General features: G+C 37.9%; 2 protein-coding genes and 2 pseudogenes across 7 annotated transcripts; 3 read left to right on the forward strand and 1 right to left on the reverse strand.

Annotated features, from left to right (window-relative positions):
• Window positions 1–12,346: 12,346 nt before the first annotated feature.
• On the forward strand, window positions 12,347–267,446 carry KLHL32 (kelch like family member 32). Of its 4 annotated transcripts, XM_058307167.2 has the most exons (12): window positions 12,347–12,466; window positions 13,018–13,247; window positions 74,964–75,048; window positions 93,002–93,182; window positions 140,649–140,756; window positions 171,695–171,793; window positions 194,852–195,067; window positions 221,212–221,938; window positions 235,517–235,575; window positions 238,577–238,769; window positions 240,504–240,598; window positions 263,688–267,446. In XM_058307167.2, exons 3-12 carry the CDS (start codon window positions 75,026–75,028, stop codon window positions 263,847–263,849), a joined length of 1,863 nt encoding a protein of 620 aa, XP_058163150.1. In that variant the 5' UTR covers window positions 12,347–12,466; window positions 13,018–13,247; window positions 74,964–75,025; the 3' UTR covers window positions 263,850–267,446. The 4 variants fall into 4 exon arrangements, with proteins under 4 accessions (XP_058163150.1, XP_058163151.1, XP_058163153.1 ...); XM_058307168.1 differs by lacking the exon at window positions 12,347–12,466 and having other exon boundaries at window positions 12,648–13,247; window positions 74,961–75,048; XM_058307170.2 differs by lacking the exon at window positions 12,347–12,466 and having other exon boundaries at window positions 12,676–13,247; window positions 74,961–75,048; window positions 195,014–195,067.
• LOC105746749 (heterogeneous nuclear ribonucleoprotein A1-like) lies at window positions 112,765–113,795 on the forward strand (annotated as a pseudogene).
• MMS22L (MMS22 like, DNA repair protein) lies at window positions 266,373–422,524 on the reverse strand. 3 transcript variants are annotated; one of them, XM_023587680.3, is made up of 25 exons: window positions 422,384–422,524; window positions 421,598–421,830; window positions 420,474–420,599; window positions 418,982–419,031; window positions 395,132–395,219; window positions 394,860–395,037; window positions 391,307–391,397; window positions 389,515–389,645; window positions 387,944–388,057; window positions 367,190–367,366; window positions 360,104–360,166; window positions 352,995–353,114; window positions 350,382–350,608; window positions 348,009–348,521; window positions 305,540–305,733; window positions 300,661–300,811; window positions 298,811–298,962; window positions 297,807–297,952; window positions 293,617–293,776; window positions 289,230–289,399; window positions 282,796–283,007; window positions 279,731–279,891; window positions 273,661–273,757; window positions 272,103–272,270; window positions 266,373–270,527 (listed from the first exon to the last, which is right to left on the reverse strand). In XM_023587680.3, exons 2-25 carry the CDS (start codon window positions 421,756–421,758, stop codon window positions 270,446–270,448), a joined length of 3,732 nt encoding a protein of 1,243 aa, XP_023443448.2. In that variant the 5' UTR covers window positions 421,759–421,830; window positions 422,384–422,524; the 3' UTR covers window positions 266,373–270,445. The 3 variants fall into 3 exon arrangements, with proteins under 3 accessions (XP_023443448.2, XP_004454624.2, XP_071074705.1); XM_004454567.5 differs by having other exon boundaries at window positions 297,807–297,949; window positions 422,384–422,517; XM_071218604.1 differs by lacking the exon at window positions 418,982–419,031 and having other exon boundaries at window positions 422,384–422,511.
• A 30,887-nt stretch (window positions 422,525–453,411) lies between these two features.
• Window positions 453,412–457,932, forward strand: LOC101445276 (ADP/ATP translocase 3-like; annotated as a pseudogene).
• The last annotated feature ends 118,784 nt before the right edge of the window (window positions 457,933–576,716 follow it).

The raw sequence follows: 576,716 nt of genomic DNA on the forward strand, positions 1-576,716 counted from the left end.
CATCCTTGTTGACATCATTGAAAATATCGTTAAAAATCAATAAACATGCCCTTTCTGATGTGCCTGCCCAATTCAGGTACATCATAACTTCAATCAGCCTTGGCAATACCCCAACAATGAACAAATTGAATCTTGCACACCTTACTGGAGAACAGAGGCTAATTAGATAAAATGGTAATGTACTGGTCTTGGCATTTGTTTGGAAGACCCAGACTAATTGCAGTAGCTAGACACTATCCTTGAAATGCAATGTGCATCTCAGCTTCACTGTTCTATGGACTCATTTCAAATTTCATTCATATCCAGTGGTGTGCTGGCAAGTGTTTAACACCTGGCTCTCCCAGAGGAAAATTCCTGATTTGTAGCATTTGTTGATTTCTGTGGTGTAAGTGCTCCTACTGTGATTGATTTCAGCTAACTACCTGATGTCAACCTGACTTTGTGAGCTTTCTTTTAAATAATAGGCATTTCTCTTAAGGACATAAGAGCTAAAAGTTGTTCATGACTGGAGAAAAATTCTGGCAAGAAGAGGTGATTTTGAGGGTAGCCTGGCCTTGTAACTCAGATTATCTCTAGGCATTCCCTGATGTATGTGCACCCCAGTCGCAGGGAAAATGGGGCCGCTAGTAACAACTTTTACGAACTTGATGCCCGAGAAAATCCAAGTGAGGCTTTGTGAACACTACGTTTAGAACAAGCATCATCAAAAGTTAGGCCAAGAGTTAAAGAAAAGGGTTTCTTCCACTTCAGAAACAGCAGCTTCTCCCAGTTCAGCACAGCTTTGGGGCTGAGCAACATTGGTGGACACCAGCAAGAGCTGGCACTAGTGTTTGTGCCCATGCCCAAACAGCACAGCATGGAGCTTTGGCACTATGGGGCAGCTTCAAAACAGTGCTGGCAGGGCAACTCTGGGGTCACCAGTGGGAAACTGAGTTAGCAGCATCAGCACTGACAGTAATGTCTGGACACCTTGGCAGGGACATTAACTGTTAGCTTTGAGGGCTTCTTTAGAAGCAGACATTGGCTCCAGGATGCTGGTGCCTGATCTGGAATGAAGGAAAGAAAAATGGTAGCTGCTGCCTGAAAAGGTTATGCTCACAAATACAATTGGATTCCACTCTAGGGGTTCCTAGAAATAACTGGGTGTAGTGGACTGGAGTGCTCAGAGAAGCTTGTATCATTACTCACCTGTACCCATTAGTATTCTGGTTACTTATTATTGCATAACAACTCTAACACTTAATGACAGACAAAAATCATTTCATGTTATCTCATAACTTTTTGAATCAGGAATTTGAGTAGGGCTCAACTGGGTGATGTTACTATTCCTTATGATGTCAACCGAGCTCCCTTGGTGGTGTTCAGCTGGTGAACAGCTTTGCTCATATGGGCATCTTGGCAAAGACAGCTGGCAGGCTGGACTAGATCTCATCATAGCTCACAGGTCTACTGGATCCCCAGAATGCTGTTCCCTTATTTGTAGCACCATCTACACTTTCATCTTCAGTATCTGGAGCTGTCATCATGCAGGCCAGGCTCGATATTGTCTCCCCATGGGGAAGGGTATGGTAGGGCAGAATAATGATCCCCAAAGCTGTCCAGGTCCCGACCCCTAGATCCTGTGAATATGTTACCTTACATGGCAAGGGGGAATTAAGGCTGTAGATGGAATTAAGTTGCTAATGCACTGACTCTAAAATAGGGAATATGGTAGATTGAATTATATACCCCCTCAAGATATGTTCTTAATCTGAATCTGAATTCCTGTGGGTGTGAAGTCATTTGTAAATAGAATCCTATGAAGATATTATTTGTTAAGGTGTGGCCAGCTGAAGAAGAATGGGTCCTAATCTGTATTACTGGAGGCCTTATAAAGAGGAGCCAGAAGCCAGAAGTGAGCTGAGACCCAGAAAAGCAGGCAGAAGGAGAAAGAGGTCACCATGTGATGGGAGGCAGAGGTGCAAGCCAAGGAACCCCAAGGATTGTGAAAATCCAGCACCAAAACTCTACATATTTTGGTGAGAAAGCATTGCCTTGCCAGCACCTTGATTTTGGAATTCTAATCTCGAAAATCGTGAGCCAATACATTATTGTTGTTTAAGCCAACCCATTGTGTGGCAAACCAAGACAGGGAGAGTATCCTGGATTATCCAAGTGGGCCCAATGTAATCACAAAGACCCTTAAAAATGGAAGAGAGTTTCAGAAGAGAAAAAGCCAGAGAGATGGCAGCAAGAGAAGGACTTGACCCAAAGCTCCTGGCTTTGAAGATGGAGGAAAGGGATCATGAGGCAAGGAATGAGAGCAGCTTCTAAAGGCTGGCAGAAAGGCAAGGATACAGATTCTTCCTTAGAGTCTGGTCTTAATTTGCTAGGGCTGCTAAAACAAATACCACCAGCTGGTTGGCTTAAATAACAGGAATTTATTGTCTCACAGTTTTGGAGGCTAGAAATTAAAGATCAAAGTGTCATCTCAGGTGTACCTGAAGCTATTTTAAATTATTTTACAGCTTCCCCTGCTGTATATAGCTGTTATTTCTGGCTATTCTTGCACATTTATTTATTTATTTATTTATTTATTTAGCAGTTTTATTGAGATATATTCACATACCATATGATTTATCCAAAGTGTATAATCAATGGCTTTTAGAATAATCACAATGTTGTACATTCATCACCACAAAAAATTTTAGAACAATTTCGTTACTCCAAAAAAAAAACTCCACACAGCCCCATATAACCACTAATCTAATTTCATCTCCATAAATTGATTTATATTTACATTTTATATAAATGAAATCATACAATATGTTACACAATATATTTAGTTCATAGTAGTGCAATAATACAGTAATTGTCCTTTTGTGTCTGGAAGGTCAACCCTTCTTAAAGAAACACTGCCCTAGAGAAGAATGAATGTCACTCGGGCCTCCTGAATAAAGTACACACACCTTGGATTGGCAATCACAGATACCCATAATTTTGCCCCAACCTACTTTTCTGAGGCAGTTTCTCAATATTCTTTTTCTGAAGTGTATAATTCAATCTCCGGTGTACCTGAAGTTATTTTACATTTTCTTGCTTCTTAATTCATATTCATTGATCATTCAACAAATGTTTTTTGTGAGTAGCCACTGTTTTCTAATCTCTGAGCTGTGTGCATTGTAAAAGGTACAAGAAAAAGTAGGACCAAAAAATTGGATAAGACAATGGATCTGCTTTAGAAGAACCCACATCCTAACAGAAGACACTGAAAGATGAACAAAAAAGTTCAGTAAAATATTACAAGGGACGATAAGGATAACAAGGGATGAGTGCTCAGTGGATGGAATGTCCTAGCCCATCCTCTTCATGATTTCCTCCTGTACTCAGATGCAGCCATGTCATAGAGGAAAGGGCATTGAGCTTAGGAACTGAGATCTTGGATTTTGGCCCCAATTCTGCAATTAATTTCTTGGTGGGTTGAGAGAGCTGCTGAGCCTCTATTTATGCATGAAGAAAAATCGGCTGTATAATTTATCTCCCAGAGTCATGAGTATTAAGAGTGATAATTAACAAAAATGCTCTGTTTTCTGAAAGCACAATGTATATATGATTTCAAGTTTACTTATTCAAATAAAGCCTATTTTTTAATGGTCCAGATGATATTCCATTTTTTTCCTTCTTTAAATTTCGATAGTGTTATTTTTCAGTGCCCATAATAAAAGAACTGTTTTTCCATTAAAGTAATGTATGATGAATTATAGTTAATGTTCAGAAGAATGCATAAAACCTAAGTGAACATCCTAATGAATTGTGAAATGAACAGCCATGAGCCTTTTCTAGAGTCAAACAAGTAATGAGAACCTCAGGAACCTTCAAGTATGCCTCAGATGAGTACTTTTCTTGTGCTGCCTTATTAAATTTTAAGAATTTTGAAGGTTCATGTATTAGCCAGTATTCTTATATTGGTATTCTTATGTTCTTAATCTAGCTTAAAAAGAAAACGAATAATTTATTACACACAAAATCAATTTGTAGGAAGTATGAGGATGAAGGTAGATTTAAGATGACCCAAGATCCAGCACCATCACTTTCTCCCTCTCATTTCCCCTGCTCTCTTTGCTCTCCTTTCTCTCTGCTTCTCTCAGTGTGATAGCCTTACTGTCTCAAGATAGTTCCCCCTTGGAACCTCTGACTTTACATTCTCAGAACCTTCAGACCAGAAAAGAGATCCTCTTAACATTTGCTTACATTATAAAGGGAAAAACCTGCTGGGGAAGGCCTATTGTCTGCTTGAGTTCAGCTACATGTCTACCCTTGGGGGCAGAGCAGTAGGACAGGTTTCCCAAGAAGGATGGTAGCAAGGAGAGGTCTGGGAATAGAAAATGGCCCTGACAACTGGACTTTTTAAATTACCCAAGTGAGCATTACATTCTCTATAAAGGAGACAACCCTATCTGTGATGCTGTAGTGGTCCCAGGGGGAACTTCAACCTGGTCCTCTCTAGGATTCAGGTATGCCAGGGTTTTTGTTAAGAAGACTGCCGAATGTGGCCTGTGTAAGCCCAGGATCAATTCTTGTGAAGTACTTAAGAGACTTCAGAAAGAAAAACATCATCCTAAGGGAAAGCATAGATAAAAGCTTGTTTAGTTGAAAAACACCAGGGAACTGGTGATTTTGAGGATTAGAAGCGTTTCTTACTTAGATTGTCCCATTGCCCAGCTCTGAGATTTATGCCTGAGTCTGGAGCAGGATTTCTCAGGCTCAGCACTACTTACATTTGTGGTCAGTTAATTCATTGTTGTGGTAGGCTATCCTGTGCATTGCAGGATGTTTAGCAGCATCCTGGATCTACCGTATAGATGCCAGTAGCACTTTCCTTCCTCAATCATGAAAACAATACTGTCTCCAGAGATTATGTCCCCTGGGGGGTCAAGATTTGCCTTGGGTGAGAACTACTGGTCTAGAAGAAAGGGGCTATTTTAAAAAGGTAAGGAAGAAGGAAATGAGCTCCAAGGTACCAGTGAAGGCAATATTCAAATTGTCTGCTGCAAAAGGGCCTCTTTTTGTGTGAGCCACAAGGGATGTCTTGGGTGAGCCAAAAGAGCTAATTGGCAAAATACTTTTGAGACAAACTTGAAGTGACATTTGTGGGAAGCTGGGACTGTGGGTTTCTGTAAACAGATTGAGTTGAAGCTGGAGAAATATTTTTGTTGTTATTTTTTGATAGTTACTATGACCTATTTTAACCTTTATACTGATACGACCTAGGAAACATTCGTTAAAGTTGAAAGAATGGATGCTTTTATTGAATGAAGTTAACATTCTTTTCTTAATGGCATGCCTAAATTCATACATTAACCACTGGGGAATTAGAATTTTAGAAGCACCACGTACATTAATCTACATTACACTCCTGTAAAATAGTGATGAGATTTCTATGAAAATTTATCCCACACAGATAGTTCTAAGATTAGAAACTAAAACTCTGATGTATTACCAAGTCTTGAAATACATGAAAGAATTCCATAAACATGTTCCCGGAAATGTCATCTTTACATTTAGTAGGTTACTTATCTCTTTTGAAGAGAATTTATATTATTGAAAAGAACTTACATTAATTTGTCCTAAAATAATTTTGATTCCACCTGAAATGTATTTTGATGCAGTGATGGTACAGAAGAAAAGACAGTATTAAAGGAAATAAAGTCCCTCAATTAGGTCTTCCTTTAAAGCTGGAGGTAATGGACAGCTGTTGTTTTTGCCTGCCCAGTATCCCTTGCCCAGTCTTTAGGTAAAAGAATTTCACTTTTCCTTTAAAACGATGCCTTCCCCATTCCACATGGTCCTGACCTCGTACCACCTGCCACATCTCATCATAGTGGTGGACTCCTGACATAGACAGGGCCAAAAGAGATCCATCTGGGAACTTGACTCTTGAAAGGAGTGATGTTATTTGGGTTCCTGGTCCTTCTTAAAGCTTGGAAATTCAGAGTTCCCTTCCAGTCCTTCAATTATCTGAGCAAAAGTATCCAATAAAGTAGCTTCTTGCTTAAGTTATCCCAAATCATCCTCTGTTGTTTAAAATAGAAGCCAAAGAACTGTAACTGCTATGGGAATCCCAGACTAAAATATTGTGACTGATTTGTCGCTGTGGCTAAGAGAAAATGATGGAGTTTGGAAAGAAATTGGATCAGAGATGACAGAAATTTTGGGTCTACATTGGCCAAGCACTGGGAAAGCAGATGTTCAAGCAATCAACTACATCTGCTCCCTGTAAATAGGACCTTTTGATGAGGTTACTTCAGTTAAGGTGTGGCCCACTTCAGTCAGGATGGGTCTTAATCCTATTTCTGGAGTCCTTTATAAGAGGAATGAAATTCAGACACACAGGGAGAAAGCCACAGGCAGCAGTCAGAAGCTGAAATTCAACGGAACCCAGAATAGAACAGAGAGGCCAAGAGAGGCATCCTGTGCATTGCCACATGACAGAGCAGCCAAGGACCAAGATCACTAGCAGCCAGCCCCAGAACACTAGTCTTTGAAAAAAGAGCATCTCCTTGATGACACCTTGATTTGGACTTCCTTTTGCCTCAAAAACATGAGCTAATAAATTCCCGTTATTTAAGCTGACCCATTGCATGGCAATTGCTTTGGCAGCCAAGGAAACTAAAAACAATTCTAAAAAATGGTATTTTAAATTTATTTGATTTTAATATCATAAATGTTATCCTGTGCATTATTAAAAAACATTACAGAGAGGTAAAAAATGAAAAATAAAAGATCCACATTACCTTCTTTCCCAGAGAAAATGAAGCTTCTTATCTAGAGTATTCCTAAATACAGCTGAAGTGCTTTTAATTCTTTGTGTTTCTTAGTACTTGGTCCTGCTCCCCTATTCTATCAAACAGGCATTCTACAAAACTTACAAAACACTGGCGGCATGACATTAGAAATGGCAGGTTGGGAAACAACAAACAAACCAGATTTGCTTGACTTTTGAGTTTCAAATGTCTAGGCCTCAGAGGAAAGGCAGGGCCTTATCAACTTGGAAAATAGTTCTGGGTAAAAACGTGATGAGGAAGAAAGAGGCTCTGGACTGGGGAGACTGGATAGTCTTCCCTGGGTTGGAATGCTGGGAAGATAGTGAGGATCTGGCAAGGGGTGTGGTCACTGGGGATCAGGGGTCTGGGCTAGAGGAGTCCCTGGGCCGGAGGAGAGGCAGCCACGGGAGACACCTTCCTCTACCATGCTGAGCACTGTCACCTACAGCACCAGTCAACACCGAGCCTTCACTCAGCTGATTCACCTGTGTTAGAGCCGCATCAGCATTAATTTTTCTTTCTATTGTTGTTACATCACCTTCGAACTCCAGCAGGGTAGGAGCCCCTTTGTGCAGAGAAGTTCCCATCCTAATGGTATGGATGGCCTAGAACACATGAGAGTCCCCTGGGTCAGAGAGTGGAGCCAGGATGGGGAAAGTCCCATCGCCTGTGTGTTTGGAAGAGACTGAATGGAATCAGCTTGGGATTCACCCCCTTTCCTCCTGAGCAGAAAAATGGAAAAACATACACCCATTACATACCTATCTCTTTCCCTTTTCTCTTCCTCCTCCTTTATACAATCTAGATCACATTATACCTATTGATCTTCACTTGCCTTTCTTTTAAACTTAACAATATATCTTGGAATCAGTGTGTAATGATCTACTTTATTTTTTAAAAATGGCTATTTAGTATAAATTTTGACTGGTATCTAAGTGATGAATTCTATTTCTCTCTTTTTTGGATATTACTAAGTCATCATGAGTCTTTCACAGTCTTTGCACTTTTTCTTGAGGTAACCCTAGGATAAATTTCTAGAAATGGAATTGTTGGACCAAAAGATATGGGCATTTATATATATATACATATATATATATATACACCAATTGTTTTCCAAAATATTTGCATCCACTTATATTTTCATAAATTCCTATTTATCCATATTCTTTCTAATGCTAGGAATTATGTTTTTTATCCTTGCCAATCTGATTCATGAAAAATATAATTTATTTTAAAATTTGTTTTACCTTAATGATGACAGAGAACCCCTTTCATAGTTTGTTTGTATCTATTTAGTAGCACCATGATAGTAGTTTGTCTTGTGGGTAGACATAATTTTCTGTTCAGTATAGTAAATATTCATTATGTGTCTAGGTATTAGGCTGAATTAGACTATCCTTTGTTCAGCTCAAAAACAAAACAAAACAAAACAGTGTTTGGTACTAGAAAGTGTGGCAGAGAAAATACAAACATTGAAAACTTTAAGAACAGAGCTGTAAAAGGTTTTCCCATGGCACAACTAGTTTTGCATGACACTGGCTCCTGATGAATAGGATGCATTATCTACAATATGTATCCATAGGTAATTGAATAACTAGAGTTATTTTGTATTTTAACACTTGAAAACTGGAGAATATCAGTTAAAAATCAATTTTGGTTTTAGCATAATTAGTGCTTTCTCCCAGCTCTCTAGATGAAACTTGTGTATTAACATTGTTTGTAAGTCAGGATAAGTGCATGGAAATGAATGAAATTTACTCAGTGTGTGAAACTAAGCAACATACCAGATTCACAGCCCACCAGATCAAACTTGCGTTTTTAACATTGTTTGTAAATGCATAGAAGTGAATGTCTGAAAGTACAGATTAATATTAATTAGCACCACTTTTTGTTTTTTGTGTTTTTTTTTAACAGAAAACCATTTCACTGGCATTAAGAATGAAACTTATTACCTCATTTGTTCTGTGGTAAGGCAGCAAAGCAGGAGTTCTGTAGTTGAATAAGGGGCTATGTTATAGCTCTTCTTCTTCTTCTTCTTAATATTAGTTCTGGCCTGAAATCTGACCTGTCTAGAGACAATATAAAATCTTTTGATGTTCACAGAGTTATTAACATACAGATTTTATAAAAGCTTTCTGATAGCACTAGGTTTATGCTGTGCTCACACACCTTGATCCATGAACAAGTTGATGACAGATAGAGAAACTGTTGCAAAAACTTACTGTGTTTCAAGATTTCCCAAAATGGGAAGCAGATGTGACTCCAGTGATAAGGCCGCCACCTACCATATGGGAGGACCTGGGTTCGATCCCTGGGGTCTTCTGGTGAAACAGAAGAAGAGAAAGCATGCCTGTGCAGCCAGCCAGTGCCTGTGTGGCAAGCTGAGTGCCCGTGTGGCAAGCTGAGTGCCCAAGTGGTGAGCCGAGTGCCTGCATGAGTGCCTGTACGGTGGGTCAGTGCCTGCTTGGTGAGCCAGTACCCTTGCAAGTGAGTCACGCAGCAAGATGATGACACAACAAAAGAGAGAGAAGGGGAGAGTCAAAGTGAAGCGCAGCAGAGACCAGGAATTGAAGTGACACAATTGACAGGGAATCTCTCTCCACACTAGAGGTCCCCAGGATCAAATCCTGGTGAATCCTAGAGGAGAAAGATGAGAAAAGTAGACAAAAGAGAAATAGATACAGAAGATCACACAGCAAATGGTCACAGACAGCAAAAACAGTAGGATGGGGGCCAGGGGCAGAAAAAAAAAAGTGCATTTCTTAAAAAAAAAAAAAAAAAAAGATTTCCCAGATTTCCCAAAGTGCATTAAGAGGTAAGCTGGGGGGGGGGGGGGGGGGGGGAAGTATTCTATACTGAACTAAACCAGGATTTTTTTTTTCCTATCTGGTTGCATCATCATCTTTTTGGTACATCACTTCGCAGCAGAGTTTGGGGGGGCTGTGTCTCTCAGGTCTGTCGCACAGGTCTGGGGTGCCTTTTTTCTTTTTTTGACTCCTGCCTGCTTCCTAGCCTGGCTATCTAGGTTTCTCATCAATTCTGGGAACTCCTGATATCCTATTATACTCCATTTTGCTTAAGTTGGGAAGAGTAGTTTTCAGTTTCTTGCAAGCAAAGGCACCACACTTCTTTCTTTCTCAGATCATCCATTTTAACATCACTAAACTGAGACAGGGACAATGTCTATATATTGATGACAAAAGTCCTACACTGATTACACTGCCTAACATGTTCTAAGAACTCAAAAATTTGTTCAGGGTGTGTTTTAATCCACTTACTGGAGTCTTTATAGATGGGATGAATATGGAGAGAAAGTCAGAGAAAGCCAGAAGAAATAAGCTGAAGCAATGAAACCTGCAGAAAAGGAAGATATCAGCAGACACTGCCATGTGCCTTGCCATATGACAGAGGCACCGAGGACTGCTGGCAGCCGGTTTTCAGGGAGAAAGTATTGTCTGATGACACTTTGATTTGGACACTTTCACGGCCTCAGAACGGCAAGTTAATAAATCCTCATTGTAAAAGCCCATCCATTTCTGGTCTATTGCATTTCAGCAGCCTAGCAAACTAATACAGGTACCTGAGAGAAATAGTGCCTCAAATCTATTTGCTCCTTGCCATAGTTTGCCAGGGTTGCTATGACAAATACCACAGTGGGGTGGATTAACAATGGCAAATGATTGGATCATGGTTTTAGAGGCCAGAAGTCCCAAATTAAGGCATCAGTAAGGCCATGTTTTCTCTCAGAATCTGCCAGTGGCTGGTGATGGCTTGTCACAATCCTTGAGGTTTTTTGACTTGCATCTCTTACTCCTTCACATGGTAATATCCTTCGTCTCCTCTTGTAGCTTTCTCTGACTGACTGTATGCAAATTTTCTCCCTTTATAAAGCCTCTAATAATACAGATTAAACACACTCTGATTTAATTTGGTCACATTTTAACTAATAATAACATCTTCCATTGGTCCTATTTACAAATGGGTTCATACTCATGGAACATGTTGGAGTACATGATTCAATTTCCCACTCTCCTCTAGTACTAGAGTATATTAGAAAACACATGTATGCTGAGTTTTGATGACTTTCTTATAAACAACTGAATTTTCTTATAGGAATAAAAGGCTTTCCTTTAAAGCTGTACTTAAAATCAATACTTAAGGAGACATTTAGGAAAAAAATTACCTTCTATGAACTGAACAGTTTACTAGGTATTCAGTATACAGTTGCTCATTTAATCCTCAACATCAGTGTGCCATCAATATTTACTGAGCCCCTATGATGGGACAGGCATTGTATTAGGGCCTGGTGATACAATGATGAACAAAAAATGCCCAGTCTGTGCAGTACCAGCCCTTCCATAGTCAAATAGAGGGTGAATTGATGATGTACAGATTATTTTTGTTGTATAAATACGATTATATTCATTGTTACATTTAATTATATTTAACAAAAAGCTTCTATTTTTACTCTAGACAAACAGATAATCGATTCAATAAAGACAGGTTTAAAACGGTGACTTCAGTTACAAACACTTTATGAATCTTACAGGAATGTTTTATTTATTATGTCACTGACAACGTTTTGGGTCCGGTATAAAACAACATCCCACGCAAAGTATCAAGTTACTTCTTAAAAAGTCTAGAGGATGACATACAACTAATGTTTGCAGTCAGTGGTCATTCCTGCCCCTGCCCCTATCTTGGTGTCCAAAACTGCTAGATAAGTAGGATCCCAGCGTCCTAAAAACCAAATATTAGGAAGGTGGGCATGAAGCACTGGAACCACAAAGGCCCCAGGGAAAGCAAACAAACAAACAAGCCCAGAAATCCTAAATCTGAAAGCCGAAAACAATTCCTGGGCCATGGATTTGAGATTCGTTAAGAATGTTAAGGACTCCTCAGAATAATCAGGGCACTGATCCTAGCCCAAGTGTTTGGAAGAACACAAACCTCTAAGAAGAAATGAGATTTAACGTTCTGTGAAATTCCATCATTGCAGTAAAGTTAAATTCTGAGCTACTATAAAGCACAGCTTACTCCAATTTAAGCGTTAGCATCTACTGTTTCCTGTTGGCTTAACTTCACATCTGACCAACGCTTTCACCCCAAAGGTGGAATATTTACCTATTAAAATGACCCACTCTGCTTAAGTCTGCGTTTTCTCAGCATGTTGTAGACAAGAATGATATGAATCCTCAGACTTCCAAATGGTACAAGAGTGTGCCAGGCCCTGGACTTAACGGTGATGTTTTGGGGGTAGTCGTCTGTTTGCAGTTTTAAGGCTGTTAAGCAAATACCCTTTTTTATTTCTCAGGTTCGGGGACTCAGTCCATCCCTGAGAGTTGAAGGGATTTGACCCCCATCATTTCTTAAAGTTACCCTGAAGCCATAGTATATTCTCCTAAGAAGGGTCACTGCAGGCCCAGCAACGAAGTCGCTAGGAAGGAGGGGCAACTTGAACTTTACAAATTAGTTGAGATCGGGAGAAGGAAGCTGAGGGCACACCAGGTTGGGGTCACGGCGTCCGTTCGCGCAGGCCGCCCGCCAGTCCTGGAAAGGGAGTCTGAGCAGAGCAGGCTGGGTTACTGGGTCGTCTTCGTCGCGGCGGGGGCCACAGCTGTGACTGCGGGCTGCCAACGCGACCACGAGGCCCCGAAGCGCAGGTGTCGGAGGGCGAGGAGAGGGGCTTCCGGGGGCGCGGCGCGCGCTCGCTCGCAGGCGGCAGTGGGGGTCGGCAGGGGCTGGGGGCTTTGCTGCCCGCCGCTGGCGGGGAGGAGCGCTGCGGGGCGGTCAGGCTCGCCGCGGGGGAAGGCTGGAGGAAGGAGCGTGCGCGCAAGCTCGCTAGCAGGCTGGGGGCGACGAGGGGCACTGCGTGCAGCTCGCCGGCGGGGCTGGGGGGCAGGCGTTTGCACTGCCTCTCCGGAAGCGGAGTTGGGGGGGGGGGGTGCCGTGCGCGCTGTTCGCCGGCGGGGGTGGGAGAGTGGAAGAGTAGGGCTTCCGAGCTGACTCTCCCGCGGGGGGATTGGGGTGGGGGGAGAAGGGCGAGGAGGGACGTGCGCGCTGGCTTGCCGGAGGCGGGAGGGGGCGGAGCCGCGTCGCCAGCCGAACCCGCCCCAGGGGCTGCGAAGGCGCGTCTCTAGGCTTTCCTGCCTGCAGGAGCTGAGCGAGCTGGACGCGCCACCTGCTGTGCTGGCTGGTGCTTTTTATTTACTAGGAAACAGTTTCCCCACGAGAGAGTCCGGGAACGCGCAGGCACTTAAAAACACATGCGCTAGCGCGATCGCTCTGCACTACTGGATCCCCAAATCGACAGAGTGAAGCTACTGCAGTGTCTCTTAACCTCAGCATCGTGGGGCAAAGCAGTGCCATTGTGCATCAGGGAGAGCCCGGTGCCCTGCGCTGCCGCCTCGGGTACCTAACCCAGCAGACCGCTCACCCCATCGGGTAAGCCAGTCTCTCTCCTTGTCATCTCTTCGGGTTTAGTGCCTGCAGACGGCGGGAGAGGGTGGGAGACTGCTGGTGCGCCAGTGGGGCAAGACCCGGTACTGAAAATTCAGAGGCATGCAACCCATGCAGCCTTAACCAGCATTGTCTAGCGGGAGCAGTTACTACTCGAATTACTTATTCTACCAACCCTGGAGTTGCTCCCCCACCCCTTCGCTTCTTCTCTCTAGCCCGATATGTACCCTGCACCTTGGTTGCCAAGGAGACTTGCTTAAACATTAGCCTTGGGACATCTATTGAAAGAAATGGTTTTCTTTTTCTTTCATTTATTTATTATTATTTTTAAGAGAAATGAGTTTACAGACCAATCATTTATAAAACACAGGATTCCCAGATATCACCCTTTTGAAATCGTGCATTGGTGTGGTACGTTTGTTAAAATTGATGAAAGCACATTTTATAACTGTACAATTAACTGTAGTCCATGGTTTTACCGTTGGGTTCACTGTGTTGTGCAGTTCCATGGATTTAAAATTAAAAAAAAAAATTCTAGTACCATATGTATATAATGTAAAATTTCCCCTTTTAGCTACATGCTAATTTTAAATTCAAGCTGTTAATTACTTCACAATGTTTTCCTACCATTACCACTAATCAGTACCAAAACTTTTCCATTGTCCCAAATAGAAACTCTGTACATTTTAAGCCTTAACGTTCTATTACCCACACCCAACCACTCCCTCGGTAACCTATATTCTAGATTCTGATTCTGTAGGTTTTCTTATTCCAATTATTTCATATCAGTGAGATCATACAATATTAGTTCTTTTGTGTCTGGCTTATTTCATTCAACATGTCTGCAAGGTTCATCCATATTGTCATATGGATCAGAATTCATTCCTTTTTATGGCTCAATAATATTCCATTGTGTGTATATATTACATTTGATTATCCATTTATTGGTTGATGGGCGCTTGGTTTGTGTACCTCTTTTGGGAATTTTGAATAATGCCACTATGACATTGATTGGTATGCAAATATTTGTTCAAGTCCCTGCTTTCAGTTCTACTGGGTAAATACCTAGAAATACGATTACCAGGACATACGGTAATTCTATACTTCACTTTCTGAGAGACTACCAAACTGTCTTCCACAGTGGCTGTACCAATTTACATTCCTATCTGCAATGAATGAATATTCCTGTTTCTCCACATCCTCTCCAACACTTGTAATTTTCTATTTTTTTTTAATAGTAGCCATTCTGGTGGGTGTCAAATGGTATCTCATTGTGATTTTCATTTTCATTTCCCTAATAGTTAATTATGTTGAGCATCTTTTCAAGTGCTTTTTGGCCATCTGTACATTTTCATTGGGAAAATGTCAAGTTGTCTGCCCATTTTTAAATTGGGTTTTTGTTTTTCTTGTTGTTGAGTTAAAGTATTTCTTTGTATATTCTGGATATTAAGCCCTTATCAGATATGTGGTTTACAATTATTTCTTCTATTGTGTAAATTGTCATTTTACTTTCATTATAGAGCCCATTGCACGAAAGTATTCAATTTTTATAAGGTCCCATTTATCTATTTTTTCCTCTGTTGCTTCTTCTCAGAGTTTTATGGTTTCTTATATTTAGGACTTTGGTCAATTTTCACTTAATATTTGTATATGATGTGAGATAGAGATCTTCCTTCATTCTTTTGCAAATGGAGATAGTTTTCCCAGCACCATTTGTTGAAGAGACTGTTTTTTCCCAATCAAGTGGCCTTGGACCTCTTGTCAAAAATCAATTGCCCATAAATGTGAGGGTTTATTTTTGAACTCTCAATTCAATTCCGTTGGTCTATATGTTTGTTACTGTGCCAGGACCATGCCGTTTTGATTATTGTGGCTTTGTACCAAGTTTTAAACTTGGGAAGTGTGATCCTCCAAATTCTTTTTTAAGATGGCTTTGGCTATTCAGGGCCCCTTATCCTTCCATATACATTTGATGATTGGCTTTTTGGTTTCTGCAAAGAGGATTGTTGGAACTTTTATTGGTATCGCATTGAATCTGTAAATTGCTTTGGGTAGAATTAACATCATAACAATATTTAGTCTTCAGTCCATGAACACAGAATATCCTTTCATTTATTTAGGTCTTCTTTGATTTCTTTTGGTAATGTTTTATAGTTTTTTTGTGTGTGTATTAGTTCTTTATATTCTTGGTTAAATTTATTCCTCAATATTTAATTCTTTTAGTTGCTATTATAAGTGAAATTTTTTTCTTGATTTTTTTCTATTGCTTATTCATTACTCTAGTGCATAGGATCACTGCTTATTTCTGAATGTTGTCCTTGTACCCTGCCACTTTACTGAATTCATGTATTAACTCCAAGAGAATTGTTGTGGATTTTTCAGGATTTTCTGTATATAGAATCATGTCATCTACAAATAGGGAACGTTTTATTTTTTCCTTTCCATTTTGGTGGATACCTTTTATTTCGTTTCTTTCCTTCCTTCTTTTTTTTTCCATTTCCTTAATTGCTCAGGCTCGAACTACTAGTACAATGTTGAATAACATGAATAACAGTGGTGACAGTAGGAATCCCTATCTTGTTCCTCAGCTACTTAGAGGGAAAGCCTTTAGTCTTTCACCATTAAGTATAGTGTTAACTATGGATTTTTCATATATGCCCTTTATCATGTTGGAAGAAGTTTTCTTCTGTTCCTCATTTTCTGTCTGTTTTTAATAAGAAATGGTGCTGAATTTTGTCATATGCTTTGTCTGCATCAGTTGAGATGATCGTGTTTTTTTCCCTTTTTTTTTAATGTGGCGTGTTACATTAATTAATTTTCTTATATTGATCCTTGCACCCCAGGGATAAATCCCACTTGATCATGGTTATAATTCTTTTAATATGCTGCTGGATTCAATTTGCTAGTATTTTGTTCAGGACTTTGGCATCTATATTCTTAAGGGATATTGGTCTGTACTTTTCTTGTGGAATCTTTATTTGGCTTTTGTATGACGGTGATTTTGGCCTTGTAGGATGAATTAGGAAGGGTTCCCTCTCGTCTTCAGTTTTTTGGAAGAGTTTGAGCAGGATCGATGTTAATTCTTCTTGGAATGTTTGGTAAAATTCCCCAGTGAAGCCATCTGTTGCTGCGATTATCTTTGGAAATCTCTTTACTTGTTATTGCTCTGTTGAGATATTCTGTTTCTTCATGAATCACTATAGGTAGTTTCTAGGAATTTTTTCCATTTCATCTAAGTTATATAGTTGTTAACATACAGTTGTATGTCTCTTATAATCCTTTTATTTCTGTAAGGTCAGTAGTAACGTCTCCCCTTTCATTGCTGATTGTAGTTATTTGTGTTCTCTCCTCTTTTCTTCATCAGCTTAGCTAAAGTTTTTGTCAACTTTCTTGATCTTCCAAGGAACCAACTTTTGGTTTCCTTGATTCCTCCTGTTATATTTTTATTCTCTATTTCATTTATCTCCATTCTAATATGTATTTCCTTCCTTCTGCTCACTTTGGGTTTAGTTTGCTCTTCTTTTTCTAGTTCTAGTTGTGTCATTGGGTCTCTGACTTGAAATCTTTCTTCTTTAATGTAAGCGTTCAGAGCCAAAAATTTCCCTTTCAGCACTGCCTTTGCTGCATCTCCTAAGTTTTGGTATGTTGCGTTTTCAATTCCATTTGCCTCAAGATCTTTCCTAATTTCCCCTGTGATTTCCTCTTTCACCCATTATTTAAGAATTTATTGTTTAATTTCCACATATTTGTGAATTTTCCATTTCTCTCTGTGATTGATTTCTAGTGTCATTCCATTGTGGTTGGAGAAGATACATTGCATGATTTCAGTAATTTTGAATTTATTGAGACTTGTTTTGTCACCTAAGATATGATCTATCCTGGAGAATGATCCATGTGCACTTGAGTGGATATGTCTTCTGTCATTGTTGGGTTGAGTGTCTCTCTCTCTCTCTTTCTCTCTTTCTATGTATTTATATTAGGTTTGTTGGGTTAGACTATTGTTCAAATTGTATTTCCTTATTGATATTCTGTCTAGATATCCTATTCATTATTGAAAGTGATGTATTAAAGTCTTCTACTATTAATATGGAATTACCTCTTTCTCCCTTCATACCTGACAGTATTTGCTTCATTAATATTGAGACTGTTTTTAGGTGTATATATATTTATAATTGTTATGCCTTCTTGTTGAATTGTCTGTTGTTCAATATATAATGACCATCTTTGCCCCCAATAATTGTTTTTTTCTTAAAGTGTATTTTATTTAAAGAAGCTTTAGATACATAAATGTTACATTGAAAATATAGGGGATTCCCATATACCCCACCTCCTTCCCCTCCGGTATTTTCCCCATTAACAACATCTTTTATTAGTGTGGTACATTTGTTATAATTGATAACACATATTGAAGCATTGCTACTAACCATGGACTATAGTTTACATTATGGTTTATACTTTGCACCACACAATTCTATACGTTTTGACAAAATGCATAATAGCCAGTATCTGTCATTGCAATGTCATGCAGAACAATTCCAATGTTCCCAAAATGTCCCATGTTACACCCATTTTTCCCTCTCCCTCCCCTCAGAAACTCTGTTGACAACTGCCTTATATCAGTGATTCAAGTTCTTCCATTACTAGAATAATAATATGACTACTTTAGTCTATATTTGCATTCTCCCCTTATGTTTGTTCATTCGTCAATCTTGAGGGTTTTTGGATGGTGATGCCCACTCTGTTAAAGTGTTATTACTATAGCTACCCCATCTGTCTTTTGGTTACTATTTGCATGGTATTTATATTTTTCCATCCTTACATGTTAAAGCGATTTTTGTCTTTGAATTTCTGGTGAGTTTCATTTAGACACCTTATAGTTGAATCATGCTTTTCTATCCATTCTGCCAGTCTTTGCCTTTTGACTGGACAGTTTAATCAACTTTACGTTTAAAGTCACTTCTGATAATGCAGGACTTTTTTCTGCCATTAGTTATTAGTTATTGTAAGTCATACCTTTTTTTGTCCCTCAGTCCTTCCATTAATGCCTACTTTCATTTCATTTGCCTACTACTCAAATATTTATTTGTTTTTTTGTGTTTACCATATTGAGTCCCTTCTCATTTGTATCTGATATATTTTTCATATATTTTCCTTATGGTTACCATGGAGTTAAAATTTAACATCCTAAATATATAACAGTCATATTTGATTTGATACTAACTTGACTTCAATTGCATACATGTACACTGTTCCTAATTCCCTCCATAGAACTGGTGTTTTAAGTGATGCTGTTATTTATTTTGATTTTTAAAATAAAATATACACTGAGTACCTTGTAATAACTTGACATTCATTAATCCATATTCAGGTGACAGTTTCATTCAACTTCAAGAAAAGAGGTAATTCTACGATATAATAAGCCAAAAAAAAAAGGGCTTGTCAAATGAATTTTTCAATAGATTATATGTTGAATCATATATTACTACCATTTTGGTGAATTTTTAAAAAAAGCAGATTCCAATTTAAATTCCTTCTTCCCCCATTTCCATATTATATTTTCCTATTTACTTAGGGGTCAATATCTTAACATTAAAAGCAGAAGATTTATAATTATAATTGTGGTTCCTTGTAATTGTGGTTCCCATTCAAGGATGATTTTCTGTTGTTAATTGACCAGAACCGGAAAATATATTAGTGAATTCCTAAAAGAATAAGATGGCATTCATGACATATATATTTTTGCTGATATTCCTATATCCTCTGTATCATTATTCAAGTGCATTTTTCTGCACTACTGCCCTTTTCCAAGGAGATACTGATCTTAAAAATCTCTTATTGATTTTTGGAGATGTATCTATGTCTATATCAGCTATATCTATATCCACATTCACATCCATATCTGTATCATCGGTAAATAGATATAAATTTGTAACATTTAATACTCCAGATTCTGAGTTTTAGAGCTCATAATGAAGTATGGAGAGGAAGCTTTGTAGACCCTGTTGCTTTTTTTTGATGGACTAGATGAGTCCTTTACTGGAGCTTTGAGTGAAGGCACACAAAGGAGATCAATGCTTCTTTTTTACAGAAGCCTTTAATTCTTAAGATCATTTTTGCCTTGAGATCTCAAGTGCCTAGTGGGGGAACTTAAACCACAGCATTTGAAGGGATCAGCAATCCAGTAACTACATTTGCACTGTTTTCATACCTTCATCACATACAGAAATTACCTATGGCATTCAATAGTTCACTTTACTTTCCTCTATTATTTGTTCACCTTTTCTACCACTTACTAAATGAGGCAAGGAAACATACTGAATTCTTTTCATTTGGAATTTAAACTGTCATGCAAAGTATAATGATAGGAGGAACAAGGAAGCCAAAAAATTATTGAGGAAGGTAGAGGGAATTTTTGCAATGGACAATGTTGGAAAATGAATAATAATGACAAGCATTTTATATTACAGTTTACAAAGCCCTTTCTGTATGCTTTTTTATCCTCATGACAATCTTGTGAGGTCAGTGAGTTACATTCAATTTAAAGCTCTGGGACCTGAGACTCAAAGGTTAAAGAACTTTCCAATGTCACAGAACTAGTGAAGGGGGAAGCGTGAGTTCAGGCTCTTAAAAAAATCCTGCTTGTGCATTTCAGATGTGTGCCAGAGGTCTAACAGATAAGATCAAGGAGTGGAGCAGGCCAGGGGTGAGGCGTAGAGGAATGGGGAGAGGGATGGAAATTGTGGTCTCTGAAAGTGCAAACCAAGGTCCATTGTCCTTCTCAGCTGCAGCTGATTGTTGCTGCCCAGTGCTCTTAAAAATTCCTCTTTCAAGAAAAACTTAGTTTTTTTTTTTTTATGTGAAATATCCTCAACTTTTAAAAACTATATGACCATGTAACTACTGAGGTCTCTTCCAATTCTAAGCTACTATTTTTAATAAAATACTGATGGGAACACATATGTCCATCATTGTAAGAGTGGTCAGGAATTTCAGATTTGATGTTAAAATCTCTTTTAAAATGTTCCACAGGCTGTCCCTAGGGGAGCAGCGACAGTCTCCCAAGTACAGTGGCGGGGACCGGGAGGGAGTGAGGGTTCAACAGTGAGCCCCTGATGCTAATGACTATGCTTGTGAGCTGATAAACCTAAAATAAGAACAAGGCCTAGAGCAACATTGTGCCTGGGAATTTCCTCCTGTCAGCCTTCATGTTACTCAAATGTGGCCAGTCTCGAAGCCAAACTCAGCATGTAAATGCAATGCCTTCCCCCCACCGTGGGACATGACACCCGGGGATGAGCCTCCCTGGCAACGAGGGACCACTATCAACTACCAACTGATGATGCAACTGGAAAATGACCTTATACGGAAGGTTCAATGCGGATCAGCAGAATATCCATGTCTACATAAAATACCATGACTTTAAAATGCTGTTTGACCTAAAGCAAGGGGGAAATGGAAAAGAGAAATGAGTTTATATGGCTACGAGTTTCTAAAAAAGAGTCTGGAGGCTGGCAGAAGGATTGCCCTCATGCACAACTGAGCAGAGTCAGAGAGACAGATAAAGCAGATACAACCCCCAGATATTGGTTCCTTTGAGGGCTAAAGAGACCCATGGGAGTTATGGTCATGGCTGATGGGGTTAACTACCAGGGCAGATGGCCCCTCTTTGGAAATGGTGTTTATGTGTGATGAATCTGGACTCAGATGGGATCTCCCTTCATAAGACTTTCATGCTAATGTGCTGGAGGTGCAGTTAATGTTGGGGTTTAAGATATATTTAGGGGATTTGAATCTCTGGACTGACAATGTGATAGCCAGGTCCTGAGCCTCAACAGACTCCAGCACCTACAATCTGATCTATTGGACTTACCACACTCAGCTAAGATGGAGTTGAAGAAGGACAACCACCACACCATGGAGCCTAGAGTGATTACAACTGAAAATGGGAGGATTGCATCCAGCATCCATGTGGAATCTGAGCCTCCTCTTGACATAGAGGTGCAATGGACACAACCAATCCAATGTCCACATAGAAGAGGTGGCATTGGATTGGGAAAAGTGGACATGGTGGACGAAGGGTATGGGGAAAGGCAGGAAGAGATGAGAGGTGGAGGCGTCTTTGGGACATGGAGCTGCCCTGGATGGTGCTTCAGAGGTAATCACCAGACATTGTAAATCCTCACAGGGCCCACTGGATGGAATGGAGGAGAGTATGGGCCATGATGTGAACCATTGTCTATGAGGTGCAGAGGTGCCCAAAGATGTACTTACCAAATCCAATGGATGTGTCATGATGATGGGAATGAGTGTTGTTGGGGGGGGGGGAGGGGGGGTGGGGGGGGGTGGGGTTGAATGGGACCTCACATATATATTTTTAATGTAATATTATTACAAAGTCAATAAAAAAAAAAATGAGAGGAAAAAAAAAATGTTCCACAGGCTTTCTTCAAAGAACAGATCCAAGTTTGTTTATGAGGTTTCCTAAGTCTCTCTCTATACCTCGGAGAAAATAAAAGAGCAAGAAGGGCTCCAATATAGGAATTTTTTAATCTAGTGAATCAGAAGTGTTTATAGTTTAACATTTCTTATGTTTCTGGTTTAATTTTTTTCTTGGCATAGAAATGAGGAGTATAGAAAGATAGTTGAATACCTGTCATTGTAGGAAGATGTGGCATACTTGGTTAGAAAAAGGAGCATACTGGGCCTTTCAATGAAAATTTCCTATTAGGGTTTTAGGTAGTTAGTTAAAACCCACCACAGAATACCACATGATTCCAAGGGAACAAAAACATAAATGGGAACTCAAAGGGACATATAGTCCCAGCACTCTGGCATAGGAAATACTGTTTACTCCTTAGTAACAGCATTTTGTAATGAAGCAAATACCTTTTCAGGAGCTGCCTCTTTCTCATGCTCTACTGTTTAAAAAATACTAGGCAAGTTACCGTTTATGGGAGTTTATTTGAGCAGTTTACAATTCATAGATTGAGCATCCAGAATGCATGGGGAAAGGAGCTCCAGTGAGGGGGTGAAAGGGGGAAGCTTATATAGGACAAAGGAAAATGTTCTGATTGTCTGATAAGTTTCCATTTTCATGGAAAGTGGGGAGCAGATACACATTGATTAGTATGGTATGCTTGTCTATTCTGATAGAACTGTCTTAAAGAACTGAAACTGCTCTATCACCAGGTGTTGCTTATTTGCATTCCTGTACGGTGTTTTCTATTGTTTCATTTTCCCCATAGCCCCTGCATATCAATTGTCTTTGCCTTCTGGAAAATCATTTCTGGGAGAGGGATCCCTCCTGGCAGTACCCAGTGTGGGTGGCCATTTTCTCTTGCTTACCACTACTAAAGCTACAGAGATGCATGGACTCCACTGAAGCAACCATGGTGGCCAGAGAGGGATGTTATTTTCTTCACATGGTTTGTCTTTTGGATCAGGAGAGGTGTAGTTTTTAAAAAAGCCAAAGCTTTTGAACAGTGACTTCTAATGGTTCTTTTATTTAAAGTCACCCACTGGAAGAATGCTTTAAAAGTAAATCCATGCACCCTGACAAAGATCCATGCTGTTGTTAGCTAGTACTAAAGTAATGCATCCTGGTTGGATGCCGTGTAGATATAGATTCTTCCCTAAAGAATTTATAGCAAGCAAATACTGCTGCTCCTGGCATCTTTCACTTTTTGAGCACCTTCAATATGCTACTTTCCATATTGTCTTCACAATATCTCTATAAAGTCGGCATCTTATTTTCATTTCACAGATGAAGAATCCAAGACTATGGGAGATTTAAAATATGGATCAATGGAAAAAAACAATCTCAGCTGCTCTTTTCACTTCACAATTAATCCCATTTCTACTTTTTCTGTTATCCAATGGATGACACAAACACGTACATAGTTGTGACTTAGTGACAGTTATGTGTTAAATGCTAAAATACAGACATAAGATTCCATGAAAGCACAGACAGAGGAAAACGTAAAAAAAAATTTTTTTGTGTGTGGAGATCAGGTAAGTCCCTGTGGAGGAGGGAGATTAGTGTTAAACCTTGACGGCTAGTCTGATCATATTAAATAAAGATCCTTTTAGTTATTGAAAGGAGGCAGCCTCTGTCAGACACTCAGTTTGAAATGTGGGATGAGAGAATAATGCTGGTGATATCTGATATTGGTAATCTAATGATTGTAGTTGAAGGGTTCACTCCAGCAGTGGGAAGAAATAAGGTCTCAAAGAGGAAGCGCAGCAAGAGGATAGAGTTGGAGGTAGATGGGAGGGGCTGTAGAGAAGGAGTTGATGAAGGAGACAGAGAGGAGGGCAAGGGATGAACCAGGTTTTATGTTGTCTACACAGAGTCTGGCACAGAGTAAACATCCATTAACTACTATGGTGTGTCTGTATTCTTAACATCCACTGTCTGGCATAAAATTTCCTTTCCTGTGGAAGGAATGTATATTGATATTTACATGAATACGATTAAAATGGGCAGATACATTGATTTTCAAAATTGAAAGAAGAGGTTCTGACAAATTAGATGATGAAAGAACATGTAGATGTGGAGGTTGGGGAGGCACTTACAGAGAGAAGTCTGTTTTTGGGTTTTTTTCCCTTCTAAGAGATTAACTAGGGCTTGTGTGACAGTTTGAAGCTGAGTGGACCCCAGAAGATCATTTCCTTAGAGCTAATGCATTGATGTGCATGTAAACCTATTGTAGGTGGGATTTAATTGCTTCAATTAGGGGCCTTTGATTGATTGTGTGACCCAGGGTGGGTCTTAATCCTCTTGCTGAAGTCCTTTGTAAATGGGAGAAATATGCAGAGACACAGAGAAAAACTCCTAGGAGCTGAGAGACAGACCCCGGGATCCAGAAGGTGAAATCAATGGAACACAGATGTGGAGAGGAGGCTACTGAAGCCAGAAGCTAAGAGCAGTGAGGCCCAGAGAAGAGGGGAGAAACACCACCGTGTGTCTGATTGTCCACAGCTGCAGCTTGGGGAGAAAACATCTCCTTGATTTGGACACTTTCATGGCTTCAGAACTGTAAGCGTATAAACTAATAACCCCCCATTGTAAAAGCCAACCCATTTTTAGTGTATTGCCTTGGCAGCCTTTAGCAAACTTAAACAGTTTGCTATTGGGGAGTTCTGGAAGGAAGTTTTAATGTTAGATGCATTTCTGATGAAGTCTCATTATCTGTGGGACAAGGTAAGGGGAAATGTTTTAGTTATTTGAAAAGCTGTCCTGAAACCTGGAAGGAGGTCTTTGGTGACAGATAAATGTAGACTACTCTTCCCTTTGGTTGGGAATGAAGCTATAAAAGGAAAGTGATAAACAAGTGTTAGTTAGATTTGAATTCAAATACTAGATCTACAGTGACTGGGCTGGGGAGCTACCTGTTGAAATGATGTGCAAAGCTAACAAGATGAAATAAGTGAGAAAACCGGCCACAGCTCGAATTTAGCATTGGACAGATTTGACATGATAGGATTTCACTTTAAAGTCGGAGGGATTTCAATTCCCAGCAAGTACAATAAAAGCCAACATGATGTGCTCTTTATAGGCATTGTTTAGCAAGCATTGGAAAATATTATGAACAAAAGATGTAAACAGGGCTTTTTAGTTTTGTGGCGTTGGACTTGGCCGTGTCTCTGTCAGGCAGTACTTCTCCCACTTCCCTCTTTATGTAACTTGTTCTTTTTTTTTTTTTTTTACTTTTTAAAATTATGAATTTATTGAAATATATCACCCACACACAAACACACATAAACAATAAGTGTATAGTAATAGTTGTGAACTTACAAAACAAACATATATAACATCATACAGGAGTCTCATAATTCACCCTACACCAACACCTTACATTGTTGTTAAACTTTTTAAACTAATGATTAAAGAGCATTGTCAAAATATTACTACTAGCCAAATTATTTTCCCCTAACCTTCCCTATTAGTATTATCTTTATATCATTTATATATGATCATACATGAACAATTAAATATATAGTGAACGTATACCTGGTTCTTATTTCAGGATTTCTTGCAATTTCAAGAATTGAACTTGAGAATTTATCCTAGAACATCTTACTTTCTCTCATATGGGGAATTAGTAGATGGAATTCATTTTGTTCGCCCTTTCTCTAGTTCTGTCATTACAAATCAGTTCCTTCATTACCAGAACCTTCCTGCCAGGATCTTCCCCAAAGAGGTGCTAAGCAGGAGGAAGCAGTCAACTTTCGTCATGCTTCTCGTGTCCTTGCCCTGTACAGTTCACATCACAGAACATCAGTGCCTCTAATTTAACTTGACTTAGGCATATGGCACTATACATTTAGAAGAACTGTTCATAAGAAAACCGTTTTGCCAACTTGACTTGGAGTCAGAATAGTTCAGAATATTTTTGCAGCAATGCAAAAAGCATTGAAAGCTGTAAGTTTGTCTAAAATAGTTTTTTTCCCCTTGCAAGATTGAAATCACCAACCTGAAGAGAATATTTTTAAATGAAGGAGCAAAATTTTTGGCTGTTTTCATGGACTTTTGACATTCTCCTACATGTTTATTTGAGGGATAATCTATTCTACTTTCCATGCCAGAGGAGCTAATTCCAGTTACTCGGAAGCAAGGCTTTTTTTCTGTGTGTGTGATGGTACAGCCATTTGGCATACAGGGTATTGATTGAATAAGTAATCTCCTCCTGGCTGATTTCTTCAGTGGGAACACTTTCAGTGCTAGTGGAACAGAGATGCTAAGAACAGTGAAGGAGGCATTTTGCCATTTTTTTATGACATATGTTCTGGAACTTCATTTTGAAGCATTACTTAAAGCCTTTTATGTATGAGTTTTTTAGTTCTAAAATTGTATGTGCAAGGTAGCATGGCACCACCCGAAGAACATGAGCTGTGGAGCCTGGATCTGAATACTCAATCTGATACTTCTTGGCTCCGTGATGCACAGTCCAGTAACATAACCCTTCTAGGTCTCAGTCTCCTTATCCGTAAAATTACCTGACTTACTGGACTATTCGAAGATTAAATGAGATATCCACAGGAAACATCTACCACAATGCCTGGTGCATATAAATGATTAATTCCTTTCCTTTCCTTTTCCTCCCCCAGCCCCCAATTGCCTTGCTCACAAGGAGGGTGGTGGACATTTACCTTTCATGTACCATGTGAAGTGTCTCAGCCAGGTCTGCCAGTCTTAGAGAGGGTCCAGCTTCTTCACGTTCTGGAGCTTGCAGTGAAGCAGGGGGCTGCTTGGGCTGGGCTGGGGGGTGACCCATATCTTTCTTCCTGGCAGCCCCTTCCCCATTTCCTGCAGCTCCTGAGCCCCAGCCTGGCTACAGGGCAAAAAGAGGGAGGGAGGGAGGGTGAGTTACCTCCTGCCTAGCAGCCCCCTGGGGCTTTCTTACAGGATCTCTTCAGGAGTCCCCCGTCTGTGAAAAGCCGAGAGCTGCCCTTTGGGTCCCCTGAGGAAACGATAAGAGCAGCACCAAGTACCTGGTGGGTACAGACCTCCTAGTCTTTCTGTGAGACCAATTTCTAGGTGCCTACATGATTCTAGACAACTGGGGGGTTTCCCTTCAAGCCGCATTATGTAAATGTTATGAAAAGGTCAGAAGCTCACCAGGCTCAAAGAAAGAACTCTTCAAATTCACTTTCAAGTCAGAGCGGATTAAAGCAGGGGTTCTTGACAAGGGGTCCATGAGCTTGAATTGAAATTCAAAAAAACATTTTTCTTTTGGGGACGTGTTGGTGTGGGTGTGATTTATTAAATAGTACACAGTAGAGTGTAGACTTAGTAAGGGGTCTGTGGAGCAAAAAAGGTTAAAGCCTTCCCAAAGAAAATACTGTCTGGTTAATTTTTTTTTCCTGCACCTCGTACCTCTCCCCCTACTCTACCTCTGCCAAGCAACTCCTTACCCTCACAAATGGTCGAGAAATTTTTCTGCTTTTCAGGATCATTTGGTTCTCTGATGACCTAAGAGTGCAGATGAGGTTAGTCTGCCTTGACTTTGTTCAATGTCACCCACCAGTTAGTGGTTTTAAGGAGTGACCTGGGCAGCAGTGGGAGCTACCAGCAGCCCACCGCATCCAGTGACTCTTGTAGTAAGGAGATAAGGAAGAGCTTTTATAGAGAATTAGCCTGAGCAGTATATTTTAGGAACTCATATACCAAGCTTATTTCTGTTTTCATCAAACCCTGTATCACAAAACAAATCCTTACAGAAAAGACTATTTTTGTACAGAATGTGCTCAGTTTCTTTGTTGTTGTTGTTGTTGTTGTTATTTGTTTGTTTTTTAATATCAGTGCTTCTTTCAATGTGTTGCAGTTTAATAATTCAGATTGGTTTTGGTAGTGGTAAGCAATATTAGTTACCCAAAATAACACAGGCTTAGGGAATTTCTAATGCCAAATTTGAGATTGTTTGTCAAAGACCAACTGTTTCATTACTTTTATGAATCCAGAAGAGAATATAGTAAAAAAAAAGGGGTGGGGTAGGGGAGGGGTTCTGTATATATTGAATATTGATGGCAGTGAGATATAAAATCTAGGGTGAGTAATATGGTAGTTGGAGATGACACCAGTGTCCGGTTTTATGTATGCATGAAATTCACATGAAATTCAGCAAAGGTATGGAATAGAATATTACTAAGAAAAAAATACTACTTTAAATATGAGGATAATAAGTTCAGCCACTCCTCAAGTGAAAGCTATGCTTATTATTTTGGAAATTTAGGTTTGTAATTGAGGTGGATATCTGAATGGAAAAGACTTATTATGATAAGTTCTCTCTTTGACATGCTTTCTCATTTACTCTGTTTGACATTCCCTGAAAGGAGACTTAAAAAAAAAAATGTTCTTGTGAGAAACAGTAGTGTAGATATAATCAAATAACCCTTTGGCTGCAAAAAGATTCACTGGTCTTTCCCAGACTGATGTCCTTGAGCTGATACAGATGATTGGTTTCTTAAAAATTCAAAGCCTAAAGAAATATGAAATGTAAGTTTTGTTTTTCCCTCTATAAAAACATTAACTGCCTACAATCGGATTTAATTTGGGCACACCTTATCTTCTTTAGCTTTGGGTCAAAGCCATTTATCATTTCTTAAAGGCATTTAATATCAGCCACAGATGTGGCTTCCTAATTGATCAAATGTCATTTGAGAAACTCATGCACAGCCCTTAGGCCTTTCTACACAGCCTTGAACTTGACTTTTTACTGACGCTCTAATTTGTGGATCTTAGTGTCATCTGTAGGGTTTTATTATAATTTTTTTTTCTGACCTTGTCGTTTTTCACAAAGTTGTCCATTTTTGATTTCTACATTTCAATGTTGCTCATCAGAAGTCTGCAGTTAACTTATAACTATTAAAATATATTACTTGCTTTCACACAGAATATTAATATATGCAACATATGTAACTGAGAAGGGTTTTGTAGATGTGTTTGGAATTCTTTGGCCAGTGCATTTTCTCCTTACGGGTAAGAGTTTGGTGAGCATGGAATTGAGGTAAGAGCTGTGTGGTTTGACTATGTAATAGCATCAACCCTACACGCCACCTTTGAAAATAAGGGTGTACTTTACTCTGGACCTAATGAGACATGAAATTACCAGATCCTTTAAATATGTGCCTTGATTACTGTATTTAGCGGGAGAGGGGGTGTGCACTGTATTCTTGGAGTTTCTTTTTCTTCCTCTATATTGGCTTCTTTTTGAAAAACCATACCCTGTGATTGACTGTCAATTTGGTTGCCATTCATTCTTCGTTCATGTGCAAACTTGCAGCACCCCAATCAGTGGCTAGGGGCTTTTTTTTTTTTTTTTTAATGAATGGACAGAAGGCAAGGGTGGAAAGGCACTCTTGGATCTCAATATTTAGTGAGCCCACTATGACAGTGACTAAACTGTTGATCCAGATAAACATCTGTAGAAGGCTAGATATCATATCACTGCTCTCAAGAAACTTCTTAGGATCAGTGCCTCTCTTCTCCTTATCTGGAACCTCACAGTTAATCTCAGGGATGGGAGCACATTTAGAATTTCAGAAGAGGTTCTTTCTATGTGGCAGCCCAGCACCTACCAATATCTCAGCTAGGAAAGAGGGTCATCTTGCAGGAGCCAGCTGTAGTTCCATGGCTTGGATTTCTACTGGGGATGAAATCCAACTACATGGCTACCTAAGGGCAGCACCAGAGTTGGTAAGGCCTTTTCTTGAGCAGTTCTTACTTGTGGTTGCTTCAGCCCCACAGCAGCACTGAAAATCCCTCACTTGTAGTATTTCTGTGGAGTGAGGTAACACTGGGGTGGGCCAGAGGAGTTGATTGGGAGGACCAAGGTACGTGGAGTTAGATTCATTGAGTTTCCATCTCTCCCACTGGGACTTGGAATGACTTTGACTTCAGATCTCTGTGCCTAAGTCTCCTTCTCTCAATTTATAATTGGGATAACATTAGGAATCTTAATTTTCTCCTGGAGTTGTTTATGAGAATAAAATATATTCAGTAAAAGTGCTCTGTTACTGCTTTTGATTGGCCTTTCCAGGACTTGGCATTAGAACATTACGTATTATTACTGCTCTACAAACAAGTTCAGCATAGAGTTTTGCAGGCCAGGCTGATCCTCACAATGATGCAAGTTTGTTTTAAAAATATAGATTCCTATTTATACTATACTTGTATTAGAATCTGCATTGGAGCTGGCCCATTTCTGTATTAAAAAACAAAACAAAACTCTCCCTTCCGTATTCTGATCAGCCTAATTTGGGAGCTGTGGTTCTAGAGTGTAGTGACCTACACACACATTGCTTCTTATTCCTGCCTCCTGCCTCCTGGTCCCAATTATCAACTGTGATGCCTGACTCTGGCTTCAGCTTTCTTCTTCACACTTACCAAAAAATAGCAGGTTAAATCAGTTCTGAGGTCATATTGTTCTCTGGCTACTCAGTAGGCATTTAAACATTGCAGGCAATTCTGTATTAAGCAGGTATCCCAAATGAATAGAATTCATGATATGGGATTGACATCTTTACTGCTAAAACAGAGGTTGCAGTTGTCCACTCAAATTAGTTTAAGTATTCAGGTGGATTGTTGCAGAAAGCATCTTTATTTTATTTTATTTTTTAGAAAGTGTCTTTTTTTTTTAAAGATTTATTTTTTATTTATTTCTCTCCCCTTCTCCTCCACCCTGCCAGTTGTCTGCTCTTCTGTGTCCATTCACTGTGTGTTCTCCTGTGACTGCTTCTATCCTTATCAGCAGCACCAGGAATCTGTGTTTCTTTTTGTTGCATCATCTTCCTGTGTCAGCTGTCTGTGTGTGCAGCGCCATTCCTGGGCAGGCTGTGCATTCTTTGACGCTGGGCGGCTCTCCTTACGGGGCACACTCCTTGAACATGGGGCTCCCCTACATGGCACAGAACTCCTTGTGCACATCAGCACTGCGCATGGGCCAACTCCACACAGGTCAAGGAGGCCCGGGGTTTGAATTGCGGACCTCCATGTGGTAGGCAGACACCCTATCCATTGGGCCAAGTCCGCTTCCCAGAAAGCATCTTTATATATGTCCTCGTTTCACTGTCCAACCTTGAAGTAGCTGTATTTATTTAAAAATGTACATTTCTGCATAAGATTAAATCAAATTTTTAAATTTAGAGCATTAGTAGTGATTACGTGGCATAATATAAGCCATGTGAGTATGCTATTTCTGCTGGGGATGAAATCTTAGGAGCCATTGATTGGTAGTGAACTGCTGCCATAGAGTATAGATTCTTCTGGCAGAATTTTGATAGCCAGAAGGGTTTCAATTTTTAATTGTAGTTTGATCTTTATTTTTGGGAAAGTTCAGAATGTGCTTTGCAGGTTTTGAAAGGTTTTAAGTTAACATTCTGTGTTTAGAGATGCTGAAATAGAGTATGACTATGTATATATCTGTGTGTGCATGTGTGCACACATTTTTTTTGACTAAAGGAAATTTCCTGACATTTCATGACCCTCTTAACTATCATGATCTGAAAGCATCAAAAATACTTGATTATCCATCATTTTGAGGAACTACCCAACTGTTAAATATTGGTATATAGATAAGAAGGCAAAAGAAACCTTGCCATTAGACATCTTGTAAAATTATAAATGAATTTCAGATCTTTACAAAAATGATCAGGCTTAAGGCAAGGATGCTGCTGAACTTTATCTTTAAGAGAAGTCATTTTGAGGTATGTGAGTATGAGAAAAGAACAGATATATATCTGTTTATTTGCCCAGAGTAATTTAGTCATTTTTGAAGTATTGTGATAGTTTCTCTGATACTGAGTTATGTAAAAATCAGCTTCATCCCTGTTGCAGGAAAGTGTTTAATACTTAGGAATATTTTTCAGTTGAAGAAATAGTCTTTTAACCTGAAGAATGACCATTGAATAACTGGAATTGCTTTATTGAGCAATTCCCCTTCCCTCGAAAATTAGGTGAAAATGCTGTGTGTATTTGGAATTAGAAATTTGGAATTAGGTTGGAATTTTTTCTGCCTTTTCTGCCAAGGACAGCATAAAAAAGGAGAGAGAGCATATGTACTGTTATTGTTTAAAAGAAGATACTACTGTGTGAGGCTTGGACAATGTATTATCTAACTGTGAAGTTCCATTTACCGTCAGGTGATTTTGAGGCTACAGCATTGGTTAGCATTTGGCCGTTTGGTCCCAATCATCTTTTTGGCCATCTGTGCCAAATTACGGGAAGTAATGGCCTTGGGCACAGCTGCTGAGTTTAATGTGTATTTCTAATGATAATGACCACATGGAGAAGTCCTGTGGCTAAATGTGCAGAATGAGTAAGAGGGAACCAAACACTCACACATAATAAATTTACAAATGAGAGTAGACATTATTTAAATCTCTAGACAGGCATTTAACCTTTTTTTTTTTAACCCTTATCTCTTCACAGGAGCTTTCTAAGAAGACTCCAGAGAGATTGATCTTGAATTTTGATACTTTTTTGTAATGCTGCTTAAGTTTTGCATTAATGCCAGTATTGTTCATAGGAGGTGGCCTTCATTAATGTATCCCAGCTTGCCTGGTCCCTTTAAAGAGAACCACTGTCAGCCTGGTGGCTACTGTTTGGTGTAGCTTTGTTTTATATTGGTTATCTTGGATGGGCAGCATGGATCTTCCAGGCAGGTTAAGTATAATGTCATTAAAAATATAATCAAGAAGTTATAAGAAGATAAATGGTTGGCAGAATCAAAATTCTAAACAGACATTTCTGTATTTTGCATGACCAATTCATTTCTCTAAACATACTTCACTTAATGAAAGTCCTGGAAGGAAACCTGCCCAATAATGAAGTTGGCCTTTAAGAAAGAAGGTAACTGAAATAACATGAAGCTATTTGGGCATATATGATGTAGCTTAGTAGCAAAGTTCACAATACACGCTTTTTTATTCTTCTCCCAAAACTGCCGTATTCAGAGCTTCTCCATCTTTAGTTGCTTAGGCCCCAAGCCTTAGCTTCATTTTCTCACATCTCACATCTAATCCATTAGGAAATTCTGTTAGCTCTACCTCCAAAGGATACATAGAATTTGACCATTTCTCACCATCTCCTCTGCTACCTCCCTTTTCATAGACAGTATCATCTATTGCTGAAATTACTGCAACAGATTTCCAACTGGTCTCCTTTGCCCTCTGTAGACCCTTCTCAATAGAGCAGCCAGAATGATCCTTTTAAAACATAAAGGAGTCAAGTCACTCTTTTGCTCAAAATTGTAACAGCTTCCACTTCTAAGAACAAAAGAGCCCTTACAGTGACCTCCAGTACCCTCTATACTTTCTATCCTCTGAGCTCATTCTTTCACCTCCTCAGGACTTTTCTCAACTGTCACCTTTTCAATGGGGCCTACTGTGATCATTATCCTTAAAATTGCAGCCTTCCCATCATCCCAACCCCTTCACTCTCTATTCACCTTACACTATATTGCTTTTTCTTTTCCACAGCCCTTATCACTTTTTAAAAATAGCTTTATTGAAACATAATTTATATACCATAAAACTCACCCAATATAATTGTACAACTCAGTCATCTTTAGTAAATGTATGGAGTTATGGAGCCATCACCACAATCCAATTTTAGAACATTCCCTCATGCCCATTTGCAGTTAATCCTCCCCTACCCCTGTTCTCTGATCAGTTTCTGAACCTATAAATTTTCCCTTTCTAGAAATTTCCTACACATGGAATCATTCCATGTAGTTTTTTGCATCTGGCATTCAATTTGCATAATGTTTTAAAAGTTCATCCATATTATAGCTTGCATTGGTAGTTCATTCTTTTTTATTGCTGAGTAGTATTTTGTACAACTACATCACATTTTATTTATACATTCATCATTTGGTGGACATCTGGAAGAGTTTGAGGCTATTATGAATAAGACTGCTTTGAACATTCTTGTGCATGTTTTTGTGTGGATGTATGTTTTCATTTCTCTTAGATAGATTCCTAGGAGTGGAATTTCTGGGTCATAGATTACGTTTAGCTTTCTAAGAATCTGTCAAAGTGTTTTCCAAAGTGACAGCAGCATTTTATTTTCTCACAAGTATTAGTTGAGATCTTATTCCTTTTAAACCTTCTAATAATTTCTTTAATATCTTTATTATTTTTCGGCTTGTCTCCCTCCCTCTGTAGAATGTAATCCTACAAGGGTAAGGGTCTTTGTCTCTTCAATTCATTGATGTATCCCAAGTTCCCAAAATGATGTGTGACAAATAGTAAGATTTCTTTAAATATTTACTGAAGTAATGGACAATTTGACTACTCTGGTGTTTTCCACATTCGACAGCATCCTGAGGGCAGAATATTGGTCTTATTTGACTTTGTCACCAGTGGCCTAACATCGTGCCCAGCATTTGTGGATTGAATGAATGAAAGAGCTGCGCATTAGTAGAAAATCAAAATGTCACCGTATTTTGGGTGAGACTGACCATATATGCAGATAACTGGGTAGACTCTGGAGAAAGGTATGAAATGATAAAAATTAACTTCAACAATTTCCTTTTCTTGACCATTTTTGTTTCCCTAATGACACTGCTCCTATCCGTTTTTTGTACTCACTGCCCTGCTGCTCTTTGTTATTTGCCCCTGTAAGAACTGAAAAGGATCTGATGTTGGTCATTTGTCCTTGCTGACAATATGTGAACAATATAATTTGATACTGAATATGTGCCTCCCGCTGCCCAATTCCTTCCCTCCACTGGATTTCTGAATGAATCCCATTGATTCTTCATAATATATACCTCAGGTAATCAAGTGTCTGAAAATAAAATATATTATTCTAGCATTTCCTTGATAATAATGGTGCCATTGTGCTTCCTTTTCTTAAGTGTTGTAACAAGGTTTTTCAACTTAAAATTACAATTCACTCTGATATAATCAAGAATAGTAAAGCGTCTCAGATTTTACTCTACTAGAAAGGTAATCTGTCACAGTTTCATGCTGACAGAAGACTCCTGGGTTAAGGACAAAGTACTAAAGTAAGCATGCGTGCTGCCCATTCCTGCAAAATGAGATGCTCTATCTATTGTCCAAAGCTGTAAGCGAGCCTGCCCTTTGTTCTAGGAAGAGAAGCCATGTCTGTCTTGCCGTATAAACTTCCTTGAAAAGAGAGCTGGAATAAACGCAGTCTATGCCTCTGCTCACAATACATGCAGAAATGTGAGACCCAGGGAGAACTGTCTTCTCATAGTCGTAGTGAAAAATTACTCTTCCCTGGTCCTGTTGCTACTACTCCCAGAGTCTGCTGCCTATTGATTATCTGTGATGATGGCACCTTGTCTCTAACTACTGTCTTGGTTGTTGATGATGCTGCAGCAAGAGCTAAAACCTGCCCAACTGGAAAGAGATTTAGGTTTGCTGATGCACCATCTGTTTGTGTTTGTCAGGTGACTTCCCCTGATACTCTGGGTGAGTGTCCACTGCCCCTGCCCCATCAGGGAAGATATGCTGACTCCTCATACATTTTAGAATTTATTAGCAGTTCTATTATTTCTTCACTCTATTATGAATGAGGACGTGGAGTTAGTTTTCACTCCTCAGTCAGTGGGGCCTCCCATTTTCTCTTTCCCAGTACCTCACAAGTCCTCCTTCCCCTTCTGTTCTCATGGCTGCTATTGGGAATCAGGTCCTCAGCACTTCAGCTTCCTCACTGGTCTCTCTGCACTTTGCTTTCTTCCATCCCCTTTGATCTGCTATCAGAGGTCATTTTTTTTCCTAAAAAAATATTTATTTATCCCCCACCCCCACTGCCCTCATTGTCTGCTCTCTTATCCATTTGTGTGCATTCTTCTGTGTCTGCTTGTCTTCTCTTAAGGAAGCATCAGGAATTGAACCTGGGACTTTCCGGAGTGGGAGAGAGGTGCTCAATCTCTTGTGCCAGCTCAGTTTCCTGGTCTGCTGGGTCTCTTATTGTCTCTCTCTCTTTTTGTTGCACCATCTTCTGCGCCAGCTCTCTGCTTGGGCCTGCTCGCTCTGTGGGCCAGCTTGCCCTGTAGGCCAGCTTGCCTTTAACCGGAGGCTCCGGAAATCAAATCCTGGACCTCCCATGTGGTAGATGGGAGCCCAATTGCTTGAGCCACATCTGCTTACCAGAGTAATATCTTTAGAAACTTGGTGTCCACTACCTCACTCTCCTTTCTAAAAACCTCCTGTGACTCTAGGAACCATGGCTTAATTAGACTCAAAAAACATTTCCCCACTTGCCTTCCATTTTTTCCCAATCAGAGCCATCTCCCCTACCCAGGCTCTCTAAACATGCTTTCATGAAATAATGATTTCTAAAAAACCTTTAGTGTCATGTATGTCTGATACCTTGGACTCGTTATCAAATAATCAGTTATCTATTTTTAAAAAATCTCTTTGTAGTGGAGTGAATTGTGTTCCCCCAAAAGACATGTTCAATTACTAACACCCAGTCCTGTGAGTATAAACTTATCTGTAAATAGGATCTTTGAAGATGTGATTAGTTAAGGTGAGGCCAAACTGGACTGGGTTGGGCCCTGTTGTATCCTTAAAAGGAGAGGAAATTTGGACATGAGAGACAAGAGACACAGAGAGAGAGAGAGAGAGAGAGAGAGAATGAGCGAGATAGCCATGTGACGAGGCAGAGATTGAGTTATGCACCACTCACCAGAAGCCCAATCCTTAAAACAACATGCTTCCAAATTTGCTTTTGATTTAACAAGGGTTTCTCTGCCCACCCATGTAGTGAAGGAAAGTTACAGGATTAATTCCACAGTGGACACAATACCAAGCATGTCTGACTAAGGTCTCACCAGCATCAGGACCACACCTCAACTCTGGTCCATTTTGTTCCCTGCTAGAGGGTCCTGGGGCCCTGGCCAGGGATCTCAATATTGATATGGGGCGGGGCAGGGCCACCTCCCCTCCTCACTGCAGAGAGCTTTTCTTCCAGGGCCCAGCCCTTCTATGTGCTTCTCACGTGTTACAGATACCACATCAGACCTTCTCCATGATGTGGCTACTGCTTCTGGCTGCTCTGCCCTTCCTTGATGACCAGTGCTGTTGAGGCTGCCTTTGAACTTCACTGTTTGCCCACCACTTACCTCCTATGCAGCCAGTGGTTTTGGCTGCTTGTAGCTTCCTTTCCTTTCTTCTTGCGGCAGCTTTGGAGACAAACCACCAGGAGGTTGAAGCCTGATTCTTTTGTTTACTAGTTGTTTGGACTTGGGAACTTACTTATCTCTTTGAAGCTAGGGTCCTCATCTGCACTCTGGGGCTTGTAATACCTACCCTGTGGTTTACTTACGTGGATCAAGTAAAATGATGTACAGACCTTTCATTGTTTAATGTCTGGCACAAATTAGGCAACCAGTAACATTTTGCCATCTACTGTTGTGATTATTCTTAAGTGAGATAGGAAGGTCCTTTCACTGGGGAGAGCAGGCCTTTCTTCTCATTTTCACCTCTCTGTGGTTGTGGGCGTAGTGCTAACTTAGGCATTCTTTTCTGACTACCACCTCGGTTTTCCAGTACTTAGTCTTTAATGCTGATGAGCAGCTGTGACTTGTGAGCCACACCTGGTCTGCCTGTGTGACCCATGCTCTCGTTTCAGGATGAAAGTTAGGAAACTATTCTAGGTTGCTGCTTCTAAATCATGCTGTCATTGGTGTTTTTCCCTATATAAGCATTGTCAGTTTTCTTACTAATATTATTCTCTTCTGTAATCATGCTCATTCAGTACATAGTTACTGAGCATCTGTTTTGTGACTGATGCTGTGCCGGGTGCTGAGGATCCAGCGATGAAGAAACCAGGTAAGGTCTGGTCATGTTGGAGCTGTCATTCTCACAGAGGAATTGGGCGTTAGTTACATGATTTCACAAAAATAAGAATAAAATTACAATTGAATAGATTCTGAGAAGGAGCAGTTTGTGTCGTCAGGGGTAATGTAAAACAGGGGGCTGTGACCCGTTCTGGGGGATGGCCCTCCCTGAGAAAGTGGGGGTTGGGGAACTGAAGGGAATGAAGAGTTATTTAGGGGAAAGGGAGAGTATGGAGAGTGCTTAAGTAAAAGGAGAACAAAACAAAATGAAACAAAACGCGTGCAGAGGTCAGTAAGGTATTGGGAGGAAATACGGTGGCAACAAGGTACAGTGCAAAGAACCACAGGGAGTGGGGGCAGGGAGAAGATGATGCTAGAGGGTGGGTGAGGCAAGACTATGCCTGAGCCATTCAAGGTGTGGGTCTTAATCCTAAGAAGAGTGAGAAGGTGCTGAGTAAAGGTTTTAATCAAACAGTGTCAGACTTGGAAGACACACTGTGACTTCTGATTGGAGGTTGGCACTAATGAGTGTAGAAAGACACTGGAGTCCACTGCTCTGCTTCAGAACAGAGATGAGGGTAGGAGATTGGCCTAGAGAGGTGTGGCTAGGGAAAGAGAGAAGTAGACTATTTGTGGGCTATATTGGAGGTAAAGTGGTTGGGGCTTGGTGATAGATTGGGTGTTCAGGATGACAGAGAGAGGAACCGGGTAGCGCCTACAGCTGGTGGATGGGGGTGCCATCTGCATGGGTGATGGTGCCATTCCACACAGCTGAGTGTATGTCGGTGCCATTCATCAAAATAAAAAGGAATTCTGGAAGAAGATTTGGATGGGGAGTGGAGAGATGGATAGAGGAAATTACCAGTTTGGTTTTGGGATTATAAAGTTTGAGCTGTCTTTAAGATGTTCAAATGAAGATGTCAAATAGATTATTATGTTTGGAAATAATGGAGTGTGGGCCTGTGATACAATTTTGGATTGGGATTGAGAAATTGCCTAAGGGGTTAGAGTAGATAAACTGCCTCTCTAGGAACTGCAGCATTTAATGAGGGAATGAACACAAAGGAGCAAGAGAAAGTATAGCCAGAGAGGTAGGAGAAAACCAGGAGAGGGTAGATTCAGAAGCCAAGAGAGTGGCATGATTCAAGAAGGAGGGATGCTTGGCAGTAGATGCTGCTTGTCGCTGGTAAGTTGGGGGCTGAAAATGACAACTGGCTTGAATCACAGTCCAGCTAAGGTGTGCACCAGTAATGGGGAGAAGGGAGGCACCTCTCAGGCCAGCCCTCATCATTTTGGCATTATGTAAATCCCAGAACCACGCCATCATAAAGAATGCCGAAGGCAGAGCTTCCAGCCTGGTAAATAGAAACCTAGCTGAGGCAACCAAAAACAGGGAGCCGAGCACACCAGAATCTGTGGGCAGACTCATACCTACTCTAAAGGCTGTATACTCATTCAGTTATTCGGGGAACATTGTTGGATGCTTTATATGGAAGCTAAGTGAGTTGCTCCAGGCACCGAAGAGGCCCACAGAACAGCAGAGAGGAAAGCCACAATGCTATTTGTAACTGTCCTTTAGGCATAATGTAAACATCCTTAAGAGAGGTACACACTGTTGAAATTCAGAAAAGGGAAAGCTTAATTGATGGCATGGAATGCACAATCAAAAATAGAAACATGAAGTGCACAATCAAAACTCGAGCATACTTCAGGGTAAGACGCCTTCTGGAAATCTGAATACTGTTCTCTCTGAGATAATTAACACCTTAGGATTTACTTTCGAGTGCCACTGATAGCTCATTAGGCTTTCTTAGGTCTCATTTCTTCCCTTGTTCTTTTGCAAACAGATTTTCAAGTCTTTTTCTAAGATTTGCTCACAAGGTTGAGATTTAAAAATGAAAAACCTCTCTGAAAATGCTTTAAAGATACAACTTTTATAGTTCGCATGTTCCAATAATAAACAAAATTAATCTGAAGTATCCAAAAAGTCAACATAGCTTTGGGTGGATATTAAAGATAGTAAAAAAGGTGTGTTTTGTTCTTTCTCTCTCTTTTTGACTTCAAATACTGGCAGAACTTAAAGTCTAAAGTGAGCAGAATTTTGAAAAACACAACTTGGGTTGACACTAGTTTTTATTGTTTTTTTTTAGATTTATTTTATTTCTTTCTTTCTCCCTACCCCCTTGTTGTTTGTACTTATTATGTCTGTTCATCTTGTTTCTTTACAAGGTACTGGGAACTGAACCTGGGACCTCCAATGTGGGAGGGAGGTACCTAATTGCTCAGGTCACCCCTGTTCCCTGCTTTGTTGTGTCTCTCATTGTGTTTTTCTTCTTGTGTTTCTTCAGCTTGCCTTGCCTACTGGTTGCACCAGTTTGCTATCTTGCTTGTCCTCTTTAGGAAGCATCAGGAACCTACACTTCCTTCTTTGTTGTGTTTCTCATTATGTTTTTCTTCTTGTGTCTCTTGTGTCAGCTTGCCTTGCCTGCCCGTCATGCCAGCTCACTGTCTTCTTTAGGAGACACTGGAAACCGAACCATGGACCTTCCATGTGGTAGGCAGGATTTCAATCGCTTGGGCCACATCTGCTTCCCAACACTAGTTTTTAACATCTTAACTTGGAGAAAGATCCCTATCATATAGTCTTCTATTTAGGAAGTGGCAAAATATGGTTTTAGATATTTGTTTTAAGAAATATGATGATTCTTTTGTTAGAAGCCTGTTGATATCTCTGTTAAGAATTAGCCATACTCAGTCCAATTTAATTCCTTGAATTAGTTTCCTGAATGACTTAGATACAGTTTAGTCAAATGAAAGTATATATATGACGAACAAGAATTTTATTAAGCAGAAGAGGTTTTATATGAGATGATAATCATAAAACAATACAGGCAAAGATGGGATGTTGTAGCCAACTATGTAATATCCATGAAAGCCTTTTTTTACCTGCACTTCCCTAAAATGTGAGTTTGAGAAAGTACCATATCAGTTTTCCCCTCTGAAGCTGCTACAAGTTTCCCTGCAGCAAAGGATCACCTGGGAGGGTATCACGAAGCTGCTCTTTTCCCCTAATTTATCCTTTACTGATATGCTCCATCCATGCAATGGGAAGAGCCCAGTGGTTTCATGGAGGAAAACTGGCATTGAGCTAAACCTGGAAGCACAGAATTTGGACTGAGAGGGAAGTGTAGGTGTGGACTGGCCTGTGGGAGGCAGCAGAAGGGCAGGGGCTGGAGGGGAGGGAGAGGAGCATTGTAGCAACAGCTGTAGAAACAATTTTCCTGTGTAGTGTTTGGATGGGGTGAGGGAAGTGGTTGTGGTGAAATACCTTTTTGTGAATCTAGCAAATGGGGTGCATCCTCTTTACAAAAAAAAAAAAAAAAAAAAAAAAAATATATATATATATATATATGCATTCAGGAAAAGGTAGCATATAATACCAGAGGGCTTTGCATATCCTTGAAGTCCATTCTTGGATCCCAGGATAGAACTTTCTGGCTTGAACTGTCCTAGTATGATGATCTGACAGCTTCCTGAACCACAGATTTTATTCTAGTGTTCTTCTTTACAGCCAGCGCTGACTCCCCAGTGACTGGAGAAATTCAGTCTCCTCTGCCTTCTGCACCTGAGGTCAGCAGGCCTCATTTATCCCCTTCAGCGGAATCCATTGCTACTCCCTGCATTGAGGCAGTGCTCCTCCCCCCCCCCCCCCCCCCCCCCGCTTCCAGGTCATGCTCTTAGGCTACTTTGCACATGCCTGCCCAGCCTCCTCACCTCCCTCTGGGTGCAAATTCTGTGCTTCAAGGTTTAGTCCAATGCCCATTTCCTCCATGATACCAGGTCTGATTAGTCCTACCATACAATACTTTAGATAGAATTTCTCATCAACTCTCCATCCAACTTTCTACTTCTCTCTTTAGTATTGCCTTTTGTTGTTCTCGGGTCCTGATGTGTGTTTCCTTAATTAGAAAGTATATGGATGGTAGATGCTAGATTCTAACCTGCTAATGCTAGAAAGGACATTAGCATTGAGATCCTTCATCTTTTACATGTATTCCATCTCAGCAAATTAGGCCCAGTGACTCACTGTAGCTGTGATGTGTGTGTGTGTATTTGGGGTGCTTTATGGGGTGCTTATTAAAATATAAAGGGGAGAGAGAGGAGGAGCTTAGACAAATTCCAGAAGCCTTTCCCCAGGTGTTTGTGATGCTGCCACCTCCTTCACCACCTCCACCCCTGATGCTTCGGTGTCTGTGTCCTGATCCTACATAGATCCACCCCCTGGAACAGAATGGTTTTTGAGCTAGGCTGCATAGCACTTCTGCCTTGCCCACATGCCTTGGTTAAAAATCAAATTAAGCATTCAGTGTGAGGGATTTCGAGAAGAGACAGTAGGCAAAAAAGGGAAGAGAAAAATGAGACAGATTGTCCATGTCTCCTTTCCACACACATACTCTTACATACACACCTACACACATGCATACACACATATACATAATCATACAGTATACTCTTGCACATGCATATATACACCTGAACACTTGCACAATTAACACGTGTATACATACACACATGCACACATACATAAAACATAGCCGTACACACACACATAAACACATACACATTTTCATTCCTCATCCTTGGGTAGGGGACTATGATGAACCCGTTATTTTTCTCAAAATAGATGTGGCTTATGGTAGACGCAGAATCCACATTCCTCTAAGACCAGCTCTTAAAGCATTGCATCTCCTGGTGTCATTCAGACGGAATTCACAAGGTAGTATGACTTCTACTTGTATTTCAGAGGAGAAAACGTTGTACTTTTCTGCTAAGGCAATTCTTACCTACTCACAGGCTGACCTCTGTTTTATCTGATCCTGCTGACCCCCAAAGTTGGATAATTTCACATAAGGTATAAAGTATGCTCCCGCAGATTGATTTTGTTGGATTCCTCCACTTTCCGCATGAGAAATTGGAAACCCCAAGAAGCAAATTGGCTTGCCCAAGATGACAGTTAAGAGCAGAGCTGGACCAGGGTACAGGACTCCTAAGGCCATGCCTTCAGCATCTGATCTTCTCTGCTTTTATGGCCCTTTCAGTGCTTCACACTTTATACATTTCATCAGCTTTCACTTCTTTTGACGTTAAATATTTTGAGCTCCTGCTGTTTTTCCCTTGCCATATGCAGACACTTGCCCCAGCCATCTGTGGGAGAGAAAAGTCAAATCTGGCAGGAAAGTGGGTATGTAGATATATTCTTTTTATAAATATACAGAAGAGGTTGTTGAAGGTATGATTTATTTAGCCAGCTTCAGATCTAGATTCAAAAGTCATTCTCATGTTCAGAAAATATATTATTTTGTTCAGAAACTTAGTACATCGATTCTTTCTCAATCAGCGGTCTCATTATCCAGCATGTGTCTGACTTTAGTAACTCGCTGAAAGGTAGTACAACACCAACATTAATTTGGCCCCCAGCTGAATTCTTTCCATGTCAGTTCCTGTCCTCCAGGCTGTTGTCCTGGTTATATCAAAGACGGGAGCAGCTGGAATCAGATGCCTGTGATTTATAAGACAGTAATTACCGATCATGCCAGCACTGATAATATTAACTAGTGCTTAAATAATTGAAAACGTTACCTATGAGGCAAGCATAGATTCAAGGTGTCAGAATAAAAGGCATTATTCAAATAGGCTAAGCCAATACTACAATGTTTAAATATTTTCACTCAAATATTCTGGCTAAAATGTTAGAGAGATTATGAATTTTTTGTTTGTTTGTTTAGCCAGTTGTCCTTTTTAACTTCTTAAAAATATGGAGTTGGAAGAAAGCTGTTGTAGGGGAACAAATCAGTTTTCTTAGATTTCTCATATTATTAAGAGAGAACTCTCCGATATGTTGTGGTAGTAGGTTAAGTTTGATGATGACACTTACCATGTAAGTTTAATGCTTACATTGTACCTTAGAGTTAGAAAGTACTTTCAAATTCATCATTTCATTTAGTCTCAATGACAGCACTGTGGGAGAGGTAGTTTTACCCTTATCTTATAGAGAAATAAATGTTGGCTCAGAAAGGCTCAAATAATTTGCCCAAGCTACATGAGTAATAAGCTGTGGGTTTGGGTTAGATCATTAGGTTTGTCCATTATTTCCCAATACTTTTCAATCTGAGTGGCGGTAGAAAACCATACTATACTCTTGCAGTGTTTAGAGAGAATATATATGAGAAAATAAATATAATTTATATTTAATAAAATAAAAAAGCTTGTCTTCTTTGGTGGAACATTCTGGATCTACTATTCATCCGAACAGTAACAAGTAGCATGGTGGAAAAATGCTTTTAATGGACATTTATTAGAAGAATGATCACCTTTGGTCTTAAATTTGTAAGTCTAAGAATGTAACACCACTTTGCCAAATCTTTCTACTATATATGATTGAAGTGTGTGACTTCTGAATTTGTGACTTCAGTGTTTTTATTTTATTTAGGAAAGCCTTTTTTTTTTCTTTTGGTCAAAACCAATTTAAAATTTTTTTAAATTTTGAAATAATTTCAAACTTATAGGACAGTTGCAAAAATAATTCACACCCCACACAGAGAACTCCAACATCCCTCCACCCTAATATCACCAATTTTAATATTTTGTCACCTTTGCCATATTACTGTCTATTTATCTATCTAATCATCTATTGTTTGAACATTTAAGAGCAGGTTGCACATATTGATCATATAATATTTCCAGGTAGATTCTCTATGAATAATGATATTCACTTTTTGTGCTCACCCGAGGTGCAGTTGTCAAGTTCAAGAAATTTAACTTTGAGATATAGCTTACATTTTCTATTCCAATTTTTATTATGTCTCAGTAATGGCATTTTGAGCCTTTTCTCTTCCATTCTTAGATCCCACCCAGAATCATGTATTGGATTTAATTGTCATATCTCTTTAGTTTACCTTTATTTTTTAATTTTTGAAACATCTATAAAACAAATTTTCCCATCCCCACTTCTCCCAAGCATGCCATTCAGTGAGGTTAATCACATTCATGACGTTGCAGTACCCTCACCACCATCCATTACCAGAACTTTCCCTTTCCCTTTAACAGAAACTGTATACTCATTTTCCATTAATTCCCCATTGTCCCTGCCCCCCACCATAGTCACCTGTACTCTATTTTCTCTGTCTTTATGAGTTTGCATATTCTCTGATACTTTCTTCATGGTTACCATGGGGCTTAAATTTAATGTCCTAAACCTATAACATTCTCTTTTTTTTTATACCAAATTAATCTCTATAGCATACATAAATTGTTCCTATTTCCCACCTTTGAATCTTGCTACAAATTACATATTTATATATTATGAGTCCAACACTGTTGATTCATTATTGTATTCCATGCATTTGCCTTTAGATCCTGAAGGAAGTAAAAAGTGCAGTTACAAACCAAAATTAAAATAGTCCTAGCTTTATATTTATCCCTGTCATTAACCTTATTGGAGATATTTATTTCTTCACATAGCTTTCATCATTGCCTGTTGTATTAGTCTGCCAAAAGGGTGCTGATGCAAAATACCAGAACTCTGTTGTCTTTTATAAAGGGTATTTATTTAGGGTAGAAGCCTACAGTTACCAGGTCATTACTTCCCTCACCAAACTCTATTGGCATGTGTTAGAGCAAGATGGCTGCCGAAGTTCAGCCTTCCTCTTCCTCTTCCTTTTCCTCTTCCTCTTCTTCTTTAGGTTCCATAGTCAGGCTCTCTAAGCTTTTGTCTCTCTCCCTGGGGCTCAATTCTCTCTGGGCTCAGCTGCTTTGTTCTCTCCACAAGGCCAGGTGTGAACTGTCAGGTGAACAACTCATCTCTTTTCCTGGGCCTTCTCTTCTTCCTCACGACTAAGCTCCTCTCTATGCTTACTTCCCGGGGCTCCAGCTCAAAAACTCCAAACTCCCTTCTCTGAGGTACAGTTTCTCTGTGAGTCCCCACCCACCAAGGGGGCAAGGACTCAATGTCCTACAAATGAGGCCTGATTCTTTAATCAGGTAAAAGTTAAAACTTCTGAATCCAGTACACTCTAATATGCCCAGAGGAAAAGACCAGTTTACAAACATAATCCATTATCTATTTTTGTAATTCATAACCAATATCAAACTGCTACACCTATTGTTCTTTCCTTTCAACCTGCAGAACTCCCTTTAGTATTTTTTGTAGGGTGATTTTGGGGTGATAAAGTCCCTTGGCTTTTGTTTATCTGGGAATATCTTAATCCTCCCTTCATTTTTGAAAGATAGTTTTGTCAAATATAGTATTCTTGGTTGGCAGTGTTTTGCTTTCAGCTCTTTAAATATATCTTTCCTCTGCCTTCTTGCCTTTGTGGTTTCTGATGAGAAATTGGTACTTAATCTTATTGAGGCTCCCTTGTATGCAGCACACTGCTTCTCTCTTGCAGCTTTCAGAATTCTCTCCTTATCTTTGGCATTTGACAGCTTGGTTATAATATGGCTCAGTGTGAGTCTATCTGGGTTTATTGTATTTAGTGTTTGTTGTGCATCTTGGATGTGTATATTCACATCTTTTGTGACGTTTGGAAAATTTCGAACCATTATTTCCTTGAGTAGTATCTCTGTCCCTTTCTTTCTTCTCCTTCTGGGAGTCCCACAGTGTGTATATTGGTACACTTGATGGCTCTTCAGGCTCTGTTTACTTTTCTTCATTCTTTCCTCTTTCTGCCCCTCAGATTGGATGACTTCAATTGTCTTATCTTCAAAGTGCACTGATTCTTTCTCTGCTAGTTCCAATCTGCTGTTGAACCCTGCTAGGGATTTTTAAACTTCTCTTACTAGGTCTTTCAGCTCTGTTTGGTTCCTTTTCATAATTCCCACCTCTCTATTGATAATCCCTTTGTATTCAGTGGATTATTTTCCTGATTTCCTTATATTTCAGTTAACTAAATCTAATCAAATGGTCCCATCTGTTATAGGTTTACATGCACAAAAATGGGTAGCTCTAAGGACCTGATCTTCTGGGCTCTACCCAGCTTCAAAATGCCACAGTGAGTCCCCCAGGCCACCACTAGAAAGATTGGGCCAGACATACTTTTCAGTACGTGCATGAAGGTTACTCTGGTCCCTCTAGAACCAGGACCAGAGATCCGCACAGGGAATGCTAGAAGGCTCCAGGACTGTCCAGTGAGGAATGGGGAGGGGCCAGCCCAGGCACTTGGAGATTCTATTGCTTCTAAGTAGCCTTTCTCTTGGTTTGGCACTCACCCTTTACTGCAGTCCTTTAACTGTTTTCTGGAGCTGTGAGAAAATCGTTTCTTCCTGTTCTTGCTGATTGCATGGTGCTTCTGTGGGGGGTTGAAGCCCTGAAGGTTCTCATTCCATCATCTCCATCAGGTGGGCTGCTGCTGTTTATTAGTCATCACCTGTTTGTCCCAGCACATTGCTGTGTCAGCTCTTTCTGCCAGTTAGGGGCAGGGAAGAACAGAGCTGTGATCTTCCATTGTTCACTATGATGCCACATAACACATAGTTACACTTTTCTTCCAATGAGCTGGAAGCCCGATCCAGCTCCCTAGGAACAGAAATACCAGAGTATACCCTAAGATTGAGGCATGTCTGGAACGCTTGGGGGGCAGACCCTTTTGGGGGTGACAGACCTTGGGGTCAGAGGAAAAGCATGATTCTGAGTACAGTACAGTGTCTGCTGATCAGGTTGTCCCCTGGCCCAAGTCCACTTGGATGCAGGTGCAAGCCCTAAAAAGAAGAGGGTGAATTAAAAAGAACAAAAAAATAAAATAAAAAAGTCATTTTTCTGAACTCAGGAGGGCTCCTGAGTGCAGTCATGTTGGTGAATTGGATGACGCCGGCACTTAGAGTTGTGGTCGCTGTAGGAAAAGGCACACTTGGGCAGTGACTCCTTAAGAAAAGTGGTTTTGTGACATCTTTGTGGTGTCATGGGCTTTACTGCCATTTTAGTGATTTTTAGCATGAGCCTGCATTCCTTTTGGGTATACATCGCTGTGCAGAATACCAGTGAAAATATGGGGCCTGAGAAGATGACATATGTTTTGGTGGGACCAGAAAAAAAAAACCACCCTGAAACCAATGAGCAGGTCTTTGAGATGCAGTTGGACTTTCTGCAGTTACAGTGTAGAGTAAAAAACCACTAAAGGGATGTTTTATTACAGTCTCAGAAACCTTTGTTTTTATCAAAGTGGTCTGGAAATTCAGGGTCCCTGATGTGATTTAGCTTGTTTTATGAAAAAAATGTTCACTTTTCCTACCAAAGAATTATCAGCAGGATGATATTTAAATGAGAGTTTATTTAGGAGCAAAATATTTTGTTTTAAGTGATATATACCATTCTAACCAAACTAAAATTCAGAATTTTATGTACCCATTTTTAGCTCCTGGCAAAAAGTATTATTTTTTTTGTATGAGTCCTCTACGTCTGTACTTCAGAGTCGAATATTTCTTAGTTCTGATTTTTTTTTTCCAAAGCACTTATCACCTCCTGGCACACTGTTTAATTTATTTATTTTCCCTGTTTATTGTTTATTTGTCTTTTCACAAAGAAGATAAGCTCCGTGGGGCAGGTATTTTTGTTATACTCGCTGACATGTCCTGCATGCCTAGGAGAATACCTAGGTATGGTGGGCATGCAATAAACAATTTATTGTCAAGAATCTGTTCTTTTATTGTTTATGAAATTAGAAATAGTTAACCTGTTTTGTGAGGAATAGGGGCTGGAGAATTCCTTCTATCATATTGATAGTTAGGTAGGATTAAAGGATGGGTGAAGGTGTGAGCAGGGTAGTAAGTAGCCTTCCACTTCTGAATTTGCAATTTTCATCTCCTGTTTTAGCCCTTACTAGGCCTTTAGCTCCGAACCAGTTGCTAACCCTGCTCACTAAACTGAGGTCCTGCTAGACCCTGAAGCAGGTCCAAGTGAGATAATCACTCTTTGTCTTCCTCTCCTTCCCTTTCCCACTCCTCCAGGAGGACAGATTGTTTCAGATCCAGCTTTTTTAAAGTAAGGTTTAACTAAGCTGAGAAATAACTGGTAAAGGAAAAATAAAGGTATCTTAGTTTGCTAGGGCTACGCTGACAAATACAACCCAATGAGTTAACTTAAATGACAAAACTTTTTGGCTCAGTTTTGAGCAAGAAGTTCAAAAACAAGGTGTTGGCAAGGCAGTACTTTCCCCCAAAGTCTGTAGCATTCTAGTGCTGGCTTGCCACGATCTTTGGGGTTCTTTGGCTTGCACTCTGCCTCCGGTCACATGGCGATCTCTCTCTTCTTGAGTCTGCTCTTCCAGTTCCCACTGACTTCTTTATAAGCCCTACCGGAATATGGATTAAGGCCCACTGTGATTCAGTTTGGTCACACATCAGTGAGTCTACACCTCAAATAATACATATTCAAAGAGTCCTACTTACAAATGAGTTCACACCCACAGGAGCGCAGATTAGGATGAAGAAAACATCTTTTGAGGTACATGATTCACTCAGTCACAAAAAGGAATGACCGTAAAATGAGCCATGGACAATAACAGAAAAATATATACCACTTGGTTCTATACACTTACTAAGAGTTCATAGAACATTTAAATCTAAGCTTTCTTGGTAGTCATTGTAAAAAGAGAAACTTGATTAGTTAGTTCATTTAAAGCATTTATAAATAAAACAATTGTTCAGGAGCATCAGTAAAATTTATTTCTTTATATATACTAGAAACAGAAGGAAATTACGCTCCCAGATTCTCATGAAAAGTGAATGGAATAAACATTATGTTCCAAGTATTTTTACTGTACTATGGTATCACCTTCTCTGCTGCTTTTGTGTACCTTGTACTCTGAATATAGAATGATGACAATTCAGTACTAGGGATGGGGAGATAAGAGAGAGTGAGGGCACACCCTTTGACAGCTAAATCTTTGATGGCTTTTGTGTTATCCCTGTACTTTAGTAATTTATGGTATAGTAACTCATTAAATCCTTAAAACTATGCTGTGAGGTAAGTAGTGTTATGAATTCCATTAACATAATGAGGAATCTGAGCTACAAAGAGGTTAAGTACTTGCCCAGGGTCGTATTGCTAGTGTCTTGGGATATGAAACCAGGGAGTTTGGCTACAAATTTGCAATCTTAGCCTTAAGCTGGATGTCTCTCTGGAATCCAAGGCTAGATTTAGAGGATCCAAAAGAGGAATGATCATGCCGAATATTATTCAGAAAATTATCTGTTGTAACTGAGTTCTTGGAAGTGACTGAGCAATAATGAAATAGAGATTTTACTCTCTGGGAAATCCGTAGAGTCCCCCTAGTTATTCAGTGTTGCTAAAGCTAGAGATAGTCTATAATGAGGGGCATTGACTTTAGGAAAACTTGGCCAGGTTCTAGGTCCAGCTCTGCCACTTACTGGCTTGGTGACCTTGTACCTTCATCTTGTACCTCAAACTTGAGATGTAGTTCACGTCCTTTGCTTAGACCATCATGGGTGGCATGGGTGGCATTCTTAGCAATGTCTACTGAGTTACCAAAATTTTGTTTGGTTTAGTTTGGCTTTTAGTGGGATGTAGATAAAAAATTTTCAGCCAAGACATCATTTAATTCCTGAGAATTGCAGTCAACTTATTTGAGCAAGCCTATTTTTCTGTGATATACAATTATTGAAACTATGGGTTATACATTTAGTGTGAATTCTTTATTAAATAAGTATGATGCTTTGTTTTCACTAATAGTACTTAGCAATTTTATGTGTAGATACTACCAAAGGGCAATAACACCTTGATTAGAGCATACATTTCAGAAAAATAAGACATGATGTGATCTTAGATTTTGTGCATTGGGAAAATTAGGACTGATGAAGGAAGGAATTTTCAGTCATTGTGAAATATCAAAATGATGGATTTGACAGACTTTTTTTTTTTTGCTCAACCTCCCCCACACTATTCTCTCCAAGATCCATCCTCCCACCTGTCAAGCTCACCCAAGCCTATTGACTGAGCTGAGAAAACAGACTCTACTCTCCTCCTCCTCCTCTTCTGACTCATTCCAAAAAGTCATGTAGCAATTCAAAACATTTCTCAAATCACAAAACATAATGAGGAAAACTTTCTTGTCTCTGACTTTGGAATATTAGTAATTTTTTCACAAGTAAGACTGTCACCATTAAAAGCCTGAATTTTAAACTTGAACTGGTGCCTCCTATCCATCAGCTTGTTCAGTTTATCACCTTTCTTATCCCCCATAGTGTTTCTGGAGACACCAACTTTACTGTGATGCTCCATGAATTTTCCCAGTTCAAACTTAGACTTCTTCATTGTTTTCACTTTTCTTTCAAACACATCATTGAGAGAATAAATAGATAAACCAGACTTTTCTGTGCTTTCCTAATGGTGTCTAGATTGAATTTATTGGTTCCCCTTTAAAACGTCATCTCTCTCTGTACCTCTCCAGTTATGATTTCTATTCCCTTCTGGATTTGCTGTTGAGCACTAAGGGGTCTTAGGAGTCTCATTGCAGCATAGTTTTTTTGTTTATTTGTTTATATGTTTTGTTTTTTGTAAAACCCACACAGAACAAAGGAAGGAAATAATCATAACATAGGTAGTCTTGACATCAACGTGAGCTTCAGTCATGATCTGCCTTTCTTGAACCATGAAGCACATTTTATCACAATTAGGCAGGCAGTTTTTGCCCCGAACATCTTCAGTATTAGCTTGATTTTTCTAATCTCAAGTTCAGCATTCTGCAGATGAGCATGGCTTACTTTATTTATTTTTATATTTTTTTAATTAATTTTTTTTATTTTTAAAGAAGATTTAGGGAAGCGGACTTGGCCCAGTGATTGGGGCATCTGACTACCACATAGGAGGTCTGCAGTTCAAACCCCGGGCCTCCTTGTCCTGTGTGGAGCTGGCCCACGCGCAGTGCTGATGTGCGCAAGGAGTGCTGTGCCATGCAGGAGTGTCCCTGCGTAGGGGAGCCCCACACGCAAGGAGTGCGCCCCATAAGGAGAGCCGCCCAGCGCAAAAGAAAGTTCAGCTTGCCCAGGAATGGCCCTGCACCCACGGAGAGCTGACATAACAAGATGACTCAACAAAAAGAAGTACAGATTCCTGTGCCACTGACAACAACAGAAGCAGACAAAGAAAAACATGCAGCAAACTAGACACAGGGAACAGACAACTGGGGCGGGGCAGCGGGGGTGAAGGGGAGATAGATAGATAAATAAAAAAAACAAACAGAAATTTTTAAAAAATAAAGAAGATTTAGATTGTATAAATTTTACATAAACAATACAAGGGATTTCCATATGCCCCACTCCCTCCTCCTCCCACATTTTCCCATATTAACAACATCCCTAATTATTGTGGTACATTTGTTACAATTGATGAACACATAATGAAGCATTGCTATTAACTATGGATTACAGTTTACATTAAAGCTTAGGACACTCTTTCCTGTACAATTTTGTAAGTTATGACAAATTGTACAATGGCCTGTATCCATCACTGTGGTGTCATGCAGGACAACTCCAATGTCCTGAAAATGCCTCCTTATTACACCTATTCTTCCTTCTCCCTCCCCTCAGAACCTCTGGTGGCTACTGCCTTTATATCAATGATAAAAGTTCTTCCATTGCTAGAATAATAAGTCATCTATAGTAGAATAATAATAAGTCTACTTTAGTCCATTGTTGCAGATATTCTCTGTTCCTTGGGATAGTTGTTGTCCATCATCATCTTTTTAGTTGTCCTGGGAGTCCTGGGTAATTACAATTCCAATGAACTGGAAAGTAGGTGATCAACTCTGCTGAAATTCAAAGCTCAGCACTGTTTGCTGTGGCAGCTAAAGAGATCCTGGTGTGGCTTGCATAAGCATAACCTCTGGAATGATCTCCCGGCTCACTTTGAAGTTTCTTAGCCATAAAAACTCATTTGTGTTTATCATTTCCCCCTTTTTGTCATGGCCTTTTTCCAGATGCATTGCTAGTTGGCACTTGGTAATAATCCCTTGGTGGCGGGGAGACTCATCCCTGGGAGTCATGTCCCATGCTGGGGGTGGGGGGGAATGCATGCCCCAGGTGAACCTCTTCCCATGCATCTCCCCATCATTGACACCCTGGACCAGTCATCTTCCCCTGCCACTGTTGTGACCCTTCTGGGATCAAAAACCGCTCCAAAAATGAAGCCAACAGAATAACCAAATAAAATTAATAAGAAAATGAAATAATTTTTAAAATAACCAATAAAATACAAAAAAAAATTTTTTAATTTGAATTAAAAAATTAAAAAAAATTTTTTGACATTGTGTCTTTCATCACTGTAAGATCTGTTGTTCTGTATGTGTATGTACAGTGACATTTTCTTCCATATATTCCCCCTGTGTTTTTTTTTTTTTCATTTTTTCTTCAAAGTAGCTTTAGGATACAGAAATGTCACATAGAGGATATAGAGGATTCACATGTACCCAATGCCCTCCCTCTTTCCCTCTTTCCCCTATTAATAGTATTTTACATGTGGATGATACATTTATAACAACTGATGTAAAATTTTGAAGCAAGGAAGGCCCTTGAGACCATCAGATGCAATTTTGGTTCCCAGAGTCATTGGGACTAGTGTTTTCTTAGTTTCTAATATTGAACCTAATGGGTACTTATTCCCATCATACCAACCTTTCTTAGAAAATGGATCAATTACTTTCTTCTTGATTTCCTTTTTGCTGCCTTTTGTAAGGTATTTGTTCTTGCCATCTGCCATGGTGCAGCTCAGAGAGTCAAAAAGGGGTATTCTTTAGTATGTTGACATTTGCATAACTAAATGATATCATAGGTTAGCTTCGTTTCTTCAGAAATTTTCCCTGACCACCCAAACGAAATGCCCTGTTGACTATCACATCACGCTGCTTCGTTCATCATAGAGACTTTTGAGTCTTTTCTCATTTGCTTTCATCCTGTTTCTTCCCCCTACAATGTAAGTTCTATGTGAGTAGGGACACTGTCTTTTTTTTTTAAAGAGGTATCAGAAATTGAACCCAAGATCTTATACATGGGAAGCAGGTGCTCAGCCTCTGAGCATTGTCTGTCTTGTTTTAATCTGTGTATCCAATGCCTAAAAGAATAAATGGACGAGTATTCCTAAAATTCTCATACATTTTTCATTCGAATTGATCCTCATAGTTCCAGCTTTGGTATCCTGGTTACTTATTCTTCTTTTTTTCCCAATGGAGGCAGAAAGGGACATGGCCATCTCACATTTGTCCACATTTCTCATGTTATTCATCAACCTGGATCCAGGGACTCTTAACCCAGTTCCATTGTTACCATCATCTTTTTGTGTAATATAGACCTAATTAGGATTTGGCAATTTCATTTTTTTTTTTAATCCTCCCCCCCTTGTGACTTGCTTGTTGTCTGCTCTCTATGTCCATTCGCTATGCACTCTTCTGTGTTTTTACTTGTTTCCCTTTTTGTTGCGTCATCTTGCTGAGTTGGCTCTCCAAGGTGATTGCGGGCCGGTGGCACTCTGTGGCGCTTGCAGGCCATCAGCTCTCTGCGGCATGCGGGCAAGCCTGCCTTCACAGGGAGGCCCTGGGATGCGAATCCAGGGCCTCCCATATGGTAGACGGGAGCTCAACTGATTGAGCCACAGCCACTTCCCCAATTTCATTTTTATTTTCTAAGTAGTTATTAATATTTTCCACTTGACTGAATCATACAAAGGTTGTACAAATTATTAGTGGCATCTCTTATTTAATTTCATAAGATGAAAGTTTCCCTGAAAGAGTCAGGATTTTGCATTGTTTATAAATATTCACAGTATATTTGGTATTGTGATTCAGAAAATACAACTTTCCCATTTTTGTTTTCTCCCAAATTTGAATATTTCTTAAAGATATCAAGTGGTATTAGTTAGAACCAAGGAAAAAACCCTCAGTATGTGGATTGCTTGCCACTGATTATTTGAATTTATAGTGCTGACTTAAAATTGCTGCTTTAATCAATATTTTGTATTATTTTTGATAATTGTAAAACTATGACTTCAGTATTTCAAGTAGACATTATATTTCAAAGTGCCTCATCTTGCTACTCATTCAGTATAAGGCCGGGCAGTATGATATTGTGTTAAGATTGAGAATTTTTAGCCACAGCATTTTTGTCAAAGTCTTGGTATTAAAGTAGAGTTGATTTTAAAATAGAAAATTAAATTTAGTTTTCTTTTCAGAAGAGAAATCTAGGATGTGCATATAATTAGGATTATGGCATATTCTGTAACAGCCTTGAGTGCCTTATCAATGACTGAAGAAAATGTATTTGGAAGTGCCTGGAATTTCTGCATTTGTGGTGAAAGCCCATGAACTCCCTAAACAAAAATAATTTATAAACAATACATTTATTAGCAAGTCCTCTATGAACAAAACACCTTCTAACACAGGGTTTCCTGCCCATGTAATTTATAGGTAAGATGTCAACATGTAGCTCAACCCAGCTGAAGGAATTTAACCTCATGCCTATGTCCTTCCTTCTACCTTAATTTCTGTTTTTAAAAGGAAATTATGCTTTAAGAAGTGATAGCTTTTATCAGTTATTTAAGCTTTAAAAAAATCAGACATTTTGCTTTACAAACTCATTTTAATTTTATGTCTTTATATGCATTCCTGGTATATGGTTAAATGTTCCTTAAACATTGGATGAGCAAGTGAGTGGATGGTTAGTGAGTGGCTAGTTATAATAAATTGTTATTCAGCCTGGTCAGAATCTGTTTTCAGAGAAAATCAAGTATTTTGCCCGAGAGAATTAGTGTATTTGTCACATGAGGTTTGAAGTAACATAAATTATTGAAAAGATTTTTATCTGTTCTTTGTAGACACTAATGTTAGTCACATTGCCAAGGTGGACCGAGAGAGAGAAATAAAAGAAAGAGATTTCATTTTGGCCTTGATCAGGGATTGGCAAAAATTTTCAGGAAAGGGCCTAAGAGTAAATATTAAATATGTTAGGCTTTGGGGCCAGTTGATCTCTGTCATGATTACTCTGCTATTGCAAAGCCAAAGCAGCCATAGACAATACCTAAACAAATATTCCAATAAAACTTTATTTAAAAAAAAACAAATAGGCAGTGGGCCATATTTGGTCCATGGGCCATAATTTGTCAATCTAGATGAAAGATAGATCTCTAAATCTTAGACTCCTCAATTAGCCACTCATTGCTTATTGACTCAGGATTTTAGAAGATGTTCCCTGTAAAGTACACTGTTTATTACAAAAAGATGTTTGCCCCAGTTCCTATGCTGGCCAGGTAAACTAGGATGGGAGATGCAAAGCCACTTTACAGCTGTGGCAGGCAGGATAATGGCCCCCGAAAGAGGCCTGTATCCTAATCACCAGAACATGTGAATATGTTAAATTACATGGCAAAGGGGTATTAAGTTTTCAGATGTAATTAAGGTTGCTAAACTAGGGCGAGTATCCTGGATTATCCAGTTTGGCCCAGAGTAACCACAGGATCTAAAAAAGGCAAAAGAGAGACAGAAGAGGAAGAGAGTTCATGGTGATGTGGTACAAGAACTTGGCCTGCTGTTCTTGGCTTTGAAGCTGGAGGAAGGCGGCCTGTGAGCCAAGAAAGCCATGCAGCACTTAGTAACTGGAAAAGGCAAGGAAAGGGTTCTTTCTTAAAGCACCCAGAAGGCATCACAGACCAGCTGGCATCTTGATTTCAGCCCAACCATCCTTCTGACCTACAGAACTGTCAGATAATAACTTTGTATTGTTTTAAGCTATTGAGCTGCTTAAGCAAAGAGAAACTTAATATAGAATACTGTAACTACAATACAGTACTTATGCCAGAAACGAAGTGGCCTTTGTGGGCCCCTGCCTTTGGTCTAGGACCACTCCCAAGGAGGAGAGAGCCCCTGACACCACTCCAAAGGGAAAAATGGCAAGCAGTTCCACCAGTCCTCCGAGAGACTGATATGAGACACGCCAGGGCATTTCATATACTGCACATCCTCTACTTGGGATTATACAACAAGACATTCTCCAAATATCTTGGAGTCCATGAGATGATACTACTAAGATGCAAGTTGTGTTTTGTAGGCATTTGAGTATAGCTGTCCTTGATTTCTTTAAGAAAGCTTTGTAATGCTTTGTATCAAAAATGTCCTCCTCACAAAATATGCAATTCTGAATCTTTTATATACCTTAGAATTGTGACCCAGTTTAAATATAAAGTTGCTAATTTTAAAAGATATTTACATTTTTATATTATAATGGAAAACTGTACATGGTCATGACTCAGGCGGTCTCTTTTTGAGAAAAAGGGAGACTATAACTGCATGAAGAGGGCGAGAGGCTAGCGGCCAGGTGGAGCTAGTGGCAAGGAAAGGCCTGGGCCTATGGCTAGGTCCTGAGGAGATCAGTAGCAGCCCTCTCCACATTGTTCCTGATGTGTCCTGAACTTGGGCTGTGTTTAGCAGTGCCAATAGCTAGAAGTTCAGTTCTGCATGGGGCAGCAGCAGGAAGAAAGCTTATGATTAAATCTCAAAGTCAGGTGGGCAGAAATAACGATGGTTCTGGATCTTTTATGAGTACAGTCCCAAAGAGGGATGAGGGCTGTGGGGCTGGGTTCAGTACCACCCCATCCCCTGCACTCTGGCCCTTGCTGGAAGGGCGGTTCCTGTGTACCACCTGGGGTTGCTAGGACTGGTTTAGGAACGAGGCAGTGATTGATTAGGGTAAGGACCTCTGTCACTAGCTGAAGGGGGCTGGTGCCTTAAAGTTCACCATCACTACCACCATCATGACGATAATATTCAGCGAGCCTGTGTGTGTCAGAAACTGATAAGACTCTGAATTCTCTCATTTAATTGTACGTTTCATAAACTGTATTCATTTAATTGAATTTTATACCATGTGGGATAAGTTGGACTAATTTTTAGATTTCACTCTTTTTACCACAGTTTGGTACTTACACGTGATTTAGAGAGTCAAATAATTTCACAGGCTTACGTAGAAATACAGAAAGGGCAATTTCGATTCTTTTAGTTGTTTCTGTAGGTATTCCATATTTCTCAATAGCATCCTTATATTTGCCAGGTCTTAATTTTTTTTTTTTCCCTCTCTCTCTATAGTGTTAGCCATTATCTGTTGACTTCCTGCTATGGAAAGTGAACATTTTGCCTTCTTTATCAGTCCCCCGCAACCACCCCTATCACACATATGCTTTCCATCTTATCTCTCTCAACTTGGTTACATTGATTTTTTTTTTTAATTGGATCAGATTCCATTTTTATATAGTTGTAATGCTCTAAATGCTATTCACAAGTCAGCACTGATTACATTTCCTGCACAACTTTTGTTTTTCTTGGAGTTAAATTATTATTTTGGTTTTCCATTTGTTTAGGTTTTTAAGGTGTCATAACTAACTCAACCCCAAATTCTCTGCTAGTTGTAAATGGATAGAAATGCCTTAGATTTTCTGTCTGTTTCAGCTTCTGCAAGAACTTTCTTTGGATCCTTGTGAACTGCTTCAGGTTTCTTAGAAGCTGAAATTTTGGGATCTTCCTTCACCATCAACTTGGGGATTCCTTTATCTCTTTTTTGGGTTGAATCCTTGGCTTCCTGAATCCCATATTTTGCATCTTCCCGATACTGGTTAAGTGGATCACATCCTCTAGTAACTTCTTGGGGAAAAATGCATTGGAAATAATTGCTTGTGTTTTCCAAGTCTGAAAACATCTTTATTTTACTTTTACACTTAAAAAAAAATTGAATTTAGAATTCTATTGGAAAACACTTTTCTTCAGAATTTGAAGACTTTGTTCAATAATCTTCTAGCTTCCATATATTGATATTGAAAGGTCTCATCTCATCCTGATTTTGATCCTTTAGATGAAACATGGGTTTTGGTATTTTTTTTTTCCTGGAAACTTTTGGAATCTTTAAATCTCCAGTCTTCTGAAATTTTAGATTGATAGAACTCGCTTGGTGTGTGTTTTATCCACTTTGCCTGGCACTCTTGTCCTTCAGTACTGGGAAAATACCTTACTCATTTCTTTGACTACTTCTCCTTTTTATATCACCATTTTCGGTTTCTCAGTCTCCTTATTTTATTTTACTTTTTTAATCTTCCCTGTTTAGATTTTTCTAGTCTTTCTCCTGCTTTCCATTCCTTTTAAAAATCTCTACTTTGAGAGATTTCTTCAATTTTACCTTCTAATCCTTTTATAAGTCTTTTGTTTCCGCTGTTATATTCTTAATTTCCAGAAGGTATTTCTTCTGCGCTCTCCCTTTTTTTAATAGCTTCCCGTTTATCCACTTCATGGATATAGTATTTTCTCATATCTGCCTGTAGATATAAATGTTACGTTGTGTGTATGTGTGTGTGTGCATGCTAGTGTTCCTTTATTCCAAAAAAATTTTTCTACCCTTGTCTCTCTTTTTGGATTGTTATCCAGGGTGTATCCTGTAGCACAGTCTGGCTGTCTGGGCTATTTGGAGTTATTTATTTGGTGAAACTGTGATAACAGATCTTTCAAATTTTCCTGTCGGCTTAATCATATTCCCCAGAAGATAATCTTCTAATTTCTCTGGAGGACGTAAACCCAGCTGCTGACATTCTGGAAGTTGAATGGGGGTATGAAAGCTAAGGGTCTCCATGTGTGGTGTATACACTTTCACTTCCCCACCTTATTTTCCTATTGGTGCCTCTGTCCTCCCCTGTGCCTGGGGTTCTCAGGTCTGGAGACCCTCTTATTCTTTCCCGAGAGCAAATATCCAGTCCGTCTCCAGGGTGACGGAAGGGCAGCAGTCATGCAGTGCAGAGTAGGGGAGAGAACCTGGGAGCTCTGCTTTTTCAACAGATTTTCTACTGGTCTTAATCCTTGTCAGCCCATCCTGGTAACATCAGAATTGAACATTCTGGATATTCTTAATACAAATTGGATTTTTTTTCTCAGTATCCTCCACTGCCAGCTTGGAATTCACCTTTCTAAGGTAGAAAGTCATTTATTCATCTGTCTGCTGTATTGCTTCAGGAAGTATTATGGTTTTTCGTATTCTCTTTGTTCTTGTGGGTTTGTCATTTTTAATCCCTTTACTGTGGCTTTAGTGGGAAATTTCAGCTGAAAATTAAAAACAAAACTTTAACATTCCTGAAATTGGAGTGGATGTTGCACACAGTGTAAATATTAAATGTACTTTTAGAGAAATTAAGTAACTTCATAAAGTTCTCAATACAATATTGGAGCCAGGATATAAACTTGGCTAGTCTGACTCCAGAACCTACTTTTTTTTTTTTTTTTTTAAAGATTTATTTATTTATTTACTTAATTTCCCCCCCCTCCCCCGGTTGTCTGTTTTCTGTGTCTGTTTGCTGCGTCTTGTTTCTTTCTCTGCTTCTGTTGTTGTCAGCAGCAGGGGAAGTGTGGGCGGCGCCATTCCTGGGCAGGCAGAACTTTCTTTTCACGCTGGGCGGCTCTCCTTACGGGGCGCACTCCTTGTGCGTGGGGCTCCCCTACGCGGGGGACACCCCTGCGTGGCAGGGCACTCCTTGCGCTCATCAGCACTGCGCATGGGCCAGCTCCACACGGGTCAAGGAGGCCCGGGGTTTGAACCGCGGACCTCCCATGCGGTAGACGGACACCGTAACCACTGGGCCAAGTCCGTTTCCCAGAACCTACTTTTCTAACTACTATGTTCTACTGTATCTCTAGCTAGTTTAGGTTTCTCATTTTATAATGGTATAATTTGTCAACTTCCATATCTTTGAGTGTGTTATTTCTTGTCTTGAAAGCCCTCCTTCATCTCTGTATCCTTCAGTACTCCTGCATTTAACCTTCTTTCACCAATTTAACTGACACAAGTCTCTTCAGTTGGGCAACCGGGTACAGCAGAATGTGAGAGAGCTGGGTTTGCAACGCAGCTTCTCTTGAGTATTTCAGTTTGCTGAGCCTCGCTTTTTCATCTGAAAAATTGGCCCACTTAATTCCCATAATGCCACATTGCTGTAAGAATGAAATGTTATAGTGCATATACATCCTCCTAGCTCCTTATTTAGGCACATGGACTACAGTATTTCCCCAGTTCTAAAGTTTCTTGCACACCTCTTTTAAGACACACATCTTTTCAAGGGGAAAATAGCATATTATTATTAATGTACAACCCCGATTTGAGAAAATTTTAAATGAGAGAATTGTACATCTCTTAGAAAAAATGCAGAATGTCTTGTGCTTTTAGGGTAACTATAAATGTCATGCCTTATATTGTAGATTATAGGTTCTTTGTGTTCAGTGACTGGTGAATGTAATTAAAGCATTTAGCAAGTATTCGAGTGAAAGGACAATGCATGTTTAAAAAGTCAACAGTAAGACTCTCTCTCTATGTAAATGGAATTTGGACTATGTTATGGATTAAATTGTCCTCATCTTCCTGAAAATATCTTCAAATCCTAAATCCTCATCTTGTGAATGATCCTATTTGGAAATAAGGTCTCTGAAGATGCCATTAATTAAGATATGACCAAAATGGACTAGGGTAGGCCCTAATCCAATATGACTAGTGTCCTTATAAAGGGAGGAAATGTGGACACAGTAGGAGACAGAAGTTGGCCATGTGACAAAAACTGAGACTGAGTTATGCCATGGCTGGCTGGCAAGCCATTGCCAGAACCCTATAGACCTCAGGGAAAGCATGGCTTTGGAACTGTGAGACAAATTTCTGTTTAAGCCAACTAATCTCTGGTGCTTTGTTATAGCAGCCCTGGCAAACTAAGATAGACTACATCTAGATCATAGGTTTGGGAATTGTAAGCCCTAAATTTTCTATTTCTTAGAAGAAAATTATTAATCACAGGAGAATGGTTACTGTTTAAGAACTTTTATATCAAATTTATACTTTTTATATAGATTTCTAATAATTATATACATAACGCATTGAATTTGTTGCTATGTAATAAAGCAATGTATTATTGTACAAATAATTTATAAACTAGCAAAATGATTTACATTGTGCCATCTATAAAAATGCAGGGGGATAATTTAATTTTAAGTGGAATGAGAGTTAAGACATTTTTTAATAAAAACTTTCATGGCAACACTTAAGAGCACCTCAGGATATTATAATTGCAGGTTAGGTTATTTTGACAAGACTGTGTAACTGATCCAAGCATTTTATTTCTATTCATAGAGGAGTGATGGAACTAAAAATTAAAGAGCTGAAAAAGGGGTGTGCTAATGTGACTGGAAGAACTAATTTAAACACTATATTTTAGTTTGGTTCCCAAGTTCTCCAGGCATATTCATGAGACTGACTAGACATTTCATCCTTGTTCTTAAATAGAGAAATTTTTGATATTTATTGCAGTATTTTATTCTTTTAGGGAATGACTTCATAATGTAAATGAACATTGTGGTTCAGTATATGCAAATCTGACAGTTAGAGCTCATGCTTGTCATTCTAAAACATATATACTTCAGGAAGTGGACTTGGCCCAGTGGTTAGGGCGTCCCTCTACACATGGGAGGTCCCTGGTTCAAACCCCGGCCTCCTTGACCCATGTGCAGCTGGTCCATGCGCAGTGCTGATGTGTGCAGGGAGTGCTGTGCCACGCAGGGGTGTCCCCGCGTAGGGGAGCCCCACGTGCATGGAGTGTGTCCCATAAGGAGAGCCGCCCAGCATGAAAGAAAGTGCAGCCTGCCCAAGAATGGCTCCGCACACACGGAGAGCTGACACAACAAGATGACACAACAAAAAGAAACACAGATTCCCATGCTGCTGTCAACAACAGAAGCGGACAATAAGAAGACACAGCAAATAGACACAGAGAACAGACAACCGGGGTGGGGGGTGGGGGAGGAGGGGAGAGAAATAAATAAATAAATAAATCTTTTAAAAAAACCCATATATACTGAATTTTCTCTTCTGGGGATTTTGTGAGAATAATGGTAGTCTCTGGACATTTCAAGTGAGCAAGATAGATGTGGATCTTGCCCATATAAATAGGATGAACAAATTTATCATCCAAACAGGGAAGTGAGAGAACAAAGGGGGTGCTATTGGCTGTTACATGGTGGTCAATAGGTTGAACTAGGACTATCTCAAGATGAATAGTCATCCCACTTAAAGAGCTTACTGACTTGGGGTGGGGTTATGGGTCAAAGTGAGGGTGGGGCAATAGACCCCTCCCAAGGAGTAATTATGGAATCCTGTCTACTCTATGATTATGACTATAAATGCCAAGCATTTCCTCTCCCCCTCAGACCTGGGGGGATGGGGAATCAGGGAAGGTTCCCTAGAGGAGGTAACATCTGAGACTTGCAGGAATCTAGCCAGGCAAAGAGGACTCAGCAGTTGATGTTCTCCTACCTTGGTACGTACCTCCTAAGGTCTGACTATGTTCCTTGGATCTGTTCCTTTTATTAGTGTTAGATTGTAGTTAAGAATATGGATTCTGGAGTCTGTCTGCTGGGTTTGAAGCCTGGATTTACCACTTCCTAGCTGTGTGGTCTTCAGCAAATTACCTAACTTCTTTAAGCCTTAGTATCATTATGGGAATCCCCTATATATTTTTATGTAACATTTTATGTAATATATGTATCTTTTAAAAATAAATTTAAAATATATTTTAAAAAAAGACTTGAAACTAAATTCAAAGTGTAATCTGGGAGTGAATCCTGAATCAGAAGGAAATTTCTATAAAGGAAACTATTGGGACAATTAATAAAATCTGAAAAATGGACTGTTTATAAAAAACAAAACAAAACAAAAAACTCCAAAAACCAGCTCTGTGTCTTACAATTAGGTCCTTATAAAGGCTATCTTGTGAGCAGAAAAGACTTAACAAAGAAGGCCTTGGATTGCTGTCCTTAGAAAAGCTGCTTGCAAGGTTGGTCCTTGGCTGTTGTCTGGGAACTTGGATTTCAGGCGGGTTCCCACCATACCCAGAAAAGAGAAACTTACTGTTCCTAAACTGTTTGTGTGAACAATGTGGTTAATGCTGAACACCTGCCTTCCTTCTGGGAGCCTGGGATTTGGGCACATATTAGACAGAGGACGCCTATGTGACTAGCCCCAATCAAGACGCTAGACACTGAGTCTTAAAGAGCTTCCCTGGTAGACACTTCACACATGTCACAATTCATCGCTGAAGGAATTAAGCATGTTCTGTGTGATTCCACTGGGAGAAGGCTCTTGGAAGTGTGTACTTCTAAGAGTCCTGGAAGTCCTCCTAGCGAATTATCAAACCCAAGGTGGTCTTGGGAATCCCAGACACATTTTATCATCACCATTGTCCACATCCTCTTTCTTTAACATGACTGAGAAGTGGCTACACTGCCACCCATGTGAGGATGTGTGCAGATAGAGGAGGACGAACATTTCCCCTTTTGTACATATACCATTGCACTCATCTGATTACTTCCAAAGGGTGAATTTCTTTTTTTTTTAATGCTCTATTCATTTATTCATTCTGTTTATTTGTTTATAATATTACATTAAAAAAATATGAGGTCCCCATATACCCCCCACCCCCTTACCCTACTCCTCCCATAACAACAACCTCCCCCATCATCATGGGACATTCATTGCACTTGGTGAATACATCTCTGAGCACTGCTGCACCACATGGTCAATGGTCCACATTATAGTTTATACTCTCCCCCAGTCCACTCAGTGGGCCATGGAAGGACATACAATGTCTAGTAACTGTCCCTGCAGTACCACCTGGGACAACTCCAAGGCCTGAAAATGCCCCCACATCATATCTCTTCCTCCCACTCCCCACCCTCAGCAGCTACCATGGCCGCTTTTTCCATCTGAGTGCTACATTTACTTCCATTACTAATCACATTAGTTCCAGAATAGAGTATCAGTAAGTCCACTCTACTCCATACTCTATTCTTCCATTCTGTGGACCCTGAGATGGTTGTGTCCACTCCACCTCTGTATCGAGAGGGTGCCCAGATTCCCCTTGATTACGTATGAATTCTCCTGTTTGCAGTTGTAGACACTCTTGGCTCCTTGGTGTGGTGGTTGACCTTCATCTCCCTGTTAGCTGGCTGGGTAAGTCCAATAAACCAGAGGGTAGGAGTTGCAAGTCTGCTGAATCTCAGGGCCTGGCTATCACATGATCAGTCCAGAGATTCAGGTCCCCTGAGTATACACTAAACCGCAGCGCCAACCACAGGTCCGGTAAAAGTGACAGGAGAGGCTTGTGAACAAAGATCACACCTGAGTCCAACTCCATCACACTCAGGACCACAAACTACAAAGTAGTGCCAACTGGCATAGCACTGAACTCCATCTGCCATGACCATAGAACCTGTGGGTCTCTGTAGCCCTCACAAGAACCAATACCTGGGGCTGTGTCTACTTTAGCTGTCTCTGGGACTCTGCTGAGGTGTGTGTAAGGGCAACCCCTCTAATGACCTCCCAGCTCTTTTTTGGAGACTCATAGCCATATAAATTCAATTGTCCTTTCCATTTCCCCTTTTTATTCAGGGTCAAAAAGCATTTTTAATTCCTGATATTACATGTAGGCTGAGATATTTTGCTGGTCTGAGTTGACCCTTTTATTCAAGGTCATTCTCCAGCCACATCATCAGCTTGTACTTGGTAGTAATCCCTTGGTGCCAGGGAGGCTCATCCCTGGGAGTCATGTCCCATGCTGGGGGGAAGGCAACATATTTACATGCTGAGTTTGGCTTTTAGACTGGCCACATTTGGGCAACATGGAGGCTCTCAGGAGGTAACTCTTAGGCACCCTGCAGCTCTCGGCCTTCTTATTTCAGGTGCACAGGCTTACAAGCATAGTCATTAGTATCAAGGGCTCATTTGTTGGACCTTCCTTCTTTTTTGGTCGTTGCCGTTGCACTTGGGGGATTATTGCTGTTCCTTTAGGGACTGTGATAGAGCTCCTCAGGTCAGGAACTCAGCAATCCCTCAGTTGTTGTTTTTAATTGTAACCACTATGAAAATACCCAAACATTTTTGTGCACCTCACACATATGCCCTGGAGAACTCCCTCCTCCCAACCATGCGCCCCCACCAATAACACCCCACACCAGTATTCCTCCTCTGCCACCATCAAACCCCTCTGTGGTCCAAAACATCCCTGCAAATGAAGCTCAATATATTGCCAGGTTCCATTAAGAGTAAAATGGAATATAGTAATGAGGTTAGATATAGCATGCATACTAATTTAGAAAAATTAAAGTAAAAATAAATTGGGGTATCAAAAAATTAAGAAATTAAAAAGCTTTGTTTTTGATGTTTTGCCTTCCATCACTGCCATAAGTGTTACCCTGTATGCACATTGGCAGGGCAACTTCTTCCATCTCTTCCTCAGTGTCTATGTCCTTTCTTTTTTCTTTCTATTATTAAGTTTGTCTTCACAAAAGTTTTAGACCACAGTAATTCATATATACAATATATAGTACCCCCACATATTCAACATTCGACCCTTTGTCCCTTCCCCAGCAATAATCTTTTTACATGTTCATATTATATTTACCGCAACTGATGTACAGATATTGAGACAATAGCTTTCAAACAAGGTTACACTTGAGTTTACATTGTGGTTTATATTTTAGACTATACAATTTTCTAAATTTTTAGTTATGTTTTACATTATGATTTACATTTTAGCCTATAGGCTCCTATACATTTTTGGTGTAATTCAACATGTCCTATATCCATCCTTGCATAATCTTGTGGAACACTTCCATTGCCCCACAGTTACACCGATTCCACCTATTCAATACCTCTTTCCCTCTCCTCTCAGGGCCCACAGTGACAATCACAATTCATTGCTTAAAGGGCCATGTTCAGAGATACTTGCAATAGTGTTGAGAGCTTGACATGCTTGACTGCCCTAATGCATTGGGAGCCTTTGTGGGTGAATTTCTAAAAGTGAAATTTCTGGGTCAAAGGGCTTATCCATAAGGCTTTTGATACATATTTACAAATTGCTATATACTAATTTAAATGCCTGCCTTTATATGTTGGTATTGTTTTTCTCTCTTCTACTGGCTGTTATCATTTTTTGCCAATGTGACTGGATGAAAACAGTATCTTAATTTATTTGCATTATTGCTAAACAGATTGCACATTTGTTCCTTTATATTTCTGCTTTGGCATTATGCTCATTTATGCTCTGTCCCTTATTTTCTATGGCATTATTAATCTTTTTCTTTTTTTTTTTTAGATTTATTTTTTATTTATTTCTCTCCCCTTCCTTCTCCCACCCCTCATTGTCTGCTTTCTGTGTCCATTCACTGTGTGTGTTCTTCTGTGTCCACTTGGATTCTTGTCAGCGGCACCAGGTATCTGTGTCTCTTTTTGTTGCATCACCTTGCTGCATTAGCTTTCTGTGTGTGCATCACCACTCCTGGGCAGGCTGCCCTTTTTTGTGTGTGTGCAGGGAGGCTCTCCTTACAGGCCATACTCCTTGTACATGGGGCTCCACTACACGGGGGACACCCCCACATGGCACGGCACTCCTTGCGCATATCAGCACTATATGTGGGCCAGCTCACCACACAGGTCAAGAGGCCCTGGGTTTGAACCTTCCATGTGGTAGGTGGATGCTCTATCAGTTGAGCCAAATCTACTTACCAATCTTTTTCTTGATATGTGAGTACTTTATAGCTTAAGGTATTAATGATTTGTCTGTCTCATGCTCTTGGCAACTATTTATAGTCCTATATATTCTTGGTTCGTGTACGGCTATTAAGCTATATTTCCATTATGATCATTGTTTTAATGAAATGCAGAAACATTTCTTGAGCGCTGTGAACCTATTGTCAGATTCTGCCTGAGCCTAGCTGTGTTATCCAACATGCTAAATTTCTCTCACAGCTTTGTTCTTATCTATACTTCCCATGAATGTGTCCTCTATTTCCTTCTAGGTGATGGGGAAGGAGAGTCAGACTAATGAATGAGCACCTCTGAGTATCAATCACTGTATTGGTGCTTTCAAGTATCTAAAGTGTTACATAAAATAGTACAGAGAACCTCCTTGAAGCTGTGCTGCATGAGTTTTCAGACTTCTTGGGTATTAACTATCCTTTCCTAACAATAAAAGTTGTGGATTATATATCACCTTAATTCAAAACAATTGGTGATCCAGTGTTTTTCATCATTTTAAATAATAGCTCTGTTCCTATAAATATCTATTTGGGATTATTGTGCCAGGAAAACATACTAGTTGTATGTGTATCCTGGCAACCTTTGGTGAGATCCTCCTGCAAAAAGATATTTTAACCTTTTGCTTCTTAATCCCCCACCTCTCACTCTGCAGGCAATAGGGTTATAAGAAATACTCTGTATATCAAGATACCATCAGACCTGGTTTTGAGCTCTGATGCTACCAATTCCTGGTCCTGTTACCTTCGGTGAATTAGTTACCCCAGGTTCCTTACTAAAGTGAGAATACTACCACCCACTATGTTATTGTGAGGATTAAGTGAGATAATGTATATAAAGCACAGTTTAGTATAATAGCAGCCAAACAGAAAACAGTTGGGTTCATGATAGTGTTTCTGAATTAAAACTAATGGTTATCTGGAAGTGGATGTGGCTCAAGTAGTTGGGCACTCGCCTACCATATGGAAGGTCTCGGGTTCAGTACCTGGTGCCTCCTGAAGAAAGAAAATAAAACAACAAGCAAAAAAAAATGAGAAAACCAAGTCAGGAAAGCTGATATGGCTCAGTGGTTAAGTGCTGGCTTCCCACATGCAATGTCCTGAGTTCAATCTCTGGTAACCGGTACCTCAAAAAAAAAAAAAAAAACTTGTGGTTTTTTTGGCTTCTTATTTATCTGATTGGATAACTTTAAGTTATGATCAAGAAGTATGTTCTGAATAATTAAGTCCCTTTATATATTAAAAGAGTTTAGGAGGAGCAGGTGTAGCACAGTGGTTGAGTGTCTGCTTCCTATGTATAAGGTCTCAGGTTCAATCCCAGGTTACTCCTTTTTTTTTTAAGTTGTAGGATTTTGAAAGAATGGGGCAGTTTTATTCTTTTGGCTTAAATTTATATTCAGGTAGCAAACTATGCTATTGGATATTTCCTTTGAGAATTGTCATATTACCTCTTTATTTAGAGGAGAGCTTACATGTTCTCCCTCTCTCAAAGGAAAGCATCCTTCTTTACCTCCAGATGTGAATGAACAGTCCATACAGGAAGGGTTGCTCCTGTACACATCTTTGGCATTAAAAAGGTAGCATTTACCATAAACAATACTAGAAGACAGTGAAATAAAAAATTCAACTACATACTTGTCAGTGAGCAAATTGCTGTGACTCATGTATCTATAATAAAAGAAGGAACACCTTGATGTTTTCTGAGACCCTGTGATATATAGTCGGTCAGCTTTGTGTGGTGCTTGCATTTATACAGCTTTGTAACAAGGTGGTATTATCTGTATTTTTCCAAGATGAAGAAATTGAGACTTCAGGGAAGGTAAGTGACTGGCCCAGGGTGGGTCAGCTATAATGAGGATTAACTGATAGGTGAATACAACTCCATTTTGGAAAATGTGTTTTAATTTGTGTTTCCAAGCTAGATTTGTCTGGTTGTATTTCTGGCTGCAAAAGTTGACATTTGTTACTATTGGTGACCATTACATGCTCTGCCCAGTGCCACAAGCCAGGTTTTACACTGCTAAATGAAAAGCACTGTTATCTACCACGTTTTTTTAATAGGAATTATACTGCAGAGAAATACTCCCACTTTCCAAATTCAGTAAGCCGAATTCTTCTTAAAGTTGATATAAAGATACCTTAAACTTTTTAACTTATGTTTTTCTTAACTACCTTTAAAAATAATTTTTTACCCTTAAATAATATCTGGTGAAGTTAGTAAATGCTTTCTTCACCAAATTTAACTTTTATATATTCCGTGTTTGACCACAGAGCAATTAATACTGAGTCTTCAGGACCTTAGCCTTTCAAGAAGGTAGAGCAGGGGTTCTGAACCAGGGGTCCATGAGCTTGAATTCAAATTCAAAAAAATGTTATTCTTGTGAGGACGTGTTGGTGCAAGTGTGATGTATTTATTAAATAATACACAATATAGTGTGGACTTAGTAAGGGGTCCATGGTTTTTACCCGATTGGCAAAAGGGTCCGTGGAACAAAAAAGGTTAAGAATACCTAAGGTAGAGGGAATAGCATTAAATGTCACAAATATGCACTGTAGTTATCTAAACCTATGTCTTCTGGGAAGTTCTTAGAGAGTATTGTCCCATAGAAGCAATATTTAAAGTTTAAATGATTCCGTTCTCAGATAAGCTCATAATAAATGAGAGTACATTTTTTTTTTTTTAAAGAAGCAGAACCTCTTTTTCCCCAAACAAAATATTTTACAGAACCCTAATTCAATTTCTCAGGATTCTTATCTCCCAGTTGAGTTAACTTACACAAAGCAAGGATTTTGTCATAAAGATTCAGGGTGTTTCATGACCTAACTGGCAGGAATGTGTGAGAAATTCTCACAGTCTCCTTTCCATCTCCCACCTCCAATTTTTTCTCTGCTGCTTTTATTTCTTTCCCTGCATAAGGATGCTCTTGGTTTCCTAATGTACAAGAAAGAAAACAGAGTTGAGTCTAGGAAGAGGTGAGTGAGGCATCAAAAAATTCAGTGATTAAGAAATATTCTAATGTACTGTCAAAATAAATATCAAATTTAAAGATAGGCTCAGTATAAAAGCAGCTACCTCTGGCAGTTCTTGTTTCTTTTGTTTGGTTGTGTGTGTGTATTTGTGGTGTGTTTTAAATGACTAGCCCAACCGATATGGAGGCTGGTACTTCCAAATCCCAGAGAAAGACTTTGGCCCAGGTTAGGCCCAGACTTAGACCAAGCAACTAAGGCCTGGCGTTGGGAGGTACCTGGAATGAACAGAACCTTGTGGAAGACCTGGCAGGCCCACATCACTATTATATCCATATATAATAGCCATGTGAGACCAGCCAGAGTCCGGTGACCGGTCAACCCTGATTCATGGACTTTCTTTTTCCCTATTTTAAACTATCTCCTGAGGTACCTACCACCACTAACTTACCAACTACTGATGGGAGAGTTAAGCCCATTTGAACAGGAAATTCAGTCTCAACCAACCACTGAGTTAGTACCTGCCATATGCAAGACCCAGGAGGAAAGTACTGGGAGCTATTGGTCAGGACATTGCTTATTGACAGAAAATAGATGCCAACCCCAGACAAGAAGTCAGAGAAGTTTTGATGTTGGAGAGAGGTAGATTGTGTGGACTGGCGATTACCCTTATATGAATGGGGTGACCAGTAGGAGACCAACTTTTGTTTCTTTGACCCCAGGAGCTCTGGGAGCTTTGTCAGCAATCTCTAGACCATAGTCAGAGTGGTCTTTAAACCTCATTTTGTACTTTCTTGCTTTAAAATCTTCAGTGGACTCCCACTGCTTTTAGGATAAAAACCACCTTTCTTAACCCCTTTGTATGATCTGGCCTCTAATATACCCTACTTCTTTCTGCCTTAGGATCTTTGCCCAGAATGCCCCCCAACACTGCTCCCCCTTTCACCCAGGTAATGTAGAATCATCTTTCAGAGATCAACTGAGAAGCCAGGTCCTCAAGGAAGGCCACACAGAAGGGGTCAGGTCCCCCTGTTATATAATAATGATATAGCAACAATGGTAGCTGCCCTTAGCATGTGGCAGACGCTAATGGAAGAATTTCAATTCATTTAATCCTATGAGTCATGCTACTATTTTTCAGCTGAGGTTAACCATGCTCAGGTCACCTTGTACTTTTCTTCCATGACACCTGTCATAGTTGTAATTTAAAAATTAACTATATAGGCACTGGCAATGAGCAGAATGAGGCTTAAGGACAGCTTTTTGGCTAAAGGGAGGGGCCGGGAACTGGCCTTGAACCTGTGTTTGCATACTAGAGCACCATATGCTTGGGGTTACAGGCTTATTTGGCATCGCTTTGAGAGAGATTAATGAAGATGAGGGCTAAAATACTTTCAAGCCACCCCTTGCTCTCCATCGTGTCCCACTGTAAGCTCTGAAAGCAGGAACTAATGTATTCTTTTTTTTTTTTAATTTTTTTATTCATTTTTTAAAAATATTACATTAAAAAAATATGAGGTCCCATTCAATCCCACCGCCCCCACCCCACCACTCCCCCCACAACAACACTCTCTCCCATCATCATGACACATCCATTGCATTTGGTAAGTATATCTCTGGGCATCGCTGCACCTCATGGTCAATGGTCCACATCATAGCCCATACTCTCCCACGTTCCATCCAGTGGGCCCTGGGAGGATCTACAATGTCCGGTAATTGTCCCTGAAGCACCACCCAGGACAACTCCAAGTCCTGAAAACGCCTCCACATCTCATCTCTTCTTCCCATTTCCCGCACCCAGCAGCCACCATGGCCACTTTTCCCACACCAATGCCACATTTTCTCTGTGGACCTTGGATTGGTTGTGTACATTGCACATCTATGTCAAGAGGAGGCTTAGATTCCACATGGATACTGGATGCAATCCTCCTGCTTTCAGTTGTAGGCACTCTAGGCTCCATGGTGTGGTGGTTGACCTTCTTCAACTCCATGTTAGCTGAGTGGGGTAAGTCCAATAAATCAGAGTGTAGGAGTTGAAGTCTGTTGAGGCTCAGGGCCTGGCTATCATATTGTCAGTCCAGAGATTCAAATCCCCTAGATATATCTTAAACCCCAGTACCAACTACAATTCCAGTCAAGTAGCATGAAAGTCTTGTGAAAAGAGATCCCATCTGTGTCCAGCTCCATCACACGGAAACACCAGCTCCAAAGAAGGGCCAACTGACATGGCAGTGAACCCCATCTGCCATGACCATAGAACCTGTGGGTCTCTTTAGCCCTCAAAAGAACCAATAACTGGGGTTGTATCTACTTTATCTGTCTCTGAGACTCTGCTCAGGTGTGCATAAGAGCAATCCTTCTGACAACCTCCAGACTCTTTTTTAGAGACTCATAGCCATATAAACTCATTTCTCCTTTCCATTTCCCCCTTACATTAGGTCAAACAGCATTTTAAACTCCTGTTATTATATGCAGAGGAACTAATGTATTCTGTAATTTAGGGACCCAGCTCTGGTATAAAATAGTCCTTCGATATCTATTGTATGAATAAGTGAAAAATGTCTTTTTTTTTTTAATTGTAAGAATGTGTGAAGGAAAACTTTGGGGTATCCTTGGGCAAGACACATCCCCGTTTTGCCTTAGATATACAGCCTTGATGGTGGCATCAGGCTGATGGGCTTCATTTGACCTTGGCTAAACGATGGATGCCAACAACCTAAGGGGATGCACATGTGGGACCTGGTTAGGGAAACTCATGGGATGGGTACAGACTTCAGACCTCAGTTCTGATCTCTAAAGTAAGGCAGGGCTGGGTGGAGCATTCTGCCCCAAGTGGAAGCCAGTGGCTTTGCTCAGGTGATTAGAAAGGCTGATTTAGTGGAGGAGAGTATGTTAGCTTTGTGGTCTGGAAATCATGATGTGGGGGGCTATGTCTGGTTCATAGGATAATCTGGTCCTATGGTGCTCATGGGATCAAAGTTGTAGATAGTCATTGCTGAAACGGACCTTGAAGGTGATCACTCTGAATTCATAGGACAGGAGCTACTTGCTTTGCTTCCAAAAGCATACAGCACTTTTGGAAGCACTACTCTTAGGGATTGTGCTAAATGCGATTATGTCTTCAGTTTAACCCATTTTTAAAGTGGTATTTTTTTCACTTTGTACAATGAGCAGATTATAAGAACTTTGGAAGAGAGCTAATTTAGTGAGTTGGTTTCTAAATACGCTTCTATAGAAGGGAATTTAATTTCTTATGACTTTTAATTATGGTTGAAATGTCAACATATCAAGTTAGATGTGTCCTTTAACTTCAGGTTATTTTGACTTTAGAACACTTGTTCTCCATTTGCCTATTGGTGAATGTTTCAAAAACACTGGATTTTCAGAAATATTAGGAATTTTCTTCTCTCTGTGTTAATATTCTTTGATATTAAAGCTCAAGTGTCTATCTCTGTTGGTGTTTGTATTAGGCAAGAGCCTGGAGTTTATAACCTAGATTCTGAAAAGATATAGCAGTAATAGGTTGCTAAGCAAGTCTCTTAGCTAACTAAACAATGCTTTGAATTAATCTGACAGACTGTACTGCTCAGTTATAAAGGATCAACTGAAAATGACACAGATTATTTAGGTTTGTAAAAACTTAGAAATAAAATATGGACATCCTATTTTCAGTAATTTTAAAACAATAACTTAATTTTATAAAATATAAGAATCTAATGTTTAATAACAGTAGGGTACTTAAGCAAACTATGATGTCTGCAGGAACTACCATACTTTCTATTATACAATCACAATTGATTGTTTACATACAGTTTAGCAAAAACTATATTTTAGTCAGGTTGCAAATCATAATCTTTTATGCAAGATGGCAGAAATAGTCACTTTTTAAAAACATTTCTTTGATAAGCATTTTTACCCCAAGTTATCTGTTCTAAAATAAAATTGATACAGAAGGGAGTCTGTTTATTTTATTCAGACTGTAATTAATATTGCTATTTGGCTGTATTTTAAAAAATAAGAGCTAGATTCTCTAACAAGAGTTAGAAAGTGCAGTCATGGACCAGGTCCCAGACTATTCAAATAACTCATTTTTCTGTTTAGAGTTACATCAATGATTAAAAACAAAGTAGGGGGATGGAGTTAAATGAAAATATAGCCAAAGAGCAATATCAAGGCTAACAACTTCATCCTATTATGTATTTCCAATTATGCTAATCCTGACATAAGAATCTGTTTTCCATTTCCTAATTACTTTCATCCTGTTCTTCTCAGTCTAATTGTCAGATGTCTGCTCCTTGAATAGAAAATCATCTTTCTATAGATACTTAGCCAAAAGGATACTTGACTTTAATTTCACTATATTCACGTTTCAAGGAATGTAAAATCTTTGTAAAGAGCAAGTTACCTTGTATTTTGTGGCTTAGCCCTTTATAAGATTTATTTCAACAAATCTTAATTTTTCTCTTTTGCCATCTGTTTTAATTTTTACTTCAATCTCTAGTTAGCTATTGCTATTGTTGAATCTCAAACTCATCCTACTTCCTAGTCTTTGAAGTTCCAAAGGATCTGAGAAAGCCTACAAACTTAAAAACATTCAGAAGTGTTACTTGTTAAAGAGCATTGAGTCAGAATGTTATATCTCAAATATAAAACTCTTCAAGGTTCCTCCTTGGGATTCTAAAAACATTAGCTTCATGAAGGTCCAGAGTATGCTTTGTTGCATTTAGCTCAATGTGTCTTTCCTTTTTTTTTTTTTTTTAATCCAGCAGGAATGCTTGCCGATTCCTCTGCAAACTTCTAAGTCTGAGACCCCTGAGAACCCAACTGGAGAATGCCGTCTGAACGCTGCCTCAGGTATGTAGGATATGTCCTCGCTTGGTGTAGAGAGTCCTGAAATAGTCTCACTGCATCTCAGGACACTGAAAGTCCTGATGTAGTCATGTTGCATTTATTCTAAGACAGAGTACAGAGCAGGGCCTTAAAGCATGTTTGAATGAATTAAAAAATCAGTCAGAGCTTTTGTCAATTTAGTGTGGTAACATGAGGGCTCAATGCTGTGACGTAGTCCTGGTCAAACCTAGATATATTTCATGATTCTGTGAATGATGTCACTTATTTAGGCTGCTGCCTTCCCTCTAAAAAAGGTATACTACTATAAAGGTACATGATTAAAAAGTGAATTTAAAAAACTATACATATATATAACTCTTATCCCTTTTATTTATTTATTATCTTTTGTTTTTAAAAAAAATATAGAGCACACAAAATGTCACATTAAAAAATATAAGAGGTTCCCATATATCCCACTCCTCACCCCCCACTCCTCCCACATCAACAACCTCTTTCATCAGTGTGGCACATTCATTGCATTTGATGAATACAGTTTGGAGCACTACTACGCAGCATGGATTATAGTTTACATTGTTTTTATACTCTCTCTGTCCCTTCTCCCTTTTAAACCAATCACATTGGGGAGTATAACACTTACTCTCAAAATGCTCATAATGTTTCTTCTCATAATTTAATAGATATTAAATGAGCCAAGCATTCCTGCTTGGTGCTAGGGATACAGCAGTGAATAATACAGATAGGTCCCTCCCCTCATAAAGCATATATTCTTTGTGGGGAAACATTCATTAAACAAGCCATACCAATGCCAATGTGAATGTAATTGTGAAGAGTAATTTGAAGGAAAAGTGCAGGGTAGATTCAGTGAGGAAAGACCTTCCTGGGGAAGTGTTCCATAAACAGAATCGGAAGGATGGGATGACCTGGGCAGTACCCTGAAGTAGGGGGTATCTTGGCACATTTCCAAAATTGAGAGACATCCAGAGAGAGAATGTAGGGCACAGGTGTGAATATCCTCAGCATCATCCCTGGAGGGTGAGTTTGTTTTGTGAAAACAGTTAAAGATATTCAGAGCCAAGAATAGGAGAGGCAATAAACCTGGGGAATGCATCTTTTTTTTTTTTTTTTTTTTAGAATTGGGTATGCCCATTAAATAACCAGACTGGCTTTCCTCTGTGGCTCTGAAGCTGTTAGAGATGACGGAAAAAAAAAGTGTTTAGGAATGGTGGCATTGACACAACAGGTGTAGCACCTTTACACTCCTTGTGTGAGTCTGTCATTCTCAACGGGGATGATTTCTCCCCAAAGGGGTCATTGAGCAGTATCTGTGACACTTCTGGTTGTCACAACTGGGGTGGGGATGCTACTAGAATTAGTGAATAGTGGCCAGTCCTGATGCCGCTGAACATCCTACAATGCACAGGACAATCCCCACAACACAATGATTTGGCCCCAAGTGTCAGTAGTGCCAAGGCTGAGAGTCCCTGTTCTAGTTCTGTCCAGACAATACAGATGCTGGAGACCATGGCATCTGGTCTACCACCACCTCAATAAGTGAAATAAGTCCTCAGGCTGCCAAGATCATTTCTCTTCAAACTGTTTAGAAAGAGCAGTGATAAGAAAAACATATTCTTCTGAAGGTTTTGCCCTCCAGCTCTGTCACCTCCTTCTCCTTCCCAAACACTTTGGCACCTGGCTTACCATTGTCCTCCTTATTGTAAACAACCTCTCAGCACTCACAGTGTCCATGTGGAGGATATGTCCAACATCTTGGCTTTCGTATCCTCTCCACAAATCCACCTTACCCCTCCACTAAAACACTTACACCTGTTGTCACACCTTGGACCTTGTCATCCCAGGTAGTTGCTCTATTTCTAAAATCACTACATCAATTACTCTATTTTTTTTTTAAGACTTATTTCTTTCTCCCTGACTCCCCTCATTTGCACTCACTCTCTGCTCTCTCTGTCTGTTGAGTGCTCTGTGTCTGCTAGTCATCTTTTTAGGAGGCACCAGAAACTGAACCCAGGGCTCATGTTGGAGGGAGGAGCCTAATGGCTTGAACCACCTCTGTTCCCTGTTTGTTTTGAGTCTCATTGTGTTTCCTTGCTATGTCTCTTGGTTCAGTCATCTCACTGCGTCCTCTTGCATCAGCTCACCACCCCAGCTCTCCAGCTCAACTGTTTAAGCCATATCTGCTTCCCACATCACTCATTCTTTTTTAAAAAAAGATTTATTTTTTATTTATTTCTCTCTCCTTCTCCTCCCCCCACCCAGTTGTCTGCGCTCTGTGTCCATTTACTGTGTGTTCTTCTGTGACTGCTTCTATCCTTACCGGCGGCACCGGGAATCTGTGTCTGTTTTGGTTGAGTCATCTTGCTGTGTCAGCTCTCCGTGTATGTGGCGCCATTCTTGGGTAGGCTGCATTTTCTTTGGCACTGGGCAGCTCTCCTTATGGAGTGCACTCCTTGTGCATGGGGTTCCCCTACGCGGGGGACACCCCTGCGTGGCACAGCACTCCTTGGGTGCATCAGCACTGTGCATGGGCCAGCTCCACACAGGTCAAGGAGGCCTGGGGTTTGAATTGCGGACCTCCCACTTGGTAGGTGGATGTCCTGTCATTGGGCCAAGTCCGCTTCCCACATCACTCACTCTTAACACTTCTTCCATCTTGCTGACTCACCTATCCCACTTTGATCTCAATGCAACATCCACTGGTCCTGTTATTTTTTTTTTCAGTTCATCAGTTCTTTCCTTGTTTCTCCTCTTATTCTATTTAGATTCTATGGGTCATCATTTCAGCGTTGTTCTTGCTAAATCCTTAATTTCTCTTGCTCTTTGTATTTTTGAGGCTGGGCGGAATCCCAGCCCAGATAAACCATATTTCCATGCCTACATTATCACGTGGTTGAGTGCAGCCACTAAAACTTAAGAGTCAACAAACCAAACAGTGCCCAAAGTATTAGTGTGTGCTTTGGGTCAACTTACTCCCTCCGTCCTGTATTCAAAAAGCAGCTGTTCTTTCTCACAGCTAAGCCCGACCTACCCTGCTTCTGTGCTCCGAATCTCGTCTTTCTTCTCAGCAAACTTGAGTGTTGATTACCTCTCAGTTGAGAGGCTCTTGAGAGCTGTGTTTCTGGTTTTTGTTTTGTTTTGTTTTGTTTTACTACTTCTATGCAGATGAGTCACAGATTTGCATCTCTAGCCAAGACCTCTTTCTGAGCTCCAGATCCCTGGATCAGACTTCATATTTGACATCTACTCTTGGATATCTTAAGGACAACTCAGAGGCAACTTGAGACCAATTGGGAAATCCTGATCATCTTCCACTGTCTCAGGGAATATCAAGTTATAAGCCAGAATCCTGGGAGTCTTCCTGGGGACTGCCCTCTCTTCTGTTTCACATCTTAGCCATCACCAAGGCCTGTACATTTTCCCTCTGAAATGGCTTTCAAACTCATTAACCAATCTGAAACTCTGTCCTCCAGCGCTAGTTCAGGGCACAAGTCCATTACTCGCCTCAACTACATCTACAGTTCAGGTCTGGTATGCTCCAGTCTGTCCCAGTCTCCCTGTCTGCTCTTGGTCCTGTAGCTGGAGTGACCTTTTCTGTGATTTTCCCATTGCCCGTAGGATAACCTGGCCCAGAAGTCTTTATGAGTGGATTCCACTGCTCTGGTCTACCAGTTCTGTGCTATCCCTTTTTCTCAGGGTTCCAGCCATTAACATTCCATAGACATCTGTAGAGGCCATGCTCCCTCCAAACACAAGATTGTGCCACTTTCTGTTCCCTTGCCTGGAAAACTCTTCCCTCTCTGTTTTACCAGGGTGACTTGTTCTTATCTTTCAATCCTAAATTCAACCTTTTCTTCTTCAGGGAAGCCAAATTATTTAATTGTACAACTGACATGCTAAATTGAATGTTCCGTGAGGGTTGCTACTAAGTCTAGTTTGTTCACCATTTTATTTTCAATGCCTACCTAGCACAATATCTGGCACAGGCTGAATAAATATTTGAGTGAAAGGGTGAAGGATGGAATGACACAAAATGAATCATTTATAATTAAATTACTTTTTGTATATCCTTCATTACTAATCTTTCACCAAGCATATTGCTCTTTATTTTGACCTTTGCTATTGTTGGCATTTATTTAAAAGTATTTATTGTATTCAACAAAAATAAAATCAAGCTCTTAGTCTTTTAATAGCTTCACAACTTAAATAGCCATTTTAATCATTATTTAGTTTGTATAAAAATCTCTCAATGACATTATTGAAAGTGATTAGGGTACTCTTTCGATAGTTCATTAATAGACTGAACAGGAATAATCAGGCATAATTTTATTACCATCATATTTTTTGGAGTCTCCTTCTTTCTGGCATAAAGTAGTATATTTAAGAAATAGAGATCATATATATATATATATACTTGTATATAATACATTATTGGTAACCTTACTTGAAAACTACTAGCATATTTATTGGTTAGGAAAGCATTGGCATAAAAATTGACTTGAGTTTTTAGATTTAAAATGTAGATGCTTAAAACTACAAAGCCATTTTGGAATTTACGTCTTAAAAACAAAGTGAACTCAGCAAAAATTTATTCTATGGAAATGAGACACTGGTTTTCATGTGATCAAACATAGTTACTCTATAAATGCAAACTTTAGTGAGTAGTACTAAAACAGTGCTTTGCTGTGAGTAGGGCTTACGGTGTTACAAACATCATTCTCTGTGGTATTAGTTTTTGCGATCAGCTATGGAAGGTAAAGGCTTGAAGTCATGAATAGTCCTGTTCTCTGAGACCTCATTTATTTTTCTCTCTGTTCCTGGGTACTGACAGGATCAAATGGCGGCTCCCCTTGCCTCACTGGAAAGCGATCTGGCTGCTCAGCAGTCTGGGGCTTCCCACTGTTTCCAGAGGCGGAGGCTGGGCCCTGTGAGCTTGAGGCACAGCTGCTCTCAAGGATGGTTTGACTGGGATGCCTGAAGCCCTTATAGGGTTCAGGTGGAAAGAAATAGAGAGATGCATCCCCCTGGGAACTTGTAGACCAGAGCTGTCTAATAGAAGTATAATGTAAAACTTAAAATTCTGTAGTAGCCACATTAAAAGTGTAAAACGAAACAGGTGAAGTTAATTTTAACAAGATACTTTAACCCAATATAGCCAAAATATTGGTTCCAAACCGTAATCAATACAAAAATGAGGTTTTACGTTCTTCTCATACCATGTCTCAGAAATCCAGTTACAATTTACACTTAGAGCAGGTCTCAGTTTGCATTAGCCACATTTCCGGTGCTCAGTGGCCACATGTAGCTAATGGTTGTGCTGACTAGTCCAGCTCTAGAGGAGCTCTCAGAGTAGAGGGTATTGGAGTTGCCTTGGGGAAGCCAGGTGACTGTCTGCACTCACCTGTGAATTCTGAGGTCGCCATGCTGCATGTATGGAAGACCCTTCCCAATTTTAGGATGACACTCAAACCTGTATTCCCTCAAGAAGTATAGCTCCTGCTCTGTCTTTTCCAGTAATTTATGAAGCTTTAGGAACATGCTTTTTTCCCAAAGAATAGAGAGGCATTGCTCTAAGTTGTGTGGTTTAGTTTGCTAAGTTGATTTAAGTTATAGATGCCAAGGGAGCTGTTGGCAAGCACATATCTGTTCCTCATCTTAATTTAGACATGGTTTCATTATAATCTTTGATTCATATCCTACTGCACTTATGATTATTGACTTCATAAATTGAGCCTGTTGTCTCCCAGCTGTGTTCCATGGCCACGTGTGCCTTAGGTTTACAGGATCGAGGTCTTTTGCAGATTTAAATCTGAGAGTTGTGTGGGAAGTAACTTTCAGAACACAATCACTTGTTGATTTATAGCCTTTATTTCTTGCCAAATGTCAGAATATTTGTTTCTGCTTTTAAGGACTCCTAACATATTGGTTTCCAAATATTTGGGATCTTGTGCCAAGTGTTTGTCTTAAATATTTAGCATGTTGTTTTCTTTAAGCTTGAATATTTCAAGCCCAGCTGAATGATCCTGTGAAATTGTGCAGCATCAGAATTGTTTCAGAACTGAGCCCTTTATTCTTTGCCAAGTTTCAGTTTACAGTTGCACTTTCCCTGGCAAGATTTATTTGCTATCAATAGATGTCTGAAATTCAAGTACTGACTCAATAAGGATGTGAATTATGGGACTATAACTGGAAAATGAATAAGGGATCATTTTAAGGCAAGTATTTTAATATATTCATATGTTCCATTATAAATGAAATTTCAAAATATATTAACTTAGCATTTGAGGTGATATAAAAGTGGAGAAAAGAAATTATGAGGCCTGCCCCAGTCACAATAGCCAAGTGAGAAGATTCAGGGTTCCATTTCCCTGCAGAAACTCTGAACAACCAGCAAGAACTGGTAGATACATTTTTCTCAAAGCTCCAGAAAACAGGATTGCAGTAAAGGACAAGCATTGAACCAAGAAAAAGACTGCTTAAAAGCGGGAGGATCTCCCTGTGCCCTGGCCGGCCCTCCCCACATTTACCTGCTTGGCCTGGATCCAGTCTATGCTCCTGGTGAGGATTCATGGTCCCAGTTGCAGGAGCATGTGTGTCTCGTCCAAGCTGTCTGTTGGCTGCCTGGGGTACTCGCTGCCCAAGAACTTGCCCTGCCCGTAGAAGGAGCCTTCTTACAGGATGCTGTGGGAGAGCAGTCTAGTGGCTGCCTAGGGCAAGGGATTGCTGGCTGTAGGACATTTAGGGCAGTGCCGGGGATCTCGAGGGAACTTTCCTAGGGAAGAGGGTATTTTGTCTTCATATAAACGAGGGAATTCTGGGGGCTACGTGTGTATGCCCAAGACAAGATACATGCACAGAAAGGATCAGGGCAGCCCTAAAACTGTGGCCTTGATCTATTCTCTAAATTCATTGTATCGAAAAACTGTGAAGGAAAGCACTTGCATGAAACAATCTGCAAAGAACAGGAATTTTTTGTTGTTGTTAGCTTCCAGCATTCAAGGAACACTCTGTCGTACCACTAGCTGGAGACAAGCTTAAGGAACAGTCACCTCAGAGTCTAAATTCCAGTGCAACATGCTAAAATATCAAAATGGCCAGGTTTCAACAAAAGGTTACAAAACATACAAAGAAAAGCAATGGCCCAGGCAAAGGAGAAGATTATAGCATTAGAAATCATCAATGAGGAGGATCAGAATCTGGGACATTCAAGACAAAGAATTTTTTTTAGATGATCCTAAATAAGCTCAGAGAGCTAAAGAAAAATATGGGCAAAGAACTATAAGGAGATCAGGAAAATAATCAACCAAACACACAAAGGGAATATCAGTAAAGGGGTGGGAATTATTAAAAGGAACCAAAGAGAGCTGAAGACCATATTAACAAAAATTCCCTAGAGGGGTTCAACAGCAGACTGGAACTGGTAGAGAAAGAATCAGTGAAAATGAAATCAACCAGTCTGAGGAGCAGAAAGAAGAATAAAGAAAACTAAACAGAGCCTGAGGAACCTGTGGGATACCATCAAGTGTACCAACAAATACATTGTGGGAATCCCAGAAGGAGCAGAAAGAAAGAGAGGGACAGATACTATACAACAAAATAATAGCTGAAACCTCTCCAAACATAATGAAAGCCATGCTTGTACATATCCAAGATGCACAACGAACTCCAAATATAATGAATTTGTATAGGTCATATTATAACCAAACTGTCAAACGCCGAAGATAGAATTCTGAAAGCTGCAAGAGAGAAGCAGTGTGCTGCATACAAGGGAGACTCAATAAGATTATGTGCCGATTTCTCATCAGAAACCACAAAGGGAAGGAGGAAAGTGGTAAGACATATTTAAAGTGCTGAAAGCGAAAAATTACCAACTGGGAATTCTATATTTCACAAAACTTTCTTTCAAAAATGAGGGCAGGATTAAGTCATTTCCAGATAAACAAAAGCTGATTCATCATCCCTAGACCAGCCCTACAAGAAATGCTAAAAGGAGTTCTGCAGGTTCAAAGGAATGAGCAAAAGGCAATAGATCAAACCCACATGAAGAAATAAAGATCGCCAGCAAGGATAATGATGGGTAACTGTAAATGCCAGTACTACAGGCATACGTTAGAGGTACGGCAGGTTCACAATAAAGCAAATGTGGCAATAAAGTGAGTTACACGAATTTTTTGGTTTCTCGGTGCAAACCAGTAATGTATCGGACCCTAGAGCTCCCATATGGTAGATGGGAGCCCAATTGGTTGAGCCACATCTGCTTCCCCAAAAGTTTTTAATATCGATGACGTCTTATTTATCTCTATTTTGTTGCTTGTGCTTTTCATGTAATGTCTAAGAAACCATTGCTAACAAAAGTATCTGAAGAATGCTTCCCTATGTTTTCTTCAAGGAGTGTTACAGCTCTGGTTTGTACTTAGGCCTTTGATATATTTTGAGTTGGTTTTTTATATGGTGTGAGATAGGGGTTCACTATCATTCTTTTGACTGTGGACATCTAGTTTTCCCAGTATCATGTGTTGAAGAGACTTTTCTTTCTCAATTGAGTGAATTAGTGATATTTGAGTGTTTTTGTTGCTGCTATTATGAATGGAATACTTTCCTGATTTCCTCCTTGGATTGTTCAGTACTAGTGTATAGAAACATTACTGACTTTTGCATGTTGATCCTGTATCCTGCCACTTTGCTGAACTCGTTTATTAATTCAAGTAGCTTTGTCATAAATATTTCAGAATTTTCTAAATATAAGATTATTTCATCAACGAATAGAGTTTTGCTACTTCTTTTCCTATTTGGATGCCTTTTATTTTTTTAAAAATTTTCTTGTCTAATTGCTCTGACTTTTTTAATAACAGCGCTGACAGTGTCCTTGTCTTGTTCCCAATCTTAGAGGGAAAACTTTCGACCTTTCCCCATTGAGTAAAACATTGACTGTGGGTTTCTCATTTATGCCCTTTATTATATTTGAGGAACTTTATTTCAATTCCTATCTGTTTTAGTCAGGGTTCTCTAGGGAAGCAGAACTGACAGGAGATATCTGTAAATAGTATGAGATTTTATAAAATTGTCTCATGTGACCATACCTGGGGTACCAAGTCCAAATTCCATAGGGCAGGCTGCAAACTGGGGGCTCCAATGAAGGTCCTTGATAAGTATCCCCAGGAAAAGCTGTCTGTCTGAAGTACAGATAGGAATTCTCTTCTTAAATACTGAAATCGCTTCCTTTTAAAGGCTTCAACTGATTGAATCTCCTCAGTTGATTGTAGGTGTAACCAGTCATCTATACAATCAACTCACTGATGATTATGGTCTAACTCACTGATGTGTAATACCCTTGTATTACAATGAACCCAGTGCACATTTGACCAAACAACTGGGCACCATTACCTGACCAAGTTGACACATTAGCCTAACCACTACAGTCCACCTTTGTCAAATTGGCAGCTATCATCACCATGAACCATACTTAGGCAGAAATATATGTTTTTATTTAGAAACTAACACTACTCAACTTCAACTGTCCTGTGTACAAATGGAAATGCACTGAATCCATCCAGAATAGGGTACATGTCCTTGGGTAATGTTCACTCGTAAACTTGACATCCTTAAATACTACACATGAAACACAACTTTTGTCATACAATAAGGGGAAAGGTTAGAGAAGAAAAACATATTCATTTTATGTATATATACAAACATACTTAAAACAAATATTTATGACCATTACAGTCCTCATTTCTGTAACTGGTTATGTGGTTTAAATTTGTGTTTATCACTACCCTCTTCCGCTACACATTCCATGTTCCGTTTACCCCAGCAGGCAATTCAGCTTCCCGTGGTTCTCTGCCTGGAGGGTGACCCAGTCTTTCATTCCTGCAGGTTCTGGGCCATTGTTAGTCCTGTCTGGTTTGGGTTGTTTCAATTTTCCATTGAATTTAATCCCAGGGCGCATTGTGCTATTAAGAGACACCCTAGGGGATCTGTGTTCCAGGCAAACTCTTCTTTACCCCCATTGTGTACGTGCAGTCCTATGTCTCCTTGATAGTCAGGATCAGTCACCCCAGCTAGTACAGTAATTCTCTTTGCCTGTTGATTCAGAAGCACGAGGAGCCCAAAGTGCCAGGTGGCAATTTAAACTTCCAATTCATTGGAATCATTGTTGTGTTCCCTGGTGGAAGCACTCCTCCTTTTGGAACTAAGACCTGTAGATCAACAGAGAGCTTAAGTTTGCAGGGACAGAAAGCAAATTTTCCTAGTGGATCACGGGAGGTAATACTGAGTGGTGCCACTCCCATTTCCACCATGGACCCATGAATCCTGGCTGTAGGAGAAACAGCACCATAGAGTAGATGCTGATTTAGAGCATACTCAGAAGATAGACTGTCATTTTTGATCCTGCCATGTGACAGAAAGGAGAAGGCTCAAACAGCTGAGGCCCCAGATAGAGATGAGTCACTTTACCTAATAGCTTACAACTGAAATCAGGAAGAGACAAAACAGCCAAAAGAAATAAGCCCTATGCCAGGAGAGAGAGGAAGCACTAAGAGACAAGCCCTATGCCAGCTTGCAGCTGAAATCAGGTTGAAAGCAGAGCAGCTGAGTCAGGCAGGGCACTCTGATGCAAAGGCTGACACCTCACAGAGATGGGCAGCCATCTTGCTTCACCATGTGGCAATGCACCGGGGTCAAAAGTAGCTGACTTTGATGATAAAGCATCTCTGTTGGTGTCTTGATTTGGCCTTGGAATTGTAAGCTTTTACCTCCAAATAAATACCTGTTATAAAAGCCAAAAGCCTTCTGGTACTTTGCATTGGCACTTCTTTGGCAGACTAATACACTAGTTTTTGAAATGTTTTTATCAAGGAAGGATGCTGAGTTTTGAAAAATGCCTTTTCTGTGTCAATTGAGATGATCATGTTTTTTTTTTTTTTCCTTCAATTTGTTAATGTGGTATATTATGTTAATTGATTTACTATGTGGAACCGTCCTTGTATAACAGGAATAAATCCCACTTGGTCATGGTGTATTATTCTTTTGATATACTGTTGGATTCTATTTGCAAGTATCTTATTGAGAATTAGAGAGATTGGTCTGTAATTTTCTGATTTTTGTAGTATCTTTATCTGGCTTTGGTATTAGAGTAATGTTGGCTTCATAAAATGTGTTGAGTGAACTTCCCTCTTCAATTTCTTGGAAGAGTTCCAACAGGATTGGTGTGAATTCTTCTGGAACTGCTTGGTAGAATTCACCTGTGAAGCCATCTGGTCCTGGACTTTTCTTTCTTGGGAGAATTTTGATGACTGATGAATCTCTTTTCTTGTGATTGGTTTATTGAGGGCCTGTATTTCTTGTAGAGTTAATGTAGGTTGTTTGTGACAGTGGGAAAATTGTGTATTAAGAATTTTCACCACATAAGGAAATATAAAATCTCTAATACCCTGACCTAAAAGTAGCTGAGCTGGCTGTTCATTAATCTTTCCTCAAGAGCTTGTTAGCATCTTGTACTTAAGACATTAACCAGAACTTCTCAGGAATAAGACAATATCTTGTTTTAAAACCAGAGCAGATGGCATTGGGGAACACCCTGTGACTCAGTAAATCAGTGACATCCCCCTAAGGACTGAAGGCCAGACATACTGGAGTGGTCACCAGAAAAAAGAGTTATGGAAACCCTGAACATAGGATCCTGTACATCAATATCTAACTCTCAGCTGTGACTGATTAATCACTCAAATTAGAATAGCAAGGATAAGGCTGACACGCTTGGAAAAGAAAACTAAGAAGTGTTTCCTGTTACTCATTACAAGACCTTTGAAGAAATTCTGCATCTTTGCTGACCTGGCAAAAACTGTGTCATATAGCCTTCACTTTTTTTTTTTCTTTCCCTGCAAATGAAAACTCCCAACTCGCATTCTCTTGAAACTGGTTTTGGGATGATTCCCCCAGTTCCTTGCTTGTGCACTCATGATAAATCACCTTCTCACTGAGAGAAATATTCTCCTTTATAGTGCTAGATTGGGTGGACCTTTCTATTGGAAATAGCCATGCTTATGCTAACATTAGTGCATTTCTAGGAATTTGTCCATTTCATCTAGATTGTCTAATTTGGCATATTTATAATATCCTCTTATGATTCTCTTTATTTTTGTAAATTCAGTCATAACATCCCCCCTTTCATTTCTGGTTTTATTTATTTGCATCTTTTCTTTTTTCTTTGTTAATCATTGTACCAGTTTGATATACTTATGAATCCCTATTAGATATTGGATTATGTTTGTAATCTGGTCTGTACCTGGGCATGTTTATGATTGGGGCTTCGATTGCGCCACATCATTAGGGTATGGCAAAGGACAGAGCTGAGAGTTTCTGATGTTGGAGTTTGATGCTGAAGTCTTAAGCTGGAGTCCCAGGAAGCTGGAGCCCCAGGAATTCAGCACACAGAGGAAAGAGAAGGAAACCCCAGGAAGAAAGGACCTGAGTGAGAAGAACACAGAGGAATAGAGATGGCTTTTTAGACATGGCAGAAACCCCAGGAAGAGCGACAAAGACAGAGACATGGCTCTGATAGTCTACAGCTGACCTTGTGGAGAAAACAGAGGAGCTGAGCCCAGAGGAATCCAGGAAACCTAAACCCTCACAGATATTGGTGGCCATCTTGCTCCAAAATGTGGAAATAGACTTTGGTGAGGGAAGTAACTTATGCTTTATGGGGTTGTATCTGTAAGCTGCTACCCCAAATAAATACCCTTTATAAAAATGAACCAATTTCTGGTATTTTGCATCAGCACCCCTTTGGCTAACTAATACAATCATCTTTTCAAAGAACCAGCTTTTGTTTTGTTTTTTTCTCTATTGTTTTTTGTTTTCAATTTCATTTATTTCTGCTCTAATCTTTATTTCGTTCTGCTTGCTTTGGGATTGTTTTGCTGTTCTTTTTCTACTTCTTCCAGGTGTTCAGTGAGGTTTTTAATTTTAGCCCTTTTTAAAATATATATATAGGTATTTAGGGCTATAAATTTCCCTCTTGGCACTGCATTTGCTGTATCCCATAAATTTTGATAAATTGTAGTCTTGTTTTCATTTGTTTCAAGATATCTACTAATTTCTCTTGCAATTTCTTCTTTGACCTGCTGGTTATTCAGGAGTGTGTTGTTTAGCCATACATACTTGTAAATTGCTCCCTTTCCCATCTATTATTGATTTCCAGCTACATTCTGTTATGATCAGAGAAGGTCCTGTGTATAATTTCAGTCTTCTTAAATTCATTGAGAGCTATATTGTAACCCAAAATGTGGTCTATCTTGGAGAAAGATCCATGAGCACTAGAGAAGAATGTATATCCCACTGAGCTGGAGTGCAGTGTTCTGTGTATACGTTATGTTTAGCTCATTCATCATATTGTTCAATTCTGTTTCTGTTTTGAGCTTCTTTCTAGTTCTATCTATTGATGTGACTGATATGTTGAAATCTCCAGCTATTATTTGAGAGGTGTGTATTTCCCCCTTCAGTTTTGCCAGAGTTTGCCTCATGTATTTTGGGACACCCTGGTTAGCTGCATAGATATTGGACTATTACTGTTTTCTGGTGTATTGTCCCTTTTATTAAAATATAATGGCCTTCTGCTTCTCATATCATTTTTACATTTAAAGTTCTATTTTGTCTGATGTTAATATAGCTACTCCTGTTCTCTTTTGGCTACTGTTTGCATGGAATATCTTTATCTATTTTTAGTCTATTTGTATCCCTAGATCTAAGGTGAATCTTTTGTAGATAGCATATGGATGGCTCATGTTTTTTAATCCATTCTGTCAGCCTTTTTGATTGGGGAGTTATTATTGAAAATGTTTTATTGTTTGGCTTTCATATGTCAAACCTTATTTTTGTCTGTCATTTTACCCTTTTGTTTGTCCTTTCCGATAGTATTTCCTTCTACATTCTCCTCCAAACCTCTCTCCTGTCTTTTCTTTTCAGACTGTAGGGGTCCCTTTAGTGCTGCTTGCAAAGCTGGATTCATTTTTTTTTTTTTACAAACTCAGTTTATTTGCGAATATTTTAAATGCACCTTTATATCTGAAGAACACATTATGCTGCATAAAGAATTCTTGGTTGAAAATTTTTCTCTGTCAGTATCCTAATTTTATCATACCACTGTCTTCTCATCTCCATGGTTTCTGAGGAGAACTCCACAGTAACTCTCACTGGGCATCCCTTGTATGTAATGATATGCTTCTGCCTTGTTGCTTTCAGAATTTCCTGTTTATCTTTGGCATTTGACATTCTATGTAGTATGTGTCTTGGAAGAGCTCTATTCGAATTTATCTGATCGGAGTACACTGAACTTCTTGGGCATATATATTAATTTCTTTCATAGGAGTTGGGAAATTACCTATTTTCTCAAATATTCTTCTGCCCCTTTTCTCTTCTCCTTCCAGACCTTGCATGACATGCATGTCGTTATGTTTCATGTTCTCATTTAACTCCCTGAGCCACGGCTCAGTTTTTTTCCATTCTTTCCTTTCTCCTTATCTCTTTAATTTCAGTTGTTTTACCTTCAACATCACTAATTCTTCTATGGATTTTGAGTCTGCTGTCATATGCCTCAAATGTGTTTTTAATCACACCTATTTTTGTCTTTCATTCCCATAAGCTGTTACTTTTCTGTTCAAGTTTTCAAATTCTTCTTTGTACTCACCCAGTGTCATCTTGATATCTTTTATCTCTTTAGCCATATTGTCTTTCAACTCATTGATTTGATTTAGGAGATTTGTATGAACTTTGTTGTTTAGTATCTGAATTCCTGTGTTTCATCTGAGGCTTTGATGTATTCCTTTGCTTGAGCCAAATCTTCCGTTTTCTTGGTATGGCTTGTAATTTTTTGATGTCTAGTCATCTGATTATGATAGTGAGTTAACTCTGCTCAAGTTCTCTCTCTTGAGGGATTTAGTGGCGGGAGGTGTGTTAACTGTTGTTCTTTGATTCTTGGTTCAACTTGTTCTAGCTCTTTAGGATTGTCCTTGTTTAGTTGCTCAAATCCAGGCCATGGTCCCAGTAATGGGTTGCAGACTGCTTCCAAGGGCCTTGAGAGGGAGACTATAAAGGCCAGAAAAAGCCTCTTTTATTTATTTACTTTTCCCCCCTTGCCTGCCTTTCCTTAGCCTGCCAGAAGGTGGCGCTTTTCAGCAGACGTCTCAGCTTAAACCCTGGTTGGAATGAGTTCCCTTCACCCTGACTGGAACAAAGCGACAGAGGATCTGCCTTGGGGCTTTTCAGAACCTCACAAATCAGACTTTCTCAGAAGCTATTTTCTTCCCTTTGCCCATAACTCCCACCCTTTTCCCGGGTTTAAATATTCTACTCCCTTCTGCATCCTCAACAACCAGAACTGGTCAGTAAGGCCGGGGGTGGGGGGATGAGAGGGTTGGATTTCTTCAGTCCCCAGGGCAAACAATGCCATAACCCCACCTGGCCTGGACACCGCAGACCAGATGTGGCCAGAAGCTGCATCAGGCGCAGGCTGCATGCCTCTCTCTCCTTTTGGGGAAGTAGACTGTTGGGGACCCCTCTGTCTGTCGCTGCTGACCAGAAGCAGCAGGGCTCAAAGCTCTCTGCTCGAGGTATGAGGAGATGGGCACCTGCAGCTGCAGCTTTTACTTACTGTTTTCCTGTCGATTCTTTTTCTTTTGTCCCTCTCTCTTCTGGTTGGTCTCCAGCCTTCGCCTGGTATTCTAAGCCCTAGAATATTTTTTCCTGGCCATTTCTGCCTGTCCTCTAGCTATTTTTCTGGGAGAGAAATGAGTCATATGTCTCTCTTATCTTCCATCTTCCCTGAAGTCTCATCTCCTGGTTTTTTTTTTGTTTTTTTTTTTTAAGCAGGAGATGGCATTGCCTAACTGTGTTCTTGGTGGTATGTTTCTCAAAATGCCTGCTTTTGACCCTTCCATTTTCTTATCTGTAAAACAGAGATGTTGAAAGAACCTGCCTCATAGGGCTGCTATGAGGACGAAATGAATCAATAATTGTGAACCAGCAAGTATATTTATGAATTGTAGTAAACCCTATGTCTGTTAAATATAGGAAAATGTTACCTTTGGGGGAAAGACTTCAAAGGCTATCTTAAAGCTTTACTTAGCTGTTATTTCTACTACTATTCTGTCCTCATTTAAAAAAAATTGATCTATGCTAGTTAATCTTCATTCTAGACTTTGCATTGAAATTTGTAGAAAAACTATGCTTCTCAGTAGGGTTTTTAATTGCTGATTTTTAGTGTACTTATAGCTAGAAATACTAGATAAATATTCAATGACAGTAACCATTTCAAAACTCATTGTTACCTTTGAACTGAAAATAACCCTCCCATCTTCCCAAGAGACTTTCTATAGTATCCCCTCCTATCAAGCTTTGTTTTTCTTTTCTTTCCATAGTTCTGACATTTTGTTGCTCCTAAGTCAAAAATGTCCAGAGAAGTTTACTGACTACCCTCTGACATTTCATGGAAAGCATTTAGTTATTTTTAAGATACTTTACCAGCCAACCGATGATGCCAAAGGCCGGGCAGAGCTCTGTCAAAGAAATTGACCTTGCAGACTGGGCTGGTGGCATCTCTCGGCTCCCGGAGCAGCAGTCTCACACCAGGAAGGGAGGGTTGGATGCAGGAATGGCCTAGACAAGAGAGACAATGGTTAATCATTCTTATGGTGCCTTTATTCAGCTTTGAGGAGAGTCTGGGGGCTAGCAGGAGGCCAGAGTATTCTGCCACCTGATGGTTTGCATTCTCATTCTGGGAACCTTATTACTAGCTCGGCTAGGCCAGTTTGAAGACCTTGGGACTCCATGGAGATTTTCACTAAGCTGGAATTGTCTGTAGCTGTCAAAAATTTTTGTATTTTGTATTTATGACATTAACTTGTATGTTTTAGGAATTTCAAAAGGACATAAAGATAAATGTTTTAGAAAGGGAATAGAGAAGGAAGATGTTTAAGTTTAGCCATTTCACAGAAGGGAACAAAAAATAAAATTGTGTATTCATTCACAAATCTAGTGCATTGATAACACGTAGACAGTGAAAACTGATAAAACAGATGTTTTACTTTCAATTTTAGAGTTTTTCATTTATAGTGGCACTTCCTTTGATATTCTTGTGATGTGTAATTTCCTAGACTTAATCTTTTTTGGTTCAGTTACCTTTTACATAGAATAGTCACTGACAGCCATTTTTTTTTTTTTTTTGGTTTGGTTTGGTTGGTTTTGTTTTTTTCCTGACCAACATTTGCTCAGTTTTTGAAGTTCATTAATGGAATATGTGTCCTTGTGGGAGGCATGGTAACTTTGTGTTTCTCTGGTGAATCATCCATTGCTAGTGGATTCTTTGAGGGATGAGTGGTATGGCCGTGATCAGTTACAAGCTTGTATTAAACCCATTCAGGTAATAAAAACTGGAGAAGGAATCGGAGTTAAAGGGGGGTGTTAGAGGAGGGAGACACACACGCACTTACAGACACACACCCTGAGAAAGCTTTGCACTGAGCTGTACTCACACTGAGGGGCAGGGGCCTACAAGCAGGCTCACAGTTCTACAGACACCAATGGAGGCACACAGAAACATAAATTCAGAAAGACACACTGCTAGGGTAGATATGCTGCAGGTATGAGAAACATAAATTCAGAAAGACACACTGCTAGGGTAGATATGCTGCAGGTATGAGAAACATAAATTCAGAAAGACACACTGCTAGGGTAGATATGCTGCAGGTATGAGGGGTAGAAAGAATCAGAGAAAAGGAGAGCAAAAGACTAGAGAGAACGGAGGAATGGGAAAGTCATACTTCACTGCAAGGAGATGGTGTGTGGGAATCACATTTCCTACACCCATGTTGAAGAAGTGAGGGAGCATTGGGGCAACCAGGGCTGGTGGAAGGAAGATTGTTGACTTGATTGCTCTCCTTTGCAGTATTCAGGAAATGCTGACAGGCCAGAGGCTCTGCCACTCCGAATCTCACAACGATAGCGTTCTAGCAGCTCTGAATCAGCAGAGAAGCGATGGCATCCTCTGCGATGTCACCCTGATAGCTGAGGAACAGAAATTCCATGCTCACAAAGCAGTCCTAGCAGCATGCAGCGACTATTTCCGGGTAAGTCAAAGTTGCTTCCCACCCCTTTCCCCCTTTTCTTCTAAGATGTCAGTAAACAAGAATAACAATTTTTCCTGAACTGTTGCTCAACCATCAGCCAATTTGATGGTGGGCTCCTGGGTTGAATGTTGAGGTCTGGTCTCCTTTCTTGGACAGAATAAGATTTGGGGCTCTGCTGGAATCCCCTCTGGGCTGCAGACCTTTCCTTGGCATCTGAGCCAAGGGGCATTTGACACCTTACTACTATAAGAAAATGTGGTGTTACAGGGCTCCATAATAGGGGTGTGGAATATTTCTGGGTATGGGATCAGAAGAAAAATCTGTAAAATAATTTGATAAAATAAAGTGCCCCAAATACATGTATTTCTAATTTATTTTCTAAGCATGCTGTTTACATAAGATTTTCTAACAATTGGTCTGATGGACCTGTGTGTTTGAACACATGGGTGTCTGCACAGCTGAAAAAGTCATAATGTTGTTTTCCTCAGTAGAACTTTGGAGTTTGATTTCCCAATGGCTAATGATATGTGGTCATATGACTTTTTAAAAAAGATGGCCATATACATTATGGCTATGGCTAATTAAATGCCTTTTGTTTCAGATGGTGGACAAAGTACTGTATATTTCATTTAGTCCTCACAACAACCCATTATACAGAAACATAAAGTATTAAAATAATTTTATAAAGAAGGAAACTGCGTATCCGAAGTTAACTTGCCAGAAGGCATGTAGTTCATAAATGACAGATCTGGAATTAAAGTCTGACTCTAAACCACCATGCTGTTCTCCTGCTTATATGAATATAAAAAGAAAGTTCCTTGATAATTATCAGCCAAAATTTGAGATACTAAATTCCGAATGTCTATTTTAATTCTTAATTTCCCTTTCAGTGTTATTTCAACTAACTAGTAATTATGTTATTAGGAAATATAATAGCCTACAATCTTATAAATCAGTATATAAATTTAACTGTGACTTTTTTAGTATTCCTTTCCCAAAGCCTCAATTATACAGAAACCAACTTTGGCCCATTGGGCAATGAGTTGGTTGAACTTGGACATTTCCAATAATAATCTTGTCTTTGATGTTTGAGACAATATCAATTGCATTCAGTAACCAAGTAGCAGTATAAAGAATTTGCAAAGATGCCAAATCATAAAGGTCCTTTTAAAAATAGTGTTTTTGATGTGATAAAACCTAGTAATATGGGGGAAAAAGAGGTAATTTCTTGAAATGTGTTTCTAAAATAAAAAGAAATTCTGAACTGAGATGAAAGCAGAGTTTCTGTAAAGTGACCTTTTAGTTCCATTTAATATGATGCACTTTATACACCCTCACATTGTCAGGTATTGATCTTCTAGAAAGGTTCTCTTATTCAGAGGGCTTTTGAAATAAGAAAATACTTCAGCTTGTGTGCACATTATATAATATGAGTGTTCTTGTTGATCACAATATAACCTTTTTGGTGCTTAGCTTCTCTTAGGTCTCTGCCTGCTGGCTTTTGCATTAAATTTTTGGAAATGGTTTGATTTTTGTGTATGTGTGTATGTGAGCGAGGGAGAGAACATGCACGAGACCATTTCACTTATTGGCATGTAACAGTGCTTCTTGCTACCGCCTGTTTTATGTCTTCCACCACAGTGCCCCTTATGATCTGGCCAGTCATGCCTCCTCATAATACCTATGTTATAAAGCCTGTGAAGAAAGCTTTATTATTCCCATTTTGCAGATGAGGAAACTAAAGTGCAATATGTTTGCATAACTTGCCTAAGTTCTGCCAGATATTAAGAGCTGATTTTAATACATCAATATTAAGTTGTGTGGCCTGCTGATAGATTCATACACATTTCCTTCAATCTCATGTCCTGCTTGTGAGACAAAAAATAAGTGACCTGTGTAATGATCGTTCAGATGGAAAAAGCAAAACAAATTTGACACAGTTGGTACTTAACACTTCCTAACCACTGTGCTAAGTGCTGGAATTAAAATATTTAACCAGGCATAGACTGAACCTCGTGGAGCTTATAGTTGAGATATTATGCTGCAGAAGAATTTTTGCCTTGCATTCTGTATCTTTGGTTAATTTTTTTTTTATTTATTTTTTTAGATTTTTTTTTTTTTTTTTTAAATTTCTCTCCCCTTCCCCCCCCCACCCCAGTTGTCTCCTCTCACTGTCCATTCGCTGTGCGTTCCTGCGGGTCTGCTTCTGTTGTATTGTTGTCAGCGGCACCAGAAATCTGCATCTGTTCTTGACGCTTCATCCTGCTGTGTCAGCTCTCCGAGTGTGCGGCTGCCACTCCTGTGCACGCTGAACTCTCTTTCGTGCTGGGTGGCTCTCCCTACAGGGCGCACTCCCTGCGCGTGGGGCTCCCCCACTCGGGGAACACACCTGTGTGCCAGGGCACTTCTTGCGTGCATCAGCACTGCACATGGGCCAGCTCCAAATGGGCCAAGGAGGCCGGGGTTTGAACCGTGGACCTCCCATTGGTAGGTGGCCGCCCTATCCGTTGGGCCAAGTCTGCTTCCCTTTGGTTAACTTTTGTTGAATAACAAACCATCATAAAACTTAAGAACCTGGATTCTTCTATTGTGGCCAGCTCAGCTGATCTATGCTGGATTCACCCTTGCTCCAGTAGTTAGCTGGAAGTTTGGCTGAAGGCTGGATGATTTAAGTGGGCCTTGTTCACGTGTCTGATGATTGGTGGGGAGGCTGTTGGCTGGTGTGTTGGGGAACGGAACGATGTGTTTCTCATTAACCAGCAGGCTAACCTGGGCTGCTTCACAGGGTTGTGCTTTGAGTCTAAGAAGAGCAAAGGGCATGCCTCAATGCACAGGTGCTTTTTAATCTTGTGCTTATCACATTTATTAATGTCCTAGGCCAAACAAATCACATGGCCAAGCCCAGAGTCAGTGAGCCATCGTGGGATGGTAGTACCAAAGTGTACAGATACAAGGAAGGGAAATAACTTGTGGCCATTTTCCATCCTAACACTGTCAAGAATTGTCAAATACTGGTTGCCACAGTTTGATGGATGCTGGTAGAAGGCACAAAACTCCTAGGTCAGAGACGAAGGACAGTTGCAGTAGAAGAGTCTTAGCATTTTCAACCTACTCCCTGAACCCCAGCTCCCTCAGGGTGACACAAAGAGGGCCAGGTGACACCTGTAACAGTGAGTTGTGTTACAGGAAAAGAACACAGCACTTGGGAATTCGAATCTTTTATAATGGGCAGTAAATCTGGCTGCCCTTTGCTCAAGAGGGAAACTTCTATCTTTTGGGATTGTAAGTAAACCTGACCTTTGCTCTGGAGGAACACACTAGTTCTGTCTTCCAAGGTTGTTTACTATAGAAACATCCCTGAAAAGGGAGCTAGGACGAAGTACAGTCAGGGCTTCACTCACAATTCAAGCAGAAATGCAAAAAACCCATGGGGCATTGTCTTCCAAAACCCACATATCCTAAACTCGCATTTTATACGTCTGCCTTGTCGCTTCTGCTCTACCAGTGTGAAAACACATGATAGGGGATCCTGTCCTAATAATTTTGTGTCTCTCCCAACACTTATGTTGTTGTGTTGCTCAATAAATGAAGAAATGTCTTCTCATTTTAAGGGTTTCATATATATTTAAACTCTTAATAGTCCTGTATATAAAAATATGCAAATTATTCATGGATTTTTCTTTCTACTGTGATTTGTTCAGGTTAATTAGGTATTTTAGATATAAATTAGGTTTTTATACTCTATACTCTCTTTAACTGGTAGATTATTTTGAAGCTAAAGTAATTGTTCTGACTCAGGAAATGTGGTACAGCAGGAGTGAGAAGGTCCACGCTTTGATGTAAAACTGCTCCTTTACATTGGTCTTGATGTTAATATGAACCTTTCCTGCATGAAAAAATGAATAAGGCACAGCTGAACACAAAGTACTGTGACTTTTGAAAAAAGTACCAACATTTTTTTCTAAGTATAAACACATTCTTCAGCCAAGTTTTTGCTGTTAAGTATAAATTTGGCCAAATTCCAGTGCTGTGTGCGCAACATGGCATTAGTGAAATGCTAACTGAATCAAATCCATGACTTTTAAGAATGTAAAGCAGTGGTGGAGTGAAGAAAGGGACAAGGTGAGAAGTCAGATGTAGGTTGGAATACCGGGTTAGGGGCTGTATTGAACTGTTTATCATTGTTTCTCTCAGTGCCTGGCGAATAGTGGTTGCTATTCTAAGTGGTTGCTATTCTAATTCATGTTTGTTGGGTTATTCATCCTCTTCACTATCTACTCTGTGAGCTCCTCACGTCCATAGGCCTGTCTGTAAATTGGGAATTGTAAAGCCTGACTCTCAGGATGTGTTGATAGACTTAAAAGAGAAAACTTGTGCAAGGCACTTGTGAAGTATCTGACACACATTAGACCAGGGGTTCTTAACAAAGCGGTCTGTGAGCTCAAATTGAAATAAAAAAAAAGTTCTTGTGGGGGCATGTTGGTGCAGGTATGATATATTTATTAAATAATGCACAGCATAGTGTGGACTTAGTAAGGGGTCTGTGGTTTTCACCTGACTGGCAGAGGGATCCGTGGAACTGAAAAGATTGAAGAACCCCCTGCATTAGACCTTCAGAAAGCATGAGCTGTTTCACTGTGTGCAGTAGCTTCTGACTCCTGGTCATGCCCTCTTTGGGCACTAACGTGAAAAGAGGGCAGTTCATCTTCAGGTTCAGCTAGCTGCACGCTCACTCGCCTTTTGATGGGCCAGAATATCTTTTTGGCTCCATCCTTTCCCTGCTTTTAATTTTCTGCATCTGATGCCTCCTTCCCTTTTGCTTACAACATTCCAGTAGTCATCTAACTTGTCTCTTCCTCTAGTTGTTCCCTTTCCAAACCATCGTGCTGATGACTGTACAGTTAGCTTTCACTCCTTTCTTGCCCCCTGTCTGTTCATCTGATGTTACAGCCACACTGTTCCCAAACACTCGTCTACCCCTGGACCTTTCCACTTTTCAGTCTTGCTAATGGCCGTTCCTTCTTACTGTAACCCTCTACTCACTTGTCTGTATACCATACCCATCTCCCAGTGTTTACCATACCTGACAATAAGTGCAAAGTTCTTCAGAAGGCCTTATCTGGACACTGTCACCTTCTCAAATTTATAGGCAAGGTCTCCTTTTTTGAAACCTTAAAACTTTCAGCTTGTCGTCTTCAGGGAATTAATGATTACATACCATGTATTGCTGCCCCGTTCACCAGTAGCTTCTCTAAGAGAGGGACCATTACCAGCCTAGGCCAGTTAAAGTCCATCAAAGAAGAGTTGGATAAAATTAAATGAGGAAGTATTGAACCAGAGATGGCAGGAGAAAGGAGGGGCCTTGTGTTCTAGAGTGAGTGTGTTTGGGGCAGGTGGGGATAAATCAGCCTCTTATCCCTTTGTCTGTCAGCAGCCCCCCTGACAGCAGGAACAGTAAATTGCAGGACCCCAGCAGAGCCATCCCTGGGCTGTGGCCACCCTGTCGGCTCTGGAGGCAGTTGTTTAGCATTCGCTCTCCCCAGCTTGAAGCCCTGTGAACGCCCACACTTTCCCTGCCGGCCAAGGAAGCAGATGTCTTGACTGTCTAGCATAGCTTCATATATGTGTTGGTAAAAGTGATTCAAACATGACATTTGGAAAGTTAAATATTTGAGCATCTCTTCTCCTTAGAGCCTGAGTGTGCTTCTGCCTGTGTAATTTTTAGTTTTGAGAGGAAGGAATAAAGCCCATGATTAAAAAAATAATGTGTAGTCCATGTGTTCATGTGTTTTATAATCATACTTTCTCGTCACGATTTTATTAATGATATAAAAGGCTAAGTACATAACAATATAATTTGAAACATTTTTTTCAATTCAATAAACATTTGTTATGTACTTACTATTTTCTAGAAACTGAGTGAATTCATAGTCTGGCAGGAGATACAGATAAGTAAACAAATAAATATAGTATACTAGGTATTAGAGGTTTGGAGTGGTGTTTTGGGGGCTTGAAACCTCATTTATCTCTTTCCTCAGGTCTTCTCCAACAATTACGACCAGTAATTGGGCATTAACTATGTTCCATGTACTTTGTCTACTCTAATCCTCTAAAGAAACCCGTAAGTTTATCATCACTATCATGTCCATTTTACAAACCAGGAAAAGAAGGCCCAGTGATAACTTACATTAGGAGCAAGAAGAGCAATGAAGCCTTGAACTAAACTGGAGAGAATGAGGTGTGTTTGAGGAATAGTTTGGAGGAGGGGGAATGGACAGGGCAGAGCAACTGATTGGGATGGGTGGCGAGAGAGGAATGCCTTGAACAAGGGTGGTACTGGCTTGAGGGTCAGGGATCAGGGGAGCAAGGTGATGCTCATGCTAATGCAGGCCCTTGGAGAGGGTGAGGAAAAAAGGAAGGCACTCTGAAAGAAGCTGTAACATGGGGAGCATGCAAGGAAGGCTTAGTGTATGAGGCTGTTTCAAGTCCTTGCAGAGGCTCAGCGTCCTTTCTGCTCTTCTCATCGTTGCGTCCCCAGGGCCCCCTCCAGTTCGTGGCACGCAGGCCCTCAATATCCTGTCCCCCCTGTTGCAAGCCTGACTGGATGTGTGGGTGGGCCTCCCCAAGACCCTTCCTCAGAACATTCCCCCTAATGACACCATTCGTAGACTATCAGTTTAACATGCTGTTTTGTCTTCTTTCTTAAGAAACTTCCTATGAAGACTTGAAAGAACACTGCTAATATTAAACCTACAATGGGACCAGTGTTGGGTTCATACAGTCCTCCTATTTGGTGGTTTGATAGACTTTCATTAACACTTCCGATTCTCAGAAATCCACACCTTGAGATGTTTCTAAGGATAAAAACAGCATGACCTTGACTGTTATTTTGCTTCCAGCCCCTAACCCTTAGGCTCCTGCTTTTATTCTTAGCCTGGTCCTCCACTTACATTGATTCTGTGAGGCCCCAATAAACTTCCAGTTATTATCTTTTTGCTTAAAGTTAATAAGAGTAAGCATCTTGTAATTATGTGCCATGTGAATACCAAAGGACTTGGTCACTTTTGTCTTTCCTTCAATCACCCCAGCCAAACTGTCCCCCCCTCTCTCCCCCAGCGTGTTCTGAGCAGTCACTGAGTTTGGTGCTGTAATCAGGATTCACTTATTCGATCTGCCCGAATATTGTCTCAATCTGATTAGAACAGTCCTCAAATTTTTGCTGAAAGTAACTTATGCCTAATCTCTTCTTGAGGGAAATAAATAAAAATAATAGAAAATAACCCCTAAATTCTTAAAAACATGTAGTAATTATTTTTGTTTCTGTAAGCATAAAAACATCTGTACTAAGCTGCAGAGCATTATGCTGCAGTTATTTAATTGATACATGAATATCACTGAAAATAAACCCCACCATGGTCAGGATTTTCCATAGTCCGTTTACATTACTTTTCTTGAGGCCAAACAAGCCCTATTGGGTCCAGTGATTATCAGATATTTGTGCTGAAATAGCATTTCTCACTCTTGCATATTTGCATACTGCTGTGTACTTTCCTTTTCTTGACCTCTGCATTTCAGATATTGATCACTGGGGCACCAGGGTATTCTTACAGTGCATTGAATTATGCATTCTATGGTACACTGATGATTGCTTTTTATCAAATGAATGCCTTTGTTAGCATTAAATTTTTATAAAGATTTATTGTAGAAACTCATAAAAAACTTCCTATTTTAACCTCTTTCAATACAATTCAGTGGTATTAATTACTCACAATGTTGTGCTGTCATCATTACCAACCATTACCAAAACTCTTCCATCACCCCAAACAGAAACTTTGTACCCATTAAGCATTAATTCATCATTCTCCTTCCACCCTTTCTGCTCCCCAATCCCTGCCCCTGGTAACTTCTAATCTACTTTCTATCTCTACTAATTAGCATATTCTAATTATTTTATAAGTGAAATTATCTATCTTTCCTTTTGTGTCATCCATGTTGTAGCATTATCAGAACTCCATTCCTTATCATGGCTCAATAATATTCCATGGTATTAACATTCAACTTTATAAAATCTTTCATGAAAATCACTAACAGGTGGAATAGTGTCTGCTAAAATTTGTTCTCAAGCCATACTCTAATTTTTATCAGCTTTCAACATACGAAAGCTCTAAGGAAAAAAAATTAAGGAAGATTCTACTGGGCAGATTAACAAGGCTATGGGAAAGTGATTTAGGTGCACAATGCTTTTTTTTTTTTTTAACTAAAAAGAATTGTAAAGTAAAGTTTATTTTTAGATAAGTTTTCGATTTACAGAAAAAATATACTGAAAGTACAGGGACTTCCTATATAAACACCCCACCACACACACACACATCCACACACACACAAACACACACATCCACATCCACACACATCCTCACACATAGTTTTCCCTATTATTAACATCCTACATTAGTGTGCTACACTTGTTATAATGGACGAACAAATACTGAAGCATTTCTACTAACTGAAATTTATAGTTTACATCCTGGTTTACACTTTGTGCTGTACAGTTTTATAGGCTTTGACAAATGTATAATGTCATGTATCATCATTGCAGTGTTATACAGAACAATGTCACTCCCCTGAAACTCCCGCGCTTGCTTATCCATCCTTTCCCCCACCCTCTGAACCACTGTCAACCACTGTCTTTATATCACTGTTACATGTTCTTCCATCAACCCAAGATAATAACTACAGTAAAAAATGTACTTTAGTAGGTTTGTTCATCCCTTAGTCTTGAGGGATTTGGGGATGATATCCACTCTGACTGCTTCAGGCTGAGAAGGGACTTAGATATCATGGGCAGAAGGAAGGAATAGTTTTGCTTGCAGTTGTAGATACTCCTTGTTTTTGGGGATGGGACTTGGCTATTATCGTTTTGTTCATTGTCTGGGGCAAACCCCAAAAACTGGAGACTAGGAGTTGGCCACTACTCTGCTGGAATTTAGGGCTCAATGAGTATATGAACAACCCAAAGGTTTAAGTCTCTGAGAGGTATATTTAGCAGGTCTCTTGAAAGTTATAGGTTCAAATAGAAGGTGTAGAAGAATTTATACTCATTGTAAATGAGTATAACTGTGTTATAATGGGGAAATAGAGTATCATATATTCCCAGATAGGTCCTGCCAAGGACATGATGCTTTTCAAACATATTCTTCCTTTTGAATTTTAATAACAGAAACATCAATGAAATAATTTGCTCATGGTAGTTATCTATCTTTGCCATAGTTGATAGAAGTTTGAAATGTACAGTTCTTAACAATAACAACAGGTAAAAATCCAAGTATTAAGTCTGTTTTATCCCTGCCATATTCTCCCTCTGAAATTCATTTTCTGTCAGTTATAACTTATTTCTAATATTTTGTTGTATTTATCTTAACTATTTTACAAACATTTGCATTATCCTCCTAAATTTCACTTAAGATCTAATATTTTTGGTATTTTCAATTCAGTAGCTATTTCTACTTCAAGAATAAATGTACTTTATTGTACTTATTGTTGCAAGAACAAATTAACCGCAGAGTGGATGATAGTGCCAAATGGTGCACGTAATTCACTATTACATCACTTCCACAAACATTTTTTTTTAATTTTTAAAATTTTTTATTTCTCCCCTTCCCCCCCTCCCCCACTCCAGTTGTCTGTTCTCTGTGTCTATTTGCTGTGTCTTCTTCTTTGTCTGCTTCTGTTGTTGTCAGCAGCATAGGAATCTGTGTTTCTTTTTGTTGCATCATCTCGTGTCAGCTCTTCGTGTGGGCGGCACCATTCTTAGGCAGGCTGCACTTTCTTTCGTGCTGGGCACCTCTCCTTACGGGATGCACTCCTTGTGTGTGGGGCTCCCCTACATGGGGGACACCCTTTGCGTGGCAGGGCACTCCTTGCGCACATCAGCACTGCACATGGGCCAGCTCCACATGGGTCAAGGAGGCCCAGGGTTTGAACCGTGGACCTCCCATGTGGTAGATGGATGCCCTAACCACTGGGCCAAGTCTGCCGCCTTCCACAAACATTTATTGAGCATCTATTATGTGGAAAATTTTGTGCTGGGTGCTGCAAAGAGTACAAAAAGCATCACTACCACAGCTTCAGCACAGAAGCGATGGTTGAAGCTTCAGGAACAAAGGAGGTTGTGCATGAGGAAGGAAAAGAAAGAGCTGGAAAAAAGTGTCTGTAGTCAGAACTTAAAGGATACCTTCATTCAGGTAGCGGAATGAGGAAGAGAAGATGGCCAAGAAGGAAAGGTCACAGTTGTGCAAAGAGAACCAGGCAACACATTTTAACTAAAACCAGAAAAGGACAGGGGTTTCAAATTCTGTAGAAGATCAATGAGGAGCAGAAAAACTCACTGATCTTCAAAAAGGTGGTTTCAGTATGAAGGAGGCCAAATGCTAAGGGGCAGTGTAAAAAAGTATTGCTTATTGTTACTTAAAGTTTGTCCCATGGACCAGTGCCAGTCTGTAGAATGCTTGTTACCTATGAAGCATACTTGAAATACCCTACAAATGCTTGTTATGCTAATAAGCTACAGAATGTCAATCAGCTATGTTACCAGGCACTCTCTTCACTTGTGCATTATTAATCTTGTCCTAAATGGTTAAGAAACAGTTCAGACCACTTTCTTTCAGGAGTGCTTATATAATATAGGTAATATATAGTGTAGATAAGAACACAGTTCCATTTTTACGTGTATTTCATGACTGCATTTTAAGGTAAAATATGGTGTGATTATAATGTTTATTGAACATATTTGTCATTTTCTAGGTGTCAAATCAGACTTCCAAGCATTTTCCCCCTTCTAAGAGCCCTTGCCACCATTATTTTTGCCTAAATGGTGTCATTTTTCCATTTCATTTCTAATCACTCAAACATTGCAGGTATCTCGGCTTTCTCATAACTGGGTCTTTTGGGTTTTGTTTTGTTTTGTTTTTTGAGGAAAGGGTAACCCTCCAGTGATGGAATTATTTATTTTTTTGAACATTGAGCAGTTAGATTGTGAAAACAAAAAGCACGTCTTTGGAAATGGCTTTAATACAAGTCATAATCGCAACTTGGTTTTAAAGTAGTGACTGTAAGAATACGAGGAGTGGATGTTTTTGGAAGGAGAGATGCACCCCGGGGCTCTCTGTCTTCCAGAAGACAGTAGCCTGTTCATCCAGGCAGTCGGAGCATGTGCATATGCAGGGCATTGTACTGAAGCTGTTGCAGGAGAGAGAAATAAACAGGACAATGTCTCTCTCAAGGAGCTTCCAAATGAGTAGAAAAGGTCAGATATACGCACATAATAATTCAAGGCAGAATGAGATAGGACTGGGTAGTCTGAATCTCACCCTTCTAGGAGTCAGGTTTTTACACAGGCTCTGAGCTGCCTTTGCATTCTGTGCCATATGTCACTCCCCTGTGACAGCTTCTGCTGTACCTCCCTACTCCCCAGTCTCCAGTACCATCACATCCTGTACATGTCTCACTTGTTCATTTGTTCTTTTGTTCATTTCTCCACTTAATCATTCATTCACTGCACAATTATGTTCTGGCTGCTCACTGAGTGCCAGGCACTGGCTGAACCCTGGGGATACAGTCATATGCAAAACAAAAAATCCTTGCCTAGTGATGCCTACATTCTAGTTGGATAAGAATGACACAGTACAGAAGCGGACTTGGCCCAACGGGTAGGGCATCTGCCTACCACATGGGAGGTCTGCGGTTCAAACCCTGGGCCTCCTTGACCCGTATGGAGCTGGCCCATGCACAGTGTGATGCATGCAAGAAGTGCTGTGCCACACAGGGGTGTCCCCCGCATAGGGGAGCCCCACGCACAAGGAGTCCATAAGGAGACCCACCCAGCACGAAAGAAAGTGCAGCCTGCCCAGGAATGGCCTGCACACATGGAGAGCTGAAATAACAAGATGAAGCAACAAAAAGAAACACGGATTCCCAGTGCTGCTGATAAGGATAGAAGTGGTCACAGAACACACAGCGAATGGACACAGAGAGCAGACAACTCAAGGGCGGGGGGGAAGGGAGAGAAATAAATTTAAAAAATAAAAAATAAAAAGTAAATCTTAAAAAAAAAAAAGACACAATAAGTAAATTTGGAATTTGTCTAATGGGGACCAAAGTATAGAGGATCCAGTGGTGGTGAGAAGTGCTGGGTGCTTTTGTTTTTGTTTTTTTTTAGTGCTCTGGGAAGGCCCACTGATGAGTGAAGGAGCCAGCCATGTGCTTGTCTGGGGAAGAGCATTGCAGGCAGAGGGAACAGCAGATACAAAGGCCTGAGGCTTGAGGTGCTTGGGGTGTGATGAGCAGCAAGGATGCTGGTGGCTGGAGAGGGGGTGAGGGGGGTGCAGGGGTAAGTTGCAGGACGTGCTGCTTAATGGTGTATAGCATCCTTTTGTCATCTGTGGGTACCATTTTGGTTTTTACTTTCAGTGAGATTGGGAAAACCTTGGACACCTTTGACCGAGGTGACGTTATCTGGCTTGCATTTTGAAAAGATCATTCCAGATTCTTTGGGGGATGACGGTAGAATCAGGACCTCTGGTTAGGTCACTATTAGATGAAGACGGAACTGGGTCTAGGGCACGAACTAGAGTGTGGGGCCGAAGGTGGTGAGGACTACTGGAAGCGTTTTGAAGGAAGAGCCCATGGAATTTGTTGCTGAACTGGCTGTGGGTGTGAGGCCTAAAGCACTGGAGAGATTGGGTAGATGGTACGAAGACTAGTTATGCAGTCATTTTGATTTGCTAAAGAGAAATCATAGGTTTGTCCAATCATTATCTAGTAGTTTGTACGTGTTCAAGTTTCCCCACCGAGTGGAGAGTGGCCTGCAGGCAGAGCCCTTGCTCTTCTCTGTCTAGCACAGGGCCAGGTGCAAGGGGGGTGTTGGTGACTGTGTGCCTCCATATGTGTTGGCTGAGATGCAGATGGCTACAGGTGAGCAGCGCGTCTGCGGTTCATGTAAAATATATTTGCAGAGCTGTTTCTGGTAGTAGGGATGGTTTTTATGGTGATCTCCCCTCACTCTGCTCATGGTCTCCTCGCCAGTGGTACTACCCACTTGGAGTAGAATGTTATTCGTGGTTAGGGAGCCGGACAGAAGTCTTCAGGCCTGTAAGAGTGAACATCCAGCAAACTTTTTTTTGTTCAGAACCTTGTGCTGGTCCAAGAGCTAAAACACTACCCTGAGACCGCTTCTAGCCTGGATTGAGCGGGGTCGTTGGGTGGGGTGGGCGTGGAGCATAGGGCAGGCACTCTTCAAGGGCAGAAGGAGTGCCAGAACGATGTAATGGTAATAAAAAAATTATATATATAAACTTATTTGATTCTTTTTTTTTATTTTTTGAAAGAAGCTTTAGATTACATGAACGTTACATTGATAAAATAGGTGGATTCCTCTACATACACACATTCTCCTATTAATAACATCTCACAATAGTGTGGTACATTTATTACGATAGATGAACACATTTTGAAGTATTGCTACTAACCATGGTCTATAGCTTACGTTATAGTTTATACTTTGCACCGCACAGTTTTGTAGGTTTAGGCAAAATGTATAATGTCTGTCTGTCATTGCAGTCTCATGCAGGCAATTTCAATGATTCTTAAAACAGCCTTTTAAGTAGGTGTTTTTATCCCCAACTTATAGGCTTTCTTAGCCAAGCTGACGGAAGTGACTGCTTGCACAACTTGATGTGTTTGAATGTCCTTTCTCTGAAAGGAGAAATTAGACTTTTTTCAGTTTCTTCCAGGATCTAGCCAAGTGCCTTGAGCATAACACAACTTTTGCAGAATCGGTGAATAACTGATTTTGTAGGATGGAGAAAACACTGACGCTTCCTGGGAGGCTTCTGGAAGAGGAAGCCTTATGCAAAGGGTGAGTAGGTTCTGGGAGGGCTTTGCGGGCTGAGGAGGCATCAGGGCAGCTGTGGAGGCACAGAGGGTAAGCAGAAGCGGGTGAAGCTGGTTCATCCCGTTTTGTGCCAACGACATGTGAAGTCTCATTTTATCCTGATGTCGAGCAGATATGATAGCGATTCCCAATTGCCTATGAGACGATTAAAGCTGATAGAAGTCTCCTAAGGTCTCATGGCTATTAAGTTGTGGAGCAGCAATTTGGACCCAAGGCCGCCACTTCCAAATTGCGATTTCCAGTGTACCTCATGGGGCCCTGTCCCCTTTGCTCATTGGCAAAGTACAGTGCATCCTGCTGTGAGCTCTGTCCTGGTCAGCTCAACCCAAAAGCACATCAGCGCTAAAGGAACTTACTGCATTCCTCTGGACTGCTGTGCAGTTTTAGTCCTTGATGTGCTTTTGTGGTACCCCAGGTTGTCTCTAATAATTTCACTTTAAAAAGATTCCGATTTTTAAAAAACTAAAATTTAAGAACAGAAGTAATAGAGCTTGGACAGCCAGAAGGAGAATATATTTTGAAACCTAGGAGCTGACATTTTTTATGAAAACTAAAGAGGCATACAGTTTTAGACTGACACCAGTCAGATTTACAAAATCTGTTCAAATACTTTCTGGCTGTGTATGCTCTTGGGCAAGTGATTTAATATCTCTAAGCTTCGTTTTCTCCTCAACTGTAAAAACAGGTGAATTGTTGCTTCCTGAGGATTGACCAGGCTGTGGCTTCTGCTTGTACTTGGCATTCCAAGATTAGCCTAAGTGTAATTAAAATGTTCACAGTAATTAAAATGTTTTTGTGTCTGTGGGGGGTAAAAAAAATGTAAGTGGGAATTTATTTGATGTTATATTTTATGAATATAAGTACCTTTTGTATTTATAAGATATAAATTATAATCTAGGTACTATACTGTAACTTTAGTACATAAAATATACTTTATAAATATTTAAAAATATTTTTATGAAAGGGAAAATTGTATGTGTTGCTGTTAGGTGCTAGTTGCCTGAACATACTTGTTCTATGTTGAATTCCCATTTGATGGAAAGGTCAGGTCTCGCCTGGTGGTGGGGAGGGAGGCTGCCTACACCCCCCAAAGCATCGTGTCATTTCATATTTAAGAGCAGTTTACAAAGTGTGCACGGAGATTCTTGACCTTTAGTACGAGTGTCTTGCAAACGTGTGTGTAGATTAGAGTTTGGTGGTAATTTGTATTTCTCGTGAAAGCGCTTCGGTTCCACTTCCAGGGCTGAGGGTCATTGTCAGCCGGTCGGGAGGTCCGCACCCACAGGCTGCTGTGTCTCCAGCCCTCCATCTCTGAGACTTCTATTCAGCCTCAGAGGAGGGCAAATAAACAAACTGAGATGGCCCACACAAGTGACTGCTGCTGTGTTTTTCTTCCGCCTCCCTGCAACCCCGACATAGGGGAGAGAAAAGTGTTGGACTGTGGTTTAAAAAAAAAAAAGAAGGGAACAGATGTAGCTCAAATGGTTAAATGCCTGCTTCTCATGTACAAGGTCGTGGGTTCAATCCCTGATGCAGCCTAAAAACAAAACAAAGAAATGAAAAAACTACCTCCCATTGGGGAGTGGATGTAGCTCAGTGGTTGAGTGCCTACCTCCCATGTTCAAGGTCCTGGGTTTAATCCCTGATACCTCCAAAAAAAAAAAAAAAAAAGGAGAGTACAGAAAACATTTCTAGGGCCAGTCTATGCCATGCTCCTGGCTCACTGCAGGTTATGGATAAGTCAGAGCTGGTGGAAGCAACAGTAGCAGCAGCTCCAGATAACGAGGTCGTGGCGGCAGTGACTGCGAAGCAGTGAGGCTTGGCTCTAGTATAGCTGGTGGGTGGGGGTGAGGGTATTAGGAGACCGTCAGGACCTGTCCTGTGTGTGCCCTTGCTCCCTCATCCCCCTTACCCTTGCTGAATAACCAGCTGTCAGTTTTGTACATAGTAGGTGCAGCAGATATATATATATATATATTTGAAAACTTAACATCAGTTAAATCATTACAGAGTATTTTCTAAATTGAGTCCTAGAAAGCTTTGTTCATCATTATTTCTGATATCCTGTTACCTTAGACAAAGAATTTATCCTTCATCTTCCTTGGTTTTCCATGTGCATGAGTGAAGAAAGAGCTACAGAAATGTTTTGACTTAAGAAAAAAATACATGTTGATATTCTTCTGTGTATTATATTTTGGTTCTAATGTTGAAAAACAAACATACAGAAGACCTCACATCTTGCCACCTTGGGAAGGAAATAGCAATTATATTTTGGATCTAATAAAAAAAAATCTAGAAAAATGTCACATTCCTCTATATCCCTTATTAGGCTTTTTTTCCCTCTAAGCAGCAAAATAATCACTAGTTTTACTGATTCCTTTGGACAACCTATTAGAAGCTTGGAGTAGCAAGACGGTACTATTCTTTATTGGGGATTGTCTAGCAAGGCTAACCACATATTTATGGATACATGGAAGTATTTTCTGAATCTTAACCTTTTTACTTGGTGTAAGCTGCAGGCTGCTCATAACAAAATGTTCATTCTTAGTTGGTAAATAAGGGATTCCAGTAGAGCATTGCAGTGTGGGGGGAGCACTGCAGCATTGGGACATGTTTATCATTTATGCCTTTATTTCACTGCTAGGTCATTCATCTCTTGTCTAGCCATTAGGCCAGCTAAACTCCATTAGGCCAGGTCTTGAGGACCTGTAATAAAATGTTTTGTTTTAGAATGGGAGACATGTTCTTCCTTGAATGTTACAGGGGTGGCTGCTGAAAATAATAGGAACCTTTATATTCCTAGTCTAGGCAAAAGTCATTTTCAAGAAGCTTTGTGATCACTCAGCTAGGAAAACTAATGAATTTTGTCCGTGTTTGGAACTAGCCAAGCTTTCTAGTTCCCATATTGTAATTCTAATAGTGATGACAGTTGTTACTCATCACAAAATATATGTAGGGGGAGCAAATCTCAAAACTATAATAAGAAATTTCTGCCTTGATATATAATGAATCAAACAGAAATCTCATTTTAAAGGGGTAAAGAAAACTCTTAAAAGTAAGAATTTTGCATGTCTTTGCCATGAGCTTTAAAAACTACATAAACTTCTAAAACCCTACCTCACTGAAATGTGCAAAATATTATTAGATATGTAGTCAGAGTGATATTTTATCTTGAAATTTAAGTATCAGAGTCATTGCAAACTAGTTTCTTATGTAAATATTAAAATAAAATTTCCTGAATCTTCTTACTGGAAAAGGATGTCAGTGGTGCGAGGATAGAAAAGAAAATGAGTATGTCCCTTAATAAGAAGTAATGATATTCTGTTGCAAAGCCTTAGCATTGAGGTGGAGGTAAATTGCCATTTATAAAGCATCTTTCTTTGTTAACTCTTAAGCACCAGGTATATTCAGTCCTTCATTAGTCCTCCAAAAACCCTTAGAAGGAGATAGTACAACTTTACTGATCAGGAAACTGAGTATGCTAAATGTTGAATAATTTAAGGTCACAGCTGCTCAGTGTTGGAGTCAAGATCCCAGCCCAGGTCCATGTACTTCCAGCCCCCTATCCATAAAATTTTTATTACACCTAAGTGTGTGGACCTCAGAACTTCCTGTGTAAAGTTGCCATTAGCTATTGAACATGCTGGTAGCAAAACCATGCCCTTCTGCCCTAAAGATGTCTATGTTCTAATCCCTGGGGCCTGTGAGCTAACTTAGATTATGCAGAGGTGATTAGCTTGTGATGGGGAGGTTATCCTGGAGTGTCCTGTTGGGCCCAATGTAATCACCAGGGTCCTTAAAGGATGGAAGAGAGAGGCAGGCAGGAAAGTCAGATGAGGGAGTGTGATGATGGAAGCAGAGAGAGAGTCAGAAATGATTGGCTTTCAGGAAGGGGCCACAAGCAAGGAGTGCAGGAGGCCTGTAGAAGCTGGAAAAGGCAAGCAAGTATTCTTTGTTACATCGTTCAGAAGGAGCACAGCCTTGCTAACACTTTGACTTTAGCCCACTGAAGCCTGTGGCAGAATTCTGACCTTCAGGCCTGTAAGATAATGAACTTGCATTACTTAAGTCACCAGGTTTGTATTAAGTTATAGCAGCTACAGGAAACCAATAGAAACATGTGGACAATGGCCAGCTGAAGTGAACTCTCCCTTGATTTTTTATGTGTATGTGTGTGTTTTCAGATGTGACTTCTTTTACTATGGCTCTGTAGCCCTGACCTCATAGGTGCCACCTGTAACTATTGAGAAATGGCAAGATTATGCATATTTGAACGCAATCTAACTATAAGGGCCATTATCTAAGATGTAATTGGACTCCTTTATCTCAAAGCAAAATGTCAGGACTTCCAGAAGATGGCAGATGAAAAAGACACTGGACTCTCTTCTCTTCCAGAAAGCTAGAGGACAGGCAGAACTGGCCTGGAAAAAAAATGTTCTAGGATTTAGGATACCAGGAGAAGGCTGGACACCATTCAGGAGAGGGAGGGGCACAGGAAAAAAATTTGTGCACAATAGCTTCAGCTGCTGGCATCCTTCCACCACCCTTAAACACAAAATTTTGATTTCTCGGTCCTTGGACTGGTGACTACAGATAGAGAGGTCCACAGGGATCCACCTCTTCAGGAAATGGGAGAGAGATGGATGCAGCCAGAGGCTGATTCAGCTTTTGGCCAACAAATTTGGTCATCTGTGTCCCACAAGCCCTTCCAGGGACCCTGCGAGGACTGAAGAGATCTGACCCTCTCCATCACCCTCTCTATTGACTGGGACTGGTTGTAGAGGATGTAGAGAGGAGTGGAATTATTTCCTACCAGCAAAGATTGGCGAAGAGCCTCTGACAAAGTTTGATTGCTAGGCTCTGACTAACTTCCAGGCAGGATCCTGTGTCACATTGCTGCCGTCTACATTGCTGTGAACACACTCTGACCACGTTTTGACCTGAGATGGCTGCTGAAGATCTCCATCTGCTGGTGGACCAAGGAGGTGCCCATGAGGAAATGAAAAATAAATAAGTAAGGCTTTTTCAGGCCTTTATAGCCTCCCTTCCCAAGGCCCTTGAAAGAGGGACTGCAATCCATTACACTGGGCCCATGGCCCAGATTTGTGCAACTAACAGGGGCAATTCTAAAGACCTAAAACAGGTTGAACCAAGAACCAGAGAATGACAGTAATACACAGCGTCCCACCAATGAATCCCTGTGAAAGAGAGAGAAATTCAACATCAGTGAATTCGCCATCATAATCAGATGCCTAGACTTCAGCAAAAAATTACAAACCATACTAAGAAAATGGAAGAAACGGCCCAAGTAAAGGAATATATCAGTGCCCTAGATGAGACACAGGATTTGAGACAACTAATCAACAAGGTTCATATAAATTTCCACAAACAGATTAATGAGTTGAAAGACAACATGGCTAATGAGATACAGGATACCAAGAAGACACTTAACAAGCACCAAGAAGAATTTGAATCCTGAATAGAAAACTGAGAGCTCATGGGATTGAAAGACATATGATAGGAGAGATCAGAAACACATTAGAGAGATTAGAGAGATAAGATCATTAGCGTACTTCTTTCTTTTGTGGACTCTGCTGAGGAAGCATCATTAAAGTCTTTCCTCCCACTGCTGTCATGTCTAAATTGGAGTCTCCTAAAGAGCCTGAACAGCTGCAGAAGCTCTTTGTCAGAGGATTAAGCTTTGAAACAACTGATGAGAGTCTGAGGAGCTATTTTGAGCAATGGGGAACACTCACAGACTGTGTGGTAATGAGAGATTCAAACATCAAGCATTCCAGAGGATTTGGTTTTGTCAAATGAAGGATGTGGAGAAAGTGGATGCAGACTTGAATGCATGACCATACAAGGTGGATGGAAGAGTTGTAGAACCAAAGCGGTCTATCTCAAGAGAAAATTCTCAAAGACCAGGAGCCCACTTAGCTGTGAAAAAGATCTTTGATGGTGGTATTAAAGAAGACACTGAAGAGTATCACCTAAGAAATTATTTTGAGCAGTATGGGAAAACTGAAGTAATTGAAATCATGACTAAGGTAGTGGCAAGAAAAGGCTTTGCTTTGATGACCATGATTCTGTGGATAAGACTGTCATTCAGAAGTACAATACTGTGAATGGTTATGACTGCAAAGTAAGGAAAGTCCTGTCTAAGCAAGAGATGGCCAGTGCTTCAGTCAGCCAAAGAGGTCAGAGTAGTTCAGGGAAGTTCAGTGGTAGGCATAGAGGTGGCTTTGGTAGGAATGGCAATTTTGGTCTTGGAGGAAACTTTAGTGGGCAAGGTGGCTTTGGTGGCAGCCAAGGTGGTGTGGATATGGTGGCAGTAGGGATGGCTACAATGACTTCAATGACTTTGGTAATGATGGAAGCAATTTTTGAGGTGGCAGAAGCTACAATGAATTAGGCAATTACAACAACCGGTCTTCAAATTTTGGACCCATGAAGGGAGGAAACTTTGGAAGCAGAAGCTCTGGCCATTATGGAGGTGGAAGCCAATACTTTGCCAAACCACAAAACCAAGGGGCCATGGTGATTCTAGCAGCAGCAGTAGCTATGGTAGTGGCAGAAGGTTTTAATTACTGCAAGGAAACAAAGCAGGAGAGGAAAGCAAGAGACATGACAGGGAAGCTATAGGTTACAACAGATTTGTGAAATCAGCCAATCACAATGGTGGCAGGGCCTAGCTGCTACAAAGAACACATGTTTTAGGGGATACTCATGGGTATGGGCAAAAAAATGCACAAGGACTGTAATTGTGACTAACTATATAATGGGTTATTTTAGTTTCTGTTCTGTGGAAAGTATAAAGCATTCCAACAAAGGGTTTTAATGTAGTTTTTTTTTGCACCCATGTTATTGATTGTGAAATATAATAGTCTGACCATGATGCTGAATAAATGTGTCTTTAAAACACACACAAACACACTAGAGGCATACAACAGGAGACTCAAAATTATAGAAGAAAAAATAAGTGATACAGAAGACAGAACAGCTGAAATTGAAGAGAGAAGAATGGAAATAAGTTGAGCAGAGGCTCAGCGAGTTGAATGATAACATGAAAAAGAACAACATACAAGTCATGGGAGTTCCAAAAGAAGAGAAGAGAAAAGGGGCAGAAAGAGTATTCAAGGAAATAATGGCTGAAAATTTCCTAGTTCTCATGAAAGAAATGAATTTACATGTTGAAGAAGTACAGCATACTCCAATAAGAATAAACCTGAATAGACCTACTCCAGGGCACACACTACTCAGAACATCAAATGTCAGTGATAAAGAGAAAATTCTGACATCAAGGGAGAAGCAAACCATCACATACAAGGACCCCCAATAAGACTAAGTGTGAATTTCTCATTAGAAACCATGGAGGCAAGAAAACAGTGGTATAATATAATTAAGATACAGAACCCTCAAACTTGGAGGTGCATTTAAAATATTCACAAACAGAAACTAAGAGTTTGTAAAAAATAAAAGAACCTGTCTTTGCAGGAACTATTAAAGGGAGTTCTACAGCCCAAAAGAAAAAGACAGGAGAGAGGCTTGGAGGAGAGGGTGGAAAGGAGGAACAGCAAAAAGGATAAGCAAAAGAGTAAAAAGATAGACAAAAACAAGATAAGACAAATGAAAGCACCAAAGAATAAAATAGTGAAAGTAAATAATGTATTTACAGTAATATCACTGAATGTGAATGGATTAAACTCCTCAATCAAAAGATATAGGTTGACAAAATGGAAAAAAAAAAAAAAAGCAAAATGACAGACGAGAACAGAAACTTTATGGTTATAGTTACTGTTTTCTCATTGTTCCCTCCTTCGGTCTATGATTCAAAAGGAGTTTAATGATCTTTCAAGAGGGAGTTGTGTACTCCAGAGGGTACAGATGAGCTCTGGGGATGTGGGAGAAAAAATTTGTCAATTTTATTTGTTTTGAGATTGTTTTATTGTGTACACAACAAATTAGTATATAGCACATCTATATAACATATCAATAGTTCAAAAGTTGTTCAAAAATGTATTGATATTTGCACAACCAAAAGGAGAGCACTCAAGTAGTTAAACAGGATACCAAATGTAATTTTGAAAACTCTAGCCTTTGTATGTGCACATTTAATTAGGACTCTAGTAAGAAACACTGCTTTTGGTTGCAGCTTTTTTTAACATTGCCTAAAAAAAAACAAAGTTAGAATTAGCAATTAAATTGGAAAGTTACCCTACAGTAGAAGGGGGAGAGGGCACCTCCATTCTGTAAAACTAGCAATTCAATTTTACTTGCAAACAAGCATTATCAGAGCAGGGTTTTTTTGGTGGTTGTTTTGTTTTGTGGGGTTTTTTGGTCCATTTCATTCACTGCTGAACTTGCAGCACCTCTAACAGAGCCTGGCATATAGTAGGTCCTGAACAAATAGTGATTGAGTGAACAAAAGAATTTGCTGATATCATGAATCAAGAAGCAGATGCCATTTTGCTTATAGTTGCAGAAAAGCCACAGTAGTATAAGAGTTCAAGGTAGTAGTATAAGAGTTCATGTATTTATTACATGATAGTTTTACTATTTTTCTTTTTTTTAAAACAAGTCATTTGTATTGATACATATTAATAAAACACACAAATTCATCCAAAGTGTACAATCAGTGGTATCTGGTATAATCACATAGTTGTGTATTCATCACTTCAATCATTACTACAGCATTTTCATTATTTCAATAATAAAAAGTGGAAAAACAAGAATTCCTCACCTCTCAATCTGTGTTTTTCCTTCTTTGCATGATTATTCCATAAGTGATGAGGGCATTTCTCTGTCACAGTGCTCTCTAACTTGCCACATATGTTTTTCTGATTTGCTCTCTGGCTATTTCTGGGTGTATTAGTCAGCCAAAAGGGTGCTGATGCAAAATACCAGAAATTGGTTGGTTTTTATAAAGGCATTTATTGGGGGTAGGAGCTTACAGATACCATGCCATAAAGAGTAAGTTATTTCCCTCACCAAAGTCTATTTTCGTGTGTTGGAGCAAGATGGCTGCTGACATCTGTGCGGGTTCAGGCTTCATGGGTTCCTCTGGGCTCAGCTTCCTGTTTTCTCCACAAGGGCAGCTGTAGAGTATCAGGCGAACGGGCCTGTCTCTTTCCCCGGGGCTCTAGTTTAAGACTTCGGATCAAACTCCAACATCAAAACTCCAGCATTAAGAACCCTCAACTCTGTCCTTTGCCAGGCCTTTTATCTGAGTCCCCACCCACCAAGGGGTGGAGACTCAATGCTCTAATGACATGGCCCAGTCAAAGCCCTAATCATAACTAAGTCACTCCCAGGTACAGACCAGATTACAAACATAATCCAGTATCTATTTTTGTAATTCATAACCATATGAAACTGCTACACTTACATATTTTTCTGTTTTTCCTAATACCATTTATTCTTTCTTCATTTTTCTATTATCTTTTCTTCACTGATATTCCCCTTAAAAAGTCTCAAAATAATAAATCTTGCTTTATATTGAATAGACTTTGAAACATCTATTAATTTATAAAGTGAACACATGGAACACTTTTTAAAACTTTTCTCAGACAAAACCCATGATATTAAATGAACTTTTTTTGGTGAGTTTTGGGGTGGTTTTTATTTTTTTGACATTTTTTAAATGAGAAAATTCTTTTTACCTTTGTCCCACCAATAACCATAATGTTGATGAAACAGTGTATGCTTAATTCCCATGGAAATAATTAGATTCATATTTTCATCTTGATATTTTCAGTATAATTCATTTAAATATTACAACTCTTCAGTGACTGGGGAATAGTTTATCAGTTACTTAACATTTTAATTCAGAGAAATTATCTTTTATATCATTGTTTAGATTATTGTACACAGATAATAAAGAATAAAACATTGACCTTTAATAAAGCATGAATTAATGATCTGATAAAGCAAAGACTTATCGCTAATCACATATAATTACTAAAACTATTCTGAATAAAGCTAATCTTTCCTTGAGATTCAAAAACCCTCTGTATTTCTCCCAGCCTGAGGGTATTCAATATGTATTTCAATTTCATTTATGTTGCCATGGCAAAAGTAAATGCAAGCTTTCTAATATTTGGATTCTAGATAAGTAGGCATTTACTTTTTATGGTGAAAGTATATTGTTATAAGCATGGTCTATTAAGGAGGATTTAAAATGAAACCTAAGGGCAACGGAAAAATACAGTGAAATAAAACTGAAGACTGATAGAAACTCTGATACATCGTTGGCAGGAGGTAAGTGAAATTATAAGCCCTGTATTTTCAAGAGGAAAACAGGGAAGAAGGGGAGGAGTAAGTTTATTTACTCAGGTGCAGATAGATCAGTGTTCGGAGAAAATTACTTATGAAATTTAATCTAGAATTTTAAATGGGACTTCGTATGTACAACTGAGGTTTGGAGGAAAAGAATTCATTGACTCATTTGAAAATGCCAATTAAGTACCAGTTATGAGCCAAACATTCTGCATTTTATAACTTGATCCACACAATTCTGAGGCAGGTATTTCTGAATTCCTCAATAACAAAAAAAAATTATTATTTTTTAATTAGAGCAGTTGTAGGTATACAGAAAAATCCTGCAGAAAATACAGAATTACCATATATCCCCTCACACACTCAGTTTTCTCTACTAAACTTGCATTAGTGTAGCATCTTTGTTACAATTGATGAAACATTATTCCAGGCATACCTTATTTATTGTGCTTCACTTTATTGCACTTTACAGATACTGTGGTGGTTTTTTTTTTTTTTTTTACAAATTGAATGTTTTAAGCAGGTTTATTGGCCCCATTTTTCCAACAGCTTGTGCTCACTTTGTGTCACATTTTAATTAAGGTATCTACAATGCTTTCTAGACATAATGCTATTGTATACTTAAAGACTACAGGATAGTGTAAACATAACTTTTATATGCACAGGGAAGCCAAAAAACTTGCATGACTCACATTTTTGTGGTCTTTGCTTTATTGCAGTGGTCTGCAACCAAACCCGCACTGTGAGATATACCTGTGTTATAATGATACTATTAACTATAATCCATAATTTACATTAAGGCTTACCTAGTTTTGTACAGTTCACCCTGTGTTGTACAGTTCTATAGTTTTTTTCCCCTAGTAACTTATATACAACTAAAATTTCCAACTTTATCTGCTTAGATATACAATTTAGTGGTGGTCGTTACAGTCATCTATTGCCAAAACTCTTACCCCAAAGAGAAACTCCATACCGATTAAATATTAACTCCTGCCTTACCTCTACCTGGCTCCTGACATCCTGTATTCTAGTTTCTGATTTTATGAATTGGCATATTCTGGTTGTTTCATGTGAGATCACACGAATTTCTCCTCTTATGTCTGGCTTATTTCACTCAATATGATGTTTTCAAGGTTCATCCATGTTGTTACATGCATCAGAACTTCATTTCCTTTTTTATGGTTAAATACTATTCTATTTGTGTGTGTGTGTGTGTATAGATATATCTATACACACACACACACTATATTTTGCTTGTCTCTTCATCTATAGATGAACATTTGGGTTGCTTCTACCTTTTGGCAACTGCAGATAATGCTGCTATGAACATCAGTGTGCAAATGTCTGTTTGAATCTCTGCTTTCAATTATTTTGGATGTATACAGCTAGAAGTGGGATTGCCAGATCATATGGTAATTCTATACTTAACTTTCTGAAGAATCACCCAACTGTTTTTCCACAGTGGTTACATCATTTTATATTCCCACCAATAGCAAACAACAGTTTCTATTTTTCCACATCCTCTTTTTTTCCATTTTTAAAATAGTAACCATTTTGGTAGGTATGAAATGGTATCTTATTGTGGTTTTGATTTGCATTTCCTTGATGGCTAATAATGTTGAGTATCCTTTCATATCTTTATTAACCATTCATATATCTTCTTTGGAGAAAAGTCTAGTCAAGTCTTTTGCCCATTTTTTTATTGTGTTGTTTGTCTTGTGGGAATTCTTTATATATTTTGGATATTTAACCCTTATCAGATATATGGCTTCCAAATATTTTCTTCTATTGTATAGATTGTCTTTTTGCATTCTTGATAAATTCCTTTGCACAAAAGTTGTTTTAATTTTGATAAGGTCCCATTTATCTAGTTTTTCTTCTATTGCTGGTACTTTTGGAGCACAATAAAACCATTGCCTAATACTATGCTCTGAAGATCCTTCCTTATGTTTTCTTCTAGGAGTTTTATAGGTTTAGTTCTTATATTTAGTTATTTGGGTTAGTTTTTATATATGATGGGAGGGTCTACTTTCATTCTTTTCCATGTAACTATCCAGTTCTCCCAGCAACATTTCCTGAAGAGAGTATTCTTTCCCTACTGAGTGGACTTGGCACCACAAAATAAATTGGCCAAAGATGTAAGGGTTCATTTCTGAATTCTCAGTCCAATTCTATTGGTCTATATGTCTGCCTTTATGTCAGTTCCCTGCTATTTTGATTACCATAGCTTCATTAATAAGCTTTAAAATAGGGAAGTGTGAGTCTTTCAATTTCATTCTTCTTTTTCAAGATTTTTTTGGGCTATTTTCCTTATCCTTCCACATGAATTTGATGATTGACTTTTCCATTTCTGTGAAGAAGGCTATTGGAATTTTGGAATTGTGTGGAGTCTGTAAATTGATTTGGGTAAAATTGACACCTCAACAATACTTAGTCTTCCAATCAGTGAATATAGAATATTCTCCCATTTATTTATGTCTTCTTTTATTTTCCTTACATCTTTGATTAAATTTATTCCTAGATATTTCTCTTTCAGTTGCTATTGTAAATGGAATTTTTCCCCTGATTTCCTCAGTACTTGTGTATGGAAACACCACTGATTTTTTTGTGTTGATCTTGTACTCTGCCATTTTGCTGGATTCACTTATTAGCTCTAGTAGTTTTGTTGTAGATTTTTCAGGATTTTCTATATATAAGATCATGTCATCTGCAACTAGGCACTGTTTTACCTCTTTTTTCCAGGTTAGATGGCTTTTATTTCTTTTTTCTTGCCGAATTGCTCTGGCAAGAGCTTCCAATACAATGTTGAATAACAGTGGTGACAGTGAGCATCCTTGTCTTGTTACTGATCTTTGCAGTAAAACTTTGTTTCAGCAGGTACCTTCATTTTGCATTCATGGAAACTGAGGCTTAGGGGAGATAAAGTAACCTGGCCAGATTCACATAGCTAAGAGATGCACCAGGCTCAAACTTTGTCTGTTAGACTGTAAAGTCCAAGCTCTCAACCCCATGTACTCCTGCCTTCTGTTCTACTGAATGCTTCAATAGCAGAGCAGATGTAGGCACTGATGATTGTATTTGAAGTGGATATGCCTGGATATTGGGGAACAAATTAATGCTATTTTACACATGCTTTGAAAAGAAGAAAATCCTATTCTGATGTGTTATCCCGTGCTGGATGCTGGATGCTTGGGCCTTAAGGAATTAAGCAGCAGAGTCAAACTGGTTGTATCTAAAAGATGACACTTGATCACAGAGCCAGATTGCTAAGCTAATACCAACTAGAGGTATTTTTGTTTTGTTTTGTTTTTTAAAGATTTATTTATTTCTCTCCCCCACCCCAGTTGTCTGTTCTCTGTGTCTATTTGCTGCGTGTTCTTCTTTGTCCACTTCTGTTGTTGTCAGCGGCACAGGAATCTGTGTTTCTTTTTGTTGTGTCATCTTGCTGCGTCAGCTCTCCGTGTGGGCGGCACCGTTCCTGGGCAGGCTGCACTTTCTTTCGCGCTGGGCGGCTCTCCTTACGGGGCACACTCCTTGCACGTGGGGCTCCCCTACGCGGGGGGGCACCCCTGCATGGCAGGGCACTCATTGTGCGCATCAGCACTGTGCATGGGCCAGCTCCACACGGGTCAAGGAGGCCCAGGGTTTGAACCGTGGACCTCCCATGTGGTAGACAGACGCCCTAACCACTGGGCCAAGTCCACTTCCCTAGAGGTGTTTTTGGATACCCAGGGTTCTCACCCAAGTTTTAGACTACCAGAAGGGAGCACCTTTATCACTAGGAGAGTAGCTAATAATTTGCTCCACATGAAAGTAAAAGTTTGCCAGTAGCATTCTAATGGAACTGATCATGACAAACAGAGAAAAGAAGTCTTCTTAACCCAGGTAAGGATTAAGTGGGAAGTCATCTAGAGTATGGGGACTGAATTGTGTCCGGCAAATGGGCCCAGAGTCTTCTAATCTTGAAGAGTAGTGACTGACAAACCAAATTCAGGAAGGAGTAGAAACAAGAATGTGGTAGAAATGGCCAGCTCATCCCCAAAGATTTATACTCCCCTTCTTGAGTTGCAGCTGGGGACTTTATTTCCCAGTTCCCTTTCCATCTGAGTGGGGACAAATGAATTTTTCTTACAAAAGAATATGAGCAGCAGATGAGTTATCTACAGCAGATAGAGTTGTGAAGAAGCAAGTATGCCTACTCTAGTCTCTCCCCATCTACAAGCCAAATGCAGAGAATTCAGAGGTCCTAGAAGAGGATAGAGCCGCAAGATGAAAGGTGTCTGAGCCCTCAATGACCATGTGGACTGCTGCTTGACTGGGCATACCCACCCTTGGCTGTGCCACAAGTGAGCAGAGCTGCCAGTCGTTTGGGCTTTATCTGTTATAAAACTATATGACATTTTAAGGTCATGTTACCATAAATGACAGAGAATTATCAACACTCAGCAACAGATGAAATTATGACTGCAGAAAAATGGTTACTTAATGCAATCACGAAGGGATTTTACAAAGAATATAATTAACATTAAATGAGGAATCCTTTGTTCAGTGCTACAGCGAGCATGGGAGAAAAGCAGAATGTATGACAAATAGTAACACAACATAAATGGCTGGAGTTAGACCAAATACTTTGGTAATTGTAATGTTTGTGAACTGGTCAAAAGTAAAGGTACAAACTCTGATTTAAAAATAAAAATTTAGTATATACCATTTTAATCCTACTTCAAAATTATTAGACAAATATTAAGAAAAAAGGAGGTAAAACACTATTAATGAGATCACCTGGAATTCAAAATAAACAGAATTGAAAGGGACAAAGAATGGTGGTACATGTTGACTAAAGTAAAAATCAAGTTCTGAATCTATATCCACTTAAGAAAGCTTCAAAATATATATTAGGAAAATGATAGGATTATAAAAATAAGAAATCCTTGATCATGCTGGGAGATTTAACACTCTTTTCTTTGAAACTGACAGATTAAGATTTTAAAAAAAGAAAATGTGGGTAGAGGATCTGGATAGCACACTTTCCAGTACACAGGAAACTTGTAAAAACTGTAATAAGCAGACCAAAAGGACTCATTAAAACCAAAAATCAGTAACTGAGTTAAGTCTGCTCTCCCATACATTTGAAACTTTTACAAAAGCACTTTAATAACTCATGGGTTAAAAGGGAAATCAACGTAGAAACTATAAAATATTTAAAGCTGAATACTAATAAAGGCACAGCTTATTAATATGGATTTGAAGAATGGCGCTTTTAGCCCTTCTGCAGTTTGGCTCCCTGGGGAGCAGACTCCGAGACACCAGCTAGTGTGAAGAGCCTTCATTAAGGAGTGCCCTTGCAGTCACCCCTCAGAGGGGAGGTGAAGAAGGCAAGATTCAGCAGCGGAAGAACTTTAGCCAGATGAAGGCACAACAGAGGCCTTGGCTGTCTCTAGAATGCCCTTCCGGCCTGGGCTGAGATGGGCAGGCCTGTATGTCCCTGTGCTGATACCTGCATGTGGCCCATCCCCGGAAGGGGTGTGGCCTTGGGTGGGGGGCCCCCTGCGGACTGGGGCAGGCACTCACCGCAGAGACCAGGGTTCTTGAAGTCTGTCCACAGCCCTCCTGGCAGCTGGGGCCACAGGGGCTTCATTGAAGAGGAACCTGAGTGATACATCGGTGCCTCTTCAAGCCTTGGTGTATTTATTAAAAAACAGGAAAGATCCAGAATAATGAACTAACTTTTCCGTTCCAAAAGTTGCAATTATAAAATCAACTAGTAAAGTAGCAGGAAGGAAATAAGGATAAAGGCAGGATTCATAAAATAACAGAAGGGTCTCAACTTTTTAAAAAGCAAAGAGAATTATTTAAGCTTTAATCAGATGTATTTAAGAACAAAATTAGGCTATACAACATAATAAATGAAAAAGGTGACTTGCAGAGATAAAAGATCATCAGAGATACTCTAGAAACTTTATACCAATAAACGTCTAAACCTTGGTGAATGAGTTTCTAGAAAAATATAAATTACCAAAATTGGCTCAGAAGAAGAGAGAAATACAAGGAATTTGTACAGAAGTCAGAACAGCCACATACCCTCCTCAGGCAACTGGCTCAGGTTTTTTACCTGCTGGTATTACCAAACCTTTATTGAACAGCTATTTTTTATGTAAAACCTTCAAAACTTTAGAAGAAGATTGAAAGCTACTCCTTTATATAAGGCTATCATAATTATATTACCAAAACACAACTAGGGTAGCAAAATAAATCAAAACCATATCTCACTTATGAGAGATACAGAAACTATAAATAAAATAACCAAATCCAATAATCAATTCCAGTCCTCATCTTTCTTGACTCATCAGCATCTGACTTGGTTGATAACTTCCTATTCCTTGAAACACTTTTCACCTGCCTTTTGAGAATCCATGTTCTCCAAGTTTTCCTCTCACCTTGCTATTACTTCTCCTCAATCTTAGGTGATTTTGCTTCATCTCCCCAACCTCTTAAAATTCAAGTACCCTGGCTCAGTCCTCGGACCTATCTTTCTTCCCCAGTTTCCATCGTGATTTCTTGTAGTATCATGGCTTTAAATACCATCTCCGCATAGTTCTAGAGGCTCATGACTCACTTTCTATCTTCAGACTGGCTCCTCCCCTGAAATCCAGAACTTGGATATACATCAGTGTGCTCATTGGAAAGGGGACTTGGCTCAACGGATAGAGCATCCACCTACCACATGGGAGGTCCAGAGTTTAAACCCAGGACCTCCTGACCCATGTGATGAGCTGGCCCGTGCGCAAGGAGTGCCATGCCACACAGGGGTGTCCCCCGTGTAGGGGAGCCCCACGTGCAAGGAGTGCGCCCCATAAGGAGAGCTGCCCAGAGCAAAAGAAAGTGCAGCCTACCCAGGAGTGGCACCGCACACACAGAGAGCTGACATAACAAGATGACACAACAAAAAGAGACACAGATTCCTGGTGCCACTGACAAGAATAGAAGCTGACACAGAAGAACACACAGCAAATGGACACAGAGAACAGACAACTGGGGCCGGGGGGGGGGGAGGGGAGAGAAATAAATAAAAATAAATCTTAAAAAAAAAAAAGAAAATCATTGTGCTTGTCTTCTCTACTGATGTTTCAGGCATCACCAATCTTATGTGTCCAAAATTAGACTCCCTTAATGCAGGCCCAAAATCTGAGTCATCCTTGATCCATTTCTCTTATGTCTGTGCTGTCAGGAGGTCTCATGGCTCTACCTTCAAAATATATTCACAGTTCAACCACTTTTCTTACTTCCCTGGTCCAAGTTACCATCATCTTTTACCTGGAGTTTTTCAGCATTCTCCTAACTCCTGTTTCTACTTTGATTCTTGCTCCCTTGCACTCTGTCAAGACTGTAGTCCCAAAGAAGGGTTAGTATATTACATGTGTAACTAAAAATTAGAAAAGACAAAAAACCATCACTTAATTTTTTTTTTAAAGGAGGTACTTGGGATTGAACCCAGGACCTTGTACATGGGAAGCAGGCACTCAACCACTTGAGCTATAGCCGTACCCCTTCATTTTTTTTTAAACTTCCTGAAGGCATAGGCCTGGTCAGCAAAAGATCTTTCCCCTCTGGGATTTCAGATTACATTTAATCCATAGAAATGGTTGTACCTATAAATCTGGTCAGTGACATCTGTTTCAACTTTCAAAAGTAAAACTGACTCACCAAAACTAAATTTTTGTCTTTGTCCATATAGATCTCTCCGTATGGGTAGGGGTAGGGAGCAGGGTGATATCTCAGGCACATCGGGGAACTGACTCTTTCCATGTTGGAGGCTATAGCATTGCTAGTTTTGAGACTGAATTAAAATCCAAGAGACTTAAATCTGTGGGCTGTCCATGTGCCCACTGGGCCCTGAATCTCAAGAAATTGGCAACACCTAATCTCCAGCTCATTGGTCTCACCCAGAACAGCTAACAAGGTGGTGATGATGGAGAACTACCATACCAAGGAACTGAGAGAGTCAACAAATGCAAGCAAGAGCCATTGGCTCAATGGGATCACAGCCCCCTCTCAATTAGAGGTGGAGTAGGCATCACCACCTTAGAATCCTCAGGTTTGGGGAATGAACTATGGTTAAAGTAGACTTACTGGTATTTTACTATAGACTTACTGTGATTCTAGCAATGGAAGAAATTATATCATTGATGTGGAGGCATTTGCCACTGGAGGTTCTGAGGGCAGGGAGAGGGAAAAACAGGTATAATCAGGGGGAGCATTTTCGGGACTTGAGAATTGTCCTGAATAACATTGCAAGGACATATGCAGGCCATATGTCCATAACCAAAAGAATTTGGTAGGAGAGAATGTAAACTACAATGTAAACTTTAATCCATGCTTAGTGGCAATGCTCCAAAATGTGTTCATCAATCGAAATGAAAGTACATCACTAAGGAGAGATGTTGGTAATGTGAGGGGTATGAGGAGTGGGGCATATGGGAATCCCCTATATCTTTGTGTGACTTTTATGTAATCTAAGTATCTTAAAAAAAAACTATATTTTATATATATATATATATATATATATATATATATATATATAATATATATAAAGCTTCACATATTGCTTGGAGCATAGTAGACACTCAAAAAAAAAAAACAAGAACTAAAACAAAAAAACCATAGAGGTTTTAATTTTTAATTTACCTACTGCTGGAAAGGAGACTTATATGTTGAGTCCAGTAGACTTGTGAGGCAGCAGACATTTTGTTGTTTTCTCAGATCCAGCTTTAGGGGGACAGTATTACTGGAAGTCATTAGGAAATTTGAGTCCAGGAAAACTGGCAACCTTTTTACAAATAAGTTTGAGTCATTGACTGATTAGAAACCTAATTGGACAGCCTATAGTGCCTTTTCTTCAACTTTTAATTCTTTATTCCCTGGATATACTAGAATCTAGTTCATAAAAAGGAACTGAAATGTTACAATCAATTGTAACCTTAAAAAAAAAATCTACAAACACACAGTTCCAAGGAGCTATAGAAATTGACCACGATCACCCAGAGTTGAAAATGTGCTCACTTTCTTAGCTAAGTCTTAACAGAATGGTCTATGAGTAGAACTTGGCATTTCGCCACTTGTATCCTATGATTAGTTATTATCCACCAAGAAGAGGCCTCAAGAAACAGCTTTTAAATTTAGCCAAAAAGATAGCACCATTAATGATGGCCTTGACATTCAGCAAAGCCAAATTAAGCAGTCAATCTGACATTTTATAGACAGGCTGTTACAGAGCCTCACACCCGGTGGACATTTGATAAGCATTAATTGCCTGGCTGACAATGAACAGCTACACATCTGTCTGTTATAGAAGCCCTACATGGTGGAATAACTGGGAGAAGGATGATTTTAGATGTCTTGTGGCCACTAAGGTGTGTGTTTAATTAACATAGTTTCATAATTTCCCTTTTAAAAACTGTTCATTAAATTAAATTTAATGACCAGTTTTCATTAAGAATAGAATTCCTTTTGTGAATGCAAGGTAAAGTGCCAGTTAATAGTGACAATGGTCAAATGTGATTTCCTTTTTAAATAGAAAGCCGAGGACCTCTAAAGAGCCATCATCACATTCCTTTTTAAAATTATTTGCATCAATATCAGAGAAATCATTTAACATTTCAGAGTCAGATGACTATCATTTTCATTATTGTGCTTTCAGTGCACTGTGTTCATCATACTGAATGGAGAACGATGAACTCTGGTCTGCGTTTTAGTCTTTTATTTAAACTGATTCACTTCTACTGAATACAAATACTATGAAGCTAGAAAAATATTTGTAAAATCATCGTAGCTTACATTTTTCCATCATTTATGCTATGCCAGTCATTGTGCTAAGTCCTTTATGTATAGTTTTGTCAAGTATGTGTTGAAAGATTACTCCACTTTTTCTGCCATATCTTTTCATGTTTCTTTAAATGATAAGTTTTGTGCTTTTTTTAAATGAAGGGCTAAGTTTTATTCACTCATATTTACTTAATTGCAGTTATGCAGTCAACCTAAGCTTAGAAAAAGAACACATGTTTGAAGGATGAAAAAGCTGCTGAAAACTTTCATCCTCTAAAATTGACTGTTGAGTGAAGGCAGATGTTTTATAAAAGAGGGGCAAGACAGCTGATCATGTGAATCTGATGAATTGGTGTAAGGAATTATTGGAATCTGTAGATATGCCACAATTCTGTATATTATATTTATATAAAAACTGATTCAGAATGAATTGTCCACACTGTGGGGATGATCCAGCTGCTTGGTGAATCAATTGCTTTTAATTAGCCCATCTGATGTTGATTGGCTTTTGGGCCTGCATGCCTGGCTTCCTGAAAGATTTAATTACCAGCATTCTTCTCATTTAGAGAGATGTGATTCTAAAGTGGTAAGATTTTCATATCAAACATTCATATCATTTTATAATCACAACACGTGTTTGCTCTCTTACTCTGCTGCAGCCCATAGGAATTAATCAACTTCATCTGAAATTCCAGTAATACGTAATAATGCACATATTTCTAGGTAGGCAATAAGTGCTCATCCCTGGGAAGCTAACTGAACTTCGAAGTAGTAGAGGAGAGGATATCTATTACTAAGTTTCCCTTTGGATTGAAGGTGCTGCTAGTTTTACAGTTTATCATACTGTTCTTGAGAGGGAGGCAAGCGAGTACGCTCTGAAGAGTAGTGGCAAAGTGTGGGCTCGTCCCGACTCTTGCCCTTACCAGCCTCATCACTCCGGATCACTTTTTTCTTTGAAATAGTTTCCTCGTGGTTAAAATGGGGTAAAAGTACCTACTTCAGAGTTTATTGTGAAGATGAAAAGAGAATTTACCCCAGCAAGGTATAAAGGTTAGATAAACATGAGATGCTATTGTCATTGTTATCAAACCAGAAATCTAGGGAGACCCTGGAAGGATAAGTTATTTATTTTTCCTAATTATTGAGCAAAATTAACTTTACCCAAAAGAGAATGAAGAATAGGATGGATGATAACCTTCCTAGGGTTAAAAAGTTTTCATTTAATGATTTTTGAAAGGTATTTGAACTCTTGTTAATTATTCTTAAGCTCTTTTTTCCCATTTTTCAAATATGCGGAGACTTTGCATGTAGCCTGTGTAGAAAAAGCATCATATGTGTTTGCAGAAGTGAACTTGAGCATATGGGACAACCCGAACACATCATGTTCATTGCATTGGTCTGTTCTGCCTTAAATTAGGAAGGTTCCAGTGAAATGGTTGCTTAGCAACTAATGGAGTAAGATGAAACAGTCTGTTAGCTGGGGCTCTAATCCTCATCTGAGTGTATGCCTAATAATGAGAGAGTGCCTCCAGTGTGTATTGTCTGACTTGCAGCTGTCAAACCAAAGTGTTCAATCAAATGAAGGGTTGAAGAGAGATTCTGCAGCTGGACTGGGTGCCTATATGTATAGTTTTATATCTTTTTTTAATGTTAAAATGTTGGGAAAAAAACCTGAGAAGATAATTTAAAAAAGAGGAGCTATTGAAATTTTGGTCAAAAATTTTAAGAGTGATTAACTGACATAGGGTTTGAAAGAGTAGAATAAGTGATCATTGGGAAGATTCTACACTAACTTTGTCTTCCAGTAAGCTCTCTATAGGAAAGTGATAATTTATTATTTTGATGACCTTGAAATCCAAGGCAGAAAGAGTATTTTTAGTGCTAGCACATCTGCATCTCTATGGTGCAGGGAGGACAGATGTCCAGCATACCTCCTTCTCCTTCCTTGTCCTGTACCCATGGCAGACACTATGAATAGATACTCATTACTCTCACTTGAGCTTGGGTATGGCCTCACAGCCCTCAACATATGAGGCTCTAGGAAGCCACTACCAATATGTGATTGAACAGGAAGAAACCCTCTTGCTATTCCTTATGACAAATCGAATTCCTTAAAACCTCCTTTTTTCTGCATTTCATAAAAATGGGCCTGAGGGAAGCAGCTGTGACTCAATCAGTTGGGCTCCCATCTACCATATGGGAAGTCCTGAGTTTGCGTCCCGGGGCCTCCTTGTGAAGGCAGACTCGCCCGCACGCCGTGGAGAGCCGGCCCACAAGCACCTCAGAGTGCTGCCAGCCACACCGTGGAAAGCCAACTCAGCAAGGTGACACCACAACAAAAAAGGGAGACAAGTTAAAAAAACAAAGAAGACTGTGCAGCGAATGGACACAGAGAACAGACAACAAGCAAGCTGCAAGGGAGGGGAATAAATTAAAAATATATATATAGAAGAGGGCACAGCGAATGGACACAGAGAGCAGACAGCAAGCAAAGCTGCAAGGGAGGGGACATAAAAAAATGGGTCTGAGTAATTTGTGTCAATAGCAGCTCTAAAGTAGCCACTTGAAATGCCTTTTCAGGAAAATATAAGAGGGAGAATGACCAGAGAAACTAACAGAACAATTGGGGAAGGAGGGAGATGCGTGTTGTGAGGGACTTGCCTAAATGTTCCTACCACTATCACCGTCCAAGAAAAAAGGATGATTTACTCTTTCAAAGACCATGTCCTTGAAACCACAGGTCTTTCTTTTTAAACTTTTTCTTTCTGGAGTTGTAACCCCTCTGCCATCTGCCAACAGTCCTGTGACTGTTTACTTACATCTTTACTTTGACCACTTCCACTTAGGTTCTTCCTTTACTAGGGCCTGTCATACCTGTTGGTGGCCTCTTGGGCCATCTCTTCTTCCCATGTGACCCACATCTACTTCTAGGGAATACTCACACATCCCTTACCCCCTTGCAAAGCTCTGAGAATTCGGGCAGTCCCTTTACTGCTGCTCCCATTCCTGGCCCTGCTGCTGGAGGACTTGGCCAAACAGTGACTTGCTCTGCGCATTTTTGAGGTGTGAGACAGACAACTGACCACATTGTTCCCAAACTGTAGAAGGCATGTGCCATGCTCTGCAAGTGGGGAACTGGGAGGCAATATGTCTCAGAAATATGTCGAAGTGCTAATCCCTAGGACATCAGAAGGTGACCTCATTTGGAAATAGGGTCATTGCAGATAGAATTTAAGATGATGTCATACTGATAGAGTGTGGGCCCTTAATCCAATATGACTGTTGTGTTTATAAGGAGGGAAGAAGCCATGTGAATACAGAGGCAGAAATTGGAGTGATGCATCTATAATTATGCCAAGGAACACCAAAGATTGCCAGCAAACAATGGTACCACAGACTAGGTGCTTAAACTAAAGAAAAAAATTTGTCTAGTTTTGGAGGCTGGATGTCTGAAGTCAAGGTGTTGGCTGGGCCATGCACCCTCTAAAATATGTAGAGGAGAGAGAATCCTTCCTTGACTCTTCTAGCTTTCGGCATTTGCTAGTAATCTTTGAGGTTTCTTGGCTTGTAGATGCATCATTTCAAATGGTTTCCTCAATGTCCCTCTCTTCTGACTTGGGATAAAATGTAATGTAACTTCTGCTTCTCCCCTGAGGCAGAACTGTGACTTGTAGCATCATAATAGATTTTTCAAAAACTCCTCCACTGCCAGCCTCTCTGTTTTTGAGACGTCAGATAAGAATAATAATTATCAAATGCTTAGTAGCATTATTATGTGCCAAATGTTCTAAGAATGAGCTCTGTGGTGGTTTGAAACTGTATGTACCCCAGAAAAACATGTTCTTAAATTTAATCTACTCCTGTGAATGTGAACCCATTGTCAGCAGAACTTTTGAAAAGGCACTTCAATTAAAAAGTGACCCAACACATTCAGGATGGGTCTTAATCCTATTTCTGGAGTCTTTTATAAACAGAATATATAGAGAAAGAGAGAACAAGCCATTGAAGCAAGAAGCTGAAATCAGCAGAACCTGAAAGAGAAGGGAGATGCTGCCACATGCTTGCTATGTGACAAAGGAGCCAAGGATCACCGGCAGCCAGTCTTTGGGAAGCAAATATCACTTTTTTTTCTCTCTCCCCTCCCCCCCCCCCCGCCCCCTGCCCCAGCTGTCTGTTCTCTGTGTCTGTTTGCTGCTTGTTCTTCTTTGTCTGCTTCTGTTTTTGTCAGTGGCATGGGAATCTGTGTTTCTTTTTGTTGCGTCATCATGTTGTGTCAGCTCTCCGTGTGTGTGGTGCCATTCCTGGGCAGGCTGAACTTTCTTTTGCGCTGGGCGGCTCTCCTTACGGGGCACACTCCTTGCCCATGGGGCTCCCCTATGCGGGAGCACCCCTGCGTGGCAGGGCATTCCTTGCACGTATCAGCGCTGCCCATGGGCCAGCTGCACACGGGTCAAGGAGGCCCAGGGTTTGAACCGCTGACCTCCCATGTGGTAGACAGACACCCTAACCACTGGGCCAAGTGCATTTCCCAAAATATCACTTTGATAATGCCTGACTTGGACATTTTCCCAGCCTCAAAACCATGAGCCAATAAATCTTGTCTAAGCCAAACTATTTCACAGTGTTTGTTTATGTAACCTAGGAAACTAAAACATTGAGCCTTACAACAACCCTCTAATGTACTATTAGTATTCACATTTTACAGATGAGGAAACTGAGGCACAGAGAAATCTGATTTTTCTTGCTAAAGGTTACACGGTTAATGGTGGAGTCAGGATTTAATTCTAGGCTATCTGACTTTAAAATCCTGGCTCTTAACTTTAAAAAAAAAATCCATTTGCACAAATATAAAACTAGTTTGAGGAAATCTTAAAAGTAATTGGTTGAAGAAATTGGAGATGTTTGAAATAGTGCCTTATATTTGTACAGTGATCTACACAGTATAAAATTCCTTTATATATGTTACTGCATCTGATTCTCTCCAAAACCCTGGAGATAGGCAGCACAGATGATTATTCCCATTTTACAGAAGAAGAAACCGAGACTAGAGTTATATGGCTATTGTCCAGCAGTATTGGAATTCAGACTCAGTACTTCTGCCCGAACGGCAGGATTTCTAGCATTGCCTTCAAGGGATAACATTTTATGACTCAAGGATTTCTTGAGTCATAATCTCCTGTTCGAACAGGAGACTTGAGTTATTAGCAGATATCTAAAAGGCTGTTAAGTAGGAAGGAGAATGAAATTATTGACCTTCTACTAGGACTAAAGGGAGAAAGTAATCAAGAGAGCAGTTATGACTCAATATTTTGAAAGTATTACTAATACTTCGGGTTCTCCGGCAAGGGGCAGCCTGTCCATGAAGTACTGAGAGTCTCATTACTTCAAATATTCACAAAGGTGCAAGGAGCACTGCAGGGTGGAGGACTCACTGCAGGGGAGCCTCTCAAGCATTGATGTACATGCTGTGTTTCACCCGGGCTTTTGGTAAACTGCAGTAGGTCTAGGGTGGCCCTTGAGATTCTGTGTGTCTAACAATCAGCCTGGTGATGCTGCTGGTGCAGGGACCACACCTTCAGTAGCAAGTGACTGGTGACCTCTAGTTGTGAGACTTAAACACAGCCAATGTAGCTTTGGTAAGCCCTGAAAGAGCCTCTCTGTCCTACACCCAGAATCCTCCCTGAACTCCTGTCATATTTTCCTTGGCACAGACTCCCCAGCTCTGCCTCCTCAGCTCCTTTACCTTTTCTTTTTCTCTCTAGGTTTTCAATCATTTCTAATATCATTGGCCTCTAAAAATTTTCCTTTCCTCATAACTACTTCCCCTGATTCATCCAGACTCTGTGTCATGTCTGCTGAGTCACTCCTTCACGCGGGGCCCAGTCTTTCTTAGGACATCTGTCAAAATGCATAAAATGCAGGCTTTGTCTAAACTGGTGTACCCTTGGAGGTTTGTGAAAGGCAGGATTGTGTCAGTGGCTGCCATACGAGGACAACCCAAATCTCTTTACACAGGAAAGATCCTTTCACTCAGTAATTGCTTATCAAATATAGTCAGTAAGGAATATTGTACTATCCCTTAATATCTGAAAGACGTAACCTTATTGCAGATAAAATATGCAGATAAAAATGCAGACATTTACATGCCGAGGAGTTAAGCATTCCATACCCAAGCATTCCATACCCAAGTGATACAGCCATAGGCTAGAAGGCAATGGAAGTACCAGAAGAATGAGAAGCCAAAGGATCCATGAGGGTCACCCAAGCCTAATGCCAAATGGGTGAACCCCATTTTCCCTGAGAACATAATGTAACCAACAGGACTAAATATCATGAAATGCCACTAATCAATAACCTGACTGTGGCAGACAGCAGTTTCTGGCCTTCACATTTATTATACTACATCTTTAGCTAACAGAAAACAAGTTGATGTATCATTTTTCCATTCTGTTCTGTTTTCTACCCAGAAGACCCAGGTAAGTTGAAACACAGCCACATCCAGGAGGAGGAGAATTCTAACCAGAAAGAGGATTAACCATAATGATGCTCAGTTTGAAGGGTATGTTATCATCAAGTATTAATTTAGGAAGCAACTCTGCCAAAGCAAAGCTGTGAAATACAGCTAGATCCTTTGAATACACAGACTACGTATTTGAAAATGCTGCAACATGTAGCAATTTTTAGGATATGAGGTTGATTTTTCTTTAGTGTTTGTGGTTAAGGTGAGAAGAAATTGATATTATAGAAATATTAATTTTTGCTACCTAACTGTTCTTGTGGTAATATGATTTCAGTTTTAGTTTTGTCCTGTAATTTTTTATTTTCTGAGTCTTACAATACTGTTTAAGAAAGAATTAAAACAGCTGTAAATAGATGGGGGCAACCCAACCAACCTGCCATCCTTACTTTTTCAGGCCATTAAGCTCCTCAAATGGATTGGGTTGCTTTTGCATTTGTGAGATAAAAGAGGTAAATAGTCCAGTTCATCTGTGGTCAGGACCTGTCTCCCGTTAATGGAAGGGAAATGAGCTATTGTGGTTAATTGAACAGTCTCATTAACTGAGATTTACTACCCATAATATATGTGAGTTATGAACAAAATGCAATAAAGGATAATCACCATTAACACTGAATTGAGCAAAATGTAATCTTTGTTGATTCAGAAGTTAGTGCAAATCTCTATAATGCCTCATGGGCATTGTAAACCTTGCTAATTATATACTCTTTAACAGAATCCCGAATAGAATATGTAAGGGGTCAGGCTGAATCTGCTATAATCATTGCAAGGGGCTCTTCCATAACTTCCTTATACATGTCTGTTTACTTTTATTTACCTCACTTTGATACTGACTAAAAACAGGGTTCATTGCCCAATGTGCTCCATTAATGCCCGATTCCTGAGACATTGTAGTTTCAAAGAGAGAAAGTTTATTGCCAGTGCATAGCAAGGAGCTCAGATGGCCTTACAGTCTAAAATCTGTCTCCCTGAACTGCAGTAATTCTGATAGTTTTATAGTGTCCAAAGACAGGCAGGTTTATGCTAATGAGTAGTTGAGGTGGGGCTGGCTCAGGTTCCTTCATTAATAAACATTAAGGGGCTGTCTAGTGATCATAAGACTTCAAAGTTGTAAAACAAGAGAGGGGGGTAGGTACAAGATGGATGTGAGTCACAAGGTTTTTACAGTCACAAGATAAATGTTACCTGGCTTTACAATCATCAGAGATCAAGGCATCTATATTCTAATTCAGTGACTTTAAGTAATTTCAGATATTTACTTTTAGCTTTTCTACAATATAATAGAAAGTTAAAAGGCATCTATATAATATTTCAGTACTCATAATCATTTAATTCTTAACTCTTGGTTACTACTTAACTCTAATAAAAGGTAAGCGTTAATATATTAAAAAATAAATTTAAAAAATGATGGGGTTGGGGGAAAATGCAACAAACGTAGGATACGGACTATAGTTAGAAATAATGATGGTGCTCTTGCATAGTTTGTAACAAGTGTTTCACAACAGTTCAGGGTTTTAGTAGAGGGGTGATGTATGGGACCCCTATATGTTATGCATGTTTATTTTGTACATTCACAAATTTTACTATACACTTATTATGTATGTATGTTCATGTATGAATTATATACTTCAATAGAAATATATATTAAAGTCAAAAGTAAGCATTAAAGGTGCCTCCTTCATTTTTTAAGAAGTTTTGGACCACAGAGGGATTCAACTATGGTATGGGAGGAACACTGGTGTGGGGTGTTATTGATGGGGACACATTGTTGGGAGGGCTTTCTCCAGGGCATGTATATAGGGTTTATAAAAATGTTCGGATATTCGTTAGGTATTGTCATAGTAGTTAGAGTTAGAAATGACAACTGAGGGAGTTTGCTAAGCTCCTAGCCAGGGGTGCTGTGACACATTCCCCAATGGAACAGCAACAATCCCCCAAGTGCAAGGGCAAAGACCAGTAAAGAAGGATAGTCCAATGATGAACCCTTGATTCTGATGACTATGCTTATGAGCCTGTGTGCCTGAAATTTAAATAGGCGTAGAGCTGCAGGGTGCATAAGAGTTACCTCCTGAGAACCTCCGTGTTACTCAAATATGACAACTCTGTAAGCCATACTCAGCATGTATATGCATTACCTTCCCCCCAATGTGGGACATGACTCCCAGGGCTGAGCCTCCCTGGCACTGAGGGATTACTACCAATTACCACCTGATGAAGCAACTAGAAAAAGATCTTTAATAAAAGGGGGAAATGGTGAAGACAAATGAGTTTATATGGCTAAGAGACTTCAAAATGAGTCAAGAGGTCATCAGATGGGTCGCACTTATGCACGTCTTAGTAGGATCCCAGAGATAGCCAAAATAGGTACAACAAGGTACTGGTACTTCTGAGGGCTACGGAAACACACAGATTCTATAGTCAAGGCAGATGGCTCTGGAGCTCAGTGCCTTGTCATTGGATCTGACTTTGGAATTTGTGCTCCTGAGTGTGATGGAGTTGGACTCAGATGTGACCTTTCTACACAAGCCTCTTCTGTCACTTTTACTGAACCTGTGGTTGGTGTTGGCATTGGTGTGTATACTCAGGAGACTTGAATCTCTGGACTGGCCATATTCCAGCTGAGCCCTGAGCCTCAACAGAGTTACAACTTCTACTCTCTGCTACGTTGGACTGACCCAGGTCAGCTAACAGGGAGGTGAGGATGGCCATCCACCATACCAGGGAACCGAGAGTGCCTACAACTTCAAGGAGGAGAATTGCATCCATCAACCATGTGGGATCTAAGCTCCCTCTCGATTTAGAGAATGAGTGGACATCACCATCCCAGGGTCCATAGGATGGAGGAATAAAATATGGATTAGAGTGGACTTACTAGTATTCTACTATAGAACTATTGTGACTCTAGCAATGGAAGAAATTGTATCATTGATGTGGAGACAGTGACCATGGTAGTTGCTGAGGGCAGGGAGAGGGAAGAAGAGATGTGATGTGGGGACATTTTCAGGACTTGGAGTTGTCTTAAATGATATTGCAGGGACAGATGCTGGATTTTATATATCCTGCTATAACCCACTGAATGGACTGGGGGAGAGTGTAAACTATTATCCGTGTAGTGCAGCAGTGCTCCAAAATGTATTCACCAAATGCAATGAATGTGCCACAATGATGAAAGAGGTTGTTGATATGGGAGGAGTGGGGGGGGGGGAGGAGGGGCTGTGGGGTATATGGGAACCACTTATATTTTTTAATGTAACATTATTTGTGATCTATGAATCTTTAAAAAAAAGACAATTGAAAAATAATTTTTAAAAATGTACCTCCAAACAATCCAGTTATTTGACCTTTAAGAAGACTATTTGGGCTCCTGATAAAATGGGAATTCTCAGTACATCTTGTCCATGTCCAGTATGACTAAAGGCTGCACACAGTTTACCAGGTAAAAAGATCATATTTTGCCAAACTTGAATGCTTAATAAAGTCTCTCCTCTGTTAATCTACTTATCTTTTTAGATGTAGTAGAATCACCATTGATCAGTTTTGCTGTATAATGGAGTGACTTAAAATGTTGGTAGCTCATCTTTTGACTGCATAACGTGACCTAAGGAAACTTAACTTATGTGCTATGATTTTAGGACTTAGTTTGTGTGATTTCTGTAAAGTAAAAGAGTAATAATATACCATAAATCCACAACTCTGTCTGTGGTAGGCACTTAAAGTGGATTGCATTCTCACAAACCAGGTTTTCAATTCGGAAGATTGGTAGTGGTAGCAGTACATTATTAGACAAGAGTTGGAAGTGAAAACTGTAAATCTTAGCCTGGTCAAGGCACTCCCAGAGATAAAACGTGTGACTCAAGCGAGAATCTGTGCAACACCTTCGTATTTCTAAACATGAACCCTGTTTCAAGCTTTGACACAGTGTCGTGGCTTGATAGAGGACAGTGTCATATGTTTTAACTTCTTTCTAAATGTCTAGCTCAGTACTCCCTTGTATTTCTGCATTGCTTAGCTTATGGTAGATACTCTCTCTCTTTAACTTTACCTATGATTTCTACACCTTGTGTCCAGTAAATTCTTTCTTCTATTGAACTTTTTTTGTTTATATTAAATAGTAATAGAGGGTAGCTGGGCATCATTCGCAGATGAGTTGTTGAACAGCAGGCTGGTTCATTCCCTTGTTCACTTCTATTTATCATGTGCATGCAATACTAGGGGTCAGGAACATCAGATTGAGGAAGGAAGATGTGCCTGCCTTCATAGAGCTTACTGCTGCCTTTTCTAGAAGTTTGATGCTAAAAGACAGCACCCTTGGTCTCATCGCCTCCACTGCTTCCAAAGGAGGCTTTGTCCTAGGGGATGCATAAGCTTCATTACATTTCATTGCTATAAAAAAAATGTAAATTTTTTTTTAAGATTTATTTTTTCTCTCTCTCCCCTTCCCCCCCGCCAGTTGTCTGCTCTCTGTGTCCATTTGCTGTGTGTTCTTCTGTGACCGCTTCTATCCTTATCAGCGGCACCAGGAATCTGTGTTTCTCTTTGTTACGTCATCTTGCTGTGTCAGCTCTCCGTGTGTGCAGTCATTCTTGGGCAGGCTGCACTTTCTTTTGCGCTGGGCGGCTTCCTTATGGAGCAGGGCTCCCCTACACATTTACTAAGAGCTTGCTGTATGCCAGGCACTCTACCACATGCTTTATATGCACTTTTATCTTCAAAACAAGTTTATGAGGTGGGTACAATTTGGAGCCCCATTTTTTCAAAAGGAAAATTGAGTTAAGTGTTTGCCCGAAGCCACTTGCCAGTGTTCAAACCCAGAACTGATTGTTTCCATGTTTGTTCTTACTCAATGTGCTCCCCAAATCCTTTGTTCTTTCCACATAGTACCTTTACCTGCTGCTACCATTGGGGAATAGACAGTTCTCCTGGTCATTAGCTCACTAACTCACCGAGTTGCCAGATTGACTTATTTTGGTTTTTACAGCTTCTAAAGAAATGTTTGATTTTGGCATTTCATGGAAAAGGAAATTTCTGAGAATAAAATGTATTCTGAATGTTTGCTATTTATCAAGTTAAATATAATCACATATATTACATGTTATAATAAATCCTCATGCCTCTAATATATTTTGCATATTTTTTCAAACTTAAAATATTCTTTAGAAAATTTCTGAACTGACAAGAGGGCAATAAACTATAAACAACCAAAGAAAATATGATTCACTATAAAAAACTTAAAAAGTGTTTAGTATAGTGAAATGGAAATGAGGATCTCCAGAAGGAGTCACAGATCATAGATTCGTGCCTCCCATTCTATACACACTAGCTAAAAATGTATAGACCTCTAAAGGGTCAAATAACTTAAAAATCACAAATTGCTAAAAGATGAATATTAATATGTTTTTAAATTAAAAAGATGTGAACTAGAATATAGCAATATAAAACAGGTTTTTAAAATTTCTCTGTATTTTTTAAAATAGCGTATTTCATTATCAATAACCAAATTCGAATATTTTCATTACACCTGTTAAGGCAAAATTGAGCTATAAAAATTAGTGATGGTGTTGCTTTGTAAATCTGTGTGTTTATTAAATTTGGCCAGTTTTCATTTGACATACCAGTCAATTAGTGGAAAAACTGATTTTCGATAAGGTGGCCATTTGTAGAATTGGTTTGCAGGCACATTGATTTTTCACTAAATAACCAAGAACACTGGCTTCCAAATTTGACCAAGCAACAGAGTCACTTGGAGCATGCGTTAAATATATCCAAAGTATTAAAATGTTTACAAGAAGTCTAGGAGCAAATTCAGGATTATACAAATTGAAATTTTATTTTGACCTATGCTTTTTAGTTATGAAATATCAGACCATCTTCTACAAGTGCAGAATTGAATTAGACTTAAAATAACCTTTTAAAAAATCCTAAAACCTACATTGTTGGTGCTCTCAGGGTTTCTGACTCAGTAGGTCTGGGGTAGTACCCCAAGAATCTGCATCTTGACACATTCTTGGGTGTACTCAGGCTTGTGGTCTGCCACCATGCTTGAAGAAGCACTGGAATAGAGTGCTTCATGTAGAGTTGGCAGGTGACAGGAACAAGAGCTATCGTTGGAATGAGGCAAGAAAAACCAAGACCAAGTGGGGAGAAGATACCACTTTCCATGTGCTGTTAGCAAGACTATTTGGGTCTGTTGTATATTGCATGGTAGCAGTGAAACCCCAGGATCCAGAGAAGGAGTGCAGGAAACCTAAACACAATCAGGGACCCGTCGTGATGACTAAATAGGATTTTGTGCACAAGGTAAGCAGTAATGTGTACACGTTACTGTGGCTGACTAGACAGCAAAGAAATTGGCTGTGTGAGGAGTCTCTTTGAAGCATTTTAAAAACCAAAATCAACCTTTAACTTGTATTTTAGTTTTCCGGTTGCTAAAACAAGTACTGTACAATGGATTGGCTTAAACACCAGGAATTTATTAGCCTACTGTTTTGAGGTTAGAAGTCCAAAATCAAGGCATCAGCAAGGTGATGCCTTGTCCTCAAAGACTGTAGTAATGGCTTTTGTGTCATATGGCAATGTCTTCCCTTTCTCCTCCAGGTTCCAATGGCTTCTGGCTTCTTCCTATGGCTTCCCCTATGTCTGAATTTCATCTGCTTGTTAAGGACTCCAGTAATGCCGATTAAAGCCCAACCTGATTCACTCTTTAACTGAAGAGATCCTATTTACAGTGGGTCCACGCCCACCAGAATGTGGACCAAGACCAAGAACATATCCAAACTGGGGTACATACTTCAGGCAACATAACCTGTTAAACTTTTTTCTTTGCTGGTCTCCCCAGGACTTAGTCTTGATCCTTTGTTTTTAAGGTCTTCTCACTTTCTCTCTCTTTTTTTCCCCACCTCAGGCAATGTTCAGTCTTTGTATGGTGGAAAGTGGAGCTGATGAGGTGAATTTACATGGTGTGACCAGCCTTGGCTTAAAGCAGGCTCTGGAGTTTGCATACACAGGACAGGTATGGTACCAAATATGAACTGAGAGGCTTAGAATTTTAACTGCACCCATCAGGATGAGATTATCCTTGAGATAATGAGATTTAGTTATTGTTCTTCATTTTCATGTTTTAAAAAAATTCACATCTACCTAACTTTATAACTACAGTGATGGAAAGGTAAGTGAAGCAATTTGATTTTTAATATGATCCAATGAACATAGTGTTTTAGTCTTAGCTTAGTGGCTTTTTGCTACAATTAAAAATATCCTAAAAGACTGACATGCAGGAAAGAGTTTACAAGATAACTTGAATTCTCAATGTAATAAACAAAGCTCAGTGATTCAATCATGACTTTATTGGCTTCAAAACAAGACAAAAATTTTGAAGTCCTCAATGGTCATGTCCCGCCTCTTGATAACCCTGTCCTCCATACACATTTCAGCATCAGTTTCAGACCTTGAGATTGAAATTTGATGGTTTGAAATTCTTATTTGTTTGTCACTAAAATTGTTGTCGATCTTGCAGGGATCTCCAGAGGGCATCCATATACATTTGAAATCTCAACTAAATCAACCCAGATAGAGAATGGATGCTTATGCTCTTTTATAAAATTTTCATTCTATCATCCAAATTGGGTTTAGTGTCTTCTGTGCTAGAATGAGGCAGAAGTTAGGGCCTCTGCTCTTGGCAGACTTCCATCATGGTGGGGGAGAGAGAGGCTCATACATAACTACATGTCCTAACAGTGATGGGAGTTAACACAGGAACAGAAGACTGACAAGTAGAGACAAAAAGGAGATAGTGATCACCTGGGACAGCCAATGCCAGACTTCACAGAAAAAAAGGCATTTGGGTCTTAAAGGATATGTAGGAGTTCACCTTTCTACTAAAATTTCTCTAGAGGTTTATTAAAGTATATGATATTGTCTACTCTCTTTCTTGGTTTTAAAAGAGTTCAGGGTATGTGTCATAGAATAACTGAAGCAACTTTGGGAGCTACAATCGTAGAAGGTAGAAAGGGCAAAACTATCCAACCAGTAGGAAGTACAAAGGGAAAAGAGAGATGTTAGACTACAAATTCAAGATCAGCCCAGCCATTTTTCTCCTGATGCAGTTAAGGTAGACAACTCTTGGTTACAGAGTTGCCAAACATTTTCTTAGTGACATGTGTAAATAATGTGTTATATGTTTTCTGGTTTACAGTGTAAAGATACCAGCTCCAAAGTGTGTTGTGGATATTTCTCTCTTTATACCTGAATTACAATTGCTCCTGCATTTGCCCATTTCTAAAGAGAGATTGGTAATCGATAGCCCATGTTTCCCTGGTATACAATGGGAATGAAATTGTAAATATTGGTTTTAGATAAAGCTACCCAAGTGAGCAGGTTTTATGCTCAACTTCATTTATAACTAAGTGATTTAAGCTTGCAGCTATAGGCTCTAAAGCACGTTTATATCATTAATAAACAAAAGATTACAACATTTGCTTGAAGGCCTAGGTAAAACACAAATTATAAATACAAAAGACTGCCCTATTGGTTGGCTTAATTGCTTTGTGGAGATTTATTCATGGTTTCTTCAGAAAGGCTATATACATGCCTATGTATATGCTTTTATGTATGCTATGCCTGTAGCACAAGGGGTCTATCTATGCAGTGGGAATTGAAAATAGCAGAAGGGGAGCTGACTTTTTGAGAGTAAGAAAACTATTTGGGGAGAGGGAGGAACTTTGCAGAAGGGCAGCCATATCAATTGCCTAGGAGTCATATGCTTTCCATGATTAAATTCTGCTAATATGAGAAAAAGAAAGCCAAGTGAGCAAAAAAATATATAGGCACTAATATAAGCACCTCATAAAAAAAGGAAGGCAGACTGAAAGACAAAGAAAGGCAAAAGAAAAAGAGAAAATAATTGATGTTGCATTTATTCTGCTCGGAGATCCCTTCTTGAGGTATGCATGCACAGACAAGCAGCAGCCTACAGCATTTAGCACTACCTGACCTCCTGAGGGGGCGGGAAGGGGGCTGATGTTTCATGGAGCATCTTCAGCAGCCAGCGTTCCCTGCTGGGCACTTTTCAGGTATTACTTAACTTCATCTTCCAAACAGCTTTGAGGAGCATGGTGGTCACATTGTAAAGGTGAGTAAGCCGCCCAGGGAGGTTCTGTGAATAGTAAATTGAGGAAGATCACTCTCCTAGTACATTTTGACCCAATTAGTCAAGCCCAGTTCTTCTAATTTTCAAATCTGTATTCCTTCTTAATGCCCTGTGTTGCTAAGAAGAGACAAAATCATATTTATCCTACTTTGTTGAAAGAGGCAGAGAAGTGTGTTAGCATTTCAGAGAGTGAATTATTTTGATGGTTCTCTCAGCCTGGAAACTGTGCCTTTCTAAACCTTGGTCCCTGAGAGTTCCAACTTGTTGTACTTATATTCTAGACATAATTACTTTTTGCTGCCGAGTAGAGTTTGGTAGTCGTCTTGGATACGCATCCAAGGCAGTTTGGTTTCTGAAATACTAAAATGACTTTTTGATAAATCTGTTTCCCCTTTGAGACATGGACACAGAAAATGACATAAAAATGAAATTCTAGTAAACTTGGGAAATCCAAAAAGCTGCTTTATTTTGCTACAAATTGAAATCAACATGAAGCAAAGAGTTTGGAGCATGGAAATGTGAAGAAAAGCATAATTCTTCAGTTTCTTAATTGCTCTTTACTACTGTAGACATTCAGTGCTGTATATTCTTCAGTCATGTGTATATAGTTTTGTAAAAACTCGGGGTCAACAGTTAAATGTACCTTGCGATAGCTGTTTCAACTGACAGTTGATTATACGTTTAGTCAGTTGTAGTAAGCATAGTATAAAATGTAGGTACTTTAAGTGTCTGAAAATGGTTGCTGTCTTGGGAGAGAAATTGGAAGTGCAGAGTGGGAGTGATGAATGAATTCTGCTGAGGGAAACGACGTATGAGTGTTCTTCCTACACACTGCTCTAAGGCTTAGCCTTCTTAAAATTGGTCCACAGATTTAATCCAGGAAATTTTAAAGGAAAAAGCAAAGTTTGCCACTAAAATGTTACATCCTCCCTAAAAATGCTTGCACTTTCTTACTAAGAAGCATACCCAGGGCTGCTCAAGCACACACTTCACCTTGGTACTGATGAGATACCTTCCTTGCATGGGGCATGGCTTGAGCAGAGCCTGGAAAGCATCACTGTCCTTGTGCAGTGTCCTTGAACAGCCACTCCACAGCTGTGATGGCAGCAGAGCCCGTGGGGAGGAAAAAAGTGACTAATGCAAGGCAGGCCCTGTTTGTTCTGGAGCTGGGAGCTAGGTTGGATGTGAATGGGGTGACATGAGCTGCCACTGAGAGGATCTTTTCTTAGGGAGAAAAAGACAAAGTGGGCTTAAGAAAACACACTTCCACTTCTCCTGGTAGGTATGAGGACCTGTCCTGGTACCTGGCCTCCCCTCTATCTCTTCACTTTTCAGCTCTGGTGGGGAGTTCATTCATGTTTCAGATCAGTCCTGAGTAGAAGAGGTGATGAGCAAGAAGGGGAAAAAAAGGATTCTGGTACCTGGGAGTAGGAATCCCTGACCAAACTAGACAAGAGGGCAGCCAGCCAGAAGCAAGCAGATACTGCCATGAAAACCCAGCCAGACAGTGAGGGCAGGTGACATTGAGGCTCTTTTCCTCCCAAAGGCCTTGAAATAAGCCTGTAAGAATTCAAGTAACTTAGGATCAAAGTAGAAGCAAATAGGGTTGAATTTAAGTTATTATTCTTTAGCTAAGAAGATGTCAAGGAAGGTAGGCTATATGCTGAGCCCTATGCTAAAAACCTTCTATTTTGTGGAGCAAGAGTTAAACCTTTGTAGCTTCCTTCTGATTTCCAGAGAACTGTCCTCTTTTTTTGTCCCTGGTAGTCTGATGGAGAGATCCTAGAAACCCAGAAAAGAGAGGAACTATGCATTGAATGATGGTGACATTTGCAGCCCCTTTAAAATTTCTTCGCTCCAAATACTGGCACTCTGCTGGTTAAGTTCATGAGCCAACTTGGCTAGGTTATCTATGTCCAGTCTCTGGTCAGACACGCACTGGCCTGACTGTTACTGTGAGGCTGTCTTGTGGATTTAAATCACCAGTAGGTTCATTACGTTCTATGGGTGATTACATTTACAATCAGCTAAGGGGATTGCCTTCAGCACTGAGAGAAGTCTTATCCAATTAGTTGAAGGCTTTAAAAGGAGATATGATTTCAATAGTCAGAAGAAAGAATTTCCATCTCTGCTTCAGCCAGCCAGCTTCTCCTGGGGGGTTCATTGAAAACCTTTATTGATGTTTCCAGCTTGCAGCCTGCCCTATGGAATTTGGACTTGCCCATCCCCACAGTCATATGAGCCAATTCCTATAATAAATCTCATAACATGTGTGTTATATATACATATACATGCATGCATTCATATACATGCGTGCATATATCCTGTTTGAATGAACCCTAATACAGTCCATTTGCCAGCCTGGAGCCATCTAAACCATCACCTGGGCATGCATCTCTGTCACATCTGGAAGAGGAAGGAGTCCCTGGTATTTATGCACCTACACTTCTGATGATTGAACAACCACAGCTGTTGGCACCACCACGTCAGTAAAAGAGCTCATCTCTTTGGGGACACCCATCTTAAATACCTGTTCCCAACTCAGTGAATTCTTTATTGTAATACTCACAAGGAAATATTGTGTAACTACTAACAGAAATATTTTGAAGCCTATTAGAAATCTAGAAAAATATAATATTCAAGTGATATACACACACACATATAGCTATAATTGTAATCATGTAAAAATATTTATGCAATCAAGGAATTGAAAATTAAAGGAAACTACTTCTTAATTTCCATGCTTTTACGTTGCAAAGTTTTTCTTTCTGATTCTCCTTTGGTTCTTTCATAAATTCATTTTTTTCTCTATAGCCCTGATAAGGCATATGCTGTAGCCTTACATTTTGACGATCATTGAAACTGTATTTGCTCTCCACAGCAGTGTACCTTTCTCTGGAGACCTGAGCATCAGGCCTGGCTGCAGAGTGACAGGAGTCCTAATTGGAGTTGCTTTCCTATGGACCATCCCTTCAGGGATCTATGTGTCACTTTATATGGGAAAAGTCCCCATCAGATTTACTTAGAAACATAACCTGGATGAGCTAAATGTTAGCACATGAAACAAATCTGGGAGACATTTTTCTTATATTCTTCTCTTGGGAGCAGTGTTAAAACTTATTCAGGGGTTTAAATTTTTAGCTGCAGAATCCTTTCTTTACCTGGCAGTACCTACCGAAGCCCAGCAAATAAAGGCCCCCAGGGCACCTCCACTGTGCCCCAGGCTCTGGAGAACAGAGTCTGAAATACACATTCTCAGGAAGGATGTTCTGAATTGTGCTGAAAGTGATCATTTTCTTATGACCTTTGCTTGTCTGAGCTGTCCCAGAGCTCATAACTGCATTGTTTACATCGAAAGTCTGAGCAGAGTGAAACAAAGGGAGAAACTTTTGAATTTCATCAGTGACGTTTTGCTTTCCTGGATGTTTTGAAAGTGTTTTTTACCTTTTCAGTGATTTTTATCAGTGGATTATTTAAAGAAATAAGCCAGTTTGTCTGCGTCCTGTTTGGGGATGAAGACATCAGTGTCGTCAGTGTCAGCCCCCTGAGCAGACGAGAGCCCTGCCCGTGGTCATTAGAGGCCACTTGCCAAATGGAATTTTTGTGACTTCCCAAAGTGTCAAGTAATATAATCCTTGACATTGTTTGCTGATCAAAAAAAAAAGTGAGGAGGACAGGTTGGGGACTTGGTTGGTTATAGTGAAAAAGTGAGAAATGAGCTTTTAGAAGGCCAAGCCTGGACTGAATCCCAGAAGCTTGCTCTTCTAAGCTGAGGACTCAAAAAAGCTTCACTGGGCCCGAGGCCTGTCTGCTCCTCGTGGAGAAGAGCCGATTCAGGTGAAGCGTGTTCGTGCCGGAGGACCTCCTTCCCAAAGAGCAGGGCCAGTTCTGTGTCTACTCTGTGCCAGCCTGTTCTCCTTATTAAATCTGCTTGTGCTGTCTGGTCAGAATGTACTGAGGCTCTACTCCAAGAATTATAAAGCCATTTGTTCAGGCAGATCAGCATCAAAATGTTGCTGTTGAAGAAGTGTCCTCTGAGCCACGCGTCTGAGTTTGGCTTGGTAATGAAACTGATATTTTGATTTTTAAAATGCATCCTGTTTTTTCCCTAACAATTTACAAGTCTTAGGTTTTCCTGGTAGTCTGTAGCCCCCCTGCAGAAATGGGATGAACTCCATACCCCACATCAAAAAATTTGATCTGGTTGTTGAAACTGATGATGCCACATGCACACACACGGAGATTATGGAAAGGTTTATTACTTATTTAATGAGACTTTTGGGGGAAGAACAGGGCAGTTTTTGGGTAGGTCCAAAATTCACTTGAGAGAGCAAGAGTGGGTGGCTGGCTTTGGCCTTTATCGTGGTTAAGGACTGTGACTGGGGTGAAGGCTCTCTCCTTTGGGGAAGGGGCTTGCCTGGTTTGTCTTCCGATTAGCACCAAAGGAGGGAGCTTTTGGGCTTTCTTGTAGATTTTCCCAGATCTGAGGCAAGAGAGGAGGAGGGCGTGGTGAGGTTTGAACGCTGACAGCAGTCAGACATCAAAGATAGAGTCAGACTCAATTACATTCATTTGTCTGGAGTATTAGTTGAGGAATAACTGCCTTTTGGAACATGTATTTCATGAAGCTCAGTCCCTAATGAAAACAGTGTGTTTTGAACAATTCGCCTGTAGCACCTAGAAATCTCTTTTGGCCCTGATTCTGGGCTGAGAGACCCCGAGTGGGTCAGTGGGTTTGTGTTCCTCAGTACAAAGCCTGCCCACGACTGACATGGTGAGGGTCTCTGAGATATTATTAGATGACGAGGAGTGTGGCCCGCTGTGTTTTAGCTTTATCTTCATTTTATAAAACTTCATTCAAACGAGCCGGATCTGTTGCCCTTCTTTCCTCCACTCTCCTTCCTATCTCTCTACCTCCATCCCCACCCCACGGCCAGGATAGGGAATGGAGAAGTATTTCCTTTAGGCTCTTGATGATAGTTTTGTTTTCATAAGTGGGGCAGTAACCAATAGGTCCTGCTCTGGCAGACTTCCTCCAAAGTAGAAGTGGCTTAAATCTAGCAACTTGAAACAGCTGGCATCAACCAACTTATTAAGAGTTGCCTCAGGGTGGGGTCTGCTCTTCTGTGCACTCGTTTCCCTTGGATGCTTTGGCAGGAAGTTGCAGTAGCAGATAGCTTATAAATTCTGATGTACTGCTGAGATTTCCCCTTTGCCGTGGTAGGTAAGGAATAACTCCTGTTTTGAAATATTTCTAAATGGAAATCATTACAGCTACGTTCTGCCTTGATCATTGGAATATCTGAATGTTGGCTGCACTCAACCATTTCCTAAGGAAATTCTGATGCATGCTTTAGGTGCTCCTTCAAATCACCTCTGAATGGAGGGAGTTTAACCATTTATTTAGTGGAGACTCTTGTTTGGCTCCTTAATTTTCATAAGTCAGCCTATTGATGTATTTTTAAAGTACATGAATCTTTTTCTCTACGCAACAAAAACACTTGCACTCCAGCCTCAACAGCTGAACAGCTCTTTACTAGAAGTTCGTTTGGGAGAAATTGTACGCATAAAGGATTCCTCAGAAAATATGCAATTCATCCATCCATTTGGTTTTTGGATGCTCAACCTCATCACATCTATTAAAAGGCCACCTTTACTATCCTAAAAGGAAATTCTTAGATAATATCAATTACCTACACAAATTAGTTTAAAAACAATAGAATACCCATAATCTAAAGAACAAATAGAAGGAGACATAGTAAAAATATTATACATTTCGGTATGTACCTTCTGGGATACAACTCTTCCAGAAGTCATAATGAAATAGTCACATGTCTACCCCTGCCTGTGGATACAGGTATGTTGTGCTTATGGTACAACATGATTTTTCCAAACAATGAACAACTTGTAGTAAAATTCCAAACAACATAAGCAGCAGTCCTCCCTTGGGTCCTTAGGGTGGTAATATTTCTGGAAAATTCAGGGCAAGCTGACCCTGAACAACAACAACTGAGTAATTTCTGGGCATAGATCTTTATTAACAAGTTTCCTCCTACGTGCATAGCCAGCAGTGCATTCAGATGTTGGTAAGATACAGGCAACTCTTTGTTATTGGTGATTGACCACTGCCTAGTAAATGCCAGCAGTGTCCCTCTCCCTAGGACAATCAAAAATGCCCATTGGGGTTTCCAAATTGCCCCCTAGAAGGTAGTCCTGCCTCCACTGAGAACCACTGATCAGGATATTTGAAATTTTTCACTTGGATTGAAGCAGCGTTTTAGTTTGCTAAAGGCTGCCAATGCAATATACCATAAACTGGTTGGTTTTAATCATCAGAGTTTATTAGGGTAAAATTTACAGTTCCAGGGCTGTGAATGTCCTGATCAAGGCATCATCAGAGATGCTGTCTCACTGAATTGCAGCTGAGGGCAATCAGGCACACCCCTCTGTCCCCCTCCTCTTTCAGCTTCAAGCTCCTCCATGGGCCTACCCTCTTGGGAGCTTCATTGCTTCAGGTTGTGCTGCTCCACTGATTCCAGCCTCCAGACTCTCCCTGGGCCTCTCTCTCCCCCTCTTTCAGCCTCTCAGGGTTTCTGCAGTTGTAGGCGATCCTGGAGTCCTCTCGCACAGCAGGGTAAGACGGCGGCGCTCTGTCTCTGTGTTCCATGTCTGTAAGACTCCAGTAAAAGCATCAGGGACCACTCTGGGTCGCACAGTCTAATCAAGAGCCTTGCTGATCTAATCAAAACTGCTCTAGCCCACAGGTCCCTTGACTGAATCTAATAAAAATGTCCTCCAAGTATTAGGTTCACCCACACAGGAATGGGTTAGCTTAAGAACGTAATTTTCTGGGGTGCACAAAAGACTCAAACCAGGACAGGGAGAAAATCAGAAAATTAGTATTGGGGTTTTAAGGAATCTCATGATGAAATTTTATTTTTTATGCAGTGCTCTGTAAAATAAACTTTGCTATTGTTGAAAGTGTACCCAGATAGGGAAGTGGATGGGGGTCACACAATTGGGCTCCTGTCTACCATATAGGAGATTCAGCGTTCGATTCCCCGGACCTCCTGGTGAAGGCAAGCTGGCCCAAGCAGAGAACTGGCTCAGCAAGATGATGCAACAAAAAGAAACACAGAGGAGAGGCAATAAGAGCTACAGCAGACCAGGGAGCTGAGGTGGTGCAAGAGATTGAGCAACTCTCCCCCATTCTGGAAGGTCCCAGGATTGGTTCCCAGTGCCACCTAAAGAGAAGATGAGCAGACACAGAAGAATGCACAGTGAATGGACAGAGAGAATAGATAATGAGGGGATGGGAGTGGGGGAATGAATAAATAAATCTTTTTTTAAAAGTGTGATCAGATAGATCTTTTAAAAATTCTCCTAATGTCTACAGGAAAATTCCCATTAGTTCTCAGGGCCTGGAGAAGCTAGGATTCTCCTTAGTATTTGTACATTTTTATCTTTTTAGCCATATTTCCTTTTTAGCTTTGATGCTCAGAATTTTAAAGCCATGTTTGCAGCCTACTTTTAATAGTTGAGAGGAGATGTAGTTAGAAATCTCTCTCTCTCTCATAGAGAGAGAGAGAGATATCTGGTTGTACTTTTTTTAAAAAAAGATTTATTTATAAGTAGGCATGAATAAAGTGGTACTATATATTCCCCCTTAGTTCTACCTATGAAAATGAAGTATCTCCAAAGTTTCAAGTTGTTCTACACATAAATCCACAAAAGAATAAGAGGCATGTAAATTCTATAAAAATATTTTTCCATGAAAAATCACCAAAATGTTATACAACCTAAATAAGAATGAAAGTTAAAAAAAAAAGTATGCACACCACTTCTTGCTAACGTACATATTGCTTATAATTATGTTTCCTTCTAGTCTTTGCCCATGTGCCTAAATACTTATTTTATGTAGATTTTTGTGATTATAATTTTCTTCAATTTCTTTTGGTATTAGATAAGATATAAATACATTTACCCACATGTACATAGAATATAAATATATTGCCTTTTGTACATCTAGTTTTTTCCTTCTCTTGGATTATTTTTAAGTAATTGCACAGACCTGGCATTATGTGTTAGAGAGAAAGAACATATATTTTTAGTGGAACTTGCCTTCTGAAAGTTTTTACAATAGTTACTGCTGGGTCATGACCTTTTTTTCCCCTTTTTAACTTAAAATAGAATTCTTGAGCCCCCTGCTGGAAGCATTTAATATTTGTATAAAATAACAGAGTATATGGCTTTACTGTTCTAAAGGTAAGTTTTTTAAAAATTAATTAATTAAATTGTAGTTTTTTGAAGCTACATAGAGCACAAAAAATGTTACATTAAAAAATAAAAGCGGTTCCCGTACACCCCCCCCCCACTCCTCCCACATCAAAAACCTCTTTCATCATTGTGACACATTCATTGCATTTGGTGAATACATTTTGGAGTACTGCTGCACCACATGGATGATAGTTTACTTTGTAGCTTACATTCTCCCCCAGTCCATTCAGTGGATTATGGTGAATATATCATGTCCAGCATCTGTCCCTGCAATATCGTTTAGGACAACTCCAAGTCCTGAAAATGCCCCCACATCACATCTCTTCTTCCCTCTCCCTGCCCTCAGCAACTACTGTGGCCACTTTCTTCACACATACATTAAAGGTAAGGTTTCCAAAAAAAGGAAGCAATCTGATGATAGCAAAAATATATGATCTGTGTGGTTAATGTCAATATAAAAAACAATTGATCAACTTTTGAGAAGAATTTTTATTGCAAGTATTAATAGATTTTTCTGAGGAGAATAAAAAGGTCATTCGATTGAAAGAATAACTTGAAAATGTGTTGATTGTGCTAATTCAGGGTTTTTTTGGTTTTGGATGCACGTCATAAAAATCATCCATTTATATTCTCAAATTTAGATTCACTAATTCAACAAACACAGTGACTACTTTCTAGAGTGGGTCGAACTGTGATTTGAAATGCCAAATGAACACAGTTGCATTTATCAGAAATTATTTGCATATGGAGTTGTTCGTGGTATAGTGAAGTATCTAAAGATGGTCTGTGCTCCAGAATTATGCTAATTCAGATAGGAGCATGAACATTGTTAACCTCAGTACTACACAGAGCACTGCTTGAAAAAGAGAGGGCTAATTTGCACTTTTTTAAGGAGAAAAGGTATCCATTTGTTCTGTAGTAATTGAAGAGATAGAAATCATGAAAAATTGATCATAACTGTGCATCCCTATTTTGACATGTGTCTGTCAGGACAGAAAGTATTTTGTCATACTCAGTTTCAACACAACCGCTGACCTCAGAGGGTACCAAGCTTGAGTCCAGCCTGTAGCATCTTTGGATGATTATTAGTTAAGTCCATCTATAAAATCAACTCAACTGACTGTTGCTGGAAAAAGTCATTGTTTTCACTTCAAAGCCATGCTCAAATCTCAGATGGGCCCTCATCCCTGCAAAGCAATATTAATCTGTGTCTCTAGTGTGAGTTTGCTTTTCCTCTTTCTCAGATGTTTCTCGTTCTGTCTTCTCAAATACTGCCTCACCCACGACCCCACTTCCAATACACACATCACAAGAAAGACTCGCCTCGCCTTCCTTCAGGAACTAGGAGCAGATCCGTACCTTCTGCGCGTCGTGGCACTCAGCACCCCTGCTTCTTCATACACAATCTCTGCCGTCCGTTTGCCACACTGGAAAAGGCGACTCTGCACTGTCAGAGGTGAAACTCTCCAGATGAGCTCTGGATTCCATTCTTTCTGACCCTCTCAGACACTACTCCTGTAGTTCTCCCCCCTTTCTTGTCTAGTAGTGATTTCTCCTCTACTGGATCATTCCCCGCAACATATAAATACATGCTCTCTCTCTCATCTTTAAAACTGTTTCTTGTTCTTATATTCCCCTTCAGTTACCATTAGTTCACAGCAGAATTTATGAAAAGGAGTTGTATCAACTTTGCTTTTGTTTCCTCATTTCTGTCTCTTCCACTCACCAAGTCTGGAGATTTCCATCTCCAGATTTCACTGAAACCATTCATAATCATCACAAATATTGCCAGATCCAAAGAGAACTTCTTGTCGTGCTTGACCTCTCAGCTCCGTTCAGCACTCCACCTGCCTTTCGTTGAAGCCTTTTCTCTCCTGGCTTTTGTGACACCAGACTCTCAGGCTTTTGTTCTGTACCCCCGCCACTCTTTTCCAGTTGTCTCTCTCTCCTCCTTCTCCCTCTATGGTGATAATCCAGACCAGTGTTGTTTGGTATGATTTATTCTGTTAGCTCCCAGTCCCCACCTAGGCTGTAGACCAGGCATCAGCAAACTTTTTATGTGAGGGGCCAGAAATTAAATATTTTAGGTTCTGCAGGCCACATGAAGTCTCTGTTACAGCTCCTCATCTCTGCTGTTGTAGCATGAGAATAGCCAGGCACAGTCCATGGGTGTTCTAAAAAAACTTTATTTATGGACACTGAAATTTGAATTTCATGTAATTTCCATGTGTCAACATGTTCTTTTGTTTTTTTGGTTTTTTTTTGGTTTTTTAAATTTAAAAATGTTAAGACCATTCTTAGCTCATGGGACATAAACAGGTGGTGGGCAGATTTGGCCTCTAAGCTATGACCTCCCACAGGCCAATATCATTATTGGACTACTAACAGGTATCACAAACTTAACATATACCCCCAAACATATACCTCCAAAACATAACCCTTAGCCTTTCTTCAGACTCTTTCTTCTTTTGCCGGTCGATGGTACCATACTCTTCCCACTTGGTCAAAACCTAGACTGTGAGTACCAAGGTGACGGGATGCTTGTCAGTCGGGTTTTGTCTCGAGGGCCATCTCCACAGTGCCTAGAACGGTCCCTGGCTCACTGTGGGCACTCAGAGAAGATGTGTTGACCAAATGGATGAAATTTTCTGCCTCTATTTCCTCATCTGTCATTTCCTATCGGGGTAATATTTACACTGTGGGGATGGGAAGTGGAGAAGAGTATAAGAAGGAGAGAAAACATAAATGAAATACCCACAAGGTACTTGAGATGTTGAAGACAGTAGATACCAGCAGGAGGGGTGGTTATTTGTGAAGTAGACTTTTTTTTTCATGGAATTAATAACAGTAACAATAATAGCTTCTTTTCGGGTTCTAAATGTTTTGCATGGATTTTTATGAGGGTAAGTAATAGTAGTCTTCCATTTTTTATAAGATGACACAGAGCAGACAACCGGGTGCCGGCATAAATAAAAGCCACCTGAAGACTCAGAACTTAAGGAATCACTAATCAAGGCACTTGTTAACTGTATACAATACCCAATCCAAAGATTACCTTTGTTTAGACATATTATTGTAGCTATTAGTTGTAATGTCTGTTGTGTCCTTTTATTCAACTCCTTCAATTAGGTAACCCCTAATGAGGATTAGCCTATGACCAGTATTCCCAGGGAGGCTTTGACTTCTAATATTTCCTGGGAACTGTATCTTTCAAACCTATCAATTCTTTTTTTTTTTTTTTTTTTTTTTGTAAATAATTCTAGAACTCCTGCATTTAAAGGTGTAATCCTAGGATGCTCAGCAGCAATGAAAATGAAATAAGTAGGATGGACCCTGCCACCAAGGTCTCATAGGTTCAACATGAGATAAGATGCATATATTTCGTCAGGGCAAAAATACTTCCTATTAACTGTTTCTATTTCATGCAGCTAACATTTTTGATGATGGATTATAAAACTGATACTGTGCTAAGTACCATGACTACACTCTGACCATCAAACTAACATCCATTTCCCCTTTTTTCTTTATGAAGGGCTCCAGTGGATTTGGCACAATAATGCATCTAGCCATAAAAAGACAATTTCCCATGCTCTTTGGCAGCTATGGGTAGTAGGGAAGACACAGGTGTGCGCTGTGCCAATGAGATGTAAATAGAAGCCTGTGGCAGTATGCAAGAAACCTACTGTTTTCTGATGAATAACGACAAGCTCAACTGGCACAAAATTTGCTTTTTTCCCTGTCTTTTCTTTCTGTTTGGAATGCAGTTGCAATACCTGGCAATATGCAGCCATTTTTGTGACCATGAACCAGGGAGTTTAAAATTGGCCACACTGGAAACTATAAGGCACTTGGTTGCTAGGCACCCTAAGCTTCCTAATTCAGTTTTTTTTTTTTCTAATTCAGTTTTGTGAGGAAAGTAAACCTCATACTTTAAGCCATTTTGTTACATGTAATCATGCACAGTAGTAATGACACACATGCATTTTCACATTTAGTCCTTAAAACAGTGTTATGAGGTAGGTATTGTTATTTTCATTGTACAAATACAGAAGCAAACAGAATTGAATAGGTCTCCCAAGTTCATTCTTCCACCAAGTGTAGGAGCCAGGGTTGAATTAAACCAGTGTGACTTCAAAGCCCTTGGGCTTAATTAGACATCTGTAGCAATTTGGAGGCCTGAGAGATTAGTTCCCACTGGGAGTTGGGGTGGGGTAAGATCTTGCAAAGCTTTGTATAGAAAGTGGATTTGAGTTGGATCTTAAAGAATGGTCAAGATTTTGACATATGGGGACTGAGGAAGTAAGGAGAAGGGATTCGAAGTGTGGTGGTGGGGAGAACTATCACTTGAATATGGAGAACAGTGGGCTCGTGGCTTCTGCAAGGAGATCATAATATTGCAGAGTTGTTACTAAGTTTTAAAAAATAGGTTTGGGGGGGCAAATCATGAGGGCTTCTGAATACAAGACTAAAAACTGAACTGCATTTTAAAATTCAGACCTGGATTTATTGAAAATGGTGAATTCTAGTCATCATTGCTCATGATAAGCTTATCAGGAAGTAAAATTTGTATTTTTATTATCCTTACATGAGTTCTTTTTTTTTCTTTTTTAAAAAATAAACTTAAGGTAGCAGTTGTACAGGTACCTGAATAATTTAGAAAATTTTTGCTTTAAACATGGCGCCACCTTGTGGATAAAAGCCTGTAGTGTCGTTTTTGGCAGATTCTCATAGATCTCTTGCTTAATGTTCTCAATGTCAATAAGTTGTTCTTAAGAACTTTATGTAGAAGGCTTTTATGTGCTTTGAAGATCTGATCATTATACAGTTATTTCTGCTGTAGTTTGTAAGTTCTAAATTGTGGAAAATTTCCATTTTGCTATATAGTACAGAAAAAAAAATCCACAGAAAAAGTATAAAGAAGGAAAATGAATTAATTAAGAATATTCTTATAAATGGTATTACACTGCATTTCATTTAAAGTTGCATGATGTTATGCATGTACTTGTATGTCTATTCAATAAAGACCTCAGTTGTCTGCCTTAAACATGCTCAATTCCTTCAGCCTACTCTAACCCACACACCCAGAAGTAACTAATTTAAAAGTCTCCTAAAGCAAGAAACGAGTACGAAGGACTTGAAGAACTGAAGATAAAAATACCTGAAGATGCCACTGAGACTTACCATGGCTATTTAAGACAGTCCCTCCTGGCAACAAATCTAAGAAGTGAGGTAAAAGGAGGAAGGAAGATAAAGAGAACCACAAAAAACAGCATCTTGAGAGTGGATGCATGGCAGTGTGTAAGGATGAGAGGAAGAAGGAATGTCAGAGAGGCCTGGGGGTCGTGTGTGCCCCTGCTCCCCCCATCAGTCCTAGCTCTCCACTCCCAGAGCCCAGGCAGGTGTGCCCTGTGCCCTGACTGAACTGGCCCATCTCCTTATCCCATGTGTGCAGACCCAGCCTCAGGCACCACGTACCCCATCCTTCACATGTTTCTGGCCTGAAACTCAACCTGCCTGAATATATTGCTGGGACCAGGGCCCCAAATTGTATTCTAGTCTGGAGGGCCTTCATTAAAGATTATGTAAATTAAACTGCCTGTTACCCAGCTGCATTGGTGGCCAGAGGACACATTTGTTCAGGGTGTACAAGAGGCACTTTTTACCAGCTGGGTGTTCAAGCCACTTCGTCACGGAATTCTCATGTCACGATGCTCGTCAGGCACCTTTAGAGACTTCTACCTTCTACTGAATTTATGGGCTTTACCCATGTTGCATTATCACTCAACCCATCGCCATGCTGAGCCCAGCTGCTGGCTGGTTCTTCCTCCCTAAATGACCAAAAATGAGTGTGGAGTCAGCCTGCGGGGGGGGGGGGGGTCAGCTGTGGCGGGCTCTTCCTCGGGTCACGTGACCTTGCCCAGCCACACGCTGAGGAAGGGGTTCCTGGGCCGACCCAGGTGATGAGGTGGTAGCCTCCCGTTTCCCTCTTTCAGGTGCAGCCCTTGTGTGCTGCCACCTGGAGGTCAAGTGTGGGTAGTGAGTAGGGCAGAGAGGAGACTCTGCAGGTGGCCTTGTGGATGAGAGGAACCTGTACCCCACTTTAAGCTTGGTCCTAGTTGCATCAAAATCTTTTTCTCAAAACTAGAGAAGCCCTGCCACTGCCTCCGCACAAACAGGTGAGCGTTATTGAGGGGAGAGACGATGCCTGGGCTGGTTTGGCTTCTTTGAGGCTTTTCACCTTCCCTACTGGATGCCAGACTACCTAGCTTTATATATCTTGGGTTTTCATGGTCTCTTCTATTGTTAAGACCTCTTGACTTGTCTATTGTTTATGCCGCCATCGGAATGAAGCCGCTCGGTTTTGACGAGTGACTGGATGCGAGGAGCCACCAACCAGCCTTCACTCCCAGCTCAGCGCTCCGAGCCTGGCCCCCAGCGGACACCCTTCCTGTAGGGCTGAGTACCTCCCTCCCGCCCCTCCTGCTCCGAGGGCTGGGCTCTCCCACTGAACTGTACCCTGATGGTCACGAGTGTTCTAAAGGTGTGAACACAGCCAGCAGACGCTCTGCAGCACTTAAATCTGCAGGCCTGCCTTGTCCCTGTAAACCAGGTATTTTGAGATCCCTTCCTTCTACAGAAGGCTGTTGTTCTTTTGGCCAGTTCTCCAGTTAGGTGATAGATTAAATTGCCACACTAAATTAAACCTCTCTCTGTATTCCTTCCCAAGCACCAAGTCTCTGGAAAATATATTACAACAACCAGCCACCAAACATCAACAGAGCTGAGTTTAAAAGACTCAAGTGCAAGTGAGGGCTCAAACACTGGCGCTGTTTGCGGGAGTGAGAACTGCCCCCATTAAAAGCACTCTGTGATTTTCTGCGCTAAGACATCCTTTAGAAAAACTTAAGTTATGATGAGAGAATGAACAAAAAACAAAACAACCACTGCAGAACACCAGGCGGAAACCAAAAACAATCCCGGTATGGTCTCTGAGGTGCCCGTTTCTCAAAGTGCACCTGCTGGAGGTGTCCCACGTGCTGTGGAATATTCATCTTGTCTCCCTGTGATATCTGTCTTTGTGTTTGGCATTAACGAGCCTTGGAGGTTATCATGAATGCCAGTTGTGTGAAATAAGCACAACTGACAGGATTTAAAGGCTAAGACTAACCTTTCTAATCTATCTATTCCCCGTTCTGTGCCTTAGGCCATGCCTCTTCTTCAAGAATATACTACACCCTTGCTCCCGTAATGGGAGTTGCACTAATTTCCTGAATGTCAGTCAAGCCTCCCTCCTTGAAGAGTTGTGGAAATTCAGATTTCTCCTTCTGACTAGATGGAAAAGGAGCTGTAAAGAATATTTAGAGATCGATTTGGAGGGAAGGTAACAGAGAGGATTCGTCTGTGAAATATACACGGAGATCCCAGCTACCTGTAGAGGATTCCCTTCTTGGGTAGGCGGAGACGAGGCATCTAGCCCCGCTCGGTGGGGCTGAGCCAGGCCGGGCCGGGCCGCGGTAGCGCTTGGAGCCGGGCGGGGCCGGTGCAGGCCCCGGCTGCGGGCCGCGGTAGCGCTTGGAGCCGGGCGGGGCCGGTGCAGGCCCCGGCTGCGGGCCGCGGTAGCGCTTGGAGCCGGGCGGGGCCGGTGCAGGCCCCGGCTGCGGGCCGCGGTAGCGCTTGGAGCCGGGCGGGGCCGGTGCAGGGCCACGGTAGCGCTTGGAGCCGGGCGGGGCCGGTGCAGGCCCCGGCGGCGGGCCGCGGTAGCGCTTGGAGCCGGGCGGGGCCGGTGCAGGCCCCGGCTGCGGGCCGCGGTAGCGCTTGGAGCCGGGCGGGGCCGGTGCAGGCCCCGGCTGCGGGCCGCGGTAGCGCTTGGAGCCGGGCGGGGCCGGTGCAGGCCCCGGCTGCGGGCCGCGGTAGCGCTTGGAGCCGGGCGGGGCCGGTGCAGGCCCCGGCGGCGGGCCGCGGTAGCGCTTGGAGCCGGGCGGGGCCGGTGCAGGCCCCGGCGGCGGGCCGCGGTAGCGCTTGGAGCCGGGCGGGGCCGGTGCAGGCCCCGGCGGCGGGCCGCGGTAGCGCTTGGAGCCGGGCGGGGCCGGTTCAGGCCCCGGCTGCGGGCCGCGGTAGCGTTTGGAGCCGGGCGGGCCCGGGTCAGGTCGCGGCGGGTACGGAGCCGGGCAGGGCCGGTCCAGGCCGCGGTGGCGGGAGGTGGATGCCGGAGCCGGCTGGGCCGCTGTAGCGAGTGGAGCTGGGCGGAGCCAGGCCAGGCCAAGGCGGCGTGAGGAGCCGGGCAGAGCCGGTCCAAGCCTCCGCGGCTGGCGGAGCCGGGCCTGCGGAGGGGTTTCTGTTTTGTTTTTTTTTTTTTTTTTTGAGCATCTGCAGTACTGGGGAGTTCGTGGGCCCTGGGCGGCCTATTGGGGGTTTGTGGGAAGGGAGGTGCTTGCAGACCCATTTGGGCAGACAGACGGGGGGGTTTTAGGGCAAAGCGGGGGGAAGTTGTTGTTTTAGATAGTGTTGCAATTGTGACACGTGTGTACCTGTATCTCTCTTCTCCCTATCCGTTCCCCACCGTTTGCCCATCCTCTTTTTCTTTCTTCCTTTCTTCTTGCCTTTCTTTTTTCTTTATTATAATTAGGTTTTTTTTTTTTTTATTTTTCGGTTTTCTCTTTCCCTCTTGTCCCTCATCTTCCACTTATTTTTACTTTAATTCAAGTATACAATAGGTGCTACAGGGAACACCTCACATTTGCTGGGTTTTCCCATCCTCCACTGCCTCATTTCTGTGTGAACTGATTTAGGCTACCTACACTATCCCCCTTCCCCTGCATCTTGATATCCACTATCATCTACTGTCTCTCCTATATTCCACCCCCCACCTCCCGTTCTTTGATCCACAAAGTGTCTAACTCTTAATTTCTAATACCTTTGTTCTGTTTTCTGTCTATTATCCACTCTTGAAACTATTACCTTTCTTTTCTTTTTCCCTCTCTCATGAAAACAATAGCTGTGTAGTTCATACCATATTCCTCCCAAATTCAGTCATCAACTTCATAAAAGGTACTCTACCTACAGCTATAACTCTATACAATCTACATGAATCTAACCTCCATCCTTCCAGATCTCATATTCCTGCTTTATTAACATACATCACCAATACAACTTTACACTTTTCCCTTGCTTACACAATTGCCTTTCCCCAACACTAATACTTTCCTCTAAAGTGAACTTAACCAACAACAAGTAACTAGAATAAGAAGAAAAAAGTGACAAAGAGAAGATATAACACCTGTGCAAAAATAACAACTAATTAACCTCCAAGAGCAGACAAAGAAGCTAAGGAACTGATTAAATTCATCAAAATAAAGAGATGACCAGGAAGCAACAAAAATCTACGAACCAAACCAATAATCAGGAAAACATGGCTGAATCCAATCAACAAACCAATAATCACGAAGGGGAGCAAAACTTGGCACAAGCAATGAAAGATCTCAGAACATTTATCACCGACAAATTTGATGCAGTAATGAAAGAGGTTAACAACATGAAGACATCACTTGGAGGGGAAATTGCAGACATACGCAAAAACATAACAGATATGATGGGAATGAACACCACAGTTCAAGAAATCAAAAATACACTTGCAGCAAATATCAGCAGACTAGAAGAGACAGAGCAGAGAATTAGTGATGTGGAAGACAGTACATCAGAAATCAAACAGATAGTAGAAGGGGTCAATAAGAAGATAGAAAAAATCCAATTAGGATTTAGGGACCTGAATGACAATGCAAAACGCTCAAACATACGTATTATAGGCATTCCAGAAGGTGAAGAGAAGGGAAAGGGGTCAGAAAGAGTGTTGCAGGAAATAATGGCTGAAAACTTCCCAAATCTACTGAAAGAGACAGATGTACATATCCAAGAAGCACAGCGCACTCCACAAGTCATAAACCCCAACAGGCCCACCCCAAGACATATACTTGTCAAATTATCCAATGCTCAAGACAAAGAGAAAATCCTAAAAGCAGCAAGAGAAAAGAAAACCATCACATACAAGGGAAGCTCAATTAGATTAAGTGCTGATTTCTCTTCTGAAACCATGGAGGCAAGAAGACAGTGGTATGATATAGTCAAAGTACTAAAGGAAAAAAATTTCCAACCAAGAATACTCTATCCAGCTAAACTAGCATTCAAACATGATGGAGAGTTCAAAATATTCGCAGACAAACAGAAACTGAAAGAGTATACCAACAAGAAACCTCCCCTTCAAGAAATTCTAAAGGGAGTTCTGCAGGAAGAAAGGAAAAAACAGGAAAGGCAAAGTTGGAGGAGAGTATAAGACCAACAACAACAACAAAAAAGACAAAAAAAAATATACAAACAAAATATGACAAACACAAATCCAATCAAAATATGGCTAACACAAATAATTCCTTGATAGTAATAACACTGAATGTCAATGGATTAAACTCACCTATCAAAAGATTCAGACTGGGACACTGGATAAGGAAATATGACCCATCCATATGCTGTCTACAAGAGACACATCTTAGACCCAGAGACGCATGGAGATTGAAAGTGAAAGGCTGGAAAACAATCATACAAGCTAACAATAACCAAAAAAAGGCAGGAGTAGCTATATTAATATCAGACAAAATAGACTTTAAATGTGAAACAATTGTGAGAGACAAAGAAGGATACTACATTTTAGTCAAAGGGAAAATCTGTCAAGAAGATCGAACAATCATAAATATCTATGCCCCTAACAAGGGTGCCTCTAAATACGTCAGGCAAACGCTGGAAAAACTAAGTGAAAGAATAGATACATCTACAATTATAGTGGGGGATTTTAATACACCACTATCAACTCTGGACAGAACATCTCAAAAGAGAATCACCAAAGAAACAAAACATCTGAATAGTATATTAGAGGAGCTCGATCTAATAGACATATATAGATCGCTACACCCAAACACAGCAGGATATACATTTTTCTCAAGCGCACATGGATCATTCTCCAAGATAGATCATATGCTAGGCCACAAAGAAAGGCTGAACGAATTCAGAAAGATTGAAATCATACAAAACATTATCTCTGACCACAGTGGAGTCAAGCTGGAGATTTGCAAGGGAAAGAAGCCCAGATTTCACACCACGATTTGGAAATTAAACAACACACTCTTAGAAAAACAGTGGGTCAAAGAGGAAATCTCAAAAGAAATCAATGACTACCTTGAAACAAATGATAATGACAACACAACATACCAAAATTTATGGGATGCAGCAAAAGCAGTACTGAGAGGGAAGTTTATAGCCATAAATTCATATATCAAAAAAGAAGAAAGAGCAAAAATTGAAGAACTAACTGCACATTTGAAGGAATTAGAAAAACAACAACAAAGTAACCCAACAGGAAGAAGAAGGAAGGAAATAACAAAGATAAGAGCAGAACTAAATGAAATAGAAAATAAGAAAGCACTTGAACAGATAAACAAGACCAAGAGCTGGTTTTTTGAGAAGATTAACAAAATTGACAAACCTTTAGCAACACTAACAAAGAAAAAAAGAGAGAAGATGCAAATACACAAAATAAGAAATGAGAAAGGCGATATCACCACTGACCCCACAGAAATAAAGACTATCATAAGAGGATATTTTGAAAAACTATATTCCAACAAAAACGACAATCTAGAGGAAATGGACAAATTCCTAGAAACACATAAACAGCCCATATTGACAAAAGAAGAAATTGATGATCTTAACAAACCAATCACAAGCAGAGAGATAGAATCAGTTATTAAAAATCTCCCAACTAAGAAGAGCCCAGGGCCAGATGGCTTCACAGGTGAATTCTATAAAACATTCCGGAAAGAACTGACACCAATCCTGCTGAAACTATTCCAAACCATCGAAACAGAAAGAACATTACCCAACTCCTTCTATGATGCCAACATTACCCTAGTACCAAAGCCAAACAAAGACATCACAAGAAAGGAAAATTACAGACCAATTTCTCTAATGAACCTAGACGCAAAAATACTTAACAAAATACTTGCTAATCGTATTCAACAACACATTAAACGAATTATACACCACGACCAAGTGGGATTCATCCCAGGTATGCAAGGATGGTTCAACATAAGAAAATCAATCAACGTAATACACCATATAAACAGATTGAAGGAAAAAAATCACATGATTATATCTATTGATGCGGAAAAAGCATTTGACAAAATACAGCACCCTTTCTTGATAAAAACACTCCAAATGATTGGAATACAAGGAAATTTTTTGAACATGATAAAGAGTATATATGAAAAACCTAAAGCCAATATTGTTTACAATGGAGAAATCCTAGACTCCTTCCCTCTAAACTCAGGAACAAGACAAGGATGCCCACTGTCGCCGCTCCTATTTAACATTGTCTTAGAAGTACTTGCTCGAGCACTGAGGCAAGAACCAGAAATAAAAGGCATTCAAATTGGAAAGGAAGAAGTCAAAATTTCATTATTTGCAGATGACATGATCCTATACATAGAAAACCCTGAGAGATCTACAACGAAGATTCTAGAACTCATAAGTGAGTTTAGTAAAGTCGCAGGTTATAAGATCAATGCGCAAAAATCAGTAGCATTTCTGTACACCAATAATGAGCAAGATCAGGAGGAAATCAAGAAACAAATACCATTCACAATAGTAAATAAAAAAATCAAATACTTAGGAATAAATTTAACTAAAGAGGTAAAGAACTTATACACTGAGAACTATACAAGATTGTTCAAGGAAATCAAAGAAGACCTAAATAAATGGAAGACTATTCCTTGTTCATGGATAGGAAGACTGAACATTATTAAGATGTCTATCCTACCAAAATTGATCTACACATTCAATGCAATCCCAATAAAAATCAATGCAGCCTTCTTTAAGGAACTAGAAAAACTAACTATGAAATTTATTTGGAAAGGAAAGAGACCCCGAATAGCCAAAGACATACTGAAAAAGAAAAACGAAATTGGAGGAATCACACTACCTGACTTCAAAACATACTATAAAGCTACGGTGGTGAAAACAGCATGGTATTGGCATAAGGAGAGACATATAGACCAATGGAATCGAATTGAAAGCTCTAATATAGAACCTCACATATACAACCACATAATATTCGATAAAGCCACCAAACCCTCTCAACTGGGAGAGAGTGGCCTATTCAACAAATGGTGTCTGGAGAACTGGATAGCCATATGTAGAAGAATGAAAGAGGATTACCATCTCACACCTTATACAAAGATCAACTCAAGATGGATCAAAGACCTAAATATAAGAGCCAAGACCATAAAAACCTTAGAAAGCAGTGTAGGGAAACATCTACAGGACCTTGTAATAGGTAATGGATTTATGAATATCTCACCAAAAGCACGAGCAGCAAAAGAACTAATAGATAAATGGGACTTCCTCAAAATTAAAGCCTTCTGCACCTCAAAGGAGTTTGTCAAGAAAGTAAAAAGGGAGCCCACACAGTGGGAGAAAATATTTGGCAATCATATATCTGATAAGAAACTTATAACTTGCATATATAAAGAACTCCTACATCTTGAAAATAAAAAGATAAACAATCCATTTAAAAAATGGGAAAAAGACTTAAACAGACACTTCTCCGAAGAAGAAATACAAATGGCAAGAAAGCACATGAAAAAATGTTCCAAATCTCTAGCTATCAGGGAAATGCAAATCAAAACCACAATGAGATACCATCTTACACCCATAAGATTGGCAGCTATGAAAAAAACAGAAGAATACAAGTGCTGGAGAGGATGTGAAGGAAGGGGAACACTCATCCACTGCTGGTGGGAATGCAGAAGGATCCAACCATTCTGGAGAACAGTATGGCGGTTTCTCAAAAGACTAGCCATAGATTTGCCATATGACCCAGCAATACCACTGCTGGGAATATACCCAGCAGAACTGAAAACAAGAACACAAACCAATATATGTACACCAATGTTCATAGCAGCATTGTTCACTATTGCCAAAAGTTGGAATCAACCCAAATGCCCATCAACAGACGAGTGGATCAATAAAATGTGGTATATACACACAATGGAATACTACTCGGCTGTAAGAACAAACACACTACAAACACATGTGATAACATGGATGAATCTTGAGAACCTTATGTTGAGTGAAGCAACCCAGACATTGAAGGACAAATACTACATGACCTCAATGATATGAAATAAACAAGCTGCCCTAGATAGCAAGAGACTGAACGATAGGCTTGCAGGAAATCGGAGGGTGGAGGAAGGATATGAGCCGATGTCTGCAGGGGTGGAATTTAAGACGAGATGGTGGTAAGTATGAACACAAAGAAGAGATAAAAGGGGGGCAAGGGGTTGCCTTTGCTTGGGGCTTTGCGGGTTTGAGGGTGGCTGGGGAGGGACGGGTGGGTAACGTTGCCCAAAAGTGGGGGGAGGGAGGGGTAGCATACGAACCAGGAGAGGGTCAGGTGTTGGTGGAGAGTAAAATGCCGAGAAAATCATATCAAAATATAATAAAGAGGGTTACCTGTTTAGAATGCTCGGAGGGGAGGGTCTGATGCAGGACGGGCTCCTGGGGAATGTCTAAATGCTCATTCTGCCAGAGTGGGTGACACCATGGGGTAGAAACCCAAGTAGTGAGAGTGGGGGTGGACCCACATCCTGGGGAGGACTAATGCCATCCAATAGAGGGAACTGTATCCCTCGAGAGAAAGGGTGGCTCCCAGGGCATTGGGGCAGTTGAGCAAGTTAGGCCCTGAACACTATTCCATCTATCTCTGGAAGTGGCTCCTCAGGAAACGGAGGTTGGCTATCACTGAGGGCACCAAGGTGGAAGGGAAAATGGACGTTAAATGTGTGGAACCAAAGTAAATGGGGGGTAAGAGAGGAGTTTCTTGAGAGTACACAAGGATGGATATAAAACATGTAATATTACACCATAACATATAGGAGATGACAGACTGATAATGTAAACCATAATGTAAAACATAGGATAACTAAAAATGTAAAGAACTGTGTATCCTAAAGTATGCACCATAATGTAAACACAGATGTCACCTTGTTAGAAAGCTAATGTCTCAGACTCTGTACATCACTTTAAGTAAATATGATATGAATAGGGCGTAAGAGTATCACTGTGGAAGGGAAAAGGTTTTCTGGTGGATGTGTGGGAGTGCTGTATATTATATATATACATTGCTGTGGTCTAGGACTCCTGTGAAGAAAAGCTGAATAATTAGGGGGGGGAAAAAAAAAAAAGAAAAAGATAGGATGTGGAATTTTTTCAAGTCAACATTCTTTATCTAAGTTCTTTATCTAACTTTATCCAAGTTCTTTATCTATCCTTTAAACTCATCGCTATATGCCATTCCCTAGTAAGGGACCATGACATTATATTGGGCTTCAAATTTCGGGGAGTTCTGGATCACAGAGTGTTTCAACAATGGCAATGGAGGGATACTGGTATGGGATACCAATGACAGGTGATATATGACTGACAGGGAGCTGTACAGAACATATGTCCAGGGTGCATGGTAATCTTTGGATATACTCATAGTGGCAACAATTAAAAACCACAGTAGGGGGGGTACTGGGTTCCTGGCCAGTGGTGCTCTGTCGTGGTCCCTAGGGGAGCAGCGACAGTCTCCCAGGTACAGTGGTGGGGACCGGGAGGGAGTGAGGGTTCAACAGTGAGCCCCAGATGCTAATGACTATGCTTGTGAGCTGATAAACCCAAAATAATAACAAGGCCTAGAGCAACTTTGTGCCTGGGAATTTCCTTCTGTCAGCCTTCATGTTACTCAAATGTGGCCAGTCTCGAAGCCAAACTCAGCATGTAAATGCAATGCCTTCCCCCCAGCGTGGGACATGACACCCGGGGATGAGCCTCCCTGGCAACGAGGGACCACTATCAACTACCAACTGATGATGCAACTGGAAAATGACCTTATACGGAAGGTTCAATGCGGATCAGCAGAATATCCATGTCTACATAAAATACCATGACTTTAAAATGCTGTTTGACCTAAAGTAAGGGGGAAATGGAAAGGAGAAATGAGTTTATATGGCTACGAGTTTCTAAAAAAGAGTCTGGAGGCTGGCAGAAGGTTTGCCCTCATGCACAACTGAGCAGAGTCAGAGAGACAGATAAAGCAGATACAACCCCCAGATATTGGTTCCTTTGAGGGCTAAAGAGACCCATGGGAGTTATGGTCATGGCCGATGGGGTTAACTACCAGGGCAGATGGCCCCTCTTTGGAAATGGTGTTTATGTGTGATGAATCTGGACTCAGATGGGATCTCCCTTCATAAGACTTTCATGCTAATGTGCTGGAGGTGCAGTTAATGTTGGGGTTTAAGATATATTTAGGGAATTTGAATCTCTGGACTGACAATGTGATAGCCAGATCCTGAGCCTCAACAGACTCCAGCACCTACAATCTGATTTATTGGACTTACCACACTCAGCTAAGATGGAGGTGAAGAAGGACAACCACCACACCATGGAGCCTAGAGTGATTACAACTGAAAATGGGAGGATTGCATCCAGCATCCAGGTGGAATCTGAGCCTCCTCTTGACATAAAGGTGCAATGGACACAACCAATCCAGTGTCCACATAGAAGAGGTGGCATTGGATTGGGAAAAGTGGACATAATGGACAAAGGGTATGGGGAAAGGCAGGAAGAGATGAGAGGTGGAGGCGTCTTCGGGACATGGAGCTGCCCTGGATGGTGCTTCAGAGGTAATCACTGGACATTGTAAATCCTCACAGGGCCTACATGATGGAATAGAGGAGAGTATGGGCCATGATGTGAACCAATGTATATGAGGTGCAGAGGTGCCCAAAGATGTACTTACCAAATCCAATGGATGTGTCATGATGATGGGAACGAGTGTTGTTGGGGGGGGGGAGAGGGGGGGTGGGGGGGTGGGGTTGAATGGGACCTCACATATATATTTTTAATGTAATATTATTACAAAGTCAATAAAAAATAAAAAATAAAAAAAATAAAAAAAAAAAAAGAATATTTAGAATAAGAGTAAGCATAGGTATTCTTGCTGCATTTGTGTAACTTTTTCACTTCTTTACTTCCCTGGTTCAGAAATACATAATCCTTTTTCCTCTTTCTCCATATGTTTAATTAACAAAATTATGAATTATATCGAATACATGTAGAGATAAATTAACTCATCAATAATTTATTATTTCAAAACAGATCCATCAATATTGAGGCAGCATTGTTCTAAGTGCTAGGGAAACAGAATAGACCACGTCCCTGTTCGCCTAGGAGCATGTGTCACAGTGAGTGGAGAAACAGAAAATAAGCATGTAATATGTCAAGAGGAAGTAAGGGCTATGAAGAAGAGTAAAGCAGAGTAAGGAGAAAGGGAATGAGGGGTGATAGGGAGTGTATTAGTCAGCCAAAGGAATGCTGATGCAAAATACCAGAAATTGGTTGGCTTTTACAAAAGGAACTTACAGTTACCAGGCCATAAAGCACAAGTTACCTCCTTCACCAAGTCTATTGCCATGTGTTGGAGCAAGATGGCTGCTAACATCTGCCAGGGTTGAGGCTTCCTGGGTTCCTCTCTGGGCTCCGCTGCTCTGCTCTCTCCACAAGGCCAGCTGTAGATTCTCAGGCAACCAGCCCTGTCTCTCTCCCTGAGACCTCTGCCTGTGTTGAATGGAGATGTCTCTCCTTCCTCACATATCTGCTGCTCTGTGTGTTTACTTCCCGGGCTCCAGGATCAAAACTCCAACCTCCCTTCTCTGTCTCTGTGAGTCCCTGCCCCAGGCCTACTGACATGGCCCAATCAAAGCGCCCACACTTCCCATGCCGCTGATGACAACAGAAGCGGACAGAGAAACAAGACGCAGCAAAAAGACACAGAAAACAGACAACCGGGGGAGGAGAGGGGAATTAAATAAATAAAAATAAATCTTTAAAAAAAAAAAAAAAAAAAGCCCCAATCATTATTTAATGAAGTAGAAGTGAAACCTCTGAATCCAATATAATCAATTATGCCTGGAGGGGCAGACCAGTTTACAAACAAAATCCAATATCTATTTTTGGAATTCATAAACAATATCAAACTGCCACGGGGAGTGAGTATTATTTTACATGGGATGGCCAGGGACTGAGGTCTGAAAGACATGGCCTGAGCCAAGCTGATACCTTGAGAGAAAGCCATCCAGGCAGAGAAAGCAACTAGTCTTAAAGACTGAGGAGTTTGGTATAGTAAGCAATGGTAAGAAAGCCCACTGTGTTGGTCAGAGAGGTGAGGGGGTCGGTTTATGTGCTACCTTTTAGGTTACAGTCAAGACTTTAACATTTACTTTCAGTGTGCGACGTGATTTTGTTAATGCTTATAAAGGACCAGTTTGGCTGCTATTGCTAAGAACAGTGCAAGGAGCAAAAGAGAATGTGAATTTGTCTAGAGTGATAGGAATGGAAGTGGTGAGCAGTGATTAGATTCTGGAACTCTTTTGAGGATAGAGCTGAGAGAAGGGGCTGATGGACTGGATGGAGGGTGTGAGGAAACCAAGAGGAATTAAGAATGACTTTGAGGCTTTAGTCTAAATAACTGGTAGAATAGATTTACTGTTTGCTGAAATGGTAGGATTGGGATAGAATTGATTTTGATGATTGGTAGAGATCAAGCTTTCAGTTTGGAACATGTGCAGTTTGAAATGCTCAGTAGATTTATAGTAAAAAAGTTGGATTTAAGTTCAAGGAGTGCGGTAGGAGCCAGAGAAATCAATTTGTGTGTTATCCGCATATACTTGGTTTTAAAGCCATGGGATTACATGAGATCATCTATGGAGTATGTGTGAAGAGGGGAGAGAAGAGGTCTGAGGACTGAGCTCTGGGTACTTCCAAAGCTCTTAGAGTTTAGGAAGGAGACAGAGAGGAAGTGGCTACTGAAGTAGAAGGAAATCCACAAGTGGGAGTATTGTCCCAGAGGCAAAGAAAGAAGTCCCTCCAAGAATGAAAGCAATCCACTTTGCCAATAGCTACTGCCTCGAGCAAAATCAAATATTGAGAAGTGGTCAGTGGATTAGGAAACATGACTTGAGTCATTTAGTGGAAGAAAACACAGCCGAGTGAGTTTGAGAGAACAGAGTAGAACAAACAGAGGTGGTGCATATGGGCAACTTTTCTGAGTTTTGCTGTGAAGGGGGTCATGGAGGGAACTGGCTGGGTCTGTGGGGGCCAAGGGAAAGTATAATAGCATATTTGTACACTGAGAAGTGGAGAGGACAATTGATGCTGGAGCGAGAAGGGACCATTGCAAGCAGAAAGAGTTAGGACCTAGAGCACATGAGGGAAAACAAGACGTGCTGATGTAGATCTAGGTGGGTAGGTTGCTAGCTTGGTGATGGGAGCTTTGGGGAGATTATGAAGTGAAAGAGGAGAAGAGGGATGGGAAGTTTGAAGAGAAAGAACTGTGACTGAGAGTGTTTCTTCCCCTTACAGCAGAAACACAACAAGCAGCGCTTGTTGCAGCACCGATGACTGGGCCTCACCTGAAAGGTTCTGATTCAGTAGCTCTGGAAGGGGCCCATGAACTGTCAGTTTTTATAAATTCCCAGGTAATGATGATGCTGCTGATCCAGAAACCAAGCTTTGGGAGCCACTGTGCTGGGGAACTGGGATAAATGACTGGGGAAGCACTAAAGGCCACTTCTGCCTGTGGTCACACATTTGAAGGAAATTTTGTCAATGCGGTGGTGTATTTCTCCAGCCCTGTTCAGCAGCTCAAAAGCTGAGACAGTAGGTGGGTAGTTGGACTTAATAAAATAAATGAGGAATTGATAGCATTGGGATTCTTGGAAGATTTTGCTTCTCTGTTTTTTTTTTTTTTTTTTTTTTTGGTAATCTGAAAATATTATTTGTTACCTCCTTTATTTTAAATAGAAAGGATTAGAGAATTTGGGATTGAGAAAGAAAATTGAAAATTTGTATAAAAATTTACCATTATGGGACATGCAGTAAGGAGTAATATTCATCTCTGGTCTCACACTGCAAGGAGAAACCCAAGTCCCCTCTCCCTAAAATACCTGTTAGCTTGTACTGTTTTTGTGATTGAGTAAGAGCAAAATTCTAAAATACACTTTGAAAAACTTAGTCACTTGTATATTTTATAAACTATCACAAAACAGATTGCAAAAATATACTCAATTTTAAGACTGCTATATTTAAGATTGTTCATATCCTCCCATAATAATTAAGTGCAGAGCTTTACACATAGGAAATGAGAATGGGCCACTGCAGTGAGGAGAGAACTCAGCTGTTGGAGAGTTGCTCAGCTCATTCATCTGAACAGAAAGAAATTCTTGAATTAATCCTGCTCCTCTGTATTAAGGAGCAGGATTTAGTCAAATATGATGTGTTAAGCAGAGATTTAACTATAATATAGTATATTTGCATATTAAACAGTAGTACATTAAAACTTTTAATGTAACCAATCTTTTTTTTTTTTCTTATTAACAAAACAGATTTTGCTGGAGCCAGGTGTGATCCAAGATGTGTTAGCAGCTGGCAGTCACCTGCAGTTGTTGGAGCTTCTCAATTTGTGTTCCCATTATCTCATCCAGGTATGTGAGCTTGTATCCTGCTAATGTGGCCATCGCATTCTTCCCCCAGCAAGGGGGTTCCAAGGAATGCCACCCTAGCCCATCTGGAGGGACACGACCTGTGGTGATAGAATTTCTCCAGAACATAAACTGAGAGGCAGGAGAGTGACTGCAGCAATCATGTCCTGTCACAAGAGTGGGCCTTTTCCCCCACCTTCCTTACCCCCATCTCCATAATGTGCTTGGGCAGCAAATTAAGCAACCACCATGCACAGATATACTGCCAGGCCCCGGGGAAATAATGCTGGGGAGGGTCCTGGTCTGAGCATGTTTTCTAGTTGTGGCTATAACCACCGCTGCATGACAAGTGGGATAGTCGTGTATGAGACTGAAGTAACAGTAGCTAATATATCACAGTCACCAAAATTAATTACCATGGGAATTTCCCAGGCAGTAAATGCTGGAGAAAGCATGAGTGATCCTTGCATTCTTCCTCTGATCTGCCAGGATGGTCAGGAAAGGCTTGTGAGGGAGGGTGATGAAACCCTCATCTACATTCAGGCCTTGCAACAGTGCACATTTTTTTCAGCTGAAAAATCAGAGGCTTGAAATGTACCCAGCTTTCCCCAAGTGATGCAGCTGGTAAGTGGCAGGCCCTTTTGGAAGCCTAAGACCGTTTTTCTTGAGTGAAAACTTATTTGGTTAGGTAGGAAGGGATGGGACATTTCAGGCAGACAGCATGGGTGGGAGGCTTTTTTATTAAAAAAAAAAGTACTAATTAGCTATTTTAGGATCCCCCCCTACCCCCCACTGGTATTACTTGTCTTTATTTTAGCAATATAACAGCAATGAAAATACGTTTTTAAAAAATAATAAATTCACCCAATTTAATTCTACTATCCTTGTGTATGAGACGTGATATTAGGGAGTAGAAAATCTCATTTATTTTCTGGCCCAATTGCCTTCTCTCTTTCCTTATCATTCTCTCTACTTCTAAATATGCCCTTTTATCATTGATTTCTGCTACACCGTTCCCGCTCGAATAGTGTTTTATAGTTTGCAAAGCTGTTCCATATATACCACCTTATTTAATCTTCCCGGTAACCCTGGGAAATAGGAATCCAGTGACTCCCAGAGAGGCAAGGCCAAGAATGCCAGCCATGCTCTCCCCAGCAGCAACTCAAATACAATATATGAACAGTTTTTACCATTATCTCAGCACATTTAATCTAACGGTAAATGTTTAACTATTTAACTTATTTTCTTTTCTTTTCCCTTCAAAATTGTTGGGTGGTATGGGAAAGCTGCTTTTAATCCCCTTCTGCAGGCAGCAGATGGGAATAACATAGAAAGGTTACAAGATTTCAGAGGTGTGTGTTTGACTTGTGAAATTGAAATTACTTTTATTTGACATTTCTACCTCAAATATTACAACTTGAGCTTTAAGCATCATCGCCCGATTCACTTTCTCCTTGGCAGGTGATAATCAGTGATATATGTTGACAAAAGTTTGGTTATAGTGTTTTGCATGTAAGAAGTGGTGTGTATATACATGTGCATGTATACCTACACTTACATTTTTTCTATACATGAGAATTCCAGATGACGATTATGGGTATTTCCCCCACACCATCAGATAAAGTACCTCCTTATTTTAATGAGGCAAAACTGTAGCTTGTTATAGATTTGTTTTGTGGTAGGTTATTTCTCAGGCTGCTTGAGCAGACATTGAAACTTTGTCTTTCTTTTTACCTATATATTTTCATTTAATTCTCTCATGTAACTTTTCCTTAATATTTGTGATTGGTACAAGATGTCCAACTTGTGGAAGGAAACTTTGACTGCAATAGAACCAAAACTATGTATATATGGAAGCCTTTATTACTTCAGTCTTTTGAAAATATAATCCCCTAGCCTCCCCCTAGGACAGGGATTCTTAACACGTGGTCCCTAAACTTGAATTGAAATTCAAAAAAATATTCTTGTGGAGACGTGTTGGTTCGCGGGTGATATATTTATTAAATAAGACACAATATAGTGTGGGCTTAGTAAAGGGTCCATGGTTTTCACCTGACTGGCAAAGAGGTCCATGGAATGAAAAAGGTTAAGAACTCCTGTCCTGGATATTAAAAGCACCAGACCAGGTCGGTCTGCTTTTAAATCTTGACAGTCTTGTAGCTGTATGTGTATATTATTTTTTTATTATTACTCAGCAGATTTCTAATATTACAATGGACCACTTTATTTGGCATATAAAATTAATTTTTTGTTGAAATGAAAAATCTCCAATGCTTAAAATGTACCTAGAAACTGTGCCCCATCAAGCAAGACTAATATAGTCTCCATCCTTGTTTGGTGCTTTGTCCATCTACAGGAGCTGTGAAACCACTCCCCTCATAAAGATGTCTGGTATTGTCTTGTTCTCAAATTTCCATTTTTCCTTTGGTTTGCCTGCCAGAGGTATGCAGTGTAGACCCCTGTTGTAACTTCTCGGTAGGCATTCCCAAGCCTCCCTGGCCATCAGCCTGCAGTGCCCGGAGCAAGGAAGGACACCTTGAGGCCGCTGCCTGGGCAGGCTGCCGAAAAGCAGGAGCCGGAGCTGTCAGCAGTGCAGCAGTGCTGTCCTTCTGTGACAGTGAGGGCAGGCATTGTTTTTGCCCCTGCACTGTGACACCTTCACCTTATTCCCTTGGAGCTCCAGGACTCTCACAGGGTTCTTCCTACACATCAGTAAAGGCAGAGCTGTGCAATGAAAAGGATGCTCACTGATTGGGGCTGGGAGAACTCGTGTAGCAACTTCGAGGCCCGTGGCATATAGAAACTCTGAGTGTACTAACTAGTCAGAGCCACTCTGGTTTACCTCCCTCGCTAGCTCACTCCCACCTCCCCTGCCACACGGAGTCCTGGGCCAAAAGAGTCCAGTCAACCACTTTCCCTCTTCAAGAGGAAGTTCCTCAGAGCCCTCCCTGCTGCCCAAAGCTTAGACAAAGATGGACATAACCCAACGTGTTCTGCAAAGGCTCTGGAATCACAAGGGTGAGGGGCCCTACAATTCCTCTTCCTGTGTCAACAGCCGAAAGGCAGTGAGCTTCTTGAGCTCTGGTGGCTTGGGACTTCATTCTTAGATGGTACTGCCTTTTTTTTTTTCTTTCAGAATTAATTTTATTGCCTATTTCCGGTTGTTGGGAACTTAACATGAGTTATAAGGGATAGTCATTGTATAATGAAACTGCGTAGAACAAAACAAATATACTTTTTTTTTTGGTTAATCCAACATTTTTAATATTTTCTTTTTTTAAAATTAATTTATTTTTAATGTTACATTAAAAAAATGAGGTCCCCATAAACCCTCCACCCCCCACCTCCACTCTTCCCATAACCACAACCTCCTCTATCATCATGGGACAGTCATTGCACTTGGTGAATACATCTCTGAGCACTGCTGTACCACATAGTCAGTGGTCCACATTACAGTTTACACTCTCCCCCAGTCCACCCAGTGGGCCATGGGAGTACATACAATGTCCAGAAACTGTCCTTGCAATACCACTCAGGACAACTCCAAGTCCTGAAAATGCCCCCACATCACATCTCTTCCCATTTCCACTCTCAGCAGCTACCATGGCCACTTTCTCCATCTCAGTGCTACATTTGCTTCCATTACTAATCACATTAGTTCCAGAATAGAGTATCAGTAAGTCCACTCTAATCTATACTCTATTCCTCCATTCTGTGGACCCTGGGACGGTTATGTCCACTCCACCTCTGTATCGAGAGGGTGCTTCGATTCCACTTGGATGATGGATGCAATTCTCCTGTTTGCAGTTGTAGGCACTCTTAGCTCACTGATGTGGTGGTTGACCTTCTTCACTTCTCTGTTAGCTGGCTGGGGTAAGTCCAATAAACCAGAGGGTAGGAGTTGCAAGTCTGTTGAGGCTCAGGGCCTGGCTATCACATGGACAGTCCAGAGATTCAGGTCCCCTGAGTATACACTAAACCCCAGCACCAACCACAAGTCCAGTAAAAGTGACAGGAGAGGCTTGTGAACAAAGACCACACCTGAGTCCAACTCTATCACACTCAGGACCACAAACTCCAAAGTAGGGCCAACTGGCATAGCACTGAACTCCATCTGCAATGACCATAGAACCTGTGGGTCTCTGTAGCCCTCACAAGAACCAATACCTGGGGTTGTATCTACTTTAGCTGTCTCTGGGACTCTGCTGAAGTGTGTGTAAGGGTGACCCCTCTGATGACCTCCCAGCTCTTTTTTGGAGACTCATAGCCATATAAACTCATTTGTCCTTTCCATTTCCCCTTTTTATTCAGGGTCAAAAAGCATTTTTAACTCCTGATATTACATGTAGGCTGAAATATTCTGCTGGTCTGAGTTGACCCTTTTATTCAAGATCATTCCCCAAGTACATCATCAGCTGGTACTTGATAGTAATCCCTTGGTGCCAGGGAGGCTTATACCCGGGAGTCATGTCCCACGCTGAGGAAGGCAATTCATTTACATGCTGTGTTTGGCTTCGAGACTGGCCACATTTGAGCACCATGGAGGCTCTCAGGAGGTAACTCTTAGGCATCCTGCAGCTCTAAGCCTAGTTCTTATTTCAGGCCCACAGGCCCACAAGCATAGTCATTAGCATCAAGGGCTCATTGTTGCACCATCCTTCCTTAAGATGGTGCCTTCTTGTTACTCAATTTTAACAACACCCACAAAAGTTTTCAGAAGGCCAGTCTTCTCCCCAGAGGCCTGGAGGAGTTTATGAAAGGGGAAGCTCCTTCTCTGTTGTGGAAGGCCTGATGGAGGCAGCATTGCATGTGGCTTTCCCAGTCCCTGCCGGGGAATTGATGGGCCTGAACAGAACCCTTGTTCCCTCCGCCCTTTCCACATCAGCTTCCACCAGCTGGGCCAGGGTCCCTGGTTTGTGCTCCCTGCTCACTACCCCCAGAGGAAGGGGTTTGTGAAGAACTCCTCTGGTTTGCATCCTTTCTCATCTGCTTTGCTATAAAATTACATAGGCCTGCATGTTTCTGTTATTAATGAGTATAACCTGGCAGCCTCGTACCTGGAGCTGAGATCCACAGCCTAGGCCCGGTCCCGAATAACATGCGAATGCTTGTTTTCTCTTTTCTCCCTCCTGCTCATCTTCCTCCTCATTCCCTGTGTTCTTTAAGCAAGATGGCAACTGAAAGATGCACCAATTATTGTCTTTATAATGGGTCCAGTAAAATGCACGGATTAGCTGACTTTTCTGAGTTAGCATGTTTACATACATTTCATTCAGTGTTTTAAATCTTGTCAAGGAAACCCTCGTTCACTGTTCTCATGAGTGATGGTCTGTGAATGTAGAGGTTCCGATGTGTCCAGTGATTTACTGAGTCCCTCATATGGACATTAGAATTTTTTTTAATCCAATTATGGTTTACAAAACTGACATTTTCCTAGCCTATTTTCCGTTCTTTTCTGAGCACCTCAACCTAAGTAGCACAAAGACAATTCAACCTCAGCCTGTGAAGGCCTTTCCTTTTTTTCTACTGATGGTACCATTGAGACACTGGTTATCCAGACCATCTGATCCTCCTATACCATTGAGACACTGGTTATCCTCACCATCTGATCCTCCTACACCATTCATGCCCCTACCTTTCTGTAGGTGCACACCCTCCTTGGTTATAGGTTATAATTAGTTCATACCTTCCTCGGCTTCTGAAGAGGCCATCTTGTTTCTAGCCTCTGTCCTTGCCAAACCATACTCTCCAGAGGTATCATTATCTTTCCCAAGAAAGGGAAGCAATGTTTACTGAGGGCCTTTAAGTTCTGAGTGTCTTACACAAGGACTCCCGCTTGCCCTCTGTCAAGTAACTCCATATGTCAGTTGGCTCTTTTTCCTTTTATCAATGGGAAACAAATTCAGAACTTGGATACTGGTGAGATGTGGAAACCTCCACCATTGAGGTGATGCACTTTACCTTTAAAAATCCTTAGCCTCATTTCCAAGGCCAGGACTGTGCTTCCCTGGTTCAACTGGATATGGTGCCTTTCCCAGCTCCCAGCCCCACTTTGTTCCTGTCCAAAGCACACCTTTCACATTGGGACCTGCTAATAGAGGGCAAAAACCAGTGATGGAGGTCTTGGATGGCATGGAGAGCCTTTCAGTCCCCTTTAGACTGTGCCAAGGGGCAGGGTGAGAAAATATCACATGTGCGTGTGTGCGCACGTGCGCACACACACCCTCTCCTTTGTCTTAAGGTCAGGGGTTCTGCACACTGGGCTTTGCATCAGATTCCCTGAAATGGATGCATTAGGAGGTCAGGCATTGCTAATGCTGTCTTTCTGTAATTAGCTTTCAAAATCAAAATGCAAAAATTGGTATCATTTTATACCAACTCCTTCAAATTGTATATCCTAATGTTTGAGTAACAGGTTTTCTCTCCATTCTCCAAGTATCACAGCCTTTATTATGATATGCAATTTAAATGCACTGTTAAGAAAGGACATCACTTAGGCTTTTAGAACAAAACCAGTGAAGTGGGGCATACATAAACTTTCTTTGGTAGGAAAATTCTTCTAGTATCTATTCCCAGGCAGCAGGTGGCAGTGTGAATCCACCAGAATTCAGTAGTTAATTTAAAAGCAAAAATCAAAAAAAATGAAAAGAAAAATTATTTATTTTGCTACATATTAGTCTTCTGACCTAATCAGTAAAAAAGTCATTATTCATACCACACTGGGCAATATGCATTGTAATTTTTAACAAATAATAGGAAACTGTTAACGTGTTCACAGGAAATACAGTTTTGTCTTGGGCTGCTGTGGTCATTTATCACCACACTTTGTGAAATCACTCATTTGTTCTAATTTGAATGTAAATGACTCTAAGGTTTTACAAATAAGGTGACAGACTCACATAAATGTAATTGCAGGGTTCATCTCCCTCTTTTTATATATCACTCATTAGGTTATGAATTAAATACATCGTATTAAACCAGGGGCATGTCCAATGATGATATTGTAATGGCAAATTACTCTATGCTATTAGAGGTGTATTTTTTATTCATGGACATTAATTTGTCATTAAGCGGCATTAGTTTAGCACTTTTATGTGAAAGACGTGACCTGAAAAAGGCGTGCTGCTGTGCTGTGAGAGGAAGGGACACAAGTGCTATAGGTAGAGCCTTTTATCATCATTAAGAAAACCGAGAGGTGGTTTTGTTTGATTTTTTGTTGTTGTTCATTTGTTTTCTGTTTTTACAGAAATATCATTTCTCCATATTGAAGGTGTGTGTTCTGTTTACGGCGTGCACATTTGCATCATCTAGTAAAGCAAAGCCCAATTTCTTACTATTAATCATTCAGAAGCCAAAGACTTAGAGGGAACAGGAGGGTGGAGGCGGTTTCCTGCCCTAAATCTCCCTCTGTGACTGATGCTTATTAGTCATCGCTTGTCTTCATTTAGTCTTACTCTAAATGGGTTACATTGAGAATTAGTCATTTTTCTCTCTTCAGTGAAGTTACAAAGGTTTAAAGAATGTTATTGTCTCATGAGGCATGAGGAAGAATTCTAGGTAATTTTGTTCTTCCACCCCCACCCCCACCCCTTTTATCAATGGTGCTTTGACTGGTTCCTTTACCAAGAAAGTCTTTTTTCCACTTTCAACTTTGAGAAGCGATAGATCCTTGAAATAGTTTCTTAGAAGAAGGAAAGTAACCGAGTGCTGCTTTTGCACTATTTTTGGCACAGTTTCATGTAACTGGAAAAAGCCTTTCTGACCCCAGTTTCACTTGAGAGCAGAGATGGTGCCATTCCCACCATGTCTCACCTGCTCCCTCCCTTGACACTGCAGGAACTCGGTATGAACTGAGGGAATGAATGATGCATCTATTAGTAATTTTCACTTCTTTTCAGATCTCAGAATTTTGTTGTCAAGAAAAATATATTAAATCAGTCTTCCATTAGTTCTACCCTTTGAATAATTTCTTTTTTAAGTTATAAATATTTTCTATGATGATAGCATTTGGTACTGAGGATCGTATGTCTTTTATAGTATTATCAGAGATGATCATTTTTTTTTACTAAGTAACACTACAATGACTTATTGGAGGTTATCATTTCTAAACAATGTATTATCATAATTTTAATTATTAAGTTAACAGTATCTCCTAAATGCATAATATATGGCAGGTGTTCTGAAGAGAATAATTTATCCTCAAGGGTGAGAGAACAAGGTATAACTCATGGTCATTTTTCTCTAACACTGAGCTATTTTTTCCCCACAGTAGAGAAGAAAAATGATTGTACCAACATATATATTTAATATGCCCATAATCAAATACATTGTGTGCCATTCCATAGTTCACTAGAACTGATATTCTTGTGTTTAGAGAAAGTTAAAATAAAACATTTAGAAAATATATTATAAATGGTTTACTCTTTTGGGTTATGTATTTCAATTGATGAAAAAAATTAAAGGTGGAAATGTATCAGACCTATTAAATCATAGCCAACTGCTAATTATTTGTTCTAATCAAGAATATTTACTATCTGGCATGGGTAATCTAGAATATCATATTTGCCAAATGTCATTAATATTTGGCTCTAAAATGTATCATAAGATCTTTTAAGAGCCATTTCATGATCCCAATTTATATGTTCATATGCTATTATGTTGGCTTTTATTCCCTAAAACCATACCAAATAATGCCAGTAGATGACAGCCCAGAGGCATGCTGGCTGGCCAAGAAGCCATTTGGGGATTTTAATTTGTGATGTGGATAATCTAGGATGGCTTGCATTTTCCTTGTTTGTGAGGTTTTAAAGAGGGCAAAGATTATATTGAAGGATAGTAATTTTAATAATTAGTAATTCTAATTCTAAGCTATTATATATGTGGCTTCTATAGACATTATAAACATGAAAATAACTTTCAGCATATTTCTATTTTTTCAAAGATAAAAGCTTAGTATTAGAGTCCAGAATCAAGAAACAAAGCAAGTAAATATCAGTATATCAATCCTACTTGATTCCATTATTAGTACTTGGAAATTATGGGGTCTAAAAGAAAGCCTTTGTTTCATTTAAAATATTCATCCCCCACCTACCCTCCTCCTATAAATATTTCTACTCAAAGTTAAGTATCTGCTTTCTTCTCTAAGGTTAAAGTACCTTTTGGCTCCTTACTCTATAAGTTACTGCCTATGTTTTCTGTGGTTCCAATCTATCTTCTCCGCTGGCACCTTCCTTTCAGTTTATAAATAGGATCAAGTAAGATCTCATTACCCCATCCTTTTCTTTCTTTTTCCTTCACAACTGTGGTCAATATCTTCCTTACCTTGTATTCATTCTTAACTTACTAAACTCAGTGTTTTGCCTTCCCCACTCCTCAAAAACTCCAACAAAGGTCACCAAAGCCTCCTAATTGTCCAAAGCAACAGGCCTTTTGTAGTATCTTAATGTGATCACTCTACAGTATTTTGACACTAGCAACTCTCTTCTTGCTGCACCTTTCCCTTCTTAGGACCCTCTCTCTCCTAGTTCTCTTTCTACTTCTTTCATTTCCTTTACATGCTCTTTTCCATCAGCTCCTCAAATGTCCCTTAGGGCTCCATGCTAGTGGTCTCTTCTACTCACAGTCACCCCCAGCTTTCATCTCTCCTCTGTATTCAGAGGATTACTTCATTCCCGTTCCCTCTCATGAGCCCAGGCCTGTGGATTCAGCCAACATTTCCACTTGATAGTCTATATCCATCTCAAATTCACCTTGATCCAATCTCACATACCTGCTCCACCACCCCATTTCCTTAAGGTGCCAGCGTCCATTTAGTCACCCAAACCAGAAACCTTGATGTAATAGACTCCTCCATGACCTCATGAATCCTATTAAGTTTGGTTGATTTGACCTCTTAAATATCTCCCAAATATGCCTTCTTCCCATTACCCCCATTGTCAGTGACATCATTCAGGTCTGAATTGTTTCTCCTGGTCTTTCCTGCAATAGCTTTTTTCCCTGCCTGGAGTCTCTCCCCATGCTAATCAATACTTTACTGTTATTTTTCTGACCCACAAAACACTTTCTTCCCCTAAATTTCAACATGGATCCCCACATCCTGGTTATAATCTAGTTTTCTCACCTTGTCCTTGCTCTTTCCTGTTTCCCTAACTTATCCTTGTCTTACTTTACCCCAAGGATATCATGTTTCGTCAACTCTAGGTCAGCTGCCTAGTCTTTCCTCTTGGCTATCCCACAGGCACCAACTGATCTCACGTCCTTTCTGAATGTAAACCAAAGCCAGAAACCCAAAAGTCATCCTAGAATCTTCCATTTCCCGTGCCCAACCTATACTCTGTCACCAAGATCTTTAAACTTGACACTCAATATTTAAAATCTATCTCTTTATTTTCATTACCACTGACTTAAATTCAGTTCCTCATTACTTATTTCCTGGATTAGAGACACTTACTGCTAGCTGATGAAACTGTCTTAACTCTTGGCCCACTCCAGTACCTTCTCTAAAATTGTGATTTTTTTAAAGTTCTTTTTTCATGAAATTTTGTTTGGCTAAAAAAAAATCCAATCTCGTTATGTTCTTGCTTAAAATCATTCAATGGTTTACCATAGCCTTCATGATAAAATTCTTTCCATTTAATTTGGCTAACAGGGCCCATCTTTATCATGAAACTACCTAGCTCTTTAGCCTTATTTTTAAATAATTCAGTGAAATAATTTATATCACAGTCATTGTGAACTTTGTGCATGTACCCACACCTCTTTGTTTGATGCCACCTTCTCTATGGATTTTTTTCTCCATGCTTTCTCGCTTTATCAGTTCCTACTTACCTTCAAGTACTTGGCTCACTGCCAGTTGATCAATCTGCCCAGTTGAAGTTAGATTTTCCTCCTTTCTTTTCATTATAGCAGTCCTCTCGGGAGCTCTGATTACACTCTATTGTTACTGTTGATTTACTTGTCTCTCCCTCGTTTATTTCCCTATGCATAGAGCCTCAGTGTGTATCTGTGGACCCTTTTGCAGAATGAATACATACTCCCTTCAATATATACTCTTCCCTTTGCCTGGAAAACCACTCACTCTATTTGGTGCTTGGGTAACTCCTTTTAAGAACCAGTGTTAATGTCAACCCAATAGTTTTTACTTCTGACCTGGGCAGATGAGGTGATATATAATGGAAATATTTTAATTCTCCCTGATGGAACATATTATTCCTCTCTGGTAATAAGTTTGAAGTTATGGTCAGAAAGACTGGAGAGAGGGAATCAAGGTTCTCAGTTGTGCATTAACTTAAGGAAATGAGGAAAATGTTGGTTTAAAAATGTATTTTTTAAACTCATATACCCAGAAGTACAGAAATGATAAGCAGTAACTCATTTCCACTGTCACTTGGGTGCCATCTGACACATTTGTCTTTGGAGCCAGACAGATGTAAGTTCATATATTAGAACCTGATGATTATTAGCTGCGTGACCTTAGGGAAGCAAATTAACATCTTTGCCCTTCACTACTCATCTGCAGATATGGTATCTTATGTACAGTCAACCTCTCTGGGGTGTTGGAGGATTACATGAGATGGTATATGGAAAGCTCTCAATATAGTATCCTACATTTAGCAGGTACCCTAGAGTCCAGAGTCAATGTAATAGAATGCTTCACTTGTGGATTCCTCTGTTAATTCCAAGTTGCCTTCCTAAGCTGCCATCCCTGTCTTCCCAATCAACAATATATTGTACAAATCTGTTCCTGAAGATTTTGTAAATGATCACCATTCTGGAAATTATATATTTTTTCTATCAGTCACTTCTCCTTGATTTTGTAGAAATGTCTATATTGTTTTTAAAAAGGCTATAAATAATTCAGTGAGCCTTAGCTTTCTCTCTGCTTCTGAAATGGGCAAATATGCTTAAATTGTATTTTAATATAGAGTAAAACCAAGTCTTTGTCAAAATAACACATTAAATGGTATTGACGTTTTACAGCTAGAATGTTTGGTTTATTGTTTCCTCTACCATTCCTGTAAATAAACACCTCACCCCATCTTCATATACAGAATCCAAGAAAGAACTGGAAAAATCTTTCATCTCCGAATCATGTGTATAGTAGGTACTTAGAAGCCACGTTGTTGGATTGAGTTCCTTCTGCATGTGCCGTGATAGTTCCCTATGATAGGACTTCTTTCATAATAAAGTAACTTGGTGTGTTAAGCACTCCAACTAAGGTAAATAAAAAGTGTATTTGTTTAAAAGAAGAAAAATTTGTTTCTTAGGGGGAGAGTGCTATCCAGGTGTCCTGCCTCCGTCTAGCCAGTTTTCCTTCTGACTTTCCCTCCCAGACTTCTTCTCTACCCCCTTTCCTTTAGAAGAGGCATAAGCCCCTCCTCCTGCACATCCAGGGTCTTATGATACAGGCCCTGGGAAATGACTGTGTCATTAACTTGGGTCCAGGGACCCTGACCTCAGCCCCTGAGGTATGAGGGTCTGGGGTCACTCAGTTTTTTAGCAAGAATATATTTATGTAGGTGTTGTAGTTTCCTTGGCTGCTCAAGCAGATACAATGCAACGGGCTGGCTTAAACAAAGAGAATTTATTACTTAACAGTTTTAAGGGTAAGAGAAAGCCCAAATCAAGGCTATGATTTTTTGCTGGTGATCCTTGGCCCTGGGCTTCTCTGTCACATGGGAATGCACATGGTGGACTCTCCTGAGCTCCTAGTTCCCTTGGATTCTGTTGAACTTCAGCTTCTTGTTTCCTGTGGCACTTTCTCTATCTCTCTGAATTTCATTCCACTTTTAAAGGACTCCAGTAATAAGATTAAGAACCATCTTGATTGAGGTGGGCCACACTTAACAAAGTAACCTCATCAAATGTCCTACTTACAATGGGTTCACACCCACAGGAATGGATTAAGTTTCAGACCATGTTTTTTGAGGGTACATACAGCCCCAAATCACCCCAGCAGGACAGAATCAGTCCTTCACTCAAATGCATATTCCAGATCAATGTTTCTTCAATTTGATTGTACATGGAAATCAGCTGGAGGACTGGTTAAAACAGACTGCTGGGCTTCACCCCCAGAATTTAATCATTTTGGCCAAGGCCTGAAAATCTGCATTCTAACAAGTCACCAGGTGATGTTTATGTTCCTGGCCCAGGGACCGCAGTTGGAGCTCTGGATGCTGTTTCCACTGTCCTTGTCTTCTTCAATTACCTGCTTGTTTAATCACTGATATGCAGATTCTGAAAGTGTCATCACATTTCAGATAAATATGAACTGTTCCTAATTTACAGTTAAGAATTTTGATGTTATGTATCCTTCATACCATCCAACCTATGAAAAGACAAAACAATGCAGATCGAAAACCAAAAGCCTCCAGTCCTCACTCTTATTTAAAATTATTAAACCACACAATCTATATAGATAACTATTTAAATCCCACAAAATTGTGCTTATTCTCAGCACTCTCTGACTTTGTAGAGGTATATGTATTATGGCTAAATGAGGAATATATGGTAATTCCTCATAAATATATAAACATAAAATTATAAATATTTAAAAATTTTAACCTGCTTTTCACTCCTTTGGCCTCAGAGTTTGCAGTTATTAAAAGTTTAGTTTTAAAACCCTCATCACCCAGATATACTACTTTCAATGAAAAAGCACATATATTAATTTCCTCTGTAGTCCATAATTCAGTGATAATATGCTGATATGCTGAGTCAGCGTTACTAAACTTGGAAACAACCTTTTCTAGCACATGGTGATGGGGATCAAGAATTATTTGTTGTTGATGGCCATGCCTGTGTGCTTTCTTCCTGCTGGGTTGCTAGCTAACTGGAGAATTTCCCAAGAAACCATGTACAATTATTCTTATACAGTCAATTGATTATGAAAATGTACTAGTAACCTAGTTATATATTTGTGTGTTATACAGCACAAATATATTTAAATAGGCCTTCAAAGACTCCAAGATTTAGGAGCATGCTGGGTTTCTGTTTTGTATATTTTGAATTGCTGATAATATTTTGTTTTTGCTTAATCAGATTGTACCATATGTATATCAATGTGTAAGTAGTTATATACAGTTGTCCAGATATAAATACATATATATTTATAAAGGGTATTTATTAGGGGTAAAAGCTTACAGTCCCAAGGCTGTGAAAAGTCCAACTCAAGGCACCATAAGAGGTACTTTCTCACCAAAGTCAGCTACTGTTGATCCTGGTGTGAAGCAAGATGGCAGGCATCTCTGCTAAGGTTTCTGCCTACCCCACTGAGCTCCCGCTCTCCAGCTCAGCTGCTCTGCTTTCCTGATTTCAGATGCAAGCTGGCAGGGGGTTTGTCTCTTAGAGCTTCCTGTATCAGTCTTGGCTGTTCGGCTCGTTTTCCAATCTCAGCTGAAAGCTATCAGGCAAATGGCTCATCCCTCTCCCCAGGGCCTCAGCTGTTTGAGCCTTCTCCTCTCTGTCACATGGCAGGATCAGAAATGACAGAGCCCTCTCTTTCTGTGGCTATGTGAGTGTCCATTTCTATCAGATTCAGCAAGGGGGGAGTGGAAACTCATCCTGAGTCACGCCCACTGACGTAGTTGCATCAAAAGCCCTAAATCAATCTTAACAGGTAATCTAATCAAAGGCTCTTCAAATGAATTTAATGCAATCAAAGGATATCACACCCAGGGGAATATATTAGTTTACAAACATAATCTTTCTCTTTTGGGGATTCATAAAATAATCTCAAGCTGCCACACCTATCAACTTTAAAGTAAAGTTGATATTTTGTTGAAAACTCACAGATCTCTTTACATACTTGACATACATAATTCCTTTTTCTACATGATTCATCCTAAGGCTATTAAACAGTTTGGATTTTTGTTTGTTCCAAATCCTCTCAGCACACATGCACACTGATACCCTCTATGTCGCTTCCTCAAGTCCTATCATCCTTTCCTGCAGCACCAGGTTGTGTAGTCATGTAATACCTTGATTTACAACTAGGTTTGTAATCCAAATAGAAAACAGGTGGAATCACAACTAGGTATGATGCCTTGGATATTAATGACTTGGCTCAGCAGTGAAATTTCTAAAGCTGTATACACTTTTTTTGTCTTAATTATGCATTCATTAAAAGCTTTTATACTGAACAGAATAAAGTAAATATTTTTTGATCTCCATAGTGTGCTCCCAGACTGTAGATTTGCACAGCAGGGTCTTGATAATCTGAATAAATTATATTTCCCCAAGGAGTTTATCTTTCAAATAAGGTCATAAAGAAAGGCAGCTCTCCCATCCTTAGGTTTTTCTGTGTGCCTTTTCTGCTATATGTAATATAGAACATGGGAACCAGGGTGTGCTGTAGATAATAATACATACTTTGTTATCTTACAATGTCTCAATCTGTCCTCTTGACTTATCTCTGGTGAAGTCTTTTTTTGTAAGTACAAAAGAAATAAATGCTTTTACCTAACAATTACAATTTCTATCGCAAAATCAATGTTAGATATTCAGTATTCTCTTCACCCAATGAATAAAAGTTATGGAATATATAAAACTATAGTTTAAGCAGTGTTGAAAACTTCAAAAAGGAGAATAATAATGACAATGATAGCTACTGTGTCTTGAGCACCTACTATGTGGAAGCTCTTTACATAGTATTGGGAATCTTTACCACAGGTCAAGAAGGTCGATATTGCTTTTACCATTTTTAGATGAGAAAATTAGACTCAGATTAACCCTTGCTGAGGTCTTCTGATTGGTTAGCTTCATATAGTGTACTTTTCCTATAATTCTAAGCTAAAGGTGCAACCAGTGTCATAATATGTGATCTGTAGAGGAAACAAGGAAAAATATAAAATTATAAACCCAAATATGCACTGTCAGTTGAACTTGTAATTTTTCTGAGTCATAGAGAAGAAGATGGCAATGTACCTCCTATGGAATGGTAACTTAAACATAGCATACATTTGTGAAATAATAGGCCAAGAGCCTTTTTTCCTCCCCTCTCCTTGGATTATCATATTTTTCGCCAGTAACTGCCATTCTGGATTTGTTCCTTACAGAAATATTTTCAAAGGAGCAGAAGAATCTGTTACAATGGAAACCAAGAAACAAAAACAATGAAAGTTGAATTTTTACAACTCTGATATTTCTCTTGCCTACTCACTATCCATCAATCAAAACTTTACTAAGTAGCCACTATTTGAAGACAGGGAGACAGATCCAAGAAGTGAAAACACAGCCGATGCTGTTATGGGTAGCTGGTTAAACAAATGATACAAATAGCCAGTGCAATTAAAAGTCTGAAGCTAGAGTGATTTTACAAGGAAGTGGCATCTGACCTGACCTGCTTTCCCCCAGGAGGGGAAGAGCTTTTAGAATCCAGAACTTCCCATTTTTCAGAAGCTTTTAAAGTCCACCAAGTCAAACAGAGCCTTAAAATCCTTCCAAAAATAAAATAAAAATAACAGTGACATGTAATTGGAATAATATTTTGAAGGGGGGTCTAAGTGAAGGGCGTTATATTAGTTTCCTTGCTACTAAAATAAATACCTTACAAGGGGCTGGATAAACAACAGGAATTTATTGGCTCACAGTTCCAGGGGCTAGAAGGCTTGCTTCCTCTCAGGGTGGGACTTCTGGCTGGCAGCAATCTTGGTGGTTCCTTTGCTTTACTGTTATTTGTTATGCTCATGACAGCATCTTCTCCTTGCACTTCTGGATTCCATTGACTTCCAGCTTCTGGTTGTTCCTCATAGCTTCTCTCTCTCCATGTCCAATTTCATTTGCTTATGAAGACTTCAGCATTGGATTAAGGTGCATCCTCATTCAATTTGAGCAAACCTTAACTAATAACATCCTCAAAGGTCCTTTTTACAAATAAATTCACACCCACAGGACCAGGGCTTGGGACTCAAACATGCATTTTGTGGCAGACATGATCCAGTCCCCAAGAGGCACTAATACTTGTAAATGAAAGATCGTAATTATAATAGTGAAATACAGCATTATTAAAATACTTACATCTCTTGAGTGTAATTACCCAGGAAAATCTGGAATCCTGTTCAATTTCATATATTTTCATTAGAGGGGAAAGAAATTTCAGGAAATCAAAATGCATGCAGTTGTACTCTTATTTTAACCCTGAAAGACATTTATCTTATTTTAACCCTGAGAGACATTATTATCTTGAACCACACTTATAGTTTCCCAGACTGATAGTTCATGTTGGTGTTTATTTTTATTTATTTTATTTTATTTTTTTGCTATGTTTTATTTGTTGGTGTTTGTTTTTGTTTCACAAGTCAGAACTAGATGAGCCAATGAGAGAAGCAGGCTGTGTTAAGGTCATATTTTGCACTATTTTCCTTAGTATTGATCAAAGCATCTCCACCAGATTTCTGAATCTTGTCAGTTCAATAATGACTTTTAGATTTGAGCCAGGGTATTTGTGGGGCAGATTTTGGGGGATAGTCTACAGTTGATGCAATCACAAGATGGCAAATATTTTCTGTTATATATAATTCCTGTGCCAGGGTCACCATTAAACTGCAGTGCTGAGTGGGTGAGGGTTTACCGACACAGGCAGGTGACACATAGGTGTGCTTGAAACAAAGACTATAGATTAGATACATAGATCATTGATTAACAGTTTGTATTGCTATTTGCACATGTCTGGATGTTCCCTTGGTGGGGGCACACAAGCCAGGCTGCAGGATTGTGTGCAGTGAATACGCAGGCTCTAGCTATGAGGCTATACATGTTTTTCTTCCATTTGAAAGTGTATTAAAATGCAGGGGAGTCGCACATTATCTCAGGGATAGGTCTAAATTATGAGCTGAAGTACGTCTGAGGTAAACTTTGGTCCTTTATTATTAATTACCTGCTTTATTGAGATATACCTCATAATTGATGGCCAATACTGCTGCTATGGTACCACCAGTGCCCCTCAGAAAGGCCAAGACTTGTCATTTTCTTGCTGCCTCCACTGGTTTGGGTTTCCCAAGAGCCTGCAACTGCCCTGCTTCCCACCACTCATAACCTAATGGCCTGATCACCTTACAAATGTAATTACAATGGAATATAACCCAAATTAAGACAGCACTTGCTTTCTTCATGCTTTCTTTTTCTAGGATATTCATCTCTGGAATGCCCATTTCTAGGATATTCATCTCTGGAAAGACCTGTTAAGGGTGTAGACCACATAGCAAAACTGAATTCAAGTTTAAGAATTCCTGAACTTGAAAAACTGGCATTTATTCCATAGCTGGTGCAGTACTGGGGAAGGATTTTATGTCTCTTTGTCTGTTATTTAACTTGTCATTCACAATGTAAGAAACAAATAGAAGGGAAAAGAGATTTCAAATAGCCCTAAACCAAAGGCAAATAAATACTATTTAAAAATATTCCCCAAAGATAAACAATGCACCATGATGCTGAACAGAAACTAAATTTCAAGTGAGCAGCAGTGTGATAGAAGTGAAACCTTTTTAGAAAAAAAATTTTTTCCCTTTTACTCAAGAGAGTTTCTTGTTGCTGAGCTATAATTTTCATTCCAAAATCACTGTGTCTACCTGGCTATTTACAGTTTTAAGTAATAGAATGTAAGAGAACTGAGGTGATCTCATAATTAAGCCAAAGTACTCTTTGAAATGGTATTAAAATACTTTGATCTGAGTAGTCAATTGATAGAGGAAACAATTCTCTCTTAGACTGTGAAAAAGAAACTCCAGGTAGATGGTAATAATTCTTTTCCATTATATTGTACTTGTCTGTTAACACTTTCAACTCTGGTCATTATTATCAATTTTCCTTTTGGGAAAACTGAATGACCACTGTTTTCTTAGGGTGCATGTGTGAGAGGGCCAGGGAGAGAAAGGGAAAAGATGAGGGAGGCTAATAAGGTATGATGGTCTGATTAGGTGATGTTCAGAATTGGATAGATATATTGGAAAGATGTCACCTGTTCTGTTTTTGCTTAATTATAAGTTAACTGTGACATATATGACTTTGCATTTCCTCCCCCAGTTGGAGCAGCTTACATTCCTAAATAGTTAAAAGGCAAACTTGGGAACTGGTTATGAACTGGTGAATGGTCAGTAAATCTTGTAACACTGCATTCTTTAGCAGCACTGCTGCCCTTCATGTGCCTATCCCATCAGTACATTGACATGCATTATAAAAGACCCCCCTCATTTTGTGGCAAGTGTGGACAATCAAGCTCAGAAAATGCTGTCTCTCCTCCCACTGCTGAGGATGAGGACCCCACATAAACTCCTAAATAAATGCTCATTAGTCACAAAGCTGAACTTGTCTGAGTCATTTTTTGGTCTGATGTATCCCTATTAGTTTGGCAGGAAGCTGTCATTTTACACAGCTCCTCACCATACTCAGGACATAAGAAAACATGTGGGGAAACAGACTTGGCCCAGTGGTCAGGGCGTCTGTCTACCACATGGGAGGTCCGCGGTTCAAACCCCGGGCCTCCTTGACCCATGTGGAGCTGGCCCACGCACAGTGCTGATGCGCGCAAGGAGTGCTGTGCCACGCAGGGGTGTCCCCCCCCCATGGGAGAGCCCCACGCACAGGGAGTGCACCCCGTAGGGAGAGCCGCCCAGCACGAGGGAGAGTGCAGCCTGCCCAGGAATGGCACCGCCCACACTTCCCGTGCCACTGACACAGAAGCGGACAAAGAAACAAGATGCAACAAATAAACACAGAAAACAGACAACCGGGGGGGGGGGGGGGGGCGGGGGTGTTAAATAAATAAATAAATCTTTGAAAAAAAAAAAAGAAAACATGTGAACATGCTTTCATTAAACATACACATATCAAGTACCTCCTCTAAGCTAGTTATCAAGGACACAACAAACCATAAAATACAGACCTGTCTCCAAGGAGCATAGAGTTTATTAGAGGAAGACAAATATGTAATCAAAGGACAATTAAATTAGCAAGCACTGTGCTGGAAATCTCCAGAGTAGGTTGGAGGCACAAAGGAAGAAGTGGTCAATTCAACCTGAATCAAGGAAAGTTGAAAAGGAGAAATGGGTTGGATGGACATCCCACCCATTCATTCTTCAGCAAGTTTGGAATGAGCCCATGTCATCTGCCTAGCGCCGTGTTAGGCACCAAGGATACAGCAATAACCAAAACAAATAGGATTTTCCTTCCACACAAACTACTTATTGGGGAGTGGGGTTGGAGAGTCAGTATATTATAAACAAGTAGGCAAATAAATGCAGATGATAATTGCAGACAGTGGTAAGTGCTAAAATGGAGTAATATGATAGAGGATGACATGGGGAGAAAGTGGGGTGTGTGATAGGATGATAAGAACAATGGAAATGGGATTGCTCTTCCATAAGAATTTTGCACATGCTAATTCTTCTGTTTAGAACATTCTCCCTTCTATCTTTCCTCCATTTCTACCCCTACCCTTTTGCACAGTTAACATCCATTCTTCCAGAAGTTATCAGCTTCATTGTGGCTTCCCAGGGTAACCTTTTCTAACTTTCCACTTCAGGTATTCTACCTTCTACAATCTTGGCCACAAGATTTTCCAATTATTTGTGCGACTTCTTGATTAATGGCTGTCCCTTCCACTAGACTGTACACTCCATGGGACTGGAGCTTACCTATTTTTGCTCTTTATTGTGGTGCCAACTACATGATGTGAAAGTGTAAGCAATTGTCACAGCTGAAGCCTAGCCAGATGGGATTGTTGCATGTAGGATGAGAAGATCAGGGGGTCTATCCAGCGCTACTGAATTTGGACTTTTTCCTTGTACATAAATGAGAAACTATTTAGTGGGCTTTAAACAGGTAATCGGTATATTCAGACTCTCATAGAGAGGATTGGAAGTTTGATGCTGAAGGCAGAAAAAATCATTTAGGCCACTCTGGGAGTCTGAGCAGGAGATGATGATAGACAAAATAACAGACAGGATTTGGTGATTGACTAGATATGAGCTTCTTGTTTCTTGGTGTAGGTGACTGGATGGGGCCATTCTCTAAGAGAGAGGGGATATAGGAGGAGATGCAGGTTTGCATAAAATAAGTTCAAATTGGACATGTTGAACTCTACATGGCTGTGAGAAATCCAGGTGAAGATTTCTTCTTATCCGCAGTTGGAAAGAGAACTTAAGAGAAAGGTTTGTTAGTAATATAGTTGTGGGAGCATTTGCATATAATCAGTTTATAACTCAATTCTATGGTCTTAGGTGGTCCTCCCTTTCCCTGACTTAATGACTTAGCTTATTTAAGACCTGGATATCTAAAAAGACCACATTCTTCATTTTGACGTCCTTATGTCAGTGATTGAATTGTGGTTTACTGATGCCAAAGACTAATGTTCAAATATACCTTATTATTCTTTGTACCCTGAATATAGGATATACTTCAAGTGCCAGGCTGTTGTGGTGACTGCTTTACATGCATTATCTCCATGACAGTCCTGGGAGCTGGTTGATTTCTCCATTTTGCAAATGGGGAAAAAGAGAGGTTCAGTGAGTCACCCAGGGCCACAGCCAATGGTGAGTCTTAGAGCTGAATTTGAACCAGGTCTACCTGCCTCCATGGCACCTGTCCTTCTCTACCAGCTTGGGTTGCCTCCAAGTACTGGTGGCTGCTGATAGTTTGTTCTGTCCATGAATGTGATTATTCATTCTCCAGTGACATATAAAAGACACCTTTCAAAAAAAGTCTGGAAGTCTGTACACAAAAACATTAATAGTGATTATCTCTGCATGGTGGAATTATGAGTGATTTTTATTTTCCATTTTATACTATACATTTCTTGAATTTTATGAAATTTATTGTGAGCATTTATTACTTTCATAATCAGAAACATAATGGCACTGTTTCCAAAACAGAGATGATTTTTTTTCAATCCACAGTATTAGACTGGGCATTTAATGAGGTTTAGCCATTACTTCTCCCTCCCCCTCCCAATCACATGAATGGAAATTCTTAAAAGCAGCATTATTTGGTGATTAATTTGTTTGCACATGATATTAGCCAAAAGAATAAGAAGTGGTGATTTTGCTGAAAGCTTCCAGAGCCCATCCTTCCTAAAAGGAGGAGTATGTATCCTAGTGTGATAACCTCTTTGAAGGAAGGTTTTCTTTTTTTCCCTTAACCCGTCACTTTCTACATTATTAACTACCAAGGTGCTGACCATGCATGCCAACGGGGATGGAAATCTCTGACATCTAGAAAGCATTTGGCAAGGGGAAATTATGTTTTTAAGCAGAAGAGGGACAAAATGAAAAGGCAAGGATGAAGAGCAGACTTTTAATTGATGTTTCTCTTATATGTGAGGATGTGTGACTTTACTTTCCCTTTGCTGTTCAATTAACCATTGACACTTGTCCATTTAGACATCTTATTTCTCCACTAGCAAACTTGAAATACTTTGTTAGATTGGATTTAGGGTTCATATAAAATTATATCTTCATGAAATGAAAATATTTCAGGACCGCAGAAGAAGGTATTAAATAATGACCTTCAAAAGAACTATCACATAGCATCAAAACAGCACAATTTTTAAATGTTCCATGAAAACAAATTAATTCTCTGGTTCTGTGTAGTTCTATGTTGGACTGCTGTTAAGTTGTAGGCTTTTAATTGAAAGAAACCTGATTTTTGTTAATTTTTCAATATCTCCATATAAAATATATAAAGATACTTAATAAAGAACATTTGATTGCTGCTACATAGCCCAGTCTCAAGCTCATAGTTGTGCTCACCTCTTTGATAGGAGAACAAATGAAGAAAAAACTTTTCCCAGACACTCACAGCCAATCCCATTTCACTCCATTTAAGATTTATTAAGTATATGCGTTTAAATCATCCAAGTGAGGAAAAATTATGACTTCTAGAACAGCAGTTAGCTGCCCAGAACCTTAGAATTGAGAGTTTTTTATATTAACAATGGAATACAGTCCTATTTCTCCTATTCTTGTCCTGCAAACTTTAGTGAGTCAATCTGAATTTCTTTCCTGCTCTTTCTTGGATTGATTGCTAAGAGCTCTTTTTTTTCCCCCATTTTTATTTTTCGGCATCCAGGAATTAAATAGCTTTAATTACTTGGATCTGTACAGACTTGCTGACCTCTTTAACCTCACTTTGTTGGAGAAGGCAGTGATCGATTTCTTAGTGAAACATCTCTCCGAACTCCTGAAGAGTCGCCCTGAAGATGTTCTAACGCTTCCTTATTGTCTGCTTCAGGAAGTACTGAAGAGCGACCGCCTGACATCCCTGAGTGAAGAACAGATCTGGCAGGTAAGGTGCTCTGCGTGGGTCCCTTCTGGGCATTGAGAAGTCATGAAATCATTAAAAGTTAAAGATTGAGGAGCAGTGGGAACTGTTTTACCTGGTTTGGTCCTCATACCGGTTGAAGGTTTAGAGGTTGTGTTCCCTTGATCAGAGAAATGATCAGAGAAAACCAGTACTTAAGACTTGGACATCTCAGTGAACTCAGTTTACCTCAGAGAATCACGAGTGGGATTCCTCAGACACTCATGGTTTCAAAACCGTGTGGCTTCTGGAACCCTAACTTGGTTACATCAAAAAGCACCGAAGGTGTTTTCCTTTGGAAGAAATTGTTCCTTAAACTGACTATGAAAACAGTGGTCTGTTAGAGGGTACTCATTCATATTTCAGACCAGTGGAAACAATAAATTCCGACCTTGTCAATTCAGAAAGGTTCCTTTATTGCAGTAGAGAGCAGTTTGGACCTCTAATGAAATGAAGCTCTTCTTGAGGTGTAGTGACACACTCTTTCTCCTCAGCTCATTTGCATGCATTGCCGTTTTCCTAAGCCCTGACTTTTCACCTGGCATAGCATTCTTTTCGTATATCCTTTGTCGAAGGGACAGGAAGATGTTTTGTGTTTTGAAGTTGATTATTCAATTTAAATCCTTTCAATAATCATCCCCAGTGACTATCCTTGAAAAGTACACATAGTGTCATTGAGAAACAGCTCATCTTTTCTTTTTCTTACACTACATGTCTGCTTCCCTGATGCACTGGCTAGCCATCTCATTGATTTTAGAATGTCATACCTTCAAGATTTCATAACCTTTAGAAAAATATTTATATACGGAATACTAAGGAAAACATTATCTCCTATTAGCTGAGAAGGCAGTGAATTCCTGGTATCAAATGGCTTTTAGTCAGTACCTTAATTCTGGTCAACATAGAGTTCCAGGTAGCTGTTAATTATCCAGCACCCAACTCTATTGACTGATGACCGTATTGTCTTTCTCTCTTAATTCTTCTTCTTACATTAATCAACAACTTCGTTCTTCACTATTGTTTGCAGCAGTGTTGGTCATAAGAGCTGCAGCGTTTTAAGGGTCTCCTGCGTCCCAGGCTCTCCACAGACTTGCTGCCTTTGCCTTATAACAGGCCTGCAGGATGGCTGCTATCACCCCCATTTTCCAGATGAGCAGAGTGAGGCTTCAGGGCTGTGCTGAGTGATGCAGAGCAGAGTGAGCAGGCTTCAAACCCAGGTCTGCACATCCTGCCCATTGCTCCAAAATCCACAGTGCCTTAACAAAGAAAATACAAGGGGGGTAAAAGCAAGCAAAAATGCTTTACTGTGTCTTTGTTACCTCTGATAATGTTTATTCAGGCGGAGGTTGAACGTGTTGGTGAGAATGAGTTTTTGATGTGAGTTTTAATTATCCATGGCTTTCCCCTATAAACAAAAATCATCAGAATTTATTCTGCTAAGTTCATGATGGGAAGTAGGAAAACTTTTCTTCACTTCCCAAAGGGAAGAAGACTTAAAATGAATTCTGCATGTAATTAGTTCTGAGTTGCAATTTGAGGCTAACCATCCTGGTGGTTCTCTCTCTTGGTGATGAAGTTGAAGGCAATGCCTGAGATGGCATCATAATGTTCAGATTTTTGAGCATCAAAAAATTCCATACTGTCCACTTAAGAGTTATCATAATTGCCTCTCTAAAGGTTACTAAGATTATAATGTAGAATTTTAAAAACTGGTTTCTGCTGCAGGCTAAAATATATATATATATTTTATACCTGGCCCTCAAGAAAGAATAAAAAGACTCACATAAATTTTATCAATTTAGGCATTCAGCAGGCAATAAGAAACTGTTTTTGCTTTATCTTAGTAAATAAGTAATTCCCTCATACTCAACCCAATAGAGAAAATCAAATCAGACCAGCTATATTGCCTGAAGAATAGTTAAGTTCATCATTTTTGCTGAGGTTATACTAGTAATGCAATATACCATGGAAGAATCTAATATTCAGCCCAGGGTGAAGATTGGGTATGCCAGAGGATTAGTGTCAGGGTGCTTTATAGAAGTGAAACTTGATGGACAGGCTGGAGACAGATCTACAGAATCTCATTAAATTGCTGAATTGTTCATTACGGAACGTTCTCACTGTAATAAAGTGCTCATTGACTTTGACAAATCCCTGTCCCATGTCTTAAAGAAGAACAGTGAAGCAAGGGGTGTTGGGGAGGAGAAAGGAAATTGGCACAAAGTAGGACAGGTAATAGAAAAACTGATGGAGGGATAGTGCTATTTGTTTGATATGTGCAACCGATAACCTATGCGAGAACCAGTAAACATGCACACGCATTTACACACATGGCTCTACCACCACCTATGGATAATAAAATCTGGGATAATCCCTTTTTTTAAAAGTGGAAGGTCTAATTTTCATTGTTTGCCAAATTTCATGAGGTCTGGCTCTGGAGAAGTATCATATGAACCTTCAAATTATCCTTACTGAACAAACTCTTTTCTATTTTTTCTGCTGTCTCTGATCCAGTCTCTTTCTTGATAAAATGTGCTGCTGGCTCCAGTAACGATTCTGTAGATCTGTGAACCTGTGAAATCCCCAAAGCTTATGCCATAAACCTACTCTTTTCTTCCATCTGACCTTTTCAAACTTTGTCTTAAGCCTCTTCTCTCAAGGAGGACTTCGTGGTCCCTCCCAGACAATTTTTCTCTGCCTTCCCTAGCTAGAAACTACTTGGTCCTTTGGTTAACTTTATATTCAGAGGTAACATGGGGTCTTGCCCATATACACACCTTACATATATAAGGACATAGAAGTGCCTTCAAGTCGTGCTCTTTTTTAATTCCATTCAGTTCAGCTCAACAATTTACTCTTATGTTTCAAGGTCAGCAATTTCTCAGGTTCTGGGTAAAAGACCGCAAAGAGGTTATTGGAGCCAGAGAAAGGCGATTCTAAAACTGAGCAAATCAGCCGAAAAGGGAACATGGGACAAAAGGTCACTTGAATTTGTGCCCTGGCAATTCTCCACCGATTTTATTTTGCTTTGAGTTTTAGCTCTGGCTTAGAACTTTGTTTCAGTTGGGCCCTCTTAAATTTCCCCTGTTATAGTCAACATATAATTGCAGACTACTGAGCTGGGTTTCTGCCATAATATTTAGAGTGAAACAACAAAACAATTCTGTACCACTCTTGTGCATCTGTCTGTTTTCATTTTCATAGGAAACGTTTGCTAATCTCAGTTTTCTTCCCAGGAAAGTGCATTCTCTGTCTCTTCCCCCTCAGAATCTCTTTCACCAAAATGATAAGGACATTACTTTCCATGGAGTACAGTCTATAGAAAATGCCTGAACTTAGTACATATTCCCTTGTATTTGCCAGTCTAGGACAAAGGTGTGGCCTATATCCTCAGTATTTCTTGAGCACCTGCTAAATGCCCAGAACCATGCTGAATACAGCACAGTGCAGGTTTGCTAATGCTATTCCCTTCTCCCAGGTCACACCCCAAATGAAAGCATGCCTATTGATTTTAAACTCTGTGTTTTAGTTTCCTAGGCTGCTCAAAGAAAATACCGTGAAATGGTTCAGCTTAAACAATGGGCATTTATTTGCTCACAGTTTTGATATGGGAAAATGACCAAATTGGGGTCTCATCAAGGTGGTTCTTTCTTCCCCAAAATCTGCTGCTGGCAATCCTTGGCTCTTCTGTCACATGGCAGCATCTGCTGGTCTCCCCTTCTCTTCCAAGTTTCGTTGACTTCAGTTTCTTACTTCTGTGGCCTTTTCTCTTTCTGTTTGAATTTCATTCTTTTATAAAGAACTCCTGTACTAGGATTAAGACCTATCCTATTTGAGGTGGACCACATCTTAACAAAGTAACTTCATCGAAAGTTCCTACTTACAGTGGGTTCACACCCACAAGAATGGATTAGATTTAAGAACCTGTTTTTCTGGGGTGCATACAACTTCAGACCACCACAGTGTGAATCCACCATTTTGAATTATTTCACCTCTCAAGTGACAGAAACAAGAAAGATGCTACAAATGGATAAAGACCATTGGTTCAAAGGATATTTCTTGAGCACCCATGATGTGCTAGGCACAGAGTTAGAAGCTAGATCCCAGGGTAACAAGATTTATAAAATATACAGTTATTGTGTTAGACAGATTTAGTTCAGCTTTATTGCTGAGAGTGGAGAATATTATTTTTTCTTTACACCATTAATGTATTAACTTGTTTCCTACTTTACTGAAGGAGATTTATCTCAGATCATCATATTTCCTTATTATTCTATAAGGGCAGTATATAGATCAATGCTTTTCTTCCTTAATAAACCACAGAGTTGGGAAGTGGATTTGGCTCAACAGATAGGGCATCCGCCTACCACAAGGGAGGTCCAAGGTTCAAACCCAGGGCCTCCTGACCCATGTGATGAGCTGGCCCACGCGCAGTGCTGATGCGTGCAAGGAGTGCTGTGCCACGCAGGGGTGTCCCCCATAGGGGAGCCCCACGCGCAAGGAGTGTGTCCCATAAGGAGAGTCACCCGGCGCAAAAAAAGTGCAGCCTGCCCAGGAATGGCACCACACACACGGAGAGCTGACACCGCAAGATGATGCAACAAAAAGAGACACAGATTCTAGGTGCTGCTGACAAGAATACAAATGGACACAGAGAGCAGACAACTGGGGGAGGGGGGGAAGGCTAGACCAAATCAATCTGGTGGTCATGTGACTGACATCAAATTAGGTCAGACCTTAGAGAGAGTGTCCTTCTTTGTTTAGATAAAGGAGGGGATTATATGTTCCCTCTTAGTATAGCAAAGAAGGTCCATGTCCCCTGGTTTTGAGGGAAGGAGGATCCTACTTACATTTGTCTTCAGTTATGTGTTCTTGGAGGCAGCAGCTATGCCTGCACTGTTTGCACTCTACACTGCCATGTTGTCCTTTGTACGCTATAAATAATAAATAAAAACAATAATGCAGAGTTTCATATTAAAATGTATTAAATGGATAATAAGGCATCCTACTATTCCAACTTAAGACTGGATTTCTTCCAGGAAATTGTTATACAAATTGAGTTTGACTTTTTTAGAGGTGGTGTTTTACCTAGATTTTAGATAGGAATTTGCTTCTGTAAGCCATCCTGCTAATAACACATTCTTTTTATTTCTCTAGAGACATATGTCAAATACTGTTTAGAGTAGTCACCAACCTCAAATTCAGTGGTTTTTGACAAGTCTCACCTTACAATTTGATTTAATCATCTTTCTTCAAGACATGTCCAGAAGGTGAACCCAAACAAAAATCTGCTATCACCTTATAGTTGGAAGTAGAGGATACTCGTCATGAACTCATCTTTACTCTTTTATCTTAGATGATAAATTGATCCAAATGCACCTTGTGCCAGAGAGAAGCAAAGACTTCGAACTACTGTATGACACATAATACTGTCATAATATTTCATATTTGAATATCACATCACATTTTCCAGAATGCTTCTGCATTCATCCTGACTTTTCTTTCCTTATGGTACAAGGGCAAAAACTGAGGTAACAAAACTGGATATCGAACTTGTATCTCCCAGTTCTCAGGCTTTTTCCACTTTTGTCCACAGCCTCTAAATATGTAATAGGAGCTCCAGCATCCTTGGAAGTGATCAGCGCAGAAGCGTATCAAATTAATCTTATGGCTTTAAAAAATAATTAGGGGGGACTTGACCATGTTGCTTGGTGTAGTGCCCACAGATTGAAAGCAAATGGCCCCTCTGCCCACCTCCATATCTGCGTCACATTGCCAGTTCTAACTTTCTGCTCCATGACATTCCAAATACTTACTAAATGCCTGTTCCACATGATGGTGCCCTATTGCATAGCATTATTGCCTGCTATCTGGTGCATGTTGAGCAGTCAGTAGTGGAAAGGACTTACATGGTCCTTTCATGGCTCTCACAGTTCTTCTTACATCTCACAGGATTCTTAAGTCTGATATGGAGCTTTCTGCTTGCCATTCTTTCCTATTATGCCTGCTTCCCTCCCTTGCTGTGGGCACTGACCTGTATTAAACAGTTTAATGATTTCTTTGCTAATTTGGGACATGTTGATATGGATACATTGGAAAATGAAGTGCTTTGTTTGGACATTTCAACACCACCTTCCTTCAGTTCTTTGTTCATCGTAAGTCTTTTTTTTTAATACTTCATTTTTTTTAGGTTTTTTATTTTTAAAGAAGCTTTTTAATTTATTTTATTTATTTTTTAAGGAGGTACTGGGGATTGAACTCAGGGCCTTGAACATGGGAAGCAGGCACTTAACCACTGAACTACACCTGTTCCCTAATGAGAGTTGGTTTTTTTGTTGTTGCTTATTTTATTTTTAGGAGGTACTAGGGATCGAACCCAGGACCTCAGATATGGGAAACAGGCACTCAACCATTTGAGGTACATCTCCCTAAAGAAGCTTTAGATTACTTAAATGTTACATCAAAAATACAGGGATTCCCGTACACCACAGCTCCTCCCCACACACGCACTTTTCCCCATTAAAAACATCTTTCATTAGTGTGGTACGTTTGTTACAATTGATGAACACAGGTTGAAGCATTGTTGCTACTAACCATGGTCTATAATTTATATTATAGTTTACACTTTGCACCGCACACTTTTCTAGGTTTCAACAAAATGTATAATGTCCTGTATCTGTCATTGCAATGTCATGCAGGACAATTCTAATATCCCAAAAATGCCCTATGTTACACCATTCTTTCCTCTCCCTCCCTTTGGAACCTCTGGTGGCCACTGCCTTTATATCAATGATACAAGTTCTTCCATTGCTAGGATAATAATAATTCTACTTTTGTCCATAGTTGCATTCTCCCCTTATGTTTGTTTATTCCTCAATCTTGAGGAATTTGGGATGGTGATGCCCACTCAGTTTCTGATTGAGAAGGGGCTTAGATCCCATGGGGGCAGATGGCTGGAACTATCTAGCTTGTAGTTTAGATACTCTGTTTTTTTGAGATGGACATTGACCATCATCATACTTTTGTTAGTTGTCCTGGGCAAGTCCAGTGACCTGAAGAGTAGGTGTTGCAACTCTGCTGAGATTCAGGGTGCAACTAGCATATGAACAAACCAAAGATTGAAGTCTCTGGGACATATATTTAATGAGTATAGTGTTAATTATAGGTTCACATAAAAGGAAGAGAAGGGCCATGTGCAGAAAAATTATAAATGAGTCTAACTGTAACATTGGGGAGCATAAATTCCAGAGTAAGGCCCACTGACAGGGTGCTGACATGTTAACTCTTACTCATTGTACGTACCCTTTAATAAAACAGCTTTGCCTGTGGATATCAGGATCTAGAAGGTTGTAGTCAAAGACCGAAAAAAAAAAAATCAGACTGGGCGACTGTTTAATCAAAAAATGCTTTTTTGAGTAGCATTTACATTTTTGAAACTTAGACCTTGGTAACTAAAAATGGAATAAAATACTATTGCTTGAGAACTATTCCCAAATGACTTTTGTACTCTTTCACCCGATTCCTGCCTCCCTCAGTTCTCTTTCATATGTGACTGTGTCATTACAGTTCTTTTTTTTTTTTCCTTCAGAGAGGCACTTTCTGGGCATCATCACGATAACTCATTTTATCTTTTACTCACCAATCCTTAAACTAATCCAATTTGTACCACTTCTCAACTTTCTTCCTGAAACTTCTTGCAGTCCTCCCAACTGCATACTTTTCTCCAGATTCGACGCAGACGCCTTCATCTCCTTCTCATTAGCTATCAGTGACGAGAATAAGCAGTGCCTTTGCAGCGCAGACAGTGCCGTGCCCCGAGGATGTCCGGGCCTGGCAGCTGGATTCTGAGCTGGCTGCTGCTAGAAGCCCCCAGAGGATACATTTAGTCACTCTTCCTGATCTCCATGTAGCTAACCCCTCTGTGAGGATTCAGCCCCAAGGAGCTTGGCTCACGGCTTGGCTGTTTTTGGTCTGGGCGGTATGCCTTGGAGAAATGCAGGGCGCATTCGTTGCAGAGGGACTTTGCTCCAGCTGCTGCTCAGTGCTAGAGCTGTGTGTTGTCAAGTAGCTGTAAGGGGCAGTGATTAGCAGAAATTACAGGAGACCCAACTTGTATTCATGTGCTGCTGTTCCCATGAGCTGACAGAAGGGGTTTTGGTATGTTTTTCTTTTTTTTCAAGGAACGAGCACAACAGAACAAGGTGATTTATGAGATAGGATGTATTTATGCTCTCTGCTTCTAATTTTCATTGTGATTCATGTTGTTTCCAGACTGATATTTTTGTTCTTGCTGCTGTGAGAAGGAAAGAGATGACTGGAGAAGAATACTTAGGCATTGGTGGCCCGCCGTAATACTGCTGCTCCCTGGCTTATCAGGGATTTAAAAATAAAACCCCACTCTAAGCTATGTATGAGGTGGAAACCCCGAGGCTAGGCACAAAGGCCCATCAATCATAAGCACAGCAATAATTCTTTACCTTCCTAGAGTGCTTTCTATTTTTTAAGCATTTTTATCCACATTATCACATTTGAATCGCTCATCAGCTTTGTAAGGTCTACAGGGCAAATATTATCAAAATTTTAATTAGTGAGGAAGGTGAAACTCACAAAGGCGGAGTGATTGACTTGCTTCCCAGTACAGGTTTCAGTGTGGGTCTCACTGTATTCGCCTGAAATACTGCTGCACTCTAAGAAAACAACCTCAAAGCACCTTATGCATCTGCTTCTAAGTCAGAGGTTTTTTTATATATTACACTGTAATGAGTGAGCCAGCAGTAGAAGTTTCCTAATAAAGTACTAGTTTTCATTCTTACCTGCTGTGCAGCTTTGTGAGAAGTTGCAAAAATGATTCCAATAGTAGCAGTACAGGAAAGTGTCACTGAGGGGTGGTTCTTTATCAGTGTCTGGAAGATTGGGGCCTTAGATAGATTACAGAGGAAGAATGGAGAGAGAATTCTGATAAAATGGGGGACAGCTTTCGGGGTATGAGGTGACCGAGTATAAAGCAGGAAAGGAAGTCTTACGAGGGAGGATCGCTTTAGAGATCTTAAATCAATGTGAAGGAGAATCTGGAGTGCTTGACCATGTAGACTGGTGGGAGGCGGCTATGGCGGGGAGGCCCGTCCATCCCAGACTGGATAGAAGCCATAGAAATGACCAGACAGCACATCTTCACCTTAGGCCCAATATACTGAATATGTTTAGAAAATTTTGCAGCAGAAATTGGCAGTTAGGTGATGGCCTAGATATGAGGCTTAGAAGAAAGGGGAAAATATTAATTTATTGGAATAAAATACTAATTTATTGTTAGTATCATTCCAGTAGAAATGAACTGCTGGGCCCAAATCCTGCACCATCAGGTTATCTCTCTGGGAATCCTTGTCAGGCCGTGGTGTTCATGCCATTTGGCCACGAAAGACCATAGAGATTTCCTGTCACATGCCTTCTAAGGGAGAGGGTCTAAACTTAGCTGTGGAGTAGCCCAGAGGCTCTAGAATTATTTATATTCCAAAGAGTTGTCTGGAAAAGCCTTGGCATTGATTACTGAATACTAACATTCTTATACACTGGTTCTCCCCACTCCTGCTTCCAGGACTTTGGCTCCAAGTACAAATTTTAAAAAAGAACACCTCCACAGACCTAGAGGAGAAAAGTGGGCATTCTAAGATAATCATCGGGGACAGTATGCAGAAATAAGATACTTCTTAGACTTATCTAAGTCCGTAGTACAGAGCAGTGCCTTCTCTGTGGGGAAGTTTTCTTCCTTAGCCTGACCACCTCCTTCTTGCTACTTGGGATGGCACATTGAAAGAATACAGATGAATTTCAATATATATATATTTTTTTAAAGATTTATTTTTTATTTATTTAATTCCCCTCCCCTCCCCCGGTTGTCTGTTTTCTGTGTCTTTTTGATGCGTTTTGTTTCTTTGTCCGCTTCTGTTGTCGTCAGCGGCAGGGGAAGTGTGGGCGGCGCCATTCCTGGGCAGGCTGCTCCCTCCTTCGCGCTGGGCAGCTCTCCTTATGGGTGCACTCCTTGCGCGTGGGGCTCCCCTACGTGGGGGACACCCCTGTGTGGCACGGCACTCCTTGCGCGCATCAGCACTGCACATGGGCCAGCTCCACGCGGGTCAAGGAGGCCCGGGGCTTGAACCGCGGGCCTCCCATGTGGTAGACACGCCCTAACCACTGGGCCAAAGTCCGTTTCCTCAATATTCTGGTAGAGAAAACATAACCAGGAGGAGAAATCCTTTTAGGAAAAAAAGTGATTGGTTCTAAAGGCAAATATCCAAGATTTTTTATGTTATTCCCCTCTATTTTTAGGAGGTGTTAATGTCAATTCAGGTGGATGGCACAGAGATTATTACTTATGCCTCACGAACATAAGCTAAAGAGAGCCCCATAAACTGGAGCTTGTATATTTTGTGTGTGTGTTCTGGTCTGTGAGAAATGCCCACACACTACCTCCTGTGGCCACATGAGGAAATCAGGTAATTAAAGGAGTGATGGATGGTGCGCTAAAGTTTAAACGTTTTAGGAGGACCTATCTTATTAACACTTTAAAACAAGTGAGCATAATATCATTAATTTTGATTAATTCATTTGCTCTTAATATAGCTTTTAATTTGTAATTCTATGTGAATTACAATGTAATTTGGCATTAATTATACTAAATTGACTATAAGTCAGCCAATCACAATGGGAAATTACTCACAGCTGAAAGTAGAACTGAACCTCTCCCTCCAGAAAGGAAACCGCTTTGCTAGGAGGCAAAGGCGCTTTAGGCAAGCCTCTGTTTGGCTTGAATGACATTGGACCCGCTGAAGGCTGTAAGTGGTTCTGCCCACTGCAGGGACTCTGTACTCTTTGGAGTGAAGCCCCCATAGACATCCAATAAAGGGTCAATGATAAAGTAAACAAAGGAGTTGGTTTATCAGGCTTGCCTTCTCATCTCCTGTAAGGTTTAGGGAATGTAGAGGGGCTGGGCAGAGCTTTAAATTTATTCCACATCCTTCAGATGCTGGGGATTAGAATGGGCACTTGCCCAAATTAGCCTGTTTTTCATCTTTATGCTCTGTAAGCCAGCTCTGAAAGCCTGTTTTAAACCCCCATGTGCAGGCAATATCTCGAAGCCACTCCTATTTGACCTACACACAGACTGCCTTTTGGGAAGGAGAAAGTCATGCCTTAAAATGTCATGGGAGCAGATGTAGCTCAAGTGGTTGAGCACCTGCTTCCCACATACAAGGTCCTGGGTTCGATTCCCAGTATCTCCTGAAAACAAAAACAAAACAGATGAACAAACCAACTCAGGGGAGCCAGTGTAGCTCAGTGTTTGAGCACCGGCTTCCTACATACAAGGTCCAGGGTTTAATCCCTGACCCTAGTACCTCAAAAAAAAAAAAAAAAGTCAACACCAACACTGGGAAAAGAGCTATACCCTTGAGAGAGGATGGCACACGTGCCATTGCTCACCTCTTTGGAGCTGCCTGTGAGCCCCAGGCAGTAAAGTGACCTGCTGGAGAATATCTGCACTTGGGAAAGTGGTGGAAGAGTAAGGGCAGATTTGGAAAATCATTTTGTAACTATTTGCCAGACATCTTCCTTTGAGAATTGTCCCTCCCTCCCCACCCCCCCAAAAAAAACAAGCAAACCAAAAACGTGTAGGTGTTGCTGAAAGTTATATGGCAGATGTAGCAATATTCTCTTAGAGTATATCTTACATGTAGATAGAACTCTGTGTGTTCTGTACATTCTGGGTGAGCAGTTGACCCATAAAACGAAGCCTCGCTATCGGGGAATAAATTTGCTAAACATCCCATAGAAAAGTCAAGGCTGTATTAAATAACTCTTCTTTTTACTTTGGTAAATATATATCATGTCTCATCATCTCAACTTGTGGTCTAGCAAATAAAATGACCTGAGTTATATGTAAAAATTTTGAACCAAGAGGTTAAAAATCCTGAATTCTGGGCCAGCAGCCACCACTTCATCTACCTCTTAGCACACGCAGGTCAGGGTCACCCCACGTCCACACTTGCAGTAGACACACACACACTTTTGTATGCATGCATACTCATATGTGAGCACGCGCACACAGGTGCACATTAATCTTCGCAGCCGAAAAGCTTTCCTTTGTTGTGCAGTATTGACCTGCCTCATACTTCCCTACAGAGAGTCATGATTGGCTAGTTGATGTCAAGATGAAACAAGAAAATAGAAGTTAGAAGATTGTTCTTGCCATTCCTAGTGTATATTCCGTTCATCACTGAATTTCTTAAGGCTGTTAATGTCTATAGTTTAACAATAGCTGCTTTGTAACTGAAGCTTTGTATTGTATCCATTTTCTCCAAATCTCTTGCATACAAAATTTATCCTGGCCTATCCCAGTATTTTTGCTGCTGTTGTTCCTCTTCCCAAGCTCTCCTTTTTTGATATCAGGATAGGATTGGTGGGTTCCCGTCCCTCTCCTCCTTCCTGATGTAGCTTCAGGGTCTTAACCAAAACTAACTCCTTTTGATCCAACCTCTCTGGAGAATGAGCTCTTTTGAGCTCTTAATGTGTTGTTCTTAGAGAACAGGAAGGGTTTGGGACAGAGGGACCAATGCTGCAGGAAACAGAATGGAGTTGAGAGGGCACATTTGCATGGTATCTCTGCCCTCGGTTTTATCTTCTCTCGTCATTTAGAATGTGAGCTGGAATAAATGGATCTGCTAATCAAACAGCACTGAGAGGTTAGGTCATTGGAAGCCTTTTTAGTCATTTTGTGCTGTTCAAGAGTGAATTTGTTAGAATTATGCTGAATACCCACTTAAAGCCTCAGCTGATAACCCTACCTGTGTTTTATAACTCTGCACTGTCAGAACTCATAATAAGTCAAACATTCTTTCAGTGGTGCTCATAAGGGAGGAAAAAAACCCCACAAATTTAAGAGTAATTTCAGATTGTAAATGAAAAGGAGAGGCACGACTGTTCATTTGCACCAATCATGCCTTCCTTTCATCTGCTCTGATTAGGCCTGGTGCGGTTTCATCAGACTCCTCCATCACCGAGCTGTCACTCCAGCCGTCTGTTGATTGAAAACAATCAAGGCTCTGATGGCACAATTATTCTGACCCTTTAACTAGAGGCTGCTGTGATAATGAAAGGTTGATTATGATAGTTTGTGCCTCTTTCAGTTTGCCAAGAAGGTTAATTTGGGCATCAGACGGATGTTTAATGGGCGCTTGCTGGCTACACCGAGGTAAATGAGAACGTGCAGTCTTGGATATTGCACGGATATAGTTTGGCTGTCAATCATTGTCATTTGGAGTTTGTGCCTCACACTCTGGAAATCACATTTTATTTTTTCCTTGGGATTTAATTTATTCTGTGCCCCGAGGAAGTTCTTTCACTCGGTGACCTTCACAGCAGCTTTCTCTGCCTTTTTTTTTTTCTTTTTCAAATGGAGCTCAAAGGCACAACACATCTAGAAGAGCATTTTTCTTTCATTTTCACTTAAAAATGGAAACTTTAAAAATCCATCCTTATCACTGCCTTCCAATAGAGCAAATGTTTCCATTCTGATTGTGCAGTGGGGAGGTGTAAACGACAGGATACTTTGGCCAGCTTGCTAATGCAGCAGCTCACACAGTTGTTCTGTACTGCTTCTTACACTACCCAGCAAACGTCATCAGTTCAAAAGGGGCACAAATATGGAATTGGATGTTCCAGCCTTCTTACATTTTTCTCTCTAGCATGTCTCAGAACAGTTTGCTGATTTCCTACTTCCAAGTGCAGCATTTTACTTCTTTTCTTCCCATCTCAGAAAGCATGGGAAAGGGTTGAGGTAGAAAGACAGATATTTGTCTGTAGATGGACTAGTTTATTAAGTTGCAAATTTAAATTTGTGTAGATCCAGCGCCTGATGTTGTGGTTGCGGAAGGCATAGGTTTAAAAGATGCAGGTACCTGATAATGCTGGTGTTTACACTGTGTAGCTCATTACAATCATTTTCTTTTAATGCATACCTTTTAAAAAGGGAGGGAGAAAAAAAAGATTTGAGGGAAACATTTATTTCTGTATCCAAACTACACATTAGTAGTCTAACGTTAGGAACCTGAAAGCTAGACTCATTGTTTTTTTTTGTATTGTCTTGTTATGTTTTTTTTGTTGTTGTTTTTTCCCCCAGTGATGATACTGCAGCACCTTTCTACCTAGCCTTGGACATTTTTTCTCACATCAGTTGCAAAAAAATTAAGTCTACAGGTGCTACATAGTATCCTAATGATTATAATTTTATTTCAAGTGTTCTATTTTCACATTATTTCTTGACTTTTTTTATTTTTTAAACTATTTGTTTTTCACCATCCAGTTTTTGAATGGTAAAGAGAGTCATGAGGTGGTAATTTAGTTTCACCTGAAGAGGTTGCAAAATTGAATTATCATTGAATCGAGTTACCTTTTTAATGTAGCCCTTATTTAAGCAACAATGCTGTTTAAAATGTTTACTTAAAAATAACTTAGAATAGGGATGTGCATGTAAATGGTCTCATCCAATTCATCACTGTGCTGGACCTCAAATTATTTTTGTTTAGCTCTATGGAAAACATGGATAAAATAGCCCTTATGGATGCTTCATAAAACTATTGTCTAGGCTTATGCCTTAATTTTATTTAAGCAATGGGAAGTAGAGAAATGTGTCAATCAAATCAATGAATAGTTTTTTGGTATTTAGAAAAGTAATGTGAAGTTTAATTTTTTGTGGGGAGAGGGAGACTTTTAGTGAAGTTTAATTTTAATATTAACTTATAGAATCTGTGACCATGAGCGATTTTATTTTATAGATCCGCAATGTTGGCAAATTGAGACTCAAGCAAAGGCCATTTCTTCATAATGGAAGTATAACTCGTTATTTCATGTTGTTTGGGGGCTAAGTTCCTATCGTCTTCCTATTATCCTGCTATTTATACCTTTTACGTGAAAGACTCAGATCTAAAATAAAGGACTTCCTGTGTCCTCACCAGTCCTCCACCCCACGCCCACCCGTTGTGCTTTCACAGTGACTCAGTCCACTGAGGCCGTCCGCTCCACTGTGACACCCCCGGCAAGGTCCCACCCAGTGCCTCCTACTCCATCTCCCACGGCCCCCTCCTCTGGCAAGGCCTGTGCTGGCAGTTCCTCAGCTCCTGGGGCTGGGCCTGGTCATTGGCCTGGTTTCTCTCCATCTTGACCTTCCGTGTCCCCCTTGCTCTTCAAACACATTGTTCCTCCTAATCTTATATAGGTGTCCCAGATCTGCCATTTCCCCAGATGCAATCTCACATTTCCTGTCTTCTGTCATTTGACTAACACTTAATTGATTGCCTCCCTTGTACCAGGGACTGGGGCGAAAACAGGGTCCTTCCCTCAAAGGCTTCAAGTTTGCCTTTGGAAGAGCTACTCATTCCCCATCCTTCGCATTTCCCTTCTTCCCTCTCAAGTCTCCTGAGGCTTTCAAGCCATGAATTCCCCTCCACTAGGCCTGTGCCTCCACATATCTCTCTTCCTTGTAGAACGACATGGGTTGGGGGCCGCCTTCTCCCAACAAAACCGAGCCCATCCTTCTGACTCTGCCCGTTAGAACCTTGCTTTCTGTTTGACACTCAACTGACATTAATTTGCTTTTTTAATGATCATTTCATACTCCCTTTTTATATGGCTGCCTGGACGTTGGCCTGAAACATGTGTTTGGGTATTGTGCTGAAGAGTGTGTCTTCTTCAACAAAGATAATACTTTGTGTAATGTCTTCAAAGGTGTTTCAGGAGAAAACAGAGGATTCTGTGATGAAATGCAGTTAGAGAATGCTGTGTGAAATATGCTACTGAAACATCAGTGGCTAGACTTCAAGTCACTTAGTGAAGATGGCCAATAGGTGACACCACTTTTACCGAGCTCTTGACACCCTCTGGGCTGGCGTGGCCCCTGCTCCAGGCTCCATCTCCCCGGGAGGGTGGAGTCTGACTGCTGCTGCCGGTTAGTCCCGTCATTCTGCTAGTGAGTTCCCCACTCCAATCACTGTGCTTTGCACCCTGCAATTAGTGTTTAAATTGACTTTTGAGAATTATTTCTTTGAAGGCTGCTGACCTTAAACCTTTAAATATAGCTGAAACACTCTCTTGGACTTCGAATTCATCATAGCGACACTTGTTTGAAGGATTTGGATATCTATGTCAGTGACCTGGGGCAGCTGCTTGTGCATGTGGGGTCCATTTGGCCATAATAGTAAAGGTTTAATTTCAGGTGGGAGCTTGTGTGCCAGTGAACCTGCTGTTGGCTCGTTATTATGGGATCCATTCATAAAGAAATATTCAAAGACTTGATGCTCTCAGGATGCTCCAGGGCATGTTTACAAATTAAACAGTTTTTTTTTTTTACCAAGCCATAAAATTTATAAATGTACTAGCAACATTTAAAACACCCATGAGGGAAATGACAACATAAAAAAGATGGTTCTTGTGTATGTCTGAAAACTCTCTACAAAAGACAGAAAATTCAAAATTTGCAAGACACCCCCCCAATTCCAAGTTCCATGAATATATTTTACAGGAATATATTAAGACACTTGAGGTTAGGAGTATAAGCCTTGACTTTTGTGGTGTTAATAGCGCTTGAACTAAATAGTGAATAAAAATGTGTATATATATATATGCTGATTAGAATCTTCCTTCTCTCCAAGTAAGTTCCTGGCCCATAATGGCCACTCAATAGGAAATTGAGGAGTAAATGAATAAATGGAAAAACTACAATAAAAAATTAATGATTATATCATTTGCCCACTAACCAACTAAAGCAGAAGAAAAGTAATCAACTCAGACAATCAACCATTATTTTAGTTTTCTTAAGTCAGATAGCTAATACACACACACACTCACATACATACACACACACACATACACACACACATCTCCTTACCACAAAGTTAACTGATTTGAGATTTGGGGAAACTCATGTAAATGAAGTGTTTTTAAAGGGAGACCCAAGCTAAAAAAGAGAAAATATTATACTGAACATTATGCAAAGATAGCTAGGATTAAGTCTGTATCTCTCCATCCATCCATCCACCCACCCACCCACCCACCCACCCCTGACTTGGTATTTCACAAAACCATGGACTTTACAATATTAAAATTGCTGGGTTTGCTTGTGTGAAAAAAGGCTCATCCACTGGGTTAGTTTATAATCTGTTGAACTGCCACGCTTTTATGATCACTTTCAGCTGTGTAGTATTTAGTTTTATGTAGCAAGTGTGTATCAACTACAGCAGTTTCTCAAAATTTGTGTCAGTATTGCACAATATTGTGCTATATGAGAATAACCTATAGGCCAGCTTTATCATGAACTTAAAAGGATATGAGGAAGTAGCTCTATATCTCAATGACACATTGCCATCATGTTAATGTATATTGGTCTAAATGTCATTGTACACTAAGCACTTATACTTCTGTTATCTCATTTAGTCCTCTGTAGACCCCTAGGAGGTGGGTAGCATCATCCCTGTTTCACAGATGATGAAACTGATTCTCAGTATGTTGATGTATTTCCTAAGTGCCCAAGTATTAAGTTGTAGAAACAGGTCTTTTGACATTAAATCCAGCCTCCTTTTCATTGTGTCACACTTACCAACCACAGGAAGAAAAATACGCCAGGATTTCCCCTGGCCTTTTCTATGTTCGCCCTGATATTCCACCCTCATTTCATGCAGTAACTTGGAAAAAATGTGAGCTGGTCTGGTTCACAGAGAGTATCTCTAGTCCCTGTTATTAATAGGGTACAGCAGTTTTCTTCTATTGACCAAGTTGGTTTTCTCTCATTTTCCAGTGTTTTAACCATATAAGCTTAATATCTCATTGACCCACATGCAAAGTCCCTTTTACTTCCTGTAGGCCATTATATATAAATATGCAAACACAAACATTTTACTTAGAAGTTTCATAGCACAATCTAGCATTCAGTCATGCTCTGAAGCAATCCCAGCCATCAGTGGTTGGTTAGATGCATGAGTATAATCCTTTGGCTCAGAGACCATTGGCAGACCATTGAAGGGCTCTTAAAGAATGTTATTTCTTTATTTCTTCCTAGATTTTGCTCAAGCATGAGGCACCAAGAATGAGTTTCATTTTCCCTGCAGCATTGTTGGCCTGGTGTTAACAGCTGTACTTTATTGTCCTGCAGATCATTCTTCCCACCTAAAAAGCTTTGTACGTAACAGATATGGTGATGGTATATTTAAAAGGCAGTCCAGAGGTAATTTGCATTTATGTATAAGTCTCATTTGGGATTCTAAATAAATAGTACCTTGAAACAGTAAACTTATTTGAAGAGTGTGTTCTTTGGCTGAGATAATTTTATTTTTATGAGATGATATCTATTAAGTGGGACAATATAATCTGCACAAAACTGTTCCCTAGGAGAAAAAGACCATGATATAGCACAATTCTCTACTTAGAGCCTCTGTACACATACTCCCTCATGTGTACACACACATATATACACACAAAAAATATTTTTGTAAGTATAGAGTCATACACAAAAATTACCATTTTCTGAAAAGAGATTTATTAAAAAAAACAATTCTGCTATTGAAATCTGACTTGGAGACTTGATACAATGGTCAATTTTGGTTGCCTCTCCCATCTATAGGAATTTTGAAGCATTCTACTTTAAAATAATATGTTTTGGTGAATCCATAGGCAACATATATCCTAGAGGTAGAAGAGACTTTAGCAGCCATCTTCTCTCCTCACCCTTTTACCAATGAATAGCCAGAAGACTGGTCCAATGTCAGCCACACACTCATGCTGCTCTCTTTCTGGACTTTCCAAAAATTAGCTCATTCTTACAGGTGGAAAGGACCTCACTGATGCCTAATCTTACCTCTTTTCCTGTCCTTATTTTCTGTTCCTCTTGATATACAACTTACCTTTTAAAAATCCTCTTTTAAGACTGAAACAAAGTTCTCTTTTTATTTGCATCCTCAATATCTGCATCTTAAATATGGCAACCTTTGGGGGTGGGTTTCATTTTCGTTCCTCCAGTTCAATGTGTGTTTCCCCATCTGTGAGAAAGAGACACCCTGGTCTCAAGAGCTCTAGCTTTTGGAGCTCTACATATGTTTGTTTTTTTTTTTAAATATATACATAAATGACTACCAAAGCACAAATTTTATGCAAAAAGTGAAAAAAGAGCATCTGTCAATCTCACAGTTTTATAAAGTTTTAATAATGAGAAAATATGTATTATCTGATCTGCTAAGCTGACTATTCTTTTAAAAATTTATCAGGTGTTTTGTCCTGACAGTACTTGAATCCAGGGCCTCACCATATTTGATTCTATTGAAATATATTTCTTAGACAAAAAAAAAAAAAAAAATAGCCTTATGTAAGTTTGCAGTCAGATATAATTGTTAATGCGTAACCTCCCTTGAAAAATCTGTTTTACAAGCAAATGTTGACACAATTGTAATTATAGCATCCGAATAAATGTTTGTTATAATTTTTAATTTTAATATTCCTTCATGGGTAACATTTTCACTGCTGTGGCAGAGAAAATGTTCAGATCCTTCATTCTTAGTTTCTGGTGCTTTTGAATTTTAAGGGAATGTTGTCTTCTTGGACTGAAATTTTTCATTTGTCCCAAAGAAGAGAATGTGACCACAAGGCTTATTAATACAAGCTTTTCTCTCTTTGGCAGTCATTATCCTGGTTAAACATGGCACTCTTTGGACCTCATATCACTCACCTTAAAAACATGAGCATTCCATGTAGTATAATGTGGCAAGTCTCACCACCAGCTCACTTGCATTTGGGAAGCTTTGCCCATTTGTAATGTAGAAAAACTATATATAAAAGAAAAGCATAACCATCAATTTTTATGTTTATCAGAATTCAAGGCCTTATGAAATAATATAAAATAGCACACTTTAACGTAATATATAATAATCACTGCAACTTTGCTTTGAGGAGATGGATTAGAAGATCAGAAAATATGCTTGATACTCTGCTTGAAGAGGAAAAATTCTTCTCTGCATCATTGTTCATAATATTTAAGAAAAGCTTCTGTGATTTCTCATCCCTTTTTGCCAAAGGACCCTTCCAAGATCAGACGAGGTCGGGTGCGTTCAGGGTGATATGGCCATAGACCCATGCACTCTTGAGCCTGCCCAGCTCTTTGGGGATCAGGAATGTCAGTTAGGCGTTGATCTGCTCCCAGGTGCTTCCTTTGTCCTTTCTGTATTTGCAGTGTGGAATCTCTGTCAAGTTTCAGGCACTGAGGAAGACCAGTGCCCTGGCTTATCTCAGTGGGAAGACAAGGCTGGCAAGGAATTGTGCTTCACAGAATGGGCTCGTGTAAAAGGGGAAGCTAATCTGTCCTTTGAGAAGGACTGTCTGTACCTAAGTAGGAGAATAATAATAGCCCCCCTGGCCAAAGGGTCAGAATTAAGACTGTGGGCAAAAATATTAGGCATTGCTTACTCAGCTCTGGCTGATGAGTTCTGTAATAAACTCCTTTTCAGTATAAAAGAATATTTGTTGACCAAGACAGAGAAATGGTTATTACTTTTAGACAATGGCATAAGGGCTTTGTTTTTTGTTAATGTTGATTAAAAAGATTTGCTCACTTATCGGATGGGAACCTGGTCTTTGAAGTCACTTTTATGTACATTTGCAAGATTTAAAGGTAGGTCTATGGAACAATGCATTGATGTGTATTCTTGGATTTGGTCTGAACTCCTAATTCATATAACTGCCAGGAAATTTGTAAGTGTGAGGTTTTTTTATTGTTTTGGCCTGGCTTTGGAGTCACATTGTATAGTTCACAGAGATGTGGACATAAACAAGCAGAATTAGTTTTAAAAGAGCTGCTTCTTTAGAAGGATCAGAAATTTCAGATTTCAAAACAGCAGCTTCTGTCTGAGTATACTCAAGCATGAACAGTAAACGAATGCGGATCACTATCTGAGGACTTAGTAAAGTTAAGAACGTAACATTTGTTCATATAATTGACATATTTTTGAACTGCATAGGAATAAATTGTATATTTTAGTTGAACTAGAGCAATATTTGTAGAATTTAAGAATGTATATATATTTTTGGAGCCTATGAAGAATAGCAATCAGTGGACATACACTGAGAAAACTAAAGCAAAGGGATTATCTTTTCCACATGTTTTTGAACCAGGTTTAGTTAACAAGGAATGACATAGAATGAAAATATGTATTAAAAGAAACACAGATTCCCGTGCCACTGACAACAACAGAAGCAGACAAAAAAGATGCAGCAAATAGACAGAGAACAGACAACCAGGTTGGGGGGGAAAGGAAGAGAAATAAATAAATAAATAAATCTTAAAAAAAAAAAAAGTGAAGCAGGAATGCAAGACTGAACGGAGACCTTTCCCCCTAAATACTTGTTCTTCAATTAAAATCTTTTGAGGTGATACCATTAAATATGTGCTATTAATGTCTGCAGTAATCCATTAACGAGACTCACTGAAAAATATTGTTAACCTCTCTTGCAGCAAAGCATACTTTAAACAAAAACAGACTATTTTTCTAATGTAGAGAATGTTGAGGTTATGTTTGGGCTTAAGTGTTTTGCCTGGATTTTACTTTAAAATAATTATTGATGGGAAAATAATGACAATGTGATGTAATAGAAAAACATATCATAAAAAAAAACAAACTGGGGGGTTCTAGTTCCAGCTTTTTCTGCCTAATTAGTTGCATGATGTGGGGCAAGTCAGTTAACCTGTCTGGATTTGGATTCCTTTTGTAAAATTGAAAAGCTTAAACCAAAAGTACTCTAAAGTTCCTTCCTGTCCTAACATTTTATTGTTTATTTTAGAGCTTAAGAGGCTACCATGTTCATTGCACTGCCAAGAATCTTAGATATATGTGGCAAGCACCAAGCATGGGAGGGAATAATGACTTACATATGTAAGTCAGTGCACTGTTTGCTGCATGTGAAATTTTGAGTGTGTGTAAAGGCATTGTAGCAAAGCAGTGGAGATGAAGTTTCAAGATAGGAAACTGAAGCCTGTGATAAGTAAATAAATATTTAACAGAACTGATAAAGGAATTGGAGTTGTTTGTTTAAAACAAATTTGAGAAGTGGCCCAAGAACAGTTGTGGAGAATTTCCCATTTATGCAACACACATTTATAGCCAAGTACACGCCAGGTACTGCTCTCCTCCAGGTCTGAGGATGAGATGAGTTGAAGCTGTGTTTCACTGTAGCAAATGCTCCTTTTAAGAAGGAACGATTCTCCATGTGGATAAGATGAACTAGACAGGGCCAGGCAAGTTGCTTGGGAGATGGCCCCTGGTGATAAGGGAGGGTCCCCTGTATTTCAGGTAGTTTAGGAAACATCTTGTCTAATGTCCATGTTTCCTAAGTACTCTTTGTTTGCCTTCCACACTGGATCTGTAATTTTTTTCTACTCTTGCTGGCTGTATCACAAAAAAGGTGGGTGAGAAGACTGACTCTATATTCTATTTTCTTTCCAATAAAATGCTAAAGTTTAGGGAGATTGGGGTGTCTTTAAACCAGAATATGAGAGAATAGGATTCAGTTTCCCCTGAGTTGTACTTTCTCTGTTTTCAAAGCTACCAGCTCCAAGAGTACCTACCCTTTTCAAACCCAAGCATCAAAATCCTATCCTAAGCTAAGTCTGGCCTTTGTGCCCCATGCTCCATTGATGGACCAGCCTTCATCACTCCAGGCTTTCAGCCCCTTCAGCAGGCTCTTGGGTGCTCTCCACTCCTCAACCCTTTATTCAACACAGCCGAATACAGAAGTGGTTTGAGGCAGCTTTTTTTTTTTTTTTCTTTGCCATTTCCTTCATTATTTGGATAAAAAGGAGTGATTCATGGTTTTCGTGAATTTTCACTTACCTTACCATTTTTACATTTTCATGAAAGTAAAACTGTCCACAATGGTACTTTTGCATTTGTTTTGCCAAAACAAAACTGCATAGTGTTTATGACTTGTAGACCATCTTACTCATAATGCTTAGCTAGGTTAAATAAGTATCATATACCTTAATAAAGTATCCTACTTATATTTCATTAGAGATAAACTTTTTAAAAATTAAAAGAACAGATTCAATTTATTCAAAGACAGCCATTCACTCTGGTGGACAGATAATGCAGTATCCTGTATTAGCAGTATCTAAATTCAGAGCGTGGCATAAGAAAACTGCTTCATGAATAGGAATCTGTCTAAAACCTCCCTACTCAAAGTGTGGTCCACGGACCAGCAGCATCTCCATCACTTTGGAGATTGTTAAATGCAGACTCCCACGCCCTCTTTCTCCTACCTGCTGGTGAGGCTCTAGATTTTGACCAGAAACTCCAGGTGATTCATGTAAATATTAAGCTTGAGCATCACGGACTTTAAATCTATAGTATTATATCTAGTTGAGATTGGTTTGAAGTTGGTGGTAGGGTAGTTAGTTGCAAATTGCTTTCACCTTTGGCCTTCAGAACAGTCCAAATGACTTGTTAAGTCTGAAAATATTAATAGATGATGAAAGAGTGAAAATTATATGAAATCTGAGAAATCCAAAATGAAAAGAAATGAGATTTTAAAAATCACAGCAAAATGCAGCTAATTTATGTCCTGATATATTCTATAATACATAGTATTTGGAAAGTTAAACACAAAGCATCATAATTCATGTGATAAAGAGGTGATAGTTATTAATATTATTTATTAGTAATTAGTACTAGTACTGATAGAAATTAATCAGTAATAAACCATGATGGTCATTGTTACAGTGAAGTTTCCTCCAAGACAGGTCAGAGTTGAGACTATACTTTTCACACAGTAACTGACACTGTTTGCTGGAGAAATAAAGATAAACTGAAGAGTGTTTGGAGATGGGCCAGAAGATTGATTGTGGCATAGGAAGAACTGATTTACGAGGAGAGAGAAAAATAATTAAATGGGCAGCAGTATGCTAGAAAAAGAGGCTGTGGAGATATGGAGATTTATCTAATGTTTCTCCAGTTCTGTTTTCTGTAATATCTATATGAAAGATGTAGAAACATAAGGATGTTGAGAGATTCGTTAACAGCGCAAAGCAATATCAGCTGGAATTATTCAAATTAGGAGCAATGTCAAAGATGACGCTTCAGAAAATTTTACCTGGTGTGTGAGAAATGACCTTGAGTAGAATGGTTTTATCAGAGAACTTTTGAAAGTTACATGGGCAGAGAATGGAGAATCTTATATTGAATTGTTGAATTATATCCCAGCACCCTCCTCCCACCCCTTGAAAGTAACTGGAACTCTATCCTTTGAAACTTCTAAAATTAGGGTGTGGAAAAACTAGGATGTTTTCTATGGGAACTCTCCATGTCTGGCAGAGGGAGTGACCTGGTGAAAGAGTCATGTGTTTTCTTTTGTAATATCTTTGATTATTGCTGATGATGCCATATACAAATAAATTATTTTTCTTCAGGGTGATATCTTAATGAAATCACAACTGCTAGCTCCTAAACAGCTAGAGAGTGTTAGTCATGGCAGCCTCACTGCAGACTGCATAATCTGCCCTCCATGGCATCTACCCTGCATGGCATCAGTAGACTATGTGGCTTTTTTCCCTTCATTTTCTCTACTACATAATTCATTAAGAGATTTCGTTCACTACAAATCAGAAGGGAATTCACTTCTTACAATCACTTCATTCAGGGAGCTAAAAAGACAAGTCCAAAATGTTCCATACATTTTGGGACCATTTATCAAATGGCTATAGTCTGAAATCGTCTAGTGCCTGAGGGAGTTCAGTGATTTTTTTTTTTTTTGCTAGCTTGAAACCCAGCTCTTGTCTGCCCAGGAGTAATGGTCCAAGGGCCATTACTGCACAATTCCTTCTTCCTCTCCACCTAGAGCCTTTGCCTCACTGACGGGCATCAGCTGAGCAGGGAAGCCCAGAGCCTCAATTCTGTGAGTCAGAAAGCAAGTGAAAAACCACAATTATTCAACATCCTAATTTGTTGCTTTGCTGTTTCATGCTAATTCTTGAAGATGCACATTTGTATTGTTTAGATGCTTTAGTTTAATGTAGGAGCTGCTAAGAATATTTCATATCAAATGCCTTGACTGGAGATAGTTGAACTATTCCTTAGTGTTGGTATGTGGGAAGTAATTAAATAACTTCAGGTGATCCATAATAAGAATTGTTTTTGTGTTGATGGTATTTTTAAATTGTTCTATTATTTATGATTTTTGTGCCTGCTTTAGTTTCAAAGAATTCAGTTTACTTATAGCCAACAGATCTTACTCCTTCTACTTCTTGAGGGAGATCTAGGATGGAAAACAAAAAGGTCAGGATCATATTTTGCTATTATACCCATATTATGAAGATAATCTCCTCTATTATTCTGTATTTATGAAAATGGCTCCAACAAATTGCCAGTATCATCTGTATGCAAACAACAAATGTCTTCAAGATGAAAACTAATTGAGGTAAAAGAAATGGATAGGTTATAATCTTACTTTTTCTTCTTTTGCTTCCTGAGTGCTATACCTAGCAAAGGGGAGGGAAGAAAGTCTTTTTTTTCCTTTCTAAATCGTTCCACTAGTGTCATATTGATTTTCTCTCAAGTACACCCTCTGGTCTCAGATGATCACATATTTTCTTATGTTACTTGTATTGATGCATCACCTTGACTTGTGGGTTGAAATATATTACTTGAGCTGCAATGAAGCTGCTCACTGATGACATTTCCTGTTGGAGGGTGTTCTGAGCCCCTCATGCATGAAGCCCAAGAAAAGAGGCTGTTTCACAACACTATTCTCATTCTACAAAAAGCAATTTTTAGTCACCCCAACTGATACCTTAAGCACTCTTGTCAATTGTTGAACATAGTTTCTAAGCCCTACAGCAATGAACTTGAATTCTTTCCAAGTTCAAGACTAAACAACATCTTTAGTTCTTTTGTGTCTCTGCTGATAGAGGGGGAACATATTCCCGTGTTACACTGTGTATAGGAAAAGATTGTATCATTAGGTCTCTGAGAGAATACGCAGTGACCTGCCTGTATGCCATTGCCTTTGCTCTTCTTACCTTTTTATGCTTCTCATCTCACCTCCCTCTGTTTCAGCTAGCGGTGAGGTGGTTGGAACACAACTGCCATTACCAGCACATGGATGAGCTCCTGCAGTACATCCGCTTTGGCCTCATGGATGTGGATACTCTCCATACAGTTGCCCTATCCCACCCCCTCGTCCAGGCAAGTGAGACTGCAACAGCTCTTGTCAACGAGGCCCTGGAATACCACCAGAGCATCTATGCGCAGCCAGTCTGGCAGACTCGCAGGACCAAACCGCGGTTCCAGTCAGACACTCTGTATATCATTGGTGGGAAAAAGCGTGAGGTGTGTAAAGTCAAGGAACTTCGGTACTTCAATCCTGTTGATCAGGAGAATGCTCTTATAGCCGCCATTGCCAACTGGAGTGAGCTGGCTCCCATGCCGGTGGGAAGGAGCCACCACTGTGTAGCCGTCATGGGGGACTTCCTGTTTGTAGCAGGAGGGGAAGTTGAGCATGCCAGTGGTCGGACGTGTGCCGTGAGGACTGCCTGTCGTTATGACCCCCGCAGTAATTCCTGGGCAGAGATAGCACCCATGAAAAACTGCCGGGAGCATTTTGTGCTGGGTGCCATGGATGAATACCTCTATGCAGTTGGGGGCAGGAATGAACTGCGCCAGGTTCTGCCTACTGTTGAGCGATACTGCCCCAAGAAGAACAAATGGACTTTTGTGCAGTCCTTTGACCGCTCCCTTTCATGTCACGCTGGATATGTGGCCGATGGTCTTCTTTGGATATCAGGTAGAATGCGCCTCATACTCTGGATATATCAAAAAACAGTTTCCATTGGGGCAGATAGTGAAAGTCAAGCTTTGGTAGTGTGGCCTTGTGTAACTGTCCTCATTGGCTAAGGATGCCATTTAGCTAATTAATGATTGCTTATTGAATGCCTACAATATGGAGAGCAATGTAATTGGGATTAATCTTTCTATGCCTTTTTGAGTTCTTAAGTAAAATTCAAGTTGGAAATTAATAGCCCATGACACCTATTTTTCTTCCAAACTTTTTATTGTTCAGGTTATCAGCTCTTGATTATTCAGAGAATGTAAGTCTCAGCTTGTGGTTTATTCAGGTCCTTTGCTTTTTCTTTCACCCTGAGATGCCTGCCTGTGAGCCATTTCATCAAAGACAGGGTAGGGGAAGTAAAAACCTAGTAAATCCATTGTGCTGCCAGGGCATAGCCAGGCTGTGCATTGAGGGAAGGAATTTAAGTTGTTGGCTAAAAGGAAGCTTTTGTATATTCTGTGAATTCTAGTCATCCATGCATCCTAATCCTTTATTAATAGGAATCCTACTGATTATTTGGGGGTATGGTTGGAGCTCTTAATTTAGTTGACTTTTTTCCTCCTTTTTTAAAAAAATCTCAATTATGAAAAAAGTAGAGAAGCTAGTCTAATAAATCCAGTGTACTCATTACTCAGCTTCAACAGTTATCCACTCTTTGCCAATCTTGCTTCATCCATATACTCACATACCCATACCCATCCCAGATTATCTTGAAGCAAATCCTGCATATATCATTTAATCCATAAACATTCTAGGATGTATATCTACTGTATAAGATAAGGACTCATTTAAAAAACATAACCACAGTACCACTATCACACCAAGAAAAATGGACAGTAATTACTATCTTCAGATATCAAGTCAATGTCCACACTGAATTGTTTTGTGATTTTTTAACAGTTTATTCAGAGTGGGATTCAATAAAGTCCATAAATTGTAATTGTTCTCTCAAGTCTCTCTGAATCTCTTAAGTCTCTTTAAATCTCTAGACTCTCCTGTCTTTCTCCCTTGTAGTTTGTTAAAGTTTATCCTCTAGAGTTTTCTGCATCCTGTGGTATGTTCTTTTGTGCTTGATATTTCCTAAACTTTGGTAATTAGATCCATAGGCTTGATCAGATTTAGGCTTGATTTTGTTGTTGTTGTTGAGAATACTCCTTGGTGGTATTTTAGCTATTTGAAATACCTTTAAGCCTTTCACTGATATTATTTGCTCTCTCTTCAATGCATGACCATGTGGCATGGGGCAGGAGACCATCAGATACACTCATAAATGAGCAAACTCAAGTATAACATTAAAACAAGATTATTCCACACTTTAGTGTCAAATTTGGGCAGGATTCCTGCCTTCTTTTAATTAAATTTGTCAAGTATTTTTAAAGATATCTATTATGTGCTAAGCACCATGTGGCCAAGTCAATAAATGGTAATAATTTACCATTGATAGATTGTGTGCAGAGCTCATTGACATCTTCAAATTTCTTGTGGCTGCCTTTTTTCTTATATAGGAGGAATCCATGAAGCATTTATTATCAACCTGTTTCCAGTACAATAACCAGGAAAGACCAAAAGTATTCTCTGTTGAAACGTTTGCCCCATCAGAGAAGAAAATTGCATCTTCTCTCAGTTGGAGTGATACCCATTTTGTAACCCAAATGGAACTTGTTGAATTTCTAAGTCATCAAGGACAAAGAGGAACTGAAAAATCAAATGTTTTAAATACCAAGAGTACCTTTGAATCTTATGTACTAAGAAGAACCCATTTCTGTTAAGTACTTCTCTGTAGGCTTCTCAGCTTCTCTCAATAATCTTTTTTAACATGTGCTCTGATAAAACTTTCCCCTGCATTTAAACTAAATTCATTTGGACTCTGCCCACTTTTCCTTCTACAGTCCTGGAAAACAGCCACAGTCAGGGCTTATCTGGATAGTGCCTTAATTATTGGCAATTCATTAATTTTCATGAAGAAATCCAGCTTATGTCAGGGTATAAGTGCTTGAGAAATTAATGAATGAAGTTATGACTAGAACTAAGGAAGAAGATAAATGAGGTGGGCCCCAAAGTTACTGTTCTTATATTCCAAATAGACATTCACTATATGTGTGTATAGTAATATATGTGGGTATATTTAAATAAAAACCTCATTTATCTGGTAACCCATTCCCTTTTCTTTAAATGTATATTTCAGCAGTTAGGAAAATAACCACCAGGAGTATTTCCTACTAGCATTGCTAAAGGTACTTCAAACTAGGCTGCAAATAAGTCTCAGCTAATAGAAAAGAACAGATTTGTACATGCCTTGGATAATAAAACAAGAGTGGATGTATGAAATCAGTGTGATTTATATTTTCTCCCAATTTACACTCTTCCATTGATTCATTTAGTTTCATATATTGTTAATGTACCACATCCCTAAATTTTGCATTTTCTGAATTTTGTATGACTTTCTCATAAATGTTTTATTAAATGTTCCTTATTTTCTTGGCTATGAAACTCGCTTTTAAAAAATGCTCGAATTTCCCTTACATGGTCCTAAAGATGTGACTACTTAACACCTTCTTTAGCAAGGTGTTTCTTAAGAAAGCATAGGAGCTCATCTTGGGTTGGCTAGATATATCATCCTGGCATGAAGAGGACTTCCCATTTACTATTGGTCTAGAGAATTCCTTTTCCATAACCGTATCAACTTATTGCTGATCTTTTATTGCCATATCACTTTGATTTCCCTCTACTGTGTAATAAAATACATTTTCTTTGTTCTTCCTTTGAACTAATGTATGCTGCCTATGTTAGCCATACGTAGTGAAAACAATTGCAGTTTTCTCATGTTTTCTTCCCTACTGTGTACTTGAGATGAGAAACTCACTTTCCTGTGTACAGTACAGTACCTTTAATTAGAAAAGGATATCATCAGTGACGTTTTTGTAACCTTCAGTCATCTGTCTCTTTCCTCAGGCCCAGCTTATAATAAATCAAATGAGACTCTAACCAGGGATAGGGAGGGGTGACTCAATTTGCTAATGGCTCCCTTACAAAGAAATACAGGTATATTTCACACTACCACTGATTTAGAAGTGTTGACCTGATTTATTGGAGGAGATGAAAATGTTTGAGGCTATTCCTTGTCCTTTACCAAATAATCAAGTATTTCCAATTTAATTGATAGGGGACTGGGTCATTGTCATCCTCATGGTATTTTGTAAGCTTTGCCTGAGGCAGAGGTGGTGCGGGTTATAGAGTGATGGATTTTAGGGGCTGTTTTTCTATTTCATAGAACACAAGATGATAGTTTCTTTAGAGACACTACATTTCCAGCAAGCACGTGCACATGTGTGCTCACACCCTCTCCTCTCTCCCTACTCCCCCACCCCCCCTTCCTTTTTAGGTCAGGACACCTTGAAATCTGTTCATAGTTTTGAAAGGGAGACAGAGAGGAATTCAGAAAATCAGGCTGTGTGGATATTCCCAGTAGCATTTAATTTAAGATGTTACAGTTAGTCAAATTTTACAGATCCATAGCTCTTAACATTGTGACCCTGTTCACAAATCATAACACCATTTCAACTTGAAATGTGCAATGCTTAAGTAAAATGAGCATTTAATATACTACAACTCTATGCAGTCTTTCCCCCTCAACAGTTTAAAAGATGTTCTCCATTTTAAGATATAGTGTGAGCCACTTAAAACTTTTGTCTTTTTAAAGATTTGTTTATTTTCTTCCCCCTCCCCCATTGTCTGCTCTCTGTGTCCATTCACTGTGTGTTCCTCTGTGTCTGCTTGTATTCTCATTAGGCAGCTCTGGGAATTGATCTTAAACCTTCTGGAGTGGGAGGGAGGTGATCATTCTCTTACGCCACCTCAGCTCCCTGATCTGTTGCATCTCTTACTCTCTCTCCTCTGTGTCTCTTTTTGTTGCATCATCTTGCTGTGCCAGCTCTCCACATGGGCCAGCACTCCTGCGTGGGGCAGCACTTTGTGCAGGCCAGCGCTCCGCGTGGGCCAGCTCACCACACGGGCCAGCTTGCCTTCACAAGGAGGACCTGGGCATCGACCCTGGACCTCCTCTACGGTAGATGGGAGCCCAATTGCTTGAGCCACATCCACCTCCCAAAACTTTGTTTTCAAGTGAAAAGTAATACTGAGCTCATTTTGCAGAACAGTTTACCTTTTCATTTTTATCAAATAGCAGCAACATAACTATAAACTCACCCCAAATTAGTGCTTTAAAACTATAAAAATAAAACAAATGTTACTGCCTTGACTCAAAAGTAATATTTAGTGCTTTCTTAATTCTCTCGGTGAATGTTCCTCCTATTAAGTTTAGTGTTGGGTCATAGATAAATAAGATTAATTCAACAAACATACTTCTTGCCTTCTAAGAGCTGACAATCAAAGAGTTTTTCAGATGTTTCATTAATGAAAAAATGTTTGTTAAAGCTTCTTTAACTCCCTAGAAGATATGTTTACTTTCATCTTAATTAAATTTATATGAAGCTTGCATTACCCCATTATGAATAATTTTAATTTATTCAAACCTAGTAAAGGGACTTTGGTTTTTCTAGTACTCATTAAAATTAGAACAATGTAAGATTTCATAAACATTTAAGAATTCCATGTCTTTGACTTTACATTATCTGTGCAAATATTTTTATTTGTACCTAAAAACATTGTTTGCAAAATATTGGGAATGCGCATCAGGTGTGGCAGAGGCTGGGCTGTGGTGTGCTAAGATACACACATGTGAATCCCTGCTCTGCTTCTTACCAATCATGAGACACTATGCATAGCTTCTAGCCTATGTCCTGCTCTGGGTTAGTGCTGGGACTGCAAAGTAGAGTAAGATGCAGGTTCTGCATGGGGCACTCAGACTGGTTGGGGGAATAGACTTGTAAACAGAAAGTTTTAATAGTGTGTGTGATGGTAGAAGTCTTTCCAAGCTACAAAAGTAGTACAAAACAGGGGGCAATTACTACAGAGGAGTGAAAGGTTTCACAAATTCGCTAACATCCTCAGCTCAGCTAGGCACCTGTGATCCATGGGCTACTTTTCCTTACCCGTTGACTCCTTCCATTCCTCACACTTGGACTTCCTGGCCCATCATTTCCATAACTCTCTTGCTCTCTGGCAAACACACAGTGCTGTACTAACCCAGTGATCCTCTTTGTGTCAGGACTGGGCAGCTGAGCTCCATGGGAGACAGTCAGCAGGAGGGCTTGGTGGTGTCCACTCAGCTCTGAGCACAGTCACTCTCTCTGCTCCCCATGACTGGGGCCCACTCTCATGCTCTCCTTTGCTGACTGAACTTCGTTACTTCCTTAGAACCCTCTCCCCTCAGGCCCAGAGCAACGAACCTTGCTTTCTGTTTCTGAGAGCACCTGGAAAGGGGGCCAAGGGCAAAGTGTCGAAAGCACTGACAGGTGGGAGTGTGCAGAGGTGGAGCGATGAGGAGGGGGCTGCGAATGTGGGGCGGGCAAGGGCAGAGGGAGGAGGAGGGCTGTTGACAAAACCAAACCAGGAGGAGGGGCAAGGTGAGAGATGTCCAATACCACAGGAGCATTAAGGTCCAAAATGTTCCACTTGAGTTTTTTAATCAGGAGCTACTTGTTTGTTTCAGTGAAAGCAGTTCAGGGGAGTGGAAGAATGTGGAAGAGAGAATATAATGGTTTGAGGGATGAATGAAAAGTGAGCGAGAGTATAAGCTATATAATGTGGACCATTGACCATGAGGTGTAGCAGTGCTCAGAGATGTATTCACCAAGTGCAATGAATGTCCCATGATGATGGAGGAGGTTGTTGTTATGGGAGGAGTTTTTAATGTAACATTAGAAATAAATAAAGACCAAACAAAAAAAAAAAGTGAGGGAGTAGAAAAACTGCAAGTCAGTGTAGACCACATTGAAAGAAGTTTGGATAAGGGCTGTCTTAGCCTGATAGCACAAACAGTATTATCATCTAACACTTCATTCCCTGAATCTGAGTTACCAGACAACCGTCCAGTTATTATCTGGCTTCCCATATACTCCTGCCTACAGGGAGAAAAGGTGTTGTTTCAAAGGACATGCATATTTCAATCCATGTGACAGCCTCATTTTTCATTATAATTAATAAATGGCAGTTCGGTTTTAGAAAGAAAAAAGGAGGAAGAGGAAAGTTTGGTTGGGAAAAGAGTAGCTTGAAAAGAAAATCCATGGTCAAAGGTAGGAATTTTTTTTAAAGGATGCAAGTGCACTAAGAAAGGGAATGGGTGAAATTGAAGGTGTGGGAAAGAGAGACACCCATTTGTTTGCTATGAGCTGCCAAGAGCCGTCATGAGTTGTGGGGATACGGTACCTACAGCTGACAGGCTAACACACTAGAGAGAGTTGAGGAGAGGGCTGAGTCCTGGACCTGAGGAGGAAAAGGCCTTCTAGCTCTAAGCGTGGAGGGAAGAAGAGAATGATGATCGGCTCACCCCTGAGAAGCAAGAAACTGAGGACTGTTGTTGACAGTCAAGTGAGAGGGTCGTCTGTTGAGATTGTGCAGAAGGACTAGTAAAAGACCTGAGGAGGTGGCCTTTGAGAGAAAACAGAGAAGGAGCTGACAGTTTAAAACCTTGTTGAGAGCCCATGATTGGAAACCATAAAGCTGTGAAGGTCTGGTTTGCAAGTTTCTGTCCAATTTTTTGGTGGTGCTCAGCAGAGAATCGGAGAAGGCAGATCCTTGGGTTCACTCATGATGGAAAGTTTTTTAGGTTGGGAATAGCCAAATGATCATAGTGGAGAGAATTCAGCATGCTGGAGTCCTGGCTAGTTATACGTCAAGAGCTTGAGATTTCCCCGAGGGAAAACAGTGTATTCGGTGGGAGCAAGTACGTAATAAAGGGCCTGTTCAATGTTCTTGGAGGCGGCTACCACCGTGATGAAGCCACCTGCTGGGTAGAGGTTGGGAGCTTGATAACGTGTCTCTTTAGCAATTCATAGCGAATTAGAATATCCTGTAAGAATCAAATCTTCTCTTCTGATCTGATTATTATAGATTGTAGCAACCAACTGGCCTTGTACTTTTTCTCTTCCCCCTCCACTTATGTTCCAGCCTTTACTGTTCCCCCTCCAAAACAGTTTAAAGCAAAACCACTACAGTATTGTACTGAGATAAGAGGCCAGACAGAAATGGGCCACCTAAAGTGCTTTTAAAAGAACTAAATGGTTTGAATAAAGCAATCAGATCATCCTCCTAAAGTAATTACCAGTTTTACTCCTAAACTGACTTAGCTGTATCCTGAAGAAGTAGCCCTTTGTTTACCCTCTTCATTGCTGCCCAGGAAATGAGGGTTAAAGAGGCTAAATGACTTCCCCAGATCACACAGCTAGTATTCCCAAAGCTGGAATCTAAATTCTTTTTCTGATTTTAAAGTCATTTTCCCCCTCTCAACCCACAAATCACTTGTTTATCACCATTACAGAGGTCTGGAAATCAGATGCTTAAGTTGTAACAAGAAATAAATTCCAAATGACATACAGCTGAAAGTAAATGAGACAGAGAAGAATACCTGGAGATTTGTTTAGGATCAACAAGCATTTGATTATCTTTAATTGCTTAACTGTCTATCTTTCTCAACGCACAGAGCCGAACCACATAATGTCTTCCTTTTTGTGGTTCTGAAGTTCAGATGTAAAAGTTGGTGATATAAAATTAAAATGTAAAAAAGTAGTGATAATATGGGGGCTACTCTAAAGTTTCTTTGGTTTAGATTAGAACGCTTGTTTTCTGAGGTTTTTTCTTTTTTAAGGTGCCAGAGATTAAACTCTGGACATCGTATGTAGGAAACCGGCACTCAACATAGCTCCCCTCAATTGTTTTTTTTCATTTGTTTGCCTTTTGTTTTGTTTGTTTGTTTTTAGGAGGCACCAGGACTGAACCCAGGACCTCTGATATGGGACACACGTGCTTATTAACCACTTGAGCCACGTCCACTCCCTGAAGATTATATATTTTAATCTCATAGTTTAGTTACCTCTAAAATTGATAGTTAAAAAAAAAAATACTGCCTTTGTTTAGATGGCCCATTTGTGTCTGTTTAGAAGTGTCTAGGAAAAGAGAGTAAAGAATGAGTTGAATTGCTCTACCTAAAAAATGGGAAAATGTGTATTTTTCTTTATTGCCAAAAGGAAAGAAGATGGTTAACACAATGTCATGAGAATGGGGACTGGCTGAAGAACTTGATGCCGAGAGAAAGTTAAAATATCCAACAAGAAGTCACTAAGCCAGGACACTAGGATAGACAGAGGTGACTATGAGGACGTAATCCTCCTGGGATCATGCAGAAATCTTTGGAGGCAGCAGTCTGACTTACCACAGAATGAGGAATGGGAGATAGAGGCAATTTTATTGAGATTTTAAGGGGCAGGTGAACCCAGCTGACATCTGTGTTGTAGATTTTACCCTCATTTATCATTTCACTTATTTGAAACAACACATGGTATATTGTTTATGTATATCTAAGTCACAACTTATTATGCGAGAACACTAGATAATATAAATGTAACATATTTTCAAGTGCAGCAATCTTTCTTTATATTTTGTAAATTTAATACTTTCAATTGGGAATGTTGAGAAAAATGAATTACCACCCATTTGTCTGGTTTTCTCAAGTGTGACAGAAATAATATTGATACTAGTTTTTAATTTAATGCATGGATTAAGTATGATTCTATTCAAAATGCTAATTTGCTAAAAAGATTCTTGATTCTAATTGTTTATGTAGAATTATAAACACTGAAAACATGGACAGTCTGACATTATGTAAAAATAGATAGTAAAAATTTCTTTTCCATTTATTGTAAATATTCCCATAGTGCCACTTTAATCAAGGACTAATAGTGGGTTTAGCACTATTTTTAAAAATGACTGATATATACTCTCACCTAATGCCAGGCCATTCTTTAGGTAATTTGAGTATGTTATAAAATTTTAGTCTTTTGAGAATTGAAGCAAATTTAAGGTGGAGGAACTTAAACTATTAAAGGAAAAAATGATGGGAACCTCATATTTTCTATTGTAACATTTTGTATGATTTATGTATCTTTTTAAAAAAAAGATAATTAAAAAATTTTTCAAAAGAAAAAAGGAAGTCCTTGGACACACAAACTGTCCAATAATTCTGGTTATAGAAAAAAGAATGACAAGAAATCGTTTCCAGACAACAGAATAAGTCATTTATTAATTCAACATACCTTTTATGGAAATGGGAAATTTCCATAAAAGGTATGGATGGCCTCTATGTCATGTACTCTCATCTAAAACCTATGAGGGAGACACTGTCATCTCCATTTTACGTATGAGGAAACTGAACTTGGCTGTGTTTACTGGCTCCTTCCATTGTATCCTCCCAGGGGTTTCTTAGCCCCTGGAGAGTTTAGTGTAGGACTGCCTATTATCAACAGAGGTATTTTCTCCCCTTGAAGAAAAACTTAGAGCCATCTGTCTCCATCCACTTTGAGAAAGTATAATGAGAGTAGATTTTTTTTTAATAATTAACTTTTCTTTTTTTAAAGAAGCTTTAGATTACATAAATATTATGTAAAAAATATAAGGGATTCCCATATGCTCCACTCTCAGATTTTTAAGCACCCTATTTTATAGACACAGCCATATTGACCAGTTGTTGCTTTTGTGCTCAATATGAGTTTGAGTCTGAATTCTCGGTGGCAGAGACAAATGTTGCTTGTTTGGCAGTCACCTGTCATCATCTCTCCGGTATGCAGTCATCCATTTGTCACAACATTTTGTGGCGAGTTGTACGGAGAAACTTAAGAAAAATGCTTTTCTCTTGTCTTGATGATAGAAAGCATTTCTCACTGCTAGTAGCATGGTGGTAACTTTTCATTCCTTCTGGCAGTTTTTAAAGACTTATTTGACTTTGGGGAAACCTGCAGTATATCTTTAAGTCACAATTCAAAAGTAGAAGACAGGGATGTTCATATTCAATTTTGGCTGAAAAGTCTTAAGTTTGACTCAAGTGGCACTTCAAAGTTAGGGAAAACTTGGTTTTAAAAATGGATGCTGATAGGAGAAGGCATATTTAATGACAGATGTATCTATAGAAAGCTGTTAAGATGCAGATTATCCCCCCCACGGGGTAGGGGGGAGATCAAAACTGCCAATCTATAAAATATACTCGATAGAGGAAGGCATGGAATCTATCTTTGCAAGTGCTTTGATTGCAGGGGACAGTATAGCAGCATGTGGCATTATAACCCAGAGCAGACAAATCAGCTTGATGACTTTCAAAGCCAAGAATACTGCTGCAGGCAAGGGTACTCCAGTCTAGGAGAAATTAAAACATATAGAGACTGTTATTAATTCCATATCTATTTTTGTATAGTCAAATCTGTATGCAAATCCTTAGCATCTCATTTCAGCAGATTAATCTAAAAGTGAAGAGTGTTATGTGAAAGGAATGTAATGATAAAACTCTGTAAATGAGCAACACAGCTAAAGACATGTGGGCTGCAAACTTGAATGCTTTTTTTAAAAAAATTTCTGTTTTTTTTTTTTGGTACTGTGAGGAAGTAGTTTTATTTATGTACTCATTTGTAAATTATTTCAAAGGAGAAAGCAATAGAACCAAGTCCAAGGTTTTTCTTTACTGTCTTGACTTAGCAAAAGTCAGGCACCTCCTGTGGTTTAACATTCTAGAGGTAATCAACCAAATAGCTAACTGGGATTTTTATTTTTTAATCCCAACTAGTGGCCCAGTATCTCATTTCTAAACATTATAATATGAGTGAAAATTTGTATGTACGGGTGAGGAATCTAATTACTGAGTGCAGATTAAGAAAAAAAGTTATTATAGATGCATCTGTGGAAGACAGTAAATAATAATTTTGAAGAGCATGGAGATAAACTGTGCACCCTGCTTGGGAGAATAGCTACATTCTAATCTATTGGTTGTACATTTAACCTTTAATGGGCAGTGTCTGATACATAGACTACTGTAAATATTTTCAAATGGTGTCATAAACAGATAGTTTACTGAAGTAGGTAATAATTTTGTTCCATATTTCTAAAGCAAGTAGAGGAACCTGTGAAGTTTTAAAATAATGGTTGGGAGCTTTACCCTCTGTTCCCTCTCAGTTGGAGAAATGATTATAGGTGAACTGGGCGTTAATCTAGTGGTTATGTCCCGGATCAAAAGCATTGGCAATCATTTTAACCATGGAGACAAGTGAGGTCTCAGTAGATTTGATTATTCTTATCTAGTTATGCTGAGAAAGAATTATTGGGCATTCAGTTTTTAATCAGACAAGAAAGAGAAGGTTGGGAGCAAAAAGCAAACACTCTTCAGTATTTATTTTGACAAACATTTGACTCTGTGTAGGTATTTCAGTCTCAGCTTTCATGAGTGAGATTTCTTTTCCTTTGATTTCATTTTAGAAAAGGGACATTCAATGAGAGATCCAGAGAAGACTTACTTTGAGGGCAGGAAGCTCATTTCTCTCTGTTCTTTGTGGATTTCCTCCACAGACAAAGCTTTCATTGATCTTAAAAGTGGTTGGAAGCTTCAGAGAGAATAAAATATAGCCCTCCAGTTGATAATGGCCCCCGTCAATTACATGAAACATATAATCTCTTTTGGGGGGTTGAGTGAGAGAGTAATGACTGGCCTGGACAAGTCCCCTCCCCTTTCTGTATCCATTAGTCTTGATTGATTATTCTAGCTCAGTTGAGGATTCGACACTAATCCTCTGGATTCTTGTCGACTGGACTCCTGGCTGTGGAGCTGATGTTGGTGTCCTATGGGAAATGCTTGCATTTTAACAAGACATTTTTTTTTAAAGATTTTATTTTTATTTATTTCTCTCCCCCCCCCCCACCCCAGTTGTCTGCTTTCTGTGTCCATTCACTGTGTGCTCTTCTGTGACTGCTTCTATCCTTATCAGCCGCACTGGGAATCTGTGTTTCTTTTTGTTGCGTCATCTTACTGTGTTAGCTCTCCACGTGTGTGGCACCATTCCTGGGAAGGCTTTACTTTCTTTCACGCTGGGTGGCTCTCCTTATGGGGCACACTCCTTGCACATGGGGCTCCCCTAACGTGGGGGACACCCCTGCGTGGCACGGCACTCCTTGCGCACATCAGCACTGCACGTGGGCCAGCTCCACCTGGGTCAAGGAGGCCCAGGGTTTGAACTCCCATGTGGTAGGCGGACGCCCTATCCGTTGGGCCAAGTCTGCTTCCCAACACATATTTTCAAACTCTAAGAATTCCAATAGGAAACGTTTCTAGTCCTTAGCTCAGGTCAACTTCAAAGCTTTATTGCAAAATTAGCTGCTGCTTTGTGATACTTATTAAAATAAGAATGTTATTTATTTTACACCAGGGTCTAGAACTATGTACAAGGCAATATGTCTTAAGGTAAGTATTTTTGATCCCCGTATTCCTGCTAATTTAATACCTAACATTTAATATTTACTGGTGTTATTTTCTCTCTGCTATTTTATGTTGCTTTTTCCATCTGATGGTAAAAACCAAAGTAGAATTAATAATTAATAGATTTTACAAAGTTCTGTATACATGACAAGTATGAAGGATACTGTGAGGAAAGATAGGGGAAAACCTACCTAGCAGTATGCTGACGTTCTAGTGATTCTTGGTTAAAGAAAAAGGTATCAAATCTTGGATCTGAATAGTTGTTAAGAAGGCTTCAAAAATTTGACTGCAGCTGCACTGGAGTACTCTAGATCCATGATGTCCAATATGGTTGCCATGAGCCACATGTGGTTTATTGAGGACTGCAATGTGGCTAATCTGTGTTGAGTTGCGCTGTGCCAAATACACACTAGATTTTGAAGACTTAGTTAAAAAATGGATATAAAATATCTCAATAATTTCTTGTATTGATATCATGATGAAATGATATATATTGGCTCCATTGAATTAAATTTGTTGTTAAATCTAATTTCATTGTTTTTTACTTTCGAATATGACTTTTGGAAAATTAAAAATTGCATATGTTGACTTGCATTTGTAGCTCTGATAGTCTATCGGAAAGCACTGCTGTAGATCCCTTTTGATAACTAATGCCTTTACTTGGATATGTTTCCTTCAAAGAAAGAGCAAGTTTTCACTGCTGGTGTACAAAAGACAAGAGCTGCAAAATTACCAATTTAGCTAAGGACAAGAATTTTTCACATAACCAGCCTCTGGCATAAATTGTAGAGAGACTTGCCAACATGTACTGGGTCCTCCCTTCAGCCCCAGTCGTCCCCACATTTTGCCACTTATTCTGGCCACACACAGAAGCTTGCCAGAATTGGGGCCTCTTGGTAATCTCAGCATACTTGTTGCTTGCTCTCAACTGGATTGCTTCTGAAATGTTTCTTGAAAATGAAACTGCTTTAACAATAAGCTTCTTAATTATGTCATGGGTTCACCATGAGGGTATACAAACAGATCCTCAGCAGTAGCTAATTTTCCTTTAATTGTATCTCATTCTTATGTTGGAATATCCTATTTCTTATTCATGAAAAGCTCTAACACATGTTAATCCATTACAGGTGGAGTAACTAACACAGCACAATATCAGAACAGACTAATGGTATATAAACCTAACCAGGTAAGAATCATATAAGAAAAGCTCATTGCCTTAATTAAAATGGATTGTAAAAGATTTCCACCGTAATTAGTAATTGGAATACCAAGTCTATACACATACACATGCATTTTATAAGCTTATGTAGTGAAAAGAAAGCATCTGGATAAACTGCTTTTTATTTCTTTTTTAACTCACAAAATTTCAGCTCCTCTAGTTTTATGCTGTATATAATTCTTAACTTTCAGAGTTTTGCCCAATGTAGAAAGCAAGGGAAAATGTGTTGATGAGTTTTTTACTTACGTTTATTCCCATATCTCAATTGACTGTTCATGTTTAGAATCCTCTAAAGAAAGGATGTTGATTGTCCTGTTGCTTTGTCCTTCTAGAAGGTATGTCATTCTAGGTGGAGAACAAGCTTGTGATTTCCTTATTCCCAAGGATAGAACAGCAAATAGGACTAGTCTAAGGCAGATGTAACTCAAGAGTTTGGGTATGTTTTTCACCTGACAGGTGGGGCCTGAATTGGAAGCATTTTGATGACACCTGTCCCTTCTTCTATCCACTTATCAGACACATTTAATAATGTTTTTTCTCAAAAGGAGAACTATTTTTATTTTCCTTTCCTTTCACCAAAAACATCAGTGACTTTTGGCAAATATCTGCTGAATTTTGCCATTTCTATGACTTTGGTAATGTAAATAATTTTCATGATTGTGACAGTCCTCCAAAAATGGTTTGATTTGGGGATTTCATATTCATCAGCTGATGTTACTGGGACATGAAACAACAGGTTGGCTTCAGCAATCTGAGTTGGGATTGGCTACCAAATGTATGCCCAGAGTGACCTCAGTCTATTTGGTATCTATTTACTTTAACAATTACTTGATTCTGAATTCCAAGAAGGCATCTCTCCCTTTGCAAGTGTTTCCCAATGCCATTAGAAGCTGCAGATTTCAGAGCATGTATGTCCACAGGTCAGGTGTCCCAGGAGGGGTTGTTAATTGTAGTTGCTAGAGTTTGGTGCACATGTGGTTAAAGAGGAAGAAGGTGTTAGCATTTCTCAAATGAGTTCTGTTTCATGTTTGTACACACATGCTCTTTTTTAAAATTCTGCTGGCATATTGTTTACGGTGAGTACTGGCAAACATCACATCTGCTTGCATCTTGTTCAGAATCTCAATAACTCTATCATTCAGCCCTAGTGCTTATTTTTCTTCTAGGCCTTTGTGGAGAGTCGATAATACCTGCCATCTGCCACAGAGCACATCGCTACCTGCCAACAGGCAGGCTGGGTGACCTCTGCTTCCCCACCACTGATTAGTATTCACACGCTAGCTTATTAGGAATGACCCCACCAGGCCTCTCTGTTTCTTTGCCTTTGCAGCGGTTGGTGGCTCACCTGGCAGGCACTGCAGTGAAGGAAGCTAAAGATATAATCAGGGGATGCAGGCAGGATTTGCAAACCAGATGGCATGCATAGTTTGGTGGTAGGGGACCAGACTGCTAATGCAAACATTGATTCCTAATACTATAATGGGTTGCCTCATTGAAAGCACCTAAAGAAAACATCAGAGTTTTGAGTTAAATTCACTCCTGTGTAACATGTTAAAGATATTTCTTAGCAAAATATCCAAAAAAGGCTTGATTATTTGGTTAAAGAAGGTATTCGATGGGAAGGACATTCCTGTATATTCAAAAAGGGGTAACATAAATGCAAGCCTTTCAAACTGTACAAACCACTTTCATTTTTGAGTGTATCTTTAAAACAAAAATTAGAAATAAGCTAGCAGATATGCCTATATCGAATGAACCAATATTTATACAGCATGTTTGTTGATTTTTTTTGTTTATTTGTTTGTTGCTTCCCCTACAGCTTTTAAACTGTTGAAATTCTATCTGTTCAAAACATCAGATGATTTTTCTGGTCGAAATCCAGATTTTTTTTGGCAAAATGGAATCTGGGTTCTTCCTGTATGTTTAGTGTTTATGTAGAAAGGAAATGGCTAGGTTTATTTATCTGCTTATTACTTTGTTGAGATTTAAAATTAAAGTCATATTTGATTTTAATAGATTTTCTCATTACATTTTAAATAGGAGCCTTACAGTGAGAAGGGTACAGCATACCTTTCTCTTTATGGGGGTGGTCTAGGACCAAATACTGGAGGCATCACCATTCCGTATGGTTTACATATCAAACTTAGCCTTCTACCAAAACAAATACCTATGTGCCTAGAGGTAACTTTTTCCAATTTGCCAGAAAATGTAATGGTAATTTGTTAAAGGAGGCTGTGATACAAAAGTAGTATGGGAAGCTTAATGTTGAACCAAATTCTAGCTCTTTCACCAATCCCAGCAGGTTAATTTTGGAAGAAAGAGCAAGGCCACGCTTACCTTAGCATATTGAGAATAAATTCAGGTAGCCAATAATAATCACAATAATTTTGTAATAGTGAACATTTACTAGACATTATGTGATAGACATTGGTCTAAATGCTTTATGTATATTAACTCCTTTAATCTTCACAGCAGCCTTACAAAGTAACTACTGTTATCCCTATTTTACAGATGACCGAACAGGCACAGAGAGGTTAGATAAATTGCTCAAGGTCACACACAGGTTATAAAACCAGTTATTCTGGGTCTAGAGCCTGTTTCCTTAATCACTGCACTACTGCACACAATATACCTAGCCATGTGCTTTCACTCTTAAGTAATTTTCATGAGTAAAATTCTCTGAATTGGGTGCAATAGCCATCATACAGATTTCTATGGTCTGATGCTCCCCTCATAAAAATCAAAATAAAATGCAACCCAAACAAGAAGAAATGCCTTTAAGTAAGTCCCAAATAAACAATGAAATATGTGGTTCTTCTGCACTAGTTCTTTTAGGAGGCCTATACCTTTCAACCTACATAATCATCAGCCAAACAGAATAAATGACTGATAAACATGAGGTACTCACTGCTGTTTTCTGTGGTGGGAAGTCCCTCCTAATAGAATTCACCTTAACTTCCTTTTTCAGAATGAGTGGATAAGCCGCAGCCCCATGCTGCAGAGAAGGGTCTACCATTCCATGGCTGCTGTCCGAAGGAAGCTTTATGTTCTTGGAGGCAATGACCTAGACTACAATAATGACCGGATTCTCGTGCGGCATATAGATTCTTATAACATAGACACTGACCAGTGGACGCGTTGTAACTTCAACCTGTTGACTGGCAAGTACCCTTTAAGTAAAATTAGGGAAAGCAGAGATTCAAAAAGTTGCCAAACTTGTTTTCTTAGTGCTCTCATCTTCAGGGGTTCTCTAAATATCATGTCTATGGTGGTAAAACAACTTTCTTTTATTAAGGTAGTCATTGTTCATTGCACAGCATAACCTGACTCATTCAGGTGGCCAAGCATCTAGCGTTCCTTGGGGACCATTACCTTTTGCCATGTTCTCTTGTGGCTGAGAGGCATGTCCAGTCCATTGTTGTCAGTCGGTATTTATGTGGGAACCCTGATGCCGACAGGAGGAACCAGACCCTGAGAGTTAGCAAATCCTTTACAGAAGCCATGTACTTTTTTTAGTCCGCTCCCTACATTTGGTCCTATTATATTTCTTGTGAGTGAAGAAGCACAGTCTTCATTCTTTGTCCCTGTCAAATATTTCTGGCTATATTCTCTGAAAAATTAAACCTTAGGGCAACTCTCCATATGTATGTGGTGCTCAGGTGCATTTCTGTCTGCACATATCCATCCAGGCATTTCCACAGAGCAACACTATGTATGGAACCCAGTCTCATGCCAAATGAATGAAAGGAAAGAAAGCAGGGAACAAATTACCCCTGTTTCTTTATGTAGTTAAAAACTTTTTTCTCTCAACACCTTGCATTATTAACACCCACAAGTGATAAGTTCCCTTCCAGGCTACTCTACTAATAGGAAAAACACAAACCCAAAGTGGTGGGTCCGATTAGTTCCTGAAGACATTTTAAAATGTTCAGAGGGCCCTCAGTCACTCACAGCTGTTATTGGGGGTGGCGGTGGCATTGGGAGCATAGCCGACGTGGGAGGTGGGGAAGGGTTAGATGCTTTGCATTGAGCTCCCATTCTTGTGAAGGGTGTTTTGAGGCCCATCTACAGTTACTTAACTCTCTCCACATTGCTGTAGCGGTACCTCACACCCCCTGTCCCTGGATCTGTGATTGTGCCTGCTACAGAACCCAGCTTATTTATTACCCCAGTCAATCCTGTGTCAGCCCATCAATAAAGAGAGACTGTCTCACTCTCTGATGTCCTCCAGGAAAGAATGTGTGGTAGTGAGTTATTTTGTCTTCTTTTTGAAATAGGGGGTAAAAGTCTTTCATCATTTTGGTGTGTCAGTATCTGGGGGTTATCCAGGCTGGTATCAGCTCAAGAACTTTAATATGGTCTTTAAACTGTTGTGTATGTAAAGAAATGGAGGGTAGTAACTTTATCAATCTCTTCTGCCATTTGTCTTCATTTGCCGTGCTAGGGGCATGGCTCTGTTTTATTGGCTTCTTGGGGTTGCAGCCATACTTTACAAACATAAGCACTGCCTTAAAAGCACTGTCAGGTATGAGATGTTTTGCATTTCTACAGTACACCTTATTTCCACCACTATAAATTAATGGGGTATTATATAGTGTAAAGCTTTTAGTTCTCTACGGCTTATTAATTATTGTTGCATTTAATGCTGTATTTACTAACTTGGCTATTAAGTGTTTTGGCCTGGTTCTGACCTAACACAGAGAATCTTTACCTGAGAAATAGTAGTTAATTCTTTCATGTGACTACTGGGAGGCAGTGATCAGTTGCTGCGAAATCCTGTTGAGTATACAAGTGTGCCACAGCAGGAAACTGCATTCCTCAGTGGCAAAAGGGTTAATTAAAACATGAAGGAAAATGGATTTTTTTTTCTTTTTATTCAATTCTCTTTACTTTAGGCCAAAATGAATCTGGAGTTGCTGTGCATAACGGGAGAATATATTTAGTCGGTGGCTATTCGATTTGGACAAATGAGCCTCTGGCATGTATCCAGGTGAGTGGTTGAAGTTCTTTTGAAGTCTGTTCAAGTGGTTCAGTGAGGTTGATTTTTGCAATGCTGCTTCTGAAGGAAGAGATATTTACATGGAGAGATTTGAACTCCCTTTTCCTGTATCCTAAAAATATGCTTAATAAATGAGTGAGCCCTATTAAAAATAATAAAGGGGAATAACTTTGAAAATAAGTTGTATATACTAAACATGGGGAAATTTGGATGTTTTTGTTTCCTCATAAACTGAAACATCTAGAAATCTTTTGGTAACAGTCCCTTCAGACCCCCAAAATTTGACTCCCCAAAATGCCTCCTTTTTACTCCATTGCCTTATTTTCCATATCTGAACAACTCGTTCATATCCATAAATGGCACCAACCAAGGTGTTCTTCCTTCCTGGCAGAGGCTGTGAGCAATGGTGGTTTATGATTGGTCTGATGGGGACAGCCATTGCCCCATGGAATAGCCCTGGCACATCAGCAGGTGAGCAGCCAGGGCTGGGCAAATTGCCAGCTGGGCCTTTTAGAACAACAGTAGCTTTTATTCATATAAATATTCAGAGGGTGTGTGTGTGTGTGTGTTTATATATGTCTAACTCTTTTACCATAGTTTTTTCTTTTACATATTCTCTGATAAACCCTGACTTTTTCTCCCAAATGCCAGAAAAATATATACTTACAACCATTTATATTATCTAATTTTTTATCTTCATGGGAAAATTTTTAACAGTTGCTTCAATATTTTTAATAGTTAGGGGACTAATCAAGCTTTTTATTTCTTCTTCAGTCACATCTCATAAGTTTTTTTTCCTAGAAACGTTTCCATGTTGTCTGAGTTTTCAAAATTGTTTGAGTATAGTTGCTGTATTATCCTTAGCTATATTCTCCTTTCCCCTTTATATTCATAACATTGTTTGTCTTTTCTCTGATTAGTCTTGTCAGAAGTTTGTCTGGAGGATTTTAACTTCCTTTATTGATATAGATCCAGTAGGAAATCAGCAGGAATAGGGAAGATACGATCTGAACAACATACTTAACAACCTTATCCTAATGGATGTGAGTTCTAGATCCAGCAGTTAGGGAGGACATATTTTTCTTATGCATATATGAAGAATTTATAAAATCATATACTAAGGTCAAGGTTAAGAAAATCTTAACAAATTAAAAAAAAAATATTGTGTAGAGTATGATCTCCAGCTACAGTGCAATTAAATTAGAGCTTAATAAAAGTTAAATACCTACACATGTGGAAATAATAAAATACATTGCCACCTAACTATGGGATTAAAAAATCATAATGGGGAAGCGGATTTGGCTCAATGGATAGAGCATCTGCCTACCACATGGGAGGTTGAGGGTTCAAACCCAGGGCTTCCTGACCCGTGTGATGAACTGGCCCACGCGCAATGCTGATGCATGCAAGGAGTGCCATGCCATGCAGGGGTGTCTCCCTTGTAGGGGAGCCCAAGGAGTGCACCCAGTAAGGAGAGCCGCCCAGCATGAAAAAAATGCAGCCTGCCCAGGAGTGATGCTGTACACACGGAGAACTGACGCAGCAAGATGACGCACCAAAAAGAGACACAGATTCCCAATGCCACTGACAAGAATATAAGTGGACACAGAAGAACACACAGCAAATGGGCACAGAGAGCAGACAACTGGGGGAGGGGGAAAGGGAAGAGAAATAAATAAATTAATTAATTTTAAAGAAAGAAAACAATAATACAGTAGAAAATTAATGGTCAAAGCCACAAGTTGGTTCTTTAAAAAAGCACATAAGTCTTTAAGGGACATTTTAGTCAGTTAATTGAAGGCCACCTTACTAGAGCTTAGTCATAGATAATGATAAACGAGCAAACTCTTTTCTCCCAAGAATGCTTTTAGTCCTTAGCCAAGCATTTTATTTGGCAGTCTTCACAATCTTTTAGGATTCTTTTTTCTTTTTCATTTTTCAGAGTTGGTAAAACACTGAACTGGGTGACAAATATTAATAGATCTCTGCAGTGCTAGCCACTGGTTAAGTGGCAATGTGATCCTTCATTTGACTACTTGCACAATGGAAGCAAGTGTGGGTGTCTCACGAAGTAAAGATGCAAATCTTAAACATATTTATGGGTACTTTCTACTAATTTTTATGTCAAATTAGCACAAGGAATATAAAACTGAAGCCATAATGTAAGGAGACTATAAAAGACAAATTTCTAACTTATACATACAAAATTTAGAAGACCACAGTACTGCTATAGCTCAAAACTTTTCCTCATAACTTCTGGCTATTCTCTAACAAGCAAAAAAAAAATCTTTTCAAGAGATGTACAGAAACATGTATATATTTTAAACCACTGAGGGTATTCAAAAAAGTATTCTTAGGATTAAGATGACTCTAAAAGAGGATATTTGAAAATGATTTAAGCAGTGTCCTTATTAATGGAATAAATTTCACCTGAGATTGGACAAGGGAATATTCATATATATACTCATCATTATAGGTAGTTCTGTGTTTTTGTAGCAATTTTGATGTTTACAATTAATCCTTTTGCAAATGATATTCTTATTCCCTTGGTTGACACACTTGTCCTATAAAACACAGATAAATTTGATAATGACTTTTAAGTGCCTCTACTGTTAATAGATAACAAGTGTCTCTATAAGCATATGGATTGCCACTTAAGGAGATGTTTGGAATAGCTTTCTTTGTGGATAATAGATAAGACTCATCATGAATCATGTCTTCATTTTAGTTATTGACAACTGGCTATATTATCATTATTTCTGAACTGGTTGTACTATTTCAAATATTTGTTTTATTGGTGACTACACAACTTTAGTTTGGTGTATGAACAATAATGCATTGATGGTTGGTGAGACTCGTTACCAGTTCAGAAACTAGCTAATTCTTTACTAGTTGCTAGAATAATATACTACAGAGAAGCAAGATAATGAAAGACAAGAACAGTCAGTGTTCATGAGAAAATGTTGACTACATAGCAGACATTCCTAAATATAAGTCTATAGGTGAAAAAGTAAAGAGTAGTGGGAAAGTAGTATACTAAAAATATCAAAGGTTACATTTTTAATGTCTTAAGTTACAAATTATATAATCCTGATTCTAATGGCATGGCCAGTTAAGACTGGTGAAGGTCATAAATAGTGCAGATTGGTCCATTACAACCAGAAAAACTAAAGCCATTTTTTTGCCCTTGAAAATACCAGCCAATAACCGTTAAACTGGTCCTTCTGGATGCTGATCCAAGCTCACTTAACTGTTATTTGTAGAATTCAGGCACACAGATATAAAGCATGTCAGATGTTGAGGAAGTATACTCTTTCCTACCATTACTTCACCTAGCACAGACTACTTCATCTATCACAAGTGCACCCCAAATGAAAAAAGCAGAGGTACTCCTAAATTAACTTGTTTAAAGATTGAGATTTTGGCTTGTTATTAGTAAAGACCCATGAAAAATACTGAAAATAAATTCCTGACATAAGTGATGGTGCTATTTATTTAGTGTGTAAGGTGACTGGCACAGAGTTTTGACTCTAATCTGGTGTGCCATGGATAATGAGTAGCACATGAGTGAGCAGCTGTGTAAGTGTGCAAGTGATTAGTCTGTGTTTCCAGGTCACCTCTACTGCACTTCATTTTCTATTATTTCCTTTCGGCTGGAGGATATGCTGCCAAGCTGGCACCTCCATCTCCCAAACGCCTTCTTCCTGCCAGTTAATGGGACTGTTTTGGAGAAAAACTGTCAGTGCTTCTTTTTACTTGCTCACAGATTAAATACATCACATCTGTTTAACATATGCAGTCTCTGTTGGCCCAGGGAACCAGACAAAAGTTCTCTGGATTATTTCAACTGGTATTGTCTTCTAAAACTGTACTCAGTTGGGGGAAACATCATGAATGGCACAAAATCCTTGCTCCTTCTTGAGTTGCATCCTTGAGCTCAAATACTTGCGACCTTGAAAAAGTCATTTAATTTCTCTATTTTAGTTTTCTCTGCTATAAATGGAAAGAGTTAACTTATATAGTTGTGGTAAATATTAAATGATCCCTAGTTTGTTCTTGAAGTACTAGTCAAAATCCCAGGGATTTTCCTTTTTTTCCATGGGGTGTGAGTGAGACTTAGCAAATTGATCTTAATGTTTTTCTAAGAAAGTAAATGCATAATAATAAAGAAATTATTGAAAATGAATGGAGACTTGTTTTACCCATTAAAACAACTGTAAATGTGATACTTAAAGAAGATGCATAAACCAATGAAACAACAGAAAAAGTTTGTATGTAATACAATAGAGATATTTTAAATAGATAATGACAGGGTATATTGTTCAGTAGATGGACAGGGGCAGCTAAAGGTCCATTTGGAAAAAATGTAACTAAAAGTTTGATCTTGCTTTTATTCTAGGCCTTAGTGATTTCCTCCTTTATGAGCTTGGATCCCTAATCTCCAAATCTTGAAGGCCCCCTTCTTCTAAAATAATGCATTATTGCAGTTGAAGATATAAGAGTTATATACATAGGTGATAGGTGAAGGTATTAGGGTACATTTATATCTAAAATGCAGGTGGAGGAAAAGTGACCAAAGTTAGAAAGCAACAGGACAATGTCAATGACAAGTTGCTTCTTCTTTTTAGCCAGGAAATATAAAAGAGGAAAGATTTTAAATGAGGTTGGAGAAAGTCAGATGAAGAGAGATTGCCTCAAACCCATGATTGCTTCATGGGTTTGACAAATAGAGATATGGAAGACTTTCCCTAAGAAAGAACTTTCTGAGTAGTAAGAATTAAGCCAAATTCAATGAGGTAAGAGTACCAAAGACTAAGAAACTGTATCTCGTAAGAAGAGATTGGAACTCCAGCTTTGTTTTAGTTTGCCAAAGGGATGCCAATACAAAGTACCAGAAATCTTTTGGCTTTCATAATGGGGATTTATTTGGGGCAGAGGCTTGCAGTTCCAAAGCCTGAAATGTCCAAATTGAGGCATTGGCAGAGATGCTTTCTTACCAAAGTTGATCTTGGCATGTTGCCATGTGTTGAAGCAAGATGGCCACCAATCTCTGCTGGGGTTTCCATCTTCGCCACCAGACTCAGGGTCTCCCCTTGATCTGCTCTATGGGTGGAGCCTATTGGGGCTTCCAACTTAAGCAGTCCTCTCAGAGAGCAGGATCAAACATGGAGGCTTCTTTTTCCTGGGACCCAGTGAGTCTTTCGCTGTTTCCATTTACATCAGACCCAGCAAGGGGTGGAGACTCAACCTGAGTTGCACCGGACATAGTCTAATACAAAGCTGTAAATCCATCTTATCAAGTAATCTAATCATAGACCCCTCAACTGAATTTAATGCAATCAAAGGGTATCATACCCAGAGGAACAGAATAGTTTACAAACATAATCATTTTCTTTTGGGGATTCATAAAATAATCTCAAAATGCCAGAAGCTTAAAGGGGAAATAACTGAGGAAAAAATTCCAGAACTGACTCTACTAATTTTGAATGTGCTACTCAGTTATCCTGTATTGTTTTTTTCCCTTTTACCCATTTTTTAATTAGAGAAATTGTAGGTTTACAGAAAAATCATTCACAGAATAGTTTACATATACTTAATAATACACATCTTGCATTATTAGCTTTGTTAAAATTCATGAAAGAATGTTTAAAATTGTATTAACTATAGTCCAAAACTTCACTGTTTGTGTTGTACAGTCCTGTTTGTTTTTTAAAATTTTTATTCTAGTAGTTTACACAATCTAAAATGGCCCCTTTTAGCCATACTCAAATGTACAATTCAGTGCTGTAAATTAAGTACACATGTTGTGCTATCAACACCATAATCTATTACTGAAACATCACAATAGAAAATACAATTTAAGCATTAACTCCCCATTCCCTACTTCCATCCCAGCCCCTAGTAACCTACATTCAAGATTCTGACTCTGAATTTTATTTTCATTATTTTCATATTGGTGAAATCATACAATATTTGTCCTTTTGTGTATGGTTTATTTCATTCAACATGATGATGTATTTCATACAACATGATGATACATGTTGTAATATGTATCAGAACTTCATTCCTTTTTATGACTGAATAAAACTCCTTTGTATGTATATACCACATTTTTGTTTATCCATTCATCCATTGATGGACACTTGGGTTGCTTCTGTGTTTAGGCAATCAACATTGGTGTGCAAATATTAGTGGGGTGTGTGTGTGTGTGGGGGAATGAGGTATATGGGAACCTCTTATATTTTTTAATATAACATTTTGTGTGATCTGTGTATCTTTTTAAAAAAAGATAAAGAGTAAACTTAAAAAATATATGTGTTTGAGTCCCTGCTTCCAAATCTTCTGGGTATATAACTAGAAGTGAGATTTGAGGTCCTGTAATTCTATTCTTCACTTTCTGAAGAAGAGCCCAACTGTCTTAACACAGTGGCTGCACCAGTTTACAATCCCATCAACAGTGAATCAGCATTCCTATTCCACATCTTCTCCAAACTTGTAAAATTCCAATTTTTTAATAGGAGCTATTCTAGTGGATGTGAAATAGTATCTCACTGTGGATTTGCATATCTTTAATGGCTAATAATGTTGAGCACCTTTTCATTTGCTCTTTGACCAATTTGTGTATCTTTTTTTGGAGAAATGTCTATTCACCCTCTGCCCATTTTTAAAATGAGTTCTTTTTATTGTTGACTTTTAGGATTTCTTTATGTATTCTGGATATTAAATTCCTATTGGACATGTGGTTTCCAATTTTTTCTCCCATTGAGTAGGTTATTTTACTTTAATCATAAACTCATTTGATGTACTAAAGTTTTTAATTTTGATGAAGTCTCATTTACTTGTTGTTTTCTTTTGTTGCTGGTGCTTTGAGTGTAAAGTCTTAGAAACCATTACATAATATAAGGTCCTGAAGATACTTCCTTAGGTTTTCTTCTAGGAGTTTTATACTTCTGACTTTTATATTTAGGTCTTTGGACCATTTTGAGCTGATTTTTATACAGGATGTGAAGCAGGAGTTCACCTTCATTCTTTTACATATGGACATACAGCTTTCCCAGCAACATTTGTTGAAGAAACTCTTCTTTCCCCATTGAGTGGACTTGGTACCATTGTCAAAAATTAGTCGGTCATAAAAATGAATGTTGATGTTTGAGCTATCAATTCCATTGACTGATATGTCTGTCCTTGTGCCAATACTGTACAGTTGTGTTTTTTTTTAACAAATCAGTTTTATTGGTACATATTAATAAAGCATAAATCCATCCAAATTGTACAATCTGTGGTATTCGGTTTAACCAGATATTTGTGCATTCATCACTTCAGTCATTCCTAGAGCACTTTAATTATTCCAATAATAATAATAAAAAAACTCATCACCTCTCAATTTCTATGCTTTCCCTGCTGTACATAGCTATTTTTTCCTTCTTTCTAGTATATTTGTATTTATATTTTGTAAAAAGTCTTATATATATAACATCACCCATATTAGTATTTACATAAGGTTTCATTGTTATACAATTCCATGTTACATTTTTCAGCTTTCCTTCTAGTAATAATCAAGAGCTTAGACTTACCATTTCAACCACTGTCATACCCATGTAATAGCTCTGCTAGTTACAAACAGTATGATGTGCTTTCAGCATTTCTATTCAATTCCAAATAGTTACAACCATTTTACCAATTCTGTACAGATGAACTATCAGCTTTCCATTCTCTACCCTCATCCTATTTTCTGGTGACCTATATTCTAATTATTAACTCCATGATTTTATATATTTATTTCATAATAGCACAGTGATACAGTATTTGTCCTTTTGTGTTCTGTTTCAGTCAACATAATGTCCAGCAGGTTCATCCATGTTGTCATATGCTTCACAACTTCATTTCTTCTTACTGCTGCATAATATTCTACCATGTGTATACACCACAATTTGTTTATCCATTCATCAGTAGATGGATACCTGTGTTTTTCCTACGTTTGGCAATTGTGAATAATGCCGCTCTGAACATCGTGTGCAAATGCCTATTCCTGTCACTGCTCTCAGATCTTCTGGGTATATTTCTAATAATGGTATTGGCAGGCCACATGGCAAGTCTATATTGAACTTCTTTAGGAACTGCCAAACAGTCCACCACAGTGGCTATACCATTCTACATTCCCACCAACAGTGAATAAGCATTCCTGTCTCTCCACATCCTCTCCAACATTTAGTTTTCCATTTTTAAAATAGCAGCCAGTCTAATAGGTGTGAAATGATATCTCATTGTAGATTTTTTTTATTACTTTTTTTTCTTCTCTTCCCCCCACCTTGCTGTTTTTGCTGTGTGTCCATTTGCTGTGTGATCTTCTGTATCTATTTCTCTATTTTGTCTTCTCATTTTTCTCTTCTAGGATTCACCAGGATTCAATCCTGGGGATCTCTGATGTGGAGAGAGGTTCCCTGTCAATTGCACCACCTCAGTTCCTGGTCTCTGCTGCACTTCATCTTGACTCTCTCCTTCATCTCTCTCTTGTTGCATCATCATCTTGTTGCATGACTCACCTGTGCGGGCACTTGGCTAGCTGTGCGTACTTGGCTCACTATGCAGGCATTTGGCTCACCACATGGGCACTCACATGGGCATTTGGCTTGCTGAGTGGGCACTCGGCTAACTACATGGGCACTTGGCTCACTACATGGACACTGGCTCACCATGCAGGCGCGCTTTCTCTTCTTTTCCATCAGGAGGCCCCAGGGATCGAAACTGGGTCCTCCTGTATGGAAAGTGGAGGCCCTATCACTTGAGCCACATCTTATTCCTTCGTTGTAGTTTTGATTTGCTTTTCCCTAATCACTAGTGATGTTGAACTTTTTTTTTTTTTTTTTTTTTTGCCATTTGTATTTCTTCTTTGGACAGTTGTCTTTTCAAGTCTTTTGTCTGTTTTTTTAACAGGCAGTTTTATTTTTGAGTTGTATGATCGCTTATTATACATGGGTATTAAACATTTATCAGATACGTGATTGCCAAATATTTTCTCCCATTGAGTCGGCTGCCTTTTGATAAAGTCCTTTGAGGTGCAAAAGTGTTTAATTTTGAGGAGGTTCTATTTATCTATTTTCTGTTTTGTTGCTTGTGCTTTGGGTATAAGGTCTAAGAAACTACTGCCTACCATAAGGTCTTAAAGATGTTTTCCTACATTTTCTTCTAGGGGCTTTATGGTTGTCACTTTTATATTTAGGTCCTTGATCCATTTTGAGTTAATTTTTGTATAAGGTTTTAGAGATTTGGTCTTTCTTTCTCTTGGATATAGCTGTCTAGTTTTCCCAGCACCATTTGTTGAATAGACTGTTCTGGTCCAGCTGGAAGTGCTTGACAGTCTTATCAAAAATCATTTGACTGTAGATGTGAGGGTCTATTTCTGAGTTCTTGATTCAGTTCCATTTGTTAATCTGTCTGTCTTTATGCCAGTACCATGCTGTTTTTACCACTGTAGCTAAGTAATATGCTTTAAGGTCAGGAAGTGAATGTCCTCCAACTTGAATTTGATAACTGGCTTTTCCATTTCTGCAAAAAAGGCTGTTGGGATTTTTATTGGGATTACATTGATTCTATAAATCACTTTGGGTTGAAGTGACATCTTAGTGTCACAGTCCATGAACACAGAGTATCCTTCCATCCATTTAAGTTTTCAGTTGCTTTTAGTTTTGTAGTTTTCTGAATATAGGTCCTTTATGTCCTTGATTAAGTTTATTCCTAAATATTTGATTCTTTTAGTTGCTATTATACATGGAATTTTTTTTTCTGATTTCCTCCCCAGATTGCGCATCCAGAGTGTATACAAACACTATTGATTTTTGCACATTAATCTTATATCCCACCACTTTGCTGAACTTGTCTATAGGTTCTAGTATCTTTGTTGTGGATTTTTCAGGATTTTTCTAGATATAAGATCATATGATCAGCAAATAGTGGAAGTTTTATTTCCTCCTTTCTTATTTAGGTACCATTTATTTCTTTATCCAGTCCAGGGTTTCTTAACCTTTTTTATTCCATGGATCCCTTTGCCAATCACATGAAAACCATGGACCCCTTACTAGGTCCATACTATACTGTATATTATTTAATAAATATATCACACCTGTACCAACACATTCCTACAAAAATAATGTGTGTTTTTTTTTTTTAATTTCAATTCAAGCTCATGGACCCCAGGTTAAGAACCCTTGGTATTCTAATTGCTCTAGCTAGAACTTCTAGCACAATATTAAAGAACAGTGGAGTCAGTGGCATCCTTGTCTTGTTCTTGATCTCAGCAGGAAAGCTTTCAGTCTTTCACTGTTGAGTACAGTGCTAGCTATAGGTTTTTCATACATGCACTTTATCATATTCAGAAAGATTCCTTCTATTCCTGTTTTGGATTGTTTTTTTTTAATCAAGAAAGGGTGCTGTATTTTATCAAATGCCTTTTCTGCATCAATTGAGAGGATCATGTGATTTTTCTTCTTACATTTAACAATGTGGTTTATTATGCTAATGGATATTCTTGTGTTGAACCACCCTTGCATACATGAGATGAAACCTACTTGATTGTGGTGTGTAATTCTTTTAATGTGCTTTTTTTAAAATTTATTTTTATTTATTTGTCCACCCCCTTGCCACTTGCTTACTGTCTGCTGCATCCATTCGCTTTGCATTCTTCTGTGTCTGCTTGTCTCCCTTTCTTGTGTCATCTTGCTGTGCCAGCTCTCCACAGGCACGGGCTGTCACTCTCTGAGGGCATGGGCCATCAGCTCTCTGTAGGTGCAGATCAGTTTGCCTTCACAAAGAGGCCCTGGGAAGCGAACCCAGGGCCTCCCATATGGTAGACAGGAGCCCAGTCAATTGAGCTACATCTGCTTCCCTTAGTGTGATTTTGGATTCACTTTGCAAGTATTTTGTTGAGGAGTTTTACATCTATATTCATTAGAGATATTGGTCTATAATTTTCATTTTTCATGGAATCTTTATCTGGTTTTGGTATTAGAGTGATGTTGGCTTCATAGAATGAGTCTGGTAGCATTCTTTCCTGTTTTGATTTTTAGAAGAGCTTAAGCAAGACTGGTATTATATTGTCTTTAAATGATTAGTAGAATTCACCTGTGAAACTATCAGTATCTTGTCTTTTCATCTTTGGGAGGTTTTCAGTGACTTTCAATCTCTTCACTTGTGATTGGTGTGTTGAGATCTTATGTTTCTTCTAGGATCAGTGTAGGTGGTTCAAGTGTTTCTAGTAATTTGTCCATCTTGTCTACATTGTCTAGTCTTTGGCATACAGTTGTTCATAGTATCCTCTTATGATTTCTGTGGGTTCGTGTAATGTCTCCCCTTGCATTTCTGATTTTATTTGCATCTTCTTTGTAAGTCAGCTAAGGGTTTGTCAATTTTCTTGATTTTCTCAAAGAACCAACTTTTGGTTTTGTTGATTCTATTGTTTTTTTTCTCAATTTCATTTATTTCTGCTCTGATCTTTACTAGTTCTTTCCTTTAGCTTGATTTGGGATTAGTTTGCTGTTCTTTTTCTAGTTCCTCCAGGTGTGCAGTTAGATCTTAAATTTTAGTTCTTATTTTTAATGTAAACATTGAGGCCTATAAATTTCCGTCATCACTGCCTTTGCAGTATCCCCTAGGTTTTGATATGCTGTGTTCTCATTTTCACTGGTCTCAAGATATTTGCTGAATTCTCTTGCAATTTCTTCTTTACCAACTGATTATTAAAGAGTGCATTGTATAATTTCTATATATTTATGAATTTTCCCTTTTTCCATCCATTATTGATTTCCAGCTTCATTCCATTATATCAGAGGTGTTTTGTTTAATTTCAGTCTTTTTAAATTTTTTGAGCCCTGTTTTGTTACCAAACATATGGTCAATCCTGGAGAAGGATCCATGAGTGCTAGAAAACAATGCATATCCTGCTGTTTTGGGGCGCAATACTGTATAGATGTCCATTAACTCTAGTTCATGTTATCATATTATTCAAGCTCTCTGTTTATCCTGTCCACATGTTCTATCCAATACTGAGAATGATGTCTTAAATAATGTCATTAAATATTATTGTAGAGACATCTATTTTTCCCTGCAGTTTTGCTAGTGTGTATCTAATGTCTCTTGGGGCATGGAGGTTGGGTACATAAATATTTAGTATAGTTGTTTCTCCTTGGTGAATTGCCCCTTTTATTAATACATAATGTCCTTCTTCATCGTTATAACAGCTTCACATTTAAATTTATTTTGTCTAATATTAGTACCACTATTCAGCTCTTTTCTGGTTACTATTTTCTTTTTTGTTTTGTTTTTTTCATTTTCTTTTAATTGTTACATTAAAAAAATATGAGGGGAAGCGGACTTGGCCCAGTGGTTAGGGTGTCCGTCTACCACATGGGAGGTCCGCGGTTCAAACCCCGGGCCTCCTTGACCCGTGTGCAGCTGGCCCACGTGCAGTGCTGATGCGCGCAAGAGAATGCCGTGCCACACAGGGGTGTCCCCCACGTAGGGGAGCCCCACGCGCAAGGAGTGCGCCCCATAAGGAGATCCGCCCAGCGCGAAAGAAAGTGCAGCCTGCCCAGGAATGGTGCCGCACACATGGAGAGCTGGCACAATGAGATGATGCAACGAAAAGAAACACAGATTCCCAGTGCCGCTGACAAGAATCCAAGCGGACACAGAAGAACACACAGCAAATGGACATGGAGAGTAGACAACTGGTTGGGGGGTGAGAAAAAAAAAAAAAATCTTTAAAAAAAAAAAATGAGGTCCCCATTTACCCCCCCCACCCCATCCACGCCACCCCTCCCACATCAACAAACTCTTCCATCACTGTGGCACATCCACTGCACCCGGCGAATACATTCTGGAGAACCTGCAGCACATGGACAGTGGTCCACATTGTAGTCCACACTTCCCCCAGTCCACCCAGTGGGCCACGACAGGACACACAACGTCCAGCATCCATCCTTGCAGCACCACCTAGGACAACTCCAAATCCTGAAAATGCCCCCACAGCATACCTCTTCTTCCCTCTCCCGACCATCAGCAGCCACCGTGGCCACCCTCTCCACATCATTACTACAATTTCTTCCCTTACTAATCACAATAGTTCCCCAGCAGCACACCAGTAAGTCCACTCTAATCCATACTCTATTCCTTCATCTTGGGGACCTAGGATGGCTATGTCCAGCCCCCCTCTACATCTAGAGGGGGTTTAGATTCCACATGGATGATGGATGCAACTCTTCTGCTTGCAGCTGTGGGCACTCTTGGCTTCCTGGTGTGGTGGTTGACCCTTTTCACCTCCCTGTCAGCTGGCCAGGGTAAGTCCAAGAAACCAGAGGGTAGGAGCCACAAGTCTGCTGAGGCCCAGGGCCTGGTCATCACATGGACAGTTCAGAGATTTAGGTATCCTGAGTATACACCAACTCAAACACCAACCACAGGTCTGGTAAAAGTAACAGAAGAGGCATGTGTGGAAAGGTTATATCTGAGTCCAACTTCACACTCAGGAACACAAACTCCAAAGTAGGGCCAACTGACATGGGCCTGAACTCCAGAGTCATCTGCCTTGACCATAGAACATGTGGGTCACTGCAGCCCTCAGAACCAGCACCTGGGTTTCCATCTACCTTGGCTGTCTCTGGTACTCTGCTGAGGCATGCATAAGCATCACCCCGATGACCTGCCGTCTCTTTTTTGGAGACCTTAGCCATATAAACTCACTTGTCCTTTCCATTTCCCCCTTTTTATCCAAAGTCAAAGAGCAGTTTTTAACACCTGATATTACATGTAGGCTGAGATATTCTGCCGGTCTGAGTTGACCTCTTTGTTCATGGTCTTTTTGTAGTTACATCATCAGCTGGTGCTTGGTAGTAATCCCTCAGTGTCAGGGAGGTTCATCCCCAGAAGTCATGTCCCATGCTGGGGGGGAAGGCAATGCATCTACATGCTGAGTTTGGCTTAGAGAGTGACCACATTTGAGCAACATGGAGGCTCTCAGGAGGTAACTCTTAGGCACCCCACAGCTATAGGCCTAGTTCATATTTCAGGCACACAGGCTCGTAATCAGAGCCATCAGTAGCAAGGGCTCATCATTAGACCATTCATCTTTATTGGTCTTTGCCATTGCACTTGGAAGATTGTTGTTGTTCCATTGGGGAATGTGATAGAGCTCCCCTGGTCAGAAATTCAGCACTCTCTTTTATCTGTCGTTTCCAACTGAAACCACTATGAAAATATCCAAACCTTTCTATGTACCCTGTATACAATGCCCTGGAGAACTCCCTCCCAACCATGTGCCCCCCACCAATGACACCCCACACAAGTGCTCCTCCCCCACCATAGTTGAACCTCTCTATAGTCCAAAACTTCTTAGAAAAATGGAATATAGTGATGGGTTTAAAGGTTAGATATAGAATATGTAGAAATTTAGAAAAATTAAATAAAGGAAAAATTGGAATATCAGAGACATGAAAAAATGAAAAATCTTTGTTTTTGACATTGGTTACCATTTTCATAGAACATAATTTTCCAGCCTTTCACTTTTAACCTGGTTGTGTTCTTAACATCTGTGTTCTAACATCTGAGGTGAGTCTCTTATAGACAGCATATAGATGGCTCATATTTTTTTAATCCCCTCTATCAGTCTATGTCTTTTGATTGAAGAGTTCAAGCCATTAACATTCAGTGTTATTACTGTAAAGCATTAGTTACTTAATCCATTTTGTCCTTTGGCTTTCTGTTGTCATATTGTACTAGTGCCTGTCTTTTTACTCTTTAACTTATCCTTCTTAATAATCTTCATTTCTACATTCTTTTCCAAGTCGCTCACCCTTGTTATTTCCTTTCAGAGGCAGCACTCCCTTTAGTTTCCCTTCTTATTCTGATATTTTGGTAACATATTCTATCAGTTTTTGTTTGTGAAGTCTTTGAATTCACCTTCATTTTTGAAGGACAGTTTTGCTGGATACAGAATTCTTAGCTGGCAATTTTTCTCTTTCAGTACCTTATATACATCATACCACTTTCTTCTCACCTCCATGGTTTTTGGTGAGAGGTCAGTATTTAATCTTACTGCTTTCAGCATCCCCTTTTTATTTCTGGTATTTGTCATTATGAAGAATAGGTGTCTCAGAGTAGGTCTGTTCAGATTTATTCTGTTTGGGGTATTTTGTCCTTGGATATGGATATTTATATCTTTCATAAGAGTTGTGAAGTTTTTCAGTCATTAGTTCCTCATATTCTTACTGCCCCTTTCCCATTCTTTCCTCCTTCTAAGAAAGACATCAATAACACACGTCTGTGCATTTTGCATTGTCATTTGTGATTCCTGAGACCCTGTTCCATGTTTTCCATTCTCTTTTCTAATTCAGATGTTCTGTCTTCAAAATCACTAATTCTGTCAAGCAATCCACATTTGCTCTTATGTGCCTCTAATGTATTTCTAATCTCATCTATCATGTCTTTCATTACCATAAGCTGTTACTTTTCTTTGTGGGCTTTCAAATTGTTCTTTATGCTCAGCCAGTGTCTTCTTAATACCCTCTATCTCTTTAGTCATGTTTTCTTTCAGGTCTTTGGATTGATTTAGGGGTGTTATGTGATTATGATTGTCTTAAATCCTGTGTCTCTTCAGGATATATGGTTTGTTCCTTTGGCTGGATCATCTATTACTGTTTCCTAGTATGCTTGTAATTTTTTGCTGATGTCTAGGCATCTGAATATGTTGGTAAATTTACTATTATGGTCAATTTCTTTCTTGCCTATCCTTTTTTTTCCTCCCACAGTTCTTCTTTGATATTTGGTTCAACTCATTCTAAATCTTTAAAATTGCCCAGCTCAAGTTATTAAAATCAGGCCAGGGTCTCATTAATGGGTTCAGATTTTTTTCTAGGAGTTTGGGTAAAGAGATATCTAACAGCAGTTTTTCTACATGCAGTTTCCAGACTGGCCAGCAGATGGCACTTGTTGGCACACCTTTCAATCTCTACTTTCCTGTGATTTGGTCTATTCACAACAGAGATCAAAGTGGGCTTTGCTCATCAAATTTACTGAATAGGAGCCCCTGACTCTTCCTCCCTTTGCCTTTGTAATAGCTGAGAAGGAAGATGTCTGTTTCCTTCTCTGTCAGCTGCAGTGAGGCAGGGGTTTTTTCCAGGCCTAATATCTTGGGGGTCTGGGATAGGAGCCCTTCTTGGCCACTGCAAGGGGTTGGTAACTGTAACTCATGTTTGTTGTTTTGGGTTCATGTCTGTCCCTTACCCTCCTAGGAGTGTGTAGCACTGTTCTAGTCTGATGACCACTAAAGCATGTCCCTCAGACAGCTTCTCTGAACAGGCCCTTCTCTGTTCTTTGGTGAGAATTAGCTCTCCCTGCCTACTCCAACACTGCCTTCCTTGGAACTTTCACTGTCCTGACTGTATCTTTTTAGTAATTTTTTTTCTGTTTATTTTATTGTAATAAATTTTAAGATTAGGTATTCTGAGTCCTCCAATCTGATTCTTCTTTTTCAAGATGGCTTTGGCTATTTAGGTCCCCATACCCTTCATATAAATTTGATTATTCCATATAAGTTTTCCATCTATTGGAGTTGTGATTGTGATTGCACTGTATCTGTGAGGCCATCTAGTTCTGGACTTTTCTTTGTTGGCAGATTTTTGATGACTGGTTCAATCTCTTTGCTTGTGACTGGTTTGTTGAATTCCTCTATTTCTTGTAGCATCAATGTAGATTGTTTGTGCATTCATAGGAATTTGTACATCTTTTCTAGGTTATCCAACTTGTTGGCATACAGTTGTTCATAGTATCCTCCTCTTGTCCTTTTTATTTCTATGGGGTTGACATTTATGTCCCCCTTTTCATTTTTGGTTTTACGTATTTGTGCTCTCCTTTCGTCAGTCTATGGCTTGTTGATTTTATTGATCTTTTCATAGAACCACATTTTCATTTTGTTGACTCTGTTGTTATTGCCTTCCTTCTTCTCACTTTGGGATTAGTTTGTTAACCTTCAAGATCCTCTAGATTTGAGGTAAGGTTTGTTTTAGTTTGCTAAAAGCTGCCAAAAGTAAAATACCAGAAATGGGTTGGCTTTTATAATGGGGATTAGATAGCAAGGTTACAATTCTGAGGCTGTGAAAATGTCCAAATAGAGGCATCAGGTGATGCTCTTTCCCCAAAGACTGTAGGTGATCCTAGATTCCTGTCACGTGAGAATGTACATGGTGGCATCTGAGTCTCTGCCTTCTCCTCCAGGCTCCCTCGTTTTCAGCTTTCAGTTGTTCTATGTGGCTTTGTCTCAGCTTTTGTGGGCTCTTCTCTGAATTGCTCTCTCTCCATATTCATCCCATTTATAAAAAACTCCCCTAAGAGGACACACCCTGGGTCATGCCCTACTAAAGCAATCTAATCAAAGGCCTACCCCTAACTGAAGTAATCTAAGGCCTCACCTATAACAGGTTCACCCCCACAGGAATGGATTAGCTCTAGTAAGGACATGATCTTTTCTGGGGTCCACAAAAGCCTCAAACTACCAGTACTCTGAATTGAAACCTTTCTTTTTTCAGTTAAGTATTTAGAGCTATAAATTTTCTTCTCAGCACCACCTTGTTCTATAAGTTTTGGTATTTGTTTTCTTTTTCATTAGCCTCAAAATATTTAATTGGGAAGCAGATTTGGCTCAACTGATAGAGCACCTGCCAGCACATGGGAGGTCCAGGGTTCAAACCCAGGGCCTTCTGACCCATGTGCTGAGCTGGCCCACGTGGAGTGCTGATGTGTGCAAGCAGTGCCATGCCACGCAGGGGTGTCCCCCACGTAGGGGAGCCCCATGTGCAAGAAGTGCGCCCCCTAAAGAGAGCTGCCCCATGTGAAAAAAGTGCAGCCTGCCCAGGACTGGTGCCGAAACATATGGAGAACTGACACAGCAAGATGACATAACAGAGACACAGATTCCCAGTGCCACTGACAAGAATGCAAGCAGACACAGAAGAACACACAGTGAATGGACACAGAGAGCAGACAACTGGAGGAAGAGAGAAATAAATAAATAATAATCTTTAAAATTTTTAAAAAAATTCCTTTGTGATTTCTTTGACCCCTAGGATAAGAGTAATTTTGACATATTTGAATTTTCCATTTCTTCTTTTATTGGTTTCTAGCTTTATTCCTTTGTAGTCAGAAGAGGTACATTGTAGGAGTTCAATATTTTTTAATTTATTGACACCCGTTTTGTGTCCTAACATATGGTCTATCCTGGAGAATGATTCATGTTCACACGAAGAATGTATATTCTTTTGCTGTTGGGTGACATGTTCTATTTAGGTCAAGCTGATTTAGAGTATTGTTCGGATCTTGTATTTTCTTTCTGATCTTCTTTCTTGATGTTCTCTCTCCATTATTGAAAGTAGTGTACTGTTAATGTAGAACTGTTTTTCCCTTCCAATCTGTCAATACTTTGTTCATATATTTTGGGGCTCTACTGTACATGCATGTATAAGTATGTCTTCTCTTTTAATTGACCCCTTTTTCAGTATGTAGTGAATTTTTTTTAACCTTACAGGTTTTTTTTGCTAATGGTATAGCTACCCCAGTTCTCTTTTGGTTCTTACTTGCTTGGTATATTTTTCTCCATCCTTTCACTTTCAACCTATGTGTGTCTTTGAACTTAAGATGGGTCATTTGTAAACAAAATATTCTTGGGTCATGCTTCTTAATCCATTCTGCCGTTCTCTGCATTTTGACTGGGGAGTTTAATCTATTTACATTTAAAGTACTGATAATGCAGAACTTTCTTTTGCCATTTTTCTATTCTGTGTTTGTCTTATACCGTTTTTCTCTCTCAATTCTTCTGTTAATGGCTACTTCCATATTTATTTGGCTTTTTGTCTTGGACCATTTTGAGATCCTTCTCATTTCTTTCTGAATGTGTTTTTCATGTATTTTCTTTGTGATTAGCATGGGGTTAAAACTTAACATTCTAAATCTGTACAATCATATTTGCTTTGATACTAATTTATCTTTAGTAACACAGTTTCTATACCCCCTCCATGTCACCTTTTTTTTGGCACTTGCTAACTTGCTACGTATTATATCCCTAAACATTGTGTATCTAAGACCATCAATTTATCATCCATTTCATGCATTTGCATTTTGGCATCTCTATGAAGAAGTGGAGTTACATAACAAACAATACAATAGTACTAGTATTTATAATTTCATGATTACCTTTACCAGAGGTCTTTATTTATGCTGCTTTGATCCACTGTCTAGTGTCCTTTCATTTCGGTTTGAAATACTTCCTTAACATTACTTGTAGGGCAGGTCTACTGTTAAATTCCCTCAGCATTTGTTTACCTGGGAATATCTTAATCTTGCCCTCATTTTTGAAAGAGATTCTCACCAGACAGAAAATAGTTGGTTAACAGTTGTTTCCTTCAAGCACTTTAAATATTTCCTTCTAACTGCCTTCTTGCTTCCATGTTGTTGTTTTTTTTTAAAGATTGGTTTTATCTCTCACCCCCCCTACACATACACCCCATTGTTTGTGTTCACTCGGTGTTGTGTCTCTTGTCTTCTCATTAGGAGTCACCGGAAGTTGAACCTGGGACCTCCCATGTGGGAGAAAGGCACTCAGTCACTTGAGCCACCTCTGCACCCTGCTTTGTTGTCTTTGTGTCTCCTTGTTGCGTCAGCTCACCGTCTTGCTCATCTTCTCCAGGAGGCACTGGGAACCAAACCCAGGACCTCTCATGTGGTAGGCAGGAGCTTAATTGCTTGAGCCATATCTGCTTCTCTCCATGGTTTTTGATGAGAAATAGGCACTTAATCTTATTGAGACTCCCTTGTACATAACGTGTTGCTTTTCTTTGGCAGCTTTCAGAACTCTCTCCTTTTTCTTGACATTAGACAGTTTGTATTCTGTCTAGGCTTAGTTCTCTTTGAATTTATCTTGTTTGGGGTTTGTTGGGTTGCTTGAATGTACTTATTCATGATTTTTTATTAAATTTAGGAAGTTTTCTGCCATTTTTTATTTGAACATTCCTTCTACCCCTTTCTTTCTTCTCCTTCTGGGACTCCCATAATGCATATATTATTACGCTTGATGGTGTCCCATGGGTCTCTTAGGCTATGTTCATTCCTTTTTATCTTTTTATCTTCCTGCTTCTTGGCCTGAGTCATTTCACTTGCCTTTTTGAGTTCGCTGATTCATTCTTCTGCTATCTCCAATCTGTTGTGAAACTGTATTGGAAATTTTTCACCTCAGTTATTGTGTTCTCAACTCCAATATTCCTCTGGAAAGATTCCTGTATTTTTCATTTATTGTTTTCCTCATGATCTTTAGTTCTTTCTTCTTGCTTTCAACTCTTTGCAATACTGAGGCTCATTATTCAAAGTCCCTGTTTGGTAAGTCCAAAGTCTGGTCCTTCCTTATGATCTTGTCCCTTTAGATGGGCCATCATTTCCATTTTTGTTTGACTTGTAATCTATTATTGCATACTGTACATTTTAATATCTTAAAGTGTTAACTCTGTGATTTCATCCTTGAGCTGGCCCTTAAGTTTGAATTTAGCTAGTGCTATGACAGAGATTTCTTGAATGCCAGGAACTAATCAAAATAAACCAAGGCAAAAAGCACCTTCTCTTTGCAAATTTGCTGTTTGGCTAGTGGTTTCCTTCAGAACTTAGCCCTCCTATTAAGATGATCAGCCTGAGGCAAATGGGGAGTGCAGGGTCCTCTCTGTCTTATCTGGACCTGGATAGAGGTGGAGTCAGGGAGTCTGCTTCTTATCCTAGGCTTGTGCCTATAGAGGCCTTAGGAATTCCATTTATAGTTTACTCGTATTTGAGTGAAAGTCCACTCTACTCCTTTTGAAATAGACCTTTCCCCCCTCCTGGGTGCTATCTTTAATTTGTTAAAGGCCATTTCAATTTGTTTCTCACACTGTGAGAAACATGTGGCTTTACCCTTAAAGAAATTCTGGGAGAACAAGTCCAGTCAATTTCCCAGCTCAGTGTCTCAGACACACTACTGGGCTCCCTGTGTTACAGGGCCTGGGACCCACAATGGAAGGGCAAGCTGGCGCCACCTGTTGTAGATGGGTGGGGAGGGACCAGCAAGGTCATCAGGAACTTCTCCTATGGCTTATCTTAAGTCAGCATTTGCCTGGTTTATGACGCCCTTTTAAACTGTTTTCTGTAGTTCTGAGGAACATTTTTGTCATGAAGATTCCTTTCCCGCCTTTGTCCAAGGGCAATGGAACAATGGCTGCCCTCAGAGCAGGCATTCAGCAATCTAAAAAGGCAATCAAAGGTACAGATCTGGGATAAGACCACACATGCCTGGAGTGTTGGAGGACTGGTTTTTATGTCCCACCCTGGCACCGCAAGCTGCTCCAGGAGGCAGAGCTTCAGTCCCTACTGCTGCCTGCCATGAGGCTGAGGGAAAGGGGATGGTAACCACCTCAGGGTTCCAGTCAGGTAACCAGTCTTTACTGCAATTTACCAGCCTCTTCCTCCTGCTCCTCCCTGGATGTTGCAGTGTTCCCCTAGCCTCCGAAGTTCCAATTGGTTGATTCAGTTTCTGCCAGTTCATTAGTTGTTTGGGTAGAGAAACCGATTACTAGAACTTCCTACTCTGCCATCTTCCCACAATCCTCCATGTAATATTTTACTCTGTGCCGGACACTGCACTTAATGTCTGATTTTCGTAATAAAGCTGTAAGGTCCATGTTGTTTTCTTCATTTTACAGATGAGCAAATAGGCTGAGAGAGGTTGAATGATTTGCCAGTCACAAAGCTAATAAAGCAGAGATCAGGGATTCAAATCCAAGCAGTTTAATTTCTAATGCTGTGTTCTTTCTACCATACCAACTGTGACAAGTTATCTCATCTATTAGAGATGAGGTTATAAAGTCATGAGTATGGGAGTAGATGTGGCTTAAGGAGTTGAGCACCCACCTCCCATACAGGACGTCCTGGGTTCAATTCTTGGTGCCTCCTAAAAAAAACAAAACAAACAACAAGCAAAATGAAAAACTCAGGGACGCCAATGTGACTTAGTGGTTGAGTACCATCTTCCCACATACAAGATCATTAGTTCAATCCCTGGCTCCTGGTACCTCAAAAAAAACATCATGAGTAAAGTTATGTCTTTAACCAGATAATGATTATAATGTTCAGTAAAAACTTATATTCATGTCTTTTCAGAAGCAAAAAGTTGATTATATACAATCCTTTTTATTACCCAATAACACCCTTCTAATTTTGGTAACATGACAGTGTGACGATAGTAATTTTATTAATTTTATCAATGCTACCCATCAGAATCATCTAGGGAGTTTAAAAGTAAATGAAAAGATAATGAATCAGACATTTCAGGGCTGGGCCAGAGAAAAAGAACACAGTGTTATTTTGTAATGATTTTATTTCTTTTGAAAGGCCTATGACATTTGGATCGGGCTATGTAGTAGTATGTAGTTTGGATATGTAGGTCTGGACTTTAGAATCTTCAAACTGGAAAAAGAGTTAATGAAGAAATCATATGACTCTGGAAGCAAACAGCAGACTGCACTAACATCCTGTGCTGCCGTCCAAAAGAAAAGACCATGTTGTCATTAAAAGACTCAAAAGCTCACTCTTTAGCTGTCTTGCATACATGCCTGACTCGCTGGCACACCATGCTTGGCTTTACCCTACTCCAGTCTTTTTAAAGTGTAGGCTTGAGATTTGTAAGCCAACATGATGATACTACCTACTTATTAGTTTGGGGAAGTTATTTTACCAGTCTAAGGCAGTTTTATTAAATGAGGATAATACTACCTACCTTATCACTGAAGATTAAATGATTATAAATATATACATGTATATCTATGTACACATGCAGAAACATATATAGTCCAGCACCTAGCAGGAACTAATTACTTCTGTTACTATTCTAATGAGAAAAATAATGACTAATTATGATCATAGTGGCATAACTGAACTTCTGACTTCCCTTTATGTTTACACAATAAATAGGCTTTATTTTTGAGCAATCATTTTTGACACACAGGCTTCTTCTCTTCTTTTGTAGGTATTGGATGTAAGTAGAGACGGTGAAGAAGAAGTGTTCTATGGGCCAACACTCCCTTTTGCTTCCAATGGAATAGCAGCGTGCTTCCTTCCAGCTCCATATTTCACATGCCCTAACCTTCAGACTCTTCAAGTGCCTCACCATAGGATTGGCACTATCTGAAAAGCCAATACTGTTATTCCCTCATGAACAGGAGGAAAAACAAAAGGCTTGACTTTAGGATTCTGGGCATGAAGAGACTCAGTGCTCAATGCTTCCCTGTCATGTCCTATAGGTCTTATATATAAATATTAGCAAAAAATGAACAGTTTTCTAAAAAACATTATTGAAAACTCTTGTCAACCTTCTCTGTGTATGTCAACATACAGTATAATATGTATGACTTTCATTATGGTGTAGCTTAGTGCCAACTTAATAATCTGTTATTGTTCCATGAGTCTTTAGAGCATTCTTTGTACACTTTTTCTACTCAGTGCTGTCTAGGATAACGTGACACTGTTGGTAAGGCAATTTAAATTTACTTCACACTAATAGCATCGACAATATTAAAGAATCTTCCATACTTAATCTCTTTATTTCTTAAACCTTGGTTTGGTAATTTTTCTTTTTAAAATTTAACATCCCTGCTCAGTAGAGACTCAGAGTAGTAGTATGGCAAAATGAATTATTAAATGCCATATCTTATTCAAGGTAAAAGAACAATGGAAGTATAGTGGAATAGCTGTTGGAACACCTAGATTTTTTTCCTTGGTCACTCTGTGACCTTGGGCAAGAAGCTTAATTTTATAGTACTTAAGTTTTCCATTGTTTTAGGAGGATTTAAGATTCCCATCTTAATCGGAACAATGTTGTGAGAATTAGGCAAATTCTCTGAAATGTTATGCCTAAAAAAAGCCTGTGGCTCAAATTATAAGGTGTTTTACCATCTTTAAAACCTTATAACTGAACAAGGGAATTAATTTTGAAGTTTAAAACACACTAATTAGAAAAAAGGGAGTTTACCAAAGCCAATAATCCCTAAATTTGTGTAAATCTTTACCTTAACTCTCAAATGTTACATTTAAAATGATTTAGTAAAAAATGACATTTTAAAACTAAAATTAGTTTGTACCAATTATGCTCTGACATAAATTCGAACCCAGAATTGGCAGTTTTAATAAAGTTTATGTCACCCTTAAGTGTTTGTGAGATTCTTCACCATCACTATACATATTTTACTACTATCACTTTTAATAACCCATAAGAATTATTTTAGGTTAGGCTTTTGGATATGCTTTGTCTATAATAAAAAAAAAATTACATTTGAACATAAATTCAACAAGTATGAGTTTCTCTTTTTCCTAATCTTTTCAGGACCTAAGGTATCCTTATTAAAAAAAACTTTCCTCTGACTTTTTGTTTCTTGGCAGTTTCATCATTCAGCAACCCCTGTCTTTTATAGGATATTGTCATTTTATTCATATAACCATTTCCAGTAATCAAAAAAGTGAATGAAAAAAATTTTTTATCCAAAATACAGAAGTCTTTTTCATTTACAAATAAGGTACCCAAAATGTTAATTTTTAGATACCTATAATTTCTGGATATTCAGATTAAAGGGCAGGAAGGAGATAAAAATGAACTTGGATTTAGTTTAGACAAATAAAAAACTTGGGAGTACTTAGATATTTCTGAAAGTGAAAATTGATATTTAGAATGATTGCAGACATCCTATTCAAAAGATATAAATCATCTAAACTAAGTTTTTTAAATGCCTTACCAATTCAGGAATTGGTCTCTAGCACTTGAGAATTTTTTTGAGAAACTAAGTCAGAAATATTTCGGATTTACTGAATTTCCTAATTAGCACAGGAATTTTCCCAGCAGTTTTAATTTAAAAAACAAAATCTATTTAATAGGAAGGCAGCCTGAAATCACTCTAGATTATTTCTATGTAGTTTCTATCTATTCATATAAAGCAAATCAGAATACATTATCAAACTTGTTCTTGGTGATCTTTATGTTGGTGATGTTATGTTCACTTAAGTATTACAGAATTGAGCTCAGAACTTTAAGTTTGCAATGTTTTCTTAAACATCCTTTACAACTATAACCAAATGAAGCATAAAAAGTACATCCTTTCCTAAATACAAAATTCAAATCATTTATAATTATAGCCTTTTCCTTAGATTATCAACAATGAGAATTCTAGAAAAGTTTTTGATCATATAGGCCACATTCCATGAAACTATTCAATTATAAATTTCCCACTTCAATGAACTATCCTACAGAAATTCATCTTCCACTTATACCCTTCAAAATTAAAGGTTATATTGTATTTGTATTTAAATTATATTAATGTGAATTTACATATGAAGACCATGAGACTTCCAACCATTTAAACAATACAATTTCACTTGAAAAAAGAAAAAAGCAGTACCACATAGATATTAAAAAATTCTGATTATGAGGGGAAAAGCCAGCAAAGACAGTAATCTCTCAAATAATCTATATGTAAAATTCCACAGACTCTTAATAACAAAATGCCAACTGGATTATAATTGGGGTGTGTTCCATACCTTTTCTCTTCATTTACTGTCTCCATTGTTTACTTAAATGTATATAGTATCCCTCCTTTCAGTCACTGCAATAACTAGCTTACTATTGTTTTTGCACAGAGTATAAAAGCAACAAGAATAAAACAAATTATTGCTCTAGGTAACATGTTTCATTTTTATTTTGGCTTCAGAATAGTCAATCTGTCATAGAAAGGAAGCTGAATAATCACACAGTATCTCACTGGTACAGTGTAGCTTAAATATATACATTTATTTTATATAGATGTATGTGTGTATATATATGCACAAAAAAAATCTATATGCACAAATAACTTATATACACGAATATAAAATAAGGTCCAGATTTTTTCTACACGCTCAATTCACAAATGCAATAAAATAGCTAACTATCAATACACCAAAAACTTTAATAATCAGAAATTGGTCAATTCCAGTCCTTTGATACCGAACTGTTACCTAACCATAATGGTTAAACACAGAATCAAAATAAAAATCTCATATCTTAAATACGTAAAAGAATATACTATTTTGCTAGCTTCTCAATGTTTTAAACCACCAAACAAAACATTCATATTTATAGACAATACTCTGGACAGACAAGGCAATATTTTTAACCTGAAGAGGGGTTGTTAGGAGATAGTTTTTGGAAAATGTATGGTATATGTAAATAGTTCACCAGTCAAGGAGGTAATACAGATTTTGGTGAGGTTATTATATCTACCTTCTGTCTTTGAAACATGATACTATATTAACAGGTAGGATTTAGGGAAGGCAGGTTTACTAAAAGGTTTTTCTCAACTGCAGAAGCTTGTCAAATATTTGTAATGTACCATCTCAATAAAATCTGTCAAAGATTCTGTGGAAGTACAACACATGGGCCCATGTAATTCTTTAAGAACAAAGTAGCTTTAAAAGTATGTGATGAAGCCTGGAAGGAAAAGATGATAGTAACGAAAACCTACAAATTATTTTCTTACACAGATGCCCAGGTAGGAAAAAGTCAGACATGCTTAAGAAGAAAAAGAAAATGTACTAGGATTAAAGATACAAATTTTAAACTATGAAGCTCTTCTAACTCAATACTGAATAATTTTTGTAGAGACAATCCTACTTGTTTTTTCTTCTCCTTGGAAACCTCCTAATTAAATTTTAAACTGAAACTTAAATCACAACCAGATCTGAATAAAGTCTTTTCATCAACCTTTTGTCCTTCAATTATCTCTTTTACACTCTATTAGAGAAATTATTTGGATGGAACACTCACACATCAAGAAATGTATTTAATATTTTAATTTTATTCCTACTTAAGTGTCATAAGTCAGGTTTCTATAGGAAGGGTGGTATTCCAGGCTGGCAAAATGACTGAGGGAAAGTGTGAAATGAACAAGGCATTCACACAAAACTGAAAAGAGAGTCCCCTGCTTAAAAGGAGGTATGTCTAAAAAGAAAAGGTAGAGTCAGGTGGCAGAAAGTCTTCCCCTGATGGAAGGGTTGGAACATCAGCTTGCAAATAACAGAAACTTACTGGAGGTCACATGCAGAAAAGTAACCAGAACAAAGAAGTATTTTATGAATACTAATTTCAGAACTGTGCATAGAATAAAGTATTTGGAAGGAGAGCAAACACAAAGAGTTAAGAAGGAGATATAGTAACCACTGGAGAAAACATTTGAATGCAATAGACTACAAAAAGAAAAAAGAAAAGCCTAAAGGACTACATTAATGATCAAATGAAAGTGGGGAACAATGAAGACCACTCCAAGATGCTTCTGAAGTCTTTCAAGGCTAAGTGACTTGGGAAGAGAGTGTATACTCTGGGTAGAAAATCAGGTTAAGAGTTAGTTTGGAATGGAAGGTGAAAGGGCAGGTTGAAATGTTGACATGAGATTTTAGCAAGATCCAACTAGAGAGGTTTAGTGATAAATTAGCACTATTAATAGTGGTGAAATTATGAGCTAGTATTACCAGTTCATTACTAGGAGGATGCTGGAAGAGAGAAGATGAAGGTCCAGATCTTACTGGAATAAAGAACATGAAGATGCTCTCAAGTATATGTAGGAAGCAGCAGTATCATGGCAAGGAACAGATGGTAAGATAAAAGGAAAATGCAGATGTCACAGACCAAAAAACATGAGAAATGAGAATATATTCTCTGATTTGACTGTAGGAGAGTGGTTTACATTACAATGGTAGAAGAAGTAGCCTCAGAAATTACAGGGTATTTAGGGAAAAATGAATATTAAGGAAAAGGGTATAAGGTACTCAAATCTGGGAATGGGAGAAGATAAGATTATAGCTAATCATTAAGCAAAAGGTCAGTGAAGATTTTCAAGGAAAGGAACAGAGTCATAAATCTTTTTTTCCACTAAAGACATGGTTTCTTTCAAATTGTACTTATATACAAGTAAAAAAGCATACATAAATTATTGTTACAGGTTTTTGTTCTTACTGATTTTTTTATTACAAACTTCAGTTAATATCTGTAGCTCTATATCCTAGTGCATGATTCAGTAGCAGTTTTTCCTGTCCCTTAAAAGTTTCACACTCCAAGAAGCTAGATTCTGAAAGACATCTTTATAAAATCCCTTGGAAAATAAAAATATACCTATACATATATATCCCCTATAGAGGTATCACCTTATTTTAAATAGATAAAACTTCAATTGCTGAAACTCGCAAAGCAATACATTAATTCAGGAAGGCACGATCTATCATAATGAAAAACTCATTGCTATGAAGTCTATTAAACAGCCAAAAGAGTCTTTTTTTATTCCAGTTGTTTGAAGTAAAGACAGCTGATTTAGGGAGAAGCTAGGCCATTTGTATGTCATGAAAATACCTTTAAGAGGAATTTATCTGGGCTTTGCAAATTAGCATTAGAAGAGCACCATTAACTATAGAATGCTGACTGTAATGCATTTCATTGTAAAAGATATATTTTGAGCTAGAAAAGGGTTGAAATGTTTTCTTAGAGGAATGGTAGCACCACAATAAAAACTGGAGTCTCAAAAAGAAAACAATAAGTTATTTTCATGTTAGCAAACATGAAATGCCCCACTGCTTTACAATTATATAGTGAAACAGACAGAAAAGGGATTATTCCTTTTTTTTTCCATGAAGAAACTGAGGCTCAGAAAGGTGGTTTAATTTGCTCAAGGTCACAAAGTAGAGCTGGGCTGGAGACTCAGGTGGGTTCCCAATGCTAGGACTGGAGCTCTTTCTACGAAATCATACGTGCCATAAAAGGCGCCAACTGATAAACTACCTGAATATGAGAGAGTAAAAGCGTTGAGAGATAAGAGCTGCAAAAGCAAATTAAGCTGGTTCTCTGTAAATGCCCAAAAGGCTCTCACTAAAGAGCTAGGAAACAAATCAGCTGACTTCTCTTCTGTTAATTTGTAATCTGAAGACATTCCAGAATATGATTATTGTTTTCTAAAAGGCTCTTGTTTCTCTTCCTCCTGATATGTTTTTTAATGACAACTATGAAAGAAAGGAGAAGTCGAGAAAAATTTGGCAACCATTGGAACACTACTGTCCTAAATTTTAAAAATTTAAGAAGGTGCGTGTTCAATCATTTAGCCAGAAAGTCTTATTCCTAACAGAGTTATATATGCTTTGAAAGAGTTTTATTTATTAACTTGCCTCGCACAAGGTATAAAAAAGGAAAATAAATATACAGACCTCACCCAAAAGTAAACAGCATTGGGCAGCCAGGTGATTTGAAAAGTATCACATTAAAACTAAAATGTAAGATGTAAAAAAAAAAGCTAAACCAAACAAACAAAAAACCCACACACAAATCAGTTCAAGGCAGAAAGACAAGAAATCACATCAAAGTAAAAAGTGCATGAAGCAACCACTACAAATCTCCTGAAAACTCATATACAGAAAACATTCCTAGTTAGAAAACATTTAACTAACTTTAATTCTAAATTGAAAATGAGAATTAAATTTCAACTTATTTTAACTAAAATCACTTCAAAATAGAATAAAATTGTTCAAAGTTCCAAGGACCCTTCTAACACAGATAATCAACCCTTATTTCCTTATTTATATACTTACAGGTTTGTAGGGACAAAAAAATCCTAGACAGTATTTTTAACAGAACATTACAGAAGTAATTAAAAGTAGATGTAGAGTGGTACAAAGAGGCTTTTGATAGTGATAATCAATAAGGAGGATGAATCACAAAATATATTAGGTATTATCATTTTCCAGATTCTGGATCTCATCTTGTCCCACTTGTCCTAGGTGAGATAAAAGTTTGCTATAGGCTTCCCTGATTAAGGAAAAAAAGAACAAAAAGAAAGCAAGCATATTTATTACCTTTTCTATTATTTTTCATTTAAGTATTTACAAATCTAGCCTCTGTCGATCTATCAATCTATCTGAACAGCAGGCTTGTTAGCACATCACTTTTAAGAATATGTCTTCTATATATTGTGAAAATACCTAGCTAGTATCTACCTAAGGTTTTTAAGTCTGATTTTTTAAATATAAAATGTGGGCTAAAAATGGCATGTAAAAGTCTATTAACCATCTGAAATAATATAATGCTAATAGGTAATGAAATATGTTAAGTAGATAATAATGGTATGATTTAAATGGGAAAATTTCTGTCATAAGCCTAAGAATTAAAACAAAAATTCTGTAACATAAAAAAGACCTATAGAACAATCTTACTATATATTTCATTTCTTCCTTAACTTCTTAGAAATAACAAACTTTGAATATAATTATTGTTTGTCCTATCAGATATCTCCCAGGATCTCTCTGTATTTGGGATGTGTGCCTGGCAGCTATTTCATTAGTCCAATACTTGTACTTCTCAGAATCTTTAAACCAGCTCTCTCATGAGCACTCTTGGCCACACAAGGTGGTAGCTAACAGGCCTCCTGCCCCAACAAGAACCTGTAGTTTTTTTATTCACACTTGACTACTCAAGAGAAGCCAGATGTTAGAGAGGTCTTCACATGGACTTGTTTTGAGACATGGCATTAAATACTATTTCTTCAAAGGTATGATTTGAAGTGATCTAGTCTTCTCTCCACCCAGTTACTATGCAGGAGAAGAAAAGAAATGTAGCACCTTAGCATAGAAAAGGTATGCAAGAGTGGTCTCTCTAGTTTTCTCATTTTTTTTTCCACTCACTTATTGAAGAGACTGATTTCCATTAGGCAGCTACCATGATCAGCATAGAGCAGGGGTTCTTAAGCTTTTTTGTTCCATGGACCCCTTTGCCAGTCAGGTGAAAACCACAGACCTCTTACTAAGTCCACACTATACTGTAGATTATTTAATAAATATATCACACCTGCATCAACACAGCCCCAGAAGAATAATTGTTTTTTAAAAATTTTCTATTCAAGCTCATATACCCCCTGAAATCTTTTAACAGACCTCTTGGGGTTCTGTGAATCCCTGGTTAAGAACCCCTGGTGTAGAGGCATATCTCAAAGATAACCCTCAAATGTAACATTATATAGTCAAATAATTTCAACTAAAAATTGGAATATACCTATTTATAAATATACACACATGCAAGATGCGGTTAAGGTACTTCAATTCTTTAACAAACTTTGGGACATAAAATGAAATACAGCCTTCTAAGATGGTCATTTTGAAAGTAACAACATGCTAATGGATGTGTCAATTCTGCTAAGTTTGTAAATAACTCACATTACTTTCTCATCATATTTTACAAAACTGGTAACAATTACAATACTGAATTTTTTCCAACTCAAAAGAAAACACCCCAAATTTGGGGGAATAGGAAAACAAGTCATTTCTATAAAACAAATCTAGATTTTATAATAATTGCCCAAAAAGAATCTAATTAAATTACCAAACATACCTTTGTGCAATATTTCTGCCAAGGCCCCATTTTAGCTCTGAATCCTTTAGGGACTGAGTAAGAGTAGAAATCAAGTGGATAACAACCTGCTGGTCCAATGTTGCTACTGTTTCTAAGATGCTGTAAACCTGATAATCGTATCTCATACCATAATCCTGGATAAACTGCCTGAAAATAAAACAGATTACTTAGAATTACTTCTAGGGCAATATCTTGGCCTGGTATCCACATGGCAGTCAGCTATGAGTTGACCACAGGAAAAACCATTTCATGTAAGATTGCCTTATGAAACTAGATGAGATAAGAAGATTATGTCAAACATTTAAAAATAAAGAAAAAAACAGATAAATTTTATTTCAGTTTGATCCATTACCAGAGCAATGGCACTGAGGGAAAGGGGAAGAGCTGGAAGCCAAGAAGGAGGTGTGGGAGTGAGGATGGGGTGGAATGAGGGGGAAAACTTCATTCCAGGGGCTTTTTTGCTATACTCCATACCTCCAAATCTGGGTGGTAAGTGTGTAGAGAAGACTAAGAAGGGGATAAAAGAATTGGGTTTCCTAGCAATCTTTCAGTCCCTTCTCTCTTTAGAGAAGGCACATATTATGTTCCTTAACTGAACAAGAAACTTTAGACAGGTAGATGGCACTTATATAAGAATTATATATTTAGCCCTACAATTCCCACTACCCTCCCACAATTCCACCCCACCAAATCAACAAAACCAAAGCCACCTAGCTGACAAACACACAATCTCTGTTCACATAAAATACTTTTATCCCATCCTAAGGTTTTACAATTTTCACAAATCCACTATTATCAAATGGTCACAATTTAAATAAACTTTTAACACTGCTGAGCACCAATTATGTGGTGAAAACAAAACCCAAGGAATCAAAGATCCAACAAAGAATGGAGAATATGGACCCAAATTATTTATCATGGTACAAACTGTGAGAAAAGAACACTAAAAACTACTGCTCTAACAGAAAGTGCAAGATTATACAGGGGAAGGAACGGAAGGAAGGAAAGAAAAGAAAAAAGGAAAGGAAAGGAGAAAGGGGAGAGGAGAAAGGAAAAGAAAGGAAAGAGAAAATGTTTCCCAAGTTGTATTATGTAATTTTGGTGGACAAAGATCTTTTCCTACAAAGTCTATGTTTCACAAATTAAACATAACAGAGCTTTCTAAAAGCAAGTAAGAAAACCAGTGACATGTACTTCTACTCTGGATCCTAAGTAAAATGTTCCATAAGCTCTGAAGGCCTGTGCACCTATCGTCATGACTCAAGTTTCCCACTTTTTCCTCCCAAATCCATACAAGACCATTCCTTACTGTATTCATAGGTAATTTTAAATCGGCTCACTTACCTTTTTCCCTGGCACTTTTATTTTCTAATAAAACAACACAATGTAACAAAACCACTGCCAAAATTACAATAATTGAAATACTATAAACAAGTAGTAACACATTATGTTTTGGATAATTAGTTATTCAAATAACATGTTGGCTGTCAAATGGCTGGCAATAGTCTCCTTGCCAGTTGGCATATTTTCCAGTTACCTAAACACAGAAGTCAGCTGGGTGGCAAGTTCTCCTTCTGACCCCACTTGGCAGGCTTTTACTATGTATTGCAGGTTCTCTGTGGCCAGCCTTTTAACTAGGAAGAAAAATTACAGCATTACATACTGTGTCTGAATTGACCATCTGGATTCTCATTTTTATGAACACTCTTGATTTAGAAAAATATGTTGTTTCCTTAAAGCATGGTACATGTTTTTTTATTTTAAAAATGAATTATGAGCATTTGTTTTGTTCTAAAGTATACCTATTTTAAAGTATATTAAAAGTTGAAATAATCAGCGCGAAGATATGTCTTTCTTTAGGAGGAAGCCCGTACTCAGAAACAATATAACATTCTATCCCTGCAAATAATGGTACATGTTAACAAAAGAAAGCTTTTAAAAATCAAACTTATTTAAAAACAGGTAGATTGATTTTTTAAATTTATAAGCATATTCCTTCCACCCCTTAACCAAATATCCAGCAAACTAGACATCACCAACAATTAACTATTGCTTAAAATTAACTTATCTATAAACATAAATTTAAAAATTTTCAGAAGCTGAAATCCACTACAGCAGGAGCACTAACTTATGATACACTTGAATTAATTAAGTAGCAATGTTTTCTGTGACATGGGGATACCATATAGCATAATTTATTGAAAAAATCCTTTAGAACTTCTTATATTAGATGCCACCCTAGAACCAGTAAACTAGCTCAAAAGATGTCATCTTTAAAAAATAACAAAAAATAGTTACACAGAAAAAATACCAGAACATGAATAGCCTTCAAAGAGTATTTACTCTCAGCATTGTATTTTTGAAAACAGCTTTATTGAGATACAATTCATATATCACAGAACTCATTCTTTTAAAGTGTACAATTCAGTGATTTTTTAACACATTCATAGAGTTGTGAAACCATCCTAATTTTAGCAAATTTTCATCAACTCAAAGAAAACCTCCTGCCCCAGCCATAAGCATCCACTAATCTAATTTCTGTATCTATAGATTGTCTATTTCAGACATTGCATACAAATGGAATCAAATAATATATATTCTTTTGTGACTGGATTTTTTTTCATTTAGCATAATGTCTTCAAGGTTTATGCATGCTGCAACATGAAAAAGTTCTATCTTCCTTTTTATGGCCAAGTAATATGCCATTATATGGATATACCATATTTTTAAATCCATTATCAGGAGATAAGACATTTGTGTTGTTTCTACCTTTTGGCTATTTTGAAAAACGTGGCTATAAACATTCACGAACATGTTTTTGAGTGGACATATGCTTTCATTTCTCTCGGTGGTGGTACCTAGCAGAATTCCTAAGTCAACTAATAAGTCTCCTTAATAAAAACAACAACTGGTAACTGTCTTTATTGCTTGTCAATTTCTACAAAGAACCCTATTGGCACTCAGATAGGGATTGCATTAAATGTGTAGATCAAAGTAGGGAGAACTGTCATGTTAGCAATTAGTCTTCCAATCCATAAATAGTGGATATTCTTCAATTTATTTAGATATTCTTTAATTTCTTTCAACAATATTTTGCAGTTTTCAGTGTAAAATCTTGCACTTAAGTTAAATTTGTCCCTTTTTAATGGTATTGTAGATGGAATTATTTTCTTAATTTCATTTTCAGATTGTTCACAGCCAGTGTATACACTGACATTTACATATTAATCTTGTATCCTGCAATCTTGCTGCACTTGTTTATTCATTCTAATACTTTTTTAGTGAATTCCTTAAAATTTCTGTATATAGGTTTAGGTCATCTGTGACTAGAGTTTTACTTCTTCTTTTCCAATCTTGATGTATATCATCTATTTTTTTTTCTTGCATAATTGCTCAGGCTAGAACCTATAAAATGTTATAGAAATGGTGACAGCAGACATCCTTCCCTTATTTCTGATCTTAAGAGGAAAGCATCTAATCTTTCACCATTATTGTGATGTTAGCTGTTGTGGGTAGAATGTTCAATCAATGTCTGGTAGTTCTAGTTGGTTTATAGTATTACTCATGACTTATGTTTCCTTCTTGATTTTCTCTCCAGTTGTTCTATTGATTCAAAGTTGGGCATTGAAATCTATATGTTATAGGTGCCACAATATATTATATACATATTATTTTATATATTATAAATCAGTTAAGAGAAGAAAAGGTGAAGAATGTACATTTATATAGTCATTTATAATTACCTAAATTACCCTAACTTTGCTGTTTTTTGTGTGTGTGGAGGGGGGATTTGAAATATCTATTTGTGCGGACTAATTTGCTTTCAGTTGGAAGAATTTCTATTTGCATTTTTTGGCCAGCTAGCAGTAAATTATCACAGGTTTTGGTTATCTGGGAATTTCTGTATTTAGCCTTCATTTTTTAAGATAGCTTTACTGAATATAGTGTTCTTGGTTAACTGCTTTTCTCAATGAGCAATTTGAAAATGTTATCCCACTGCCTTCTGACCTTCATTGTTTTTGATAATCTTACCGGTGTACCCTTGTAAGTGATGAGTCATTTTGTTCTTGCTGCTTTCAATATCTTCTTGTCGTTGGTTTTGGATTTTTAGTATAATGTTTGGGGATATCTTTTAATTTATTCTACTTGAAGTTCACTACACTTCGTGGATGCACAGATCAATGTATTTCAAGAAATTTGGGGGGTTTTTCGCCAATTTCTTTGAATATTTTTTTAATAAATAGTTTTTGCTACATATTAATAAAGCATACAATTCATCCAAAGTGTACAATCAATGGTATTTGGTATAATTACATAGTCACTGAATATTTTTTATGCTCCTTTCTACCCTCTCCTTCTCAAACTATCATTATGCATATGTTGGTGTACTTAATAGTATACTACATTTCTATGAGGCTCTGTTCATTTTTCTTCATTCCTTTTCCCCTCTCCTTGGGAATGCATAATCTCTACTGATTTATCTTCAAGTTCACTGATTCTTTCACCTGCCAGTTCACATCTACTGTTGCTTCCCTCCAATGAATTTTTTATTTCAGTTATTGTACTTTTCAATTCAGACTTTCCATTTGGTTCTTTTATTATAATTTCTTTCTCTTTATCAGTGTTCTCTATTTGATGTAATGTTATCATACTTTACTTCTTCAATCTTGGTTTCCTTTAGTTCACTGAAAATATTGATAATAGCTACTTTTACATCTTCATTAAATCCAACATCCAATCACTTGCACAGGTAGGGTCTGTTGCCTTTTTCTCAGCATATGGGTCATACTCCATATCTCTGCATGCCATATGAATTTGTGTTGGAAACTGGACATTTTATATAATATTTTGTAAAAACAATGGGTACTGGTTGACCCCTTACAGGGGTCATTATTATTATTTGTTTTCTAGTTTAGTGACTGACTGGGTAATTTTAGTGAAGTCTATTTCCCCTCTGTAGTGTGAAATCTCTGATGTTGCTACTCAGAGGACGCAGCCTTGGGTATGCCCACAGTCATCCTGAAATAAGAGTAGTTTGGCACAGCTCTCTGTCTCTTTCCCTGAGGACACCTAAATGTTAAGCATCACTAATTGTTGGCTGATTTCTCTATTATTTTCAACATTGCTCTGGGGCATAAATTGCTTCATAGACTGATCCAATCAAATTTGGACTCCTTTGAAGTTATGGTACCCCAGGTCAGAATTTGAGATATGCTTTGACCTCAAGAGAACTCTTCCCAGTTGCCTCTTTCACCATTTCTTTCTTGTAGACTAACTGGACTACAGCAACTTATATATCCAACAAACATATCACTTTACTCCCAATTCCTTTCACTGCAAACTCCACTGTTTTTTTAGAGTGCCCCTAGGCTTGAACTTCTTCACACTCATTGCAAATGATGTCTGTTCCTTTGGGAAGAGTTTTGGAGCACTCTGTTTTATGGCTTGCTTCTCCCTCCAGGCAAATTTTCTGAGCCACAGTTCTGCGGCTGGAGGTAGGGTAGGGGTAAATGCACACTTCTGAGTGACACCCTCCTCTAGGAGCTGAGTGCTTGGTGGTGGGAGGGGTTGGGGAGGTGAACAGTCCAGGTCTCCTTGGCTTGAGTCTGTCAGAGTGGGATCCCCACCTCAGCAGTGCCATGCCTGAGGTAAAGTCTCCTCCCATGAATGGGGGCTGGTCAAAAGAAGGAAACCTCCACCTCATAGTTCTAATTATCTGGAACTTAGCCACAGCAACAGATAGTCAGGGGCATGATGAGAAATGGTGATGCTCTACCCCTCCCAGGAAGATAGCACTCCCACAGTGAGCTGGGGGAAGAGGAAGTTCTGTGTTCTTTTCTTGGCTTTACCAGTTTGGAGTGGAGCTTCTGCCTTGCTGAGTTGGGAGAGTGGAGGGAAACACTCAGTTTTGGTTCAAATACTACAGACCCTCACTGTTCTTACCATGTTTTAATAAATTTGCTCAAGTGTTTTCTCATTAGCTGTATGCCCTTAGGACATTTTCCCAGAGACATTAAATGCTTCCTTTAAAGATAATTTTCACTAGTTTTATAGGGGATCAGTTCTACAGAGCCGCTCACATGTCATGCTAAAAGTGGAATTTTACAAGGTCTCCTGTAATAGGTTTTTGAGTGGACATATGTTTTCAATTCTCTTGGGTATATATCTAGGAGTGGAATTACTGGGTTATATCTTAACTCTAACTTTCCATGATTTTATAAATTATTCTTTTAAACACGGAAACCAGAAGGAGAATCAGAATTTTTTCTAAGTCAAGCACACAAATCTGTGTTTAATATTGCTCCTTTAACTTACAAAGATAGCAACGTCAAGATGGAAAAGTCTGTACTCCACCTATGTTGAACATGTGACATACTCACTGGCTAGCAGTGATTGGCAAAATTCACCCTCCAAATCCTGATCCTTTCCATGATAAAAATATTACTTTAACTGAAACAAGAGGCTAACCAAACTTTATATTTAAACTGTCTCCACAGTTTTATATTATAAAGTACAAAAGGCTTTCACTGAAAAGCAAAACATGTATATATTTTCAATTAGGACAAAATTTCTAAAGAAGAGTCTAGGGCACTTCTTTGTATATGCTTCAGCAAAGAGGGTGTTACTCTCAAGTAAAGGTATTCTATGTTAACATATATAATAGTTTTCCTAAAACCAAACTTGGGAACAAAGAAGAGCATTTTAAAAATAGAAATAAATATGGAATAATGCAAAATATACATACATTTTAAAGATAAAACAACATTTCAAAGAGGTATTTGTGCTTTCAGCTACCACTTTTGGCATTGTCCTCAGACTCTTCTAGGTATGCTGTAGTCACTTATCTCAACAGTTAGAAATATTCAGTAGAAAAGTATAAGAAGAGTTGTAAAACACACACACACACACACACACACAGAGCACCCTATTTACATTTCCTTCAGGATAGTACTAGAGTTATCATTCTGCATATTCCAAATTAACACTGAAAAATGCTACTCACAGTGAGGTTAAATAAATCACATATATAAGAGATCACTGGCAGTAAGGCTGATGAAACTAAGAACAAGAGAAATATGACCAAAAGATCCTTACAGGTTTGCCAAACAGATATTCTAGGAGAAACCTGAACAGAAGAAAGTACACTAACCCCTCAAAACTTGGTATTTAACCAGCTGTATTTAACACGGGATATGACTAAACAAATATTCTTTGATAAGTTAAGAATTCTAATGAGATGTAAGAGCCCTTAAATACATGATTTGCCTCAGTGAATGGAACACAGACCAACAAAACTAAACTGAGCTGGAGTTGGGTATAGCTCAGTGGTTGAGCATACTCTTCACATGTATGAATCCCCAGTACCTGCTAAATTAAAAACAAACAAACAAACAACTAAACTGAAACATAATGTTAGTTTTAAAAACATTTGTCATGACCGAAACCTCAGCTATTGGCTAGAGTTTGTTCTTTAGCCACCACATATTTATAAACAGATATAAAACAACCATATACTTTTATAATTACCAATTTAACTGACAGGAAAAGTAGTTTCTTAAACTTGTAACAGAAAAGGATGACTAACACCAACTTATAAAGAAACTCACCTTGGGGCTCACTGACCAAGACCAAACATTTTAAGACACCAGGGAGAAGTTCAACATCAGAAATGTCTATTTTAGTTTCCTTGAAGAGCTGGAGAATGAAGGCCAAAATGCATGCTAAGCGAGGAGGCAGTGAGGAACCTTCAAACTTAAAGTAGAATTTCCTGCAAATAAGTAAAATTTTGTTTGCTTTTTCTGTTTAAAATTTCAATAGACAGAATCAAATATACACTTTAAAGATATTAGCAAAGTTTACTCCCAAATTAATAAAGTTCAGTTTTTTAAAAAATATGTTTATCGTGCTAACTTCAAACAACTAGATTTTTAGAAACAACAACTGCACATTCTTTTGGTTTGCTTTAATGGTAGAAGCATAACAGAAGAAATTTAAATTTTAATAAACCAGATTTTTAAAGAAATGTAATGAAAATCCAAACCAAACATCTAATTTTCATTTTCCCCTTTCTAGTGTAGTAAGTCTGATCTCATCTGCTGGCTCCTCAATGCTGCAACATTTTCTCTAATGTCAAATTTGCATAAAGAACTCTCTCCACATTTATTTATTTAGGGATTTGGGAGGTGTCATTTTTCCAAATACATAAGAGGACTGTCCTAGGAATTAGCTTCTTATCCCAGTTCCTCCCTACTTCAAGTTGAAAAAAAAAAAATCAGTTAATTTAAGGATTTAATATCCCTCTCATGGTAGGACACATTTTATAATTATAACCCAATAGAGATCATAAAAATAATAATTTATCTGACTCATCTTTTTATCCCTAGCTCCTTTGTGACTTATAACAGGTGTTCAGTGTACATTAAGCGAATAAAGAAAAATGAGAATTAGTTTTTAAAAAGCCTAAACAATACAAAAAATCGCCAAATACAGTTAATTCTAAGCTAGATGTCTAAATATACTTGTAAAGTAAAAATAATTTATCACAATGAGGCATATAAATCACACAGAAATAAACTCCTTAAGGGAAGGAACTATGTCTTTAGTAATCATTTATATTTCCTGCAGTGCATTCCAACAAATATTACACATCAGAAGATGCAATCACTTTTTGAGGGCAAAGGTTTTATCCATTTTGTTTACTGTTGAATCACTACTGCCTAGAACAAACAACTGCTGAACACCTACAATATGCCAGATACAAGTCTAAGAGCAAGGAAAATAAAGAGTAGAATATGGTTCCTGAAAGTAAGGTGCTCACCAACCGATGGAGAGGTTGGTTGAGGAAAAATGAGAATTACAATATAGTGTGACAGGTACTGCAATAAAGATAAGCACAGGATTCTATAGGAATTCAGAGGAAAGAGCACCAACTGAATGGGTAGCAGAAGAATCAGTTATGAGACAATCTAAATCTTTCCTGAGTACTCAAAAAAAAAAAAAGGAATTATTACATTTTTGGGTCCTCATCTGGAAAATATGAGGAAAAATGTTTTCACTCTGATGCACCTAGATCCTAAACTGGAGTTAAAACAGTTTTATGTCTTGCCATTTGGCTTGAATTAAAATTACCTGTGCAATATATCAAATACAGTGGTAGATAACTACCATCTTGTTGGGAATTCAGATACAGTCAAGGCAAATATTTTATGATGCTGTGAATTAAATTGTACAAAGAATACTCGTTCAGAAGATGGAAAGAAACATCCTAGTGCACTGAGGTATCAGAGGTTTTATAAAGGAAAGAATGGCAAGATTTAGCCCATAAGATGGAATTTTAATGGAGAAGATGGTATGAAAAAAGCTGTGATGTAAGGAAGAGTAAAGTATTTTAGTAGGTTTGTATATGACACCATACATAATAATTTGGAAAAGGTAGGTGCCATATCCTGGAGAGCTGAGAAGTATGGAATTTATTCCATAGGCAAAAGGAGTCAATACGGTTTGGTGGTAGGGAAGCGTCATAATGGAATAGTAATATTAGGAAAAGTAATCTGGAAGTTTTGTTTAGGTTGTTCTGGAAGAAAAGACAGGAGGGTAAACGTGGTTAGGAGATTCTGGCAATAGTTTAGGTGTAATGTGGTAAGGAAGAAAAATATGAAAAGAAGAGAAGAAAACAATCATTTGCCCAAGTAGGGCAAAGGAGAGGGAACAATGAAGCTAAAGTTTTCAATCCTGAGAAACAAGACACTAGGAACACAAAAAAGTCATACAGAAAACAGGTTTTTGAAATTCTGTAATGAGAGGTGATGGGTATCAAGTAAAAAGTGTCAGACAAAATGTTCATAAAGAAACAGATTATAGGGGGGTAGGGTATATGGGAACCTCCTATATTCTTTAATGTAACATTTTGTGTGATCTATGTATCTTTTAAAAATAAATAAAAATATTAAAAAAGAAAAAACCAGATTATAAAGGGGCAATCAAAATGGAAATATAGCATGGGATAAAGAAATCACCAAGTCATTAAAACACCAGAAAACAAATACTGGATAATAACAATAATGACAATAATAACATTACTATTATAGCAATAGCATCTTAAATTTTTAAAAATAATTTCTTATACTCCATGAAGACAAAGAAAAGATCCTTTCTATTACTGAGACTTCTAATGTTGCAGCAGTTAAAGGGTATGGAATCTAGTGGAAACCTAAGAAATTTCACTTATTCATTTTCCTAATAATAAAAATGAATTAAGACAGAGTAGACCAACAGAATAGGACTTCATATTGCTTCTTTTCATATTAGCATGCATGTTTCCACATAATTATTAGCTTTATAAAATACAATTATTGTATTTTGAGCAGTACTAATGTAATTATTATATATCTAATTAGAAGTTAAAGAAGAAAAATATACGTTAAGGACATATATTATATAAGGTGAATAATAACTAATAAGGAAAACAGAGGCAATTTAAAGAGCACTGCCTTAGGTTGTGATCTGGTGTGATCTTACTTAATTTTTAGATAATGCTTCTCAGAACAAAAAAATGTTTCTATAACTGTCAGTATCCTAAAGTTTCCAATATTTTTGAGATGCTACACGGTTACTTTTTAATAGAGATTCATAAATTGTACATACCACCTGTATTTTTAATATTTAGGTGTACCTTATAACTTGTACAATGCATTTCTTTAGAGGTGACACCGATGGAACACTGGCTGACTTTCTCAACGCCAACAAAACAGGATGCTGTTCAAGATCTAAAACATGTGGTGAAGTTGGAAGAAATCGCCCAATATACTGCTTAATAACATTCCCTAGCAATTGAATCAAATAGGTATTTGGATTTTGAGATTGACAACACACGATACACATGCCCTACAGGAGAAAAAAAAGAGAAAAGAAATACTAAGGAGTCCAAGTTTTGAAAGTAAACAAAATTTAGAAACTTACTAATACAGCCTCCAGCTTTTATATTTAAGTCAGAATTTGTAATTTATCATCAACAAAGATACCTAGATCTTATCAATAGATAATGCTTATATGAACTTCACAGAGCTGCCAAGCTTGGGTCATGCATATGCTATGGTATCTAACCAAATATGCATATCTTTGGGGTGTGGGCCCCAAGTTAATGGAAGCGGGGAAGAAGTATGGAAAGGAGACACAGGAAGCTTCTTTCTTCCTCTCATATTCAGAAAACTTGACCACCATACTCATCAATTATGTATGTGTGCCTCATTACACAGCATAAAATACATTTTTGTCAGTTTTTTTAATGTAGGGTCATTTTGTCTAAGACTATAAAATGTATGCTAAAAATGTTCCATATCAAGAAATTTGTGATTATTTATAAAATCATATAATCATTAACAAAGGGAGAGAAATTCAGAAGATTAAAACTCAATAACTGTAATTTATTTAGAGGTTTTTATATGTCAAGCAAAGGACATCATGCATTATATGCAATGCTTCATTTAAATGTCTCAAAAAACCCACCAAGCTCATAAATTCTGAGGATCAGAGAACTTAGAAGCTTGATCACATTTATTACACAGAAGTAACAATGTCTTGCTGCATCTCTGCTGACAACAGTTGAAGAACATAATTGCATATGGAATATTTAAAACTTAAAAATGATTAAACAATAGTCTAATAGAAGTGTTTTTCTGCCAATATTACTAAATACAAAAAAATCACCAACAAAGCAAAAAATTATGTTCTAAAAGTTCACTTACAACTTGGTACTTTGTGATTCATAATGTGTTTTTGAAGAGAAATGTTTGTTTGCATTTAGCAATCAGTGAATACTTAAACCAAATAAGAAATTCTGAAAGTTTATTTGTAATGAAAAATAGCAAAGAGTTGTTAAAACATTAGCAATTAAATGACAAATGAAATAAACAAAAAACAAGAATGGACTCCAAACACTGTTTCTTATTTTGAATGTTATTGCTTAAAGAAAAGCACATTAAATCGAGAAAGATGAAATAATAATGGACACATTTTGAAAATTCTGAAGAGGAGAGATGGGTATACCTTGAAAAAATTAAAGATATATTGTTTTTTTGCATTTAAAAAAATTTATTTAAGTATATCACTCATACATAAAAAATAATTGTGTAGTAATAGTCATGAACCTACAGAGAAAACATACATAACATCATACAGGGCTCTCATACCTCATCCTACCTACAATACCTTGCGTTGTTGTGAAACATTTTTAATTAATAATTAAAGAACTTCCTCAAAATATTACTACCTACCAAAGTATCTTACATTTGGTACATTTTCCCCCAAGCCACCCTATTATTATTACTATTAAAACATTTATGTATGAACATATACAATAATTGAATAGTAAAAGTTATGAACATACAGAGCAAACATGCCTAACATTATATAGGGGTCTGATACATCAACCCACTATCAATACCTTGCATTTTTTGAGACATTTGTTACAAATTATGAGAGAATATCATCAAAATCTTACTACTAAAGATAGGCCTTATCTTACATTTGTTGTATTTTCCCCCAACCCACACTATTATTATTTTTAAAATGTTTTTATGCCAGAACTTGTAAACTTAGAAAACATTCAAGCACATGTGCAGAATTCCAATACAACACCCTTCTATCAACATACCACACCGCACCGTTGTGGAACATATGTTACAGATTGCAAGATAATATCATCAGACTATGACCAGGTCCATAATACACTTGGCACACTTTTTCCATACTCACCCATAATCAACACAATACATTTTTGGCATAGATGCATGAATTTTACATTATTACTGTTAATCACAGTTCACAGGTCACTCTAGTATTTTTCCCATGCTTCTCCACATTCCCAGGACCCTGCAATAATGATGTAGGTCTGCTCTGGCTCAGAAAGGACACTCTTGCATTAGTACCATCAAACAGAATTCTCATCCACTCTGGGTTTACTGTGTTATTCATTCCCTAGATTATTCTCTAGGTTTCTTTCAATAGGCATTTACATGCCTAGCCTATACTTTCATTCCACTTTCTGATTTAAAAACCAGCTATTACTCACTATAATGTATTACCACCCGTTCTGTACATTTCCTTACTTTTACAACAAAATTAATTAAAACTTCAATATACATTAAATATCAGTAGTCCATCTCAGGCATCCTCTGATCTCCTTCAAGAATCCACCAACTATCACCAGGTCTTGAAGATGTTTTCCTAGATTCTTCTAGTAACCATGGTTCCTGCTTTTATATTTGTTTTTGATCCATTTTTGAGTTAATTTTTGTATAAGGTGAGAGCTAGGTGTCCTCTTTGTTTCTTTTGGGTAAGGATATCCACTTTTCCCAGGGCTGTTTTTGAATAGGCTGTTCTTACCCAGCTGGGTAGGTTTGACAGGCCTGTCAAAAATCACTTGACCACAGATGTGAGGGTCTATTTCTGAACCATCAATTCGATTTCGTTGGTCTATGTGTCTGTCTTTATGCCAATACCTGCTGTTTTTACCACTATAGGTAGGTAATATGATTTAAAGTCTGGAAGCGAGAGTCTGCAACTTTGCTTTGCCTTCTGTTTCGGGCTATTCAAGACCACTTACCCTTCCAAATAAATTCGATAATCATATTTTTCATTTATTTAAAAATGCTGGTGGAATTTTTATCAGGATTGAACTGCATCTGTGTATTAATTTGTGTAGAATTGACATCTTAATGATATTTAGTCTTCCAATCTGTAAGCCTGGCATGTTCTTCCAATTATTTAGGTCTTTCTTGATTTCTTTTAACAATGAGTTGTAGGGAAGTAGATGTGACTCAAGCCATTAGGCTCCCATCTACCATATGGGAGGCCCTGGGTTGGATTCCTTAGGACTCCTATTGGAGGCAAGCTGGCCCATGCCACGGAAAGCTGGTGCAACAAGATGATTATCACACTGGGGAGTGTAAATTCCAAGGTAGGGCCCACTGGCAGGGCAATAAACAACAGAACAATGCCCTGCCTATCATGCCCGAATGTCCCCAGAGCCCTCAGGGGCCCCAGGATTTTAGGTAATATCAAGGGCCTGCCAGTGGTCCATTCGTCTTCCCTAGGCTCTGTCCCTATATTCAGGAGATTCTAGCTGTTCCATTAGAGCATGTGGCAGAGCACTCCAGGATGGGAATTTGATATTTCTTTGGTTATTGTGCCTATCTCCACCCACGGTGACAATGACCAGTGAACACTTGAATACATTTGCATACCTTATATGTATGCCCCAAGTGAACATCCTCCTACTCATCCCCCATCTCTGACATCCCACATCAACGATCCTCCCCTGCTACAGTTGTAACCCTTCTGTGATCCAAAGCTTCTTCAAAATTGAAGCTAAGAAGATAACTGAATAGAATTAATAGGAAAATGATATAGTGAGGATGGTTTATAAAAAAAGGAATAAAATATGAAAACATTTTTAAAGTTTGAAATAATATAAAAATATAAAATTAATTTTTAAAAACATTTTGTCTTTTATCAATGTAAGATCTGTTTCCCTTTATGTATAGTGATATTTGCTTTCTTTTATTCACCCAACGTATTATTTTTTTCATTTTGTCTTCAAAGAAGCTTTAGGTTACAGAAAAGACATTTACAGAAAATAGGTGATTCCCAAATATCCAACATACGCTCCATTTTCCCTATTAATAACATTTACATGTGGATGGAACATTTGTTACAATTGATATACAAATATTGAAACATTGCTATTAACCATGTTCAATGATTTACATTTTGGTATACATTTTGGACCATACATTTTTATAGATTTTGATGAAGTTTGACATGGTATGTAGGCATCCTTGCAGGATCATGTAGAACAATTCTATCACCCCCAAAATGTCCTGTGTTCCATCGTATTCTATTCCTCCCTCCCTCCCTCTCCCTTAGGCACCCATGGTAACCACCAAGATGAACTCATTGAAGGACCAGATTCATAGTTACTTGCAACAACATTGAGGGTTCAACATATTGACCTGTCCTTCCCTATTAGGCACCGCTATTCTCTCAAGAGACTCCTGCCCCTCTATTTGACATCATAGCAGAAATTCCCAAGACAGGAGCACAACATTTTCCCACTCAATATGTGGGCCTCCATCCCCTGATACAACACACTATTACAAGATGTACACTACACACTCCCTAGAAGTCTGCCCCAAGTGTGACTTGTCCCCCCAAAATTAAAGATATATCGTTTTTTTTAAAAAAGATATATTGTCCAATCAATTCCACCAAATGCATAATTAATCAAAAATTTCAATTTACCACTTATGAAGTTTATAAGAATTTTTACTAAGTGGGCTGTTTGGGTTTAAGAAGGTCACAGGGAGCAAGCATTCTATACTATCACTGCCAACAACTACTCTACATTCATTTCCCATGCTCTGGGATTGGCAGATACACTACACTTTGTGCTAAATACTGTTATGAATACAACATTAAGGAGCCAACTAAAATTTTCTGAAAAATCTTCACAATGTTTAAAAGAATTCCATCTGTGAAAGACACTCATCACTTAATCAAAACCCATTTGCCCCTTCCTCCTCAGCTTCCCTTATTTAAGCCCATATTAAGAAGTACTTACCTTCAGTATCAGACTGCAGTGAATAATAAAGTATACTCTAGCCCAATCCATTCCTTCCCCACATGGCATCAGTATTTCCAACTGCTTAGGCAGCAGCACCTCATTCTAAAGCTGTTCAAAAGTTAATTCTTACCATTATTCCTGTGTCTCCAGAATACCCCATTTCCATTAATGGCAATACTATCTACATAGGCAGCCACTCTGGAATCTAAGAAGTATTGCAGTTCCTTCCATTTCTCCACACACTCACTGAGCAAGTCTGCTTGATCAGAACTCTTGAATGTTAAATGTTTTTGAAATCTGCTATGTGGGCTCAACTCCCACTGACTTACTTTAAAACCTTCAGATGATGTATGGGTTATTGCAATGATCTACTTACTGTTTGCCAAGTCTCCAACCTAACCTCCATACCAAACACCTTAGATGGTGCCACCAGAATCATCTTTTTAAAATGTAAATGTGATTACATCACTCATACTTCTCTGCTCAAAATCCATCAATGGTCCCAAAATCTTAACATGTCACATAAAGTCCTCAATTATGTGCTTTCTACTATATCAATTTCCAGCCCCTTCAGAACTATTTGTTTTTTTTCCCAACGTCATATTTCCTTAAAGTTCATGGTTTTCCCTCTAACAGAAATATCCCTCCAGCTCCCACAATGCTCTGCTCTTTTGTTCCTAATAACCTCTACAGTATCTTCTCTCACATCTCCTCACCCATAATCTGGTTGATAAAGCTGAAACCTTTAAGAAAACACTCTATCATAAATGCCTGTGCTAGTCTGCCACATCTCTTGACTATAAGCTCTTGAGGGCAGAGACCACCTTTCTCATTTTTGTTTTTAGAGTCAAACACAAAGGAACTTAAAGCTCATTTAATCAATGTGCCATTTGAGATTACAGTATATGGGTTTTTAAAAATTATTATTTTTCAAATTTATTTCTCCCCACCCCCTTGTTGTTTATACTTGCTGTGTCTGTTCGTCTTCTTTTGTTTCTTTAGGAGGCACCAGGAACTGAACTCGGGACCTCCAATATGGGAGAGAGGTACCTAATTGCTTAAGCCACTTCGGTTCCCTGCTTTTGGTATGTCTCTGTGTTTTTCCTTCTTGTTTGCTGCGTCTCTTGTTGCATCAGTTTGCCATGCCAGCCCATCATGTCAGCTCGCTGTCTTGTCTTCTTCAAGAAGCACCGGGAACCCCTGCTCCCTGCTCTGTTGTGTCTCTCAATGTTTTTCCTCTTGTATCTCTTGTTGCATCATCTTGTTGTGTCAGCTTCCCACACCTGCCCATCAGGCCAGCTCACTCTCTTCTTAAGGAGGCACTGGGAACTGAACCACGAACCTCCTGTGTGATAGGCAGGAACTCAATCTCTTGAGCCACATCTACTCCCCCAGTGAATGGTTTTTAAATCAGCATTTAGTAAACCCTGTTTTAAGGAAAAATTAAAAAACCAAAAATTTACTTTTAAGCAATCACACTGTACCTGGAGATACAAAGGAAGACTCTTCTGAATTGCTGTCAACATAGCTGCAGGCAGCTCTTTTTCTGGCTGTAATACCGTATGTGGCAGCAGCAAACAATCTATGATCCGGAATAGTAACTTTTGGGCTTTAGCAGTGGAAAAGATCTGTGCCCATGACTTAACAAGAACTCCTAAGGAAGGAAAGCAACAGAAACAACTGTTTAGTTTCCACTATAAAATTTCTACTTAAAGCACTTAAGGTCGAGTTTAAGTAACCAAATTTAAGTAGCAGTAGGAAACAGAGAGTACTAGAAGTCAAAAGTCCTATGTTAATGTTATCTGTATCACTAACCACATAAAATTCTCTCAGAATTCTGTAGGATTGTATATTATCCTTTCGTGTGTACACTACCTTTTTTCACTCTTATTTCTCTATATTTCTTATCTTACATATTTTACAGACTGTCTCAATCCAGTATGCAAAACAAAGAGAGGCATAAACTAAATTTTATTGATAAAACAGGAAAAGTCAGATTAGCTGTGACTCCTTAGAGCAACCACCTAATCTCCTTGACCTTCAGTTTTCACATCTTTCAAAAGATAGCAATAAAAATGTTTTAGAATATTTTTATTTTCTCTTTTTAATACTCAATTTAAACAAAGTGAGTTTAAATTTTGATTCTGAAAGAAGAGGAAAAGACTTCTTTATTACATGAAATATACAATGGTTTCTTTGATGCTAGGAATCTGTCAATTGCCATATTTGATGATAATAAGTCTTAACAAATGAGCATGTTTTGTTCTAGAAAGTAATTTAGAGCATATATATAATTCCCAATAGGCTGTATTAGTGCTATTGAGGTCTCCTTTCCTGAAAAGCTCAATTAAAGGGGGATCATTTAATAAACTATGTGTTTGTCCAACAGCACAGTGGTACATCTACTTCATAAATTTTTATCTATTCTATTTTAAAAAGCAAAAAAGATAGAATTTAAAGTCATGTCCATAAAACAGAAAGTTTGAAATTCAAGTTCTGAAGGAAAACAAAAACACACAGAAGAATATATTGATGTTAAAAAAACAACAACCAATAATCACTTCTAAGAACAACAAATAGCAACATTAATCTTCTGTCGTAAAAGGAAATACAATAATCAACCACGAAGAAACACAATTTTTACTTAGTGGTATTTTAAACAACACTGTCTTGCTCCTCATTTTTCCAGTGGGTAGAAAACTTGAGTATGGCAGCAATGTAAGAAGAACTCACATTCTAACACAAATTAATATACTAGTAAGAGCAAGTGCCATTATCACTGACATGTGAAATGATTTATATCATTCTTAGGTGTCACACAGGTATTAATTATAAAAAGAAGGGACCTACCAACCAAAAACACATTATCTACCCTTGTATTTCAGTTACTGCAACGCTAAAATTCTTTGCTGAAGACCTTCAGTTTTATGAATTCATTTAAGGCCAAGGTGATATATTTGTTTAACTGTCATATCAGACCCCCATTCTTTTAAGTTTCGGTAAAGAATACATGCAAGCATGTATATTAGAAATGCAAACAGGACAAATGAAGAAAAGTAAAATGTGTATATAAAAAACTTTGGGAAAGGTTTAAATACATACAGTAGCTTTGTATAAACAAAGTTTTTTCCTGGACTATGAACATATTCTAAATTTACTGATGAAAACTGGAAAATAGAGAAAAAGATTAATACAAAGATAATTCAAAGATGACTACAAAAACTCTTGTACATTTACTTCTCTTCTACTCTAGTATATATTTGCACTTAATAACTATGCATATTAGAAAGTAACACTGTTCATCATTTAGGAACTTTAAGAAAAGTATTATGTGACCATTATAAAACTATTAAATTCGAGAAATAGTTATTTAGTATATGCCACCTACAATGGGGAAGCTCTTTAAACTGAGTAGATGTTTTTGTTCAAAATACAACATGAGTATGGGAATTAAAAGTTCAAAAGATATTGTAACTACCATGAATAAGTTTAAACTCTAATAGAGGCATGAAAAGTACATAAATAATTATAATAAATGACAAGCTATAAAGAATGTCATAAAAGAAAGACAGATGAAGTACAATGAGGAAGATCAAATCTGGGGAATGGAGGAAAGGTAGGACGTTTGGCCTGGGCCTTGAAAGATCACAGATAGAATTTCAATAACAAAGACAAAAGGGGAAGGATGAATGAAGAGGGAAGGGTGACTGAGAAGAGAAAGATGCTGTAGCAGTTTGATATGGTTATGAATTCCAAAAACAGATACTAGATTATGTTTGTAATCTGATCCATACCTGGGCATGATTGAGTTATGATTAGGACTTTGATTGGGTCACATCATTAGGGCACTGAGTCCCCACCTCTTAGTGGGGCATAAAAGGCATGGCAAAGGACAGAGTTGAAGGGTTTCTGATGTCAGAGTTTTGATGTTGGAGTTTGATGCTGAAGTCTTAAGCTGGAGCCCCAGGAAGTAAGCATGTAGAGGAATGAGAAGTAAGCCCCAGGAAGGGAGGAACCCAAGAAGCCTGAAGCCTCACAGACATGGGCAGCCATCTTCCTCCAACACATGAAAATAGACTTTGGTGAGGGAAGTAACATGCTTTATGGCCTGGTATCTGTAAGCTCCTACCCCAAATAAATACCCTTTATAAAAACCAACCAAATTCTGGTATTTTGCATCAGCACCCCTTTGGCTGACTAATACAGATACCCAAAGGAAAGGCATGGAAATGGGAATATATGGCATATGGAGAATGAGTAAAATAAAAATATGGTATAAAGAGAAGGGAAATTGAGGAAATTACTGACAGATCAACCCTGTCTTCTCAGAAAGTGAACTACAGGATAAGATCCCAGAATGCCATAATCTGGAGTATGATTTTATTAACAGAGTTTTTAAGCCTTCCACTAGCATTCTTGCAGCTTTGCAAGTGAACAACAGGAATGTCCAGTTAGGAACTGACAAAGTAAACAGGGCACAAAATTACAGTGGCTTCTCTTTCCCTCAAGTGGTTATGAAATCCCAATCCCAACACACTCTAAATAGGTTCCAACTCTCAGAAGTTTACACTGCACCTTCTCCATTCTGTTCTACACCTTTCACATGAAGAAGACAGTAAGCAACTTGTTTCTAATTTCTAATGAATAAAGGGGTAACACTGTAGTAGTATACTCAATTTGAGACCTGTACAAAAGGACAAGTGAGCAAAACAAGGAACGCCCTCACATCTTCATGAGGAAAATTTTGTCCCAATCTTTCCATGTCCATATTGCCAAAACAAATACGACTTTGCAGTTCCTGATAAGGCTATCATACATTTTGTAAAATACATACTCACTCAACCTTACATTGAGCTTGGTAAAAATCTCTTATTTGGAAATTTCAGAAAACTGTTTTTGAGAGTCTTATAATTTATAAGCCTAAATGCTGAAATACTTTTAATCAACATTTTACTTTGTTAAATTTTTCTCTAAATTAAGATGACTGAATTGTTATCATAGCTTTCACTACATTCTAAAGTACCTGTATTTGCACATTTTCACTTTCTTCTTTATCTTTCAGGCAGCCCAAATCTAGTTTATTCATATGTTCATGAGATCAAAGGGAACAGTTGTTAAGGTTTTGACCAGAGAAATACCAAAACAAAACAAAACCTTAAAAACTTAAATTCTGTATAAAACTTCTACGGAAATCTTCCTTATCCCCCTTTATCCAGTTCTTACTTTTGGTTAGCAACATGGTGTTAGTGAACAAAGACTAAATTACTGTTCTAAAGGACAAATTGACGTCGTAGAGCAGGCACAGAAAAATATTTTTTTGAAAGGAGAAAACACAGTATTGTAAGAAATAAGATTTAAAACATAAAAATCTTGACGGCTATAGCAAACCCTCTTCTGACCTTCTACATACACTGTAGGGCCTAGAAATAGAAAGAAATAAAGGTTTTCTGATGTTTTCAGTTCTAATACTTAAAAGCTTTAAGTATGGATTAAAAGCTTTAAAAAAAGTCCATTTTAGTTATTTTAGGTATTCACACTATTAATAGTTATTCATAATAGACTATTGATACCAGTTTGATATTGGCCTATTTTCTATACTGATGAGGATATTAACATAAGCATAATCTACAAGAAAAGTAAATTTACTGAAAAAGGGTGGGGTGAGGCAGCAATGCATTTGAAAGCCAGCATGAATTATTTTAGTCTAAGGCTGCGGTATTTCAGATTACTCTTAGTCTAAGGCTGCTGTATTTCAGATTACTCTTACTGTTGTATGAATAGTAGTGATTTAACCAGTATATTCCTACTACCACGATACTATAGTCTCAACCTTAGGAAATGCTACTAGCAAAATATGTCAGGAATACATACCCATCATTCCATAAGTCAGCTGTAGCCCTGCACTGGAAATTTTTTTTCCTAAATAAGGCTTTATATATTTTAATACTTCACCAAGGTATTCTAAGGACTTTGTGACCATGGTAGATTTATCAGAAACTGTCTGCAGATTCCTGTAAGTTATACCAATAGCCTATAAATAAAAGAAAACATTATTTAGCTTTCTAAGCTTTATACGCTGTACTTTGAAAAATAAAGATAATTTCTTATTTCTCTCTCTCTCCACATACCAAAATATGTTTTACTTTAAGCCTTTACCTCTAAATTTTAATTTTAATTTAAGGTAATTAAAATGTAAGTGAAAATAATTAAATCTTACCTTTTGGAATTAAAATGAAGGTTAAAGAAAGAATCAAGGTTAAAGAAAGAATCAAAATTAAATTCACCAATAATTATTTATAGGAAAGTATTAGGCTCAAGGGAAAAGAAACATAGAACTGATGATCAAAAAATTTATAACCAAAACAGATAAAAACCCCCAGACATTGACTCACCATATTTCTAGTATATGGTTGGGAAAGCAAACCCATCCAGGACACCAAATTTCTACAAGTAAGACTTCTTACTTGTTCAGCTTTATAATATAAGTTGATTATTTTCAGGATTTTCATTATGAGCAATCAGATGCCAGTTTAGAAAAGTATGGTAATAGAGTAAGAAAGGAACAAGAAAGTAAAAGGGGAAGGGAAATAAATAAGGGATTAAGATGGGGAAAAAAAGTTAAGCAAGAAGAGAAAACTGGCTAGAGATGGACTAAAGGTTTGAAGGGAGTGGTAACGTTTTCAAACCATTTTGGGAGAAGTACAGTGGATTTTAATGAACTAAAGAGGACCATGAATGGTAGCAATTTACATAGTTATGTGATTTTCTCCAACTCTCAGGAGACAAGACAAACCTTTAGTTTCCCTGATCCAAGACTGAGGGTTTGTAGGTGTGACAATGTTGGTAAGGGTAAATGAAATGAGGTTCCCAGGGGTTCTCATTAAGGTGGCCAGGATAAGGCCATGACATGTTATACCTGGAGAAAAGAAGTGGTAAGATCAAGATGAGGTCACTTAGAGACAGGTGGCAGTAGTCTGAGGGTTTTCAGATGCAGAAGTGATGCATGCTTCAGGTTACTCATGGGAGTGGGTGGCTGAAGTAGATCTGAAGAGCCAAGCTATCCCTAGTGCTATTAAAATTGGCCATGTTGATAATAAAATGTGGAATGAAGACAAGGAATAGGTGCCCAGTGAACTTGAATGAGTGACTATGAGAGGGGCAGATTAGAATAAGAATAGTTGATGAATCTCATTCTTTTCTATTCAGCTCTCTGTCCTTAGTTTTCTAACACTCTTTTCTCTAGACCGGAAGTTCTCATTTGGTTTCAGTTCTTTTTTATACATCTTTAAAAAACTGAAGCTTTCAATTTTATTATTTGTTTATTTGTTATTTGGGTTATATCTGTTGATAATTTATATTAGAAATTAAAAATGAGAAAAAGTTAAATTATGTATCTATTCACCTAAAAGTAACACTAAACATTACAGGTTAACATATTTTTAATGAAAAAGTATCTTTATTTTCCAAGACAAAAAAAATTAGTGCCAAGAATGGCATATTTTTACATTTTTGCAAACCTCTTTAATGTCTGGCTTAACAGGCAGCTAGACTCTCCTATGTGCTTCTGCATATAATCTGTTGCTAAACTCCTTAAAAGAAACTCAGTACTTTAAGCGAACTTTCCATTTTCTCCCACAGACTATTAAAAAGATGTGTATTCAAGGGTCAAAATTTAATAAAATTCATAATTTTACATCCCCATTAAATAGACTCTTAAGTGAAACCAGCATTTAAAAATTTTAAACCGTGACTGCATGGCAGTGAAAAATATGATGACTACTAGTATAATCTGAGCCAAGGTTTTGATTTGTACTAAGGCTTTTGCATCATTCATACAAATGTCAACATAGTTTTGATGATATAGGACCTCCTGAAAAGGTCTCCATAACCCCCCAGAGATCTACAAATCACAGTTTTGAGAATCACTGCTGTAGACATTTCAGTCTTCCTCTTTATTTAGCTATTAACCTCTCCAAAGTACTGAACCTGTATTTCTCAGTGCCTTGACTATCACTATTTATATATATGTCGCACTATCAATTTTGTGCAGAAAAGAGTTAACAGAGCAAACCTGAGACTGCTATCCTTCCAAAGGCCTCCTTCCAAAGTTAGCTCTTGGCTGGTGCCTGGCAACTTTTCTGAGAGGATTCCCACCATTTCCTGATAAGGAAGTTCCACTGGCCTAAATGATGCAAACAATATCATTTATGCTGAATACCTGCTTTCCTTCTGGCAGTCTGGAATTTTGGTACAAGCTAGGCAGTGGGCGCCTGCGTGACCAACCCCAATAAAAACCTTGGATACTGAACCTCTAAAGAGCTTTCCTGGTAGACAATATTTCACGTGTGTTAACAATTCACTACTAGAAGAATTAAGCATGTTTTGTGTGATTTCACTGGGAAAGAACTCTTGAAAGTTCGTGCCTGGTTCACTCCAGAATTTGCCCCATGCACCTTTCCACTTTGCTGCTTTCTACCTTTTTGCTGTAAGAAATCATAGTCCTCCTAGGAATCAAAGAATTGGGGGGAGGGGTTGGGAGAAGGAGAAGAGAAGGAAATTAGAGGGTTGGAGACTAGAAATAGCACCAAACCAAACAAGTTTAAAATTGAACTCCTCACCTATCTCTCCTTACCACCCTAAATGATGATGTTCCTATTTCTCCTTAAGGATTCTTCATTCTCCTAGTTAAACACAATATTTATACCATATCTGCCCCAGGAATCCCATAATTAATCATCAATTCCTTTTAAATCTCACTACACCAATGGCTCTCCTCCAACTTTACTGTCACTAATTTCTTAAAAAGTCATGGAGTCAAATCAGATGTAATAAAAAACTTCCAAAACTTCTTCCTGTCCACAGGATAAAATCCAAACTTGTTCCAGGATGCTCTGAATTCTTAATTTACTAATTTTCTATCAACTAATTGGTACATAGCATATACTGCCTTAAATTATTATTTTAACCTTTGTGTATGTCTTATGCTCCCAGACAAGTAAAATGTCTCTGAAGTCAAGTACTGCTTTTAGTTCTTCAAATCCCTAAGAAAATTCTAGCATGATACTACCTAGTACTTAGCAAACGACTATTATTTATCGAATGATAAAAGAATTAGATCAAATTAGGGCACGTTTGAAGATTATCAGTGGAGTGTGTAACTTCTACTTCCCATTCTGGTCCAATGTGGTTCCTAGTATACTACAGGCATTTGATTAACTATCAGTTGAGAGGCAAATACCAACTAGATAAAGGACTCAACAGAAATGTATATTTTATATCTACATATACTATTCAATATTTTTTACATTTACATGACATCTCTGTTTTACAATTTTACTTTTAATAGAAACCAATGGGGGAAAAACAGCATTTATAGAAGGAGCTTATTGGTGAAAGAGCTATGGAAAAGAGCTTCATTGTATTTAATACCAACTACCTTGTGAAAAAATAAACCAACCTTTACTGTGACAATCCAAACAAATTAAAAACTTCAATTATGCTGATAAATAATATCATGTAAGACAGATTCCTATAAAATTAATAAAAAATGAAATTTTGAATGGGATGATTTATTATGGAGACAAAAATGGACATAAAACAAATGGACCAAATTTTAAAGCCCCAACCATACTATTATATGAAGTAGTTGCCACTTATGCTGAATACACTAAAATTTAACTATACCACTGTTTGTTACAAGGTGGTAAACATTACTAAGTTGAAACGATTCTAACCCATGTACAAGGAAATTTAATTCCCAAGTTATCTGAAGAAACTTGTTGTCCAGCTAGTTTAGCAATAAGATATTTCTACAATTTAGGTCTGCTTTATTGTATGCTCTAATGTACCATTTTTAGTTTTATTATTTTTCATTTCAATGTAGTTCTGTTGTCCTTAAATTCACATTTTTCTCCTCCAGAATTTTATAATAGAAGACAACTAGTTACAGGATGCAATTTAAAATAATTCATTGTATAGAAAAATTTTCAAGACTACTTCAAGTTTTTTTAAAACTGTAATTTTAACTAATATGGACAACCATGCTAATAAATGAAAAATACCTCAAGAAATCGAACAAGTGCTCTTTTAGGGTCTTCTGAGATGGTTAAATACTCAACTTGAGCCTTTAAGAAAATATTCTTTACTTCTGGGAGTTTAAATAACAACCTTGTCAGTTCAGCCAACTGTTCCATGTACTCTTTTTCTGCTAAAATAAAATAAAACTAAATTAAAATGTAAAATATATAGATATATGGATGATGTATCATCCTTCATTTATGACATCCTTTCTTTAAAATTCAAATTTCCACAAAATTCAAAGACTCTGAATTAAGTTTCTCTCACTAAGCAAAAGTTTTATTTAAAAGAAAAAGAACAAAAACAAGAAATCATGTACTTGTGAACAACCTAGTCCAAAAAGTTATCCATGTAAAGCTGACTGATTTAAGAAGTTATCAAAGTAAATTTGGAGCATGTTTTCAGTCCAGCCATTGTGTGACTTACAAAATGGTCGTAAACGATCACTTTAGGAAAAACCATGTCCTACAGACAACTAGAACTGTGTGAGAAATTTTTTTAAAAGTACAAGTATCTCTTAGTGAATAATAGTAAAGTAGGAGAAAAGTAAAATATCTAAAATAAAACAGGAGAGGATTATTTAAAATTGGTTATTTATCTTCTTCAGTTGTTCACAGTGTGATATCTGGTTATTTACTTCTTCAGAATTCCACTTTTTTTGTGTGTGATGAGTTTCTTGAGGGGGGAAAACTCAGCTTGTCACCTGAAGAGCAAGTATTTGTTATTTGCTCCCAAGAAAACAAGTTCTTTCATCTTTATAGAAGGAAAATGTGTTATATATGGTAATAGGAAAATATCAAGAAAAAGATACAGGCTACAAAAGAAAACAAATTTATGCTTATATTTATACTTAATTACAAGCATACTTTACATATTTTCTCTTAGTTAGCATAACAAAAAAGGAAATTTAAAACACATTTTCTTTCTAGAAGGCAAATAGCTTCATACACATCCAAAAAAACACCAAAAACCTGAAACACGCACTTACCAACTGACTCTCCAGGATTTGTATCAATGAACAAATCATCAGGCACAGAGAGGTTTTTTACGTACATTTGCAAAACACAACGGATCCATGATCTTACAATTAAGGCTTGAAAAGACACACAGCTTGAATGAGAAAGTGCTTCATATAATGTGCTGTAAAAATAAGTTGATGGTTGTTAAAATAAAAACAAAACATGACAATATAATCCCTGGGTATACAGATACTAAGAAGTAAAGAATTCCAACAATTCCTGCCTCATGGCCTCAGATGTTTTTTCAGATATACATAAAAAAATATGTGAGGTTAAGAGTCTTGTTTTCATTTGCAGTGCTCTGTTTTAAGAGTCCTTTTTCCATTAGTGGTATATGTATAGCCTTATGCCAAGGATCAGATAAGGAAGAATATGAGAAAAGGGAGGGGTTTAAAACTAGTTAGATGAGATAACAATGAAGAAAGAGGCAAGTAGAATAAACAGCAACCCTTGTAAGTAAATTAAGAGGTCATGATATATAAATAAGAAGAAAGTTAAAGACAAAATATATTTCAGTGTGATAATACGCACAAATCCCATCACCGTCCCCTCCTCCCCTCTCTGTCCTGCTTCTCCTATCCCTTTCCCAGAGTTGGTCATTATTAAAGAAAGCTCACACAGAATTCTAATATAGCATCTATCAGAAATTTAAAAATTCTTTCTACAAAGTCAAAGGCCAAGCTAAATCTCTGATTTCTAATCCATTTTATAAGTAGAAGTGGGAAAGATAGAGATGGTCTTAACCTAACTATAAAGTGTTATGCACAAACTATTTAAATGCATCTAAATCATAACTCCAAAAATACTGTTTCAAATACTTTTAATATAAGTTGATAGAAAATGACAAAGAACTCACACTAGCCATTTTATACCTATATAACCCCACCAAAGCTATTTTATACCTCTGCATTTCAGTTTCTTCAACTGTTACTAATACACCAATATTATTTTGGAAACTAAAATTAGTTCAAATAATTTGAAATGTCCCTTCTTTTTATAGAATTCTCAAACTAAAAAGGATCTTAAAAGCAATCCACCTGAAGGTGAACTCCCTTTACTTTACAACTGAAAGCCCAAGAGAAATCATGCACTTAATAACTCTTCTTAATGAACTTTCTCTTGAGAAGAATTATCTCAAACTATATTTCTCATCATTTTCACTGACAGGCAACTCAGACAAGAACTACATTAGCCCCTTAGGTTTGTATATATATTTTATAATGCCTCTTCTTGATGTTCATATTTAAATCTTCCTGATCACTCTACATTATTTCTATTTTAACTTCTATTTATTGCATATTTTTCTATTGAGGGTCCTCGGAGCTCTTTTGTAATATGCAATAGACACATATAAATAAGGAAACCAATGTTCAGGCTGGTGGACATGTCGTTTGTGCCATGTAACACAAGTTAAGAGTCAAATCTTTGAAAGTCTAGCTGTAAATAAGAAACAGTAATTACTAAATCTGAAACTATAATGATACACCAGTATCTTACAGATTCAGAAATATTGTACAATTTCTTTCACAAAGGTGAGTATAGAAGTCATTTCAGGATGAGAATAAGGCAGTCCTACGTAAACAGTTTTAAAAAATGGCTTTACCCTATATATTAGTTTTTTTTTTTTCTTAAAGCAGGCCATGAAACATAAGTTAGCCTAGTTAAGACACTGTTGCCTCTAAAAACAAAAAACTGTCAAAGTGAAAATATATATAGTTTAAAGGTCAGTTTTTTTAATTTGTGAAAATTCTTACTTTCCCAGGGTACAGATTCATCATGACCCTGCATTAATGCGATGCCTGGGAAAATAACCACTTACCTATTTTGCAGGCAATGACTTAAATATCTTGCCACAACTTGAGGCCAGATGATATCATCCCAACCAAAAAGCTGAATCATTGATATAAGTGGCTGAGGTTGAAGATCTGATGGAGCTGTGCTAGGCATGACCATTGCTAATAGAGTGAAATCTAGGTGTGAAGTGAGAGAAACTTATTGTGAGATATTTTTTTAAATCTTCTGTCATCTCCAAATAATAGTATTATAATAGTGATAAATACATAAATAATATCTTTTATATATTATATAAAATATATAGTGTATTATAATAGTGATTAAAAATCAGTATCAAATAATAAGCATCACATTTAGAAATGCAGAACAAATTTCTAAAACATTGAAATAAATTAATCCTGTCAAAGAAATTTCTGCAGCATCACCTATATGTCCAAGAAAAGGTCTGGAATAATCTCTCTCAGCATTATTATTATGGATCTAAAATGGTTCCCTCAAATCCCAAATTTTAAACCTGATGTTTCTGCTAATGTTCCTCATTCAAAAGATCTAGGCCCCATATGTATATGTATGTATCGCCTATTCCTTTCTAATCAAGAATAATTTACTTGCCACCTGGCACAGAGGGGTAGTTCACTTGCCGTTAAGACACTAGACATTCTCTTCTATTAAAGTGATCTCCTACAATCAGTCAAAGACACCTCACTTCTTTCAGAACCCGCCAAGTCTTAGAAACTAGAATTCTTTAGATAACCATGTTAAACAAATATACTTTATTTTGCAATTTCTTGGGAATTCATCAAATAATTTTTTTACTATATTAATGTACATTTGTTGATAAATTGAATGAATTTATTCTCCATTCTACTGTAGCCATTCATTTCATGGTGATATCCAGAGACCTTGGCATTATCAATAATGCTTCCATAATCTCAAATGCAAGTATCCCACCCTCTGACACCAAACCATCTTTCCAACTCTTATTCTCTAAGGCTCTAACTCTTAAGAATTCTTAGACTATACCAGAACCTATAATCTGTCCCTCACCTCCCTGGGGCCCTCCCTTCCCTCTTAAGGCATCTTAGATCACATTATCATAATTTGTATATACCTGCAACTCGATTGCTACTTTTTTGATTCATTGTACTTGTCTGAAAAAAAAAACACCATAGGTTTATCTCTAACTCTTAGTCTCTTAGTCTTCTTCCCACCTGTACTTTCAGGACTATAAATGGCTAGAATGTAATCATGCTGACTGATCTCCCTTTAAGTTTATGACCACAGACTCTAAGTAGGCCCTGAAAGCTGTCCAGGTTCCAACAACATTTCCCTAGTCCTTTCAGTGTTTTTCTTCTTGGAGGACTACAGGGTATCTTCTCTCCTCTCTCCTTCAACAGCCAGCACCTTCACCCCACCCCACCCTCCCTTTCAGTTAATGACCTTACTTACTAGTGCAGAGAAATGAGAAACCAGAAGAGAACCACCACTAGTTTCCACCACAGCTACCCAGCTGCTTCCATCGGTGCCCATTTACCATTCTGTTGTGCTGCGATAGATGAACTGAGGTAGCTATTCTTTGGGATCCCATCTTCACTTGGGTAATATAACAAGTTCTCTCTCCTGCATCTTAAAATTTTCCCTGACTTCTGGGTCATTCTCAATCACATTATAAATAGGCTGAAATTGCTCCTATGTTATTAAAAAATATATATACAAACAAACCTCCTCTTTGACCCCACTTCCCCCTCTAGCTAACATACCCATTTTCTTCTTCTCTTAAACAACATTATTTTTTTAAAAACTTATCTATATTCACAGTCTGCAGTTCTTCTCATAATTTCTCTTCAGTTAGACCTTTACCTCTACCACTCAATCAAAACTGCTCTTCAAGGTCACTAGTGACCTCCCTCTTGCTAAATCCAGTGATCAATTCTTAGGACTTATCTTACTTGACTTATCAGCATCCTCTAACCCAGCCGATAACTTCCCCTTCCTTGAAATGCTCTGCCATTTGGTTTCCAACACACCATACTTTCTTGGTTTTCTTCTTACCTCACTGTCTCCTTTTTGGCTCTTCCTTATCCTACAAATCTGAACAAGGGAATATCCTAGGGCCCAGTACTTGAACTTCTTTCTTTACCCATACTCACTCTGATGGTGATCTCATGCAGTTCATGGCTTTTATTTTTTAATAACTCTTGAGTTTATTGTCATTTCAATTGGAGGAATTCATGGCTTTTAAAAACTCTCTATATATGGGTAGCTTCCAAACTTAAATCTGTAGCTTGGACTTCTTCCCTGAACCTTAGGCTCATTATCCAAGTGCCTACTTGACATCTATTCTTGGATTTTAATAGATACTGCAAAAAATATGTCCAAAACCAAACCTCTAATCTTCCCTCATAAAATCTATTCCTGCCACAACCTTTCCCATTTCTGGAAGTGAAAACCCCTTCCATATAATTGGTCGGACCAAAATCTTAAAGTTATCCTTGACTCTTCCAACTATTTTGCTCACCATATCTTATCTACTTAGCAAATTCTGTCAGCGCTACATTCAAAATAAGTTCTTTACCTTCAGATAGGGAACCCAGCCATTTCTCACCACCTCCACTACTACCACGTTAACCCACACCACTCATTTCTGGATTATTGCCATAGTTTCTTACTGGCCTCCTCCTTCTGCCCTTCTTTCCTATGATCTATTCTCATTCTCACCCTAACAACCAGAGGGATCATATCATTCCTCTGTTTAAAACTTTCCTACAGTTTCCAATCTCAGAGTAAAAGCAAAAGTCATTGTAATTGCTTATAAGGTAGAACACAAACTAGCTCTCCATTACATTCTGACCAGATTTCTAACTACACTTTCCCTTTCTTACTCCACATAAGTCATTATGGTCTCCTTGTACTTCCTCGAATACAATGGGCATGCTCTTGCTTCTGGACTTGTACAAAGCTTGATTTCTCATCTTCTTCAGGTCTTTGCTCATGTTACTCATGCAGAGAGGTATTCTCACCACTCTATTTAAAATTGGACCCTGCCTCTGACCTTCATTATCAACATCATCTTCTGTATTTTTCATTTTTTCCACAGCATTATCACCATCTAACATATTAACCATTTTACTTATTTTTTTGTTTTCTTCCACTAAACTATGCTCTATGAAAACAGGTATTTTAGACCTTTTTTCCACTGGTGTATACCCAAAACCAATGAAATTGGGTATTCAATAATTTTTTTTATGAAAGAAGTTACTCTAACCTACATTAAAATATCAAATCTTTATTCTGAAACAAACCCCAAACCCATATATATATTTTGTTTAAATATTATATACCATGTTCTTTCAGCACCCAGGACATTACTGACTAAACTGAAGTGACCTCATTTCTGTGACTGGGAGTTAGGATGGTGAATGTAAAAAAGATAAACCATATAGGTTAATAATGTCTGCTTTCGTAAAGTTGATTGAATATCAGTATTTATTTTCACAAACATTATAGTAGTTGGAAAACTTGTCCTGTCACAATTTTTCAATCTATTATTATAATCTTAATTATACAATTGCCACCATAATTCAAGATCTTTTACAATTTAAATCAGTTTTTTATGTAGTGCACTAGGGTAAAAGATACCTTGGGTTTAGATATCAGCTTTTTTAAAAAGCATTACATTTAAATATATTGAATACATTAAAATACACTGTGTTTTTATATAGTTATCTATTGATTCCTGTCTAATCCAGTACCTCATGACATATTTTGGGCAAAATACTCCTTTGAGAAAGCTACAAATGCTTCTTAGAAACCTGCATATACACACATACATTCAAATTCTTGCCTACAATTTCACTTGATTACAGTCTCCTAAAGCCTAAGGACATGTCCTTAGGCTAATAATTAGGCTAATAATCAAATTAAGTAAAAATGACAATCTAATAGAATCTAGTGAGTGAGAACAATAAGATCTTTTATATACAATGTCATTCTGATCTCATTCTCTTGGTGATGAAGTGGCATTCACTTTTTTTTTTTCTCTTTATACGAAGTAAGTTGCTCTTATAACCTAGATATCTACTCATACAATTTGAAAATAAAACTACTTGAGGGAAGCAGATTTGGCTCAATGGACAGAGCATCTGCCTTCCACATGGGAGGTCCAGGGTTCAAACCCAGGGCCTCCTGACCTGTGTGGTGAGCTGGCCCACATGCAGTGCCGATGCATGCAAGGAGTGCCGTGTCACGCAGGGGTGTCACCCATGTAGGGGAGCCTCACGCGCAAGTAGTGCATCCCGTAAGGAGAGCCGCGCAGTGGAAAAAAAGTGCAGCCTGCCTAGGAGTGGTGCCGCGCACACAGAGATCTGACACAGCAAGATGGCGCAACAAAAAAGAGACACAGCTTCCCAGTGGCGCTGACAAGAATATAAGCGGACACAGAAGAACACACAGCAAATGGACACAGAGAGCAGATACCTGGTCGGGGGGTGGGGAGGCGGGGGAAGGTGGGGAAGGGGAGAGAAATAAATAAAAAATAAATCTTTACCAAAAAAACTACTTGAACTAGAAGTAATCAAATACTACTTTACTTTCCAAATATACATGCATAAGAAAATTCATTAAGTATATGTATATTTCATATTTTTTAAACTGAAAATTATCTTTTCTTCTTAGCAAATAATCATTTAATTTTTACCTCTACTAAGAGGAAAATAAGAAACAAGCCAAAGGATCCTAATTTTAAAATATGCAATTCTTTTCAGCTTTCTGCTGTCAAAATGCTTATTACACTGTAAAAGCACCCAAAGAGTTTGTTACCAAGCAAAGAGAAGAAAATACTGACAAAACGATCTGCAGTCTGCAAAAAAGAGGAATTAAATAGCAAATTAACAATTAGTGCTGACCTGCAGCTGCATCTGCAAGTTGTGAAAGAGGCACTATTTGTGACATTCTCTGAGTCTTCAAAAATGAAAAGAAATGTCTCCAGAGTGCACTGGCAACTGCAGCAAGGTGGCGCTCTTTAGCCGATAATGAAGATTGTACAATAAGGTCCACATTCTCCGTCTGAAGTTCCTGACATAATTGTTGATGCATACTTCTAAAAAGAAATGAAAATACAGTTACACACCCACAGAAATACTTACAGAAATCTTTTTAAATATACTTTGGGCTTTTTTCATTTTTACCATTTGAAAATGAAGGTCCATTTTATATAATTAAAACCTTTATACTAAGACATCATGCATCTGTTATTTGATGGATGAATGATGGCATATTAAGCACCATAAAGTTAATGTTAATTACTAATGTCAACCATTAATTATATGCTTTTTAATATGTCAGATCCAAATGAGACACAGGCTGCCTCAGGATGATGGTCTACGTTTTGTAACACTAGTATGACAAGTGATTTTACTTACAATCTAGATGAGAAAATGGTTTTTTAAACCATTTACTCCAGAGGGCTGTAGGACACGGATGTACTAAGAGGAAAGTAAGAACATCTCGCTTATGCGTGAAATCGCAAATGAAAATATTTTTCTTATTTAGAAAAGACATAGCCTAGCACTACTATACAAACTCTGCTGAATTTCAACCTTAATACCCTTATCTAAACCATAATAATAATGTTCACATAACAGATAATAAAACAGTAAGTTAGTTTTCTTCACAAACTAATAAAACATAACTCAATACTGCTTTAAATTTTGATCCATCATTTACTAGCCTTTTCTACTTAATTCAATAAAAAATTTAGACACTTCCAGACCTTAATAGAAAACTGAAACTGCAGTTACCAAAGTAAGGGGAAATGCTAACAGATTTTCCTAGTAATCTGGAAGAGAAGGCATTCATGCAATACACCCAGCAATTACTACTATAACTTAAAACCAAATGTATAACAAGCTGCTATTCTCGTTTTTGTTTACATTACTGCCACCCCAACAGAGAGTGGACATAAATGTACTGAGGCCATCCTTGAATTTGCTTTCAATTTCATAGAAAGCAATGACAAATAACCAATGGAGAGGAGGCAAAAGACTTCCTTTGATAATGAAAACATTCCATTAAGAAAAATAACTGTACTTAAAAAAAGAAAAAAAAATGCTACATTAATTCCAACATTCCTGATACATGAAAACAGTTTATCTAGGAGAACTTGACAGTTTGAAAGAACTGTATAAAATAAAGAGCTAACTAGTATATGTACCCAAAGCAACTGACACAAAGATCAAACTGGTTACAAGTCCAAGCCTTAGTACATTTCATACAACTACACACAAGTAAGGAAATATTAGAAGCATAAATAATGTAACTTCAGACCTTGTGCCCTTTTACACTGGAATTCTCAGATAACTATTGGACACTACTTACTATTATTTCAAATACTGAAGAAAAAAAATCCATAAATGCCTGTAGCATGCAGCTCTCATAAAGCTAACCAAATAACTGATATGTCCTCTTTGAAAAAATCTGCTTAAGACACTTTTAACTTGAACTAGTGGCTAAAGAACCATTTCAGGTCCTTTAGCTCTGAATAAAATGATTATCAAACCACTAAAACCTATTTAGCAACTAACTCAACTGCCTCTGTCAACATAGCAAAGTTCACAAATACATTTCAGCACACTGGAGTCCAAGTAAAGGAATACCACCATTTGTACTTTTCTTTATAGCTTTTTCAAAGAATAATGGCTTCAATGAATAATAAATAATAACTTAGTATACTTGGGTAGGATGGATCTGACTATTTCTAAATAAGCCAATTTCTTCCTAACTAAAACCTATTCACTAGGAAGGGGTAACATTTCTGATTATCTTCCATGTGCTAGGAATTCTTTTATTTAAAAGTCAGAAGAACCGTGAGATGGGTACCATTAATTCTCTTTATAGACGATGAAGCTGATGACAGTAAAGTTAAATAATATGCCCAAAGTTCAAATGGCTAGGAAGGGCTAGGCCCATTTATAATCTGAATTTAAATCTGACTCTGAAGCCTATACGTTTCCCTTACGCACTAGAGCACACACATGGACACACACAAAAGCTTTTTTTAAGGACTAAACACTGATAGTTTCTTCTCTCCCTACTTGGTTTAAAGAAACTTCAGTAAATAAGAGGAAAAAAGCTGAAGAGCCATCTGCAGATCTACCCGTTGATGAGCCAAGGACAAAACCAGAATTCTATACTAGGAAAGACTGTAAGAAAAGACATCAGAAAAAAAATGCATCAAAGCAATACTGAGAAAACCCAACAAATCTGAACAATTTTCTACCTCTCCAGAATGAAGTGTTGCAGTACCAGGGAATATAACTAGTAGTTATTGCAGGTATATAATTCAGAGCTCTGAAAAAATAAACCATTAGACAAAAATCTAAAGCTAGAGGTCCTTCAAGGTACAGTTAACACACAAAAACAAGCTCCAATTAAGTATAAGACATTGACTTGAAAACAGACTTGTTTCGGTCCAGTTATTAATTTAGATTTGAAAAGAAGCAATATATCTGAGAAATACACAGCATACTTTCTACTTAATGGTCTGAATGCTCAAGCCATATCATTCGGGATAAGAAGAAAGATTACCTCTTATTTTAACACATAACAAAGCCATTTAAGGCCTAATAATAATTTTTCTAAACGTGAAAAAAAATCAGACAGGGACAAATGCAAGAAATGTCAAGGATGTACAATAATGGGAGAGTGAGGAGAGAACCAAATTTCTGCACTACAGCTAAAATAGTTAGGACTGCTCCTTGCAGTCATGAGTAATTTTTTAAATCACATTTTCTGGACAAGAAAACTAATTACACAAAGACTATTGAAAAGTAAATTTATTGTATTAGATGTGACTACTGCATAATTGCCTAAGGTACATTTATAAAAATGACAATATAAAAGAAGTTCTGTCACTAGAGGTAATAATTTAAAAGAAAACACAAAAGCACACATGAAATATTACAAGGAGTATAATATAGTTCTAGATGTATAATAGTTATGAAACATATATCTATCCCTATTAACCAAAAGTAGAAAAATGACAGTATATTTGTTGCACAAAAGGTAAAATGTGATTTCTAAAAGAAATAAAACAAGAGACACGGGGTCTTGCAACACTTGGTAAGTAAACACATACTTAACATGAAAGGAATATATAAGTGAGTATATGAGATCAAGGTAAGAAATGCAGGTAGATGAAAACAGGAAAGCAAATCTCAGAAATAGGGGAAAAGAGTGGTCAGATGCGGGAATCAAGAAAGTCCTTTAAAATAATAAGAGAAGTCAAAGAAAGAAAAATAACAAATAGAAGCATCAAGATAACCTGGATAACTAGGTTAACAAGGTATGTAATAGTGTGGGTATTTACATAGTGTAATGATAGGTTTCTTCCCCAGATGTGTTTTTTTTTTTTTTTTTTTTTTTTTTTTGGGAATAGAAAGACTTTAGTAAGTCCAAAGAAGACGTGGGTTGTGATTTTCAAGAGCCTAAGGAAACATCCTCTGTTCAAATCTTCTCATATAGAAGTGAGTTCTCCTGTCCCTCCTTTTTTATTATATTACATGTATTGAGGCATTTATTACACTGGAGGCAATGCAACCTGTATCTGACTACTGCTTCATGCCAATCTGGTCTCTGAGTTACTGCTTCTCCCTAATAACGTGGGCAGGTTTCTGGGAACTGAAGAGACGGCAGCCCTTTCGGAGCACTTTTCTGAACTCCAGATCCTCTGCAGTATGGGCACACGAGCTTCTGGTAAGTCGATCAGGTCTCCAGATCAGGGTACGGCACTGGCATCTACATCTGCCAGAACTAAAGGGCTGATAATTTTTGACAGATTTAACAAACTTCTAGCTCACATAACAGGCAAGCCAGAAGCAGGTTGTGGGTGGGGGTGCAGAAGGGGAGTGGGAAGATGGCTTGCATTGCTAGTGTATGCTGCAAGGAGAGCCAATGGCCTCAATTACCTGGGATCTCATTGGACACGGCCAACCCTATCGTTCCATTACCAGGCACACCTCACACATGCAAATGCCAACTGACTTGATGCCTAACAACACTGCTGTTGTTTATTCAACTTTTTTAATATGTAATTTGAATATTAAACCTTTTTAACAGAAAAAAATTCACTGTTTATAGATTTTACTTCTAATCTTGGTACACTATTGTTTCTCCTGTAACTGATAAATATGAAATAAGGTATGACATCCTGTAAATCACCTCCTATTATAGTTGTGTATTCAATATTTCTAACCCATTAAGCCTCAAAATTTAAAGAAACAAAAAATGTCCATGAATGGATGTTGTAACACATAGAAAAACACAGTGTAATAAATCCAATTGGTAAGAGCTAGTCGAAAGCAAGGGATTAACAAAAATTAATAATTGAATTCCTTTTTAGCTTGATTCCAAATCTGTTAACTTTCTTCAACTAGTATTATAATGGAAAATTCTAAGTTAAAAAGTTATTCTAAGTTGCACTGAGTAATTATTCCAAGTATTTTACTGATCAATTAGAAAACGAAATGAGTATCAGGATACCCTATGACCATTTCTAACTTCATCTAAACTCACTAAAATACGTTTAAGCACTCTGAATCCACTTGTTAATCTTGTTCATATCTGTAAAACAGAGTTACAATATACCTTAGTACCCAGAAAGAACATGACAGAGTCCAAGGAATGTCATTTTCAGGGGGAAAAATATCCTAAGTTTTGGGAAGCAGATGTGGTTCAAGTGATAAGGCTCCGCCTACCATATGGGAGGACCCGGGTTCAATCCCTGGGGCATCCTGGTGAAAAAGAAGAGAAAGCATGCCTGCAGAGTGAGCCAGTGCCCACATGGTGAAATGAGCATCCGCAGGAGTGCCCACATGAGTGCCCGCACAGAGAGCTAGTGCTTGCTGTGCGTGGAGTACCTACGCAAGTGCCTTTGCGTCGAGCTGAGCGTGGGCATGAGTGTCTATGTGGTAAGCCAGGGTCTGCATAGCAAGCCAAGTGCCCACACAGTGATCCAGTGCCCGCTCGAGTCACGCAGCAAGATGATGATGCAACAAAAGAGAGAAAAAGGGGAGAGTCAAGGTGAAACGCAGCTGAGACCAGGAACTGAGGTAGCACAATTGATAGGGAACCTTTCTCCACATCAGAGGTTCCCAGGATGGAATCCTGGTGAATACTAGAGGAGAAAGATGAGAAAAGAAGACAAAAAGAGAAATAGATACAGAAGATCACACAATGAATAGACACAGACAGCAAAAACAGCAGGGTGGGGGTGGGGGAGGGGAGGGGAAAGGGAAGAAAAAAATCCTAAGTTTTAAAGCTGGAAAGTACCCTAAAAATCATCTAGTCCAATCCTTTCTTCAAAAATTGAAAGGAAAAAAAAAATCAGGTTCCAGATATAAAGAGACTTCTGCACAGCCTCACTGTGAGATAATGGTAGCTTTGGTCCTGACTTCCAAACCTGTGCATGTGCAAATTATTTGAGAGAAGCAAAAAGCCAGAAACCAGGCTGGCAAGTAGCTGCCTGGGCCTACCCTGGAGTGCCTCCATGTAACACATGTCTCAATATAACTGTGTGTCTGTGGAAAAGGGGGTCTGTGGGCATCGGATAAATGAGATCAAGGCAAAGAGTTCATAGGCTGTTTTACCTATCCAAGGACTACAGCAGATCAAAGGCACAGATACAGCCGTATCTAAAGTTTACAATTACATACAGTGTGTTACTAAGAAATATAAGGGCTCCTCAAGATGTTAAGTAACCCAAAATGAACACTTGTCTAGGAGGGAGAAGACCTGCTCGTGACCCTGCAAAACTTTTGAGACTCAGTTTTCTACTTGTCAAATAGGAGTAATGCCTTATGTATTTCCTATGGAGAGTTGCTAAATTATCAAATCATACCACTGAGGGGAAAATACTTTGTAGAGTATAAGGCAAAATAATACACACTAATTAGCACTCTATTTCTCTCAAAGTCTAATAACCTTTGTGACAGTTTGATATTATTTATGAATTCTAAAAGCAGATATAGATTATGTTTGTGAATTGGATGGTTCCTCTGGGTGTGATAATAGCGTCAGCTGAGATTTTTTAAGATTCAGCTGAGATACTTATGATTAAATTGAGATTAGGGTTTTGATTCGACCACATCATTAGGGCATGCAGAGTTGCGTCCCCACCCCCTTAGTGGGCTATATAAATGGAAGCTCAATCAAGAACACAGTAGATAGATACACAGAGGAAGAGTGACAGCTCCATAGGCACGGCAGACACCCCGGATAGAGAGACGAGCCATTCGCCTGATAGTTTATAGCTGACTTTGTGAAGACCAGAGCAGCTTAACTCAGAAAGAAATGAGCCTTGGGAAGAGAAATGAGCCCTATGCCAGCCTACAGCTGACATCAGAAGAAGCTGGACACACAGAGCCTTAAGGGGGAAGAGGGAGGCTGAACCTTTGCAGACATCATCTGCCATCTTGCTTCAACACGTGGCAACAAAGTTTGGTAAGGAAGTAACCTTGAGTTGGACTCTTCAGGGCCTTGCAACCGTAAGCTTTTTATCCCAAATAAATACCCTTCATACAAGCCAATAGATTTCTGGTACTTTGCATCAGCACCCCTTTGGCTTGTTTTAGAGAGGCACTATACCATCACCTGGATAGACGTGGACTTTGGAGACAGACATACTTGAGTATAAATCTCAGTCTACCAACTACTCATTGCATGGCCATTTCCTCATCTTTGCAAGAATTAAACAGGACATACTCAATAAATGGAGCAATTATTATTGACCAAAGAATCAAAGATTATTTGTTGAGAATATATAAGCTGGCCCTATTCTAAGTGCTTGAACTTTATTAACTAAGTTAATCCTGGAAGTACTAATATTGTCCATATTTTATAGACAAAGAATCTAAGCACAAAGAGGTTAAATAATTTGCCTAAGTCATGCTGTTAGTAAGTAAGAGCCAGGATTTGAATCCAGGTAGTCATACCTACTATGCTACAGGTGCCTCAAATACCATTTTACTACCCAAATAAATAATACATTTCAAATGTCAAAATGCTGTATTCATTACATTCATTTGCTGAATTTCTAATAAAGGTAGTTACAAAGTGGAATAACAGCCAATCCCAGGTGGCACACCAGATGCATGCACATTAAAAGTTTAACAATGGGAAGCAGACTTGGCCCAGTGGATAGGGCATCTGTCTACCACAAGGGGGGTCCGCGGTTGAAACCCCGGGCCCTCCTTGACCTGTGTGGCGCTGGCCCATGCACAGTGCTGATGCACCTAAGGAGTGCCCTACTATGCAGGGGTGTCCCCTGCATAGGGGAGCCCCACGCGCAAGGAGTGCACCCCATAAGGAGAGCTACCCAGAGTGAAAGAAAATGCAGCCTGCCCAAGAATGGCGCCGCCGCACACACGGAGACCTGACACAACAAGATAACTCAACAAAAAGAAACACAGATTCTCGGTGCTACTGATAAGGATAGAAGCAGTCACAGCAGAACGCACAGCGAATGGACCCAGAGGGCAAACAACTGGGGTGGAGGGGGGAATAAATAAAAAAAATAAAATCTTACCAAAAAAAAAAAAGTGAGACGCCCTTACCACAAAGCCAATGGCTAACAATGGAATGGAAATAAATGTTAATAAAGAAGTGTGATTTTTACAAAATACCCTTATAATTTTATTAGTCCTGTATTTATTGATGATTATGGGTCTCACCAGTTATATTTCACTGTATTTTATGGTGCATTAATACCTCAATAGCTAACAATCCTGACTACTCATTAAAAATATTAATGTCGTGGCCTCACTCAAGAGCCTACTGCATTTTCAGAGTTGGGGCCTAAGTTTCTTATCTTTAAATTCTGAGTTTGTGATAGGCCTGAGATTCTGCATTTCTATTAGGCTAATGCTGTTAGCCTATGGACTACCCTTTGAGTAGTAAGATCATACATATTTCTGTTATTTAACCAGATTTGAGAACCAATCCTTACTCTGTAGGTATAAGTATTAAACAAACTATAGGTCTGATACCAATTCAGAAAAGATCATTAAGGGCAGCTAAAGAAAATGGGCATGGTATTAATTCTCAAAACCAAGTACGGATTTGGGTAGATGAAAAGGGGGAAAGTATAAGTACAAAGATATATGAAATCCTTCATTCACTTACTCTAACTCAACACATATTGCACATGTTCTAGGGAGAAAGAATACAAAGTTAACAAAACAGAATCTCTGTTTTGTTTCTGGAGCTTATGTTCTGACATGAGACAGATAAACATACAGATGTATAACCTGTCTGACTGTGGTAAGCTCTGTGAATAAAAAGAAGGCAAGGCAAGGGGATAATGGTGACAAGGTCACAAAGGCTAATCTTTCAAATGTGATGATCAGGGAACACATTCTCAGAAGGTATCATTTGAGCAAAGATGTAAATGAAGAAAGAGAGGGAACCATATGGATATCTGGGAGAAGAGTCTTCCAGAAGGGACAAAAAGTGCAAAAGGTGCTCAGGCTTGTGTAGATTAATAGCCTCAAGGTACAATAAGAAGGCCAGTGTAGCTGAAGCACAATAAGTGATGGGAGGAAGAGCAGATGTTTGAAAGGGTTGGCAGTCATTTAGGGTACTGTAAACCATGGTAAGGACTTTGGATAAGATCAAAGTGGAGTAACAAGACATTACAGAAGCATATAAAAGAGCAAGGTGTTTTGTGTGATTTATTTATCTTTAAAAAAAAAAAAGCAATTAAAAAGAAGAGTCAGGTGCTTAGGGAGGAAAAAAAAAAGGAACTGACTATAATGGACCATTTTTATAGGAGTATTAGAAAGCAATACATTAATAGTAAAATCCATTTGTCCAGTCACATTTTTTTCATTCACTTCATAAGACGTTACTCAGTACAGTTGCTGTGCCTGACACCAGACACAAAAATGTTTACGGCAGATTCTGTTTAAAAAAAAAACAAAAAAAGAGAAAAGAAGACTCAAGATTTCATCAGGAAACACTGAGGATTTTGAACTGGGAGTGATGTAATGAAAAGATGCTTTGGGGAAGATTATTCTGGTAATGGCAAACAGAATGGGTTAGCGTAAGGACTGACTAGACACAGGAGAGAATGATTAGGAAATTTCTGTGAACATCTACCTATGGGCTGATGTGCAACTTGAGAGACTTAATGAAAGAAAAAGAAAGTCAACAATAATTATTTGACATTGTGTAAGGGAGAAAAAGGAACAGTCTGTTATTGTTGGGGGAAGAAAACCAGAAGTTAGAAGAACATGTTAATTACTAAAGAGTATAATTTGATTTGAAAACATAAAATGTAAGTAACAATATCCAAGAAGTTTTTGGAAATCTGGACCTAGAGTCTAAGAGTATATTTCGACTTAGGAATCACTCTGCCCAGTAGTTTAATTCATTTTTATGAACATTTCAATGCCTGTTCATTAAATGAGGTACTGTATTATTATAAATGCTAGCTTACAAATATAGTCCTGCTCTGGAAGAATTTCCAGTTCAGTGGGAGACAGATAGGTGGAACTGACTAAGATACGTTAAGTGGTGAGAAAGAGGTATACACAGAGTGCTATAACGCACAAAAAAGGGACATTTAGCTCAACTGGGGGGGTTCATTGAAGGCTTCCTGGAGGAAACACACCATTACCAGGTTATGGAAGCTGTCTTAAGTAAAAGAAAAATAATGCATAAAGTTTCAATAAAATGAGTAAAGAAAATATTGTGGCATGAAACTCTATGGTGTAGAGCAGAATCACAAACAATTTAATATCACAGACAATTTGTTATTACCAGAAGATGACAGGTGAAGGGGGAGGATGGTGGGAAATATGACTAGAGCACTTGACTGGGAACAGATCATGGAAGGTCATGTCTTCCAAAAAAATTAAAGCTGCAAGTAAACAATTCTCTAAAGTCAAGAGTATCAACAGCAACAATCAACTTATATACCAACATATATCTCTCTAAAATTTGTTCCCAATATAACCCAGAGCTTATGAAAACTGACTACTAATATAGCCACCAACCTGCACAGGGTTAATGTTACAATGCTAATTGTCTTAGAAATACTTTCATTAAAAACCCTTCCTTGTATGTATATACATGTGACTTTGTATAAATACAAATTATATATAACTACTTATCACAACACACTGTTAATATATGTGTTTTTGCCCATGCTTGCGTGTTCATATGCTCTCACCTAAAAGGAGTGAACATGGCAGACCAATCTGAGCATGCTTGACCCATAATCACTAGCACCATTAGGATACCTTCCTACAAACTACTGCTCTGTCCTAAGTTGACTATGTGTACTCTGCAGTGGCCTCTGTTTCTGCCATTTATTTTGTATTTGGGAGAATAGTTTTGACTTACGATCACCAAATAATAGTCCTGAAAGTAACACAAAGAATGGAAGAAAAGGCATCACACTGGATGTTAAATTTTGAGTTTTAAAGCACCTCAAGATGTCTTCAAGGAAATTTTTGAGGCTTAAGACAACAGTTAAGACTCAGTTGAAGTCCACAACTATAAGAAACTATTGCCAGACAGATGTCACAACCCGGGGATTTCTAAAAGAACAAGAAATAAATCACCACCCAATTGTGACAACACATTTCCATGGGGTTATGCTATAATAACCCTTTACTGCTTGTATTCAGTTAATGCCCCCATTTCCAAGAACTCATCCTCCAAGTTCAAAGGCTAGCATGTGTATACAAGGCAAGGGATGAAAATGGGGTAGGGGGGCAGATTATGGGCTCAAGAGTCTCACAGTGGAATGTACAACAAGTCTTTGATAAAATATCTAAAACGGTCATACTGGTTTTTTGGGGTTTCCAATTTGAGTCCTCTTCCTCTTCAACTATATGGATGTGTATAATTATGTACAGAAAAAGGAAGGGGAAAAAACCTTAGACACTGGAGCCAAAAAAGAAAATCAGGATGCATTTACTCACAATATAGGCAATAATGTGGACAGAATATTTATAGAAAATTCACTCACTCACCAATCTATCCAAGTTAGCAGTTCTGTATCCAATTACCAGCGATATTAAGCTTTGGCTATTCTATCATTTATTGGATACTGCAGTAGTTTAAAAGTTGGTCACAAGTTCTGTGACACTTCTGTCATCAAGAGGTAGAATCTACATCCCCTCTCCTGAAATGTGGGAGATTTTACAACTGCTTTGTCTAAAACTGTGTGGCAGAAGTGACACTGTGATTCTGAAGGCTTGGTAATAAGAGGTCATGAAGTTTTTGTCTTACTGATTGGGAAAACTTGCTCTTGGAAGCCGGAACTGCGATATATGATATCCAATTACCCTGACACCACGCTACTGGAGACACCACAGGCAACACTCAGGTCAACAGTTCCAGCTAAGTCTAAGATGTTGTTCAGCCATTTCAGTTCAGGTACAAGACATTAGTGAGGACGCCATCTAGGAACTAGATCTTCCAGCTTCAGCTGTTCCAGTACAGCCTTGATACCCCCAGACACTGAATCATCATAACCGAGAGCTCAGACATGGAGCAGAGAAGATCTGTCCTTGTTTTCCAAATTCCTAACCTACACAATATGTAAGCATAATAAAAGGGCTGTTGTTTTACATCACTAAGGTTTGGCATGGTTTATTACCCTTTAAAGAAGAGGCACCTGTTATATGCTAGTACTAGGTAGGAACTGGGGATTCAAAAATTTGGAAAAGATTCAGACAGACCTGACCTGAAGAAATTCACATTTTAATGGGAGGAGGGGGAGAGGAAAGAGAGAGAGAGAAAGACAGAGAACTTTCTTCATTAAAAATATAATCAGACTAACAGAAATATTGGCATAATCATATCTGTACAGAATACCTAATTTAGCCTAGAGGTAGGGAAGAGGGAGAAAGGGTTGGGGGGAAAAAAACCCTCAGGAAAGGCACCTCTCGAATTGTTTCTTCAAGTACACATAAGAAGTCAGCAGGGAGGTAAACCCATTTTAAAAGTGAGGGTCACATCTGCCAAGGCACTTACCAGACAAAATAGAAATAGCTAGGTTTTAAGACTTCAAGGAACATCCATAATACTTTCAAAACTCCTAGAATTGTTAAAGGACAAACAAATTGCAAAGTTAAGGATCATTTAAGGAAAAGCTAGTTTATTTTTCTACCTGTCCAGCACAGAATACCTATATCCAACATATGCTTAGACATTTTGTGTATATTATCATGTTTACTCTAATTTTTACACCACTCTTGTTGCTTTCATATTGCATTAATAACTGTTGGATTTTGTTTGTGAAACTATGAAGATGCTCTTTTAAAGCTACCAGTTTTAAAAGTCCCACCATTCCAGCATAGCCTTTTCTGACAATGGAAGGCCACAGTCATTTCTCCCCAAAAACAATAGCTGCAATCATTACACCACATCTTACTACAACTATTTATTTGCTATGTGGGTGAATGTACTTTGGTTCAAAAGAACTCAGCAATCATTTTATTAAGGGTAAAGACCCAAACATTTTTTAGGCTCAATCTGTACTACAGGTAAGCTAGAGCTAAATTCCATTTGTGAGCATTTTCTCCTAATTGGTGGTAATAAATTCCTAAAAAGAAAGGGTCTAATGGTAATGTTGACTGATTCTTTAACTACAGCAACTCAAATGTTCCTGCCAGAGTGAAATTTGCTCTATAATTTACTTTAATGGACTAGGTGTATTAATAAATTTTGAAAATGTCCAGTCTCTTTTTTTCCCCTTCCATTTAAATCAAATGCAATTCCATGTCAACAGATTGTACCGATGTATAATTACAATAGCTAATGCATTGAGAAAGTAGTGTACTTTGATAAATAATTTTTCTAAAACCTCTTAAACATTCTGTATCCTCAATATTTCTCTCACACTCAAGAAACACAGTAAATTACACAAGCAGACACTACTGACTACTGCCAATTGCGATAATGGATCTAAAAACTTCAACATCAGTTCTGATAGTGACTGTATTTTTGGATTTCAAAACTCAGTCAAGCAAAGGAGTCAAAAAAGTATATAGGGATGTCTTACTAAAAACTTTCTTCATCCAAAACATAAAAAAACTCAAAACAGAATAGCTTAGTTCCCATCCTAATATAGCACTGAACCTGAGGTACATAAATAAGCCTTACGAGTCTGTAAAGCCCTTGAATTTGTATGTAAAGATTTGTGCATATGAAAATGTATATATATTTTTATGATGAGACCATTTTTTATGAGTTTCAAAAGGCTCTATCCCAAATGAATGAAACCCACTAAATATATCCCATCCCTTTTCTTCTTCTACCTGCTGTCATTTTACAATACCTTCTAAATGCAAGATAAATACTTCCTCAGTTTCTCACTGTTCATTCTTCTTCCTCCTTTCTATCCCTTCATTTGCATACCCCTGTCCCTTAAAACACAGCAGTAACCATTATGTACCAAATGTGCTAACTTAGAAGGAATGCTTCATTTGAATTCTATATGGAAAAGTCTTTGCCTAGTCCATGTACAAGAACAATCATACAAAAGAATGGAGGGCAGGGAGTGGATGTGGCTCAAGCAGGAATGCTGGCCTACGCAGCAAGATGAAGCAACAGGAAGAGACATAGAGGAGAGAGAATGGGAGATACAGCAGACCTGGGAGCTAAGGTGGTGCAAGTGACTGAGCACCTTTCTACCAATTGGGAGGGCTGTGGGGTTGGTTCCTGGTGCCTCCTAAAGAGAAGACAAGCAGATACAGAGGAAGGCACAGCAAGGGACACAGCAAGGGACACACAGACAATGGGGGAGGGGGTGATAAATAATTTAAAAAAATAAACAAATGGGACTTTTAAAAAGGGGGGAGAGTGGATGTAGCTCAGTGATTGAGCACCTGCCTCCCAGGTTCAATCCCCAGTACAGCTTTAAAAAAAAAAAAAAGTACAAACTTGCATAAGAACAAACTTGCATTTAAGTCAATAAACTTAATTTTAAATTATAGTTATTCTATTTCATATATACTTAGTTACATACACATTTCTTTCTGCCACTTTTACTGTAGCATCTTTAGGGCTGAGAATCTCAGAGGTTTAGTTATAGCACTAATTTTTTTTTGCAAGGTTTCAGCAAATGAGCCGATTTAAATGGTTCTACATGCTTGGGGCTTGATACATGCTATTTGTATATGACAAGTTTCATGTGTGTATTACCATTGAAAACATTTCTCTGAACATCAAAAAAGCTCATCTCCTGATGTAAAAAAAAAAAAAATCACACATGATGGGATAAAGTAGTAAAAGATTTGTGATATCTCATAGAATGGGACGAAAGTACAAGAAGATCACCAATTGAGTAGGAATATACAACAGTACCATAGGAGCAGTTACAAGAATAAAAACGGGAAGTATTGAAACTGGAAAGACCCATGCTTACAGCAAGAAACAGTAGGGTTTTGTTAGAATCCCGTGCATTTTAACTACAAATGGGGAAAACTAATTTACTTTCAACCAAGAAAAAATGAAGCTCCATATAGTTTTATGACCACACACAAAAAATTTCAAAATAAACTTTAAAATAGACTCCACTGTTTACAAGTGCAGAAGAAAGTTAACCCCTGAAATGTACTCTTATGGGAAAAAAAAGTTTATATTGACTATTTCTGTGGGTCACCATTAAAAACCTCTGATAAGGCTTAAAGTCTTTGTAGGAAAATATCTTTTGATAATTAATACAGAAACAAACAAAATAGGTAACCATATGTAAAACTGCTTTTCTTTCAGAAATGGTAATCAACTTAAAACCAACTATGAAAAAGGTTCTAAAAGAAGGGTACAGTCTACATAGCTGAATAACAAGTTAATTCCCAATTTCCAGCAAATAGTACATTCTTTCTAGAAAAATCAGTGTATTTCTTTATGAAGAAGTTTACATCAAGCTAAAGAGTTTTGTTCTTATAATTCATTGTCTTTTAGAATGTGGGATTATATTAGGCTACAGTCACCCCCTACTCCTTTCTTCCCAGCACTTGGTAATAAAGACAGTAGAGCTAATTTTCTGTCATTCAGGAAGAACTGTTGGATTGCTAAACTTGTATCATCTCCATCACGTCTGAAACACAGTAAAAAATCACTGTTAGAACCAATGGTTTATTAGATCAAACCCACCATCAACAACGTCAACTCTGCCTGGCCGCGTTAACAGGAAAATGTTTTACGAGTTCCACCACTGGGCATCAATTTAACTTCCAGCACCAGCTATGCTGTAAAACCATGAACGTAATTTATATGGTGACCTGCGTGTGTGGGAAGCAATATCTAGGTGAAACTTCTCACAGTCTGACAAAATGCTTTGATTTGCACCATTCAGATGATTGAGCAAAAAGAGTTTAAGCAATCACCACCAATAGCCTTTATCTCCAAATGCACTAAAAATTTATTACTCGAGGAGTGCAACCCATTGCTTTAGAGCCAGGCTTGATAGAATAGGAATGATTGGATAAATATTACATTTTCAACTGGTACACATCTTGTCCATTAGGTTTAAATATTGGACAAGCTACATGTTTAAGATAAATATCAGTCTTATCTGATTCCATCACACGGTACATTTAGAAAGGCTACAAATGTTTCCATAGTAACATTTTTGTGATTATATATAGCTGAGGATACATGTTCATTCCCAATTAGGAGAAAGTAAACTGAGGGATCACTGAACTCTGAATATACTACCTTTGTCTTTTACTTAACACCAAATACAGTAGATAGTATTTACACATCTATTCTGTGTATGAAGAATCAAGTAATCACTCAGGCTGGAAGGGACATAAATATACAGCTCAACCCCCCTACTCTAAATAGCAGTTAACTCGTCAGGCCTTTCCAGGAACTTCAAACTAACCCAGATTTCATACTCATGGCTTTCCAGTAGCTATTGCTGTGCATCAAGAGAAGTGTTATTTTAACTGGCAACCTCTCTATCCATCCACCTTTAAGAATGCCAATGGATGGTTCTGATATATAGATGCAGAACAAAGTTGTCATGTTTACTGGAACGTAATTTTTAAAGATCTTTTCTAGCATCACGGGAGGGATCCTATACATATACCTTCAATACCTTTGGTTCCTGAGCAACTACCATTGGCTTGACTAACATGATTAACTCAATGTTATTTTCCATCATATCCTAATTTGGTTTGATTAGATACTCCAATATAAATATTATCTCCAGTTTGGAGAGTAAAAAAAAATGGTCTCAGGGAAGTAAAATAAGTTGACCAATAAGTAATAGATATGGAATTCTAACTCCAATTGGACAACAAAGCATTTTCCACTACAAGTGATATGGATGATCTTTGTTCCAGATGAGACTATAATAATTAAAAATTTATATCTGAAGGTTTAAAAAATACCTAATAAGGAAAGCAAATTTGGCTCAACTGACAGAGTGTCCGCCTACCACACTGGAGGTCCAGGGTTCAAACCCAGAGCCTCTTGACCCATGTGGTGAGCTGGCCCACGTGCAGTGCTGATGATAAGGAGTGCTGTGCCATGCAGGTCCCCCTGTAGGGAAGCCCCCCATGCAAGGAGTGCGCCCCATAAGGAGAGCTGCCCTGAATAAAAAAAGTGCAGCCTGCCCAGGAGTGGCTGATATAGCATGATGACACAACAAAGAGAGACACAGATTCCTGGTGCCACTGACAAAAATCCAAGCGGACAGAGAAGAACACAGACAGCAAATAGACACAGAGAGCAGACAATGGGGGAGGGGGGAGGAAGAGAAATAAATAAAAAATAAATATTAAGAAAAAAAAAACCTAATAAAATTCCAAAGTAAAACTTAAGCACACATAGGATTATTTATAATAAGTATAGCTTTATAATACTTAATCCCAATCACCAGCCTTTATTCATTAAAGAAATATATTACTACTGATCAAGGGATCATCAAATAAAAGACAACTATTATCCATAAACACTGGCGGTTGAGATCTTTTACTTAATCAAGGTTTCCAGCCTTATTTTCATGTATCTTATCTACTACATTGAAAAATAATTTGTTTGCAAATGGATATAAAGGAAAAACTTACTATTCAGAAACAAATCACTCCATATTTCATATACAAAAGCCATTTGCCATAGCACTTCTAGAAAAGACTTAAGCATTTAACCTGGAATGTTGAGCAAGATCTTTTAAGCTGTTTTTATCTTGTTCTTCAAAATTCGAAACTAGAAAATCCCATTTGATTAGAAAGAAAGAAACGGGACGTTGTCCCTCCTAGGGTTAAAAGATGCTTTTTGTACGATTTTAGGTAAGATTAACCTTTTGCTCACAATAGGACTGGTTATTGGTTTTGTTTTTTTTTTACTGTCTTTAACTCAGGTAAAAATCAATATAGAGTGAAACAAAGGGCTCTAGAGGGCCTGGCTACACCAGCTTTTGGTTTGGCTCCTGCACAATTCTACAACATGCTGAGGCTGGGAAGGATTAGCCTGCTTGTGTTGAGTAAACCGATGATACTCAATAAACAGTTTCTGTTGTAAACCCCTTAGGACGTGCAAAGCCACACTAGTTGGCAATAGACCAGATAAGCTGCAGAACCAGCTGTAATCTCATTTAGACCTGAGCTGATCCTCCTGTCCTTTCATTCCACAGGATCAAAGCAAACCACTGAGGAGGCAGCCGTATTATAGCAGCTCTGCTTGCTGGATGCAGAAAACATTTCATAAATTCCACTCCTTGAAGCAAGTCTCTACCTAATCTACCCAGAGCTGGGACAATCAATAAATTTCTGAATTCATTAGACTGATTATTACAGGGTAACTATTTTTTCTTTGGAGAAATGTGTGATGATTGCATGCCAACTTTAGAAAGCAGCTCCTATTTCTAACCATCATTCTTTCTGGAAGAGTCTACAATTTCCCTCCACAATATTGAATAAAAATGTTTTTAAGTTACTTAGCTCGTTATCTTTAATGTACATTAAGAAGGAAACAGTATATGTGCTATATTCCCCCAGATGTAGCAGCTTGCTACCATTCAAATGCATCCAAGCTTTAACAGTGACCAGTACGTACCCTACTCAATGAGATGGGAGTGGGAGAGCAGGGGTAGGGGTGATTGCCAGACCCTAGTGTACATTATACACCACCAAGCACAGACCAAAAAACTTTAAGAGAAAAGATTTCTGCAATTCATTACAAAATATAATTTATACATTTATGTAACTTTTCCATAAAGTAGAATAAAACTTTTAAGGGGCTCCAAATTGAGAGTTATGAAAGTATTTCAAAAAGTACAAAGTAAACTAAATGCTTCATTCCATCCTTTCAATACACACATGAGCAGCAATTTTTAGAAACAGTACTTTAGTATATCTCATTTTACCGGAAATTTCCTTTAATAGCAACCTAAATGTAAATTACAAAGCTTTAGAAACCACCACACCCACATTTAAGAGAATATAAACTGAATATACAAAGGACCCTGAAGAGGAAGAATTAGGTATCATATCACAGATCCCTCCAAATAGTAAATGGGAAAGAAATGAAAAGAGATGCTATAGAACTATATAACATCAATATTTTGAAAGAATACTTTAAAGTTGAATGTCAATAGATGAGAGGGACTGTTAAGAAATAGGGAGTAGGCAAACTTTCTGTAAATATTTAGGCTTTGTGGGCCACACACGTGTCTGTCACATATTCTTGTTAGTTGTTGTTTCACAAGCCTCTAAAATGAGAAATCATCCTTAAGTCAAGGGCTATATAAAAACAGGTGATACGTGAAAATAGACTTTGGTGTGGGAAGTTAACTCGTGTTTTATGGCCTGGTATCTGTAACCTCCTACCCCAAATAAATACCCTTTATAAAAATGAAAAAAAAAACAAAAAAAAACACAGGTGATGGGCCATATTGGGCCAGCAGTACCTTAGTTTGCCAACCTCTTTTTGTCCAAGTAATTTCTTTTAAAGCTGAGGGCACAGACCCTGAGGAACACATAAGTAATCAGCAAGTGTCAGCATTAGAATTTAGATCGCCTGACTGCTGTTCTGGTTTTCTTCTACTGCCTCCCAACATTTACCCCAACACTACTTCTGTAAGAAAGTGGCACAAAAGTTCTGATATATTTCAGAAACATCTGGAAAAGGTAAGCAAGAATGCCTAGGACTTGTCAATCTAGTAAGCATACTAAAAAGATCACACATTAACTGACCCAATCATTACTAATCTAACAAATGCTACATTTAATGATTTACCTCTCTCCAATCTATCCTTCAGACATAAAAGGTCCCATTTAACGTAATCACATAATAACAGCAAAAGTGGTAAACAGCAAAACCTTAACTCTTCTAATATTTGCAAAATCCAGATCTTTATAATAATAACACCACGATAGGAAACCACAAAACTGTGTAATTACACTTTAATTGTATTGTGAGGCTTGCATTAATCACAAAGTTTAAGTACCAAGGATAGAATTATAATAATTCTGTAAAACAAATTTAAGCTGGCTAAGTAGGTCAGAACCACTAACATGCAACAGGAGACCTCTGGGAATTTATCAGTTAATGGCTATTTATGTGCAAATGAGTGCCCTCCAACCCTCCAAAATCCTGTGTAGCTGAAGGGTATTTCTGTTAACCAGGAGCACTGCTTAACTGCAGAGGCATAAATTAAACCATTTTATTGGAATGATTTTTAATTCCTCCTATTTCTCCTTACCACATTCCTCCCTACCTTTCCAGAAGCACTATTTACAATACATATTTAAGAGGAGAAGAAAAGATTGCTGGAGAATTTTCAAAACTGGCCTCTCCCTACCCCCTCATCTACTTACATACTAGAACTTCAGTAAAATGAGAGGGAAACATTTCCCACACTTCACATCCTCAAAAGGAGAGACATATAGTGTTATAAAATAAAAAGTTCCAATATAAACACTACATTAACACACTTTTAATAATAAAATATAATAAAATAAAATTCTGCTCATTTTCTTATTTTACCTTACAAAAGACAGAGAAATTAAAGAGTGTTTGCATCTATCATTTTTGTTATAATAATCAAACCATATACCTAATCAAAGGTATTCTGTGAGAAGGGGAAAAAACCCTTTTCTTTTTGTTAAAGAACTCCACCGAAGTACTTTGTTCCTGACTTGCCTCGAAAGAGAATTAAGCATTTGGATGTTTTTTGAAAGGTTGGAGGGGGTGGGGGAGAAGCAACATAAAAATGTTCAATGTGACATAAATATCGTTAAAAGAAATCACTATACACACATTATTAGGGTTTCATTGAACAGAAGTGTCAAATTACTAGGTATATAACTTTTGCATTTTGGGTGATATAAGTTATCTAAAATTACTGTTTTTAAAGATTTAATATAGTAGCAATTTAAAAGTTTTAAATTGGGCTTATATTTGCCTTGGGGTTCTTTGTTTCCCATCATTAATTGAAAGTATAACAGTGTTAAATTGAAGACAAATTTAAAGCCAGAATGTATAATATAGGTGAAATCTCAGCACTTTAAACTATGGTCAATAAATGAAATACTTTGTGGGAACCCTTATTTCAAACACATGAGATAAATTCCTTCAAAAAATATGAGAAAAACTCTTCCATTTATCTTTCCATAACTGAATTTTCCAGAAGTGTAAGTACATTTTAGCAGAGCAAATAGTTTTATCAACTTTGCTTCCGATTAGCATGCTTGGGAAAAAGATCACTACTCCTGGATTCAGAGAGTGGTTATCAAAGGTATCAAGTGTACAACTGGACAATTATGTTTGCATATGAAATAGGGAACAAAAGATCTGTGCCTAATGCCATGTGCTATACTTAAATGTTAATACATTTAAGTCATAGGAATTAAGATGCCTTTTTGGTCTGGAAACATCTTTTCATTACAACTATGCTTTTAGGATACAAAATATTAACTATAAAAGATAAATTATCACACAAATGAAACCATCTGTTAAAGGCCATCACCAAATTTCAGAAGGAAACTCCCAGAGCTGTAAATTAAGGGTTCATTGAGGGTCTCCCCTTTCTCTGGTTAGGAGCAATAGTCCTTGCCTTAGTCTTGCAGCCTTAGGCAGGTTCTCAGTCAAATGTTTGTATAGCAAACACTGCCCCAAGGGTTAATTAACCCTAATCATGGATAAACAGGACCTTCTCTTACTGAAGAGACAACAGATACAAAGTAGACTTGCTGAAAGAGTATCAAAATCAAGAGGTGTGGACCTTATTCAAACCATCCTCTACAAAACATCATAACATAACACAAGGGAAGTAACTGCACATATGTCAATATCATTAAAAGTTATCAACCTCTGGATTTATGGCAGGTTGAATGACACAATATTAAAGTTTGATGTCCTTAGGGTCTACATCACCAATGAGAGAAATCCTAGGGCCACAAGAATAGGCAAAAATCAAGCTGGAAGAAATAGCCAAATAAAAGCAAAAGGTGTATTTAAGTACATGAAGTTTGATAACCTAAGTCATAATTCCTAAAATGTCCCCATTTCCTCAAAATAATTGCTTAAATATTATCTGACTATGCAACAGTAGTGTGGGTCATCATATCATCCCTTTCCTTTATTCCCTCTGACCATCAGTCCCCTAGTCCTGAATTCCAGACTCATGCTCTCTCCTACTTTTTTCTAACTTTTTTTTTGAGAAGTTGTGAATTAACAAAACAATCATGCATACCATACAGGATTCCCATACATCGTCCAACCACCAACTCCTCACATTGTTGTGACATGTCTGTTACAGATTATGAAAGAACATCATCAGACTATTACCACTGTGGCCATAGGTTACATTTGGTATATTTTTCCTCACACCCCCTATTATAAACACCATGTATTACAAATGTATAGTAGCTATAGTTTATGAGAGAACATTCTCATATTTGTACTGTTAACCACACTCCATCACCCAACATGAGGTCACTTGCTATGTATAATCCATTCAAAGTCTACACTCAGTGGCTCTCAGTTTCATTAGAGTTGTGCTGTCATCAGCTCAGTTCATTTCAGAACAAATTACTACAAAAGGAAAAATCCCATACCCCTTTTTACCCCAATTATTGACCCTTAGCATTGATAAAGTACCTTCTTTGCCATTGTAAAAATACTAGAATATTACTGTTAACTGTAGTCTATACATTACATTAGTTATATTTTCCCCATACATCTCCATATTCTTTTTTTTTTTTTGATATGTTATTTCTTTTTTTTTTTTTGTCTTTATTTTTTTTAATGTTACATTAAAAAAATATGAGGTCCCCATATAACCCCCACCCCCCTCACCCCACTCCTCCCATAACAACCTCCTCCATCATCATGGAACATTCATTGCACTTGGTGAATACGTCTCTGAGCAATGCTGCACCACAAGGTCAATGGGCCACATTATAGTTAACACTCTCCCCCAGTCCATCCAGCGGGTCATGGAAGGACATACAATGTCCAGTAACTGTGCCTGCAGTTACCACCCAGGACAACTCCAAGTCCTGAAAATGTTCTCACATCATATCTCTTCTTCCCACTCCCTACCCTCAGCAGCTACCGTGGCCACTTTCTCCACATCAATGCTACATTTACTTCAATTACTAATCACAATAGTTCCAGAATAGAATATCAGTAAGTCCACTCTAATCCATACTCTATTCCTCCAGCCTGTGGACCTTGGAATGGTTATGTTCAATCCACCTCTACATTGAGAGCTGTTGAGGCTCAGGGCCTGGTTCTCACATGAACAGTCCAGAGATTCAGATTCCTGAGTATACACTAAACCCCAGCGCCAACCACAGGTCCGGTAAAAGTAACAGGAGAGGCTTGTGAACAAATATCACGTCTGAGTCCAACACCATCACACTCAGGAACACAAACTCCAAAGTAGGGCCAACTGACAAGGCACTGAACTCCATCTGCCATGACCATAGAACCTGTGGATCTCTGTAGCCCTCAGAAGAACCAATATCTGGGGTTGTATCTACTTTAGCTGTCTCTGGAACTCTGCAGAGGTGTGCGTAAGGGCAACCCGTCTGATGACCTCCTGGCTCTTTTTTGGTCTCCATATTCTTTTATTTATTTATTTATTTATTTATTTATTTATTTCTCTCCCCTCCTCCCCCCAGTTGTCTGTTCTCTGTATCTATTTGCTGCATCTTGTTTCTTTGTCTGCTTCTGTTATCAGCGGCTGGGAATCTGTGTTTCTTTTTGTTGCATCAACACCTTGGAATAGAGAAACATTCTTGCGTTTTTACTATTAACCAAAATTATCCACCATTGAAATCCCTATGTTATACAGTCCCTAGATTATCCTCTAGGTTTCTTTCAAATGACATTAGCCCTCTAAGGTCCTTTCAGCCACAACCACATTTATCAATGAGCAGGGTTGATTATACTCAATAAAATGCGTTACCATCAACAATATTTCCCCACATTTATAATATTACACACATTAAGAATTAGCTCCCATCTCACCCCATATTCTATCTTAGTAACCTCTACTCTATAGCAGGGGTTGTTAACCTTTTTTGTTCCACTGACCCCTTTCCCACTCAGGTGAAAACCACAGACCCCTTACTAAATCCACACTATGTTGTGTATTATTAAATAAATACATCATACCCACACCAACACATCCCCACAAGAATAATGTTTGTTTTTTATTTCAATTCAAACTCATGGACCTTGGTTAAGATCCCCTGCTCTACAGTTTAACTGTATGGGCTTACTCATTGTATTTACTTCATATTAATGAGACAATATTGTCCTTTTGAGTCTAGCTTATTTCACTCAATATCCTCAAGGTTCATACATGTTGTCATATGCATCCAAATTCATTTCTTCTAACAACTCAATAGTATTCCATTGAAGGTATATGCTACATGTTGTTTATCCATTAATGCCACTATGAACATCAGTGCACAAATGCCTGTTTGTGTCCTTGCTTTCAGTTCTTCTGAATATATTCCTAGTAGCAGGATTACCAGATCATATGGCAGTTCTACATTAAGTTTCCTGAGGAACTGTCAAAATCGTTCTCCAGAGGTTGCACCATTTTCCTGCAGACCAGGAGAATGCTACCTATCATCCAAGTGGGAGAGAAACAGAACGATAAAGAGGTGTAAGCAAAACACCCTCAAGGCAAACAGCCTGAGTAAAACCCATGGCTCAGTGCAGCCAACTCAGAGGCGAACAGACATCTTCCTTCGAGGAAAGGTGGGAGAATGTGGAAGAGGGCAAAGAGTAGTTTCTCTTCAGTGAATTTGGCCAGCGGAGTCCATTTTGAATCTTGGCTCTGGCCAAACCAGAAACAGCAGTGAGTGAAGGGTGAAAGAGACCCTCCCAGGAAATGATTGCCAAAGAATACCATATATATTTTTTTCATTACTTTTGCATTATTGTATGTTTATATTACTAGGTTTTATTAATAAAATGGCCTCCTACCTAGTTTTCTTACCTTAAGTTTCCTTTCATTTCATTGTGCACATTATTGCCAAAACCATCTAGATAATTATCATTCATTCATTGGGGGGAAAAAAAACTTAATAAGTGTATTACTCAGCCAAAGGGGTGCTGATGCAAAATACCAGAAATTGGTTAGTTTTGGTTAGTTTTTATAAAGGGTATTGATTTGGGGTAGGAGCTTACAGATACCAGGCCATAAGCATAAATTACTTCCTTCACCAAAGTCTATTTGGAGTAAGATGGCTGTGGACTTCTCCGAGGGTTCAGGCTTCCTGGGTTCCTAAGTTCCTGGGCTTGCTTTTCTCTGGGTTCAAGGTTCCTTTCTTCCTGGGGCTGGCTTCTCTTTTCTCTGCCGTGCTGACTTCCCAGGGCTCCAGCTTAAGTCTTCAGCATCAAACTCCAACATCAGGGAAGCAGACTTGGCCCAGTGGTTACAGCTTCCGTCTACCACATGAGAGGTCTGTGGTTCAAACCCCAGGCCTCCTTGACCCGTGTGGAGCTGGCCCATGTGCAGTGCTGATGCGCGCAAGGAGTGCCCTGCCATGCAGGGGTGTCCCCGTGGAGGGGAGCCCCATGTGCAAGGAGTGCGCCCCGTAGGGAGAGCCGCCCAGTGCAAAAGAAAGTTTAGCCTGCCCAGGAATGTTGCTGCACACTCGGAGAGCTGACACAACAAGATGACGCAACAAAAAGAAACATAGATTCCCGTGCCACTGACAACAACAGAAGCAGACAAAGAAGAATATGCTGCGAATAGACACAGAGAACAGACAACTGGGGTGGGGGGGAAGGGGAGAGAAATAAATAAAAATAAATAAATCTTTGAAAAAAAAAAAACTCCAACATCAGAAAACCCTCAACTCTGTTCTTTGTCATGCCTTTTATCTGAGTTCCCACCCCTTAGTGGGTGGGGACTCAATGCCCTAATCATAACTCAGTCATGCCCAGGTACAGATCAGATTACAAGCATAATCCAGTATCTATTTTTGGAATTCATAACCATACCAAACTGCTACACTAAGCAACACTGTATGCCAGGCACTTTTGCTGTATGCCTACTGCTGAAAATACAGATATGGACAAGATAAATTCCCTACCCTCAAGAAGTGCCAATCTAGTGAAGGAGATGGACAGAGATGGAGGATGACATCTCGAATTATGATAAATGCTCAGGGTGATACAAACACAAACAGGGTGCACAAGGGAGGAAGTCACATGCTGATTGCCTGGGGAGCCAGAAATCCTTCACAGGGTAAGCTGTATATTTCACCTATACCTGAAGGGAAATCAGCTTTCCAGGCAGAAAACTATCAAAGAATATTTCAAGCAGGGGAGTTAAGAAGAAAGTAACAGATGAGGTTTTTCTCTCAAGGAATTTGGGATTTAATGGAGGCAAAAGAGTACACAGTGTGCTCAAAGAACTACTTCCATCATGTTGTCTCTCTGCTTAAAACCTACAGTTCTTGATTTTCCCTCCTCACCCTCGTCTCTAGTCTTCTGTCCTAATTTCAAAGCTCTTCACAATAATTTTTTCTACTATAGTACATATCCTCTGCCTTCTCTAGTTTTTTCATCACCCCAAGAGCACACTTAACCCATTCCAACTTCCAATTTTTACATGTCATTCTCCTGTTCATATTTTCTCCCTGTCCTTTAACAACTTGTATAATTGCCCTTCTTCTATCCCACCTCTATCAAGAAGCTTTTCCTATACCTCCTCCTGACATAGCCTCCCATCCTTATCATAAACACATATTTTTCTTTTCCTTCAATACCCAGCCCAAATGCTACCTATTTTAAAGTATCTTTCCTAATCTTCTCATTTCTCATCTCCTTCTTTCTCCTGATGAATTCCCCTTATTGCATCATAACTTATTTTCACTTTGAACTAGTTATATACATGTACTGTTTACTAAAAAATAATTGCCAAAAACAGAATCTGTATTTTTGTGCACACACCAAGAAGTATCTCGCACTAGCATGCTCTGAAAACCTTACTGGATGACCCGATTTACTGAATTCCTATATCACACTATTTGTTTTTTGCTTTTTTTTCCTCTCCTCTTCACCCCCTTGTCTACAGTGTCCATTCACTGTGTGTTCTTCTGTGTCTGCTTGCATTCTTGTCAGGCAGCATGGGGACACTCTTTTTTTGTTGTGTCATCTTGCTACATCAGCTCTCCATGTGTGCGGCACCACTCCTGGGCAGGTTGCACTCTTTTTCGTGTGGGGTGGCTCTCCTTGTGGGGCACACTCCTTGCACGTGGGGCACCCCTATGTGTGGGGCACCCCTGCATGGTATGGCACTCCTTGCATGTGGCAGCACTGCACGTGGGCCAGCTCACCACATGGGCCAGGAGGCCCTGGGAATTGGACACTCTATCAGTTAAGCCACATTCGCTTCCCAGTAGTAGTTTTTATACTGTGTGTGGTCTCATTTTCCAACTAGAGAACATCTGGTACTCTCTCATGTCCTACACAACACCAGGTAATAGGACAAGTCCATTAAAAGCATCCAAGAAATACTTGCCTACGTACTCTATTACCTTTCTCCCACCCCAACCTACCCAATTACAATTTATTTATAATTTCTTCAAATCTCTCCCTCCCTAAAAACAGGCATATGACAATTCAAACTGCCTCCATTTGTTTTTCCAAATAAATGTAATTATCTTTAAACCAGTGGACTCTCTTAAATAAATGTAAATACTGTATTATTGAATACAAGAATATGTAAGAACTTAGTTCAACGTGAACAGGGGGTAATTTTAGCCCATTTCCTTCACTTTAAACCTTTGTATTAAACAAAAAGGAAAGAATTGAAAAGAAAAAAGTTCCCGGTGCCTACAAGTACTAGTCTAGATGATAAATGCAAAATAGCCTTTCAAAGGACAAGACATGGTTCTATCAGTCCATATGGAAATAACGGAAAGATTGAACCATGTTTAATATATTTAAATTAGGCAAAATATACTTGCCTCCTATGATATCTTGTCACAAAACTTCCACTGTATCAGAATTCTGAAATGGCTGGACCATTTCAGTTTAATCCAACATATGTAATTTCTTATACTCTGGAGATCACCTATCATTTTACATGGAATTTCAAAAAAGAATGACTACAGAGATATAAAAACCTTGAACATTAAATAGCTGGTTTCAACTATACCATAAGCTCTACAAAGGCAGGAAACACTTTCATATACACTGGAACACTTATTGGCACAGTCCTGACACACAGAAAATATTTAAGAAACATTTGCTGAAATACATTGGAATTTCTCTTAAGAAACCAAAAAAAATACTGGGTGGTGGTATTAGATTACTAACATAGAGAAAAACTGTTAAATGTTAAATATACATGTGTGTATACATAAAATATATACATATAGATATGACTGCCCACCTGCCCCACTGCATATGAGGCATTTGAGAGCATGGATCTGAATGTATGCATTTTTACTGTTTCCATTACCAGTACAAAATCTGCCATAGCAAGTACTTGATAAGCACTCACTAAAGGTGTGTTGACTGAAAAATACACTCATTTCTATTTCATGCATAGGTACAAAATTAATACAGCCAGAATTCTCTCCTAAACTATATTAAAAATGACAGTGATGTAAGCAAGAAAGTAATTTATGTTTTTACTTAAAGCATAAAATAGATCATGGAATAGAAAGGAATTAAGAATGGAGCTCTAAAAATCAATTTAGAGCGGGAAACACCGTGTCTTATATTACTTGTAATATACATTCTTTCACTCCACATCTCTAAAATCAATGGGTAAATAGTAATGATAATAAAAGCAATCATCACCACGTACTCTGCAAGGCACTTGACATGTATCATCTTTTCTATTCATAAAAGCAATTCTTCAATATTTATCATTACACATACCTTACACATTTGAAAAATTAAGGTTCCAAGAAGTTACATAATTTTCTGAAGATTAAAGTGAAAGAAAGTAGCAGTCAGGATTCAAATTCACATTTGCAACTTTCTGAAATATATGGTATATTTTTTACTGTAAGTAAAAGACATGATTTCATATATGATTCACATATATTAAATGATTAAAGTGGAAATTGCTCCGCTGATACTGACACTAGATGACTTAATAACTCACAAGACTGAATTACAGTTAATATCTAAGTTAAATAAGCTCAGCAACCCAAATTTTTAAACAATCAGGATTTCGGAAAATTAGATGGACACAAGAGCCAAGCCAACTTAAAATGATGGATAGCTCCTAAACGTTTACTTCTGCCAAATAAACTAAGGTTTTTATATGCGATTCTATGTAGCCTAAAATGATGTGTGTATGTGTTACATAGACTATGATGTCTTTGATATCTCAATTGGTGAAAAAAGGAAGCTGTGGAAAATTCCATAATACAGTCCCACCTTCTGTTCCTATCTCCCTCTCCAAATAAAGAGGGAGTGGGAATAAGGCAGTAAATAAAAGGAGCAGCAGCAGCAACAGTTTATTTTCCAAAGGTTTAATAGTGGTTCCCAGCCAGGGGTGGGAGTGTTAGGCGGACAATGACTTCCATTTTTTACTGTATACAATTCTGCATTATTTAAAATCCTCACAGATACATGAATTTTGATAATACAAAAATATAAAAAAGCAGCATTAAAATCTACTTTCTAGAGTCTCCAAGTGCTTCTGAAGTTATACTGAAAATTTTATTTTGTATTTCACAGTAATAAGGAAAAAAATTTATAGGAAATAGTAAGTAATGTATGCTGACAATTACAGAAAAATTTTTTTCCTAATTCTGGGAGACAAAAGTTATTAACCACTTTTACCTGTCGTTCTCTCCCAAATTCTAGAAGCTTTTTAATTCTTATGTTTTCAAAGAATATAGAATTATAGTTTTGTTCTAAAAGGAAAAAACTGATTTTTTCCCTAGTCTAAGGTTGTCTACTACCTAAAAAGTTGCTTTTGTAGGATGTGTGCAAGTATGTACAAATGTATATAGGTAAGTAGTTAGGTAGGTAGGTAGGTATATGTATATACCTTGTATATAATTAAACCATGGCACCCAAGTTTTCAGAGCTACATCTAAAGTTTTATATGTTAAATAAAATAATTTAAATAGTACCTTCCCCATGTAATTAAACAAATCTGTCCAGATCAAAATACCATTTACAGGCAATGTAGTAAATGGCACCTATGGAGTTGTGCAGTGCAAAATTTGCACAACAGTACTCAAGAGCCCTTTAGTACATACACAAGTACATTCACCACACCTCTGAATCTAATGATGAAAAATTCAAAACAGCACACATTTTCAATAATAACAAATGGTAAGGTAAATTATGGTATAACTATACAATGGAGTATTATGAAGCCACCAAAAATAATATTGTAGATGGCACTGAAATGGAAAGCCATTAACGATATGTATTAAGTGAAAAAAGTAGGCTACTAAATAACACATGACTCAATTTTGGGTTAAAAAAAATGTTATATGAATAGAAAAGGTCTGGAAGGACATACATTATTAACAGTAGTTTGCACATTATGGTGAGATGGGTGACTTTTAAAAACACATCTACATTTTTCCTATGTTTTCCACCACAAATATCTAACAATAGTAATTATTTTTCTAAAAATTACAGCTGTAGGACTAAAATAAAACAAGGTCTTATAAAGCTTGGATGTTTGTTTTTTTAACTACATGACTGTGGGTGAAACATGTCCCTTCTATGCCACCTCCTTTTTCCCGAAGATATTTATGCAGCATAAGCTAAATAAGGGGTGTTTTTTATTTTGTATTTCTATCAGGCACCTTTCAAACTGTTCTAACACTGTAGTTGATGTCTGTTGTTAGATTCTGAAGACTGATTGTTAGTAAAGTGCTATTATTTCTAAAAATGCATAATTGAGAAATCTCCAAACCAAAGGGAACCCCTAAAAGAGTACTATTCCAAAAATGGTACACTAGGGTTTCTTGCCTGCATAGTTTCACTTCATAAATGGATTAACTCTTTGTTCACTAGAAAATTCTGGAAAAAAACAATTTCCCAATAATGATGTGTTTTTAATCAACTTACTATTAAGTATGTTCTAAATTACTTTTTTTTTCATTCTTCTATGGGTAGCTTTTCAGCTTTTCAGTAGTACAGTGCCTCAGATTCCTGGAAACCCATCGAAGAGGCTCTTTTCTTCATTATCTTTCACTGGTTACCAGTTAATTGTCAGTAGGAGGCAGCAACGACTGGCTGTGGCAATAGCGGCTGTGGCAATAGGGGCAGCTCTACTCTGCACAGTAGTTAGCTGCTGGCTTCATTCTTCTGTCATTATATAAGCAAGATGACACTGTTCTCTAATCCAGCCAAAGCTGATAAGTACCATCAACCTGTCACTTCCTACATTTCAAATTCTAACATCACAGCATCAAAGAGTTTTTACATTTCGATTTCTTTTGCTGGCAGCAGCCGGTAGCCTCTCATTCTCCCACGGTGTTCTAATGCTGCATTTGCACACCGGGGTTACTCCCAGACTGAATAGCAGGTCATCCCCTGCTCACTGAGCTCATCTGTGGCCCATGTGCTAGGCAATTTAGATCCAATCAGCCCTTATTTAGCTCAAGAGTAATGAGCAGCATAGTGACACAGACTTAAGCCTGACCCTCAGGACACTGCTCATCAAGCAGTAAAACTGTGACAAAATCATTCATCTTCCACCCGCTGGCAAGAAATAATACTCGCACTCACTGTATTACTTTTCAAGATATAAAAAAAAAAAGTCCTGAATTTTCATGATGTGAGACATTAATTTGCAGAAAGCTGAATTCCCTTAAACCCCCCTGTTGCTATGAGCTCACCAGGGGGAAATAGGCCTTAGGAGACTGAAATGGAATAAAGAAAATTGCTCCAGCTTTCTTTTCATTTTAAATAAGCCTTAAATCTGACAAGAGATATCCTAAAGAGAGAAAAATATATATCTTGTAAGGTAAAGAAGAAACAATTGAAATTACGAGTTTCAAATGCTAGTTTCACTCCTATGTTTGTTCTCAATTTTGTTATAAAATAAAATTTGAATAAAAGTAATTACTCATCATTCTCCACAGGGCAGATGGATAAAGGTGAGGAATAGGTCTTTACAGGCAATACAATGGCAAAAAATAAATTGATAACCAAAACAAAAACGTTTTCTGATGTTTTCTAGGAAGTATATCTTAAAATAATTTTTCGGTAATAATCACAAGATGGTAAGGATAGCTAGAAAATTTTTAAAACGATAATAAATCTACTTTTCCCCACAATTTATAGTACCTTCTGAGGTCTTATTAATCCAAAATAATTACTGAGAGAATTAAGAGATCGATTTCCTTCCCTCACTGATATATCACATCATTAAAAAAGAGGTTTGGCAGGTTATTGTACTACACTTGCTGGGGTAAATGCTTAAATTATTTCTTGCTTTCTCTGAGTACTTCCCTTTCATAATCAAAACCCACGTTGTCAGTTTGTCTCACTGAGTTCAGGCATTTTTACCTATTCCATAGTTGGAGAGGAGTTAACTTCAGCAAACCAACTACAAATGGGATTTACAAGTCTTCAATATATTATGACAACGTGTCTTTGGTTTAAGAAACACAGCACTGTGTGGTGCCATGAAAGAGCACAGCAGTCATTCCTTCCTACAAATTTGTTGCTGAATTTCATTTAAAGGTTCAAAAATCTGGGTGGTCCAAATACCTATAGTGAACCATGGGATTCAGACAAGAACCACAGTGGAAAAAATAAGATTGGGGACAGCAACTTTTGCATTACCCAAGATCTTTGGATTTACTACCATTTGCTAAAGAGAAATATTCCAGTGTTTAGTAGAAAAAATAATCTTGACATTTCTATTCCCTAAACAACTGAGCTGATCCACAGTCCAAAAAATGAAATACTTCCTTTATAAAATATTATTTTGCTCCTTGTCCCACTATCCCATTGTTCTTTGGACAATTTTGGTTTCACAGTGTTCTTTCCCAACCCTTATTTTCTGTCTTTTTCCTCTTTAATCATAAAGAATGGATTCACTGTTTCATCCCAGAAAAATCAAATTTTCACCAACCTCAAGCTTTGGGAACTATGAATCAGAAAAAGAAATTGCAATGCTCCATTCACCTACTTCTTGAAAGTAAAAGTAATCTTGGGTAAAAACATAACTTCATTTCGTATTTCTTCTTAATTTTATAAATAGTTATTAGGGATTGAGGTAAAATGTTATAGTTGACCTAGATTATAACAGGAGATCATAAGACCAGGGGCACACTAAATACAAAAAAATAAAAAGAATAAAGAGAGGGAAAAGAGTCCTTGGAAGCTTTATTATTGGTGTATCCAGTATTCTGAATTTCATGTATATGCTTTGCTGACCATCTATTTTCTTACATCATGCTAGAGTCATTCAAAAGGCCCTTTCTGGCAGGAAACTTAGTTTGGGGTAATTTTCTTAAATTATTTTGTTGATTATTTCCCCCTCTCCAGTTTCTCAGTTCACTCTTTGAAATATCTTGCTTCCAATCCAACCCCAACCCCAACAGTATCTATATTTAAATTCAAAGTGTTCGTGCAGATCCAGCGTTAATGGACAGGGTCTCAAAACTCTCAAAAGCAAAGCAAAAGCTCAAAGGCATATTTACTCTACCTGTTTCCATTTTCCAGTGGGAGAATAGCTTGGTGATAAAGAATAATAAGAAATAGTCCAAAAAACAAAACAGGAACGAAAAAAGGACATTTTTACTTTTTTTCTTTAATTTTTCAAAAATACCAATAATCTTTCAATTAATTGGGAAAAATGGCCTTCTTGCCATCCTGTGGAGGGTCCTTCTGTCCAGTGGTGCTTAGAAGGCAATAAACACAAAGATGAAATTCAGATCATACATTATATCCATATACTGATTGCACAGACACTGTGTTTGTTCTACTTTTGTGTGGATACTGACAAGAATTGTTGGGTTAGCAGGTAAAAGATGGGATACGTACAGAACACTGTCAGGTAATGCTGAATGGTAGAAATAATAAATTATAAAATGGTAAAAAGAAAAAACATTGATGGTTTCTTTTTCCTTTCTCTTTGTTTTCTTGGTCTATCTTCCATGTAATAAATGTACGCATGAATACCACATACGCTTCATCTGATTGGTTCACTGATGTATTCCAAGTGCTCATAATAATGTGCACAAATAGTAGACATTCAATAAAAATATTATTTGAATTTGTTGGATAAATAAGATTTTGCATGAACATGAATCCTCAGTAAAAATGATTATAACATAAAGTAGAGAGCAATAAAGTGCAGTAGTGAATTAGAAAGTATTAAGGAAATTCAAAAGGAAGAGAGATTATTCAATATTAGGAGAACAGGGACAAGCTAACATTTCAGAGAAGTGTGGAATGAAGGGTAATATTGGTTACAAAAAATGAAGATAAAGAAAATAGCATTTATCAAGAGCTTACAGTCCATGTTCTATATGGGAGCCTCATCTAAGTCCACAGTGTCAGAGAGATCTTCCTGCTGTCTGCTATGCTAGTCACCAACTGGATATAACTACTAAGACATAGCTGGCATGAGTGAGGGATTAAATTATTTATTTTATTTTAATTTAAATTGCTACACATAGTTACTGACTACCCTAATGGCCAGGAGGGAGCTAATTTAAGTATATGTTCACAAAAATTCTGAGGTGGGTATATTACCTAATGTTAGAAAGATGCAACTAAAGCTCAGAAAAGGATAAATAACATTCCATGATTGCATAGTTGGTAAATGGAGGAAAAGTGATTTGAGCCCAGGTGTACATTCTCTGAAGCCCCTACTTTTATACTATGCTGAGATAGGAAAAATGATCAGACATTGCTAGAAGTCCTTAAGAAGCAGAGACAAAAAAAAAAAAAAAGCATAACAGTAGAGTGTGCAGTTGAAGAAAAGAGAGTTATGGCTGAGGACAGAAGTCTACAGCCTAGAACAATGCCCCCTTCAACATATGATGCTGACTCAATTCCCAGCTCTCTTCTTTTTTTTTTTTTATTTCTCTCCCCTTCCCCAACATTGTCTGCTGTGTCCATTCGCTGTGTGTTCTTCTGCATCCGCTTGTATTATCTGGCGGCACCGGGAAACTGCATCTCTTTTTTGTTGCATCATCTTGCTGCGTCAACTCTCCATGTGTGCGGTGCCACTCCTGGGCAGGTTGTACTTTTTTCATGCAGGGAAGCTCTCCTTGCAGGGTGCTCTCCATGCGCGTGGGACACCCCTACACGGGGGTGCCCATGCGTGGCACAGCACTCCTTGCGTGTGGCAGCACTGTGTATGGGCCAGCTCACCACATGGGTCAGAAGGCCCTGGGGATCAAACTCTGGACCCTCATACGATAGGCAGACGCTCTATCAGGTGAGCCATGTCCACTTCCCCCAGCTCTCTTCTTAATACTAACTTTTGAAGCTGCTTTCCCTTTCCCCTAAATACCGCTAATCACATTTTTGGCCCCTGTTTTTTGTTTTATTTTGTTTCTTTTTCTGTACTCCCGGCACCTCACCTCTGTGCCTACTGTGACCAGCTATGAGAACTTCTAACTTCTGATAGTCATGATTAGGCTGATCACTCTTAGTGAGCAACAAATCTCTACCTGACTTGTGAAATAACAACTGATAATATATTTTTCCATAAAGAATCTCTTGTGTCCTCCCTACTTCCCAAAATAATTAGAACACTGCCCCCAAATCTGCATCAAATTCTGAAATTCAGAAAACTGATTAAAACAAAACAAAACAAAACAGTAGACATTTTGGGTAAACTGGGATATATCAAGCAAACTTATGAAAATAATTATTTGATTATTTAAAAAATCATATCTAGTTTCAGATTTACTTTGTAGTAAATTGTCCTTCAGTAATTAGAAGCTATAAGTTGTTTCTCCTAATAGAACAACTAATAACAAGAGAAGGAAAAAGTTTGCATGCTGGCTTTCAAAAATATCTTTCTATATTTTCTGAAAAATCATGTAGAAGTACCTGGCAAAAAGAAGACCCTCAGAGTATTTTCTCTTGTACTACCTTTTTTCCCTACCTAGGTAACTCCCAGTTCTTCCACCAAAGAAAAGAGAAAAAGAAAAATCTTTGTTTAGAGTTAATGATAAAGGTTAAAATAGCTAATACTATCAAACATGGAATATATTTGAAAGGAATAATTCTACTCCTATACCTAGCTATATACACACACATTAAATGTCAAACAAATACATGATCTGATAGCCTCATGTGGACAGAAAAAACAGGACTTTAAAAATGTATACTTTCAAAATACCTTGTGAGACCAGGGAAAAGGCTCTTAAACTATTAAGAAGTCATAGAATTTAAAAAAAAAAAAAAAAAAGGCAATCATCCCTCTAGAGACTATTTCTTAGTCTCAACATTTAACATTTTAGGCAAATTCTCAACTGTTTTCAGAAGTCTTTGAAACTAGGTTCTCTTGTTTAATACAAAAATAGGATGTCAGTTGATCAATATCCATTTGGCTTAAATTCACAAGTCCATAACCTCCCTTAAGTGGTAGAACAAACAGGTGCAAAGCCCGACAATTTATTATTTCTTTTTGAACTCGAAATGATATTTGCAGATGCCAAAAGGCATTTTGAAATCACTCACCCTTACTTCAGTAAAAATGAAAAAGGGGGATGGGGAGAAAGGTGAATCTCATGAGGCCCTGTATGTTAAATTTTTGCCCAGAGCTAATTTTCATAGCTGTGTTATAAAACCCTGAAAATGGAAGTTTATAATGGAAATACTGACAGACCCTTAACTATAGCAGCATGAACGGATATAATTAAAGAAAAGCTTTTGGCTACACCTAACTCTATAAATGAAAGACTGCCATTTTTATATTAACATCAAATAAGAGCAAGTAAGAACTAGAAATATTCCAGAAAGGTAATGTGAAATGTTAAAGATGGTTGCTAAAAGTATTTGACATTCTAAGTTTTAAATACTGAGGCATTTAGTTATCATAACCAAGTCAGTATGTTCATAATGTTACTTAATCAGCAATAAAGAATGCTCTGGTGAGCCATCAGCTCTAGTTAGTAGAACCTGGTATATGAAGTTATTATTTCTTAACAGCCTAGAGGGAGCTGCTTGTCCCTTTAATCAGTGATCTTAGTTCCTTCCTGCCTATAATTTCTCATCATACAGTTATAAAACTATTACCTAGTTCAAAACACACACACTGCACAAACATTTATGCAAGGACCAGTACCTTATTCCCAACTGAATTTGAAAACAGAAGAGATTGCTAAGATAAAGTATTGCATTTTTACCTTTGTCAGGGATATAGTCAGGAATAAATATCATCAATCTATGTAACCCATAGTCCCTATCTAAACCAAAATTCAAAAGAATTTAGGTCTGTTACTAACTTAAAAAGAAAAAGAAAAAGAAAAACAACTAATGCTTTAATTTTTAGCAAATATCAAAATGCTTTTTAATTTCCTTATTAATAGTATAACATACACATAAAAGACTGGAGAATTGATTAAGGTCTTAAGTGACGTATCCAATCTGGGGTTAGGGAAATAGGAAAACATCTCCATGATCAAACACGTGGGGAATTTTTTTTTTTTTTTTTTCAGTAAACAATCCTGAATGATTTCTGGGGCCTTCTCCCAAAAGATCACAAATTTAAAAAGCAGGTCTGTTTTTACAATATCTGCCCCGTAAGTGCTAAAAATTTATGGAGTCTGGGATAAAATGAACTATCCAAGTCACAATCCCTCTTATTTTATACTGTAATCAATCTGAATGAAAATTACTATGCAAACCTCAGACACTTAAAGGACGGCAGTGGCTAAAATACAACAGCATTACTAGAGACAGGCTCATTGCTACACCATTCGTATTCACACATTGACCTCTTCTATCTGTTAAAACTGCTCTATAATTTTGGCAATAGACATTGCAAATGATTTGATGTTCTTTTAAAGCCATTGTTTTCAATCATAGTTGAGCAGTATAAGAAAACAGAACCAAACATACACATCTGTGCAAGGAATTGAATGTTACCAACATACACATTTGTGTCCTTTCTCATATTCTAGTCCTTGAAAATTATCAGATCCTCCCACCCTACAAGATGATAGCAGACCTATACAAACTAAAACCAGATCCAATTAGAAAAAACTCCTAATATAAATATAAACTTATTTCCATTTTATATAAGCAACAGTTTTCATTATACCCTCTTGATTCCTATGTCTACATTTCTCACTAGTGACCCCATAGATTAAGAGATGCATTATAGCTTATAATGTACTGGCAAGAGGTATTTTTCCAGCACTCTTGAAACAGCTTTGGCTTTAATGCTAAAGGACTTCTACTAAACTGAATTTAGGAAGCAGAAATTTGTTTTTATTGCATAAAGTGAAATTTAGATAGTGGAAATGAGGAAATTATTATAGATAAAATGTCATTTACTTGTCTCCATATCTCTCTTTGTGATTCACTCTTTGTACATGATGATTCATTAAAATAACATGTAACTAGGGAAGCAGATGTGGCTCAATCGATTGGGCTCCCGTCTACCATATGGGAGGTCCTGGGTTCACTTCCCAGGGCCTCCTTGTGAAGGCAAGCTGGCCCATGCACCATGGAGAGCTAACGCAGCAAGATGACGCAACAAAGGGAGGCAAGTAGACACAGAAGAACATGGAGGGAATGGACACAGAGAGCAAACAGCAAGCAAAGGGCAAGGAGGGGGGGATAAATAAATAAAATAAATCTTTTTTTAAAAATTGAAACAAAACAAAACATATAACTTGTGAAATTCTAAAAACAAGGCAAGCAAAAGTTCCCAATAAATAACTACCAATAAGTAACACTTTTAAGTAATAAAAAGCAAAATGAAAAGGTAAAGAACACTGAAGTATATATGAGCATGGTAATAATTTTCAGGTTTGCAAATAATTTACAGATTTCATTCATTACCTCCTAATTTTTAAAAACTGTAGCAATATAGTTGGTTTCTGGTTAGTTATTTACAAATTATTATTTTAAAAAGTGTAAGGTATCTCTGGTATAGTGAGGTTTAGACTCTAATGTTGATTTTGTAAACTTACACATTTCCATTTCTTCAATATAAATAAGGAGGATAGGGTTGTTAAAAGAAATAAATGAGCTAGCATTTGCAAACTGTAAGTTGTGGAACCATACAGGAATCATTCTTGTATGTAAATAATTATTCTTGTTTTGTAAACAGTCGCTACTTTTGAGGAGTGACCAAGAAAAGTTAGAAGCTTAACAAAAAAAGTTAATCAATGAATATGAAACAGAAATGGAGAAAAAACTATTTCCTCTTTTATTAATTTCTTTGTATTTGCATCTTTAAAGCCTCTCCAACCTTCAAAATGTCTCATTCTCCCATTACTAAGCTTCCACTAACATTTTTAACAAGCTTCTGTATTTTATTTGTCTTTAGAGTGCATTTGCTCTAAATACACTACATATGATGATGTAAATATGGGAAACGATGTTTTCTCACACACTATTAGGGAAAGCAAAAACCGGTGCAATGCTTTTTTTGGTGGGAAGTTTAGTAATATACATCTGCATTTAAAATGCACATACTTGCTGGCACACCAAATTGTATTACTAGGAATTGTCCTACAGATATACATCAAAATACAGAAAGATGCATGTGTAAAGATGTTAATTAAAGCTCTGTTTATAACAATATAAAATAGCAAGCAATAGAAATTTTCAGGAAGCGGACTTGGCTTAACGGCTAGAGCATCCACCTACCACATGGGAGGTCCACGGTTCAAACCCAGGACTTCCTTGACCTGTGTGGAGCTGGCCCACGCGCAGTGCTGACATGTGCAGGGAGTGCCATGCCACGCAGGGGTATCCCCCACATAGGGGAGCCCCACGCACAGGGAATGCGCCCCATAGAAGAGCCGCCCAGTGCAAAAGAAAGTTCAGCCTGCCCAGGGATGGCGCTGCACACGTGGAGAGCTGATGCAGCAATATGATGCAACAAAAAGAGACACAGATTCCCAGTGCCACTGACAGGAATGGGAGCGGACATAGAGGAACACATGGCGAATAGACACAGAGAACAGACAACTGGGGTGGGGGAGAAAAATAAAAATAAATCTTAAAAAAAAAAAAAAATTTTCATTATTTGGGGACTGATTAAATAAATTTTAATACATCCATATTGTGAAATACTAAGTAGCCATTAAAAAGAATTAGATGGATTTCCGGATATTTATACTGAGTATTGTCTAGGAATTATTAAGTGATAAAAGAAAGTTGCAGAATAAAGATCTTCCATTTTGTGTTTTAAACTTATAAATGGAGGGGGAAAGGCATTTCCTGGAAGGATCTACAAGAATTCATTTCATGTCTACAGAGAATCAGAGCAAGTTTTCTTAACCTTAGCACTGTTGACATTTGGACCAGATCATTTTTTGTTGTGGGACTGCCGTATGCATTGCAGGATGTTTAGTAGCATCCTGGACTCTACCCACTAAATGCCAGTAGCATGCCCCCAGTTATCATGACCAAAAATGTCTCTAGACATTGCCAAAATATCCCCTAGGGTACAAACTCATCTCTAGCTGAGAACTACTGAACTAAAGAACAAAGGGGTAAAAGTGGAGAGAGGAATTTTACGTCTTACCTCATACCTTATTGCACTGCATGAATATTTTACTGTAACAACATATAAAATACGTAATTTAAAGAAAATTTTAAAGACAGCAAAGAGTTTGCCAGAAATTTTTTATTAAAAAATTAAACTAGTAGTATTTATGGATTACGAATTTTTTTTTAAAAAAAGCAATATAATTCTTAAGAAGGATTTCCATCTTTAATGGAAAAGGCAGGAAGATTGTGTCAGTTTCCTTAGCTGGCTTTTCCTAAAATGCCGACACTCCCCCTTGTGGTATAAGGTCTAAGGGTAAGTGCCAATATTTGCTGTCTCAATACCTGGGGGAAACCAGTAGGTCCTCAAATAGCCTAACCACAAATTCCCCTCCCCACCCTGCTCTCGCAGATAAGGTCCTTCTCAAAAGGACCAGGCACAGTTCCTGCTTAACCCTGAGTAATGGGTTTCAGTTCCCTGCCAGCTCCAGAATTATTCAAAAAAGCCAATTACATCCTTCCTAGGGAGCCAGGGGGCACCCCCTCTCTAGATATTACAAAGCCTGCCTCCCACAGACGGTTGTTCACTCCGCTCCCAAGTGCAACTCCCATGTGTCCATGCGTGGCATGCAGTGTCATCCTTCCCCAGGCCGTAATTATATATGACAGTAAACTCCATCTGCCCAATGTCAGCTGTCAGGGTTTGGCCATTCCCATAAACATAGGGCAGTAATCCCTTCCTCACTAACCTGAGAAACAGGAGGCAATTAAAAAACCCCGTCCTTTCTTAGTCTTTTCCCCTAAATCTTTTTGAAATTATAGCTCTTATTACCAGGGTCACTGAAGCTCCTTTCTCTTTCTTCTTGTGTTATATATTCAGACAAATATAAATAAACAAAGTCAAAATAGTACTACACATGAGAAAATTTCCAATTTTGCATGGGAAGCACAGGGATAGACCACTTACCAGTTATTAAAACACTGAAGAAATAAAGTGAATTTCACACTTTGGAAAGTGTAACTCTGCTAATAAATTGCTAAAGTAAAAACAAAGTAACTAAAATGCACACAGTTCATGCAGAAGATCCGGAATTAGTAAAATGAAGTCAGTTATTCATTTATTTATCCATCCACATCTATGCCAAAATTTGGAAGTTTTAAGATTCATGCTTTAAGACAGCTTTCATTGGGGGATAGGGGGATAGTTATCTGATCAAAAACTCTGGCCAAACTTTCAGAACTTAAATTGATGAGAAAAGATGCATATAAGAAACTACACAAAATGTAATGGCAAGTAAAACCTGTGGATAAATCAGTATAAAAACATACTTCATCATAAAGCAAATTAAGTAAATTAGTAAACAATAAGAGTTTGGAAATTTTGCCAAGCTTAGTGCCTCTGAAAAACAGATACAACTCTCATAATGTGATATGGAGGGGAAGAAGGCAATCTATTTTTTAACTTCAGACATGATTTCAAATAAAATCTGGTTAATATACACAATTTCTTACTAATTAACAACACAAATGACAGCATCTAACTTCTTAAGAACATGTACTTTCAAGGTAGAACTGTTATGTGAAAAGGAACTTAAAGGCAATAAATGACGTAACTGTGGCTCTAATCCATCACTAAATCTGAATCTGAATTTATCTGTCCATTGGCATAATTAAGTGGATATGAAAACAATAAGTTTTGTATAGGTAACAGGCATTACATTTAAAACAATCCTATCTTAATTTTGGAATAAATTGTTTAGCTGGAAATATTTCATGCAGTTGAGACCATGGCTTTGCAGTAAAATATTTAAAACATTTTTATTTTTTTTACTGATAAGGTATGGCCTAAATCTCTTAGGGGCACAAAAGGTTTATGTTTCAGTAAAAGCCACCTCAGATTTGAGCTTATGTTCTTGCTTAGAGAATATCTGAACCTTACTTCTGGGTAATAATGCTCTTTTAAGAGAACAAAGCAAGAGACAGAGGGGTTAGGAGGCATGGCTGTGGCTGCATCAGAACTCTTCTGAATTTACTTTCACTTCTTGTGTTTGCACATAAGCTTTCTTTTAAAGAACTATTATTTGAAATAATTTGAAAACTACTGACTTACACCAACATAGCAGTAAAACAACTTCTCTCTCTACCTTTGGCTTTCATGAGTATGCCAAAGGAGAAATTTAATCTAAAATCAGGATAGTTTATATAAAACAAATAAATAAATAAACACACTGGAAAACATACCTGACTCTGGCCAGAATAGCCTGTAGAAAGCTCAATACTGTCCTAAGTTCAGCTTCTCGACAAGCTGGCAGAAGCATACTAAATCCATCATTAAGCAGTTTCTCATGGGAAGGATGCAAACAATGGCTGGTCTCAAATACTTCTTGGACACCATCAATGTAGATGGAAAGAAGTATCCAGAGAGTATGCTTTTGTCCCATTTCATCATTCTTAGATACCAAGAACTCCTTTGCCTTCTCCCGGAAAGCACATGAAAATTTCTCAGCCAAAACACCAATGTCCAGGTTTTTCTGCACGTACATCAAGAGAAAGGCCATTTGACCCTTCCAAATGAGGGCCCTTTGGGAAGATGTTATAGAGGCAGGCCTGAGGAAATTTAGGAGATCTAAAACATGACTTGCTACATCTTCTACCTCTGCAACAGCTGCTAACAATAGAAAAAGGTTGAAAAAGTTCTGCAGACCAACTTCAGTTAGTTCCTCCATTCTTTTTTGATGGAATTTAGAATATATCCTGTAAAACAAAAATTCCTTTAATAAAATTGTTTCATTCACAAAAATACATCTTTGCAAAGTAGGTACTTCAATACTCATGACAGACTTAGTATTTTAAATTTTTAGCTAATTTTTCACTTTGATGCAGCCATGTCGCTTTTTCTAGTTAAGAAAACAATCTCACAGAATAGCCCTACCTTCAAATTTCCCAATGATACAGCAATCACCCATAAGTGGAAGACAGGATTTAATGGCTTTCCCCAAAGGAAAGTAGAAATTTTTTTTCTCATATAGAATACGGCTTTTCCTTTAATTTGAGTCCCTCATCACCTTTCTTTCCTTACTTCTATTGGCAAATAAGAAAGACTATATTATCTTTTAAGTACAATTTGATGTTCTTACACAAATCAAAGAGGACAATTTTATTTAACAATTTTCCTTAAACCCTTTCTCCCTGCAGCCCTCAAAAAGTCTTGCTCCTGGTTTTATCTATATGCTAAGGCAACCCAAAGTGCTGGAAGAATCATTTTTACCAACTCTCAAAGAAAAATTATTAGTGTTCAAATGTCCAAGGGTAGCCATTAAAAAACTTCTCATCAATAATACTCAATATAACTTAATAGTTGAATTATTTCTCTCATCAATTAAGGGTTTAGAATTGAAAACAATTCATCTTGAAATCCTACTTATGGGCCATTAAATTTTGTAACTTCTACAATTGATTTATTCAGAACAGAAATGATTAATGTCCATGAAAGGTTAAGTGCTTATTTATAAAGAACTACTAGAGCTGACATACTCCTGTTTAATTATCTTTGTATCTCCCATCATATTCATTATAGTGCTTGGTGCAGAATATGTCTAATAAATGGACTTGTTATTGAATGAATTCCAAGTCATTTCCTTTAGCAATAAAGTTCTATGAAATTCATTTCTTCCATAAAATGATTTAAGTTTACAAAACAATTCAGCAAACAAACAAAACAAAAAACTTATAATTTGAGCCACATAATTATTGAGGTTTAACAAAGAAGCTATTATTTTAAAAGTATAGCCAAAATAAAAAATGCAAACCATGGCACCATAGTGAGAATCAAATAGTAATTTCCTTGAGTGATTCTTGAGAGTCTCCTATCTAGAACAAGAAGTACTCTGCTCCCTGAGAGCTCCCACCACATAAGCTGGGCAAGTGGTAGATGGTGGTATACTGTACAAAAGAGCTACCAAGAAAAGGAGGAAGAACAAAGGAAGGTAATTCAAAATCATTACCTATTAAATAAGCAAAACTCTCAGGAAAAAAGGGAAAAATAGAGTAACAGATGACTGTGACAAAGGTTTACCACTCTAGAAATAAAACCAGAATACATTCCCCAAATGAGAACACTTGAGTTATCTTGCACTACCATACACTGATCAGTTTTCGTTTAAGGAAGCAGGCAGCTGGGCTCAAACACAAATCTTTATAGGTTGAATCTATTATCTGCCATTGAACAATTTGGATATGTTTCTATTACTATCCCCCTTTTATTTAATAAAATGTATACAACAGATTACATAATATCATTACAATTAATTTGGACAAGAAAAAAACAATTCCCAAATATCCCTATATTTAACATATAGCATTTTAATCAGCACTGAAGAGATAAAAAAGAAACTAACCTCTACAAGTTATGGATATGAGGTCATTTTCTTACAATAAAAAACTGGAGAGAGATTTTAAAAAAACTCCACATTTTGCTGTCCTATGTTAGGAGTACATTTTAAAAGTATAAACCATGAAGACACTCTGCACAAGCTGACTTAAAAAATACAAACAGTTAGCACTTCTCCAAAGATAACAGTGAACATCGATGGCAAAGAAACATAGGGTACACACCTTCCTTTGACTTGCTTCCAAGGATGAGGGCCATTGATCTTCATTGCTTTCTTAACAACCTTTGCCAAAATGCAAAGGAAAATGGTGTAACTATTGCTGGATTTATATAGGTCATGGTCTTGTTTATCACAACAGCAGGTCTTCACCATTTCAAGCATAGACAAGGGTGACTTAATGATATTTGTAAGGCCTTTCAAAGGAAGCCAAGAAATACTGAAAGAACTATTCTAAGAGCAAAAGAAGATGGAAAACACATATTAAGTCTCTAAGTAAAGAAAAATCAAAAGATGCAGACATTAGCTTAATAAAAATAAGACTCTGATTAATTACAAATAGTACACAATTTTCATAAACCCTCTAGAATAAAAATTCCAACATAACACATAGTATCAAGGGGTGTTCAAATTCCTGGATTGTTCCCAAAACAACATGTATCCAATTATGATACATGCAAGGTCCAAACACTGCATTTGGTTGGTATGTTTCTTAAAGCTATTTTATTTTGCTTCACTGTTTTTTTGCTTACCATTTATTCAATGGAAAAAATTGGATGATTTGTTGAGAAGAAATTTCCCTGTTCTGGATTGACCTGCTGTATCCCCTTAGGGTCACCTATTTTTTTATCCCCTATCTTTTCTGTAAACTGATAGTTGTATCTAGCAGCTTTGTTGTACTTAAGTAGGGTGTTTTTGACAAGAATCTTTAATTGTAGTACTGGGTAATTCCTATTGCAGGTAGGCAAGAGACCCATAACATGACAGTCATTCTTTAGTGATAAGATTTATCAGGCTGTCAGCTTGATTCATCCACATCAGTGATCCCTAGCAGTCTTTTACTTAATGGTTTTTGTAGTTATTGATGACTGTTGCCCAGACGTCTTATTTCATTAGAAATACAAAACTATGATTTTCTCATTCTATCATTCCTTCTGAATTTATTAGCTCATCAACTCTTTGGTTATTCTAAAATATACTTTGTATCTTCTTTTATTTAGTTTTCAGACTGAGGTGTTTTTTTCAGAGTAACTTTTTTTAAAAAGTATCATAAACTCATGGATTTAAATATCTTTGATATTGTTTTAATCAATTGTATTCACTATACTTTCATATGCTCAAATTGTGTCAGCTTTTGGCAAAGGTAGTCCATTCAAGTTCGTGTCTGTGTCCTTTTGACATGACTCAAGTTACTTGGATATGTTTCTTGTTTTCTGGTATGACGAGACACTCTAGACTTAGGCTGTATACATTCTGCTCAAAAGTTGTACTCAGTCATTTCTCTAATCAGCCTAACCTTATACCTCAGAGAAAGATATTTTTCTAATTTTTTTTTTTATTTTATGGAGGTACCAGGGATTGAACCCAGTACCTTGCACATGGGAAGTAAGTGCTCAACCACTGAGCTATATCCGCTCCCCAATGAGCTAAATCTGCTCCCCATTTCTTTGCTTGTTTTGTTTGTAGGAGGTATCGGAGATCAAACCGAGGACCTCACACATGGGAAGCAGGTGCTCAACCACTCAAACTACATCTGCTCGCCTCTCATTTTTAATAAGCTCACAATTACACCCAATTCCAAACTTGTTCCTTATTTATAAATCTTCCACTCCCATCTTCTATTTTGGTGAAGAGTTGGCTATTTATTTATGCAGGTAACTGAACACCTCAAACATCATCTTTTCTACATAAACAACAGGTAACTAAATCCCTTAATTCTACCTCTTAAATTTTCATCTTTCAAATTCATCCTTTCTTTTCTATCCATAGTATTTGTTTATACTACTATTGCAATGAACTACTTGATTAATCTACACCTAATTCATTATCTTACATGACTTTCTGAGAAAAAACTTCTATAAACACATACCTAGTATGTCACACATCCTTGTCTTCCAATGTTTCCTGAATAAACCATAATTTGACTGCATGTTATCTTCACCCCTCTGAGTCTAGCACTAACCTACCTTCTCTACTCTCCATATCTCCTGCCCAGGGTCACCTCAGACCTATCACTCAGAACTATTTAACAGGATTGGAACAGAATATATTCTATGCCTTTTCATGCTCCCATACATTTGTCTATTCTGTTCTTTCTGCCTGCATACTCTTCTTTTTCTGGACTTGGAAAATTTCACTTATACCCAAAGGACAAGCTAAAAAATGACCCCAGAATGTCTTCCTTGGGTCCATACACTGGGTTAGAAGCTCCCTCTTCTGGCTTTCCAGGGTATTTTAACTTTTCTTCAACAATACAAGCACACCTACCCACTAGCCTGAAAGCTATTCAAGTGCCAAGATTGTTATCGTCATGTAGAGGACATCTAAAATGAGAACATAAAAAAATATCTTTCTGCTGTAGTTTTGGCTACTTTGTTTATGCTCACACCCAAGAGAAAAAAGAGACACCAAATATTCTCTCTAGCTCATGCAAATACCCTATAAGCAATGTTTGTGAAAAATAAAACTATTCTTGAGGTACACCAATATACTTTGAACAAAAATTTAACTTTTTTAGAAAAATCCATAACTATCTACAATTAAACCACAAAAATATTCTTCAAATATCATGAAAAAATTCTCTAAGTTCCTGGAAGAAATCCATATTCTATTCACTCACCAGGTTTTTACTATAATATTCCCATAGAATTGTGACAATTGCAATGTTTGGCTCCCAGAAATCACAAAGTTTCAAACAACACTGAAGATGCATCCGTAATTGTTCTTCCAATATACCATCCTAAAAAATAAGGTTGTAAGGGAGTAAATGGGTAATGTCAATATTACCACTTGTTATGACACTGAATAACCTGCTGTTAAAAAGAATATGAATATATATCACTAAATCACACATTCTCTTTTTCAAACCAGAAGATCTAAATTAGCATAAAGTGTACTTGTAAAAATTCAGTTTAGAGACCATTCACATATTTAGACAATGAAAATTACATAACTCATCTTCACTATTAATTATTTTAAAATCACAATAGGTATGTCAACATTGGATGCAGTAGGAATCCAAACCAGAATAAAAGTAGCAAAAATGACCTAATAATTAAGGTATAATCAAGTCCAGAGGGCTAAATTCTTTACATGATTGTAAGATTTCTCTTACAAACCAGAGAAGTGACAAAGTTCATATATTTTAAACTTTGGGGGAGGGGGTATAAGGCAAAGGAAATAGAAAAAAGTAGAAACCTTAATATAATTTAAACATCTATGATTAAATAGCCACGCCTGAATTCCAATCATTTAGACCTCCATTCATTTAGACCTCACTTTATATCAAGACACTATTCTAAGGTACTAGGCACAGAGTGATGAATAAGTCAGATAGGTACATACACTAATAGAACTTATACGTTTTGGAAACAAGATAAAATTCAAATAGTTATAACTGCTATGAAAAACAAAGCCAAAAAAACCCTAACAACAACAGGGTAAGGTGGCAGAGAAACTTGTGTAGGGTGTGCATCATTATTAGATCAGGTGCTACCAATGGAAAGATCTTTTTAAAGGATGCCAGTTGAGCTAAAAGACTGAATGAAAAAGAACCAACCATTTAAAGACCTGGCAGTAAAGTATTCAAGGCAAAGAAAACAAGTGTAAAAGTTCTTGAATTAGCAATAAACTTGCTATTGTCACAGGATAAATTCAGAGACCATATCTCATTTGAGGCCTTACAGGTCTTGGTAAGAAGTTTAGATTTTATTTTAAATATGTTAAGAAGCCAGTAGAATATTGCAAGCACAAGAGTGACGTGATCTGATTATTTCAAAATTACTGTTCTGGCTCATACATAGAGAATGAATACATATAATAAGAGCAGAAGCAAGGAGACCAGTTAGGAGGCAATTGTGATCACATCAAGGTGAAAAGGAAAGAGAGTAATTAAGGACAACTCCCAGGTTTTGGTTTAAGAAAATGGGTATATGGCACCATTTCCTTAGATGTTAAAGACTAGGAGAGGAACAGATGGGGAGAGTGCACAGGGAATCCAAGTGGAGATATTAGGTAGATAATACGACATATAGATCTAGAGCTCAGGGTAAAAATTAGAGTTTGACCTAAATGTAGATGTAATCTACATATTAATGGTTTCTAGAGCTACAAGGCTAGACGAGTTCACTCAAGGAAAGAATATAGATGGAAAAGAGAAAAGGGTCCAGAAGTGAGAGTCCTTGATATTTAAACATTTACAGAAGAAACAAAAAAAAGGAGTTTATGAGCAAAATCAACTGGTCAATGAAGTAGGAAGGAAACCAGACATCATGGAAACCAAGAGAAGTATTTCACAAGGAAACAGCAGTCATCATCAGGGTTGGAAGGTGCTAAGACATTAAGGTGAGGAGAAAGAAGAAACATTGGATTTGACAATGGCCTTGACAAGAGCAGCTTCAGGAAGATGGCAGAGGCAGGTTAACTACAGAGAGGTTAGAAGATAATAGGAGGTATGCAAGTAGAGATATCAAAATGGAGCTATATAAAGTCCACAGGTGAGAAGAGACAGGATCCTGTGAACACGAAGCCTTTGATAGAAGCAGTGACACAGTATAACAGAAAGCAGGCTGAGAGGTCGAGTACAAAGCATACATGTTGGGAGATTTGAAGTTGCAAAGTTAAAGGAGTTCTCCAATTGTGTCTATATTCTCAATGATTTATAAGGCAATATGTTTAGTTACAGGGAAGAGGGAGAGCCACATGTGCATGAGGGTTACTCTGCTCCCTCCGGAACTGGGACCAAAGATCTACAGGGGAACACAGGGAGCAGGGTAAGGACTAGCCAGGGTGTCCCGAAATCCCACCACTTTTTCCCCCCAAAATTGTACTTTAGGTGTCATTTTAACAGAAGATTTTCTAAAGTAACACTATTAAAGAGAATTATTTCAGTTCATTTCACTTTAAAGAATTAAACTGAGAAAGATGGTTCTACTAGTACTTGTTGATTGTTCAAAGTTTCTGTGGGGGGAAGGAGTCCTGAAGCATCTCATTCTGCCATCCTGAATGGGGTGGGACTCTTTTATTATCTTAAAGGAAAGGAGAAAAAAGTTCCCTTGTTTTCCTGTCTTGGCTGCAGATTAATATGAAAAGAAATGGCTTGGAAAATACCATTCTTCAGATTTCTGGCAGAACAGATAATTAGTTGAGTGTGACTTAGAAAGTACGTTTTTTTTTTAGCTCATAGTCAATTACAGATATTATGTTACATATTCACACTCAGTACATTTAACTATTGCATTTTTTTCTTAAAAATTCCATGTCTGTGTACATGTGTGTGTGTCAGTTAAACTAAGAAGAGAAAGATTTGCCCATCTTCAAGCCCAGATAGTTAAGGAAATGAGATTACATAATATTTAGGGAAAGAGGAGGCAACAATCTTAGCTCAAACTTGCAATAAAAAGATAAGCTGAAACAGGCTAGGGAGAAAAACCTAAGAACATCTGAGTATTTTAATTTCTTTCTACCTTAACATTTTCCCATCAAACACTGAAGAGGAAAAAAGAAACACTAAAGAAAACAGAGGTGCTTTCTTTAAGTATGGCCAAAACCAGATACAGAAATTAAAATGTATTACTAGTTAAAGACAAAACAGCAAAGAAGTATCAAAACAAATAATGAAGAAAAATGGAGTTTTATTAAGAATTCTACAAGGTCAAAGGCTTTGAAATAGCACATAGTGAAGTCAACATATATGGAGATTCAATCCCCAACTCTCATTTCCCAGCTAGTTGTGTGAACCTGGACAAGCTCCATAACTCCCCTGGGCATCAGTCTCAATTGATAAAATGGAAGCAGTATCTTCACAAGAATTAAGTGAAAGAATATACATTAAGTGCTAAGTACAGTGCCTGCCTCAGGGAGAACTATCATTTTGTTGTCTGTAAGAAAGAAATATCCTTTTTTAAGACAAATGCTGAATGATCAAATAATAAATGCAAAAGGTTCACAGTATCATATCTTAAACTGATACATTTCAGTTTTGTGAGTCTAAAGGTCAAACCCCACTTAAACCCAGAGGTTTGATTAAGGTTGTCTAGGTCCATACCCTTTGATAAAAATTTTAATAAGTCAGAAGGATCTGTGAGTTTATTTTCCATACAGCCTTAAACCTGCATGGCTCAATCCCAGGGACTGTGCTACTGAGCTGCTACATTTTACACAACTCCTAATGGGCATTTTTTAAAAAATGTCTTTATTTTGAAAGATTCAATTTAGGCATATTAAATTGGGGCATATTCCACATGTGAAATTATTTCATTGAACTAAAAATGAAAACATTTACTCTTTTAGCTTAGTTAGTACATAGAAAGGACAATTAAACAACTGGACTTATTTATTTATGCGTAACTAACCTACCAGTCCGAAATCATCAGGAGGATAAATTTTACCCAGAAGCTAGATGTTAACTGTTACTAAAAATCTGCCTGGATTGGGTTTATTTTTAAGATTAGATAAGAGTCGAACTTCAAAATTCGGATGAAGATCCTTCTGCCCAAGAAACATTACTTAAGAGTAACTGGAAGTTAGTTAATCATATCCTGAACTGTTCCTAGCCTTTGACTCTCCAACTGAAAAGGTCTTTGAAAAACCAAAATATTTTTTAAAATATTAGGCTTCTTTAGGATCTCTTTTTATATACTTCCTTGACCTAGATAAAATTAGAATATTGTTTCTGTGATGTCAGAAAATAATGAGGTTTTCAAAAAGTAGGAAGCATAAAACTAAAAGTCTCCCTTGTCTTATGAAAGCAACATTGCTGTTTTAACAGTTGAAAAAAAATTTATTAGTAGCATTCACAATTAAATAGGATTACCTCTAAATAAGGTTTTTAAAGCAATCACTTACCTATTCAATTGTACATATGTAAGTAAAATTAAATAATGTATGTTCTCTTTACTAAACAAAAGCTCAGCATTTGTTTGCAGAAGATCGTCTCTGGCTAAAAAGACTTGAAACATTATATGCTTAATTGAAATTACACTGGAGTGACTACCAATTTTATTTAAAGACTGCTATGTATTTTTTTTTAAGATTATTTATTCATCGCCCTCCTCCCCCCGCAGCTTGCTTGTTGTCTGCTCTCTGTGTCCATTCATTGTGCGTTCTTCTGTGTCTGCTTGTCTCCCTTTGTTGTGTCATCTTGCTGTGCCAGCTCTCCGCAGGCACGGGCTGTCAGCTCTCCACAGGCGCGGGCCATCAGCTCTCTGTGGACATGGACCAGCATGCCTTCACAAGGAGGTCACCGGAACACGAACCCAGGGCCTCCCATATGGTAGATGGAGCCCAATCAATTGAGCCACAGATGTTTCCCGCTGCTATGAATTTTATATTTGGAATGTGCATTTTGTTTTTTTTTTAAATATTACAAAGTTACTCTTTCACTGGTGGACATAAGTCAAAGCGTATGAACATGGTCAGCTTTTAATTTACCTCAATGGGTAGGAAACAGATTCAAATGGATAGCTCGATCTAAACATGTTATTTACTCACCTTCTGTACCCACAAAATTGGTTTCGAGAACATTAACAAGTAATCCTACACTACTTATAGTACATAATTTGATAAAATCAAAGCACAATAAAACTGAGAATACCTGACAGAATTATTTCTTCCTAAATATTACAATGACCTCTTCTCCAGCATCAAATACAATATTTTTACTTTTTACTAGACCTAAATTCATAGAGAAAGTTGTTATATTTTCCCCAAAAAAACCCACTACACCTCTACTTCTAGAGTGACTAACTGGCTTTAGCACTGAATGTCCAGTCCCATACCCCAGGAAGAACTCCTAGACCCTGGCAAAAATGGGATGGTTGGTCATACCATCTACTTCCAAGATTTACTTATTTATCTTCAAAATACCTTCAACTTTTGCCATTAGAAATGCTAGTTGTACTGTACAGATATGCTATGCGTTGTCAGAATAAATTTAATACATTATGAATAAGGCATTCCAACTAAGAAAAGTCTTTTTTTCAAGCAAATGAGTTTTCTTACTTTAATATAAAAATTACAGGGAGTCATAATCAGAAGGAAAAAAGTATAAATTTTTGAGCAACTAAAAGAGGGTTTTAAATTTCTTAGTCAAAAAACAAACTTTTTTATGGAACAGAGATAAAAACAAATTTTCTCATCTATCCCTCACCATTACTGATACATAATAATCCATGTGAAGCTTCAGAGCCTCGTAAGAATTACTGTCACTTAAACCTAACTGAGCAAAATCATAAATTCATACACCTAGAACTGAAAGGAAGTTTAAAAATAATTTAATACATAGGAAACAGAAGTACAGATCACCAAATATCCAAGGATACATTATTTGCTACTAGCTGATCCAGGAGGAAATTTAAAGGACACAAGCAGTTACAATTTAATTCAAAAATCAAAGCTCCCACTACTGGTTCAGATGCAGTAACTGTCAGTAGAAAACTAATACTGTCCAACTATGAAAATCCTTACTTGGTTTTACCTAAGAGGTTTTTGAGCTATGTTAAAACATAAAGACTGGATTAGTAGCTAATAAAAATTAAAATGGCCGTATTTTAGTGACTCCCTATATTCCTACAGTAAAAAATATAGTAGAAACTTTTTGAGTTGATAAATAAACATAGGGTGTCTACTTCACATATTTGAGGTTCTGGGTTCAAGCTCTGGTACCTCATTAAAAAAAAAAGAACATAGGAGAAGGCTAATTTACAGTGGCTGGGAGGAAATATTCTAAAAGGGTAACAGGTGTTTTGTTTCAGCTACAACTTATCTATGCAGAGTTCTTTGGCACTCAAGCTAGGCTAGAACTCTTAGCTTATAATTAGAAGACCCATATAAAAACTACATGCATTTATATATTTCACCTAAAAAAATTAAAAGTTAATACAGATAAAAGTGAAAAGAAAATTCTAAGCTGTTGAAAAATTTCAAAAATATGGCCACTATATATATTGAAAACCAAACAGCCACATTTCTTTATTCCTCTCCAAGGTTTTAAAATAATCTTTATTTCTTAACAGAAAAAATAATTTATTAACCAAATTAAAAAATATTCTTTACTATAATTTACTTTAAACTCCTGTGAATGATAACTTACATTACAAAACTTTAGGACACATTTACAGAGAATATGTTTAAAGATGTGATGAACAGCATATTTAAAACTATTTTAAAAAGAGGTCAAGTCTGACCTCTGGGCCATAAAGCACTACATTAACAGCTTTGCCAAAAGAAAAATGATAAGGTATGAAATGAATGCTCAGAAACTAGAACCTTATCAGTTAAAGTATGATTCAAGCCTGTAAGACAAATTGCTCAGCAAGACAAGTCACCTTCCTGCTGTGATGAGGATATAGCTGAATTTCCAATGCCACTGACTATCTCTCTCATCATGTCTTCTAGACTTGGTATCATACAGTCAATGTATGGCTTATAGTTCCAAAGCATCTACCATTTATTTTGAATACATTTTGTCAAAGTCACCAACTAGGATAATTATCTTTGTCCTTTAACTGACAATTCAGTGTTAAAAAGAAAAATCTTTAAAGGGTAGCTACTAAGAGGAACTACTGTGCATTAACCCTTCATTGATAAAGCATTATGATCCTAGCTCAGATTTCTAACATGGAAGCTAAGTTTGCTTGTAAATCATCTTAATAGTTTGGTTCTTATAAATAAGATTTGTCACATAAAAATTCAGCAAAGCCTACAAATTGTCTCACTTCAAATACATACCTGAATACTGATGGACTTCTTCAGCAGGTCTTCTACAAAATTCCAATTTGATTCCATTTGTCTCTGAAATGGGAGAAAATCAATACTGTTGCATCAAATACAAATACAATATAAATACAAGAAGTTGTATTAATAAACAGTGTGCTTCAATAAAATTATAAACATTTTTAAAACTACCTACCTTTTGATGTCAGGTATAATCTAACAAAAGAAATTATATATCGACATATATTTGGGGTTTTTTATACTGAGTATTCTTCCTGTTCTTCCCTATTCTATCTTTTCCTCACTGAAAATTTTGCCCTCATTTTATGCATACTAGCCTCAAGACATCCTACTTTGGTAAAACTACAGAATGCTACTTTATTTGGTGAAAGGTCACTTACTGGGCAATCTCAGCTATCTGAAAGACTGTCCTCACTAAAGAAAAAAGTGAAAATAGACTTTCACAAAGTGAAAATATTTAACAAAGGCTAAGAACTGACAACAAATCCACTTTTTCCAGAGGTCTGAGGATCTTCTTACAAGATATTCAGTTCACAATCTGAAGCAAAGAGAGAGAGAATATCCAAGAGAGAACAAGCAATAACCAATTTTTAACACACACACAACATAGCAAAAGTTAACTATAAGACCTAAAAAAACAAAGCCTGGGTATAAAGGCAAAGAACCATACCACCTAATAATACTAACATTATTATAATGAATGCAATATTCATAAAGATGAGCCCAAATGACTAATAAAGGATTAAAGCATGTCCAATGTTCTTGATTTTAAAAGGATGGCCAATGTTCATGTAAGTTTCTAACTACACTAAGTCACTAAGTAAATATTTCCATAATAAAGGTGCTTAGTAACAGAAATAGCCAGCCAATAAACTGATTATCAGTGATTCCTGCTTCATGGCATTCACGCTCTTTTGTAATTCCTGACCCACACTGTACCAGGGTTGGTCGTGTGTCACTTCCAAGATCAGGTTATAAGACAATGAAGCTTTCATCTTGATGACTCTCTTTCTCTCCAATCACTAGATCCTGGGAGAAGCCCAGGATTCTCCCACCTGATGAATAATTGCAGGCTCCTGCCAATAGAAGAGAACTTGGAAGTGAATCCTCAGGCCCCAGTCAAGTAATCAGAAGCTGAAGCCCTGGCTAAGCTGAAAGTACTCATAAGAGACTTCTACTCCTGGACACTGCACCCTCAGAAACTATGTGAGATATTAATAATACATATTTGCTGTTTTAAGCTGCTAAATTTTGTTACACAGCAATAACTAACAGTGATTTAGTCATTATTAGCAAAAGAACTATTTACTTTTTGAGACTACGTGTAAATAAAGAGAACACAGTATTTTTCAAGAAAGAAGGGAAATCGTTTTGCTCTACTGATACTATATGTAGAGAGTGTGAGGCTTTTTACATAGTATATCCTCACAATTTTTTTTCCATTTCAAAGATAATGCAATTAAGCCTCAAAAAGATGATGTGCATAGTCAAGGCATAGATTCAAATCCAAGTGGTCTGGCTCCAAAGCCAGTGTTCCTTTCATTATATGATGCTATCAGTAACTGATTTTTTTTTCTTGTAAGCCTTCCGTCAGGTTTCAGCCATTCATTAATTTTTTTAAATAGAACTTACTGGCTTACAGAAATATCATGCATAAAATACAAGATTCCCATATACTACCCTGATATTAACACCCTGCACTGATGTGGCACATTAATCACAATTGATAAAAGCACATTTTTATAATTATACTATTAAGAGTCAATAGTTTAACTGTTTACCATCTAATTGTTACAAATCAGTGAGAGCATACAATATTTGTCCTTCTGAGTCTGACTTACTTCACTCTACACTATGTTTTCAAGGCTCATCCATGTTGTCTCATATATCAGAACATCATTCTTTTGTAGGGCTGAATAATATTCCATTGTGTGTGTATATACCATATTTTGTTTATCTATTCATCGTTGATAGATCCTCAGGGTGCTTCCATCTTTAGGCAAGAAAGAATTATGGCACTATGAATATGAATATGCAAGTATCTGAGTTCCTGCTTTCAATTCTATTCTATTTCTTCTCTATTTAATACCTAGGTATTCCTGGGTCATATGGTAATTCTGGACTTAATTTTCTGAGGAACTGCCAAAATGTCTTCCATAGCAGCTGCACCATTTTAAATTCCCACATTTTGAAAGTTCCAAGAAAGAAGCAGTGTGCTACATATACAGAAGCTTCAGTAAGATTTTGTCTATTTCTCACTGAAAACCATAAAGGCAAGAAGGCAGTGATAAGACATATTTAAAGTGTTCAAAGCAAAAGATTACCAACCAAGAATTCTTTATTTGGCAAAACTACCTTTCAAAAATATGGGAGAGATGAAGACATTCTAATATAAACCAAAGTTGAGGAAGAGCTTTAAACTAGACTAGTCCCACAAGAAATGAAGAACATTTTGCAAATTGAAAGGAAAGAACAATAGGTAATAGATCGAAGCCAGAGGAAGACATGAGTATCTTCAGTAAGAGGAATGGCAGGGGTAAATATAAATGCCAGTTCTACGGCATGCACTGGAGATATTGTGGGTTCAGGACCAGACCACCACATTAAAACTAGTATCACCACAAAGCAAGGCACATGCATTTTTTCGGTTTCCCAACACATATAAAAGTTATGTTTATACAACACTGTAATCTAGTAAGTGTGCAACAGCATTATGTCTAAAGAAACATTTATATGTGAATTTGCATGTTGAGGTTATATAAAACAAGGTCCTACTGTACTTTACTGTAATTCCTGGGTTCAAGTGCTTTAATAGAACACAACAATTGAAATGTAATTGTTAACCTTATCAAATTGTAAGGCTAAAACCTGAAGTATGCCAATCTCTTGACTAGTGTCAAGTAAGTAGGAACATGACAGGATTGACATACTTCAAGTTTATATAACCTCAACATGCAAATTCAGGTATATGTGATTGGCAATCAAAAAATAAAGGCAGAGAGAGATGGGAAGAATCAGAATTTTTAAAAGTTGTTTCTATGATTAATTTTGTTCACTTGCTGTTTCTGGAATATTTGTCTTATTTATTTAAAAAATGTACAACAGGTATGTTGATATAAGAAATACTTATTAAATACTGAGGTTGCTATTATGCACAATTTTCAACTTAAGCGAAGGGTCTTAGAACCTACTGGTCACATAAAAGGAGGGCCTACTTTAGTGTAATTCTAACCCAAAGAATTTCAATTAAATAGATAGGTATTATAGCTATAATCTAAACCAAAAATAACCTTAATTTAAAGGACAGAATAGTATCTTTTTCATGTCCAAATCAAATCTGAGTAAGAGAATATGTATCAACAGGATACAGGCTTTTCTTCAATAGGAAAATTTAACTTCAGTAGCAGTTATAACATTTTTTCCCCACATTCTAAGTTAAACCTAATTCCAACTGACAAAAAGGAGGTACGATGTCATCAAGTTCAGGCTATGTTTTAAACTACTTATACCTTCATCAAAACTAAGGCATTCAATGGAGTAGATGTGGCTCAAGCAGTTGAGTGCCTGCCTCCCATATGGAAGGTACCAGGTTCAATCTCCAGGCCCCCAGGATCTCAAATAAATAAATAAATAAATAAAAATAAACAAACAAAAAAACCCCACAAAAACTAAAATACTCATTTAAGCTTTAGGACAGGCAGTATTTCCACCAAGAACATGAAACAGATCCCCAATCTTCACTTCCAGCATACCAGGTAGCCTGGTGCAATCCTCATTTTAAGGTTACATTTCACATTTTTTACCTGGTTGCCATTTCAGATCTTTAAAGACAAGCATCACCTGGACTGACCAATTGAGCTATGTTCTGGGCAAGGAAAGCAGTTTTAAAACTGACCCCTGCAATGCCCAAAAGTGATCTTTCTCTTTAAACTCTATTGGGACTATGAGGGGATAACATACTCTCATCTAAGTTAAGAGAAAAGCATTAAATAGAAATGTATGAAAATCTAAAACTTCTAGAATGAGAAGTGAGGTCCCAAAATTTCCTGATAGGCCTATACTAAGAAACTGGATAGTTTTGTGGTTTAAATCCACAGGTTAAAAAAGTACAAGTTACAGAAACTTTTAAAAGAAAAAATAATTAAGCACATCTGAAACATTTAAAATGTAAAGATTTCACAAGAACCTTTAGAGCAAAGCAGTTTATACTTAAAAACTAAACATCTCCATGGTTATCACAAGACTAGAGATACTTCTCTGGTGGAGAACATAAGAACAACCATAATTATTTCATATCATTCTCTAACTCCAGATTACTCTGTAATAGAATAAAGTATGTTTACTGAATAACTATTTTTTTTCTATCGCAGTTGGCTATGCTAATACATCCAAAGAGGAAAAAAACAATTTAGGCAATTTTCAAAATTCTAATCTAAATATATCCCAGATCTAAATTAATATCCTATATAATCTCTCAGAAAAATTAAACCTGTGTGTCTTTATGTTCATATCAATGACCATATAACTTTACCAAACAAACTGAGACACTAACAAGAGTGAAAGAGGAAACTAACTACATAGAACAAGAGATAAATAGGTATGAACCAGAACTGGCTCTTGCAAACTAGGACACATGGTCACCCTATCCAAAACCTATCCTTAAAAGGCAATCTTTAGGAGGTCCCTAATATCAAGTTTAAGTGATAAAGACAGGGTGATATTTAACTATTGGGTATCCAAGTTACTTCACCTGGATATAACATTTTTATCTACTTCATATTCACTGAGATAATAATTGAACAATCACTGTGAGATGTTAAACACTTTGCAAACATAATGTGCTGAAGGTATGATCCCTAATAAAAAATATTAATAACAGAAAAACTTATGTTTTTCTTTAAAAATCACCAAGGAGTCCAGAAATAATTGGAAGTTTTTGAGGAATTGTGGATAAAGACTTTGTTTATTTTACATATACACATATATTATACATCCTTCTTATATTTATTATGTGAAAGTTTCTTTTTCAAATACCATGACTCTCCTTTTAAAACTGTCTATATATTTTAAAAAATTAAGATTTAAACAAAATGCATGTATTCTGGCAAAAGAAAATCAAACACGAACTGCAGACAAATGTTAAAAAACGTAAGTAGGCTATTTTAAACACAGATAATTCATTTACTATCTTGATTCAGAGTTAATAAAAGGAATAACCTCCTCTGGAATGCTCTGTATGAAATAGAACAGTGATTTTGGCAATGCTATGCAATTGTGAGTAGTTATACCAGTGAAATCCAACATTATAACAATAGTAGTAATGATAAACATTAACAGAACTAGAGAACCTACCACAATGGGAGAATCTGGGGTCAATATCAACCACTACTGAAACATACCATTCACTCAAATAAGTGTTAAAGCAGTTCCAACAAACATTAACAATCTAAAAGCATGTTCCTTGAGGCAACAGGCATTATAATCTGTTTCATGTGTATCCTCTAATTGGCACCTATTATCATGATATCACACAATAGGAACTCAAAAGTGTTTAATTATCATATTTACATACTTTGATTAAAATTAGAAATAGGCACTTGGAGGAACAAAGGTTGGAAGAGAAACGAAACTGTTCATATTAAGATCTTAATATTAAAGGTAAATTTTTAATGCTGTTCCACTATTCTAATTAAAAGTTGTGAAACATTACCACATAAGCCCCACAAAAACATTTCATAAAAGGGCTACTGTAGTAACGGCAATTGCTAAGATTTATTGAGTGTTCACTGTGTATTAGCAAGGTAAACACTGATGTACAGAAATAAAGGAGAGGAGACAAAATCTTTCTCTATAAAAAAGCTCATTCTATTGATCTCTTTCAATATATTGGTAGAACATTTAAGTGCACTGACACTAAGCTGTGAGTGAATTTCTCAGCACTTTCTGAGTTATTACTTTATTTCATCTTGCTATCTTCTGAAGGACCTTTTATCATTAGGGGGATCAGTTAGAGGACCTCTTGGAGTCTGTTCCAGTTCTATGATGTATATACGCCAATATTAACAATTGCTCAGATACCAAGGACGATCTCTCAAAACTGACTCTGTCCAAGTTTCCAAAGAAAGGAAAATCTGTAAAGTCCATCAAGAAACAAGTTTCATGATATAATGGTTTCCATAAGGAGTAGAGGATGAGAAAAGAACTAAGGTATTTCTTAAAAATAAGGATCCCCACACTCTCCATACCACATCTACTAAGTCAGGATCTCCATAGCTAAGATCTAGAAATCCAGTTTAAAACGTTTGCAGGTGGGTCTGAAAAATCTGGATTTTGACATTTTTGGGAATCATTCCCATAAAAGACCAATTTTGAAAACACAGACACACTGGTTTCAAGATTCTAGATGCCTGTTTTATGGAACTGATAGGCTGACATAATACTATAATACTTTTCATTTCAGAATGTAGAAGTTATATAACAATAGGACATTTTAAGTAACACTGTAAAAAAAAAAAACAACTTCCTATCTAGAAATTGATACACTAGCTAAAATCTGTCTTCCTACCTGTAGGTGACTTTATGGTTGTTTAGTAGATTAAAATGTCTTTGAAAAAAGCTTTTATAAAAAGGTATTATTCTGAAGAAATAATTTTATCAAATTAGTCATAAAAACTGATCATTCATATGCTTTCCCAGTGGTAATCTTACAGATTTTAGAACTAGAGATTATCTTTGGAAAAATCAGCCAATCCTATCCCTCATTTTTTTGGATGATGGAATAGAGGCCCAGAGAGGTTTAAAGTAATTTACTGAAGGGCACACAACAACTTAGCAGCAGGTCCAGGACTAGATTTCAAGTCTTCTACAAGTTGCTTTTATTTAAACAAAAAACAAAAATAAACTTTATCATTTTTCAAGATGTTTATAGCAAGGTCTACAGCTTCTAGACTTAGAAGCTGAATTTACTTCTGTAGGATGGACATTTTTGTTGTTTCTGCTTACTCTCTAATTTGCCTATGAAAACATGTATTAATTGATAACACAAGAAAGTTTTTAAAAAATAAGACCTTACCACCTTACCATATCATCTGGTATTCCATGGCGATCAAACTGGTAAAATGATGCTAAATGAGTAATAATCCACCAACTAAAACCTAATGGATCCCTGGACTGGATTACAGTTATAGAAGATCTTTTCTGATCACTTGATTTTTCAAAGAGTGTTCTCAGGAGTTTTTTCATCCAGTTCCAAAGTGACTGTAGAAAAAGAATATGATTCAGTTAAATTAAGGCAGCATTCCAATAATCTTTAATTTGAGGTTTTTCCTCATTTTTATAATGAATATATCAGACATATAAAAGAAATGTAAAACACATATAAACTGAACTTAATAACAAAAAAATGTCTGGGAAAGATGGTTTTCCAAATACAGAATTCTCGGTTATTTACTGTTTTAGATTTATCAAGCTTCTTAAATCTGTGGATTGTGTCTTTTATCAATTCTACAGAAATTCTCATGCATCATAACCTCCTCAAATACTGCCTTTGCTCAATTCTCCTTCACATGCTGCTGAAATTCCATTTAAACATATTTATGACTTTCTCGAATTTTTTTATCTGTATTTTCTATTTTTGGATCTCTGATATTCTCAGCACTTTGTTTACTCTGCCATTTTTTATTTTCTTCAGCTATGTTTAATTTGCTGTTAAACCCATTTATTTAGTTTTTAGCTTTTTTTATTATTGTTTTATTTATAAGAACTTTTATTTGGTTCTTTTTCAAATCATCTTTGTAATTTCATGTTTCTTGCAATTATCTTCTCAAGCTTAACCTTTTCCTTTAACATAGTCAGAATTGTTGTTTTGTAGTATACATATTTCAGTATTTCTGTAGGTATGTTTCTATTTGCACATTTATTCTATTTTTTTAGGAGGTACTGGGGAATGAACCCAGGACTTCGTACATGGGAAGCAGGTGTTCAAGCACTGAGCTATTTCTGCTTCCCAATGCGTTGTCTTTTTTTGCTTGGTTGTTTGTTTTTAGGAGGTACGGACATTGAACTTGGGCCCTCATACATGGGAAGCAGGAGCTCAACCACTTGAGCTATATTCACTGTGTGGATGGTTAAATCTAGCTCATAAGGTTTCTGGTTTTCTTGAATGCCTATTTTTGTTATGTGTTTTGGGCTTTTCTATTTGAAAATTTTATAGGAAGGACTGAAAAACTATACAAGTGATTGTAACCACACTATGATTTGGACTGTGGGGTGTTTCACTTACTGTTTACCCTCAAAAAACAGGCATAACTCTTTGGGAAACCAATCATAGGGAAATCCTACTTTTATGCTCCATATCTTGTGTAGGCCTTGGGCTTTGATTTCTGTCTCCCAATTATGGGATGATAGAAAATGAAGACTTTCATTTTCCAGAATCTGCAAATGATCTATTTTAAAAGAACTTTTAGAATTTATTATCTAGTTGTTTTAGTATTCAGTGGGAAGATTGATCCAAATAACTTAACACACTATTACCAGAGATAAGAAAAGTCCAGTATCTTTAATGCTTTTATTTTTTTATTTCCTTTATTCTTAAGTTATTTTAGATCTCTTCGAAATAGTATATAACTCACTTTTTAAAAAAATTCCAGTCTGTCTTTTAACTGGAGCACTAGTTCACTTATATTTAAATATTAAGTAAATGCATTTATTTCCATCACTGCTACTGTCTGTAATCTCTTAAATTTGCTTAGTTGAAAATAACTTGATTTCATCTCATTCTTGAAAGACTTTCCCAGGTAAAGAATTTAAGTTGACAATTATTTTGCCATAACCCAATGAAGATATCATTCCCACTGGTCCAGTGCTATTAAGAAATCGTCACTCTAATTGTCACTATTTTGAAGGTAACAAAAGCTATTTGTCTGAAGGCTTTTAATTTGATCTTTGTTTTTCTACAGTTTCATTCTTTTAATTTACTGTGAGTGAAATCTGATAGTCTTCTTGATCTGTTACCATAAACATTGGAAAATTTTCAGTCACTCTTTCCTCGAACATTTACTGTTACACTTTTCCTTTCCTCTTCTTTGGAACTACAATTAGACATACACTAGACATCTTCTTTAGGATCTATGTCTCATCATTACTCTTTTATATTTCCCATCGCTGTCTCTCTACATTGTGCATAACTTCTTCAGTCCTAATCTCTAGTTTACTTAATTCTCACCTCAACTGTATCTAATCTACAGTTGCACCCATCTATTGAGTTTCAAATTGATTATTATATTCTTTATTTCTAGAGGTTCTATTTAGTTTTTTCATGTTTCATATTCAAAAGATTTTTACCCTGTTCATTTTCAAGCTTGGCTCATTTGCCTTCAACCTTATTAAATATAGTTATTTGAATAATCATACCCAATTCTTAAGTTTTTGTAAGTCCATTTCTACTATCTGGTTCTCACCTATGGTGCACTGTTTCCTTGTATATTCAGTGACCTTTAAACATGAATTGCTCATTTCCTTGTATATTTTTACTATAGGAAATCCTTGAGGTCTGGGATGAAGATACCTTCCAATTTACATTTGCTTCTGCCAGGCACTGGAGACGCTACTAATCCTGAACTACATTAAATTTAAGTCCTGGTACGAAGTACCCGTGAATATGCTTCACCCAGAGGCAGCAACTGTTAATATTTTGCCACAATTAATTTCTCTGTGTGTGTGTGTGTGTAAACACACACATATGTACATACTAAGCATAAGTTGCAGACAATTATGCTCTTTTACCATTAAATCCTTCAATATGAATTTCCCAAGAACTATGAAATAAACTTTTATTGCCATAGAACAATTACCAAAATCAGGAAATGTAATTTAGATATGATAATTAAGCTAACCTAGATACCATATTCACATTTTTCCAATTGTCCCAGGAAAGCCCTTTATTGCAAAAAAAATTATTCCTAGTCCAGAATGCAGATGACATATATGTTTTCAAGTCTTTTTAGTCTCCTTTTATCTGGAAGATTTTCTCAGTTTTTTTTATTAAAACATTTTACTTTGAAATAATTTCAGACTTAAAGTTACAAAATTATAAAAAAAAACACTTGCTTTATCATTCTTTATATATAATCTTTTCTATATATGATACAGATCACACATTTTTTATGAAATATTTGGAGAGTAAGTAAAAAGGCCATTCTCTAACCTCAGCACAATTATTACAGACCTCATTCAAAAATCCCATACTGTGTCTCTTATTCTATTTCTAGATTCAGAATCACGTTGCATTTAGTTACCATAATCTCTTAGTTTCCAATCTATAATAGTTCCTCAAATTTTATCTTTCATAAACCTTGGCATTTTTTGGAAGAATACATAGACCAGTTATTTAGGTTTGACTTGTATTACACCTCATGATTATACAGATATTTTGCATTTTGGGGCAGAAATACTACAGAAATGTTTTGGTATCCCTTCTTATTGGGAATACATAATGTTATTACAGGTGATGTTATTACTACTTGGTTAAGGTGGTGTCTTCCAGATTTTCTGTAAAGTTTCTATTTTTCCATTTGTAATTTATAAGCACCTTGTAGAAATACTTATGAAACAATGTAAACATCCTGTCTTCATCATACTTTTGTCCACACTGGCATTCATTGAGGATTCTTAAAATAATTCTTACTGTAGAAATTGTCAAAAAGTGATGCTCTAATTCCATTACTATTCTTCATTTATTAGGAAGAGTCTCTCTTCAATTTTTTTTTAAGGATTTTTTAAAAATTTATTTTTTCTCTCCCCTTCCCTGCCCACCCCCCACCCAGTTGTCTGCTCTCTGTGTCTATGCACTGTGTGTTCTTCTGTGTCTGCTTGTATTCTTGTCAACAGCACCAGGAATCTGTGTCTCTATTTGTTGTGTCATCTTTCTGCGTAAGCTCTTCATGTGTGTGGCACACCGTTCCTGGGCAGGCTTGCACTTCTTTCGCACTGGGCGGCTCTCCTTACGGGGCGCACCCCCCGCATATGGGGCTCCCCTACGCGGGGGACCCCCCTGCATGGCACGGCACTCCCTGTGCGCATGAGCACAGCGCATGGGCCAGCCCACCACATGGGCCAGGAAGCCCTGGATTTGAACCTGGATCTCCCATGTGGTAGGCGGATGCTCTATCCTTTGAGCCAAATCCGTTTCCCTCTCTTAAAATTTATTTATATTAGTATGGGTTCACAGACTCTTATACTCTAAGTTACAGTTATTTTCTATCATTTATTTTATCGCTCAAATTATTCCAGATTTGGCCTACAGCAGACCCTTCAAGTTGGCTCTTGATTGTATCCTTTTGACAGTGCACTATTTTGTTTTATTTTTTTAGCAATTTCTTAGTTATGCCTTAGATAAGCCTTAAAAGGCATATCTTTTACTTCCAATGTCCCAGTCCTGAAACCAGTCATTTCTGGGAGGAAGCTTATTTCTTTTTACTGGAGAATGGTATTTCAAAACCAAGGTATGGATGCTACTTGCTGTTACTTATTTTTATTGCTTCTAGGGCCGCCCAGTGGAAAAGTTAGGAAATGTATATATGTACACACACATATCTATATTAAATATTATATATATAAACTGTGATTTCATCTTGATACTCCAAATTATACTCCAACATGAAAGGGTTCATTCTAGCTTTCCCTCTTTCCAAATTTGTAACTCAACTTTCCACGAGTGACAAACTCAGTTCTGGTTGATTCTTAATTACCCACATATATTTGTTAATTTACTCAGTCCTAGAATACAAATAATGTAGATTCAAAATAGAAAACTCTCAACATGCAAAAAGCAAGCCTAAAATAAGACTGTAATATCTGTAGTTCTTTACAGTTCTTTTATCATTAGGCTTAATAGCCTATTACTAAAATAGTTATATAGGTTAGTTCTTCACAAGTGTGTTGCTCATTTGAAATACTGTTTGGTTCAACAGTTTCTGTTTGTATTCCACTGAGTCTCCTTTCAGTAAATGATTTGTTTTTGGAACTTGTGCAACAATAACAAGGCTCTAATGTCAGAAGTATACAAAAAGCTATTTTCAAGTGTCACTCTGCAAACCCTTCCACTCTATTCCAACCTACCAATCTTATTACTTGATATATTCTTACTGTATTTCTTCTGTACAACTAGCATTTATGTGTGTATTTCTTCATTTTCCCTACTTTCTTACACAAAGGGTAATATACTATAAATGTTCTTTTGCACTTTGGTTATTACATTTAACAACAAATCTAGAACTCCACAATAATTCAGATATCTTTCTCATTCTATTGTACAACTGTATTAATACTTCAGTGTGCAGGTACAATGGTTTATTCAACCACTCTTCTACTATTTCATTATTACAAACAATGTTGTAATGAATAGTCTTGTGCATAAGCCTTTTTGAATTGTTGAAGGTATATATTTAGTGGAAACTCCTGGAAGTAGGAATGGTAGGGTCAAATGTCAGTAAATGTTATCAATAGCCAACCCCTTCATAAGGGTTATACCAGTTTGAATTACCCACCAGCAATGAGTAAGAATGGTCGTTTCCTCACATTCTTACCTATGTCAATCTGAAGGTAAAAAAATGTTATCTGAGTTTTAATTTGCATTTCTGTAAATATGAGGTTAAACACTTTTTCATATAGTTAATGGGGCATACATACACACACACACACGTATGTATACATAGATAAATGTGAATGATCTTTATACCATTTTTGTATCAAGACTTTTGTTCCCTACCCCTCAGTCTTTAAGAGTACTTTAGCATATTAATTTTTAGCGCATTACCTGTGATACACATCACAAATATTTTCTTCCAGTTTTTCAGCTGTTTTTTAATTTTACAGTATCTTTTACCAGGCAAAAATTATTTTTATGTATTCAAACTTATCAAGAGATTGTTGCTGGATTTTGAGGCATATTTAGAAAATCCAAACTTACACCTAGGTTATAAAGAAATTCACCAATGTTTCATTCTAGTATTTGTATGGTTTCACTATTTGTGGATCCCTGATCCACGCAGAATTTACCCTTGGGCATTGCATGAAGTATGGATTTAATTTGATCTTTTTCAAAATAGCTAACCAGTTGTCCCAGCACAAATTATTTAAAAATCCTTTGTCCCAGTGATTTGAGATGCCATATATTAATTTCCACATATATGCGAAAGTATTTCTGGATTTTCTATTCAATTTTACCTGTCTCTTGGCCTATTCATGTACCTATACCACAGTTTTAATTACAGAGGCTCAATGGTATGCTATAATGTCTGACAAAGACAGTGCCCCCTCATATCTTCTTTTTCAGGGTATTTTTACATAATTGTTTAACTATGTAAACATTAGCATCATCTTGCCGTCTCCATAAAAGAACCTTTTTAATATTTTCCTGAAATTGTATTAAACTTACAAATTAACTTAAGAATGGATATCTTTGTGATGATGAGTAATCTTATCCAAGAAAAAGGTTATCTTTCCATTTATTCAAGTCTACTTTTGTGACTTTTAAGAGTATTTCAAAAAATTCCTCACGGATTTTGCAAATTTATCTTCCAACTTATTTAATCTTTTATGTCACTATGGAAAATGGAGCTTTTAGTAACACTGTGGTCTCTACCTGGAACTTGTGTATAGGAAGACTATTGATTTCTGTGTGTTCATTTTATTAACTGCTACCTTACTCAATTTTTGATGAATTTTTTTCATTGATTTACGAATGTTTTCCAGGTATTTTATTGTATCATCTACAAATAGAATTTTATTTCTTCTCAACTAATTCTTCTAAACATAATTGATTTCTCTCTTGTACTGCCTAATACGTCAGTGCAATGTTGGAGCATATTGGAGGTAGTGAGCATCCTTTCCTTGTTCCTGATCTTAGTGAAAATGCTTCTAAAAATGCCCCATTCACTATGATGCTGCCTTTAGTGCTAAAATTAATATTTTATCATGTTAAGAAAGTATCTATCAATTCCTAGTTCTATTTTTACAGTGTTTTTAGCTATCAAACCAAACACGCATTCCTGGAATAAAACTCACTTGGTCATGAATATTATTTTGTAATGTGGTGTTGGATTCTATTTGCTAATATTGATAGTCAAAATGATATCAGGGGAAACGGACTTTGGCCCAGTGGTTAGGGCGTCCGTCTACCACATGGGAGGTCCGCGGTTCAAGCCCCGGGCCTCCTTGACCCTTGTGGAGCTGGCCCATGCGCAGCGCTGATGCACGCAAGGAGTGCCGTGCCACGCAGGGTGTCCCCCGCGTAGGGGAGCCCCACGCGCAAGGAGTGCGCCCATAAGGAGAGCCGCCCAGTGTGAGGGAGGGAGCAGCCTGCCCAGGAATGGCGCCGCCCACACTTCCAGTGCCGCTGGCGACAACAGAAGCGGACAAAGAAACAAGACACAAGACGCAGCAAAAAGACACAGAAAAAAAAAAACAGACAACCGGGGGAGGGGAGGGGAATTAAATAAATAAAAAAATAAATCTTTAAAAAAAAAAAAAAAATGATATCAGTCTGTAGTTTTCTTTTTTTGTACTATCTTTATCAGATATAGATATCAATGTTCTACAGGTATTATAAAAATTAGGAAGTTTTCCTTCATTTTCAGTGCTCTGGAACAATTTATAAAGCAGTGAGACTTTCTATATAATTTTAATATTTAAAGTTTAGCTATATTTCTTGAAAACATTTGGACCTATTATTTTTTGCAGGGTGGTTCTTTGGTAACTTTCTCTATCTCTTCTAGGCAAATTGGTCTATTTAAGCTCTCTATATCCAATGGGGTAAATTGTGGCAATCTATTCTCGTAAATTACCATTTTAGGTTCCAATGCCCATCTGCATAGAGATCTAAAAAATATGTTTTTCAAAAATTCTGCTTAAGTATTTATTTTCCCTTTGTCATCTTTTATTTTGTATACTTCTTCTTTTTCCCTTCTTCTTAATCAAGTTTGCTAGTAATGTGTGTATTCTGTTAATTTAGGGGTATCCCACCCTGTAGCATGTCTGCACCTATGTACAATCTCTTTCCTTGTTTCTTAATAAATTCTTTACTACCTTGCCTACCCTTAAAAAAAAAGAGAGAGGGAGGTTTTTACTGTTAACTGGCTTACTATTTTATTCTCACCCTCAGTTTCTGCTTTTATCTTTATCCCATTCTTATGCTTTCTTTTGGTTTATTAGTTATTCTTTTACTGTTTTTTTCAAGTTGGGAATTTAAGTCATTTCTTTTTATTGATAAAATTATTTTAGTGCTACGAATTTTCCTCAAATTACTGCTTTAAACATATTCCATATACTGACTTACAGTGCTTACATTATTACTTTTTAGAAATTTTGTACTTTCAACTTGCATTTCCTTTTTCATTCAAGAAGTATTAATGTAGTTTTTTTCCCTTACTTTCTGGGTTGAAGGATACTTTTCATCTTTTTTTGTTAATAATTTTCATCTAATGCTATAATCAGTATTGTTTGTAATAATTCTACTTTATTGCATTTCCTGATGATTTCTTTCCTACCCATACGAATTTCTGTCAACATTCTATGTTTTCTTAAAAGAAGGTAAGTTCCTTATTAGGGTATAACGTATGGTATATACACATAGATAGACTGATGGATAGATAGACAGATAGATAGATATGGATATACAATATTTAATGTTGTTTACTTAAACTGTACTATGAATGGTGTCTTAAATTCACTATTGGGAAGCGGACTTGGCCCAATGGATGGGGCATCCACCTACCACACAGGAGGTCTGCAGTTCAAACCCCGGGCCTCCTTGACCTATGTAGAGCTGGCCCATGCACAGTGCTGATGCACAGAAGGAGTGTTGTGCTGCGCAGGGGTGTCCCCCACGTAGGGGAGCCCCACGCGCAAGGAGTATGCCCCGTAAGGAGAGGTGCCCAAAGCGAAAGAGAGTGCAGCATGCCCAGGAGTGTCGCCGCACACACGGACAGCTAACACAACAAGATGACACAACAAAAAGAGACACAGATTCCCAGTACCGCTGATAAGGATGGAAGTGGTCACAGAAGAACAAACAGCAGATGGACACAGAGAGCAGACAACTGTGTGGGGAAGGGGGGAGATAAATTTTTTTTAAAAATTCACTATTATTAGCATATTTCAATCTGTGTCTTATAAGTCTTGCAATTTGTGTTTCATAAAGTCTGTGAGTTATTTAGTGCAGAGAAATTCATAACTGTTACATTTTCATTATGAATTGGGGCAGCTTTTAATATCAAGTATCCTTCTAAGTCACAAAAAACATTCTGTTTTAATACTTTTGGGCTTTCATTAGTGTGGTACATTTGTTACAATTGATGAAAACATTTTGGAGCATTGCCACAAAGCATGGATTATAGTTTACATTGTAGTTTACACTTTATCGCACACATTTTTGTAGGTTATGGCAAGATATGTAATGGCCTGTATCTGTCAATATATTGTCAAAGACAATTCCCAAGTCCCGGAAATGCCCCCATATTTCACCTGTTTTTCCCTCTTCCTGCCCTCAGAATCTCCAGTGGCCACTGCCTCCGTATCAATGATATAATTTCTTCCATTGACAGAATCACAATAAGTCTATAGCAGAATACCAGTAAGTCTACTTTAGTCTATAGTTCATTCCCCAATACTGAGGATTCTGGGATGGTGATGCCCACTCTGTCTCTAATTGAGAGGGGGCTTAGATCCCATGGGGCAGATGGATGGGACTCTCTTGCTTGCAGTTGTAGACGTTCTTGGTTCCTTTGTAGACTTTCTTGGTTCCTTGGGATGGTCGTTGTTCATCATCATCTCCTTGTTAGTTGTTGGCTGGGTGAGTTCAATGAACTGGAGAATAGGTGTTACAACTCCATTGAGATTCTGGGCCCAGCAGGCACACGAACAGCCCAAAGATTTGTCTCTTGGAGGTGTACCTATCAATCCTGGTACTAATTATAGGTTCAAATGGAAGGGTCAGAAGAGCCATGTTTAGGAAAATTAAGTCCAACTCTGTCACATGGGGGAGCGTAAGTTCCAAAGTAGGGCTCACTGGCAAGGCATCAACCTCCTCTACTCCTCTATTATCTGCCCTGATGCTATAGTATCTAGATGTTTCCAGACCCCTCAAGAGCACTAGTATTTGAGGTAGTATTTACTTTGGCAGTCAATGAGATCCTGCTGAAACAAGCACAAGTGTAACTTCTGAAATGGCCTCCTGGCACACTTTCAAGCCTCTTAGCCATGTAAATTCATTTGTCTTTACTTTCCCCCCTTTTGGTCAAGGTCTTTTTCCAGTTGCATTGCTACTTGTTGACTGGTAGTAATCCGTCAGTGTAAGGGAGGCTCATCCCAGGAGTCACGTTCCACTCCTGAGAGAAGGTAATGCATCTACATACTGAGCTTGGCTTAGAGAGAGGCCACATTTGAGCAACAAGGAGACTCTATGAGTTCTTACTCTAAATACAAGTGGATTAAACACCCAGTCAAAAGGCAGAGACTGGCAGAATGGATTAAAAAGCATGAACCAACTATATGCTATTTAAAAGAGATTCACCTTAAATTCAAAGATATATAATGGTTTAAAGTGAAAGGATGGAGAAAAATATACCATGCAAACGGTAACCAAAAAAAGAGCTGAGATAACTAAACTAATTTCATATGAAATAGACTTCAAGTAAAAAATTGTTAAAAGGGAAATAGAGGGTCACTATATAGTGATAAAAGTAAGTTCAACAAGAAGACAATTGTATAGGTACATAACAGCAGAGCCCCAAAATATACTAAACAAAAATTGAGATTTGAAGGGAGAACAGATAGTTCTAAATTAATGGTAGATTTCAAAACACCACTTTCAATAATGGATAGAATATCTATACAAAAGATCAATAAGGAAAGTGAAAACTTGTATGATACTCGAAACCATCTAGGCGTAATAGACATTTATAGAAAACACTTCATCCAACAGCAGTAGAATATACATTCTTCTCTTGTATACATGGATCATTCTCAAGGACAGACCACCCATATGGAAGGTAACAAAACAAGTCTCAATAAATTCAAAAATAGTGACATCATATACTGTATCTTCTCCAATCACAACAGAATGAGGTAGAAATTAATAACAAGGGGAGATAGGGAAAATTCACAAATATGTGGAAATTAAACCAATGCTCTGTTAACCTGTATGTCAACCAACAAATCATTAGGGAAATCAGGAAATATATTGAGGCAAACAAAAATAAAAAATAAAAAAACATACCAAGAGTCATGGGATACAACAAAGCAAATGTGGATGAGGATATTTATAGCTCTTAAAAAAGAAAGATCTCAAATTAGAGACCTTATCTCAAAACTAGAGACTCTATAAGAAGCTGATGTTGCCCAGTGGTTGAGCGCCAGCTTCCAACATACATGGTCCTGGATTCCATCCCCAGGCCCAAAACCTCAAAAAAAGAAACAGACAAACAAAAACTAGAGACTCTAGAAAAACAAACTAACCCAAAGAGAGCAGAAGGAAGAAAATATCAAATATTAGAGCATAGATAAATGAGATAGAGAATATAAAAACAGTAGTGAGAATCAACAAAACCAAAAGTTGCTTCTTTGAAAAGATCAATAAAATCAGCAAACCATTAGCTAAACTTAGAGAAAAAAGAGAGGACACAAATATCTAAAATCAAAAATGAAAAGGAGCATACTACTACCCCCAAAGAAATAAAAAGTATAAGAGGATACTATGAACAGCTGTAGCCCAACAAATTGGATAACTTAGTTGAAATGGACAAATTCCTAGAAATACACAAACTACACACACTGACTCAAGGAAAAAAAAAAAAAGATTTCAACAAATCAATAACTAGTAAAGAGATAGCACTAGTAATCAAAAATCTCCCAACAAAGAAAAACCCAGGACCCAATGGCTTCAAAGGTAAATTTTACCAAACATTCCAAGAAGAATTAACTTCTGTCCTGCTCAGAGTTTTCCAAAATACTGAACAAGGGTACACTCCCTAACTCAATTCCATGAGGCCAACATCACTCAAAGCTAGAAACCACAAGAAACTACAGAGCAGTTTCATATCCCTTATGAATACAGATGCAAAAATCCTCAACAAAATAATGGCAAACTGAATCCAACAGCACATCAAAAAAAATTATACAACATGACTAAGTGAGATTCATCCAAGGTATGCAAGGCTAGTTCAACAAAAGAAAATCAATAAATGTAATACATATTATCAGAACAAAGGGAAAAAAACAAAGGATCATCTTATAGGATGCAGAAAAGGCATCTGACAAAATCTAGCACAACTTCTTGATTAAAAAAAAAAACACTTTAGAAAATTAGGAATAGAAAGGAATTTCCTCAACATGACAAAGGGCATCTATAAAAACCTACCACTAATATCATACTCAATGCTGAAAGACTGATAGCTTTTCCTTTATATTAGGAACAAGAAAAGGATGCCCACTGTCACCAGTGTTATTCAACATTATCCTGGAAGTTCAATTAGGCGAGAGAAGACAATAAAAGTCATCCAAATGGTAAAAGTAAAGCAATTAGGCAGCAGAAAGCAATAAAAGCTATCCAAATGATAAAAGAAGTAAAACTTTCCCTACTTGTAGATTAAATGATTCTTTATAAAGAAAATCCTGAAAAATTCACAACAAAGCTACTGGAACCAAGAAATGAATTCAGCAAAGTGACAGGATGTAAGTTAAACATGCAAAAATCAGTAGTGTTTCTATACACCAACAAGGAGCAATCTGAAGAAAAAAAAAACTCTATTTTTACAAAGTCAGAGTAATCAAAACAGGATGGTACTGGCAAAAGGACATAATACACACCAAAACAATCAAATTGAAAGTTCAGAAAGTAACCCTCATATTTATGGCCCACTGATTTTTGACAAAGGGGGCAAACACTACTCAACTGGGAAAGAATGGTCTCTTCAATAAGTGGTGCTTGGAAAAGTGGATCTCCATTTGTAGAAAACAGGAAGACCCTTATCCCCACCATAAATAAAACCCAACTCCAAATAGATCAAAGTCATAATTAGAAGACCCAGAACTATTAAATTCCTAGAGGAAAATGTAGGGAAACATCTTCAGAACTTCATGTTATACAATAGTTTCTTAGACTTTATACCCAAAGCACAAGCAACAAAAGAAAAAATACATAAAGGGGACCTTATCAAAACTGAAATGTTTGTGCCTCAAAGACTTCATCATGAAACAATAAAGACAACCTTTTCAATGGGAGAAAATATTTGGAAACCACATATCCATTAAAGGTTTAATATTGAGAATAAATAAAGAAATCTTTCAACTCAACAATAAAAAGAGAATAACCTATTCAAAAAACAGGCAAAAGACTTAAATCAACATTTCCCCAAAGCAGATATACAAATGGACAAAATGCACATGAAAAGGTATTCAGTATCAATAGCTAAACTAGGAAAATACAAATCAAAACCACAATGAGTTACCATTTCATACCCCCTAGCATGGCTACTATTAAAAAAAAAAAGAAAAAAGCGGGAAATGGACTTTGGCTCAGTGGTTAGGGCGTCCGTCTACCATATGGGAGGTCCGCGGTTCAAACCCCTTGACCCGTGTGGAGCTGGCCAGGCGCAGTGCTGATGCACGCAAGGAGTGCCTTGCCACGCAAGGGTGTCCCCCGCGTGGGGGAGCCCCACGCGCAAGGAGTGCGCCCGTGAGGAAAGCCGCCCAGCGTGAAAAGAAAGTGCAGCCTGCCCAGGAATGGCGCCGCCCACACTTCCCGGGCCGCTGACGCAGCAAATAGATACCGAGAACAGACAACCAGGGGAGGGGGGGAAATTAAATAAATAAAATAAAATCTTAAAAAAAAAAAAAAAAAAAGGTAAAAAGAAAATACTAAGTTTGAGAGGCAGAGAAACAGGAACACTCATTCACTGTTGGTGGGAATGTAATATGGTGCAGTAGCAGTGGAATTGTTTGGCAGTTCCTTAGTAAGTACAGAATTACCATATGGCCCAGTAATCCTACTTCTAGATATACACCCAAAAGATCTGAAAGCAGGGACTCAAACAGATATTTGCACACCAATGTTCATAAAAGTATTACTCACAAATGCCAAAAGGTAGAAGCAACCTAAGTGTCCATCATTCAATGAGTGGAGAGATAAAATGTGGTATATAGATACAATTGAATATTATTTGGCTGTAAAAAGGAATAAAGTTCTGTTGCATGCGACAAGGATGAAGCCTGAAGACATCATGCTGTGTGAATAAGCAAGACACAAATGACCCATATTAAGAGACTTCACTGACATGAAATAATTAGAATAAGAGGCAGAATCTAGAATATCGGTTATCAGGAGCCATGATTATGGTAAGGAACGAGAAGTTAATTGTACAGGTTTCTCTTTGGGTTGACTGCAGTTTTTGTAACGAATGGTGGTGATGCAAGTACTACATTGTGAACATAATTAATAACAGTGAACTATATATGCAAATGTAGTTAAAAAGGAAAATTTTAGGTTGTATATGTGCTACCAGAATAAAATTGTTTTAAACAATTGGACTGTACTACATATAAACAATATTAAACGACAGACTATTGTTAATAATACAATTATAAAATGTTCTTTCATGAATTGTAACAAACATACTGCAATAATGCAAAGTATTAATAATAGGGTAGTATATGGGAACTCTGTATTATATAGAATGTTTTTCTGTAAACCAAAAACTTCTTAAATAAAAAAATTTAAATATTAAAAACTCATTAACCATTGTTGTTATTATTATCAGGTCCATACTGAATTCAGATTCCCTTAGTTTTTACCTAATGTCCTTCCTCTGTTGCAGGATCCTATCCCAGATAAAATATTAAATTTAGTTGTCATGGTCTCTATAGGTTCCTTTTGGCTGACAAACATCTCAGACTTTCCTTCTTTTTGATGACCTTATAGAAGTAATGGCCAAGAGTTTTACAGAAATTCTCTACTGGAATTTCTCTGATATTTTCTTCATGATTAGACTGGGGTTATGGATTTTTGAGGAGGAAGACCACAGAAAGAAAGTACCATTTTCATCATATAATATCAAGGGTACAGTCTATCAACATGACATATCACTGTTGACACTAACTTTGATCACCTGGATGAGCTAAGGTTTGTCACATTTCTCCTCTGTAACATTACTTTTTTCTCTACCTTACAATACTGTACTCTTTGCAAGGAAGTTTACAATGTATGGCCCACTTAAGGAGTGGGAGTTTTGCTCCCTTTGCCCTCTCCTTTAATAGCAATATTTCAAATTTGCCACAACAGAAAACATCTGCCTCCCACCCATGTCCCTGTCTCTAAGTCTTAGGCTTATGTCTCTGTTTTAGTCTTTTATCTTAAAATATAGTGACATGCTTACTATCAGTCCTTCAGTTTTTATCCTAGTCATCTCTTGGTTAGATAAAGCTCATCCACTAGTAACTTCCTCAAGGGCTTATAGATACAGAAATTCCTTTGTTCTTCAACGTCTTAAACTGTTTTACTATATACTTGAAACTTGAAGGGCAGCTTGGCTGGATATAAAATCCTTGGCTTATAATTACTCATTGTTTTTTTAACTGAATTATTTTAAATGCTCTATTGTTATCTTATATTCTAAGAACTCTAATGCCAGTTATATTATTTTTCTTCTGTAAGTTATTTGGAACATTTACCTAGAGAACTTGAAGATTTTTTTCTTTGGAATTAAGTAGTTTTCAGTAGGCTTGCGTTAATCCTTCCTATTACCAGGAGGTCCTCTTGCCTAATCCTGTTGTTTCACTTTCTTCTTTAGGGACTCTATTTATAGCATACGGTCATTTCCTCTTTGCCTATCTTCTATTTCAATCATTTTCTCTCTGATTCTTTATGTTTATCTCATTTCTATCTCCTTGGTTGTTTTACCTTTCTTCTATGTTATTTATTAATTTTTCATTTGTCTATTTTTCCTTGAATGCATTGTAATTTAGTCAATTCTGAGATAACTTTTCTTTGTTCCTCCCATTTTCACTCCTGAGTTCAATTTAACTCTTTTCATTCCTTCCTGGTTTTTCTACATTTGTTTCTAGCATTTGAATTTGCTATTCAAGTTAATTTACAGCCCCAAATGCTGTAATTTTTAATTTTTAATTTTAAAGAAGCGTTAGATTATAAAAATGTTACATATAAAATATAGGGGATTCCCATATGCTCCACACCCTTACTCTCCCACACTTTCCCATATCGACAACTGCTATTAATATACATTTGCTAAATTGATGAATACATATTGAAGCATTGATATCAACCATGAACTATAGTTTACATTATAATTCACACTCTATCCTGCACAATTTTGTAGATTATAACAAAATATATAATGGCCTGTATCCATCGTTGCAATGTCATGCAGGACAATTCCAAATGTTCCAAAAATGCCACCATATTACACCTATTCTTCCCTCTCCATCCCCTCAGAATCTCTGGGGGTCACTGCCTTTACATCAATGATAAAAGTTCTTCCATTGCCAGAATAACAATAATTCTATAAGTGAATAATAACACCAGAACTATTACACCAGGCTCTTTATAGTAATGATTTTACTTATGAATCTTTTCTTGTGAAATTGAAACTTAGTCTAGCATTATATACTGTCTAAGAGTTACCTCCTGAAAGCCTCCTTATTGCTCAAATGTGGCCTCTTTCTAAGGAAAACTCAGCATATAAAAGCACTACCTTCCCCCTCATGTGGGACATGACTCCCAGGGATGAGCCTCCCTGGCACCTAGGGATTATTACCAAGCACCAACTAGCAATGCATCAGGAAAAAGACCTTGACCAAAAGGGGGAAATATTAAATAAAATGAGTTTTTATGGCTCAGAGATTTCAGAGTGAGTCAGGAGGTCATTCCAGAGGTTATGCTTATGTACATCTCAGCAGGATCTCACTAACTGCCACAGTAAACAGTGTCTCAAACAGCAGGGTTCCTGAGGGCTCTAGAGACATCCAGACAGTTTAAGCAGGGCAGACAGGCTCAGGAATTTGGCACCCTGTCAGTGAGCCTTATTTTAGAATTCATGCTCTCCACTGTAACTGAGTTAGACTCATTTATATAATTTCCCTACAAATGGCTCTTCTGTTCCTTTTATTTGAACCGGTAATTAGCATTATACTCATTAACTATATGTCCCAGAGACTTAAATCTTTGGTCCGTTCATGTGCCAGCTGAGTCTTGAGTCTCAGCAGAGGTGCAACATCTACTCTCGAGTTCACTGAACTCACCCAGGACAACATGGAAATGATGATGGAAATCACCTATCCCAAGGAACAGTGTTTGCAACTGTAAGCAAGACAGTTCCATCCATCAGCCCCATGGGACCGAGGCCTTCTGTCAATTAGAAACAGAGTGGGTATCACCATCCCCAAATCCTCAAGATTGGGGAATGAATAATGGACTAAAATACTTATTATTATTCTATTATCGAATTGTTGTTATTCTCCTAAATGTTTTTATGAGTAGATTTAATTCAGTCTATAGTGTTATCTTACCATTTTTGTCTGCTTTTGAGTTGTTTCTGGGGGAGGTGTGGCATTATCAGCCAAAGAATATTAATATTGCCAGCTAAAACAATCTTGTTTTGTTTTCCTCTACAGACTTAATTAGCTTCTACTTTCATTTTGTAGATTTGAACTGATTTACAAGATACGTACTTCAGTAGTACCCTTTCTGTCAAATGTACTGAGGTCCCATTTCTTTACAGGACTTTTTTTTCCCAAACAGTGGTGAGAGTAGGTGTTAAGTTTTTTATTTTGTTGTTTAGCTTTGTTTTCTCTTATAAGATGCTAAATTTTCTGCTTGTGTTCCTTGTCTCCGTTAATGCCCAGTCACCAATTGATACCACTCCCTTTCACCTTTTTAGTCCCCAGAAGTTCTATCAACAAGCACTGCTTCCTAGCATCAATAACACTCTTTATATTCCTTTCCTATAGTCAGTGCTGTGATCTACAAGGACACTTTTTGAGCACTTTCATATTCTGGCAATGGTTTTAGATCAATTTTATGTCCAATGCTAACTCTCTCTCTCCTCTTGCCAGTTTTCATGGACTTCCCTTGCTCACTACAAAGGCTATAGTAGGTTCTGTCAGTTCTTACTTTATTTACAACAGCATTCTTAACTTCTGGATATGGTATCAGACTGTTTTTTGCTCAATTGGAGAATACGGGTTTAGGCAGCAAAACTACACACAGTACTTAGAAGTCACTGGCTTTAAATTTTTAATTCATTCTAGGTACCATGAATTCAGGCTACAAACCTGAATGAGGGTTGATTTGCAATAGTAAACATACAGAAGCAGTTTCAAAATTTTGCAAAGTGCCACAGTTAAAGACAGGCAATTTTCCTTAACAGATTTAATTGAGTTTCCAGTTCAAGCTTTTGGATGCCGAGAATTACGGACAGTTGGTCTACTATTAGGCTACCACCTTGCGTCAACTCTGAGCACTGTCATGTATTATTATATCCTATGTAATTAGTCAGTCAAAGGGGTACTGATGCAAAGTACCAGAAATCTGTTGGTTTTCATTTGGGGTAAAAGTTCACAGTTAAAAGGCCCTAAAGAGTCCAACTCAAGTTTGCTTCCTCATCAAAGTCAGTTGCCACATGCTGTAGCAGAATGGCATTATTTAAAAAAAAACAAAAAACAACCAGTATTGGAGAAGATGTGGAAAAACAAGAACACTCCTTCACTGTTGGTATGAATTTAGCTTATGCAAAGACAGTATGGCAATTCCTCCGGAAGCTAAATATAGAACTGCCATAAGATCTGGCAACTCCACTATTAGGAACATATTCAGAAGAACTGAAACCAAGGACGCAAAACGATATTTGCACACCAATGTTCATAGCAGCGTTATTCACAATTGCCAAAAGCTGGAAACAACCCAAGTGTCCACCAACCAAGGAATGGATAAACAAACTGTAGTATGTACACATGATGGAATACTATTCAGCTGTAAGAAGACACAAAATCAGGATGCATATGACAACATGGATGATCTTTGAGGACATTTTGTTGGGTGAAATAAATCAGACACAAAAAGACAAATATTGTATGGTGTCACAAACATGAACTAAATACAGTGAGTAAACTCATGGAGTTAAAAATCTAGAATATAGGTTATTAGGAGACAGAATGGGGGCTGAAAAGGGAAAGCTGATGCTTAAAGTAGGTATAATTTTTTAATAAGGTTGATTATAAATGTTAGGAAGTTGATGGTAATGCATTATAATGAGTATAATGAACACTGTTCATATATAAATATGAATGAGGTTAAAGGGGTAGCCTAGGAACATAAATGTCAATAGAAAGAAAGCTAGAAGATAACCCTGAGATTATATAACATAGGGAGCTTGAAGGTAAATGAGGTTTGTGGATAATAGTACAAATACAAGAATGTTCTATGAACTAGAACAAATGTACATCATTATTACAAGATGTTAAGAATATATGATAGATGGAAAAAATACAACTAATGTAACCTATGAATTATAGTTAACAGTAATATTGCAATATTTTTGCATCAGTGGCAATGAGATAATATATCAATGCTAAGGGTCATTAATGGGACGGTATAGCTTTCTTTTTGGAGTAATGAAAATAATCTAAAATTGACTGAGGTAATACAACACAACTCTGATGAAACTGCAAACCACTGAGTATACACTTTGGACAGACTGTACAAGGCATGGGACTGTATAACATAGTGAACACTGCGGTAAATGATGCATTGTGGCTTTCAGTACAAATTTGAGAACATTCATACATGAATTATAACAAATGTACAATACTAATATATGGTGTTAATTATAGGGTGGTTTATGGGGAAAATGCACCTAATGTAAGCTATAGACTATAGTTAGGAGCAATACTCGGATATTCTTTTAACAATTGTAACAAATGTTCCACACCAATGTATGGTATTTGTGGTGAGGTGGGGTATGGAAATCCTGTATGTTATACATGATTACTTTGTTTTGTAAACTCACAACTTCTTTATAAAGTAAAACAAAACAAAAAACCTTATAAGATGTGTCCAGTGCTGAACTTACAAATTCAAGACTAAATGCTTTTATCATTTTTAAATGTTGAAAAAATAAACTGTCTTTAACACACAGTAGGTACTCCATCAGTAGATGAATGCATAAATAAAATGTGGTATATACAATCAAATATTATTCAGCAATAAAAAGGAATGAAGTTCTGTTACATGCGTTGATGAGTATATTATGACATCTGTGTTACAACATGGATGAACCTTGAAAATACTTCGTTGAATGAAATAAGCCAGACACAGAAGTATAAATATTATATGGTTCCCCTTAAATGAAATATCTTGAATAAGCAAATTCAGAGAGACAAAGTAGATTAAAGGTTGTCAGGCGTCAAGGGGTAGAGGAACAGGGAGTTATTGCTTAACGGGTACAGAGTTTTTGGGATGATGAAAATATTTTAGAAATGAATGGTGGTGACGGTAGCACAAGATTGTGAATGTAATACCACTGAAATGTACACTTAAAAATGGCTAAAATGGGAAATTTGGTTTATATTGTATCGTCACAATAAAAATTATTAAATACACATATACACACATATATATAGAAGGTAGGTATTCAGGTTTCAGTTAATGTTCTTTTTGGTGACTGTTCCCTTATAAAGAAGGAATTTAATGAGATTTCCTTGGCTATAACCACTAAAAGAATTCAACGTAAGAGTAACAATAACTAGCACATCGATTTTTCAACTTACTTCTGAGAGAGACCATTTACTTCTGTGGTCCAGAAGATGAATGAGTAGTACCCATAATTCTTTAATGCATTGACATGGGCAATTGTGACTCACTAATGCTTCAGAAGGTCTAATCTGTGGTAAAGAACCAAAATTAGTTATTTATAAGAAAGTAGCAGAATTTTACATGACACATCTTTCCCAAAATGTTTTAAAAGAGTGATTTAGATAGCTTAAAATTTACGCCCAATTACATAAAATTATTTCTTTAAAAACCTGATATTACATTAACTTTTAAAATAAATGTCAATTTCACAACAAAAAGTATAGAATCAATCTTATTTTCAACTTAAAAAAAACAAACTCTGCTTTAACAATATAACCTAGCAAAGTTTTCCTGAAAAGAGCTATATAGTAAATATTTTAGGCTCAGAGGACCACAGAGTCTCTTTCACAACTACTCAACTATACTGTTGTAGATCAACAGCAGCCATAGACAACAGGGAAACAAATGGGCAAGGCTGTGTTCCAGTAAACTTTTAGTGAAAAAAAAAAAAGGTGGCAGACTGGATTTGGCCTGAGGCCCAGAGTATGCTGATCTAAATCTAATCTGTCTACCACAATAAAAAGACTTCTAATGAAAACATTAAAAAATAATTTTTAACTCATTATAAAAGGGTAAAATTTTTCTAAAATAGATTAAATATAAATATTTAAGATTTATAAAGTTTAATACATTTTCAAATTTATAATTTTTAAAACAAAAATATTCTCAGTGGCTCTAGATAAGTCAGAGAATATGTACCCTATTTGTAAATATGGCTAAACCTCTGAAATTCATAATGTATTCAACGTTTCACATATTACACACATTTCTAAAATAACATAGGTAAAAATAAAACTGCTAAGATATGACAATATATCTTGTCAAAACCACTAATCTAATCATGATTAAATTAAAAAGATAATAAATGTACTGAACATAATCTAAATCTAAATTTTAAAAAATTGTAAATCTCAATTCCCCAAAAGTAGGATTTATGTATATCATCTGAAGTAAGTGATAATCTATAAATTCCTGTCTCTTAAAATGAATGTGTTCTATAGTACCCTTAAATCACTGACTATATTAAACCTGCCATGATAAATGCAACTGAGTAAAAATACATAATTTTCTTAATGATTCTGGACTCTTTATGAAAACGAGAAAACAAAAACTCTCTTCTAATTTGTCAACTAACTTTAATTAAACACTCAGTTTATTTTATTAATATACAACAGCCATACAATAAATTATTAGAGGCCTGGTTTCTCCTGTTTGAACAGAAGTTAAACTTCCAAAGTTATAAACATCTTACTTTTATTTATTTTTGACAAGATGGAAAAGATGTTTTTTTTAATCCCTAAGACACTAATTCCACCTATTTCAAATGTTTAAATCAAAATTATTTTCCTATTCAGCTTTCAGATAATTGTAAACAAACATAAAATTAGGAGAATGAAGAAATCATTTTAAATTCAGGTTTAGCCAAATGCATTAAGAACTAATGCCATTAAATATTAAAAATACAAAGAAACTCTTAAAGCATTACCTTGTCATACCTGTTGAGAGACAGGCTTATTAAATCACAAAGGAGATTTTCACAGTGCTCTTCAAATAGACTGATGTTGGTTAAATTGTCACCTGCCAAGTTCATAAACTGATGACCATATACAACTTGTTCTAAAAAATGTTATAAAAGAAATACTTTAAACTAAAGTAGATTTTATTATTTCAGAAGGTGCAACATAATAGCACACTGTATTTAACTTATTGAACCAAACTGCAACGCACAGTTATTTTTGTTTTTTGTAAAAAAAGTGATATTTGAGGCCAATTCTTTTCTTATATGAGACTGGTAAACATTACCTTAAAAAGTTTCCAATCTTTCCACATACCATTTAATAGATATCTCTTCTTAATGTGGCTATCTTTTAAAAGCATCTATACAAGATCACTTAAAAGAAAAATAATAAAAGAGAGGAGCACCAGAAAATCTTTGTGTATGTTTCTGATCAGCAAAGACTTTAAAATAAATACAGAAAAACTGACCACATGGAACTGGTGTAAAATAGAGCAGACCAAAGTTATAGATACCAACATTTGTACCTATATCAGAGTTAGTCCACCTGAGTATTGCTCTAATGAGATATTATTTGAAATACAGAGTCCATATAAAGGAGGAAGTGATAGAATGTATGTGAGTCTCTGTGTGAGGTAAATTTAAGTTCATACAAATAAGCATACCCACACACATATGACTATACATATATGTATTCATCTATTTATTAATTAGTTGAAAAGCAGATATTGGGGTGATAGATGTATTATTTGCAACCTACATAATAATTTCCAACTAAATAATATTTTCATAATATTGCTAAATTGTTAAAGGACTCTAAAGATGTCACATAGCAAGACCAAGAAATAGGCAACAAATGATATAAAGGATTATTATTCATAATATATGAATTATGTATATATTATGTATATATATGTATATATTATTATTCATAATATATACATAACTCCTACTAATTAACAACAAAAAACACCTCAGCAGATTATTGTGTAAAAGATATGAAAAGGTAAATAATAAGACAAATAAAAATAGGTAATAAAGTTATGTAAAAATGCTCAACTTCACTGGTAATCAAGAAATTGCAAAGTAAAAAGAGACTCAATATCATTTTTCAGTTTTTAGTAGGAAAAAGAAGGAACACTCACTGTTACTGTATATAAATTGGTGAAACTTACTGGATAGCAACAGAATAGCGAGTGTATATATTAAAAATTGCAATGTTCCATTTTACAGAAAACCATAAAGATGTACAAATGCACAAGGGCACATATACTGAAATATTATACCTAGTATAAAAAGAAATGCATGTTCAAAACACTGAATATTTGTATATTTTTTAAAAGTTCAAAGATAGGGCTAAATAAAGTACAGTAGATTCATAACATGTAGCCCTTGAATGAAGCAGAACTATGTATACAAACATTAACAGTTTCCTGAAAAACTGCTAAACAAAAGACCAAAGAGAACAGTATGATAATACCATGTGTGGTTAGAAACAAAAACAACAATCCTACCTTATTTATGTATATATATCTATACACACACCCAACACAAATATATAGAAAAAAGTTTGAAAGACAAACAGACCTAACTGTTCCTTCGAGCGTTACCTCTGGGAAAAGCAAACAGGATTTTCACTTTTTCTTAGGTACTACTTGATTTAAAAAAAAAAAAAAAATCAGAATGCTCTTATACTTGCAATTTTAAAGAAGTAATAAAATTTAGACTCAAAATGGACAAATCAAAAAGCCCATAAACTTACTTAATTTTTCACCCAGCATGTGAAGAATTTCTAGCACCAGCCAATGGATATCTAAGTGGAGATGTAATAAGTGCCATGATGGTGGAAAGAGCTGTGAACGACATCATCAACTGTAATTGAGAATTCTTAATACTTTACTAGGTTTTTAAATAGCTTGTCACAATACTCCTCTGCAAGCACAAGAACTAATTAACCGACTGCTATTCAAAAACTGAGGGAAGAGGAAGCGGACTTGGCCCAATGGATAGGGCGACTGCCTACCACATGGGAGGTCCAAGGTTCAAACCCCAGCCTTCTTGACCCGTGTGGAGCTGGACCATGCGCAGTGCTGATGCGCACAAGGAGTGCCCTGCCACACAGGGGTGCCCCCCACATAGGAGAGCCCCATGCACAAGGAGTGCACCCCATAAGGAGAGCCGCCCAGCGCAAAAGAAAGTGCAGCCTGCCCAAGAATGGCACAACACACAAAGAGAACTGACACAACAAGATGACACAACAAAAAGAAACACAGATTCCCAGTGCTGCTGATAAGGATAGAAGCAGTCACAGAAGAACACACAGAGAGCAGACAACTGGGAGGGCGGAGAGGGAAGGAGAGAGAAATAAATAAAAAAATAAACCTTTAAAAAATAAAAACTGAGGGAAAACTTTTGTCTTATTCATTAGAGGATTCATTCACTGGAGATCTTTTGAAAGTAGGATATATTTTCATCTGCTGGTTTAAGATAGACCCATCTTGGGGCTGCTGAATGGACTTATATAGTAACTCCCTTTCAACCAACCTCTGATTCTAGGCAGTATAAGAATTTTTAAAAAAAACTTACTTGCATGATTTTGTTTAAGCATTAGGTAGAAAATATTTTTAAAAAATATAAAGACTATCCTTTATTCTTTATTTTAATAAATGAATTATAGACTAAATATTTAAATACCTCATTACAAATCCACTAAGTAGACACTATTGTCATCCTTACTAAGAAAATCAAGTTAATAGAGGTGAAGAAATTTACCTCAATTCATGCGTTAGGATTCGAGCATAAGTCTGTCTGACTCAGAGCCACTGTAGTTTTAACAACTATGCTGTATTGGTTAACGATAAGCTTCCTCTAATCAACATTTACCATCACTATAAAAATAAATGACACAACATGTTCCATTAAAATAAGAAAAATGATGGCAAAGGGACTTGCCTTAACAAATACACAATCAAAATAAAACTCTATACTAATAAATATTGGCAGAGGAATAGATAATAAACAGAAAGAATATGGAGGAGAGAAATAAGTAAAGGTGGTATCTCAAATCAGTAGGGACACCATGAATCATTCAACAAAAAGTAGGATTATTAACATTCATTTTCAAGAACTAAAGTTAGATTTCCAACCTCAAAGCATAAAAAACAGAAATGTATTAAAAATATACATATGAAAAATATACAAAAGCACAAAAAAGATACAAAATTTTTATGTAAAAATTTTAAATCATCTATCTAGCAAGTCAGCATAAATGATGAAAAATAAATATATAAATGGAAAAAAATATTTGTAATACATAACACCCAACAAATAATATGTCTAACAAAAAGTTTCTAGAAGTTACTAAGAAAAAGACAGATGTCAATGGAAAATACCAATTAAGACAAGATAATTACTTATATAAGACTGGTAAAACTTTCAAATAGTACTGAAAGGTGCCTATTATTTTGCGGTACTTTTTATTTTATAAGATCTTTGTTCCTGTTTATTTCGGAATAGTATTTTAGCAGTTTTTTAGGGTGTGTGTATGTTTTTTCCCCATGCATTAAAATTCCAATCTTTGGATCTTCAAATAACCTATCTTTTGAAGACTAATTACAAGGCCTATGAAGGGCAAAAGCCTAGTTTAGGGCCCTTGAGCACATTCTTTATTTCTGCTGCTAGATAAATTATTAATTTTTACTTTTTATGTAGTACTTGGTGGATATTCAGAAAATAAAAAATAGCTCACTTTATAGAGACTGGGTGGGAGAAGGAAACATATCCCTCTCCCCATAATCTAGCAATGAATCTTTATTAAATAACATGATTAAAAGTAATTACAGGGAAGCAGATTTGGCCTGACGGATAGGGCATCCGCCTACCACATGGGAGGTCCAAGGTTCGAAGCCAGGGCCTCCTGATCCTTGTGATGAGCTGGCCCACGCACAGTGCTGATGTGGGCAAGGAGTGCCATGCCACACAGGGGTGGTTACCGTGTAGGGGAGCCCCACGTGCAAGGAGTGTGCCCCGTAAGGAGAGTCACCCAGAGGGAAAAAAGTGCAGCCTGCCCAGGAGTAGCGCCACACACATGGAAAGCTGATGTAGCAAGATGACACAACAAAACAAGACACTGATTCGGGGTGCCGCTGACAAGAATACAAACGGAAACAGAAGAACACACAGCAAATGGACACAGAGAGCGGACACCAGGGGGGGGGGGGGAAGAGGGGAGAGAAAGAAATAAAAAATAAATAAGTAATTACATGCTTTCTAAGGATTAAATATATTAATCTGTGAATTCAAATCACTTTTATTATTATATATATTGATCTCTAAGAAGAACACGGTCAATATTTTATTTTTTTGTGAAATTTCACAGAAATAGACTTTTAACTGTACCTTATTATTTTGGTAAAGTTATTTTCCTAAAAAAGTTATTCAAATTGGTGAAGCTGGACACAATGGAAGGGGCTGAGAGTGAAGGATCCAGTGATGAATTATCATCATTTGTCTTTCATAAAAATTCACATTTTGATAGGGAGAATTTATTAATCATTTCTATAAACCTGGCCATAATAACAATCAAATTTTTAAAAAGCAAACTTTGAGGGAATGATTATCAAAGGAAGGAAAAAAGGCATAGAAAAAGCAATCCTAATCATATTCCCAAAGGGTCTCAAAAGTCAGACTGGAAATAATAATATGGTTTTTATTGTTTTTGGTTTTTTTAATGATATGGTTTTAAAAGTGTATTTCTAATAAGGTAATCTTGAATTTTTCTAAAACATAAATTAGGGATTATCCAAATTTTTGTCAATGAGGAAGACGATAAAAAATGTTAGAAAATAAAGGGTATTGTATTTACTTTGAAATTTTTTTAAACATTTAGTCACAATCTGGAATAGTGAATAGCTAACATTTATACAGTATATATACTTCTTAAGTACTTTGTGAATATTAATTTATTTAATCCTAATCCTCCCAACAACTCAAAGAAGTTACCCAAATTATACAGATGGAAGACTAAAACACAGAGTTGCTACTTGCCCAAAGACACAGAATTAATAAAAGGAGGAAGAAGGGGATGTAGCTCAGCAGTTGAGTGACTGCTTCCATGTACAATGTCCTAGGTTCAATCCCTAGTATCTTCTTTGGAAAAAAAAAAAAAAAGGAAAAAAGGAGGAGCCAGAAATCTCTACCCAGGCAGTCTGGTTCAACTCAGGGAGAGCTGTACTCTTCACTAATTTCACTCATTTTTGATAATTATTTCTTGTTGGGAGTAAAGGCTGATATTTTAAAAATTAAATGAGTCAAACCTTAATCTGGTTTTGATTTACAAATGCGCCTAGATTTATATTGGGAAGTTCAGATAGTTGTCCAATATACAAGAGCAATCCATGGAGCTCATCAACCAACACCGAGGGAAGTAGAGCCTCTAAAGTTTCGTAGGGATGGTCAGGAACAAGACTCTCAGCATTTTGTACTTTCAGGTACCTAAAAAATGATTAGACACAATAAACAACCAGAGTCTGGATAAAAACACACTAAGGACTGATACAGTAATAAAAATACTCAGCTGACATCCTACCTGAAGATGAAAACTTTAACGTAATGAAGAAATAGTACACACTGCTGTCTAATATTGTCTGCTTTGCAGTGGAGGTTTGATATCTGCCCTGAAACCAAAAGGACAATGTTAATCCTAACTTAAATAATTAATCCATGGAAAGTGACAAAAAAACCCAACACTTTATAACAAATGGCAGCAGCAATTTTCCATTTTGTAACTTTTTAAACTGATTCCCTTCTGGTCTCTATCCTTACCACATCACAAAAATTAGTCTTATTAAGGTCACCAATGAAACCAATGTTGTCCAATCTAATGCACACTATTTGTACTCAAGTAACTTGTCCTTGTAGGAGCAACAGGTACATCTCTGTACCTGTTGCAACAGTAACATATACTGCCAATCTTCTTTCTTGCCTGTTTGTCCTTTCTCTTACATTTCCTTTACTGGATTTTCCTCCTCAAAGTTATTACTGACATGATTCTCCTCAGGACTCAGTCCTGAGTCCTGTCCTCCCTGTACATCTCTTACTACATGTACAAGCTCACCAGTTCTTTTTCTAAATGACAATACCTCCAAAAGGTTTATCTATATTCCAGACCTCCCCTTAGTACTCCCGACTCTGCATGTCAAACAGCCTGACATCTATACTTGGATTGCCTTGACAATGCAAATAAAACAACTCTGATTTTGCCCTAAACCTGTTTATACTGCCCAAGTTTTCTCCATCTTATTAACTGATGTCACCAGTTGCCTGTATGTTAGCCTCATATCTAATCCATCAGAGACCTATTTACCTTATGCCCAAAATATACCCCAAAACAATTCATTTTCTCTATGGAGGCCTAATAACCTCTCGAATGAACCACTGCAACAGAGCTCCAAACAGGTTTTCACATTGTATCTTTGCCATTCATAATCTAAGTCTGCTTAAAATGTATATCAAAATTCATGTCACATTGTATCTTTGCCATTCATAATCTAAGTCTGCTTAAAATGTATATCAAAATTCATGTCAAAACCTATGAAAAGCTATGAATTGCATTTAGAATAAAGCCAAAATTCCTTATAATGACTTATAAGGCCCTGAATGGCCTAGCACTGTTCCTGTCTCTCTCTCACCTCATTGTGTGCCATCTCCCCCTAACTTACTTCAACATTTCCTTCAACAAAAACTATCTGAGGGAAGCGGCCTTGGCCCAGTGGTTAGGGCATCCGTCTACCACATGAGAGGTCCAAGGTTCAAACCCCAGGCCTCCTACACCCATGTGGAGCTGGCCCAAGCACAGTGCTGATGCACATAAGGAGTGCCGTGCCATGCAGGGGTGTCCCCGCATAGGGGAGCCCTACGCACAAGGAGTGTGCCCCCCCATAAGGAGAGCCGCCCAGAGCGAAAGAAAGTTCAGCCTGCTGAGGAATGGTGCTGCGCACACGGAGAGCTGACACAACAAGATTACATAACAAAAAGAAACACAGATTCTTGTGCAGCTGACAACAATAGAAGCAGACAAAGAAGAACATGCAGCAAATAGACACAGAGAACAGACAACCGGGGTGGGGCAGAAGGGGAGAGAAATAAACAAATCTTTAAAAAAAAAAAAACTATCTGAGTAGCTACTGTATGTAAAACACTGATAATCACTATAGGAAAAGTGAGTAAGAAACACTCAATAAACAAAAGCAGAGAAAAGATAATGAGAATTATAAACAACAAATTCTTACCCATATTAAAAATAAGGTAACACTCATTTCTGAATTAGAATTCAAATGAACAAATATTACCACTACTCTGGCAAAACCAACAGGAGTGTAGATATGAAGTCAATGTGCAAACACCTACATATTAAACTGAACATTTTCATGGTTTATGGTTTAATTATATTTTACCTACAGAAGACACATGGGCCCCAAGTTTCTAAATTCTCAGTCCATAAATGCAGTACTCTCTTCAAAATAAGTGTTATTAACTTTTGCATCTGGCCAAAATGTAATCAGTAAATGGGAAACGGTTTATCCACAAACACCTTAAACTAGAAAACCACAACAACTATATAAAAAAAGAGTTTTCTAGCATTGGACACAAGGTAATACAAGACTGTTACCCCAAAGAGATACCAGCTTCCCACCTACAGATAGTTTCCAGGCTGCAGCACAGGGAAGGGGAACCCAAACAGAATCCAACTCACTGAGTTAGAGATTTGAGATTGAATTTAGGGAGATCAATTTAGGGAGCTAAATAAGCAGGGCAAAAGCAGTGAATAAGAGGGAAGCTACACAATGAAATAGCTCCATTTCAGAGATGCAGAGACACCCACTTGAGTCTTTCATTGATTACAGATCTGTGAAACCATGCAAAAATATACCAGAGGCAATAAAACAACAGAAAACTATCACCTAACAAAGCTAGAGAAGCTGGAAATAGCTTTAAGTTCCAAATAGCAAGATCAGGAAAAAACCTCATAATATACCAGGCATCAGATAGAATCCTTAGAAGCCCTACTAGTCCTAAATTAACATTAGACCAAACACTGCTTTAAAACAGTCCTGGGAAGTGAATTTGGCCCAAGAGTTAGGGCACCCGCCTACCACATGGGAGGTCCAAGGTTCAAACCCAGGGCCTCCTGACCCATGTGATGAGGTGGCCCATGCGCAGTGCTGATGCGTGCAAGGAGTGCCGTGCCACGCAGGGGTGTCCCCTGCGTAAAGAAGCCCAATGTGCATGGAGTTCACTCTGTAAGGAGAACCGCCCTGCGCAAGAAAAGTGCAGCCTGCCCAGGAAGGGCACCACACACACAGAGAGCTGATGCAGCAGGATGACACAACAAAACGAGACACAGATTCCAGGTGCCGCTGACAAGAATATAAGCGGACAAAGAAGATCACACAGCAAAAGGACACAGAGAGCAGACAACTGGGGGGGGGGGGCGGGGAAGAGAAGGGAAATAAATAAGAAATAAATCTTAAAAAAAAAAAAATTTTTTTTTTAAATAAAAGTCCTAAGAAAATTTAAACAAGCCTCAAAAAGAGCGAATGGCTTGCAAGAAACCAAACTGCAAGCTAGAACAAAATTCAATACTAATTAAAGGAATACAAGAAAATCCAGAAAACAGCAATGTAAAATCCACATTTCTAACACACAATTAAAATTAAGAGATAATTAAAGAAGAGAAAAATATAACACATAAGAGGAGAAAAATCAACCAACATAAACAGACATAGAAATGACAGAGATGAGAAAAACTAGCATCAGGGAAGTAAATATATCAATTATAAATACACTGTGTGTTCAAAACATATGAAAACAAGGAAAAGGACAAAAATGGAAGCTACAAAAAAGATCCAAAGGGAGTGTTCAAAGACCAAAAACACAATCTCTGTAATAACAAATAACAATGGATGAATTAAAAATAAATCAGAAATAACAGTAAAAAAATTAATAACCTTGAAAATAAAGCATTAAAAACTACTCAGAAAAGCAAAAGCAAAAAAAAAATTTTTTTAATGAACAGAGTATCAGTGAAGTGGGAAAATACCAGTCTCACATCTTCACATGAAGATTCAGGAGGGAAATGCAGAAAAATTATCTGAAGAAATTATGTCCAAAATCTCTCCTAATATGACGAATAAACTATAAACCCACAGATCCAAGAAGCTCAGTGAATCTCAAACAAACAAACAAAAAGAAATGGAAAACCACAAGCCAAGGCAAATCATAAACTGCTGAAAAGCAGTGATAAACAGAAAAACATAAAAGTAGAGAGAGAAAAAAAGTTATCTTACTTAAAGAGCAAAAAAAAAAAGAGAATGGCAATAGGCTTTACATTAGAAAATATGCAAATCAAAATAAAACAGAAAGTTTTGAAGCGCTGAAAGGAAAAAAAAACTGTCAAAACCTGGCAAAAAACATTTTTTCAAACAAATGCTGGGAGGTTTCACTTTAAAACTGAATTAAAAAAAAAAAGTCAAAGGAAATTCAGGTAGGAAAAAAATGATTAGGTAAAATATATCCTGAGTATATGCATAAGAGTTATTGTGTTCTCTCTGGAACCGGGACCAGGGATCTGTACTAGGAGCATGGGCTGGCTCTGTGCCAACCTGGAGAGGGGTGGGGAACAGTCCAGCAAAGGCACCAGTAAGGGTAACAACAGGGCAAAATGTAAATGCCAGTACTATTGTGTTTTTGGTTTGTAACTCCACTTTGTACTTCCTACAGGATCAAAAAAGGCAAATGCATAAAATATCATGATAAACCAATGGTTTTAAACTCAAAATGTTTAAAAATATGTGTGACAAGAAGTACATAAAGATGGGGGGACGGAGGGGTTTAGGAACATAATTTGCATATATTATTGAAGTTGGTATCAAAGAAAACAAGACTTTTATAGATTTATGATGTTATATTTAAGCCCATGATAATTATAAAGGAAATATTAGAGAATTCGCAAATTTATAGAGACAGAAATTAAAGAACAGGAGGCTGGAGGAACAGGGAGTTCATGCGTAATGAGAGTTGGGTTTCTGTTTGGGGAGATGGGTTTTAGTAAAAGAAGCTGATGAGAATACTGCAGTTACTGTAAATGTGATTAATCCCACTGAATGGTATGCTTGGCAGTGGTTGACAATCAAATTTACATTGTACATATGTTTTCACAAAAGGAAGGAAGGTTGGAAGGGATGAAGGGAGGAAGAAGAGGGAAAAAGAAAGACGGGGGGAGGGAGGGAAAACAACTAGAGACAATTATAATTAAACGCAATATTTGATCTTGGATGAGATCTAGCAAAGAAAGAGAAATGTTCAAAGGGACATCATTGGAACAAATGAAAAAACTGCAATATAGATGGAAAATTTTATATCAATGTTAAAATGCTTAACGTTGATTGCAATTATGGTGGTCACTTAAGTGGATATACTTGTTTGTTTTTAAGAAATGTGCATGACAGTATTAAGTGTTCAAGGAACATGATGTATACAACCTATACTCTGTTTAAAAAATGGATTTCTAGACATATAGAAGGAGTGACATATTGGTGGATATGGGTACCTGGGGGGATAGGGGAATGTCAGTGTTCTTTTAATGGAGTTTGTTTTAAATTTTTAAGTGTCCTATAAGTTTGAAAGTATTTCAAATTAAAAAGCAAAAAAAGGGCATAATAATACTAAATGTGTTTGTACCTAGTAATACAGCCTAAAAATACATAAAGCAAATACTGGTAGACTGAAAGGATAAAAAGACAAATACAGAATTATAGTTGGATATTTCAATACTCTCTTCTCAATAATTGAGAGAACACGTACACAGAAAATCTGTAAGGATAAAGAAGACTTAGAAAAACTTTATCAACCAACTGGATCTGATTAACAGCACAGAACACTTCACAGATGGTACAGCAGAATTCACGGTTTTCAAGTGCACAGGGAGCACTCACCAGGGAAGTCAGGGGTTCACACTAGTGGTCATCTCAATGCCCTCGCCTACCTCCGTCTCTTTTCCACCGTGTGATGATGTTTCAGTCTGTTTCCATTCTACAACCCAGGGAAGATGTTAGATCTAATGAAAAGACCTGACCAGACCTTAAACCTGGATACCAGGAACAAGCAGCCCCAGATGATAATCGAGTCAGGAATTCTCAGCGGGAGTGCCTTCTCCCCACTAGGGTAGATAAATACCACACTTAAACACCATAGATTTGTCTCTCTTCTCCAACATGAAGACCCCTACCCAAGCAGTTTGGCTACCCCAGGAGACCAACCACAATTAATCTCTTCCCATGCTCGTTTGGATGTTTAGTGGTTGTGTAAGTAATAAAGCAGTCATTTGCTGAAAGTTTCCATCATGCTCTGAGCCTATGTTCCCACAACACACCTTGCAGCAACTCACTCTACAGAGAGACCATATTTTTACCTTTAAAACAAATACCATGAAATTTAAAATACTTAATATAAGTGTATTCTTTGGTAACAACAGAACTAGTTAAATCTCAACAACAAATATCTGGAAAATCCCAAATATTGGAAAATTAAACACCTGTCCAACCCTTGGTAAAAAAATTTTTTTAAAGATATCACAAGAGATATTTGAAAACATTATGAAATGAATGGAAATGAACATACTGTACAACATACCTAAAATTGTGGAATGTATTCAAAAGAAAATGTATAACATTACATGCTCATATTAGAAAGAAAATTTCAAATATATTATCTAGCATTCTTCCTTAAGAACCTAGAAAAAGAGTACATAAAACCCAGGAAGGAAGGAAATAATAAAAGAAAATAAGATTAGAAATGAATGCAATAAAAAAGAAACACAATTAGGAAAAACCAATAAAACCAAAAGCTGATTCTTTGAAAAACTCAAGAAAATTCATCAAAATATAGCCCAGGGTTTTTCAACTTCAGTACTGCAGGTGTTTTGGACTGGATAGTTTCCTCTTTCAGGGGGCAGTCCTAGGTAATGAAGGATGTTTAGCAGTATCCCTGGCCCCTGCACAGTAAATGTTGACAGCCAATTCCCTCTCCCCCAACTGTACATCCAAAAATGTTTCTAGATATTGTCCAATGTCCCCTAGCAGAAAAGTTTGCCCCCAGTTGCCCACTACTACTCTAGCTAGACTGATCAAGATAAAAAAAGGGGGAGGAGGCATAAATTGTGACTATCAGGAATAAAAGAGGGGAAATTCTACAGATACTAATGATATTCAAAGGAAAAGGGTATATTATGAACAACCTTATGTTAATAAATTTGACAGTTTAGATGAAAAGTTACAAATTCCTTCAAAGACACTGTGGTAAGCAAAATAATGGCCACCCAAAGTTTCCACATCATAATCCCAGAAACAGTGAATACACTAATTTACAGGTCAAAGTGGACTTTATAGATGTGATTAAGCTTAAGGACCATGAGATGTGGAGAGTACCCTGTGTTATCCAAGTCTGTCCAAACCAATCACATGAGTCCTTAAAAGCAGAGAACCTCTGCAGGCTATAATCTAGGGAATGTGGCTATGGAAGAAGGGTTAGAGAGATTCAATGTTGCTGGCTTTAAAAATGGAGGGGAAATGGGGGGAAGGCACAGGAGCCAAGGAATGTGGTCAGCCTCCTGAAACTGGAAGGCAAGGAAATAGAGTCTGCCCTAGACACTCCAAGAAGGAAAACAGCCCTGCCAATACCTTGATTTTGTCTGGATGAGACCCTGTTGGACTTGTGACCTACTGAACTGTAAGACAATAAATCTGAATTTCCATAAGCCATTTAAGTATGTGGTAATTTGTTAAGGCAACAATAGAAAATTAATACAGACACAAACTATCAAAACTCAAAAAGAAATTGATAACCTAAATAGCTCTCTATCTCTTAAAGAAATTGAATTTGTGGTTAAAAATTTAGTCACAACGAAGTCCAGATGGTTTCACTAGTGAATTCGACTAAATATTTAAGGAATAAAAACTTTCAATTCTATACAAACTACGGATTCCAGACAATAGAAAGGAACAGTTCCCAATTCATTTTATGATGCTAGCATTACCCTCACATTAAAACCAGACAAAACGATTACAAGAACACTCAGACCAGAATCCCTAAACAGACAGACACAATGAAAAATTTGCAGTAACATATTAGAAGGATAACACATAATGATAATCATTACTGGGTTGACACTCAAATATTACTCATGCAATTCACTATGTTAATAAACTAAAGGAGAAAAACATACGAACATATCAACAGAGATAGAAAAAACATTTGACAAAACTCATCCATGACAAAAACTCTCAGCAAACTAGGAAGAAAGGAACGACCTAACACTGTAATAGGGAACGTACAAAAAATGTAGACTTAACATGACATACAACGGTAAAAAACTGAATATCTTCCTGATAGGATCAGAAAGAAGGCAACCATATCCAATCTCCCACTTCTATTCAACATTGAACTAAAGGTCCCAGAAAGATGAGCAAGATAAAGAAATAAAGGGTATACAGATTGGAAAGCAAAGAGAAAACTATTCTTCTTCACAAATGAAATATTAAAAAGCTACTAAAACTAGTATGAGTTTTAGCAAGGTGGCAGAATACAGGTCAATATCCAAAATTAAGTTGCATTTCTATAAACTAGCAATGAAGAACTGGATATAAAATAAAAAGGAACACCATTTACAACCATATCAAAATTGCAAAATACATAAGGAGAAATTTAACAAGGTATGTACAAGTTATGCAATAAAATGTACATAATGCTGCAAAGAGAAAGAAGACCTAAGTAGAGATACACTTAATATTGGTAAAATGCCAATCCAATCAAAATCCTAGACTGGTCAAAAACTGATTTTACCCTACTTGCAAGCTAACAAATTATTCTGCCATAGAAGCAGAAAACATGAGACTCCAAAATCAGAGACAAAGGATTTCATAACTCATGACAATAGCAGTAGCCTAAGAGTTAGCATTTGTATCAGTTCCTCAAGCACCAATTTTCCCAGAGCAACACAAAAAGGGCCAGATGATGCCTGTATACACACTGAATTGAATTAGAGAAGAGGAATACCAAGCTTAGGAAACATGAATCTTTCAAAATGGGCATTAAACACACATGTCCTTTACTCTAGAAGACAGTATCTCTATTTTCCAAAACAGTTCTCTATGTAAACATTCTTGCAAGGGATTCCAGAATAAGTATCAGTTGGTGCCACACTTGGAAGATGTGCAGAAATGTAAGCACTCCATGGAGAACTGTCTTCCAACAAAATTTTTCAGTAGACATCGACTAATTGATTCTAAAATTTATACAGGAATGCAAAACAACCTAGAGCAGTCAGAGCAATTTTGCTAAAGGCAACATCAGCAGACTTACACTAAATGATTTCAATACTGACTATAAAAGCTACAGTAATAAAGAAAGTGTGGTTTTAGTATAAGGATAGACAAGTAGATAAAAAGAACTGAATAGAATCCAGAAATGGCCCCATATAAATGGTCATTTGATTTTTTACAAATATACCAAGGTAATAGAATGGGGAAAGGATAATCTTTCAACAAATGGTACAGGAATTAAGGGATAGTAATCTGCAGAAAAATGAGCCTCTATACCAAACCTCACGCCATAATAAATATTACCTCAAAACAACGATAGAAATTAAGACCACCATATAAAATTTGCAGAAGAAATCATGGGGAAAAAAATTTTGTGACCTAGATTAAGCAAAAATTTCATACAAAAAAGTACTAATCACATGCAAAAAATTAAAAAGGACTTCATCAAAATTCAAAACTCAAAACGCTCACTCTTTGCTCACACACTTATTTCCCAAGATTCACAACAGCAGCATTTACAAAAGCCAAAAAGTGAAAACAATCCAAGTGTCCACTGAGAGATGATGGATAAGTAAAATGTGGCATATTCATACATAAGGATAAATAGAAACTAAGTTCTGATATGTGCTATAACATGCATGAACCTTGAAAACATTATGCTAAATGAAATAAGCCAGACACAAAAAGACAAATACTTTATGATTTCACTTACATTAAATATACAGAATAAGCAAATTCAAAGAGACAGAAGGTAGATTAGAGGTTATCAGGGGGATGGGAGGAGAAGGAATGGTAGTTATTAATTATTGGGTACAGAATTTGTTTGGGCTTATGTGGGAGCCCAGGGCCTGGGCACATAGCTGCCAGCATAACTTGGACACTCACTTGTTAAAAAGTAACAAGCCTCCCCACAGGAAAGAAATGTACAGATGGTACTACAAACTTTAAACTTCTCAAGGCTCTATACTTCCTTCCTGCAATAACATTACCAGACACCCTGATTGTAAGCTTTATGGAACTCTTACAGAAACTCTTTTCTCATACCCTACGGAATGCCTTTGTTATGAGAGCCCTTATATTACCCCATCTTTTTCTCGCCTCTCTGTAGAGTGCTACTTTCATTCTTTAGCCTGCCGCCACCGGCGATCCTCTCCTGTCAATAAGTCCCAATAAAGCCCATGCCTGACTCTGTACCAAGTGTGTCCTTTTGTCTTGAGTCCGACCTGACCCGGGCCCTTAAGGAATTGGGCTGGAACAGCTGATAAAAAAAGTTTTGGTAATGGATGGTAGTGACAGCAGTCCAATATTGTTAATGTAGTTAATACCAGTGAATTGTACACTCAAAAGCAGCCAAAATGACAAATGTCATGTTATATATACACATGTTACTACAATAAAAATTTAAATTAAAATAATTCTTTCTCGTCAAAAAAAACAACAATATAAGAAGGCAAACCAGACTGGGAGAAAACAAACATATCTAATAAAGGATTTATATTTAGACCATATAAAGAACTTTTACAACTCCATAATAAAAAGACAACCCAAGTAAAAAACCCAAGTACTTCAACAGGCATCAGTAAAGATAGGCAGATGGTCAACACAGATTAGTCATCAGAAACGTAAATTAAACCACAATGAGATACCACTATACAGCACTAGACTGGCCAAAAACACAAAGTCTGACAATAGTAAATGAATGTACTCACATACTATTGCTGCTAGAATTACCAAATAGCCATCCTCTTTGCAAAACACTTTGGCAGTTTCTTATACAGTAAAATAATCAATGACACAAAAACGTTACTCCTACATATCTATCCCAAGGAAACACATATCAATACAAAGACAGGTACTCCAACATTCAAATCAGCTTTATTCATAATAGCAAAAAAAAAATGGAAAGAATCAAAATGCCCTCTACTTACTGTATTAACAAAATGTGGTACATATCCATATATGACATACTATTCAGCAACAAAAAGTGATCAATTACTGATATATAAAAAACATGAATCTGAAAAATATTTTTCTAAATAAATGATATAAGACCCAAAAGACTGTGTAATTATATTATATGGAATTCTAGGAAAGATCAAACTACAGTAACATCAAAACATCTTCTATAGGAGCTACAGGAGTGAGGACGGGGGGAGGGGCAGGCAGGAGTGTGGACTGGCAGGGACACGGTACTGAGTGCAAGGGGGCAACAAGAAATCCTTAAAGTGATGGAAATGTTCTATATCACGACTGCAGTGGTGTTTACATGACTACATATATTTTTCCAAACTCAATGAATTATACTCTTTAGCTTGGACAATTTTGTTGTATTTAAATTAGACCTCAGTACAACTCACTTAAAAAAAAAACAAGAACAGGCCATATTGCTTAATTAAACTACTAAATTTGGCCATTTCTCTAAAATAATAAATGAAGATAAGAAGTAATGACTTCCAACCTGAGCAAATACAACCCATTTTGTTTAATATAAGCTGATCAAGTATTAGAAAAATTATTTCTTACATATATATACTCATATTTTTTATTAGAGAAGTTGTGAGCTTACAAAACAATGATGCATATGTGCAGAATTCCCAGAACTTACCCCTCTACCAACACATTGCATTGCTCTGGAGTATCTGTTATAGATTATGAAAGAACATCATCAGACCATTACCACTAACTATTGTCCATAGCTTACATTTGGTTTATTTTTTCCAAACACCCCTATTATTAACACCATGTATTAGTATTGTATATTTGCTATCATTCATGAGAGAACACTCTCCTCATATCTGTACTGTTAATCACAATCCATCTTCCAACACATGGTTTACTGTGTTATACAGTACAGTACCATGCTTTGTACAATCTATCAAAAGTGTACACCAGTGGCTCTCACATTCATTAGAGTTCTGCAGTCAAGGCCTCATTAAATTTTTGAATGTTTTTCTAAATCCAAAGAATAAAAATTCCATACCCACCTACTGTTGACCCTTACCATTAACAAAGTACTTTCTTTGACACTGATGCAAGAATATTACAATATTGCTGCTAACTATAGTCCATAAGTAACATTTATTGTATTTTTCCCATGCATTGCCATATTCTTACCACTTTGTATTGCTGATGTACTACTTCATAGACGAACATTCCTGTATTTGTACTATTAGCCACAATCTCCTTCCACCTCCAGGTTCACTAGGTTATTAAATCCCTAGATTATTCTCTAGCTTTCTTTCAACTGACATTATGTCCCTAAACTACCCCTTTCAGCCACAATCCCATTTATAAACCAAGAGTCTTACTTATATTCACTCCAATATGTTACCATCAACTCTGTACATTTCCACTGTTCTAGGTTTTAACGCCACATTTATTCTTCGTATTTAGTTCATATTAGCAGACCACAGGGTGTTTGTCCTTTTATATATGGCTTATTTCACTCAGTATAACATCCTCAGGGTTCATCCATATTACCATATGTTCCCAACTTCATTTCTTCTTACAGCAGCATAGTACTCCATAGTATGTATATATAATATTGGTTTATCCATTCATCAGTTGATGGACACTTGGGTTGTTTTCATTTTTCTGCAATTTTAACTAATGCCATTATGAACACCTATGTGAAATTTCTGTTCATGTCACTGTTTTCATTTCTTCTGGATATACTCCTAGTAGAGGGACTGATGGATCATATCACAGTTCTACATTTCCCTTTCTGAGGAAAAGCCAAACTGTATTCCACAGAGGCTGCACCATCCTACATTCCTACCAACACTTAAGGAGTGTTCCTATTTTTTCACATCCTCTGTAGTAGAGGTTTTCTGTTTTTTAAGAATGGCAATTATTAAATTGTGAAATGATATTCATTATAGTTTTCACAGCGTTTCCCTAATAGGTAGTAATGCGGAATGTCTTTTCATGTGCTTTTTCACCATTTGTATTTCCTCTTTGGTAAAATGTCTATTTAAGTCTTTTGCCCATTTTTTTCATTGGATTAGTTCCCTTATATTGTGGACTTGTATGATCTCTTTATGTACCATGGAAATCAAACCCTAATTGGACATGTGGTTTCCAAATATTTTCTCCCATTGAGTGGCCTGCCCTTTCACCTTCTTGACAAAGTCCTCTGAATCACAGAATTGTTTTCGTTTGAGGAGGTCCCATTCAGCCATTTTTCCTTTCATTGCTCATGCTTTGAGAGTAAGCTTTAAGAAACCACCACCTACCACCAAGTTTTGGAGATATTTTCATGAGTTTTCACCTGGGAGTTTTATAGTTCTAGCTTTTTTATTTAGGTCTTTCATCCATGTTGAGTTAATTTTTATATAAGGTGTGAGATAAGGGTCCTCTTTTTGGATCTGGATATCCAGTTCTCCCAGTACCATCTTTTGAATAGGCTGCTCTGCCCCAGCTGGGTTGGATTTAAAGCCTTGTCAAAATTCACTTGACTATAGATATGAGTCTGTTTCTGAACCACCAATTCGGTCTCTATTTCTATCTTTATGTCAGCACCATGCTGTTTTTACCATGGTAGCTAGGTAATATGATTTAAAGTCTGGAAGTACAAGTCCTCTACTTTCATTTCTCCTTTTTTTTTTAAGATTTATTGATTTATTTATTCCTCTCCTTCCCCTTTGTCTGCTCTCTGTGTCCATTCACTGTGCATTCTTTTGTGTCTGCTTCTCTTTTCTTTAGGAGGCAAAAGGAACTGATCCTGGGACCTTCCAGAGTGGGAGAGAGGCACTCAATCTCTTGCACCACCTCAGCTCCCAGGTCTGCTGCATCTCTTATTGTCTCTCCTCTGTGTCTCTTTTTGTCACATCATCTTGCTGGCCAGCTTGCCAAGTGGGCCAGCACTCCTGAGTGGGCCAGCTCTTCACTTGGGCTGGCTTGCCACACAGGCCAACTCACTGCACAGGCTAGCTTGCCTTCACCAAGAGTCCCCAGAAACTGAACCCTGAACTTTCATATGGCAGACAGGAGCCCAATCACTTGAACCACAACCACTCCTCTTGTTTTTCCTTTTTAAGATGTTCATGGCTATTCAGGGCCACTTACCCTTCCAAAATAAGTTTGATAATTGGGTTTTCCTTTTCTTTAAAAAAGGCTATTGGAATTTTTACTGGAATTGCACTGAATCTGTATATCAATTTTGGTAGTTTCCATCTTAATGACATTTAGTTTTCAAATCCATGAACATGGAATGTTCTTCCACTTATTTAGGTCTTCTTTGATTTCTTTTACCAATGTATTGTAGTTTTCTAAATAAGAGAGCATTACATACTTGATTACATTTATTCCTAAATCCCTGATTCTTTTAATCACTATTTTAAGTGGAATTGTTTTGCTGACTTCCTCTTCAGATTGCTCATTACTAGTGTATAGAAACAATACTGAGTTGGGGGTATTAATCTTGTATCCTGCTACTTTGCTGAACTTGTTTTTTAGCACTACTAGCTTTGTTGTAGATTTTTTCAGGACTTCCTAGGTATAGGATCTTATCATATCTGAAAGCGAAAGTTTTACTTCTTCCTTTCCAATTTGGATGGCTTTTATTTCTTTTTCTTCCCTGAATGCTCTCACTACAATCTCTGGCATTACACTGAACAACAGCGGTGACAGTGGGCATAATGAAAGTGGAAAGCTTTCAGTCTTTCACCATTGAGTGGAATTTTAGCTAAGGGTTTTCATATATGCCCTTTATTGTGCTGAGAAAGTATCCTTCAATTCCTATCATTCCAAGTATTTTTATCAAAAGAGGATGCTGTATTTTTTCAAATGCCTTTTCCGCATTAATGGAGATGATCATGTGATTGTGATTTTACTTTTATTTATTAATGTAATTTATTAAGCTATATGTTGTTCATATGTTCCTAGGAATTTGTCCATTTCATCTACATTGTCTAGCTTGTTGGCATAGATTTATTTATAGTATCCTATATGATCTCTCTTATTCCTGTGGGATCACTAGTAATGTCCCATTTTCATTTCTGATTTTATTTGCTGCTTCTCTCTTTTTTTCATTGTCACTCTAGCTAAGGATTTTTCTATTTTAGTGATCTTCTCAAAGAACCAACTTTGGTTTAGTTAATTCTCTATTTTTTGTTGTTGCTCTCTATTTCATTTATTTCTCCTCTGATCTTTATTTCATTCCTGCTTATTGTTTGAGAATAGTTTGTTGTTCTTTTTTCTAGTTTCTCCTGGTGTGTAGTTAGGTCATTAATTTTAGCTCCTTCTTTTTTAATGTAAGCACTGAGGGCTATAAATTTACTACTCAGTATTGCCTTGGCTTTATTCTATAGGTTCTGATATGTTGTGTTCTTTTCCTCATTAGTCTCAAAATATTTACTAATTTCTCTTGCAATTTTTTCTTTGGGCCACTGATTATTTAAGAGTGTGTTGTGTAATCTCCATATATTTATGAATTTTCCCTTTTTCCTGTTGTTGATCAAAGAAAATGCTTTGTACAATTTCTATCCTTTTAAACTTACAGAAATCTGCTTTGTGATCAAACATATGGTCTATCCTGGAAAAAGATCCATGAATACTTGAGAAGAATGTATATCCTGCTATTTTGGGGTGCAATGTTCTATATACATCTATTAGGTTGAGTTCATTTATATTATTCAAGCTCTCTGTTTCTTTATTGATCCTCTGCCCAGATGTTCTATCTAATGATGAGAATGGTATATTGAAGTCGCCAACTATTATTGTAGAGACATCTATTTCTCCCTTCAGTTTTGCCAGTGTTTGCCTCATGCAGTTTGAGGCATCCTGGTTAGGTACATATAAATTTATGATTGCTATTTCTTCCTGGTGAACTGTTCCCTTTATTAACATATAATGTCCTTCCTTGTCTCTAGTAACAGCTTTGCTTTTAAGGTCTATTTCATCCAATATGAGTAGAGCTATTCCAGCTATTTTTGGGTTACTGCATGTGTGGAGTATCTTTTTCCAGCCTTTCATTTTCAATCTATTTGTATCCTTGGGTCTCAGGTGAGTCTCTTATAGATAGCATATAGATGGCTCATATTTTGTTATTCATTCCACCAGTCTGTGCCTTTTGATTGGGATGTTTAATCCACTAACATTCAATGTTATTACTGTAAAGGCAGTTCTTACTTCATCCATTTTGACCTTTCAGTTTTATCTGTCATATCTTATTTTCACCAGTCTTGACATTTTTATTTACTTTTACTGATATAATCTTCATTTCTAGAGTCTCTTCAAATTCTCTGTATTTTCTTTTCAGGCTGTAGCACTCCTTTTAGTATTTCCTGCAAAGGTGGTCTCTTTGTTACAAACTCTTTCAGTTTCTGTTTATCTACGAATACTAAACTCACCCTCGTTTTTTAAAGATAATCTTTCTGGATAAAAGAGTCTTGGCTGGCAGTTTTTCTCTTGCAGTACTTTAAATATATCATACCATCATCTTCTTCCCTCCACGGTTTCTGAGGAAAAATCAGCACTTAATCTTACTAGGCATCTCTTATATGTTACGAATTGCTTTTTTCTTGCTGCTCTCAGGATTCTCCCCCCCACCCAGTGTCTGCTCTGTGTCCATTCGCGGTGTGTTCTTCTGTGTCCGCTTGCATTCTCGGTGGCACCAGGAATCTGTCTCTTTCTGTTGTGTCATCTTGCTGTGTCAGCTGTCCATGTATGCAGCACCACTCCTGGGCGGGCTGCACTTTTTTCTTCATGCAGGGCAGCTTGATGCAGGACACAATCCTTGCACGTGGGGCTCCCCTACACAGGGGACGCCCCTGTGTGGCACAGCACTCCTTGTGCATGGCAATGCTGCATGTGGGCCAGCTCACCACAAGGGTCAAGAGGCCCTAGGTTCGAACCCTAGACTTCCCATGTGGTAGGCAGACGCTCTATCAGTTGAGCCATATCCACTTCCCTCAGGATTCCCTCTTTATTGTTGGCATTTGACATTCTGATTAGTATACATCTTGGAGTAGGTCTACCCACATTTATTCAGATGGGAGTACACTGTGCTTCTTGGACACAGATTTCTGTCCTTCAATAGGGTTGGAAAATTTTGTACAATTATTTCCTCAAATATTCCTTCTGACCCCTTTCCCTTCTCTTCTACTTCTGGGACACCCATGACACATATGTTTGCATGTCTCTTGTATCCATTTAGTTTCCCAAGATCCTGTTCAATTTTTTCCCATTCTTTTATTTACCTGTTCTTTTGTATGTTCACTTTCAGAGGTCCTGTCTTCAAGCTCACTGATACTTTCTTCTGCCTCTTCAAATGACGACTAAACATATGAACAATCATCATAGGAATCCAAAGTAAAGTCACAATAAAAAATCAGCTGTTTCTATACACCAGCAAATAGTCTGAAATGGAAATTTTTAAAAATACCATTCACAATAGCTCCTAAAAGAATAAAATGGCTAGAAATAAATTGAAACAAGGAGATGAAGGAGTTGTGTACTGAGAACTAACACACACTGAAAGAAATTAAAGAACTAAATAAATGCCAAGCATCCTGTGTCCATAGATAGGAACACTCAGTAGTGCCAAGATGTCAATACTACTTAAAGAGATCAACAGATTCAATGCAATACCTATCAAAATCCTAGCAGCCTACTTGTAGAAGTGGAAAAGCTGATCCTCAAATTCATATGTAATCATAAGCAGCCCTGAATAGCCAAATCAATACTGCAAAAGTTGCAGTTCTCACATTTCCAGATTCCAAAACTTACTACAAAGCCAAAGTAATCAAAACAGAGTGGTAGTGGTAAAAAGACAGACATACAGACCAATGGAATAGAAATGAGAGTTCAGAAATAAACTCTATGACCAACTGTTTTTTACAACGGTGCTAAATATATTGAGAAAAGAATGATTTCTTCAACATATGGTTCTGGAAAAAGTGGATATTCACTTGCAAGAGAATGAAGTTGGACCCATACCTCACACCATAAACGAAAACTAACTCTAAATGGACCGAGAACCTAACATAAGAATGTACATGTTAAACCCATAAAACTCTGAAGAAAACTTGGGGAAACTTCAAAACCTTAATGTCAAAGGACACTATCAAGAAAATAACAGACACTCTGTAGAATGGAAGAAAATAACTACCATATATGTGATAAGAGTTTAATACCCAAAATATATAAAGAACTGCTACAGCTCAACAACAAAAAGACAAATGACCCAATTTAAAAATGAGCAATGGACCTGAATAGATATTTCTCCAAGGAAAATATACAATTGGTCAGTAAGCATATAAAAAGTTACTCAACATCACCAGGCATTGGGGAAATACAAATCAAAACCACAGATACCACTTCACACCCACTAGCATAGCTACTATCAAAAATATATAAAATAAGTGTTGGCAAGAATGTGGAGTAATTAGAACCATATGTATTGTTGATGACATTGTAAAACAGTGCAGCCACTATGGTAAGTTTGGCAGGTCCTCAGAAAATTGAACAAAGAATTACCATATGACCTGGTAATCAATCCCATTTCTTGGTATATATCCAAAAGAATTGGAAGCAGGGAATTGAACAGATATTTGTACCCGAATGTTTATAGCAGCATTACTTGAAACAGCCAAAACATGATAGCAACCAAAATGTCCAACAGATTAATGAATATACAAAATATGGCATATATAGATATACAATGGAGTATTATTCAGCCATAAAAAGGAATGATGTTTTGATACATAGTACAACAGAGTTGAACCTTGAAAACATCATATTGAGTAAAGCCAGATATAAAGACAAATATTGTATAAGCTTGCTTATATGAAATAACTAGTATAAACAAATTTCATAGACAGGTTAAACATTACCAGGGGTAGAGGGAGTTATTGTCTAACGCTATAGTTTCTGTTTGAGGTGTTCAAAAAGGTGGGGTAATGGATGTTGATTATGGTAGCACAATACTGTGAATGTAATTAATACCACTGAATTGTACACTTCAAAGTGGTTTAAAGGGGAAATTGAATTGACTATATATACAACAATAAAAGTTTTAAAAAGCAAACAAAAAAGATACAACACACAGCTTTACATACAAGAAATCTATAAAAACCAGATTTTGTGGGAAAAAAACCCACAAGATGCATTATCATTACACATGGACTGAAACAGCTAAACTGAAAAGGACAATAAAAAAAAAAAAAAAGTTAGGACAGAATGTAAAGACCTTTGGGGTTGTTACCTGATAATCTGATGAATACGTAAGCCCACAAAAATCCTGTACAAGAATGTTCTCAGCAGCTGTATTTGTAATTGCCAAAAATTGTAAACAACCAAAATATCTATCAACAGATGAGTCAATAAAAGTGTGTGGTATCTTTCAAAAATGGAGCATTTCTCAGAAATAGAAGGGAACAAATTACTGATACATACATAATAACATGAATCAATCATGAAAACATTATGTCAAGTGAAAAAATTCACACACACAAAGAAGTGCACACTAAATATTTCTATCCCCCCACCGCCACAGAAGCTCTGGACAATCAACAAGAACTGGTAGAAACATTTTTCTCAAAGCTCCAGAAAACAGGTAAAGGACTGCAATAACAGAGCAAACACCAAATCAAGAATTAAAGCTACTTAAAAGCAGTAGGATCTTGTGGCACCTTTACTGACCCTTCCCTACCCCTTCACCAACTCAGAACAGAGCCAGCCTGTATTCCAAGTGCAGATTCCTGGTCCTGATTCCAAAGGGAGCAGAATAATCCTATGCAAATACCCTGGCAGTAGGTATGCCTGACCAAATCTGTCTGGTGGTTGTCTGAGGGACATGATGTACCAGAATTTACCCTGCATATAGAAGGTGGCTCACACAGCTCTCCCATATCCATATGGGAGAGAGTCAAGTGGCTGCCTCAAGCGAGAGGTAGCTGGCTGAAATACATACAGTTCAGTGCCCAGGACCACAAAAACCTGTTTCCTAAGGAAGAGGGGACACTCATATTCCATGTAAGCAAGAGAATTCCTAGGGCCAAACACACGTCCAAGACGAGACTTGCATGCAGAAAAGAACAAGGCAGTCCCTATGCTTTGGCTTAGAGCTATCCTTTGAACTCATTTTATGGATAAACTTTGAAGGAAAGCACTTGTACAAGTGAATCTATCAAGACTAGGAAGGTGTTTTCCTCTTTTCCTTTTTTTTTGTTAGGCCCTGGCATCTAAGAAAAGCTCAATAATAACACTAGCTGGAAACAAGCTTAAGGAAAGGACACCCCAGAGTCTAAATTCCAGCAATAACACATTAAAATACCAAAATGTCCAGGTCTCAACAAAAAATAGGAAAACATGAAGAAACAGGAAACAGTGCCCAGGCAAAGGAGATTAAAGAATTACCAACTATAAGTGAAGAAGGATCAAATCTGGAACATTCCAGACTAAGAATTTTTTTTAAATGGCCCTAAATATGCTCAAAGAGCTCAAAGAAATCATGGACAAAGAACTAAAGGAAATCAGGATGCCACAGATGAGCACAAAGAGATTACCAATAAAGCAATGGAAATTAAAAAAATGAACCAAACAGAAATGAAGAACATAGTAACAAATGAAAAATTTACTAGAGGGGCTCTACATGAGATTGGAGCTGGCAGAAAAAAAGAATCAGTAAACCTGAAGATAAGACAAATGAAATCATCCAGTAAGAGGAGCAAAAAAATGAAGAAAAGTGAGCAGAGCCTTAGCAACCTGTGGGCTACCGTGAGGTATACCAATATAAGCACTTTGGGAGTCCCAGAAGGAGAAAAAGAGAAAGGGACAGAGAGAAAATAGTCAAAAGAAATAGTGGCTGAAAACTTTCTATATTTAACAAAAGACATGAATATACACCTCCAAGATGCTCAAAAAACTCAAGAGGATAAACCTAAAAAGACCCACATCACACAGTGTTATAATCAGATTGTCAAATACGAAAGATAAAGAGAGAATTCTAAAAACCACAGGACAGAAGCAAAGTATCACATACAAGGGAACTTCAGTAAAATTAAATGCCAACTTCTCATCAGAAATGATGGAAGCAAGACAGTGGGACAAAACATTTCAAGTGTTGAAAGAAAACAATTGCCAACCTAGAATTTTACATTCAACCAGACTGTCTTTTACAAATGAGGGCAAGGATAAAACATTCCTAAATAAACAAAAGCTGAGGAAGTTCATCACTATCCTGTAAGAGATACTAAAGATAGTTCTGCAGTTTGAAAGAAAAGACCAATTGACAAACCACATAAAGAAATTTAGAACTCTGGTAAAGGTAACGGGAAAATATAATCACCAGTACTATTATATTTTTGATTTGTAATGCCACTTTTTACTCTTAGAGGATCTAAAAGGCAAATGCATAAAATGTAATGCTAAATCAATGGTTTTGGACTCCTAATGTATAAACGTGTAATTTGTGACAAGAACTATCTAAAGGTGGGGCACAGAGGAGCAGAAGAACATAGTTTGTGTATACTATTAAAATGAAACTCGTAGCAAAGTAAACAAGACTGTTATAGATTCAGAATGTTAAATGTAAGCCCCACAGTAATCACAAAGTAAATATCAGAGAATATGGAAACTCAAAGAAATAGAACAAAGAGTACAGATTAATAGGGGTGGGCGACAGGGGCAACAAAAAAGAAATGCAAAATGAGTATAGGATTTCTGTTTGGGATGAAGGGAAACATGGTAATGGATGGCAATAAGGACATTAAAACACTGTGAATGTGATTAATTCCACTAAATGGTATACATGGGAAGGGTTGGGATGGGAAGGTTTACATTGTATATATGTTTGCACAGTTAAAAAGAGAAATGAAAGAAACAATGATAATTAAATGCAATACATCATACTGTATAGGATCTAAGAATGGAGGAGACAAGGCCCAAAAAGGACATTATTGGGACAAAAGAAAAAGTGGAATATAGACTGTAAGCTCTATATCAATGTTAAATTTCTTGAACTTGATAACTGCATTTAAAGGGAATATATAAGTGAATACCCTTTATATAGGAAATGGACTGTGGTCAAGGATATGATGTGCTGTACCTGGTCTCAAATATTTAGAAAACAGATAAATAGACAATAAATAGAATGATACAGCAGGGAAACAGATGTGGCTCAACCAACTGGGCTCCTGTCTACCATACAGGAGGTCTAGGGCTCGATGCCCAGGGCCTCCTGGTGAGGGCAAGATGGCCCATGCAGTGAGCTGGCCCATACGGAGTGCCAGCCCACAGGGGAATGCCGCCCTGTGCAGGAGTGCTGCCCTGTGTGGGAATGCTGCCCAGTATGGGAAAGCCGCCCCACACAGAAGTGCCAGCCAATGCAGAGAGCTGGCGCAACAAGAGACACAAAGAAGAGAAAATAAGAAGATACCAGAATAAAGAGTTGAGGTGGCACAAGAGAGTAATCGCTTCTCTCCCACTCCAGAAGGTCCTAGGATCGGTTCCCAGAGCCGCCTAATGAGAATACAAGCTGACACAGAAGAACATACAGTGAATGGACATGGAGACCAGACAACGGGGGGAACATGGGTGGGGAAGGGAATAAAATAAAAAAAGAAGTATAGAGGGAAAGTGGCAAAATATTATAATTGGTTAAGTCTGGGCCTCTCAGGAAGTAGGGGTATGCTAGAGTTCCCTGTATGGGGTTTGTATTATTTTTCTGTCTTGTAAATTTGAAATTATTTCAAAATAAAAAATGAAAATTGAAAAGAAAAAAACACAAAGACCTCTCTGTAGTCATGTCTGAACACAGAAACAAAGAACTATGCAATCACACCAAAAAAAAAAACACATGCCCTTCTTCTAGCTAATGTGACTATTGCCTCTCTACTAATGAGAACCCTAACACTGCTTTATCCATCCCACCTCCTAGATAAGAACCAACATACGCAATCATCAAATTGTCCGTGTTTCCTAACAGCATCCAATCCAGGATAAATCCCTAGCCTTCTTAAACTCTCCCTAAAAATCAGCCAGTACAAGCCCTAAACCTCTTATTGAGAGACCCCAAATGTTCCTCATGTGTGTTTCCCCCTTGCTTGGTAAGTTGATAAACCTGTGTTTGACCTAAGTGTGCCCCAATGGTCTTTGATTGTGGGGCATTATCAAATACAGGTATCAGGCTAAGCATATAGCATGCATTATATCTTTAATCCTTGTAAGAACTCAATGAGATGCGAACTAGTACTTGATGTGAGACACACACTTAGCAAATAGTGGCAACAGAGTTGGAACCCAGGCTGACTACAAAGCCATAATTACTACACTGAACCAAAACTGCAGGAAAGCAGCAGCTAGCCCACTCTAAAACACACAGTACCTTTCCATTCTCTTCACTACCTTCCTTCAGTAAATCCAGAAGAAAGCCCCATTAAATGCCAGAAAAAAAACTCACAAAAACAAAAACACCCAGAAAGCAGAAAGAAAGATAAAAAAGATAGCAAAAGGAGTGGTTGTGGCTCAAGTGGTTGAGCACCTGGCACCTACTTCCCACATGGGAAGGTCCCAGGTTCAGTCTTGGTGCCTCCCAAAAACAAAACAAAACAAAAAACACAAGCAAACAAACAAAAAAGCCAACTCTGGGATGACAATGTGACTCAGTGGTTGAGTGCCAGCTTCCCATATACACCCAGATTCAATCGCAGCCCCAATACCTCAAAAAAAAACAAAAAAACAAACAAACACAAATACCCACAAAAACAAAAAATGAAAAAAAGAAAAGGCAAGAGGTCAAGTCAGGTTCTATTTTTCCTTTAAATGCTCCATCCCACTCCTCAGTCCCAAAACAAGCACTAATTCACTTCAGAGAGGTTTAGCCTTAAATCAGTTTTACATTTACAGCCTTGAGATCTGAAAAAATACTATAAATCTCAGTTACAACAAAATTTAAATACCATATATTTTCTGATCACTGTATACACTGTATTACTGAACTTCTGACTGAGCTCTTCCTTCTTATTCACAAAATCCCAATTACACTGTCATGGACCCATGTTAAATTCATTAGTACAGCAGCCTTACTTTTTGTGATTAAACACACTTTAACTTACCAAAATCACAGCTAGCCTGTAGTAAGGTTTCCAAATTGTACAGTTGTTGCCTAATTTTGAAAATGTAAAGTGAGAGTTAATTTAGAAGAATTTAAAGCATGTAACAATTACATGGATAATGTTTCCAAATTTGATGTTGATAGCTTCATTGCCTCTCATTTGTGGATGTTCAATATTTAGTGAATGTTTATTGAAAGTTGAGCTTCCAGTAGTGAAGACGTTGAGAGGAGATAAAATATGTCTTTGACCTTCCAAAAAAGTCTATTAGAAACTGCATATATCAGGAATTATTTTCAAGCATAACAGATTCTCACTATCAATGAGATACTATTTATATCTTCAAGAAGTTTAAAATATTTCTATAAAACAGCCTAGGTTAACAGTAATACAAGGAAATGTTAAATTGTATCATCACAATAATACAGCAGGAGTTCAGAAAATAAATAGAATAAAGTAGACTAGATTTAGCAAGGAAAGCTAGATTTGGTTTTTCAGCCTAAATGCCTTTCAACTCCTTAAAAATTGACCAATATTCATGATGTCCTGGATAAAGATTCACTTTTTCTGTAATGTATACCAGCCTGTTCTGAAGGTATGAGAAGGTACAGACACATTAGTGTCTCTTCACAGTCTCATGGGACAGGGTAGGAGAAATCTCTCCACCATTCCATTATCATTTGAATGTACCATATACACTTTCTTCACCCACTTTTGGATAATAATTTGTCTTCAACAATTGACCCCACTTCAAAATGGCATCTAAAATCTGAAAATGAATTTGGTTTTAAAGGATAACAAATAATTATTTTTAATTTTGCTAATTGTGCTAACGGAAGTGTTTATATAAAAATAAAAGTTCATTGTATTTAAGAAATACAAATTAAAGTATTAAAAATTGAGATATGATGCCTTAAATTTGCTTCAACATACTTAAACCAAAAAAGGGGGGGAGGGGAAAGATCAAGGAAGCATGATAAAATCTTTATAAATGTTTATTGTAACTGAGGAATGGGTATGTATGTAGAAGTTCATTAAACTATTCTGCTTTTGTGTATGTTTGAAATTTTTCATTAAAAGTTTTGTTAAATATTACCCAAATAGAGAATTAATCATATTCCTATTACACAGTCTGAAAGATATGCCTAGAAAGTCTGAACTCATTCTCGAAAGATCAGTAAAAAAGACTATGGCTACTAAGCAGCAAAGCATTTTACTTTTATTCCAAAATTACAACGTAATTCAAAGCCCTAATTATTTGCCTTTAATACTTGATGTCAAATACATATAGATTTTTTAAATCACCAAAAAGAAACTCATTAAAACATTACTCCATCAATCTGTGTAATCGTTATTACAGTGGTAAACGAGTGAATAACAAACACAACTCTATTGGTGCTTTAATCATTTCAGTATTAGAAACAACCTAGCAATCTAACTTATAAAACCAAACAGCATCTACATATAGGCAATTAAAAAAAATCATATGACATACCTAAATAAATTAAAGAGCTCTCTAGATGAATTCACTAACGCAGTTTCTGTAACCCATTGAATGCCAAATATTTCCACTGTATCTTCTTCAAAAAAAGTTGGTATAGGATCAAGATTCAAAATTAGTCTGAAATGAAATTCAGATTTAAACCCGTGAAAAGTATACTAAATACCATACTATATAATGTCTTCTTGACATTACATGACCAGCCCTAATGTTATAAAGTCAGGAATATGTAAGGCCTTGGTACCTTACATATTCAAGATTATTACAATTAGATTACATTAAAAATTCAGTAGTACTCAGTGAATAAAAAGTGTAACTATAGAGTAATGTAATTGAAAGAGAAAATTTAAAAAGAAGCCTGTAGAAAATATATTTGCCTGTTGAAATGGTCTTCAGTTGTGGTAGAATTTCATCCTTTGGAGGGACATTTGATTTTTTTAAGATACCTGAAAGTTATTCTGAGCCACGTCTGGTGAATAGCATAATCGAATTGGGTAATCTCAATAAAATCAACAAAAATGGTTTGCTTTCTAACTGAAATTATCTCAAGTATTCATATATATTTCAAGAACAGTTTTACTACAATATGTGTGTATACGCCAAATGCAATGATTTTGAAAAACATTCTTTTGACTGGTCCATTTATTATAAAGTTTTAAAAGATTAAGCCTATATGACTCATATATGTATAGATATTGAGCTAGAAGGAATTGGGGCAACAAAAAGTGTCTTGTGTCTTACTTAAGAATTACTTAAGTGAAGTAAGTGAAGCTCTAAATTATCATCTCATTCTTTAAAGGAAAATAACATTTCAAAAAGCCCACGTAGTTCAGAATTCATTTTAAGTAAAAGGAAATCGGTGCCCAGCACCTTAGCCCAAAGCTAAAGTAGAAGTGAGGTATCAATTATAAAGACAGATCTCCTTAAAACTTAAAATACTTTTGGGTATGCCCTAACCAGGAAACCAACAACAGAATATGCGTGTGATGTATTCAGTCGATTTACAAACCATGGCTTTGTGAAAATCAAAGTTTAACTATCTGAAATCATAATTAAGTATGATTCCTAACAAACTAATTAATAATCGGATAAGGGAAAGTATCTTAATTTTTACCTACCGCTTAAGCGCTCCGCTGGAAAGGTAGGACTCTCCAGAAAAACTTCTTCCTCCTCTGTTGTCAAAATCACAAGAAAAGCAAGGGAGTTTGCACCATTCTCTTCCCAGTTCCAGCTCCAAGCTGTCGGTTAGGTACGTCGAAGCAAGGGAACAGTTATCCATTGTTTACTTCATGTCCCGAAATGCTCTTGTGATTTTCATTGAGGATTCCAAAAAGAAGCTTTGAAGAGATTGCTAGAGGTGGGGCGGGCCAAGAAATTGGGAGTTACCTCAGAAAGGTCCCGAATAAGTAGGAAAAGCAACTGCGAAAACGTGACCCGAGAGCAAAGAAAAAAAAATCACCGAAAACCCCCGAGTAGCTAAATCCTCAACAATCCTCCTCCCCCTCTCCACCTCCCCGAAATCAAGGCTGTCAGAACTTAAGACAAAACACATCCCGCACTGGCTCTGGCAGGGACTTCGACTTTGTGCTTCTAGGTCAGACCCTGCAGCCCAAAACAGAATAAAGAGGGAAGACATGGTTGCAGGGCAGACAGCTTCAAATCTAGATTGTGCCTCGAAATGAGCCCTCGGCTGCGTTCCTAAACAGCACAAAGTGCTCTTCCCGGATGCACAGCAAGATTGCTCACTCGCAGGCTCGAAACCGAGTTCAGGAGGACAGTGCAGGGCGCCGATCCCCCACCCCTCCCTGGACCAGGCATCGAGTCCCGCCGAGACGGGAGCAGGGTGCCGAGCATCAGGCGGCAGCCGAGCCCGGGGTCGCCCCTCCCTACCATGCGTGTTGTACCTGTCCACACTTCCAGTCCCCAGGATCTGCCCGTACCAGAACCGACTACAACCCCTATAATCCGTGAGATCCAAATCCGGAACAAGCGAAATTCCCGCCGCGACGCGCGCCTTTAGGGAAGGCGGGACATCAGTACAGCCCGCCCCTCGCCGTGGTCTTCTCGCGATGTCTGAGCAGGAATCGCCTGCGCTTAGCGAGTTCTCGCGAGAGGCCGGTGGGGCGCTACTGTGTACTGTGTGAACCCGGTATTTTGTCCAGTGTATTATTGGTTGGCGTGTTGAACTCGTAAACGGGCAGGACTTTGCTAGGAAACCAGACTGAGACTGAAACTCCTGTGTGGAGGCTTTGGGGGTCAGCGGGAGTATCCCCGGACAGGGCCCAGAAGGTTCTGCGTAAGTGAGCCTGAAGCCGGTCAAAGTGTCACTAACACACCTCTTTCTTCCTGCCCTAGTGCCAGGATCTCTTTTGTTGTGATGGAGGATATGTTTTGCAAATGATTTGTGGGCCATGCGAGTGCAAGCAATGAGGCTATACAAGTGTTTGGAAACACTGAGTAGGTCAGGTAACCCTTGCTTTCGATATAAAATATTCCCTTGCTTTGCAACATCTCTGAACAGGTTTGAGTTTAGCACGCTTTTGTAAAATTTTAACCCATTCCCAACATTTTTCTTATCTTTTTTAAGTATTTTTTAAATTTATGCAGAGGACTTCAGTCTAATTCAAAGATAAAATAATTCATATATCACCCTCTTGAGGTTCAAGAAAAACGTCATAATTTCTTATTCAAATGTCCTGCTTTGAATATTGCTACTGCCCATTCCTTCACAGTAGAGTTTGTCCAGCGTTCAGTTCCAGCATAGCTAACCCATCATATAACTTCCTCTCTTAAAAACCAAATAGTGCACATTTTCTACCAAATGGGCAGGGAAGTGGGGAAATGGGAACAATACGGTAATTATCTCTATTCTGAGCACCACGGAGGTCGGCTATCGTAAATGTTCTAACTACTCTGTTCAGTTGATGCACCGTGAGACCTGAGGTTTTGATGAGACCACTGCAGCCTGCTTATGGTCCTCATGGATTCTCTAACATGACACATAGGGTCATCCACAATGATCCTGAGGGAATAATGACTAGAAATAAGAATATTGTGCCCTGGCATGGTATTTGGGAGAATGGGATCAATAGATTGTCATTATCACGTCTACCTCTAATCAAATATCTAATAAATAGGCCCCTTTTCCTTTTTTTTCATGCCTGATGTTGAGTCATCAATTTGGTTGAATCCAGTGAGTGGAATGAAAAGAACCAATACAGGCCCTCTATAAATTATTTAAGCTAGTACAAGAAACAATACTGCAACACATTGCTGTTATCAGTGAAGTCCTTGGCAGGTAACAGATGACTTACTCAAGGGGGGTGATTGAAAGTTCCTAAATGAAAAGGCAATTTACAAAGGTGTGGACAGGGCCACATGAAAGAAAAAGTAATGGTGAAGCACTCAGTGCTCATCAGAGAGCTATTAAAACCCTTACCCAAGGGGCAAATTAATAAGAGGTTATCAGTGCACAATAAGACCTGTAAGTGTAGGAGAAAGCCACCTGACAGGACTAGCACATTCCTAAAGGAACATAGTCACTGCCGAACTGCAGCTTAGCAACCAGTGAACTAGAGAGAATAAGTACCCAAACCTCTCTCTCTTCCACTCTCCATTGTCCAGCTGGTGTAGCTCATTGGCTAAAACCAACCTAAATAGAGAGGACAGGGATGAAATCTATAAAATGGAGGCTCCTAATAGAGTGCAAACTAAAGAAGGATGTTGAGTGAATCTAGCAGAAAGGGGCCAATTTATCATGAAGACATAACAATCCTAAATGTGTATGTATAATAACATCAGCATGCATAAAGCAAAAAAGAAAAGAGAAAACCTATTGCAAATAGGAGAAATACACAAATCAACAATTATAGTTGGAGACTTTAGCACTCTGTTATTATTGGAACAAATAAACAGAAAATTAGTAAAGATGTAGAAGACTTGAACAAAAATATCAACCAACTTGACTTAATTGGCATTTATAGGACACTCAAACTAACAACAGCAAAATGCACACTCAATAAGTACATAGGGAACATTCACCAAAACCAAAATCTGGGCCATAAAGCAACTTTTATCAACTTTAAAGGATTTAAATCATAAAAAATATGCTGTCTGACCACAAAGGCATTAACTGAAAAGTATCTGAAAAATCTCTAGATATTTGGAAATTAAATAACACACTTCTCTTAACCCTTGGATCAAAGAGGAAATCACTAGGGGAATTAGAAAATATCTTGAATTAGATTACAATGAAAACGTAACACCAAACCATAGCATTAATTGCTGACATTAGAAAAGAAAAAGTTCAATTCAAAAATTTAAACTTCCATCTAAGAAACTATTAAAAAAACCCAACAAACTAAAATAAAGGCAAGCAAAATGAAAATAATAATGATCAGAGCAGAGATCATTGAATGAAGAATAGAGAAACAATAGAGAAAATAAGTGGAAACAAAAGCTAATTCTTTGAAAAGTTCAATAAAATTCTTAAACCCTCTACCCAGACTGACCAAGAGAAAAAGAGAGAAGACCCAAATTACCAATATCAGGATTTAAAGAGGGGACATCACTACTAATTTAACAGAAATTAAAAGGATAATAGGGGAACATTAAGAACATCATTATGCCAATAAACTGGATGAATATAGATGAAATAGACAAATTCCTTGAAAGACACAAACTGCTGAAACTCACTGAAAAAATGATAGCATGATTATCCTTATATCCATTAAAGTAATATTTGAAAATTTGGTTAAAACACCTTTCTGTGTCTCTGTCCCTCTCCCTCTTTCAAACACACCCACACACAATACTTCTTACAAGAACAATCCAGGACCAGATGACTTTATAGTTAAATTCTCCCAAACCTTTAAGGAAAGCATTATAGTAACTCTTCCAGAAATTAGATGGCAGCAAACTACTTTGAAACTCATTTCATGAGGCCAGCATTAACTGGAGACTAAAATCTGCCAAGGACAAGAAAAGAAAATTATAGTCCAATAGCCCACACAAGCATTTAGGGAAAATTATAACAAAAAAAAAAAATCCAATGATACATAAAAAAGGATGACATGTAAAAGAGTGAGGTTCATCCTAGAAACACAAGCTTGATTTAATATGCAAAAAGCAATCAGTGTTTCACTATATTGACATACTAATGAAAACCATGTGATCATCTCAGTAGATGCAGAAAATAACTTGAAAAAAATTCAAATCTCTTCATGAGAAAAGCTCTCCACAAACTTGGAATAGGATAAAATTTCCATAAGCTGATAAATGACATTTTTTAAATGGTAACTCTGTGCGAGGTGCTGAGCAGGTATCTTACCTATACTGTTTATTTTTTACAACAGCCCTATAAAGTAGGTGTTGTACCCATTACACAGAGGAGGACACTGAGACTTGGTGGGAGACTCACAGAGAATAACTTGCCCAAGGTCCCGAAACTGACAATAGGTGTTGCTGAGACTAAGACCCAAGCCTGCAGTCTCTCAAGCGTCCCTTTCTCCTGGAGAAGCATCCTGGCTCTTCCTTTTCAGCCCTTTCCTGCATATAGGGGCACCTAAGTAGTCTGGCCCTTGCTTCTCTCAGGGCAGTGGAAGTATTTCCACAAGGCTCCTTATTCCCATCCAGCATCTAGACTTGGATGTGCTGACAGGTAGCAGAGGCCTGACCTCAAGGGTGTTAGCAAAACAGGACAGGGTCCTGGGGAGCCTAGGCTGCTGTCATGCCCTGCCTTTCCTGGAATCTTGAGGGAGCGCCCTTATTCCAGCCCTCAGCCGAGGAATCACTAGGACAACACCCTAATGCCTTGAGAGGCCCAACCCAGAGAGGGGCAGCCACTGGCCCAGGCTCACCGTAGGTGGCCAGAGCTACCTTCTCCCTGTTTTGGCAACTCCCCACCCAGTGCCTAGGGCCGTCACCTGTCACGGTGGGGAACCATCTAAGAACAAAATCCCAGGTTTGTTGGCTTCTGCTCTCTACAAAGCCTTCCTACCCAATAGGTGTTTGCACCTTAATTGAGAGGTTTAGGGGCCTGATATCATACTTAAAGATGAAGACTGAATGCTTTCTCCCTTTCTAAAATCAAGAACAAGGCAAAAACTTCTGTTTTCTCCACTTCTCTTCAACGTTGTACTGGAGGAAAATAACCAATGCAATAAGAAAAAAATTTAAATGATAGTGGATTGAAAAGGAAGAAGTAATTCTGTCTTCATTTTCAAATGGTCTAATTGCTCAAGCAGAAAGTCCTAAGGTGTCTATATAAATAAATAAATAGCTACTAGAACTAATAGTGAATTCAGCAAGGTGGCAAGATTTAACATCACTATGCAAAAAGTAATGAACATTTAGAATTTAAAATTTAAGAGTTAATGCTATTTCAATGGCATAAAAATACTTAGAGGTTCATTTAACAAAATAGAAGATTTTGTACAATAAGGATTACAAAAAATTGCTGAGAGAAATTAAAGAATACCCATTTAAATAGAAAGAAATTGTATGATCACGAATGGGAAGATTCAATATTGTTAAAATTTCAATTCTCTCCAAACGTATCTATAGATTCAGTGGCATGTCAGTCAAAATCACTGTAGACTTTTCCTGGGTAGAAATTGCCAGTTGCATTCTAAAATTTGTTTGGAAATGTAGTAAAGGTCCTAAAACAGCCAAAACAATTTTGTAACTGAAGAACAGTTTTCGATGATTCACATACCTGATTTCAGGATTTTCTATAAATTGGCAATAATAAAAACAATGTGATATTGGCATAAAGAATGACATAGTCAGTGGAACAGAATAGAGGTCCAGGAAGAGACCAACACATATATGGTCAAATGATTCTTGGCAAAGGTGCCAAAGTAATTCTATGGGGAAAGTCTTTTCAACAAATGGTACTGGGACAATTGGATACTGAAGCACTAAAAAATAAACTTTGATTTTTACCTCACAACATTTCAGAAAATTAGCTCAAAATTGATCATAGACCTAAATGTAAAAGCTAAAACTATAAAACTTTTATAATATATTTATAGGGTTGGTAAATGAATCGGTATTTTTTCATTGGAAATAGAAGTGCAAAGTATGCCGATAAAGGTGAATAAAGTTAGTGAATAGAGTGGTGGGAAATTAAGGTAGTTCTTGTTTTATTTCCTCTATTTCCTCTATGACACATCACCTAGAAGGAAGAGGAAGAAGTGGTTGCTAGAGATTTGAAAAGAGAAAAGGTAAAAAATAGTCACATTGATGAGTAAAAAGTGAATGTACTAAGGAAGTGTAGTAGGACTGTCTAGGAGTCTTGAGTGACCATTTCAGATTTGTGATTAAAAGTTAGAGTTCAGTTATCGTGATTTTGTGATTTCCTCCAACAACATTCAACTACTTGGTGAAAGAGTGGTGAATACATGACAGATTTGAATAATTATTAGTGAATGAATAGAGAATGATTATTCTGACTTGTTTTAAATATATTCACAAACCACATATTTGATAATCCATTCTTATGTTCTCAGGTATCAGACTCAAAGTCAAACAATTTAGTACCAATGTTACATATTTAGGAGGGAAACTTCACAAATTCAACTGAATAAAATATATTCCAATGGTTAAAAGCTCTCAGTTTCAGAAAGTTTATCACCTTCTGAATTGAAAATTTATAAAAAATTTAAGAGCATTTCTTCTTATTGTTTAAATGGAACCAGGGAACACATGATCACTATACCTCTTTATAGTAATTGTCCTTAAGCTTAGAATTGGGTTTAGCATTTTAGTAAAAGCTTACCAATATTAAATCCAATTCTAATGATCTTATTATCCAATTGGACATCACTGAGTATACACTGAGATAACGAAACTCAGTTATAGCTTTTAGTCCTGTGTTATTGAAAATACTCAATTATCTCTATGGGCTACCTATTGTGTATGTAACCCAACTTAGCTGACTTTCTGTTGGCCCACACTATTTTATTGCACTAATTTTGCACAAAAGATAATGAACTCAACCTCCAAAGTGCTACTCCCTAGCACAAATATCATGACTTAGAAAAGTACTTCAGTAGCAATGGGAGGTTTAGTTAGTTCAGAAGGAGCAGCTTTCCTATATGGTGAAAGGAAGTTTCATACAACTGTTCAGGGTACTGGGTAATTAACAATGTAGTATATCATGTAGAGCCTTAAACAAACCCAGGCCAAAGAAAAAAAATCACTCTCAACCCCATCCTCCCCATTTTTCTGTATCTTTAGCTCTTCCCCTCCTATACGTGCTCTCAATTTTTCTCCTACCTCCAGGAGCTTAATCTACCAATTACCCCTCTTCTTTTTGCCTTCAATCTCCCCTTCTCCCTTGTCTTCTTTCCCTAAACTTTCTAGGGTAGGCATCTTCAAACCTGGCTCCCAATTATCTCTTCCACCTAATATTAATGCCCTTATGTAATCCTCTACCCTTGTGTGAGCTGAACCTAATGACTTGCTTCTAATGAATAGAATAAAGCAAAAATGATGGAATGTCACTTCCATGATTAGGTTACAACAGATAAATTCTTGTCTGGCTAGCACTCTCTGACCCTAGCATTCTTTCCCTCTTGCCTTCTAGACTTGCTAGCTTTGATGAAGTAAGCTGCTGTATTAGAGAAGTCCACATGGTCAGGAAGTGAGGATGGATTCCAGCCAACAGCTGGCAAGGTTCTGCAACCCTCAGCTCAACAGTCTGCAAGGAAATGATTGCTGCCAACAACCACAGGGGTGAGCTTGGAAAGTGGATCCTTCCCCAAGTCTAGCCCTGAGATGTCTAGGCCTGGGCAGACATTACAGGTAAACAACCACTGGTTTTCGGAGCATTCCCTGCTGACACCTTGATTGAAGCCTGTGAAAGTCTCTAAAGCCAGAGACCCAGCGAAGCCATACCCAGGTTCCCGAACTATAGAAACTATGCAATAATAAATTTTGTTGTTTGAAGCTACTACATTTTGGTGTAACTTCCTATACATCAATAGATAAATACACCTACACACATGTTACAAAACAAAAACACACATTGCTTGTATCGGAATAGTCACGTTAATTCTGAGGTCAACCAAATAGTGAGTGCTATGCTTTGTTCAGGTCTTACTCTATATTTTTCCTTCATCATCTTCACTCACAGTCACAGTTTCAATTGCTAACTTGACACAAATGACGCTAAAATTTTTCTTTTCTTCTGAAATCTCTCCTCTGAGCTGCAGACTGTAACTACTACTACCTACATTTTATCTCCTCATGGATGTCTCAAAAAAACTCAAATTCAGTGTCTAATGTTGGATACAGCATTCTATCTCCAAGCCAGATACCCTTACAAAAATTTCCATCTTTATGATTGGTATCACATTCCTCCAGTACAGAAAACCTAAAGGCTAAGTAGTTTACCTTGACAACCTTGTCTTCCTCGTCACTATATTTAATCCATCACCAAGTGCTTTCAATTTTACTTAAATACCTCTTGAATCTGTTCACTTATCTCCATGTCCATCACTACCATCCTAACTGAAGTTATGAATAGCTATGGATATCTCTCACCAAGAACTACAGTGATTTCCTAACTTAACAAATATTCAATCTACATATGTCCCTCCCCCATATCTACTCCAAATTCACCCAAAGAGAAAATGTTAATGTAAAACAATCTCTCCTCCATTTTAAAAAATCATTACTCTTAAGACTGAGACCAACTTACTAAGGCTATAAGTCACTGAGTGCCCTGGCTCCTAACTACCTTTGGAACCAAAGTGGCCCTTACTGTCCCTCCAGCCATATGGGTTTAAGTCCTTCCTGTCCTCCCATGAGTCTTTGTATATATTATTTTCTCTGCCTGAAACATGCTTCTGTTTTAGTTTGCTAAAAGCTTCTGGGAGCAATATACAGAAATGGATTGGCTTTTATAATGGGAATTTATTAGGTTAAAAGCTTACAATTCCGAAGCTGTGAAAATGTCCAAATGAAGGCATCATCTGAGATGCTGTCTCACCGAAAGTTGGCTGTGGGCAATCAGGCACATGCCTCGTCTCTTTCCTCTCCTCCAGGTTAATCTCTCTTTCTCTCAGCCTCTGGTTGGGGGTGGGGGTGAGGAGGGTGGACAGACTCTTTCCATGACTGTGCTCTGCTGATTCCAGCCTCTGGCCTCCAGGATCTCTCTCTCAGCCTCTTGGAGTTTCGCTGTCTTTGCCACTTTTTCCCTGTGTGCCTGCAGCTTTTACTCCTCCATTTATGAAGGACTCCAGCAAGAGGACTAAGACCCATTTTGGGTTCAGCAGTCCAATAAAAGACCCTCCATGTAAGTGATTTAATCAAGAAGATCCCAAAACCACAGGAACCCATTAGCCCTAAAGACATGATTTTCTGTGATGGACTCAGCTTCAAACTGTCACAGCTTCCTTCCCACTTTTAGCACTAGTATATATCCTTCAGTCTCCTCGCAAACATCACCTCCACAGGGAAGCTTCCTGGCCTCCTTAATCATGCCAAATCCTTTGATTATGGGCATCCCTGTACCTTGTTTTAGAAGCACTCACCACAAATGTAATTCCCTTTAGTGTACGTAATAATTTGATGTTGTCTATATCCGGCACTACCCTGTAAGTTTCAAGAGAAAAGGAAACATGTCTGCCTTCAATTATCATACCCTCAAAGTATAGCAACTACAACTTGAGGGTGCTCAATAAACATTTCTTGAATGAGTATACTGCTAAAATGGTTTTTAGGTGTAGTATAAAGACCCAAGATATTTTTGCAGACAGATCTGATCTCAAAGCCTGCCTTTATTTATTCTCGTACTGTAAGCAAGCAGCTTTACCTTTCTTGGTATCTTTCTTAATTTGTACCTTTCGGGCTAGTTGTGGTAATTATAGGAAAAAGGCAAGTAAAACCTCCAACATAGTACAATATGAGTTCTCCTCATTCCCTTTTTTTGTCTACCTGAGTCCCAAGGACTGATGACAGGAGATAGTGTTGAAGCCTGTGGCAATCTGGAGTCTGTAAACCCTATATAAAGTCATTCAAGCGCACTTTTGTAAAACCTATGCTGGTCACATTTCTGGGCCAAATGCCTGCCAGTTTGCAACCCCTGAATTCCATTCTGTAATCAGAACATTGCCATGTGAATGAGCATCAATTGGTAGATTAAATACTTGTTTTAAATAACTGAAACCGTTTTGTGTCCTTTACTCCCTGCTTTGTAGTACACCTGAATATTTCAATACAGATTTAGAAAGGGAGTGGGGAATAGAACATCTTAAATTGACAATCCCCCCAGGACAACAAGGAATGAAGGAGGATTGGTTCTCCAGAGCAAAAGCAGAGTGCTATTACTGAAGGAAGGAAGACATGATGCAGTACAGATAAAACAACAGATGCTCTACACTCCTTTCCTCTTATCTGCCTTTTCATTAACTTATTGGTCATTCATTTATCTTCTTTGTTGAAATGTCTATTCAAATCTTTTGTCAATTTTTAAGTTGGGTTGTCGTCTTATATGATTTGCCATATTCTGGATATAAATCCTTTATTGAATATGTGACTTGCCATAATTTTCTCCTAATCTGTGGGATGTCTTCGTTGTTTTTCTGTTTTCAATTTCACTTATTTGTGCCCTTATATTTATTATTTATTCCTTCTGTTTCCTTTGGGTTTAATTTACTCTTATTTTTCTAGTTTCTTAAGGTGGAAGCTAAGATTATTGATTTGAGGCTTTTGTTCTTTTTAAATAAAAGCATTTAATATTAATTTCCCCCTAAGCAATCCTTAAGCTGCATTACACACATTTTGACATGTTGTATTTTCATTTTCACTTAGTTAAAAGTATTTTCTAATTTCTCTTGAGATTTATTCTTTAATCCCTAGGTTGTTCTTTTGTTTTTTTTTTTTTTTTTTGCTTTTTGTAGTGTGTTGCTTGATTTCCAAATAATTGGGACTTTTTCAGGTGTATTTCAGTAATCGACTTCTTGTTTAATTTTATTGTAGTCAAGGAACATACTTTGTATGACTTCAACCCTTTTCTGTTTATTAAGAATTGTTTTATGACTTAGAATATGGCCTATCTTTATGAATGTTTCATATACATTTATAAATAACATGTATTCTGTTCTGAAGCCAGGGGAAGTCAGGGGATGATGAATTCTAGGTTCTTGGCTATGTTACATAAAAGAATTTAAGAACATGCCAGTTTTGTTAGGCCAGTAGTTTATTGAGAAAAAGGATCATGCGTCTGAATCTGCAGATGCAGACTCCTCTAGGCAGAGAATGATTTGGCTTGTGTGGTTACCTTTATTAAGCTATTAATTATTTCTCCCCTTGCTAATGTTTGGGGGAGGGAATCCAGCTGTTTGCTGTTCTGATTGATTACCCCATCCTTCAGTTCCCCAGGGGGCACAATGGTGAGTCCCCTTGAGGGTATCTGGGGCTTTCTCTTGACCCGAAACTAGAATTTGTCAATTTCATTCCAAATGACGTTTTCGTGGAGTCCTTTTGGCAGCCTTCTTGGTGGTGGTCTTTCCCTCAGGGGGTTTCCGGGTGGGCCTTCCATGGCCACGTGCTTCATGGCCATGCTTTTCTGCAAGATCTTAGATTCGCCTTCCCTTTCCCTAAACTAACCTGCCTCAGTTGAGTAGAGTGCTCCATAGATGGCAGTTAGGTCAAGTGGTTGATAGTGTTGGTCAGGCTTTCTATATTCTGTCCCCTTGTTCTCCTGATGAAGGGGACAGAATTGTACAAGTATAGTTGAGGATTTGTTAATTTCTCCTTAAGTTTTTGCCTCATGTGTTTTGGAGCTTTGTTGTTCCCTGTATATACATTTAGGATTGTTATATCTTCTTGATGAATTGACTCTTTTATCATTGTGTGATATCCCTCTTTTTCCCTGTTAAGTTTCTTTTTCTAAAATCTAATTTGTCTGAGAGTAACATACTCTGGCCTTCTTTTATTCGAATTTTCACTATATATCTGTTATAATGATTTTACTTTTAATATATCTATATAATACTATTTAAAGTGGGTTTCTTGTAGACAGCAAGTATTTAGGTCTTGTTTTCTTCATCCAACCTACAATCTGTCTTTTAATTGGTGTATTAAGATTGTTTCATTTAATGTAATTATTGATATAGTTACATTTAGATCTGCCCAACTTTTATTTTTCTGTTTGTCTTTCTTTTTTTGTGTGTCCTTGTACTTGTTTCCTCAGTCTTGTCTTCTTTTGAATTATTTGGCTATTTTTTAGTATTCCATTTTAGTTTTTATTTATTAGAGTTTTGGCTTTAGCTCCTTGTATTATCTTTGGTTGCTTTAGGAATCACAATTTACGTAGATAATCTTTCAGAGTATATTCCGAGTTAATATTTACCATTTCAAGTAAAATGTAGATGCCTTACCACCATACAGATCCCTATACCCTCCCCCTTTTATATTATAGTTGTCGTATGTATTTATTTACATAAATTGAAAACTTTTCCAGCAAAATTATTATTTTTGCCTTCACGAATCATACATGCTTTTAAAAACAAAAAGATGATTGTCTATTTTTTTTCATGGTTTTATTTTTTTATTTATTTTTTATTCATTTTTTAAAAAATATTACATTAAAAAAATATGAAGTCCCATTCAACCCCACCGCCCCCACCCCCCACTCCCCCCACAGCAATACTCTCTCCCATCATCATGACACATCCATTGCATTTGGTAAGTACATCTCTGGGCATCGCTGCACCTCATGGTCAATGGTCCACATCATAGCCCATACTCTCCCACGTTCCATCCAGTGGGCCCTGGGGAGATCTACAATGTCCCGTAATTGTCCCTGAAGCACCACCCAGGACAACTCCAAGTCCCGAAAACGCCTCCACATCTCATCTCTTCCTCCCATTCCCTGCACCCAGGAGCCACCATGGCCACTTTTCCCACACCAATGCCACATTTTCTCTGTGGACATTGGATTGGTTGTGTCCATTGCACTTCTATGTCAAGAGGGGGCTTAGATTCCACATGGATACTGGATGCAATCCTCCTGCTTTCAGTTGTAGGCACTCTAGGCTCCATGGTGTGGTGGTTGACATTCTTCAACTCCATGTTAGCTGAGTGTGGTAAGTCCAATAAATCAGAATGTAGGAGTTGAAGTCTGTTGAGGTTCAAGATGTGGCTATCATATTGTGAGTCCAGAGATTCAAATCCCCTAGATATGTCTTAAATCCCAGCACCAACTACAATTCCAGTAAAGTAGCATGAAAGTCTTGTGAAAAGATATCCCATCTGAGTCCAGTTCTATCATGCAGAAACACCAGATCCAAAGAAGGGCCAACTGACATGGCAGTGAACCCCATCTGCCATGACCATAGTGCCTGTGGGTCTCTTCAGCCCTCAAAAGAACCAATACCTGGGGTTGTATCTACTTTATCTGTCTCTGAGACTCTGCTCAGATGTGCATAAGGGCAATCCTTCTGACAACCTCCAGACTCTTTTTTAGAGACTCATAGCCATATAATCTCATTTCTCCTTTCCATTTCCTCCTTAAATTAGGTCAAACAGCATTTTAAAGTCCTGTTATTATATGTAGACAGGGATATTCTGCTGGTCCTCGTTGAACCTTTAATTCAAGGTCATTTTCTAGTTGCATCATCAGCTGGTATTTGGTAGTGATCCCTTGGTGCCAGGGAGGCTCATCCCTGGGTATCATGTCCCACGCTGGGGGGAAATACACTGCATCTACATGCTGAGTTTGGCTTTGAGACTGGCCACATTTGAGTAACATGAAGGCTGTCAGGAGGAAACTCCCAGGCACAGTGCTGCTCTAGGCCTTGTTCTTATTTCAGGCATATAGGCTCACAAGCATAGTCATTAGTATCAGGGGCTCACTGTTGGACCCTCATTCCTTCCAGGTTCTTACCGTTGCACCTGGGGGACTGCCGCTGCTGCCCTAGGGACCACAGCAGAGCACCCCCGGCCAGGAACCCAGTATCCCCCCAGCTGTTGTTTTTAATTGTTTCCACTATGAGTACATCCAAACATTACCATGCACCCTGGACATATATGCCCTGTATAACTCCCTGTCAACCATATATCGCCTGTCAATAACATCCCATACCAGTATTCCTCCGCCGCCATTATTGAACTACTCTGTGATCCAAAACTTCCTGAAAAGTGAAGCCCAATATAATGTCAGTTTCCCTTACTAGTAAAATGGAATATAGCAACGAGTTTAAAGGTTAGATCTAGAATACATATTGATTTGGAAAAATTCTACATCCTATCTTTTTCTTTTCTTTTTTCCTACTTATTGAGCTTCTTTTCACAAGAGCCCTAGATCACAGTAATTCATATATACAATATACAGTACTCCCACACATCCACCATAAAACCTTTTCCCTTCCACAGCGATATTCTTATAACTTATTCACATCATATTTACTTAAACTGATGTACAGACTCTGAGACAATAGCTTTCAAACAAGGTGACATCTGTGCTTACATTGTGGTCCATACTTTAGGATATACAGTTTTCTAAATTTTTAGTTATCCTATGTTTTACATTATGGTTTACATTATTAGTCTGTCGTCCCCGATATGTTTTTGGCGTAATATTACATGTTTTATATCCATCCTTGTGTACTATCATGAAACTCCTCTCTTATCCCCACATTTACCTTGGATCCATCCATTCAACATCCATTTTCCCCTCCCCTTGGGGCCCACAGTGACAGCCAATCTCCATTTCCTGAGGAGCCACATCCAGCGATACTTGCAACAGTGTTCAGGGCCTGACTTGCTCAACTGTCCTAATGCCCTGGAGCCACCCTTTCTCTCGAGAGATACAGTTCCCTCTATTTGATGGCATTAGTCCTCCCCAGGATGTGGGTCCACCCCAACTCTCACTACTTGGGTCTCTACCCAATGGTACAACCCACCCTGGCAAAATGAGCCTTCAGCCATTCCCCAGGAGTCCATCCCGCATCAGACCATCCCCTCCGAGCATCCTAAACAGGTAACCCTCCTGTTTTTTGATACGATTTTCTCAGCATTTTATTCTCGACCAACACCTGACACTCTCCTATGTTCATATGTTGCCCCTCCCTCTCCCCAATTTTTGGGCAATATTACCCATCCACCCATACCCAGCTCCACTCAAACCTGCAAAGCCCCACCCAAAGGCAACCCCTTGCCCCCATTTTATCTCTTCTTTGTGCTCATACTTACCGCCTGCTCATCATAGATTCCACTCCTGCAGACGTTGGCTCACATCCTTCCTCCACCCCCCGATTTCCTGTAAGCCTATCTTCCAGTCTCTAGCTCTCTGAGGCAGCTTGCTTATTTCATATCATTGAGGTCATGTAGTATTTGTCCTTCAATGCCTGGGTTGCTTCACTCAACATAAGGTTCTCGAGATTCATCCATGTTATCACGTGTGTTTGTAGTGTATTTGTTCTTATAGCCGAGTAGTATTCCATTGTATGTATATACCACATTTTATTGATCCACTCATCTGTTGATGGGCATTTGGGTTGATTCCAACTTTTGGCGATAGTGAACAATGCTGCTACGAACATTCGTGTACATATATCGGTTTGTGTCCTTGTTTTTAGTTCTGCTGGGTATATACCCAGCAGTGGAATTGCTGGGTCATATGGCAAATCTATGGTTAGTTTTGTGAGAAACTGCCAAACTGTCCTCCAGAATGGTTGGATCCTTCTGCATTCCCACCAACAGTGGATGAGTGTTCCCTTTCTTCACATCCTCTCCAGCATTTGTATTCTTCTGTTTTTTTCATAGCTGCCAATCTTATGGGAGTAAGATGGTATCCCATTGTAGTTTTGATTTGCATTTCCCTGATAGCTAGAGATTTGGAGCATTTTTTTCATGTGCTTTTTAGCCATTTGTATTTCTTCTTTGGAGAAGTGTCTGTTTAAATCTTTTTCCCATTTTTTAAATGGGTTGTTTATCTTTTTATTTTCAAGATATAGGAGTTCTTTATATATGCAAGTTATAAGTCTCTTATCAGATATATGGTTGCCAAATAATTTCTCCCATTGTGTGGGTTCCCTTTTAACTTTCTTGGCAAAATCCTTTGAGGTGCAGAAGGCTTTAATTTTGAGGAAGTCCCATTTATCTATTTGTTCTTTTGCTGCTCATGCTTTTGGTGTGATATTCATGAAGCCATTTCCTATTACAAGGTCCTATAGATTTTTCCCTACACTGCTTTCCAAGGTCTTTATGGTCTTGGCTCTTATATTTAGGTCTTTGATCCATCTTGAGTTGATCTTTGTATAAGGTGTGAGATGGTAATCCTCTTTCATTCTTCTACATATGGATATCCAGTTATCCAGGCACCATTTGTTGAAGAGGCCATTCTTTCCCAGTTGAGAGGGTTTGGTGGCTTTATCGAATATCATATGTCTATATATATGTGGTTCTATATCAGAACTTTCAATTCGATTCCATTGGTCTGTGTGTCTCTCCTTATGCCAATACCATGCTGTTTTCACTACTGTAGCTTTGTAGTATGTTTTGAAGTCAGGTAGTGTGATTCCTCCAAATTCGTTTTTCTTTTTCAATATGTCTTTGGCTATTCAGGGCCTCTTTCCTTTCCAAATAAATTTCATAGTTAGTTTTTCTAGTTCCTTAAAGAAGGCTGTGTTGATTTTTACTGGGATTGCATTGAATGTGTAGATCAGTTTTGGCAGGATAGACATCTTAATAATATTTAGTCTTCCTATCCATGAACAAGGAATATTCTTCCATTTATTTAGGTCTTCTTTAATTTCCTTGAACAGTCTTGTGTAGTTCTCAGTGTATAAATTTTTTACATCTTTAGTTAAATTTATTCCTAAATATTTGATTTTTTTATTTACTATTGTGAATGGTATTTGTTTCTTGATTTCCTCCTGATCTTGCTCATTATTGGTGTACAGAAATGCTACTGATTATTGCGCATTGATCTTATACCCTGCGACTTTACTAAATTCATTTATGAGTTCTACAAGCTTTGTTGTAGATCTCTCAGGGTTTTCTATGTATAGGATCATGTCATCTGCAAATAATGAAATTTTGACTTCTTCCTTTCCAATTTGAATGCCTTTTATATCTGGTTCTTGCCTCAGTGCTCGAGCAAGTACTTCTAAGACAATGTTAAATAGAAGGGAAGACAATGGGCATCCTTGTCTTGTTCCTGAGTTTAGAGGGAAGGATTTTAAGATTTCTCCATTGTAAACAATGTTGGCTGTAGGTTTTTCATATATACTCTTTATCATGTTCAAAAAATTTCCTTGTATTCCGATCTTTTGGAGTGTTTTTATCAAGAAAGGGTGCTGTATTTTGTCAAATGCCTTTTCTGCATCTATAGATATAATCATGTGATTTTTTTCCTTCAGTCTGTTTATATGGTGTATTACATTGATTGATTTTCTTATGTTGAACCATCCTTGCATATCTGGAATAAAGCCCACTTGGTCGTGGTGTATAATTTGTTTAATGTGTTGTTGAATACGATTAGCAAGTATTTTGTTAAGTATTTTTGCGTCTAGGTTCATTAGAGAAATTGGTCTGTAATTTTCCTTTCTTGTGGTGTCTTTGTTTGGCTTTGGTACAAGGGTAATGTTGGCATCATAGAAGGGGTTAGGCAATGTTCCTTCTGTTTCGATTTTTTGGAATAGTTTCAGCAGGATTGGTGTTAGTTCTTTCCGGTATGTTTTGTAGAATTCACCTGTGAAGCCGTCTGGCCCTGGGCTCTTCTTAGTTGGGAGGTTTTTAATGACTGATTCTATCTCTTTACTTGTGATCGGTTTGTTGAAATCATCAATTTCTTCTTTCGTCAATATGGGCTGCTGCGACGGCTTGCTCGGTTGGTAGAGGTGGGGTCTGGCTGCGGACGAGGGGTCGGTCCAGCTTAGGACGAGGGGTTGGTCCCACTTGGGACGAGGGGTCGGTCCCACTTGGGACGAGGGGTCGGTCTCACAGGGGTTGCGCAGTTTGGCTGATGGGGTCGCCCGGCGAAGCCGGCGATGAAGGGGTCGCCCGGAGAAGCAGGTGACGAAGGGGTCGCCTGGAGAAGCAGGCGACGAACTGGGGACAAGGGAGGCCAGGCCCTTGTCGGGGGCTCTCAGGACTGGAGGGCGCACGGCAGAAGAACTACCACGGAGACAAGGTAAACACGCAAGTCCACTTTATTGAGGGAGAGGCAACAGTTTTATAGGGGCTTGGGAAGGCTGATTGGTCGAAGCCACGCCCTGTTCTGATTGGTTGCCGGAGAAAGGTCAGTGGGCGGTACTGGACGGGGGAGGGGTGGTGGTTAGGGATTGGCTGTCGCTGTTGCTGGGAAAAGGGGCAGGGTTTAGGGATTGGTGGCTGCTGTTGCTGGGGTAGAGGGCAGACTGGAGTTTCCTGCCCACACCTGGCTGTTGCTGCTGTCGGGGGGAGGGAAAAGGGCAGACTGGATTTTTCTGCCCACGCCTGGCTGTTGCTGCTGTCGGGGGGAGGGAAAAGGGCAGACTGGATTTTTCCGCCCACGCCTGGCTGTTGCTGCTGTCGAGGGAGGGGAAAAGGGCAGACTGGAATTTTCCGCCCTGCGCCTGCGCAGGGAGAAAGAAGAAGAAGGGTGCCGCCCCACAGGCATCGTGTGGTGCCATCCGGGAGGAGGGGCGGCCGCGGAAGCATGGCTGCTGAGAAGGGGAGACCCGAGGGCACTCTGAGCCCATGCCGAGCTTCCTTCAGGGGTGGCGGTGGGTCCGACCAGCCACCCTATTATGGGGGCAGCGGCTTGGCCTGCTGTGGCCGCTCCCCCGCCAGGCCAGCAAACCACACTTCAACGTGAGGGGTGACTGCAGGCTGCTTATGTGTTTCTACGAATTTGTCCGTTTCCTCTGAATTGTCATTTTTGTTGGAATATAGTTTTTCAAAGTATCCTCTTATGATAGTCTTTATTTCTGTGGGGTCAGTGGTGATATCGCCTTTCTCATTTCTTATTTTGTGTATTTGCATCTTCTCTCTTTTTTTCTTTGTTAGTCTCGCTAAAGGTTTGTCAATTTTGTTGATCTTCTCAAAAAACCAGCTCTTGGTCTTGTTTATCTTTTCAAGTGCTTTCTTATTTTCTATTTCATTTAGTTCTGCTCTTATCTTTGTTATTTCCTTCCTTCTTCTTCCTGTTGGATTACTTTGTTGTTTTTTTTCTAATTCCTTCAAATGTGCAGTTAGTTCTTCAATTTTTGCTCTTTCTTCTTTTTTGATATATGAATTTATGGCTATAAATTTCCCTCTCAGTACTCCTTTTGCTGCATCCCATAAATTTTGATATGTTGTGTTATCATTATCATTTGTTTCAAGGTAGTCATTGATTTCTTTTGAGATTTCCTCTTTGACCCACTGTTTTTCAAAGAGTGTGCTGTTTAATTTCCAAATCGTGGTGTGAAATCTGGGCCTCTGTCCCTTGCAAATTTCCAGCTTCACTCCACTGTGGTAAGAGATATTGCTTTGTATGATTTTGATCTTTCTGAATTCATTAAGCCTTTCTTTGTGGCCTAGCTTATGGTCTAGGAGAATGATCCATGTGTGCTTGAGAAAAATGTATATCCTGCTGTGTTTGGGTGTAATGATCTATATATGTCTATTAGATCCAGCTCCTCTAATATACTGTTCAAATGTTTTGTTTCTTTAGTGATTCTCTTTTGAGATGTTCTGTCCAGAGTTGAGAGTGGTGTATTAAAATCCCCCACTATAATTGTAGATGCATCTATTCTTTCACTTAGTTTTTCCAGCGTTTGCCTCACGTATTTAGAGGTGCTCTTGTTAGGAGCATAAATATTTATGATTGTTCAATCTTCTTGACAGATTGTCCCTTTCACTAAAATGTAGTATCCTTCTTTGTCTCTCACAATTGTTTCACATTTAAAGTCTATTTTGTCTGATATTAATATAGCGACTCCTGCCTTGTTTTGGTTATTGTTGCTGGTATGATTGTTTTCTAGCCATTCACTTTCAACCTCCATGAGTCTCTAGGTCTAAGATGCGTCTCTTGTAGACAGCATATAGATGGGTCATATTTCCTTATCCAATGTCCCAGTCTGAATCTTTTGATAGGTGAGTTTAATCCATTGACATTCAGTGTTATTACTTTCAAGGAATTATTTGTGTTAGCCATATTTTGATTGGACTTGTGTTTGTCATATTTTGTTTCCTTTTTTTTTTCCCTTCTCTTTTTGTCTTTTTTGTTGCTCTTACACTCTCCTCCAACTCTGTCTGTCCTGTTTTTTCCTTTCTTCCTGCAGAACTCCCTTTAGAATTTCTTGAAGGGGAGGTTTCTTGTTGGCATACTCTTTCAGTTTCTGTTTATCTGTGAATATTTTGAACTCTCCATCATTTTTGAATGCTAGTTTAGCTGGATAGAGTATTCTTGGTTGGAAATTTTTTTCTTTTAGTACCTTGACTATATTATACCACTGCCTTCTTGCCTCCATAGTTTCAGATGAGAAATCAGCACTTCATCTTATGGAGCTTCCCTTGTATGTGATGGTTTTCTTTTCTCTTTCTGCTTTTAGAATTTTCTCTTTGTCTTGAGCGTTGGATAATTTGACAAGTGTATGTCTTGGGGTGGGCCTGTTGGGGTTTATGACGATTGGGGTGCGCTGTGCTTCTTGGATATGTACATCTGTCTCTTTCAGTAGATTTGGGAAGTTTTCAGCCATTATTTCCCACAACACTCCTTCTGACCCCTTTCCCTTCTCTTATCCTTCTGTGATACCTATAATACATATGTTTGAGCGTTTTGCATTATCATTCATGTCCCTAAGTCCTAGCTGGATTTTTTCTATCTTTTTATCAAGCAATTCTACTATCTGTTTGATTTCTGATGTACTGTCTTCCACATCACTAATTCTCTGCTCTGCCTCTTCTAGTCTGCTGATATTTGCTGCAAGTGTATTTTTGATTTCTTGAACTGTGGTGTTCATTCCCATCATATCTGTTATCTTTTTGCATATGTCTGCAATTTCCCCTCCAAGTGTTGTCTTCATGTTGTTAACCTCTTCCTTTACTTCATTAAATTTGTCAGTGATAAATGTTCTGAGATATTTCATTGCTTGTGCGAAGTTCTGCTCCCCTTCCTGATTTTTAGTTTTTTCATTGGATTCAGCCATGTTTTCCTGATTACTGGTTTGGTTTGTAAATTTTTGTTGCTGTCTGGTCATCATTTTATCTTGATGGGTTTAATCAGTTCCTTAGCTTCTTTGTCTAGTCTTGGAGATTAATTAGCTGTTGTTTTTGTGTAAGTGTTATATCTTCTCTTTGTCACTTTGTTCTTATTCTAATTTCTTATTGCTGGTTGAGTTCACTTTAAAGGAAAGTATTAGGGCCAGAGAAAGGCAATTGTGTAAGCAAGGAAAAAGTGTAAAGTAGTATTGGTGATATATGTTAACAGAGCAACATATGAGATCAATATGTTGATAATAACAGAGCAATATGAGATCAGGGCAGATGGATGTTAGATTCATGTAAGTTGTGTAGAGTTATAGCAGTAGGTAGAGTACATATAATGAGGTAGTCGACTGAAAATGGTATGAATTAAAAAGCTATTGTTTTTGTGAGAGAGGGAAAGAGAAAAGAAAGGCAATAGTTTCAAGAGTGGATAACAGACAGAAAACAAAACAAAGGTATTAGAAATGAAGAGTTAGATACTTTGTGGATCAAAGAAAGGGAGGTGGAATATAGGAGAGACAGTAGATGATGGAGGATATCAAGATGTAGGGGAAAGGGGATAGTGTAGGTAGCCGAAATCTATTCACACAGAAATGAGGCAGTGGAGGATGATGAAACCCAGCAAATGTGAGGTGTTCCCTGCAGCACCTATTGTATAGTTAAGATAAAATAAAATAAGAAGTAAATGAGGGACAAGAGAGAGAGAAAAAAAAAAAGAGAAGAAAGGAAGAAAGAAAAAGGGGGTGGGTAAAGGGCGGGGAACAGGTAGGGAAAAGAAAAAAAGGATATACACCAACCACAACAGCCACAATAACAATAAAAAAAACCCTAAATAACTGAAAAAAAAGACTTTGGGGGATACGCTGGAGAAAAAACTAGGGGATAATGCAATGTTAGCAATCAGGACATTAAAAATAAATAAAATAGAATAAAAATAAAAACAAAACAAAACAAAACAAAAAAGAAGAAACGCAAACATTGAGGGCTAGGACATTCAAGGACCTCAGATGGACCTCAGGGTGTGATGGATTCAGGGATGGAAAGTCTGAGATATTGAAGACTCAAGAGGTGTGAGTCTCTGGGGTGTGGGCCACCAGGGTTTAGGGGACTCAGACCTGGCAACCTAAGGTCCGGTTAACAGGGAGCCTGGGAGCACCGCAGTGCATCACAGCCTTCAGGGATCCCCACAGCTGGGTGCCAGCCCTATGGGTGAGGTCACATCCACAAGCTCTATCCTGTGTGTCTGTACCCCACAATTCACTCACTCATTGGGGTCTATTCTGTGGATGTATCACCAATTCGCCTTCAGGACCCCTCACCCTGTGATCCCCTGGAATGGCCACCTGGGGGCGCCTCTACACTGCAGCCAATTTAAAGACGCAGATCAGTAGCCAGGCCCGGGGGTGGGTCTCCAGCCGGAAACGCTAATAACAGAGTCCAAACCCGAAATTCCCACACTTCACAAAATATTCCCCTAATCGGCTTCCAAACGTCTCCCACCCTACCAGACCCTGGTGGCGTCTCTTTATTGCTATCAATTTAAGTCCACTGTAGATCGGCAGCCGGGCTTGGGGGGGGGGCAGGGCTCTAGGCAGAAGCGCTATTGTTTGTGTCCGCAATCAAAAATTCCTCCGCTTCGCAATAAAACTCCCGTTTGTCTCCCCAAATCGGTCTGCAAGCGCCTCCTCTCCTATTAACCCCCAAATAGGCCGCTTAGGGCTTATGAATTCCCCAGTACTGCAGAGCCTCCAAAAAACAAAAACAAAAACAAAAACAAAAAACGCCGCGGCAGCGCCCGGTGCCACGGCTCCATCCACCCTAGGAGGGAGCATTCCGCGTGCAGCCGGGACCTCCATGCAAAGAGTCTCAATTATATTTTATAGACGTATTCTCTCTGTTACCTTCCCACCAAATCAACATCCAGACACCTCCCATCCTGCAAAAGTCCTGAAACAGCCTGGTCCTGAAGAACCTCCAACGCTGCCCAGCCGCTTCTTTGCAGGTGATATTATCAGGTAAGCTCACTCAGCCACCATCTTGCCCCACCTCAAATTTTCTTCTAAATTGTCTATTTAGTGATATATTTATCATTTATGTTACTTTTCCTTCATTCTTTCTTTTTAAAGATTTATTTTTATTTAATTCTCTCCCCTTCCCCTCCCCCACCTCCACCGCAGTTGGTCTGGTCTCCGTGTCCATTCACTGTGTGTTCTTCTGTGTCTGCTTGTATCCTTGTCAGTGGCTCCAGAAATCTGTGTCTCTTTTTTGTTGTTGTTGCTGTTGCACCATCTTGCTGCGTCAGCTCTCCGTGTGTGCGGCACCACTCCTGGGCATGCTGGACTTTCTTGCGTGCTGGGTGGCTCTCCTTACACATAGGGCTTCCCTCCACGTGGGGGACACTTCTGTGTGGCACGGCACTCCTTGTGCACATCAGCACTTCGTGTAGGCCTGCTCCACAGGGGTCACGGATGCCCTGGGTTTGAACTGTAGACCTCCCATGTGGTAGGCAGATGCTCTAGCTGTTGAGCCAAGTCTGTTTCCCTTTTCCTTCACTCTTGAAGTTCCAGGTTCCTTCTGGTATCATTTATTTTTAGCCTGAAAGGTTTATTTTAGCATTTCTTTTATTTTTAATTTTTTTATTCCTCCCCCTCCCCCCGCCCTGCTGTTTTTCCTGTGTGTCCATTCACTGTGTGATCTTTTGTATCTATTTCTCTCTTTGTCTTCTCTTCTCATCTTTCTCCTCTAAAATTCACCAGGATTTGATCCTGGGGACCAAAGGTGAGAGAGAGGTGAAGAAAGGTTCCCTCTTACTTGGTCTACCTCAGTTCCTGGCTTCTGCTGTGCATCACTTTGACTCTCCCCTTTGTCTCTCTTTTGTTGCATCATCATCTTGCTGCACGACTCACTTGAGCATGACTCATTGTGTGGGCACTGGCTCACTGTGTGGGACCTCAGCTTGCTCCATTGGGCACTTAGTTCACTACGTGTACACTGGCTCACCACATGGGCAATCATGTGGGCATGCAACTCACGTGTTGGCACTCAGCTCACTTTGTGGGCACCCACGCGGGCACTTGGCTTGCAATGTGTGCAGTCAGCTCACCACATGGGCATTGGGCTCACCATGTGTGCACTAGGCTCAACACATGGGTATGCTTTCTCTTCTTTTTCACCAGAAGACCCAGGGATCAAACCCTGGTCCTCCTGTACGGTAGGCAGAGGCCTTATCACTTGAGCCACATCTACTTCCCAGCATTTTTTTTAAAGTAAGTTTTCTGTGAATGAATTCTTAGTTTTTCTTCATCTGATAATGTCTTTATTCACTTTCATTCCTGAAGGTTATTTATTCTGGCCAATAGTCCTTTTATCTCAGCACTTTAAAGATGTGTTCTACTGTATTGGCTTCAGTGGTTTCTAATGAAAAATCTGCAGTCATTTGAATAATCGTTCCCTTATGTTTAATGTGTCAGTTTTCTCTGGTGGCTTTTAAGGATTTCCAGCAATGTGATTATATGGCATCTAGGCATTGTTTCCTTTAAGTTTATCCTGTTTGGAGTCAATTGACCTTCTTTATTCTGTAAATTATTTGTCTTTCACCAAGTTTGGGACATTTTCGCCTTTATTTATTTAAATATTTTTTCTGCACTAATCTCTTTTTCTGCTCCTTCAGAGAATCTCATTATAGGGATGTTAGGTCTTTTGATATTATCCCATAAATCCATGAGGATCTACTAACTTATTTTGATCCTTTTTTAATCTGTTTTTCAGATTGGATAATTTCTATTGATAAATCTTCAAGTTAACTGATTCTTTCCTGTCATCTCCATTCTGCCATTGAACTCATCTTGTGAAATTTTTATTTTAGTTATTATATATATATTCTAAAATTCCTAGTTGATTGTTTTTATATTTTCTATTTTCCTGCTGAGATCTCCCTGCATTTGTGTTCATTTTAAGAGTGTCCATCTTTACTTATTTGAGAATGGTTATAGTAACTGGTTTAATGTCTATCTATATCTGATAATGTGGGTTATTCTGGCATCTGTTGATTGTATTTTCCATTGAGAATTGGTCAGAATCTGCTAATTCTTTATATGTCTAGCAATTTTGGATTGTATACGCTTAGTTTTCTACAGCTGCTATGACAAATATCACACAATGGTTTGGCTTAACAACAGGAATTGTTTTGAAGATAACAAGTCCAAAATCTAGGTTTGTTTATTTAAAAGATTTATTATTTATTTATTTCTCTTCCCTTCCTCCTCCCTCCCCCGCCCCCCATTGTCTGCTCTCTGTTTCCATTTTCTGTGTGTGTTCTTCTGTGTCCGTTTGGATTCTTGTCAGCAGTACCAGGAATCTGTGTCTCTTTTTGTTGCATAATCTTGCTGTGTCAGCTCTCCGTGTGTGCGGCACCACTCCTGGGTAGACTGCACTTTTTCTTGCGGGGCAGCTCTCCTTACAGGGTGCACTCCTTGTGAGTGGGGCTCCCCTATGCAGGGGACACTCCTGTGTGTCACAGCACTCCTTGCATGCATCAGCATTGCGCATGGGCCAACTCATCGCACGGGTCAGGAGGCCCTGGGTTTGAACCCTGAACCTCCCATGTGGTAAGCAGATGCTCTATCAGTTGAGCCAAATCTGCTTCCCCAAAATCTAGGTCTTGACAGACCATACTTTCTCTTGGAGTCCATACTATTCGAGTGCTGACTTGCTGTAATCCTTGGGGTCCTTGGCTTGCATCTCTGCCTCTGTTACATGGTAAAGTGCCTCATTCTCTGACTTCTTCTTACTGGTAGGTTATACTGACTTCTGGCTTATACTGACCTGTCCAGTTTCCTTTGCTTATATGTATGGACTTCAACCATATTGGAATAAAACCAAGCTTCATTCAGTTTGGCCACAACTTAAGCAATAATAGCCTCTTCAAAAGTTCTATTTGCAGGGAAGCAGACTTGACCCAGTGAATAGGGCATCTGCCTACCACATGGGAGGTCCGTAGTTCAAACCCCGGGCCTCAATGACCCATGTGGAGCTGGCCCACTCACAGTGCTGATACGCGTAGGGAGTGCCCTGCCACGCAGGGGTGTCCCCTGTGTAGGGGAGCCCCACGTGCAAAGAGTGCACCCCATAAGGAGAGCTGCCCAGCGCGAAAGAAAGGTCAGCCTGCCCAGGAATGGTGCCGCACACACAGAGAGCTGACACAAGATGACGCAACAAAAAGAAACCCAGATTCCCGTGCCACTGACAACAGAAGCGGATAAAGAAGAACATACAGCAAATGGACACAGAGAGCAGACAACGGGGGGGGGGGGGGGGGGGTTGGGGGAGGAAGGGGAGAGAAATAAAAAAATAAATAAAAAATCTTAAAAAAAAAAGTCCTATTTACAAGTGGGTTTACACCCACAGTATCAGGGGTTAAGACTTGTAGGGCACATGATTCAATCCCCAACATATCCTCTGCATTTTCAATTTTATATTGTAAGACTCTAGGATCTTTTAATATTCTCCAAAGAGTTGTGTTTTTTTCTTGTTGTCCATGTCTTTGTATTGCTTTGTTTTGTTTTCACAGGCAATTGATTCAGTTAGGTTCAGACTTTAAATTCTGTTTCACCTTCTGTAGGTGAATGTCTTCTGTTTTCAAAGCATTTGCTCCACTATTTGAGTCTGCCCCTCACATGCCACTCAGGGGTTTGTTTGAGGCTTCGGTAGAGGTTTATGTATGAATTCAGATCTCAAAACCTTTGCTATGCTTCTTCATAGTCCTCCAGCAACAAAGATGTGTTTCTCTTGGAGTTTTTCCTGTGTATGTCCATGATGGTTTTCCCTAATGATGTCCACCATTGGGTCAAAGCCAGGAGAGATGAAAAAACAACAGGAAATTCATAATCATCGTATTGGTTATTCTTTACGTTTTGACTTTTCTCCCCAATCTCCCTGGTTTTCTTTAAGTTTCAGAATCCCCAGGCAATTTCTTTTTGTATTTGGTTGCAAACAGTGGGAGAGATGGGTTATAGTGTGCTGACTCCATGTTGGCCAGTGCTGGACTATAGATGAACCTATCAAATATATTTTCCATTTTGTCTAGGAGAATGCAGCATTTAATCAAGGAAACAGTTGCTGCTGTCTCAGGAAATAATCTGTTATTTAACTTTGTCTCTTCATGTATTAAATGGAGTTAATGCCACCTTGCTGTCATTTTTAAGATATATTTTAAGTAGCAGTTCGATGTATAGAGTATGAGCCATTTATATATCACAACAAAAGTTGTATGTGTAAGGTTCAGAGATTACACACCAAATTATTACTATTTCATCTTGTTAAAATATGAAAGATAAGAATGAAAGCAGATTTTTTTTTTTAACACTATACATGTGTATAGTGTTTGAATTTCAGGATTAGGCTTGTATCCATGTACATTAGAAATGAACAAACCAAGCAACAGAAGGAGACAAGGGAAAGCTTCCTGACCCTTAAGCTTGTACTCAGTATCGCCTCCACAGATTTCAGACTTTTTACATCTGATTTCTAGCTGCAGTAGAAACCTTGGCATGGGTGTTCGCTCGGCTCATCACAACCCGTCTCTTTAAGAACTCTCCATACTTCTCTACACACATACTTTCTCGAAGGCCAACCTAGGATCTTGTCTCCTGAGGATCTGTAATGGGCATTGAAAAGGGCTGGCTTATTCCGGCCTGTGCAACTGACCTGAGGGGATACTGATTCGAGAGTGCTGGGACAACCACTTTCTACATATACAAAAATTAGTTTGAGAAAGCCAGATGGCAGAGAGAAAGGGGAAAGCAGATAAAAACAATTACAAATGAAAGACCATGTGGCCAGGGCAAGGAAAAAGAATTAGACAATGTGAGAATGAAGCTGAGTAAGCAAAAACACAAATTGAGGTAAGTGCTGAGTTGTTCTTAATAACTATTCCGTTTCCTAGGTCTAGTACTTTTGTGTCCTGTCTACATCTTGCCCTTTTATTCAAAGACACAATCATGTATTATAATAAATTATTCCATTTTCCTTAAACTATCTTTTATTAGGGTTCTTTTTTTAAAAATTTCTCTCTCCTTCCTGCCACCACCCCCCCCCCCCCCCCGCCGAGTTGTCTGCGCTCTGTGTCCATTTGCTGTGTGTTCTTCTGTGTCTGCTTGTATTCTTTTCAGTGGGACTGGAAATCTGTGTCTCTTTTTGTTGCATCATCTTGCTGCATCAGCTCTCCATGTGTGTGGTGCCACTCCTGGGCAGACTGCCCTTTTTTCTCACAGGGCAGCTCTCCTTACAAGGTGCGCTCTTTGCACGTGAGGCTCCCCTACACGAGGGACACCCCTGCGTGGCACGGCACTCCTTGCACTCATCAGCACTGCGTGTGGGCCAACTCATGATATGGGTCAGGAGGCCCTGGGTTTGAACCCTGGACCTCCCATGTGGGAGGCAGATGCTCTGTCAGTAGAGCCAAATCTGCTTCCCTTATTAGTGTTCTAATAGGCACATTCCTAGACTTCAACTCTTCTTTTTTTAAGATTTATTTTTATTTATTTCTCTCCCCTTCTCCCACTTCCCCTTCCCCCCGTAGTCTGTTCTCTGTGTTCATTTGCTGTGTGTTCTTCTTTGTATGTTTCTGTTGTTGTCAGCGGCACCAGAATCTGTGTTTCTTCCTGTTGCATCATCTTCTTGTGTCAGCTCTCTGTGTGGGAGGTGCCATTCTTAGGCAGGCTGAACTTTCTTTCGTGCTGTGCAGCTCTCCTTATGTGGTGCACTTCTTGCACGTGGGGCTCCCCTGCACGGCCACGGCACTCCTTGTGTGTATCAGCACTGCACATGAGCCAGCTCCACACAGGTCAAGGAGGTTTTGAACTGCGAACCTCCCATGTGGTAGACGGACGCCCTATCCATTGGGCCAAGTCCGCTTCCTGACTTCAACTCTTGTTGGCATGCATATCTCCACCAATATTTCTTCTTGTTTATACAGATATAGATATACATGTACACACATATATGTATATAATAAGGGATTTAGTATATGAATTGGCTTACATGACTGTGGGGATTGACAAGTCCAAATTCTGTAGGGCAGGCCTCAAATTGGAAATTCATTGAAGGTGAAGTTGAATTCCCTATGAGAAGCTGGTGGCTAAAATAGAGATAGAAATTCTTTCTGACTGCTGAATTCTCACTTGAAAGCCTCCATCTGGTTGGATGAGATTCCCCTTACTGCTAAAGGCAATCTCCTTTTGTTGATTATAGGTGTAATTAACTTTAGATACAATCAACTAACTAATGATTTAAGTCCATCTGTGAAATACTCTCACAGTAACAATCAGGCCAGTGCTTGGTTGACCAAAACAACTAGACACTATAACCTAGCCAAGCTGACACATGAAATTAGCCATCACATATCTTAACTAGGACATAAGCTTTCTTTCCCAAATAGAAAACCAGTATCACAGGAAAACTATGACTTAGATAACTATGATTTGCTTATCATTTTGAAAAGAAAGAGATGGTTGAGATTATACAAATATGAAAATGTTCTAAGTAGGTGCAATTCACTATGCTGACACCACAACCAGAGCTTATCTTTATTGGGGAGGTGGGTATAGTGTGAAACATAAATACTACAGTCTGGTTGAGGATGGGAGCTTGTAGATTGATAAGCAGAAACAGCTTCCTAGGAATTCTGGAATTAACCTGCTTCCCAGAAAAAAAAAATACATTAAATCAACAAATTTTTTTTTCAAGCAGCTACTAAACGCCAATTTGGGAATAAAGCAGTGAATACTATGAGGCCCTACCCGTATGGAACTTTCATTCTAGTCAGGCATGGGGTGGGCCAGGGGGAGGGGCAGGTAGACAATAACAACTAAGGAAGCAGGGCAAGGTGGCATCCGGGTAAGTCCACCCTCATCATCTCTCCTGCAAAGGACCAGCTGAGTGGGAATGGAATTCTGCCAGAGTGAGCTGTTTCAGGAACCTGCAAAGCAGGAGGTGTCTGGACGTTGATCTGGAGAGACTGTGACAAAAATAGTGCTTGCTCAAGGTAAAACTGCAGGTTTCTAACACTGAAGTCAGAAGCTGTGGGAAGGCAAAACCCTTCCCCCTAGGGCTGAGGACCACAGCATTCCCTGAAAACTGCCTGTCACGTGCAGCATTCCCGAGCCCTGTGTTCACCAAATGTGCAATCCCCAAGCCCGTGTTCCCTGAACCCCCATAATCCACATTCCACAGACCCATGTACCCTGGATCCACATTCTCCCAGGCCTCTGTTTCCCGAAACCAGCACTGCTCAAAATCTGGCATTCCCCTAGCCCTCCAATCTCAGATTAACTCTGGGAGTGGATGGGTTTTGGTGAGAGTGCAGAGGGACCCGAGCAGTGCAGGTTCAGTTTTCTGGTCCCCGCCCCCTTTTTGAGCTTGGAGGAGCATACCAGCTGGCTTGGGGAGAGCCTAGGAAGAGAGGAGAAGTGAATCTGCTGAGAGAGCCCAATTTACCTAAACACTCTGGGATAGGAAACTTGGTCTGGGAGAAGGTGGAGTTGGAAAATTAGCCCACCAGTAGCACACCTAAGGGAAAGGGATAATAGGACATGCTTTGCAGGCTTCCAGTAGCATATTTAAGGTTCCTGGCAAGGTGTGGGTGCTCTCTCTCAAGAAATTAAGAGTCATTATTATCTGTGGTGAGTTGGTTCACCAGGGACCCATTTGAATCTCCTATGGGACCCCTCACACAGCCTTCCTGCTGCCCTGGGAGAGAGGGAAGTGAGGAAGGGAGAAAGAGGGAAGGTTGGACTCCTAAGCAGTTTATTCAATTGCAAAGAGGATTCCTTGCTTGAGACCTTGTCTGGTCTTTTTTGTTGGTTTTTTTTCTTGTTTTTCCTTCCTCTTTATCCTCTTTCTTTTTCTTGCTTACTCCCCCCACCCCCCCTTTTTTTTCTTCTTTTTTCTTTTTTTTATATTAGGTACTTCAGGCAGTGTTTCTTATTTCCTGTGCTTCCTCATCCTCAATTTCCTCTTTTCTGTGTGTACTGATTTTGGCTACCAATGCTATCCCCTTTCCTTTACATCTTTCTATCCTCCATCATTTATTGTTTCTCTTACATTCCATCTCTCTTTGCTTAGCCCCCAATGTTTCTGACTTTTTATTTCTAATACGTCTATTCTGTTTTCTATCTTTTGTTCACTCTTTATATTATTGTCCTTTCTTTTTCCTTTCCCTCTCTCCTGACCACACTGGCCTTTTAATTCATACTATATTCCTTCCCATATTCAGTTTACTATCTTATTATAGATACTCCACTTTTTTACTGTTATAACTCAATACAGCTTACATGAGTTTAATATCCATTCTCCTAGATCTCACATAGTTCTTCTGCTAACATTTACTATCAATACTACTATTATACTTTTTCTTTTCTTACCCCTATTGCTTTCTCTGGCCCTAATATTTTCCTTCAAGGGACCTTAGCCAACAACAAGGAAATAGAACAAGAAGAACAAAGTGACAAAGAGAAGACTTAACACACACACACACAAAAACAACTAATTAAAACCTGAGACTAGGTGAAGAAGCTAATCAACTGAATAAGCCCATCAAGATAAAATGATGACCAGACAGCAACAAAAAACTACAAACCATAACAATAATCAGGAAAACATGGCCCAATCCAATGAAAAAACTAAAAACCAAGTAGAGAAGTAGAATATCAAACAACTAATCAAAGCTCTCAAAACATATACAATGGACCAATTTAATGACGTGAATGAAGAGATTAAGGATATTAAGAAAACACTTGGAGAGCATACAGAAGAAATTGTAATCATGCACAAAAAGATAATGGATATAATGGTGACGAACAGCACAATTCGAGAAATCAAAAATATACTCTCAGCAAATCACAGCAAATTTGAAGAGGCAGAGGAGAGAATTAGTGATGTGGAAGACAGTACATCTGAAATCAAACAAATAGTAGAATTGAGCAATAAAAAGATAGAAAAAATCCAGCAGGAACTTAAGAACCTGAATGACAACACAAAATGTACAAACATATATATTATAGGCATCCCAGAAGGAGAAGAGAAAGGAAAGGGAACAGAAGGGGTGTTGGAGGAAATAATGGCTGAAAACTTCCCAAACCTATTGAGGGAGATAGGTGTACATGTCCAGGAAGTACAACATACCCCAAACAGCATAAATCCCAACAGGCCTACCCCAAGACTTATACTTATCAAATTATCCAATGCTCAAGACAAAGAGAAAATAGTAAAAGCAGCAAGAAAAAAGGGATCCATCACATACAAAGGAGGCTCCATAAGTTTAAGTGCTGATTTCTCATCTGAAACCATGGAGGCAAGAAGGCAGTGGTATGATATAGTCAAGGTACTAAAAGAAGAAAATTTCCAACCAAGAATATTCTATTCAGCAAAGCTAGCATTCAAAAATGATGGAGAGTTCAAAATATTCACAGATAAACAGAAACCAAGAGAGTGTGCCAACAAGAAACCTGCCTTCAAGAAATACGAAAAGAAGTTATGCAGGTGGAAAGAAAAAACAGGAGAGACAGAGTTGGAGGAGAGTGTAAGAACAACTAAAAAGACAAAAAGAGAAAAAAATAAATCAAACAAAATATGACAAACACAAATCCAAAGAAAATATGACTAATATAAGTAATTCCTTGAAAGTAATAACACTGAATGTCAATGGATTAAATTCACCTGTTAAGAGACACAGATTGGAAAACTGGATCAGGACAATAACAACTAAATACAAAATAGGGGTGATGAGTGCTAAAGAGGATCAGAGGTTAGAGAATGCATGGGCTGCTATGCTATTTTATATAGAAAGACCCAGAAAAAAAACATTGATAAGGTGACATTTAAGCTGAAACCTGACAGAGAGGAACCACATCAAATTGATCTCTGGGGAATATACATGGCATGTTTGAGCCAGACAAGGTTTCCAGTATGAAGCGAACAAGGGAGATGTGTGATGAAACCAGGAATGATGTGTATGTGTGCATAATGGAGAAGGCCAGAACTTGTTGGCTATAAAGACTTTGGATTTTACTCTGAGTGCTGTGGGAAATCAGTGGAAGTGCCCTGGGAAGGATTTTAAACAAAAGAGTAAAACAACTTAAGTTTTACCAAATCACTTTGACAGCAATGGGGAGAATAGACTTTATGGAGCATGTCTGGAAATGGAGGGAGCTTTAGTAGGCTCTTGGAATATGCCAGGCAAGAGAACTTGGTAACTCAGACAGTAGTGGAGTGCTGAGATGTACTGAAATGTATTTGATGTATTTAAAGGTGGTGTTGAAAGGATTTGCTGATAATCTGGTGACTGTAAGAGTAGAGGATTGTCATTTATGGCTTAAGCAAATTTTTAGCTTAAGCAACTGAGTGACTGGGGACGCCATATACTAGGATGGTTAGTTGCAATTTGTGTGTGTATGTTTGTGGGTGCATGCACACATGTGTAGGAAGTAACTCTTGGTTTGAGATGCCTATCTATAGCTAAAAATATACCACATAGAAGATACTAGACACTGTCCTAAGATATGCTTTAAATCTATTAACTCATTAAAGCAATCCTATGAGATAGATTAATAATATTATGCCCATTTTTCAATTGAGGAAAGTTGAGTACAAAATAGTTACATATATTGTGCCCAACTTGTACAAGGCAAAATTATGGTCTGAATCTAAGGAGCTGTCCTAGTTTCCTAGGGCTGCCATTAAAAAATCACCACAAATTTGGTGGCTTAAAACAACTGAAATTTATTGTCTCACAGTTCTTGAGGCTAGAAATCTGAAATCAAGGTGTTAGCCAGGCTATGTACAATCTGAAACCTGTAGGAGAGAATCTTTGCTAGCTGGTTTTTGTTTTTTGCCATCAATCATTGGCATTCCTGGGTTTGTAGATATATCACTCCAATCTCTGTCCACTCTTCCTTCATATAGCCTTCTCTCCAGTGTCTGTCTGCTTTATGTCCAAGTTCACCTCTTCTTACAAGGACACCAGTCATAATGAGTTGGGGCCCACTGTAATACAGTTTGAACTCCTCTTAACTAACCACGTCTTCAAAGACCCTATTTCCAAGTAAGGCCACATTTATAGAACTGAAGGTTAGGATACAAACATGTCTTTTGCTGGACACAAAGTCATAACAGAGTTATGGGCCTACATCCAAAATCTGCACTCCTACCTATCTAAATGGATATATCCAATAGGCAGTTGGATACACAGGTCTTCGGTTCAGGGGACAAGTAAGGTCTAGATAGAAATGTACATTTGGGAGTTATCAGCATTTTGATGGTATTTAAAGCTACAAAACTGGTTGAAATCACATAGGGAGAGAGTGTAGATGGGAAAGAGAATAAGTTCAAGGACTAAGCCCTAGGGTGTTTCATTATTTAAAGTTCAGAATGAGGGGAGGCTCCAAAACAGAGGATGGAAGAAGTGAATAACCAATAGAGTAGGTGGAAAACTCAGAGAGTCTGGTATCTGTAAGGCAAGCATGGAAAATGTTTCAAGAAGGAGTGGTCATCTCTGTCAAATGCTGCTGGTAACTTGAAAGAATGAAGACTGAGAATTGACCAATAGAATTGGTGGGATGAGGGTCATTGGTGATGAGGAGTATCTTCTGAAGACTGATGAGGACAGAAGCTTGATAGTGTAAGTCAAGGAGGATGGGAAAAGGGTAGATAGAGATCACAAGATTGGATAACTTTGTGAGGATTTTTTGGTAAATTAAGAGAAGCATAATTAAATAAGTTAGTGTTCCTTTTCTTCTCTACCAGTGCCTTCCCACTCACTGTTCTACACTGAGACACCCCATCACTACCAATCTGGTGACTCCCAGCAAAGCTCTCCCTGGCATAGCCATACAAATCAGAGCTGTCAGGACAAATCAGAGCTGTCAGGACAACACTGGACTAACAGCCAATTATATGAACTGTCTCAGATCTGCCTTTTTATGGTTTATGAGTCAGTTACTTATCAGGCCCACCTGACCCCTTCCTGAACTTCCAAACTTGGCCAGACATTTGTTTTATAAACACAGTGCCCTCTACTTTGCTTTATTGCTCTTTTAATAGTTTGTAATTACACATATTTATTTGTATGATTGTGCTTATCTTCTCTGCTAGATTATGCTAAGAAAGTGGGCTCAGGAGTCAGACTGCCAACGTGCAATCCAAGCCACATGTATAGTTGTGTGACCTTGGGCAGATCTCTGAGACATAGTTTCCTTATCTGTAAAATTGGGGTGAAAGTAGTACTCATCTAATGCAATTTCTGTGAGGTTAATACACACATAAAGTGTCTAAAGACTGATGCTCCTTTTTAGTGCCGGCAGCTGCACTGGGCCTGCAACCCAACCCTGCCAGCTCTCGGGGTTTCCAATGGTCCTGCACCCCCTCTGGACAGAATAGGCCATTTCCTTCACCAAGGACTGCCCACAGGCTGGATCACAGCTGCCATCTCCAAGATGGGATGTCCCCATTGAATGCATCAAGCTGCTGTAGCAGATACAACACGCTAGTAAACACATTGTTGCTGACAAACAGTACAAAGGCAGCGTGGACTGTGTAGTCTGCATTCCCAAGGAGCAGAGCATTCTTTCCTTCTGGAGGGGTAATTTGGCCAATGTCATCCACTATTTCCCTACCCAAGCCCTCAACTTTGCCTTTAAGGGTAAGTATAAATAGGTTCTTTTGGGTGGTACAGACAAGAACACACAGTTTTGGAAGTATTTTGCTGGCAACTTGGCCTCCAGTGGGGTGACTGGAGCCACTTCTCTCTGCTTTGTCTACCCACTGGATTTCACCAGAACCCCCTTGGCAGCTGATGTTGGGAAATCTGGCTCAGAAACAGAATTCAAAGGCCTGGGAGACTGTCTGGTGAACATCACCAAGTCTGACCTGTTGTACCAGGACTTCAATATCTTGGTACAAGTCATCATCATCTACAGGGCAGCCTATTTTGGCATGTATGATAAGGCCAAAAGTATGCTCCCTGATCACAAGAATGCACACATCAAGATGAGCTGGATGGCCACTCAGACCGTGAGGTAGGGGATGATGATACAGTCTGGGTGCAAAGGAGCTGACACTATGCATACCTATACTGTTGATTGCTGGAAGAAGATTTTCAGAGATGAAGGTGGAAAACCTTCTTCAATGGTGCATGATCTAATGTTCTCAGAGGCATGGGTGGGCCTTTGTGCTGGCCCTCTATGATGAATTGAAGAAAGTCATCTAAGTGTGCCTGTCTTACTAGAAATGGGAACTGAGAGAATCACATAGAATCCTAACTTACTTGTTATGGACCATTGACCTTCAAGAAATTCCTGCCATTTTTAGTCAGGCCAGATCATGTCTGCAGAGGATTGGGGAAAGGTCCAGGAAAGGGGCTTTTTGTGATCACATTTGACCATTAGCACTGCTGATTCTATATATTGATTATTGCGGGGAGAGGAATTGGGACCATCATAGTGGGTCCATGGGTGAGGTAGCTCAGCTATGCAGACCTAGAAACCCTCTAGTCCAAATACTTGTAGGACTCCCAGTTGTATTTAAGTATTTATTTATTAAAAAATCATGTCTCCTATTTGTATTTAAGCACTGTCTCCTTTTGCACTGCTGGGTATTTGAAATTATGTTCTATGTTAGGCACTCTGCTTCAAAATAATAAGCAGGACACTCATAATAAAAAAAAAGACTGATGCCTAGCATTCAGTAAACCTTAATATTATTGTTAATAATATTAAAGTAGAAAATACACATTTTCAGATACATATATATAATAAATCAGAGCTAATCTGTTTCTTTCCACCTTTACTCTTCCTTCTCCCACCCATGTTTGACCTTACTGTGTTGTATACTAGTTGCATTTCTTTTTTACCTTTAGTATATCTAATTAAAAACCCTATTATCCTATGAAATTTGCTTAATGGTAAAGTTATTTTTATTGGAAATAATCTGAGTGTTAAAAAAGAAAATCCCTCTGCTGTTTTCTTTCTATATTGCAGAAGCCCCTTTTTCAGTTTTCTTGAATGCCTAAGTAAAAAGCACTGTGTGACTGTTCTGGTTATCTATTGGTCAGTTGCAAACCACCCCTAAAATTAGGGTCTTAAACCAGTTATTTATTTTGTTTTCTCATGGTTTCATGTGTAAATTGTGCTCATCTAGATAGTTCTTGCTTGGCTTCTCTCATACTATTGCAGTCAGATGGAGACTGAGACTGAAGTTATCTGTAGGATTGAGTACCCTGGACACCAAAGGTAGTTTCTTTACACATATGTTTGTGAGCATCAACTCCAATGTCTGGAAAAGCAGGGGGATGGCTGGACATTCTCTCTCTCTCTCTCCATAAGGCCTCTACAAGTAGTAGCTTGGGCTCTTAGTAATATGGAGATCTTGGTGTGTTTAGACTCTTACATGGTGGCTCACCAGAACAAGCACTCCAAGAGATCCAGGTGGAAATCACAAATCTTCTTACCGCCAAGCCTTGGCCATCACAAAGTATTAGTCAAAAACAAGTAACAAAGACCATTATGCCAGGTCCTTAATAATGATGGTTGTACCTACGAACCTTTTCTTGTGAAATTGAAACTTAGCCTAGTACTATCTATTGCCTAGAAATTACCACCTGAAAGCCTCCTTGTTGCTCACATGTGGCCTCTCTCTAAGCCAAACTCAGCAATTAATGCACTACCTTCCTCCCACCCACCTCGGCGTAGGACATGACTCCCGGGGATGAGACTCCTTCGAACCTAGGGATTATTACCAAGCACTAACTAGTGATGCATTTGGAAAAAGACCTTAACCAAAAGGGGGAAATATTAAATAAATTGAATTTTTATGGCTAAGAGATTTCAAAGTGAGTCAGGAGGTCATTTCAGAGTTTACATTTATACACATCTCAGTAAGATCTCTTTGACTGCCACAGTAAACATTTCCTCAAATAGTCTCCTGAGGGCTCTAGAGACATCTAGACACTATAAGCAGGGCAGACAGGCTCAGGAATTTGCACCCCATCAGAGGGTCTTACTTTGGAATTTATGGTTCCCAGTGTAAGAGAGTTAGACTCATTTACAGTTTCCCTACACATGGTTCTCCTGTCCCTTTTATTTGAACCTATAATTAGCACTATACTTGTTAAATATATGTCCCAGAGACTTAAATCTTTGGTACATTCATGTGCCAGTTGAGTCCCGAATCTCAGCAGAATTGTAACACCTATTCTCCAGTTCACTGGACTCACCCAGGGCAACTAGCAAGAGATGATGATGGACAATGCCAATCCCAAGAACAGAGAGTGTCTGCAACTGCAAGCAAGACAGTTCCATCCAACTGCCCCAATGGCATCTAAGCACCCTCTCAATAAGAAAGAGTGGGCATCACCATCCCCAAATCTTCAAAATTGGGGAATGAACAATGGACTAAAGTAGACATTATTATTCTATTATAGATTTATTACTCTTCTAGAAATGGAAAATCTTGTGTGATTGATAAAGGCAGTGGTCACCGGAGGTCCTGAGGGGAGGGAGAGGGAAGAATAGATATAACATGAGGGCATTTTGGGACATGGAATTGTCCTGCTTGATACTGCAATGATGGATACAGGCCATTATACATTCTGTCAAAACCTGTAAAATAGTGCAGGACAAAGTGAAAACTATAATGTAAGCTATATTCCATGGTTAGTAGCGATGTTTTAATATGTGTTCATCAATTGTAACAAATGTAGCACAGTAATGAAAGATGTTGCTGATGTGAGAAAGTGTGGCAGGGGGAGAGATGGGGTATATGGGAATCCCCTAAATTTTTGATGTAACATTTATGTAATCTAAAGCTACTTTAAAAATAAAAAACTAACATTTCCAAAAACAAAACAAAACAAAAAACAAAAACAAACAAAACAAGTCCCAGATTTAAGGGGACGTGACTATACATGACTACAGAGAAGCATGGTTCATTTGCGGGCCCGTCTTTGAGGACTTGCAACTACAGTGAGCCTACAAACGTACACAAGAAAAGCACAAAGTGATACCAAGTACAGATGCAAAAGGGTGGAATTGGTAACCCTGATACCAGATTGGACATTCATAGGAATGAGGAAAGAAGTGAGAGGTTGCCACTGGTTCAGCTTTTGTAAGTGAAATGGCTAAACCAACAGTTTCTTTCAGACCCCATTCCTCAGCCCCGCAGCACTGGCAGAGGAAACCTTATCCTCCAAAAGTTGAGGTTGAGGTTGAGGTTAGAGTTCTGTCTGGGGGATCCCTGAGGGACCAGCCCTTGGAGGGTGGCCTCAGATTCCACCTTCTGGGCAGCAGGGGCCTCCAGCCTCCCACCGGTATCCATTAGGACACAAAGAGCCAGTGCAACTTCCTTCCTTCCTTCCCTCCTTCCTTCTCTCCTTCCTTCCTTCCTTCCCTCCTTCCTTCCTCCCCACCTCCTTCCCTCCTTTCCCTCCCTCCCTCCTTCTTTCTTTTCTTCCTTCCTTCTTTCCTTCCTTTCATGTGTGGGCATCTCCGGGTCTAGGCAGATTCCTGAGGGTCTAGCACAGGCACACCTTCTTGGTTTGGGTCCTCTCAGCAGTGGCTTCTGCTCTCCCACTGGCATCCACTGGGATTAAACAGCCAGTGACTCTTTATTTCATTCTTTTGTATATGGATGTTTCATGTTCTAGTGGATCCCTGAGCCCAAGGAAGATGCTAGCTTCTGCTTCAGCTCTCTTAGAGACAGTGGCTTCTGGCCTCACTTAGCATCTACCCAGATATAAAGAACCAGGAATCCCTGAGGGACCAATGCAGATACTTGTTTAGGTTCTGGCGACAGCTTCTAGCTTCACATAAACATTTAAGGAGAAATTTTAGAATAATTGCGAACACTACAGATAGTTCTTATATACTTTTCACCCAGTTTCCCCTGTTATTAATATTTTACATTATTATATTTCATTTGTTACAATTAATAGACCAATTTTGGTACATTATTATTAACTAAAAGATACACCATATTCAAATTTCCTTTGTTTTTCCCTAGTGTTCTTTTTCTGCTCCAAGATCCCATCCAGATACCATGTTACATTTAGTTGTTAAGTCTCTTTAGGGTCCTTTTGGCTGTGACAATTTTTTAGACTTTTCTTGTTTTCTATGACTTTGACAGTTTTGAGGACACTATACAGATATTTTGTAGACTGTCCCTCAGTTGAGATTTGTCTGGTGTTTTTCTCATGATTAGACTGGAGTTAGCATACATACACTATCAATATGACATTATTATTGATGTTGACCTTGATCAACTGGTTGAGATAGTGTTTGTCAGATTTCTCCATAGTAAAGTTACTCTTTCCCCCTCTGTTCATGTTGTACTCTTTAGAAGAAAGTCACTATGTACAGCAAGGAATGAGTGTAGGGATTTTTCCTTGGGGTGCAGTATCTACATAAATTTGAAATTCCTGTGTACCAGAAATTTGTCTCTTCTCCTTCATTTATGTGTCAATTCTTTATCTATATCAATATGTGTGGGGAGCCGCCCGGAGCTATGTGCATTTGCGGTCTCCAGCAACTTGGCGGTTTTCATAAGTATGCCTACTCCACCCCTGTGCTTCCGCCTTCTTCTTCCTCTTTCCCCAGTTTCCCGGGCAAAAAGTGTCGCACATGCGCAACAAGATGTTGAAGCCATGACCAATATTGAAGACTCGCAACCTATAGCAAGTGGTGTAACAGCATTTTATTGCCTAATATGGAAGAGCCACTTCATCAGCCTATCACCCCCTGCTAATACCCTCCCCTTAGTATATATTCTGATGCTCTACCCTCAATAAACGGAGACTTGATCAGAATCCTGTCTTGTCTCCGTTTCTCTCGCCTCTTGTCCCCCAATTCCCACTCCCTTTTTCAGGTGCCGGTTCGTTTGACCTGCGGGCCGGGTCAAATATGGACTCATGGATATTTATTTTATCTTCTGAGTTATAATCCAATACTGCCTTCTATATGTTTGTTGCTCAAATTGTTCAGCTTTGCTCACTGGAAACACTTTCAGATGGCTCTTTTGTCCTTTTGACATACGCTCACCTGTGTTTTTGTTTTAGTTTTTTGAGGGCTCCTTATTTTCTGTACTACAAGATACTTATCTTGTATATTTCCTGTCCCAATTCTAGATTCAGCATTTTGTCCAAGAAACTTGCATTCTTTTATTAGGAATCAAGATCTGAGTGCTCATTGCTTGTTGTTATACTGTTTACAATTGGACCTGATAATGTTAGGTTGTGGGTGCTGTTCTGTACGTTGTAGTAAATTTAACATCATCCCTGGCCTCTGCCTACTAGACCCCACTATCAGCCCACTCCCTCCCCAGTCCTGAAATCTTTAATATGTCCAGATGTTGTCAAATGTCCCCTATGGGAAAATCTCCCCTGGTTAAGACCCACTAGTATAAAAACGGACTTGCTGAAAATTATGATAAGATAGTAATATAATGGAGAGCAGTGGAAGCATTGCAGAAGAAGACTGGGGGCCTGTTTGTAGACATTTGGGAAGGATTCAAGAGGAAGCACCATTTGAACTTGGAATTGATTTGCTATTTATTGAGAAATTGCCACGAACCAGACAAAAGCTGTTTGCTTTCATTATCTTATATAATCCCAAATTTCAAAAGTAGATATTATTGCCATTTAACAAGTGAAGAAACTAAGGTTCAAAGGGATATGTAACTTGTTTAAGATCTTCATGCTGGTCTTGTAGAGTCCAGCCAGTAATTTGGATTCCCGGTCTTGAGGAAACTGACATTTGCCCACACTGCTCAATACTACCTCGATTTTTACTGATGTTTTTTATTCTTGTCCAGGGGCAAGAACCATGCAGCATTCATCTTATCTCTCCTTTCCTGGACAATGCCTACCATGTTATAGGTGCTTAATAAATAGCCTACCAAATTCCCACTCACAGTTCTCTACTGAAATGAATTCACACTTCCTTAGGTCAAATCTCTATACTCTAAGCACCTATAGTGGAAGATTTACTCCTGGGCATACCAGCCAACCTCCATTAAACTTTTTCTTGCACTGTCTCACTGTTTTGCCCTTGGCACTCTAAAAGGAGTGGTTGTCCACTGGTGCCAGTGACATTCTCAAACTGATTATGGCCAGCAACATTCTACCATGGATTGGAGCTGCAAAAGAGATTTTTTAAGGAATGAAAAATACATGATGTACCTTTGACATTAAAATGTCAGAATGCATTGCTTGTGGTTACTACAAATAATGTTAATAATCTACTTTTGATAATTCCTTTGTCCCATATGGTTCTTGTACCATTTTAAGAGTCAATTTTATACAGACCATGAAAGGGTGGGTTTTTTTTCCTTGTTTTTTTTTTTTCTTTCTTTCAATTCTTTCCCATTCTCATCCTAATTTTTTTTTTGTCTTTCTTTTTATTTATTAAACCTAACAAGGGGGAAAAAAGCCCTGTATTCTTTTTTGTTCTTTTTCTTTTCCCTACAACTTCTGAATCTGCTAATATGCAGCTGCTAGGAAATTCTAAGTCTACTAAATTAGAAGTTGCCCTCTGGTTTCAAGACACTTTTTTCCTTCCTTTCCTTTGCTAAAATTCTGGTCTAATTAAAAAAACACACACAGTAGATCATAGTTAGATAAAACAGTACCCAGGATAACCCTAATTTCCATATGCAGATTTATCTGCACTGACAGCCACCCCCTACACACGCTCTCCTTCGCTTGCTCATTCTCCTTTCCCTCCTCTATTTCCCTATTGCATTGTGTCTGACTGATTCTCAGAGCACCTTCACTGTTTTCTCCTTCTCATTCAATCCTTTCTGTAAAATATCTAGACAGGAAGGAGGTGGCTGCAGAAGCTGAACAAACAATCTCATATTCTGCCTGCAATGTCATCGCTTCTTTCCCCCATTTTAGGGGGCTGAAGTTGCCCAGGAAGGGGATGCAAAGGAGCTGGAAAAGAAGGGGGTAGCTCTCCAGAGGCAGCTGCGTCCAGGGGCAGGGACTGCTGCCAGATGTGCCTGCCTCTCTGGGCTTTGATACGAAAGGGGCAGCAGGAGGAAATATTGGGAAACAAAAGCCTCGGTTTAAATGATCATTTTCTTTATTTAACATGGCAGCAGACACTCTGTCTGCGAAGGTTCATCATGCCGAGCATAAACTGGACTTTGCCACTTCCCCCGGCAGGAGTGAGACAGATCACTGTGTGCTAAATGAGCATCTGAGGTAAGATCCGCTCTTTCAGTTACTTGATTTTTTTTCCTAATCAATTAATTTTCTTAAATGTATGTTTTCAGTCTCAGTCATAAACAGTGTAGTCGGGGCAAATTTGTGTCTATCTGTATCTAAAGAGCCAAAAGAAAAAAAAAAAAAAAAAAGCAGAGGCATATGCTCAACTCAATTTGGGGAGGTTAGCTACTTTGTGAATTCTATGAATGCTGTTTGTTTTTTCGGAAAATATTTGGTTTAAGAATAGACTAGTGTCATCATAATCCACAATTGGTGATAATACTGATGCTCAGACTCTTAAAAAAAACTTTGCGGAAAAGACAGTGAGCTACAGATGCATGTGCTGTATTTTTAGCTCACATACAAATATTAGAACTCTTATTAAAATGATAGTTTTTTTTTAAGCGTGGAAGGAATGAATGCTGCATAATTAAGTACAGTATTTAATTTGGCTGTTGTGAAGCAAAAGAATAAGGTAATAATTTTTATTGTACTAATCAGTCTCAAGATGTTCTCTGTGTTAATTGGGTTAAAAAAATTGCAGTACTTATTAGAAATTCTAATTTCACAATGCAGCACTGACAATAAGCTCAGCCAGTGAATTATTCACATCTTTAATTTGCTCACTTAATGACAGTGTTCTGTAATCAGAGTGCAGAGACTGCTGCCTATGCATTATGTATGATGCTCAGGACTTAAATGCAGGACATTATGAAGCTCTCAGTGGTTCAGTAATTAGTTTTCCGCAAGACAGGACTTAGATATTCACAGATAAAAGTCCACAGTTGGATAATGTTAAGGTTGTAACACCAAATAACAAAGGAGAGGAAGCACAAAGTTAAGACTGAAACTTTGTCTCTTGGGCCTTGCCCAGGGTGGAAACAGAATCATGCCACCTGAAATAGTTGCTAGCTCTGATCATGTTTGAAACTGTTTTTGAAGAAAAGTTGTTGCAGGCCAGGCGTTTGAGCAATTTCAGTGGACCAGAGGGGAAAGATAAAACCTTTTTAATTAGGGTTCACAGAAGCCCTGCAATATATCCTCCTAGCACGACTGTAGCATGCATGGCAGGCACTCTCAATGTGCTTTGTAACTTAGTTAGTGCAAATGCAAATCAGGTTACAATCGGGTTTGGCTGTAATTGTGTTTGTAAAAGGGTTACATGCTCAAATGGAGATTGAGCTTGCTCAGGGTTTTGTTCCAGTTGCTTCTGGGGGAAGGTTTGAAAATCAAATGGGCCTGAAAGGATGTAGATCTGAATTTTCGGTGCAACTTTGGAATCGCTCACACTTCTCCTTAATGACATGGATTGTTTTGTCATAACTTTCATAATCTATAACCTTATCTTAACTTTTATGGACTATCCAGAACAATTAGCAATTATTTTAAAATGTACATTTACTTAGGGAAAGTATTTCACAATATTTTTTCTAAAGTTTAATGACTAACTGGGAATCTTTATGTTGATGCTTTTTAAAAGAACATGTCGCTTGGTAGACTAGTTCAGGTGTTTGTAAGGACTTAAATATTAATCTTTATTAATAAAGTCTCATTGCTTTTTAATGTGTCAGTCAAAAATTTTTACTTATTTCCAAAATACAAGTGTTAGAATCTTTTTAAAAATTAGTATCTGATATTAGAATGCACAGCAATACTTTTAAAATATATCTTTTGTAGTTTTAGAAGATTTTAAAAAGAATGTTGAATTGAGAAACCTATAGGCAAAGGCAGTGTGTAGTGATAGGAATGAACAAATTAAATATAAAAAAATTTAAATTCTATCAAAATTTGAAAAATTCTAAATTAAAAAAAATAAGCCATACCTCCAAATTTGACTTTCAACCTCTAGAACTGAAATGTTACAACAATTTTTTTTTACATTGTAAATATTTAGAATGTCATTGGCTTTGTGATATTTAGAATATAACTTCATTGGAAGAGGAATTAGGATATTGGGCTTCTGAGCCAGTATTTGACTTGGGTTTAGATCCAGGTTATCATCCATGGATAGATAATTTGTGACAATCAGATGGTGGCAGTGGTGCCAGTGGTAGCTCAAAGAGCAGATAGAGTAAGAAGAAGAAATGCTTGAGGATTTGAAAACTTGGTTTCTAGTCCTGCTTCTGCTATAAATCATCTATGTGATTTTGAGCCTTTAAAATCTCTTTCCATTTCCTGAACTGTCAAAAAGGAATAATGCTCATCTTGTCTGTGATGGTGTGAGGATATAGGGTCACACGTACCGTAAGCATGAGCCACCACCACCAACAACCTTAGGGTCAGGACCACAAGAGCAGGATTCTGCCATCAGGCCAACTCCATCCTGGCTTTGCAGGTCCCATAAGAGCAAAACTGAGCTGCCTTGGTACTGTGCTGGCAGATATTTGGAACCTTCTTTTGGTTTAACCTTTCACCTGATGAGGAAGTGCTGTCCTGGATTCTGGTCCTCCAAGTCTATTCTACCCTAGTGTTAAAAGTCTGATATTACAGAGGGGTCCCTGTTGATATTTCAAGAGAAGTGGACCTTCTACCCTCCCTCCTATTCTGGAAAGTGAAACAAACCTCCCTAAGAACCCAACACATCCTCCATTGGCAATAAAAGGGTCTCTATACCAAGTCATGGATTTTGTTTTCTAGCTCACTAGCCTGAAAACAGAAGTAAGGCAACTTCTTGGTTGATTCCATCTTCCAATGAATTTGCTTCTAAAGATCCAGTACCATAACAAGATACTTTTTTCTCTCTCTATTAAATAATTTTGATTTTTATCTTTCAGTTCTTTTATTATTGACTATATAATAGCTCAGATGGTAGATTGATAGGATTATAAGTCAAAGGATAGTGTTTTATAACTGTAGATTATTTATGTGATCATTATAAATTAACTGCTTCCATCTTATTCTGCTAGTAGGTAGGGTAATTACAGTATTTTTGTCATTAACAAGTCCAATAAAATAATCAAAACAAACAAAAAAGGAGTAAAAAAGTTTTCAAGTCTTTGTAGAGTTGTTATGTGGGTGAATGACAAAGGAGATGTGAAAGTTTTTTGAAAATTTAAAATCACTAATCCAAAATAAGGGAGCTTTTGTAAGGATTAGTGAAAGGCTAAATGTACTTCTTTGAATCCTATTGCTCATTATGGCAGAGATTCTCATCCAGATCTGCAACATCGTATAATGCAAAAGTGTCAAAGTATTCTCAACTATATTGATTCTAAGTTTTTACTAAAAAGTAGCCATGAAAAAAACATTCTTTGAGGTATTTGGGGGGTGGGGAAATAAGAATATTTTGAAATCTCAAAAGTATCAATGCTGCGTCACTACTCCAAAAAGCTAAAAGGAAGGATTATCCCATTACTTAATTTAGTCTTTCAACATTTATTGCACACCTATAATGCTAGCAAAAAAACAAAAACAAAACACACACAAAACAACCAACCTGATATCTTCTCCTCATTCGTACAAGGTAGTTATCCCCATATTCCAGAGAAGAGACTGAAGTAACTTGCCAATGCCACACAGATGAGGAGTGATAAAGCTGGAACTGAGCAGGCTCCAGGGCCTTAGGTCTCAACCAATAGACTAGATTGTAAATTCTCAGTGCCCTGTGCTAAGTGCTGAGATAGATAAATTGAATTAAGTTCTTTCCCTTAAACTGCTCACAGTATTAATACTTGAATTTCCTCCACCCAGCTCAGTTGTAGGTGAAGATCCCAGCTCCTTATAGTGTTATCTACTGACCAGAAGCATCTCTATAATATCATCCTGTATTAGGCTGGTGCTTCTCAAACTTTACTATCTTTTAACCACCTGAAGATCTGGTTAAAAATGCAGATTCTGATTCAGTAAGTTGGGATGGGACCAAAGATGCTTTCCTAACAAATTTCCAAGTGGTACAATGTTGCTGTTTGGAGAAGCCTCCATCTGGTACATCCTAAAATGTCTTGTTTCCCCAAATTTGGTACCCAGTGTGCCTAGCATGAGCCCAGGGCACTTGATTCCTTATTGAGTCCTAGTCATCCGCTTATCCTGACATTTCCTTGGTTGTTTTAATTAGTCTCTAAGTATTTTCTAATTTCTAATGTTTCCTGGGTCTGGGTAGGATACTTTTCTTGGTTTCCTGAATTGGGTCCCAAGCTGCCCTGTGTGCAGCCTACAAAGCTCATCTTGGCTGCCTTTAACTCTGTTTTAGACCTTTACCCATGGGTCTGATTGAACACTCCATTGACTATCAGTGGTTGCTCTCCACAGAACCTCTGTTGTAGAATCAGCCTCTTTGAGGATCTTCATTCCCTCTTCTACATAAGAATCACCTATTAAGTTTAATAAGCTACAAGCTCTTTCAGCACCACTCTCCAAGATCTGGTTCAGTAGGCCAAGGTGGGCCTTAGAATTTTTTTTCTTCATTTCCATATCTTCCCAATTGATTGTGATGGACAGCACATGCTGAAAACAACTTCTCTGGGGATCCCTGCTGTGCCCTGGTTTAATGGGAACCTTTTGGAAAATGGCGCAAGCCTGGATTGGGTTCAAGTTTGCCATCACTCAGATCTTGAAATGCGGAGATAATCTTGGAATCTCTGGGTGAGCTGAGCCCAATATATAAGGGTCCTTAGAAGAGGGAGGCAAGAAGCTCAGAGTCAGAAAGATTGGAAGATGCTACCTACTGGCTTTGAATATAAAAGATGGGACCATAAGCCAAGAAATGCAGGTGACCTCAAGAAGTGAGAAATGCAAGGAAATGGTTTCTTCCTTAAAGATGCCAAAAGGAGCCAGCCTTGTTGAAACCTTGACTTTAGCCCATGGAGGCTTATTCTGGATTTAAGATAATAAATTTATTGTTGTAAGCCAGTAACTTTGTGGTAATTTGTTATAACAGCTATAAAAAATGAGTACAACTTATAACATACCTTTATCTTACTTGTTTTTGCTGTCCAGTTTGTCCCACTGATAACATTTTTTATTGTTTCATTATTGCTTTTCCTTAAATATTTCTCTGCAAGTGGGTCAGCACACTTATCCTTTCAAAGCCTCAAATTCCTCTCCTCTCTTCTTCCTTACCCTCTTCTGCCTTCTTTGTCAAATACCTGGGAGTTGGGTGTGTAATGGGACTGTTCTTAGGAGTAAGTGAGATAAGACTGGTAAAGTACCAGCATAGTGGCTGACATAGAGTAGGTATACCATGAATTCAGTTTCTGCCCGTCATGGGATTCTGGTAAGCTGATTGTTGGGGTTTTACATAGTGTTGGAGATATTTTAAAAATTAGTTTGCATATTAACTGCTTAAAAATAGAAAAGTATAATTTAGGATTTAGATTAGCAAGTTTTTAGTGCTAAAGATATGTTTAGATTAGTTAATGTTATTTCCTTTAGTCCATTTTGAATCTCATTTAAAAATGCTTTTGTTTTGAGTGCCTGAATTTTGCAGTAAAATATTTCTAATTCACGCCATATATACACCATGCAGCCTAGACCAGTTAATGATTTGCAGAGCATGCTTTTCTTCTTTCCTAACATTCTCTTCCCTTAAATGCTCCATTTTCTGAGTGTGTTTTTCTACACACACATGTACACACACAGTATCTACTTATAGCCACAGTATAATTAGTATCCTACATAAAAAAGTCGTAAGGAAGGGGAGTAGAATATTACGCTCTGTTGTTCTGAGAAATTAAATGAGAATGCAGGTGGAAGTACTTGTCAACTCTAGTACTAAATGTAGTTCTAGATGTAGTATTACATTTGATGTGTGAGGTAACATCCAGGTACTGAGGATTAGGTTATGAACATTTTGGGAGGTGGGGCATTATCTGGCCTACCACAGTCTTTAGTGTAAATGTAGATTTTTGGTGTATCTATTGGCCTCCCAAGTCTATGAGACCCTCAATAATAGATTTTGTATGTTATGTCTTTGGATTCCTAAGGACTTAACAAGATTTGTTAAATAATGTATTAAATAAATGTTGGAAAGCTAGAGATAAGCAAGACAATGAAGAAGAGTTGGAGAAAAGGATGAGAAAGTACTAAATTCAGTAGGGAACTGTAGGACCACCCACTATGTGGCCTCAAATGCTCAAATGGCTCCTCATTTCTGCATTGAAGCCTGCACCCCCAGCTCATACACAGTGAGTGTATGAACTCTAAACCTTACTCACAGGAACCTGTCTCAGAAACTGCCCAAATAGGCCTGGCATGTAAACCCATTCTTTCCCTGTATTAGTTTTCTATTGCTGCCATAACAAATTACCACACATTTAGTAGATTTAAACAACACAAATTTATTATGTTACAATTCTGAAGGTCAGGAGTCTAGTATGGTTCTCACTACACTAAAACCTCATCAGGGCTGTGTTCCTTTCTGGAGGTTCTAGAAGAGGATCCTTTTTCTGCACATTTTAGCTAACAGAATTCCATTCCCTGTGGTTATGAGTCTAAGATTTCTATTTTCTTGCTGGATATTAGCTGAGGGACATTCCCAGATCCTAGAGTCCACTCAAATTCCTTGGTTTGTGGCCCCATTCCTCCATCTTCAAAGCCATCATTGTTGGGTCAATTCCCTCTCATGCTTCAGAAGTTGACCACAACCTCCAATTTTTTTCTGTCTCATTTTTGACCTACTCTTCTCCCTCTCTCTTCCAATTTTAAGGGCTCATGTGATTAGTTGGGCCCACCCAGATGATCCAGGATAATCTCCTCATCTCAGACTTCTTAACCTTAATTATATCTGCAAAGTCTCATTTAACTTGCAAGGTAACATCTTCACAGGTTCTGAGGATAAGGCTGTGAACATTTGCCGGGGGAGGTTGGTGGGGTATGTCACTATTTGGCCTACCACAGTCTCTGACAGCATTTGTCCATACTTTAATTTCTCCACATTTTGTTTTCTGATTTGTGTAATATTTTCAGCCTCTCTTTAGGCACCAGTTACCCCAGTCTCAGAACTCCATTAGGCATCTGGTTCAACACCATTGTCAACTTCCAGTTCCTCTGCAATATAAAGTAATTTTTTTTCAGTTTGTTTCTATTTAGTTAGATTCAATTCAATAAAAATTTATTGTCTACTAAAACATTTGTTATATGATAAAGTAAGCTATGGAGTTAGTAATATGCTTATAGAGATAAGACATATCCACACAAGACAGACAGAATACAATCAATTGCCATGTCTACCTGACAAACAAGGGTGCTAGAAGCGGGAGATTAGCAGGCACTAGTGGATTCAGAAAACAAGCTTGTAATTGTGTCTGGCTGAAGTCATTTATATGACATGATATAAGGGAAAATGGGGAGGTCTTTCTGATTCAAAATATCATGCTACTTAGCTTGAAATTTGTTACTTCACTTTGTCACTATTAGATCAAATCTATTTAGATTAATAACCATCCTCTTTTACAAAGCCATCCTGCAGAACTCTTACTTACACAAGATGTAGATATATGTATGTGTGTGTTTGTGTGTAGGGGATGCTGGCGCTCAACCACTGAGCCATATCTATTCCCCCTATATATTCTTAATTGTTTAGTAGACTACTGTGTACTAGTGCTTTAGTCTAAATCAACTTTCCCTAGATCTTTAAAGGATATTTCCCTCTAAATTTGTTATCATGGTAGCCTTGTGCTGATTTTAACAACAGTTATTTTGGGACTTCTAATAAGTGGAATAAGCAGAACCACATGGAGGCAAGGCTTGGAATATTGACCAGAGCCAGGACCTTTTAAAATCCTGCTCCTAAGAGAGATGAACATGGCAGTACTACTGACTCCCATGGACTGGGGCCCAAAGTCCATGCATGTTTCTGTGCCCATGGGGAAGTAAATCAAGTCTGAGACAAACTAGCATTAACATTACTGAAGTGTTTTTAAGTGATGAGTAGGGACCCAGCCATAGAGGTATCTCGACTGGGTAGAGAACTTCAGCTAGTGGCTGAGGATACAGAAATCTAGGGTCTAGCCCCATCAGGGAGAGGTGGCTGACAAGAAGTGGACAAATGGTTGCGATTTCAGGAAAATGGACTATGGTTCAGGATTGGCAGCTTGAATATAGATTGGAAACTATGCCTGAAACCAGAAATAGAGACTTAGTATGAATTTTGGGACAACGATATAGCCTAGAGCATAGGAACACTGAGGTCATGGGCTTTGGCTGACACAAATTCAAGACCACTGGGTCCATGACTTTAATATCAGACCTCAGTCTCTGGTTCAGCAAGGGCAGAACTGCTGTTTTTCAGTATCTGTAGCTGGTCAGGGCCAGGTGTAGGTGCTGTCAGCATGTGGGAACTAGGAAGACCTGCTAGGATTATGATGGTAAGAAACTTGTCTAATGCCACATGACTCTAGTTGCCTGAATTAAACAAACAAGTTGTTTGTCCAAACAAGTTTTCTCCCAAATCTCGATGCTGGTATTAAATTATTTGGTATTTGGCTTATTTTCTAAGTTAAAAAATTTAGGCTGGATTGTGGTTGAATAGAAGAAAAAATTCTAATAATCCAAGCTCCCTGGAGATAAAATGAGAGGCCGTGAATTTCCTAAGACTTGGAAAATTCAAACATGCTTTGGATGACCACTTGGTAGATACGATGCTGGGGAAAAAAACAGGTCACCTTTTTTTCTGCTTTGGTTTTTTTTTTAATTAGAGAAGTTGTAGGTTTACAAATAATTATTCATAAAATATAGAGTCCCCATATATCACCCTAATATTAACATATGGCATTAGTGTGGTACACTTGTTACAATTTATGGGAAGAACCTTTTTATAATTGTACTATTAACTATTGTTCATCATTTACAATGAAATTCGCACTGTGTTGTACAGTGCTATTTTTAAGTGTTTATTCTGTTAGCGTATATACAACCTAAAATTTCTCCTCTTAACCTCATTCAAATATATAATTCAGTGCTGTTAATTATGTTCACAGTGTTAGGTTTAAAGAGCAATTCTAATCCAAAACTCCCATCTAATTCAGGATAATGTGGGGATGTTTAGACTTCATACCCATCATTTTTGTTTATGGAACACCTGACTTCTTTTAAATTTTAGAAAAACACATTAATTAGAAAAGAAATATTTAAAAAGGTTAATTTTCATTAAGCATGCTTGGACATATTTAATTGCTTTCTTCAATTTTAAAATCCCCTTAATACCCTGATTACTTATTAGGTAAACCAATAATCTTCTATAATTCACAGTAAAATGCAAATTTTTACATAAATATTTAAATGTTACAGATACTTGTACCCATTGGGAATCTTTTTTTTAAAGCACAAAACTCACACTGATGTTTCTTATTACAAAGTTATTTGCTTTAATACTAGAATAAACCCAAAGTCCATCTCCTAGTTGCACTAAATTTCAATGGCTCATAGTTTTCAAAGTTTGTTTAAAAGAAGGGCCTATCTATATTTAAAATGTATGCTGCAGTAGTAGGTAATCTTGTCATCCAAAGAATCTCTGCTGTGCCTGGGAGCTTACAAAAGAGGAAGTCAATAAAAATGGTGTGTGGTTTGGAGAGTAACATCTGTACATAGGAACAAGGCTGGGTGAGAGAGAGCCTTTCTAAACTTTTGCTTTGGTGCTTTTAGTTTAAGCCTAGAATCACAGACTTCAAGTGCTTCAAAGGTCATTAGTGATAACTCTCATACCTCATTTTATAGATGAAGAAACTGAGTTACAGTGGCTTATCTGTTCATATATTACACTTAATTCTGCAACTCTTTTACCTTCAGTTCACCAATGACAGCAAACTTTCTTTTAAAAATGAGTCAGTATTAAGTGACTTGGACAAGATCACACAGATGAGTTTTGCTGCTCCTCCCATGGTGTTGGGTTACTGTTTTACACAGTACTTCATCCTTAAAATGACTATTTATGTAAATAAATCTAGCTATCTTCATTGGAGTGTAGGTAAAATAAAAGAATTACAATACAGTACATTAAACTTCATAATCATTCAATATAAAATAGTGTCTGTAAGATTTAGAAGTGCTGAAAATAGTTTTCCCCTGAATTACTTACAAAGTTTAATAGACGCAGTAAATATTTTATAGATAATATTAAATACTAATCATATGTATTTACAGTATTTACAGGATTCAGAATACTTAGCATTAGAAACAGGATTGCAATTTATAGAGTACCATTTTCTTTTTTTTTTTTTTTAAAGATTTATTTATTTATTTAATTAACCCCCCTCCCCTGGTTGTCTGTTCTTGGTGTCTATTTGCTGCGTCTTGTTTCTTTGTCCGCTTCTGTTGTCCTCAGCGGCATGGGAAGTGTGGGCGGCGCCATTCCTGGGCAGGCTGCTCTTTCTTTTCACGCTGGGCGGCTTTCCTCACGGGAGCACTCCTTGCGCGTGGGCTCCCCCACGCGGGGGACACCCTTGCGTGGCACGGCACTCCTTGCGCGCATCAGCACTGCGCATGGCCAGCTCCACACGGGTCAAGGAGGTCCGGGGTTTGAACCGCGGACCTCCCATATGGTAGACGGACGCCCTAACCACTGGGCCAAAGTCCGTTTCCCCCATTTTCTTTATTGCCTTGTCATCACTAGTATTGATGAATATTGACATATATAATTAGAACATTGAGGAGCAGAAACTTGGTCATGATTCAGGCTAGAAGATATTCTTAGAATTTCATTTCATAATGCTCCACATTTTAAATAATGAAATTTTTCTTTTTTGATCTGTTTGTGGTGATCTTTAAAAAATGGTCTTGTCTAGCTGCCTAAGGCTAGAGGTTGGCAGGAATTTTTTTTTTTTTATTGACTTTGTAATAATATTACATTGAAAATATATATGTGAGGTCCCATTCAACCCCACCCCCCCACCCCCCCTCTCCCCCCCCAACAACACTCGTTCCCATCATCATGACACATCCATTGGATTTGGTAAGTACATCTTTGGGCACCTCTGCACCTCATAGACAATGGTTCACATCATGGCCCATACTCTCCTCCATTCCATCCAGTGGGCCCTGTGAGGATTTACAATGTCCGGTGATTACCTCTGAAGCACCATCCAGGGCAGCTGGCAGGAATTTTGATTGCAGTCTTCCCATAGCTTATGTCCTGAAAGGTCACTTTTCAAAAGAAAGAACGGCTTTTTTTCCATTTTCTCTAAGCCCAAATGTAAGGCTCCTGCATTTTTCCCATCATGGTTACAAGGAGTGCTCACTAGCTTAGGGAAGATGCTTCCAAATTTCTCTCCCTCACGCTCCATGTCCCTGACTGCTTAGGTGAAGGAAGCTTATCTCTACTCATGGCTGAGCTCTTTACAACTCGCCATTTCTTTTTTTTCTTTCTTCATTTCTTTTGATCTTACAATATCCCTGAGACCTAACCATTACATTATGATTGCCATTCTACAAATGGGGAAATGGGAAAACTAGGCTCCAGGAGGTTAATTGTTTCCCAAACCCATGTGCTTTCTACCACAGCCAACTTCTTGTTTATTCTATTTCCTTGTTGGGGGAGAGGGAAAATAAAAGTAAGATCCAGTAATGGCATTTCACATCCATATAGCCCTTCAGAAATTTCTCTATACTTCCTAGTCCATTGTGTGGTGTGTGTGTTCTTCAGTGTTCCTGGAAGAACTGATGTAATGATAATAGGAATGTTTGCTAAAAAGTTGTTAAATGGCAGGTACTGTGTGAAGTGCTTCATTATCTCATTTCATCCTCACAGCAACCCGATGAAGTAGAAATTATTCTCCTCATTTTTAAGATGAGTAAATTAGACTTAGAGAAATTAAAAAGCTTACTCAGGGTTACTGCTGTTTAAACAGAAACATTGTAACTGCAAAGTCTAACCCCCAACCCCACTGCTCTGCCACCTGCACTTTACCTAAAGCTCTTTTTTTTCCCCACTCATGTTTCTTTTCTTTATGAAGACATTGCTGGGGGATGGCTGTGCTAATTAAGAAATGTTGCTGCTGACCAGTGACCTCACACTTTAGTGTTCACGAAAATCATCTGTCTTGTTTTCTAAAGCAAGTGGTACTAGACATTTCTGAAATTTTCATATTGACCTAATTATTATAAGAATTAAACAAATTGGAGTTGCTTAGTGGGTAAAACTCTGAAACTTGATATTGTCAACAAATAATCATCTCTTGGCTTATGTCAGTAAATAATTATTACAAATGAATAATTACTTATGTCAGTAAATAATCATTTCTCAACATATTTTGATATAAAATCATATTTTATAAGGTCAGTTGCTTTAATCAATCAACTGTGCAGTGCCTTATCTTTGTAATTTGTACAACTATGGAATATAAGCATAAAGGATCTATAATTTTGTTTCTCTTCCTCTTTAGATTTCTTCAGTGGGGCTAACTTGTTTGCCTCTGGGTGGAAACTTGGGCAGTGCTATGACTCTTCTGTTCTTTTTTAGGACCCTATAGTCTCTATAACTATACATAATCTCAATTCCCTAATAAAAAGCGTCCACTTCCATGTTTTGACAAATGTTTTCATTTTCACTCAAAATTATGCCTACCTCCTCTCGCTTAGTTTTGGCTTTTACAGGTGGGAATCCAAGTGGAGGGTGTGGCCCTTCTTTTCTATCGTCCTATATCCATGGTTCTTAAAATATGATACTGTGGACTAGCAGCATCAACTGGGAAGTTGTGAGGAATGCAAGTTCCTGGACTCTGTCCAGACCTTCTGATGGGGCCAGCAGTGTGTGTTTTTACATGTGCTCCAGCTGGCTGATATACTCTAATGTTATAACTACTGCCCTGCCTGACCTTACTTCTCTCCTCCTCCTTCTTTCTAACCTTAAATTCTGTGGCTAAAGTAATGGGGGAAGGAATAGAAAGGCTATTACTTGTCTGGTGTTGTCATAAGATAGCTTCTCACTTGGGGCATGGGACTTATTTCAAGTTGACTCTTTTTCAGGTGACTGCTTTTTCAGAAGTCTCATTGAGAATATTCAAAATTGGCCCCTTTCTTCTCTGCCCATATTCTTTTCAGCCCATCTTTCCTTCAGATAGCATAGAGTCTCTGTTGAGGTCTTACTGTCCTTTCAGAGACCCATCAAAATGGTTCTTGGAATGCTTTTATTTGATGTGGTTTATAGAGTATTAAAATGTAAAATAAATAAATGATTCTGTTCCTTATGAAAAATATTATCTTTTTTCCCACCTGTGTCTTGTTATTTTCCAAGTGTAAAGAAGTCTGTGGATTGATCTGGCACTTCCTTGGCAGTCTTTTGAGATCTCTATGTCCCAAGAGAAAGTTCACAGAACAAGATAAGAGTCATAAATTAGGTTAGAACTGCCTCCTTGTCATCTACTGACTAGACCACTCTTTTACCCCACTTTACATCCTCTTGGCCCCACTTCTTACTTCAATCATTGCTGTGGTGACTAGGTCTACACAGGCTTTGGTCAGCTTCATATGGGCATAACCTGACAATGCTTGTGCCTCAACCCAGACCACTTTCTTCTTGCTTCCTGCCTTGGGACTTCCCGTACTCTCTTAAAACTGCTGGGCTATCATGCATGCTCAGTTAAAAGTGTGGAGTGCAAGGTGGAATGGCCCTCCCCCCATGGGCCATTCTTGACCAATAGGGAGTAGATTTATAGAAAAATGCTTCTTCCTTTCAATGCATGCCATAACCTTTTAGAGGATTAATTATTGCTCATAGAGGTATTGATTTTCTTTTTCCCCACTTATTCCCCCATCCCTCATTCATGTTCCCTTCCTAAGTAATTACTTCCTAAGTAATTACTTCAGCAAGGCATGACCTGGGGTAGGTCTTGATCCTCATATTGGAATCCTTTATGAATGGTATGAATTTGGAGAGACAGAGAGAAGGAAAAGACTCAGGAGCACAGAGAGGAGCCTACAGAAGCTGAGGCTGAAATCAATGAAACCCAGGAAAAAGAAAGCCATGGAAGAAGCAGCCAGAAGCTGAAACAATGAAACTTGAAGGAGAAGGCAGAGACCAGCAGACACTACCATTGTGCCCTGCCATGTGACAGGAGTCCAAGATCACCAGTAGCTATGTCTTCAGGAAGAGAGCACCACCTGATGTCTTGAGTTGGACATTTTTTTCACCCTCAGAACTATAAGCTTTTATGTTAACAAATCCCCGTTGTAAAAGCCAACCCATTTCTGTTATATTGCTTTGGCAGCCTTTAACAAACAAAAACATTTACCAATACTATTAATAATATTTCTTATTTCCTATCTCTTGATGATCACTGCAAACTCAAAGATTCAAGGTTATAAGTTCATATGAAATTGGGGATGTCTACAAAAGGGAAAACTAGAGTTTCGTTGGCTTCGAATAACTTTGAAACCAAGAATTAAAATTACCCGTAAGTGATTCATGAAAGTGTGTAATAGCTAAAACACCACCAAAGTTGAGGCAGGGGACTAAACTAGACAGCTTCTTTGAGAAACACTGAAGATTTCAGTGATTATTTTATCAGAGCAAGACACCTTTTTTTGGCTCACAAGTATATTGGAAAGGCCTTGGGTTTATCTGGACTCACAAGTAGCTATTACCAAAAGGATGACTTATAGTTTGTTTTAATTTAAAAGTGGGATATTCTTAATGCAGTTCAGAGCTTTTTTGGGTAACAGTGATGCAAATATATTCTCCACTTGGCATTGTGCTGCATAGGAGAAGTCATACAAATGCTTTGGCTTTCTTAGCCTCAGAAACTTCTATTTTTGAAAGATAAGTTAGGTCTGTGGCTCCTAAAAACTGGTTTATGGACTGACTACATCAAAATCACTGAGGAAGCTTTTTAAAAATAAATTTTAATGAGTTGCATCTCTGGAGATTCGGCTTGGGTCTGGGGTTTGTGCAGTTGTGTGCTGGAAGCAGTTTGTATTGGGTCAGGAGAGCTGCCTGTGTTCATCTCTTTCTAAATCCATATCGAGTGATTTCACATGGGCAACTTAACATCAACCATGGTGGGAGTATTTAGACCATAATAATCAGCAAATGGTACAAATTAGGGGGATTTTCCCTCTAGAGAGCTGGTTGTCAAATATTTACCAGTACATCACTGTGCTGGGACTATGGACCCATCACAACCTCTCACTCAAGTAAGCAATCTATTTTATGGAATGTTAGTGTTTTTATTTCTGAGTCAATAAAATGTTACAAATGAAAGTACTATTAGTCCTTTATTGGAAATGTTTGTTGTTGAAATTACTTTAAAAATACCAATTATCTTGTATTATAGCTACTAATGTAAATGACCTCCTTGGCACGTCACTGGGGTTTCTATAGGAAAGTCAACCCACATTCATTTCACTCTCTCTGTATTAGTGCTCTTTAAATATCAAAATATTTATCTGTTTTGCTAGAAACACAGTTGTTAGAATAATTGTTTTAACAGAAATTTGGAAGAGTGTTAATCTATTGAACATAGTAATGTATCTAGCTATTATAATTTGATGAACTCTTGCTATGCTAAACTAAATGGTTACCATGGCAGGATTTTGTTTGGAGGACAGAGGTAGGAGGGATGGCCTATTAGAAAGGGATTCCTGTTATTCCTCTTTCTTAATACCTCCAATTATTTAACCTTAAACATGATGAGTTTGGAGAATTCAGTACATAATTACAAAGAGAGGGAGCAATGATTCTTACCAAATGCCTATAATTCTGTACCTGGCAACAGTGATTTAAGGATGACCCAATTAAGGCTATTCACTCTATTGCCAAGAGACTGCACTGATAAAGTTGAAATCCCAAAGTCACAGTTAGGTTTTAACACTAAAGGGAGAAATGCGAAATTGTTCAACATGGTACAGTGTTCTGAAAATTGGATTGAGAATGAAAAAGATGTGCATTCTAGCCTCAGCTTCATCATCTTCTATCCAAGTGTCATTCATCCAATCATACAACCTTTCTCAGCTCATTTCTTCATTCTTGCACTTATGAGATAATGTATGTGTGAGCATTTTAATCTGTTACCCTTCAAATGCAAGAAATCATTAATATTAGTCTTTTATTTCAAATATTTAAGAATTACATTATTGGGACGTGAATGTGGCTTAAGCAATTTGTCTCCCATCTACCATGTGAGGGGTCCTGGATTCAGTGCCCAGGGCCTCCTGGTGAAGGCGAGCTGCCACACACCACAGAGAGTTGTCCCATACCATGGTAAGCTGTGGTGAACTGGCCTGCACTGTGAGCTGACGCAACAAGATGACACCCCGCCCCCCCAAAAAAAGAATTACATATCTTTAGATCGGATTCAACTCTGAACACATCTGTAATATATCTGGTGTTGATAAATCCCTTGTTAGAATTTTAAATGATTGAATGGATCTTAATTTGATATCAACAGACATGGTTGCCATTTTTGGATACCATTTTGATGCTTAAGAATTGATTTTCAAAAGATAAACTTCTCAATATATAAGTACATTATTTTCAAATTATTTTATGGAAGAATGATTGCTTTGTTTAAAATATTTCTACCTTTTATGAAAATGATAGTATCTGTAAGGAAACTATTAGCTAACATGATGGAGTTCTTACTAAATAGGAGAAGCGATGCTATACACTAGGTATTATTAGTATTTCTCCTTCAGAATTAGGGCTTCCAAGTCTAACATCTAAAATGAAAAAACTAGGGATCAAACATTGTTTTACCTGATATCCAAGCCCAAACTTGGAACCAAAATGCTAATATTACTTCTTTATTCTTACCTTACCCTCATCTTCATCACCTAGTAAAATGTACCTGTGTACATATATATATATATATATATACACATGTAATTATAAATACATATATATATGAATATTTATTATCAATCATCTCTCTCTCTCTCTCTCTCTCTCCATATCTATCTATCTATCTATCTATAGAATAAAACAAATGAGTTGTTAGGTAAACATGATTCTTTGGCTGAGTAGGAGGTGGTGACAATTTGTAGTTGGAAGCAATGAGTCCACTGTTCCTATGTTTAACAGTGGTTGCAAACTACCTGGTGTCTTGACAGATAGTCTGTGATTTCTATCAGTCACATTAACAGTAATTGATAACTGTGATAAATGGTATGAAATCTAGATTGACGATCAAGTGAAAATTCCCTGAAAAGGTCAATATTATTTGGTTTACCACAGGAAAGGAGTAATAGACAAGATTTAAAATTATTGCCTAAACATTTTTATTTTTTATTTATAATCCTCACAACAGCCAGAGATATTATGATCCCCATTTTGTAGATGAGGAGACTGAATTGGAGAGTACCTTGCCACAAGGTCACACAGTTGCTAAGGGGAAGAGCTGGAATTCAAACTCTGGTCCATCAGATTCCTAAGCCTATTATTTTTTCACTTACAACACATTGGCATTGCATGGTTGCAGAACACCTGGTTAGTCCTATAAAGCATTGTTTATAACATGACTATATATAAACCTTGAATTAATTGTCATATTGAACAATCATGAGTTTCATGTACAAATCTAAATTTGTGATTTCTTTGGAACGCCTGGAACAAGGACTGGGAGGAAGTAGCCTCCATCCCCTTTAGAATGGAGCTGAGTTCTCAGTTTACCACCTTTCCTATCACTTATATTTTAGTTTACTACATCACTACCTGGTCTCTGTTAGAGTCAATTGTGTCAGGAGTCCATTGTGATTTTGATGCTTTGTTGACGGTGGTGGTTTGAAGTTGTATAAAGAAAGTATATTTTTATTTCTAATTCATTCTTGTGGGTGTGAGCCCATTATAAGTAAAACCTTGTATGAGGCTACTTTAGTGAAGGGATGTCCTACCTGAATCAGAATGGGTTGTAATTGTATTACTGGAAACCTTTATAAGTGAATACAATTCAGAGAGAGAGAGAGAGAGAAGAGACCAGCTGATGCCACCGTGTGCCTTGCCATGTGATAGAGGAGGCAAGGATTGCCTGCAGCTGGTCTTTGGGAAGAAAGCATTACCTTGCCGATGCCTTGATTTGGACATTTTCCCAGACTCAAAACATGAGCTAATAAACTCCCATTGTTTAATTCATTTCATGGTATTTGCTTTGAGCAGCCTAGAAAACTGAAACAGTTGACTGAGAGGAAAAGTTATGCCTATGCTATATTTATGATTAATAAGTTGGGAGCACTGCTGCTGCCATTCTCAAGATAATTTATTTTGGTTCAAAACCAGGGGCTTCTGAGAAGATAAATACTGTTGGTCTTTCTCTGGAATTATATTTAACTGACATATAAAGCACTTATTACATTTTGATGTAATTGGAAATTGGTTGGTAGAATTTTTAGGGTATTTATGAATTGGAATTTTGGTGCTAAAAAGTGAAGCTGTCACTGGGGCTTGAAAATTGTAAGATCATACATTTTGTTTGGAGACAACCATATTCTAAAAGAATGGGGTGGGTTGGAGAATGAGCATTAACTTTTTTTTGGTCATTATTATGTAAGTTTTAGCATATGATGCAATCCTCAAAATATGATTCTAGGTTGTTATTCAGATGAAATAGTCAGATTTTTAAAAAAAATTTTCATGATAATACAGTATGTGTCCCATAGAAATATTATCAAGTCTTCCTATCCTGAAATTTATTTTGATCTTCTATCTAAAATACAAAACAAACAAACAAAAACTTATGCCAAAAATTAAATGATCCATTTTGCATTTTTTTTGAAGGATTGTGTTTCTATCAAATAAATTATTACAGGGAATTTTTATTCATGAGTAGTCAGTAAAAAAATATCAAATCGGGGAAGCAGACTTGGCCCAATGGATAGGGCGTCTGCCTACCACATGAAAGGTCCACAATTCAAACCCTGGGCCTCCTTGACTCATGTGGAGCTGGCCCACACACAGTGCTGATACACGTAAGGAGTGCCATGCCACTCAGGGGTGCCCCTGCGTAGGGGAGCCCCATGCTCAAGGAGTGTGCCCCATAAGGAGAGCCGTCCAGCACGAAAGAAAGTGCAGCCTGCCCAAGAATGGCGCAGCACACACCGAGATCTGATACAACAAGATGATGCAACAAAAAGAAACACAGATTCCCAGTGCTGCTGGATAGAAGCGGTCACAGAAGAACACACAGTGAATGGACACAGAGAGCAGACAACTGGGGGGTGGGGGAAGGGGAGAGAAATAAAATAAAAAATAAATCTTTAAAAAATGTCAAATTGAATAGGGAGCATACTTTTCAATACTTGAAGTTGGTGTTATTTTGTAGGACAATTTTCTCATAAATTATGTACAAGTGACTTCATATTCACCCCAAGGTGTTTAGATCACTAAAAAAAATAGCTTATTTATATTTTGTAATATATGTAAAAATTTTGTCAATTAAAAAAATAAACAAACATAGGACATGTTATTATTTGGGAATTTTTTCCTCTGTAATCAGTTAAGTATTTAGCAAGTACAATCTATGAATTAACTACTTTTAGGTGCTGTGAAATATTCATACAAATGTTTTTTTCTCAATATGTGTTCTATTTATTTTTAATATATTTTTAATAAAAAATAACTTAGATGTTACATAAAAAATATAAGGGATTCCCATATGCCCCACTCCCATACCCTCCCACATTTCCCCACATTAACAACATTCTTCATTAGTGTGGTACATTTGTTACAACTGATGAACATGTTTTGAAGCATTGCCACTAAGTATGGATTATAGTTTACATTATAGTTTACACTCTCTCCTGCACAATTTTGTAAGTTATGACAAGATATATAATGGCTTGTATCTGTCATTGCAATGTCATTCAGGACAATTTCCAAGTCCCAAAAATGCCCCCCTGTCACACCTGTTTTTCCCTCTCCCTCCCCTCAGAACCACCAGTGGCCACTGCCTCCACATAAATGATATAAGTTCTTGCTTTGCTAGAATCACAATAAATCTACAGTTGAATACCAGTAAATCTTCTCTAGTCCATCATTCATTACCTAATCCTGAGGATTTGGGGATGGTGATGCCCACTCCACCTTTAACTGAGAGGACGCTTACTTCCCATGGGGCAGATGCCTGGGATTGTCTTGCTTCCAGATGCAGTCTCTCTCTGTTCCTTGGGATAGTTGTTGTCCATCATCATCTCCTTGTTATTTGCCTGGAGTGACTCCAGTGAACCGGAGAGTAGGTGTTACAACTCTTGAGATTCAGGGCCCAGCTGGCACATGGGCAGCCCAAAGATTTAAGTCTCTTGGACTTACACCTATCAATTCTAGCACTAACTATTGGTTCCAGTAGAAGGGACAGAAGAGCTATGAGTAGGGAAATCACAACTGACTCCAACTCTGTCACACTGGGAAGCATAAATTACCAAGTAGGGACCACTGGCAGGGCACCAAACTCCTGAACTGTCTGCTCTGCCTATAGTGTCTGGATGTCTCTGCTGTTTGATGCAATATTTACTTTGGCAGTCAATGAGATCCTATTGAGATGTGCATTAAGGGTAATCTCTGGAATGACCTCCCAACTCACTTTGAAGTCTCTTAGTTATATAAACTCTTCTGTCTTTATCTTTCCCCTCTTTTGGTCAAGGTCTTTTTCCAGTTGCATTGCTAATTGGTGCTTGGTAGTGATCCTTCAGTGCCAAGGAGGCTCATTCTGGGGAGTTATGCACCACACTTGGGGGAAGGTAATGCATTTATATGCTGAGTTCAGCTTAGAAAGAGGCCACTGTTGAGCAACAATGAGGCTTTCAGGAGGTATAATACTACCTCAGGAGCCTATAATACTAGGCTAAGTTTCAATTTCAAAGATAAAAGTTCATAGGCACAGTCAGCAATATCAAGGGCCCATCAGTAGTCCACTTTTTCACTATCACTGCCCCTGTACTCAGGGGATTCTTGCTGTCCCATTAGAGAATGTGGCAGAGTTCCCCAGGATGGGGTGCTATATTCTTTCAGTTATTGTGTGAATCTCCATTGACTGTGACAATGCCCCATGAACACTTGAACACATTTATATGCCTTATAGGTATGCACCAGGTGAACCTCCCTGCATGCATCCCCCATCACTGATACCCCACACCAATGATCTTGCCCTGCCACAGTTGTACCCCTTCTGTGATCCAAAACTTCATAAAAAATAAAGCTAAGAAAATAACCAAGTACAATTAATAAGTAAATGAAATGATAGTTTAAAAAATAACAAGTAAAATTTAAAAAATTAAAAAAATTTTGAGATAATAAAAAATAATTAAAAACTATAAAATTAAAAAAATGTTTTGGCATTTTGTCTTTCATCACTGTAGGATCTGTTATCTTGTATGTAGAATGATAAGTTCTTCTCTTTATTCTCCCGATGTCTTATTTTCTTTTCCTTTTGTCTTCAAAGAAGGTTTAGGTTACAGTAAAGCCACGTGCAGAGTATAGGGGATTCCCATATACCCAACATCCTCCCCTTTTTCCCTTTTCCCCTAATAGTAACATTTTACATGTGTATGATACATTTATTACAATTGATGTATAAACATTGCTACTAACCATGGTCAATGATTTATATATAGTTTACATTTTGGACCATACACTTTTATAAGTTTTGATGAAATTTAACATAGCCTATATCCATTGTTGCAAGATCATGTACAACACTTCTATTGCCCCCCCCCCCCAATTGCCCCATGTTTGTTCCTTCTATTCTATTCCTCCTTCCCCCTCCCTCAGGACACATGGCAACCACCAAGCTTCACTCCTAGAAGAAAAATATGTGTTTTAAATAAAAAATTGTTCATAATTTAAAAGGTACAAAACAGTATCAATAAAAATTAAGACTCTGACTTTTGTTTGCCTCCCAGAGAAATTAACGTTAGCAGTTTCTTGTGTGTCCTTTACAGATATTTTATGCATATTCAAGCAAGTCAGGTGTTTATTCTCTCCACTCTCACCCCACCCTCTTTGCTGTTCTGCAGTTCATTTTACACACAAGTTAGCATATCCTACCCAGAGCTTTGCATTTTGCTTTTTACATGAGTATATCTTGGAAATCATTCCATAGCCCAAATAAGTAATTTCTTTATTTTTAAAAAATGACTGCAAAATATTTCCTTTTGTAGATATTTTGTAATTTATGTAACCAGTCATCTATTATGGACTTTTAGGTTGTTTCCAATCTTTCTATTACAGGCAAATGTTGCGTGAATAACCTTATCTATAGTTTTTTTTTCACCCCAAAACAAATATGTCTTTAAGACAAATTCTTCGAAGTGGAGTTGTTGGATTAAAGGGAATGTGTGCCTGTAATTTTGATAGATATTGTCAAATTACCCTCCATAGAGGCTGTGCCAATTTACGCTTTGACTAACAGCATATGAAAATGCTTATTTCCCCACTGCTTTGCCAAACAGTATTATTAATCTTTTGTAATTTTCCCCATCCGATAGGTGAAGAATTATATATTAGTATAGTTTTAATTTTCATCTTTTTTATTCTCTTATTCATATGTTTAAGAGTTATTTGTGTTTCATTTTCTACAAGCTGCCTGTGCATATTGTTTGCCTATTTTTCTACTAGACCATTTATTATCAAATAGTAACTACTCTTTATTGTTTATTGGTTTGTAACATGAGTTGCAAATATTTATCCCAACTTGTCATTTTTCTTTTGCCATTGCTTATGGTGGTTTTGCTATAAAGGTTATTATTTTCAGATTTTTTATGTTGTAGAATTTATCAGTTTTTTGATTTATAACTTCTCTGTCATATTTAAATAGGCCTCTCTCACACCAAGATTATAAAACACTTTCCCCAGGTTTCTTCTAATATTTTTATGCTTTCACTTTTACAATTAAGTCTTTGATCCATTTGGAATTTATCCTGATGTAGAATAAGAGGCACAGTGCCAACATTTTTTTTCTAAATGGCTAGCCAGTGGTATTTATTGAATAATCCATCTTCTCTTCACTGATTTGAGATGCTACTTCACTCCCTCCTGTTATATTAATAATTAAGGAGTTTACACTATGAATCAAGCATTGTGTTAGAAACTATGGAAATTTTAAAAGTCAAATGTAGTCCTTGCAGCCAGATATTTTAGCCTAGCTATAGGGACAAAACTAACATTCATAGAAAAATTTCAATGGTGGGTTGTTTCAGAATAGGCTTTATGGAGGGGCCAGCATCTCTTCTCCCCTCACAGTTGCAAATGGTATTAGAGAATACCTGCTCACGCTCATTAACTGAAACTAATAGACCTGGACTAGAGGGATCATATTGCAAATACTTTTATTTTTGTAGAAACACATAATTACCATTATAAGATGTGCTAATTTCTTAAATTCTTTCTTTTTAATTTAAATATAGAAGGCATTGAAGAAATGGCCTCAACATCAATAACCACTGTCAGAGCAAGCTTCTTGTAGGTTGATTTTGATTTATTTGGGTGTATCTAAATTGTATGGCCATTGTGTTTTCTTTCCTCTTTAATATTGAACCTCTTTGTATGAATAGTCATACTGATTTCATTACTAATCCTAAATCCTTTATCAATTAAAGATTTAGAAACCTCTATGAAGGTTGATACAAAAACATACATTCATTTTTAGTTTATTTTTTATTTAATCTTTTTTTAAAAAATGAAATGTAATTTATATACCATAAAATTCACCATTTCAAACTGTACAACTCAGTAGTTTTTAGTAAATTCATGATTGTGTAATTCCAATGCATTTTTATCAGCCCAAAGGTAAACTCTATACATGTTAGCAGTCACTGCCCCATTCTTCTCTCCCAGTAGCCCATGGCAATTATGAATCTACTTTTTCTCTCTAAGGACTTGCCTATTTTGGATATTAATATAAATGCATCCATACAATATGAGACCTTTTTACATTTGTCTTCTTTCATTTACCATAATGTTTTCAAGGTTCATCCCTGTTATAGCATGTATCAGTACTGAATCCTTTTTTATGGCTAAATAATATTCTATTGAATCGATATACCATATTTTGTATATTCATTCATCAGTTAATAAACAATTAGATTCTGTGGATTGTCTTTTCTTGATAATGCCCTTTGATCCAAGAAAGTTTTAATTTTGATGAAGTCTAATTTATTGGGGGAGAGGTTGCTTGTGCTTTTAGTCATATCTAAGAAGCATTACCTAATACAAGGTCACAATTACTTACATCTATGTGTTCTTCTAAGAGTATTTTAGCTGCTACGATTAGGTCTTTGGTCCATTTGGACTATTCTTGCAGATTGTGCAAGGTAGGGGTTCAGATTCATTCTTTTGTGTGTGGATATCCATTGTACCAGCATCATTAATTGAAAGGTCTATTCTTTCTCCATTAAATGATCTTGGCATCTATGTTAAAAATCAATGGACCATAATTATATAGTTTTATTTTTGGACTTTTCTTTCTATTTCATAGATCTATATGTCTACCCTTATGCCAATAGTACACTCTCTTATAATTATAAGAAGTATTGAAATTTAGAAGTGTGAGTTCTCCAACTTTGTTGTTTTTTTCCAGAATTGATTTTGCTATTCTGATTTGCTTACATTTCCACATGAATTTTAAGATTAACTTGTTCATTTCTGCCAAAAAATGTTCATTTCTGCCAAAAAAGCAGGTAGAATTTTTACAGAAATTATGTTGAATCTGTAGATCAATTTGGAGTGTAAATGTTTCCAATAAGCACATTTTACTATTTTTAAAAAATATGTACTTAGAATGCTTACAATTTTTTTTCTACCATATCATCTAAATTTTTAAGTTAATATTTCAATTTAAATTATTTTCCTGGATCTCAATTCAGTGGTCTTTCCCAAAGGTTACTATTATCAAATATTTGTTGTAAGTGCTTTTCCTCTGGAAGAGTATTCTGCCTGACTTTGTACCTACTTAATAAAGATGGTGATTGTAATGGTGCTGTTGTATGGTGAGGATGACAGCACTCATTTTCTGTATGTCTATTGTGTGTCAGATTCTTTGCACATCTTTTTTAATCCTTCCAACAACTTGGGAGGCAGATAATAGCCTCTCCATTTTATAGGGGAGAAAACTGAGGATGAGAGAATGACTGAATAAATAATGTGAGAATCAGGAAGGGAAGTGACTTTCTTATGGCCTCAGCTGGTTAAGGCAAGGCTGGGATTTGAGACTAATTTTCTCTCATCACTCCATTTTTTCCCATGTATCAACATCACATATGTTTTTTAAAAAAATGATGATTGCACACTATTGATGGAAGATTTAGTCTTTATTATTGTTAATTATTAATATTAGCAAACCCCAAGCGTCAGAATCAATGAGGTTAATTCCAGCTGTAAAAGGAATGACAGTTTCTCATCAGTGCCAGGAGTAAGTAGCAAGAGTCACCAAGGTAATTAACATCATTTAAGGGAAGGAACTCAGCTAGGTATTCAGAGTTTGTGAAAGGAGCCCTGTTAGGACAGGAAATACTACTACTAGCCCTCTATAAACTGGTGTTTGAGGATAGAGTATTCACAAGTACTTCTGGATGTAGGGAGTGGGAGCCACAATCATGGAATTTGTTTAAGAGCAAACTCTTAAACCTTCTGGAGAGATTCATCAGAAGTTCAGTAGATTCTCACCTTGGGGTGTGGTTGGTCTAGTAGAAGGCAAGGATTGTCAAAGACTTCCTTTTCATGGGTTTCAGATCTTGCTTTTACACTGATTTTTTCATTGTTAATTTTTTAAAAATGAGAGGTAATTGACCATAAAATAAGTGGTACTTATTTAAAGTATATAATCTGATAAATTTTGACATATGTATATATAACATGTCTCTTTTCTCTGGCTGTTTTAAGATTTATTTCTCTTTATCACCAGTTTTGAACAATTTGAGTATGATGTACCTTGTTATTTTCTTCATGTTTCTTGGGCTTCAGGGTTGTTGAAATTCTTAGAGCTATAGGATGTTGTCTCTCTCCAATTTGAAGATTCCAGTTACATGAACATAGCTCACTTAAGTTGATCTCACAGCTCACAGAAGATTTTTAAACAAATTTTAAGTTCTTTTTTTCCTCTGTGTATTTCATTTGAATAGGTATCACTATATTTTCAAGTTCACTAATTTTTTTCTTCTTCAGTGTCTGACCTGTTGCTAATTCTTTCCAGTGTATTTTCGTCTCAGACATTATAGTTTTTATTTCTGGATGTTTGATATTGGTATTTTTATATCTTCATGTCTCTACCTAATTTTAGAACATATGGAATACAGTTAAAATAACTATCATAATGTCCTTGTCTGCTAGTTACATCATGTGTGTCAGTTCTGGGACAGTTTGATTGATTGATTTTCTTTCCCCCCTCATTTTGGATTGTATTTTCTTGTTTCTTTGAATTCCTGGTAATCTTTGATTGAATTTCAGACATTGTGAATTTTACCTTGTTAGGTGTTGGATTTTTTTTTTATTCCTATAAATATTCTTGTGTTTTGGTCTAAGATATAGCTAAGTAACTTAGAAACTGTTTGGTCCTTTTTGATCTTACTTTTAAGGATTGCTAGGCAGGACCAAGAGGAACATCTAGTCTAGGGCTGATTATTCTTCAAGATGGAGGCAAGAACCTTCTGAGTACTCCACCCAAGGCCCAAGAGCTATGAAATTTTCCAGCCTCGTTGGTGAGAACAGGTACTTTTTCTCTCTGTGTGTGAGAGCTAGGTACTATTCCCCCAATCACTGCAGTTGTTCCCCCCCATCCCCACCCTGATGGTTTCCTCTCACACACTCTCATCAGTACTCTGTTGAATACTTGAGGAGGACTCTCTGCCTATCTCTAGGTTTCTTTCTCTATGCAGTTCTTTTCTTCCAGTACTCTGTCTTGTTAACCTTAGCCACTTTGGCTTTTCTGGACTCTCATCTCAGCTTTATCTCCTCAACTCAGGGAGTCTGCCAGGCTCTGCCTGGGTTCTTTCTCCCTGCCCTGAGGCAGTAATTTGGGCCAATCTTGGGCCTCAAATCATTTGTTTTCTGGATCTCAGAGATCACTGTCATTTGTTGCCTGATGCCCAGTATCTTTAAAACTATTTTTTAAAACATGTTTTGTTTTGGTTGTTTCAGATGGAAGGGTAAATCTGTTCAATGTTACTCTGTCTAGCTCAGAAGCAGAAGCCCCTATACTGGTTATTTTAATCACTTTTCACTGAAGCCTTGACAAAATCCATGTCAACATATTACCTTGAAAATTATTGAAAGGGGGTCATTTCTTGGAGAAGGTATTCAAGGAGGGAACAGCCTCTTCCTCTCAACCAACTGCACTTGGTAGGTCATTCCATACCAAAGCCCTATAATTACAAGAGGTGAGAAGTCACCTGGGATTTGAGGCTTAAAACCTGAACTCATATGAAGGCCGAACAGCTGGATTGGGGATTCCTAAAAATGATTTGCACTGACGGTGAGTTTGAGGCTTCATTCATGTGCTGTTAAATGCATTTGTGTTTCATTAATGAATTGTGTCAACATTAACACATCTTGGAAAAAATAATCTTACATAGAGAAGTAAGATATTATTTATTTAGATGCAGACAATGTTTGTCCACATGGATTTATAATCCTCTTATATTATGTCAAATCCCATGTTATGTTATGTTATGTTATGTTATGTTATGTTATGTTATGTTATGTTATGTTATGTTATGTTATGTTATAACCCTTAGTATTTTAGCCTGGAATGAAATATATCAGGTATGGTCATTTTTTGCAGTGTTTCACTGGAAGGAATTCCTGAGGGCTGAAGTGTTCACTAATGTTGCAGGATGGCAATCTCTGTAGAGACCAAATAGAGATGGAAACTGTAGAATGGTGCTGGGAACTCACCAGTCTGATTTTTAATGAGAATGGGGTTCTCCTGGGGTGGGAAATCCCAAATCCCTGAAAATCTTGGAAAGTCTTTACCATTTGTCTCCAGCCTACTTTCTCTGTCTTATTTCCTGATACCTTGGACATTTTATAGTGTTTCCTTAAGTCTTTGATTTCTATTTAGGGATGATGAGACTCTGTTTGCTATTCTCCATTAGAGAATTGTGGTAATTGCATCACATGCAGCATTACTGACAAAGAAGTGTCAAGCAAACTCTTGTGTGTGTGGTGTGGCCTCTACTCATCTTTTCTCTCCCACCCCCAAAAAGATCTCTGTGGATTATTAAATATTTTAACTCTCAATGTCCTTATCTCCTAATCACTGCTAAACTAAGCTCTATGTATTCTATTTTCTGCTACAACCACAATTCTAAAACTTTTTACCTCAGTTTGGAATATAAAGCATTAACTTTTGATCATCCATGGTCAAACTTTCACCTTCCTTAGCACTTCTCTCATCTGTCTCTCCTCTGATGACTCTGGTTACTTCTTAATCTTCTTAGCTGGTTGATTTACCTATGCCCTCCTGAAATAATGACATTTGCCAGGTTTGGCAGATATTTTTTTCCTCCCTCCCCTCCTTCCTTCCTTCTTTACTCTCTTTTTTCTTTCTGAACACTATAGTCTACAGATTGCTCTTGGGGAGTGTCTCTCAAATAGTGATTCATGGTGATTGGGGACTACAGATATGTTCTAGGATCTCTGAGTTCTCTTTGACTATCAAAGAGATAAAATTTTCATTTAGATTATAATCTATAAAAACAATATACTTATATTTTGAATTCTTAGATTACTATGTAACTATGGATACTGTCACACACTTTTGATGCCTGAATTTGAGGTTTTTTTGGCACCAAATACAGCTACTTTTATTGTCTTAGGCTAATGAGAAAGGAACCAAAGAGGAAATCATATGCAATCTGTTTGGGCAAGTGAAGGTCATGGTACAGTTTGAATTAAGATTTTGTCATTGTTTGTATAAAGAAAGATATGAGAATCCTGAGTCTTCATGTGAAATGTAGTAGAAGCATGGGAAGGCCAAGTTCAAAAGAACCCTTATAGTTGTCTGAAGCATATTCACATTGTAAGAAGCAATTTAGTTTTAGCAAAACATCATACATCACCTTTGATTAATGATGTTAATTTAAATTTTATTAGTTTTGGAGTTTTGTTTCATTTTAATTTGAAATTTTGTTTTTCTTTTAAAATTGGATAAGAGCTATAAGCAATGATAAAACTTTAGGTCAATACTGAGGTCTAGAAGAATTTTTTCATATATTACATATTTGAGAATTGCTGTTCTTTAGCATCTATTATTAAGCCTCAAAGAGTCTTCTAAATTAAATATCCAGATGATGTCCAAATCTGAAATCTACCTTTAGTTCCTCTTCTCTGGCCTCACTGTTTTCCCCTAGTTCGGGATACTGTCATTTGTTGTCTATATTACTTGTATTAGTCAGCCAAAGGGGTGCTGATGCAAAGTACCAGAAATCTGTTGGCTTTTATAAAGGGTATTGGGGTAGAAGTTTACAGTTACCATGCCATAAAGCATAAGTTCTTTCCCTCACCAAAGTCTATTGCCATGTGTTGGGGCAAGGTGGCTGCCAACTTCTGCAAGAGTTCAGCCTCCCTTTTCCTCTTAAGACTCCGTGGTCCCAGCTTCTTCCAATATCAGCTGTAGACTGGGATAAGTCTCATCTCTCTCCCAGGGCTTGCGTCTCTTTGGGCTCAACTGCTCTGTTCTCTCCATAAGGTCAGCTGTCGACTGTCAGGCTCTCTCTCTTCCTGGGGCCTCTATAGATATTTCTCTATAGATTTCTCTATTCCTCTGTGTATTTACTTCCCAGGGCTCAAAACTCCAACTAACTCCTCTGCCATACGGTTTTCTCTGAGTCTCCACCCACCATGTCCTACTGAATGGCCCAATCAAAGTTTTAATTGTTATTTAATCAAGTAGAGTGAAACCACTGAATTTAATACAATCTAATACTTCTAGGTAGACCAGTGTACAAACATAATCCATTATCAATTTTTGGAATTCATAAGTAATACCAAACTGCTACATTACTCTACCAGCCTGCTAAATCATCTCCCTTTCACTCATCTCTTCTTTATCTTCTTTCTTTATTTATTATTTATTCTTTATTCTTCTTTCAAGGTGGGTCATTTTTCTATTTTCCCCTGAGCCAATATCAGTTTTATAATGTTTTAAGCTATTATATTAAGCCCCCTCTACACCCTGCTGGTGAGTAGACATACTTAACAGGACATCTCCCTGTCCATGCTTACATGCCCCACCCCATTTCTATTGTTTTGGTTTGTTTCCATTCTGCAGTCCTGGGGAGAGGTTAAGTCTAACGCAGGACCATCAGGAGTCTATGAGCTTGAATTGAAAAAAAACGTACTATTTTTATTTTCTCTGACCTTTAACTGAAATCTAGCATATCCTTCTCTTATGAATGTATGCAGTAAATTACAGTAGTATTCATTTCATATCAATTATAGTTGTTGCATATCTCAAAAAATTGCTTATGCTCTTCCATACTTTGAAATTACAATAATTGTTAGACCCAAAGCTAGTTCAGTGTCATAAAACTATCTACTGCTACAGTCTGAGAAGGAGTCCGTGGTTTTCACCTGTCTGGCAAAGGAGTCTGTGGAACAAAAAGGGTTAAGAATCCCCGGTCTAATGAAAGGTTTGACCTTTCCTTAAACCCTGAAGCACAAGAGGCAAGTAGCCCCAGCTGCTTATCAGGCGGGAAATCTCAGTGGCAAGACCCCCCTCTCTCCCGGTTGTGTAAATACCCTGCCCTTGGGCAGCACAGATTGGTCTTTCCTCTGGAAGTTAAGTGCGACATATTGAGGTACCACCTGCCCACCCCGACCCTAGCAGTTTGGCCTCCCTGAGAGACCGTCCGTGATGCTCTTTTGGACCCTTTGTGTCCTGTAAGTAATAAAGTGGCCATTTGCTGAAAATTTCTGTTGTATCTTAGCCTGTGTTCCCAGGAAGTACTGTGTTGCAACTTGCTCCACACACTTCCTCCCATACTTGCTCCATTGCTTGTTCTTTAAAATTTTCTTATGTATTATTGGCCTGGATTTTAGGATAACCGAATCATGTTCCTTGAAAAATTCTGTTGAGATGTCTTTGAATTTATAAGTTATTTGGGAGAAATAACTTTTTACAATGAGAAGTACTCTAATCTCAGAGTATGATATATGTTTCCACTTAATTAGGATTTCTTTAATTTTCTACAACTAAAAAATTCTTTGAGATCTTACATATCTTTTGTTAGATTTATTCTTACTTAACTTAGAATTTTAATTACTTTTGTTCATGCAAATTTTTCTCTATTATGCTTTCCAATTAGTTGTTACTGGTATATGCAACATATGTATACATGCATTTTTGATTTTGTACACTTATCTCGATCAGAGTCTGTAGTTGCAGTTGGAATTTTGTGCAAGAAATCTTTCTCAAATGTATACTTTGTATGATTTCCTTTCGTCTTATAAACATTCAGTGGCTCCCCATCCCCTGCCTGGCATACAAGCTTTTTCATAACCTGACGACTGCTTCTAGGATGCATAGTACCTTGAAACAGACCCTGGTCCCGGCAGTTCCCAAAGGTCCCATGCTACTTTACTTTCATGCCTTTGTTCTTACTCTTCTAACTCATATGGTAGGAGCTCAGTATATATTTTCTCTTTCATAATTGATTTTGTTGGTTGTTTGCAGGCATTGTGAACAATTTGATCATGATTCTTAATGTAACTGCTGAAAATTAGAAAGCCATGTAGTCGTAATTATTTCCAGTGATTTTCCAGGTAAAAATTTTGAGGCAAATTTCTTTAAGATGATATCAAATACCACTATTTCAAATGTTGATTAACTGTTGCATCATAAGCCCCATTAATTCACATATACACCACACACTGCATACTTAATTTTTCAATCTCACACAGCACATAAACTGATTAGAAACACTGGACTACCTCACCCAAAGATGTTACAGAGAATTCACAAATCTGACAGGGAGAACCAAGACCAGGGAGTGGTTTTCTTTGAGAAACAATTCTATTAAAAAAACAACATGAGAAAGAGTGGATGTGGTTCAAGCAGTTGTGCACCTGCATGGGAGGTCCTGGGTTCGCTTCCCAGTGCCTCCTAAAGACAACAAGCAAACAACAAGCAGACAATGAGCAAACATTGAGGAAAACCAACAAGCAGACATTGAGCAAAACCAATAAGCAACAAAAAGTAAAAGCAAATGAGCAGGGAGTGGATATGACTCAAGCAGTAGAGTGCCTGCCTCCCATATGGAAAGTCCCAGGTTCAGTTCCCAGTGCCTCCTAAAGAAAAACAAACAAACAGAGAATGAACAGACAATGAGCAAAAACAATAAGTGCAAAGAACAAGCAAACAGATGAGGGAGCCATTTCAGGGGGGTCAGAAAAATATTGAATGAAATTGTTTAAAATGATCAGGATATATTAAATGCCTGACTTTGACTGGAAAGGCATGACTGTGACCACCACCTTGTATTAAAGGATATAAAATTTTCCCCACCCCAACCTATGGAAAGTTAAGTGGACTCAAGACAGTCAAAATTTCCCATAACTTAATATCCTATTATTTTCTGGTTGTACTAATAAATAAACAATCATCATATGATTTCACCCCTTAAAAATGAGCTGAGGCGACTCCTTAAAAATGATTCTAGAGGTACTAAAAATCTTGCATTTACAAAATAGTTGATACAAATAATTCTCTGATTTTGTGTAAAAAGGGAGATGCACTCGTTAGAGGATAAGAGGTAGTACAGATATGAAACAGACTTGGCTTCTTTCTTACTTCACCAGAGGCCAGACTCTCCTTGATTTTAGTTCCTCTGTTTTCTACTGGTAAATCTGTAGTTTCTTGTTTAACCACTTCGGTTTGTGTCCCCTTTGCTCCCCCTTTCCCTTTTGTTTGCACTTTTTTATCTGAAGATCCTTTCCTGCTATTTTTATTTTTATATTCATTTATTTATTTATTAACTTATTACAGGAGCAGGTTTAGCTGACAACCACGCAGATCTCTCTGTCTCTTACTTCTCTGCCCCTTTGGCTGAACTCACCTTCCTCTTGGGCTTCTTGGCTGTTGGGGTTTGGGGGGAGGGAGAAGATAAGGGAGAGAACCAGTCCATTCGAGCTGCAGTGCCTGGGATGAGCTTCCCTGAAGGTGGGCTGCCTGGCCAGTGCCACTTCTCCCCCAAAGCTCCATTTTGGTTGAATGATTGAGCTTTCTCTATTTGGAATGTTCTTCAACACTTTTGTCAGTCTGCTTTGGATTAGCGAAGACTCATCTTCTGCTTTTACCCTCCTTTTGAATTCTACTCTGACAACCCCTAGACAAATTCAACCACTCTTTTTCTGTATTTGCCTCTATTACTCTGAGTCATATATGTTCTTCTGTTATAATATTCTTATATTGTAATTGCTCATGTACCTATACATCTTTTACTTGGCAAACTTGACTTCAGGGATTGTATCATTCTCTGTGTGTGTCTGTAAGTGTATATGTCCCCATTTTATATGACTTGCTAAGTATGTATTGAATAAACAAATAAATGCTTTCCTCTTTATGTTGTCTTATAACTTTTATTTTGTAATTCTGTTGTCTTTATATTTGGTTAAAGTTGATCCCTGTTTGGGATTTAATTTCAGAATTTTGCCTTGTGCATAAATATTGAGGAGAGCTAATCTCCTTCCACCCCTCTACCTCTAACCTTCCTCAAAACTCTCCCAAGACTTTTCTCTGTACTTGAAAAAAACTCCACGTATCTCTTACATGAATGTGCAAAGCTCATATTTGAAGCCTTTGTTCTTGCTATTTTGTTTTTTTGTTTTGTTGGAAACCTTTCTCCTAATATTTACATGGCTGACAATTATTTCATCTCTAAAGTCTTGGTCCAAATGACCCCACCACTACCCATGCTACTTTATGTTCTGTATTAAATTGTTTTATCATCTTTATGGCTCTTATTAGTAACTGAAATAATTTCATTTATTTATTTATAAGTTTATTGTCTTCTTCCCACCAGAATATATATTGGTTGAAGGCAGGCACTTTTATTTATTTGTTTGTTTGTTTATTTTACCACGTAAACAGTCTTGCTAAATAGAAGCCTCTAAATATTGCTTGCTGACTAATATAGACCTGTGCACAATAATGCTGTTTTCTCAACATTTGCCTCTAATTTGTCCTCCACTTTCCTTTAAATTATTTAGCATTTGAATGCTTTTTGTCTTATTTGCAAATTTAGTTTATTTAGAGATGTCTCCAAATCACATTAAAATAATCACAATTCAGCGGTTTTATTGTTAAACCCAGGTGTTGAATCATAAAAATAAGCTATCATCAATCATTAGAGAATCTATTCTGAACTCTTTAACAACTGTGCTTATATTAAGTTTTTAGACTAGTGATGGATTTTCTTGTGCTAGTTTCCAATTGTTCTGAACTTCAGTTTGAATCTTTTGTTGTTTTTTTAATTTTTCCTGTGTATTTTGCCTTGCCAACTAGATCATAAGCTTCTGGGGGTGCAGGTCATGTCCAGTCTTTTAGACATTTGGGTTGTTGTGTAGAGTAATTGAGCAGAGGGTTGAGCTGTTCAATAAACTCAGCTTAGTTGTTTTCAATGCAAATGAAGTCATAAAACAAAGAGATAAAAGCCAAGTCAACAAAGCATTAATAATAATGATCATAAATCTCTGTAACAAACTGGGTAGAAAAAGAAAGTTGACACCACTTTCTAAAATATGGTATATGTGTTTTATTAATATTACAAAACTTTCTAAATTAGTTCTCTTCATTATCTGGGGACTATTGTACATGTTATGATAATAATAAACATAGCCTTTGTAGCTGGTTAACCTATATAATTCAAAGCTTGCCAGTAATCCTACAAAGAAAAAGAAATTTGGTCTGGAAAGACACTAGAATTATACTTCTATTGGGAAATCTTTTAACTTCTTTAAGAAAAAGCACCCAAGTAAACATTTTAAGATCAGAGTGGGATTAAGATCTTCGTGCAGTTAAATGTATGAATAGATAAATAAAGCTTTTTCAGGAAGATCTGATAGAAAATTTCTCCTTTGCTCTAACTGAAAGAGATGTTATTATACCACAGCATTTGTGATATGCTGAATTTATTTCTGGGGTTTATTATATCCCTCATATATTTTATAGAAGAGTTCTAGTATGTGTTTATCAAATTAAAAATTGCCTCTAAGATTGTTCTTTGTTTTCTAAACTTTATCACTGATTAAAGACTGTTTATTAACTTGTCTTTAGGCTAGCTCAGATTGCATATTGCTAAGAAATTAAGTGCTTTGGACAATCAGTAATTTGCATAATTATTGTTTTGGAGATAATTCTGTAGGGAATAGTTTGCTCCTATGAATATTTATAAAGTGTCTGATTTGTAAGCACAGAAACAATGAGTATAAGGTATTGTTATCCAGTTGTTTGAAAGATAATAATAAAATATCCACTGAGAATAAAATGTAATATCTTTAATATGGCTCAGAGGACTTCATCACTAATCATACAATAGGAAAAAAAAAAGAAGGGGAAGTTTCCATGATTTAGATTATTTTCTCACTTTCAGAACATGGTCCCTGAAATATCTGGCCTAGTTCTTTATGTACTTAGATGTGAGATTTAATTCAGAGCAAGTGTTGGCAAACATACTGCCTGTGAACTGAATCTGACTCACTTGTCTGTTTTTAGAAATTAAGTTTTATTGTAACACAATATTCATTTACATCTATGGTTGCTTTCATGCTATAATGGCAGAGTTGAGCATGGCCCACAAAGCTATATTCTATACAGGAAAAGTTAGCTTATCTCTGACCTAGCTATTGATCATATATAGATTCAACAGAACCTCATACTAATAAAACCTGTTTTGTGTTTTTAAGTATCTGATACCCTATTTGCTCTTTTTCCCTAACATACGTGAAAACTGAACAAAGTCTATGGGTACCAGCTTTAAAAAGATCCAGGGAATCTTTTTTATTTTTATATTCCATCTATATTTATATTCAAAAGGCATATAAAGTAAAGATATATAAAGCCAATTAATATAAAAACCAAAGATTTTGATGTAAAATGATGTCAATTCTGTTAGTACTTTTTGAATACTCAGGGCTTAACTAATTAATAACTTAGAAAACTGAACATAATGGTTAGCGTATCCTTCATTGTATGAACTATGATCCCATAAAGCCACCCCTTCTATTACAAAGGAAGTGATTTCCAATAGTTCTCTTTTATTTTGCTATTGAGGACAAAGTGAAGAAAACCTATTTTTAAAACCTAAGAAAATATTATATACACTTATTTAAAGACTTCTAATTTCCATGAAAATAATGTTTTGGATCAGATAATCTCCAAGTTTTCCTTTCAGCTTTAAAATTTTATGACTCTTGTTCAAACTAGCATAAGCATTTTTCAAATATAAAATTCGTCCTTTGAAAGAATCAGTTTAGTTTGTTAGTAATAAAAATAGTTTTTTTGTAAGCTCATTCTCTGTAGAGATATCATAAGAAAGTAACTGCAAAAGAAGAACTAAATAAATGAAGAGGGAAATAATGTTCATATATTGGAATTCAATATGGTTCTGTCAATTCTTTACAAATTCTAGATTCAATACAATTCCAAAAATAGCCCTGGGAAGGTTTTTATAAAAATTGGCAAACTGATTCTGAAACTTAGATGGAAATGCAAAGGACTTAGAATAATCAAAAAATTTTGAAAAGGAACAATGTCCAAGAATTTACCTAAATCACTTGATTTTAAGACTTACTTTAAAGCTACAGGAATGGAGATAGTGTGTTATAGGAAGAAGGATAAGAAAATAGATCAATTGAACAGCACTGAACACAAATATGATCTGTTGCTTTTGGGTAAAGTTACCAAAGCAGTCAAGAAGGAAAGAAAAGATTTCAAGAAATGTGATAACTAGAAGTTGAATCTCTACACCTACCATACACAATATTAAAAGGAATCCAAGATCTATTGTAGACATAAATTTAACAGCCAAAGTATAAAACTTCTAGAAAAAAAACCAGGAGAATATTTTTGTGACTTTTGAGTGTTTGAAGATTTCTTAGGTAAGACAATAAAAGGAAATTAGATAGATTGGACTTTACAAATAAATTTTTTTTTGTCATCAAAAAGTATTAAGAAAATAAGAGGAAAGTTACAAACTACAAGAAAATATTTTCAATATTTGAACCTGACAAAGGATTTGTATTTAGAATATACAAAGAGCAACGAATCAATGTTAAAGATCAATAACCCAATAAAAAGTAAACAGAATTGACCTGATACGTGCAGAAAAAAAATGATAAATGAATGGCCAATAAACATATGAAAAGGTGCTGAATATTATCAGGGAAAGGCAAATTAAAACCCCAAATGAAGTGCAATTTCATGCCCAGTTAAACAGCTAAAATTTAAAATAGCAAATGTTAGTGTTGGTAACAAAGTGGAAAAACTGGAACTCTGATGTTGCTGGTGAGAATGTAAAATGTTACAAGCCACCTTGAAACAGTTTGGCAGTTTCCTATAAAATTAAAATATACCTACCTTGTGATCCAGCAATTTCTCTTCTAGATATTTACCCAAGAGTGCGAAAATACAAAAAAACATGTTCATAGTTGCTTTATTCATAATAGACAAAAATTGGAAACAAATTAACTGCCCAGAAGAGAATAATGAATAAATAAGTTGTGGTATGGTTGTACACTGTATTACTACTAAGCAATGAAAGGAACCATCTACTGAAATATACAACAACATGGATATATCTCAAAAATTTTACGTTAAGTGAAAGAAACCAGACACAAAAGAGTATATACCATAAATTTCAATTTATTTGGACAAGAAAACTAAAAAATTGAAAGCAATCTAAATGTCCATCCACTGGTGAGGATGAGCAAAATATGGGATATCCATACAATGGAATATTACTTAGCAGTAAAATGGAGTGAACACCTCATATACAATAAAAAGATATAAATCATTATACTAAGTGAAAGAAGCTAGGCACAAAAGACTACATAATATATGATTTCATACACATGCAGTTTCCAAAAAAGGCAAATCTGTGATGGGAGAAAGCAGATTGGTGATTGCCTGGCCTAGGGATAGGAGTGGGGATTGAATGCAAATGGTCAGGAGGGAACTTTCTGTGGTACTAGAAATGTAGAACTAGATCATGGTGATGGTTGCCCAACTCTATAAATACACTGGAAATCATTGAATTGTACACTCAAATTGGGTGAATTTTATGGTATATATTTTATACTTCAATAAAGCTGATCCAAAGAGAAAAAAGAACAGGCAAGGCTTATGTATGGTATAGAAATCAGAACAGGTTGACTGGAAAGGAGAAGGAACTTTGGGGAATGATGGAAATGTTCTGAATCTTGATAGAGTGGTGGTTACAGATGGGTGGTTACCATTGCCAAATTTTAAGATCTCTGTATTTTTATAGTATATAAATTATACCTCAAAAAAAATTCACTGAAGATTTGGAATTGTTGAACTGTAAAAAAGTAACAGAGAGTTATCCAGAGTAAATTTTGATTGATTCTGAAGAATGGAAGAAACAGCCCTGGAGGAAGAAACTGAGTGTACTGATTTTATCTTTCGTGGAGTAATTTCTGGGAAAGAAAATATGAAGGGGTTTGAGAAGGGAGAAGTGGCAATGAGGTAGAATTTGTTCACTCCTTTAGGTAACCATGATTTTTAGAAGGAAGTAAAAATAAATGTTTCTGTTTTAAGAGAGCTCTGTGTATGTATGTGTGTGTGTGGTGAAGACCATTGTCACTTTTTTTAATGCCAAAAACTTCCAGAAGCTTGTGAGGCACATTCAGCTCTCTTCAGCTTTGCAACAAATGGAAGCATTGTGGATAAGATAAGGTAAACATTTTCTTGAAATTAGAGGGAAAGCTTAAGTTTAATTAAAAATTATGGCTAAAAGGTATATGTATATTTCTTCTTTTTCTTTTTCTAACCCTCACTCCTTATTCTACAATGACTGCTCTAGAAGCCAGAGATTTTGGGATTTTTGTTGAAGTGATTCACTGGGGACATGTTGTCAGGAGCAAAAGAGCAGGATAAGCCTGAGGGAGGGATGAGTGTCAGCTAGAGACTAAATTTGTTCTTTTCCCAAGGGGAAGCTCTGTAATAAGAATTGCACGGAAGTGCTGGTCCCATATTGAGGCAAGGGAGTTACCTTTTTGTTCTTATGTCAGTCAGTCACTGCCTGAGGTTTTGAGGGTAGTGGTGGACAACATAGCCTCTCTCTAGGTGAGGGCGGTGCCCCTTTGGTGCTCTCCAGAGAACAGGTGCAGCTCTGACCTGTTATCAGCTAATACTCACAGCAGCAGGGGGAATAGAAGCAACAGATAGAAAAGAGGTGGGAAAATCAGCAGCTACTACAATATAAAATAAAAAACTACAGAGAGTTATTTTATGGGGAAATTTTAAGTGCAGATTCAATAAAGTGTATTAAAAACCCTTATCTTTAGAAAAAACTTTTTTAAAAATAAAAAGTTAGGATATTTTATCAAGTCATATATCCTGATTTGGGCTTTAGAAATATATCTCTGATTTTTGGATTTATTTTTATGAAACAAAAAGAATTAAAATAAATATGTATATATATTTAGTGGTATAAATAAAAAACCAAATTCCTCGAAGCACGAAATTGTGATGCTTTGGAATATAAAAGGCTTATGACTCCTGTTTATCACAGAGGTTCAACTAGATTTGATTGATAACATTTTCCCTTCACTTTACAATTCTCAGTTCCTTTTGTTCCACATGTTCATCTACTCAAAATATCCCTTCCTTTATATTTTCCTGTAATATGAAGAACATTTCATCCTTATTTAGTATTTTCTTTCTAGAAGTAATTTTTATTGTTTTGTTTACTATTGCAGGCATGACTGGTTTCCTCGGCAAACAGTAATCTCATCCAAACTATTATGTCCATTAATTCTTATTTCTGCCATCATTTTTACCTCATTCTCCTCAGAATCAATCAAATTGGAATATACCTAAGTATGCAGGAGATAAATAGTAAAATGTTGGCAATGTGTGCAATGGTGTTTTATTGCTGTTATCATCTGTTACAACTCCTCTGGTACTTGTTAATGAAGAGCCAGAGTGGGAGAGCATGGGAAGTCTGCTTTTCGGAAGTCCTTTGAGTTCTCTTTAGCCTGATAAGGGGATTAAAATGATGATTCTGATTTTTGTTAATTCACCTTAATTACATCTTTACCTGTGCTAAAGCCAGACAAAATTTTAGAATGACTGGGGGTAAATTCACACTAGTCTCAAAATTAGTGACAATGATTAAAGCTTAGTAACTTCCTACTCCTTTCCCTCTTAAGAGACAAGATTAAGTGGGGGAAACTGAGCTGGAGTAGTAAAACCAAACTCACCAATTAATCCAAAAGTTTGGACTACATTTTAGCCTATTTGAAGTAAATCTTTTCTGGCTCGAGGAATGAATCCCTATCTCCTCCAGGATCAGATTATTGTATACTTCACTAGGGTCCCCATCCTTGTGTAGCTATTATTACAGAGCCCGCACTTAGCCCAGAATTTAATATCCACTCAATCTCAGATTCTTCTTACAGATTGTCAGCTGCATATGCTTTGCTTTTACGAAGGATTTAGGAAAGTTTGATATTTTGGAGTAAACACTACTCTCAATTACCTATCCTCTATAGAATTATTGTCATACTAGAGCATTCAGGGGAGGAAAAATGATCTGTGAGACTAGAATCATAAATATTCCTATAGCCTCCTACTTTGCACAGTTTGCCAAGATGCATAAACACAGAAAGCATTCTTCAGGTAAATGTTTTGTTTATATTATTACTAGCTGGGGCTTGGATTTCAAATTTGTTTAAACTGGTCAGAACATATGAACTACATGTGAGTAACATTTTCCCTTCTAAGTTAAAGCTAAACTGGAAGCAGTCTGTGTTGTTCTTTCCCAGTCCTGTGTCAATCTGAGGCCAGGGTCTTTCACAAATTTTGGAAAAATAAGTATCAAAATAGAACCTAGGAGAAGAGCATTCATCTAATTAAAGAGAGAGAAGACCTAAATCATTGCTCATAATATCTTCCTTCAGGAGTCCATTCCAGATCCATTACATCCAGTATCTTCCATGGAACTGAGAGATGAATGAGCTTCAAGTGAAGTGAGATAAATAGATTTTTGTAGGGAGATAATAAAATTAGTTTCAAATGTTGACATCCTCCTCAAATTCCAGCAAGTAGCTGGAAATAGAGGACTAGCACCTGGGAGAGGAGTTAGGACTAGAAAAAGATTTGGAAGTTATCTGCATAAAGTAGTGAAAGTCATGGGAGTAGGTGGAAGACCATATTAGAAAAAAAATACATATCTGAAATCAGAATGCCTAGATTTATTTTTAGTTCTATCACAATTTAGCTAAGCGATTGTGGTCAAATAATCTAATATCTGTAATCTTCAGTTTTCTCGTTTTTCAAATGGAGTTTGCCTTAGATGATCTTTCAGTTCTTATATAGCTCTGAATTCTGCTTCTTAGAAATTGTTAAGGGTGAAAGTGATAAAATACAGAGAATCTGTGTAAGTACCCAGTGGAATTTAGACATAAGGCAGATTTCAAAGCTGAGAGCAATTTGAGAATGTGCATATTTGAATGAGATTATTTGTTTCTTGATTAACACATGAACTTTTTTCTCCCCCACCATGGGTATTAGGGCCCAATTTCCATAAAAATTCTTCTTCACATGATAAAATGCACTATTCTAAGGAGATTATAATAACTGAACCTAATGATGGTTTCAGCATCAAAAATTAAAATAAAATGAGTGAATTTTAGGAACGATGTTTCTAGTATAAAATAGCAACTAATTACAACCTGAGTGTGGTATGAGAGAAGCAAAGTCAATTGGTTCCAAGATTGCATACCTATGAGATTCTATAATTAAAGACGTACCATAAAAGGAGACAGAAATTAAGAAGTTGTAATTATATGGGTGTCTTCATGAGGAGGTCAAAACACTTTAAAGACATCAAATTAATCCTTATTGTATTTTGGAGAGGTAGGTAGGAGAATGGGTACTATGCCCAGGGAAATTGAAGGCCAGTGTTTCTGGGAAAGGCACAAGGGAGTGCAGAGGCTGTCAAATGTAGTGTATAACAGCATGTGCTCTGCCATCACAGGGCTGGCCTTTAAACCCTCACTGCAACAGCCATGTCATGTGTCCATGGCCAAGAGGCTTATTTGGGTTTCAATCTCTTTGTCTACAAAATGGTAATAATAATGGTTATTAGTGTTTGTTAGAACCAAATAATATGTACAAAGTGCTTTTAATGGTACCTGCTAAATAATATACATAGTCCAGGCAAATTACTACTATCACTACTACAATGACAAGCAACACTATACAGTGAGGTTTTGATACATGTGAAAAGGAATTATGTTTCTTCACTCTTATTTTGGGGCTCCCAATCTGTAAGTGTGGTCTGGGGAGAGCAGGAAGAAGGCTATGAAGGTCCTTGTGACAGTCTACAATGTAGTTTCCATTTCATTAATATTAGTAATACAAAGATGCCTTTGTTTTTTGAGTACAAAGAAAACTTATTTATGACATTTCATTGAAGATAGATGGAAGTTAATAAATGTAGGATCTTTTTATTTCTTTTTCACTAATTTTGTGTTTTTAATGAATAGTGGTGGTGGGAATTGGGTAAGAGAAGCTTTGTTTATTTGAAATTGTATTTCCCTTCATGAAAGGAGTCAGTGAAAAGCAATGAATAGCAATCTTGGGAGATTTTGCTTTAGAGGACAGCATCAAGATTAAAAAAAATTAGTAAGTCATATTGTATGAAACATAGATGAGCAAGTTCAGACCAGTAGACTGCTCTATAGTCCTTTATATTCCAGTTCTGCCACACTACATCAGGATTTCAAACCTATGCTTTTGGATAAGCCCTTCTACCCTCTGAAAAACTCTCCTTCCTCAGCTTATTAACCCACATCTTTTTGATTCTTTAAAACACAATTCAAAACATTCTGATTGCCTCTTGCCTCTCAGATTACCTACTGAATCACCTCAGCATGCATATATTATTGGTACTGTTTTAATTTGCACTAATTTATATTTTTCTTTAGAAACCTGATTTCAGTCCATTTATGTAGCATGAATAATCAGTATTATTGAAACTTCCTTAATGCCAGGGGCCATATCTTCTATTTCTATTGTGTCTCCCTAGGGTACCTGTCACAATGCTCAGAAACACTTATTAAGCACCTAGTGATGCTTAATGAATGTTGTTGACTGACAAGACTTTCATACAATTGAGATAGCAGCAAGACATCTGAGAGTTTTCTGGGAGACAAGCAGAGAAACAGAGGCCAGAGGGGTACAGATTTGAGCTTCAGCCATATAATGAGAGTAGTTTAACCAGAAAAAAAGTCCTAGTTTTCCGAAAACCTTCTCATGCATGTAACTGTTCATGTCTTTAAGCATTTTCAATGTCTTATTTGGTAGATTCTTAGAAAATGTGCTATGCTTTTCTCTTCAAGAAAGGTGACCCTAATTGAAAGGTGAAAGAATACCATAATTTATATAATGGCATTATGTTTTCTTTCTAATATTCTCCAATTATAGAAAGCTTTAAGATTGGCCCAGTTAACTAACTATGTCATATACTAGAATTTAAAAATGAATGCATCTGAACATTTTTATCTTCTTATGATATAAAATCATCAGAATTTCAACAATGTATTTGACCAGCATGTAAAAATTTTAAAAAATCGTAGATTCCTTAAAAAATATAGGGTCCTTAAATTACAAATGTAATTTGCTATATACCATAGTTTAATGGGGAGAAATCCTAGGAAACATTTGTATTTAAAAAAGAAAGGAAACTTTTTTTTTCCTTTTTAAGTTTTCTTGAACTAGTGCTATAAATGCTAGAGGAAGAGAGAAAATTATGTAAGCAATATATTGCATACTGAAGATACATTCTTGCAAGGAAACACAGTGATAGATAATTGACTCAGTAATTTTCTACTGTGAAAACTAGTCAAATGGTCTTCACTTAAACACTAATCATATAGGCTATAAGTCAGGTATAATCACAATATAAATATTCATGTACTGTATAGCATTTATGGTAATACATACTTGTGTGCAGTGTATGTGTGTGTACCTATACACATACATTTATCATGCATTTTGATTAAAATATATTATGAAAATGCAGAAAAACCTCTAAGATATTATTTTAAAAGGACCTTCAAGGAATGAAAAATAAATAGTGGCACAACATGAAATTTGCATAATATGTTATTTTTTTCTGTTTATTGTCACTAATATTAATTCTGAGACCCTTGGAATAGTGCTCAAGAAAGTACAAGAACACTGAAATTCAGTAAAAGAACACAATCTTTTACATGGCTAGCATGTAAAATAAATTTGGTCTTCTCTATTAAGCATACCAGGAACTCAGTATCAATTAATTATACTCCAGGAACTAAGATGTAGCCAAGGAAAATGGTCCTTGGGCCCCAGTCCACTTGGTTATTTTCATAGAGAGTGCCTTTCACTCCAGGCTTTCTTGCTAATGTGCATTATTAAGGTGAAAATCAGATAACCATACTTAAAATGAATGAGAGCATATTTACCTCAGACTGATTAGAATGACTTATTTCATTTATTTTCACCTTGCTGCTCCTAGGTATAATTACTTCCTGCACCTTGTCCAGATGCACAAAGCTCCAGGCCTAATATCAAGAGGAATTTCTGCAGGAATTGTGTATTGCATTATTTCTGGAGACCACTGGTAGCCTAGTTCTGCAATGAAACAAGCTATTGAAATGCAAATTATTTAATTGGAATATCGTTATGAATTGCCAGGAAAATTTTCACATCTTTTTAGAAGATATTAGAAGTCTTTTAAATGTTTCATTTTCATGCAATAGTGCTGTAAGCTGAATTTAGTGTTTAGTAGGAATAAAACCAATATAGAGTCACCTTCAGCTTTTAGATGTACTTTAGTTGAGATGAGAAAGAAAATTAATAAGTGCCTCCTACCCCCATTCATTGGTGTATTACATGCAATTCTACCAACTTCATGACCACTAAATAGCACAAGGCAATGAAAATGAAAAGCAACACTGCAAAAATGTTGGTAAAGGCTTTTGCCAGTTATCTCTTCTACTGGGGTCTGGCCTGGTTTCATGTTGCTGTGACCCCTTTGTTACTCCTTCAAACTCCATACACTTCTCCAATTTTTTTCTACCCAAATCACCAAATGCCTACTTAGTCCTTTGTTTTCTTTTTGATTAACTCTTAGGTCATTTAATTATGCCCTGGTAGCATTTTGCCACAAAATAGCCCAAGATGTTTTGTTAAATAAAAACTGTTTTTGCCTCAAGGAGGGATTTTGTCTGTCATTAAAGCAATAATTTTCCTCCCTGTTGTACGATATAGATGCAACTGATCATAGTTAGCATTATTTGGATTATTTTTATATTGCTTTTCATTGCAATTCTCCAGAATAAATAGCAAGTTGTTGGGTTTTGGTTCTCAAAGTTTAGTTGGCACAGAAATCATTTGGGAGTTTGTTAAAATGCAGATTCCACAGTTCCCGAGATTCTGATTCTGTAGGTCTGGTTGGAGCCTAACAATGTAAATTTTAAATGAGCATCACAGGCGATTCTGATGCAAGTGGCCTGTGGATTACACAGTGAGTGATAAAAAACGTGCATGGATTGGCCCAGCCAGATCCAAGTGGAGAGGTACCTGTTTATTTGATGTGCTATATCCATTCTTCTGCCTTCTGGCAAAGGAGTCCTAAACTGAGAAGAGGGTAGAATGACCCTATCCTCAGTGTGTGGTTTGGGTGGATTTAATCCAGCTTCAGATCTAGAAGTGTTTGCTGGTTGCCTCAAGCCAATCAGTAGATCAAACTGCACTGATCAGAGTGATTGGTTACATGATAGGAAGGTAAAACAGCCAGAATCATCTCTCTTAAAGATAGATTTTCAGTGGTTACTGGAAAGTAACTTTCATTCTTCCTTTGAATACGGTAGATGTGATACCTGGGAATACTGTAACACCCAAAGAGGTGAGCAAGCAGAATAAGGTCGTAGAGACAGAGTTTGGTGATATGACCAGCCTTCTGCCCATGGACTGAATTTCCTTGAACTCATAAATTATGTTTGTGCTTAACTTGGAGATGAGATTCTACAAGTGAGATTCAGAAGAGTAGAACTGCAGGGAAATGGACAATTAGGAGAATTCAATTCTTTTTGTTATGAATACTACCCATCCTTGTCAGCAAGTGACTGCTAGTTAAACCAATGGCTACTGGACTTTAGGACTTAGGCCTGCGTTGACAAAGGTTGTAGTAATGGGAGCCAGGTAGGAGAAATTCAGGATGGGGGAATCTGTTGGCTACATTTTCAGGCCTTCAGTTAGGTCTGATAGGATAGAGATAAGCTAAGACTGAAACTAGCCTTTCTGACAGCAGAGAGGAAGAAACATGGCTCTTCTAAGGAAAGCTTTCCGTTTGGGACCTGCAATCCATGACGACTGAAAGACTGATTACACGGAGTCTGGCAAGTATAAAGAAGCTAAATTGTCTTCCCTCAGTCAAGGTTAGAGGCAAGAAGGAGGAGCCATTGGAGCAGTTAAGATTAGAGGCTGTGGAAAGCTTGAGTGGTCCTACCTGTACACTTTGGACAGACAACACCATTGTGGGGATGCAGTAGCAGCAGATTCATAGAACTGCCCTGTCTCATCCTAACATCTCATACTTCCATGAGGCAGGGGACAAGATGATGGCAGGAGACTTAGAGCTAGGGGAATGGACAAAGCACTGGAGATCTACTGCTAGGAAACTGTTTCTAGACTTTGTGCTAGCAAATTTCTGGCTTTTTTCCCTAGCACTAATAGCCTACAAAAATATATATATTTTTATCCCCCCTCACCCTTGTGGCTTTTTTGCTTGCTGTCTGCTTCTTGTATCCATTCGCTGTGTGTTTTTCTGTGTTTGTATTTATTTATTTGTTTTTTATTTATTTAATCCCCCTTGCCGTGGCTTGCTTGCTGTCTGCTCTCTATGTCCATTTGCTGTGTGTTCTTTTGCATTTTTTTGTTTTGTTTTGTTTTTTGCTTGTCTCCCTTTTTGTTGCATCACCTTGCTAAGCTGGCTCTCTGTGGTGCTTGTGGGCCAGTGTCACTCTGTGGCACTTGCTGTGGGGCAGCTCTCCGCAGCGTGCGGATGAGCCTGTCTTCACAAGGAGGCCCTGGGGTGTGAACCCAGGGCCTCCTATATGGTAGACGGGAGCCCAACTGATTGAGCCACAGCTGTTTCCCCCTAATATTTTTAAGGAGGTTAATTTTATTGCCCAAGTGACTCCACTTGGCGGACAGCAGTTTATGACTGCATAGATCGTAAGCCTATTTTCAGATTATCAACTTACATATATGAAGAGAAAATTGGGGTGTTAACTTCACTCAGTGGGAAAAGAATAGTTTTTTCAACAAATAATGCTAGGACAACTGGATAACCATATGCAAAAGAATGAAGGTGTACCTCTATCTAACACCATATATAAATGGTAACTCAAAATGGATCAGAGACCTAAATATAACACCAAAACTATAAAATGCCTAGTAAAAACATAAGGAAGTATATTCAGAACTTTGTGTTAGGCAGTGGTTTCTTAGATTTTACACAAAAAACCACAAGCAACAAAAGGCAAAAATAGATAAATGGGACTTAAGAAAAATTAAACATTTTTGACATCAAAGGACTTTATCAAGAAACTAAAAACACAACCTACAGAATGGGAGAAAGTATTTCAAAATCATGTATCTAATAAGGGCTTAATATCCAGAATATTTAAAGAACTCCTACAACTCAGCAACAAAATACAAATAACCCAATTAAAAACAGGAAAAAGACCTGAAAAGACATTTCTCCAAAGAAGATAGATGCATGACCAATAAACACATGAAAAGATGTTCAACATCATTATCCATTAGGGAAATGCAAATCAAAACCACACTGAGATGCCATTTCATATTTGCTGGAGTGGTTACTATTAAAAAATGGAAAATGACAAGTGTTGGAGAGGATGTGGAAAAATAGGAACCCTTATATATTGTTAGTGGGAATGTAAAATGGTGCATTCACTGTGGAAAACATTTTGGTGGTTCCTCAGGAAGTTAACTATAGAATTACCACTTCACCCAGCATCTAAGTAAATACCCAAAAGAACTGAAAGCAGGGACTTGAACAGATATTTGTACACTGATGTTCATAGAGTCATTATTCACAATTGACAAAGGGTGGAAGCAACCCAGGATCTATCACCAAATGAATGGATAAATAAAAAAATATACATCTAAAGGAATATTATTCAACCATAAAAAGGAATGAAGTTCTGATACATGGCATAACATGGATGAACCTGGAAGATGTCATTGTTGAATGAAATAAGCCAGAAACAAAAGGACAAATATTGTATGACTTCACTTATATGAATCACATTAATAAAATCATAAACTAGAATAAAAGTTATCAGGGGCAGTGTGGGGGTGGGCAATGGGAAGCTAATGTTTAATTGGTAAGGAGTTTCTGTTTGGGGGTAAAGGAAAGGTTTTGGGCAATGGATGATGGTGGTGATGGAGGCACAACTTTGTGAATGTACTTTAAAACTTTGCATTGTATATTTGGAAGTGGATAAAATGGAAAATTTTAGGTTGCATAAAAGTTACCATAAAAATAACAACACAGAACTGTATAACATGGAGAGTGAACCCTAATGAAAACTATGTGCTATAGTTAATAGTATAATAATGTTTCATCAATTGTAACAAAGCTACTCCACTAATGCAAAATGTTAAGAATAGGGAAAACTGCATGTGAGAGTGGGATATATGGGAACTCTGTACTTTCTGCATGGCTTTTCTATAAGTCTACAACTGCTCTAATAAAAAAAGATAGAGAGAGAGAATGTGGGCTGCCAAAGACCCAGAAGGGACAAGCACCATTCCTTTAGATTGGGTGGACAGAGTCTTGAGGTTGGAGAGTCCTACGATTATATTGCTCTTCACAAGGAAAGTAGCCTGAGATGAGATCAACTCTTAGAAGAAGCAAAGTCAAGAAATGCTGCTGCTGCTTAAGTCTAAAATTGGGGAATAATTGAGGCTAGTTTTATTATGGACTTTGTAGATAAAGGAGCCAATAAAATTGCATTATGTTTCAAGTTAAGTTTGGCCATTTGCAACATAGTCATTTGATACACCCATTACAAATGACTTTGTAATGTTAATTCTTTTTTTGTTTTTGTGCTTCCATAATTGTATGTTTTTTAACTTTTTATTTTGAAATACTTTCAAACTTACAAAAATAATACAAACCCCATATGGAGAACTCCAACATACCCTTACCTACCCCAGATACCCAGATCCACCAATTTTAACATTTAGTGACTTTTGGCATATTATTCTGTCTATCCACCTATCTGTCTATCTTTCCATTTATCAATCCATTTTCTGAAAACTGAGTGCTGATTGTATATAGCATGTTCCTTGAACACTTAATTAGCCTATGTCCATTTCCTAAGACCAAGGGTATCTATTATGTAATTACCTTACATGTAATTTTCCAGTTCAAGACATTTAAAATTGACATAAAGTTTACAGTTTCATCTTCTCATTTGTCCCCCCACTTTTTCATATGTCTCAACAATGTCCTTTTGAGCCTTTTCTCCTCCCTTATTAGATCCCAGGATCATGTATTACATTTAACTTTCATTGTGTCTTTAGTCACTCTTTTTTCATTATGAGAACATACATACAGCCTAAATGTTCCCATCCCAGCCACTCCAAAGCATACCATTCAGTGGGGTTAATCACTTTAACAATGCTTTTTTATCTTCACTGCCTCCATAACTAAAAATTTCCCCTCCCAGACAGAAACCCTTACATTCATTATATATTAGATCCCCATTTCTCCTGCCCCCGGCCCCTGGCAATCTGTAATCTAATTTCTCATTTCTGTCTCTATGAAATTCTCTGATACTTTTTTTGTACTTCCCACAGGACCTGGATTTACATGCAAAATCTTTAACAATCTTGCTTACTTTGATAATAATATGCAAATAGTATACATAATCTATGTCCCCATACCCTGTTGTCCCCTAGCTTTATGTAGTGCTTGCCACAAATTACATGTTTATACATTATGAATTCAAAACCACTGATATTTATTTCCATCTTACACATTTGCCTTTTAGATCCTGTTTGAAGTAGAAAGTAGAGACTCAGACCAAAAATGCAGTGGTACTGGCATTTATATTTACCCATGTTGTTACACTTCCTGCAGATCTTGCTTTCTTCCTGCAGCTTTGATCTATTGTCTGTTGTCCTTTCCTGTAAACCTGCAGAGCTTTCTTTAGCATTTCTTACAGGGCTGGTCTAGTGGTGGCAAACTCCTGCAGCTTTTGTCTATCTGGGTATGCCTTAATCTCTCTCTCATTTTTGAAAGATAGTTTTGAAGGATATAGAATTATTGTTCGGCAGTTTTTTGCTGTCAACCCTTTAAATATATCATCTCATGGCCTTTTTGCCTTCATGATTTCTGATGAGAAATCAATTCTTACCTTGTTCAGGCTCCCTTGTATGTAACATGTAAATTCTCTCTTATAGCTTTCAGAATTTTCTGTTTATTGTTGCCATTCAACATTTTATTTGTAATTTGCCGTGTGTGGGTCTATTTGGGTATATCTGTTTGGAGTTTGTTGAGCATCTTGGATGTGCTTATTCATTTCTTATCATTAAATTTGGGAAGGGCTTAGCCATTATTTCTTTGAACAGTCTCTCTGCCCCTTTCTCTCTTTCTTGTCTTTTTCTTATCTTTCCTACAATGTGAATATTGCTAAGCTAAATGGTGTTCCACAGGTCCCTCAGGCTCTGTGCACTTTTACTTATTCTTTCTCTTTCTGCTCCATAGACTGAATGATTTAAAAAACTTTTTTATTATTAGAGAAGTTGTGAACTTAGAAAACAAACATGCATAATTTGCAGAATTCCCATACAACATCCTTCCACCCATAACATACACTGTTGTGGAACATTTGTTACAGATTATGAGAGAACATCATCAGACTATTACCACTAACTATGGTCTATAGCTTACATTTGGTATATTTTTCCCATATCCCCTATTATTTATACAGTACCTTCTTTGACATTGATGTAAGAATATTACAATATTGCTAACTATACTCCATAAGTTACATTAATTGTATTTCCCCATGAATTACAGTAGTATCACATTGTAGTAGCAATATACATTTGTTCTAGTTCACAGAAGAATGTTCTTCTATTAGTACTATTAACCACAGTCCTCATCCACCTCTGGATTCATGGGTTATTCAGTCCTTTGATTATTCTCTAGCTTTCTTTCAATTGACATATATATCCCTAGACTACCTATTAGCTACAACCCCATATTTATACCAGTTGTGTTAAAGTTATACTCACTCCAGTGTATTACCATCAACTCTATTCATTTCCACACTTTTACAGTCAAGCTAATTAAAAATTCTACATACATTAAGTATTGGTATCCCTTCTCAGCCCTCATCCTATCTCCCAGTAACCTGTATTCTAGGTTTTAACTCTATGTGTTTATTCTTCGTATTTAGTTCATTCATATTAGTGAGACCATACCATGTTTGTCCTTTTGTGTCTGGCTTATTTCAAGGTTCATCCATGTTATCATGTTTCCCAATTTAATTAGTTCTTTGGGAAACATAGTATTCCATTGTATGTATATACCATATTTTTTTAATCCATTTATTGGTAGATGGACACTTCGGTTGTTTCCATCTTTTGGCAATTCGAATAATGTCACTGTGAACAACAGTGTACAAATGCCTGTTCGAGTCACAGTTTTTAGTTCTCCTGGATGTATTCATGGTGGAGGGGTTGCTGGATCATATGGAAGTTCTATATTCAAACTGTCTTCCATAGAGTCTGCTCCATTCTATATTCCTACCTACAGTGAAGGAGTATTCCTATTTCACCACACCCTCTCTAGAACTCACTGTTTTCTGTTTTGTTTTGTTTTTTAAATGGCTATTCTGTGAGGTGTGAGATGATATCTCATTGTAGTTTTTTTTGCTTTTTATAATTGAAGTGTATCAGTCATACATGAGCACACATAAACAATAAGTGTATAGTAAAGATAGCGAACTTACAAAATAAACATACATAACATCACACAGGGGTCTCATACATCACCCCTCCACCAGCTCTTTATATTGGTGTGAAACATTTGTTACAAACTATGAAAGAGCATTGTCAAAATATTACTAGTGACTATATTCCTTATTATACATTTGCTATATTTTCCCCCAACCCATAGTATTTTTTTAAACGTGTTTTTGTTACAGATATTGTGGAACTTGCAAAACAATCATACAGATGTGTAGATTTCCCATACAGCTCCACACCCTGGTGGAAAATTTGTTGCAGATTATGAAATACTATCATTAGACTATTACCACCAATCATGGTCCATAGCGTACATTTGGCACACATTTTCCACATACCTCCATTATCAACACAGTATATCTTGGCATTAATGCAAGACTATTACAGTATTGCTGATAGTAACATTATAGTGAGTAGCAACTGGTTTATAAATGGGATTGTGACTTAAAAATGTAGTCTGGGGAAGTAAATCTTATTGTAGTTTTGATTTGCATTTCCCTAATACCTAGTGATAGTGAACATTTTTTCATGTGCTTTTTTGCCATTTGTATTTCCTTTTTGGAGAAATGTCTATTTAAGTCTTTTGCCCATTTTTTTTAACAAAACAATTTTATTGATACATACTAATAAAGCATAAATCCATCCAAAGTGTACAATCAATGGTATTCAGTATAATCACATAGTTGGACATTCATCACTTCAGTAATTTTTAGGGCATTTTCATTATTCCAATAATAATAATAATAATAAAAGAACAAAAACTCATACCTCTCAATCTCTCTGTGCTTCCTCTGCCATAATAACTGCTATTCTGCTTCCATCTCTCTAGTTTATTTGTACTTATGTTTTATAAAAACAGCCTTACTTTTGCAGTATCACCCACATTTGTATTTTACAGGAGGTTTAACTATATTATGCGGTTTCATGTTACATTTTTTTAGCTTTCCTCCTAGTAATATACATCACCTTAGACTTACCCTTTCAATGAAACACTGTCATACCAATATAATAGCTCTGCTAGTTACAAACACTATCATGTGCTTTCACCATTTCTCTTCATTTCCAAGGATTTACAAACAACATTTTTACCAATTCTGCACAGATTATCCCTCAGCTTTCCAATCCATACAATCATTCTATTTTCCGACCTAAATTCTAATTATTGATTCTGTGACTTTACAAAATATTTTTAGTTCATAATACTACAATCATACAGTATTGGTCCTTTTGTATCTGGCTTGCTTCACTCAACATAATGTCCTCCTGGTTCATACGTGTTGTCATATGCTTCACGACTTCATTTCTTCTTACTGTTGCATAATATTCCATCCATCAGGTGTATACACCACAGTTTATCATTTCTTCGGTTGGTAGACATTTGGGCTGTTTCCAACTCTTGGAAATCATGAATAACATTGCTGTGAACATCAGTATGCTGATGTCTGTTCATGTAACTGCTCTCAGTTCTTCTGGGTATATACCTACTAATAGTATTGCCAGCTCACACGGCAAGTCTGTATTCAACTTCCTTAGGCACTGCCAAACAGTCCTCCACAGTGGCTGTACCATTCTATATTTCCACCAACAGGAAATAAATGTTCCTATCTCTCCACATCCTCTCTAGATAGATTTCCAACTTTTTAATAGCAGCCAGTCTAATAGGTTAATAGGTGTGAAATGATATCACATTGTTGTTTTGATTTGCTTTTCCCTAATTGCTAGTGATGTTGCACATTTTTTCATGTCGGTTTTTTTTTTTTTGCCATTTGTATTTCTTCTTTGGACAAATGTCTATTTAAGTCTTTTGCCCATTTTTAAATTGGGTAGTTTGTCTTTTATTTTTGAGTTGTATGTTCTCTTTATATAGCATGGAAATCACACCCCTATTGGATATGTGTTTTCCAAATATTTTCTTCTGCCAGCTCCAGTTATCTGTTGAAACCCTCTAGGGAATTTTTAATTTCTGTGTGTTAATCTTCCGCTCTGTTTCCTTTTCCTATGTTCTATCTCTCTATTGATACTCTCTTTGTGTTTATCAATCATTTTCCTTATTTACTTAATTCTTTGTCCGTATTTTCCTTTAGCTCTTTAGCATATTTTGGACAATTTTTTAAGAGTCTTTGGTATGTCCCTAGTCCTCCTCTTTGATTGCTTCTAGTGCTTTTATTTCCCCTTTTGCCTGGGCCATAGCTTTTACTTTCTTTGTTTTATAATATTTCCTTTTAACCTGAACATTTTGATATTTCAATGTGTTGTTAATGGAATTTTGAGTCTGAAGTATCTATTCCTTAAGCTTGTATTCAGCTAATATTATGATAGAGCTTTCCTTGATTGCTAGGAGATAACAAAAAATGTTCTTCTTTTTCCATATGATGAGTTTAAAGACTAGCTCTAGGCCAAAGCACAGGGACCTTCCTGTGCTTCCTCTAAAGCTTTGAAGATGCATTTTTTTCTTGATTTGGCACTTGCCCTGTTTTTGCAAGCCTTTAATTGGTTTATGGCATTTTTAGAAGGATGTTTCTACCAGTTTTGTAGCTCTTTAAAGCTTCTGTGGTGGGGATGAAGCTCTGAAGATTCTCATTCCACCATTTGGATCATGGTAGGGCTGTTTATTTAACTTTTTAGGATGCTGAGTTTCTTCTACCCTATAGTATATTGTGAGACTTAGGTATAAAGTATTTAAAGCATAGTGCTTGGTTCATGAAAAGTGATTAATAAATGTTACTTGTATGGTCTATAATAATGTAGAAGTTTTCAACTTAAATGAAATATCATTTGATCTTTAACCTCATTAGTGAAGATGAAAAGGCAACTTAACTTCCAATAGATTTTGTAGCTGCCATGTAATCTACAAAAGAAGAATAATATTGACTTTGCACTTTTTAAGGATTTTTGTGAAGATCAAAATTTCTATTGTGTCTAAGAGCACACCACATGCTCTTCACTTCAGTTGCATTGACTGTCTTTAGTCACTATATCTTTGGCCCAAGACACTGTGGAAAAATTTTCATTGGGGTTTCAAGAATTGTAGAGTAGGATTATACATTCAGGATGATGATTCCCAAAATTTAAAGTACTTAAGAGTGATGTTGGGGGAAGCGGATTTGGCTCAGCTGATAGTGTGCTAGCCTACCACATGGGAGGTCCAGGGTTCACGCCCAGGGCCTCCTGACCTGTGTGGTGAGCTGGCCCATGCACAGTTCTGATGCACACAAGGAGTGCCCTGCCACAGGGGTATCCCCATGTAGGGGAGACCCACGCGCAGGGAGTGCGCCTCGTAAGGAGAGCTACCCCACATGAAAAAAGTGTGGTGTCAAACGCATGGAAAGCTGACACAGCAAGATGACACAACAAAAAGAGACACAAATCCCCAGTGCCGCTGACAAGAATCCAGGCGGATTCCGAAGAACACACAGTGAATGGACATAGACAGCAGACAACTGGGGGAGGGGGGAAGGGGAGAGAAATAAAAATAAATAAATAAATAAATAAATAAATAAATAAATAAATAAAAAAGTCATCTTGGGGGAAGCATCCCCCAGGGTTTCTGATTCATTAGGTCTGGGGTTAGGCTCAAGGATTTGCATTTCTGACAAGTTTCCAGTTGATACTACTGATTTAAGGACCACACTTTGAGAACCATTGGTTTAGTGCAGTGTGTCTCAGTGGAGTATGATTTTGCCTACACCCCAGGGGATATCTGGCAATATCTGAGGACACTTCTTGTGGCAGGGGAGATGCTGCCAGCGTTTAGTGGGTAGATGCCAAGGATGGTCTAAATATTCTACAGTGCATAGAAAAATCCCTCCTTCCTCAAAACAAAGAATTATCTGGCACCAAATGTCAATAGTGCTGAGATGGAGAGCCACTGATTTTGTGTCATTCTCTGCAGGAAGATGTATGGAGGGTGATGTAGTTTCTTAATGGTAACAGGTGCACATGATTTAGTTACATAGAAACTGTATGGAATTGGCTTTATTTGAAAAGAACAGCAAAGTGGGATTTGCCAAAGATATTTTATAAAGGAAATAGCTGCACACTCTTAATGAGCCACTCTTTTCCTATCTTGCTCTCTATTCTGCAGAGCTAATCTGAATCAAATGATCCTTTTGAAAGCAGTGGAAACTGTACTTTGGATCAGAGAAAGGATGAAAGGAAACAAGCTATGTTAATTTTGATTTAACCAAGGTTGCTCATTCCTTTTGATAAACTTGCAGGTGAAAGAGTAAATGAAATGATGCCATTGAGTGGGCATCAAAGTGACTTATTCTGAAGGAAAACACAGGTAATGATAGGTGAAACTTACGTGCATTAGCTAATTTTAAAGATCCTCTTTGTTCAGGCATTTAGACACTCTTAATCTGCAATCTGACATTTTCTGCCTAAGGTATAAACTGAAATAAAGAGTTTCCTTACCTTTCACTATATTCATAGCAATCAAATAATTGTAATAACTCCAAGGTTGGCAAAATATTATTAATGGGTAGAAAATCTGACAGGTGAGGTTTTTCTGAGGCTGGAAAAATATTGAATTACTTTAAGCTATAGATTGTGGCAAAGAAAAGTAAATGCATTTTTTTTCTTTTAACAAGGGCTTTGTAAAACAGGTCACATTTTTAAACAGACTTCTTTAAAGCACTGGTGATAGAGCCAAGCATAAGCTAAATTATGTATTCATGAAATCTGGTGTGTCCTAAGCATCTAACAATAAGCAGGCACTGGATAGTCTAAATTTTAATTATGACCACATGCAAACATTTCTGAAACATCTTTTAAAGGCAAAATTATCAAAACATACTTGATCTTTATTGCCCTTTTTTACTTTCTTTCTTTTTAAAATATATTTTTATTTTTAAAAGATACTTAGATTACATAAAATGTTACATAAAATATAGAGGATTCCCACTCTCTACATCTCTGCCTTTCCCCCACATTAACAACTTCTTTCACTAGTGTGGTACATACATTGCAATTGATGAACACATTTTGGAGCATTGCCACACAACATGGATTATAGTTGACATTGTACCTTACACTCTTTCCCACTCCATTCTGTAGGTTATAGCAAGATATATAAGGCCCTATAACTTTCTTTGCATTGTCATTCAGGACAATTGCAATTCCCAAAAATGTCCCCATATTACACCTCTTTTTCCCCTTTCCTGCCTTCAGCAACTCCAGTGGCCACTGTCTCCACATCAATGATATAATTTCTTCCATTTTTAGAATCACAGTTAGTCTATAGTAGAATACCAGTAAGTCCACTCTAGTCCATATTTTATTTCCCAAGCCTGAGGATTCTTGGATGGTGATGCCCACTCCACCTCTAAGTGAGAGGAGTCTTCAATCCCATTTGGCTGATGAATGGGACTCTCTTGCTTGTAGTTTAGACTCTCTTGGTTCTTTGGTATAGTGGTTGTTCATCCTCACCTCCTTGTTGCTTGTCCTGGGTGAGACCAATGAACTGGAGAGTAGGTGTCACAACTCTGCTGAGGCTCAGCACCCAGCTGGCACATGGACAATCCAGAGATGCAAGTCGCTTGGACATACAACTACCAACTGCAGGGCCAAATATGGTTCAATAAAAGGGACAGAAGAGGCATGTGTGGAGAAGTCACATCTGAGTCCAACTCTGTCACACTTGAGAGCACACACTCCAAAATAGGGCCCACTGGCAAGGCACCAAACTCCAGAGCTATCTGCCATGACCGTAAAACCTGAGTGTCTCCATAGCCCTCAGGAATCCCACTATCTGGGGTTGTATCTCCTTTGGCTGTCTGAGATCCTGCTGAGACATGCATAAGTGTTAACTCTCTGATGACCTCCCAACTCATTTTCAAGTTTCTTAGCCATATAAACTCATTTGTCTTTACCATTTCCCCCTTTTATTCAAGTCTTTTTCCAGTTGCATCACCAGCTTGTGCTTGATAGTTCTCTCTCAATGCCAGGGAGGCTCATTCCTGGGAGTCATGTACCATGCTAGGGGGAAGGTAATGCATTTATATGCTGAGTTTTGCTTAGGAGTTATTGCCCTACTTTTCAACACTCAAGAGAAAAACAAGGGGAATAGACTTCATCTTGGAAAGGATAAAAGGCCCTGAAAGGACCAATTCCTTGCCAAGAATTCTACTTTGTTCTGTGCTCTCTTTTCCTTTTCTTATGCCCACTAATGTCAATCCCAGTTACACATATTTAGTAAATGACCAATGACATCTTTAGATATTTTACATACAATGGGTGTTTTATTTATGTAAATATATCATAATGAATTTCTTTATGATTTATACCCTCCCTACTTCTGTGAGCTTTAGTTTACTCAATCTGAAAAGTTTCTGTAAACATTTTTCTCTTTGAGATATTTTTATCTAATAAGTAATGTTCAGAAGTTCTAATATGTACATATAATCTGATTGGCTACTCTGATTGAATCCTGCTAGTTAGAACCAGAGCTTGGGAGTCAAGACGTTCTCCCATGCTTCCCATGATTGGGTCCTGGGATGTCATGACAATTTAAGATTACATAGTTTAAAAATCAATGGTCTGTATTTTTAGATGACCTCTGAAGTCTATTCAAGCTTGCTATATACAGGCAATTATAACTTCCAGAAAGGATTTAAGGTGATTTATGAATGAGATTGTTATTTATATTTAAAATTAAGGTAAAAAATATCTGGAAATCTGACTCAAAACTTCCTTGTGACAAGTTGAAAAAAAGGATGGTAATAGCTTATTGGCTTTCTTTATCTAATAAAGGGAAGAACCCAATTCATGAGGAGATACTTTCTTCTGGCATTAAATTATTGATTAATTTATTACTTGGGTCTTTTTAGCAAGGTTGTTGAGCAATATAATGCCTATCTTCAAGTGTGATTTGGCAAAATATGGAACTCTCCTAGACACATGGCATTTTCTTTTATTACTCATCAAGGCTGATTGAATCTTGAATTTCAGAAAAACAAAGAATTTTGTCAGAGAATTAAGGTAAATCTAAAAATGAAGCTTTCTATGACCTACCTTGACCTATGGTTTACATGCCCCTTAAATGGCATCATTTTCGAATGTTAATCATCACAATCTTTTATCATAGGCAAGATTGAGGTATTTAGAAAGTGAATGAAGTATAGGTTTTCTGTAACATGGGTTAATAGAAGATCTTTGTGCTTTGACTACAGTGTCCAAGAGAAAGTGTTGTCATGGCATCATGAAATAACAGGAAACTGATCTGCAAATGGATGGGTTCCTGCAACTGGAGACTTTTTCTCTTTAAAAAACTGTTTTTAATATATGTAAATGCCTGGGACAATTATTCAGTTGAGACAGCAGAAACCTTCCAAAGGTCATCCTTGAGATAACTGAGTCCTGAAAAACTGTAACAATTGGTTGTCAGTCTATGACTTTTACTTTAAACTTAAGAATCACTTCATATAACATCTGAATCACTTCATATAACATCTTCAAGAATACTTTAGGAGAAATAATTCAATGAGTCCATCTGAAAGTTGGAAAGTATCTAATGTATTAGTCAGCCAAAGGGGTGCTGATACAAAATACCAGAAATTGTTGGTTTTTATAAAGGTTATTTATTTAGGATAGGAGCTTACAGATACCAGGCCATAAAGCATACGTTACTTTCATTTTCATGTGTTGGAGCAAGATGTCTGCCAATGTCTGCCAGGGTTCAGGCTTCCTGTGTTCCTCCCTTCCTGGGGCTTGCTTCTCTCTCCTCTGTGTGCTTACTTCCTGGGCTCCAGCTTAAGGCTTCAGCATCAAACTCCAACATCAAAAAACCCTCAACTCTGTCCTTTGCCTTGCCTTTTATCTGTGAGTCCCCACCCACTAAGGGGTGGAACACTCAATGCCCTACTGACACAAGAGGTTTACTTGATTAAGTAATCAAGCAAACCTCTGAATCCAATATAATCTCATATGCCCAGAGGAAAAGACTGGTTTCCAAACATGATCCAATATTTCTTTTTGGAATTCATCAATAATATCAAATTGCTACTTCTAGAATATTTTATTTTTTGTATAGTTGATATCTGGTTACCTATTTTTTAGTCTTCCCCCACACATTTTAAAAAAAATTTTAGAGGCATTTGTTGAGTTTCTACTATTCTCAAGACAATACAATGTGCTTTGCAGGAAGTTGCAAATATTACTAACAAAACATTCACTTAACTTTGGGTATATAGTGAGAAGGTAGATTTTCAAAGAAATAATGGCAATTTTCATACATGGCAGAAAAAAAGTTTCATAATATTTATATATTTGTAGAGAGAACATGTTGTATGTCACATATATGTTTTATATATTATATATTTCAGAGGCACACCCAGGTTTTTCAATCCAGAGGTGGAATTTGAGAACAATATGTAGACTATTTCAGGGTATATAAAGGAGTGAGACAAAGTTGCTTTTCCCTCTTTTTAATTTTAATTTATTTTAAAAACTTCTTTTCTTTTTATGTGGTGATACTTGTTTGTTATAAATTTAGAACATAAGTAAAAAAGAAAAAAAATTAAAGTTATCCCCAATCTCACTTTCCAATGATAATTATCTTAGACATTTTGGCTTTAATCTTTCTTTTCATCTTTTATTTCAATGCAAATATTGTGTTTCCAGATAAAAAAGATTGGTATAAATACCATTATGAGACCCATTTTTAAAGCCTAACAACATTAGACATATATCTTTCTATATAGTTAAATATTTTTTATTTATCTATAATAACATTTTTAATGATCTGTATAGTATTCCATTGTAAGAATAAATTATAATTTAATTAATTTTCTATTGGGTATTTAGGTTTTTTCCCCAAATGTTTACTATCAACAACATTCTAGTAAATATATAAATATATACTGCATATATTCAGGATAGACTGCTATTTTTTATGGTTATAGAACAATATTTCTATCTCATTTTTAAAATAATGTTTCTTTTTATTCTAACTATAAAAGTAAATCATACCTTTATAGAAAATTATGGAAAACCATGAGCAAGAAATAAAAATGAACCATAATTTTAACAATTACAGCAAAATACATAGAGATTCTTTCTACATGAGTTTTCCCCCATTGTTATAAAATAACAAATATTAATCATCAAGAAATTGAATAGTAGAGAAATATATAATCAATGAAATTTTATCTAATATCCCGACTCCCTGAAGTGACCATGTTACATTGTAAATTTTTTCTAGTACTTTCTTTTATATATTTTTACTTATTGGATAGATAGATTTGTGCTGTGATTTTATTGTTAGTATAGTAGAAGAATTTCTTCATAATTTTAAGAACTCGAATTTTTAATGCTGCTTAATTGTCTATTTTGTGTGTTTTCTATTATCAGCCTATTACTGGATGGTTTGTTTTCAGTTTATATTATTACAAATATAAATATTATTTATACTGCTGCTCTATATACATGAATGCATTTTTATGCACATAGGATTATTTCCTTAATGTTAATTCTCCAAGTGAAAATAGGGGTCATATGTTATGGACCTTTTTTTCAGCTATTTCTTATGTGCCTGCTTAATTCATGCTGGTAAAATCATGTGAGCAGCATAGAGAAGAATGCTCATCTTCCTATTTTCTTAGGATGGGTAAATGTAATTTTCAACTTTAGTGAATTATTTCAATATAAGTGAAAAAGACAACTAAGTTCAAATGTAATTATCGTGGTGTACGTAGGTATGTATTTTTTCCCACTGTTTTTTGGTCTTAGAATTCTCTTATTTTCTTCAAATATTTCTTTTTGTACTAGCAAATCTGGTAAGAAAATATATAGCTAATGTTTTCTAACTGATTGCTGTGTTGGTGATGGTTATTTATCTTCCAGATATTTTTTAACTCCTATGTACCAGGCATGGTCCTAAGGGGTGGGTTTATTCTGCTTTTTCTATTCTTACAGTATTTAGTTCCATGAAAATGGAATGATTGTGGAGATTCAAGTAGATTAATTAATTCACATCATGAATATTTATTGCATGCCCTTGCCGTATTGGGGTTAAGTGCTGGCAGTACAGAGATGAATAAGACATGCTTCCTGTCCTGAGGAGCTCACAGTCTAGTGGGAGACAGCTGAGGCAACAAATAATTGTAATCTAGTATGGGAAATGCAGCAGCAAGGAGTGTGTGCTGTCCAGGGGAGCAGGAAACAAGAAGTGACCCCTCTGCCCTGAGTGGTGGTCAGGGTAGACTTCGCATAGGAAGAGGCACTTGAGCTGGCTCCTGAGTGATGTAGGATTTGGATAATATGAGAAGATGGAAGGCAGGGGGACACTTGTTTCCCTAGTCTCCAGATAAATGGAAAGATCGAAGATGTATAGCACGTTAGGAGATGGCATTGGCCTTGGTGAAGTCAACAAAAGCCTTATAGGTCAATTAGATTTATTTTAGACATGGTGGTTTTATGATATAAAGTTTGATTAGCATGAGACACTTTTATGTTATACTTAATTAGTATCTATTTGCATGTTTAGCAACAAAATTAACTAAATCAAATATTTTTAAAGCACTTATTTTTTCTTGATTAAGAAATGTATGCATGCTTATTGAAAAATTGAGAAAATATAGAAAAGTACAAAGAGGAAAAGAAATACTATTCAGGCATAGTTGCTGTTAACATTTAGATATATGTGTTTCTAAAATCTTTCTAAACATGCAAATGCCCTTTAAAAACGAAATGATACTGTGCACACGGCTTTTTACCTCTTTCTTCTCATGTAATTTATCATGAACTCTTCCCTCAAGTAAATGTTGTTATTTTAAATAGCTGTATAATATTGTATTATATGAATAATGCCACATGTGTTCACATCTTCCTTTATTATTTAGGAGGAATTACTGGGTTAAAGTTAGGTTCATTTCAAACGCTTGACATCAATGGTAAAATTGGCCTACCGAAAGTCTCTATCATTTTATTTGTACTTCCACTAAGCAGTGTGGGAGAATATAACTAAATTTTACTCTAACAAATTGTTTTTCTTTTTTTTTTTTTTTAAATTGTTTTTCTTGTAAAGTAACATTATTCTGCTCAAAACAAAACCATCAGTGCCAATATACTTCAATTAGGCTTGTGATTAAATTATAAATAAATTGAGAAAAGATCAGTACCTTTGTGCTTCTGAATTTTCCCCTTCAAGAATATGAAAGGAAAGTATAAAAGACAAAATTGAACATAGATAAATTTAAAGTAATATAATTTTATGTATTCATGGAACATTTTCTCTAAGAATTAATGGAAATTTGTATGTAAGTCTGATATTTTATCAGGGATGTATTGATACTAAGAAGCTTCACATTTTCAGATGTGTTCTATTGTTGCTTAATAACATCATCCTCAGATTTTTGAACTTATAAGCTAATGTTCATTGTCCTTAAAGTCCACAGAATGTTTTGCTAGCTCAATGACTTCTCCTTCCTCTAGAGCACGGTTTCTTTACAAGGGGTCCATGAGCTTGAATTGAAATTAAAAAAAACTTTTGTTCTTGTGGGGATGAGTTGGTATGGGTGTGATATATTTATTAAATAATACACTGTATAGTGTGGACTTAGTAAGGGGTCTTTGGTTTTCATCTGACCTGAAAGGAGTCCATGGAACAGAAACAGTTAAGAACCCCTGTACTAGAGTAATCTGCTACTTAATTCAGTGTTCTAAATTAACCTCTAGAAATCTCAAAGAATTAAGGAAATTTCCCGAAGTGTCCAACTCACAACTGGAGTGTTTCACACTGTAAAAAAAATACTGTAGGCCTACATGTGCTTTCCTTATTGATAATAATGAAATTATTACAGTTAAAAGGATAACTGCATTAGCTCTTCAAGCTTTAATAATAATTCAAACTCCTGTATATATAGGTCAATTTTTACGTAATTAATATGTATAAAAAATTGGGCACCCAGAATTTTTGGGAATTGAGCCATTCTAGATAGTCATTTTCTGAGTTATGGAATTTTTCCCCTAATAACTAAAAATATTTCAGAATTGCCTTTTACACTTCCTTGACTGATTTAAACAAGCCTCAGGTAAACATTATATACTTACTTTTTGTGTTGTCCTCTGGGCCTATAGAATTTTATTTTCACTCATGCTAATGGAGCACATCTTGCTCTGCTAAAAATTCTTGAGCTGTTTTGTATTTTTCATTCTTCTCTTGCTATTTGTCAATTGTCACCCATTTTCATTGGTGTAACTACTTCCTCTTTTTTTCTAATTTGGTGGTGCTAAGCTGGGATAAATAACCAAGTTTATACAAAGCAAATGTATTTAAGAGATGAAAATGGAAATGGCAGCTTCTTCTTGCATAAAGAACATGGATTTTACTCCATAAATAAATTATTTCATTGATGTATTGGCAGCCTAAGAGTGTCTTTCACTAAATTTCAACTTAGGCTAAATTTTGAATAGAAAGCTTACTCTATGTGTCCCTCTTGACTGTAACTAAATATCAAGCAAAAGTGAGTTTTAGAGAAGGCATAGATAAAGCTATCACACCTTTCTCCCGCATTATCATCTAATTAAAGTGCAACTTCACATTGAATTGCCCCAATTGTAGGCTGAGTGTGCAAATTTCCCTTACAGCTACATTCTTCCAACCAGTTGGAACCCCTAGCCATGAGTTTATGTACATCTGCTCTCATTTTCACACAACTTCTCCTACCTCTCCCAACTCTGCTTTGTTTTTTCTTTTTGGTAAAAATTAGATTATGTTCCAGGGTACGTTAGCTCATTTTTATTAATATATGCATTAGAGAAAAACTAATAACAATGCAATTCAGCAGAAATAGGCATACAGTATACTTAGGGAGTGTCAGGTCAGAGTTACAGGGTTAAATTGGAGTTAAAGTTCTCATTTGAGGTTGAGAGCCTTCTTTAGTCTTATGTGCACCAAAATCCTCTTTCATCTGAGAGCATGTTATGACTGACTGGAATAATGCACTTAGCGATGAGAAAAAATCTTTATAGGAAGCAGTGGTCATGGACATAAAGTTTCAAAAAATTAACATGTCTTGTATATAAGTTATTATAGGGGATATGTTAAAATAAGAGTCTATCATCCCAACCAATATTTGATATTTATTTTTTAACCTAATTTGGAGAATATAATTATAAAATAAATCAAAAGAAATAATAGTTTTAGGGAGCATTAGAAATGACATTTAGGTATTGTGCATGACATTGAAGCACTTGAGCACTGAGCCACCGCTTTATTTAATTTAAAGACATCGTGGCTGAGGGTGAGTAGATTATTTTCTGATAGGTAAGAAATTTGTTATTAGAAAACTCTTGACTAATTTGTTTTCCATTTTTACTAATAACAGGGTAAGTCATACATAATCTATCCATTTATTCTTCCAGAATTCTTTTTGAGATAGTCCTCTAAGAGGCAAGGGACTCTAAGAGCCTCATGATTCTATTTTTAAAAGACCAACAAAAAAAAAGAATGGAAAGAGATGAGATTTTCTCATTCAAATGATACATAAAGAAGAAGACCTTACTCAATTCTAGATTAAAGATGTTGGTCATTTTCTTCCCATCAGCAGCACTGCCGAGGGAGCATTGACCTCAGACTTTTTCTACCCATTATCTGCAGATATGTCAGTTTTTCCATTTCTGAAAGAAGTGCTTAACATATTATATGAAGCCATGAAAAGGTTTTGCAGCTCTTGTAGTACAATTTGTATATATATATCATATGTATTCATGTGTTTTGGAGAACCCTGTATTTCACTTTTACTGCAATTTGTAAAAACTACTGTATGGATGCTTATTTATTTGAAAGTATAATATACTCTGAAAAGACATAAATCCGTTTAATGTGAGGAAGAGTGATGGTCATGTTTTCATCATCCTCACCATTCTCTGCCATGAAAGTCGTTGACAAAGTATGTGGCAATTTATTTTTACATAAAATAAGTTAGGCACTGTCCAAGTATTTATTTTGTAGATATCATTAAATCAGGATGAATGTTTAGAAATATTTTGTGCACTAATAGGTTTGAATAATTATCAGGCCACTTATATGAAAGTGGTCACTCATCAGACTATGTCTGCAAAGTGTTTTCAAATATATCAGTGATCTGTAGAATTATTATAGTGCAAAAATGAATTCTAAATCCTCAAATTACAGCCTATTTAGAGGATGTTGCTGTATTTATAAATCATGCAAAGCATCCTTATGAGGCATGTGTTACTATAAAAAGACTCATTGGATTGGGTTTATGACAACAAAGCTCAGTGGTGAAGAGTATGGATTCCAGAGCCAGGTTGTAAGACCTTGCACCAGTTGCTTATCCTGCCTGTGCCTCAGTTTTCTAATCTGTAAAATGGGGATTAATAATAGTGCTGATCATATGGGATCATTGAGAGGATTTAATGAGTTAGTCCATGAAAAGTAATAAGAACAGGGTCCAGTCCAGGCCAGCTCCACTTAAGTACTTGGCTGTCATGATTATGTAGGCGATAGTGGTTGAAACAATACTTAGGGAGTGCCTGCACATTGTTGGGTGCTGAGTCAGGCACTTTGCTTACATGAAACTTCAAATCCTTACAAGTATCCTAAGGCAAAATACTGTGCATCTTTTATAGATGAAGGAACAAGTCTGGAGAGTAAGGTCACATTGCAAGTATCTGTGAGTGCCATGATTTAAATTCTGATCTGTTTAAAACCTGAGCTTTCTACTAGGTCATGGGGTAGTTACAAACTTTTTTTTACATGATCAAAATTATTCTAGAATAAGGCACTTTTTCACTACGGATAATACACTGAATAGTAAAGTAGCTAAATTATCTACAATTGAAAAAAATCATAGAAATCAGTGATCTAATGAATATTTGTCTCTTTCCACTATATTTATTTATACAATGAGCTGTTAACATAGAAGCCATTGCAAAGCAAGTTGTCATCACTACTAAATACACTTAAATATATTCATTTTTAAAACCCCCAACTATTTTACTGCTATTGTTTTATGATTTGATCACACCAGGAGCCAATCTTATATGCCTTGGTCTTTTCTGATTACCATACTCACCAAAGGAAATACGTAATTATGTAGTCTTAATACACATGCTACATATAAAGCAAAATTTGGACAAATTAACCAACTTTCTATGAAACATTAGTTTGATATACTAGAACTATATCAGATATAATTTTTTCCCAAAATATGAATAACTTTTTTTATAAAAAGAATGCATTCAAAGAAACTATTGGAGAAAATCCAAATGCTATAGAAAAGTTGAAGCATAAATTTAAAATTCTTTACATCTCAACTTAGAGAAACAGCCACCACCAATATTCTGATGCAGATATTTCCTGATATTTCTCTGTTCTTAAATTGTATTCACATCAACATAGAGAATTTTTATACAAATGGAAGTATACTATATATCTTGGAGTTTTTCTATATCAGCACATATAAATAAACTTTATTGTTTTTTGACTAGTATTTTTGTCTAGTTTTTGTTATCAATAAAAAAACTTTGAGAGGATTGTGAGAAGATGGCCTCAGATTAGGTAGGCAAGACTCAGCTCTCTCACAAAAACCACAGAGAAGAGCCAAAAACTGCCTAAAGGACCTGCTTTGGGACTTAGCAGACCTGAACAGTGCTTCACAATTCCCAGGTGTATGAGGGACAGAAGGATGAAGAACCCAAAACAATAAACTATGAGTTATTATACTAAACCCCTGTTTGCCAGGAAGGGCACAAGATATTAAGCTGGGCTAAAACCCCTGGCTTATTGCCACTGACAGAGAGGGGAGCGGACATCTTCCTCCCGTCAACTGTTACAAGGGAAAAGGGAGGGAGTCAGCGGGCTTTTCTTCCATGAATTCAGCCAGCGGTGTCTGCTTTGAATATCGACTCTTGCTAGACCAAAACGAAGGAGAAAACAGAGAGAGCTGCACCACCCTGGAAAGGTGTGCCAATGAGCACCATCTGCTGGCTAATCTGGAAATTTCATGGACAAAAACTGCAATGGGCAATTTTAAAGTCTTAGGATAAGTTGAACCAAATATCAAATTTCAGGGCCATGTCACTTGGCCCTGCTTTGGAATTTGTGTTCCTGAGTGTGATGGAGTTGGATTCAGATATGACCTTTCTACACATGCCTCTTTTGTTACTTTTACCAGACCTGTAGTTGGTGTTTGAGTTGGTGTATACTCAGGAGACCTGAATCTCTGGACTGTCCATGTGACAGCCAGGCCCTGAGCCTCAGCCTACTTGCAACTCCTACCCTCTGGTTTATTGGACTTACCCTGGCCAGCTAACAGGGAGGTGAAGAAGATCAAGCACCACACCAGGAAGTCAAGAGTGCCTACAACTGCAAACAGGAGAATTGCATCCATCATCCATGTGGAATCTAAGCCCCCTCTTGATGTAGAGGGGGACTGGACTTAAACATTTCAAGGTCCACAGGATAGAGGAATAGAGTATAGATTAGAGTGGGCTTACTGGTGTTCTGCTGGGGAAATAATGTGATCAGTAAGGGAAGAAATTGTAATACTGATGTGGAGAAAGTGGCCATGGTAGCTGCTGATGGTAGGGAGAGGGAAGAAGAGATATGATGTGGGGGCATTTTCAGGATTTGGAGTTGTCCTGGGTGGTGCTTCAGGGATAGATGCTGGACATTGTGTGTCCTGCCATGGCCCACTGGGTGGAATGGGGGAGAGTGTAGACTACAATGTAGACCACTGTTCATGTGGTGCAGCAGTGCTCCAAAATGTATTCACCAGGTACAGTGAATGTCCATGATGATGGAAGAGGTTATTGATGTGGGAGGAGTGGGGGTGGGGTGGGGGGAGTATATGGGGACCTCATATTTTTTGAGTGTAACATTTAAAAGAAAATAAAGGAGAAGAAAAAATCTAAAAAAAAAAGAGCTTTGAAAAAATAAAAATAGGCAAGACAGAGAAATTGGCCATCAGAGTAAATTCACCAGCATATTCAGGAGCCTAGACATCTGCAAAATGTTGCAAGCCATACTAGGAAACAAGAAGACATGGCCCAGCCAAAGGAGCAAACCAAATATCCTGAAGAGGTACAGGATTTAAGACAATCAATAATAATCATACAACTCTCTAAAATCAATTTAAATAATTGAGAGAAAATATGACTAAAAGAGATAGGATATTAAGAAGACACTGGTGAGCATAAAGAACAACTGGAAAGTCTGAAAAGAAAATTAACAGACCTTATGGGAATGAAAGACATAATGGATGAGATAAAAAATAATAGAGGCACAAAAGAGCAGATTTGAATTGCTTGAAAACAGAATTACTGATTTTGAAGACAGAACACCTGAATTGGAAAAGACAGGAGAACAGAAAGAGAAGATAATGGAAAAAATGGAAAAAGGTCTCAGGAAATTTAATATACAATGCAAAATGCAAAAAAAAATACACATTACCAGTGTCCCAGAAGGAGAAGAAAATGGAAAAGGAGCAGCAAGAATGTTTGAGGAAATAATAACTGAAAACTTCCTAATTCTGATGAAAGACATAAATATCAATATCAAAGAAGGACGATGCAGCCAACCAGATTAAATCTGACCTACCCTGAGATACCTACTATTAAGAATGACAAATATCAGAGATAAAGAGAAGATTCTGAAAGCAGCAAGAGAAAAGCAAAGCATCACATGCAAGGAAATCTCAATACGATTAACTACTGACCTCTCATCAGAAACAATGGCAGTGAGAAGAAAGTGGTATGATGTATGTAAGGTACTGAAAAAGGAAAACTTCCAGCCAAAAAAAATCAGTATCCAGCAAAACTGTCCTTCAAAAATGAAGGGGAATTCAAAGTTTTCACAGACAAACAAAAACTGATAGAATATGTTACCAAAAGACCAGAACTACAAGAGATACTAAAGGGAGTGCTGCAGCCTGAAAGGAAAAAACATGGGCAAGAGACTTGGATAAGAGTTTAAAAATGAAGATTATTAGAAAGGAAGAATTAAAAGGTAAAAAGATAGATAGCAGTATGACATGAAAACAGAAAGCCAAAGGTCAAAATGGATGAAGTAAGTAATGCCTCTACATTAATAACATTGAATGTTAATGACTTGAAGTCACCAATCAAAATACATAGATAGATATAATGGATTAAAAAATATGAGTTATCTATATGTTGTCTACAAGAGACAAATCTCAGACATAAGGACACCGCCAGGTTAAAAGTGACAGGTTGGGAAAAGATAGTCCATGAAAATAGTAACCAAAAAAGAGCTGGAGTAGTGATCTAATGTCATACAAAATAGATTTTAAATTCAAAACTGTTATAAGGAATGAAGAAGGTCATTATGTATTAATAACAGGGGCAATTCAGCAAGAATAAATAACTATATTAAATATTCATGCACCTAACCTGAATGCCCCAAGATAAATGAGGAATACAATGTCAAAGCTGAAGAAAGAATACAACAGTAGTTGGAGACTTCAGTATACCACTATCAGTATTGGATAGAACATCTGGACAGAGGATAAATAAAGAAACAGAGAACTTGAATAATATGATAAATGAACTAGACCTAACGCACATCTACAGAGCATTGCACCGCAAAACAGCAGGATATACATTTTTTCAAGTGCTCATGGATCCTTCTCCAAGATAGACCATATGTTGGATTACAAGACAAGTCTCAATAAATTAAAGAAGATTGAAATTATACAAAACACTTTCTCTGATCATAATGGAATAAAGCTGGAAATCAATAATGGATGGAAAAAGAAAATTCATAAATATATGAGATAAAACAACACACTCAAATAATCAGTTGGTCAAAGAAAAAAATTGCAAGAGAATTCAGCAAATATCTTGAGAGGAATGAAAATGAGAAAACAACATATCAAAACCTATGGAAACTGCAAAGGCAATGCTGAGAGGGAAATTTATAGCCCTCAATAGTTCATTAAAAAAGAAAGAGCTAAAATTAAAGATCTACCTCCACACCTGGAGGAACTAGAAAAAGAACAGCAAACTAATCCCAAACCATGCTGAAGGAAAGAAATAGTAAAAATCAGGGCAGAAATAAATGAAATTGAGAACAACAAGAGCAAAAAATAGCGAGAATCAACAAAACCCAAAAGTTGGCTCTTTGAGAAGATCAACAAAATCAACAAACCCTAAGCTAGATGGACAAAGAAAAAAAGAGTGAAGATGCAAATAAATAAAATCAGGAAGGAGAGGGGGCATTTCCACTTATCCCAAGAAATAAGAGAGATCATAACAGGATTCTATGAACAACTATATGCCAAAAAATGAGACAATGTAGAGATGGAAAAATTCCAGAAACACATAAACCACCTACACTAACCCTATAAGAAATAAAAGACCTCAACGAACCAATCACAAGTGAAGAGATTTAAACAGTCATCAAAAACCTCCCAAAGATCAAAGCCTAGGACCAGAGGCTTCAAAGGTAAATTCTACCAATCACTCAAAGACTATGTAGTTCCAATCTTGCTCAACCTCTTTAAAAAAATTAAACAGTATTGAATGCTACCAAACTCATTCAATGAAGCCAATGTCACCCTAATACAAAAAACAGACAAAAATACTACAAAAAAAGAAAATTACAGACCAATATCTCTATTGAATATAGATGCAAAAATCCTCAACAAAATGCTTGCAAAATGAATTCAAAAGCACAACAAAAGAATTTTATGCCACGATGAGTGGGTTTTATCCCAGGTATGCAAGATGGTTCAACACAAGAAAATAATTAGTGTAATAAACCACATTGATAAATTAAAGAAGAAAAATCATATGATCCTTTTGATTGATGCAGAAAGGGTGGTTGATAAAATACAGCATTCTTTCTTGATAAAAACACTAAAAAAATAGGAATAGAAGGGAACTTTCTCAATATGGTAAAGTGCATATATGAAAAACCTACAGCTAGCATTGTACTGAACAGTGAAGACTGAAAGCTTTCCTACTGAGATCAGGAACAAGTCAAGGATGCCCACTGCCACCGTTATTATTCAATATTGTGCTAGAAGTTCTAGCTAAAGTAATTAGGCTAGACAAAGAAATATAAAGCACCCAAAAGAAAGGAAGAAGTAAAACTTTCACTATTCACTGATGACGTGATCCTATATCTAGAAAATCCTGAAATATCTGTAACAAAGCCACTAGAATTAATAGATGAATTCAGCAAAGTGGTAGGATAAAGAATTAATATGCAAATATCAATAACATTTCTATACACTACTGATGTGCAATCTGAGGTGGAAAGAAAAAATATTCCATTTATAATAGCAAATAAAACAATCAAATATTTAGGAATAAACTTAACCTAAGACATAAAGGACCAGTATTCAGTAAACTACAAAACACTGCTAAAAGAAACTGAGGAAGACTTAAGTAAATGGAAGGATATTCCATGTATGTGGATTAGAAGACTAAATATAATTAAGATGTCATTTCTACCCAAACTTATTTACAGATTCAACTCAATTCCAATAAAAATCCTAAGAGCCTATTTGGCAGAAATTGAAAGCCAATAATCAAATTTATTTGGAAGGGTAAGGAGCCCTAAATAGCGAAAAATGTCTTAAAAAAGAAAAACAAAATTGGAGGACTCTCACTTCCTGACTTTAAAGCATATTAACTACAGTGGTAAAGATAGCATGTTACTGGCATAACGACATACAGATTGAACAGCAGGGCCATTATTCAACAAATGGTGCTGGGAAAACTGGACAGCCATATCCAAAAGACAGAAAGAAGACCACTATCTCACACTTTATACAAAAACGAATTCAAAATGGATCAAGGATATAAATATAAAAACAACAACCATAAAACTTCAAGAAGAAAATGTAGGAAAACATCGTCAAAATATCATGGTAGATAGTAGTTTCTTAAACCTTACACCTGAAGCATGAGCAACAAAATAAAAATTAATAGGCCTTCTGCAATATTCAACCCTTTTGCACCTCACAGGACTTTGCCAAAGGAAGCAGATGTGGCTCAAGTGATTGGACTCCCATCTACCATGTGGGTGGTCCAGGGTTTGATTCCTGGGGCCTCCTGGTGAAGGCAAGCTGGCTCCTGTGGCAAGCTGGCCCAAGCAGAGAGCTGACCCAAGTAGAGAGCTGGCCCATATAGAGTGCTGACTCATGCAGAGTGCTGGCCCACATGGCAAGCTGGCCAGAGCAGAATGCTGGTCCATGCAGTAGTGTTGGCCCATTCAGGAGTGCTGGTCTGAGTGGCAAGATAGCCCAAGCAGACAGCTGACATGGCAAGATGATGCAACATAAAGAGACAGAGAGGAGAGACAATAAGAGATGCAACAGACCAAGGAACTGAGGAGGTGCAAGAGATTGAGCATCTCTCTCCCACTCCAGAAGGTCCCAGGATCAGTTCCTGGTACTGCCTAAAGAGAAGACAAGCAGACACAGAAGAACACATAGTGAATACATAAATAACTCTTTTAAAAAAAGGACTTTGTCAAAAGGGTGAAAAGGCAGCCAACTCATTGGGAGAAAATATTTGGCAATCACATATCTGATAAATAAGGAGATCATACAACTGAGCAATAAAAGACAAACTATTTGATTAAAAAATGGGCAAAAGGCTTGAAGAGACAATTGTCCAAAGAAGAAAAACAAATGATGAAGAAACACATGAAAAAATGTTCAACATCACTAGCAATTAGGGAAATGCAAATCAAAACTATAATGAGATATCATTTCACACCTATTAGACTGGCCGCTATTGAAAAGTCAGAAAACTGTAAATATTGGAGAGGATGTGGAGAGATAGGAACACTTATTCCCTGTTGGTGGGAATGTAGAATGACACAGTGGAGGATTGTTTGGTAGTTCCTAAGGAAGTTGAATATAGACTTGCCACGGGACCTGGCAATACCACTGCTATGTATATACCTGGAAGAACTGAGAGCAGTGACACAAATAGACATCTGCACACTGATGTTCATAGCAGCATTATTCATGATTGCTAAAAGCTGGAAACAACCCAGTTTTTCACCAACCAATGAATGGATAAACAAATTGTCGTGTATACATACAATGAAATATTATGCAGTGGTAAGAAGAAATGAAATTGTGAAATATACGACAATAGGGATGAACCTGGAGGACATTACGTTGAGTGAAGCAAGCCAGACACAAAAGGACAAGTACTGTTTGATTGCACTATTATGAACTAAATATATTATGTGAAATATAAATATATTATGTGAAATATGAATATGGGAAAAATTGCATATGTAACAGCCTTTTTCTTTGAAGCTGAACAAATATAGGTTAATACTACAATACTATCAGAAGAAAAAAAAGCCATTATACTAAGTGAAGGAGACGAGATAAAGAATACTACATATTGTATGATTTCATTTATGTAAAATATAAATCAATTTATAAAGATGAAATGAGGTTAATGGTTATGTAGGGCTGGGGAAGGAATGGTAAGGGGTCTGGTCATTCTTTCTGGAATAATATTCTAAAATTTTTGAGATGTTGAATGTACAACACTGATTATACTAAAAGCCATTGATTATACACTTTGGATAGATCATATGGTATATGAATATATCTCAATAAAACTGCTTAATAAACAAATAATTGGCAAGACTAGCTAGAAATAGCAGCTGTATAAAGCAAGGGAAACATACAGAGTTTGAGAAGTGAGGAGTTTTCTTGTTTTTTGTTTTTTCTTTATTATTATTATTGAATTAATGATAATGCTCTAATAATATTGAAATCATGAATGCACAACTATGTGATTGTGCCAAGTGCCATTGATTGTGCACTTTGGATGAATTGTATGTTTTCTTAGTATGTACCAATGGATTTGATTTGGTGGAAAAAAACCTTTGATAAACATCATGTGGAAGTGTTTTCAGTTTAATATTGCCCTTGTTTTGAATTTGGTGATATTCTGTTCTTTTGTATATCACTGATTTGGTTTATATTTCCTGGGTGAGGTCATCGTAGTTCACGTTTGGGACTCTTTTTACCCCTAGGCATCCCCTTTTAAAACAAATGAATGCTGTGATTGTTACCTTCCCTTTGTCATCCTAGATCTTCCACAGCGCACTGCTTGTGTGGAGCTCTCCAAGGTGAAACCAGATTTAGAGCAGGGATGGAGCACCTCTGTAGGATTGAGAACAACATATATTGAGACTGCCTAGAACTAGGGAGATAGATAGGATTGGATGAATGGGGATATGGGTCATACCTGAATCAATAGACTACTAATTTTAAAAATGGAAGAGTCCCCAAATATTCTCAAACCTAATAAGAAAATATAAGTCAAGAAAGGCTAAGTGTCTTGCTCAAAAATCATCCAGCTGACTGTGACAGAGGCAGTGTGAGAAAGGACCCCCTGGTTTCTTATCTTTCTACTACTGCTCATTGCTGCCTCCAAGACCATGAATGATTTGTGCTCCTCCTTCTCATCCATCCCTCAGGGAAAACATATTACACAGCAGTGATGGAAGCAGGAAACAAAGAGTTGAGGGTTTGGTAAAGTCATGACTTTGTGTCAATGGAAACAATAATAACAAGTTTTATACACTGAATGAAATGTTTTTGAAATGTTTACTTGAGACTGCTAGCCTTTGGTAGTCAGATTCTTTGAACAAAAGCTTACTATCAAAGGAAATGATAATTTCGTGTGTTTCTGATACTTAATGTTTAAATTTAGTCAGGAGATAGCATGGTTATTTTATTATTATTGCATATCATGTCAATGACTCAGCGCAGGTCATTACACATGTACATGAAATGGTGTTCTGGCTCATATTACAAAGCAAACAGGCAAATGGGTTCAGACCCATAGAAAAGAAATTACATCATCAAAAAGTATCAAGAAGATGTATCATTAAGACCAATACCTTAAATGAAGAAATGTTTATGGAGATACATGGTTTAATATGTGAAGAGAAATGTCTGAGGTGGACAATGTAATGGGTAAAGGAATTCAACCATTACATTAGAATATTGGAGCTATATAATTGGCTGAATATTTAATATGGCAATTGTAAATACATCACTCATCTTAATTTCATTTCAAAGTGAAGATATCATTTTAGAAAATAGAGTTTTAGTGATGATTATGCTCCACTTCTTTGAAGACATACTTCTACATTGAGCACTTTAGATTCCCTGTAGAATCTTTGTGAACATTTAAAATATTCAAACTGTTACTAATGACATTCAAGATAAAGGCCTTTAAAGTTAGTTCCTATACAAGCAATTATGCTCTATTAACAGAAAAACATGGATTCTTACTTTAACCTTTGGAATCTTTTTGTGAACAATTATTAAAGTACATAGGAATGTCATTATAATACTATTTTTTGGTATAGAACAGAATTCTATCTAAGGTTAGTCTTATCCAAATGTTATATTATTGACTTTAGATATTGAATTATCTCATTACAAGGGACTTTACTTAAGGCAACATGCCACTACAGACTCAAGAATAGTTCTATAGCAGGGTTATGATACTCATGTGTATGTACGTATTTTAAATTATATTAAAAAATACACGTGTATACATTTGTTTGTAATCAGACTAGGGCTGCATTAGTGGGTTCTTTGGACTACTGTGTTAAAGAGTAAAAAGTTATCAGTTAAATATGGCCATGGGCTATTCTTGTTCTAGATTGCTGGGTGTTCATTAGAGGGACCAGGAAATGAATTGGTTCATATTTGTTTTCTGGTAAACTTCAGATTAACACCAACTATTTGCCAAAACCTATGTTAAGAATAGGTGAGTGACTATTACAGGAAAATTAATTCACAAATACTGCAATAACAATTTTCCCAAAGTATCACCTTTTGAATATGCTGCTTCTGAAAAATTTGTGTGTTTATAAAGCCAATGATTGAGTGACTGAAATCTTTCAGTATTAATTCATTCAGCAATCTTTAAAAAATACCTTTTTGTGTCAGTCACTCTGGTATACTCAAGGGATAAACTGAATAGCATAGATATGGTGCCTGCCCTTATGGAGCTTTCATTGTCAAGGCTGGATTTGATTCATGAATTAAATTGATCCCAAGAATACATCTCTTTGGGGCAATACTTTCTGCACATTTGATCAGCTCAAAATGTCTATTTTAAAAGAACCCCTAGACTTGCTAACATAGTTGGCTGTTTTTCCAATTCCCCACCTAGCAAATAGCACATTGCTTAGGAAATGTGTCCCTGAGGTGTTTTACTTGCCCATTTGCTTAAAACCATTGCATTTCGTAGCTTGAAGACAGCGTTGAGGAAATGTTGGTCCTTTACCAATCCATATGATATGGGTTTTTATCATAAGGATTTTGACTTTAAAGCTTGTAGGCACTTTTCTTGTGTGCTTCAAAAAAGATGTGTTCAAATTCTAACCTCTGGTCCTGTGAGTATGAACCCTTTTGTAAATAAGACCTTTGAAGATGTTATTTGCTGTGTTGTGCCCAGACTGAAGGAGGATGGGCCTTAATCCAATATGGCTGAGGTCCTTATAAGCAAAGGAAATTCAGCTCCAAAAGGAAGCCACAGGGAGCAGCCAAAACCTGTAAGTCAATGGGAACTTGGAAGAGAAAGAAGACATCAACATGCACAGTGGCTTATGATGAGAAAGCCAAGGAATCCCAATGACTGCTGGTCAGCCAGAAGATACCAACACTGGGAGGAAGCAAGCATTCTAGTCTCTGAAACTGTGCACCATGATATTGATATTAATGACCTCTTTCAAGTGAAATTCAATAGGGATTGCTTGATCTTGATGAAATTGTTTTTTCCCTCTTCCTCCCCCACCATACTTCTGTTTCTTATTGCTGTGTAACAAATTAAGCAGTTCTGTTAAGTCAGAGGCCTGGGCATGACTTGGCTAAGAAGCTGCTAAGTGTCTCACAAGTCTGAAATCAAATTGTTGGCTTGGGTGCATTCTTATCAGGAGGTTTAACTAGGGGGGATCCATTTCTAAGTTCATTCAGGTTGTTGGCAAAAATCAATTCTTTGCAGATTAAGACTGAGCTCCCTGTTTGCTTGCCACCTGTCAGCTAGGGGTCACTCTCAGCAACTAGAAACCACTCCCAGGTCCTTGCCATGTGCTTCACTCTTCCCACAGTATGATTTTGCTTTCTTCAAGGTCAATAGAAGGGAGCTACTTGCTTTGAATTTCTCTCATCTCTTTTAAGGTCTCACATGGTTAGGTCAGGCTCAAGTCAGGATAGACTCCCTTTTGATTAATTCAAAGTCAACTTATTAGGATCCTGAATTACATGCACATGATCCCTATTGCCATATAGTGTAACTCAACTATGAGAACAGCATCCTATCAAATTCATAAATCCTGCCCACATTCAAGGGAAGGGGATTTAGAATGAATACAATGCAGGGTGGGAATCTTGGGGGCCATGTTAGAGTTCTGTCTAGCATATAGCCCCTTTTATGGGCGTACCTAATTAAATTAAACTTTAAAACAGTTTCAATGAGATAAAATGTACGTACCATAAATTTTACCTGCTTTCAGTGCACAGTTCAATGAATTTTACTATATTTACAGAGCTGTACAACCATTAACATAATCAAAATTTGGAACATTTCCATCACCTTACAAAGAAAACTTGCACCCATTAGTCACTCCCATTCTCACTACTCTTTGTCTTTATGTTTTTGGGTTTTTTTTGACATTTCATAGAAATAGAATCATAGAAATCATAGAACATAGTCTCTTTGAGTCTGGTGTCTTTCATTGAGCTTAACATTCTTGAAGTTCATCCATGTTGTTACATGCATCATTACTTCTTTCCTTTTTATTGCCAAATAGTATTCTATTTTATGGATACATATTTTATTATCCATTAGTTGATGGCATTTGGGTTGTTCCATTTTTTGGCTGTTGTAACTAATGCTGCTATTAAGTAATTTTTCATTTAAAAATGAAGAGTTTGGAAGAACAGAAAGATTGTATGTAATGCAACATGTTAGTAATTCTATTTGTTATGATAGTAATTCTACCTGCTAGTAATTCTACCTGCTACAAGCATTTGGATATATAGCCCTGCAGTTCTTTTCTGTGCTTTTTTACATAGTTGTGTAGGTAATTCCATATTATTTTGGTCAGCATATATCACAAACATTTTAAAGTTATTAAAAGTATTCATAATGATGAGTTTTAGTTGCTGCTTAATATTTCAATATGTAAATTTACTATGAATTGTATAACTTCTCATCTTGATCAAGATATTATTTAAAATTTTCAACTATTATAATTAGTGTCAGGATGACTTTTCTTTGCACAAATCCCTATTTAAATGACAAAATATTTTTTTAGCTAGATTCTTAGAAGTGGAGTTTCTAGTGGAAATGGAATAAAGACTCTATATATGTTGCTAAATTTATTTAAATAAGGATTGAAGTGATTTAAATTCTAACTACTGATGTGAGTGCTTATCTCCTTGTATCCTTGTCAGTATTGTTCATTACTATTTTTATCTTTAATTTTATATGTAAAATGTAATTTCATTTTTAAGTTTGCAAATTTGATTTTTGGTGTAAATGTTTTTCATATACCCGTTTAAGTTTTGGTCTTTCTTTTATTTTGAATTCTCCTTCCAAGCCTTTAGATCTCTTAATTAATTAAGAATATTAACCCTTTGTTACAAATATAAACTACAACATATTTGCCTTTTAAAAAGACTTTTTGATACATGAATTCATATGTAGGCAAGCTATCTTTTTATGATTTTCTCCTTTGTTTCTAAGCATGAAAAGTCCTTTTCCATACAGAGATCAGATAAATATTCAAGTGCATTATTTTCTAAAGTTTCAACAGTTTGACTTTTTATATTTAACTTTTTATTCATCTGGAATATGTTTTGAAATATGTGTAAAATTGGGTAATGTTACATCCCTAATAATGTCATAAAAAGTAAAATTGTATGTACAGTATCTAACACTGAGCGCTGTGCCAGGCTCATATCTGGTTCTCAGTACATCTGATTTCTCCCTTGTCCTTTCTCACAACCTACCAGGGAATATACTCAGTGTCCTAGTGGACACATGTATGAAGGGCTCAGTTCTGGATGCCAACCAAGTCACTCACCAAAGAATAGAGGAGAAAGAGATGCAAACAAATGACATAATATGATGTAACTCTGCCTGGCAGTGCAAGAGTTCACAGAAAACTTCAGGGGAGGCAATCCTTATGATACGTCCTGAGAAATGATTGAAATTTGTGAAATGAACAGGAGGGAAATGACTTTCCAGAGGAAAGAAGGTAGAGAGCCTTGAGAGAGCCTGTTGTGTTCAAAGATTTCTACGCAGCACAGCAGGGTGCCAGTGTGGCTGACAGAAAGTTGAAAGAAGGCTTGGGCAGATCATAAAAGGACTGGCAAGCCATGTTGAGGACTTTAGTTTCCAATTAGTACTTCTTGTATATGTAACTGTGCTAGTAGCTTGATTCACCCAGAGTTTTTGATTCTTACATTTCTAGTAAAAATTTTTAGAGCTTTGTACAAAATTTTTCTGTTATAGTTTCTTAGCTGAATCACATTACTCTAGATTAGCCCCAAATCAATTGACAATGTAATTTTTCATAATGCTCATATCATGTAGATTGGAAAAACTTTACCTGAGCATCCCCATTGAAATTTTCACTTAACTATGGCCTACTTTGCTTAAATATTTGGAAAGATTTTTGTAACCTACTCATGGAATAGCAATATGGCTTTGGAACACAGGAGCATGCCATATAAATTATTGTTGCTCTAAGGCAGAAATACTACAATGAACTGTACCAAGACTTTTTTGCTGTTCACAGAGTTTACAAACCTACTTGATACCATTAGTATTGATTAAGTAAGCTTGGCCAACCATGAAGTTTGCCAACAGCCTAAAGCTAATCTCTCAAGGTACTAATTAAACATATCAGAGTATTTGGTTCCTTATCATATTTGTTCATGTTAACAATGGAATGAGACAGTCTTCACCTTTAATATGTGTCTACCAAAAGTAAAGAGTATATTAACATGTACATAGTCTCTGAAGATAGTCTATATACATTTGCCTTAAGATAATACATGATTTACTGTTCTAGTTGAATACTATTAGAGAAAGAAGCTGCTACTCTTTCTTATTAACATTTGTACTGGTAGGTTTTTTTGTTTTGTTGGGGAGGGGTGTCTGTGAATTTTCTTGGGGAACTAACTGGCATTCAGGTAGCCATGACTGAAACACTGAGCTGGGATGGGGGGTAGTAGGAGAAATCAAAAGTTAAGAAGGGACTCTAGGGTGCCCAGGAGAGAATAAAAACTAAGGGAAGAAAGTGTAGAAGAAGGGAAGAAAGTGTAGAACAAAGTGTATAAGAAAGATGGTAGAGAAGAATGTAGTTGCAGGAAGTTATTGCTATTTGTATTATTTAACCAGCTCCAACCCAGCTGTTCTTCTTCCTAGGAGGTGAAAGTCTCTGCGAGTATAAAACTAAATGAGCTACAACAGGTCCTAGTATCTCTTAGGCCACCACTAAAAGGGCCCAATACAAGAGAGAGTGAACCATTTCATTTCTCTTTATTGGTAGAGTTACAGCAGCTCTTAAGCAGAGTGGTGGGCTAGCATCAGTGTTATGGGTAACTGTCTAAGCATTGGTAGGAGTCTGATCTACCTCATGCCAGGGAAGGAAGTAACTTGGATAGAGTGGTTCTGGAAACTTGTGAAAGAGATTATGTTATTTGGACCTCAGAACGTTACCTGGAGGTGGATCACTGGAATGACACAGGCAGAGCCTTTGGTTTGTGAACTGTGGTTCACAATAACTGATAAAGCAGAAAATTGTTCTTGCCTGATTTATGACTAAGATTTGGGGACTGATTCTGTTTGGGACTTTTAGATTACTGAGAACTGAGATGAGAGGTATATGAAAGATGTGACAACTGCTGTTGCATATTTATGTTACCTCATTGGTAACCTGGTGCTGGTGCGGCCTTGGAATATCTGGGTTACGTATTCACATGATCACCCTCTGGACAAATGTCAATTGCAGGTTCAGATTGATGGCTAGGCCAGACACAAACCAAACTGGATAAATCAGACCAAGTTTATTTATCTAGAGAAATGCTGCCCAGCCCTTTTTATGTAATGGAATACATAGAAAATGATGTATTTTTTTTGTCCCTGGGGGTTATATGGAAAAGTTTTGGAAGGGCATGTATATGGGCTTGGAGAAAAAAATTATTTATTTTCTTTATGTTCTATAATTATGGAAGGAAAAATTGAATACAATATATTTTTAAAAGACATCAAACAATGAATGTATGTACACATTTCAAATAAAATCTTTTTAAAAATTTAGTAAGTTGAACATGCTCTAGTGAACACACAATTCCAAATGAAGACATTTTCATGATAATCTCTTCAATAGTTGATAATTACCATAGATAAGAAACTTTGGTGGTGTTGTTTTTTTTAAGGGACTGGGGATTGAACCTGGGATCTCATATATAGGAAGCTGGCATTCAACCACTGAGCCACATTGGTTCCCCTGAATTGGTTTTTCCTTTTGCTTTGCTTTGGTTTTTTTTTCAGGGGGCACCTGGAGCCAAACCTGGGACCTCCCATGTAGCAAGCAGGTGCTCAACCACTTGAGCCACATCCACTCCCCAAGAGACTTTGTTTTAAAACTCTTATATTTACAGCAATCAAAATTTTCAACAGTTAAAAATATTTAAGAATACCACAGCTTTTCTTTTTCCTTTCAGTGTCAAATGTTATGTTAAAATTTCTTATGGTGGGAGGTGGTTGTGGCTCAACTGATAGAGCATCCACCTACCAAATGGAAGGTCCAGGGTTTGATACCCAGGGCCTCCTGACACGTGTGGTGAGCTAGCCCACGTGCAGTGCGGCTGTGCGCAAGGAGTGCTGTGCCATGCAGGGTGTCCCCCACATAGGGGTACCCATGTGGAAGGAGTGCACCTGCAAGGAGAGCCGCCCTGTGTGAAAAAAGTGCTGCCCGCCCAGGAATGGCACTGCACACACCGAGAGCTGATTCAGCAAGATGATACAACAACAACAAAAAAGCGACAATTTTCTGGTGCCCCATGACAAGAATACAATTGAACACAGAAGAACACACAGAGAATGGACACAGAGAGCAGACAATGGGGGGGGGGGGAGGGAAGAGAAATAAAATAAATCTTAAAAAAATTTTTTTTCTCATGGTGAATTCAAGTGGATTTTGGTTCTAATTGTGCTTTTCTTATATCAAAGATTTCAAAACAACAATCAACTTCTAGTTATAGAATGCACTTGCATGCTTTACCTTACAGCTTGAAGGATGAACATGATGTCACCATCACACTGAAGTATAAAATAGGTAGGAAAACAGATTGAGAGCCAGGCATGGAGCTGTCTTAACAAGAGCTACCCCACCGCCCCTCTGCAAACTGAACACATTTTGGGGCTGTGTTCCTTCACTTCCTGGGCGTAAATCCTTTCAGCAGCTCCATAGGGCAAGATGGGTGGTGATGTGGTCTGCCCCAGGTTGCTGAAGTGAATGTCCAGGTGATCTTGGGGAAGCTCAGGTTGCCACAGAGGAGCAATGAATGCTCCATGCTGTCACTTCTTATGCTCCCCATCTGTGGGTACTGTGCATGAGCCTGGTCCTAATTGTAACTCTTTTCTGAGGAATCCTGGGGAATGCTTACTGAGGGCAAAGCCATCCAATGGGGGGACTCCAACCCCAAAGCTCGAGAGCATCAGCATTCCTCAGACCCTTCTAAATCAGTGGATACATATCAATGTGCCACAGTTCACCAGTTGGGTAACATAGTAGAAAGATTAGTGACATTTTCCAGTGACAAAATGAGATGTCTCTGGGTCACCCCAAAATACCTTACACAATAGTTGATGATAAATCTGGGCTAATAAGAGTCAGATAAGAACTTCTGGAAGCTCACATGATCCCCTTAATATTCCAACCTTGATTACAAGAGGCTAAAGCATTCCAAAATTCAACTTTGCCTGGGTATTGATACCATCACAGCTGGGCCAGGGCACTTCATTAGTCTCAGCATTACATAATGTACATAATGTACATAATGTGCATGAATTCATTGCCCCTCACTTAGTCTCTCTAAATGAATTGGCTTGGACCAAATACATTTCATTTTGTGGAACTTAAACAAGTGGCACTACCAAGTTTTCTGGGATTCATTCTCATATGTCCAGAAACCAACCAAAGGGTCAGTTCTGCAGTTTATGATCTGTGCAATTGCTGCAAAAACTTACAAGAAGAACTACCTTACATAAAAATTAAATGTAGGACAACCAGCAAGATGGCGGCAGAGTAAGGGGCTCCTAGAATCAGCTCCTGCTACAGGGCAGTTAGCAAACACCTTGAGCTCTCTGGAGCTAGCTGAAGCACCTGTTTGGGGGCTCCAGGAGACCAGAAGAGCATCCTGCAACATCTTTGAAGGAGTGGAAGGAGGAAACTGCCCATCTGCAGAGAAAACTCATAAGTATAGCACTCCATGCCACGGAGGCCAGTGCCCATCCTTCACTGGAGGAACAAGCAGCCTCGGGAGCTGTTCCGTGGCTGGAATCAAAAGCTCCAGTTCCTGGAGAAGTGGACTTGGCCCAATGGATAGGGTGTCCGCCTACCACATGGGAGGTCCACAATTCAAACCCCAGGCCTCCTTGACCTGTGTGGAGCTGGCCCATGTGCAGTGCTGATGCACGCAAGGAGTGCCGTGCCATGCAGGGGTGTCCCCTGTGTAGGGGAACCCCACGTGCAAGGAGTGCGCCCCATAAGGAGAGCCGCCCAGCGCGAAAGAAAGTGCAGCCTACCCAGGAATGGTGCCGCCCACACGGAGAGCTGACACAACAAGAGGACGCAACAAAAAGAAACACAGATTCCCTGTGCTGCTGATAAGGATAGAAGCGGTCACAGAAGAACACACAGCAAATGGACACAGAGAGAAAACAACTGGGGGGAAGGGGAAGGGAGAGAAATTAGAAAAAAAAAAGTTCCACTTCTCCAAAATGGGGGAGGAAGAGTACGGTTGGGCACAATTTCAGCTATTAATGAAGAAGCTCAGTGGACTACAGTATAATTCTGAAAACAGCTAAAGCTTGAGCCTGTCCAAGTCAGAAAGAGGCCAGGAGCTGCCATCTTAACTCTGCACCTGGCACGAGGGGAAGTGGGGCGGACTGAGAATCCCAGTGCTGGTAGAGACTGGCTTCTTCCCATCCAGATCATATTGCAGGTCTAGCCTAGACCCCAGTGCCACCTCCAGCAGGGAGGAAGCTGCAGGGACCTGCACCAGCCTCCCTGGGAAATTACCAGCCAAACCATGGAGGCTGGTGATTATCCTACTCTGGTGGCACGAGCTGCCCCAGGAGCTGTTCTGTGATGGGAATTGGAAGCTCCATTTCCCAGAAACGGGAAGAGGAGACGGCTGGCTGCTGATTTGGCTACTGATTGGGAGAATTGGCTGGCTAAGAGATAACCCTGGGAACGGGGCGGGGATTGTTAACCAGCTCAAGTCAGAAAAGAAGCCAGCAGCCGCCATTCTGACTCTGCCCCCAGTCTGAGGGGACGCCGGGCTGACTGAAACTCTCATGTCCGCAGGAGCCAGTTTCTTTCAGCAGATAAGCCTGCATCCTGCCTAGGCTTCAGCCCTGCCTCTGGCAGGGAGGAGGCTGAGGAGCCCTGCACCAGCCTACACAGGTAACTGTAGGTAGCTGGCTGCCATAGATTGACAATCAGAAGTCTACCAGGGCAACTGCGGTCATCTTGGACCTGCACTGCCTAGATTGCTGCCCATACCTGCAGCCCCATCCCTGCCCCAGGCAGGGAAGAAAGGGATGTGAAGCTTCATCAGTCTCTCTGGGCAACTATAGTCTAGGCCTGCATGTGGATTATTCCACAGAGATGTGACTCTGTCCCTACCCCTGGCAAAGGAGAAAATTGGAAGAAGCTTCATTGGTCCCTGGTGCAATGAGGGCAGCTTGAGCATCCACAACTTACAGCACCAACTACATGGTTGGCTCCTACTGCACAACCAGCAAGGGAGAAATGATAGGAAGCCCTAAACTAAAGAGAAAAACTGCAGCCAGAATAAATACTCTAGGAAGTCAGATGCGAAGACACCAACAAAAAATTACAATCCACACCAAGAAACAGGAAGCTATGGCCCAGTTAAAGGAAGAAGATAAGCCTCTAGATGACATAAAGGAGTTGAGACAACTAATTATAGATGTTCAAACAAATCTCCTTAATAAATTCAATAGGATGGCTAAAGAGATTAAGGATATTAAGAAGACATTGGATGAACACAAAGAAGAATTTGAAAGCATACATAGAAAAATAGCAGCAGATCTCATGGTAATGAAAGTTGCAATCAACGAAATTAAAAAAAACATTGGAATCATATAATAGCAGATTTGAGGAGGCAGAAGAAAGGATTGGTGAGCTTGAAGAAATTGCCTCTGAAAGTGAATGAACAAAAGTACAGATGAAGAAAGAATGGAAAAAAATTGAACAAGATCTCAGGGAACTAAATGACAGCAAGAGACATGTAAATATATGTGTAATGGGTGTCCCAGAAGGAGAAGAGAAGGGAAAAGGGGCAGAAGGAATATTTAAAGAAATAATGGTAGAAAATTTCCCAACCCTATTGAAGGACATAGATATCCCTGTCCAAGAACACAGCGTACTCCCATATGAAAAAATCCAAATAGACCAACTCCAAGACACATATTCATCAGAATGTCAAAGCCTGAAGACAGAGAATTCAGAGAGCAGCAAGAGAAAAGCAATGCATAACATAAAGGGATATCCAGTGAGAATAAGTGCTGATTTCTCACCAGAAACCATAGAGGCAAGAAGACAGTGGTCTGATAGATTTAAGATACTACAAGAGAAAAACTTCCAGCCAAGAATCTTATATCCAGCAAGACTGTCTTTCAAAAATGAGGGTGAAATTAGAATATTCACAGATAAACAGAAACAGAAAGAATTTCTAAGCAAGAGACCAGAATTTCAGGAAATACTAAAGGGTGTGCTGGAGCCTGAGAAGAAAAGACAGGAGATAGAGGCCTGGAAGAGAGTCTAGAAATGAAGATTATATCAAGAAAGTAACTAAAAGTGTCAAAAGAATGGTGAAAATAAAATATGACAGATAAAACTCAAATAGAAATAAATTTAATCAATGATGTAAAGCACTTGTATTTAGAAAACTGCAACTCAATATTAAAACAAATCAAAAAAGCCCTAAATAACTGGAAGAACTTTCCATGCTCATAGATTGGAAGACTAAATATCATTAAGATGGCAATTCTAATCAAATTGATATACAGATTTAATGCAACTCCGATAAAAATAACACCAGCATTAAAGAAAAAATTGAAAACATGATCATTGAATTCATTTGGGAGGGTAAGGAGTGCTGAATAGCCAGAAACACCATAAAAAGGAAAAGTGAACCCTTATCTCCAGACTTTAAATGATAATACGTACCTATAGTGGTAAAAACAACATGGTACTGGTCTAAAGATAGACGCAATAGACCAATGGAACCAAATTTATGTTTCAGAACAGACCCTCTTACTAGCCTGCCAAACTCACACAGCTCAGGCAGAACAATCCATTCAACAAATGGTGCTGAAAAAATTGGACATCCATAGCTGAAAGAAGGAAAGAGGACCCCTATCTCACACCTTATCCAAAATTTAACTCAAAATCGATCAAAAAAACTAAAAATAAAAGCAAGAACCATAAAACGTCTAGAAGAAATTATTGGAAAATATCATCAAGACCTGGTGGTAGGTGGATGATTCTTAAAGGAGGTGAGAGGAGGACTGAGTGGCCTACTGATGTTAATGTATGTAGAAGTTTTAATTAGCTTTACTGTAAAACTGTAGAAGTGTATAGAGTGGATGAGAACACACAGTGAGTAACAGCTAGTTTATAAATGGGGATGTGACTGAAAATGGTAGTCTAGTTATATAAATGCCAATTCCTAGAATGCTCGGGAATAATCTAGGAACTGGGTAGCATGGTAAACAAGAGATGGGTGAGAGTTGTGGTTGATGGTACAGACGCAAGTGTGTCCTTTGTTAGCTAGAACAAATGTATATCACTACTGCAGGGTGAGAGGAGTGTGGAGAAGCATTGGAAAAATACGACTAGAGTGACCTATGGAACTGTGGTTAGTAGCAAAGATATAATAGTCTTGCATCTATGCAGAAGATGTGCTGTGTTGATACTGAGGCAGTATGGAAGGTGTGAGCTAAATGTATACTATGGACATGGTTACAATCAGATGATATTTCATTTGTGGCAAATGCACAACACATTGTGTTGTGTTGATGGAGGGATGTTGTTTGGGAATTCTGCTCATGTGCATGAATATTTTGTAAGTTTACAACTTCTGTCATAAAAAAATATATTTAAAAGATAATGACGGGGTGGGTTGGGGGAAGAGCACACCAGATGTGGGATGGGGACTGTGATTAGTAGTAAGATTTTGACATTGTTCTTTCATGGTTTGTAATGGATGTCTCATGACAATGCAGGGTGTTGGTGGAGGGTTAACGTATAGGACCCCTGTATGATGTTATGCATGTTTGCTTTGTAAGTTCACAACTGCGGCGGCTTGCTCGGTCGGTAGAGGTGGGGTCTGGCTGCGGACGAGGGGTCGGTCCAGCTTAGGACGAGGGGTCGGTCCCACTTGGGACGAGGGGTCGGTCCCACTTGGGACGAGCGGTCGGTCCGGCAGCAGACGAGGGGTCGGTCTCACAGGGGTTGCGCGGTTCGGCTGACGGGGTCGCCTGGCGAAGCCGGCGATGAAGGGGTCGCCCGGAGAAGCAGGCGACGAACTGGGGACAAGGGAGGCCAGGCCCTTGTCGGGGGCTCTCAGGATTGGAGGGCGCACGGCAGAAAAACACCGAGGAGACAAGGTAAACACGCAAGTCCACTTTATTGAGGGAGAGGCAACAGTTTTATAGGGGCTGGGGAAGGCTGATTGGTCGAAGCCACGCCCTGTTCTGATTGGTTGCCAGCGAAAGGTCAGTGGGCGGTACTGGACAGGGGAGGGGTGGTGGTTAGGGATTGGCTGTCGCTGTTGCTGGGGGAAGGGGCAGGGTTTAGGGATTGGTGGCTGCTGTTGCTGGGGTGGAGGGCAGACTTGAGTTTCCCGCCCATGCCTGGCTGTTGCTGCTGTCGGGGGAGGGGAAAAGGGCAGACTGGAATTTTCCGCCCTGCGCCTGCACAGGGAGAAAGAAGAAGAAGGGTGCCGCCCCACAGGCATCGTGTGGCGCCATCCGGGAGGAGGGGCGGCCGCGGAAGCATGGCTGCCGAGAAGGGGAGACCCGAGGGCACTCTGCGCCCATGCCGAGCTTCCTTCAGGGGTGGCGGTGAGTCCAACCAGCCACCCTATTATGGGGGCAGCAGTTTGGCCTATCGCGGCCGCTCCCCCGCCAGGCCAGCAAACCACGCTTCAGCCCGAGGGGTGACCGCAACAACTTTCACTATACACTTAATTGTTTATACATGTTCATATACAAATGATATAAAGATAATAACAATCAGATTGGTTAGGGGAAAACTACTTTGGTAGTAATATTTTGACAATCCTCTTTAATCATTAGTTTAAAAAGTTTAAAAACAATGCACGTTATTGGTGGTAGGGTGAGATGTTATATATGATTGTTTGATGTTATATATGTTTGGTTTGTAAGTTTACAACTATTATACACTTATTGTTTATGTATGAGTGATATATTTCAATAAATTAAAAAATATTGAAAAAAAAGGATCGGGAGAAAGGGAGAAGGAACAAAAAAAATTAAATGTAAGCATTATTTGATAGAATTTCTCAGGATCTCAAAATGAGAACATTTCCCCACTTTTATGGACACATTGAGAAACAAGGAAAATATTCAATATGAAAATTTAATGATCTTTTCTCTTAATATTTGAAGGCATATATCTAATTGAGTTTGATGGAAACAATATCAAGACAAATTTAGTAACAGGAGATTATGTTAAACAGTATTTCTGTGGAAATGGCTACTTACAGGATGTTTAGGGAACCTTATTCCCTGGAGAGACTTGAAAAATGGTTTGTCAAATGTCTTATAAATGTTTGTGTCCAGAATCTGAATGTAACGAAGAGATGCTTCTGGCAAGTGCGAGGTTTTAACATCACTCTTCTCTAAAGTTGGCTTATGTCCTGGAGCCAAGGCATATTCTGCTTCCTCCTTTCTTCTGAACTTACTGGATTAATTAAAAACTATCATTATCACCATTTTGGCAGCTGACATGCTATGAAAATGAGCTTTCGCAATGGATTAATTGAAAGTCAGAGAGCTATTTCAGCAATCTTGAGTCAAGAGGGAATGTACTTCTTGGACTGTTTTCGTACTAGGATGATAGTAGAATTAATTCATGTGGAACATGTCTAACCAGGCTCATTGATGTCTGCTCATTGATTCTGTGTCTTGACAAACCCAAGGTTCATCCTCCTGTAGACCAGTTCTTTATTCTCATTTCCCCTTACAGGCATGAGTTATAAGGGAGCCACTGAAGGGCATCTGGGATTCTGCAACTACAGCATAGATCTTTGTATTTGTGTCCTTCCCTCATCTTTCTCCTCATTACAACTGTACCTATGCCATAATGTATTGGGTCTTTGTTCTTTATTGGCAAGTGGTTGTTATTTTTGAGACTTTTAATCTCAGGATTAGATTCTAATTTCCATCTGTGTGGGATATCAACATCCCCAACAACTTCTGACACCAACTGTACTGGAATCAGAAACTTCAGTCAGCAACTGCAGAGACTGCTGAGTTACTCAGTCCAGTTCAATTCTGACTCTAAGGACCCAGAGTTAGGCCAGACTCCTCAGGTTAAGGAGCATCCTCTTCACATTTGCTCTTCAGGTACCAGTCACAAGTTTTGGGCCCAGGCCTCCTGTACCAACTAGGTACACACTTAGGGGTTCTCACCATCCCTACTCCATGTTCAACAATATGCTAGAATGACTCACAGAACTCACTGAAAGCACTAAACTTATGATTATAGTTTTTTTTTAATAGTAAAGGATACATAGAAGAAGTCAAAAGAAGAGATGCATAGGGTGAGGTCTGGGAAGGTTTCAAAAGCAAGCTTCTGTTCCTCTCCATATAGAGTCAGAATGTGTCACCATCCTGGCACAGAGATGTATTTTCTTAATCATTGAAGATCATTGGTACTTCAAGCGTCAGAGTCTTAATATGTAGTCATGAGTGAGAGAATCAGTGTCCATGTGGTTGAGCTCAATTTGCAGGCCCTCTCCTTTCCAGAGGTCAGGAAGGTGGGGCTGATATGAGGTGGCTCAAAGTCCTAACCCCCTAATCACATGGTTTGGTCTTCTGGTGGGGCCAGCCTCCCCCCAGCCTAAGATTGCAGGTGTGATTGGTCCTGCCCCGTCAGCTCATTAGCATATAAACTAACGGGTATGGTCATTGGGAAGAATAAAAGACACTCCTATCACAGTTAATTCCAAAGATTCAGAGATTGCCTTCCCAGTAACTGAGAACAAAGACCAGTCAAGTTCTTCATTATAGTGTACCATCTTTCCCAATCAAACTCAGGTGAAATGATTTCTGTTGCTGACTTGAGGTAATAACCATGGTAATCATGTCCCTTCTCATATAAGTAAGCTGATATAAAGTCATGTTAGTACATTCCAAAATTCTGCCTTAAATGTCTCTTAACACTTTTAGGGACTTTTTAAAAAAAATCACAAAATGCTATTACAAACATCTCTCTTTCAAATTTTCCTATAATAGAAGGAATTCAATGTAAAGGACTTCTCTGGTAAATTCCTCATTGTTCTTGATCCACATCAAATGTTCCTTCTTGTGAACTCTTTGTTAACTCTCAGATAAGGATAATTGTGCCTCCCTCTGTGCTTCAAATCTGTCCCTTTGTGTACATATGTCTGTCATAATACCACATTAAAGTGTAGTTATTTGTTAACATGGTTTATTGTCACAGGACTATGAACTCCTCATGGATAGCATCTTCTATTTCTTTGTATTTCCAAGGTCTAGCACTAAGAAAGGAATTCGGGCTGAAAGAATGAAAGAAAGAATTGACAACCAATTTATCATGAACTCTATTCAAAGGGTTCTAGTTACTTAGGTGCCTAAAACTCTTCAGAGTTCCTAAAACATGAAGCCTAAAATACATTGCTCTATTGATGTATCAATGTATATAACACATCAAGACTTCAGTTTTTATGTAAATTTATATGAAACAGAAGATATAAGGTAACTAAAGATTTTTAAAAACTGACTTTATTTGAAATGCTGCAAAATAAAATATTGGTGGTTATATTAAATTTAGAACCTTGAATGATTCTTCTCATGTATGTGGGGAAGTCACAGACACATGCTCAGAAACTATCTCCCAGCCCTTGCCTACCCCCAGCTCCTTTCCTGTTGTGTAACCACGTTTCAGCCTATTTCTGTTCCACAGCCAATTAGAGATGTTATGTCTAATGAAAAGGTCCAACTAGACCTTAAACCCAAAAGCCAGGAACAAGCAGCCCCAGATACTTATTAGTGCAGGAATTCTCAGTGGAGGAGAATAAATACTTCACACTCAAACAGCACAGTTCTGTTCCCACTGATGCGAAGTTGGGCTTGCAGTGTTGCCATCCACCTGACCTGAGGAGTTGGCTTTCCCAGTCACTGGCCATGACGAGATCTCTTTCCCTGCTCTTTTGGATTCTTTGTGCTGTATAGGTAATAAAGGAGTCGTTTGCTGAAAGTTTCTGCCGTGTCTGAGCCTGTGTTCCTGTGATGCGTCATGTAGCAACTCACTCCACTATACACAAGCTAATACCTGAATATACTTTCATCGTCCTCTTTAAATAGGAGTTCAAGTATGGCTTACATTTTAAGACTTGATAGATTACAACTCTAGTATCAAACATATTAAAAGTTGATTACTATTCTTTACTTCTATGTAATTTGGTAAAAATTACTATCTTAAGAAAATACTGAAAAGAGAAACCTGATAAATCAATTTTTAAAATTTTTTTCTGATTCTTTCTGAAAAACTAAGCCATATGCTGTAATATTTTAAAATAATTCTAAGGAATTGATAATATTCAGTATCCAAACTCGAAGAAAACAAAAAGAGAAAAGAAAAGAATGGTTTAAGTTTCTTCCTTTCTGTACTCTGGCATTTGCTTAAAATTAATATCTTTGACAGAGTTCCAAATGGTTTTATGAGAGTATTGCCAAGTAGTAAAGGATAGATTACCCATTTTAGGCATGTTATAAGCTAAAGACTTGTATTACTTCAGGTGAAGTATCATTTCTAAAAGGGCAGACGCTTCCATTTTCCTGACATTTTCAGTTTAAAGTATGACTTTCCCCCATTTTGTTGGAATCATAGTTAACCAAATCCTACCTTCAGATCAAAAGTATCTTCAAATATATGCATAACAATGGATAATCAATAAAAAGAGAAATCTTAATCTTCAAAGTGCTTTCAAGGAGAGATTAAAAAATAAGATATCTAGGTTATACTACAGAAAGAGGTAGATGACATATTACTGATGAATCTCTTTATTTCATAACTCAAAGTAAGATTCTTTCTGGAGCATCATTTCTTTGTTGACTTTTTGCTTACATAAAACCTTTCCATGGAAAATAAAATTATTGTGGTAGAATCTGGAATCTGCATTCTTCCATGATAATTTATTTTTTTAGGCTTTACATCATAACAAGGAGCTCCAGGCCTAAATATCCTCCAAAGTTCAAGTCAGTGAAAAAAAAAGCAGTACCTCTCATTGAGTATATACAGCAAAATCCACAGACTCTGTCTCCTTGGCTCTGATAAGGTCATGTACTATTTCTGAACTACTGAGACCAGAGGAATGAGCTACTTAGATTGGCCAGACTTGAGTCAAATGCCTCTGTAGCAGTATGAAATTATTTTATGAATCCCTGCAAGAGGAAAGAGAAGGATTATGTTTGTGGGCTGGTTTACTTCTGTGGGTGTGAGACCTTTTTTCAACTGGACTAACCTCAGTGAGGCGTGACTCAGGCTGAGTCTCTATCCTCCTGCTGGGTGGGATAAAAAACACATCGGAAAAGAGAGCTCTGCCATGTTTGATCCTGCCATGTGAAAGAAAGGAGAAGCTCAAGAGGCTAAGGCCCTAGGAAGAGATGAGCCATTTGTCTGATAGCTTGTAGCCAAATTCCAGAAGCAAGTGGAGCAGCCAAGGCTGAGAGAAGAGGCCCGATAATTAGACACAAGCCCTATGCCTCATTTCCTGAGCTTCAGAAGATGGTACAGCCTGGAGGGAAAGGCAGAGATCAGGCAGAGAATGCCTGCCATCTTGTTTCAACATTGGTCGCTGACTTGGGTAAGAAAGCATCTCTTATGGTGCTTTGAGTTGAACTTTTTATGGCCTTGCAACTGTAAGATTTTACCTCAAATAAATACCCTTTATAAAAGCAATACGTTTCTGGTACTTTGCATAGGCATCTCTTTGGCAAACTAAAACAGCCTCCTCCCTAGAACTGGTAGTAGATTTACTTACACAGGAAGCATATAGACTCAGAGTAGGTGACAAAGGGTTTCCCCAGAGAAAGATCAGAACTACAGAATTTTCTGGGATGACCAGAAGGATCAATGGACATTGAGTGGCAAATATAACCAATTTCTACTATAAGGAAATTGCAGTCAAGTTGCAAAGATAATACATTTACTCACAAAAAGAAAATAATTATTGTAGGTACGGTAAATTGAATTATGTACCAATTTAGACATTTTCCTAATCTTAATCTGCATTCCTCTGGGGATGAACACATTGTAAATAGGATCTCTTAAAAATGTTATTTTAGTTAAATTGTTGCCCAGTTGATGAGGGTGTGCCTTAGAGGAGCTGGAAGCCAGAAGTCAGAGGGAATGCAGAAGAGAAAGGAGAGAATATTGCCATACGATGGGAAAGCCAAGGAAGCACAAGGATTACAAGCTTGACAGAACATTACTGACTCCAGGGAGGAAGCAAGCCTTCCAGCCTCCAAAACTGTGAACCAATACATTCTTAATTGTTTAAGCCAACCCAGTGCGTGGTATTTATCATAGCAGCCTGTTTAATGACAAATGGGTATATAGAAAGTATACTTAAGGCAAGATGTACTCACAGTGAAGGCTTCAGAGTACACTTAGGCTTTGAATGGGGAGGAGACTTAATGGATTTGGGGGAACGATAATATGAGGATATAGTTCCAGGTACTTCCATTACTCTTATTCTACTGTTGAAAATAGGTGGTACAATACATATATTCTTTCTCTCTTAACAAGCTCAAGTTCAGAGAAGTTAGGTAACTAAATAATGGAAGTTGGTGTTATTGGTTGTTTTTATCTGCTAGAAACTATGGTAAGGATTTATTTTAAGATAATTATGTAGGATCTATTATTATCATCACCATCATCATCATCATCCCTATTTTAAAGATAAAGATATAAAGATTTAGGGAAGTTAACTTAGCCAGGTGACATGTAATAAGTAGTAACTCTGAACTGAAAACCCAGGCTGAGTTTCAAACCAATGAGCCCACACTTCTGCACTAAAGTGCCTTTTTGAGTGACCACCCGAGGTTTCATAGGCAACAAGTGTTACAGCTGAATTCTTATCCTGATGTTCAACTCTCAAGCCTATGATCTAATATTTTCTCAGTGTCATTGTTGCTGGTAAAAGTTAGATAAGCATTAAGTAAGAGTAAGAATATTCAAGTGTTAGGATTGTAATGATTAAAATAAACTATTCCCAAAGCAAATGATTCTTGAAAGAGATCATATGGTTTAAAAGGCGATTCCATGTCATGTTAAGTGGTTTCTCATTTCGATGAGTAGGATTATCCCTTTCATATTTCCCTTTCCATGTATTTTTTTTTCCTAGAACCTCCACATTTCTAGATAATTCTTGTTCTGGTTTCTACAGACTTTGGCACTACTGTGTTTCCTGAATCCAGTTTCTTCTTTTCCAATTCTTTAACCTCAGGTTCTCTATGCATTCTTGAGGGACCACTAGTCAATCCAATAAATCAATATGTAACAAAGGCTTAATGGAAGATCTGCCTATAGAAGATGGGTATTTTCTTCATGGTCATCTTAAGTATCAATCCAAGGAAAATGATTCTAATGGGCAGAATTCAAAAAATGTCGGCGAGAACAATCCTATGGCATAGGGTCTCCCTATGCCATATAAAATCAGGCCAACTGCATTTTATTTCATAGGGCATAATCTCAACTCCTTCTATGGATTTTTAAATAATAAGCCTGAATATAAGGAGTAAGCCTGCTATGCTTCCACTTGAGAGGGGCATTTTTTTTTAAATTCTGAGATTTTAGGACGTGATGGAGTTTTTCTCTCCAATACTTTTATCTTGGCAAATACTCTTTGATATAGCTAAAGTACTGCACTTTAAATTGTATTATAATTCTTTGAAGATTGCTAATCTTTGTATATTATATGTAACTTTGATTAACCAGAGGACAGTAACTTTACTGAAGGGCTGTATTTTGTTGTAAATAGAATACTAAAATGTTAATTTCACGATTCTGGATTTTTTTTTTTTAATTTGAGGAGGTACCAGGGATTGAACCCGGAACCTCATACATGGGAAGCAGTGCTCAACTACTGAGCTTCACCTGCTCCTACCACTCTGTTCTGTTGTTACTGTTATTCATGGATTCTTTCTTTGAATAGCTATAGCAAAATTTAGATGGGGCTACATCAATTTATAATATATAGTTTCTAATTTAAAGGCTTTTACAATCTAGTTTAGCATATGACATACACGTGTGAAAAGGTAAATTACAATGGAAGAGAACCTTAAAATTTTCAATAATTACATTTTAGATATAGAGTGACTATCAGAATCTTTAATCCACTGTTATTCACTAGAGGTCCTTTGAGTCTTCTTAGGGACTGCTTTTAGAGGTGGAGTATGGAATGGAACTTACCTGCAGATCACCATTTGTGATGGGTTGACTCTGTATCCCAATTTGGATATATTCTTTGTCTTGGTCCATATTCTGATAAGCACGGACCCATTATAAATAGGATCTCTTGAAGACGTTACTTCAGTTAAGGTGTGGGCTTTAATATGGATTAGCGGAGTTCTTTATAAGCAGAATGAAAATCAGATGTAGAGAGGAAACACTGGAGGAGAAAGAAGACATCACCATATGCTTTGCTCTGTGACAGAAAAGCCAAGGACCAGGGACCGCCAGCAGCCAGCTCCAGAACGCTAGTCTTAGGGGAGAAATCATTGCTTTGATTTTGGACTTCTCCTAGTCTCAAAACCATGAGCCAATAAATTACCTTTGTTTAAGCCAACTCATTGGATGGCATGTGTTTTAGCAGATGAGAAACAAAGACCTTACCCTTCTCCTATGCTTTAGCCACAGGAACTTTATTTTATCTATTTTATGTAAGATTTGGTTTAAACAAAGAATCGTGTCAGTAAAAGAAGTGAGACTCACTGATACAGTAGAATTTCAACTGTTTTACAGATGATATAGTTGCCTGAAATCAAAATAGGGTTAAGGACCTGCCCTAATCTGAACAATTTGGGGTTGAGAAAGAAATCCAGTTCTATTAACATCCTAGTATTACTCTAGTGTTATGTTGATTTGTGGATGCCAGCATTTTACTATCAGTGTAAAATGTTTATATAAATTCTACTTTATTTTCAACATGCCTTATATAAGCATAATAGAAATACTGAAATTATATAACTCCCTTCTTAAATCTAATAAATTCATGTTTAATTTTTCTTTGTCCTTTCTGGTCTCATGTGTTTTTAATGTAATTTTTATATAATTGTAATCATACTGTAGATAATACATTTGCATTCTGTTTTCTATCCTATTCTATGATAAAATATTTTTCATGTTACTACAGGTTTTATAATTATAAATTTATTTTTTGTACCCTGTCCTATTGCGCTGATATAGCCTACTAAATATTTATGCATTGTTGGACCTTAGGTTGTCTTCAATTTCTTTGCAATTTTGCTGCATTCATAAACCTTACCTCACTTTTTGATTATGTTTCTAAGTAAATTGATAGGAGTGGGATTAATATCAAAAAGATATAAAAATTTTTGTGATTTTTGCTGCATTGCTTTCTGAAAAAGTTGTGTAAGTATCAATTTACCAGGTACTATCAGTATTTTGAAATTTTGTTAATTTTTAAAAATTTAGTACTACATTGATGTTTTAATTTTGTTTTTGATTAATAAAATAGTGAAGTTTTTTTATTATTATGCTTATGTGCCAAGCATGAGCCACTGTTGGTTTATTTCTTTTCCTTTTTTATTTTATAGTTCTTTTATTTTGTAAGAGCTCTTTATGTCATTTTGCTAAAAATACATTCACAGTTACCTTCTAGTATTTTTAACCAATCACTTTTACATGTCTAATTTAATTTCTCACTATCATTGATGCTTTTAATTAGGTTTTAAAATTTAACATTGAGATGTTTCTTTTTCTTTGTTAGAAACTGTCCTATTTTGATGAAAATGAGAGGATAATTTTAATAAAAGAATTAACTGCATTACCTTATAAATATAAAGAATTAAGTTTTGGCTGGATAATTTGGTAAATAACAGCAAAATTCATAAAAGCTAAATCTTTTGAACTTTGACTTACCATGTCTCAGAGAAAATACAACTTATTCATAGTTGGCTTTATCTCTCCATTTTTACTAGCAAATTTCTTCTTTTTAAACCAGTTCAGGTTGCTGACATTCTAATCTTATACTTTTATCTTTTAAAATTCTAGTGCTCAAATTGCCAGAATCAATGAAAAGAAAACTCTTTGTTCCAATATCCCCAAACAAAGAACAATCCAACTAAATAAAATAGAAAAAAAGCAGAAAATCAAATAGTCCTATGCAAACAATCCTTGTTACATGTTTGAGCTGTTAAAGTTCAAAAGAATTCTTCTTCATTTGGGGATATTTTTATTTGATAAACAATGAAGGTACAAACGGAAGCTGCTTCTCTTAAACTAAAGACAAAGGGAAAAAAAAGCAGATGCTTTAAGAATATTATGCTAGTGCACATTTTCCCCCATTGACATTTCAGAGCTTCCAGAAACATCAAATTCAATTGGAGGATGTTCAAAACCATATTTGCTTGCCACTGCAACTGGTACAGTGAACTAATTTTTCTGAGGTGATTGGCCCTAACCTGAATTTCTCTTCAGCTGCCTCCATCAAATGGAGTTAGAGTCTTTTCCATTGCGACGAGGTTAATAGCATTTTCAGATTCTAATCTAGTCTCTGGAAAATTGTCTTTTTAAAAAAATTAATCAATAATACTCATTTTTAAATCAGTATGTCAAACAAGGCAGATCTACCACACCAGGCATTTCTGCCACTAACTGTCCTATGCAGTGGATATTCCTACACGACAAAAGTCAATAAACTCGCCATGCTTGCAGCTTTGCCATTTGTTCATGCTTTTAATTCACTCATGTATTGAACCTAGCCTGGAAGATTCACTGGGCAAAGACATTAAATTCCTCTGAAGCAAATGTTTTCAGGAAAAGTCTTAAATACATTTTCATGTCCGCATTATGACTTATTCTCCTTAGGGATACCAGACAAACGCTCTTGGAAGACAACTTATGAGTACTGCCATGAAATAAATAACCAATTAAAGTATTTATTTCCAAAGTGACCTGGAGGCCACATCAAAGCAGATCTATTTAAATAAGAAACAGAGGAAGATAAAAGTAGCTTCCTCATAGAGCTGTTTTGAGGATTGAATTAGATAATTATTTGAAATCAGAAAGTCCAATGGTGGGCACATAATAAATAGTAGATATTAATAATAATGGTATTATTAATTATTATCACTTCCATTACATCAAAGAACAATTATATATTATAATTGGGACTCTGGATAGGGTAATAGTAAGCATAGCCATTTACATTGTTGGTATCACCATGATAATATGGAATGCTATACTGACAAGGTAAATGTAAACCAAGTTTGGTTTTTTTTGTAAATAGAATGATCTGGCCAGAAATAAACTGTTAATATAATTACTCATGGAAAAGATACTTCATTAGATTGTTATGAAATAATATTTTTAGTTCAATTCAGTGAACATTGAACCACTACTATGAGTCAGGCACTGTCCTATAGAGGTACAAAAATATAACTGTAGTAACTATCTTTAAGGAACTGAAAAAAGAGTATGGGAAACAGGAATGTAAATTAATTATAACATGGTAAATACAGTGATAAAATTTTTGGGATAGAGAAGAAGATAATATGATTAATCACGATTAAAGAGATCAGGGAAGGCTGCCTGGAGGAATATCCAAGTTGGACTTTGAGAGGTGTGAAAGTTAGGAAGCATGCTTGTTATGGAACAGCTGTACAAAAGCTTGGATGCCAGAATAAGCATGGTACCTGGAGGGCTTTTAGGATGACTGCTGTGGTAAATGTGAGATGGGGATATGGAAGGAAAGGTGAAGCTGGAATTCTACACAGAGGTTTTCTTACCATGTTATGGAATTTGGACTTAATTTCAACTTGTTGGAGCCATTGAAGGGTTTTAAGCATTCAATAGACAAGATTATTTTTAAATTTTATAGAGAAGATTCTAATTCTGAAGTGTGAAGAAGGGGTGGAAGAGGAGTAAGAATGAAGGCAGGCAATTTTGGTAAAATTGGTCATTCTTTGTTCGTTTATAGCCATAGACATTTATAAAGCCAAAGGTGATAGAAATTTCCATTAATCAATTGGCCAATGGCTTGAGGCAATAGTATTATATATATATAGCCATCTTTGGACAGAATACTACCACTGAGTACAGAGGACTACCACTGAGATCTCTTTTGGTAAGCTGGCCTCATGTTCTAGTTTTATTTTCTGATTCTTCAAGATATCAATCAATATTTGCCAATCAAAGGATTAAAATATGTTACACTAAGGAAAATTACACATATACATACACACACATACAATGCATTTATGATTTTGTTAGTGAGGCAAATGCAGTGAAATAATCTGGCCAGTCTGTTTCTGTTTGTGATTCAGCATAATGCAGAAAGTTCTAAATGATGGCGAGTTAAAGCGTGGAGGAGATTGAGCCTGGGTCTACTTTTGGTTTGGAAGGCCGTTGGGGATCCAACTTTCTTTTAGGGTTGCATGATGATCTCAAATCAGGACTGGAGCTAGGTTTCCCATAGCATGCTAGGGCTTCTGAGGTGCTATCCAGGCCATCTCACTGTGCTCTAGTCTAGCTCTGCATCTCAGGGAGGGGCTGGAACTGGTCCCCATTCTAGAGGGTTGCATCTGTTTTTCAGTAGGGTTTTCTGTGTTTTTGTTACTTTTGAATACAAGTTATACTGGTAGCTGATGAATTTCTAAGATAATTTAAATACTTTAAAGCCCTACCCAAGATCAGTTCTGTTTCATGTCACCTGTCACAGATATAGTACTTTTCAATGTTTAAATGTTAACATTAAGAGCCCAGACTTATTTGCATATAGTACTTAAGGATAAAGGTGAATGGATGAGGAACGAAAATGGACCTAAAACTTGAGAGGAATGCAAGAGTTTCTCAGTTATGAAGACTTTTTAGGAGGTAAATTTCAGCCATGTTAGTAAAAGAATTCTGAACTTCAGTCAGAAAGTCAATAGAATTTAATAAAGATTTTAGCAATTCTCCTTTCCTAGACCTCTTCCTTATTGCACCTGGGACTTTTTTTTTTTTTAATTCTAAGGACTCAACTCAGATGTTGCCTTCTTCAGGGAGTTGATGGTTCTCTCTCCCCTCCACCTTCTACCCTTTAGATATCTCTAAACTTGGCCTTACCATATCTTATTGAATTCTAATTACATGTTTATGTGTGTTCTCTCAGACAGTGGCGAGAAACTTGAGACTGGGAACTATGCCTTGCTACCCTTTGTTTCTCTGGCACTTAGATGAAGGCAATGTTCAAAAATGGTGGGTTGAATAAATACAACAAACACTGCTGTCTTTCTTTACGTATTAGATCTAGTAGCTTCTATTTAGTAGTTCAATATCTAGAAATTTCATACCAGGTACTTGGGGTTTTTCCTTCCTCTTTTCCTCCCTTCCTCCCTCCTCCCTCCTTCCTCTTTTTCTCATCCTTTCTTTCTCTTCTGATTGAAAATGGGCCTAGGAAAAGCAACCTTAGTAACAGAATGTATTTTATTTGCTGAAAACCTGTACTAAAATTTTATGCAGTAAAACTATAAAGAAATGCATGAGGGGAGGTGGTGTAGCTCAGTAGTTGAGTGCCTGCTTTGCATGTATGTGGGTCTCAGGTTCAATGTCCAGTACCACCTCAAAAACGAAAACAAAAACAAAACCCAAAGAAATGCATGGTAATAAAACAACTAGTTCAGCATAGTCCTTGGGGTGCCTAATCTATCAGTGATGTGGCATTTTAAGTTAGTGGTACATTCACATATGCTCACTTTATCATTTATGCATTTTGCACATCCTGTTTGTCACATATAAATAAAAAGTATTATGCACTTTAATAGATGCTTCTCATCATAGTAAATCCTGTATTAAATAATAAATAAGAACTAGAGACTTAGTAGATTTTGGGTATATGTAGACATTAGAATATATTTCAGTATTATCAAGTTGAAATCAATATTCTAATCAACATTTTCCCTAAGAACTCTACTTTCCAAATACTCGAAAATCATTAGAGTTATGCATATGAAAATCTTTTGATAGTATTTTCATAAATGGCTTTATAAGTATTTAAGACTATCTTCTTGGCATCTGATATTATGAAAAAAATGATGAAAATTGAAGTTTGGTCTCTTTCTGTCCTTTGTTCCTCTGTGCTTAAAATGTAATTGTGGAAATGGAAGGACTAGTTTAATATATGGGTAAGATAGTGAAGATAATGGAAGTACAGAGTAAGGATAATTGGGTCTGGGGGGTGAAGGAAACAAAACCTGAATTGGACTTTGAGGAATGAATAGAAGTTTCAAAAAGATCAGGGAGTATGGTGTCAAAAGGATAAAATGCAGGTGTGAAACATTGTTCAAAGAAAGACAAAGGTCAAGCCATGAAAGACTATGCTCTTTTAAGGAATCTGGACTTTATTTTTTAGTGATGGGATGTCTGAAGTATTTCGAGTGATGTGGTCAGTTTGCTGGGCGTTTAGGACAGATTTACGGGACAAGGTGATACATAGAAGGTAGTTAGGAGGCCACTATTTGGGACAGACATAATGAGGTTTTGAGTTCAGGAAAGGCAGGGTGTTGGGGAGAGAGAATTAGGCTAGAGTCTGAGATGATGGGGTAGACTGAATATTGTTTCCCACAAAGATATGTTCAAGTCCTATCCTTTGGTCCTGTGAGTGGGAACTCATTTGTAAATAGGATCTTTGAAGATCTTATTTAGATGATGTCAAACTGCATCAGAGTGGGCCTTAACCCAGTATGACAGGAGTCTTTTAAGCAAGGAAGTTAGACCCAGAAGTATAAGCCACAAAAAAGAGACAGAAAGAGACAGAGGTTGATTGCGAGCATGCTACCACCAGAATGCTGCAGATTCAGGAAGGTATAGCCTGCTAAATCTTGATTTTGGACTTCTAGCCTCCAAACTGTGAGCCAATAAATTACTGATTTAAGCCAACCACTTGGTGGTATTTTATTATAGCTGCCCTGACAAACTAAATTGCCAAGAGGTATATGGATGTGGGAACAAGAGGTAGGGAGAGAAAATGTCATGAAAGAGCAGAAATGGTTAATGAAGTCAAACACAAACTATCAACTCCTGCACAAACACAGGCAAATAATATTTTATTCTTGAAATTTATTATGATGAAATAGAAAATAGTAAATCTGAATGTCATTCACTTAAGTTGGACCACTCGAAGACATAGGAATGAGAGGATAATTTTTCAAATGGAAATCTCTCAGTAGCGTAAATCACAGATTGCTTGCTGCTTGCCTTATTCAAAATCAAGAGTATTTGTTAAAAATAGGTATTTATGAGAGGATGCAGAGGAATTGGAACCCTGTGCATTGTTGATGGGAATGTAAAATTGTGCAGCCACTGTGTGTGGCCCTTCCATATGACCTGGCAATTCCACTCCTAGATATATACCCAAAGAAATGAAAACAGGGTACACCAATATTTACAGCTGCTTTATTCACAATAGCTAAAAGGTAACAATAACCCAACTCTCAATCAACAGGTGAAGGCATAAACAAAATGTAGTACATACACACAATGGCATATTATTTGGCTGTAAGAAGTGAAGTTCAGAGACATGCTGCTGCATGGATAAATCTTGAAATATTATACCAAGTGAAATAAGCAAGGCACATAAGGCCAAAAACTGTATGATTTCACTTGTATGAAATATCTTTAAATAGCAAATTTGGAGAGACAGAATATAGGTCAGAGATTACCAGGGGATAGGAAAGTGGGTAGGAGGGGTTGATTCTTGGTGGGTATAGAGTGTTTGTAAACTTTAGATATTTTTAAAATAAAAAAATATAGAAGTAGTACAAGAATTGGAAAGGAAGAAATAAAATTATCATTATTTTCAGAGGGCACGGCTATATATGTAGAAACCCAAAAGAATGGCTACAGATGAACCACTAGAATTAATGACTAGATTTGGCAAGATTACTGAATACAATGTAAAGAAAGTACTTATATTTGTGTAATGTCTCATGACCCTTTCTTGGTCTACTTAACAGATTAAAATTCAGGTAACATAGGTATGATTAAATAATTTTTTGCCACCCTCTGCATTCCTGTTATTCCTGTTATTCACTCTAATTATCTAAAAGTGGTAAATTTCTTTGAGTTAAAACTTGAGGCCCTTTGCTGAGCAAGAGCTAGGTGGATTAATTTTTAAAAAATTGTATTTATATTTAAATGCAAAGTTTTCTTATGGAAGGAGCCAATGGCATATAGAGAACTAAATTCTTTATGTATGAAAAGTAAATAAATGGTTCCTTTTGATTGGGAGAGAAAGGACTGTTCCAGAAAGGGCGAAGGGTCACTACCTTGGCCATAAATTCTTTTCTTTCATATTTGGTACTGTGGTCTAAAAGTAGATTTGAGATTTGTGAGGTGAAGGGCATTAGTCGTGAATTGCCTCATTCACTTTGCAGTCTGTTCCTTAAACTGTAACAATGGGGAAAACCAGCAACAGTTGTCTGATCGTTGATTAGAGGGTAAAATACATTGCATTTCATTTGGGGTCTGTGTAAGAAAGTAGGGTTGGAGTGAGCTGTTATTGGAACAGCTTATATATAGTAAGGCAAGATATCAATGGAGTGCCGTAGAAATCTAAATTTTTAAAAAATTAGAATTTTTTGATGCTTGTTCAATTAATAATTATACTGCACTTTGAAATAATTTTTAAAAAGGAATTTAGTTTTAATTAAAACATTGATTATCTATATTTTAAAATCTTTGGGGATGTGGACTCAAAGAACCAGCAGGCCAGCAAAATACCTAGAAGAATGACCCATAGGTTCATTGAATGAAGGAGTGGAGGCTTCTTGGATATGAGCAAGTTGAGGCATTTGGTTGCTTGGGCTACAGCACTGAGCACTGCTCCCACCTAGTGGCAGTCTACCTATAGTGCATAGGTAATGAAAAGGCAAAGAAAAATGAAATCCCTCCAGAATGGAGCTAAGTACATTGACTTCTTGTAGAGTAACCTCTCTTTAAGTTAAAATCCACTTTCAATGTTATTGAAATTTACTGAATGGAAAAGCCATATAAAACCCAGTTCTAATTTTCTATGAAAATGTGATTGAAGATTTTGTTCATGGCATCCATGATTCAATATAATTTATTTGAAGTTTCAGTGTTTCATTTAAGATTGCCTGGGAATGACAAAATAGATAATTTACACAGAAGAAAATATAAATTGGTAATATTCATATAGACACAACTTTTCAAACTCAGGTAACAAATAAATGCAAATTAAGATACTAATTCTCCCTTTCAAAATAGTAGATTATAAAAAACAATACTCTAATTTGTTTAAAAATTATATTGTGGAACTATTTGAGACTAAGGTACATAAATTATGACTATTTACCCTGGAAAACATCAGTGTATATTTTCTAAGAACAGGGGTATTCTCTTACATATCCACAGAACAGTTAATTGGCTTTAGTGAATTTAACATTGAATTTAACACTCTTTCTAACCAATCATCCATTTTCTGATTTTCCCAATTGACCTAAAAGTATTTTTTAAATATTAATTTTATTAGAGAAGCTGTAATTTTCACAGAAAAATCCTGCATAAAATAGAGAGTTCCCATATACCACTCCATTATTAACACCTTGTACGTATATATTGGTTACAAATCATGAAAGAACATTTTTATAATTGTACTACTAACTATAGTCTATTGTCCATTGTTTACAGTAGGGCTCACTGTTTTGTACAATCTTGTTTTTATTTTTATTTTTATTCTAGTAATATATGTATAAAACCTAAAATTTCCTACATTCAAATATATAATTAAGGACTGTTAATTATGTTCACAATGCTGTGCTACCACCACCACCACCATCAGAAATTACCAAAGCTTTACGATCAACCAAAATAGAAATGCTGTGCAATTTAAGCATTAACTCCTCATTCTCTACCCTCAACCCATACCCTGGTACACTATCTTGTTTCTGACTGTTTCTTATTCTATTTATTTCATATCAGTGAGGTCACACAAAACTTTCCATTTGTGTCTGCCTTATTTCACTCAACATGATGTTTTTGAGGTTTATCCATGTTGCCCCATGTATCAGAACTTTGTTCCTTTTTAGGACTGAATAATATTCCATTATATGTAAACCACATTTTATTTTTTCATTCCTCGGGTTGCTTCCATCTTTTGGCATTTGTGACTAATGTCACTATGAACCTTGGTGTGTTTCGTCTCCTGTAGTACAGGATCTGAATTGGGGTCGGTTATTACATTTGGTTGTTGTATCTTTTTAGTCTCCTTTAATCTGGGACATTTTTACAGCCCTTTTTTGTCTTAATGACCTTGGCATCTGTGAAGACCATCCCTTCTCCTTTACTTTAATGGAATGACCCTCATTTGTTTTTCCTAATATTTATTACTTATTATTAGATTCCAGTTCTTGGTTGAAATGCTTTTTATGTTGATGTGGTATCCGTCACAGAGTATAACATCTGGAGGTACATGATGTCCATTTAACTCTGCATGGTGATGGATTCTTGATTACCCAGTCAGGATATGATCTGATTTCTTCACTATCTAATTATTATTTTTTTCTGTGGAGAAACACTTTAAGACCATAAAAATCCTATTCCTCTTCAAAATTGCCCCTGAGACATGATGATTCCTGCCTGATCCAATCTTTACTGTGTTGGATGCAAAATGTTGATTTTCTAACTCCTGTACTCCCTTCAAATTTATCATTTGGCCCTTAGGATTCTACTGTAAGCAAAAGGACTCTTTCTGTATAGATTCATGAATTCCTATTTTTCAACGGCTTACTTGTCCCATTATTGCTATACTTGTCCCTGATTTGGCCAGTGAAAACCCCCCTTCAAGCTGGATTCTTTAAGGGTACTAAAGAAGGGACAGGAAGAAAAAAAATGCATATATGTGATCTTTTGTCTTTTGCTTTTTACTTTTATCAATATTTCCTGGAAATCATTCGATATCAGTCATAGAGAGTTTCCTCATTGTTTTGTGCAGTTGCATAACAAATTCTCCATTTGAAGCAATTGTCCCTAATGGCAAAGTATAAGAAGACTTATTAGAATGTTTATACCCCAGAATAAAAATAAAAATAAAAATAAAAATAAAAATATAGGACCGTACAACACCATGAACCCTAATGTAAACTATGGAGTATAGTTAATAGTATATTTATAATATTATTCTTTTACCAATTGTAACAAAAGCACCACACTATTGCAAGGTGATATAATGGGGGATGGGATGTTGTATATTGCACTTTATTGTCTGCATAATTTAAACCTATGATTTCTCATAAAAATCATATTATTATTATTTTTTAAAGATTTATTTTTTATTTATTTCTCTCCCCTCCCCCCCCAGTTGTCTGCTCTCTCTGTCCATTCACTGTATGTTCTTCTGTGACTGTTTCTATCCTTATCAGTGGCACCGGGAATCTGTGTTTTGTTTTATTGCATCATCTTGCTGCGTCATCTCTCCGTGTGTGCAGCACCATTCTTGGGCAGGCTGCACTTTCTTTCGTGCTGGGCGGCTCTCCTTATGGGTCACACTCCTTGCACTTGGGGCTCCCCTACGCGGGGGCCAACCCTGCGTGGCACAGCACTCCTTGTGTGCATCAGCACTGCGCATGGGCCAGCTCCATATGGGTCAAGGAGGCCCTGGGTTTAAACTGTGGACCTCCCATGTGGTAGGTGGACTCCCTATCCATTGGGCCATGTCCGTTTCCCCAAAAATCATATTATTAATAAAAATATTTATATCCATTGACCAAGTAATTTTAATTTTCAGGGTCTCTCCTAAAGGAAATTGATAGTGATGCTGATAAAGGTTTATGCACAAAGGAGTTCAATGAAGCATTATAATTGTAAAAATTTATAAATAATCTGAATTTTTTACATTAAAGGAATGGTTAATATACAAACCCACATAATGAAGCATTATGTAGTCATTAAAAATGTTCGTGATTTAATTTGATATCATGTTAAGTGAAACAAACAGATTTCAAAATTCATACTTCAATCTCAATCATGTAAAATGCATAGAAAAGAGATTGGAAGGAAATATGCTGAACTGACAAAAATGACTTCTGAGGGTATTGATTTCAGATGAATTTTTCCCTTTCTTTTTTACATTTTTATATTCTCTGAATCATTTTCAGTGAATATATATTTTTATTATATTCAAAAAAGTTAAAATCAGTAATCTAGTGTTACAAATAGCTTTTTACCCCATTAGGATTTGGAATATTTCTTCACTGGGGGTCATGTTAGGTATTAATTACATTATATTTCTCTTTTTGCTTTGAGTAATGGGAGCCAAGTTTGAAAGTCAATCATCATAGCAAGTTATAAAGTATCTCTTTTTCCCTTTTACATGATTTTTAAAAATGTCGGTTTCTTAGATCCTCTGTTGGAAACTATCTCAAATCTTTTTAAGAAAGAGGCAGGATATAAATAAATACAACATAAATGGAATTCCTGCACAATTATTAACAAACTTCAATCACTGAAGTAGATGTGTTAGATACATAATTTAGTTTGAATATTTAAAATATTTTATTGCATATTATTACCAAACAAGTGTGAGATGGCATTTATGGCCTTAGGTGTGATTGGAAAGGAATTTATCCAGATCTCTTTCTATTTTCCATACAAATAAAAAAAAAAGGGGGCGGAAAACAAATCCATGACATTGACTTGACATGGTAGAATATGTACAAAAAGCAGATTAAAATTTTACCTTAAGCAATGAGGTAATATTATTGAAATAGCAAATATCCCCCTTTAGGGCCAAATCCTCTGGGTTCTCAGTCCCTGCTCACTGACCTCCTCTTCTCTGTCTCGTGTTTAGGAGTCATCTAATCAAATCTTCCTTATTCTTGTTTAAGCTTTGACCTCTGAGGACAGGTAGACCAACTGTCTAATTTCCATGTTGTGTTCTTTCTTAAAAATGAAGACAATATTAAACCCAGCTCCTCTTTCACTGTCCTGGCCCTCTTTCAGAATAAATGTAAGATAATGAATGCATTTATTTAATTGTAGGGAAATGAACACCTACTAAAAATGGTTGGGCTCTCAGAATCTTGAGAAATCATTGAGGGTCCTGTTTATGCTTCAGCCTGAGCCTTTGTCCTCAGTAGAGGTGGAAAGAAGCTGAATTTCCATAACTGAATTCACCTAAGTGACAACTCTCCTGACGTTTCTTTTGTTTTTCTGTGGTTTCTAGTTTTAAAATCCTGGTCCTTTAAACTTTCTTTACAGATGTTATTTTAAAACCAATTAATGATATATGTAGCTTGCTTTTTAACTGCTCCAAATTCCCCACATGCGTCCTTTGCTTTGCATTTTAAACAAGACACAGTACTATAAGCATTGAGTCAGTGTGGTGAATAAATAAGTCTTTCCTCATACATTTGGTGCTGTTTCTGCTACCAGTTTACTTCTGGACTTGCTTTCATGAAAATGCCACTTTAGTACAGATTTCTGTATAAGTATACCAAAATCCTAAAATCACTAATAAGCACCATCCAGACTAAACATTGTGAGGGGAGAAACCATATTTGTTTTTGTTCGTCACTGTTTCCATGCAAAAGGCACTTATACATTTTTAGTCTGACTGACTGGTTAGATGAAAATTTATGCACCATTTCATGACGTGCAAAGCAGTTTTTAAACAATATCTCATTTAATCTTCAAAGTTATTTGCAAGGTAGCTATCATAAGTTGTGGGAACTGGAATTCAAGATAATCTGTCAAAGATTGCTTTGAACCAAGAAGCAGTGGAGCCAGTCTCCACCTACTACACTGTACTGTATAAAGACACTGTCCTTTGGAAGGTGGTATGGTCTCAAGTTTGCACAAGTGTCAGATATCCTGAGTTTTAGTATGAACCAGGTTAGGTCAATAGGACTTTATAATATATTATGGAAACATTCACAACATTATCTTTTTGTGTATGTTGGTTTCTTGGAATAAACTGGTATCTCTGAGCCTCCGTTTTCTCATCCACATACGAGGATAATGTTGATAACCTTTAACTCTCCCTCAGAGCTGATGTCATGAGCACATGGATATAGGAAGTGCAAGCATTTGAAAGCACTCTATGGATTTAATATGCAGTGCTCATACAGAGTGGTTGGCTGCACTGATGTTACTGTACCACTTAGTTTGCTTCTCTTTCCTGAGTAGAAAAGCTTGGCTGACTCATGATTTTCCAGAAAAATTTTCCCCTTACCAACAGGAAGTACTCAATACACCTGCTCAACAAATATGATATAATCTAAATTTGATATATTTCCTGTTTTTCTTTATTTTCTGCTTACCCTGCCCCCATCATTCAGGCTGTCACTTTCCATTGCCAAAACATATAAACAGACTCACTACCATCTCTATCTATTAAAATCAGAATAAGAAGACAGAAGACTTTCACTGCTTTAGGTGAGGTACCCATGAGGTCATTGGCTTTTAAATATAAATATTATGTTTAGCAGATACTTGGTAATGCTGGTACATTCAGTGTTATTTGTTTCCAAGTATATTTCAAGGTGCCAATTATGATCTATAAATTTCCAAATATTTTGGGTTTCTTTTTCAATATGGACAACTTTGGTTTCAGAACTGTGGAAATTAATTCTTAGGTTTATTACCTGGTGACAAGAGGACCTTTTGAGTTTGGTGGAGGTCTAGTTATTCCTGGTAGGGAAATTCAACCCACTGAGTTTGGGGAGATCTTTACAAATGCTGCCTGGTGTTGTAATATATGTTGATGGCTGTTGTTGCTGTGCTTTATGAAGTTTAGCTAAATTTCTTGTTTACTTTTGTACCTTAGGCAATTTAATTCTGAAATATGTAAATTGATAAAT

This window comes from Dasypus novemcinctus, chromosome 11 (genome assembly GCF_030445035.2).
Source record: "Dasypus novemcinctus isolate mDasNov1 chromosome 11, mDasNov1.1.hap2, whole genome shotgun sequence".
Lineage (NCBI taxonomy): Eukaryota > Metazoa > Chordata > Mammalia > Cingulata > Dasypodidae > Dasypus > Dasypus novemcinctus.

Coding starts and splice junctions, on each gene's coding strand:
- KLHL32 (XM_058307167.2), top strand. CDS start 75,026: ATGCCGTCTGAACGCTGCCTCAG. Junction 93,183..140,648: donor CATGCAGCGACTATTTCCGG/GTAAGTCAAAGT, acceptor TCCCCACCTCAG/GCAATGTTCAGTCTTTGTAT. Junction 171,794..194,851: donor GTTCCCATTATCTCATCCAG/GTATGTGAGCTT, acceptor TTCGGCATCCAG/GAATTAAATAGCTTTAATTA.
- MMS22L (XM_023587680.3), bottom strand. CDS start 421,758: ATGGATAACTGTTCCCTTGCTTCGACGTACCTAACCGACAGCTTGGAG. Junction 395,220..418,981: donor ACAGGCTAGCTGTGATTTTG/GTAAGTTAAAGT, acceptor TTTTGGTTTCAG/GGCAGATATCAAACCTCCAC. Junction 360,167..367,189: donor ATGGAATACCAGATGATATG/GTAAGGTGGTAA, acceptor CTCCCATTTCAG/AGACAAATGGAATCAAATTG.